The sequence below is a fragment of the Macaca nemestrina genome, chromosome 7, assembly GCF_043159975.1.
Source record: "Macaca nemestrina isolate mMacNem1 chromosome 7, mMacNem.hap1, whole genome shotgun sequence".
In the NCBI taxonomy this organism is placed as follows: domain Eukaryota; kingdom Metazoa; phylum Chordata; class Mammalia; order Primates; family Cercopithecidae; genus Macaca; species Macaca nemestrina.
Window position 1 is genome coordinate 135,258,107 of NC_092131.1, and position 576,716 is coordinate 135,834,822.

A 576,716-nucleotide genomic window follows, 5' to 3' on the forward strand; every position below is an offset into this window, starting at 1 on the left:
GGCCATTTTATAGATAAAGACACTGAGGCACAAAGGCTTGCCAAAAGTAACTTGCACAAGCTTGTAGTTAGTGGCCGATGCCGGATTAAAACCCAGCCAGTTTGGCTGAAGAAGGGGTATGCTTGTGTAATGGGAAGCGAAGGAAATGAGCCGGCAGGAAGGATTACCTGCAGGTAACCTGCAGGACCTCCTGAGGGCAGGGATGTGTGTGCTTCCACAGATGCTCAGCACGTACAGACCCCTAGGGGCTCCCTTCTCCCCACTTCCACCCCCATGCCTCTCTGAGGTACCATGGCATCCCAATCTGCAGAGTTCCTGGGGGAATGCCCTGAGAGATGCCCCAACAGCCTCAGACCAAGGAGAGATTGAAGCAGTGACCTTTCTGGGGAGACCTGCCTTCTTTGCTGGGCAGTAATGGGCAAAATCTGGCATCATCTCTTGCTCACTGGGAGATGTGGCATCGTTCCTGATGTGCTCAGGAGCGATGCCACCTGAAGCTCACGGAAACCAGAGTCTGGTGGGCCTAAATTCAGTACTGACCCTACTTACCTCCCTCGACTCTACGAGCCTTGGGATTCTCATCTGTGCAGTGGAAATAAGAATCATGCTGGAGGTGATTGACAAAATTAAGTGACAAGAGGACCTAGAAGCAGCCCTCCTTACAGGACCACTGCATCTGAGTGGAGATAATGTCAGGATGGGAAGAGCAGTGACAGTCCTCCTGTCCTTGGATTCCTAGGGCCCATTCAGCCTAGTGCCTGGCATGCGTTGTGGCCACTAGAGGGTGTGTATGGCGGGGCCCAGCAGGGCAGGGACATGCTACAGCCCAAGAACACCCTCCCTCGAGACTGCCAGACTGGAGAGCAAGCTCCAAATACCTGGGGATGCAGGGAAAAGAGAGGAAAGGAAGAAGGTGGGGTCCCTGATGCTTATCCACAGGTCTCTGCACCCGAGTTACTCACAAATTAACTCACAAGTAACTCTGACCCCCTCAGATTCAAATGTGCCCCCACTCTCTTATTCCAGTATTTTCCCCAAAGAACTCTATGCTTCCCCTTTACTGGGCTTGTCCCAGTTCAAAACCGTACAATCTTTTATCTGTTCTCCTCTACCTTTGGGATGTAAGCTCCACAAGGGATGAGATGGTGAAAGTAGCAGGCCCAGGCCACCCACAGCAGCGTGGAGGCAGTGGAGTCACAGAGAGGCCATTTGATGCCATTCTGCCTGTGCCATTGAAAAGCTATATCACATAAGACAGCACTTGCCCCATTTCTTCTTCCTGGTCCCTAGTTCAATGCCTGTCACATAGTGGGCACTCAGTAAATATTTGTAGGGTGGTTGAAATAAAATCCCCCACTTAACTCCATGCTTATCCCTGTGCCAAGCACATCAGTATCTCATCATATCCCCCCAACAACATAGTGAAGAAGGTTTTATTCTTCCTAGACCCATATTTTTAGAGGAGGAAACACAGAGGTTAAATAATTTGTTACAGATCACACACCAAGTAGGTAGCAGAGTTGAAACTTGAACCCAGAGCTGCCTGAGATGTGTGTGCATCTTCTTAACACCTAGTCCTAGAAAAGAAAACCAGTCCCTTGCCCTTGGGAAATGTCCCACACTACTGGGAAGGCACAAGGCATGAAACAGCAGAAATCATGCAAGGGAAAGGTTACTTCTGGGTGGTGGGAAAGGGGCAGTATTTAGGGGCTACCACTTATGAACAGAGACATCGCAGAGGGGATCAGGGCCACCTCTTGCTATAGGCAGGTGGATTGGCAGGGAGACTGAGTCATCATGACCCACTTCATACGAAACTGATGGATAAACCAGGGTCCCACTTATTAACTCCTATGGCCCAAATTTTGTAGACTAACTATAGGCCCAAGTGGCTAAGTGGTATTGTCTCCCCCTCTGGAGGGTAAATCTGCTTGGTCCACATAGCCCCAAATGGGAGAGTTGGGCACCTGTGGGCAGTAGTAAACAACCCTTCTGAAGCTCTGATGAATGCTCTAGACCCTCTCTCCCTTGGAAAATGCATATGTGAATGAATGGAACTTTGTGTTCATTCATTTAACACAAATTACTGAGCTCCTACTGGGTGCCAGGCCCTCCTCTAGGTGCTAGCCATCCTGCAGTAAGCAAAACACAAACATTCCTAGCTCAAGGAGTCTAAGGGGAAGATCATAATAAAATAACCAGGTAGCCAGTGTATTGAAGGTAAAGGTGCTGAGGTCAAAAATAAAGCAGAGAAGAAGAGAAAGGAATGTTGGGAGATGGCAGTTTGTGGTTTAAAGAAAGTGGTCAGAGAAGGCCTCCCTGAGAAGGTGACATTTGAGCTAGGTATTGCTGGTGGGGGTAGAGTGGGGAGGAAATTAGCTATGATGCTATCTGGGGGAAGAATGTCACAGCCGCAGAGAACAGCAAGTACAAGGGCCCTGAAATAGGAGCAGACCTGGCCCATTCCAGGACCATCAAAAAAGTGATGAGATCGGAGTAATATTGGGGGCAGATTGTAAGTTCATATAGGCTAGTGTTGGATCTTTGGCTTGTCATCTGAGTGACTTGAGAGCCCCTGGAGGTTCTGGGCAGAGAAGGAATAGGATCTCTCTTCTGTTTCAAGAGCCTCCCTTGAACTGCCTTATGAACTGACTGCAAGGGCGGGGTGGGAGAAGGGCCTGGTAGGAGACTGTGGCAGCGGTCCAGGCCAGAGGCCATGGTGGCTTGGACCAGGGTGAGAGCAGTGGATGTGGGGGAGCAGCAGTTGGATCCCAGACATTTTATATATCCTAAAGATAGAGCCAGCATGATTTGCTGTCACATCTTTGAAAGTATAAAAGAACATCTGAACAGTATACTCATGTCATTGATGCTTAATCTTTTGCTGGTAATAGTAATAATAATATAAGGAGGTTGTTTGGAAGATCAAAATGCTTAGCGCAGTGTCTGGCATCTGGTAAGGGCTCAATCAAAAGTAGTTTTTATTAGTGAAATGAGCATGGAGTCAGTCATTACCAAGTTAAGCCTCTGAACTAATAGCAACCCTGCAAACTATTTAGCCTCTGTGATTCTCAGTTCCCTCACCTGTAAAGTGTACCAACTTGACCAAGGTGGGAGTTAAATGAATAAAGTTCTGGCACACTGTAGGACTCAGCAGCTCAATAAGCTGATTAATAAGGTTATTACCTCATATGGTCATTGTGAGAGTTGACCGAGATATGTACAAAGCATTTAGAGCTGCCACTGTTATTCTGCTCCTTGTGTACCCACAGGGGAGGGCAATGTCCTGGGCATTGTCAGCCTTCAAAAATATTGCATGGATGAATGAATGAATGAATGGATGGATGAAGGCATGAATGAGCAAAGTGCAGTGAGTTTCATGGTTGTTAAAAGGGATGGAGGCAGTTGTACAGAGGCCAGGGTGAGCACTGTCAGCCTGCATTACCTAAATCCATCCTCCTCAAACTGGGCTAATGTGGGGCCTTTTGGAATCAAGGGATTTTTCTGGAGAGCTTACTTCATTCACAGATGTTGGGGACATTTATTTATTTTATTTTATTTTATTTTATTTTATTTTTGATACGGAGTTTCACTCTTGTCGCCCAGGTTGGAGTGGAGTGGCATGATCTCAGCTCACTGCAGCATCCGCCTTCTGGGTTCAAGTGATTCTCCTGCCTCAGCCTCTCGAGTAGCTGGGATTATAGGTGCCCCCACCATGCCCAGCTAATTTTTTGTATTTTTAGTAGAGACGGATTTTGCCATGTTGGCCAGGCTGGTCTCGAACTCCTGACCTCAGGTGAACCACTGGCCTTGGCCTTCCAAAGTGCTGGGATTACAGGCATGAGCCACCGAGGCTGGCCCGGAAATTTATTTTTTATATTACATTTGTAGTATATTTGATCTTTAATATTCAAGCTAACCCAGATAGAGGGAATAGAATGCACAGTTCTCATGAGTTCTGAACAGGGATGGGAGACTTCTGAAGCATGTCATGGTCACTGTGAGCAGCATCAGACCCTGACCCCAGACTGATCACAGACCTGACCTCTCCCTCCTGGAGGAGGTTCGCTTTTCTAACCTTCGGGGGATTGTAGAAGCCCTCAGTTGAGAAACGATAACCAGAGATGTGTCACATTTTGGTGCTCGGCTATAATTCAACAGAGCATTTCTACTGGGCACTTACTATGGACCAAAGGCAGTTAGTGCAGGGAGCCCTGCCCTTCAGGTACTAGGAGTTTATTTGAAAAAATGTCTGCATTCAATCACTCTTTTATAACATGGCCAGAGACAGCCTTCCAGCAGTCCTCTCTGACTATCAGACTTCCTGATTGAGAATGCTTTAGTGGATCCCCCTGGCTAACAAGCTAAAGAGTAACCTCCCAGCCCTGTTAGGAGCAGGTCCCACTCCATCTCCCTGCCACTCCACTACATGAATCCTGAACAAGTGAGGGCTGCTCTCTGGAACACCCCAAAGTGCCCCACCTGCTCTCTAATATCCCAGACTTTGCACTTGCTGGTCCATCTGCCTGGAATGTCCTTCCTCCCTTTCCTCTGGGCAAATTTTTTCCCCCTTTCTCCCCAGTGACTAGCCCAAGGCTATCTTCCTTGCACTGCCCTGGCATTTTACATTCCTACTTCCTAGGGCTGGAGATGATTTGTCCACCTTGGAGAGACCCTCAAGAGCAAAGCCTGAGTCCTCATCTCTGCACCCCTAACCCAGCACCCAGGAGGTGCTCTGTTTTAGGGAGAGGAGACAGATCTTAACTTTTGATAGATATCAAAAGTTAAACTGGGTACTCCAGAGAAGTTGTACCAATTCCCGCCCCCCCCCTTGCAGCAATGCCCATATGTTGACCCTGCAATTCCAATTTATACATATACAATAGCGATGTGCTTGCATATGACTGAAATGATACCTGTACATGGTCATGTATTGTATAACTGAAAGCGGGGAGTTAGGCTCCATAAGGTTACTTTATAGCAAAAAGAGATTGGAAACAACCTTAACTTTATCAATACAAGATAAAGAAATTAGCAGTAGTTAAAGAAACTAAGGTATATCACCCAACTGTTGAAGAAGAAGGAGGGGGGCCCCCTGTATAAAAAGATCAACACAGGCCAGGTGCGGTGTCTCATGCCTGTAATCCCAGCACTGTGGGAGGTTGAGGCGGGCAGATCACCTGAGGTCAGGAGTTCGAGACTAGCCAGGCCAACATGGTGAAACCCCATCTCTACCAAAAATACAAAAATTAGCCGGGCGTGGTGGCGCATGCCTATAATCCCAGCTACTTGGGAGGCTGAGGCAGGAGAATCTCTTGAATCCAGGAGGCAGAGGTTACAGTGAGCCAAGATCACTCCATTGCACTCCAGCCTGGGTGACAAGAGTGAAACTCCCTCTCAAAAAAAAAAAAAAAGATCAAGACATTAACTAACAACGATGTAGACAGTGTGCTACAATTTGCTTGAAATGTTTAAAAGCATAAAGGCTTGTATACACAGAAATGTTGGAAAGATACATGATAAGCTGGTATAAATGGTTGCTTCTGGGGAAGGAAACCAGAAGACTGGAAAGCTGGGTGAATAAACTCTTCAACCCGTACCCATCTGGTTTTTTGTTTGCTTGCTTATTTTTATTCTAATAAATTGGTAATACTTGAACTTGGTACAAAATATAAGAGAGACCAAAGATTCAGTACAAAAGAGACCTCTCTCCTGCCCTCAGCCTTCTTGGTATATATCCTTCCGTACCTCCTGAATTTTTGCACCATGAGCTGAATTACCCATTCAAAAACAATTACATCAGGGCCAGGTACAGTGGTAATCCCAGCTACTCGGGAGGCTGAGGCATGAGGATTGCTTAAAGCCAGGAGTTTGAGGCCAAAATGTGCCCTGACCATGCCTATGAAGAACCACTGCACTCCAGCCTGGCAACATAGTGAGACCCTGTCTCCAACCTCACACACACACACACACACACACACAAGTATTTTAAAATAATAAATATATTATTAAAATAGTAAATATTTGTTGAAGAAAGGAAGAAATCAACAAAATAATTGTTGATTAAATCATTAAGTACATAAAACAATTCAGTAACCTGCAAAGCAGAACACTGACTAACTGACAAATGAAACGACAAAACCAAGAAGAGATCTAAGTAAGAACTGCCGACAGTCAGAACGTGCATCCTGTCTTGTCTTGCTTTTAGTTTCCTGTGTGTACATCTCCTCTTCCTAGGCAGACCAGGACAGGCTTTATGCTCTTATTTACTTCCCAGAATGAGGCACACAGAAAGTGTGTAATAAACATTCCTTGCTTAATTCCCACTAGCCTGAGCCGTGCTCTGGAAGGGGCTGAAGGACATAGTCACCAGTGCCCTCCAGGGTATTATGACTTCCATGGGCCTTAGACACTGTCTTCACAGGCCCCTTCTCCCATGCCACTTTTAAAAAATATATTTCACTAGTGTATTGGCATCAAGACAAATGAAATCCAGGCTGGATTAGTTGTTATATATTTATTACTACCATTATTATTGCTTTAAATACAATTAAAATTAAAACATTTTGTAGTCCCCCTAAGATATCATGGGCCCTAGGCCCTGGACCTGCTGTACCTAATGGATAAGCCAGCCCTGGGCCTGTACCTTGGGCAACTGTATTCAGTAAACAGGCACTGCTTCTAGGAGCAGCCTGGCTCAGGGAAATACACATTGGCTTCGGAGCCATGAAGACCTGGATTTGGTCCCAGCTCCAGCACTTATCCTCTGGACCACTGTAAAGCAATCACTAAGGCTTCTTGAGCTCAGCATCCTCCCTGCTAAAACGCAGGGTTGCCCTGAGGATTAGAAATAATGTATGATGCTTAATAACGCCCATTACTACTGGTTGATTTGTCCCCAAAATGGAAGGGGTGCACTGGAGGTGGGCCAGGTACATGGTTGGCGTTGAGAACACTGACCACAGCCAGGAGTCCCAGCCCCTTCAGAGGGAGAGGTGGAAGGTAGTGGTGGGAGGTGCATTCACTTGGCATTCTCTTAGTATAAGTCTGGAGCAGATAAGGAAAGATTAGAATTCAGAATCAAGTCTCTGCTCAGCGGGTCTCGGTTTTGGCTGTGTATTAGAGTCACCTGAGAGTTTTAAAAAACTACTGAAGCCCAGTCCCCATTCCAAACCAATTTAATCAGAATATTTGGTGTGGGGCCCAAGTGTGTTGGTTATTTTTGCTTTTTTAGCTCCCTGAGGTCATTCTAGTATGGGGCAGGGCCCAAGATCTCCATGGCTATACCTGTGGATGGAAGGGGTGAGCTGGAGAGTGGATCTGTCTTGTCTGGCAAACAACTTCTCACCTCAACCACTTCTTTTTTTTTTTTTTTTTTCGTTGAGACGGAGTCTCACTCTGTCGCCCAGGCTGGAGTGCAGTGGCCGGATCTCAGCTCACTGCAAGCTCTGCCTCCCGGGTCTACGCCATTCTCCTGCCTCAGCCTCCCAAGTAGCTGGGACTACAGGCGCCCGCCACCTCGCCCGGCTAGGTTTTTGTATTTTTTTTTTTTTTTTTTTTTAGTAGAGACGGGGTTTCACTGTGTTAGCCAGGATGGTCTCAATCTCCTGACCTTGTGATCCGCCCATCTCGGCCTCCCAAAGTGCTGGGATTACAGTTTTGAGCCACCGCGCCCGGCCATCCCTCAACCACTTCTAAGACCATGAATTATTGGTGGCTGCCTGAGTGGATTGAAAGTGGGCAAACATCAGTTGTAGGAAGCCCTTACAAGACCCTGTGCCCAACAAAGTATTATTTTCTTAAAGACAGCTTCCCATACTGCAGTTTCAGGCTGCATCCAGCCTGGATCGACCCCTGCGGGTGCTGCTTTCAACCCAAAACCTTTCTGGGCCCCCAGATAAAAGGGACCAGAGCATGCCCCACCCCCCAACAGAGGAGTAGCTAAGAAGACACAGGACTTATCCCAGGAAGCATTGGGTGGGTTTCTGCAAGGGTGGACCACAGGCGCCTCTACCTGAAGGCCTGGGTATAGCTAACCTGTTGACTCCTAGGCCATCCCAGGCCCACTCAACCAGCATCTCTGGGTTAGGCCAGAGGTTGCAGTTTTTACCTGCTCCTGTGGGGATTCTTACACACAGTAACATTTTTGAGTTAAGAAAGGATGCACATTTGGATCTGGAAAAAGGTTAAATTGTATATACATTTCTATCTGGAAAAAGGTTAAATAGTATATACATTTTGATCTGGAAAAAGGTTAAATTGTATACACATATGTAAAAAAATCATCAAGGTTTACATTTAAGATGTATACTTTACACACCAGACACAAAAGACAAAAGAGAATCTACCTACCAGGAGTCTGCAGCTTTGGGAAGGAGAATAAGGAGAGGCTGCCTGGAAGAGGGGCTCTTTGAGCTGGGCCTAGATCGGCAGAAAAACAGAAAGACAGAGGGAGTTGGGAGGTTCAAGAAGAAGATACTTCTGTAGCAATAGCAGTGGAGAAGGGGGGTGGAAATGGAGGCAGGGTTGGTTCTGGGGCCTTGTCAGGCAACTGCCTCATCCCCACCCAGGAGCAGGGTGTCCTCAGAGGACCAGGGCCTGTGTGGTCAGCAAAGGTAGCCCATGTAAACTCCCAACTTGCCTGCAAGTGCATCCAGGTCATTCTCCCCAACAAGACAGCATTGTTTGGGGTTCCAATGCAGGGCAAGAAAAACAGAGAGCCCAATTGTCCCTGTCATCATGGGTATATAATTTATAATAATGTCAGCTATTAAAGGATTTTTAGTAATTAACTGACAGTGGTGTGCTATTTCACTGCATTTTTGCCTGCCATAATGATCTTGAACTTTGCAAGGCAGTTTTGAACTTGCTCAAAATAAGCCCTGAATACAAAGAAGGGTGAGATAATTCCAAATGAGGGGTAAGAGGGGTTGGACAAAACAGGGCTGTCCTCCTCCCAGGAAGAGGGATGCACTGTGCAGAGCCAGGGAGGCTGAGGTCCCCTGTCTTTCCAGGGAGCTACCCACCCAGTAAAGTGCCTGCCAGGCCAGAGTGGTCAGTAAAGCAAGTCAGCCATTTCATGATAATGTGGTAAGTTGCATGTTTTCAACATAACTTATTTGCATGATACACAGCTAGGAATATTTTTCCCTTCCCCAAAGAAATATGCTTCCTTTTTTGCTTTTCCTGAAATATATAACTCTCTTGGTATATCCTTTGCTCTTTTGATTTTTAACAGAGACATAAGAATAGGAAATATTTCTTTCTCCTCTTAGTTTCACTTAAAAAAAAAAAAAAGCCAACATAAGCCCAAAGATGAATCGTAACTGACACTGAGTACTAGAAAGGTATTAAGCCAACCAGGTGCGGTGGCTCACGCCTGTAATCCCAGCACTTTGGGAGGCCAAGGTGGGTGGATCACGAAGTCAGGGGATCAAGACCATCCTGGCTAAAACGGTGAAACCCCCGTCTCTACTAAAAATACAAAAACTTAGCTGGATGTTGTGGTGGGTGCCTGTAGTCCCAGCTACTCAGGAGGCTGAGGCAGGAGAATGGCGTGAACCTGGGAGGCAGAGCTTGCAGTGAACGAAGATTGCACCACTGCACTCCAGCCAGGCGACAGAGCGAGACTCATCTCAAAAAAAAAAAGAAAGAAAGAAAGGTATAAAGCCATGGTGAGCTCAGGCCCAGCGTTAGTGAAGCATATGCTTCTCCACAATCAGGACTGCAGGCCCAAGGCAGAGACAACCTCAGTTGACAACCTCAATTCTCCCTTTTCTCCTTAATAGCAGAATGATTATTCTTATTTAAATTATTTTTAACTGGGCAAATTTTGTCCTGGAAAAAAAGACTACCTTGGCCTGAGCACAGTCACATAACTACCCCTTGTCTCTCCCTTGCACTCAGTGTAGCCATGTGACTGTTTCTGGCCAATAAGATGCAAAGAGAAGCATTGTGTGAGACTTCTGGAAAGACTGCATAAGGGCTGCTGATTCAGCCGAGAAGCACCTTTTTTTGCCTTCAACCTTTCCTTCTTTGGCCTAGGTTATAGATGTGACAGCTGGAGCCCTGGAAGTCATCAGGGACCATGAAGCGACCTTTGCAGAGAAAAGCCATACACTGGGCTGGGCACCGTGGCTCATATCTGTAATCCCAGCACCTTGGGAGGCCGAGGTGGGTGGATCACCTGAGGTCAGGAGTTCGAGACCATCCTGGGCAACATGGTGAAACCCTGTCTCTACTAAAAATGCAAAAATTAGCTGCACGTGGTGGCGCGCACCTGTAATCCCAGCCACTCAGGAGGCTGAGACAGGAGAATTGCTTGAACCCAGGAGGGAGAGGTTGCAGTGAGCCGAGATTATGCCTGGGTGACAGAGCGGGACTCCATCTCAACAACGACAAAAAAAGAAGCCATACACTGAAGATGGAAGAACAGAAAGAGAGAGGAGCATAAGTCCCTGATGGCTTTTTGAGTCTGCCATGCCAGGCCTGGGCTGTCTATTAATCTTCTGACTTCTTTTATATGAGAAAGAAGCATCCATCTCATTTAAGCTACTGCTATTTTGAGTTTTTCTGTTATAACTGGCCCAACTTAATCCATGTCAGAGTAATGGGGCTCACTGCAATGGACTGAATGTTTGTGCCCCTGCAAAACTCACATGTTGAAACCTAATCACCAATGTGATGATATTAGGAGGTGGAGCAGTGGGAGGTGATTAGGTCACGAGGGTAGAGCCCTCTTGAATGGGATTAGTGACCTTATAAAGAAGGCTCCAGAGACCTCCCTCCACCTTCTGTCAAGTAAGGACACAGCAAAAAGACAACCATCTGTGAACCAGGAAGGACCTCACCAGACCCCAAATCTGCTGGTGCTTTGATCTTGGACTTCCCAGATCTGTGAGAAATTAATTTCTGCTGTTTATAAACCACCTCTATGGTATTTTATTATAGCAGCCTGAATGGACTAAGATACTCTCTGTCACCTAATAGTCCAAATTTCAAATGTAGCCAGGTATACAGATTTGTATATGACATATTATGATGTCAAAAATGTTAGAAACCACATAAAAATATTTAAAACACTGAGCAGGCCAAACAAACCATGTCTGTGAGCTGCATTCAGCCCAAGTGGCCCTCTGGCCTATACCATGAATGGTGGTGATTAGGCCTGTTAAAAACAGCCAGTCCTGGCTGGGCACGGTGGCTCACGCCTGTAATCCCAGCGCTTTGGGAGGCTGACGCGGGCCGATCACGAGGTCAAGAGATTGAGACCATCCTGGCCAACATGGTGACACCCCGTCTCTACTAAAAATACAAAAATTAGCTGGGCATCGTGGTACATGACTGTACTCCCAGCTACTCAGGAGGCTGAGGCAGGAGAATTGCTTGAACCTGGGAGGCGGAGGTTGCAGTGAGCCAAGATCGCGCCACTGTACTCCAGCCTGGCAACAGAGTGAGACTCTGTCTCAAAAATAATAATAATAATAATAATAAAGAAAACAGCCAGTCCTGTCATTTCTGTAAGGATGGTACTTCCCCATCCACTTGAACTTAAGTGTGACCATATAATTTGTTTTGACTGATGAAATATGAGCAGAAAGGATGAGCAGAAGGGATGTAAGACATTTCTGGGCAGACAACTTCAGAACCAATGTGGGGTTTGTCACATCCTCTTTTCTCTACAGCCACCATTATAAAAGTATGTCAACGTGGAGCTTCCTTCAGCTGGATCTTCGAGTAACTTGGAAGAACAGAGCACCCTGGTAACCTGTCTTACAGTGCATAAACAAGAAATAAACATGTTTGTTGGAAAGCCGCTGGGACTAGAGGGGTGTTTGTTACCACAGCATTACCTAGCTTATCCTGACTGACCTGCCATCTTGCATCCTGGATATTATCACTGGAATTGCACAAAACCCTCCCTTGGGTTTTTTTCTGTGGGTAAAATGTCCGCCTCTTTCTAGCCCTCCTACTCATTCTTTTTTCCATGCATTATTTCACTCTTTCACACATTCATATGTCAGAGGCATGGGAGGAGGCTTCTAGGTGGCAAGTCAAGCCCCTGCTCTCAGGGAGCTCACATGCCTCATCTGATTGAGTGGTCTTCCCTTATGGATCCTTGTGGACCCTTCCCAGCCTCCCTCAACCAACCTAGCCATGAGTGGGGAACAGAGCAGGTGGGGTGGAGTCCTTTGAGGACAGCCTCTTAGGACTAGGATTTGTGTCAGGGTTGGGTTTTTGTTTTTGTTTTTTAATTTAATTCAACTCTTACCACTTCTAGTTAGAAAATCAATGCTCAGAGAGGTTAACTAACTTGCCCAGTGTTACACAGTTAGGAAGCAGAGCCCTGGACTTGAAGCCAGTTCTGACGACTTGCCAGGCCTGTGCACCCTGACTACCCTATACTACCTGCCTCTACAGAAGCCTCTCGACCGGCGTCAGTACCATCCTCAAACACCATTGGTAGCTCTGAGGCCCCACAACAGCTAAATGCACAGGCTCTGGAGACAGACTGCCTGGGGTCAAAGCCCAGCTCTGCCCTCTCATACCTGTATTACTGTAGGCAAATTAACCTCAGTTTCCTCATCTGTAAAATGGAGGTAATACTGGAGTCTATTTGAGCCAATATAAATAAGGTGCTTAGAATGGTACCTGGCACACAGTATATGCCCACTGAATTTAAGCTATTAACACTATTATTATCTTTATGCCTCATGAACAGTTGATTTTGTCAGATTTCCTGCCCCGCTGACCTCTAGTGGAGAGGATATTGAAAGAATGGGACGCTAGATGGTTATGCTTTGAAAATATTAGTCATTATCTCATATGAAACTCACAATAAATTTGTTCAGGTAATTAGTGTAAGAGCCTCTTTTACAGATAAGAAAAATGAATCTCAGAGGCTAGTTTCCTGCCCCACATCTAAGAAGGGATAGTAGAGAGACTCAGAGCCAGATCTGTCTGTCTTCAGCTCTGGAGGGGTTTCCATGACATGACTTAGATGGAGAAGAGTCCATCACTTCCCTAGGCCAGGGAAGCCCACAGAAGAGGGTGAAGCACAGAAGACTATGGGTGCAGTCATTTGACAATGGCCACCTTTTGGGACTCCACTGTGGGCAAGGCGGGCATGGTAAATCCATCATACTAGCTGCTGATGCCAAGTGACTTTCTCTGGTGAGCCAAGTGTGGCCCCTGTGACAGCAGCTTCCTCTCCTATTTCCATCTGCCTCTCTCTAAAGTTCCCAAGTGATGGCCAGCCTTCCCTGAACTCACTCTGACACCCGGATATAGGCAAGTCCTGCAAAACCTGGGTGGGGGAAGATACAATGGCACTGAGGTTGGGGAGTCCATGCTGAAAAATAGAGGCCTACTCGCTGGCCCCACGTGGGGAGTCTGTGCTAATGATGCATGTCCAGACTGGGTGGGGCCCACTTTAGCCTTTAGCTGATGGACAGGGAAACAAAGACTGAGAGCCTGGGTCTCTGTGAATGCACCACACGTCTCAGGGAGGTGGGTAATGGGAACGAGTCTCCTACCTCTGCTCTCTCTCCTGCCCATCCCAGAGACTCAGATTAATGCCCTCACTATCTCCACTGCCTTTAGCTGGATTTCTCCTCAGTTTCTCCTAAGTTAAGGGAAGAGCACCCCCATGACCTACTTCTGTCTGTTTATTTTGTCATAGATTGAAAAAGGATTTGAAATTCTCACTGAATCTGATGCAGTTAGTGCAAATCTGTGGTCAGCAGAAGAAACAGGAGGGCTTGACCTGTACTCTGTGGAAGCTATAGAGCTTGCACAGGGGCTTGAATGTGGTGGATGGCAGCTATGTCCATTAGAATGCTTTGGTGCTTTTGTTTGGGTAAAAAAAAAAAAATTTTTAAAAAGAAGGCTTTGGGCTGCAAGTAACTGGAAATCCAACTCAAAGTGGTTCAAACAATAAGAATCTTTATTATTTCATTAAAAAAAAAAAAAAAAAAAAAAACCTGGATGTAGGACAGGCTCTTAGAGAAGCTCCACGAAGTAATCAAGAACCTAGTTCTTTCTATTTGTATTTCCATCCACAGTGGGTCAGTTTTGCCTCCACTGGCTTCCCTTGCAGTTGCAAAATGGCTGCTGCAGTTCCAGGCATCACATCAGACACCCTGAAGAACATCTCTCCTGCTGTCTTCCTTCTAAGAGTAAAAAACTTTTACCCAGAAACTGCCTACCAGGTTTCTCCTCAAATCTCATTTCCCAGAACAGGGTCATCAGCTAACACGGGCTAAAGGAATTTCACCATGTGTTAGGTGGCTAGGTATCTTCTGTGAGGCCCTCCCCTTCTCCACGCTCTCTGTGTCCTGCAAGGCTGATGTGTATGGTCCACATCTACAGGCAACCTTGCTGTCTGACTTCAGGGTGAACTTAGCTAATGGGGAATGCCAAAGAAGTCCTCACAGAATGGGAAGAGGGAGAGGTCAAAGTGTTTGTTCTCCTGGTGCCCTCCTTGCTGGGTTGCCATAAGTCTGCTGTATCTTCAACCAAAGGCCACAGCTTCCATCAGGCAGCACTCTCCGTACTCTACCTCCTCTGGTTCCGGTTCCTGCTCCCTCCCTTGCCTTCTCAGGCCTAGGAGAAGAAGCAAGCTCCCCATCATTTCCAGCCCCAGGATACTTCAACATCCCTTAATGCAATTCTCAAACCCTTCCCATACTTTTGCAATAATCCTTTGCCCAGCTCCCTCAGTTACCCAGCCAGAAGGTGCTATTCTCTATCCTTCCTCAAACCTGATCAATACACTGGACTGGGACAGAGCTCCCTTTGCAGTCTTGAATCACTGTCTCTTGGGCCTCTTCCCAGAAGGTCTCTTTGGCACTTAACCCTCAGTCCACCAAATAGCATGCATCTCCCTATCCCCCATCTTGACTTCCCCATCTCTGTCAATAGTACCACCAACCACTCAGTATCCCAGAGTCAAAACCTGGGTATCAACTTCTCTCCCACTGCCCTGTCCCCCATTCCACACAGAATAGGATCTATTGGTTCCACTTCTAACTCTCTCCACACCTCAACCCTTTACTCAATTTCAGGCCTCCATCACTGCTCATCTGCCTCATGATAGCAGCCTTCTAAGTGATTACCCTGCCTGTGATTCATGCCACTCCCTGCTGCTGCAAGAAACTTCCTTAACCACAGCTCTGATCACGATGTTATTCTCCTGCTCAAAAACCTGCCCCCATTCCAAATGCCTTATTCCATCATCAAAGCCCTCCATGCTTAGCCCCCTACCCAGTTTCCTGGTTTCAGTTCCTGCTACATGCATAACCCTCGGGCTACAGAAGTCAGCTATTGCTGGGAAAAATAATCACCCCCAAAACTCAGTGGCTTAAAACAACAACTTCTGTTATTGCCCAGTTCTGCTGATCTGGGCCAGGCTTGGCTCACTCACATGTCTGCAAGCAGCTGACAGCAGGCTGGTCTAGGATGTCTCACTCACTTGCCTGGTGGTTGTCTGGGTGTTGGCTGGGTGAAAGGAAGTGACTAGGCCATATGTCACTCATCATCCAGCAGACTAGCCTAGAAGTATATTCGTTATCTGTTGCTGTGTAACAAATTAGACAGCTAAAAATAAGACACATTTATTTTCTCACAGTTTCTGTGGGTCAGGAACTCAAGTGCTGCTGAGCTGCATACTCTGGCTCAGCCTCTCTCACAAGGCTACAGTCAAGGTATCAGATGGGGAGGGTCTGTTTCCGAGTTCACTTATGTGCCTTTTGGTAGCTCTCAGGTCCTCACTGGCTGCTGGGGAGAGATATCATTTCCTTGCCATTTGGGCTTCTCCATAGGGCAGCTGGACCCCCTCGGCCAGGGAACAGTGACCCCTTCAGCAAGGGAACAAAAAACGGACCGCAAGATGGATGTCACACAGCCTTTTAAAACCCAATATCAGAGGCACCAACCTATCGCTTTACCAGTGTTCTATTGGTGAGAAGCGAGTCTCTAGGTCCAGCCCATACTCAATGGGAGAGGATCACACAGGGCATTCACGCCAGGAGCCATTTTCAAGGCTGCTGGTTACACTGGGCTTGATTTTAGGCAGTGGCAGTGTTCCGCCTAAGAACAGCAAGAGTGAATGCAAAAGTGTACAAAGTCTCCTGAGGCCCAAGCTTGGAATTTGCATACGGTTAGCCAAGGCAAGTCATAGGGCCAAACCCAGATTCAAGATGTGGAGAAATAGACTCTATCTCTTGATGGGAAGAGTTACCAAGTTACATTGCAAATGAGCATAGGTACTGGCAGGCATGGAGAATAATGGAAAATTATGTCCATTTTTGCAAAGAACCACATGAGCTTTCCCAAGTGTTCCCCACTTGGAAAAGCCAAGTGTGCTTTCAAGCCCACAGGCCTTTTTTTTTTTTTTTTTTTTTTTGAGACTGAGTCTCACACTGTCGCCCAGGCTGGAGTGCAGTGGTGCGATCTCGGCTCACTGAAACCTCCTCCTCCCGGGTTCATGCCATTCTCCTGCCTCAGCCTTCTTAGTAGCTGGGACTATAGTCAGGCCACCACGCCTGACTAATTTTTGTATTTTTAGTAGCAACGGGGTTTCACCATGTTGCCCCGGTTGGTCTCAAACTCCTGACCTCAGGTGATCCACCTGCTTTGGCCTCCAAAAATGCTGGGATTATAGGCATGATGCAGTGCTCCCGGCCACCCACAGGCCTTTGAAGGCTCAGTTTCCGCCTCCTGTGCTGTTCTGCCCCACCTTGGCCTGTGACCATCCTGCCAGTCTTCAAGGACCAACTCGCACTCTATATCACTTTCCTTTTTCTCCTATAACAAATTACTATGAACTTAGTGGTTTCAAACAACACATATTTATTATCTTTCTTATAGTTCTGGGAGTCTGAAGTCCAAAATGGGTGTCACTGGGTTAAAATCAGAGCACTGGCAGGGCTTCCTGCCTTTCAGGAGGCTCTAGGAGAGAATCCATTTTCTTGCCTTGTCCAGCTTCCAGAGGCAGCCTGCATTCCTTGGCTTGTGGCCCCTTCCTCCAATTCAAAGACATGAATGGCTGGTAGAGCCTTTCTCACTCATATCACTCTGACACTGCCTCTTCTGCCTCTCTGCCACTTATAAGGACTCTTGCAATTAGGCAGGGCCCCATCAGATAACCCAAGACAATTTCCCCCATCTCAAAGTCAGCTCATTAGCAACCTTAATTCCACCTGCAACCTTAATTCCCCTTTGCCATGTAACCTAACACATTCAAAGGTTCCAGGGATTAGGACACGACATCTTTAGGGGGCTGTTATTCTGCCCACCACCCTACCTCACTGCCACCTCCTTAACCCCCTGTAAACAACAATGGCAGAAGCATTTATTGAGTACTTACTAGGTGCCTGCCATTGTGCCCAGAGCTTCTTCCCAGAAGGTCTCTTTGACCTTTGAATGGTCTCATCCATTCCTCACAACCCTATGGACAGGTTTTTTTTTAGTGTTCTCATTTTACATACTCAAAGAAGTAACTCCCCAAGGTCACACAGTGAGTAAGGACTGGATATTGGAATTTGAACTCAAGTCTGCCCAACTCTGAAGCCAGAGTCCCAACCACTTGCTCATGCTGCCTACTTTGAGGACACCCTGATCCCTCCTATTAGAAGTCACCCCTCCTCTGTGCTCCCATAACTGAGTAATTGGGCCTCTCTTTTAAGAGATACTCTTCTGAAGTTTCCATTTTGGACAGGCCACCTCCCCAGTGCCTCTGTCAAAGTAGTCATAGTACTTCTTTAATGAAAATTTCCTATGTACCAGATCTTTCACATACAACATCTCACACTCTCTGCTAAGGCAGGTGCTATTTTCACTTTCCAGGTGAGAAAATAGACTCACAGAGTTCTGATTCTGCCACAGCATTCATTAGTGTCACTGCTGGGAGTAGAATGCAGCTCTAATTCCAAAGCCAGCTAGGCCACCTCCTGCAGCTGCAAATGCCCACGGCCTTTGCACACAGAATAGAAATACATCACAAGCTTGCTTCAAGATGGTTGTGTAGGACATTGGGTACAGTGGGGATTCTGGAGCCATGCTGCTGGGGTTCAACTCCCAGCACTCCCATTTTCTGTTTGTGTGACTTTAGGCAAGCTACTTAACCTACGTCTGATTCAATGTCCTCGTCTGGAAAATGGATATAATGATAGCACCTACCTCATAAGGGCTGTTGCAAAGATTAAATGAGTTAATATGCCTTAAGTGCCTCTGCAGTCATGCCACATGGTAAGTACTCGAAAGTGTTAGCTATGAATATGAGTTGGCCTGGTCAGCTGTGGGTCACTCAGTTCCCCTGCCCCAGTCTTGCTGGGCATTTCCCTTCTATGAAACATTACCCCAGACTGTGTGAATGGAAGGCTATCTGGAAGACCCACAAAGGTAAATGTTGAGAAAATACTTTGTAAACTGTAGAGTACTGTACCCGTGTTGGCTATTAATGATCTAAAGTACTTGGCAATCAGGCTGGGAAACCTGAATCCCCCTGGAGGACCCAGTTCAGGCCTCCTCAGCATTGGCCCCAGGGAAACAGAGGGCCGCAGCTGTCATATTGCATCCTCCCCACCCATCTCCGCCACTCCCTCCCCCAGTCCATCCTGGGGTGGCCGAAGCTGCAGGAATGTGATGGTATCTCCGCAAACAGACAGTCTGTTCCCAGAGGAGACAGGGCCGCCCCTGGGAGGCCCGACTCTCCCCAGACTCGGCCCCAGTAAACACAAGCCTCTGTCCTCTTTATCAGCTTTGCTCTGCAGCAGCGGAGACAGTCTGCCCGCTGGGGAGTCGCTGCAGAGCGATAAGCCACTAGGCCCCTTGTTGGCTGCCCTCCTGGGGCCACAGCCCAGCTGCCTGGGAATAGGAATCTTCAGGCTGGCCTGGCTTGGGGCCTGAACAACCTCCACGGACTAGGGGGCTGAGAGTGAGGGGCTGGCTGCCTATACCCGGAGGATGAAGGAAGTAAAGGCCCAGAGTTGTGTCAAGAGGCCAGGGGACAGAGTCTGCATGGCCCTCAATTGCTCTTAAAGACTTGTGAATGTCTTAATTACTTTGCTTTGCAAGATACCTTTATCATCATCATTATCTTTACATATTGATGATGCTTTTACTGCTAATGTTTTCAAGTCCTCGCTTTACTGGATGAATTAATGTATGTAAAGCACTTCCCACTGGGCCTGGTGAGGGCTCAGTTTAAGTTAGCTTGCAGTAGTAGCAGTGTCCTAGTGTCCTTGTCATCATTCTGGTGGTATGGCCAACCCCCAGTTTCTTTTCTTTTTTTTTTTTTTTGAGACGGAGTTTCGCCCTGTCGCCCAGGCTGGAGTGCAGTGGCCGGATCTCAGCTCACTGCAAGCTCCGCCTCCCGGGTTCAGGCCATTCTCCTGCCTCAGCCTCCTGAGTAGCTGGGACTACAGGCGCCCGCCACCTCGCCTGGCTAGTTTTTTGTATTTTTAGTAGAGACGGGGTTTCACCGTGTTAGCCAGGATGGTCTCCATCTCCTGACCTCGTGATCCGCCCATCTCGGCCTCCCAAAGTGCTGGGATTACGGGCTTGAGCCACCGCGCCCGGCCAGTTTCTTATAAATAATACTAGCTAATGTTTATGTGGGTCATACCCATTATGGCTTCAGTTTCTCAACTCCCTGGAGATGGGGAGTACTGGAGTGAACAGTGTCCCTATTTGACAGAGCAGGAAACTGAAGGGCCCAGAGAGGTGAAGTGCTTTGCCCAAGGCTGTACAGCCAGGACATGGGACCAGCTGGGATCAGCCCCAAGTCCTCAAACTCAGAGTCTGAGGCTTTTTTTTTTTTTTTTTTTTTTTTTCTATTCTGGGCACTGCCTACTGTTGACCAACGAGTGAGGAGCCTGGAGTGAGTCACTGGTCCCTGTCCTGAGCCCTCTCTAGAGTCAGGGAGGGGACAGAGCAAGATCCCTCATGTTAGAAATCTGCTGACAGCTTCTCCACAGCATCTTGGAAAGCAAACCAGTGACTTCTGTGAACCCACAGGATGAGCACTTGGCCAGGAGTCCAACAGCTCTGGGTTCTAGTTCCAACCCTGCTGCTGTCAGCCTGGTGACCTGGGGCTGAACAGTTACCCTGTCTGGGCTTGGTCCCAAGATCCTATTTCCTCACCTTGTAAAATAAGTCACTTCCTCTGCCTTCACCATCTCCAAGGTTGCTCGGTGAATTAAATGAAGCGATATATGGTAAAACCTCTTGGTGAGGCGCTCCGGAGTAGAACCATCCTCTCTTCCTGAACAACTGACTTTCAAACTGCTGACCATGATGGAGGGCCCAGCTCAGATGCTTCCCCTTCCAGGGAGCCCTCTCCGGTCTTTCAGCTGGGCACAACCACAGCCTCCTCAGAGCTGGCATGCCTCTTCTAGGGCACTCTCTGCCTTGCATGGGGTCAAAATTCAGGGCTAATTTCTGGTGACATTCCCCGATTCCAGAATAGAGTCCAGTACACATTACGTGCTTAATAAAGCGAATGAGTGACAGAGTGAATGAATGAACTGCCAAAGGGAAACAGCCTCTCTATCCCCCTTCTCTGTCTATAAGAAGGCTTACAGAGCATGTCTCTTCCTCCTCTTTGGGCAGCTGGCATCGAGAAAGACCCTTGAGTGGCAGTTCTTCCTGAATACAACTTCCTTTCATTGCCACCTCCTATGCTTGGCTCCAGATCGTCAGGGGCTCCCAGGGCCCCCCGGGATTCTATCCTGACTCCCTGGCCTGGTCTTCGAAGCCCTTCCCAGCCAGGCCTCTTCTCTGGCCTCTGGTCTGGTGAGCACTCTCCGGTCCTGGGCCTTGCTCGTATTCTCCAATGCTCAGAGAAACATGTCTGTTCTCACCAAGCCTACAATCCAGCCACCACTGCAGGCTTTCCTTTGCCTCCTCCCTTCCAAATGCCCTCTACCTCCTCCCTTCCAAATGCCTCTACCCAGCCAGGTACTTTCCCCTAGCCAAGACACCCTCAAGTGGCCTTCGGTTCTCATAAATGGGTCCACCAGCACCTTCCCCGACCTCCAAATGTGTCCCCTGACTATTCCTTCCCTGATATCAATAGGCTCTGGATCCTCAGGGTGGCAGAGGGAGGAAATGGGCACTGAGTTCGAATTTGGGGCATCCAGAATGGCCTCCAAAATGTCTCAGGTTTTCTCAGGCCACATCTTCTTCCCTGTGCCTGTTGGACTGCTTCTGCCTCCATCACCCCATCTGCATCAGATTCCACATCAGATACACACCACAGGTGCCCCTTCAGTCCACTGCTGCCACCTCAGACCTCCAGCCACCCCTCCAGAATAGAGAGGCATGCCCGTGGCCTTGCTACCATCTACCCCAAACACCCACCCGATTACCACCATAGCCACAAATACCTCTTGCGTGCCTACTATGTGCCAGGTACTGTTCTAGGCACTAGAGACACAGGCTGTGAACAAAGCAGACATGGTAGCTTCCCTCATGGAGCTTTCATTCTAATGTAGGAAATGAGGAAAACAGATAATAAAACAAAATAAGTGAGTAAAACATACAGCATTTTAAGTTAGTTGCATATAGCTAACTTTGCTGTCTTTGAAAATAAATGCAGTGGGGCATAGTGGCTCACACTTATAATCCTAACACTTTGGGATGCTGAGGCAGGAAGATTGCTTGAGTTCAGGAGTTTGAGACCAGCCTGGGCAACATGGCGAGACCTCTTCCCTACAAAAAAATCAAAAATTTAGCTGGTGACGGTGGCATATGCCTGTGGTCCCAGTTACTAGGAAGGTTGAGGTGGGAGGACCGCTTGAGCCCAGGAGATCAAGACTGTCGTAAGCTATGATCATGCCACTGCAGTCCAGCTTGAGCAACAGAGCAAGACACTGTCAAAAAAAAAAAAAAAAAAGAAGGAAAAGAAATGCATGGGCTATAAATATATAAATAAAGCAGGGGTGGGTTTAGGGAGTGTGGGATGAAGTTGCCATTTATTTATTTGTTTGTTTATTTATTTATTTAGAGACAGGGTCTCACTCTGTTGCCCATGCTGGAGTAGAGTGGCACAATGACTGTTCACTGCAGCCTTGATCTCCTTGGGCTCCAGTCATCCTCCCACCTCAGCCTCCCAAGTAGCTGGGCCACAGGCACATACCACCATGCCCAGCTAATTTTTATATTTCTTGTAGAGATGCGGTTTCAGCGTGTTGCCCAGGCTGGTCTCAAACTCCTGGGCTCAAGTGATCCTACTGCCTCAGCCTCCCAAAGTGCTGGGATTACAGCATGAGCCACAGCACCCAGCCTGAAAGTTGCTATTTAAATGGGGTGACCAAGTAGGCCTTGCGAGAAGGTGCCATTTGCTCAAAGAGTTAGAGGAGGCAAGAGTGGGCCTTGAAGAGCACTTCAAGCAGAGGGAAGAGCCAGTGCAAAGGCCCCTGTTTGAGTTGGTGGGTTCCCTTCTCTGTGCGCTCACATTTGTCAGCCCTTTATTTGGTGCTTGTCGGAGTTCAAGAGTGTTGGAGGAAGTTTTTCACTTGGCCTCCTATCCTGCTTCACCAGGAGCTCCTTGGGGCAGAGACCCTGTAATGGTCAACTTCATAGTCAACACACACCCCACCCAAACATGTCTAGACACACACAGAGACACACACACATCCTAGACTCACACACTCATGTCCAGACATACACACCCAGACTCACACAAAGAGACCCTCACACTGTGGCCAATAGTGAAGGCCTCAGCTATTGTCTCCTGAGAGGGACTGAAGGAAGAGTAAATAATAATTAAGTGTGCCCAGCCCCGTCTAGTTTACAGAGGTCCCTCTTGTGTCTACTCTTGGAGCCTAAGAACTGGGTGGTTATTAAAGTGAGCCTCTGAGAGACCAAGGTGAACAGGCTGGTCACTGGTATGTGCAATACTGGAACCCGGCTTTTCTGATTATGCTCCAATTTGTGTTCATTTTTTAAAAATAGGATGTGAACATAGAACAAATTTCAAAATGTCCTTATAGGCAAGTGTCCCGCCCTACTCCACCCCAGCACCCGGCTCCCACCACAGGGTCTGAGTGCACTCACCAGTTTATTTCTCCTTCACCTAAATGAAGACCTAGGCTCTCTTCTCTCTTCAAAGAGATTCTGCTTTGCAAATACATTTGACAGAATGAAAACAGGCCAGGAGCCTCTGGTCTGGAAGCACATCCTCTTTGCTCCTAGTACCCAGGCTGTCTGGGGCCAGGCTTGGCATCCATTCGATTTCTCCAAAACCACAAGCCTTTTGAATCCAGGACATGGCCGCTGCATGTCCCACGCAGAAGTCCCTGGGGAAGATCCACTGATCATGAGGAACCCGCTGTCCTCAGAGGGAGGAGATAGGGACTAAGGAAGAAGGGGGAAGAAGCAGGAAGGGGTTTCAGAGGCGGAAACTGGACACTTTAGGGGAAATCACACTTTCTGGAGTTTCTTTAAAATGAAGACCCCATTGAATTACTTCATTTTCTTTTTTCTTTTCCTTTTTTTTTTTTTTTTGACACAGAGTCCGTTCTGTCGCCCAGGTTGGAGTACAGTGGTGTGATCTCGGCTCACTGCAACCCCCGCCTCCAGGGTTCAAGCAGTTCTCCTGCCTCAGCCTGCCGAGTAGCTGGGATTACAGGTACCCACCACCACGCCCGGCTAATTTTTGTATTTTTAGTACAGACGGGGTTTCACCATGTTGGCCAGTCTTGTCTTGAACTCCTGACCTCAGGTAATCCACCTGCCTTGGCCTCCCAAAGTGCTGGGATTACAGGTGTGAGCCACCACACCCAGCCTTCTTTTATTTTCTTCCTCCGAAGTTTTACAGTTGACAGACTGCAAGTTCCCCATGAAAAGAATGGGGCTTGAATCAGCAGATGACCACCCCTTCTACATCCCAGTACAGTACCCCAAACACACTCAACCACAACTGTGTAGTGTAATGAGTGCCTTCCCTGCCCCAGGAGCAGATCAAGAGTCAGCATGGGCCTGCTGCCAGGTGCTTACAGTCTAGGGGAGGGGACACACAAACACAATTAATTCCCAGTGGGCAGGCTAGGGAGCCTTGGGGGACCAAAGAATGGGTGCTCCCCATCAAGTGAGTAAAAGAGAGAGAAGAAAGGATATACAAGACCCCAGGCAGAGGGGTCAGCATATGCAAAGAGCTGGGGATGCTTAAGAAATGTTAAGGGGGACTTTAGTCTTGGGTGGCAGAGACCAAACAGAAGGTTCAGCGCAGGTCAGATGTGAAGGGCCTGGATGTCAAGGGATGTGTCTGATTTTATCTTATAGGTGGGGATTTTCAAGCAGGGTTGTGGCAGGATTCGACTTGTATTTTCTCTGGATCTCTCACAACTGGTGAGCAGTGCAGGGGATGGGTTGGAGGCAGAAGACTCTGACTAAAGTTGAGTAGAGAGAAAGCATTTATTTATTTATTTATTTATTTATTTATTTATTTATTTTGGAGACAGAGTTTCATTCTGTTGCCCAAGCTGGAGGGCAGTGGTACGATCTCGGCTCACTACATCCTCTGCCTCTTGGGTTCAAGCGATTCTCCTACCTCAGCCACTCGAGTAGCTGGGATTACAGGTGCCCACCATCATGCCAGGCTATTGTTTGTATTTTTAGTAGGGGGGGGGTTTCACTATGTTGGCCAGGCTGGTCTTGAACTCCTGACCTCAAGTGATTCACCCGCCTAGGCCTTCCAAATTGCTGGGATTATAGACATGAGCCACCGCGCCAGGTCGAGAAAACATTTATAATGCTTTCATTCTTAAATTGGGTGATGGAGATACAGTTTTTATATTTTTATGCTCTTTTTTAATGTCTGAAATAGATAATTAAAAATTTAATAAAATAAATAAAAAATTTAATAATAAAATTAATAGCACTGTTACTAAGTGAATCAAAGCTCCAACAGGGCAAAGATAACAATAATTACCACTAATGACGAAGCTTACACACTTAGTAACAAGGCTTAATAGGCAGTATTCCTAGGACTTCACAAATATAAACTCTTAATCCTCATGACAACCCTATGAGACAGGTGTTTCCCAAATTACCGATGAGGAGAATGAAGTACAGAGAAGTTGAGTATCTGGCCCAAGGTCACCCAGTCAGTAGGAAGGAGAGCTGAGATTCAGGCACTGCGCTCTTAACCGGGAGAGCGGGGCTGGCGCAGCGGGCCTGGCTATATTGGGCTGAGTCGGAGATGGGCGGAGTTGGGGCGGGGTTGGGAGGGTTGGGGTGGGGCCTTTGTAGGTGAAGAGAGTTAAATCCGGGGCCCGACCGGAAAGCGCCGCCCTCCTGCCCTGTCTGCTGGGCTTCGTTGCTTCCCACGTTCTGGGAGTCTTAGCGGCTTGCTACCCGTTTTCCAAGCAAAACGCAGTGCCCGTGCAAGCGCCTGGGCCGAATGGACCCCAGAGGGAGTGCCTGAGGAGCCTTTCTGCTCCAGGCTCCTGGTGCCATGGCAACCTAGGCCCAAGAATCTAGGCTCAAGGCCTGGAAACGACCCCAACTATGGCCGTCGCCTTCCGGGCTTCAGTTCCCTGTCTAAAATTTGGGAGTTAGGGGCCTTTCCACTGCTAGTGCCTCAGAGGCCTCAGAGAGGAACCGTACCTCTCACCTCCCACCCCTGCTCTTGCCTTCCAGCAAAACCTCCGGTGATTTTCACATTACACACAGCAGCAGCAACAGCAGCCCCTGAGAACTTGTCAGAAATGAAAACTCTCAGCCCTACCTCAGACCCACTGGGTCAGGAACTCTGGAAATAAGGTCCTGCCGTCTGGTTTAGCCAGCCATCCCCGGGATTCCCAAGCATGCTCAAGCTGGAGAACCACTGCTCTAACCTATCATTTCCCTAATTCTGGCCTAAAGCAAAACTCTTATCTGTCTTGTGCTCAGATACCATCAGTGGCTCCCTGGTGCCATGGAATCAAGCCCAAGTCGTCCTGACATCCAAGGCCTTTCACAACCTAACTCCCCTTCTACTCCACCCCCAGAAGAATTGGCCCCAGTGACTCCTCTAGACAACTGCATCCTTGTGTTCCCCAAAGCACACCCTGCATGTGTTTCTAGATGCTTGTTAATGCTGTTCCCTTGGCCTGGAATGCCTTCTAATCCCCTTTTGACCAAAGCTTCAAGTTTCTCTCTTCCAGGAAGTATTCCCAGAATGTTTCTACCCTTGAGGGTGCCTCCCTGCTAGGAGTCCTGAGTCTTTGCATTCCTGCCCAGGGATAAGCATTGATAGATTGGTGTTTGATTTCATTATGGGCTGAATTATACCCTCCCAAAATTCATATGCTGAAGCCCCAATCCCCAGTACCTGAGAGTGTGACTGTATTTGGAGATAGAGCCTTTAGGGGTTAAAATGAGTTAAAGTGAGGCCATTAGCCAATCTGGCTGGTGTCCCTCATAAGAAGGGGAAATTTGAATTCACAGAAAACACCAGGGCTGTGCACCCACAGAGGGGTGACCCTGTGAAGAGGCCGCAAGAGGGTGGCCATCTGTGAGCCAAGGAGAAAGGCCTTGGAGGAAACCACCCCTGCTGGTGCCTTGATCTTGGACTTCCAGCCTCTAGCATTTTGAGGAAATTACCTCTGGTTAAGCCCCCAGTCTGTGGTTTTGTTATGGCAGCCCTGGCAAATGAATACAGATTTTTTTTGTGTGTGACGGAGTCTTGCTCTGTTGCCCAGGCTGGAGTACAATGGCGCAATCCTGGCTCACTGCAATGTCCGCCTCCTGGATTCAAGCAATTCTCCCACCTCAGCCTCCCAAATAGCTGGAATTATGGCACCCACCATCATGCCCGGCTAAATTTTTTTGTATTTTTATAGAGACGGGGTCTCACCATATTGGCTAGGCTGGTCTTGAACTCCTGACCTCAGGTGATTCACCTGCCTTGGCCTCCCAAAGTGCTGGGATTACAGGCGTGAGCCACCGTGCTTGGCCAGATACAGATTTCCTAGAAGTTCATCATGTTTTTCCTGAGGTCTCTGCCTCCCCTTTCTCAGTCTCACTCCTCCTGGGGCCACAGAGGCAGGCTCTGCCATCACTCCCTTGTGTAACCCTGGGGCCCTGCATGACATGCCTTTAGCGGATGGGATCCCCGGCTCTCCCAGGGTAGTTATGGAGGGACACAGCAAAGGCGAACAGACAGCACCTACTCACTCTGTGTCCCAGCCTCACACACGGTTTCTCCTTGAGGAACAGTGTGCTTAGCATTAAAAAGGCTCAGACACCAATGTGCTCACGGCAGTAATTTCTAGTTGGTGGACTGTGCTTTCCTCGTTCCCTGCCTCTTCCTGCCTTCCTCAACTCAAGTCACATTTGTGATACAGCAACATCGGCAGAAGTGTCTGACCCGGGAAACTAGAAGCCATAGTGCACAGAGTCCTGAAAATCCGGGCTCCAGTCTTGGCCTCTGAACTGCTGTGTGGCCCTGGTTTAGTCACACCCCTTTCTGGGCTCCAGGCTCCCTTGTGAAAGGAAGGGTCTAGATGAGCAGACGCCAGGCAATTCTGGGGAAAGACGGGAGGCTCCGGCTGATCAGAGCAGGCGGTGCGGTGGGAGGCGGGCACATCGGACTGAAGAACAGAGGAGGAGCAGCTGCACAGTGGACATCCTGGAAAACCAAGCCAGGAGGCGGGAGTGGCTGGGGCTGGCACCGGGAAGCCATGAAGGGGGCGGAGCAGAGGAGGGGGGCAGAACAGAGGAAGGTCGGGATGAGGAGGGGCAGGGCAGAAGAGGGGCAGACACACCTGAGTCAGGAAGAGGACTCAGGGGAGGGGCAGCCACAACCTGCCCAGGCCCTGCCTTTCTAACTTCAGCCCTTGCCACATTCCCCTTGTGTCGTCCTGACCTTCTTCCCATTCCTAGAACGTGCCAAGTCCTTTCCCACCTCAGGGCCTTTGCCCTTGCTATTCCCTCTGCTAAAATTGTAGACCTAGAAGGAGCAAACACGTCCAGCACTTACTAATGTGCCAGGCACTGTCTTAGCGCTTCACATACATTCACTCATTTCATCCTCTCCACAACCCTGCAGGTAGAAACAGTCACCATCCCTACCGTGCAAATGAGCAAACGGAGGCACAGAGAGAAGCAATTTGCACAAGACCTCACGGCAGTGGCAGAGCTGGGATTTGAAACTCTGGGATTCCACTTTTCCCTCATTCGAGTGGCAGTGTAAAATGAGATCACACATGTAAAATGCTTAGAACAGTACCTGAGACTTAATGAATGCCTAAAAAGTGTAAGTTGTGGCTGGTATTGTCTGTATTAAGATGACCATGTCATGTACAATGTATGCAATGCTCTCCTGCCTGCCTCCCACTACCCCTTACCCTCTGCGGTTTGTGGCCCTCTGACATTTTGCACGTCTTCGTTGGTCACCGTTATCAGGATTGTTCTTCAGATTGTGAGCAGGATTGTCTTGTTCATAACTGTATCCCTTAGGTTCCAGCACAGCGCCTGGCACATAGTAGGGAAAGTTTGTTGAAAGTGTGTTGAGTGACTGGCTAAAGAAATAGGAATGTGGGCGTAAGATGGGGAGGCAGGCTTCATAGCCAGACGTGGTGGGGAGGGAGTGGGGCTGGAAGCTGGGAGGAAGATCAAATGGTTTCAGCCCAGAGAGGTTTTGACAGAACCAAATATGGCCTCCATTGCTAGGGCAAGAGAAATGCTAGGCAATCAGCCAGCCACTGGCTACCAGGAGCCACTCAGAGCCCTCTCTGCCCCTCCTCTCCACAACCAGGGAGCCACCAAGGCCCACTGAGACTCCTTCCTAAGTAGCCTTGAGTCTGTCCCATTCCCCATCCCCAATCCCCAGACCCAGGGCCCATCCTCCAATCCCAGGACACAGCCTTGGCCTTCTCACAGACACGCTTGCCTCCAGCCTGCACATTGTCTCCAACCCACCGCCCACTCCATATTCAGAGGGGACTTTCAGAGGGTTCCACTACTGCCATGATAAAGTCCACACTCCTCAGCAGGCCTACTAGCCGCATGATGAGCCGGCTCCAGCCCTTCTTCTCATTCTTCTCCCGCAAGCCTCTGCATCTCCCCTACACACCCCAACTTCCAGCAATACCGTGCTGCCAGCAGACCAGGCGATTTCTCACCTGCCCTGAGCTTAGCCCAAGATGCATTTTCTGCCAGGAGTGCTCCTATACCACCCCACAACCTGTCCAGCAGAGATGTGCTCACCTCCCAAGGCTGAGCTTAAGCCTCACTGGATCTATAGCCTTTCCTGAATCCCCAACTTCAAGAAGAATGATCCTTGTTTTCCATGGTATGCTGCCCGTCCCGCCTCTGCACTTATTACTCCATGCAAGTATGACTCCCGGCTAGATGGTTCACCACCTAAAGACAGCAACTATGATGTGGTCATTTTAATACAGATAATACCAGTCACAATGTACACATTTTAGGCATTCACTAAGTCTCGGCAGCCTGACCAACCTGGTGAAACCCCTCTCTACCAAAAATACAAAAAAACATTAGCCAGACATGGTGGCACATGCCTGTAGTCCCAGCTACTCGGGAGGCTGAGGCAGGAGAATCTCTTGAACCCAGGAGGCAGAGGTTGCAGTGAGCCAAGATCACTCCATTGCACTTCAGCCTGAGCAACAGACCAAGACTCCGTCTCAAAAAAAAAAAAAAAAAAAGTCTCAGGCCCTGTTCTAAACATTTTACATGTATGAACTCATTTAGTCTTTCTAAAAACTTTGTGAGGTGCGTACCATTATCCCCATTTTGCAGCCAAGGACACTGAGGCACAGAGAGGTTACGTAACTTGCCCTTGGTCACACACCTGGTAGAGGGCAAATCCAAAATTTAGATTCAGGCCCTTGAGACTCGAAAGCCAGTGTTCTTTCCTCCATGCCGCCACTGGCAGGACTGCTCCCAAATGGGCCCCTGGGTGGAATTGAGGCCTGGGACAAGCTCTGGCCTTCTCATGGGCTGGCCAGCAACTCTTTCTGATCACACACAGTCCTGCAGGGCCTCACAGCCAGCATGCCCAGATGGCGCATCAGTGGACCTGAAGCCCGACAACTGGATGAAAGCCTATGGAACCAAAGCCCATGAAATCCCTGAATCTGCTGGGGCTTCCAGCACAGGGAGAGAGCTGGCAGGGCAGTAGCTTCTGGAATATGTTAGTTTGCTATTGCTGCCCTACCAAATTGCCCCAAACTTAGTGGCTTAAAATAACGCAAGTATCATCTTACAGTTCTATAGGTCAGAAGTCTGGCTGGGCTCTGTGGCTTAAGCCTGTAATCCCAACTCTTTGGGAGGCCGAGGTAGGTGGATCATCTGAGGTCAGGAGTTCGAGACCGGCCTGGTCAACATGGTGAAACTCCATCTCTACTAAAAATACAAAAACTAGCCAGGCGTGGTAGTACGCACCTATAATCCCAGCTACTTGGGAGACTGAGGCAGGAGAATTGCTTGTACCTGGGAGGCGGAAGTTGCAGTGAGCTGAGATCATACCACTGTACTCCAGACTGGGCATCAGAGTGAGACTGTCTCAGAAAAAAAAAGAAGAAGAAGAAGAAGTCGGACATGAGTCTCTAACAAGGTGTCAGTAGGCTTCTATATCTTCTGGGCACTGTAGGGGAGAATCCATTTCCTTGTCTTTTCCAGCTGCTGGAGACTGACTGCTTTCCTTGGCTTGTGGACCCTTCCTCCATCTTCAAAGTCTGTGATAGGGAACCAAGCCCTCTCATATGGCATCACCCAGACTCTGCTTCCCTTATCCTATCCCTTTCTCTGACTCTTCTTCTGCCTCCCTCTTCCATTTTTCAGGATCTGTGTGATTACATTGGATCCACACAGATAATTCAGAATAATCTCCCCAACCTAAGGTCCACTGATTAGCAACCTTAATTCCATCCACAACCTTAATTATCTATTTCCACATAACTGAACGGTTCCGTAGGTTCCAGGGATTAGGATGTAGACCAGCTGCAGGGGCATTATTCTGACCACCCCACAGGTGTTTCTTAGATTGTTACTCAAACCTCCCCATCCCGAAATATCTGTGAAATCATTGGAACAGTCTCAAACTTGCACAGTGGGACAGCCTGCATCTCAGTTGCCTCAAAGTCTCCAGCGTTGGGGCAGGTAGGGGAACATGCCTCCGTCAGAGAAGTTCCTCTCAGCCCTCCAGGAGGACAGCACATGGGGGCCTGCCAAGGACTTGCAGTTGACCATTTGGCAAGAAGAAAGTGATCCCTCAGAGCACTGTCACCCATTACCAACATCCCACTCATCCTGAGCGCAAGGTCATAGAGAGGTTCTCCCCCCCATTTTAAAATGCAGGGAAGTGAGTTTTGGAGGGGTGGGGTTGCCTGCCCAATGTCTCACATGTAGCCTACATGCACATGCTCTGAATTATGCACTCATTCTCCTGCCACCCTGCTTCTCACAGTGAGGTATTTGTATCACCCAGCTGGCCAGGGTCCTGGACTTCAGATAAATGACCCATCTTCCTCACTGTAACTTTTCCTCAAGCATAGGTTACCTAGAATAGTCCTTCTTCATTAAAATAGCACAAATATTATAAAGTAAAATGCTAAAGCCATTTGAATTTTTAAGCAAAAACCTAAGACCTAAAACAGACTGTGGGGGTTGCATGGGTCATGCCTGCCATATCTCAGGACATGTTTCTGCTTCCCAATCTTGAGGGGCATTTCAGAGAAGGCACCACATGCACCAACACAACACTGCATGCATGCATGTGTGTGTGTGTGTGTGTGCACTCACATGTTACCATCTTCCCCAGAGACCCAGAAAAGTCTGTGGTTCAGCCACAGCCAAACGAATTCTTCCATTCCAACATGGATATTTTAAAATTTGTTTTTCTCGTCTGACTTCCGCAGCTAGAACCTCTGATAGATACAATGTTGATAGAAGCGGTGAAAGTAGGCAGCCTTGTTCTGTTCCTGACCTTAGGAGGAAAACATTCAGTCTCTCACCACTAAGATATTAGCTTTGGATTTTTCATAAATGCCTTGATCAGGTTGAGAAGTTCCCTTCTACTCCTAATTTATTGGGAGTTTTTATCAGGAATGAAAGTCATAGTTGTCAAATGATTTTTCTGTACTTATTAACATGATTATATGATTTTTCATTTTTAGTATGTTACTACAGGCTAAATGACAATTTGATTACATTGTAAATTACATTGATTGATTTTGTTTATTATACCAACCTTGCATTCCTGGGATTAAACCCCACTTGCTATAAAGCATTATCCTCTTTATGTACTACTGGATTCAATTTGCTAAAATGTTGTTATAAATTTTTGCATCTATATTCATGAGAGATGTTGGTCTGTTGTTTTCTTTCCTTGTGATATATGTGTCTGGTTTTGGTATGAGAGTAATGCTGGCCTAATAGAATGGGTTAGGAATTATTCCCTCCCTTTCAATTTTCTAGAAGATTTTGCATATAATTGATATGCTTTCTTCCTTAAATGTCTGGTAGAATTCTCTTTTTTTGTTTTTTGTTTTTTGTTTTGAGATGGAGTTTCACTCTTTTTGCCCAGGCTGGAATGCAATGATGCAATGTTGGCTCACTGTAACCTCCGCTTCCTGGGTTCAAGTGATTCTCCTGCCTCAGCCTCCCGAGTAGCTGGGATTACAGGCATGTGCCACCACGCCCGCCTAATTTTGTATTTTCAGTAGAGTCAGGGTTTCTCCATGTTGGTCAGGCTGGTCAGGTTTGAGACTCCCGACCTCAGGTGATCCGCCCACCTTGGCCTCTCAAAGTGTTGGATTACAGGCTTGAGCCACCGCGCCTGGCTGATGTCTGATAGAATTCTTCAGTGAAGCTGTCTGAGCCTAGAATCTTCTTTGTGGAAAAGTTTTTCACTACAAATTCAATGTCTTTAATAGACATTGGGCTATTCAGACTGTCTATTTTTTCTTGAGTGCATTTTGGATGTTTGGGTCTTTCAAGGAATTTGTCCATTTCATCTAACTTGTCAAATGTATTGGCATATTTTGTACACAACAGTCCCTTATTATGCTTTTAATGCAGGTAGAATTTGTAGTGACATCTCTCATTCCCAGTATTATTTCTCCGTTTTTTATTGTATTGAGTTTGGCTCTGATCTTTATTATTTTTCTTCTTCTACTTATTTTGTGTTTCATTTGCTCTTCTCTTCTAGTTCCTCAGGGTAGACACTGAGGTAACAGAGCGAAAGCCTTTATCTTTTTAATGTAGGCATTTTGGTGCTGTCATTTTTTCTCTAAATACTACTCTAGCGAGATCCTACACATTTGGATATATTTTGTTTTCTTTTACATTCATTTCAAAATACTTTCTAATTTGCCTTTGATTTCTTCTTTAACCCATAGTTTACTTAGAAGTATGTTACTTAGTTTCCACATATTTGGGGATTTTCCAGATATCTTTGTTGTTGATTTCTAATTACTTCCATTGTGATCAGAGAATATACTTGGCACGACTTGAATTACTTTAAATTCAGTGAGACTCGTTTAATGTCCTGAAGTGTGGTCTTTCTTGATAAATGTTCTGTATGCACTTGAAAAGAATGTACACTCTGCAGTTAATGGATGTAATGTTCTAGAAATGTCAATTAGGTTAAGTTGGTTGGTAGTGCTGTTGAAATCTTCTATATCATTCCTGATTTTCTGTCTGCTTGTTCTATGAATTATTGAGAGAGGAACGTTGTATCTAGAGTTGTAGATTTGTATATTTCTTTGTGCAGTACTATTACTTTTTGCTTCATGTATTTTGAAGGGTGGTCAGTAAGTGCATAAACATTTAGGATTTTTAAATCACCTTGATAAGTTGACTTCCTTATCGTTATGAAATGACCTTGCTTATTCTTGGTAATATGTTTTGTCTGATATCTACCTTTTCTAATATTAACACAGCTACTTCAGCTTTCTTTTGATTAGTATTAGTATAGTGTATATTTGTCTATTTTTTACTTGTAACCTATTTTTTCTTGATATTTAAATTAAATTTCTTGCAGGTACCAAAAATCTCTGATTTTTAATCAGGGTGTTCACATTTAATAACAATTAATGTGATTATTGATATGGTTAGGTTTAAATCTATTATTTTGCTATTTGTTTTCTATCTGTCCCATCTGCTATTCATTCCATTTTCCTCTTTGTCTGCCTTTTTGTTATTAACTGAATAGTTTTTTATGATTCTATTTTATTTTCTTTGCTGGTTTATTAATTATAATTCCTTTTTGCATTGTTTTAGTTTGTTGTTTCTTTATTATGCCTGTTTAATTTATCGCAGTCTACCTTCAACTGATACTATACCACTTCACGTAGTATACAAGAATCTTATAATAGTATTCTTACATTTGTCTCCTCCCAGCCTTTATGCTATTGCCATCAAGCATTTCACATTTAAAATTGTTATAAACTCAATAGTACATTGTTATTATTTTCCTTTTAATAGTAAATTATATTAAGCAATAAGAAAAATAGTCTTAATGTTTACCCAGGTAGTTACCACTACCAGTATATATACATAAAAAATACATACATATATGTATATATGTATTTATATATATTTATAAACGTGTGTATGTGTGTGTATATATATGTGTGTGTATACATATATACATATATACACACACATACACACACATATGCATACACACATACATAAATATATATAAAATACATATATACATATATATGTATGTATTTATTTTATGTATATATACTGTGTATATATATACACACACATACACACACATACAGCCTGGGCAAAAGAGCAAGACTCTATCTCTAATACATATATAATATGTATATGTAACATACATATTATGTAACATACATATTATATAATATCATATGTATAATAGAGATAGATCTAATACATATATATCATATTATATATGTATTAGAGATAGAGTCTTGCTCTTTTGCCCAGGTTGGAGCAGTGGCTTAATCACAGCTCACTGCAGCCTCAAACTTCTTTTTTTTTTTTTTTTTTTTTTTTTTTTGAGACGGAGTCTCGCTCTGTCGCCCAGGCTGGAGTGCAGTGGCCGGGTCTCAGCTCACTGCAAGCTCCGCCTCCCGGGTTCACGCCATTCTCCTGCCTCAGCCTCCAGAGTAGCTGGGACTACAGGCGCCCGCCACCTCGCCCGGCTAGTTTTTTGTATTTTTAGTAGAGACGCGGTTTCACCGTGTTAGCCAGGATGGTCTCGATCTCCTGACCTTGTGATCCGCCCGTCTCGGCCTCCCAAAGTGCTGGGATTACAGGCTTGAGCCACCGCGCCCGGCCAGCAGCCTCAAACTTCTGAGCTCGAGCAATCTTCCCTCTTCAGTCTCCTGAGTAACTGTGAGTACAGATGCACGATGCCATGCCCATCTAATTCTTTAAAAAAAAAAATTTGTAGAGGTGGGGCCTCACTATGTTTTCCAAGATGGTCTCAAATGCCTCATTACCAGTTTTTGTTTGTTTTTCAGAGACAGGGTATTGCTCTGTTGCCCAAGCTAGAGTACAGTGATGTGATCCTAGCTTACTACAGCCTTGAACTGCTGGGTTCAAGGAGTCCTCCTGCCTCAACCTTCTGAGTAGCTAGGAGTACAGATGCGTCACCGTGGCTGGCTAATTTTTTTTAATTAATTAATTTTTTTATTTTTTTATTTTAGAAATGGGTCTTGTTTTTTGTTGCTTAGACTGGTCTTGAATTCCTGGGCTCAAGCTATTCTCCTGCCTTGGCCTCCCAAAGTGTAGGGATTACAGGCACGAGCCACTGCACCTGCACCAGTAGTTTTTATCCTTTGAGTAGACCTACATTTTCACCAGGCATTATATTTCTTTTGCTTGAAAAACTTCCTTTAATAATTTTTGTAGGCCAGGTATTCTGGTGATTAATTCCATCCATTTTTGTATGTCAGAAAAAGTCTGATTTTTCTTTATTTTCCCCTTTATTCTTAAAAGATGTTTTCACTGGATAGAGAATTCTAGTCTTGTTCCTTTTTTTTGAGATGGAGTCTTGCTTTGTTGCCCAGGCTGGAGTGCAGTGGCATGTTCTTGGCTCACTGAAACCTCCACGTCCCAGGTTCAAGCAATCCTCTTGCCTTAGCCCCCCTAGTAGCTGGGATTACAGGCACCCGCCACCATGCCCAGCTAATTTTTATATTTTTAGTAGAGACAGGGTTTCACCATGTTGGCCAGGCTGGTCTCAAACTCCTGACCTCAGGTGATCCACCCGCCTCAGCCTCCCAAAGTGCTGGGATTACACGCATGAGCCACTGCACCCGGCCTAGTCTTGTTCTTTTGATACTTTAAGTAAGTTGTTCCACTATCTTTTATTTTGCATTGGTTATGATGAGAAATCTGCTATCATCTTTAGCTTTGTTTCTCTGTATGGAATGTGTGTCCCACCTCCTGGCTGCTTCTAAATTTTTTGGTTAATCCTTGGTTTCAAGCAATTTATTATGATGTGATGTGATATAGTTTTCAATTTCTTTCCTTTTTCTTTTCTTTTTTTGAGATGGGGTCGCACTCTGTCATCCAGGATGGAGTGCAGTAGCGAGTACAGTGGTGCAATCTTGGCTCACTGCATTCTCCGCCTCCGAGGCTCCAGTGATCCTCCCACCTCAGCCTCCCAAATAGCTGGGACCACAGGCATGCATCACCACACCCAGCTAATTTTTGGGGTGTGTGTGTGTGTGTGTGTGTGTGTGTGTTTTGTTTTGGTAGAGATGGGGTTTTACCATGTTGCCCAGGGTGGAGTTTTCTATTTCTTTTGCTGGAATTTGTTGAACTTCTTGGATCTGTGGGTTTCTAGTTCTCATCAAATTTGAACATTTTTCAGTCATTATTTCTTTAAATATTTTGTTGGTTCCACCCTTTTTCTCATTTTCTGCAAGGATTCCAATTACACATACATTTGGCCTGATAAAGTTGTCCCACAGTTCACTGATGCTTTATTTTTCTTAATTCTTTTTATCTTGCTGTGTTTCTTTTTGGATAGTTTATTTTACTATTTTCAAGTTCACTATTCTTCTCTTCTGTATGTTGAATCTGTCATTTATTCAGTATATTTTAAATCTCAGATATTATAGTTTTCATCTCTAGAAGTTTCCTTTTAATTTGTTAATGTTTTCTGTATCTCCACTTTAACAAGTTCAGTCTTTCCTTTAGTTTCCTGAATTTATGGGATCCAGTTATAAAAGCTGTTTTAATGCCTTTTCTTTATTGTGTATTAATGACCCTCTTTTCATTGTGTGCCTTATTTTCCTTCTCCTTTGAATGCTTGATAATTTTGATTAGATTCCAGGCATTATGGATATTACCTTGTTAAGTGAAATTCTTTTGTTTTCTAATTTTTTTTTTTTTTTTTGAGATGGAGTCTTGCTTGTCATCCAGGCTGGAGTATAGTGGCATGATCTCAGCTCACTGCAACCTCTGCCTCCTGTATTCAAGCCAGTCTCTTGCCTCAGCCTCCCAAGTAGCCAGGATTACAGGTGCACACCACCACACCCAGCTAATTTTTGTATTTTTAGCAGAGATGGGATTTCACCATGCTGGCCAGACTGCTCTCGAACTCTTGACCTCACGATCTGCCTGCCTCAGCTTCCCAAAGCGCTGGGATTACAGACATGAGCCACCACCACACAGGGCCTAAAATTGTTTTTAAGATTAATTCTGAGATGCGGTTAAGTCACTTGGAAAGAGTTTGATCCTTTAAGGTCTTGATTTTAAGCTTTATTTGGCAGGACAAGAGTAGCATTTAGTCTAGGGTTGTGTCCCTACTACTGAGATGAGACCTTTTGTGGGACTCTAACTGATGTCCCATGAGTTATGCTATTTTACATTCTGGCTGTTGGGAACAGGCATTATTCTGAGTCCTATGAGAGCTCTAAGCACTGCTCCCTCTAATCTTTTAGAGTTCTTTCCTGGCCTCAAGTAGTTTTCTCACACGTGTTTGCTGGTCATTACTCAGCTGAATACTAGAAGAGACTCTGACTTTCTCTTCCTATACAGTTCTCTCCATCTCTTCTCTCCAGTACCGTTCCCTGTGAATCCTAGCTACCTTGACTTCCTTGGACTTTCAGCTCCATCTTCTCAACTCAGGGCAACTGCTGGGCTCTGCCTGGGTTCACTATCCCTTTGCTGTGGCCTGCAAATGCTCTCCTGGCAGTAAGCTGGGGTAATGATAGCTCATCTCATCTTTTTTTCTATCATCCAGGTATCACTATCCTCCATTGCCTGACATACAGTGTTTTTAGAGTCCTTATTTCTTTTACTTTGTCAGGTTTTTTTTGTTTTGTTTTGTTTTTTGTTGGTTTTTTTTTTTTTTTTTTTTTTTTTTGAGATGGAGTCTCGCTCTGTCACCCAGGCTGGAGTGCAGTGGTGCAATCTCAGCTCACTGCAACCTCCGCCTCCCAGGTTCAAGCAATTCTCCTGCCTCAGCCTCCTGAGTAGCTGGGATTACAGACACATGCCACCATGCCTGGCTAATTTTTGTATTTTTAGTAGAGATGGGGTTTCACCATGTTGGTCAGGCTAGTCTCAAACTCCTGACTTCGTGATCTGCCTGCCTCGGCCTCCCAAAATTCTGGGATTACAGGTGTGAGCCACCACACCCAGCCCTTGTCTGTTTCTTCAGTTGTTTCAGGTGACAGGGTAAATCCAGTTCCTGTTACCCGAAACTGTCAATAATCAGAAATCTAAATGTATAACAAAAACAGTAGTATTTACACTAGCATTTAAAATGTTAAAAACAGATAAATCTGACAAGAGATGTGCAAGGCCTATACAGTGAAATGTAAAAAAAAACCCTGTGAATAGAAAATTAAAGCATATGTAAAGAAATCATAAATAAATAAATGGAGAGATATACTGTCTTCATGTACCAGAAGACTCAATATTACTAAAATGTCAATTCTTTTCAAATTGACACATAGATTCAATGCAATCCCAATCAAAATCTCAGTAGGCATTTTTTTTCTTGAAATTGACCAGCTAATTATATAATCCATATGGAAATGCAAAATCTAAAATAGCCAAAACAAGTTTGACTTATTATAAAGCTATAATAATCAAAACAGTGTGGCATTGCCCTCAAGATAGACAAGTAGACCAGTGAAGCAGAATAGAGAGTCCAGAAATTGATCTACACATAAATGGCCAATTGATTTTTGACAAAGTTTCCAAGATAATTCAATGGGGAAAAGGATAGTCTTTTCAATAAATAGTGCTGACCAGGCATGGTGGTTCACACCTGTAATTCCAGGACTTTGGGAGGCCAAGGCAAGAGGATCACTTGAGCCCAAGTTTGAGACCAGCCTAGGCAACATAGTCAGACTCCCTCTTAATGAAGAAGAAGGAGAAGGAGGAGAAAATTATCCAGGTATGGTGCACCTGTAGTCCCAGCTATTCGGAAGACAGAGGTGGGAGGATCACTTGAGCCCAGGAGTTAGAAGCTGCAGTGAGCTATGATAGCACCACTGCACTCCAGCCTGGGCAGCAGAGCAAAACCCTGTTCCGCAAAAAAGGGAGGTGGCGGGGTGGTGCTGAATAATTGGATATCCATATGCAAAAAAAAAAAAAAAACAAAAAAAAAAACCCTGATGTAATCTTGCACCATATATAAAATTTAACTCAAAAGAGATAATACACCTAAATGTAAAACCTAATACCATAAAATTTGGAAGAAAAAATCATTGTAACTTCAGATTAGGCAAAGATTTCTCAGATACACGACAAAAGCACAGTCAAGGCCGGGCGCGGTGGCTCAAGCCTGTAATCCCAGCACTTTGGGAGGCCGAGACGGGCGGATCACGAGGTCAGGAGATCGAGACCATCCTGGCTAACACGGTGAAATCCCGTCTCTACTAAAAAATACAAAAAACTAGCCGGGCGAGGTGGCGGGCGCCTGTAGTCCCAGCTACTCGGGAGGCTGAGGCAGGAGAATGGTCTAAACCCGGGAGGCGGAGCTTGCAGTGAGCTGAGATCCGGCCACTGCACCCCAGCCTGGGCGACAGAGCAAGACTCTGTCTCAAAAAAAAAAAAAAAAAAAAAAGCACAGTCAATACAAGAAAACAAATGATAAGTTGGATTTTATCAATGTAGAACTTCTGCTCTTTGAACACATAGTTAAGAAAATAAAAAGACAAGCCACAGACTGGGAGAAAATGCTGGCAAATCAGATATTTGATAACTTATACCCAGAACATATAAAGAACCCTTAAAACACAATAATAAAAAAATAAGTAAGGCTGGGCACAGTGACTCATACCTGTAATCTCAGCACTTTAGGAGGCTGAGATGGGAGGATTGCTTGAGCCCAGGAGTTGGAGTTCAGCCTGGGCAACATAGGGAGACCTCATCTCTACAAAAAATAAAAATAAGATAAAAATTAAAAATAAAAATAAACAAAATTTTTTTGAGACAGAGTCTCGCTCTGTCACCCAGGCTGGAGTGCAGTGGCACAATATCAGCTCACTGTAACCTCCGCCTCTGTTCAAGCAATTCTCCTGCCTTAGCCTCCCAAGTAGCTGGGATTACAGCCACCTGCTACCACACCCGGCTAATTTTTGTATTTTTAGTAGCAACAGAGTTTCACCAAGTTGGCCAGGCTGGCCTTGAACTCCTGACCTCAGGTGATCCGCCCACCTTGGCCTCCTAAAGTGCTGGGATTACAGGCGTGAGCCACCATGCCCAGCCCCGGTTATTTTTAAAGGCAAAAAATTTGAACAGACACTTCACCAAAGAAGATATGCATGTACAAGGTAAGCAAATACAAAGATGCTCAATATCATTAATCATTAGGGAAATGTAAATTAAAACCACAATGAGATATCACTACATACCTGTTAGAATACCTAAACCAAAAGGACTGATCATACCAAGTGCTGGCGAGGCTACAGAGCAATTGGGATTCTATTACACTGCTGGTTGGAATGAAAATGGTACAACCACATTGTCAAACAGCTTAGCAGTTTCTTTGGAAAGTTAAAGCATATCTACTCTGTGATCCAGCCTTCAATTCCTAGGTATTTACCCCGGAGAAACGAAAGCTTATGTTCATGTAAAGACTTGTACGCAGGTCAGGTGCAATGGCTCATGCCTGTAATCCCAACATTTTGAGAGGCCGAGGCAGGTGGATCACTTGATCCCAGGAGTTTGGGACCAGGCTGGGCAACATGGTGAAACACTGTCTCCACACACATACACACACACACACACACACACACACACACACACACACAAAATCACCAGCAGCTTCAGCTACTTGGGAGGCTGATGTGGGAGGATGGCTTGAGCCTGGGAGGTGAAGGCTGCAGTGAGCTGTGATTGTTCCACTGCACTCCAGTCTGGACACAGAAGACCCTGTCTCAAAAAAATAATTTTAAATAAACCAACGAATGTATAGTAATGTAACGCAGATCAGTGGTCACCTAGGGACTGAGTTGGAGTGGAGGTGAGTTTGCAGAAAGGGAGGAAAGGATTATAAGTGGCACGAGGAGACGTTTGGCAGTGGTGGGCATGATCATTTTGATTATGATGATGGTTTCATGAGTGTAAACATATGTCAGAACTTATCACATTGTGCACTTTAAGTATGTGGAGTTTACCGTATGCCAACCACACCTCAACAGAGCTGTTTTTTGTTTTTGTTTTTGTTTAATGAAAAAAAGAAGTACAGAGATAGGCCTGACCTGGACTCTGCTGCCAGCACTCTGGTGGGGTCAGAGGGTGGGGGTTGGGGGTAAGGGGGTAGTGGGAAGGCCATGCACTCAATCAAAGCCCGAGGCTGGAAAAGTGAAGCTGGAAGGGCAGAGTGTAGGCAGAGAATGGCAGTGGGGACAGAGCTGAAGGCCTGGGGCCTCCTGAGTTTCAGAAGTCACCCTCCCTTGTGAGAGGCGGGCTCTGCTTTCTTTCTAATGGCCTTCTCTCTCCAACATTCTTTCATCCTAAGAAGCTTCCAGCCAAAAAGGACTTCCTGAAATTGGGCAGGGCCGCCTGAGGAGGCAAGAACAATAGCTGAGCTCTGACTACGGGGCCTGGCTGCCTGCACACATTATTGTATTTAACCCTCCCATTAACCCAGTATTAGCTAGCTATGGTCCCATTTGACTAATAAAGAAACTGAGGCTCTGAGAAGTGAGTTGATTGGATAATAGCTGGCAGAGCCTCCCAGTCCTAGCACACCACTGCTGGTGCTAACACTCAGGCCACAGGGCAAGGCCTGGCCAGGGCTGTTTGGAGTCTCTCCTCCACCCTGGCACTCTTAGTTTTGAGATCCCCACTCCGTATCAGGCATATGAAACCCACAGATCCCATTGTGAATGTGATTTACACTGTGATTATTAATTTAACTTGCAGTTTTCTTATTATATTTGGGAGCTAAGAGGTGTTCTTTTCCCCAGTTTCAAACATTTTCTTAAACTCTAAATTCTAATGGCAAAATGGCCCTGTATATTGGGGGTCTTTTGGTGGGGTATGATGGGGGCTCTGGCTTTGCAAGCAAGGATGTGAATACCCAGTAAGAGGCTTTGGGCTCAAATACAGGAGTGTCTGGTTTTGGGGGACCACAAGGGTCAGGGTTGAGTGTCAGAAAGTCTAGCTGGGCACACATGCCCTGGAGTCAGACTGGCCTGGTGTGTATCCACGTACCATTGCACATTCCGGTGTGACCTTGGAATGGTGGATGTTATCTCTCTTCTCTGACCTTCAGTCCCTTCTTCAGTGAGGTCAGGATCATCATCCCTACCTGAGAGAGCCAGGGATTATAACGTGATTGGTTGGATATTGTTTAAGGTCCTTTGCTGCAGGGAGGCCTGTGGGGACTCAAGAACTCATGTCTGCACAGGCGCCAGAAATCCCGTCCTGTCCGCCATTTCGGCGCCCCCACTGGACTCCGGCTGTTTTCCTTCGGAGTCATCGTACCTTATCAAGTCACAAGTCCCTGAGTCACCCCCAGCCCCACGCCAGCTCTCCGGCTGTCCCTAACACACTTCCTGTGGCCCTCCTCCGCCCGCCCCATATTGTTCCCCGCCCCACCGCATTCAGGGACGTTTTGTCTCCCTGGTCCTGGCGACTGTGAGCCGCTGGGAACAGGAACTGCATAGAGGCCTCTGGTCATTCGCAGGAAGTCCGCGTGGAATGGAAGGGGACGTGTCAAACGGCAGGCCTGCCTGCCCAGCCTGGACTCCGGCTCCCAGCCGCTGTCCCCACCCCATGTGAGAAGGCGGTCACAAGATCACAGCAAGGGACACCAGCCCGGCCTCAGGCTCCTGGCCTACGCTTTCATCCACCATCATAGCAGGGTCCTGGATGCCCCAGTTGGGCCTTTATGATTTCTGGATGTGAGGAGGGCTGGGGCCTGGGAAAGGAGCCAGGCAGCCAGGGCACTGGAGAAGGAGGGGAGCACTGGATCAGATATCCACACAGGTAGGTGAGTGCATCTATCTACACAGATGGGGCTGCCCTTGCTTTTACATAAATAAATGGCATATAGGTTCAAATCCCTGCCTCCCCTTTCATAGCTGGGTGCTTTTTGGTATGCTTGTATAACCCCTCGTGCCTCAGTGTCCTCCTCTGACAAATGGGGATAACAACACGCCTAAAGCATCTGTTGGAATGTTTGGGTAAAGTGTCTTCCCCTCCCTTTTCACAAACCCTTAGAGTGAGCCACCACCTGCCACAGGCCCAGACTGAGAGGTAGCTTTGGCTTTCTAGTTGGAGGGCAACGGTCTCCCGAGAGGGACCTTAACCACCTCTCCTGAAGCATGCCCTGCTTGCTCTGCTTAGTGCAAGGCCTAGTCCCCTTGAGAACTCCCAGGCCTTCAATTGTGCCATTGGTGGCTGTGCCACACATGAGAAGGTCACTGTCACGTAATTGGAACAGCTACATTTACAGCACGCTTTGGAAGACACACAGATGATCTCAATTAGTCTCCACAGCCACCCCGTGACATTGACAACAGAACCCTCCATTTTACAGGTGGGAAGGAGGCTCCCAGAGTCCACCGCACGAGCTCTGTGTAAACGACTAAGGGGTGCTTAGGGAACTGCCCATACGTGCATTTTGATGTGAAGGAAAGCCCAAAGTAAATGGAATGGCCAGGCGTCGTGGCTCACGCCTGTAATCCCAACACGTTGGGAGGCCAAGGCAGGTGGATTACTTGGGCCCAGGACTTCAAGAACAGCCTGGCAAACATGGTGAAACCCCATCTCTACAAAAAATATAAAAATTGGCTGGGCACGGTGGCTCACGCCTGTAATCCCAGTACTTTGGGAGGCCGAGGCAGGTGGATCGAGACCATCCTGGCTAACACAGTGAAATCCCATCTCTACTAAAACATACAAAAAATTAGCCAGGCGTGGTGGTGGGCACCTGTAGTCCCAGCTACTCGGGAGGCTGAGGCAGGAGAATGGCATGAACCTGGGAGCTGGAGCTTGTAGTGAGCCGAGATCGCACCACTGCTCTCCAGCCTGGGTGACAGAGCAAGACTCCATCTCAAAAACACACAAACAAAATATATATATATGTATAAATTAGCCAGGCATGATGGTGCACACCTGTAGTCCCAGCTTCTCGAGGGGCTGAGGTGGGAGGATTGCCTGAGCCAGGGAGTTTGAAGCTGCAGTGAGCTATGATCTTGCTACTGCACTTCAGCCTGGGCAACAGAGTGAGACCCTGTCTCAAAAAACAAAGAGAGAGAGCAGGGTGGGGGAGAAAGGGAAGGGAAGGGGAGGAAAGGGGAGGGGAGAAAAGAAGGAAGGAAGGAAGAAAGAGAGAGAGAGAAAAGAAAGAAAATGGAATGACTCACTAACGGTCAGATTTCATAGCAGCTGGAGGTGAAGAAGAAGAAATTGAGGGATGGACAGAGGGCTTTCCCCAGGCTTTTGAAACCTGGTCCCCCAGATGATCATTGCCCCTCTACCTAGAGTTAGACCTGAAAAAGCAAATGTTGCCCCCTTGCTAACCTGCCCTGGGAAGGGGCAGGGGGACAGGACTCGGTCCAGGGTCTGTACTAGACTGGTTTTCCACCTCTTTTGCTTTTGTAAGTTCAGGCAAGAGAAGAGGCGGGGAGAAAAATCTGCTACTAATAAGGAAATCAATTACTTGGTGTGCGTGTCATGAAATGTTTCAATAAAGATTTGTCTTTGAGGTTGTTTTTTTTTTTTTTTTTCCTCCTCCTTTAATTTTTTTCCCCCAAAGAGACCTGGCTGGGGCCTGAACACATTTCCAGAATCTTCCAGGCTCCCTGTCAGGGAGAGGCCATGCTGCCACATCTGGAGCTAATTACCAGGGGGAACATGCTCCGTTGGCCTGCTGGTGTCCCGGGTGCCCACAGGGTCCCCTCCTCTGCCCAAGCCCAGACATACCCATCAGTGGGTCAAGGAAGAGGGTTCAGTCCCCATCCAGGTTCTGAATCAGGTCCAGGCTGAGATGAGGCTTCATTGCCCTCCAGCACACACAACACACACACAGTCATTCCAAATCACCCACACAGAGTCACACACACACACTTACACATGCACACAAGTAATTATACACAGTAACATACTCCTAGACAGCACAAATTGCACACAGATCCACATACCACAATCACCCACACATGTACATACACTCATGCTCACTCCCAATACACACATATAGATGTTCACCATCACTCTTCCCACACACATATATAGTCACACAATCACACCTACATTCCCAACCATCCACACTTACATAGCCTGTCATCCACACATAATACACACACACACACACACACACACACACCCTCACACATACATTCCCCACATACAACCACACACCTCTAATTACAGTCGCTCAGTAATCACACATATACACTCCTAATTCTCTACTATTTCACATGCAATCACACACATTCACACAATCACACACATACACGTGATCTAAAAATTCAGGAATGTCTGAGCTAGGACGGATCTTCAAAGTCTTCTATTCCAACCTTCTTTATATTACCAGTGGGGAAACTGAGGCCCAGAGAGAAGTCGTGACTTGCAAAAATGGCAGCTCTCAGTCAGATGTGATGGCTCACGCCTGTAATCCCAGCACTTTGGGAGACACAGGCAGGCGGATCACTTGGGGTCATGAGTTCAAGACCAGCCTGGGCAACATAGTGAAACCCTGCCTGTACTAAAAATACAAAAATTAGCTGGATGTGGTGGTGGGTACCTATAATCCCAGCTACTCAGGAGGCTGAAGCAGGAGAATCGCTTGAACCCAGGAGGCAGAGGTTGCAGTGAGCCGAGATCACGCCATTGCACTCCAGCCTAGGCGACAAGAGCCAAACTCCGTCTCAAAAAAAAAAAAAAAAAAGGCAGCCCTCTAACCTTACCCATCTGGTTAAAGATGTCTTGGGATGGGAAATACTGGTCAGGGAATCTGGGGCTGAGAGATGGGGAGAGGCCGCAGGAGAGAGGAACTCATCTGGAGCCCGGCCCTCAAAGAACTTCAGCCAAAATCTCCTAATGAGGAAATGTAAAAATAATAGGCAGGAAGGAATCCGCAGATCCCTGTAATTCCCCCAACCCCTGCCCAGCCTTGGGAACAGCAGGGGCCAGTGGAAAGACTGTGGCCTTGGTGGGAAGACAAATCCAACTTTCTAAAACTTGGCTCTGCCATTCACTCATTGGGTGGCCCAGGGCAAGGCACTTCACCCCTCTGAGCCTTGGTTTTCTCAGCGATAAAATGAGAATAAAAATGGACCTAACGGGGTTATTATGGGGAGGGATAATAAGTTATGTTTCCAGAACATTCAGCACGGTGCCTGGCAGGTAGTAGGTGCTCAACCGATCTTCCCTTCTGTTCCCTGGAGTCCCTTGGTCACGCCACAGTTTTGCTGTGTGACCTGCATGAGTCCCTTCCCTCTGTGGGCTCTAGTATCCCCATCCAAACAAATCTCTAAGGCCAAATAGCACCAGGCCTTTCTGCTGAGAGAGAGTGAGTGGAGTGGGCCTCGGGGATAACTAAGGCAATGGCCTGGAACTTGTTCCTGAGATCCCAGGACTCTAGGTTGAAGGGGAACAGGGCTATTGTCCTGCAGAGAGAAGAGTTTGCAGGGACTCAGCCTTTGTCAGTCCCAGCTGACAGTGAGGCTGGCAAGGCTGGTATTTGAAATATTCCTCTGAACAGGGGGAGAGACGCTGGGAGGTCTCAGGGCAAGCTAGGAGGAGGGATGTGGTTGCCTAGGAAACCATGTGTTTTCACTTTTCTGAGAGAGGGGGAGCCTGAAGAGGAAGGGCCTGGGGTGCACACAAGTGGAGGGGAATGGGGGGAATGTGCGTCCTTGGGGAGTAAGCTGAGGGGTAAGGGAGGAAGCCAGTGGAGAAGGGGCTCAGTGAGAGGCTGGAGGGAAACGTTTATGGGACCCAAATGCCTGAGGGCAAGCAGCAGACCCAGAACCACCAAGAAGCTTGCCAAAAATACAGATTCCCAGGCCCCACCCAGGACCTACTAAATGGGAGGGCAGGAGGCTGCACAGAGGGGAGGGAAATCTGTGTTATTAACCAGCTCCTGGCCTGGGAACCCTGGGAGGATGTCAGGTGGTGTCACATTAGGAAGAAGGACAGTGGGACCAAGCCTGGCTCCTCCCAGGCCCTCTGTGTCCTCATCCATAAAAACAGAGTGGAGGAGGTTGGAGTACATGAACCCAAAGGCCTCTCCCCAGGTCACTCCCCAGAGGCGGTGGCAGGGAGGCAGCAGCCTGGGCCCTTGTGACAGGATGATCCGGGCTCAAATTCCAATTCTCCTAATTCTCCTAGTTACTGAGGTAGTCTTGGCCAAGTCATTTCCCTGGGCCATAGTTTGCTTGACTATAAAATGGGCATAACACCTATAATTTACCATTTCATGAATGTGGGAGTCAGTTGAGTGATGTGAAACAGGTTCCTCTGTCATTGCCTGGGGGTATAAGAGTCTCCCCAGCCGGTCGCGGTGGCTCACACCTATAATCCTGGCACTTGGGGAGGCAGAGGTGGGTGGATCATGAGGTCAGGAGTTCAAGACCAGCCCGGCCAAGATGGTGAAACCCCATCTCTACTAAAACCCACAAAGATTATCTGGGCGCGGTGGCGCGCGCCTGTAATCCCAGCTATGCAGGAGGCTCAGGCAGGAGAATCACTTGAGCCCGGGCAGCAGAGGTTGCGGTGAGCTGAGATCACACCCCTGCACTCCAGTCTGGGCGACAGAGTGAGACTCCATCTCAACAACAACAACAACAACAACAACAACAACAATGAAGAGTCTCCCCAGTGGGCCCCAGCTTACCCGGACACCTCCACCTATATCAGCCACCCCTCCATCTTTCTACAGCCCTGTCCCCAAATTCCTCTCATGGGCCCTAGACCTTTGCCTGTGCCAGAATCTACCTTCCTGTTCCTACCTTCTACTTTTTAACCACTCCAGACCAGCTCAACGTTTCCCTCCTGGATGGTCCCTGACTTCTCTCCTCCCCCAGGACTCCACAATGCCTGCTCCAATCCTACCCTCTCTGCTCAGCATCCCCGCCCTCTGACACATAGCCAGTGGGTACCACTGTGGGGACTGCTGAGTGGCTGCAGGAAATCTGCGCTCAGATTCACCTTTGGGTATGGGCCCTGCAGGGCTGACCTCCCTTAGACCCCGGATGTCAGGTTACACCACCTCCTCCCATCTCAGGTGTCTTCACCTGAAACCTCCCCGGCTGCTTCAGAGTGCCCGCTACAGAAGGAGGCAGACAGGTATCTTCTACCATCACCAGCCCCCCACTTCACGAAGCAGACCCCAAGCTTCAGCACCCTCACTCGATTGTCCTGAGGCAGTATTTGCTCTTTTTCATATGTGAGGTTCCAGTCCTCCATCCCCTAGGGGCTGAATGAAGGTAGGCTTGGGGGGTGCACTGGAGAGAGAGGATTCCTGTAAGCCGAGATGAAGAGAGCATTCTAGGCGGAGGGAACAGCCAGAGCAAAAGGAGGCCAGTGTGGCTGGGAACGGAGAGAGGAACCCAATCATTTTTCACTGTGTTGGCGCCTGGGCCCCCACAGGCCTCACTGGAGGTTGGCGTTCAGGGGCTCAGCAGACCTTGCCTCTTTGCCACGGGCAACGGGCCCTGGGAGAGAAAAGCCTTTCCAGGTGAGGGCTAGGGAGGATCTGGATGGCGCCTGGGGCTGGCTTTAGCCGGTTGGTGTCCTTTTATGAGCTCTGGGTATTCTTCCATAAAATGGGGATGGGGGCCAGGCGCGGTGGTTCACACCTGTAATCCCAACACTTTGGAAAGCAGAGCAGGAGGATCGCTTGAGCTCAGGAGTTTCAGACCAGCCTGGGCAACATAGTAAGACCAGTCTCTCAAAAAAAAAAAAAAAAAAAAAAAAAAAAAAGGATGGGGCAATCTCCAAAAAAAAAAAAAAAAGCCGTCCAGTTCCTCCCACATCCACTGCCAAGGGGGTGGGTAGGGGCCTCTTGCCCTCGGGGCGCCTTCATGACACCAGTCCTACCCTCCCACCCACTCCCCAGGCCCCAGGCGCTGCGGGCGGGCTCGCTCTGCAGGACCCCACCACCCCCAGTTTTGCCCTCCAGGAGCCCAGAGGGACCAGCCCGCCAGCGCGGAGCCGGGACAGGAGGCGGGTGGGGGGAGAGGCCGCCAGCCTGGGAGGCCGGGGCGGCGGGAGACAGCGCGGAGACAGCCCGATAAGGCTGCGGCTCCGGGCGGCCCCTCCCAGCCCCGCTCGATCACAAAAACCAAACTCAAACATCCGGCGGCGCGGGAGGGGCGGGCCGCAGAAGGGGGTGGGGGCGACCCTGATGCGCCCCACTCAGAGCCGGGATGCCCTCCCCGAGTTCACCCTGTTAGGGTCCTGCCCTGCCCCAGAGAGAGGCTGGGGGCAGTAGTCGACCCCACAGTGCCTACTCAGACAGGCCAGGGATGCCCGGCACCCCCTCCTTCGTCCTACCTCTGGTGCTCCAGTTTGGGGAGGGCAGGGGTCCCTGGGAACTTGGGAATGGAGTGGCCTGACGCCAAGGTTCTACGACCCTGCAGCATCCCCGGCTTTCCTGGGCTGTGGGAGAGCCCAGCCCTGAGCTGGCCCTGCTGGGGTTCGGGGAGATTCACTGTTCAGACAGGATGGTGGATGAGACCGCACCCTCAGCCCTGCCTGAACTGCACTGTAAGACTTCAGAAGTAGGTGCCAGGCTGGTTACCAGCATCTATTGACTACACACTGTGTGCCCAACAATATTATTGTTACCTTTTTAATATACACAGGAAGACTGACAGAGGCTGGCACCAGGTGGTTAAGCCCCCTGCCCCCTCCAAGAGTCACACTGTCCTTTTCCAGCTTCTCACAAAAGTGTCTCAGTGACAACATTTGTCCTATATACTCTCCTTAATCCCTTCGTATCCTTGTTCTCATTCATTAGCACTAATGCATTCCCATGTACTGGGCACCCACTCCGTGCCAAGTGCCATACCTGATTGCAGTTTATGGAGGACACAGCAGAACTGGCTCCGGCCCCTCTCAATACTTCACATTCTAACGAGAAAGGCAGATAAGGCACACGATTAAAAACTTAGGTAGGGCTGTGAGGAGTGTTTTGTATGTGGCACAGCACATATAAAACTAGAGAACCTGAATTATGTGGGCGCAGGGAGCGGGTGTTCAGGGAGGCTTCCCTTGGAAGACACTGATGGCTCAGATCTGAGGGCAGGATCGACCCAGGTGAAGGGCGAGAGTGTGGGCCATGGGGGTCTTCTGGGTGGAGGTGCTGAAGCCAGAGGAGACCCCCCCAGATCTGAGAACAAAAACAGGCCCCTTGTTCAGAGCAGGGGCCGAAGACATGAAAGGAGAGGGCAGAGGCCGGAAGGCATGGCCCTCAGTGGTCCACATCAGGCGTGGAGGCGAGGAGGTAGAGAGAGGGTTGGAGGCGGGGAGTGCCATGACCCAGGTGTGTTTTTCAGAGTCCTCGGGCCACCGTGTGGTGAATGGACTGGAGGGCGAGGACAGAAGCAGGGACAGCAGCTGGGAGGCTGTGGCAGGGTCCCCCGAGAGAGATGCCAGGGCCTCGGGCTTGGTGGGTCCATCTGGCATCTGCTTCACCCTCGACAAGCCCGTCAGTGGCCTCCCTGTGGCCAAATCCACATGACCCTGTGTGCAGCTGGGCCCTGTGGGATGCTCCTCTCTGAACCGCCTTTGTCTGTGTGTCCTGGGGCTCGCGATCGCCAGGTCCCCCTCCTCCTCTGATCACCCTGCCTCTAACACTGGGACACCCCAGCTTCAGGCTCCCTCTTCCCACTGTCTCAAGACAGCTTCACCCTTGCTCACAGATTCAACCACCACCTGGACACGACTGACTCACAAACATCAAATGCCTTTGTCTAGCGGCACACTGGACACCCCGCCTGGCTCCGCCTGGCCTCCTTGAATGCAACCTGCCCTAAAAGGACATGTTGAGATTCCCCTGTCTCTTCCCCTGGGCAGAAACTTAGGAGCATTCCTGACCCCTCCCACTGCCTCTCTCACCCACACCTGACCCCACCAGTCTGCCTTCATATCTCAAGCTTGTGAGTTCCTCCCCCTCCCCACAGACACTGCTTTTCTAAAACACAAATCTGTCTTCTGTCCTCCTCTCTGGCCTGGTTCTCTGGTTCCCCATCATCCTCAGAACCAAGTCCTGGTCTCCTGTTTCTTCTGTCTGGTCATCTGCAGACTCTACTCAGAGACCACTTCCTCCAGGAAGCCTCCCCAGACTCCTGGCTCCACTTGCTCCTTGTCTTTCTCCAACTTGGTGTTGGTAGTAGATGCGGGAGCCAGCATTGTGCCCTTTCTATATGGTCAGGGCCACTGTGGAGGAAAAGGTCTGGCCTAACAGACCTGTTTCTAGGGAGTCACAGCCATAGAAACAGGACATTAGGGACAAATGGAGAGCAGCACAGCCCCGGGTTGGAACAGCAGGATAATCACAGGGGGAGCTTGCTTACAGGTGAGGACATCCCCATTGGCCCAGATTCTTCATGCCAACCAGACTGGCCCACATGGAAGTGCTTTGGGAGGCCTCAGGAAGACACCACCCTTTGCCCATCCTTTATCCTGGAAGTGCCCCCTCAGACCTCCACTCCTTTCTCATAAGCATCATCCTCCCCAGTTCCCTGATAAACTACAGATCCTCCAAGAGATGCATACGCTGAACAGTGACTTCTTGCCTGCTTCCTTAAAGATCAACCCCCAAGATAGAGCATCCAAACCCAATCACCTGGTGGGCAGCCAGGGCTATAGCGTGGGAGGGTGTCTGTGTTTCCACACTATTTACACAAAGCAAGCCTTCGATGAACTCTGTTCACAAACACACATTGGCAGGATTGCCTAGAGGGCTGTCCCCAGAGTGGCTGGCCTGCCAGTTACTTGGTGGGGGGAAAGTTATTGGAAATTCCTACTGCCGTAGAGATGTGAGATAACCTGAGGTGCCTTTATTTTACCTTGAGGTTTACAGAACACTCTGCAAACAGGACCACGAGGTCAGGAAGGGTCCTCAGAGCTCTCCTGGTCTAACTCATTGACAGATGGGGAAACTGAGGCCCAGAGAGGGGCAGTGACTTTCTCAGCGTTCTAGAGCAGGCAACAGGCCAGACCACAGATCACAGGTTCCCAGGTCAATGTTTTCCCCGCTGCCTCAGCACCTGGGCGCAGAAACATTCTGACCGTGTTGGGTCTGTGTTTGCAAAAGATACCAGTGACTCTGCAGTCAGTTAAGTTGCGGGGAAGGCTGAGGGGTCTCTCTTTAATAATTTTTGAAGGGAGTTGATTTTGAAGACAGCTGGTTTGGGAAAGGGTATAAAGAGATGCCCAGAGATACTTAGAGCTGCATAAATGTATCACTACTAGTTTAAAATCACTAAAATACATGCATACAAACTCATACACAACTGCTGTTTTCATTTAGCTGATTTTTTTCTTTTTTCTTTTTCTTTTTTTTTTTTTTTTTGAGACCGGCTGTCACCCTGGAGTGCAGCGGCATGATCATGGCTCACTGCAACCTTGACTTCCCAGGCTCAAGCAATCCTCCTACCTCAGCCTCCCAAATAGCTGGGACCAAAAGCAAGTAACACCATGTCCAGCTAATTTTTGTATTTTTTTGTAGAAATGGGGTCTTGCCACATTGCCAAGACTGTAGCTGATTTTATTTTACAAGCATTCCATAGTCATTGAAGAAAAATTAGAAAATTCAGAAATTTTGATAAAAAATCAAAGAATATAATTTATGCACAGGTCCACATCTGGCAACAAAGGGGCAGTATTGCCAAGCAGTCAGAAGTATAAGCACAAACGTCAGTCTAGCACTGAATTCAGTCCTAGTTGTACCACTTAGCAGCTGTGTGATCTTTAACACCTTGCTTAACTTCTCTGAGCCAGTTTCCTCATTTATAAAATGAACCCTAATCTAGAGTGGAGTACTTAGCCTCCTGTCTGACATGCAACAACCACAAGACAAAAGGCAGCCATGGTGACATTCACTTGGTGTATGGCCCCCCATTTTTCAAGATAAATGTAGAGGCCAGGCGCAGTGGCTCACGCCTGTAATCCCAGCACTTTGGGAGGCCAAGGTGGGCAGATCACTTGAGGGCAGGAGTTTGAGACCAGCCTGGCCAATATGGCGAAACCCTGTCACTACTAAAAATACAAAAATTAGCCAGGCGTGGTGGTGGGCACCTGTAATCCTAGCACTCGGGAGGCTGAGGTGGGAGGATTGCTTGAACCCAGCAGAGGTTGCAGTGAGCTGAGATTGCGCCACTGCACTCCAGCCTGGGTGACAGAGCAAGACTTCATCTAAAAAAAAAGGGGGGGCCCAGTGCAGTGGCTCACGCCTATAATCCCAGCACTTTTAGAGGCCGACGTGGGCGGATCACGAGGTCAGGAGTTGGAGACCAGCCTGGCCAACACAGTGAAACCCCATTTCTACTAAAAATACAAAAATTAGCCGGGCATGGTGGTTCGCACCTGTAGTCCCAGCTACTCGGGAGGCTGAGGTGGGAGAATCACTTGAACCCGAGAGGCGGAGGTTGTGGTGAGCCGAGATCACACCACTGTTCTCCAATCCGAGGGACAGAGTGAGACTCCATCTCAAAAAAAAAAAAAAAAAGATAAATATAGAATTAGACCAGAGTAAGCTTTGAATTCCCACCCCACTCAGCTTTTATGATTCCACACATTGATGATGAGTCCTGGGGCAGGGGCTTTCTTTCTCCAGGTCTCAGTTTCCCTGTCTATTCTAGGTCCAGGGCTGGAGCAGTAGCTCTTAGGAGTCATTTCTATCTGCTGGCCAGGCCTGGTGACCTCCAGCACTGGATGGGCCATCTCTGTGCCCTGGCCGCCGGAGATGAGTCAGAGGGCCAGGAGGCTGGCCCAGATGGCTGGTGACCCAGGCAGCCAGAATCTTCAGACCATTGTGGGCCCTCCCTGTCCCACTTCCCCATTGCTCCCATGAGCTTCCCCAGACTAAGGCTGTATTGTGCAAGGCAACAGACCAGCCAAACCAAATAAATGGGTACATGCACTTCACCCAGCCCTCCCAGCTGAGCCACATCAGATACCAACTACCGGCCAATTTCACCAAGCTGCTGAGACATGGTTAGTGGGGGAGGCCTCCCAAGCCACTGACCTTTAGGGTCATCCAGCCGTTGACTCCCTCATTAGTTAATTCATTCATTCCACAAGTTCATAGAACATCCTCTAAATGTCAGGCATTGTGCTAGTGCTGGGATTCAGTGTTGAGCAAAACAGCTCCCGATTTCAGGTTGCTCCTGGGTGGGCCAGGACATACTTCTCAGTGCACTGCCAAGATACGAGCCCTATGGGGTAAGATTCCAGAATAAGGCATGAGTTCTTCTAGTTTACAAGATCGGGGAAGATTTCTCAGAAGCAGTGGCCTTTGAAACAGGTCTTGAAAGGTGAGGAGGAGTGGGCCAGACAGAAACAATAGGCAGGGTATCCCTGGCAGAGGGCACTGCTGGAGCCAAAGCAAGGAGTATGACAGTGTGGTCATTGAAACCACAGGGTGAGTACTGGAAAAGGCTAAAGAGATCAACTTGTCCAGTCCCCTCATGTAACAGATGGGGAGACTGAGGCCTGGGCAGAGCCCAGGTGTGGCTGGCATTGCTCTTGCAGAGGGAGAAGTCTGAAAGCTTTGTCACAGATACTGTAAGTCATCAGGTTTACTCTGTCCAAAGGCTCCAGATTCAGGGGCAACTGAAGACAGGCGTCCCAGGCAAAGCCTAGCTCTGCCCAAGGGGCCTGCAAGGAATTGTTGGTGTGTTTGTTTTATTTGATTGGTTAGTTATCTAATAAACATGCAGAAACCCAGAGTTCTTTGCTACCCACTGCTTGTAGGTAGCACAGAATGCAAGAAATAATATGCTTTTCCTTTGACAAGAGAGTTTTTGGGTAGATGTGACAAAGAACCTCCTGAAAGTGAACCAGGTCAGGCACGGGAGCTAAGGCCAGAGAAGAAGCCCCTTCAGGACCCAGCTTCTTTCCAGTTCGGAGCTCCCTCACCTGCCCCACAGTCAGGGCAGAGCTGTCTCCTGTAAGCAGAGTTGTGAGCAGCCCAGAAAGCAAGGGCCGGCTCATCAGAGGCAGGAGGAGGAGACACAAAGCACAGAAACCTCTGCAAAAACTCCCTCCAACCTGGAAGACTGGGGCTTCTGTTTGTTTCTCAAGGCTTCCCAACCTTCCAACAAAGAATACACATGACTTGCATATCAAAGGACATTTGATCGGGGTGGTGGCTCATGCCTGTAATTCCAGCACTTTAGGAGGCTGAGGCGGGTGGATCACTTGAGGTCAGGAGTTCGAGACCAGCCTGGCCAACATGGTGAAACCCTGTCTCTACTAAAAATACAAAAATTAGCCAGGCGTGGTAGTGCGCATCTGTAGTCCTAGCTACTTGGGAGGCTAAGGCAGAAGAATTGCTTGTACCTGGGAGGTGGAGGCTGGAGACTGCAGTGAGCTGAGATTGTGCCACTGGACTCCATCTAAAAAAAAAAGACATTACAGGGGAGAAATTGGACCAAAGAGAAATGATGAACAAGGCTACTCAGTGAGGTCACCCCCTGGGTGTGATGGTCTCCTGCTTACCTACTCCTTGCCAGAGCTCCAATCCCACATCAGTCCTCAGGCATACTTTTGTATCTTTGCTCAGATTGTGTCCCCTAACCTGGCACTTCCTTCTGCCCTATTCTTTCTGAGAACTCCTACCCATACATCAAAGCCCCCCTCATATGTCCCTTTTTCTCTGATGAGCCTGCCACCCTACCTAGCCTGCCCACCCAGCTTTGGTCCCGCCTCTAGTACAGGTGTATCACATTTCCCAGCCATTTGTCCTGGCTGTTCATTGAGAGCTGGGATCAGGGCCGTCACTGCCCAACTTGCGCTCTGTTCTGAAAGGTAGCTTTGTGACCTTGGGCAAAGTCAAATGAATGAATGGACAAATGAGTGAGTTTTTCTGATGTCAGAACTTGGGTGATCCCACCACCCCCTCTCAGGAGTGTTTGAGAAGACGGGCATAACCTGATTCCTGACCTTACTGCACAGCCTGTGCTGGGTGGGGGCAGCCAGAGAAGAGAGGAAATGGGTATGTAGAGGGATGAAGTAACGGAGCTCTAACTCTAGAGTGATGTTTCTCACCTTTTTGTTCACAAGGACTCCTATCCCCCAAAGAATCTTTGTAACAGTTTTTTCTAATCGTTCCCCACTACAAAATTCTAGTCGCACAGAGATACTGAAAATCTGCTATGCACTCTATGTATATTCATAATTTAAGACTTGTTTTAACCCCCTTCCTGAACCAAGTTTTGCTCCCTTGAGCAAACGGCAATATCACTGCCTTTGAGAATGCCCATCCTGGGATGGGCAGTCAGCTACATTGGCTCCTCTAGCCTTCAGAACAGCCAGTGAAACAGGCATCATTACCTTCATTGTATAGATTTGTAAACTGAAGAACAGATGTTTGTTAACTTGCCCAGCTAGTGAGTGATGGGGTCACGATACACAGCTGGAATTTTCGGACCACAGACCCTTGGACTTGCCTGCTGTGTTGCGGAAGAGGAGAGGAAGCTGCGGCTGGTTGAGAAGGAGCCCTGAGCCGGGGTCCGGCTCCTCCAGGCACTGCCTGTCTGTAGACCTCGGTTTCCTCCCTCCTAAAGTGAGGAGGGGGGTGGATCTCAATGTATCCAAAGGGCTCCTCGGGCTTCCACCCTATGAAGGAGAAACTCTCAGGTCCCAGGACACTGGGGAACCCCACCACCTCCATGCTAGGATTGGGCCTGGGTCCCTGGGCCCTGGCCGCCAGGCTGGAGCTGCTGGGATCAGGTGGAGGGAGGGGACTGCTGAGCCACTGGCCTGGAGACTGAGACGGGGATGTCTGCTCCCGGCTGGCGGCCTCCCAAGGGTGCTCGGCTGGGAGCCTGGCTGGCCCAGGCTTTCCCCAGGGCCTGATAAACCAGAAAAAAGAAAGCACGCTGTGAAGGGAAGGAAGCACCAGCAGACAAAGAAGGGAAGGGCACGCTGATTCCATCGGCTCCAGGCCCTCAGCCACCCTGGCGGGTCGGGCAGGGCTGGGTAGGGCTTGCAGACGGGCAGCCTGGGGAGCTGGCGGCAGGATGCTGGGAGCCAGCTACATGGGGATCACTGTGCCCTCCTTGTGCTGAGGCTGGCTGGGGTGGGGACTGAGAACAGGCCAGCAGGGACAAGCCCCAGCATACCAGCCCTACCGCCTCACTGGAGCCTCCTCACAATGTACTCATGTACAGGTGGCGTCTTCGGCACTGTGCAGGGGGCCAAAGTTCCACAGCCAGTTAGCAGCAAGGCCAGGCTGGGACCTGGTTCTCTGGCTCCACACTCTAGGAGGCAGGAGAATTGCTTGAACCCAGGAGGCGGAGGTTGTGGTGAGCTGAGATTGTACCATCCCATACCTCACCCAAGTCTGCCAGAACCTGATTCTGCTGCCTGAGGAGGTAGGGAGCCACTCAGGACAATCAATAAAATAGAGCCAGCTCACCAGGGGTCATCTTCTGTATTATCTGAACCAATCTTCACAAGGGCCCTATAAGGTCAGCTATGTTATTGGGCCCACTTTACAGATGTGGAAACTAAGGCTCCTAACAGCTGGACCTTTGCAAGGCGCTCTGGGGCAGCCAGCTTTCCCCTTCCCTGGGGGAGGCTACAGGGCCCTCGGGTGGGTGCAGGAGGCCCCTCAGACCTCTGCCTCTGGCTACAGGGCCTTCCCTGAGGGTTCAAAGGGGAAGAGTTGAGAGATGGGAAAAAACAGCTAGACTTTTTCTAAAATTAGTAAACAGAAAAGATATTCCAAAACCCGGAAATGAAAGGAGAAAGGAGTGGAGCAGAACTCGGCTCCGGCCCTTCCTCAGGGAGTCAGGAGGATGAATGAGGCCTGGGTGGACTAGGAATCTGCAGGGGGACTTCCATGCCCAGCTCTGCTACTTTCATCCTGCGGGTCCGCCCACAAGATGGGACAGTGAGCCCCTACCTCTGCGTCGCTGAGCAGAGCAGAGAGAATCTGGGCAAAGGCGCTGCTCAGGGCTGTGCCTCATCACCAGGCTCCTGCCCCACCCAGCTGGGTTCAGCCTGAGGTTTCCAGGCATGCCGGCTGCAGCCCACGCACTGACCACCATCCCAGGGGACCTTCCTCAAAGTCTCGGGACTCTCCCAGATGCCCCCCAGAGTCAGAAATGAGGGCCTGGGATGGGTGAAACAGGCAAGGAATAAAAGCCAGCCTGAGGGGCATTAAGAAGCTAGCACTGCTGTGGGGTCCTGGGGTCCCATAATTCCGGGGACCCTCTGAGGAATGGGTAGGATGCAGCTCAGAATTGGTCCCCTGCAATTTGGAAGGAAAACATCACCCGCTGGTTCTTGTCACCTGGGGCAGGAAGCAAGCACTAAGCTGGGCTGCAAGGCCAGGAGGCCAAGTGCTATCAGTTGGCACCTGCACAGAAATCGTTGCCCTAGCAAGAGCTGGAGTAGAAAGGTGAGCAGTGGAAGTGAGGGAAGGTCAAGGGATGCCTGACACCACATCCCACTGATGCAGCCCCCTTTTCAGTCAGTGGTCCCTGGGCCAGGGGTACCCAAGGATAGGTGTGACCAGATGCCTGCTGTCTAGGAGCTCACAGCCAGGGAGAAGCCCTCACATACACTCTCCTACTGGGAGATAATGATCATCAGGCCCACTATTCTGTGCTAGGCCCCACACCATCTCCAGTATTCCCAACAGTCCTGCAAGATAGATATTATTATTTCCATTTGACGAAGAAACACACTGAGGCTCAGAGAGGTTAAAAATCAAGGCCAGGTGCGGTGGCTCACGCCTGTAATCCCAGCACTTTGGCAGGCCAAGGCAGGCGGATCACTTGAGGTTCACGAGTTTGAGACCACCCTGACCAACATAGCAAAATCCTATCTCTACTAAAAATATAAAAAATTAGCCAAGCATGGTGGCAGGTGCCTGTAGTCCCAGCTACTCGGGAGGCTGAGGCAGGAGAATTGCTTGAACCCAGGAGGCGGAGGTTGTGGTGAGCTGAGATTGTACCACTGCACTCCAACCTGGGCGACAGAGTAAGACTCTGTCTTAAAAAAAAAAAAAAAAAAAAATCTTCCCAACATTTCATTACAAGCCTAAGGCCTTCCCAGTGTTCCTGGTGAGGGCGGAATCCTGGCCCAGACGACAGCCCAGGCGGCCAGAGAAGGCTGCCTGGAGGAGGTGGGGCTGGGTCTGCACTGTAAAGCTGAGCACACTTCACCCCCTGCTTGTGCTCTATCCTCTGGGTCTCCGCACAGTCACCCCACTCGGAGTCCTCAGGAGCATCTCATGATGACCTGAACTCACAGCTTACCAGGTTGGGAGGCCCTCAGGCGCAGCGGGCCCAACTCCCAGCCACCCTTCTGTGGCAAAACTGAGGTCCAGAGAGGGACATGACCCGTCCAAGCTCACACAGCACAGAGTGCACAGCCAAGATGGGAACCCAGGTCTCCTTGCTCCCATTTCCATGTCCTCTCTCCTTAGGCAGCAATGCCAGGTATTTTAGGGTCTTGTCTCCACTATCAAAAACGGAGCCCATCTGGCTGAGCTCTTTTGGCTGAATCTCCTTCCTGGGGTATGCTGGGTTCAAAACAGAGTGCTGCAGGGAACCTGGAGCCCCTCAGCGTGGGATGGGACCGGAGGGGGAGCCGTGGGGTGAACAGGGGGCAGCGGAACAGGGCTGGTGGAGCCTGGATGTGACAGCCAGAGAAAGAGCGGCAGAATCCTCCTTCTTCCCCTGCCAGGGAATTGGGCAGAGAGGACCCGCTACTCACTCAGGCACTGGGGTATTCAGAACGGGGTTAGTGCTAAGGCTGGGTGACCTAAAGTGCCAGAGACAGGGGCTGGAGGAGAATCCAAAACACAAAACAAACATATAACCGCCCCCAAAGGAAAAGTCCAGAGTCTGAATTTTAAACAGGAAGAACAAGGCGTCAGGCTCAGAGGAAGATAACAGGGCCCGGCTGACCAAAGAAACAACAGAAAAAGGGCTGAGGAAAGCTGAGGGTGGGGGGTCGGGGGGTACATTCCTGCTTTGGAGCCTGGGCCCTTCCTGGCTCTCCCTTGCCTTTGGGGTACAGGGTGCCAGGGTCTACACCGCCACGCAGTCACAGGGGCACAGGGCAGTGTGGGAGGCCTTTTTGGAGGGGCACAGGGTATGCAGGAAAGAGCATGTGTCTGGGGTCAGGCAGACATCGGCTGGAATCCTTGGGCAGGTGACTGAGCCGCTGTTTCTCCCTCTGAAAAACGTCGTTAAGAATATCTACCCTGAAGTGCTGGGAGGACTAAGGGAGACAAAGAACTCACAGGGCTGGCACACAGTGGGGCTAGAATGATCCACCATTCTCTACATGCTCAGCCCTGGTTTCTGTTATCCCAGACACCCCAGGGGCCACAGACCCAACGCTGAAGGACTCTTGGAAGCACCAGGAACACATATCCTTGCCCTCAACAGGTCCTGGCAACCTGGTGAATCCAAAACCATCCTTACGGAGCCAGATGAACAACCTTTACCCCACTGTATCCGTCTGTGTGGGCTGCCATAACAAGGCACACAGACTGAGTGGCTTAAACAACAGCCAGTTATTTTTTTCATAGTTCTGGAGGTTCGAAGTCTGAGCTCAAGGTGTCAGCAGGGATGGCTGGGCATACTGGCTCACGCCTGTAATCCCAGCACTGTGGGAGGCCAAGGTGGACCGCTCATCTGAGGTCAGGAGTTCAAGACCAGCCTGACCAACATGGTGAAACCCCGTCTCTACTAAAAATACAAAAAGTATCCGGGAGTGGCTGGGCGCCGTGGCTCACACCTGTAATCCTAGCACTTTGGGAGGCCGAGGTGGGCGGATCACAAGGTCAGGAGATCGAAACCATCCTGGCTAACATGGGGAAACCCTGTCTCTACTAAAAATACCAAAAAAAAAAAAAAAAAATTAGCTGGGCGTGGTGGCAGGCATCTATAGTCCCAGCTACTTGGAGGCTGAGGCAGGAGAATCGCTTGAACCTGGGGGGCGGAGGTTGCAGTGAGCCGAGATCACACCACTGTACCCCAGGCTGGGTGACAGAGCGAGACTCTGTCTTAAAAAAAAAAAAAAAAATTAGCTGGGAGTGGTGGCACGGGCCTGTAATCCCAACTACTCGGGAGGCTGAGGCAGGAGAATTGCTTGAACCCGGGAAGCATAGGTTGCAGTGAGCCGAGGTCGTACCACTGCACTCCAGCCTGGGCAACAGAGTGAGACACCATCTCAAAAAAAAAGAAAAAATTGTGCTGGCAGGGTTGATTTCTTCTGAGACCCCTCTCCTTAGCTTACTGATGGCCATCTTCTTCCTGTGTCTCTATAAGGTCTCCCTCTGTACAGGCCTCCCTCGGTATCCATGGAGAACTGGTTCCACAACCCAGCCTCGGATACTGAAATCTACAGATGCTCAAGTCCCTTATATGAAATAGCACAGTATTTGCATATAAACTATGCACATCTTTCCCTATACTTTAAATCATTTCCAGATTATTTATAATACCTAACACAATGCAAATGCTATGTAAATCGTTGTTATACTGTATTGTTTCAGGAATCATGATGAGAAAAAAAGTCCATACATATTCAGCACAGATACAAACATCCTTTTATTCCCTCAAATATTTTCAATCCAGAGTTGGTTGAATCCATGGATGAGGAGCCCACAGATAGGGAGGGCCAATTCTACATGTCTTTGTGCAGATTTCCGTTTCTGATAAGGACACTAGGCAGATTTAGATCAGGGCCCACCCTGATGGCTTCATTTTACCTTAGTCATCTCTTTACTTTAAAAGCCCTGTCACCAAATACCATAACATCCTGAGGCACTGGGGGTTAGGACTTCAACATGTGAATTCTGGGGGGACACAGTTCAGTCCATAACACCTGCTAAGTCCCCAGCTGTCAAGTCCCCCCAATCCAGGCTGCATCCCAAACCTGCTTTGGCACTGGCAGGAGCTATAACTGTCCTGAAGTCCAACCCTTGTTTCCAAGAGAGAGGAAGTAACTTATCCCACGTGACGCAGCAAATAAAAATATCCAGAAAGTCCAGGCTCCTGTTAGCACATCCAGGGAAAACACAGTCCCAAGAGGACAAACCTGAGTCTCAGCTGAGCGTACCTGAAAGGTGATGTCCTCATGTTCTGTGTGTTCTGCCAGCTCAGCCAGTTTTGGGATTGCAGATTTGGTGAGAGAAGGGCCGGGGCACAAGTCGGCCTTCACATTTTCTGGACGGCTGGAGAGAAAACTCCAACCACTAACGTTTAGGAGTGCCTACTGTGTGCTAGGCAGTGTTCAAAGCACTTTACATGAATTTACCTGTTTAAGCCCCACAGCAACCCTATGAAATACAGCTGTGACAATTCTTAGAACCATTTTGGAGAGGGGGAAACTGAGGCACCAGGAAGTGAAGCAACTTGGCCATTGTCATACATCTGACAATGAGTGTATGTAGTTGCACCAGGATTCTGGCTGTAGGGACAGTGTCCTCAGTGGCAATGCTTTCCCATCCAGTGAGGTGTCATGGAAGGAGCCCTAGGCAGGTCACCAGGCCTGACACTTCTACCGCTTGCTGTGGGACCTTGGGCAAAAGTCCTCCCATCTCTGGGCTTCAGTGTTCCCACCTGTCATATGACAGGTAAGATCAGATGACCCTTGAGCCCAAGATAAACCACCCCCTTCCCTCTTCCTTGCCCCTCAAGGCCTTCCTCAAGTCTAGAAGAGCAGCCTTTGGCCTCAGTGTCATGGAACCAAGTCCCCTCCCCAGGGCTCAGGACCTGGAGGGCTGAGCAGGGAACAAGGCGAGCTCCAGGCCACACTGTCTCTGGACATCCTCCACCACTGGTTTGCCCACACCAGGGTGGCCCTGGCCAGAGGTCAGCAGAAGAGAAAAGCCGTCCCAAGCCCTGCAGGAGGCCCTGAGAACAGGTGGAGGAGGGCTTGGGTGCAGACAGATCTGTGCCCACCCATGGGGAGTTGGTCTTTCTCCCTCTTCCCAGCCACCCCTCTTGAGTCCCGCTCCAGCCTAAGTTGTCAGACAGTGGGCCTCATGTCCCAAAAGTCTCCTAAGCCCCCAGTCCACTCCCAGCCTCATCCCCTGGGGCAGAGACTGAAGATAGAAACCTCATGGTGTTATCAGTTTCCATGTCACTTAAACAGCTTGGATCTATAGTGGCTGGTGCACCAAACCACTGTAGGCCCACCCACAGAACACTCCCCACTGTGAATAAAGAATACCATCAAAGAACATGTGTTGACAGAGTGAAATGTTGTTGAGATATTGCCAATGGAAAAAAGAAAACTTCATAAAACAATCAATAAAATATTCTATGGTCTTCAATACACCTATACATACTGCTATTTTGATACATATGCATGGAAAAAGGCCTGGAAGGAATTCCACCAAAATGTTCACAGTGGTTCCCCTGGCGGGGTCCGAGGTGGGGTCCTGGGAGTTGGGACTATGGATTTTCTTTCTTTCCTTCTTTCTCTCTCTGCTTCTCTGTATTTCTTTACCCTTGTTTTAAAGTTAATTTCAGGGACAATAAAAAGACAAGTTAATTATATAAGACAACATGAAAAATGGAGTAATATTGAAAACACAATGTCCCCACAGAGTATGGATACCTCCCATAGTAGCCTCTTCCCCCAACAGCTATGCCTGCCATCTAAGTTCTCTTCACCTCACACACTTGCCCTTCACTTTATATTTTCTTTCTTTCCTTTTTTTGAGACAGCGCTGTGCTCTGTCACGCAGGCTGGAATGCACAGCTCATTGCAGCCTCAACCTCCTGGGCTCAGGTGATCCTCCTACCTCAGCCTCCCGAGTAGCTGGGCCCACAAGCATGCACCACCATGCCCAGCTAATTTTTTTTTTTTTTTTTTTTTTTGAGACAGGGTTTCACCATGTTGCCCAGGCTGGTCTCCTGGGCTCAAGCAATCTGCCCGCCTGGGCCTCCCAAAATGCTAGGATAATAGGTGTGAGCCACCATGCCCAGTCCATTTTATAATTTTCAAAGAAAAGTCACATCCATTTATGATTATATCTGTCCTCAGGGGATGAGTGAGGCCAGGAATTACCATCAACATATTATACATATTAGAAAACCAAGGCCAGAGAAGAAATACGACTTGTTCCAAAGTCATCCAGCAAGTGAGAGGCTGAGTGGGCTTTACCCTCTGCCTCTAGATCCCTTCAGTCTGAGGGTACCCTCAAGGGCTGGGGGTATCTGGGCCAGAGCTTTGGAAGTTGGAGAGCTGAGAGCAGAAGGCGCTGACATGGCCTCTTTTGGCCGTAAATGAATCACTATGTTGTTCTGAAGCTTTCTGCCTTAGTTTCCCCAACTGCAGGATAGAACAAGCCTGGTCTCCTCCCTCTCCAACCTTCATGAAAGGATGGCTTTAAGATGGATAAAGAAACCCCCTCCTGGAAATATGGTCTTCAGCAAAGCCACATGCCATTCTGTCCTACACCTCAGGCCTGGCCCCAAGAGCCAGGCTTCTACCCTCTCCCGCCATCTTCTTGGTGCCAATAGCACTCCCCACTGTGGCTCTGTTCCTCTGTTCCTCCTTCGTGGAGGGCTCAGCAAGTGCACTAAATGGAAAGGAGTGGGCACAGCACTGGCCCAGACACCAAGAACCTTGGGCTCAAGCCCCCTGCCCTGGTCACCATTGATCCAGAGCAGCCAGTCCTCCTCTTTGAGCCTCAGTTTCTTCCTCTGTATAAGAGGGCTAAAGATGTGCTTCTATGATTCTTCCAGAACAGCATTACTTGAGCATGGAGCTATGCTGAAAGATTCAAGCAAAGCATCAGCAGCATCACAGCTCTCAGAGCCTGCAGCATGGACACGGAGCCGGGTCACTGCCCAGTATCTGGAAAGGAGCTCCTTTCCAGATTGCACTTGGAAGCCCAGCAGAGCCACTTCATGGTAGGTGACAATACTTCACTTCCCTGGGCCTTGGGTTCCCTCTACATAAAATGGGAGATCAATTCAGAAGGTCCTGAAAGGCCAGTTTTTAAAAAACCACCACCACAAGAACAACTGTTTCTCTAGCTCTTCTGATCTAGGGGATGGAAGATCAGAAGTAGCCAAGAATAACAGGGGGCTTACATAAGCCAGGGCTTTACAAATTACACCGTATGTTCCCAGATATCCAATGTGACTGTTGCCTCCCCAAACCTTGATAAAAGGTGGGTGCTATTGGTGAGCAAGATCGAGAGACAAAGAGTTTCAGGGAGGGAGAGGCAGGACCATCTGGGAACCCAGAGCTCCCGAGCCCAGACCCGTTTGGCCCCCGATCCCCTGGAGCTGTCCGGCTGGTTCCATAGCGTGAGCAATGTGGTCATAGAATAACAATAATAACATTAATAACAACGAACACGTATGAATCACTCACCTTGTGCCAGGAATGGTAAGTGCTTTATTTGAATTCATTTATTTAAACTTCAGGGAACTCTATGACAGAAGTTCTATTATTGGCCCTCACTTTTCAAACGAGGAAATTGAGGCATGAGGAAATCGAGAAACATGCCCCAGGTCAGGCAGCTAGCAAGTGGCAGAGCTTGGCTTTGAATCCAGGCAGCCCAGCACCCCATGTTCGCTGTCTTAAACCACAGTGTCATACTGGCTTCCTGGAAAATGGTGCAGGATAGACGAGAGACCCTTGGAGGGCCCTGTCCTAGTTGGCACTGGCATGCCTGTTTTTTTTGTGTGTGTGTGTTTTTTTTTTTGAGACAGAGTCTCCCTCTGTCACTCAGGCTGGGGTGCAGTGGCCTGATCTTGGCTCACTGCAACCTTCGCCTCCTGGATTCAAGTGATTCTTCTGCCTCAGCCTCTTGAGTAGCTGGGATTACAGGTGTGCACCACCACGCCCGACTAATTATTTTTAGCAGAGACAGGGTTTCAACATGTTGGCCAAGCTGTTCTCAAACTCTTGACCTCAAGCGATCAGCCCATCTCAGCCTCCCAAAGTGCTGAGATCACAGGCGTGTGTCACCACACCTGGCCTGGCATGCTTTCTTATAGCTCCTTCTCCCCCTGCATGCACAGGTCTCTTCACCAGCCCTGACTGGAACACACATTATGAACACAGGACACATATAAATATGAACTCTATCTCATAAAGGGCCAGCATCCCATTGTCACCCCCACCACGTCCCGGCCTTGACACTCCACCTTGCTCACCTCTGTGAAGCTTCGAGAGCTGAATTAGGCAAGTGCCAAGACACAGTGTGCACAGCCCTCTCTGCATAGAGACGCAACTAGAAGGATGCTTCACAACCTCCGGTGGTAGGGTTTGTGGTTTCCTCTTTACACTTTCTAAAAACAATCGCATGCATCATTTCTACCAAAATAACATGACAAAGCATCTGAAGGTCCAAGTCAGATTGCAACCCAGGCCTGTGTGGCTCCAAAACTTGAATTATTTGCCCTTTTCTGTAGCATTTCATGGAAAAAGCTGCTGGTCTGGGAGATGGCTGGGCAGGACCTTCTTTCACAGGGAGGCTGGTGTTCTCCAGGAGAGGAACCAGCTTCCAAGGCCTGCCACCTCCATGCTGCCCTCACCTTCACTTAGCAGCTTAAACATTGGCAAAATGAGGGTCAGTCGAAGCAGAATAATTTCAGGGACTCTGAGAATATTTAGGCCATCAGACCTTTCTGACGCCTCACATCCCACCAGTAACACTTAATAAACAATGGCCAAATGTGGTGGCTCATGCCTATAATCCCAGCACTTTGGGAGGCCAAGGTGGGAGATCACTTGAGCCCCAGGGGGTTCAAGATCAGACTGGGCAATATGGCGAAACCCTATCTCATAAAGTATAAAAATTAGCCGGGCGTGGTGCTGCACACCTGTAATCTCAGCTACTCAGGAGGCTGAGGCAGGAGGATCGCTTGAACCTGGGAGGCGGAGACTGCAGTGAGCCAAGATCACACCACAGCACTCCAGCTTGGGCGACAGATGAAACTCTGTCTCAGATAAATAAATTACAATCATAAATAATAATTGACAAAGGGACTATCCGTGGCTTTTTAAAATCTCTGTATACTAATATTTTGTCAATGACCACATATTGCTTTATAGTAAGAAAAACAATTTTTTGAAATTATAAAATTCATGGAAATCAAAGATTTGATTCTTACCCTGGGAAAATAAAGTTTTTCTTTCTTTACACTTGCATGTAAAGGCACTTTATACACATTATCTATAGTCTTTATAATATCCTGGCAAAAAAGCAACTATTATGTCCGTTTTAGAGAAACAGAAGCTGAGGCTCCGAGGCTGAGAGGCTGAGAGGCTGAGCAACTTGCCCAGGGTTGCCCAGCCAGGAAGTCACCAGCCTGGATTCCATCTCAGGCAGGCCTGACTGCCACATCAGGGCACTCTCTCTCTTCCGAGGCTGCTCCCTCCCACCTCTCCTCTCTCTTCCACCCATCACCTGTCACATCTGACTCTTCTGGAGAAGGCCTTGCCCCGCTCCCTGCCCTTCCCTCGAATCTGGCCTCAGCATCTGTGAGTCCATCCCCCAGCCCCTGTCGGGGGAATTGGTTAATGTTCCTTCCACTCAGATACTATAAAACACTCAGATCAGCCGGGTGTGGTGGCTCACACCTGTAATCTCAGCACTTCGGGAGGCCGAGGTGGGCAGATCACCTGAGGTCAGGAGTTTGAGACCAGCCTGGCCAACATGGCGAAACCCTGTCTCTACTGAAATACAAAAATTAGCCGGGCGTAGTGGAAGGCCCCTGTAATCCCAGCTACTCAGCAGGCTAAGGCAGGAGAATCACTTGACCCTGGGAGACAGAGATTGCAGTGAGCTGAGATGGTGCCACTGAACTCTAGCCTGGATGACAGAGTGAGACCCCATCTCAAAAAAACAAACAAACAAATAAATAAAATACAATACAACGCTTGAGTCCAGCCGGCTACATCCACGCTGTAATTAAAAGTGCATTTCCCTGGCTCGGTGGTGCTCATGTCAGACTGAAGGCTAGCATACCACTTCTATGTGCCTGCCAGGAATACCCACCATGTCATTTCTGCCCTGTTGGCAAAAGACATTCTTTGTCCTTCCCAAGCCACACAGAAACCCCCTTTGGGGGCAGAGCCCAAGCCCCTGAGTTCCGGGCCAACATCTAAGACCTACATGTGGGAGGAACGGGCCCATGGGAAGAAGCAGGCCCCAGCAGCCTCAGGCTGCACTCAGAACCTAGGCCAGAGGGGATGGAGCCAGTCAGGGCCAGACAGTCCTCCCCTGGAAGCCAGGAGGGGACAGAGGCCCATGCACTCTTCAGGGAGCCAGGCGGTCTGCCCAGCTCTTCCCCAGCTCAGTCCTCAACCAAGTGCCTCAGCAAACGGAGCCCCTGCCCCTGTATTATTTTCTGTGCAAACTTACTGTTGAGTACTGTCAGGAGTTTGGGGTATCTTACATTTGGGGAACACACTCTGCCGTGAGTCCAACCAGCACTCTTCCTCAGTAGTTCTCAAATAGGCCTCTGAAGTGGGCAGGGCAGACAGTGTGATCCCATTTTACAGAGGAGGAAATAGAGGCCAAAAGAGGTGCTGAGGCTCCCCCAAGCTCCCACAGCTGGGCAGCAGCAGCACAGCTGGCTCTTGCAGCCAGGTGATTGGACTCCAAGTCCAGTGCTCTTTCTGCTGTACCCTAGCTGCCTGGAAGGACCTCAAGGTCAGGACTTAACCGCTCAGGAGAAGGTAGGGTCAAGAAGGACAGGGGGTCTGAAGGGCTTGGGTCTGCCACTGTCAACTCCGGATTATCTTCGGCAATTTACTTTGTGTCTCAAAGCCTCAGGTTCATTATCTATAAAATGGGGATAATAGGGTTATTCTGTGGTTTTTAGAACTGTGCCTAAGTGTTCAGTATGTTATTTATCATGATCAGTGAGCTGTGGGAGGGACAGGCTTCTCATATGGCAGTCGGGAAGGCTCCCTGGAGGAGGCAGGAGGTTTGATGGATGGAGAGGAATCAGACAGACAGAGGGCAAGCAGTTATAGGTTACGGGGAAGAGCAGCAGACTGGGAGTCAGAAGGTTTCAGCCTTTGTCCCAGCAGTGCCACCACATCGCTGTGTGTCCCCGCTTTCCCACCAAGTAAAACAAAGGGGTCAGCTCAGATGAGCTCTTGGCCTGGTCCATTGCTTATCTTGATTCGTATCCTGAGCAAAGGTTTGGGGGCTGGATGGAGCCAGGCAATTCAGGGGTAGGCAGAGGCTAGGTCAGAAGGGCTGAGCAGACCCAGGAAGGGAGAAATGGGATGGGCAGGGAGAGGACAGGACCAGGGAGACATTTCTAGAATTAAACTTTTTCATCGCAGAGTTTTAAACCCACAGAGACTGGGGTTTCCTTACAGCCCGAGGGCTGAACCTAGAATTCTTTTCCAAAGCCTCATCCAAAAACAATTATAGGTTCAGCCCTTGGAGTGTAAGAAAACCCCAAAATAATGTTCGTGATGGCTTTGTCCCAGCAAGGGGAATGCCAGTGGCTTTTTTTCCCTTGGCTTATCTCTATGTGTTAACATTTTGACAATGGTCTGACTATACATTGCTATACAGTAAAATAACAATAATAGTAAGTTTCCAAAATTATAAAACGAACAGAAGTACTAGCTTCGATTCTTGTCCCAGGGCCTAACAGCTTTCTTCCTTTACATAAACAGCCTCCCTGTGACATGGTGAGACCCCTCTCTGGCCAGCACAGCAACACCTTCTCAGTGAGGCCCTACCCGATGACCCTGGGGGGATGAGCACCCATAGAGGAGAAAGGAGGCCATGCTACCAGCATCTGCATACCAGCAGCAGGAGAAGAGTCTGTGCCAGTGTGCACCCTACACGGTGGGGAATTCAAGCAGCTCTCCTCCTCCTCCTGCTCCCCAGCTCTTCCAGGGGCGGCCACACTCACCCCGATTCCTGTCCTCAGCCTTTCATATCTTGGTGATAGTGACTAGCACCACCTGTGCTTCTGTGTCCTGGGCAACCTGCTAACTTAACCACTGCATAGGGGCCAAACTGTTTAACCCGCACAATGCCCCTGCAAGGTGTCCAGCCTCCCCTAACATTGGCAGGACCCAGCGCCCACCTACTGTATGTCTAAATATTTAAAAGCTATAAACCAAACCATCTTCCTGCCTTGACAAATATAGCTAATGTGCTTTCAGAATGACTGGGAAGGACAGGCTCAAAGTTAAATTTCTTGAAGACCTCAGAGTTCCTCACCAGGATGGGTGGCATGGGCAAAACTGGCCCCTCTCAGCCTCCCTGCTTCCCTTTCTACCTCCAGCTCTGCCCACACCTCCTACAAACAGGTAGCCCTGGGCTATTCAGGGCCATGGGGAAGGAATTGTGGGGTGCCTGGGGCTGGAGTGTGGTTGGGAGCCAGTGGGGTGCAGGCTGTGGGTGGCGTGTCCCCTTGGCCTAGCAGGCTACCTGCTCCATGAGGGGGCTTGTCCAGAGGAAGCATTTGTCAGATCCAAGGCACTACTAGAGGGGGATTCGATCATTATCTCCATTTTACAGGAGGGAAAACCGAGGCTCGGAGAGGCTAAGTCAGTTGTTCGAGGCCTTATAGCCAGGAGTGGGGAGGCTGGCTTCAAAGACCTGAGCCTGAGCCTCCCTGTCTGTGAGGCATGGCAAATCTCCACACACCAATCTACAGAAAAAGCACCTCCCGTGACAGGACGGAGTCTCAGGAAGCTCCATTCCAGGCTCACAGGGACATCAGCCCAGAATAAATAATTCCAGCAGACAGCAGAGGAAGCTAAGCGCTAGCCAACAAGGGGATCTGGGGAGGCACCTCTGGGAGGCTGCATTTCAGCGGGGCCTGAGGGAGGGGCAGGCTTTGGACCAAGGGAAAGACTGGGGAGAAGCTATAGGCAGCATTTACGGTGAAGGCAAAGGCTCTGGGGTGAGAACAAGGGGGCACACAGGGAGCAGCAGGCTGTCTTCTGTTTGTTGGTGTTGGCGGGAGCCTGGGCTGTGGAGAGGAGAGCCTGGGGAGGCATAGGGCGGCCAAGGAGTGGGGACTTCCTGCTGGGGGGGTACGAGCCAGGGAGGGACACCGTGGGAGTTATTGGGGAACATCTTCGGGAAGATGATGACGCCGCAGGGAACAGCTGCGTGGGCCGGGGGTGCCCCCACTAAGAGGAAGTCCTGCCAGGCTGGACCTGCCCTGAGAGATGCTCTGGGCTGGGGTCGGCCAAGGCCACTCCAGGAGGGTGTCTGCCACCAGAATGGAATGCCTCAGGCCCACACCATGCAGAAGCCTCTGAAGGGGGAACCCTGATGTCCCTGATGGCCCTGTGCTCAGCAACAGGCTCATTCTATTCTTATTACCCATTTGACAAACTCTTACTGAGTTCCTGGCCATTTCCCAAGGAGATGAAAGGCCCAGCCCCGCCCTCAAGGAATACCCAGTCCCAAGAAGGAGACAGACAGGCAATCATCTGTCAGAACCCTTCCCACACTGCCTTGCGATGTATACACCCACGTGTGGACCCCCTTCTGAGCCATGTAGGAGCGGTGTTGGGGGAAGGGGGGTAGTGCCTGGGGAAGGAGTCAAGAGTGGGTGGCAAGGAGGGCCTTCTAGGGAGAAGACAGCCAGGGCAGAGCAAAGGCCTGGGGCCAGGAAAGAAACACCCTGAGTTAGAGCATGGGGAGGCTTTTCCCGGGGTGGAGCAGGGAGCTGCGAGGGGGCAAAGCTGACAAAATGGATGGGATGTTGGGGGAGGGTTCCTCACGGGTCAGGCTAGGAGCTCAGACACTCCCTCTAGCAGTGGAGCACTACTAAATGGTTTCAACCAGGGTAACGGGGGGTCCAATTGCATGTTGGAGCTAGAACTTAGGGATTCTAGGGAGGAGAAGTGCACATTTGTGCGCGCGCGCCTGTGTGTGTGTGTGTGTGTGTGTGTGTGTGTGTGTGTGTGTGTGTGTGTAGGGGGTGGTGAACAAGATTGAAGGCAGGAGAGGCCTGCTGGGGAATAGCGGTCAGGGTCCTGATAAGAGAAAGAGAGGCCCGAGCTCCTCAGGGGATGGAGAGCTGACCCAGGCTGCGGCCATACTGGCGAGACAGGAGAATCAGGACTTGGTGACTGGTTGTCCCTGGGAAGGGAGGGGTCTGCAGGACACCTAGATTTCTAGCTGAGACCCAGGTGGATGGTGCACTCCCAAGAGCTGGGGCAGGTCTGGAGAAAGGCAGTGAGTCCGAGGTCAGACCAGCTGAGTGGGGGTGCCTGTGGGCCCCTCACAGTGGTGGGTCCACCCTCTGCCTTCACTCTGTCCCTCAGCCCCCAGACGCCCACCCCCAGCCTCCAGCAGTCTCTGCCCAAACTGTCTCACAGCTATGGGGGCTTTGAGTTTCCTTCCTCCTTCTCTCCTTCCCCCTTCCATTGCCGCCCCCCACTCTCAGAGTTCTGGTTTGGCCCAGCCAGGCGCAGTCTGGTCTCCCTGGGCAGGAAGCCAGGGGGCAGCTGAGCAAGGCCAGGCCTGCTGTTTCTGGGGACTAAACCCCTGGGAGTTGACAGGCCTTGTATGACAAAGGCAGTGGTTGGGGGCTCCTGGGATCCAGGGAAGAGAGGTAAACACAGAAGGAGTGCTCCATCCCTTCCTTCCTCTGCACAGAGACACACAGTCCCTGGCCCATCCTCACAACTTCCCCAAAGAGGGAGCAGGGCCAGAATGTCTGACCCATTGCCCAGAGGAGGACACTGAGGCCCAGGGAGGCCAGAGGATGCCTGCCCAGTCACATTCCCCCTCTGGCCTCAGTGCCCCCACCTTTCAATGAGGAAGTGCTGGGGGCCCCTGGAAGAGGATGGGAAGGTGGCGTGAAACCAGCTCTGCCGCATCCCTGTCCTGGGGTCTGGGGGACAAACCTTCACTGGGCTGAGCCTCGGTTTGCTCATCTGTAAAATAAGCACAGCAGTGCCCACCTCCTGGCGTCGTGAAGACTGAATGAGGACGTGTACACGACACAGTACGCCCAGACCCGGCACCCCACAGGCCTGTTTCCAGCGGAGGAATTCACGACTCACACACTAAAAAATAGCCTGATTTTTTTTTTTTTTTAAAGAATGGGTTCTTGAATTATTTTTAAATAATACCAAAAATTAATTCTTTAAAACTCTACAGCAAATCTTCTGCAGAGTATCCCCTGGGCCCCCGTCTCCCGGCCACTGCCGCTACACACCTACCAGACACCCCCACCCATCCCAGACTGACCCTGGGAAAACACCCCCACAGGTTCCCCACCCTGGGCCAATGCTATCCCTGGCAAAAAACTGGGGGCCACTTTCCTGGCGGCTGGAGCCTGGCTCAGCCGGGTGGGACGCAGTGGCGACAGCTGATAAGCCAGCCTGTTTAGTTCTGTCTGCCGCAGGCCTGGGGGAGGCCGGAGCTCGGCCCAGGCGGCAGACAGTGTGGCTGTGGCCTCTTCCCCTTCCTAGGCCAGCTTGGTGCCCCTGAGGCTGGGTCAGCCCCTGCTAGGGGCCCCTCCAGCCACTGTCTCCAGGCCCCCTTGCCGGAATGAGTTGGGCGTGGGAGTGAGCCCAGGCATGCGAGGCGGTGACTTTAGATTATTTTATCTTTTGGGGCAGATATTACATTCTCATGGCTTACAATGCTCCATAGGGTTTCTGTCCCACTTCTCCAGCACCCCCGCCCCAGTACTTCTCCGCAGAGGCAACCACTGTTGTGAGAGGCGATCTGTGGCTATACAAACATGTATGTATCCACGTGTATGTATCTCCCTGCCACACTGCCCCTTGCGTCCTCCTCTCAGCACTTATATGAGTATGTCTCAGTGCACGGGCCCAGGTCTCTGGGCACACCTGAGTCCACCTGTGCCACTTTCTCACTGGCCTCCAGTTCTGCCCACATGCCATTTCTCTGCCCAGGACACTCTCCTCCACGCCCCTTACCCTCACACACCTTCCTCCTTTGCTCAACCCCTTTTTTATCCTTAGGTCTCAGCTCAAACGCTTCTACCCCGGGTGCCCTCCCTGGCGCCCAGGCTTCAGTCTTCCCCTGTCCGCTGCCTCCATGACAGCCCGAACTTCTTTACTGTGTCTTCTTGGGAAGACCTGTCCAATTATCTGCGCCCCTACTAGATGTAGGGAAACCAATTTGTCCTTTTGCCAGTGACCTTCCCAGTTTGGGCAGTGACACTCCCATGTCCCAGGAAAGCCATCAGGCCCAGGTAATCCAGGATAGTTGGTCATCTGACTAGACACAGAGATCCGAGAGGGCAGGGAAGAGGCCTGCCTCATCCATCCCAGTCTCCCCAGCACCTAGCATGGTGCCTGGCACCTAGAGGTTTCGTAAGTATTTACTAAAGCATAAACACAACAGTCTTGCTTATGTAGCAATTACTCTGGGCCAGGCACTGTTCTGAGCACCCTAAACAGATCAACTCATTTAATCTTCACAACAACCCAAGGAAGCAGACAAAGGCTCTGGGGAGGTAAGGCACTTGCCCAAGGTCACACAGCTAGCAGGGGTGCAGCCAGGAATCCAAGCGCTTTGCCCAGGACCCTCTGGGTGCACGGCTGTTCCAGGGCCTTCCATGCTGACCTGCACTGGCTCCTGCAGAGGGAGAGCTGTGCAGGAAGAAGCCCTGAGGCTCCCACATTCCTCTGGGCTGGCTGGAGCCTGAGGAAACATCTAGCTTTAGCATTGAGCGTCTGGAGTGCCCCCAACCCCAGAGCAGCTCCACCACGCCGATGCCCCGGTGCTTTGCTGCACAGTTGAGAATACTCTCTGCTGTCAGCACAGGGCACCAGCTCCGAAAGGGAAATTAGGGGAGCAAAAATCCTTGTCCTCATTTCACAGGCACAGCTTAGAGAGGATTAATGACCTGGCTCCTGAAGGCCTAGAGCTCTAGGTAGCTGCCCCTTCACCAAAGGACCCCCTCCTGATAAAAACGAAGCAAAACTCCCCTGCACACACAGCCATCTCTCCAACTTGGAGTCATGAACGTCATTCCTGACTCAGCCCCTCCTCATTCTAGCTGTGTATCCTTGGATAGGTTATCTAATTTCTCTGAGTCTCACTTTCCTCATCTATAAAGTGGGAATAATAATAATAGTAATCCCTATCTCACAGATGTGTTGCTAGATTAAATGAATTTATATATATAGTCATGTGTGTGTTCATACACACACACACACACACACACTATAAACTGCTTAGAACAGTCCCGACACACAGCAAATGCTAATTGTTGACTGTTCCATCTTTCCAGGATGCCCTTCCTCACAAAATGGTGAAATCCAACACTCTTTGAGGCGTTCCTGCCCCTCAGACTCACAGAGAGTTATCACAGTCCTCTGGAAAGCTGGGTGGACCGACAGTGTCATTCCTGACGTCTGTGCTACTGGAGTTCCCAAGGTGGGACTCCCTCCTCCTTCCCCTGGGTCTGCTTATCCTGCCATGCAGAGACGCCAGTTCAGAATTTACCTGATGGCAATCTACCACATTCAAATACTGGGGAGGGGTCCCACTGTCCTAACCCAATCTCTGTTCTTGTCCACATCCCCCGCTCCTTGCAATCACAATACACAAATAGCACCTTATACTTCAAGGGAAAAAATATGCTATTGTTTTGTTATTACAAAAGTAAAAATGCCCATTGTAAAAAATCCAAACAATAGAGGTGTGTAAAAGTTAAAATCCCCTTCAGCACACCCCACTGCTCAGCAGTGACCTCCCGTAGTTGGCCGTGTCCTCTCCCAGCCCTTCTGCATATTTATAAACACAGGCTGTTCTTTTTCACAAAATCTGAAACCCAGGGTACATATTGCCTTGCAACTTCTTTTTTCTGTTCTTGTGTTCAAATGTATTTAACTGCATTTTTTCCCTCAGTCTACCATAACAAGACATGCTATTGCAACAAGCCAAATGTCACAAGGTAATGGGGACCAAAAAAAGGCCACACCTCTCTTTCCTACCACCTGGAGATCCACGGAACCATCAAGAACAGGCTGGCAGCATCTTTCCTCAGGCAGGGAAGGATGTACATCCCTCATATGCAGTACTCTTTTCTGTTTGTTTGTTTGTTTGTTTGTTTGAGACGGAGTCTCTCTCTGTTGCCCAGACTGAAGTGCAGTGGCATGATCTCGGCTTACTGCAACCTACATCTCCTGGGTTTAAGCATTTCTCCTGCTTCAGCCTCCTGAGTAGCCGGGATTACAGGTACTCGCCACCACACCTGCCTAATTTTTGCATTTTTTGTAGAGATGGGGTTTCACCACGTTGGCCAGGCTGGTCTCAGACTCCTGGCCTCAAGTGATCCACCCACCTCAGCCTCCCAAAGTGCTGGGATTACAGGCATGAGCCACACCGTGCCTAACCAGGTCCAGAACTCTTACAAATTACATAGAAAAAGTCAAATAATTAAAACATGAGCAAAAACACTTGCTGCTTTCTTTCATTATATACGCAGCCACCTTTCCCTAGGCTCATACAAACATAACCGACATACGGTCATGTGTCACTTAATGACAAGGATACGTTCTGAGAAATGTGTCATTAGACAATTTCGTCACTGTGTGAACTTCAGAGTGTACTGACACAAACCTAGATAGCAGAGTCTATTACACACCTAGGCTGTGTGGTCTGGCCTACCGCTCCCAGGCTACAAACCTGTACAGCATGTTACTGTGCCAAATGCTATAGGCAATTGTAACACAATGTTAAGTATGTGTGCATCTAAACATAGAAAAGGTACAGTAATAATATGGTATAAAAGATTTAAAGGCCAGGCGCGATGGCCCATGCCTGTAATTCCAGCACTTCGGGAGGCCGAGGCGGGCGGATCACCTGAGGTCAAGAGTTCGAGACCACCCTGATCAATATGGAGAAACCCTGTCTCTACTAAAAATACAAACTTAGCTGGGCATGGTAGTGCATGCCTTTATCCCAGCTACTTGGGAGGCTGAGACAGGAGAATTGCTTGAACCCAAAAGGCAGAGGTGGTGGTGAGCTGAGATCTAAAATAATACACCTATATAGGGCACTTACCCCAAGTGGAGCTTTCAGGACTGGAGGTTGCTCTGGGTGAGCCAGTGATAATTTGGGTGTAGTGGCATGCGCCTATTGTCCCAGCTACTCAGGAGGCTGAAGTGAGGATCACTTGAACGCAGGCGGTCGAGGCTGCCGTGAGCCGTGATCACACCATCGCACGCTAGTCTGGGCAACAGAATGAGACCCTGTTGCAAAAACAAAAAAATTTTTTTAAGTGAGTGAGTGGTGAGTAAATGTGAAGGCTTAGGACATTACTATATACTGTAGGCTCTCTAAGCACTGTACCCATAGGCTATATATATATAATGTAATTTATGAAAACGTATTTTTCTTTCTTCAATAAATTAACCTTAGCTTAATGTATTACGTAACTCTTTTACTTTGTAAACTTTTTAATTTTTTAACTTTCTGACCTTTGTAAAACACAAATAACATTGTACAACTGTAAAAAAAAGTTTTCTTTATAGCTTTATTCTATAAGCTTTTTCCTGTTTTTAACTTTTCTTCTTACTTTTGAATTTTTTTGTTAAAAACTAAGACGTAGATACACACATTAGCCTAGGCCTGCACAGGGTCAGGATCATCAGCATCACTGTCTTCCTCCTCCACATCTTGTCCCACTGGAAGGTCTTCAGGAGTAATAATAGGCATGGAGCTGTCCTCTCCTATGATAACAGTGTGGTTTTCTTTTTTTCTTTTCCCAAGACGGAGTCTCGCTCCGTCGCCAGGCTGGAGTGCAGTCGCGTGATCTCTGCTCACTGTAACCTCTGCCTCCCGGGCTCAAGCAGTTCTCCTGCCTCAGCCTTCCAAGGAGCTGAGATTACAGGCAGCTACCACCATGCCTGGCTAATTTTTGCATTTTTAGTAGAGACGGGGTTTCACCATGTTTGCCAGGCTGGTCTCAAACTCCTGACCTGAAATGATGCACCTGCCTCGGCCTCCCAAAGTGCTGGGATTACAGGCGTGAGACACCCAGGCCACAGAGCCTTTTTCTAGAACACCTCCTGAAGGACCTGTCTGAGACTATTTTATTAAAACAAACAAAAAAAACCCCACTTTTTTTTAATAAGTAGAAAGAGTAACTCTAAAATATTGATATATTAATTATAGTACAATAAATACATAAACCAGTAACATAGTCATTTATTATTACTATCAAGTGTTATGTATTATAATTGTATGTGATACACTTAAAAAATTTTTTTTTGTTTTTGCAACAGGGTCTCATTTTGTTGCCCAGACTAGTGTGCAATGGTGTGATCACGGCTCGCTGCAGCCTCGACTTCCTGTGCTCAAGTGATCCTCACTTCAGCCTCCTGAGTAGCTGGGACAATAGGCGCATGCCACTACACCCAAATTATTGTATTTTTTATTTGTAATTTGTAGAGACGGGGTGTCCCTGTATTACCCAGACTGGTCTTGAACTCCTGGGCTCAAGCAATCCTCCAGCCTCAGCCTCCCAAAGTGCTGTGAAATGCTTTTATATGACTGGCAGCGCAGTAGGTTTGTTTACACCAGTTTGCCATAATTCCTTGAGTAATGCATTGCGCTACCTTACTGTGGCTATGATGTCACCGGGCAATAGGAATTTTTCGGGTCCATTATAATCTTCTAGGACCACTCTATATAAGCAATTTGTCATTGACCAAAATGTCATGGCATAACACATGATTGTGTCTACCCTGGTGAAGCCTTGCCTCCCCCATCTTACACACACACACTTTTTTAAAGCACAAAATGGGATCATACGTCATACACACCTTACCTGCATAGCTGCCTTTTCTTAACCTAATAGAATATCACAGACAACCTCACAAGTCACTGCATATAAATTCAACGAGCTCATTCTCAGTAGTTCCAACACATTCCCTCCCCAGAATGGATGCAACCAAATTTATCCCCTCATACTGTTAGAGGTAGACACTGAGATTGTCACTATGGACACTGCAGTTTAAAAAAAGGTGGGGGGCTAGATTTGATGAATAGAGTCTCCAATGTGGGCTCGCTGGGGCAAAGAACATGTCCATTTCTATTTGAATAGTTAGTATTTGGAGAACAATGGTATTTTGCTTATATTTTTAATTTGCATTTCTCCAACAACTGGGGAAGTTGAATGCCTTTCTCATGTTTATGCTTCTATTTGCATTTCCTCTTCTTTGACGTGGTTTTGCTTGTTTTTCTATTGTTTAACTTTTCCCAATTATTTTGTAGGGGTTTTGTATATAAAAGATATGAATGCTTTATCTATCTACATAACAAATATTTTTTCCCATCTACTATTGTGTCTGGACTTGTTTATGGAGTCTTTTTATTTTCTTTTTTTTTTTTCCGAGACAGATTTTCGCTCTCATTGCCCAGGCTGGAGTGCAATGGCACAATCTAGGCTCGCCGCAATCTCTGCCTCCCGGGAGCAAGTGGTTCTCCTGCCTCAGCCTCCCGAGTAGCTGGGATTACAGGCACGAGCTACCACACCTAGCAAATTTTGTATTTTTAGTAGAGATGAGGTTTCTCCATGTTGATCAGGACAGTCTCAAACTCCCAACCTCAGGTGATCCACCTGCCTCGGCCTCCCAAAGTGCTGGGATTACAGGTGTGACCCACCGCTCCCGGCCTTATGGAGTCTCTTAACATGTAAGTAAGCCCAGGCCGTTGTGTGTCACACTTGTAATCCCAGCTCTCCAGGGTGGGCGACAAAGTGAGACCTTGTTTCAAAAACAAACAACAACAATAACAACAACAAAACCCATGTAGGTAGACATTTAAACATTTTGTAATCTGTCTATCTTTCCCTATATGGTCCTGCGTTCCTGGTTTGTTTGAGGAAATCCTTCCTACTCCCAAGCCTATACACTGACACAAGAATTTTACTGAATTTTTTTTTATACTTTTACTGTCTAATTTTATATATTTAGGTCATTTTGCTACCGGAAAGGGGTCCCCATCCAGACCCCAAGAGAGGGTTCTTGGATCTTGCACAAGTAAGAATTCAAGGGAAATCCATAAAGTGAAAGCAAGTTTATTAAGAAAGTAAAAGAATAAAATAATGGCTACTCGGTAGGCAGAGCAGCCCCAAGGGCTGCTGGTTGCCCTTTTTTATGGTTATTTCTTGATGACATGCTAAACAAGGGATGGATTATTCATGAGTGTTCTGGAAAAGGGATGAGAAATTCCCAGAACTGAGGGATCCTCCCCTTTTTAGACCACATAGGGTCACTTCTCGGTGTTGCCATGGTATTTGTAAACTGCCATGGAGCTAGTGGGAGTGTCTTAATGTATTATAATTAGTGTATAATAAGCCATGAGGACGACCAGAGGTCACTCCCATTGCCATCTTGGTTTTGGTGGGCTTTGGCCGGCTTCCTTACTGCAACCTGTTTCGTCAGCAAAGTCTTTATGACCTGTATCTCATGCCAACCTTCGATTTTACCCTGTGACTTAGAATGCTTAACCTCCTGGGAATGTAGCCCAGTAGGTCTCAGCCTTATTTTACACAGCCACATATTCAAGATGGAGTCATTCTGGTTCAAACGTTTCTGACGATTTGTCCAGATGGATGCAACTTGCTTCTTCACTCATCATGTACTTCCTTCCTCATTAGCTTCTATGGATTGTCCCATTCTTTTTCAATATTCCATCATATTCCACTGAAAGTCACCTATTTAACTTGGAGTATTTTTGGATATTGAAGTTGTTTGTAGTTTTTGTGTTGTTTTGTTTTTTAGATGAAGTCTCACTCTGTTGCCTAGGCTGGAGTGCAGTGGTGCGATCTCAGCTCATCACAAACTCTGCCTCCCGGGTTCAAGTGATTCTCCTGCCTCAGCCTCCCGAGTAGCTGGGATTACAGGCACGTGCCACCATGCCCGGCTAATTTTTTGTATTTTTAGTAGAGACGGGGTTTCACTATGTTGGCCAGGCTGGTGTAGTTGCTACTATTACTATTTAATAGTAGCAACAGATTATTGAGTGTCTCTTACTTACCAGGCACAGACCCAAACACGTGGTGCATATCAGCTCATTTAACCCTCAAAATACCACCAAGCAGGTTCTATTATCCTTTTTTGTAAGTGAGGAAGTACACCTTATCAAGATCACACATATGGTGCAGCTAGGATTCTGACCTAGTCCAAGGTCTCAAAAATTCCGAGCTCTTAACCACCGTGTATACTTTATCTGGCATTTACAAATGTAACTTGAAATATTCCATACTTTCATTTCTGTAAGGATGGAGACCAGGCAAATAAACATTTGCTAGGCCCCTCTTCTATCCCAGAGCCTGTACTAACTGCCTTCCTGGGTTGTCTCCTGGCATTCTCACCAATGCCCTCTGAGGGCTGGAGCCAGCTGCTTTCCAGATAGGGAAACAGAAAATCAGCCATGTTAAGCCCCTCTCCCAGGGTCCATAGGTGGCTGTGCTGGTTTCAAGCCCAGTTCCATGCCACTCATGTATTCGAGTTTTTCACTGAAAGATATGCTCACCAACTTTACAAATAACACATTGATGAACCCATACTTTCTTTTTATTTTGCTGCTGCTGAACTATTTCCTTGGGATGCATTCCCAGAGTGAGATTACTGAGTCAAAGGGCATGAATATTTTATGGCTTTCCATCTATATTGCCAAATTGTTATGACAAAGGGCTGCACCTATGTTCTCTGCCACCAGCACTGCGGGGAGTTTCATGCCCTACAGATTCAGACACTAAGATGAGGAAACCCAAGTTCCAAGGCCTGCCACATCTAACACACTAAGTCCCAGCAGGAGCGTTTTAGAAAGAGCTGGTGAATAAAGGGCTTTGGTTCCCCTGACAGCCCTGATGCCTGGTGGGTTTCTGGGTTGGGTGCTTTTGTTTTTTGTGTTGTTTTGCAGAAGTTTGCCTTTCTTGTGAAATGGTTTAAAATGTGGCTGAAATGGAACGAAGCATAGCTAGGCTCGTCTTTTAAAGAAAGAACAAATTTGAGGAAAACCCTTTTCTGATTCGGCGCCCCTTGGCCAGGGAGGGGGCCGCCCCGGCGTGGGGGCATCTAGGGAGCGTGGGCAGCCCGGGGAGGGGGCATCTTAGGGCCGGGGGCTGCCGGGAGAGGGGGCACCTGGGAGGGGCAGCCCAGGGAGGGCCAGGCGGGGTCGGCCGAGGGGAGGCGCGGACCCCTCGCGGGGGCGGCCGATAAGGCGGGAGCTGCCCGTCGCCACGGCGGCCCTGGCCCGGCGGGAAGGCGGGAAGGCGGGAAAGGGCCCGGCCGGGCGAGCGCAGATAACGCCCAGCGCTCGGGCGGCCAAGACTCGGAGACGCCGTGGCCGCGGGAGATAGAGGCGCCCTGGCCCCAGCCAGCAGCCCGGCGGCGGCGAGTGCGGCGGGAAGCCCACAGCCCGGAGGGCGCAGGGGCCACGCGGGGCCGCCCCGGCGACCCCGGCAGCAGCCGTCTCTTTGGCTGCAGTCCCTTCATCTGTGAAACGAGGGCCTGGAAGCATCGTCAGTGACCTCCTTCCTCGCACACGGCCTGCGACGGGGCGCCCGGGGCCAGGCCTGGAAGGGCGCGATGGGGACAAAGCTGCCCTTTCCGCAGACGGAGACTTGACGCCCGAGGGGGCGAAGCGACAGGCCCTGGCCACCTGGCCGCCAGCGTCGGTGGGGACCCGAGCGCAGAACTCCACACTCCACTTCTCTCTCCACTGCCCCACAAAGAGGGGCTTTTCCCCTTCAGCGGCTGACAAGGAAATCTCTAAGACTGGCATTCGCATTCTGCCTTTTCAAATTCTTCAAATTCCCCACATAAAATTCAGTTGGCTGCCAGACAGGGAGGGAGGCGGAGGACTCGGGGAGAGAAAGGCTCCGGGCGCGGAGAGGCCTCACAGGGGCAGCCAGGAGCCGTCCACTGGCCCCAGCTCTCCACGGAGAGACAACTCTGGGTGGGGTTCCGGAAATCCAGGCACGCACGGAGCGAGCCCCCTGTGATCACCCCACTGCCAAGACCAGGCAACTCCAACAAGGTGCGGGGCCTGACCTCTCCAGCTCTCATTCAAAGCCTGTCCTGGCGCTGTTCTCCTGTACCTGCGCGGGCATGAGGGGGCCAGCCCCTCTTCCACTGCACACAGCTTGCCTGCCTCAGGCCTCACTCACTTTCTGGCCTCCTAAACAATTCTAAAGCCTTACTCTTTCTCCCATGGCCGCCTTCCCTTCACCCCACCCATCCATCCCCAAGGACTTCACTCTTCATGGCCCCTTCAGAAAGAATTTTCCAGGTTTTTCATTTCATTAAGCTGCTTTGAGAACCGTGTTCTTATGTAAGATTTGACTCTGATTCAGCTCCCACTGCTTGCATGCCTGCTGTGTGCCAGACCCTTCCTGTCAGCAACCTCAGGAGACAGCCACTATCACCCCCATTGTACAGATGGGGCAAACTGAGCTCAGGGAACTTCATAACTTGTTCAGGGTCACAAAGCCAGAAATCAGACAGGCCTAGCTCTAGATTCAGGCGGAATGTGAGTACAAAGCAACTGATCAGGAGACCTTGGTTGCAGGCATTCCGGCGCTTCCTCAGTGTGGCTGCTCTTGGCTAAGTCGCTCCCGCTCTCAGGGCCTCGGTCTACTGGGAGAGAAATGGGGATAATGATAGTGTCTTCTTCCCAGGGCAGCTGTGGGGTCTGCAGAGAGATGGATGTGGGGCTGGGCCCACAGGCCAGCCCATCCCCCTGGGGGAAATTCTGGATTACAAGAATGCCCCCTTCTTCTCCAGGTTACAAGCACTGACTCACGGAAACTGAGTTTTCTGTGTCCCCTACACCCCAGGCCTCTCCTAGAAACAACAGCAAATCCCCCATTTCCTTCTGGCGTATGGGCAATACCCTCAGCCTCTGGGGTCCTCAGCTTCCCCTCCGGGTGCACATAGCCCTGGCCCTCTGTTGGGCTCCACCCTCTTCCCGGGCTCTCAGGGATCTACTCCCTCTCTTCTCCATTCAAATGTGCTCTCAGAAAAGCCACTCTGGTCCAGTTGAATATGAATATGAATACATTCAAGTTGCCAGCGTGATCTTCCCAAAATATGCATGTTCTCAGCCGGAGATTCTGGACAGTTACCGGTTTGGGGTTATATGCCCCTCCTCCTCCCCAGGCAGAAAGGCCGGTCATGCTCAGCGTATCTGGAATTCAAAATTTTTATATTTTTATTGGTTTATTCCCCCTGCCCCCACATCCTGAGCTGGGGGAGAGGGTTTATATGAGCCCACTAATTAACAGAGAACAGAAGCCTTTTTATTTCGTAAATAAAAGCATAGATACACTGTATGAACAGAAATGCAGCATGTTCTCTGGAGAGTGTTTAAACTTTTAAAAATATTCCCCCCAGGGTCTGGGCAGGTGAGCCCTGAGGGGCTTTTCCGGGGGGAGACCTTGGTTGGGGGGAGCCGGTTGTCCCTCAGGGAGGAAGGTTCCTCGGGCTCTGAGTTGGACCCTCCTGCAGTGTGGCAGTCCAGCTCGCAGTCACCCCTCTGTGCGCATTCCCGCCCCTGCATAGCCCTTCCCGACATGGGCTGCTTTGCTGGGCCTCCCGGCAGAAGTTAGAGAAGAGCTAATGACAACCGTCCCCAGAGTGAGTGCCTCTGGGTTCTGGTGTAGTCAGACGAGGCTGTGAGACCTTGGGCAAGTCCCTGGTCCTCTCTGGACCTCACTTTTCTCCATCTGAGGAATGGAAGGTGCAGGTGGAATCCGCCCTACCGTCTCCTCCTGCCCTGCGTTCTAGGCTGCTGTTCAGAGGCTGTTCTGGAAGCAGAAGGTGACTCTGTAGGTGGCCAGACTTTGGCCTGCAGGCTTAAAGCCTCAAATCACATTTGGATGTGGGCTGCTTTTCATCCTCACAACATCACCAGTCAGACCCTACCTTTATACCAGTTTCACAGATGGGGAAACTGAGGCCCATGTTTGATGTGACACCCAGACCCCATGAAGAAAGCCAGGCAGAAGTGATTCTCCCCTTTCTGTAAATGTGGAAACTCAGGACCTAAGGATTCTGGCAACTCTGTGACTGGCCCCAGCAGAGGCCAGGCCAGAATCTCACCAGGGACCTTGCTCGCCTAGGATAACAACTCCTGGGAAGCACAAAGTGCGGGCCTCGAAACGGGTGCAGGTTGCTGCGCCTCCGGGGCTGGGTTTCCCTGGCTGTGACCCGAGGCTAAAGGGATGGTAGTGTGAACACACTCAGAGGCGAGCCACAGCCCTGAAAAACTGTGACTCTGCTTCCTTGAGAGTCCAGTGGCCTGCGTGGGGCCATCTGGTGGCCGAGCTCCATCACTGCAGGAGCTCGCAAGGCCAGGAGGCTCAGAGTTTTCTGGTCAGATTTCCTGGAGTTTCCAGAAACAATCTGCAAGTTTTGAACTGGGATCCTGTAGCAGCCAGAATAATTCATAGGAATCTGGGTTTGGCTGCTGGAGCAACTTCCACTCCAGCCCTGACACAAGAAGAGCTCCTTTCTATCCAGTCTCAAGGGGTCTCAAGTGCTGAGCTGCTGTGAAGGCAGCTCGCGTCCCACCCCAGAGATCCCTCTGCCCACACAGTGATGGGGAGACTGAGACCTTAGGAAGGCCAGCCCTCAATAGAGATCACACAACAAACAGGGAAGAGGACAGGCCCCAGGTGTGTGCAGCAAAGCCTGGCATCTCAGCTCACCTGCTGTGGGACCCTGTGCAAATTATACACCGTCTCTGAGCCTCGGTTTCTTTATTAGAAAAGGAGGACCATTGTGAACATCAAATAACAATGTGTGCAAGTTGCCTTGGATGTGATAAGGAGCTGCACTTATCATTATGATTACAGCAAATGCTTTTCATTGTTACTTCTCTCACGTTCACCATGGTGAGGGACCCTCTTAGTACCATTTCACAGACAGGACATGCACAGGACTTAGTTTGAATAGCATGCCCTGGAATACGTTCAGTAAATGGTCACTCGGAAATGCAAACACAGGAGGTGCACACTGAAGGGCCATAGAGGCCCGATGCTGGAGGCCCACTTTCAGATGGTTCAGAGAAAATAATGAGGAAGCTGGGCACAGTGGCTCATGCCTGTAATCCCAGCACTATGGGAGGTCGAGGCAGGTGAATCACCTGAGGTCAGGAGTTCAAGACCAGCCTGGCCAACATGGTGAAACCCCATCTCTACTAAAAATACAAAAAATTAGCCAGGCAGGGTGGCGCCTGCCTGTAATCCCAGCTACTCGGAGGCTGAGGCAGGAGAATCGCTTGAATCTGGGAGGCAGAGGTTGCAGTGAGCCGAGATCGCGCCACTGCACTTCAGTCTGAGCAACAAGAGCAAAAATCCATCTCAAAAATAAATAAATAAATAAATAAAATAAAAATAAAGAGGAGAGAGAATGATGAAGCGTAATTGAATAAAACGTCAACAATGGATGATTCTGGCTACAGGGTATATGCAAAGTCTCTGTTCTAGTATTTTGAAATTATATCAAAAGTGTTTTAAAGTCCAGCTGTTTCCAAATTCTACCTAGTTTCCTCTACCACAGTCCTGGCGAGCCAGTAGAAATCCAGGCCTCTCAGAGTTCTTTGCTCCAGACTGGTGGCCCCCCGCCCGTGACTGTTGGCAACCACCCTGCAATCCCCCATGGAAAGCCAGAGGTGCCCCTGCCCCGCAGCCAGCGTCACCTGGGTCCCCCATGGCTCCTCAGGGCCTCTCCTCAGCCTTCCCATTTCCCAGTCCCCCACCACACCCCTGCCCAGGTCCCGGCCAGGCTGTGGTGAGAGGCTGAGGTGGGGTTTATTTATAAGTTCCCGCTGACTATGAATCACTGGAGGAACTGCTCACAGACTGGAGACAAAAGTCTGGGGCCGCCTGGCCGGGAGGAAACACTCTTTAGATTCGACTTTCCCCTTGGCACAAGGCCCCCCACGCCTGGCCTAGCCGGGCTTTGCCAGCCCCTTCTGTTCTCAGAGGCAGAAGCGTGTTTGCCGCCAAGTTCTGTCGGCCTGTCCGCCTTGCTGTGTAAACAGGACCTGAGGCTGGCGGCCCGGCCCCACACTGGAAATGAGGCTGCCTTCCGCAGCCCGGCCACTTCCTCTTCACATCCGGAGACTTCTCAAAGTTTGAATGAGGCCTGGATGGGCAGGAGGGGAGAAGCTAGGGCCTTGCCCTGCTGTAGCCTCCATCAATTCTGACAGAGGATTAGTGGACAGATGGAAGGAGCAGAGGACTCCTAAGCAGCCATCAAAGCCCGGTATAAATGACCCCTCCTCTGGGACACCATCCCACTGCTCTGGATCTGCTCCCTGCTGTAGTTCATAGTTTCATTACATTCAATAAACATGTACTGAGCACCCACTGCATACCAGGCTCTGTGCAAAGTGACTGTGAAGCAGGGGGCATGAAGATAGATATCTTATTCATATTACCTAATTAATTTTTTTCATTCAACTATGAGCTTCTTAAGGGCAGAATTAATATCTGATTCAGGATCCACCTGATCATACAAAGTGCCTAGTGTGGTGACTGCATGTAGCAGAAGCTCCAAAAGTTTATGTTGCATTGACCTGGTTACACTAGGGCAGCCCAGTTTCCAATCCATTTCCCTTTCGGGGGCTCAGTCGCCAATCTAATTTGGCACCCTGTGGCCTCAGAGTCATGTCCTCTCTTGAAACAACATGGTTTCCCTCTGTGAATATCTCAACCCGGGTTTCCATCTGAGTAACTTACAATGTAGGTAATTTGATTTTAGAAGCTACTAGAAAACCCTCTGAACCGCACCCTGCAACATCTTCCCCACTGCTCCGAGATGCCTCCAGCACTGAGGCTTTCCTCTGGCCGCACATTGCCCTCTCCACAGAGTCATTCGTCTGACCACGAAATCTTCTTTCTGGTGGGAAGCATCCCAGCTAAATGAAGGGAGTTCACTCTAAGGGGATGGCATTATATGCCCATTTTACAAATGAGAAAACTGGCTCAAAGAAGTGACTCACAGGCCAGGCACAGTGGCTCACGCCTGTAATCCCAGCGCTTTGGGAGGCCGAGGCAGGTGGATCACAAGGTCAGGAGTTCAAGACCAGCCTGGCCAACATAGTGAAACCCCGTCTCTAATAAAAATACAAAAATTAGCCAGGCATGGTGGCGGGCACCTGTAGTCCCAGCTACTTGGGAGGCTGAGGCAGGAGAAACGCTTGAACCTGGGAGGCAGAGGTTGCAGTGAGCAAGATCATGCCACTGCACTCTGGCCTGGGCAACACAGTGAGACTCTGTCTCAAAAAAAAAAAAAAAAAAAAAAAAGAAGTGACTCGCTTAATCAGGGCCACACAGCTGACACATGAGAGAGTCCAGTTTGGAGCTCAGCTCTCTGTAGCGGACGTCCAGGATTTTCACATGCAGCAAAATTCCCTCCCCTTATCTGATGCCATCTTCAAGCAGGAGGAAAAGAGAGAAAACTATGCTTCCTGGGGGAAGGCAGAAGCTTGTAGTACCAGCTGTTCCAGGCCATGCTCAGTGCAATCTTCCCATCACTCTATTGTTGTTATTCCCATTTAACAGAAGGCAAGACTGAGGCTTCGAGAGATTGCAATGGGTCACAGAGCTGGTGATGGCAGCCAAGACCCTCAGCAGGCCCCCAGCTGTATCTGGACAGTCTCGGATTTGGGGTCCGTAGGTTTGGTGCAGGAGTTCCATGGAAAAGCCAGACTGATGGCCAGGGACACCTGGGCAGAATGGTAGAAGCCCCAAAGCTGTCATCCCAGGCTCACATGTACACGTGCTCACATGCATACATGCACACACCAGAAATGCAATGGAGCTGCCCTTGGGGAGCAAATGCATTGCTTTCAATAGAGTGTCTTCAGAGAATTTTTAAAATCCTAGTCTCCAAAAGAGAATCACTCTCTGGATAAATAACTACCTATCGGACAGAAATGAGCAGAACCCATGGGGCTGGAAGACTCTGGCTGCAGCATCTGGGAGAGCTGTTTGGCTGCTCTCAGGGCAGGCTGTGGAGGCCTTCAGTCATCTGCCTGTCCATCCAGGGGGTATCACTGTGCCAACCATCAAGGGCTGCACAGGGGAGAGGCGTGGCATCTGCAGCCAGAAAGACAGATGTGATGCAGGAGTCTCTTGTAAAGAAGGGGCAGGAGAGGGGCAAACGTCTGAAGGGCTTCTTTAATCCAATAGTTTATATTTTATCTGCCTCAAGCCTTTTGCAAAAGCTGTGTACAGCTGAAAAGTCCTCCTCATTTTCTCTAATGGGAAGCTGCCCCTCCTCCGCCTGGCTTTGGAAGCCTCCCCTACAGGAATTAGGGTCACCAACAGAGGCTTCACTCTCAACCACTTACTAGCTTGGGGGCCTTAGGTAAATCTGTCCAATAATCAGTTTCCTTATCTGCTCCTCTATAAAATGGGGATAATATGAGCAATTGGCAGAGCTGTGTCAGGGGTGAAATAAGACATGAGCTAGCTTAATAAGGGGAAGTGTAAGTAAAGAGAGGATCATTGTGGTGACCCGCACTGGTCTCGTTGCTTCACACAAGATGGCTCTTCTTTATCCCTAATATTCTAAAGTATTGAGAGAGGACAGGAAGGGTGAGAGGGGATGCTATGTCCTGTTCTTCATCTGTACCTTCCTCCCCTCTCATTCCTCCCCATCTGTCCCTGCTCATTAAGCCTAGTAAAATGGTGTGCAGTCTATCAGTTCTTGCTGATAACCTAAAGTGATTAGGCCTAGGGGCAGGGGAGGGGATTCAGTGACTCCTTAGGTCCTGTCTAGCCAGAGAATTCTGGAGATAAAATTCCCTGAAAGAGGTCTCCTGAAGCTTCTTGCTTCAGCCAGTGGACAGGGGTTTTTTACATCACTGTCCCACTTAACCTTCATAGCCCTCCTTTGAACTAGCTCTATGTGACCCATTTTACAGATGAGACAAATGAGGCTCAGAGGAGCTAGGTAACCTTCCCGAAAACACTAGACTAGGAGGTGGTTTTAAACCAAGGATTCAAATCAAGAGGACAAGCTCACTTGTACTAGTTTCAAGTTCTGAGTTGTACAAGTTCTGAGGTCTTGGTGTCCAGGAAAGACCTGGGTCTGAATCCTGGCCCAGACTCTTATGAACTGTGTGACGTGGCACCAGCTCCCCTGAGACTCAGCATCCATCTCTGTGAGGAGGAGACACTCCACTGGTTGTTGGGAAACTTCATGAGACAACAGATGGAGACCCCCAATGTAGCACTTGTCATGAGTGGGCCCAAATCAATGTTTGTAGGCCATCCCCACTCCTGGGGTGTTCCCATTCTTAGGACTGTTCTTCATCAGTGATGACCTCAGTGTCCCAACCAAAGCAGCAGGCAAGGAGATTTGTACCAGCTCCAGGTGCAGGGGGCTGGCTGGAAAATGTAGACCCATTAGCCACTGAGCCCCAAAGTTTCTCTCTGAATGCCAGTGCCTGGTGTGGCACCCACACAAAGTGGGTGCTTGGTAAACATTGTTGAATGAATGGATGTTGGTTGGATGCCAAAAGGTTGCTGTTCTAGGGGACAGTGGGATGGTCTGTGTGGAATGAGGGGCTATCCTGGAATGGCTGAGGGGTGAGTTCACTGGGCCTGTGTGTACCGCCTACCGGAAGCACACTAGCTGAAGAATGCCTGATGCCAGCCGGCGGACATTTCCTGGCTGGCAACAGTTTTTCTGCCTCCTCTTCTCCCTCCTCCTCCTCCATTCAGGCCCCCAGGCCCAGACCCCTGGACTGGCTTCTCTCCCTGCTTCAGGTCCCACCCTGGGATTGGAATGCCTGTAGGTCAGCCTGGGAATGCTCACCTCCCCAGGACCCAGCACCATCTTGTCCATAGCACAGTCAGAGGAGACAAAGCTGCTGTTCTCTCCAAAGTCTACCTCTTCCCTTAGGGGTCCCGGGAACCCCACTGGGACTCTCCACAATTTGACCCCTTTCCCATCAGTCTGGCTCAGCCTAAGCCTGGCCCTGAGGTCAGACCAACCCACCTGGAAAGGGATGAAGTCTCATTCCTCAGCGGACGACACTCTGGCACATCAAGAGCTGCCAGACCACTATCACGGACGCTTGGTCACCCATAAGACATGGGGACCACAATGTACAGAAGACACACACCTGCTCCAGAGACAGAGAACTCCCAGCAGCCCCTGTGTGACCAATGGAGGTTGCGGGGGACTGAGGTTCAGAGTTGTTAAAGCTTTTTTTGCTGCCAGAGGTCTAAACTGTGGCTCCCGTTTCAGCTACAGTCTTTAGGCAAACCCCTCTCTGGGTCGCTTTCTCTCTGAAACATGAACAGAAACGGCTCCATCAGCCTTCTGCCCCTTCCAGCCTTCTGTCTAGAAGTACATCTCGCTCCCCCAGCAAACCCACCCCATACACATCCTTGTGCAACTGCCTGCAGCCCCCCAACCCTTCTCTCCTGTGTTTTTTCTGCTTTGGTGACAGATACTTGAGTTTTAGCTTAGGAGTATTAATAATCTCTCACTTGCATTAACTAGTACTGTGCTAAAAACCACACACAATATTTTTTATTTCATTCCCTACAACTATTTTAGAGATGAGGAAAGTGATGCCCAGAGCAGATACTTGCCTTGCTCCCATAGCTAGCCAGTGGCAGAGCTGGGATTTGAACCCATGCCTTGGCAGGACTGTGTCTGACTCCCTTTTCCCTGCTTCCTTGGCATGGGCACGGGGCAGGCACAAATCAGATGCCTAGTAAGCCTTTGTGGGCATGAGTTAGCCCTTCTGAGGTCTGATGAGGCCTTTTTTATTATTTTTTGTTTGTTTGTTTGTTTTTCTGAGACAGAGTCTCGCTCTGTGGCCCAGCCTGGAGTGCAGTGGTGCAATCTCGGCTCACTGCAACCTCTGCCTCCCAGGTTGAGGCAGGCTGAGTTCAAGCAATTCTCCTGCCTCAGCCTCTCAAGTAGCTGAGACTACAGGCATGTGCCACCATAGCCAGGTTTTTGTTTTTTTTTTTTTTTTGAGATGGAGTCTTGCTCTGTCGCCCAGGCTGGAGTGCAGTGGCCGGATCTCAGCACACTGCAAGCTCCGCCTCCCGGGTTCACGCCATTCTCCTGCCTCAGCCTCCCGAGTAGCTGGGACTATAGGCGCCTGCCACCTCGCCCAGCTAGTTTTTTGTATTTTTTTGGTAGAGACGGGGTTTCACCGTATTAGCCAGGCTGGTCTCGATCTCCTGACCTCGTGATCCGCCCGTCTCGGCCTCCCAAAGTGCTGGGATTACAGGCTTGAGCCACCACGCCCGGCTTGTTTTTTGTATTTTAAGTTGACATGAGGTTTTACCATATTGGCCAGACTGGTCTCAAACTCCTGACCTCGTGATCTGCCTGCCTCAGCCTCCCAAAGTGCTGGGATTACAGGCCTGAGCAACTGCGCCTGGCCTTTTTTCTTTGAGATGGACTTTTTGAGGCCGGGCGCGGTGGCTCAAGCCTGTAATCCCAGCACTTTGGGAGGCCGAGGCGGGCGGATCACAAGGTCAGGAGATCGAGACCACAGTGAAACCCCGTCTCTACTAAAAATACAAAAAAAATTAGCCGGGCGCGGTGGCGGGCGCCTGTAGTCCCAGCTACTCAGGAGGCTGAGGCAGGAGAATGGCGGGAACCCGGGAGGCGGAGCTTGCAGCGAGCCGAGATCGCGCCACTGCACTCCAGCCTGGGCAACAGCGTGAGACTCCATCTCAAAAAAAAAAAAAAAAAAAAAGAGATGGACTTTTTGCTCTGTTGCCCAGGCTGGAGTGCAATGGCATAATCTCAGCTCACTGCAACCTCCACCTCCTGGGTTCAAGCAATTCTCCTGCCTTAGCCTCCCAAGCAGCTGGGATCACAGGTGCCCACCACCATGCCTGGCTAATTTTTGTATTTTTAGTAGAGATGGGGTTTCACCATCTTGGCCAGGCTGGTCTCAAACTCCTGACCTCAGGTTTCCCAAAGTGCTGGGATTACAGGCATGAGCCACCACACTTGGCCTGATGAGGCCATTTAAATGGAAGTCTTCTGAATCCAGGAATGGTGGCTCATCCCTGTAATCCCAGCATTTTGGGAGGCCAAGGCGGGTGGATCATTTGAGGTCAGGAGTTCGAGACCAGCCTGGCCAACATGGTAAAACCCCGTCTCTACTAAAAATACAAAATTACCCAGGCATGGTGGTGGGTGCCTGTAATCCCAGCGACTCAGGAGGCTGAGGTGGGAGAATTGCTTGAACCCAGGAGGCAAAAGCTATAGTGAGCCAAGATCACACCACTGCACTCCAGCCTGGGCAACAGTGCAAGTCCCTGTCAAATGAATGAATGAATAAATGAATGAATGAATGAATGAATGAATGACTTCTGGAGACAAAGCCTTTCCCAGGGATGGGTTGGACCTTCAGACCCACAGCAGTACCAAATCAGAAAGGACCTCTGCCTTCCTGTACACTCTGGTGGTCACCAGAGTTGGAGACTTCAGTTTCCCCAACTATAAAATGGGAATAATAACCACACCCATGCCTTGGGGATGGCCTGAGCCCCACTGAGGCCAAGTTGCTCTCCCTCCACTGGCCCAAAGCAGCAGGGCCCTGCCAGGCTCGGGAAGCTAAGAGTAGGCACTGCCCTGAACCACTGAGACAGGCTGGGAGCCCCCACCCCCACCTGCATAGCTTCAGCACACGTGGGGACTCGTGCTCACGTCACAGCCACGCCTCTCACTCTGCCCGCCAACCCAAACCTGGCTGGCTGAAGGGGCTGCAGCCAAGAAAAAAGCTGGCCTGTGGGGATATTTGCTCTCCAGGGCTCAGCGATTGTGGAGTAATGACTACAGAGGCCGGCAGAGTCAAAGGGGACTCTGTTCTCTGAAGCCAGGGCTCCCACGGCTGGCTACCCACAGCCTGAACTCAGGCCGACAGAGCTGTGGCTCTGGGCCTGGCACCAGCCACCAAGCTTCACACTTGACCTCATTTAATCCTTATGACAACTCTGCCAAGGTGGTTCTACCATGTGATTTGACAGACAAGTAAACTGAGGTGCAGGGAGACAAAATGACTAATGTAAGGTCCCGCAACTAGTGAGGGGCAGACCAGGTCTGACGCCACTAACCATAGCACCAAGACCTGACCATAACCCATTTCATGGGAAGCCTCCAACAAGGCTGCATTGGATAGATTTGAGCACCTACCATGTGCCAGCCTAGCTACTTTGCTTGAATGTTGTTCAACCTTAAATTGAAAAACCTGGCAGGGCACGGTGGTTCACTCTTCTAATCCCAGCACTTTGGGAGGCTGAGGCAGGTGGATCACTTGAGGTCAGGAGTTTGAGACCAGCCTGGTCAACATGGTGAAACCCCATTTCTAGTAAAAATTCAAAAAAATTACCTGGGCGTGGTGGAGCCCGCCTGTAATCCCAGCTGCTTGAGAGGCTGAGGCAGGAGAATCACTTGAACCCGGGAGGCAGAGGTTGCAGTGAGTTGAGATCGCACCACTGCACTACAGCCTGGGCAACAGAGTGAGACTCTGTCTTTAAAAAAAAAGAAAATAAAAGAAAAACCTAGAGAAAGAGGCATCACTAGCCACCTCATACAGATGAGAAAACTGAGGTTCACTCAAGATCCATTTCAATTGTCAACAGACCCAGGTACTCTTTAATAGCTGAGACAGACCCCCTTCACCCCTTCCTTCCTTCCATGTTACAAAGAAAGCAGATGCACTACTATCCTTTTGACTCGCAAATATTACCCCTGTGCATGCAACCTGTCCTGCAAAGTACAGCTGAGTCAGGGCTACTCATCCTTTTTGGGTTTTGGGATGGGATAACCTGGTCCTGTCCCTTTTTCGTTGGCAAGATCACAAGTATTCAGCTCAATGAATTCTCAAAAAGTGAATACAACGGTATAACCTCTGCTTCAAAGGTTCTGCTTTTGAAAATGAGTATGTTCCCCTGAGCAGCACAGAGGCACTTGGGGAAGCCAGATTGGGGGATCAGGTGGGCTGCTCTGCCTGGGAAAGAGGTCCCTGGGCATCAATGTCCTGCCAAATTTGGGCACCTGAATGAGTCTTGTCAAGAAGACTGATTCACAGGGCTCTTGTCGAACTGCTGGCATTTAGGTCAAGGAGGTCTGGGGTGGGGCCTGAGGGTCTGCATGTCTAAGGAGCTCCCAGTGATGCTGATGCGGCCACCCTGGCTTCTCAGAGTGTGGTCCCGAGCACGCAGCGTCAGCCTCACCTGCAGCTTGCTGGAAATGCAGAATCTCAGGCTCCACCCTGGACATAGTGAGCATCAGAATAGCTGGGAGCATTAAAAGTGATTCAGGCCCCATCCCCAGAGCTCCTAATTTAATTGTCCCAGAGTATGGCCGGGGCATCAGCATTCTTGATTGCTCCTTGACCTCTGATGCACAGCAAAGGTTGGGAAGCTCTGCTGTGAAAGGACTGACTTTTCACCGTTTTACCTCCTCCTTTTATAGAGGAAGAGAAATATGTCTGGGGTCACATCATGTAGTAATAAACTCATCAATTTTTTTTAAGGAATATATAAAATGTGTTCACTTGCACATTCATAAAATACATTTACAAAGCTACACAAGAATCTAATAACATGGGCAGCCTGTGGGGAAGTGAATTGGGTGGCTGAGTGACAGGGTGGCATAGAGTATTTTCACATTTTTTATTGTAAACTATGAGAGGGAATTTTTTTTTTATTACTATTGCTTTTAAAAAATAGAGACAGGGGTCTCACTATATTGCCCAGGCTGGTCTCAAACTCCTGGGTTCAAGTGATCTCCCTGATTGGCCTCCCAAAGTGTTGGGATTACAAGCATCAGTGTCTGTGCTAAGCCAAGACTGAATTATTTATTTTAAAAAATTAGACAAAAAAAGCATTTTTAGGAATTCTTCTGAATAAAATGGGTATTATGAATTTAAATCACCCATCGCATATGGCAGAAATAGTACAAGAAACTGACACAAACTTCTATAGCCACCTGAGGGCTGGTGCCATAGGCCAGGTGATGGGGTAGAAAACTCCAAACACAGCTCTCTCTTTGGTTCCCAGGCCTCTCTACCCATCACAAACCAGCTGTCTTTTGATAAGCCATTTAACCACTTTGGGCCTAGTATCATTCATTCGTTCAGTGAATGGGAGGGGTTGCTTTTCTTTTTCTTTTGAGATGGAGTCTTGCTCTGTTACCCAGGCTGGACTGCAGTGGTGTGATCTTGGCTCACTGCAACCTCCACTTCCCGGGTTCAAGCGATTCTCCTATCTCAGCCTCCCGAGTAGCTGGGACTACAGGCGTGTGTCACCATGCCCAGCTAATTTTTGTATTTTTAGTAGAGACAGGGTTTCATCATCTTGGCCAGGCTGGTCTCAAACTCCTGACCTCAGGTGATCCACCTGCCTCAGCCTCCCAAAGTGCTGGAATTACAGGCGTGAGCCACCTCGCCTGGCCTAGAAGTTTTATTTAATTATGTTTTCAACTTTTATTTTAGATTCCAGGGTACATGTGCAGGTTTGTTACCTGGCTATATTGCATGCTGCTGAGGTTTGGATTACCAGTGATCCCATCCCACAATACTGAGCATAGTACCCAATAGTTAGTTTTTAACCCTTGCCTCCCCTCCTCCCTCCCCACTCTAGTAGTCTCTTCTTTTGTTCCCATCTATATGTCCATGAGTACCCAATGTTTAGCTCCCATTTATAAATGAGAACATGCAGTATTTGGTTTTCTGTTCCTGCATGAATTCACTTAGGATAATGGCTTCTAACTGCATCCATGTCACTACAAAGGACATGATTTTGTTTGTTTGTTTGTGGTTGCAGCATCAAATGTTAAAACAGGACGTCACTTTGGCATTAGTTCAGTTGATTCAATCCAATCATATTTTTGCATTAAGAGAGACTGAAGTCAAGGGGAGACAGGACAGCTTCCAGGGACACTAAAATCTAAGACTTCTCTCCAACTTACCTTCCCTCTCTCAGTTGCACCTTTTCTCCCTGCAGGGATCAGATTCTAGACCTGGCAAAGGACAGGCCCTCTACATCTCTTGCTCTTCAGCTGCAGTTGGCAAAAAAACCTTTCTCCTTTGGATCTCTATATGTGGACCTAAGGACCTTCACAGTCTCCAGGGCTGTAGTGTTAAAAATGCAACAAGTCAAGGAACCAGGACTCCATAAAGGGAACAGTAATCATTGTTACCACGTAGATTTTAAAAATGAAAAAAAAAATAATAATTGGGCATGGTGGCTCACACCTATAGTCTCAGCACTTTGGGAGGCTGAGGTGGGAGGATTGCTTGAGGCCAGGAGTTTAAAAGCAGCCTTGGCAAAACAGTGAGACCTCATCTCTACAAAAAAATTTAAAAATTAGCCGAGCATGGTGGTGCACGCCTGTAGTCCCAACTACTCAGTACAGAGGGCTGAGGTGGGAGGATAGCTTGAGCCCAGGAGTTTGAGGCTGCAGTGAGCTGCAATCTCACCATTGCACTCCGACCTGGGTGATGGGAAGAGATCCTGTCTCAAAAAAAAGAAAAAAAAAAAGAGACATCTCAAGAATAGGAAAGAGTATATAAAAGGTTCATAAATATAAGAGATGTTCAACTCCACTTACATTTGAAGAAATATAAATTAAAACACTGTGATACAACCCTCACCTACAGGATAAAGGTTTTTTAAATGGTCAGGTCTTGGTATGGGGAAATAAGCAAATTGCAGTTGGTGAACATGTAAATGTACAAAAATTTGAGTTTGGCAGTTTGATGATATCTATAAACATTTTAAATATGTATATGCTTTGATTCAGCAATTCCACTTCTAGAAAGTTACCTTGCAGATAAACTCACACAAATGAACGAAGATTAGGTACAAAAGGCCCTATCAGCAATTTTTGCAATAATAGAAAACTGGAAATGAATCAAATGTGCATTAGTGTGGTCAAAGAGTGAAGGGATCTCACAAATGCTGATTTGGAAGAATATATATATATTGCAGAATAGTATGTAGATTCTGATCTTATTTGTACAAAAAAGCATATAAATGTGTGTGCAGTCCATGTATCCATAGAAATGTCTGGAATGATGCACCAAAATATTCATATTAGACAATGAGATGGAGGGGAAGGGAGAGTTTTCACTTAAAAAAAAAAAAATCTTGGCTAGGCACAGTGGCTCACACCTGTAATCCCAGCACTTTGGGAGGCCAAGGCAGGTGAATCACCTAAGGTCAGGAGTTCCAGACCAGCTGGGCCAACATGGTGAAACCCCCGTCTCTACTAAAAATACAAAAAAATTAGCTAAGCATGGTGGCAGGCGCCTGTAATCCCAGCTACTCGGGAGGCTGAGGCAGGAGAATCGCTTGAGCCCAGGAGGCGGAAGTTGCAGTGAGCCGAGATCGTGCCATTGTACTCCAGCCTGGGCAACAACAGCGAAACTCTGTCTCAAAAAAATAAAAAATAAAAAATAAAAACAACTCATATAATTCTGCAATGTTCACACAAAAGCACATTCTACTTTTGTTGTAAGTCATTTTTAATCTAATTGGGTTTTAGTATGATTTCACTGGTTGCTGGAGACAGTGCTAGGTTTTCTTGTGAGTGGTGGGCAACATGCTAGAACTTTCTCAGAAGAACATATAAGAGTCTCATTTATTTTATTTTATTTTATTTTATTATTTATCTTACTCTATTGTCCAGGCTGGAGTGCAGTGGCACAAACACAGCTCACTGCAGCCTCAACCTCCCTGGGCTCAGGTGATTCTCCCACCTCAACCTCCTGAGTCACTGGGACTACAGATCCACACCACCACACCCAGCTAATTTTTTGTACTTTTTGTAGAGATGAGTTTTTGCCACATTGCCCAGGTTGGTCTTAAACTCCTGGGCTCAAGCCATGTACCTGTCTCAGCCTCCCAAAGTGTTACAGGTGTGGGCCACCATGCCTGGATTTTTTTTTTTTTTTTTTTTTTTTTTTTTTTTTTTTGAGACAGAGTCTCACTCTGTCACCCAGGCTGGAAGTGCAGTGATGCAATCACCACTTACTGCAGTCCTGACCTCCCCAGCTCAAGTGATCCTCTCACCTCAGCCTCCCAAGTAGCTGAGACCACAGATAGCATCACCACACCTGGCTAAATTTTTTTTTTTAATTTTTAGTAGAGACGCAGTCTCACTATATTGCCCAGGCTAGTCTCGAACTCCTGGGCTCAAGTGATTTTCCCAACTCGGCCTCCCAAAGTGCTGGGATTACAGCCATGAGCCACTGTGTCTGGCCAATTTGTCTTTATATCAGGCTCTAGAATGAAAGTAATTGTCAGCTTACTCTCAGAAGAAAATTAGGACAAGAGACGAAGGAAAGGGCAGTGGTGGTAAGCTGAGTACTTAATGTCTTATAATATCATGGAGTTACGTGAAATCCCCACCATGTCACCTCGCCATCACTCCAAGGTTCAGGGGGCTGTGAAGGTTTCAACCCAAGTCCAAGGGGTGCAGCAGGGCCTCAACTAGAGATGGAACCTCTTTTCCCCAGAGCTTCAACCAGCAGTTCTGCTTGGACCCAGATAACATTGCATCCTAGAAGTCTTGTCATTTGCTCAGTTTGCACACTGAGAAGGAGCACACACCTGCAGCGCCTCCTTCTGCGGGTGAAGGCAGAAGGGCTGGGGACGGGAGGAGAGGTGCTTGTTCTTGTGGGTGGCAGCAGAAAGTTGCCCCAGTCACCAGCTGCCAGAAGATGGGTCTGGGTCTCACTACAGAATGAGTGCCCACCTGCCATGCTCCCATGCCACAGCAGCTCCTCTTGGTCCCTTTCAGACCTCCTGGGCTTCTCATGTCCCTCCCTCCTCCCCCATCAGACCCTCTTCCCTAGACACTGTGGGGCATGCTCCTCATGGAGGCACAGGGTATCCGAGCTGGGCTGAGCTGAAGACCTCCTCAGCCAATCCCCTCATTTTATAGTTGGGAAAACAGGCCCAGAGAGGAGAAGGAACTCACCCAAGGTCACCTAAAGAGTTTATGGCAGAACTAAAACTGGGTCTTCGGGAAAACGTCACATAGTCCCTCCCCACCCATTCCCTACACTTTACTAGATATGTCTGGCTCCCCTTCTCCAGTGCCCCATTTGTTATTCGACAGATATTTTTGTTGTTGTTGTTACTGTTGTTGTTGTTTTTTTGAGACAGAGTCTCACTCCATCTCCCAGGCTGGAGTGCAGTGGTGCAATCTCGGCTCACTTCAACCTCTGCCTCCCAGGTTCAAGCAACTCTCGTGCCTCAGCCTCCCGAGTAGCTGGGATTACAAGTGTACACCACCACGCCCAGCTAATTTTTGTAATTTGTAGAGACGAGGTTTCGCCATATTGGCCAGGGATATCCTGGCCTCAAGTGATCCACTCGCCTTAGCCTCCCAAAGTGCTAGGATTAAAGGCATAAGCCACTATGCCACCATGCCTGGCCTCAATAGATATTTCTTGAGCACCTACTACATGCCAGGTTCTGTTCTAGGCCCTGATGACACAGGAATGAACAAAACAGACATAACTCCTACTCTTGCGGAACTCACATTCTAGCTTAATTACATGACCTACCTGTTACCTCTGTGAGGGAGACACGCTGTCCCGCTGCAGCCAGGAAGGCCTGGTCAGCAAACGGACACTGCCCGTGTCTCTGCCCTGCAGGAGAGAGGGCCTCGTCCCTGGAGGAGGGGCATCAGCCGAGAATAGGCAGCAAGGGCTCCCTGTGCACAGCTCTGTGGGAATAACAGACCCCTGCCCGAGAAGATCATCTCCTTTGATTCTCAGAACCACCCTACACACCAGGTACTCACATCCCTGCTTTACAGGCAAGGAACTGAAGGCCCAGCAACATGGGGCAAGTAAGCAGCAGGACTGGGCCTTCTGCTCCCTCAGACGGGGAGTCCTGGGCCCTGCTCAAGTAGAGCAGGGCCGGGGGGCAAGGGGAAATAGGGAGCTACTGCCCCTGTCTGGGGATTCTGGTACCCAGAGCAGGGTTCCTAACCGTGAAGTGGGTACCAACCCTTTTTGTGATACTTAATTAAAACCATGAGCCCTTTCCCTAGAAATATTCTACGTGTCTCCCTCACACCACTTTGCATATAAATTCCCTGAAGCCCATCCTTGCCCCACTCTGGGCAGGGCTAGACCTTCTGGGGGACCGTCTCCTAATGGGAGGAGGAATCACACTGTGGAGTTGAAAGGTCAGTACACTAACCCCACCCCCACCCCGCCCTGAGTGTCTCTCCTATCGCTCCTGGGAACCACCCATTGTGGGGTCTGCAGGCTGCATCCCGGGAGGCATCGCTGGCCACACAGTGCTACCCAGACGGACTGTGAGCACCCCCTGGAGGCGGCTCCGCCACGTGTCCCAGGAAACACTATAATCCCCACCCCACCCCACCCCCAGAGTTTAACTTCATGCCAACATTTGGACAAGAAAAGTTATCATTCAAAATATTGTTTTTAAGTTAAAATGGCCACAGATGGCTGTTACAATGCAAACTATGGCCCAAATGTTAGGAGAAACCCTGGAGGTGGGAACAGTATGGAGGGCTGAAGCGGGTCTCACCGAGGAGTCTCATCCCCCAAAACCAGCTCCCAAGGCCTGGTCTGCCTAGTATCCTGTCCCAAGCACAAAGACAAAGGGCCCTTGACCCTGTCCTCCCACTACAGGCCAGCCGTACCAGGCTGGGGGAGGGAGAGAGAGAAGGAAGGAGAAAGATAAGAGGACCAGCTAATCCCAGTTCACCCAGGACGTCCCAGTTTCATTTTTTTGTTTTATCTTAATTTATTTTGAGACAGGGTCTTGCTCCATCACTGAGGCTGGAGTGCAGTGGCATGATCTTGGCTCACTGCAGCCTTGACCTTCCTGGCTTAAGCAATCCTCCCACCTCAACCTCCCAAGTAGCTGGGACCACAGGTGCATGCCACCAAGCCTGGCTAATTTTTGTATTTTTTACAGAGATGGGTTTTTTTCATGTTGCCCAGGCTGATCTTGATCTCCTGGACTCAAGCAATCCTCTGCCTTGGCCTCCCAGAGTGCTGGGATTATGGAGGTGAGCCCCCTCGCCCAGGTTATGTCTGTTTCACGACTGAAAGTTCATCTTCCCAGGAACTACCCCACTCCAGTCCTGGGCAAACCAGCCTGCCCCTTCTCCCTGCGTTGACCAGTGAAAGTGTCATGAGCAGCTTAAACTCAGACATAACCAGGTCCACACACGTTGTCTTTCCACAGGGTCAGACTTTTATCGATGTTATTTCAATCATAAAAGCCACGAGCGCCATGGAGTTCCCAAGGAGGCAATGTTCCTTAGCACTCTCGGTTCACTTGGTAGTCAGAGCCATGTGCACACAGGCTCGAGCCATTCAACAAGTCAGTTGATACTGCAAACCATACACTGTAGTATACTTCATATAGAAATGTTATAGATTAAAATTTCACACCAAACAGTAACATTGAACATCAAAAGAAAAGGGGAGAGGCTAGGCACGGTGGCTCATGCCTGTAATCCCAGCACTTTGGGAGGCCGAGGCAGGCAGATCATGAGGTCAGGAGTTTGAGACCACCCTGACCAACATGGTGAAACCTCGTCTCTGCTAAAAATACCAAAATTAGCCTGGTGTGGTGGCGGTCACCTGTAACCCCAGCTACTCGGGAGGCTGGGGCACAAGAATCGCTTGAACCTGGGAGGTGGAGGCTGCAGTAAGCCAACATCACATCACTGCACTCCAGCCCAGACAACAGAGCGAGACTCTGTCTCAAAAAAAAAAAAAAAAAAAAAAAAAAGATGCCGGGTGTGGTGTCTCACACCCATAATCCCAGCACGTTTGGGAGGCTGAGGTGAGCAGATGACCTGAGGGCAGGAGTTTGAGACCAGCCTGGCCAATGTGGCGAAACACCATCTCTACTAAAAAAGCAAAAATTAGCCGGGCGTGGTGGGTGCAGCTGTAATCCCAGCTACTCGGGAAGTTGAGGCACAAGAATCGCTTGAACCCAGGAGGCAGAGGTTGCAGTGAGCCGAGATGGTGCCACTGCACTCCAGCCTGGGTGACAGAGCAAGACTTCATCTCAAAAATAAGAAAAGAAAAGAGGAGAGAGGAAAAAGGGTTAATGAATCAGTCCTGGCCTAATCCGGATAGTCATTAACATCTTGCAAGGAAGACTCTTTGATTTGGGCAGAGCCTTCAGTGGCAGATGCTGGGTGCTGATCACAAGTGACAGCAAGACAGGGTCTGTCAAGATGGCTGTGTCTAGGTGGTGGAATCTTGCTCATTTTATGGTCCTTGAATCCTGTGTTGAGGACTGATGGTAAAGGGTGATGCCCTTATCTGTTTGGGTGTTATCTCTATTGATTAGGCAAATATCTGGACCCTGTTGGTTTGATGCCTTTTGAAATGTAAGGTGGAGTCCTTTTCTTTTTTTTGGAGGCGGGGAGTGGGCAGAGTCTCACTCTGTCACCCAGGCTGGAGTGCAGTGGTGCGATCTCAGCTCACTGCAAGCTCCGCCTTCTGGGCTCACGCCATTCTCTTGCCTCAGCCTCCCGAGTAGCTGGGACTACAGGCGCCTGCCACCACGCCCAGCCAATTTTTTGTATTTTTAGTAGAGATGGGGTTTCACCGTGTTAGCCTGGATGGTCTCGATCTCCTGATCTCATGATCCGCTTGCCTTGGCCTCCCAAAGTGCTGGGACTACAGGCATGAGCCACCGCGTCTGGCCAGTGGAGTCTTTTTCTGAGATGGAGTTACTTATGCCAAGGTGCTCTATACAAAAAGTGAAGGCTTCCAGAGCCTGGTGGGGCACAGACTCCCATGGCCCTGGGAGATTGAGGCTGACTAATGATGTCAGAGCAATATGTGAACTGTCCACAAGAAAGAGAGAATGGAAACCACCTGCACGCTTAGAGCCTCAGAATACTGCCCCCATCCCCACCCCATCAGCAGAGCAGCCAGGGACCAGAGTGGGTGCTCTTCCCATGCCAGTGGTCTGTCCCTAGGAGTCCAAGGGAAAACCTCCCCACTTCCCTTGCTGACCCTTCATCCCTCATGCTGCAGGGAGGAGAGATCATGGAAATCATCAATATGAAATCTGAGATGTCCTGGGAAGCTGCTGAACCCAAGGATCCAGGAACCAAGGAGAGCTGCACCCAGAGTGAACCCCCTAGGACAGCAGGAGACCTAGAGGGAGAATTGGTGGGGATGGGGTTGGGTGGGTGCATGTCTAGACAGGGCTGTGAACACCTCACAGAAGTGTCTGGGTGCCGCCAATGCCCAAGCAGCAGAATGACTCTTGGGCCCCTAGAAATGGCACTATAATCAGGAGAGAGCCACCTGGTCTAACCGAGACCACCTCTTGGGGCAAAGGGGAAGAATTCAAACCACCTGAGATTGAGTTTGCGCATTTCCCTCTTCTGCTTCCCCTCCTCCAAGAGGGCTTGAACTGACGTTAAGTAAAATGATAGAAAAATAAAGTTCTAGTTCTCACTCACCTAAGTCACTGGCCTGATGCTCCAGCTACATTGCCAGGCTCACTCCCTGAAATTCTCCCTCCCTGTTCCCAAACTCTGAGATACAAGGTTCTGGAGGAAGGGGAGAGACACTGAAGGAAAGATGAGCTCCGATCAGGAGGCACATGTGCATCACCGTCATGGGGGTTGGAACATGGCTCTGCCGCTTAGCAGCCACAAGCCTCTACCAAGCTCACAACGCCTCTGAACCTGGCTCTTCTCATCTGTAAAACAGGGAGAACGAGCCCCACCTCAGAGAGCTGTGAATGGGCTGGTTCAGATACAGTGTGGCGCACTCTCGCCCTGAGTCAGTCTTCAGTTTCTCCCTCCGCCAGCGGCCTCTATTTGCCCATCTGTACCACGAGAGGCTGCACCAGCTGCTCACCGAGCTGACCTTCTAGCTGTATGGTTAGTTGGCCAGGCCAGGCTGCCTGTTACCAACACGGTGCTCCAGTCTGAAACAATGACTTCTGCCAAGAGCACAGCTCGAGCTCAGGAGGGAGGGGTATACCTCAGCCCTGATTACATCCTGCTGAAAGCTCCAGCTGGCCACGACCAGGCCAGTACCCACCGCACACCTGTCACAATGAATGACCCTTTATACCAGGCCTGTCCTAGAGACCCCAGCCATCAACCCAGTGCCCCAGACAGCCCCCTGCACCACCCTTAGTCTGGGATCCCCTTCCCACACCCACACACATTTTCTAAGTGACTGAGGGGAGTGTGCTGGTGTCTGAAGCCACAGACAGGTGAACGGGGTCACCTGCCCAGTCGCAATGTGCAGGCGTATGAGGGGCTCCGCGCCTGGAAGTCAGGCCTCCAGGTGGACAGAATCCAGCCTCTGCAGCCCCTTCTCCCAGGACTCTCCTCAGAACCACTCAGAGCCTGGGCATTCCAAGGAGAAGCAGGTAGATATGGACCTTTGCACCTGTGGTGCCCACCTTGTTAGTTCTGGGGCAAGGAGAGAAAGGGGGCATGAAAAAGGGAGAGATGGAAGGAGGTGCTGAAAAGAAAAGAAAGGACACCCAGGTCCCCCTCCTAGAAACCTTCCTGCTGCCCCCAGCCAGGACTCCACAGGGTTCCAGAGCATAGCTTTCCTGTTCCAAGCTGTGCTGACAAGAGCCCACTCCCCGTCCTCCAGGGTAATGAGCTGCCTGCAGTGCACATGCGCACATGCGCGCACACACACACGCCTGGTGCAGACACCTGGTTCTCTTCTGAGGACCCATGTCAAAACCTCTCCTTTCATAACCCTTGTACACAAAGGGCTGCCCATTCCCCGCTTCCTAGAAAAGACTTGGTTGACTCCTGTATGCCCAGGACTCTGAGCATACACCAAGCTTCTAATAGGTATAATCTCCCTTCACTTCTACCCTGGGAAAGAAAAAAGAAAAGAAAACCCTTGCAAGTTTAATCCCCACAGGATCTTCTATTACACCTACATCTTTGAGGGTGAAGGGTTGGGGGTTAGGGTTAGGCAGGACCTGATCTGTGCAGTACAGGGGCCACCTGCCACGTGTGGCTTCTGGGAACCCAAGGACGGCTCCTGCAAATGGTGATGTGCTGTGAGCATAAACCACACACCGGATCTGGAAGACTTGGTAGAAAAAAAACGTGAAATATCTCATTAATGATTTTATATCAATTACATGTTGAAATAACATTTGAAATATAATGGCTTCCACAATGTATATTATTCAAATTAATCCTATTTTTACTTTTTAAATGTGGCAGGCCGAGCACAGTGGCTCACGCCTGTAATCCCTTTGGGAGGCTGAGGTGGGCAGATCCACCTGAGGTCAGGAGTTCAAGATCAGCCTGGTCAACATGGTGAAACCCATCTCTACTAAGAATAAAAATTAGATGGGTGTGGTGGCACGTGCCTATAGTCCCAGCTGCTTGGGAGGCTGAGGCAGGAGAATGGCGTGAACCCGGGAGGCAGAGCTTGCAGTGAGCCGAGATCATGCGACTGCACTCCAGCCTGGGCGACAGAGTGAGACTCCGTCTCAAAAAAATAAAATAAAATAAAAATAAATAAATAAATAAATAATTTTAAAAATAAAATAAATGTGGCTACTAAAAATTCCACATGTGGCTCACATAATATTTCTATTGGCCAGCCCTAGGTTACACTATTCCCTCCCCTCCCAGCACTCTGAGGGCAGTAAGGGGCCGTTGGATGGGGAAGGCAGCGGGAGACAGATTATGAGAGGCCTTGAATGCCAGGATGAGGGGCCTGGAGGTGCCCTCCGGGCAATCGGGGGCCACAGAACTGGGGCGTGGTTCTCATCAGGCCAGCTCCACGTGCTCATCGTCTGGAAGACAGCTCCCAGGCCGGCCCACTGGAGCGAGGAGATGGGATCAGAAAAATGGTACTTTCCAGAGGGAATGGGAGACAGGAACGGCAGGCGGAGAGAGCTATCTGAGCAAAGGTTCAGAGGCAGCAGAGTGAGGGTGCTGGGGGATTAGAGACGAAGGAAACAGAGACAGGTTCGGAGAGTGGAGGAAGAAAAGAGGGTAGGAAAGAGGAGATCAGTCAAAACTAAAGAACAGAAAGGAGATCAGAGATGCTATCTTGGAAGGAAGTGGTCAGCACAGTCCTCCTCACCGGAGCCTTCTACCCTCAGGCTTTCAAGAACATCTCCCAACCCCATTCCTACCACAGGAAGGCAGGCCCAGGTACATGTCAGCCTCCCTCGCCCCTGTCTGAGCCCAGCGCCCCTGAAGCCACCTTAGCTGCCTGTGTCGGAGGCTGGCCCAGAGGCAGGCTTGAAACCCGTCAAGGACAGAGAGGAAGAGCGGCAGCCTTGGGGCCAAACTTTGCCCCTCTTCCTGCCCCGAGATGACCCCAGTTCCTGGCCCAACTTAGAAGGGTCAGGCTCTTGGGAAGGCCTGTTTCTAATTTAGGAGGAGGCGGATCTTCAAAGGTCTTGGACTTATCAGGAAACAGAGCCCAGGGGTCCACCCCTTCCTCCTTTATTCTGGAAACAGGCACCCAGCAGTGGGGACAGGTGTTAGCATCATGGCCAATGGCCTCCCGGGAGGCAAAGATCCAGACAGATGAAGGCATTGGTGCTAGTGCCTTTTCTGCCTATCAGAGAATTTGAGAGGATAGGATTGAGGGCTACAGGGCCACATTGCCTATTTTTGTACAGCCTGTGAGCTAAGAACAGTTTCATTTTTTTTTTTTTTTTTTCTGTGACAGAGTCTTGCTCTGTCACCCAGGCTGGAGTGCAGTGACCTGATCTCGGCTCACTGCAACCTCCATCTCCCAGGTTCAAGTGATTATCCTGTCTCAGCCTCCTGAGTAGCTGGGATTCCAGGCATGCGCCACCACACCTGGCCAAGTTTTGTATTTTTAGTAGAGACAGGGTTTTACCATGTTGGCCAGGCTGCCTTGGCCTCCCAAAGTGCTGGGATTATAGGTGTGAGCCACCATGCCTGGCCACTTCATACTTTTTCACATAATATTCCATTGCATAAATACAGAGGACTCTTGAACAACCTGGGGGTTGGGGTGCTGACTCCCTGCACAGTCAAAAATCCACGTATAACTTTTGACTACCCCAAAACTTAACTACTAATAATCCACTAGAAATCTTAACAGTAACATAACCAATTGACACATATTTTGTGTATGTATTATATACTGTCTTCTCACAATAAAGTAAGCTAAAGGAAATAAAATGTTATTAAGAAAATCCTGGCCGAGCGTGGTGGCTCACACCTGTAATCTCAGCATTTTGGGAGGCTGAGGCAGGCGGATCACGTGAGGTCGGGAGTTCAAGACCAGCCTGACCAACATGGAGAAACCCTGTCTCTACTAAAAATACAAAATTAGCTGGGCGTGGTGGCACACGCCTGTAATCCCAGCTACTCAGGAGGAGGCTGAGGCAGGAGAATCGCTTGAACCCAGGAGGTGGAGGCTATGGTGAGCCAAGATTGCACCATTTCACTCCAGCCTGGGCAGGAAGAGTGAAATTCTGTCTGAAAAAAAAAAAAAGAAAGAAAAAGAAAACAAAAAAGACAATCCTAAGGAGGCCGGGTGCAGTGGCTCACACCCCTAATCCCAGCACTTTGGGAAGCCAAGGCAGGTGAATCACTTGAAGCCAGGAGTTCGAGACCAGCGTGGCCAACATGGTGAAACCCCCTCTCTACTAAAAATACAAAAATTAGCTGGATGTGGTGGTGCGCGCCTGTAGTCCCAGCTACTTGGGTAGCTGAGGTGGGAGGATTGCTTGAGCCTAGGAGGCAGAGGCTGCAGTGAGCCAAGATCATGCCACAGCACTCCAGTCTGGGCAACAGATTGAGACCCTGTCTCAAAAAGAAAAAAAGAAAAGAAAAGAACCTAAGGAAGAGAAAACGCATTGACAGTACTGAACTGTATTTATCAATACCATACGTTTACAATGTCTGTTTACAAGATGAATCATCTATTTGAATAATGGCAGCAACTGCAGCTGTAGACCTCAATCTGCAGTGCATATCAAGCAATTCAGCTTTTCCTTGTAAAATCATGACTTCTCTCTGCTTCTTGGGAGCACCTCCAGCATCACTAGTGGCACTTCATATGGGTTCCATTATGTGATTCAAGGTTTATGGTATTGCACTAAACACAATTAAAAACACGCCAGAGCTGTGAGAGACCGCTTTGTCTGCCACATGCAATTTACTAGAGAGACAACCGCTCATGCGGAGATGATTAGCGTCACACAGGGATCTAAGCAGATATGTGCATCACTGGAGCTCCCCGCAACAGCAACAGGAGGTCGCTGTGAAATTATTACAGTAGTAGTGTACATACCACAGTTAATTTTAGGCAGTTATGATTTAATACTGCATCTTTACATCTGCTCACATTTCTCTTAACTGTGAATGGTACCATATATGATCTTAAATGTGTGTGTAAGTTTTGATAAATTTTAACTTCTCATAATGGGTCTGTGTACATTTTATGGTAGTAAATGATAAAATACACTAGTATCTACATATATTTTAAGCATTCATGACATACCTTTTTCTTAATTTTTTCAATGTTTCTAGACTACACATACAATTCATCTGTGAGTTTTTTCAAATTGTGGCAAATCTCCAATAAAAGTTTCAATATAGTCATTGAAAAGGATCCATGTATAGGTGGACTTCACAGTTAAAACCTGTGTTACCCAAGGATCAATTGTATATCCTAATTTATTTACCCAGTCCCCTACTGGTGGACATTTGGGTTGTTTCCAATCTTTTGCAGTTACAAAAATAATGCTGCAGTGAATAGCCTTGTGTATTTGTTGCTTCACACGTAAGTGAGTATATCTGTAGAATAAATTCCTACAGGGGTATGTGTGTTTGTAGTTTTGATTAATAATGCCAAATAGTCTAGCAAAGAGGTTGATCCAATTTACAATTTCACCAGCAATGCATGAGAACAGAGCCAGGATTTGAATTAAGAACCATCTGGTTCCAAAGTCAGATCTCCTGCTGCACCATGGCCACCACTGCCGGCACCAGAAAGGTTTTTCTGATAACTTAGGCCACCTCCAAGTCTTGAGTCCTCCTGCTTACCTGCCTGGAATGCCCGCCTTCTCCCCTAGGAGTGCGCAGCCCTACCAAATGATGCTTATGTTCAAGACAATCTCTGCTTCCCCTGGAATCCTGTCCACCCACAGTCAGTCCTAACTGATTTCCAACCATCAACAGCTCTCCCTGTGTTTTCTGGGATTACCCTTTCCCCTCCAATGCCTTTGAGGACAGAGATGGTGCCACATGTCTGCAGTAGGACCGAGGCCTGGTGCCTGTTGAGTGGGATGGACTTGATAAATGTGTGCTAAATAAGTATGCCAAATGTCCAGGCCAGACAGACAGATGTTGTCCCTGATTCCGCCTTCTCCTTCATCCTCAGTATTTAATAACAAATCCTGTGGATCCTACCTTCTCCATATTTCCAGAATCATCCCAGTCTGGGCCACCATAATCTCTCACCTGGAATACAGCAGTGGCCTCTTGCCTGGTGTCCCCGCCTCCATATTCACTCTCTCTCACTTTGTGGACAAAACTGCTAACTGTCCTCCAATACCCATTCTCTCCTTCCCTTAGTAACAGAACCCCTGTGTTTTGGCTGGGCCCACAGCCACTAGGTAAAGGTCACCTTTTCCAGCCTGCTTTACAGCTAGGTGGCACCATGTAACTGAGCTCCGTCATCGTGGGCAGGAGCACTTGGGACAGATGCAACTTTCAGGCCATGCCCTAAAAGGGGATGCGCACACCTCCACTCCTGCTTCTACCCTTCCCATGGGCGATGACCTGACAAACAGCCACCTCAGACCTCTGGAGGTAGGTGGGGCATTGACAATGGCAGAGCAGCAAAGTAGAAGGAGCTTAGGAGGCCTCTGGGCAAAGGGGCAGGGCTAGGCGGGAGGGTGCCTGGCAGGGGTGCTCCAAACAGGACCCCCAGCTGTGAGCACCAGTGATCTTGCCTCAGTACCTGAAATCCAGCCAGCCAGCCAGCCTGCAAGTCATTTTGAGGACACGAGGGATACAGCAGGAGGCAAGACAAAATGTCTTTTGATTTAGAAATTTCTTGGGAGTTGACTTGGAGCTCAGCCATTGAAATGTCAGTCTCCTGGGTTCCTGCTTCACACATATGTGCACAAGCAAGCAAGCACACACACATGTACATTCACACATGCGTGTATTCATGCCCGGTAACTCTGTGCTAGGATAAAATGCGGCCTTTTCCCCTTCTTCCATCCTCACTCTGCTTTCGGGCAGCCTGAATTCCTCTTCTTCCCTGACGTCTGCAGCCTCCTGCTCTCAGCAGGCAGGCACCAGGTTCTCCATGATCCTTTCTACCAGGTCAGCTCTCTACTACCTGGGCTGAAGGAATAGCAGCCAAGATGGTCCCCAGAGGGAGGATGAGCATACATGCGTGGGATGCCTGTGCAGATATCCCCTTTAATCTGCAACCATGAGTGTCTACTATGGGGTAGCTGCTTAGGTGGATGTTACAGGACCCACAAACAGGCAGAAGCAGCAGCCCCTACTCTCAGGAGGGAAGGAGGCATTGGTTAGTGGCACTGATGACATTGTGTCATTCAGAGCTTCGATCTGTGTATGAACCATCATGTTTCCCAGGCTGTGGTCCCCTCCTGCTGAGGGCACCTGTCCAGTCCTCCGCCAAGTTTCTCTAAGTATGTCTGGAGATTCCCAAAGTGTATCTCGTAGAGACTGTTATGTAACAGGAAAGAATAGCTCACAAACATGAATTTATTCCACTGTTAAAAAATGTTCTTCTTCCATGGTTCCCTTGGCTGGAATCAAGTCCCATCTCCCAATGACAACCCAAGGCTCCCTGTTGTGCCCAGGTGACCCATCCCCTCTGAGAGCCAACTTTGTCCTGGGCCTGCCTCTCTTGCTAAGAGTGACTCCTGTCCAGAGCCTTTTCTGACCCACAGACAGATGGCCTCCCCGTGTCCTCCTCTATAGCTCTCTGCACTCCAACCAGGCTGCGTCACACTAGGGCCCCCATGACATTGAGCGTAACCATCCCCATGTAACCCATAGGGAGCCTGGGCTCCGAGTGACTGTGGGTCTCCCCTACAATCACACAGCAAGGCAGGGCAGAGGCCAGGACCCCAGCCCACCTCTTCCCACCACGCTCACCTGCCAGCATCATCTGTTCACTCATCAGGCATCTGTAGGGCAGGGTGGAGGGAGGGTTTCTTAACACTGGGGAACTGGAGAGGATATGTGAGTTGGGGTGGCAGTAGGCAGTGGAATAGGACTAGAATTAAAGATGTGGATAAAGGAGTCATTTGGAGTAGCAGGAAGTGAAAGGGAAGAGGTTAGAGCCTTAGAATGGCAACTGCAAAACAGAAGACTCTATTTTGGCCTCGATTTACTCAAGTGTGAAGAGTTACAGGGGTCAAAGCTGGAATTTGCAAGATTTTAATCAATTGCTTCCTCAGGCAGCTTACCCTAGCAGCCCTCCCAGCCAGGGAGCAGGAATGGAGATAAAATAAGAACTCCCAGTGGGGTGGGGCACAAAGTGCTAGAGGAGACAAGGCAGGCCAGACTGGCTGCTCAGAGGGATCTGCCCTCATGTGGGCAGTCTGGGAAGTCTACCTGGAGGAAGTGGACACAGCACATAGCTGGACATCAATAAATATTTGCCTTAATTGCTTTATTTGAGACAGAGTCTGCTCTGTCACTCACTCTGGCATGATCATGGCTCATTGCTTCCTCGGACTCCTGGGTTCCCATGACCCTCCTACCTCAGCCTCCAGAGTAGCTGGGATGACAGGATCACACCTAGGTAACTTTTTAACTTTCTGTAGGGACAGGGTTTTGCCATGTTGGCCAGGCTGGGCTTGAATTCCCAGGCTCAAGAGATCCTCCTGCCTCAGCCTCCCAAAGTACTAGGATTGCAGGTGTGACCCACCTTGCCCCTTAATTGCCTTAAATATCCCAGGAGACATCTAAGGACCAATTCCCAGAACACCTGGATAGAGCTGATGGTGGAGACACCGATGCTGCCATCACTTTGCCCACTTGAGCTCAGGGCAGGCAGCGGTGTCCTCCCAGTGAGACAGGGGAGATGTCTGCTCTAGGGCATGGGGGAAGGTGCAGGAGGCTGTCTGTGCCAGGCAGCAGCAGGAAGAGGGATGGCGAAAGCACAGAGACTTGGAGGAAGAAACAGGGCCTCAGCATGAGGGCCTCAAATGTCTGTCTAAAGCCAGTGACTCTAACTACTGCCCAAGCACAGGTTATGATGTTCCACTAGGACCCTGCAAGCACACGTCATCTTTGCTGTTATCTTTTTTTTTTTTTTTTGAGACGGAGTCTCGCTCTGTCACCCAGGCTGGAGTGCAGTGGCTGGATCTCAGCTCACTGCAAGCTCCGCCTCCCGGGTTTACGCCATTCTCCTGCCTCAGCCTCCTGAGTAGCTGGGACTACAGGCGCCCGCCACCTCGCCCGGCTAGTTTTTTATATTTTTTAGTAGAGACGGGGTTTCACTGTGTTAGCCAGGATGGTCTCAATCTCCTGACCTCGTGATCCACCCGTCTCGGCCTCCCAAAGTGCTGGGATTACAGGCTTGAGCCACCGCGCCTGGCTGCTATTATCTTTGCTGCTATATCCCCAGGGCCCAGAACTGTGCCTGGCATGGAGTAGGTGCCTGACAAATATTTGTTGAGTATATTAATTCATACTTAATTCTCACAATATCCTTTTGTGATATGATTATGTCCACTTTGCAGAAAAGAAAATTAGGATCAAAAGGCTAATGCCCCTGACAGTGAGGAACAGAATTTACCATGGGTTCTTGACCTAAGTGGCCCAGTCCCAGCCAGGTATCAGGCCTCTCAGAGAGCAACCAGGAAGGGATGGGAGCCAGGAGCATCCGTGTCCGATGGCTAGTGATAGGATGGACAGGACTCAAGTCTAGGTCTTTGGAGTCCCAATCCAGTGCTGCCCTACCCCTTCATCATTCAACAAGTGCTTCCTGAGTTCTCCTCCTCTCTGGGGAAAGGGGGTACCCAGATATGCTGACCTCCTTGCCCTGTGAAAGTGCCCAAATCTTTTACTACAGCCACCTTGAGGAAGGTTACCAAACTCCTGCCACGTGCTATGTCCTGTGATTCATTTATTCAGATATCCATCCCTTCATTCATTCGAGAAATATGTGTTGAATGCCTACTACGTGTTAGGCAGCAATCTAGTTGCTGGGTGCAGTATTAAACAAAACACAAGATTTCTGCTCTTGCAGAGTTTATATTCCAGAAAACAGAGACAGAAAAAAAGTAAATAAACATGAATTTTAGGTACTGAGATCTGGAGAAGTCAGAGATTTGAAGCATCTGAAAAACTCAATGCACCATTGCTGGCTTTGAAGATGGAGGGGCCACACGCAATACAGAGTGGCTGCCAGTTGCTGAGAGCAAGTCCTAGCTGACCCAGCAAGAAAACAGAGACTTCAGTCCTACAACTGAAGGAGCTAAATTCTGCCAACAACCTGAAGGAGACTGGAAGCAGATAACCTTCAGATAAGAGCCCAGCCCAGCCAACATCTTGATTTCAGCCCTCTGAAACCCTAAGCAGAGAATCCAGTCATTCTCACCTGGACTCTGACCCACATAACTGTGAGCTAATCAATAGACGTCATTTTAGGCTGCTAAGTATGTGGTAATTTGTTATGCTGGAAAAGAAAACTGAGGGGGGCAGGGCAAACGATAAAAAAGAAAAAGATAAAGAAGGAACAGAAAACTGTTAACCTAAATGGAAGAAGCTGAGGCAGAATTAATATAAGTAGAGAGTTTATTTGGGCCAAGCTTGAGGGTGGCTACTTGGAAGCATATATTCAAGTTGAATGTATGCTCCAATTAGCAGTGGTTACAAGTGGGTATTTTGTTTTGTTTTGTTTTGAAAGGGGGTCTCACTCTGTCACCCAGGCTGGAGTGCAATGGCATGATCTCAGCTCACTGCAGCCTTAACCTCCCAGGCTCAAGTCATCCTCCCACCTCAGCCTCCCAAGTAGCTGGGACTACAGGTGCTGCACCACCACGCCCAGCTAATCTCTGTATTTTTTTGCAGAGGTGGGATTTTTCCCTGTTGCCCACCCTGGCCTCAAACTTCTAAGCTCAAGCAATCCGCCCACTTTGGCCTCCCAAAATGCTGGGATTACAGGCATGCATCACCCTGGTCAAAACAAGTGAGTTTTAAAGGAAAAAAGAAGAGGTAGTTCCTGAATTGTTTACCAATAATTTACATAAAATGACATAAGCTATTGATTGGCTATACATTGTTTTTGTTTTGTTTTGTTTTGTTTTTTTGAGACAGAGTTTCACTCTTGTTGCCCAGGCTGGAGTGCAATGGCATGATCTCGGCTCACTACAACCTCTGCCTCCCAGGTTCAAGCGATTCTCCCTCAGCTTCCCAAGTAGCTGGGATTACAGGCATGCACCACCATGCCCGGCTAGTTTTGTATTTTTAGTAGAGACCAGTTTTCTCCATGTTGGTCAGGCTGGTCTTGAGCTCTCGACCTCAGGTGATCCACCCACCTCGGCCTCCCAAAGTGCTGGGATGACAGGCGTGAGCCACCACGCCCAGCCACATTGTTCTTTGTGTGACCTATTCTAGGAAAATGAAGTTAATGGGTGAGGTAGCTGTCAGGAACAAAACGCCTTTAAACAGTTGTCCCCAGGCATGGGTACAGGGGAGAAGGGCTATGACTGAAGTCCCACATTCATGGCTGTCTGGGCCTGCAAGCCTCACGGAACTCAGACCGCTCTGAGCCATTTTTCTTTTCTTGAAATGAAAAGACTATGTATAATACAGAGCATACAAGTGCCACATCACACATGAAGGTGCACGCATGGCTCACGCTCCACACACGCTACAGCCCCTTTTCTACTGTGGGCAGATCTCACCCTCAAGGTACCTCCAGGTCCCCTCAACACTTCCGGTGTCCACCTGTCCATGGAAGCCCACCGAGGTCTGAGGGCATTTCTTGCTGGCTGGCACCAGCTGTGGCAAAGACGGCTACCTGTCTACCAAACACTGTGCTCCCTTTGCGGGTGTGGCACTGTCATTGGGATGGGCTGCCTGACCAAGGACTACATTTCCCAGGCTGCCTTGCATCTGTGTGTGGCCCCATGACTGGTTCTCACCAATGGGATGTGAGCAGAAGTAATGTGTGTTACTTCCTGGTCAAGGCAGGTAAGAAACAAATGTGTCCCACTTTCCTCCTCTATCCACGGAATGTGCAGAACGCCAAGGCCTTTAGAGGCTCGCAGAACCACAGGCTGGAAGGAGCCCGGGTCCCTGAATCACCATGGAGAAGAGAGCTATTGGGCAGCCAGGAACACCTGCATGGGATCGTTTCAGGAGTGAAAATCAGACGGTTAATGGATTAAGCCATTGAAATGGGTGTGTGTGCTGGAGGGAGTTCCATGTTACTTTAGCTATTGTTACCCTAATACATCAGCCCTTCCTCTCCAGGGCCCTCTCCTCAGACCACTGAGATTCCTCAGACCACTGGAATCCCCAGGCCTGATGTGCCCCACAGGCTGCTGCACCCCCAAGCAGACCCTGGACGTAGCTACCTCCTCACTCAAGGAAGGAGGAAAACCATCGCCCCTGCAGCCACCCATGCCTGCCCAGTGGTTACCCTCTGCATGCTTGGCTCTGGGCTGGGGCTGGGCTTGGGGCCATCTCTGGCCCTTCCCTGTGTCCCACTCCCATACCCGACAATCACCTTGTTCAGCATCTTCCACTCCTGAATCTTTCACATCTACACTCCTATGGCCCCCGCTCTGGGCAGGCCTCATGGTATCTCATCCAGAAGTCAGCAATGGTGCAAACTCTCTTAATACAGCATGGATTTGTACCACTTTTCTGAAAATGCCTACCTGTCACACCTCTCCCCACTCTAAAGCCTTCAATGACTCTCCATTGCCCTGTAAATAAAGCGCAGTCTAGCCTCCTCTTCCATCACAACCCCAGGACCTCACCATTCCCCAGGACTCACCATTCCCCCGCCCCTGTGAAATGTGTGAATAAAGTGCTACTGCAAAGCCACACCCTTACAATGACAATGATAATGGCCAGCTACAACGACCTTCTCCTCCTCCCAGTCTCAGACTGAAGGACTACCTATCCTTCAAGTCAGCTCCATTCCTCCCAAATGCCCCCAGCAGGTATGAGCCTCCCTTCCCAGGACTTCAGTCACATGAGTAACCTATGCTGTCCAATGCCATGTGTCACAGACTGGATTCTCTGGAAAGCAGGTTCTGCCATGTAGTTTAGGCCGTAGGGCTTTTATTAAAAAGCACCCTTGGGATCAACTCCTGTGAAGGGAAGGGAGCCAAGTTTGAATGGGCAGAGGGAGAGGTGGAGCTGTGCTGCCAGGAATTTAACTACTATGTAAATGTCGTTTACATGTATGTACTTTGTTTAGTGTAGAATTTTGTCAAATATTCCTCTCTCAGAAAACCATCTCAGGTAGTTGACTCACCAGAATAATACCTTGTATCCACCTGCATGTCACTTGTCACATTCTCAGTGCTTCTGTTTATAGCTAAAAGCTGGGAGTAATTAAACTTTACAAAGTTTTCCTAATGAAGTGATGCTCAAATATTTACAGACTGAAATACATTTCATTGTATTCATTATCACTTGCTTTCTTTTTCTTTCTCCTTCATATGACAATTATGAAAATACATCTTTAATCACGTCTGTGGGTTGGTTATATTATCTGTGAGTTTCATTTCAGAATGGTAAAGAGGCACCCACAATACTTCATATAAGAAGGGAGGCAGGTGGCCAGGCACAGTGGCTCACACCTGCAATCCCAGCACTTTGGAAGGCCAAAGTGGGCGGATCACTTGAGGTCAGAAGGTCAAGGCTACAGTGCACACCACTGCACTCCAGCCTGGGTGACAGAACAAGACCCTGTCTCAAAAAAAAAAAAGAAGAAGACGATGACAAGGAGGAGGAGAAGAAGGAAGAAAAGGAAGAGAAGGAGGAGGAGGAGAAGGAGGAGGAGGAGAAAGGAGGAGGCGGGGAGAAGGAGGAGGAGGGGGAGAAGGAGGAGAAGGGGGAGAAGGAGGAGGAGGGAGAGGGGGAGAAAGAAGAGGAGAAGGAGGAGGAGGAGAGGGAGAAGGAGAAAGAAGGAGGAGGAGAAGAAAGAAGAGGAAGAAAAAGGAAAGTGGAGATTGGGAAGGGGATTTCCTTGAAGGTGAGTGGGCTCAGCCCCGCAGTGGTTGTGCTGGCTGGAGCCCAGCTGACCCGCTGAGGTCAGCTTCCTGGACATAGCCTGCTCTCCCTGCACTCCCTTGCCTCCCTATGGGGAGGAAGGTTCTAGTGTGAGTGATATTGTTCAGATGAAGAAACTGAGGTCACTAGACATGGTTGAGGCCGGACCCCAGCCTGCCTGAGTCCAAGCTGACCAACACACTAGGCTCCAGTGTGATCCCCACCAGCCCCAGCTGGGGTCTCCCTGCCTCCCCAACCAAGGGCCCTCAAGCACAGCAACCATTTGTTCTGTATTTTCCAGGCTGGCCAGGCCATGTTTTAAACAGTCTGCTTTTCTGTCCACACAAATATCCTAAGACTTGTCAGTCTGTGTGTTCCAAGCCTTCCTGACCACCTACTCCATCCTACCCTCTCCCCTCAGTGCTGGAGGAGTACTCTGCACAGCTGTCTGTCACTGCTTTTACTGCACCATAGCATGGCTGCCATCTGTGGCTCCCCCTGCGTGGGAGCTCTGTGAGGGTGGAGACTCAGTCTTATTCACTGCCATGGCCCTTGACATGGTGTTACAGGAGCTGTTTGAAGAATGAATGAGTGGGCCAGTCACGGTGGCTCACACCTGTAACCCCAGCACTTTGGGAGACCAAGGCAGGTGGATCACTTGAAGTCGGAAGTTTGAGACCAGCCTGGGCAACATGGTGAAATCCCACCTCTATAAAAATTAGCCAGGCACGGTGGCACATGCCTGTAATCCCAGCTACTCGGGAGCTGTGGTCTCCCACACAGCCAGCTCTGCATGCATTACTCTTTCTCTATTGCAATTCCCCTGTCTTGATAAATCAGCTCTGTCTAGGCAGTGGGTGAAGTGAACTCCTTGAGCTGTTACAGGTGGGCTACTCGGCTGTGACACTAATAGTTCGGTGTTAAGAGGGTGTTAGGTAGCTGGGCGTGGTGGCTCATGCCTCTAATTCCAGCACTTTGGGAGGCCGAGGCGGGTGGATCACCTGAGGTTGGGAGTTCAAGACCAGCCTGACCAACATGGAGAAATCCTGTCTCTACTAAAGAATACAAAAAATTAGCCAGGCGTGGTGGCGGGCACCTGTAGTCCCAGCTACTCGGGAGGCTGAGGCAGGAGAATGGTGTGAACCCGGGAGGCGGAGCTTGCAGTGAGCCGAGATCGTGCCACTGCACTCCAGCCTGGGTCACAGAGCCAGACTCCATCTCAAAAAAAAAAAAAAAAATCTAGAAGCTAACCTTTTTTTTTTTTTTTTTTTTTTTTTTTTTGAGACAGTATCTCACTCTTTCACCCAGGCTGGAGTGCAGTCTTGGCTCACTGCAACCTCCACCTCCAGGGTTCAAGTGATTCTCCTGCCTCAGCCTCCCGTGTGGCTGGGACTACATGCATCCACCACCACACCCGGCTAATTTTTGTATTTTTAGTAGAGACAGGGTTTCACCATGTTGGCCAGGCTGGTCTCGAACTCCTGACCTCAGGTGATCTGCCCACCTTGGCCTCCAAAGTGCTAGGATTATAAGTGTGAGCCACCACGCCTGGCCAACGCTTACTTTTATTTCCTCTGGTAGCTGAGCCAGAGGGGAAGGGTGTTGCCCTGAGGTATCCACAGCAGCCTGAGGAAAGACCACAGTAAGATCCCAAGAAACTTCACAGACCTGGGACAGATAACATCAGGATTGATGGTGGGTGGACACCGCTTGCTGTGTTTTTTCTTGTTCATATTGGTATATGTCTTAGTCTGCTGTGTGTTGCTATAACAGAATATCTGAGAATAGGTAATTTATAACAAATGAATTTATTATGGTTCTGGAGGCTGGGAAGTCCTAGATCAAGAGACCGGCATCTAGTGAGACCTTGACTTAGCCCGCTGTGCTGCCTCATCACATAGGGGAAGGCGGAAGAGTGAAAGACCATGTGTGCACACAACAGAAAGAAAGCACACGTGCAAGAGAGAACAAGAAGCAGCTGACTTCACTTTTATAACAAAACTACTCTTGAAATAACAACATCAATCCACTCATTGATGGTCTTCATGACCTGATCAACTTTTAAAGGTCTCCCCTCTCCACGTTGCTGTATTGGGGATTAAGTTTCCAACACACAAACTTGGGGGACACATTCAAACCATAGCAGTGTCGTTATTTGGAACCTTTTTGTTTTTGTACTGTTAGAAAAAGCAAATATGTATATTTTGTTAGATAGCAATATTTTCAATTTTAAAAAAAGATGTATAATTATAGGATCAAAAAAATAAGTAGAAACACTGTAATGTTAGAACTAAGTTTAATGTTAGGGCCAGGCACGGTGGTTCAGGCTTGTGATCCCAGCACTTTGGGAGGCTGAGGCAGGTGGATCATTTGAGGCCAGGGGTTCGAGACTAGCCTGGCCAACATGGTGAAGCCCTATCTCTACTTAAAAATACAAAAATGAGCCAGGTGTGGTGGTGAGCTCCTGTAATCCTGGCTACTTAGGAGGCTGAGGCAGGAGAATCGCTTGAACCCAGGAGGCAGAGGCTGCAGTGAGCTGAGATCATGCCACTGCACTCCAGCCTGGGTAACAGAGTGAGACTCCACCTCAAGAAAAAAACAAAAAACAAAAAACTAAGTTTAATGTTAGGACTAAGTTGGAGAGAAACTCCATTTTCAGTAGAAGCAGGTTTAGGTTATTCAGACCAATCTTCCTACTGAAAGCAACTTTTAAAACTTGCCACAATATTTAAAATCATCTTAAAAGCATCAAAGATCTAAGAAGATATGAAGAAATTGCCTGGCCAGTGAGCCCAGTACTGGAAGCCACTTTGACCATGGTAGAGTTTGCCAACCTTGAGAAGCTGAGCAGAGCCTATGAGAGTCTTGAGGGCATCAAGCAACAGAACTTGCAGTGAGGAAATCATCCCACACTTGGGGCTGGGAAACCCAAAGGACTTAAATTTTAAGAGTAAGGGTGAACCAGAAGCAAACTGGCCCTTGCAAGTACTATACTCTGGCTTTGAATTGCTGGGGTAGGTCAAAGTCTCAACCCTTGCAAACTGATTAAGGTGGCCTTGGATTACTAGTGCCTCCACATACCTGGCAGAAGATAACTAAAGTCCTAAATGAAGGAACAGGACATCATTTAGGCCTAAAGTAATTTCTAAGATAATGTCTGAAACAAAAGTCCATCCTACAGTCAATATAACCAGGCCGGGCGTGGCAGCTTATGCCTGTAATCCCAGCACTTAGGGAGGGCAAGGCAGGCAGATCACTTGAGCTCAGGAGTCAAGACCAGCCTGGGCAACATGGTGAAACCCCATCTTTACAAAAAATACAAAAATTAGCCAGGCACGTTCCCATGTGCCTGTAGTCCCAGCTATTCAGAAAGCTGAGGTGAAAGGATTGCTTGAGCCCTGCAGGTCAAGGTTGCAGTGAGCCATAATCGTGCCACTGTACTCCAGCCTAGGAAACAGAGTGAGACCCTATCTTAGAAAAAAAAGAAAAAAAAAAAGATAACTAGGCACACAAGGTGACAAGACAATATAACCAAGGGCCAGGTGAAACAATAGATACAACAAACAGACCCATGAGAAACTTCGTATTACACTATAAAACAAATATGCTTGTTATTTTTCATAAATGGAATCATAAGATTCCACATAAGTATGTGCTGTTGTGTTTACTCAAGGGAAAGGCGCTGGAAGAGAGTGCTGGCCCCTGGACGTTGGCCTCTTGCCTGACCCCTCTCCTCCATTCACAACTCACTGTATGAGTCTGTTCTCACACTGCTGATAGAGACATACCCGAGACTGGGAAGAAAAGGAGGCTTAATTTGACTTACCGTTCCACATGGCTAGGGAGGTCTCATAATCACGGCAGAGGGTGAAAGGCACTTCTTACATGGTGGCAGCAAGAGAGAATGAGGAAGAAGCAAAAGCAGATCTCGTGAGACTTATTCACTATCCCGAGGATAGCACGGGAAAGACCAGCCCCCATAATTCAATTACCTCCTCCTGGGTCCCTCCCACAACACGTGGGAATTCTGGGAGATACAATTCAAGTTGAGACTTGAATGGGGACACAGCCAAACCATATCAATCTCCCCCGGCCCCTCCAAATCTATGTCTTCACATTTCAAAACCAATCATGCCTTCCCAACAGTCCCCCAAAGTCTTAATTCATTTCAGCATTAACCCAAAAGTCCACAGTCCAAAGTCTCATCTGAGACAAGGCAAGTCCCTTCCACCTATGAGCCTGTAAAATCAAAAGCAAGTTATCACTTCCTAGATGCAATGTGGGTACAGACATTAGGTAAATACAGCCATTCTAAATGGGTGAAATTGGCCGAAATAAAGGGGTTACAGGGCACAGGCAAGTCCGAAATTCAGCAGGGCAGCCAAATTTTAAACCTCCAAAATGATCTCCTTTGACTCCAGGTCTCACATTCAGGTCACACTGATGCAAGAGGTGGGTTCCCATGGTCTTGGGCAGCTCCGCCCAAGGGGGCTGAGCCTGGGGTGACCTGCTGTTCTCACCTTGAATTTCCTGCTCAGTGCAGGGCGCTCTGGAGGACGACCACAGTGGGCACAGTATACAGGCTTGCTCATGCCCAGCAGCACGCTTGTCAATGTCTGCTGCTGGCATCTTGACCTGAGCTCTACTGGCCGAGGAAAGCCTGAGGGTACCCCACTTCTGCTCAAGCCCTCCCATGGGTGGACATAAGATTTATTACACTACCATTTACATGTTTCGATGTGCCTGAACACACCAGGATCTCCACTGTGTCCGGCAACTGTGGAAAGTAGGCATCATTAACCCCCTTTGGCAGGCGAGAGACTTGGACTTAGGGAGATGAATGACCAGCCCAGTGGTTCTCAAGCTTGGCTGCACTTTGAAATCACCTGGGGAACCTTTAAAAATGAAATCTGAAGCGCCATTGGTGGAGTCCAGGTGTCAGTAGTTTTTAAAGCACCCCAGGTGATGTTAATTTACAACCAAAATCAAGACCCACCAGACAATCCCAGGCCCACAGCCAGTGGGGAGCAGAGTCTACTCAAGAATTCCAAATCTTAAGGCAGTGTGAAGAATGGGGGAGAGGTTCCTGGACCACTGGGTGTCTGGAGTCCCACAGTGTGGAAGACGGAGCCCCACAGGACAGTCCTGGCTTCCGCAGAGCCAACCTCTTCTCTCCTTGTCCTTCCCTGACTCCAGAACTTGAGCCCAGGCAGCCAAAGCCCAGGGGGACAATGGGTGACTCAGATGCTTCCTGTTTTCTTGGCCACAGTGGCAGGGGGATGGAAACAGCCCAGGCTGGGGTTCATGGCCTAATAGAGGGGCCTGGAGAGAGGCAGGAGGAGTGAACTGGGTAGAGTCACAGAGGGCAGTTTTCTAGCCTCAGGGAATAGAGACAAGAGTGGTTTGTTTGGTGGCCAGGTCAACAACAAAGGGACAAAGAGAGGAATAATTTGAAGCTAGATTTCTTTCTTTTCTTTTTTTTCTTTTCTTTTTTTCTTTTCGAGACAGTGTCTCCTTCACTCACCCAGGCTGGAGTGCAGTGGTGCCATCTCAGCTCACGGCAACCTCAAACTCCCAGGCTCAGGTGATCCTCCCGCCTCAGCCTCCCAAGTAGCTGGGACCACAGGTGCTCGCCACCACGCTTGGCTAACTTTTTGTATTTTTTGTAGAGACAGAGTTTTGCCATGTTACTCAGGCTGGTCTTGAACTCGCAAGCTCGAGTGATCCTCCTGCCTCAGCCTCCCAAAGTGCTGAGATTACAGGTGTGAGCAACTGCGTCCAGCTGAGATTTCTTGATGTATAAGACATGATTTTCTGAGTCCTCAGGGGTTGAAGAAGAGGCCTGAGGTTCTGCTTTGGTTCAGGCAAAGCAGACAAGCTGGGAGGCTATGTGGGTCAAGGGGAAGAACTCTACGCAGGGAGGTAAAGGACCTGGGCTATTTTGTGCCTACCCTACCATGAATGACTGTGTCACCCTGGGTAAGCCCCTGGCATCTCTTAGCCTCTGCTTTCTGTCCTATGAAATGGGAAGGGGCTGGCATAAACTGAGCTCTGAGATTGTGAGAAAACCCCTAACCTCTCCCAGCCCTACAAAGTACTGTAGGCCTCCAAGAGACTTCATTCACATGGTTCTGATTCCAGGTCTGACAATAACCCTGGGAGGTGAGCAGGAAAACACTATCATTACCTGATTGCTATGGGAAACATCAATGAACAGAGAGCCTAAGTAAGGTGCCGGCCAGACCAGGCACAGTGGCTCACGCCTGTAATCTCAGCACTTTGGGAGGCTGAAGTTGGCGGATCACCTGAGGTCAGGAGTTTGAGACCAGCCTGGCCAACATGGTGAAACCCCATCTCTACTAAAAATACAAAAAAATTAACTGGGCATGGTGGTGCATGCCTGTAATCCCAGCTACTCAGGAGGCTGAGGCAGGAGAATTGCTTGAACCCAAGAGGCAGAGGTTGCAGTAAGCTGAGATCACGCCACTGTACTCTAGCTTGGGCAACAAGAGTGAGACTCCATCTCAAAAGAAAAAAAAGGTGCTGGACAAAGGTGCCCAGAGATGGGGACCCAGATACTTTTGATGGCCTACCTTGGTCAAGTCCCCTTCCTTGGAGGACAGCAATTTGGAGATATTTATAAAAAATCATACATGTTAGAGTGCTGGCTTCAATTATCTCCTTGCTGGAGTCACCCTTGGATAATAATCCTAAATTCAGAAAAAGCTTTTTGGACAAAGAAGATGTACTCTAAAGTGAATTTTGAACCAGGCGTGGTGGCTTATGTCTGTAATCCCAACACTTTGGGAGGCTGAGCCTGGAGGATTGCTTGAGTTCAGGAGTTTAAGATCAGCCTGAGCAACATGGTGAGACCTGTAGGTCCAGCTACTCGAGAGGCTGAGGTGGGAGGATGGCTTGAGCCTGGGAGGTTGAGGCTGTGGTGAGCCATGATCACATCACTGCACTCCAGCCTGGGAGACAAGAGTGAGACCTTATCTCGAAATAAAAATTTTTTTTAAATAGTTGAATTTTGTAATAATGGAAAGGTAAACAGCCCTGATGTCCAGCCATAGGAAAAGGTACCCATGGAATGTGTATTAGCTACCTGCTGCTGAGTAACAAGTTACCCTCAAACTTACTGCCTTAAATAGCAAGCATTTATTATCTCACGGTTCCCACAGGCAGGAACGCCAGCATGCCTTAACTGGGGGCCTCTGGCTCAGGGCCTGTCACAAGGCTGCAATCCAGGTCTCTACTGGGGCTATGACCATCTCAAAGCTTGATTGGAAGAAGGTCCACTTCCAAGCTCACTCACAAGTCTGTGGCCCAGGTCCTTGGCTCTGGGCTGGAGACATCAGTTCCTCAGTGTGTGGGCCCCTCCACGGGGCAGCTCATGACGTGGCAGCTGGCTTCCTTCGGGGCGAGCAAGACAGCAAGAGAGAGCAAGCAACGCAAGCAACGTGGAAGGCATCCAGTCCTTTGTAACCAGATCTTGGAAGTGGAAGTGACAACCCTTCATTTTTGCTCACTTCTGTTCCTTGGAAGTGAGTCACTAGGTCTAGCCACATTTGAAGAGAGAGGATTACACAGGGCGTGAATATCAGGAAGTGGGGACTTTCTTGGAGGCTACCATGTGATGTATGTGACTTTTTTTTTTTTTTTTTGAGACATGATCTAGAGTGCAGTGAGTGGTGTGATTATGGCTCACTATAGCCTCGACTACCGGGGCTCAAGCGATCCTCCTACCTCAGTCTCCCGAGTAGCTAGGACCACAGATGCATGCCACCACAGCCGACTAATTTTTTAAATCATTATTATTTATAGAGACCAGGTCTCTCTATGCTGCCCAGGCTGGTCTCAAACTCCTGGGCTCAAGCAATCCTCCTACCTCAGCCTCCCAAAGTGCTTGGATGACAGGCATGAGCCACCGTGTCTGGCCTATGACCTTAAGTTAAATGAAGACAACAGGATGCAAAACTGCTAACACAGGGTGATCACATCTTACTAAGAATACAATAGGGAAAAAGATGGGAAGAAATTTGTTAAAAACACCTGTGTGGGGTCAGGGAGCAGCAGGAGGGAGCGCATCAGGAAAAATAGCTAACGCATGCTGGGCTGAATACTTAGGTGACAGGTTGATAGCTGCAGCAAACCACCATAGCATATATTTACCTATGGAACAAACCTGCATCCTGCACATGTACCCTGGAACTTAAATACTAAAATACCTGAAGAGGAAAAACCCAAACAGAACACCTATCCACATCTAAAAAGCAAAAAGGAGGCCGGGTGTGATGACTCACACCTATAATCCTAGCACTTTGGGAGGCCGAGGCAGGTGGATCATGAGGTCAAGAAATCGAGACCATCCTGGTCAAGATGGTGAAACCCCATCTGTACTAAAAATACAAAAATTAGCTGGGCATGGTGGTGCGTGCCTGTAGTCCTAGCTACTTGGGAGGCTGAGGCAGGAGAATCGCTTGAACCCAGGAGGCAGAGGTCGCTGTGAACCAAGACCATGCCACTGCACTCCAGCTTTGGCAACAGAGCAAGATTCTCTCAGAAAAAAACAAAACAAAACAAAAAACGCTAACAGGGTCTGGATGATAAAGCATCTTTGTAAATTAGGTTTCTTGCTTTTCTATATAGAGCCAAGGGGCTGGGTAGGAAGGAATCTAGCCCCTGCTTTCCATGTTGGAGCCTGTCTAAGCAGTAAGAAGCTGTAAGTTCCCATGCTGGGACAGCCTCAGAGGATGCATGGGAGGCACATCCTACCCACCTCTGACCTTATTGCATATTCCTGGGTTTGTTGGAGCTGAGTGGGTGGGGTCAATAGAGTTGGATCCTCAGAATCACTCTTGATTTGGTGTAGAGGGGGTGACCCAGGAAAGGGAAAGCAGCTGGCATGGTGGAAAGCACCTCAAAGCTACAGTCTCAGACCTTGGGCCTGCCAATTACATGAATGTGGGCCTCATTCAGACCTCAGTTTCCTTATCCACAGAATGGGATAAAGATAAGTAATACTGCTGGGTGCAGTGGCTCACACCTGTGATCCCAGCACTTTGGGAGGCTGAGGTGGGCAGATCACCTGAGGTCAGGAGTTCAAGACCAGCCTGGCCAACATGTGAAACCCCATCTCTACTAAAAATACAAAATTAGCCGGGCCTGGTGGCGCACACCTGTAGTCCCAGCTACTTGGGAGGCTGAGGCAGAAGAATCACTTGAACCTGGGAGGCAGAGGTTACAGTGAGCCAAGATTGTGCCACTGCACTCCAACCTGGGCAACAGAGCAAGACTCTGTCTCAAAAAAAAAAAAAGATACATAATATCACCTTTCCTCATTCAGTGGGGTTAAATGGGATTGATTGTGCACAGAAATAGAAATATACTCAGTACGCTGTAAAGCTCTGGACCAGTGATGTTTTCTTCAGGAGTTCACCGGAGCAAATATACCTCAGTATCTCCTCTGAGCTCTCAGCAGGAGTCAGCCCTCCCCCAGCCAGGAGCAGGCCTTGCTGGCTCCCACATCCTGAACCATAGTTCCGTGCTCACCTCCAACTGGGTACATTGGTTAAATGTCTAAGTTGAATATGCTTTGGTTCAAAAGGATGAGGTTACCTCTAATGAAAGACAACATGGCAACATCCACCAAAATCACAGTTTCAGCCAGGCACGGTGGCTCACGCCTGGAATCTCAGCACTTTGGGAGCCCAAGGCAGGCAGATCGCTTGAGGCCAAGAGTTTGAGACAAGCCTGGCCAACGTGGTGAAACTTCATCTCTACTAAAAACACAAAAATTAGCTGGGTGTGGCAGTGCACACCTGTAATCCCACCTACTTGGCTAAAGCAGGAGAATCATTTGAACCCAGGAGGCAGAGGTTGCAGTGAACTGAGATCACGCCACTGCATTCCAGCCTGGGCAACAGAGTGAGACTCTGTCTCTAAAATAAAAATCACAATTTCACTTTTAGGAATAAATACACACTCACAGGTGTACACAAGGACACAGGGATATACAGGGAGAGCGACGCATTGTCCAGAAAAAAACGTCTATCCCTATGGGGCAGGCTAGATCAGTCATGGAACATCCAGGCAATGGAATGCCGTGAAGCCCTTAAAAAGAGTGAGGTGGCTGGGCGCGCTGGCTCACGCCTGGAATCCCAGCACTTTGGGAGACCGAGCAGGAAGATGGCTTGAGCCCAGGAGTCCAAGACCAGCCTAGGCAACATACCTGAGACTTCATTACTACAAAAAATAAAAATTTAAATTAAAAAAAAAGCCAGTCATGGTGGAGCGTGCTTGTGGCACTACTTGAGAGGCTGAGGTGGGGGAATTGCTTGAGCCCAGGAGTTTGAGGCTGCAGTGAGCTATGATCCTGCCATTGCCCTCCAGCCTGGGCGATGGAGCGAGACCCTGTCTCCAAAAATAAATAAAGAAATAATACCACTTTACCTTGAGGAATGGATTCTAGTTCTGACTGCCTGTAACCCTTGCCCTTTCCGGACCTCAGTTTCCCCACTGGGCACACGGACTGCTCTAGCTGTCCTCTCCCAGGCTGATGAGTGACAGCTCCACCCTCTGGGTTCTCCTTTTATCTCTCCCTCCACCCGCACCACCCCCAGGCCAGGCTCAGCTCTGATGTGAGTGGCAGTTTCTTCAGGACTCATCTTCCCCTCCTGCCCCAAACACAAGCTCACAGGTCACTCTGTTACAAGGCCTTACTGCTCATTGCTCTACAGAACCAGCTTCAGAGACAACCACAGCAAACACAAGGAGCTCTACGAGCCTTAGAATCCATTCATTGTCTCTAAAATGTGGGGTCCCCGGTTAGTATTTCGAAACACTTCTACGGTCATCGCCTGGCCCTCGTGGCCACTTCTTCCTTCGGAAGGAGTCACCCCCATCGTCCCTCTCTGAAGAAGGACCCAGGCTCCCTCCTTCCAAGATGGTGCCTCTTCCCAGAGGAGGTGCACTGAGGCCCTCACACCAAAACCCAGCCCGCTCCTGCCCGGGGTGATCCTTCGAGCTTGTTCTCATGGCCTCTGTGCAGGGATGAAGGGAAAAACCATTCATTCATTCATCCTTAAGCAAAGAGCAGTACCGGGGCAAAGCCATGGGATTCGATGGAGCAGAAAAACAGACAAGCTTAGAGGCTATGAGGAGATGGACTCTTACCAAACAGCCTCCTAAATACAAGTGAAACGAGGCCTATGATGGATGCTCGGAAGACAGACTCCAGAGAATGTCCTGAGGGAGACGAACTGAGGGGCTTCTTCCCATCTTCACAGAGACTCTCCTCTCTCCCTACCCCACAGCCGCCTCCTTCCACCCTTCAGAAACTGGAAACAGAGGACTTGGCTGGGGTCTTCAGCTGTCAGCCATGGGGTTCCCCACAAGTGGAAACGGGGGGAGAAAAATGCAAGGCACAATCCTGAAAATCTCTAGGAGATGAGCTCAGGCTAAAGAGCCCTGGTGGGAGGTGCTGGCTGGGCCAGTTCCAGACCTGTCACCATCATCATCATTGCTTGTTCTCAGCACCAGCCTCCAGCCCTCCAAGGCCCATATCCAAATCTCTGTCCCTCCCCACACCTCTGCCCTGCAGGGGTCCCAGGCAGCAAGGCCACTGCCGTGTGAGATAGTTCAGTTTGGAATTGACGTTTTACTGCCAATGCCAGTGTCTGCACCATGACAGGAATTCGTGTGCACGTGTGTGTGTGTGTGTGTGTGTGTACACATGCATGTTATACACATAAGTCCATACTCTGTGGATAGGATGTCAATTCATTCCAGATTTACTGGAACAAACTCAATCTCACATAGTTGGACACCACAAACCATGAAAATGTCCAGAAAATTCCAATATGATTACTTCTTTGTGCAGTACTCCTTCAGTCTTGTTCCAAAAAAAAAAAGAAGGATTTGAGAACCAGCTTGCAGAGGTGTATACCTCAGACAGGTTTTAGAATAACAGACAAAAGGAGCAGCTGGGAGGGAGAGTAAGATGTCATGCAGAAATGCGTAACCCAAGTCCTGTGCGCATGCTGGAGACCGGCCACAAATGCATCTCAGAATTTCCAAGTATCCAGAGCTAAGAGGGAAACAAGATGACATGGATTTCAGTTCCTGAGAACTTTGGGAATTTCCCCCAAAAGTCCTCAGAAAGGAGAGGTGGCGCAATGCAGCGTTAGAGGGGAACAGATTCACGTTCCATATCTTAACAGTGGTTTGGTGACACGAGTGACTGCGTTTGAAAAAAATCACAGAATAGCACGTTTAAGACTTGTGCCTCTCACTGTAAGCAAATGTTACCTCAAAAAGAAAAGAACTGGAAACAAATACAGTTCATGATGCTGCTACTGAAGTGCTTAGGGCAGAAGTGGTCTGATAAGGGACACATGGCATGTGAAGAAGCAAGTACAGTAACAGGTAGAATCTCGGCCGGGCGCGGCGACTCATGCCTGAAATCCCAGCACTTTGGGAGGCGGGTGGATCACCTGAGGTCAGGAGTTCGAGAGCAGCCTGGGCAACATGGTGAAACCCTGTCTCTACTAAAAATACAAAAATTAGCTGAGCGTGGTGGCGCACGTCTGTAATCCCAGCTACCTGGGAGGCTGAGGCAAGAGAATCACTTGAACGCAGAGGGCAGAGGTTGCAGTGAGCCGAGATCGCACCACTGCACTCCAGCCTGGGCGACAAGAGTGAAACTCCATCTCAAAAAAAAAAAAAAAAAAGAGTTGATGTCATCTCTGAAAAAATGTCCCGGCCGGGCACAGTGGCTCAAGCCTGTAATCCCAGCACTTTGGGAGGCCGAGACGGGCGGATCACGAGGTCAGGAGATTGAGACCATCCTGGCTAACATGGTGAAACCCCGTCTCTACCAAAAAATACAAAAAACTAGTCGGGCGAGGTGGCGGGCGCCTGTAGTCCCAGCTACTCGGGAGGCTGAGGCAGGAGAATGGCGTGAACCCGGGAGGCGGAGCTTGCAGTGAGCTGAGATCTGGCCATTGCACTCCAGCCTGGGCGACAGAGCGAGACTCCGTCTCAAAAAAAAAAAAAAAAAAAAAAAAAAAAAAAAAAAAAAGTCCCCTTCCCGTGGAGCCAGGGCCAGCATCTGTGTTTTTTTTGGTTTTTGTTTGTTTGTTTGTTTGTTTTGAGGTGGAGTCTCACTGTGTCGTGCAGGCTGGAGTGCAGTGGCCCGATCTGCAATCACTGCAAGCTCTGCCTCCCGGGTTCACACCATTCTCCTGCCTCAGCCTCCCAAGCAGCTGGGACTACAGGCACCTGCTACCACACCTGGCTAATTTTTTTGTGTTTTTAGTAGAGACGGGGTTTCACCGTGTTAGCCAGGATGGTCTCAATCTCCCGACCTTGTGATCTGCCCACCTTGCCCTCCCAAAGTTCTGGGATTACAGGTGTGAGCCACTGCGCCCAGCCTTTTTTTTTTTTTTTTTTTTTTTTTTTTGGAGACATGGTCTCACTTTGTCACCCAGGCTGGAGTGCAGTGACATGATCTCAGCTCACCGCAACCTCTGCCTCCTGGGTTCAAGCAATCCTCTATCCTTGCCTCCAAGTAGCTGGGACTACAAGTACGTGCCACCACCCCTGGCTAATTTTTGTATTTTTTAAGTAGACACAGGGTTTCACCATGTTGGCCAGGCTAGTCTTGAACTCCTGACCTCAGGTGATCTGCCCACCTTGGCCTCCCAAAGTGCTAGGATTACAGGCATGAGCCACTGCACCCAGCCACAATTCTTTCAATGTTTCTATATGTTTGGATATTTCATAATAAAAAGTTGAGGGCTCTGAGAAATTAAATGGGCTTTGGGAGTTATCATCCACACCCAGAAGACTAAAAGTTGTGAGTTTTGTCCACAGAGTCAGAGCTAGCAGCAGGCCTCAAAACCAGTTGAACCCCGACATGTTTCCCACGGGCAGTGATGGGCTCAGAGGTGCAGAGCTGTGGCTTCGGCAGAGCAGAAGCAGAGAGGCCTGGCTCCCCACAGAGCCACAGCCTCCCAGGGTTTTGGTGTCACCCAGTCAAAGCTCTCTGACCATAGAAGTCCTGTGCCAGGCCATCAGGGAGCGTCTGCCCTTGAGGCTCTGCGCCCCGGACATAACGCTCTTGCAAGTGGCAGCACTGGACTTCAGCCTGGACAGTGTGATGGTGTGGATGAGGGATCCTTTATGGGGGCTTTCCTCTGTGCCAGGCACTCTGTTAGGTATTACATCTGTCATGTCATTTAACATTCAAATGACCTTATGAAGGAGATACTATCATCATCCTCTTTTGTACATGAAAAACAGGGCCCAAAGAAGGGCAGTAACTTGTTTATAACCACTCAACTGGCAAACGCCGAGCTGGGATTCAATGTCATATTTGACTCGAGTCCTTGACCCTAACCACTGCTCTCTTCCATTCCACCTGCTGCTCTCTCTTGTTGCTTCCCCTTTCCTCCTCACCCCCTCCCTTCAGAGGCCTGTCCAGACAATTCGTCTCTCCTCCACTCTCAGAAGAAAGCTCAGTAGAAATTCTAAGCTTAGGCCCTGTATTAGCTCATTCTCACACTGCTATAAAGAACTGCCCAAGACTTGGTAATTTATAAAGAAAAGAGGTTTAATGGACTCAAAATTCCACATGGCTGGAGAGGCCTCAGGAAACTTACAATCACAGTGGAAGAGGAAGCAAGGTATGTCTTACATGGGCGGCAGGCAAGAGAGAGCACGTGTGTGAAACAGGAACTGTCAGACATTTATAAAATCATCAGATCTTGTGGGAACTCCCTCACTATCATGAGAACAGCATGGAAGACACTGCCCCAGTGATCCAATCACCTCCCACCAGGTCTCTTGCTCGACACGTGGTGATTATGGGGATTACAATTCACAATGAGATTTGGGTGGGGACACAAAGCCTAACCAAATCAGGCCCAAAGTACTCTTAGTAACCCCTAATCCCCCGACTTACCCAACCACCCAACTCCAGGCTCTTCAGGACAGCTCTGTACCCTGGGGATGGGGGGGCCTTCCCCCAACACTCCTTGGAGCCACACACACGCACACACAGGTACACATGTAGTCAAGCATGCGTGCACACACACCATGACCTCCTGCTGGGCCAAGCCAGCCCCACTCTCATCCCTGCAAACCCCCTTCATCCATCTCAGCATTTTCAGGGCTGCCCCTAACAGATTCCCTGCCTACCAGAAAACCAAAACCCTGAAAAAAGCCTCTTTACTAGAATCCCAGAGCTAAGAAAGACTTCAGACATCTGTAGCCAGCCTCCTCTTCATTACTGAGGAGGAAATGAAGACCCGGCATGGGACAATGGCAGGTCCAATGTCACTCAGTAGGCAGAACTGAACCTTGTCTCCTGCTCCTGATTCTGACCCTGAGGCTTGCTCCCTTAGCTCAGGGCTGGGCAGGGCTGAATTGAACTGCTGGGCTGGTGGTGTGAAGACTGGGGAGGTTGGGGTAGGGGACCGAGAGACCCCGCTGGAGAAAGACCAGCTCCTAGGGCCAGAGAAGAGAACTGCTGAAGCTGGGCCCAACACTGTCTACTGGGATGATCCCGAAAGACAGGCTCTCAGTTTATAGATAGGAGCCTCAGGCCCAGAGAGAGGAATTGCCTGGCACTGATCCCACAGTCAGTTCCTGGCAAGATGGAGGTGGGACTCAGTTTCCCTGAATCTCCAGTGTGCTCTCACTACCACTCCTCGATTTGCTTCTGATGATCCTGAGGCACAGAGCAGGCTGGGACCTTCCCCAGCAATCACCCTCTTCGTGCTCCCAGAACTGAGGACCAGACCCTTTGCCTTTACAAAGCCTGTCTCTAAAAGTCACTACTGTCTCTAAAAGGGATCAGGCTACGGCCTGGGCCCCCACCTCTGCAGCCGCTTGCAGGGAGGGAAGAAAAGGAAGCCACAGAGGCCCGAGAGCCACTTAAGGCCTGGCCTCAGGGACTTCGGCCCCACTGCTGAGGGAAAGGTCTCAACCTGGCCAAGCACTGGGAGCCCAGCCTCAGACAGGGCCTAGGCAGCTTCAGGGGAGTGCATATGGAGGAGGGGAAGGCGGCGATGGCTTAGTCCACTTGTGCTGCTCTAACAAAATACCTCAGACCGGGTCATTTACAAACCAACAGAAACGTACTTCTCACAGTTTCAGAGTCTGAAAATCCCAGATGAGGACACCAGCAGGTTTGCGTCTGGTGGGGTCTGCTCTCTGCTTCCAAGGTGATGCCCTGTGGCTGAACCCTCCTGAATGGACGAGCACTGTGTCCTCACATGGGGGAAAGGACAGAAGGATGAAGGGGGCCCGGCAGGTTCCCTCCAGCCCTTTTATGAGGTCACTAATCCCATCCCTGAGGACTCCACCTCTTAATACTATCACATCAGTGATTAAGTTTCAACATATGAATTTCGGTGACACATTCAGAGTAGTGCAGGGGCTTATCCACCCTCATTCCAGCCAGAGCCAGGCTTGGAGTCCATGGGAGGAAAACAGGGCCTCAGAATGATGGAGGCTGTGTCTGCAGCCAGACCCCAGGCCGGCTGACCAGCCCCTCCAACACAAACACTGGCCCTGGCTCCTCGGGAAGGGGGCATTTTTCAGAGATGACATCAGCTTTGCTTTGCGTTTCCCTTTTCTTTACTTTTTTTTTTTTTTTTTTTTTTTTTTTTTTGAGACGGAGTCTCACTCTGTCACCCAGGCTGGAGTGCAGTGGCGCGATCTCAGCTCACTGCAGCCTCCGCCTCCCGGGTTCACGCCATTCTCCTGCCTCAGCCTCCCGAGTAGCTGGGACTACAGGCATCCGCTACCATACCTGGCTAATTTTTTGTATTTTTAGTAGAGACAGGGTTTCACCGTGTTAGCCAGGATGGTCTCGATCTCCTGACCTCGTGATCCACCTGCCTTGGCCTCCCAAAGTGCTGGGATTATAGGCTTGAGCCACCACGCCCGGCCCTTTCCTTTTCTTTTCTTTTTTGAGATGGCGTCTCACTCTGTCACCCAGGCTGGAGTGCATTGGTGCGATCTAGGCTCACTGCAACCTCTGTCTCCAGGGTTCTAGCCTCCCGAGTAGCTGGGATTATAGGGATGTGCCACCATGCCCGGCTAATTTATATATATTTATATATATCTATATCTATATATAGAGAGAGTTTTTTTTTCTTTTTGTTTTTTTTTGAGACGGAGTCTCGCTCTGTCGCCCAGGCTGGAGTGCAGTGGCCGGATCTCAGCTCACTGCAAGCTCTGCCTCCCGGGTTCACGCCATTCTCCTGCCTCAGCCTCCCGAGTAACTGGGACTACAGGTGGCCGCCACCTCGCCCGGCTAGTTTTTTGTATTTTTTAGTAGAGACGGGGTTTCACCGTGTTAGCCAGGATGGTCTCAATCTTCTGACCTCGTGATCCGCCCATCTCGGACTCCCAAAGTGCTGGGATTACAGGCATGAGCCACCGCGCCCGGCCTATATATTTTTTTTGGAGATGCAGTTTCCCTCTTTTTATCCAGGCTGGAGTGCAATGGCGCAATCTCGGCTCACTGCAACCTCCACCTCAAGGGTTCTAGCGATTCTCCTGCTTCAGCCTCCTAGTAGCTGGGATTACAAGCATGCACCACCACACCCAGCTAATTTTGCATTTTTAGTAGAGATGGGGTTTATCCATGTTGGTCAGGCTGGTCTCGAACTCCTGACCTCAGCTGATCCACCCGCCTCAGCCTCCCAAAGTGCTGGGATTACAGGTGTAAGTCACCACGCCTGGCCATTAATTTTTATATTTTTAGTAGAGATGGGTTTTCACCATGTTGGCCAGGCTGGTCTCGAACTCCTGACCTCAGGTGATCTGCTCACCTCAGCCTCCCAAAGTGCTGGGATTACAGGCATGAGCCACCGTGCCGGGCCACCATCAGCTCTTAAAGTCATATGTTTCCTGCCTACCTCAGCCCAAGGAACAGAGTCCCCAGAGCCCACTCGCCTGTCCAGCAAGCAGCCTGCTCACCCCTTAGGACACAGCCTTGCCTGGGTACTGCAGGGCAGATGCAAACAGAGAGAAGATACCAACCTCCCAGGTCCCGAAACATATCTCAGGGCCTTTACTCATGCTGTCCTTCCACCTGTTCCAATGCCTTCCCTACTGTGTGCTTCCACAAACGCCTGGCAAATGTCTCTGCATCTTTCAAGTGTCATGTCCCTTCGAAGCCAGCCCCACACCCCGAGCCTCTCAGCGTTCCATCCCTCCATCCATTACAGCCCTGGCCACCCTGCACAACATCCAGAACCTCCCCCTTCCCCTCCATGCTCGCCTCCTGTCCTCATGAGACTCCCAGCTCCAGAGGGCATAGGCCAAGTCCTACTTTACTCTGGCCAGGGCCTCTTGGGGACTCAGGAAATGTTTCTTGAGGAAAGGCTAGAGGGCAGACAGGTAGGAAATCTGGTGGCAGAAATATCCTTATTGACACACCCCCATCCAATCACTACATTTTTGATAAGGGACCCAGCCCTGGCATCTACTTTGAGAATCACTCCTGCCCCCATGAAAGCGCCTGGGGAATGTCAGAATTTGGGAATAAATATCTTAGTGCCTTCACCACAGGCATCACCAGGGAAAGCCCAAGGGACCTGACCCCGTCCACCAGCTGGGCACCCCAGGAAAGCAGCCTCCCCCCCAGCAAACCCACCCCACCACCCCCAGCCTCCCTCAGCAAACCTCCGCACAGTTGCTAGGTAGCGAGGCCTGAAGGAGCTCTCCAGTTTCCTCAACCTCAAACGGGTCCAGTAATAATAGCACCACCCTCAGAGCGGGGCCACCACTAGGCCGGGGTCAGTCCAGACGGGGCCGGCTTTTGTCCACACAGCAGTACAAGCCTGCCCTTGCTGGAGCCCGGAACCTTCCGCCCCACCACAGCCGAAGCTGCGTCTATCACCTTGTCTCAGGGGTTGATGAATCAATACGTGAAAACCCCCGGACCTTAGGAAGCACCCAATCAACGTTAGCCATGGTTAGGTTCATTATTGTATTATTTTGATTTTACTCACATTATTGAGCGTCCACTAGGTGGCAGCACTAGAGGACTGGATGCTGATGAACCAGGCAGGCACACTCCTGCCTCCCAGGAGCCTACAACGGGGCAGGAGACAGACACATAAACAGCTGATGTGGAAGCGCAGGGTGGGAGGGGTAAACGCAGGCTGTAGGAAAACCCAGGGACAGCCTGGGCAACATAGCAAGACCCCATCTCTACAAAAAATTAGCCATACATGGTGGTGATGCCTATAGCCCCAGCTACTTGGGGTGCTGAGGTGGATCACTTGAGCCCAGGAGGTCGAGGCTGCAGTGAGCTGTGATCATGCCACTGTTTAAAAGAAAGAGAAGAAGGAAGGAAGGAAGGAAGGAAGGAAGGAAGGAAGGAAGGAAGGAAGGAAGGAAGGAAGGAAGGAAGGAAGGAAGGAAGGAAGGAAGGAAGGAAGGAAGGAAGGAAGGAAGGAGAGAGAAAGAAAGAAAAGAAAGAAGAAAAAGAAAGAAAGAAAGAAAGAAAGAAAGAAAGAAAGAAAGAAAGAAAGAAAGAAAGAAAGAAAGACCCTGTTTTAAAAAAAGAAAGAAAGAAAAAAAAAAAAAAAGACAAAATCCAGAGAACTTAGCCTGGCCTGAGGGTGCATGAATCCAGAAAGGCTTCCTGGAGGAGGTGCTACCCATTGAAGACCCAAAGGAAGAGTACAAAGAAATTAACCAACAACAAAGCAGTAAGGCCTAGTTGAGAGAGCTGTGGTGAGGGCTCAGCTGAAGGCAGGGAGGTTGGAAATTGAGCTATGTGAAGGAGGCCTTTCTGATGGGGAGGGCACTGCAGGGAAGGGAGCCACAGCAGATGCGGGCAGGAGGTGCTGAGACTACAGGGCGGGCCGTTCTAGCAGGTGATGTTGGTTGAATGAATGAGTGAGGAAAGGAATGAATGAGGGATACAAATAGAGAAGGCCAAGGTGGAAAAACCAACTGTATCTTTTATGGTGGGTTTTTTTTTGGCAGCTGGGACAAGTAGACAGAGACACATGGCAACATACGCTGGTCCTGCACCACCCCCAGCTCAGGACTCGAAGGACTGCAGTGTGCTGAAGGTGACTTGTCAGGCCCATAAGGGGCCAGGAGGAGCAGGTCTCCTCCCCTTCTTGGCTGCCCCTCTGTCCAGGGATGGGGGTGCTGATTGATAGCTCCCCTGCCCCCCCACCCCCGCCCCTGGCCCAGCGCCAAGCTCCCCAGCTGCTGACTCAGGCCCTGCTGGCCAGCTCAGCATTCCTGCCCGGCCCCCACTGAATGGAGCTATTGAAAGTCTCTGTAGCCACAGACCACACCCCCAACCAGAGCCTTCGGCTGGGCTGTGGCTCCTCTCTCAGGGGACAGCGTAGGCCCTAGGGGTCAGTTGGAGAGGGCTCTGGCTGCCAGCGACTGCTCTGGGGGTGTCTGGGACCAAGGACGAACCTGGGTAAGCTGACTGGGCTGGCACCAAAGAGGGGATTCCAGTGGGAGGGGTCTCCCTGGTGCGCAGGACAGAGGCGCTGGGATGGGTGACCCCGGCTTGGGGGAGGGGTCTGCCTGTCGATGGGAGAGCCAAAGGGCCCTGTGGGCTTTCCCACCTGCCCCCTAGGACTGGAGCTTCCCTAAGGTAGAGGTGGTTTCCCCCTTAGATAGAGGCCACTCAGGGGTATGGGCTGGGTCTCCCCCGTCAGACAGGAGCCAAGGTAGGGAGAAGGGATGGTTTGGAGTCTTGCCCATCAGTCTCGGAGCTCCCCAGGCACTGGAATAGCATCAGGCGTCCAGCCTCAGCCTCTGCTGCTGGGTCGGGATCAAGCGCCCTCCTTTCCCTTCCTCTCTCCACTTGGCCTTTGCCCTAAGCCAAGACCTGGCCACCAGCCTGGCTGCAGGGGCCTGCAGAGCCAGCTGCACTTTTTCAGGTATGGGGGAGGGCCAGGTACCATGAAGCCAGTGCGGGTCACCACCCTTCTGTGGATGCTACTGCTGGTGCTCAGGCTGGGGGCCACCCGGAAGGGGTCCCCAGAAGAGGCCTCCTTCTACTATGGAACCTTCCCTCTTGGTACGGCCACGCCTCTGTTCGTCTGTCTGCCTGTCTGTCTGTTGTCCACCTGTCTTGACTTGCCAAGGAGTTTGGTGTTCTTGCTTCCTGATTGGCAGGATGAGAAACCTACCTTTGCGTGGTTGTTCTAAAAGTTCCTAACAGGTTTTTTTTTTTTTTTTTTTGAAGTTATTAAAAATTACACAGATAATACATGCTAATCAGAGCTAAAATTGTGCAAAAAATGTTTTTAATATATCTTCCCCTACCCTGCCTCACACACTCACCCTCCTAGGAAGACAAGGCCCCAGTGGGACAGGGGCAGTGTGGTAGGGAGGGGCAGTCCCTGAGGCCTGGGAGGCACAGCCCGGCGTCCTGGCTCCGGGTGACACATGGGAGCACCTCGGACCCAGCACGTGTCTCCCACTGCAGGCTTCTCCTGGGGCGTAGGCAGTTCTGCCTACCAGACGGAGGGCGCCTGGGACCAGGACGGGAAAGGGCCCAGCATATGGGACGTCTTCACACACAGTGGGAAGGGGAAGGTGCTTGGGAATGAGACAGCAGATGTAGCCTGTGATGGCTACTACAAGGTCCAGGTGAGTGCGGGGTGTGTGTGTGTGCGCGCACACATGTGAGCACATGCCTAGCTGGGAGGTAGGGAGTGACGTATTGGGGGAGCCCTGGTGACAATGTCATTCCCATGCTCTGCCAAACACCCTCTACCCAGTGCAGCCAGAGGGGACAGGGCCAGTGGGGGTGAAGGTTTGGGAGGGGCCAGGATGTGAGGTAGATGTAGGAGGAAAGGAAAGCGGGGCCTCACCTGAGCCAAGTGAGGGGGGCTGAAGGACTGATCCCACAGCTTCAGGGCCTACAGCCACCATGGTCTGAACCCCTGGTCCCTGCCTGTGGGGGGAGTGGGACCTGCTCATCCTCAGCACCCACTTTCCTCTCTGGATGGCTTCTTGAGGAACTCATCACCCAGGTATACTAGGGGCATCCTGATGGACTTCTCCAAGTGCCTCCCTGTCCTGTGTTTTCTTTGACTCTTGGCATATCCCCTGCCTGAAGTGGCCAGGTGGCATCACCTCTGTTGTACAGGTGAGGAAGCAGGTTCTTCCTTGCCCACTAACAGCCACAGACAAGAGTGAGCCTCGGCCCTAGAGCCCGATGGACCCCTACCTCCCATGCCCAGGGCCCAGGTGACCTGCTTCCCCACCCCTGTCTGCACAGGAGGACATCATTCTGCTGAGGGAACTGCACGTCAACCACTACCGATTCTCCCTGTCTTGGCCCCGGCTCCTGCCCACAGGCGTCCGAGGTGAGCCAGGGAAACCCCTCCCGAGCCCAGGTGCGGCCCCTTCCGGCCATGTTGGCTTTGCAGGGGCACCACAGAGTCCTGGGGAGGGAGACCAGCCCATGAACGTGGTTGCTGATAGTAGCAGCTCTCACAGGTTCTGCAGGTAACTGGGCTCCCAGAATGCTGGTGGGCTGAGGGTACCTCAGGCCTTCAAAAAGCAACAGGGCCCAGGAATGCTGCACTCCAGAAGGCCAAGGCCAAGGTCCTTTCTCGTAGCATCTTCTTTTATTTCACCTGCAGCCGAGCAGGTGAACAAGAAGGGAATCCAATTCTACAGTGATCTTATCGATGCCCTTCTGAGCAGCAACATCACCCCCATCGTGACCTTGCACCACTGGGATCTGCCGCAGGTGAGGACCCGAGCAGGCTCCCAGGCCCAAGCGGTGCTCAGCTCAGCAGGAGGGAGCCCAGTTTGAGGACTCGGGTTGCCCAGGTGGGGCAGAGACTAGGGTCTGGATTCTGGTGCACGACTGTAAGATGTGAGTGAGTGGAAAAATCTCTCTGACTCACTGTCTTAGTCCACTTTTGCTGTTATAACGGAACGCCTGAGACTGGGTAACTTGTAAAGAATGGGAATATATCTTCCCACAGTTCTGGAGGCTGGGAAGTCCAAGATTAAGACACTGGCAGGTGCAGATTCTGGCCCAGTCTCTGCTTCCAGGATGGTGCCTTGAATGCTGTGTCCCTCTTTTTATAAGGGCACCTAATTCCATTCAAGAGAGAAGAGCCCTCATGACTCAATCACCTGCCAAAGGCTACACTTCCCCATGCTGTTACACAGGGGATACAGTTTCAACATGAATTCCAGGGGACAGAAACATTCAAACCAAAGCACTCATGTATGGCAGGGAGGTCATACTGCTTTAATTGATGTGTGTAGTAAGTGAAAAGAGTGAATCCTTTTGTTTTCTAAAAAACTTGGCATACAAACGAATTTTTAAAACTATAAAGATACGTCTTTTAACTAAGATCTGGCAGCCAGGTGCAGTGGTTCACGCCTGTAATCCCAGCACTTTGTGGGGCCGAGGTGGGTGGATCACCTGAAGTCAGGAGCTCGAGACCAGCCTGGCCAGTGTTTATGAAAAATACAAAAATTAGCCAGGCGTGGTGGCGGGTGCCTATAATCCCAGCTACTTGAGAGGCTGAGGCAGGAGAATTGCTTGAACCAGGAGGCAGAGATTGCAGTGAGCTGAGATCGTGCCATTGTACTCCAGCCTGGGCAATGAGAGCGAAATTCCATCTATTAAAAAAAAAAAAGAGAGATCTGGCAACATAGCATAATGAACAAGTTTAGCCTTTTTTCTCCAATTTCTTTGAGCCGTATCACAGGCACTCATATATGACCCTGCCCCAGTAATGTCCATGAAATCATAACATGCTTCAGAACGTCACTATGTCACTGTGATTCAAGCAGTATTTTCTTTCTTTCTTTTTTTTTTTTTTTTTTTTTTGAGATGGAGTCCTGCTCCGTCGTCCAGGCTGGAGTGCAGTGGCGTGATCTCGGCTCACTACAGCCTCTGCCTCCTGGGTTCAAGTGATTCTCCTGTCTCAGCCTCCCGAGTAGCTGGGATTACAGGCATGTGCCACCATGCCTGGCTAATTTTTGTATTTTTAGTAAAGACAGGGTTTCACGATGTTGGCCAGGCAGGTCTCGAGCTCCTGTCTTCAGGTGATCCGCCTGCCTCAGCCTCCCAAAGTGTTAAGATTACAAGCATGAGCCACTGCGCCTGGCCTCAGGCAATATTTTCATTCACTGGGGAGAAGGTGGTCCCATCGGTGCCCTGGAAGGTTTGGGCAGGAGGTGGGAGGAAGGGGTGTTCTGATTGGAGGGTGCATTGCAAAGAGGGGGAAGCTGGGCAAGCAGTTTGGTTCAGTTAGAATTTGGGGAGCAGGTAGGAGAGGGAAGGGTTAGAGGCTGGAGAAGTGGCTTGGGGAAGACCTCAAAAGCCTCAAGTGCCGAGCTAAGATGACTGGGAACTGGGTTTATTCTGTGGGAATGGGAGCTACCAGAGTCCTCTAACTGGGGAGGAGGGCAGAGCAGGCTGTAGGGAGATGAACCTTCCAGTTTCTTCCCTGGTTGCTTTCACGAACCTGTCCCAGTAACATCCCTCGAACCCGCCAAGGAGAGCTGGACAGGTAGTCTCGATAGAGTGACAAGTCTTGGGAGGATTCTGCCATCATGGGCAGATGCCTTTGGTTGGGAAAGCCCTTGGCCGAAGAAGGCAGATCCTGCCCCAAGGCTTCTAGGAGCTTTCTGACATCTCCGTGGCCCTCAAAATCCTCATCACAGTGTTCACCCCAGCATCAGATCTCATTTCTCCAGAACTTAGATCTAAGATGCTTCCCCATTATTAGGCCCCTTTCCCCTGGCAATTTTTCTTAAATATTCAATCTGTCCAGTTCTTTCTAAGCATGACAGTCCCAGTCTCCCTGCGCGGCCTCCCTCCTGTTTGTCTGAGGACTGTGGCACAGCTTATCTCCACATCTAAACTACTTTGCAGTTCATTCATGAGGCACCTGCTTCTCTGTGTTCACAGCTGCTCCAGGTCAAATACGGTGGGTGGCAGAATGTGAGCATGGCCAACTACTTCAGAGACTACGCCAACCTGTGCTTTGAGGCCTTTGGGGACCGTGTGAAGCACTGGATCACGTTCAGTGATCCTCGGGTAAGCGAGGCCCCTCCAGGTGGCAGAATGTGGCGCTCCCTGCCACTTCTTATGGATCCTGTGGTCCTGCTTTGCTGTCCCTATAGGCAATGGCAGAAAAAGGCTATGAGACGGGCCACCATGCACCGGGCCTGAAGCTCCGAGGCACCGGCCTGTACAAGGCAGCACATCACATCATTAAGGTGAGGGGGGTCCTTCTGGTGGGAGAACAGCCTCAGGGTCAGCTCAGCCTTCCCCAGGGGCTCTAGCCTGAGCTTGGTCCTCTGCCACTCCACCTCCGAGTCAGCATACTCCATAGCACCTTCCTTTCTGTGACGATTTATGGAGGGCGTGTCCTGCCATGCAGGGCGCTGGGGGACACGATGGCTGAGCTGTTATAGCGGCTCCCAAGAGCTTACAGCCTAGCCAAGGGGATGGAGCACATCCATGTGGAAATGCATCAACTACAGGTCTAAGCTGTGACAGGAGGAAGAAGGGATGTGACAGCGAGCCAGGGTTTAAAATCTTCCATGAATGAGCAGAAGTAACTGGGGTTGATCAAGGACAGCAGTAAGAGGAGTTAGAAGTGGTCATCAGAGCATGGCTTCAAAGAACCTGGGAGTTTTGAAGGAGGAAGGAAAACTAGTTTGGAAGCAGCAATAATGAGCAGGCAGACTCCACCTTACTCCCAGCTCAGAGGGATGTGGAGTGTGATGGAAAAAATGGCCTCTGCTCAAAGGAGCTGCAGTGGAGGTGCTCTTAGGGCTGGCAGGCATCAGTCACAGCAAGAGAGGAAAGGGGCCATTCCGAGAAGACGCTACAGGAAGGAAGGGCTACTGGAAAGCCTTGTCACTGGAGAGGGAATTGGGTCACATTACAGGACATGTATGAGGATATGGATGATGATAACTGGAGAACAGGGATACAAGGCATGTGGGATTGGCCCCAAAGGACACTTAGCAGAAGGTAGACAATCTGTCTAAGCTGGAAGGCAAGGAACCACTGGGTGACATTCCAGACCCCCAAACTCATATCAGGGAGAACATTTTCTCATTTTTTCTACATTTGGCTTATGATTTCTTAAACTGAATATTTAAAGGGCAGAGCTCTCAAGATATTTTTATTTTTATATTTTTTTAGACTGAGTTTTGCTCTGTCATCCAGGATGCAGTGAAGTGGCATGATCTTGGCTCACTGCAACCTCTGCCTCCTGGGTTCAAGCGATTCTCTTGCCTCATTCTCCCAAGTAGATGGGACCACAGGCGTGTGCCACCACACCTGGCTAATTTTTGTATTTTTGATAGAGATAGGGTTTCACCATGTTGGCCAGGCTGTCCTGAACTCCTGACGTCAGGTGATTCCCCCACCTCGGCATCCCAAAGTGCTGAGATTAGAGGCATGCGCCATAGTGCCCGGCCTCAAGATATTTTTAATATTAAATATAGAAGTCATTTTCGGGGCCTTTTTATCTTTCAAAAGTAGTGAGCTGAAGAGATGTCATTATTTATTTATTTAGAGACAGATTCTTGCTCTGTCGCCTAGGCTGGAGTGCAGTGGCACGATCTCGGCTCACTACAACCTCTGCCTCCTGGGTTCATGCCATTCTCCTGCCTCAGCCTCCTGAGTAGCTGGGATTACAGGCATACACCACCACATCCGGCTATTTTTTTTGTATTTTTAGTAGAGACAGGGTTTCACCATGTTGGCCAGGCTGGTCTTGAACTCCTGACCTCGTGATCTACCCGGCTCACCCTCCCAAAGTGCTGGGATTGCAGGCATGAGCCACCGCACCCACATGAAGAGATGTGATTCTGTTATTGTTTTGACATGTTCCACTTCATCAGACAATACCATGATTCACTTGGTTATTGCTGGTTGGCAAAAGGAAGTATAAGGAACGAAGTCTGATAAAGGTTCTCCGTGAGTAACAAACAAAACAACCCCAAATTCTATAGCCTTCAGATATTCAGGTCTTCTAAATTGGTACTTCTCAAACTTTAACAAGCATCATAATCATTTAATAAATGATAACTGAGCCAGGTGTGGTGGCACATGGCTGTTGTCCCAGCTATTTGAGAGGCTTGAGCAGGAGGGAGGATCGCTTGAGCAGGAGGATCACTTGAGCCTAGGAGTTTCATTCCAGCATTGACAACAAGCAAGACTCCATCTCAAGAAAAAAAAAAAAAAAAGTTTATTAAAGCACAGACTGCTGGCCAGGCACAGTGGCTCACACCTGCAATTCCAGCACTTTGGGAGGCTGAGGCAGGCAGATCGCTTGAGGTCTGGAGTTCGAGATCAGCCTGGCCAACATGGAGAAACCCCATCTCTACTAAAAATACAAAAATTAGCCAGGTGTGGTGGTGCGCACCTGTAGTCCCACCTACGCAGGAAGCTGAGGCAGGAGAATGGCTTGAACCTGGAAGGCGGAGGTTGCAGTGAGCCGAGATCGTGCCACTGCACTCCAGCCTGGGCCACAGAGCGAGACTCCATCTCAAGATAAAAACAAAACAAAACAAAACAAAAAACACCAAACACAGATTCCTGGGCCCCACTTTGAGTTTCTGATTCAGTAGGTCTGGCAAGGGCCCACGGATTTGCATTTCTATTAAGTTCCCAGTGGATCCTGATGATCTCGGTCTGGAGACCACACACTGAGAATCACTGTTCTAGATGACTTTCCATCTCTCTTAGGTGTTGAACTACCCAAGTGCGGTGGCTAGCTGAAATAGCCTCAGGCAGGCCAGCGGGTCACTGGTAGAATATGAAGAGAAGGCAGGTTGGTGTATTTTAGATTCCGTTTTTCAAGACTATTTCAGACACTTGGTTTTTTCCTAACTTACTGAGCTCTTCTGGGAAAAGTACTGCCTAGTTGCTACTGAGGACTAAGAGGAACAAAACAGGAAACTTTAGCAAAAATCTTAAAAACGATAAATAACAACACAAAGTTGTTTGAGCCAGACTTTCAAGTTTCATTTACAGTATAAAGAAAATAAGTGCCTCAAGAAGTTAGAGGAAGGAAGACTGGATTGGGATAAACAAGGCTGGATGGATGAAAATGATAGGTCTAAAGTTAGGAAGGAAAGAAAGGCCACCCAGATTGAAATGGATGGGCCAGGCACCTACGATGCATTTCTACTCCCCTTTCAGGCTCACGCCCAAGCCTGGCATTCTTATAACACCACGTGGCGCAGCAAGCAGCAAGGTGAGCTGTGGCCCCACACATGTACCCAGGACAGCCAAGTGCCCGGAGCAGCAATGGCATGCCCACTCTCCACTCCCTTTTCTTTCTTTTCTTTTAAGGTCTGGTGGGAATTTCATTGAACTGTGACTGGGGGGAGCCTGTGGACATTAGTAACCCCAAGGACATAGCGGCTGCCGAGAGATACCTACAGTTCTGTCTGGGCTGGTTTGCCAACCCCATTTATGCCGGTGACTACCCCCAAGTCATGAAGGACTACATTGGTGAGCCCAGCCTCATTTTAAACTGCAGATACTACGGCAAGTTATTGAGCCCATGTGAAACAAGCAAAAGGCAGGGGGTTGAAGAGCTCATCGGGCCTGGGTGAGGTACTCAAGGGATAATCCAGACTCGAAAGAATTGAGAACCACACATTTGAGTTAGCAGGGAGGAACCCTAGACCTCTCAATTTCCCTAGACCTGGAAATTGAGAATTTTCAGAACTCAGGGAAGAACGTGGTGGTTCTTTGGGCTGGTCTCTCTTATGTTCTGCTGCCCTGCCCCTTCCTCCACCCCACTTTAACTGCAGTCAAGCAGGAGAGAGCTCAGACGCAGTCATGGGCTTGTGTCACTTCTATTGTCGGTTCTTTCTGTCAATGGAGAAATACTTTCCAAGCTCCAGTTTCCACAGTGTTGGAGAAGAGAATAAATACAGGTAAGGCTTACAGGGATATATCAATTTGGATGTTTTTAACTGCCACATAACAGAAAATTCTACCTAAAATGACTTGAAGTAGGGAATTTATCATCTCACCTGAGCCCAGAGAAGGGTGATGCAGGGCTAGGTAATCTAGCCTTCAAGGGTGCCCTTGAGGACCCAGGCTTATTCCATCTTTCCACTCTGGCACCTTCAGTTAGCCCATCAACCAATCCCCATGACCACAAGATGACTGCAGCAACCCCAGGTATCACATCTTTACATGTCAACACCCAAAGACAGGAAAAGGGAATTGCTCTGTCATAATATGTTTTGGGGTGGGCTTTCTTGGCCATTTTCCCCCCAATTTTTTTTATTGTGGAAAAATGCACATAAAATGTACCTGTGTTGCCATTTTTTTTTTTTGGAGACGGAGTCTCACCTGTCGCCCAGGCTGGAGTGCAGTGGCCGGATCTCAGCTCACTGCAAGCTCTGCCTCCCGGGTTTATGCCATGCTCCTGCCTCAGCCTCCCGAGTAGCTGGGACTACAGGCACCAGCCACCTCGCCCGGCTAGCTTTTTTTGTATTTTTTAGTAGAGACAGGGTTTCACCGTGTTAGCCAGGATGGTCTCGAACTTCTGACCTCGTGATCCCCCTGTCTTGGCCTCCCAAAGTGCTGGGATTACAGGCTTGAGCCACTGCGCCCGGCTGTGTTGCCATTTTTAAGTGTACAGTTCAGTGGTAAAAAATACACTCATAATGTACAAACCTCACCACCATCCATCTCCAGAATGCTTCATCTTGCAAAACTGAAACTTTGCCACCGAGTCCCTGGCAACCACCATTCCACTGTCTCTGATTTTGACTAAGTAGCTCATATAAGTGGAAGCATACGGTATTTGACTTTGTGTGACAGGCTTATTTTACTTAGCATAATGTCCTCAAGATTCATCCATTTTGTAATGTCAGAATTTCCTTCCTTTTTAAGGCTGAATAATATTCCATTGTCAGCTGGGCACGGTGGCTTACGCCTGTAATCCCAGCACTTTGGGAGGCCGAGGCGGGCGGATTACCTGAGGTCAGGAGTTTGAGACCAGCCTGACCAACATGGTGAAACCCTGTCTCTACTAAAAGTGCAAAAGTTAGCTGGGCATGGTGGTGGGTGACTGTAATCCCAACTACTTGGGAGGCTGAGGTAGGAGAATCACTTGAACCTGGGAGGTGGAGGTTGCAGTGAGCCGAGATAGTGCCACTGCACTCCAGCCTGGGTGACAGAGTGAGACTTCATCTTGGGGGAAAAAAAAATTTTCCATTGTCTGTATGTATCATATTATGCTTATTCATTCATCCATCAATAGACACTTAGGTTGCTTCCATGTTTTAGCTATTGTGAATAATGCTAAAAACACAGGTGTACAAATATCTCAAGATCCAGCTTTCAGTTATTTGGGGTATATACCCAGAAGTGGAATTGCTGGATCATATGAAAAATTCCATTTTTAATTTTTTTTAAGGAAGTGTCGTACTGTTTTCCACAGTGGGTGTACCATTTTACATTCCCAGCAACAATACACAAGGGTCCCAATTACTCCACATCCTTGCCAACGCTTGTTATTTTGCTTAATAATGGCCATCCCAGTAGGTGTGAGGTTGTATCTCATTGCAGTTTTGATTTGTGTTTCCCTAATGATTAGTAAGAGCATCTTTTCATGTGCTTATTGGCCATCTGTAGATCTTCTTTAGAAAAAATGCCGATTCAAGTTATTTGCCCATTTTTGAATTGGGTTGTTTTTGTTATTGAGTTTTGGGAATTCTCTACATATTCTGGAGTCTAATCTTTTATCAGATATATGATATGCAAATATTTCCTCCCATTCTATGTGGGTTTTTTATTCTGTTGCTAGTGTCTTGATTCCCAAATTTTAAAACATTTCGTGAAGCCCAATTTGTCTATTTATGTTTGTTTCTTTTGCCTATTTTTGTTGCCTGTGCTTTTGGTGTCAGAATCAAGATATAACTGCCTAATTAAATGTCATGGTGCTTTTGCTCTTTTCTTTTTCTTTCTTTCTTTTCTTTTTTTTGAGACAGAGTCTCGTTCTGTTGCCCAGGCTGGAGTGCAATGGTGCGATCTCAGCTCACTGCAACCTCTGTCTCCCAGGTTCAAGTGATTCTCCTGCCTCAGCCTCCCAGGTACCTGGGGTTACAGGCACCTGTCATCATGCTTAGCCCATTTTTGTATTTTTTCTTTTCTTTTTTTTTTTTTTTTGAGAGGGAGTCTCGTGCTGTCGCCCAGGCTGGAGTGCAGTGGCCGGATCTCAGCTCACTGCAAGCTCCGCCTCCTGGGTTTGCGCCATTCTCCTGCCTCAGCCTCCCGAGTAGCTGGGACTACAGGAGCCCGCCACCTCGCCCAGCTATTTTTTTTGTATTTTTTAGTAGAGACGGGGTTTCACTGTGTTAGCCAGGATGGTCTCGATCTCCTGACATCGTGTTCTGCCCGTCTCGGCCTCCCAAAGTGCTGGGATTACAGGCTTGAGCCACCGCGCCCGGCCATATTTTTTCTAGAGATGAGGTTTCACCATGTTGGCCGGGCTGGCCTTGAACTCCTGACCTCAGGTGAATCTCCCACCTCAGCCTCCCTAGTGGGTCACGCCAGTAATTTTTTTTTTTTTTTTTTTGAGACAGGGTCTCTCGCCCTGTCACCCAGGCTGGAGAGCAGTGGGGCAATCATGGCTCACTGCAGCCTCAACCTCCCCGGGCTCCAGTGATCCTCCCACCTCAGCCTCCCAAGTAGCTGGGACCACAGGCACACACCACCAAGCCCAGCTAATTTTTTGTATATTTTGTAGAGACAGGGTTTGACTATGTAGTCCAAGCTGGTCTCAAACGTCTAGGCTCAAGCTATCTGCCCACCTTGGCCTCCCAAAGTGCTGGGATTACAGGCATGGGCCACCACACCAGGCCATGTTTTCTTCTAAACAGTTTTGTTTGTTTTGAAACTGAGTCTCACTCTGTTGTCCAGGCTGGAGTGCAGTGGCATGATCTCGGCTCACTGCAACCTCCGCCTCCCGGGTTCAGGCAATTCTCCTGCCTGAGCCTCCCAAATAGCTGGGACTACAGGTGCCCGCCACCAGGGCCTAATTTTTGTATTTTTAGTATAGACAGGGTTTCACCATATTGGCCAGGGTAGTCTCGAACTCTTGACCTTGTGATCCGCCTCCGCCTGCCTCAGCCTCCCAAAGTGCTGGGATTACAGGCATGAGCCACTGTTGGATGCCTTCTATTTATTTTTCTTGCATATTACTCTGGCTAGAACTCTCATTACTATGTTGAATAGAAGTGGTGAATGCAGGTATCCTTTTCTTGTTACATTTTTTTTTTTTTTTTTTCAGAGAGAGTCTCACTCTGTTGCCCAGGCTGGAGTGCGGTGGTGCAATCTTGGCTCACTGCAACCTCCGCCTCCCAGATTCAAGCAATTCTTGTGCCTTGGCCACCTGAGTAGCTGGGATCAGAGGCACACACCACCATGTCCAGCCAATTGTTTGTATTTTTAGTAGAGACGGGGTTTCACCATCTTGGCCAGGCTGGTCTCAAACTCCCGGCTTCAAGTGATCTGCCCACCTTGGCCTCCCAAAGTACAGGGATTACAGGCATGAACCACCACGCCTGGCCATTCTTCTTAGCTATTTTTAGGAACAAGAAAAATCTTCCCAGGAAGCAGCTTCTGTCCCTTTGTGCCTCAAGGGACAGAACTGTCACATGGTTAGGTCAGATGATGCCCTAGACCATCACAACTAGGGCCCCAGAGGCTGGGGAGGAAGGGGGCATGGAAGACAGGCATTGGACTGACTGCTGGGTGTGTAGGTAACCGGCAGTGTCTGACCATAGAAATTTAAACATATTATCTCTGATTTAAAGGTATCAGCTGGCACTCACCCTAAAAAAAAGGAGACAAAAATAACACTGGAATTGGGTTACCGTTACACACAACAAATCTATTCTAGGTGTTTGATTAAGAGAGAACTGTCAACATTTGAAAAATGCCCCTTTCTATAAAACACATTTATCAAACATACTTATCTGAACAGGAGGTAGCAAGTTCTAATACCAACTCCGCCACTAACTTGTGAGTGACTGTGGGCAAGGTGCTTCACCTCTTTGGTTCTTAATCTTATCTGAAAATGAAGGCATTAGATACAATCTTTAAAAATCTTTTGGTGTCAATCAGTTCTGTGACACATCTATACACATACACTCAAAATCTTGAGAATAGTTTCCTCAAGATGCATAAGGAAAAAGCCTTCATGAAGGGACTGGCAGGGCCCATGTCCCTGTAGACACAACTTATCATTCACACAGTGCATTCACTCTCTTGGGGCCCTCAGAGGCCATTGCAGGTGCCACAGAAAGACTGCATTACAAAGCCAAATAGATTATTTGTGAGACAGCACATTTTGGGTGTAACGCCAATAATCCCAGCCCCTCTCAACTCCAATTCTGTGATGATACAAATGGGAAACAGGCTGAACTTTTCCTTTGCACAATGTAGAAAGAAGGATCCTCTAAGCAGTTGAAGTTTTATTTAGTACTGAAAGCATTCTGCCTGAAATCTTGTTCACAAATTACTTCCAGGCCTCTCAGAAGTACTCTTTTACTCACAGTAAATACATAAACAAAAGTATTTCCAGATCAGTGCTGTTCAATAGAACTTTCCACAATGACGGAAATGTTCTATACATGTGCTGTCCAATACAATAGCTTCTAGCCACCAGCGTCTATCAGAATTTTAAAAATTAAAATTAAAAATTCAATCCTTCGGTCACTATATTTTAATAGCCATATGCAGCAAGTGGCTATTGTATTAGTGCAAGGACAATGACGACAGCTGGTGGTTTTTCTTAAGTCACTAAATGTAACTGAAATAACGTGCCAATATTTTATTTGCTTTATGCTAATATCTTAAGGGTATTTAATAACACAAACTTTGTATTCATTTTATCTAAACTATTATCCTCTTTGGAACTATTCTTAAGGTTGTATTTCAGATCAATTCATGGAAAATGTTGTTTTCTTGATTTATATATTAAAAGCCATTTTTGCATAGATCACACCTGGACATGTTTCAAATTTTTTAAAGTACGAAAAGTATGAACTAAAAAGTCAGGCCTCTCTCCTTCTCTCCCCAGAAGCAAGTATACTTCCAGAGATGGGTTGTATATGTGATCAGTGTATGTGCTTAGGATTATATGCAACATTCTGAAGCTTTTTTTCACGGAAACCTATATCCTGGCAAGCTTTCCACATTGCTATAGAAAGTGCCGCCTCATTTGTTCTAACAGCTGCGTAGTGTTGTACCATGGATATTTTATCATTTATGTAACCGGTCCCTACTGACAGACATTTAGGTTGTTTCCAATCTTTTGCTGCTCAGTCTCTAATGAAGATGCTTGTACAAACATCCCTTTATATGTGAGTAAAGTGTAAATAGATTTGGAACTGGTCAGTGAAAGGACATATGCTTTTACAACTTTGAAAGATAGGACATACCATCACTGGCCTTCCAGTTCCCTTCCCAAAGGCAGCTAAAATTACACATTTCTAGTTTTTATTTTTTGAGATGGAGTTTTGCTCATTGCCCAGGCTGGAGTGCAATGGCGTGATCTCGGCTCACTGCGACCTCTGCCTCCAGGGTGCAAGCGATTCTCCTGCCTTAGCCTCCCGAGTAGCTGGGATTACAGATGCTTGCCACCACTCCCGGCTAATTTTTTTTTTTTTTTTTAAGATAGTCTGGCTCTGTTGCCCAGGCTGGAGTGCAGTGGTGTGATCTTGGTTCACTGCAACCTCCACCTCCCAGGTTCAAGCAACTCTCCTGCCTCAACCTCCCAAGTAGCTGGGATTACAGGCATGCGCCACCACGCCGGGCTAATTTTTGTATTTTTAGTAGAGACGGGGTTTCACCATGTTGGTCAGGCTGGTCTCGAACTCCTGACCTTGTGATCTGCCCCTCTCGGCCTCCCAAAGTGCTGGGATTACAGGCGTGGGCCACCGCTTCTGGCCAATTTTTTGTATTTTTAGTAGCAACAGGGTTTCACCATGTTGGCCAGGCTGGTCTCGAACTCCTGACCTCAAGTGATCCACCCGCCTCGGCCTCCCAAAATGTTGGGATTACAGGCGTGAGCCACTGCACCTGGCCAAATTACCCATTTTTAATGTAAGGAACAACACAGAAGCCCAACTCTACTTTTTTTCCAGATGGCTACATACCACTTATTATCTGTGAAAATACTACTTTTAAGCAATATAAACTTATAAATATTTTGGACAGTATTGAAATTTCAAAACTTCCACTTTGGATGGCTAAGGTTATACTTCCCACGCAGATGAATCCTAAAGCCCACCTTTTATGTCAAGATGTCACTATCGTCATGATATATAACACAGTGATTGGGAGAAAATAAGCCTTTGTTAAATTCTGCTTTGTTCTCTCAAAAGGAAGAAAGAGTGCAGAGCAAGGCCTGGAGATGTCAAGGTTACCAGTGTTCTCACTCCAGGAGAAGAGCTACATTAAAGGCACATCTGATTTCTTGGGATTAGGTCATTTTACTACTCGGTACATCACGGAAAGGAAGAACCCCTCCCGCCAGGGGCCCAGCTACCAGAATGATCGTGACTTGATAGAGCTGGTTGACCCAAACTGGCCAGCTCTGGGGTCTAAATGGCTATATTCTGTGCCATGGGGATTTAGGAGGCTCCTCAACTTTGCTCAGGTGATTATCACATTAAGCTATTCAAAGGATATTTAGACTTGAATTCATGTTCTCACAGCTTAAGCTCAGGTGCCTACATTAGAAAGTTAATAAAACAAAATAAACCTAGTGAGTCATACTTCAGAGGCTACTAAATATAGGCCTTACAGACTCATGTCTACCATGCACAACCATTTGCATGTATATAACTTTAGCTAAAATTCACATCCCTTATTTATTTTGCTGTCCTTCTCGCTAAACTGGAATATGTGGCAAAGAACAAGACCAAAGTACATGTCCCCTCCAACAATGCTTTTTTTTGAGACAGAGTCTCGCTCTGTCACCCAGGTTGGAGTGCAGTGGCACGATCTCGGCTCACTGCCCCCTCTCCTCCCAGATTCAAGTGATTCTCCTGCCTTGGCCTCTCAAGTAGCTGGGATTACAGGCGCACGCCACCACGCCTGGCTAATTTTTGTATTTTTAGTAAAGAGAGGTTTTCACCATGTTGGCCAGGCTGGTCTCGAGCTCCTGACCTCAGGTGATCTGCCCACCTCAGCCTCCCAAAGTGCTAGGATTACAGGCGAGAGCCACCACGCCTGGCAACAATGCTCATTTATTGAGAAATACATCCTTTATATGAACCTGTCTCCCGCCTACAATAATCTCTAAATAAGCACGTTATCTGACATCTACTAAATGCCAAAAACACACTTGATTAGAATGTGGCAGGCTTGAATATGTGTTCCTATATGAGCCTCTGACTCAGAAACCTACCTGTAGGTCAGAATTTTTAAGATATTTGTTGCTATGACTCACTTTCAGACTCAATACGGCAATCCTCCCATATATGTGATGGAAAATGGAGCATCTCAAAAATTCCACTGTACTCAATTATGTGATGAGTGGAGAATTCAGTACCTTAAAGGATACATAAATGAAATGCTAAAAGGTGAGACACAAACCAAGATTGTCTGCAGTTTTCCCATTTAACTGAGACAAAATGTGACTAACACACGATCGACTGAAACTTGCTTCTACATCTCATAAATGAAAACATTTTTAACATTATCTTCACAGTTTTATTTTTCTAAGTAAATGAAATATATTTAAAATGGAATAAAATGTCTTTGCAGCTATAAAAGATGGTGCTAATATAAAGGGGTATACTTCCTGGTCTCTGTTGGATAAGTTTGAATGGGAGAAAGGATACTCAGATAGATATGGATTCTACTATGTTGAATTTAACGACAGAAATAAGCCTCGCTATCCAAAGGCTTCAGTTCAATATTACAAGAAGATTATCATTGCCAATGGGTTTCCCAATCCAAGAGAGGTAGGCCTAATTATCAATGTTATCTGTTCTGAACTTTAGAAGAGCTAGGTAGCTGGAACACACACAGAGCTTGGCAAGTACGTCTCCTCTTTCCTCCATGAAAGAGGACAGGGGCATGCAGCATGGCCCTTTATTTCACCTTTGCTCGTTTGCTTAGAATGAAGCAAGCTTGACGTAAGCTTCAATCTAAGGGCACTACCAGAGGTTACGAAGGAGTTCCATTTGCTTTAAGTTATGACAGGGCAAAAACAATAGAGACTTCTAGTTAAATATTATTCTAAATCTTGTGTCTTTTTTTCTTTTTCTTTTTCTTTCTTTTTTTTTTGAGACAGACTCTTACTCTGTTACCAGGCTGGAGATCTCAACTCACTACAACCTCCGCCTCTTGGGTTCAAGCGATTTTCCTGCCTTAGCCTCCCGAGTAGCTGTGACCACAGGCGCGCGCCACCACACCCAGCTAATTTTTGTATTTTTAGTAGAGATGGGGTTTCACTATGTTGGTGAGGATGGTCTCGATCTCTTGACCTCGTGATCCATCCACCTCGGCCTCCCAAAGTCCTGGGATTACAGGCGTGAGCCACTGCGCCTGGCCTAAATCTTGTGTCTTAATGCAAACAAATACTACCTATTTTTCAACATATATAAAAAACAGTTAAGTAAATTGAATGTATAATTATCATATAATTTTCATCTATTTTCCAGCCATGCAGCAGAGCCATACACACATACTGGCTTCAAAATGAGATCTAAAGTAATCAAACTTAATAATCCTTTAGAATCTACCAAACATTTTCAATAACCTGAAAACTTTTCTAGCAGCTCTCTATTCTCTATGTTGCTGCACCTATTGGCAGGGAATATAAACTATAATTTCAAGTGTCTTGGCCAGACATGGTGGCTCACACCTGTAACCCTAGCACCTTGGGAGGCTGGAGTGGGAGGACTGCTTGAGGCCAAGCGGTCAAGACCGGCCTGGGCATCATAGCAAGATCCCATTTCTACAAAAAATTTAAAAATCAGCTGGATGTGGTGACGCGCCTGTAGTCCCAGCTACCTGGGAGACTGAGGTGTGAGGATCACTTGAGCCCAAGAGTTTGAGGCTGCAGTGAGCTATGAGTACTCCACTGCACTCCAGCCTGGGCAACAGAGCAAGACTCTGTTTCTAAAAAATGAAATAAAATAGAGTGTCTTAATAAAAATAATTTTAAAAAGTAAATTTCACTTGTTTATCAAAACTATTTTAAGGTGAGCCCAGTAGGACTATTAAATGTAAGCAGTGACTAAAAACCATAAGGCATTTGCTACTTTTACATTATTAGAAAAGCACTAGATTGTACACTCAAGAATAAAGACTGTTCTCTGACTCCCTCACTATGATGTACATGGATGTACAGTAAATATAAACTAATTTAAACTACAAGATGATTTAGAAACATAAACTATAGGTAGATTTTAAAAAATACTTACTTTTACCCAACATTTATTTCAAAAATGATTTGAAACAGCAAAAAATTAGTCTAAGACAACATTACTTATCAAGTGGGTTTTTATTAGGTGGAAAGTTGGTACCTCAAAGCTTTGGAAACTTGCTCTATCAACAATCAGAGGCTTGCTGCAGGTGAGTCAGTATATTTTAATGTTTTCCTTTAATAATTAAACTAAATAATTACACATATCATTATCAAAATCTCAAAATCTGGCTCTACTTGAAGTCAATCTTCCAAAACTGCCTATGATTAAAATCAGGTTTCTTTGAAGCAATGTCAAATTTCTATTTATAAGCATTTTAAAGCATTTAATTTACCATGAAAGATAAATATTTTATCCATTTTATCCATTCAAGTTTTATCCTTTCAGAATCATACTATAAGGCTGGGCGTGATGGCTCACGCCTGTAATCCCAGCACTTTGGGAGGCTGAGGCGGGTGGATCGCCTGAGGTCAGGAGTTCAAGACCATCCTGGCCAACATGATGAAACCCTGTCTCTACTAAAAATACAAAAATTAGTCAGGCATGGCGGCGCGTGCCTGTAATCCCAACTACTCAGGAACCTGAGGCAGGAGAATTGCTTGAACCCGGGAGGCAGAGGCTGCAGTGAGCTGAGATCACACCACTGCACTCTAGTCTGGGTGACAGAGCGAGACTCTGTCTCAAAAAAAAAAACAAAAAAACAAAAAGCAGAATCATACTACAAATTTATATACCTACTATTTTTGTTATAGTGGGCTTGGGCAAGGAGAGGAAAAGCCAACCACTATACCAACCGGGATGAAGGACAAAAAGAACACTTGAGATCTTATATTTGTTCATTCGGCAAGCAATTATTAAGCACTCACTATTTGCCAGGGAATGTTTTAAGTCATGAGATACAGCAATGAACAAGGTTCCTGTCTTCATAGAAGACATCATTTCCTATGCAATGGGATCTAAAAGGATCAGAGATGTCAAATAACAAAGATGCAATTATGCATCAAGAAATGCCAACACGTATCATTTGCTTCTTTGAATTTGATCTTTATTTCTCCGTAAGGGCAATCAGAGAAATACGCTTCCTTTTTTTTTTTTTTTGAGACGGAGTCTCGCTTTGTCACCCAGGCTGGAGTGCAGTGGCACGATCTCTGCTCACTGCAAGCTCCGCCTCCCGAGTTCATGCCATTCTCCTGCCTCAGCCTCCCGAGTAGCTGGGACTACAGGCGCACACCACCACGCCTGGCTAATTTTTTGTATTTTTAGTAGAGACGGGGTTTCACTGTGTTAGCCAGGATGGTCTCCATCTCCTGACATCGTGATCCGCCCGCCTCGGCCTCCCAAAGTACTGGGATTACAGGCGTGAGCCACCACGCCCGGCCTACGCTTCCTTTTTTAACAAACTCTAATGTGATAGCAGAGGTGGAAGGTGCGAGACCAAATCTTACCAAATTAGCTATTTTTACAGGCCAATATAGCATATGCACCCCCCCAACACATTTAAATAATCAGGCAATATTAAGAATGTATATTCCATTAAACTAAAATAAACAAGGTTGAAACGAGGTACAGAATTCACTCATGAGCCTGTGAACTCCACGTGAGGATGTCCAGCACTTTATTTATCTCAGTAACCAGAGTACCCAAACACAAACTAAAAGTGGGTATTACGTAAGTGGCCACTATTTTATTAATAAAGCACATAACATATGCTTATCATTAACTCTTAAAGATTATTATTTAACTATACAAGAATTACCATACAAAATTTCGACATACAAATTCCTACACTTCTTAAGATACACAATAACATCTTCGAAAAGTTGGAAATGTTTCCCAAGGACTTTTCTTTCACAAATCCCCCCCAATAAAAATTATAGGAACTGTGGAATATGGCTGCTAATATTCTGAGATAAATTTACAAAGTGTAAGTATTGAGAGACATTTAGACTTTACTATAGCACTTGTAGAAGAACCAAATTCAGGCATTTATCCCATATTTTCTGAAATATTTACAAAGCTCCTATAAAATTTTCAAATAACATTTAATTCACTAAGTTCTATTTCATGGCAAATAAGAATCAGAAAATTTGAGGATGGTATTTTTTAAATTTTTCCAATACAGTTAAAGCTTTTGGGATAAAGCTGTATTTACTAAAATGATCCTGTTCTCATTTGTGGTGCTCGTTCTCTTTGTCATTTCAGAGCCCTTGCTAAGTCACATGCAAATGGTTACAGAGATCGTGGTACCTACTGTCTGCTCCCTCTGCGTCCTCATCACTGCTGTTCTACTAATGCTCCTCCTGAGGAGGCAGAGCTGAGACAGGATTATCAGTTTTGGAGCTTCGTAAGAGAATCTTCAGGATCTTCCTCCCTTTTCCGCTTTGAGGGTTTCCATATATTTCTGTTTTCAGGTTCTACAATAATTACCTTTTTTTCTCTTTCTCTTTTTGGCTTGTGCTGGGATTTAAGAATTAGAAAATAAAAATAAGCAGAAATAAAAAAAAAAATCACTTGTAATCTCACCCCTCCTAAAGTTAATATTAAGATTTTGCATTGTATAGGCCAGGCGCGGTGGCTCATGCCTGTAATCCCAGCACTTTGGGAGGCTGAGGCGGGCGGATCATCTGAGGTCAGGAGTTCGAGACCAGCCTGGCCAACATGATGAAACCCCGTCTCTATTAAAAAACACAAAAATTAGCCAGGCGTGGTGGCAGGTGCCTTAATCCCAGCTACTTTGGAGGCAGAGGCAGGGGAATCATTTGAACCCGGGACGCGGAGGTTGCAGTGAGCTGAGATAAAGCCATTGCACTCAAACCTGGGGGACAAGAGCGAGACTTCTCTCAAAAAAAAAAAAGTTGCTGTATATAATGAATGTATATTATGAATTATTTACAAAAATGGGATCATAGTATATAAACTGTTGTGACTTGATAGTTTATCACTCTAAAATCTGTCCAGAAATATTACTTTAATGTTCAAATGATTGCCATCTCAGCACTGTCCTATACCTGATAGATAAAATCAATCTGGCCGGGCACAGTGGCTCATACCTGTAATCCCAGCACTTTGGGAGGCTGAGGCAGGTGAATCATTTGAGGCCAGAAATTAGAGATGAGCCTGGCCAAGGTGGTTAAACCCTGTCTCTACTAAAAATAGAAAAACCAGCTGGGCATGGTGGCGGGCACCTGTAATCCCAGTTACTTGGGAGGCTGAGGCAGGAGAATCGCTTGAACCTGCGAGGTGAAGGTTGCAGTGAGCTGAGATCACACCACTGCACTCCAGCCTGGGCAACAGAGCAAGACTCCGTCTCAAAAGAGAAAAGAAATCTATAGATAACAATCCTTCCAGGTTGTAAATATTATTAACCAACCACAGAAAAGTATGAAGTGGGTACCAAGTAAATGAGCATGTACACTCTTCTGACACTTTAGTCTGAATTTAGTCTGACAACTTTGACTAAATTCAACTTACTTTATTCAATGAAATACCTCAAATAAATATTATATGTTTATTTTTTATTTATCTTCTAGGTAACTCAGTATCTTGTTTTTTATAATAAAGATTCATTTTACTCTTAACTATGTTAAAATGCTAAAATTAATTAATTTCCATCTATTTGGGGATAAAACATGGCTTAAGAACAATCTCATGCATTTTACTCATCTGATTTTACCAAATACTGTTTCTGACACCAGAAAAGAGTAAGACAGTAGAAAATGTCATTTCCATTAATTCTTTTGGTTAATACGATCTCAAATCAAAACATTTTAAGGAGACTATTTACATCTAGGACTTGTGCTATAGTTGGGCTGGAATAAAATTGTTTATAACAAAACTTCACTTTCAACGGCAAATCGATATGCCTGTTCAGGGTTTTTCTCTTCCATCAATGTTTCCAAAATCAAACTCACTTTCTACTACATATACAGATTTTAAATGCAAAGACATTACCACTCAAGAATTTTTTTTTTTTTTTATTTCTCTGCTTTTAGGATTAAATTGACCTGTTAAAAGTTGACTACAAAAGGTAGAAAGAAAATTAAAGAGTTACACTGCTCAGTAACAACTGGTAAGCCTTTTATGTGATTACTAATAATCTCTATTCCTAATGTAGTAAATCAACATTGATATTGTAGAAAGAACTAAACGTAAGGTACATATTACAAAGTATTTGACAAAGGGACTAAAAGGTGAACATAAATACCTTATAGAGGATTTCATCAGCACACTTCACTTGAAATGCACCTGGCTGCAGGTAACCATGTTAGTAAAGGATATCCTTTCTTCCAGGCTACCGTTTAGTGTTAATTCTGAAAAATCTGTAATCAGAAAGAGAGTGAGATCAGAATTGTTTAACACCCTGCTTTTCTACCATGTATAATGCTGAATTTTACACCAATGCAATAACTAAGAGGTGGTCTAAATGGCAATGTGTCTTCTACTTTAAGAGAATTCGTTGGAAAAAATTCAGTAAGGACACTTGCTTTAAATATGAAACTCTTGATACATTTAAAACATGATTAAATAAACTTAAAATGAAGCAGATTATTTTTAAATTATATATATTTTTAATGTGGAAACTTACTGCTTTACTTTTTGTGCCATATTAACTAGGGTTACACAACTGTCTTTTTTCCAATTCTAACATAAATTTCAGAAAATAATTTCTATTTAAGATTTGTAGTCTTAGGGCTAGACACATATCCATTTTTCTTCCAAAGACTATTTTATTTCAAAAATAAATGGTCCAATCAGCATTTAGATGGGATAATGTCCACTTCCTTGTGGGTCAACATTTTGGTTTCCATATTTTCATCATTATCAACAATCATTTACTGAGCACCCACTGGGTGAGCAGCACTCCACTGGACACTTTTTCTCCCCCATTAACTCCAAATCATTACCCTCTCTTTCCATGGTGGCTAAAAGTACACTTTCCTCTCTTAAGTCTCCCTGCCTTTGATATCAACTATTTTACTCAAGAGCATCATGCCATTAAATATCTTGAAAAGCTAGTATTTGACTTAAGTGCTCAGTCCAAAGAAATAAGATATCTAACCCCTTAAAAGTATATTATCTTTGAAAGAAAGTTAAATATTTTCAGCCATACTTATAATTAACACTTTGTTTGTTTGAATAGCCCATGACTTATACAAATGAGATTCCCCCTTCAAGAGTGGGTCTTGCTTTGGGGCTAAAGGACACTGAATAATTTCTAGACAGACACATCAAGAATATATGATGGGTACAAGAGGTTATAAAGTTCAAGCCAAAATGGAGTTTGAGTGTGTTTCTAAGCACACAAATATATGATTTTATAAGAATTCCTTATTTTTATAAAAGGAGTCACTGGACCAATGCACTAGAAAATTGCTTTAACTTCAACATTCAAAATAACTTTCACTCTTTTTTGATGCAATCCACGTCAAAAAGACTTTAAATGATATGTTCAGTATACTTGCTTATTCAGCTTAGTAGGAAAAGGTGTTTCCTCTTATATGAATTTCCTCAAAACAGAACTCTAATCTCTACAAAATAAAATTTACTTAATTTTTTTGGAGACAGAATTTTGCTGTTGCTGCCCAGGCTGGAGTGTAATGGTGCGATCTCATCTCACTGCAACCTCTGCCTCCCAAGTTCAGGCAATTCTCCTGTCTCAGCCTCCTGAGTAGCTGGGATTACAGGCACCCGCCACCACGCCTGGCCAATTTTTTCTATTTTTAGTAGAGACAGGGTTTCACCATGTTGGCCAGGCTGGTCATGAACTCCTGACCACATGTTTTCTTCTTTAAAAGACATGTTTCTTCTTTAAATTCTTTAAAGAATACCTGTTTCTTCTTTAAAAAACAATAGATGTAGATAGAATGTTTCTTTCTGGTTGGTGATTCTCAGCCACAGTTGCACAATGGAATCACCTGAAGAATGTTACAAATTACTCCTGTCCCAGCTGTACTTCCAGAGATTCTGATATACTTGGTATGAGCAACAGAACTTTTTTTGTGTAACAGGGCCTCACTCTGTTACCCAGGCTGGAGTGCAGTGGCACAACCTCAGCTCACTGCAGCCTCAACCTCCTGGGCTCAACTAATCCTCCCATCTCAGCCTCCCAAGTAGCTAGGACTACAGGCACATGCCATCACACACAGCTAATTTTTTTATTTTTTGTACAGATCGGGTCCCACTGTGTTAACCAGGCTGGTCTTGAACTCTTAGGCTCAAAGTGATCCTCCCACCTTAACCTCCCAAAGTGTTAGGATTACAAAATTGTGAGCCACTGCACCTAGCTTAGGCAATAGAACCTTAAAAGCTCCACAGATGATTCTGATGTTCAGCCCAAACTGGTAATCATCTCTGCAATCACCATTCCACATCTCATGGCTAAAGTTGGGTTGTATCCTTCTAGATCTTTTTCTAAGTCCCCGTCTCCATGTTTTTGCTACCGTAAGCAATACCACAAATTAACAATCTCGTTCATAGGTCTGTTTGCACATGTCTGATTATATGTGTGTAAAAAATTCCTACTGATGAAACTGCTAGGCCAAAGAATGTATGTATGTATGTATGCATTTATTTTTTGAGATGGAGTCTTGCTCCGCCACCCAGGCTAAAGTGCAAGGGCAGGATCTTGGCTCATTGCAACCTCCCGCTCCCAGGTTCTAGCAATTCTCCTGCCTCAGCATCCTGAGTAGCTGGGATTACAGGCACACGCCACCATGCCCAGCTATTCTTTTACAATTTTGATGGGTACTACCTTCCACAGAAGCCGTACAACTTTACATTCCAACCAGAAATGTGTGAGAATGATTGCCTATTTTCCCATACCCATGCCAGCACTGACACCAAACTTTTTGATCTTTGCTAATATGGAAAAGGTATCTATATAATATACATTTGCATTTGTCTTATTATAGGTGAGGTTGAGCACGTGTTATTGTTTTACCTTTTTTTTTTTTTGAGATGGAGTCTTACCCCGTTGCCCAAGCTGTGCAATGGCACGATCTCAGCTCACTACAACCTCCATCTCCTGGGTTCAAGCGATTCTCCTGCCTCAGCCTCCCAAGTAGCTGGGATTAGAGGCAGTGCCACCATGCCCAGCGGATGTTTTGTATCTTTAGTAGAGACGGGGTTTCACCATGTTGGTCAGACTGGTCTCGAACTCCTGACCTCGTGATCTGCCCTCCTTGGCCTCCCAAAGTACTGGGATTACAGGCGTGAGCCACCACGCCCAGCCATTCTTTTATATTTTTTACAGATGGAATCTCACTATGTTGCCCAGGCTAGCCTTGAACTCTTGGGCTCTTTCCCACCTCAGCCTCCCAAGTAGCTGGGAGTACAAACAAGCACATCTTATTTTTAAAATGACATTTGAATTTCCTTTTGGTACACAGTTTACCTTATCCATCTTTCTACTGAGTTATTAATATTTTTCTTACTGAAACATATCCCCTTTTCTGAACATGGGTTGCCAATTTCTTTTTTTTTGAGACAAAGTCTCGCTGTCACCCAGGCTGGAGTGCAGTGGTGTGATCTTGGCTCACAGCAACCTCCGCCTCCCAGGTTCAAGTGATTCTCCTGCCTCAGTCTCCCGAATTGCTGGGACAACAGGCATGTGCCACCATGCTGGGCTAATTTTGTGTATTTTTAGTAGAGATGGGGTTTCACCATGTTAGCCAGGATGGTCTCGATCTCCTAACATCATGATCCGCTTGCCTTGGCCTCCCAAAGTGCTGGGATTACAGGCGTGAGCACCTGCGCCTGGCCTTTTTTGTATTTTTTTAGTAGAGACAGGGTTTCACTATGCTGGCCAGACTAGTCTCAAATTCCTGACCTTGTGATCTGCCCACCTTGGCCTCCCAAAGTGCTGGGATTACAGGCGTGAGCCACAGTGCCCAGCCTGGGCTACAAATTTCTTTTCCTAGTTTATAATTTGTCTGTTTTGCCTCTGATATGTTTTGCCATGCAGAAATTTTTCTATTTTTACAGCTGATTCTCAGTCTTTTATCACTTACAGGGTTTATATCACACTTAAAAAAAATAGCACAATTTTAACTGACAGCTCTCGAAAAATTCAGTTTGGTTATGACTTTTACAGTTCAACTAGATGAACAGAGCCTCTAACTGACAGAAATTTCCATTATACCTAAATCAAAATATACTTGGGAGGGCAGGAGCACAAACATTTTCTGGAAAAATTTTTTGCAAATTATCAATCAGTAAAATAAAACTATTTGTATTCCCAGCAGTGTACGCCTTTGTAATCTAATTAACAGATTCTGTCTGAAAACTGTCAGATTTGTTTTCAAATAATCCTTACATATTTAAATGAAGGCATTTAAGACCTATATGAATAAGAGACAACAGCACCTTATAACTCACGTGCATAAAGATAGGAGTTTGAAAGGTACTTCCTGAAGCAGGAAGACTTGGTAGGCTAGCTAATTACACAAAGGGCTAAAAGACATTCTTTGCCTAATATGGACCATCTGTGACAGAATACTAGCAATCTCAACCCTTATTTCCACCATGGAGAAGATACTATGGCAGAAATACCATCATCGTTTCAACCAGTGCCCAAAAGTGTCAAGTATGAGTCAGCATTTCCATCTTACAACCTATTTTTACTCCTATGTCCACATTGCTTGATCTCTTTTAGTAAAAGTTCCTCTATACAAGATAAGGAGAAAAAGCATTCTTTTGTGATTATAATACACTAAATGTTTCTGGGTATTACAGTTTTATAAAAATCATGATAGTTCTGTGTGCATGTGCGTGTGGCTGTGTGGTGTGTTTCTGAGACAGGGTTTCACTCTGTTGACCCCGGCTAGACTGCAGTGGTGCGATCGGCTCACTGCAACCTCCACTTCCTGGGTTCATGTGATTCTCCAGCCTCAGCCTCCTGAGTAGCTGTAACTACAGGAACAAGTCACCAACACCGGGTTAATTTTTGTATTTTCTTTCTGTAGAGGTGGGGTTTCTCCATGTTTCCCAGGCTGGTCTCTAATTCCTGAGCTCAAAGTGATCCACCTGCCTCAGCCTCCCAAAGTGCTGGGATTACAGGCTTGAACCACCGGGCCAAGCAGTTTTCTTTTTTAAAGAGTATGTTTTACACTTAGAGTTCAGGAAAATTACTTAAAACTGGACCCAGGCCGGGAGTGGCGGCTCACACCTGTAATCCCAGCAATTTGGGAGGCCAAGGCAGGCGGATCATGAGGTCAGGAGTTTGAGATCAGCCTGGCCAACATGTTAAAACCCATCTCTACTAAAGACATAAAATATTAGCTGGGTGTGGTAGCGGGTACCTGTAATCCCAGCTACTTGGGAGGCTGAGGCAGGAAAATCACTTGAACCCAGGAGGCAGAGGTTGCAGTGAGCCAAGATCACACAATTGCACTCCAGCCTGGGCAACAGGGCAAGACTTCATCTCAAAAAAAAAAGAAAAAAAAAACTGGGCACACAAGAGCTATAATAACAATCCATTCCAGTAAGATTTAGTTTATTTTCTTTTTCTTTTTTTGGAGGCAGAGTCTCACTCTGTCGCCCAGGCTGGAGTACAGTGGCACGATCTCAGCTCACTGCAACCTCCACCTCCTGGGTTCAAGGAATTCTTGTACCTTAGTCACCTGAGTAGTTGGGACTATAGGCACATGCAACCATGCCTGGCTAATTTTTTGCATTTTTATAGTAGAGATGGGGTTTCACCATGTTGGCCAGGCTGGTCTCAAATTCCTGAGCTCAGACAATCTGCCCGCCCCAGCCTCCCAAAGTGCTGGGATTACAGGTGTGAGACACTGTGCCCAGCCAGACTTAGTTTATTTTCTATTGGAATTATTTATCTGAACAGATTATAAACCATCTTTACCAGGTTTGTGAAAATTCAGATGGTCTACGGGTGAGCTGTCACTCAGTTGCCAAACTGTCTTAATCTTCTTTTGACCACTATATATTTCCACTCTCCATTTCTGTGGCTTCTCACTAAGGAAAGAATAAAACAACAAAAGAAAAATTGTCAAAAACAGTCATTTACTTCCTTCCCTCTAAAGCCATTTAGTGAAGTCCTCAAGTGATAAGCACTGAGGACAAAGAGGTAAACTGGTCACAATTCTCGCCCTTGAGGTGTATAGTCAAGAGAGGGAGAAAAACAAGAATAAAAGTAACAATTTGGAAAAAAAAATGCTACAAGAGAGAAATACTAGGTATGTTAGGGGAAAACAGAAGACAGGAATATAACTCAGATTGGGGATTGCAGAGTTGGAAAGAATCCTCAGAGGCTGTAATGTGTGAGCTGAGTATGAAATAACAAGGAGTTAGTCAGGCAGATAAGGTCCAGGATGAAGGAATGAAGCATGAGTAGGCACCGAGGGTTAAAAGAGAAGAATGTCTGAAGAAATGCAGTAACAGAGCATCCCTGTGATAGGAGCCATTTAAACAGGAGGAAGTCCTGGTGGGATCTGAATTTTAGGAAAATCATTTTGGCAATGACATAGAAAAGATAACAGAGGCAGAGAGCACAGTTAGGAAAAAGGGTTTTACCACAGTCCAGGTATGAAATGATTCGGATGTGAAACAAAGTTATGATGATGTGAAGATGTAGAGAAGGGGACAAATTCTAGAGTTACCAAGGTCTAGACTCAGTAATCTTTTTTTTTTTTTTTGAGACAGAATCTTGCTCTGTCACCCAGGCTGCAGTGCAGTGGCGTGATCACAGTTCACTACAGCCTTGACCTCCAGGCCTCAGGCAATCCTCCCACCTCAGCCTCCCTAGTAGCTGGGACTACAAGTGCATGCCACCATGCCTGGCTAATTTTTATACTTTTTTGTAGAGATAGGGTTTCACCATGTTGCCCAGGCTGTCGGTAACCATTTAAAGGAATGCGGAATGAGTGGAGGATAAGTACTAGCTTTATGTTTTGGGCATTAGGTAGAGATTAATGATGGTCATTTGAGAGACGAAGTATGGGAGGAGGAAAAAGCACTGAGAGAGATGAGGTGTTTGGCTTGACAGTTTGAACTGCTACTTCAATAAGCTGGGGAATCTCAGCTAATAAGCTTTTAGAAAGATGGGTCTGAAGCTCAGAGAAGCTGGGGGTGTGAGTTATGAATTATCGTTAGCCTAGATGAGTTGAAGCCTTGAGAATAAATGCAATCACCAAGGGAAGATAGGAAGTAATAAGAAAAGAAGGCAGAGGGTAGAGTTCTGGTGAAAAGCGGCAGAGGAAGAAGAACTTGAAAAGAGAACTCTTCTCAGCCTTTCAGGTGGGCCAGAGAGGTAGAACTCAAGTGAAGACAGATGCTATGTCACAGAAACTAAGGAGACAGGTTCAAGAAAGCAATAGTGCTAAATGCCAAACAGCCTTATAAGTGCTTACTGAAGTAGGCCGGGTGTGGTGGCTCACACCTGTAATCCCAGCACTTTATGAGGCCATGGTGGGTGGATTACGACGTCAGGAGTTAAGAGACCAGTCCGGCCAACATGGTGAAACCCCGTCTCTACTAAAAATACAAAAATTAGCCAGGCGTGGTGGCGGGTGCCTGTAATCCCAGCTACTTCAGAGGCTGAGGCAGGAGAATCACTTGAAACCAGAAGGCGGTGGTTGCAGTGAGCTGAGATTGCGCCACTGCACTCTAGCCTGGGCAACAAGAGCAAAACTCTCCCTCAAACAAACAAACAAACAAAAAAAGTGCTTACTGAAGTAGGAAGAATTGGTGGGCTAACGAATTACACAAGGTGCTAGATAGAAAATAATCTTTTACTGAAATGCAACCACTGGCTTTGACAATTAGAAGGCCATTGGTGACCTTTGCCAGAGCAATTTCAGGGGGAATGATGGGAGTTTGACTAAGAACGAACTAAATAGAGTGGCTGTAGTATGAGAGAAATTTCAAGTATATCATATGCTGAGAGAAGAGTCAGGGAGACCCTCACTGGAGGTAACCTCAGTGTCCATGTGGATGAACAATCTATCATCTCAGCCTCACCATACTTTCTCTAATCCCAAACCCTTCTCTCACTCCCACAGTTATACCCTGGACCCTATTATCACTATCCTGGCCATTTTTCTCCTCATCTGTCATTTCCTTTTGGGCCATACTTTCCACTCTTCTCTGAAGGAATAACAAATACAGAGAAAAATGAAAGACTAGAGGCCCAACGGTCTAGAGAGAGGTCTGAGAGAAGGAAGAGGGAGAACTCTGTCAGACTATGGTCACAGATGATTAAGGTTTCAGAGGTGACAAAGCTCTGGGTCATGAGGTCCCTACTGAATGTGAACACTGAAATCTTGCCTGGGATCATGGCTGGTATTATTATTATCGAGATGGAGTTTCGCTTTTGTTGCCCAGGCTGGAATGCAACGGCATGATCTCGGCTCACTGCAACCTCTGCACCCTAGGTTTAAGTGATTCTCCTGCCTCAGCCTCCCAAGTAGCTGGGATTACAGATGCATGCCACCACACCTGGCTAATTTTTGTATTTTTAGGAGAGATGGGATTTCACCATGTTGGCCAGGCTGGTCTCGAACTCCTGACCTCAGGGGATCCACCTGCCTCAGCCTCCGAGGCAATGCTGGGATTATAGGCGAGAGCCACCACGCCCAGCTATTATTATTTGTTAATAGAGACAGGGTCTCATTATGTTGCCCAGGTTGGTCTTGAACTCCTGAGCTCAAGTTATCCTCCCACCTCAGCCTCCCACAGTGCTAGGATTACCAGCATGAGCCACCACACCTAGCCAAAACTGCTTACCTTTGATATAAGTTCTTTACAGCAGTTGGTCTGACTGGCAGCTGAAAAATGTGTTGCTCATCAAGAGGATTTTGTTTGTAATATTTTATGCAGATCCTGAAAAAACAAAATTGAACCTCCTTTGGAAAAAAGAGCCATTTGAGATAATGGTTTTCTAGTAGTCGAAAGCTCGTAAGGGAAACATTTTATTGAGTACTACTAACTAAAACATCAGGGAATACTTTTAGAGCCACAAAAGTAAACAAACACAACAACCCCCCAAACCAAACTTAGTTTATGTTTTTTCTTTGAAAACAAATCTCATTCACTTTTTAAAAATTAATAGACATATTTCTCATAAATATAAAATATATTTGAGGCCAAAGAAAGGCTTCATGGGGAGAGAGGTTACAGGAAGAGAAAAATAATACAAAAAAGAGGCAGAAGAGAAACAAAAGTACAGCTTCCATGGTTTTCAGAGTCCAAGGAATTACAGTTAACTCATTCATTCCAATGATCTATAATGGGCAAAAAAAAAAAAAAAAAACCTTTGAGATTCTATAAACAATAACAATTTCAAACTTGCCCCTCTACAACTGAGGCAAATTCTAATTTTTTCTTTTTTTTTTGAGGTGGAGTCTCACCCTGCCGCCCAGGCTGGAGTGCAGTGGCGCGATCTTGGCTCACTGCAACCTCCGCCTCCCGGGTTCAAGCAATTCTCCTGCCCCAGCCTCCCGAATAGCTGGGATTACAGGCGCATGCCACCATGCTCAGATAATTTTTTGTATTTTTAGTAGAGATGGGGTTTCACCATGTTGGCCAGGCTGGTCTCGAGCTCCTGACCTCGTGATCCACCCATCTAGGCCTCCCAAAGTGCTGGGATTACAGGCGTGAGCTACCGCGCCCAGCTGGCAAATTCTAATTTTGGAAAATGTAATGGTACATTTCCTTCCAGAGGGAAAAGAAACCCAGTCCTTCCACTGGACAGTTCATTTCCTAATTTGAGGCCTCAAATACACATAAGATACCAGCAGTCTGTGTCTGAGAATTATTCCAAATAACCTCTAGTCAAACTAATTGGAATCTTAAATTACAGCAGTCTCTACAATTGCAGCAGGGCTGCTGACAGAGGTCTAGTAATCTATTTGATTCCATTATTATAATTTAGATGGCTGGCAAGGCTATTTTGACCCAAATTGACAGGGGTATAAAGAAGAGAAGGAACTAGTGTTTATTAAGCACCTATTAAGTATCAGGTATGTTATACACATTACATAATTTCATCCTTCCAACAAATACATGAGGTTATTAGATCCTTTTTACAGATGAGGAAACAGGATTCAGTGATGGAAACTTCCTAAGGAAGTTAGGAAGTGATGCAGCCAATGTCAAATCTGATTCCTTTTGAATCCAAAGCCTTTCCTGCCTATGGCACTGACTTAGACTCATGCTACTGTAAAGACAGGATGAAGAGGTTCTATCCTAATTGGTAATAAAAACTGTACATATTTAGGCTGCAACTATTTCAAAAGAAATACATTTATATATAAGTAAAGAATACAGATATACTTACTGTGTTAATGAAAAGAGGAGTTCATGTTGAGATTTAATGAAAGGCATGCAACTGACTAATATTTCTAGAATATGGTGGAGTTTTTGGACACGATAAACCTGTTCTTGTATATCTACTGATGGAGCAATGAAGTATTCCTGGAATGAAAAAATAAAAGCAAAATAGAGATTTAAAGCACTAGTATAACCTTTGTAAAGAATGTACATATGCCTGCTACACCTAAATTTGGATGCTTGATAATAGGGATTTAAAAAAAAAAAAGACCAAAAGCAGCTAGATAGAATTTCCCACCTTTCAATACTATTATTCAAAATAAATTACAGTCATGCACAATATAACTGTGTTTGAGTCAACAATGGATCACACATATTGTAGTGGACTTTTTTATTTTATTTTGTTTTTTGAGACAGGGTCTCACTCTGCCACCTAGGTTGGAGTGCCATGGTGTGATCTTGGCTCACTGCAACCTCCACCTCCCGGATTCAAGTGATTCTCCCACCTTAGCCTCCTGAGTAGCTGGGATCACAGGCGTGCACCACCATACCCAGTTAATTTTTGTATTTTTACTAGAGACGGGAATTCACCATGTTGGCCAGGCTGGTCTCAAACTCCTGACCTCAAGTGATCTGCCCACTTCGGCCTCCCAAAGTGCTGGGATTACAGGCATGAGCCACTGCGCCCAGCCTACAGTGGTCTTATAAGATCACAATAGAAATGAAAAATCCCTCTCGCCTAGTAGTGACTTTGTAGCTGTAATGGAGTGCAATGCATTATTCCCTTGTTTGCTGTGATATTGGTATGAACAAAACTATTCCTCAAAAAGAGCCTCAGGCAGATGTTTCAGGAGGTATTCCAGAAGGCACTGTTCTCATAGGTGGTAACAGTTCCATGTGTGTTCTTGCTCCCGGAGAGCTTCCAGTGGGACAAGATGTGGAGGCGCAAGACAGTGATACTAATGATCCTGAGCCTGTGTAGGCCTAGGCTAATATGTGTGTCTGTGTCTTAGTTTTTAACAAATAAATTTAAAACATAAAAAAAGTTAACAATAGAAAAAAGCTCACAGAATAAGAATACAAAGAAAAAATATTTTTGTATACCTGTACAATGTGTTTCTAAGTGTTATTACAAAAAAATCAAAAGTTTAGAAAAATTTAAGTTTATAATGTAAAAAAGTTATAGTAAGTTATGGTTTTTATTGAAGAAACAAATTTTTAAATAAATTTGGTGTAGCCTAAGTGTACAGTGTTTATAGTCTACAGTAGAGTACAGTAATGTTCTACACCTTCACATTCACTCACCACTCACTCACTGGCTCACCCAGAGCAACTTCCAGTCCTGCAAGCTCCATTCATGGTAAGTGCCCTGTACAGGTATCCACATTTTTATCTTTTATACGTTATTTTTACTGTACGCCTTCTATGTTTAGATACACAAATACCATTATGTTACAATTACCTACAGTATTCAGTACAAAAATATGCTGTACAGGTTTATAGCCTAGGTGTGCAGTAGGTTATACCATCTAAGTTTGTTTATACCACTCCCTGAAATTTGAACAGTAAGGAAATCACTTAATGACACATTTAAAAAAATAATGGCACATTTCTCAGAATGTATCCCCATCATTAAGTGAAGCATGACTGTATATACAGATACAGTTGTCTGTTGGTATCCATGGAGGATTGGTACCAGGATCCCCCTTGTATACCAAAATCCATGGATACTCAAGTCCCTTATATAAAATAGTATAATATTTGTGTATAACCTATGCACACCCTCCTGTATACTTTAAATCACTTCTAGGTTACTTCACTTCTAGATTACTTGTAATGCCTAATACAACGTAGATGCCACATAAATAGTTGTTACACTTACTGTTTAGAAAAAAAAAGAGAATAATGACAAGAAGTCCACACATACTCAGTACAGACATAATCATCCCTTTTCTTGAGACAGGGTCTTGCTCTGTCACCAAGGCTGGAGTGCTGGAGTGCAGATAGACAAAAAAGTAGCCCATGATCACAGTTCTCTGCAGCTTCAACTTCCCCTGCTCAAGTGAGCTTCCTACCTCAGCCTCCCAAAGTAGCTGGGACCACAGGCACAGACAACCATGCCTAGCTAAGTTTTTTATTTTTGTAGAGATGGAATCTCCCCATGTTGCCCAAGCTGATCTCACACTCCTGGGCTCAAGTGATCCTCCCAAAGTGTTGGGATTACAGGCGGGAGCCACTGTGCCCAGCCTATTTTCTTTTTTTAAACGTTTTCAATCTGCAGTTGGTTGAATCCATGGATGCAGAACCCACAGACATGGAGGAACAAGTGTGTCTGTATGTGTGTGTGTGTAGTTTTTGTTAGAACATGTTTCCACTAAAAATATATACCCTTAATAAAATGTTTAAAATTTGAATAGTAAAAATTAAACCTCAGAAGGATCCAGTTGAGTCTATTTTGCACAACAGATATAGCTAGTTTTTCTATCTTGTATTTTCATAAGAGAGAAATGATAAACAAATTGATACCATAAATTCATTTTCAAAAGGATCTTCCAATGAACGTCAAAATTCAGTACAGACAGTAGTCAACCTTCTAAAGTTTCTAAATGGGCTAGGAAAATACAACAAAGTTCATAATGATGACCCTGAAGCCCAGAAGTATATATTAAAGATTATATATTTTTTGGAAAATAAACTTTCAAGTGTAATATAAATGGATAAGAAGAATATAAAACAAACATTGCTTTACAGAACCTATCAAAGAAAGGCATTCCCTCACCATTCTAGATAGATGAGATGTGTGGTAGTACATTGGCTTGAGTAGGATATAACTATATATAAGTATCACAAATTTATAGAGCGTGAGAAATGACATTGAATGGGCTACTTTTTTGTCTATCTTACTACACAGTAATAATTAAGGGCACTGACTTTTCTTATTTATCTCTTTCCCAGGATCTAGGAGAGTGGCTGATATATTGTTGGCAGTTAATAACTGCACACAGAGTGAATGAATAAAAGAAAAACCAATTTTAGAATTAAAAAACTCACCAAATGATTCAAAGATGCAAGTTCCTGACCTATTAAGAAAAAACACATACATGCAAAAACACTTCAGGTATTTTCTATTACATGTTAAGGAATCTATATATCCTACATGAAAGAGATTGTCAAGCTAAGTAGTTCCTCACAAAAGGCCAAGTTTTCTGTTATATTATACCATAAATACATACTAATACTTACTCTAAAAATGATCACAGCTTCTTCCTCATAAAAACAACCAAGTGTGGAGTATTAAAACAGCCTCTCATAAAAGGAACGTTTTATTTACAATACTAACTTCATAGAACCTCAAATGTTTGAACTAAAAACAAATAAATTATCAAGAACTATGGATATAATGAATTTGATATCTTTATTGGGGGGAAACTAAGGCCCAGAGATGGGAAATGCTCGTCTCATAGTGAACCAGGTATGAAGTCAGGAAGGACTACAGATGATGAGGGGCAAGCAGAGAGAGAAAATTTGAGAGTATCTGTGAGTGATAACTGTGATGTGTTTTTTAATTTTTTGAGCCAGGAAAGAGACTTACCTATGAAAAAACTGATATAATCTTTCTTTAGTTTGTCCAAACCAATTTCCAAAAGCATTTGAACTGGAGTAGTCCCACTGAGAGAAACTGTGTCCATGGTTCCATGGTAAGACTGATGAATGAGCTTACTTAGTAAACTGTTACTTCCACTATGGAGCTAGAAATCAAGGAAATTTTATAAAACCATGAATACATACACAAACCCAGCAAGCAAAAAAGAAGCAAATTACAGTAGCTACAAGCTAAAAATTATAAGCTTGCATTCTTAGTCTCCTAAGACTATAAACTGTTTGAACAAAAGCCCCCAAGTTATGAATGTCAGTTTTTTTTTTTTTTTTTTTAGAGACAGTCTTGCTCTGTCGCCCAGGCTGGAGTGCAGTGGCACGATCTTGGCTTACAGCAACCTCCACCTCTTGGGTTCAAGCAATTCTCCCGCTTTAGCCTCCCGAGTAGCTGGGCTTATAGGAGCATGCCACCACACCTGGCTAATTTTTGTATTTTTAGTAGAGATGGAGTTTCACCATGTTGGCCAGGCTGGTCTCAAACTCCTGACCTTATGATCCACCCGCCTCGGCCTCCCAAAGTGCTGGGATTACAGGTGTAAGCCACGGTGCCTAGCCTGAATGTCAGTTTTTAAAATTCCATTCCTGGGACTGGGCGCAGTGGCTCACACCTGTAATTCCAGCACTTGGGAGGCTGGGAAGGGCAGATCACTTGAGGTCAGGAGTTTGAGACCAGCCTGGACAACATGGTGAAACCCCATCTCTAATAAAAATATAAAATTGGCAGGGCGCGGTGGCTCACACCTGTAATCCCAACACTTTGGGAGGCCGAGGCAGGCGGATCATGAGGTCAGGAGATCAAGACCATCTGGCTACCTCGGTGAAACCCTGTCTCTACTAAATATACAAAACATTAGCCAGGTGTGGTGGTATGCACCTGTAGCCCCAGCTACTCGGGTGAATCGTTTGAACCCGGGAGGGCGGAGGTTGCAGTGAGCCGAGATTGCGCCACTGCACTCCAGCCTGGACAACAGAGTGAGACTCTATCTCAAATAATAATAATAATAATAAAAATAAAAAATATTTTTAAAAAATTAACTGGGCATGGTAGGGAGCGCCTATAGTCCCAGCTTGGGAGGCTGAGGCAGGAGAATAGCTTGAGCCTGACAGGCAGAGGCTGCAGTGAGTTGAGATTGCACCACTGCACTCTAGCCTGGGCAACAGAGCAAGACTCTAGCTCAAAAAAATAAAAATAAATAAATAAATAAATACTTAAAAAAAATAGGCCGGGCCTGGTGGCTCACACCTGTAATCCCAGTAGTTTGGGAGGCCGAGGCAGGCAGATCACGAGGTCAGGAGATCAAGACCATCCTGGCTAACACGGTGAAACCCTGTCTCTACTAAAAAATAGAATAAATTAGCCAGTCATGGTAGCGGGTGCCTGTAGTCCCAGCTACTCGGGAGGCTGAGGCAGGAGAATGGCGTGAACCCGGGAGGCGGAGCTTGCAGTGAGCCAAGATTGTGCCACTGCACTCCAGCCTGGGCAATAGAGCGAGACTCCATCTCAAAAAATAAATAAAATAAAATAAAAAAAATACCATTCCTATCTCATTTGATTAAGTTTAAAGCAACTAAGAAGGGTTTAAACTTATCATCCCCAGATATAATTCCACCAAAGAGAAGCCAGAGTTGTTTCTTTGAAATTTTACAACTAGGAATTCTCTTCTCCTAGCTGATTTAAGTGCTATTGGGCATCTTTTTCCACAACTGAACATCTTCATCTACACCACAAATCTGTTGCTGCAGTAAAACAAACTCCCTCAATGGTCCATGCATGTTCATAAGGAACTCCTCATTGGCTACAATATCCAACATACGAACCTGATAATTTGTAAATTAAAAAGAGCTGTGAATTTACAATTTAATATGTGTTCCAAATGTTAATTCATTTTAGGTACACATAAAATATCTGTCATTTTCCCACTACTTTCTATTTCTCTACTTTAACTTTCATCATAATCTTTGCAAGGTCTTTTTACAATATATACATAAATAGTTTCACTTTGTTTGCACTTAGTACATGGTAAGGTTATACTTGTAAACATTTCATGAACACAGAAACTCTCAAGAGAAAAATTCAACGGCTAAAACTAAAATGCCTAGAATCACTAATGCCCAATTAAGCAGAGCTTGCACGCCTTTACTCTGGAATGTACCTTTGTTCACACGTATAAAAGTTTATAACTTTTATAATTATGAATTGGCAGTCATATTTATCTAAAGTAATTCCTATTAAAAATCTTTTTGTTTTACCTAGATTTTTCTTGACTATAAAAGTAGCACAAATTCACTGTGGAAAATTCATAAAGTAGATATAACACAGTTGGAAAAAATCTTTTCTTTTTTTGAGGTGGAGTCTTACTCTGTTGCCCAGGCTGGAGTGGAGTGGTGCAATCTCAGCTCACTGCAACCTCCGCCTCAGGTTCAAGCAATTCTCCTGCCTCAGACACCTGAGTATCTCGGATTACAGATGCCTGCCACCATGCCCGGCTAATTTTTTTGATTTTCAGTAGAGGCGGGGTTTCACCATATTGACTAGGTTGGTCTCGAGCTCCTGACTTCAAGTGATCTGCCAGCCTCAGTCTCCCAAGAGTTGGAATTACAGGCATGAGTCACCACGCTTGACTGGAAAAAGTCATCTGTAACCCTTCCACCAGAGGTGACTGCTCTTAAGATTTTTAGCATATTTGTTTCCATATTTTTCTCTCCAAAAGTTACATTGATATAATTGTGTATATTCCTTTTTATCGAATATTGTAAGCATTTCTCCATATCATTTCTCAGCATCATTTTTTCAGCAACTACTACATGAGCCATATATAGCTATATCATTATTTACTTAGCCATTCCATTAGCAAGGGAAATTTAGGTCATTTAAAATTTTATGCCAATATAAATGAGGCTGTGATGACTATTCTGATACATAAAGTCTAGATACATATTTATGTGTATGAGCTTAGGGTACATCCTAACAAAAGAATTCTTGGTTCAAAGGCCATGATACATTGTGAGGATCTCAATACATTACCAAAATTGCTTTTTAGAGAACATCCCAATTTGCATTCTCATCAGTAGTGTATGAGAATACTCATTCACAGCAACACTTAACAATGACAATATTAGTAGTTTACACACACTGGGCACTTAACTATGAGCTAGGCACTAGGTGCGTTACATGGATAACATTAGTCAATCCTGGAACACTACGAGGTAGATACTATTCTTACCTTTACTTTACAGATGAGGATGTTGGGACACAGAAAAGTAAAGGAACCTGGCCAACTTGACACCGCTAGAAAGTAGCAGAGCTGAAATTCAGACTCAGGCAGTCGGCTTCAGAGCCTGTGTCTTTTTTTTTTTTTTTTTTTTGAGATGGAGTCTCCCTGTGTCTCCCAGGCTGGAGTGCAGTGGCGCTATCTCGGCTCACTGCAAGCTCCGCCTCCCGGGTTCACGCCATTCTCCCGCCTCAGCCTCCGAGTAGCTGGGACTACAGGTGCCCGCCACCACGCCCGGCTAATTTTTTGTATTTTTAGTAGAGACGGGGTTTCACCGTGTTAGCCAGGATGGTCTTGATCTCCTGACCTCGTGATCCGCCCGTCTCGGCCTCCCAAAGTGCTGGGATTACAGGCTTGAGCCACCGTGCCCGGCCAGAGCCTGTGTCTTTAACCATCATGCCATGCTGCTGAGAAAATGATCTGACACACACTACGAAACCTACCCATGGCTGTATATCACCACGTTGTAGACTCTGGATGATCAATGTGAAACACTTCACCAAGTCTTGGTATGAAATCACACCTTGGAAAACAAATCAATGTAACATTATTTTCAGGGTATTTCTACAGATCAAAAATATCGTTAATCTTAAGGATACACAAATGAAGTAGAAAGCAAGAATCTGTACTTTATGGGTAGGAGAAAGGGAAATAAATTAAAGCGGCAAAAAAAAAAAAAATTTAATGCATTTCTAAAGAAAGAAATCAAACTCAGATTGCCAAAAAACAACACGCTTAGTAAAATACTAAAGAATGTATTTTCCTTTTTCTAATAATTATAATTTCAGTAAGGTATATGTTTTGGTTCACATAAATAGAGCATGAAAATTACCTAAGTCTTATACTTAAAAAGGCAGGAGAAAAGGATAATTCTACAAATTGTCTTAGTACAATTCTTACGCAGAATGTACCAATGTATCGTTAGAAATGAATTAGATAAAGTTAAGAACCAGACTTCCCCACAAGACTAGTGGTACACACTGTAGTATTTCCAAAGGACTTAAAAATAAACCTAAGAAATAAGAGGAAACATTTAAATAATGATGAACACCTACTACTGCTCATTTTGCACCACAGTTGCTCAGCAAAATCAAGATCACTCCGAGCTTTGAAAAGACGCTTGACGGAACGATCAACTGCAGCAGTGTCATGCTTCACTGTCTGAAAAGAAGGCAAGCTTCAGAGAATACGCAGTTTTTTTTTTAAGTGAAATAATTTAAGCCTTCAAATGCTGCTCTAAGAAATTATGGATTCATGAACACACACAAAGATATGAATGCATTTTCTACAACTTCATTCACTAATGAGGAGATACAAATCAACAGTGAAAAACAAGACCCTTAATATTGTTTTAAAACTATAATGCCTAAAAGTGAGCATTCAGCTTTCCTTTCGTGTAAAAAAAATAATTAAATTACCTTGGTCTCCATTTTCCTATTTGTCAGATGAGAATATATCTAGTTTAACAGTACGATCTTATAGTATACCAATATATGATTGTAGAGTCATCTTACAGTAATATTAACATGTTCATTTCTACGTCTCTGCAATTGAGCAACTAATAATACATATATATCAGTTCTCTTCAAAAATATTTATCAGTTCTGGCCAGGCAGTGGCTATGCCTGTAATCTCAGCACTTTGGGAGGCCAACGCAGGTGGACTGCTTGAGCCCACGAGTTCAAGACCAGCCTAGGCAATATAATGAGACCCCCATCTCTACAAAAAGTTAAAAAATTAGCCAGACATGGTGGTCCACACCAGTAGTCCCAGCTACTCAAGGACCTGAGGTGGGAGGATCGCTTGAGCCCTGGAGGTCAAAGCTGCAGTGAGCCGTGATGGAGTCACTGTATTCCAGCCTGGGTGACAGAGCAAGACCTTGTCTCAAAAAATAATAATAATAATAAAATTAAATTAAAATATTTATTAGTTCTTAAGGAAAACAATAACCAGTGCTGACAATAAAGATCAACAGAAATTCCCCCTAACATCATCACTGGCCATCAGAGAAATGCAAATCAAAACCACAATGAGATACCATCTCACACCAGTTAGAATGGCGATCATTAAAAAGTCAGGAAACAGGTGCTGGAGAGGATGTGGAGAAATAGGAACGCTTTTACACTGTTGGTGGGAGTGTAAACTAGTTCAACCATTGTGGAAGACAGTGTGGCGATTCCTCAAGGATCTAGAACTAGAAATACCATTTGACCCAGCAATCCCATTACTAGGCATATACCCAAAAGATTATAAATCATGCTGCTATAAAGACACATGCACACATATGTTTACTGCGGCACTATTCACAATAGTAAAGACTTAGAACCAACCCAAATGTCCATCAATGATAGACTGGATTAGGAAAATGTGGCACATATACACCATGGAATACTATGCAGCCATAAAAAAGGATGAGTTCATGTCCTTTATAGGGACATGGGCGAAGCTGGAAACCATCATTCTGAGCAAACTATCACAAGGACAGAAAACCAAATACTGCATGTTCTCACTCATAGGTGGGAACTGAACAATGAGAACACATGGACACAGGGTGGGGAACGTCACACACCAGGGCCTGCTGGGGGTGGGGGAGGGGGGAGGGTAGCATTAGGAGATATACCTAATGTAAATGACGAGTTAACGGGTGCAGCACACCAACATGGCACATGTATACATATGTAACAAACCTGCACGTTGTGCACATGTACCCTAGAACTTAAAGTAAAAAAAAAAAAAAAAAAAATTCTCCCTAAATGCTGCCTTGATATACCAAATCCATTTGCAATTGTACAACATGAAAGATGTCAGCATAACTGAATTTTAAAAGCTATTTCTGTGTCTATTTCTAACTGATAATAATCACTTACCTCAACCTCAGTGTCTTTTTTTGTAGAATCACCAAATCCATCCAGCTTATTTAAGTCTAGAAAGTGGCAGAAGTGTATTAGCTCTTAATTTTTCTGCTTTCCAAATTATTTCCATCCTAATCCTATTTTCAAATGGTAAATGGGGACAGTAGAAGCATAACTGAGGATTTTAGCAAATCACTGAACTCTCTGGTGGAGATTATAATAGATACCCCTCAGGTGGGGGTGTGAAGATGAACCGAGGTAACAGAAAAGCCCCTGACACCTGGCATCAGGCACGTGCTAGGTATACAGAGGCTACTGTTTCATCTCCTTTTCCCTTCAATCTCAAACATAAATGAAATTGTATTAATTCTTAGGATTACTTAGCTCTCTACCATCAGCAATTCAGAACAAAAGCTGTCCCTCTGACCATTACAGACCTCAAAGCTTTGTATATATTCCAATCAAAAAAGAATATCAAGCTGAAAGAGAAACTTATATTTAAACAAAGCAAGTATAAATTCTCAATGAATAAAAACAAGTAATACACCATTCAGAAATTCCTGCACAAGTTCAACAGCAGATTTTGCTTCCAGAGGCTCGAGCCATTCAGTGACACCAGTCCTCAAACCATCAGCCAAAACCTACGGGAGATTTAAAAACCCCAAAAACTTGTTAGCAGAAAACACTGTTTAATCAATAAGGATGTATGTAATAAAAATATTAATTGCAGTAACATTTCTTGAGTGTCTATCACATCCCAGGTACTGCTGTGGTGCTTTATATATAGTACATGTTATTTAATCCTAACAAAACTCTACGGTAGATAATACTATTATTCTCATCTTACTGAGGCTAAGAAAGATTCAGTAACTTGCTCATGGTCACACAATTAGTAACTGACAGAGTCAGGACATATACTCTATGGTCTGATCCCAAAGATGGTGCTCTGAACAATGATGCCAAGTGCATAGGTGCTACAGAGGATACTGGGTTTGCCCTGGAGATGCTTGTAACTTTGGCAAAGACAGACAGATAAGACAAATGAAATAGTCTGGGGATGAATAAATGTAAATAGTAAGTGGAAGTTTATATTAAAATATACAAATGTGTATGCACATACAATATGTCAATAGACTTAAAAAAAAGCAGTCAAGTTAGGCTGCAATAGCCAGTGAAACAACGTGGAACTTCAGTTGCAACTCAAATGTGGGAACCATAGGCTAGCAGGAAAACGGCATGAAATAAGATGAAGAGGATGGTGTGATCCCAGCCAGGGTAGAAAAAGCAACAAAGCAGCAGCAGGAAATAGAATTAGAAGAAACAGCAGCTAAACCATTAAGGGATCTACAAAAGTTTTTCAGTTTCATAGGCAGAAAACAGCCAATGTTGATTTTTTTGGCAGGAAAATGACATGATCTAGTTAAGAATTTCTCTATCAGAAGTACCAAGGATGGATTCCTAGGAAAGAGAAAATACAACATTTCCCAGTTGAAATGCTATCACCTCCCACTCCCGGGGGGAGGTCTTTAGAAAAATATGAAGATGGCTGAGCATGGTGGCTCATGCCTATAATCCCAGCACTTTGGGTGGCTGAGGCGGGTGGATCACTTGAGGTCAGGAGTTCAAGACCAGCCTAGCCAACGGGGCAATCCACGCTGTATTTTAGTGCAAACCTGCACTAAAAATACAAAAAAATTAGCCGGGCGTGGTGGTGGGTACCTGTAATCCCAGCTACTGGGGAGGCTGAGGCAGGAAAATCACTTGAACCTGGGAGGTGGAGGTTGTAGTGAGCACCACTGCACTCCAGGCTGGGTGACAGAGTGAGACTCCGTCTTAAAAAAAAAAAAAAAAAAAAAATGAATGTAATTTTGTTGTCATAAATGACTGGGAGTACAACAGCACTTGGGGCATGGAGTCTGGTGGGGGCCAGAGATGTTAAACATCTTGGTGTGCGCACCATGGTCTCAAATCACAAAGAATGTTCCTGCCCAAATGCCAATAGTGCCCCTGTTGAGAAACAATGAATCATCATTAGTGTGGTCCCAGAAGAAGATGGTAAAGATTTTAACTAAGATGAGCACAGTGAAAGAGACTTCAAAGGAGAAAAAGTATTGTATATGTATGGGGGGAGGGAAGCAAGGTATATGTGGAATAAAAGAAAAAATCCTATCCATTTATAAAATATAGGAGGTTGAACACAGAGAGACTATGGCTACATGTATATCTAAGATTCTGTGGCTTTTTAAGGGAGACTCGAATTAGACAAACACACAAATAAATTTGTGCCAGCTCTTCCATTCACCAGTTTGTCACCTTCAGGCAAAATAACTGAACCAGCTAGCACCATGCGTGGCACATAGCAGAGTGAGAGCTTCTAGCTATAGTAGTATATAGTGGTGACAGAAATAATAGTTCTTACTAAAGTGAAATATGAGATTTCTAGCCTAGGAAACTGAAGGAATGATGGGACCACAGACAGAAATGGGGGCGTTTTCAAAGAGGATGTAGTCTGGAGAAGAGAGTTTCATTTTCGACATACTGACTCTGGAAGCAATAGCACTCTACCCAAGTGGGAAATAATGTGGTGGAAGTTAGAAAGATGGGAAGTGCTATCAGCCTGAAGATGAGGGTTTGGAGCTTGCTCACAAAGGTGTCAGTCAAATCACTGAGTAGATCAGCTCTCTGCAGGGGTGTGGAGAGAGAAGGGCAGAGATGTGAGGGCAAAAGTATGATGGAGGCCCACAGTAAGGGTCCTAAAAGACGGGCTTTCAAGAAAGAAGAAAGGTGAGAAAGGTAGAAAAACTATCAGTTTTGTAAAAACAGAGAAATAGTACTTACTCATAGGAAGTAAAAGTATCAAAAATAGTTGGTACTATGCTAGATGGTAAGGGCACGATAGGGAACCAGGCACTCAAGTCTAGTAGAAGAGACAGATAAGGAAACAAATTACTGTGTTTTATAAACACACTGACAAGAGGTATGTGTGGAGTTCTACAGCAACACAAGCCATTCTGTGAGATCAGTACAACTATCATAGAGAGTTCACCTAGCAAAGAGGTAGGAGAAGTGCATACCAGGTAGATCAAGATGCACATACCACAAGGTGATAAGAGTATGACAGGATCTGAGCTACAAGCAAGGAGCTTGATGTGGTGAGGGTTGGGGGTTCAGTGGCAATGGAAGTAAAGTATGAGATTAAGCTAAAAAAATAAGCAGAGGCCAATGAAATCAAAACTACAAAGAGATATCACTTCACTACTGCTAGGATGACTATAATTAAAAAACAGACAATATCAAGTGTTGACAAAGATGAAGAGAAATCAGAACCCTCATATACTACTGAAAGAAATATAAAATAACATAACCACTTTGGACAATAGTTATACTTTGGCAGTTCCTCAAAAGGTAAATATACAGTTACCATATGATCTAGTAACTCCACCCAAGACATGTGAAAACATGTCTACACAAAAACTTGTATGTAAATGTTCATGGAGGCATTATTCATAATAGCCAAAAAATAGAAACAACTAAGATGTCAATCGACTGATGAATGAACAAAATGTGGTGTATCCACACACAATGGAAAAATAAATAAATTAATTAAAAAAAAATAACACCACCACAAAAGGTAAGAGAAATGTAGCCAGTAACGACCTAATGCTCCCATTAATTGTAAGGACAACTACCACATAAGTAAAATTAAACTGCCCAAACTGTCACAGTATCTAATGGATACATAACATCTGAACAAATTTTGAAGAATACAAACCTAAGTAAAAACAACAATAACACACATTTTTATAAAAACATGAGATTGAAGGAAAGGAATTCTGGAAGGATACTCACAAGAAGAAATTTAAGTTCTCTGTAGAGATGATTCAAAGGACCTCTGGGCTCTCCCGATTCCACTTTAATATTCTAAAAAGTTTCCAAAGTCTGTCAGTTTTCCACTGTTAATCCCATCTTCTCTACCTAAGTGTTATACTTGCATTTCAAACTATCCTTCACACATTAAAAAATATATTTCATAAAGGACCAATGAATTGAAAAATGAGGTCAACACATCATTTAGAACATCTCACTCAGAGATTTTGCCATCTTGACCCAATAACCTAAGTTATAACCACTGTATCCTCTTTCTATGCCACAAACAATTGTACCTATGTGGAACAACGGCCCTCCTCACATGCTCTCCTGCCTTTTCCCAAGGAATTTCCAGGAGGACAAGGTAGGAGAAATTTAAATAAATATATCTCAAGATTCGGTGATAACTTATCATTATCACAAACCAAAATGAAGTCTCCAATAAATCTGTTTATTAGACTCCTTCTAACTAAACAAACAGTGTGCTGTCCTAGCCAGAAGTCAATGTCTTACAAACCTAAGACTGCAAACATAAAAAAAGAAAAAGAATAATGTAAATGCCAATGTATGTAAATTCCTATTACATGAAAAGTATAAAGAATATAATTATCCATGACCGGGCGCGGTAGCTCACACCTGTAATCCTAGCACTCTGGGAGGCTGAGGCAAGTGGATCACTTGAGGTCAGGAGTTCAAGACCAGCCTGGCCAACTTGGCGAAACCTGGTCTCTACTAAAATTACAAAAATTAGCCAGGTGTGGTGGCACGCCCCTGTAATCCCAGCTACTCAGGAGGCTGAGGGAGGAGAATTGCTTGAACCTGGGAGGCAGAGGTTGCAGTCAGCTGAGATCATGCCACTGCACTCCAGCCTGGGCGACAGTAAGACTCTGTCTCAAAACAAGAATATAATTATCCATAATCTTGCCATTCTGAAGGAACCACTATTAACACTATCCAGGCTTCTGTGTATATATATTTTTTAAAATATAATTGAGATCCCATTACATAAATAATTTTATACTTTTTCTTTTTTAGTTTTGCGTAATAAGCACATTCTATTATTAATATTCGAGATTTTAAAACATGCTTTTAAAGACTGTAAAATATTTCGTCATGAAATTTATTTTAGGCCAGGTATGGTGGCTCATGCCTGTAATCCCAGCACTTTGGGAGGCCGAGGCAGGCAGATCATTTGAGTTCAGTTCAAGACCAGCCTGGCCAACATGGTGAAACCCCGTCTCCACTACAAATACAAAAAATTTAGCTGGGCATGGTGACATGCACCTGTAGTCCCACCAACTTGGGAGGCAGAGGCAGGAGAACTGCTTGAACCTGGGAGGGAGGCGAGGTTGCAGTAAGCCGAGATGACGCCACTGTACTCCAGCCTGGGAGACAGAGGGAGACACCATCTCAAAAAGAAAAGAAATCCATTTTAACTATACCCTACTGAACATTCTGGTTTTGTTTATAGTATTTTGGAAACACAGCTATATCACTGCACTGAATATCTTACACACGAATTTCTGTTAGCAATTTTGACTAATTTCTTTTTTTTTTAAGACAGAGTCTCACTCTGTCACCCAGGCTGGAGTGCAGTGACACGATCTTGGCTCACTGCAACGTCTGCCTCCCGGGTTCAAACGATTCTTCTGCCTCAGCGTCCCGAGTAGTTGGGACTACAGGAGCGCAACACCACACCCAGCTAACTTTTGTATTTTTAGTAGAGACGGGGTTTCACCATATTGATCAGTCTGGTCTCGAACTCTTGACCCTGTGATCTGTCCTCCTCGGCCTCCCAAAGTGCTGGGATTACAGGCGTGAGCCACTGTGCCTGGCCAATTTTGACTAATTTCTTAAGACAGATTCCTAGAAATGTACATATAGAGTGAAAGGGCTTAATATTATAATGATTCTTGATGTGTTACCAATATCTCTACCCTTTTAAGAATAAGAGGGCCAGGCACAGTGGCTCACGCCTGTAATCCCAGCGTGAGCCACTTTGGGAGGTGGAGGTGGGAGGATGACTTGAGCCCAGAGGTTTGAGACCAGCTTGGAAAACATAGGGAGACTCTGTCCCTACAAAATAAGTTTAAAAAATTAGGTGTGGAGGCTTTTGCCTGTAGTCCTAGCTACTCAGGAGGCTGAGGTGGGAGGATTGCTTGAGCACAGGAGTTCGAGGCTGCAGTGAGCAGTGATCGTGCCACTGCACTCCAGCCTGGGTGACAGAGTAAGACTCTGTCTCAAAACAAAACAAACAAAAAAACACGGATTCACTTGAGTCACCACTCAGGAGACTTTATTTGTCACTAGAAAATTCTTCGGTTGTATTACTATAGGGCTGAGGGCAACCGATAGATCAGATCACCTGACAAAACCTTCACTGGCTGCCCTGGTGAGACGTTAGTGGCAAGGTGGGCCTTTCAGAGTTGTCCAAGCTCACACCCAGCAAGTGCCGAGACTAGAAGCATGGAGCACCAGCAACAAGCAAGTAAGCCAACATTTAGGACTCTCATGAACCCGGAAAGAAAATTGGGTCCACTCTTACCAGAGTTGCAGCTGAAGAGAGTGGAGGGATTTGAAGAATCTCATCCACAGGACTCCAGGAAATATCCAAAGTGATCGCAGTTTGTGATGCTGTGATTGTATCATCCAAGGCAGAGGACTTATAGAGCTCGTACTGGGCAAAGCCTCTAGATGTTACCTGAAAAGAGTGCACCCAGCAGACCATTTAGCTGTGCTTCCACACGGCCAAAAGCCCATTACCCAAACTATTTTGATCCTTGTCCCAAATGGAAAAGTAAGACAATTCTTTGAAACCACAAAGATTAGCTAAAAGGCATGAAGGTCATTAGCTGATATGAAAATAAACATAAACATTTTCATACTACAGAAAAATATCTAGTCATCTTAGGAGTGAAAAAAAAACCTGTAAACTAGGAAGGCAGGTTGATAACAATTTGAAGAAAATAATATGAGTAGAAGCAAAACACTTACAGTAGACAAGTGATGTCTTTTCTTGTGTAAATTTTTTAGGTTTTCAAGATTTACAGAATAATTTTTATCAGCTATAGGAAATGAAAAAAAGACATGTAAAGGCACAACTCAAAATTACATTGTTAGAGCTACAAAACTGCAATCCCTCACATTCTCAGTGTACCGCAACTCAACAAAATAACTGTTAAAATTAAATTTCAAATCACAGATAAATGAAATGTTTGTAAGAGAATGAAAGTGGGCTGGGTATAGTGGCTTACACATATAAACCCAGCACTTTAGGAGGCCGAGGAGGGAGGATCATTTGAACCCAGGAGTTCGAGACCAGCCTGGGCAACATAGCTAGACCTTGTCTCTACAGAAAATAAAAAAAACAGCCAGGTGTGGTGGCATGTGCCTGTAGTCCCAGCTATTCGGGAGGCTGCGGTGACAGGATTGCCTGAGCCCAGGAGGTTGAGGCTGCAGTGAGTCATGATTGCGCCACTGCACTCCAGCCTGGGTGACAGAGTGAGATCCTACCTCAAAAAACTAAAAAAAAGAATATAAGTGGAACAGCCAGGCGCAGCAGTACTTGCCTGTAATCCCAGCTACTCAGGAGGCTGAGGTGGGAGGACTGCTTCAGGCTGAGTTTGAGACCAGCCCGGGCAATATAGTGGGACCCTGTCTTTTAAAAACAAATTAAAAATAAAAATAAAATTAGCTGGGCATGGTTGTGCTCTCCTATAGTCCCAGCTATTGAGGAGACTATGGTGGGAGGATCACTTGAGCCCAGGAGTTTGAGGCTGCAGTGACCTATGAAGGCACTATGGTACCCCAACCTAGGCTATAGAGTAAGGCCCTATCTCTAAAAAAAAAAAGTAAATAAAAAATAAACTGGACGTTGGGCGCGGTGGCTCATGCCTGTAATCCCAGCACTTTGGGAGGCCGAGGCGGGTGGATCATGAGGTCAGGAGTTCAAGACCAGCCTGACCAATACGGTCTTGAAACCCCGTCTGTACTAAAAATACAAAAAAATTAGCCAGGTATGGTGGCGGATGGATGCCTGTAATCCCAGCTACTCTGGAAGCTGAGGCAGAGAACTGCTTGAACCCAGGAGGCAGAGGTTGCAGTGAGCTAAGATCGTGCCACTGCACTCCAGCCTGGGTGACAGAGCAAGACTCCATCTCAAAATAAATAAATAAATAAATAAAAAATAAAGTGGAATGAGGGTCAATACTACTACCAAAAATACAATTAAATGTCTGAGATTGGAAACATATTGTCAGTTTGTATCTTCCAATGAAAATTGTCAATAACATACGCATAGAAATAAAATGAAACCCAAATCAGACAAGTGTAAATCTCTTGTCCAGACTTTTGGAGATCTGTTTTTGGTGTTTCCGGAATACCTCCCACATGCTGCAAGTTACACACTAAAGTAGATTTATGGTGATTAATGCAAGTTCTACCTTATGTCATAACAATATCAATTTTTGTAAAAAAAGTTTACGAAAAAAAAGAAACAGTAACTATACAAATAAATAAATACACAAACACACACACACACATACATACACACTCTAGAGACAGCACTCACCTTTACAACTGACCACATATAAGACAATTCCTGTAATGCTGTCGTTTGTTGTGATAAGCTCAGCTCCTAGCCAACAAGTACCTTCAGGATCTGAACTGTCACATCTTACCCAAAGGGGAGGAAGGGCAGTAACTGGCAGATTAATCTTCAAATGGGTCATATTAGGATTGTGAGCCATGGTGTAAAGTCCAATTAACTGCCTTTAAAACAAGAGTAAGGACAAATTATAGACAGAGATTTCCAATTCAAGAATTTCTTTTTTTTTTCTGAGAGACAGGGTCTCACTCTGTTGCCCAGGCTGGAATGCAGTGGTGCAATCATAGTTCACTACAGCCTCGACCTCCTTGGCTCAAGTGATCCTCCTGTCTCAGCCTCCCAAGTAGCTGGGACTACAGACACAAGCCACTGCATCAGGCTTATTTTTATTTTTTGTAGAGAGAGAGTGTCTTGCAGTGTTGCCCAGGCTAGTCTCAAACTACTCGCTTCAAGCAATTCTTCTGCCTTAGCCTCCCAAAGTGTTGGGATTATAGTTGTGAGCCACCACGTCCAGCCAGAATTTTCTTTTAAAAAGATACGAGGAGTCTTCCATCCTGGCTAACACGGTGAAACCCCATCTCTACTAAAACTACAAAAAAATTAGCCTGGTGTGATGGTCGGTGCCTGCAGTCCCAGTTACTCGAGGGGCTGAGAATGGCGTGAACCCAGGAGGCAGAGCTTGTAGTGAGCCCAGATCGTGCCACTGCACTCTAGCTTGGGTGACAGGGTAAGACACCATCTCAAAAAAAAAAAAAAAAAAAAAAAGATATGAGAGGTCTCACAGAAACAACAACCTAAAACTTAAATAGCAAGATGTATATATATGTATACTTTATCCATTAATAGATTCACCAGGCAAATCAAAATGCATGCACCAGAAAGTGACAGAGTATGACAGGATTGGAGCTACTATGAGCAGGGAGCTTCAATATGGTGAGGATTGGGGGTTCAGCAGGAGTGGAAGTTCAGTAGAAGAGATAGGAGGTGAGATTAATCTAAAGAAATAAGTAGGAGCCAGGCCGGGCGCAGTGGCTCATGCTTGTAATCCCAGCACTTTGGGAGGCCGAGGCAGGCGGATCACGAGGTCAGGAGTTGAGACCAGCCTGACCAACATGGTAAAACCTCCTCTCTACTAAACATACAAAAATTAGCCCGGCATGGTGGCAGGCACCTGAATCCCAGCTACTCAGGAGGCTGAAGCAGGAGAATAACTTGAACCCAGGAGGCAAAGGTTGCAGGGAGCCAAGATCGCGCCATTGCACTCCAGCCTGGGCAATGGAGTGAGACTGCCTCAAAAAAAAAACAGAAAAGAAAGAAGTAGGAGCCAATAAACACAAAATGATGCTCAGTCATTAGTTAGTGAGACAGTTAACAAAATTTGAATATGGGCTCTGATTAGATAACAGTATTATAATAATATTAAATTTCCAGATTCTGATCATTGTTCCATGGTTATGTAAAAGAATATATTTGTTCACAGAAAATACAAAGAGGAGTATTTAGGGGTAAAAGTACCGTATCTTTTTTTTTTTTTTTTGAGACAGAGTCTCGCTCTGTCACCCAGGCTGGAGTGCAGTGGCCGGATCTCAGCTCACTGCAAGCTCCGCCTCCCGGGTTCACACCATTCTCCTGCCTCAGACTCCCGAGTAGCTGGGACTACAGGCGCCCGCCACCGCGCCCGGCTAATTTTTTGTATTTTTAGTAGACAGGGTTTCACTATAGTCTTGATCTCCTGACCTCGTGATCCGCCCGCCTCAGCCTCCCAAAGTGTTGGGATTACAGGCGTGAGCCACCGCGCCCAGCTCCGTATCTTCACTACATTGTCAATACTTCATTTTTAAAATGGTGTATATGTGTATATTACCATATATATACACACACACATACACACAGACTATAGTTATAAGAATATATAGTTATAAACATATTGTTATAATAATATATAGTTGTAACAATATACATATATACCTATATATGAATACATATATAGCAATATACTGCTTTGCATATATCTATCTAGAAAGACATACGAGAGAGAGAAAAAGGAAAAGGGGAAGAAGAAGAAAAAGAAGTAAATGCTGCAAAATCTAAGCAACTGGTGAATCTGGATTAAGGATATACAGAAGTTAATGTACTATTCTTATAACTTTCCTGTAAATTTGAAAGTATATCAAAATTGAAAGTCACCAAAAAATGTGGCTTACATTTTTATTTTTCAAAGACATGAAAACTAAATTGATTACCAACAGACGTCCAGGAAAAAAATTTCCAGGGGATTTTATTTCCAAAAAGAGGTGAAATAATCCCAGAAGGAAAATGCAAGAAGAAATGGAGAGCAAAGAAATAAGCACATCTGGGCCGGGCACGGTGGCTCAAGCCTGTAATCCCAGCACTTTGGGAGGTCGAGACTGGCGGATCACGAGGTCAGGAGATTGAGACCATCCTGGCTAACACGGTGAAACCCCGTCTCTACTAAAAAATACAAAAAACTAGCCGGGCGAGGTGGCGGGCGCCTGTAGTCCCAGCTACTTGGGAGGCTGAGGCAGGAGAATGGCGTAAACCCGGGAGGCGGAGCTTGCGGTGAGCTGAGATCCAGCCACTGTACTCCAGCCTGGGCGACAGAGCGAGACTCCGTCTCAAAAAAAAAAAAAAAGAAATAAGCACATCAACCAACCCACATAAACACTGGTTGGAGAAAATAATACAAATAAATAACATTAAAGTTGTAGGGAGAAAACAGGCCAAATATGACTGAAATCAAGGACCTATGAAGGAAAAGGCTGATTAAACTTTTAAAACTTCTAGGCTGGGCATGGTGGCTAACGCCTGTAATCCCAGCACTTTGGGAGGCCTAGGCAGGTGGATCCACCTGAGGTGAGAGTTCAAGACCAGCCTGGCTAACGTGGTGAAATCCCGTTTCTACTAAAAATACAAAAAGTTAGCCAGACATGGTGGTATATGCCTGTAATCCCAGCTACTCGGGAGCCTGAGGCAGGAGAATCACTTGGACCCAGGAGGCAGAGGATGCAGTGAGCTGAGATCGCCCCATTGCACTCCAGCTTAGGCAACAAGAGCAAAACTCCGTATCAAAAAAAAAAAAAAGAAAAGAAAAGAAAAGAAAAGAAACTTCCATAGAGGAAAATAAAAACCAGCATGAAGGAATCATTTTGTGAATATTATTACAGTAGTTATCATTCTCATACCATTCTGTTAGTATTTGCATGACTATATCCGCCAGAACATCTGGAAGACAAGGACTTTCTGGTTTTGGAGGCAGGAGGAGGCTGGACAGGGCTGGACAGAGGGAACTGTGCATAGCCACACAGTGGGGAGGCAGGAAGAGAAGCTGGAGAGGTAGCCAGAGGCTCTCAGGTTTCTCACAGGGGCATTACTGGCACCTTGGGTGAGATAACTGCTCATTGTGCGGGAGAGTCCCAGGCATTGCAGGATGTTTGCCACCCACGGCCCAGGTTCACTAAATGCCAGTAGCTCCCCTCAGTCACTGTGACAAACCAAATACTCCCCTATATTTCCAATTCCCTCTGGGTGTGGTACCACCCCTGGTGGAGGACAAGTGGGGCTAGGCAATGAAGGTTCCCATATGTCATTCTTAAGGAATTTGGGTTTTATCATGAAGCCGATGAAGAACCACTAAAGGATTTTAAGCAGGAAAGAAGCTTGGTCAGGCTTTCACTTGAGGAAGAAAGACTGGAGGGGAACTAGATTACACATACGGAAAACAATTGAGAAACAACAATAAATTGGTATAGAGGTGTAAAGAAAGGGAAGATAACTGCAGTATTCTTGGTCACATTTGGGATACCTATCAGATATTCAAGTAGAACTATCCTCAGTTGGGTATATTTATCAGGGGGTTGGGGAGATGAAGGAAGATATAAGGGCTAGAGGCCTATTTTTCCCAGTGTTTATAAGAATGTTTCAATTTAAATCCAAGTTGCCACCCTTACTCAGCAAAAGAGAAAACCTACCTTGCCTTCCCAACTGGTAAAGCAAGTGGTCCAACATTTTCGCCAGTAGAGAAATCAGATATGGCAGTTTCTTCAGATTGAAGTTCTTCAATATGACTTGTTTCTTCCTTTTCTAAAGGCTTTAAAAATGTTCTTAATTATTTAACCAGACAAAAGAGCACTTAAAATAACAGTCGACTCTTTACTATGCTACAGAATAATGACAAGCAGAACATACGACAAGGGTACTTATTTCTATACCCTTAAGCACAAATGATTAGGTTTTGGCAAGAATAGCCACAAACTAGCATGGTACCAAAAAAATCCATTAGGAGCATTTCCACTGTCCTATAAAAAGATACTGACCTTAGTTGCTAATGGCAAAGGAAGCAACCGATGCTTTTAGAAAAGGAAGTGCTCAGCAGGACATGGTGTCGCATGCCTGTAATCCCAGCATTCTGGGAGGCTGAGGAGGAGGATCACTTAAGCCCAAGAGGTCGAGACAAACCTGGGCAACACAGGGAGACCTGTGTCTACCAAAAAAAAAAAAATCAGCCAGGGTGGTGACATGCACCTGTGGTCCCAGTTAATCAGGAGGCTGAGGAGGAAGGATTGCTTAAGCTTGGGAGGTGGAGGCTGCAGTGAACCATGACAGTACCACGGCACTCCAGCCTGGGCAACAGAGCGAGGCTATCTTAAAAGTAGAAAAGGAAGTGCTCCAACATGCACAAAATGATTAGGTAAAGGTAAAATACAAAGGAAACCCAGATGTTCTTGGATTTTTCACTCTCAAAACAGGAAGACCTTCTTTCTGGGCTATAACCTTAGGCCCACAGTCTTTTTTATCTATTCCTCTTAGGGCAATAACCTCTGATTGATGTTAGTGGGTACAATTATCCATGTGTTTACAAAATAGCTCAGGCTTGCCAATAATAACAACAAGGGAGTTTTTCAGCGAGATGAAACTGTTACATATCCTGATTGTGGTGCTGACTGCAAGAATCTACGTATGTGTTAAAATTCATGGAACTGAACAACAAAAGAAATAAGTTGGCAGGGTGGCAGCGCGAGGTGGCTCACCCCTGTAATCCCAGCACTTTGGGAGGCCAAGGTGGGCAGATTACGATGTCAGGAGATCGACATCATCCTGGCTAATATGGTGAAACTCTTTCTCTACTAAAAATACAAAAACAAAAACAAAAAAAAGCTGGGCATGGTGGCAGGTGCCTGTAATCCCAGCTACTCGGGAGGCTGAGGCAGGGGAATTGCTTGAACTCGGGCAGCGAAGGTTGCAGTGAGCTAAGATCACACCACTACACTCCAGCCTGGGTGACAGAGCGAGACTCCATCTTAAAAAAAAAAAAAAAAAAAAAGGCCAGGTGCTGTGGCTCATGCCCGTAATCCCAGCACTTTGGGAGGCCGAGGCGGGTGGGTCATCTGTGGTCGGGAGTCTGATACTAGTTTGACCAACATGGAAAAACCCCATCTCTACTAAAAATACAAAATTAGCCGGCCGTGGTAGCAGGTGCCTGTAATCCCAGCTACTCGGGAGGCTGAGGCAGGAGAATCGCTTGAACCTGGGAGGCAGAGGTTACAGTGAGCTGAGATTGCGCCATTGCACTCCAGGCTGGGTGACAAGAGCGAGACTCTGTCTCAAAAAAAAGAAAGAAATAAGTCAATTTTATCAATTTATTGATAATTTTACTTGTTTCTTTCTTAACGAGGCTACTAGAAAATGTTAAATTGCATATATGGTTCATATTTATTTGTACTGGACAGCACTATACTTACTCCTAAAAGAATGAGAACTCATTTTCACTGATGCTGATTTTAAAAGGTGTACATGTTAGATTATTCCCAAGAAACCATATTTGGTTATGGAGAATTAAACAATCACAAAGTCAGACCACTACTTACCACTTTTTCCACTATGAATACTAGGTCATTTTCATTTAGAATATTTTTCAAAGGATTTGGTTGGCCTTTGCTGATCAACTGCACTTGGACATCAGCCTGTTAAAACAGGTATCAAACAATGTTATATATACACTTGTATATTTCTACTATTTAAACACATAAAGACCAGTTCTATGCAAGTCAACGGAAAATGTCCTTAAGAGACAGAGTCTCGGCCAGGCGCGGTGGCTCACATCTATAATCCCAGCACTTTGGGAGGCCAAAGTGGGCGGATCACAAGGTCAGGAGATCGAGACCATCCTGGTTAACACGGTGAAACTCCGTCTCTACTAAAAATACAAAACATTAGCCAGGCGTGGTGGTGGGCGCCTGTAGTCCCAGTTGCTTGGGAGGCTGAGGCAGGAGAATGGTGTGAACCCAGAAGGCGGAGCTTATAGTGAGCCAAGATCGTGCCACTGCACTCCAGCCTGGGGGATAGAGTGAGACTCCGTCTCAAAAAAAAAAAAAAAAAAAAAAATGAAAAGAAAAAAAGAGACGGAGTCTCACTATGTTGCCCAGGCTGGAGTGCAATGGCTATTCATAGGCACAGGCATAGTGCATTACAGCCTCAAACTCCTGGGCTCAGGCAATCCTCCCATTTCAGCCTCCCTAGTAGCTGGAACTTCAGGTGTGTGCCACCACACCTGGTTAATTATTTTATTTTTCATACAGATGGGGTCTCACTATATTGTCCAGGCTGGTCTCAAAATTCTTGCCTCAAGCAATCCTCCCACCTCAGTCTCCCAAAGTGCTGGGATTACAGGCATGAGCCACTGTCCTGGCCAAAACTTGATACATTCTCATTCCAACTGGAAGTTTATTCAAAAGTTTGAAAACAGGCTGGGTGCAGCAGCTCACGCATGTAATCCCAGCACTTTGGGAAGCCGAGGCAGGCAGATCACTGGAGGTCAGGAGCTTGAGACTAGCCTGCCAACATGGGGAAATCCTGTCTCTACTAAAAATACAAAAATTAGGCCAGGCACAGTGGCTCACGCCTGTAATCCCAGAACATTGGGAGGCTGAGGCGGGTGGATTGCTTGAGGTCAGGACTTCAAGACCAGCCTGCCCAAACTGGTGAAACCCCATCTCTAAGACTACAAAATATTAGGCAGGCATGGTGGTGGAGGCCTGTCATCCCAGCTACTCAAGAGTCTGGGGCAGAAATCGCTTGAACCTGGAATGTGGAGCTTGCAGCAGGCCAAAATGTGCCACTGCACTCCAGCCTGGGCAACAGAGCGAGACTCCATCTTAAAAAATAAGAAAAAATAAATAAATAAAAATGCAAAAATTAGCTGGGCATAGTGGTGGGTGCCTATAATCCCAGCTACTTGGGAGGCTGAGGCAGGAGAATTGCTTGAATCCAGAAGGTAGAGGTTGCAGTGAGTTGGTATCACGCCACTGCACTCCAGCCTGGGCAATGGAGTGAGATTCTGCCCAAGATAATCATTACTGTTATTAGCCTGGTTTATTTAAATGTATTTAAATATAACTCTATTTAAATACAAATGTATGCTGGACACAGTGGCACCTATAATCCCATCTAATTGGGAGGCTGAGATGGGAGGATGGTTTGAGGCCAGGAATTTGAGACAAGTTACAACACAGCAAGACTATGTCTCTCAAAAAAAGAAAAGAAAGAAAAAAAAAAATTAGCCAGGTATGGTGGTGCACTGGTAGTCCCAGTTACTTGGGAGGCTGAGGTGTGAGGATCACTTGAGCCCAGGAGTTTGAGGCTGCAGTGAACTTTGATCAACTACTGAACTTCAGCCTGGGCAACAGAGTAAGATCCCATCTCTTTAAAACATCCTAATAAAAACAGAAATGCATCTATTTAGATATCTAGATAGGATTTTGCCTAATAAAAACAGGATTCTAATAGTTTTATATCATGAATGTCTATGTCATTCAATGTTCTTTGGCAGTCTAGTACCACAGCTCTTTTGTCACATAACTAATTCCATATTGTATGACACTTTAGTAGTTTCCAGTTTTTTGCTATTATAAACAATTGATGACATCAATTCAAGTGAACACTTTTGAATTATTTTCTTAAGATGAATACCTAAAATCACACTGATACTATCAGACTGCCTTTCAAAATGTTGCACCTACACATTTATACTTCCATCACTTATATCAGCACATTAAGCATTTTCATGGCTGGGCACAGTGGCTCACGACTGTAATCCCAGTACTTTGGGAGGCCAAGGTGGATGGATCACCTGAGGTGGGGAGTTTGAGACCAGCCTGGCTAAGATGGTGAAACTCCATCTCCACTAAAAATACAAAATTAGCAGGGCGTGGTGGCGGGCACCTATAATCCCAGCTACTTGGGAGGCTGAGGCAGGAGAATCACTTGAACCTGGGAGGCAGAGGTGCAGTGAGCTGGGATCACGCCACTGCACCCCAGCCTGCACGACAGAGTGACTCCATCTCAGGAAAAAAAAAAAAAAAAAAAGAAAGAAAGAAAAAAAGCATTTTCATTGTTTATTTTTACCATCTCACAGTAAAACATAAGATCTTACTGTTTTGTCATGTTTGATCAATAATGACGGTGAACAGTTTCTTTTTATCTTTTTTTTTTTTTTTTTTTTTTTTGAAGACAGGGTCTCGCTCTGTCACCCGACTGGAGTGCAGTGGCATGATCTTGGCTCATTGTAGCCTTAACCTCCCAGGCTCAAGTGATCCTCCCACCTCAGCCTCCCAGTAGCTGGGACTATATAGGTGCGTGACACCACACCCAGCTGTTTTTGCTTTTTGTAGAGACAAGGTCTCACCATATTGCCCAGGCTAGTCTCAAACTCCTCAGCTCAAGCAATCTTCCCACCTCAGGCTCCCAATGTGCTAGGATTACAGGTGTGAGCCACCACACTTGGCCAAGGTAAACAGCAGTTTCTAATATGCTTATTAATCATAAATATCTCTCATTATTTGAATCGATTTGGCTTCTTAGTTTGGATACTAAAGCATGAAGAAACCAAGCACAGAGAGCCAAAGATACTGTGTTATTCTAATCTACTAGGTTCTACTCTACCGAGTTTCAGGTACTATTGTGGGTTGAATTGTGTCCCCCAAAATGGTATCTTGAGGATCTAACCTCCAGTTCCTATACATGTGACTTTACTTGGAAATAAAATCTTGGCAAATGTAATCAAGATGAGGATTAATTTGGATTAGGGCAAGCCCTAAATCCAATGACTGGTATACTTAAAAGGAAAGAGAGTTAGAAGCATAGACACACAGGGGGAATACCACGTGTCTACAGAAGCAGAGATTGGAGTAATGTGTTTACAAGCCAAGCAATACTAAAGTTTGCTGGAAATCATCAGAAGCTAGAAAGAGGCAAGGAAAGATTCTTTCTTAGAGAATTCAGACAGAGCATGCCCCTGCTGACACCTTAATTTCAGAATTTTAGTCTCCAGAACTGGGAGAGAACAAATTTTTGTGTTTGAAGCTGCCTAATTTGCAGTATTTTGCTATAGCAGCTCTAGGAAACTAATACAGATATCAAGCAACAAAAATTCAGGCAGGAAGGGATGAATGAGTTTACGCAGATATTTCTGATTCTTGAGTTTGGTTAGTGAGAATTCTGACAGTGAAGGGTAACTCTATTTGCATGTTTCTTTCTTGATTACTTACTCAGGTCCTTTGCCTATTCTTCTTTTATAGTTTTTTGTCTTTCTCATTGATTTTTATTTTTTTGAGATAGTCTTGCTCTGTCGCCCAGGCTGGAGTGCAGTGGTGTGATCTCTGCTCACTGCAACCTCTGCTTCCCAGGTTCAAGCAATTCTTCTGCCTCAGCCTCCCAAGTAGCTGGGACTACAGACACGAGCTACCACACCTGGCATTTTATTTTATTTTATTATTATTATTTTTTGAGACAGAGTCTCACTCTGTCACCCAGGCTGGAGTACAATGGCTTAATCTTGGCTCACTGCAACGTCTGTCTCCCAGGTTCAAGTGATTCTCCTGCCTCAGCCTCCCAAGTAGCTGGGACTACAGGCACATGCCACCATGCCCAGCTAATTTTTGTGTTTTTTAGTAGAGCCAGGGTTTCACCATGTTAGCCAGGCTGGTATCGAACTCCTGACTTCAGGTGATCCACCCACCTCAGCCTCCCAAAGTGCTGCAATTACAGGCATAAGCCATCATGCCCGGCCATCTTTCTTATTGATTTTTAAGAGCTATATATCATTATATATATATATGTGTGTGTGTGTGTGTGTGTATATATATAGCCACACACACACATAGATAAATATAGATAGTACAGCTTCTCATTCATGAGTATTTCCCCCCCAGCTTGTCTGTTAACATATACTTCATTTTAGTTTGCTAATTATTTCATGGACATAGGTTTTATCTCCCCAACTATGGAGAGTTTACTTATGAAACACTTAGCACATATTAGATGCTAAATAAATACATGAATGTTTATAGCAGCTTTCGTAATCATCAAAAACTGGAAACAACCCAATGTCCTTCAACTGGTGAACGGATAACCAAACTACGGTACATCCATACAATGGAATACTACTCAGAAACAGAATGAACTGCTGATACACACAACAACATAGGTGAATCTTAACTGCATTATACTAATTGAAAGAAGCCAGAATCAAAGGCTGTATGATTTTATTTATAGGACATTCTGGAAAAGGTAAAACTACAGAGACAAAAACTAGATTAATTTTTGCCAGGAACTAAGGGATGGAAAAGGGCTGACTGTAAAGGGACAAAAGAACATTTTTGGAGATGACAGAAATATTCTATATCTTGATTACAGGGTGATGACCAAATAATTTATCAGAAGTCATCGAACAGGCTGGGTGTAGCGGCTCATGCCTGCAATCCCAGCACTTTGGGAGGTCAAGGCAGGTGGATTGTTTGAGGTCAGGAGTTGGAGACCAGCCTGGTCAACATGGTGAAACCGTCTCTACTAAAAATACAAAATTAGCCAGGTGTGGTGGCACACACCTGTAGTCCCAGCTACTCAGGAAGCTGAGACAGGAGAATTGCTTGAATCCGGGAGCAGAGGGTGCAGTGAACTGAGATCGCACCACTGCATTCCAGCCTGGTTGAGACACAGCAAGACTTCATCTCAAAAAAAAAAAAAAGTCATAGAACGGTACCCTAAAAGGATAAAATTTACTGTATATAAATTAACTTCAATAAACTTGACTTTTAAAAACAGACAACTGGCCAGGCGTGGTGGCTCATGCCTGTAAGCCCAGCACTTTGGGAGGCCAAGGCAGGTGGATCATCTGAGGTTGAGAGTTGGAGACCAGCCTGGCCTGACCAATGTGGTGAAACCCTGTCTCTACTAAAAATACAATAATGAGCCAGTTGTGGTGGCCTGTGTCTGTGGTCCCAGCTACTCAGGAGGCTGAGACAGGAGAGTTTCTTGAACCTGGGAGGTAGAGGTTGCAGTGAGCCAAGATCATGCCATTGCACTCCAGCCTGGGTGACAGAGCGAGGCTCCGTCTCAAAATAAAAATAAAAATAAAAATAAAAACAGATAATTTTAGGATTATAGTTGTGTTTAAAAACCAAATTGTTCATACCTCATAGAGAAATGGGTCTTTATGGACTCCTTTCTTTTCTTCATTAAATGCCCTGAAATGCAGAACCACATGTGAAAAATAGAACATTATCTCTCCTGTTATCACACTCAGGAGTCAGTCATCACTTTATCTCTGCAGGACACCTATGGGAAAGGCAAAAAGCACATACTTACAGCAGCCCTAAGATGTAGTTGGGGAGAGAGAAAAAAAGCAGAAAAGAAGCATTAGGTTAAGAAGAAAAGAGAAACAAAAAAGAAACCTGGGATAGAGATGAATAGACTGTTGCCCTCAATTGGGTACAACTGATTCTCAGAGGCAGCAGGAAATTGGGGTGCCTACCTCTACTCTGTGTCTTTTCAAACACATCACCAGTTAAAATTAAAATGTAACTTGCCACATGACCTTTCGAAGTAAAACTGATTGGATTCTGATCTGTTACGGAATCAGTAGGTCACCACAGAGAAGTTACTTAAGGGTCCTGGGCCTTAGATTTCTAGGGCTAAAATGGAAGCATCTGTCCTCCATTTTTAAAACTTGTTACTCAAAGTTAGTAGATTTGATTATGCTGAACATCTCCTTTTCAAAATGTAAGCATGAAACTCTAGGATATCATTTAATTATTATCCTTTAATTCAAGAAAGTTTTAAAATAGTGAATCTAAAGCACTTAAACTGTAATCCGTTAACATGCCAAAATGCACACCAGCCTGATCTACACTGAAAACAAATCTTTAGTCATTGAAGGAACCCAACAGAACTGTTTCAAGAAACCATTTATATCTATATTTGATCTAATACTATATGACTTCCTGAAACAGAAACAGAAGAGCTAGGCCTATGACTAATTCACTTTTGCCATATTGTGAAAGATTGTGATTTATCCTTACAGATGTTTATGTCTTATAACTCAGGGATGTTATTTAATCAGTCTTTTTTTTTTTTTTTTTTTTGAGATGGAGTCTCGCTCTGTTGCTCAGGCTGGAGTTGGAGTGCAGTGGTGCGATCTGGGTTCACTGCAAGCTCCGCCTCCCGGGTTCACCCCATTCTCCTGCTTCAGCCTCCCTAGCAGCTGGGACTACAGGAGCCTGCCACCACGCCTGGCTAATTTTGTTTTTGTAGAGATGGGGTTTCACCGTGTATTTAATCAGTCTTGCAATAATGTCTCAAGCATGTGTAATAGAGGCCACTCACTCCTGCTAGATGCTGAGAATATCAAACAAAAGCATAGTCCCTGGTTCATAGTCCTAACTGGATTCCAACAAGTAAACCACAGTTCCATGGTGATAAGTGCTCAGAGAGGCAAGCATAGGAAGCTATGGTAGAAATTTAGCTATAGGGCTTAAAATTTATCCTGAAAGCCAAGAAGAACTCACTAAATGACTTTAAATGGGAAAGATCTGACAGTAACGTGGAGGGTAATAACTTGGAGTCCAGGAAAATAGCTGTGAAAAACTTGCAGCACTTCAGAGAACTGAGAATGGCCTGAATGAAAACAGCATGGATGGAGGGAGAATAAGAGGATCGACTAGATAAGGCAGGGGTAGGGGTTTTGGAATTAGAACTCTTCAGAGACAGAATTCAGAAGTAGAATGTCCGCTTGGAGGAAAGGATTAATTCAGCTTTGCAGATATTGATCTGAGGTCCCATGTGAAAATTCCCAGTCAGGGGAGGGGGAACAGTGTTATACTTTCTATGTGAAGTATAAAAGGTTTAAATAGGTGGGGCACGATGGCTCATGTTTGTAATCCCAGCACTTTGGGAGGCCGAGGTGGGCGGATCACGAGGTAAAGAGACCGACACCATCCTGGCCAACATGGTGAAACCTCATCTCTATTAAAAATACAAAAATCATCTAGGCGTGGTGGCACGCGCCTGTAGTCCCAACTACTCGGGAGGCTGAGGCAGGAGAATCGCTTGAGCCCAGGAGGTAGAGGTTGCAGTAAGCCAAAATCGCGCCACTGCACCCCAGCCTGGCAACACAGCAAGACTCCGTCTCAAAAAAAAAAAAAGAAAAAAAAAAAAAGGGGGGGTCTAAGTAAAGTTGTATCAATAGAGAACTTACTTATTTATTTTTCAAGACGGGTTCTCATTATGCTGCCCAGGCTGGTCTCCAACTCCTGGGCTCAAGCAATCCTCCTGCTTCAGCCTCCAGAGTAGCTAGGATTACAGGTATGCACCACCATGCCTAGTTAATAGGAAATTTTTATGGTTTTTTTTTTTTTTTTTTTTTGAGACAGTCTTGCTCTGTTGCCCAGGCTGGAGTGCAGTGGCACGATCTTGGCTCACTGCAACCTCTGCCTCCCGAGTTCAAGCAATTCTCCCAAGTAGCTGGGATTACAGGTGCCCGCCACCATGCCTGGCTAATTTTTATATTTTTAGTAGAGATGGGGTCTCGCCATGTTGGCTAGGCTGGTCTAGAACTCCTGACAAGTGATCCGCCCGCCTCGGCCTCCCAAAGTGCTGGGATTACAGGCGTGAACCATCGCACCCGGCCTTATCTTAAATAAAGATGAAACGGCCATAGAATGAAATACTCTAAAGCAGTTAAAAACAATGAAATAGATCTATAAAGTGTCACAATGAAAGATGTCCAAGACATGCCAGTTTTTTTTTTTTTTAAAAAGCTAGTGCTCTTTCTATTCAAAACGTTTACAAGCAAGACTACTTTTGTAAGCAGGAAAAAAAGCAACGAAGATAAACAATGAAAAATTACAACATTTAGGAAATCATGGGCTAGATTACACAGTGGTTCTCAAAGTGTGATGCCCAGCCAGCCATATCCGTTACACCTAGCATTTGTCAGGAGGGCAAATTATTTCGCCCCATCTCAGACTTATTAAATCAGAAACCCTGGAGGGGGGGCCCAGCAATGTGTGTTTTGACAATCCCCCGGTGATTCTGATGCATGCTAAATTTGAGAACTACGGGTTAGACTTTTACAGAGGATGCAGAACTTGATGGAATCCCCTTGGTAGGAGTACTTCACCATAAGAATAAAATGAAGTCTCGGAGCACAGTGAAAATAAAGTTGGTTTCAAAACGCAACACACCAATCAGGTATCATCACAATTGCAGCTCAGGTGGCAACTACCTCGAATTATAAAGATTAACAGACTACCCACGACATTTCACTCTTAGAAGTCAACAAGGCTTTAAACAGGGGAAGGACGCCAACACCTAGTTTTCCGTATCCCAGGTGGTGCCTCTACTTACGGCAAGTGTGTCCATCAGCAGAAAGAATAAATCGCCTCTTGGAACACTTGCCACCTTCCACCTCGTCTGATGACGTACACTTTTTCTCCTGAGACAAGGAAGCTCCCACACAGTCAACTCCACACTGGAGCTCAGAGCTGGCCTCTCCCCAACTCTTGGACCCCAGGAAAGCTGGCAAAGCGCTGATCCCCAAAGAGTGGCAAGAGGCTTAGGGCGGGGATCCAGATACCCAGGGAAAGAAGTGCCGTCCCAGGACCCCAGCTAAAAGAAGAGACTAGACTCACTGAAGGAGACGAGAATAAAACTCCTCAACCGCGCAATTCAGTCGCTCCCACATCCCGCCCCAATGTGAGAGCGGGACCGGAACCGCAAAACTGAACTGCGCGCCGGCAGGGCGACGTCAGGAGTCATGGCCCCGCCCCGCCGGGACTACTTTGACCCCTCACAATAAGTCCCATTTGTCCGCAAAGTTAAACTTTTGTTTCAAATAGCCACCCAGAGCTGTTTACTATGTCAATAGTCTTCAATTTACGTCTGCAATAATTAAAATAAGCGTGGTGGTTGGGGAGAAGATACCCTGACTCGCGAGAGTTGGCCACGCCCCCTATGGATTATTCCGCGAAAAGGAGTCCCTATTTTCTAAGAATTATTATTAGCTTTGGAAGAAAATAGATACCGTAATTTCCCACAAATAAAGAAATAACACTCTCGTTTTTATTTTTGTAATGTGGTAGAGAGATATTTTGTGTATCCGTCTTGGTTCTAAGGCGGGGCAAAGTGGGGGCGGTCTAGGGGAAGGTGACATATACAGCGGAAGGTGACATATACGGTGGAAGGCGTAAGCACTTCCTTTTCCTGTAGCAGCATCCGGGGTGAGAGGAACGTGGTTTTTTCCTCTCTCCGCCATGGTGAGTGGAAATCATTTTCGCTGGCCTTACCCCGTATCTCGGGGCCAGTAAAGAAGGATTTGGGGTTTGGAACATAGAATCTGTAGGAGATAGAGCGAGGAGAACGAGATGAGGACCAAAGACGTCTTTTTCTGGTGTGGAACTGGGATGTGCGGCGATACGGCAGCCATTTTAAAGGCAACGTGGGGTTCCCAGCACAGGACGCGCCGGGAAGCAGTAGTGGAAAGCAATGGGTCATTCTTAGGAGCAGTGGAACCTTTTCTTAGAATACTTGACTATTTAGTCTTTTTCTGAATGCTCATCTCTGCCCAACTTAGGAATCATCTCTATTAAAAGTTTTCTGGTTCTCTTAAAAATTGTTCTGTTCGGTGTCATCAAAATCTTTGAATTCTTAGTCAACTCGTAATAAGACCAGTGTTATATGTGTACTGCTTTTCCACAAATAGCGTCCGTATATGCTACGTAGTGTTGTGTAGGCCAGCCTCAGGATTTTGATTTTACTCACAGATGGGAAGCCTTTGGAGGTTTAAACAAAAAGTAGTATCACCCAGTCTTTCTACTGGTGAGCTTTGGAAACGTGTTTAGTAGAGGGTGAGGGTGAGTGGGACAGGGATGGAAGTTGGGATGAGTAGAGCCTGGGTAGACAGGATTTGCTGATTAATTGGCATTAAACAGCATCTCCAAACCTTGCAATATGGTTTTGATTTAGCTATTGTGCTTTATAAGGCTTGCTTTGAAAGTTTTACAATAAACAATTCTCTTTGAAAATAAAAATGTACGGTAGAGTTTGAGCTTGTAAGGGCTCTAGTCATTTACTGCTATTTTGGTTTAAGCGTTGTTTGCCCCACCATACCAGTCTTTTCTGCAATTGAGTATTTAATGATATTGTTGGCATAGGAGAAGAGTTTGCTTCCAACATTACTTGTCGATAAAAATAATCCTTTCCTTTTTTTTTTTTAGGCGTGTGCTCGCCCACTGATATCGGTGTACTCCGAAAAGGGGGAGTCATCTGGCAAAAATGTCACTTTGCCTGCTGTATTCAAGGCTCCTATTCGACCAGATATTGTGAACTTTGTTCACACCAACCTGCGCAAAAACAACAGACAGCCCTACGCTGTCAGTGAATTAGCAGGTATGGATTTATACCTTCTGCAGATATTTTAGGGATTGCTTTACAGTAGTGATGAAATTCCACTTCATTGGTCCGTGTTTCTGAACCACATGATTTTCTCGGATGTTCTGATGCTGTTTGCTACCATGCGTAATAATCATAGGTTGGTATTTATGATGAAGCAGCTAAAGTTTTTCTCTCTCAATTTTAGGTCATCAGACCAGTGCTGAGTCTTGGGGTACTGGCAGAGCTGTGGCTCGAATTCCCAGAGTTCGAGGTGGTGGGACTCACCGCTCTGGCCAGGGTGCTTTTGGAAACGTATCCTTTGTTTCACTACCTAAGACTGATCAGCTCTGATGGAATTTAGCAGACTGGGTCTGGTTTATTGATGATAATACAGTGTAAAAATACTACCTTTTTTGTCTTGAAGAAAGGGGCTTCATTTATATGGGGTTATTTTGCTTGCAATGATGTCGTAATTTGCGTCTTACTCTGTTCTCAGCGACAGTTGCCTGCTGTCAGTAAGCTGGTACAGAAGGTTGACGAAAATTTTTACTGAGCAAGAAATAACCTTATTTTAATTACTAAAATTTGAGAAATGTGATTCTTGACTGGAAAAATAGATGTGTCGTGGAGGCCGAATGTTTGCACCAACCAAAACCTGGCGCCGTTGGCATCGTAGAGTGAACACAACCCAAAAACGATATGCCATCTGTTCTGCCCTGGCTGCCTCAGCCCTACCAGCACTGGTCATGTCTAAAGGTTTGTAACACTTGTATTATAAAAGAGTTTGATAGAAGAAATAAGACACCTACTGTTTGATTAGGGTGGTGGTTATTCACAGTAACCCATTTCAAGATGGCTAGAAGAGAATAATTTGAATGTTTTTAGCATAAAATGTTTTAGTTAATGGATATTCCAGTTGACAAATGAGGGCATTCAGTTGTTAAATGTACTCCAGAAATACATGTTACATACCAGTTTAAAAAAATTTTATATCAGAGTGATACAAAATGCCCCACTTTTCTTTTACATGAATGTTTGTTAAAATTGCACATTCTTTTCATCCTGAAGTGTCTGATTAAATTTTAATCCTTTACTAAATATTAAGTCTGACTACTTAAATCTGACAAATCAATCATCAGCGAATACTAGTTTAACTGGGGAACTAATTATTCAAGTAGTGGTTTAGTATAATCCTTAGAAAACTGTCTACTTAAACTTGCCTATTGTGTTCCCCACCGCATTTTTATGTAACTGTCAAAATGATGAGATTCCACTTAATTGGTCCGTGTTTCTGAAACACATGATATTTGTGGAAATTCTGACTTGGCAAATTGAATGCCATTTTGCTTTTATTGGTTGTATAAAATGTTTGATTTTTTTTTTTTTATTTTCCAAAAGGTTCAGGATAACCAAGTAAGTATCAAATTGGTTTTTGTTAGGTCATCGTATTGAGGAAGTTCCTGAACTTCCTTTGGTAGTGGAAGATAAAGTTGAAGGCTACAAGAAGACCAAGGAAGCTGTTTTGCTCCTTAAGAAACTTAAAGCCTGGAATGATATCAAAAAGGTCCGTTTAATGAACACATTTACAGTTTGGTACTCCTTGTTCACAATTTGTCACTTTGAATTTCAGAAGATAAGGGTGGTATGGCTAAGCCTTAATGTGTGAGAGAACAAGAACCTCAGAGCCCAATTACTTGGGTTTAAATCCTAACTGCCGTTTAAGGCTCTGTGTAACCTTGGCAAGTTATTGTGCCCAGTTTAATCATCTGTAAAATGGAATTAAGACTCTGAAGATCTATTGCAGAAATTGTATCTTAATCAAAATACTAAAACTGCTCACTTTGTAGGTCTATGCCTCTCAGCGAATGAGAGCTGGCAAAGGCAAAATGAGAAACCGTCGCCGTATCCAGCGCAGGGGGCCATGCATCATCTATAATGAGGATAATGGTATCATCAAGGCCTTCAGAAACATCCCTGGTAATTAAACTGCTTACATATATTGACTAGGTATAGTCTGCAACTCTACTCAGCTTTTGTTATGATGAGATTCCACTTCATGGTCCGTGTTTCTGAAACACATGATTTTGTGGAAGTTCTGATTTATGGCTGAAAGAGTTGCACCATTGATGGTTGAAACTTCACAATTAATAAGTTCTCAGGTACCTTTTGTAGCTCTTAAGCCATAAAGATGATTTGTGTTTCTTTTGTTGAAATACAGGCTCCCTAATGTTTCTTTCCCTTTAAAAGGAATTACTCTGCTTAATGTAAGCAAACTGAACATTTTGAAGCTTGCTCCTGGTGGGCATGTGGGACGTTTCTGCATTTGGACTGAGAGTGCTTTCCGGAAGTTAGATGAATTGTATGGCACTTGGCGTAAAGCCGCTTCCCTCAAGAGTAACTACAAGTGAGTATCTTTCATATACTAAGCACAGCTGTTTATATTGTGGATATTAACATTCAGAATTGGCTTACATGTTTTCTAGATAATTTTGTTCCCATTTGCCCTTATGTGCAGCAACAATATGCCAAAATGGAACTCATCTGGTCCGTGTTTTTGGTTTTTGTTGGTTTGGTTTTTGAGACAGAGTCTTGCTCGCTCTCTCCCACGCTGGAGTGATCTCGGCTTACTGCAGCCTCCACCTCCCGGGTTCTTCTGTCTCAGCCTCCCGAGTACCTGGGAATACAGGTGTGTACCACCACACCCGGCTAATTTTATATTTCTGTAGAGTTGGGGTTTCACCATGTTGGCCAGGCTGGTCTTGAACTCCTGACCTCAGGTGATCCAACCGCCTCGGCCTCACCAAGTGCTGGGATTATAGGGCTGAGCCACCGCACCCGGCTTGGTCCATGTTAATGAGAAGCGATAGTGTAGTAGATATTTTGGAGAGCATAGTGGTTAAAAATAAAGCTTCAGTTGAGCTTCATGTTCTTTGGTTGATTACTTTTACACGTACATGTCAATCTTTCCCTTTCAGTCTTCCCATGCACAAGATGATTAATACAGATCTTAGCAGAATCTTGAAAAGCCCAGAGATCCAAAGAGCCCTTCGAGCACCACGGTAAAGTGACACTTAGAGTGTAATTCTTGCCCTAACCCTATACTATTGGTTGTTTCAAAAATTTGTATGTGTATAAAGTTGTGTTGATCCAGTGTCTGCCTTTTTATAGCAAAAAGATTCATCGCAGAGTCCTAAAGAAGAACCCACTGAAAAACCTGAGAATCATGTTGAAGCTAAACCCATATGCAAAGACCATGCGCCGGAATACCATTCTTCGCCAGGCCAGGAATGTGAGTGGTTTTGTTGTTGTTGTTTGTTTTAGACGGAATCTTGCTCGGTCACCCAGGCTGGAGTGCAGTGGTGCAATCTTGGCTCACTGCAGCCTCCACCTCCCAGGTTCAAGCAATTCTCCTGTCTCCGCCTTCCGAGTAGCTGGCACTACAGGCGAACGCCACCATTCCAGCTAAATTTTTCATTTTCAGTAGAGCGGGGTTTCACCATATTGGTGGGGCTGGTCTCAAACTCCTGACCTCAGGTGATTCACCCGCCTCAGCCTCCCAAAGTGCTGGGATTACAGGCGTGAGCCACCGCGCCTGGCTGGGTTTTTTTTTTTCTACTGATACATTAAGTTCTTAGAATAATTTGATTCTTACTGTTTTCTGCCTAATTTGTTGCAGCACAAGCTCCGGGTGGATAAGGCAGCTGCTGCAGCAGCAGCACTAGAAGCCAAATCAGATGAGAAGGCGGCGGTTGCAGGCAAGAAGCCTGTGGTAGGTAAGAAAGGAAAGAAGGCTGCTGTTGGTGTTAAGAAGCAGAAGAAGCCTCTGGTGGGAAAAAAGGCAGCAGCTACCAAGAAACCGGCCCCTGAAAAGAAGCCTGCAGAAAAGAAACCTACTACAGAGGAAAAGAAGCCTGCTGCATGAACTCTTAAATTTGATTATTCCATAAGGGTCACATTATTTTGGACAGCTTCTCTTGAATAAATACCTGATCATACAGGCAGTGAGAAACATGGCTTGTTGGTGTGTTCTGTAAAGCTTGGTTATAATTTTTTTAAAGTGACATTTTGGCCATAATTTAGACTGTTCCATTTTATACTGAGTCCATGGAGTTCAATGGAAGGGGAATGATTAAAAAATTATGATTTTTTAAATAATGTGGCTTAAAAGTAAGTGTAACAGGACTTGGTGAGAAACGCAGAGGCTGTTCAAGTTTAGCTCCCCACCAGGTGGAAAATAGGTTAAATTCTGTAAATATTTAACACTTTAACCACAAGAGGGCACAATTGGAGAACACAATTTTTTTTGGTACTGCAGTAAAATTGATTACCTTTTGAAAAGTGTTCTTTTTAACCAGCTATGACAATAGAGTTGAATATTTTCACCCATGGTTTGAAAAAGTGCCAGAAGGCCACACCTGTAATCCCAACAGTGAGACCTAAGGTGGGCAAAGCACTGGAGGCCATGAGTTCAAGACCAGCCTGGCCAACATGATGAAATTCCATCTCTACTGAAAATAAAAAAAAATAGCTGGTCATGGTACACGTCTGTAACCCCAGCTACTGGGGAAGCTGAGGCAGGAGAATCACTTGAACCTGGGAGGTGGAAGTTGCAATGAACCAAGATTATACCATTGTCCTCCAGCCTGGGTGTCAGAGGGAGACTGCCCCAAAAGTACCAGAAGCATTTTTCAGGACTTATGTGTGTCTTGATGATTATGTTAACCAAGTGTGTCCAAAAGAAATACCCATGAAATGCCTCCAGATACAAGGGGCCCCTCCTTTTTTTTTTTTTTTAACTCATAAAGCTAAACTGCAAATAATACCCTAGAATTAACCTCTTGTCCTGTGTCAAAGTCTTGTTTTGCATCTGGATTGTTAAACTCAGCTTCCCTGTGACAGTCTCAAACTGTCAGACATTCTCAAAGTTCATAGCCACGGTGATCTGTTATCTTCCCCATTTCCAGGGCCAAATCTCAGTTCTTAAGCACATCATTTCTTAGCACGGCTTTATTTTCATGCTCTTTAGTTCTCTATTTTGTGCAGCCTTACCCCTTTAAAGTCCACTGTGAGTCCTACCCTGCAGACCCTCTTAACACAGTAGAGTTCATGTACTACTGATTTGGTGCCTGCCTTCAAATACATGTGCAGGTTTTGTGGAGTTAAAAATAGCCACTTGCTGGAACACCACATTGGAAGTGCTGTTCACCCAGTTATTTGAAACGGTGTTTGACCACTTGGTGTGGAAATGGCCCATCGGATTAAAGGATGGCCAAACCCAAGATTTCTTCAGGTTCTTTGCCGCTCCATGGATCTAATTTCGAAATCCTGATCATTACTCATGAATCAAGGTGTTTTGACACACGCACCCTTCCTGCCCCTCGTCGCCCGCGGAGTGGCCAGGTTACGGCGGGCGCCGGAAGGGGGCGCATCCCTCGCCTTTCCCCAATGTGGCGGGCAGCCCCGTCTCCCCGCTCGGTTTCCGGGAGTCGGCGATGGCGTCATCACCGAGCGCCGGGCCGACGGCATCGCGGAGTTCGCCTATGTGACCAGGAAACATGCTGAGCCGGCTTCAGGAACTGCGCAAGGAGGAGGAGACGCTGCTGCGGTTGAAGGCAGCCCTGCACGACCAGCTGAACCGCCTCAAGGTGACCCCGCGGCCCTCTCCCGCTCCTCCTCCATTCCTCCCGAGCGACCCCCCAACCTGGGCCTCTGCGGTGCAGACCCCCCAACCTCGGCCTCTGCGGTGACCACCTGCTGCGGTCAGTTCTCCCCTACTCACTATCTGTGGTGGCGCCAATTTACAGGTTTACAAACAAACAGGTATCTGAATCACCTGGGGAGTTTGCTGTGCGCTTCTTAGGCCCCACCTCTCAGAAATTTGACCTCGCAAGTCTAGGGTGAGGCCCAGGGGGGATGTGTGTTTGGCAAGTGCAGTCCTACCTGCTGCTTCCTGTAAATGTTAATGGCCCTCAGACAGCAGTCTGAGGAAGTGCTCCCTCCCGAAGCCTCGCCTAGACCCCTCTGGCCACCGACCCCTTCCTCCTGAGCTGCTGTTTTCTAGTTTGCCTTGGCGCTTGAAATGGCTCTAGTTTTGCCAAGCCAGAAGGAACTCCCAGATCCTCCCATGCTACCAAGGAAGACACTGAGGCCCTGGGAGAAGAGACTTGTCCTAACGTTTGGAGCTTCCAGACGCCATGGCCTTGAGGAGTCGGGATTTAGGCCCACGTGGGCCACTTCCCACACCTGTGCTTAATGCAGCCCCTCAGCCCGGGGTATATAGTGAGACCTCGTCTCTACAAAAAATTGAGACAGGGCCTCACTCTGTCGCCCAGGCTGGAATGCAGTGACACGATCTCGGCTCACTGCAACCTCTGCCTTCTGGGTTCAAGCGAGTTTCGTGCTTCACCTTCCCAAGTAACTGGGATTACAGGCGTGCACCACCATGCCCGGCTAATTTTTGTATTTTTAGTAGAGACGGGGTTTCGCCATGTTGCTCAGGCTGGTTTCGAGCTCCTGAGCTCAAGCCATTAGCCACCTCGGCCTTCCAAAGTGCTGAGATTACAGACTTGAGCCACCACGGCCGGCCTTCCAAAAAAAAATTAAAATTAGCTGAGCGTGATGGTGCGTGCCTGTAGTCCAGCTACTTGGGAAACTGAGGTGGGAGGATAGCCAGAGCCCAGGAGGTCAAGCTGCAGAGTCCAGATTGTGCCACTGCACTCCAGCATGCGCTATACGGGGAGACTCTGCCTTTAAAAAAAAAAAAAAAAAAAAAAAAAGCCCTGGGGAGGTTATTATGCTAATCCCTGCTCAGCATCCTTTTCAGAGTCTTTTTTTTTTTTTTTTTTTTTTTGAGACAGAGTTTCACTGTTGTTGCTCAGGCTAGAGTGCAATGGCACGATCTTGGCTCACTGCAACCTCCACCTCCTGGGTTCAAGGGATTCTGCCTCAGCCTCCCAAGTAGCTGGGATTACAGGCATGTGCCACCACGCCGGGCTAATTTTTTGTATTTAGTAGAGACTGGGTTTCACCATGTTGGCCAGGGTGTACTCGAACTCCTGACCTCAGGTGATTACCCACCTCCAGCTCCCTAAGTGCTGGGATTACATGTATGAGCCACTGGGCTTGGCCCTTTTTCAGAAACTTTAAGTCCATATGAGGTGAGGATTACCAAAGCCCTTTGTAAAATGAAAAGTACACCTATGACATATCAAAATCATAAGCATTTTTCCTTGGGGAAGTTGTATTTTTAGTAGAGATGGGGTTTCACAGTGTTAGCCGGGATGTTCTCGATCTCCTGACCTCATGATCCGCCCGCCTCGGCCTCCCAAAGTGCTGGGATTACAGGCATGAGCCACTGCACCTGGCCTCCTTAGGGAAGTCATAATGCCCTCCACTTACTTGTGTCCCTGTATTCCCACAGTACCCAGTACCTAATGAGTATATCGATGACCACCTCCAAAGCCCAGATTTCCTTATGCTTCAGATGACACCTCTGTTTTCTATTCTTTCCTTCACCTTCTCATTACTGAGTTGACAGCCTCAGGTCCAGGGAATCTCTGAGGAATCAGATGACACTTGGCTGTTTTAATGACACACTTGTACTTTGAGTTGCTAGGTCTGGGGAAGTGGAAGCCATGACTCAGCCAGAGCACCTGTTCAGCCCAGGGGAAAAGGGCTGGAGTCTTTCTTTACTCATCTCCTTAAAAGAGAGAAAACCTAAGAGCCTCCAACTTTCCCTCTAGAGCAACAGAGATAGTTTTCATTCCCTCTCTTGATGCAAACCTTTCATGGTGTGCCCAGCAGTTTAACCACATCCAGTGAAATAGTAAGGAAAAGTGTCCCATACTCTTCTTTTCTAGGTTGAAGAATTGGCCCTCCAATCAATGATCAGTTCTAGAAGAGGGGATGAGATGCTGTCTTCTCACACTGTACCTGAACAGTCACATGATGTAAGCTTAATCAAGTGCAGGCCTAGGAGAGAATGCAAAGTCTGCTCTGCTCCTATGCTGCTTGGGTGGTGAAGAACTGTTGTAAATCACATTACCTAGCTCAAAGGGCTCTGGAAAGTGCTGATAAGAATTTTCTGGTTTAATAAGGTGGCAACTCTACATACCCACCTTCCTACCAGCTGGTTATACACTAATTAATTTATTAAGTAGTTACTAATGTTTTACCTCTATCCTCCTCGTCATCCATTCTGTCTAGTTACTCAGATGAACCCGGGGGAGAGTGATTTTTGTAGGGATATGTCAAAACTCTTGCTTTTTTGTGAATAAGTAACCTTGGGAATCAAGAGTGTGGCTTCAAGTACAAAGCACAGTGCTAAAAGATGAGTTCCAGTCCTCATCATACTCATCTCTTACCAAATGCCCTCAAGTCAGTCAGCAAAATCTTATTTCTAAGTACACAGTATTTGAGTTCTCCCAGATTTTGTGTGTTAAGACATTTAAAACCATGATACAGCAGCACATGTAAGTTGGCACAAATCTTATGGAGCTTTCTGTAATAATGTTTGTAAATGAGGTAACATTCTAGTGAATCAGGGGCATTTACCTTTGCCCCATTTTGGTAATGGAGGTGGGGGTATAAAAGGAAAGTGGCCATACCTCTTAGTCATAAGTACTGGGGATACGCAATTGAGATCTGATTTTAAATCATTTTTAAGAATTTGCTGTTTTGAGGCCAGCAGCTTTCCTACTAATCTGTGATGCCCTTGGCCAATACAGATGTTGGTGCATGTAGACAATGAAGCATCAATCAACCAAACGACCCTGGAGTTGAGCACAAAGAGTCATGTGACGGAAGAGGAGGAAGAAGAGGAAGAAGAAGAATCAGATTCCTAAAGAAGGGGGAAAGCCAGGCTGGTCAGTTATACAAATTGCATTTCTAAGTCTCAGGCACTTCTCCTCAAGGAACTCATCTTGCCCTGGGCCCTGTGATCTGCTTGAAAGGAAAGCAAGAACTATAAGGAGGATGTGTAGTTGCAAAAATGGCTCCATCAGTAACTCAAGCTTCAGAATGTTATGACATACAGAAAATCAAAGATGCTATGTCTTAGCATTGAGCAATATGGGTGGTGCTGTCTGTAATCTGGTCAGATTCGGTTAACTGTTCAAAACAATTTCCTCTGAAATACTGTTGGGAAAGTCTGGCATTTGCAAAAAGAGCAGAGTTTAAATACAAGCCAGTCTTTCCAGTCAACAATGCCTCTTTGAAGAAAACCAATTAAAGGCTGTTTGCATGCCGCTGAATCCTTGTGAGCAGTTAGCTCACAGTCTAGGACAGAAAGATGACAAGGGGAAGGACTGAGGGCCATCTGAGAGCACAAGCTTGCTACCTCTCAGAGGCATTGAAATACTGCATGCTATAAACTGCTTTGTGTAGCTGTTATCACCTCTCACTTGAGACATCACTCACTGGTAAAATGTTTTTATAAATAAATTATAAATAGCCATCATGGAGCCTGCTGGTTTCTAGATCGTGACAGAGAGCAGCAGCAGTTCCTTCTCTGAGGAAAAGATACAACAGGATGGTTTGAAATCCATTTCTAGCCCTTAAAGAGAGATGTGCCATGCTTGGAAGACTGGACTTTTTTTTGTTACTTGTTTGAGACAGTTTCACTCGTTGCCCAGGCTGGAGTGCAATGGTGTGATCTCAGCTCACCGCAACCTCCCCCTTCTGGGTTCAAGTGATTCTCCTGCCTCAGCCTCCCGAGTAGCTGGGATTACAGGCACGTATCACCATGCCCGGCTAATTTTGTATTTTTAGTAGAGACAGGGTTTCTCCATGTGGTCAGGCTGCTCTCAAACTCCCAACGTCAGGTTTTCTGTCCGCCTCGACCTCCAAAAGTGCTGGGATTACAGGCGTGAGCCACTACGCCAGGCCGGAAGACTGGATTTTTGTAACAGAGTAAGAGTTGTTACTTCGTATTTGAAGTTGAGGTTCATTTCTGCATACTGTCCCTTTTCCACTAACTACTATACTGTGAAATAAGTAGTTCTTTAATTTTATAAAATTAATTTCCCCTGCTCAAGCAACAGTAAAAGCCAAACAAAACACAAAGAATCATGTCAAGCAGAACTTATGCAGCAGTTCCCAAATAAAGCAAAGAATACCTTTTTTTGTTAATCCACATTTCATTGAAGTTATTTTGAGCTGCTCTTAGAGGAAACAGCCAGAAGTTTAAATGAGCATGTTCCTTAGAACACACAATGGGAAGATAGTTTGGGAACAAAAAGCATCAAGGTACATAAATTTTGGGGGTCTAATTTAAAATATGAACATGGGTTTGCAAAGTTGGAAAGACTGACTATGAATTCCAGCTCTACCACTAACTGGTCCCTTGTCCTCCCACCTCTTTGCAACTCACTTTCCCATCTGTAAGGTGAAGATACTCACATGTGTTCTAGCAGTTTCACAGGTTGCTATGAGGTGCTAACGAGATCATTTGAAACTCCTACTATCATTGGTATCTCAGTAAGAATCTGGCATTGGGAGCTCAAAACACTGCAAGATTCATGCAGGGATCATAATTCTTGGTTAAAAATTTAAAAACAAAAAAATCTAAGCACCCCTCAAAAGACACCGAGCATGAAAGTGGTCAGATCTGGGTTTTGGATACCAGTTCATAACATTTCTCCTAAGGATGTAGTCTTCTCATTTTAATGAAACATTCTCAGTAGTGGTGGTATCCTGTCATTTGTAAAAGACACAGGGTGTAAATGTTAAAACCCAGCCTGAATGTTTATGTGTTGAAAATGTGTAAGTTGAACTGTTGACTTAGAAAAGCTATACCTCACGGTGAGAAAAAAAAAAAAAGCCGACTAGCTTAGGCAGCAGTATATACAACACTGATCATTTTTAAAAAATCCTGGCAGTATCCCAATTTCTGGTACCTCTAGATTGGCACTACCTACTTAGAAGATTATTTACTCAAGTTTTGTTTTTAATCTAAAAAGGAATGGGCCTTTTATTTATAAATATACATGTTGCTTTTAGTTTCTATAACCTGCCCTTTCAAAGAAAATAATGAGGGGAGAGGTATTGACCAGGCAGCCTCAAATGTACCTAAAAGTTCCCAAAGACTTCTCAGCTAAGGAAAGGGATCCTGTGGCCAGTGGGCCATGGCTTTGTGACATCACTGCCACCTCACAGGCATGACAAAGCCAGCATCAGGCACATTCCTCCTTTCCAGGAAGGTGTGCTTAAGTGGTGAAAGAAGGGAAACCATTGCTTAATGTCGCAAACAGACTATGCTGTCGTGCAGAAAGCTCCCACACCAGGTAGGCAAGCTGGTTACCAGCAAGGCCCTCCTGTGGGCATGACAGCCTGGAAGTGCAGACAGGCCCTCAGCTCAACTATTGGTATATGGAAAATGAGAAGTGTTCTGTGAGATAAGAAATATTTTGTGATTTTTCTCAGATTTGCTCCCAGACCCCCATCTGCTGCTTTTCCTTTGTATAAAGAGATCAAAAGAATATACAGGATCTATTCACAGGTCCCACAAGGAAGGGGGTTGGACGAACAGAGAAGGGTGTGGGATGAGAAGAGGTGGACTGAGTCCAGAGACTGAAATTACAGGAAGCCCCATTAGTCCAAAGCACTGAACTTGGTGTGGTGGTTCTGCCTTCCAGCCTCCTCCTCATCTTCACCTTTCCCCTTCACCAATAATGCTTGGCTCAACCAGTATTTCTTGCGTACTAAAGAAATTGAAAAGCTTACCACAAAAGCAAAAGTAGCTTTCATCCTTTTTTTTTTAAACTTCATAGTATATTTATTAGAATAAGAGATTAGATTTGTTAAACATCTAGGTTAAAATGGTTAAAAGGATTTTCATACAATTTTAGGCACTATACACGTTGTTTACAATAGCATTGGTACTTGGATATGGGGAAAGATAAATCTGACCTTTTAATGCCTTGATCAATTTGTGACATTCAAAATAATTCCACCATTTAAGAAACATTAATCAAAACTTAAAGAGACATACCACTAAGTATCCCACACAGTATATTGAAAATAAATATAGAAATACAACCAGAAGTCTACAGATCACCACAGTAGACAGACTGGTGAAGCCCCAGCTATCATGGCAGTGAAGGGCTCTGGCTAGATTTGGATGTAAACTGCTGAATTCTACATGAAAAGCTAATAATAATAAAATAACATGATGTACACTTTCTGATGCTCATTTTCATAGCAGCAAAGCATGCTTCACATGCACTGCCTGTGAAGGATCTCACAAGGCTCCCTCCTACTCAGAGAGAAAGTATGCCCAGCAAGAATAAAGTACCACCAAATGTCAAAGAATCCCGAAAATACAGGCAGCCAGCCAGTCATGGAGCAGGAACAGCAGTGCAATTGTAAGAATGACTACCCACAGTCACCAAAATTTCACTGTAATTCAGCCTGGCACGCGTTTTGATCATCAACATACACACAAATAGCCCCAAGCACAAAGCCAATCCACTTAGGGGAACAATAATAGTAATAAGAATAAAGACAGTAATATTAAAAATGACAAGAGTAGAATCTTGGCACATGCTGTGTTCTTCATCCTTTGTCACAGGTGAAATGCACATCTGAACACAGACAGGCATGGGAAGGAGGCCTGAAAGTGACATGGCAAACCACTGGGCAGGGGACTCGCTCTTTGCTGCTTCCTAAACACTTAGACGCCAGCAGCATGGGTTGGTGTGCTGGGCTGGTGAAGGCCGATAGTGGAGCAGAGCCAACCTGCAAAATCCACTTCCTCAGCATCAGATCTCTTGATAAAAGCATGAACCTGCATGTAAGGAAACGAGAGAACGTAGTGTTAAAAAGAAACAACAACAAAAACACCCACCAGGAAGGAAAATCCCAAGAGTATCAGGTCTAGAGCTTGTGCTGCACTTGGAAGGAGCACCTGGCACCTGCCCCTAAGCAGCAGTGGGGCCAACTGCAGGCCCAAAGACCCGCTCCATCAGTCACAGCAGCTGTGAGGCCTTGGGCAAGTCACCTCTTGGAGCCTACTCTTGCAGTATGGACACAGTAACTCTGCCTTAAATGCCTCACAGGCTTGTTAGAAGGGACAACGAAAATGATGGACTTAGTGCATATTATGCACAGTCTGGCTCTCCAGATATTTACAGTATTACTTAGCTAACCCCACTGCCACCAAACGAAACAGCAGGCGGAGGGTGACTCAGGAAGGAGGCTGAATGTAAGGTGAGGCAGTCAGTATTAGGGAAAGGCCCCATCCCCATGAAGGTGGTGGGCTGACCTTTTCTTTCCCATGGCCCCCTAAGGCCTTTCTCTGGCATGCTTACTCAGGCTGCAGGGGTCACCCCAGCTTTCCCTTAAACTGATAGGAGGGCAGAGGAGACTGGTGTTTGGTATTCTGCAGCCCCAGGCTCAGCTGGACCACAGTGGGCAGGGAATGAATGGGCTCTGGAAGTACTGCACAGGTGACTGACAGAGAACAACAAATGAATAAACAGGTACTGTAAGAATCTGGAATAAATGGACTCACCATGAGTTGCTTCAAATCTGCTCTCTCTGCGGGGTTTTTTATTAAGCTTAAAGGAAGAAAGACAAGGTGAGAGCTATTGCCTGGCACTGGTTCTAGCTCAAATAACATGTTTGCATGCCTGTCTTCTCTGCACACTAGAGGCTGAGGATTGCCTGGGCTTGACTCATCCTCCGGTTCTAAGCACAATATCATGCCCACAGTAAGTTAATACATTCTTGCTGAATCAAAAAGCAATGTGCCAATCCCTGGAGAGCAAGTACCAAAAGGAGCAGCTACTACATCCATGATGTAGTTAGACATGTCACATAAGTCTTGGCACTCTAAAAAAGGGCTTATGGCAGCAGCCGAGAATCATCAGAGGGGAGGGGAAAGGGCAAAGCTGTGCCTGCAGAAGCAAAGCTGGTGCTTCCAGAAATGGGGTGGGGAGCCTGACAAATCCAGAGTACCCTTCCAGAGAACAAGGAGCCAACTTACCATTTATTCACAAAATCTTGAAATTCCAGACTGAAAACTCCACTGGGCAATTTCGGAGGAGGCTGCAAACACATGTTGAGATAAGAAAAATGCCTGGCTCCTTGCTCCAGCCATCTCCTCTCCCCATCCCACCCCTCCTGCCAGCCAGTGCTATTTTTTTAAAGTCTTCTCTGCAGTCCAAAGGCAGTGCTACTCTCATCCAGTCAAGGAAAGGCACAGGTGGAAGGCCAGTGCTGCCTTTTGGGTAACCATTTTGGAACCACTGGTCTCAAATAGCACACTTAGAACTGGGACCAAGGCAAGTCCACTCACTTGTCTGGTGATGTTGAACTAACCACTGTTCCTCTCTGAGCCTCAGTTTACTCTTCTATGACACGAAGAGGTTGGGCCTAATGATCTCAGGGACCCTTTTAAGCTCTGAAACTCTACAATGGTAAATCTTGGAGTGCGACATGGAAACGTAACTAGCAATTTACTGGCAGCAACAGCTAGGGGCACATGCAAACCACCAGGCTGGCCCAGGTCTGACAGCACCTGCAGAAGCAAACCGGTTTTTAAAAATCCCTTTTCTGAGCCCTAGAGAGGCAGTGCAAAGTTGATGAAACATGAACTGACAGGGCTGGGTCTGGAAGAATGTTACCCGCACACTCCACAGCGAGGCTGTTGTCAGATCCCAGAGCGATCACGCAGCGCTATACACTACAAGGCTCTGGAGCACTGGGCGCACGGTGTTCCATGCAGTCCAGGAAATGTGGGCCCACTTACACACCCGGGCTGGGAGCTGCGTGTAGCTTCTTTGGGAGGTGCTGACCCACAGACATAATGTCCATGATGTCACTGCTCTGATGTACAGCCCCAAATCTCATTTTTAATTTGAGATTAAAAATGAGACACTGATCCCCTAGTGCTCTTCCTCGGAGGGCCATGTCAGTCTGATCTGAGGTGAGGACTAGAACTCAGCTCTTAGAACAGTAACCCAGAGCAAGTCCTACTCTGCACACTGTCCCTGCTGCTGAGGGAATCAAGGGACTATTCAAGGGAGAGAAGAGACCAGCAGCTTGGCCTCCAGAGGCAGCATCCATTCCTTCTAAACAGGAAAGAGCTAGGCAACAGAGGGGCTGTGTGTCAGCAGAGGCTGCAGTGGATCAACTGCCATGCGGCCAAGCCTCCTAGGAGGTAAGAATGGGAGGTGGGAGGTGGGAGGTGGTGAGGAAGAAAGAGCACTGGGTGGGAATGACATGGACTACTTTTCATCTTGGAGGCTCAATTTCCTCACCTGTTTGAAAAGGAACCAATTTGGCCTACCTCAGCAATGCTTGGGAGAATCACATGGGAAATTAATGTGAAAATTTGGAAGAGAGCAGTGCACGCTAGGAGACCAGCAATGGCATATCTAACCTCAGATATCCCTTCCCTTAATATGACTACCACCCGGAACCACCCAGCTTAGGTCCACAGCAGTAGAGGATAGATGGCTTTTTTTCTGACTCCTACAAATGCAACATGCTCTGCCTCCCTCATTATCCTTAAGCAGCAATGATCTGATCCTGAAACTGCTTTTCTACAGCCCGTGGTGCTTAGTATAAAGCTGTGCATATAGTAAAGAGAGGTATATTAAACTCTAGTAGACTGAACCTGTGACGGGGATGTTTTTTGGTTTTTGTTTTTTCAGAGCCAACCTCTGCCTCCCAGGTTCAAGCAATTCTCATGCCTCAGCCTCCCGAGTAGCTGGGACTACAGACGTGCACCACCATGCCCAGCTAATTTTCATATTTTTAGTACAGATGGGGTTTTGCCATGTTGGCCAGGCTGGTCTCGAACTCCTTAGCTCATGTGATCCACCTGCCTCAGCCTCCCAAACTGCTGGGATTACAGGCATGAGTCACCGCGCCCAGGATCTGGGTGTTTTCTTAAGATGAGCAAGTAAATTCCAAGGTGAAGGAAACCAGGCAGTACTTACCTCGTTGACTATGTAATCCAACAACTCAAAAATTGCCATGGGAGGTCGGCTGTCCATTCCATATGCTACAAATTTTATAAAAAGAAAAAATACTTCTCAGAAACAGATTACTTCTTAATATGAGGCAAGGGGTTGGGTATAGATCCCTGGGACCAGAACAGGGTCATGGACAATAAAAATTAAACATCCACAGATAAGGCTTGAACACAGAGGGGACCAGCAAAGGCAGGGTACAAGTCTGGGCTCTGCCACATCTTAAGTTCATAACCTTTGGCAAATCAGTTCATTGCTGAGCCAAAGTTCTGAGTTTTGTAAAGCACAGACATAATAATTATGTCTGTCCTTTCCCCCTTCCTTCTACTGAGAGAGGCACAAATGAGATAGCAGCTAAATAACTAAAGGACTTCGTTTTAATTATCCATGAACTTGCGTTTCTTCCTTTTGTCTCCTAGAGTCACAGGCCAGTCTCAGAGGCCACAGCCACCAGCCCCTCCAATGACCTGCCATCAGCTACCCCTAGCCCCCTCTGCTTTCCCCTTTATACAAACTCTCTCTCATGTGGACCTCATGGAGGTATAGGGCAGGTATCCCTGGCCAGACAGGAGCTACATAAAAAACAGTTGGCTAGGTCAGGCTATTCCCTGAGTACCAGGTTTACTTTCCAATATTCACATTCAGAGAGGCAGGTGGTACTGCACAGTGTTTATCATCTTGGGAGTCAGACTTGGCCACTTACAAGCCTATGTGGCCTTGACAAGGGCCCTGTGCCTCAGTTTCCTCATCTTTAAAATGGAGATTATAATCATATTCACAAATGAAATGCTATTAAAATTCTATAATGTAGGCAAATCCATGGACACAAAGTAGATTAGTGGTTGTCAGCGGATCAGGCGAGGGGGAGTGGGAGATGGGGTTTCTTTCTGGGGTAATGAAAATGTTCCAGAATGAGACAGTGGTGATGGCTGCACAGCATGGAACAATATACTAAAAACCACTGAACTACATACTTTAAAATGTGAATTTTGTCTTACGTGAATTCTATCTCAATAAAAAAAAAACTACCAAAAGTCATGATTAAAAAATTAGAACGCAGTGGCTCACACCTAAAATCCCAACACGTTGGGAGGCCAAGGCAGGAGGATCACTTGAGCCCAGGAGTTCCAGACCAGCCTAGTCAACATAGCGAGACCTCATCTATACAAAAAATTTTAAAAATTAGCCAGGCATGCCGGGCGTGGTGGCTCACACCTGTAATCCCAGCACTTTGGGAGTCTGAGGGTGGCGGATCACCTGAGGGTCGGGAGTTCCAGACCAGCCTGACCAACGTGGAGAAATGCCATCTCTACTAAAAATACAAAAACTTAGCCGGGCGTGGTGGCACACACCTGTAATCCCAGCTACTCGGGAGGCTGAGGCCGGAGAATCGCTTGAGCCCGGGAGACGGAGGTTGCAGTGAGCTGAGATCACACCACTGCACTTCAGCCTGGGCAACAAGAGTGAGACTCCATCTCAAAAAAAAAACCCAAAAAACTAGCCAGGCATGGTAGCACAGTGGCACATGCCTGTGGTCTCAGGTACTCAGGAGGCTGAGGCAGAAGGATCACTTGAGCCCAAGAGGTCAAGGCTGCAGTAAGCCATGATGGCACCACTGCACTCCACCCTGGGTGACAGAGCAAGACCCAGTATCAAAACAAAAACAAAAACAGCCTGGGCGACAGAGCGAGACTCTGTCTCAAAAAAAAAAAAAAAAAAAAAAAAAAAAAAAAACCCCAGAAATTAGAAGCCAGGCATGGTGGATCATGCCTGTAATCTCAGCACTTTGGGAGGCTGAGGCAGGAGGATTGCTTGAGCCCTAAAGTTAGAGACTAACCTGAGCAACATAAGGAGACTATGTCTCTACAAAATAAACAACAACCTAGCTGGGCATGGTGGCATGTGACTGTGGTCCCAGTCAGGAGGCTGAGGTAGGACAATCACTTGGGCCTGGGAAGTTAAGGCTGCAGTGAACTGTGATCGTGCCATTGCACTCCAGACAGAGTGAGCCCCTTCTCTCCCAACCCCCCAGATAAATTATAGCCTGTAGTCCCAGCTACTCTGGAGGCTGAGGGAGGAAGACTGCTTGAGCCCAGGAGTTGAAGACTGTGACTAGCCACTGCACTGGGCAACACAGCAAGACCCTTAATAATAAAAATAATACAAAAGGTTAAATAATGTATACAAAGTCCTAAGTGCAGTGCCTAGAACATAGTACATACTCAACAAATGGTAGGAAGTAGTTGGTAATAACACCACCCACCTGGAGACCCTTGCTGCTTCCTCCTAGCCCTAGCCTGGCATCCAGGGACAGAGAAATCAGTCTTGGCAGAATGTACAGAGAATCAGCCCTCCAGAAACCCCTGAAAGTAAGGGACCCCCCAACACACAGTCCAAGATGGGGACACACCAGGCTACTCACAGCTAAGGGGCCTCCCGGGGGTCCTTGGCCTAGGTGGGGTCTCAGCTGCATCTCCCTCCACCTGGCACCCAAACATCAGTTCCAGCTCCTTGGCATCTGGAGGAGGGATGGGATACCTCCCAACCGCCATCTCTACCAGAGAGAGTCCCATGCTCCAGATGTCTGACTGCACAGAGTAATGAGTCCCCTGGAGTCTTTCTGGCTGCAGGAGAGACAGACAGTTATAAATACCTGACCTAACATGGACCCCTGGGTCTGCTAATGCATTTTCTCTTTTGTCCCTTCTCAATAGTTCATATCCTGTTTCAAGAGCTCCACTAACCTCTTGAATTTGGCCTTCCACCTACCCCCAAACATTGTGTTTACCAAATCCTAGCTGGCTTCTGTGGCTTTGACCCCTCATCCCTGCTCTCTCTCTCCTATAATCTGGCCTAAACTGACAGACCACATGTAATCAGCTGGGCCCTGGCTGCCACTTCAGCCTGTGGTTCCAGCTTTACCCAGCTTGGCCACAGTCTTGCACGCACAGGGCAGCGTGTCCGAACCCCAGCATGAGTGGCTCATCTTGTCACTGAATGTGAAACATGAAGCTTGTGGAACGCGGGTTGGGAATGAGGTGTGCCGTGGATACATAGAACAAAAGATCTTGGGTCAGTGGGCCTGAGACTTAAATCCCAGTTCCGGGACTTACAAGCTAAAGGATCCTGACTATCAGCCTCATCTATAAAATGGGGCTGCTGCTGGGCCAGGGCGCAGTGGCTCACGCCTCTAATCCCAGCACTTTGGGAGGCTGAGGCAGGAGGATCACATGAGATCAGGAGTTCGAGACCAGCCTGGTCAACATAGCGAAACCCTGTCTCTACTAAAAATACAAAAATTAGCTGGACGTGGTGGTGCATGCCTGTAATTCCAGCTACTTGGGAAGCTGAGGCAGGAGAATCATTTGAACCCGGGAGGCAGAGGTTGCAGTGAGCCAAAATCACGCCACCACACTCCAGCCTGGGCAAGAAGAGCGAAAACACCGTGTCGGAAAAAAAAAGGTCGGGGGGGGGGGTCAGCTGCTGATGATGAAAATGACAGTAACAATGACATAAGAAAACTCTACTTAGGGTTACTAAGAAGATCAAATGACAATGTATGTCAGATGTTGTAAAATGCTGTACAAATATTGGTTGATACTGGTGGGAAGAGCCAAAGAGAAAAAATGTATACAGTGCTATGTAAAAGCATTATTTTTAATGAGCATTATTTGAAATAGCACATGTATTTCAAGAACCCTACCGAAAAAATATTTATTCTGGCCATAGTATATTCATTTAGACATTAACTTCTCCTGTAGCATTTTTCACTAACTCCAACACTGGACTATTTTGGAACTGACCATATAACCACAAAAATCCAAACCATTAAACCCTTGACCAGTAACTCCTAGGGCCTGTTAATGGATTTTGAACTTGAGAGTTGGCAGTCAAATGGCCCAGGATGCCAGCTGCTCAGTTATTAGACATTTAGGGAAGAAACAATAAGGAGATGACAGAGAAGGAGTTCTACTGTGGATCACTGGAGTGGAGGGGTGGGGATGTGGGTCAGTGCCAGGTGAGTGATGTTGACAGTGGCTGGAGTCACAGTGGGGGGTAGGTGCCAGCAAGAAGGAATGAGGATGTGTTCACACTGGGATCTGGGCACAGGTGCCAAATCCTCCCTAAGAGGCAAATGAGGGTGTGCTGTGCAAAGGGCATCTGCCTGGCAAGGGGGCAGCTAGCTTTCAATCCTGGCTCAGCAAGGTTAAGCAGGCAGGTTGCTTAACCTCCCTGAATCTACACTTCCTCACCTCTAAAATGGGAACAATAATCTTTATTTCCTGGGACAACCACATGGATCAAATGAGACCTTCCAGGGACATGACATGTGCTTTGACAGAGAACACATACAATGTGATCTCAGTTAAGATCTGAGCCTCTGCGCCTGTCCCCCCTTCCACACGGGCCTGCACTCCCTGCCACTTCTGTAAAGACTGCCTACTCACTCCAACGCTTCTCCACTCTGCCACACTTCAGCACTGGCCCAGACTCACGTTTCCACCTTTCCGAATCATTCTCAGAAATGTGCTATCCATGTACCCTCCCACTCAGCCAACTAAACATCTACCCACTTGCCAAGCATTCCCTGAACACCTACCACATGCCAGGCCCCACGCCAGGCACTAGGGACAAGAGAGACACCTTGTCCCTGTCCCCAAGGAACTGGTGATATGGAGGAGGGAAGAGAACATGCTGGTGTTGCCATAGTGTGAGGATAGCCCCACACAACACTCTGGTGACAGTGGGAGCCAGCAGAGCTGGGAGCAGGAGGGAAGACGCCCAACACTGGGTGTTGGCTGAAATGGAGCAGAGACTCTGGCGTGGGGTCCAGGTGTGCTGCAGTTAGAGGGAGGAGTAAATGACTGACAGACATAGTGAGGAGGGAGAAAAGAGGCTGGACAATTCTGAACAGACTCTCAGGAGTTGGGAGCTACAAGATACTGAAAGGATGGGCTGCTGAGAAGGCACATTAAAAGCCAATGCTCAGGTTTCTACCTTGGGAAACCAGGAAGATGATGCTGTCTATTTACTGCTAAGAGAAAAGGAGGAGGTGAGGTAGTTTGAGGTGGGTCATATCTGAGCATCCTGGGTTTGTGGAGCTAAAGACCATCATGTAGAGATGCCCAGAGGGGAGCTGGAGCTCACAATCCTTCAGAATGAAAAGCTGCATTCTGGAGCTGCACAATCCTCTCAGTGAGTCAAGGCCCCAATATCCCAGTTATGCTCCAAGGCCTAAGAAAGACCAAGACCATCTTCCCATTCAACTTCATCTCCTCAGGGAGGACCACTGTGCCTCCTCCCTCACTTCTCGTCCCCCACCCAGCACAAGACTCTGGCTCCACAGGAAAGATACCCACTGGGCTCCTATCCCTGACCGTACAAGAAGCTCAAGCAATGGAAACTTCTGTTCATACCGACATGTAGGACCTTGTGCCCACGAAGGAGTTGGCCATGGAGTCGATGAGCTGCCCGCTGACCCCAAAGTCACAGAGCTTGATCTCCCCACGGGAGTTGACTAGGATGTTGGAGGGCTTGACATCTGCAAGGAAGAGAAAATAGAAAAGGAAGGAATTGACACAGGTAGATTGGGGAAGAGAAGGGTCAGCATTCCACACAGACCAGCCCTGACCCTGAGTCCCAGGACAACACCCCGTCCGCCATCAGGCAGCCCTTGGCTTGCAAACACTGTACACCAAGGCCCCTTGTTCCAAGTTCAAGAAGCAACTGTCAGGAGATGAAATGAGCAGCTGCTTTAGAAGTAGAATAGAAAGACAGTCGATTTCCACTCTGAGAATGCAGACTTGGCCAGATGATCCACAGGCAGGAGTCCGTTATCATGAACAGTCAGGATTTCAAAGTCTGTTGCTTCAACCACCCATACTGGTAAGACATACTATCTATGGTTGGATCATGAAGGAGGCAGAAAAAAAACAGTAAAACCTATCTGCTTGCTGAAGCTACACAGGCTAGAAGGGGACAGGGTTTGGCAGGAATTCCCATTCTAGACCTCTGCACCAGGCACAGAGCATGTGGGTTTTTTTCTTATGAGTATGTGTGGCAGGGTGGGAGCTGAGTGATGATTCCATTCCACTGGAGTCACTCACCTAACAGCCTACACAGCTACATCTACCCTGCCAGTCAAGGGGAACCCCTTGCTACCTGGCGCTGGAACGTGAGAGGGCTTAAAGCTGCTCCTCAGAGGCAAAACAATGTTCCCATCCCCCTTCCTTGCACTCTTATTATCACCGCATCCCACCCATCTGGTCACTGTCACAAATACCAGTACATTGGCCCTTAGTTTGCAGAGACCTAAATTTCCAAACTTTTTTTTCCCCACTGTATCCTCTGATTCATACAAGTGTCCTGTAAAGTGCATAGACCAGGGTCAATTATCCTCATTTATAAGTGAGAAAACCAAGGCTGGGACTTGGTGAAGGCCCCTGGAGCAGGGCTTTGTGGAACAGACATCAGCAATGAGACTCACGTTGAGGGCAGACCATGTCTAGGGAAATCCTTAATAGTCGTAATATAGACACCACATAGGACATCTAGAAAATCACAGAAAAAATCCAAACCTCCTATGATACAACCCAGCAGAGTCACTACTAACGTTTCATTATTTTTCCCTTCAACACTGTGTTATATGAATGCATTTATTATTATTTTTTTAGACACAGAGTCTCACTAAATTGCCCAAGCTGGGCTTGAACTCCTGGGCTCAAGCAATACTCCCGCCTCAGCCTCCCAAGTAGCTGGGTGGATAGGTGCGGGTCACCATGGCCGGCTATTTATTCTTAAACAGATTCAAACAGGTCTATTTAAGTATCTTTCCAAGGGCAAATTGAAAAACAAAAGCTGGCGGTGCCTCATGCCTATAATCCCAGCACTTTGGGAGGCCGAGACAGGATGATCACCTGAGGTCAGGAGTTCAAGACCAGCCTGGCCAACATGGTGAAACCTTGTCTCTAATAAAGATACAAAAATTAGCCAGGTGTGGTGGTGCACGCCTGTAACCCCTAGCTATTCAAGAGGCTGAGGCAGGAGAATCATTTGAACCCAGGAAGCAGAGGTTGCAGTGAGCCAAGATCGTGCCACTGCACCCCAGCCTAGTGACAGAGTGAGACTCTGTCTCCAAGAAAAAAAAAAAAGGCTAAGGCCCAAGAGATCCAGCAACTTGTTCAAAGTCACACAGCAAAAACTGGGTAAAGCTGAAAGCAGATCCCAGGCCCTCCGACACTTAACACCTGTCCTCTTCTACCCACCCTTCTGCCATGGTCTAAGAGTCGCCACCTACTGTCCACTGAGCACCTGCTACCTTACCTGTGGGCTCTGTGTGGGCACCAGGCAGACAGCAGGCAAGAAACTGACCAAGTCCCCCACTGTCATGAAGCTTCAATTTTAGTGTGAGGAGACAGACAATAAATCAATCAATGAACAAATGTGTAACATCAGGTGGTCTTAAGTGGCACAAAGAAAAACATAAAACCCAGTCAGGCATGGTGGCTTACACCTGTAATCCCAGCATTTTGGGATGTTGAGGTAGGCGCATCATTTGAGGTCAGCATGGTGAAACCCTGTCTTTACTAAAAATATAAAAATTGGCTGGGTGTGGTAGCACAAGCCTGTAATCCCAGCTACTCAGGAGGCCGAGACAGGAGAATCGCTTGAACCCAGGAGGTGGAAGTTGCAGTGAGCCAAGATCATGCCACTGCACTCCAGCCTGAGCAATAGAGTGAAACTTCGTCTCAAAAAAAATTAACAAAACAAAACCCTGTGAAGGCAGAGAGAGTAAGGGGGGTACTGCCATGACAAGGTGGAAGGAACGGCCCTGTGAGGAGAGGACACTTGAGCAACTATGTGAACAGAGAGAGGGAGTGAGCCACGCAGCCTCTCAGAGAACCATGAGGAGATTCTGAACTTCGGGAGGAGAGGGGCGAGTTCTGTTCTTTCCCTGGGCCTAGTGTTAGGACAGGGCGCACAAACACTTCAGCCAAGGCATGAGTCCAGCAGTTGCTTGTTGGAGTTGTACCTCCTCATCCCACCATGCCCATGGCCCCTCAGAGGACAGGCGTGTGCCTGGCCTCTGGAGGTCAGGAGCTCAGGATTTGGAAAATCATGCTGAGAATGGAACGAGACTGAGAAGGGTAAGGGCTGTGACAGCGCCTGCTGGGGCGGCACACCAAGGCGCTCTGACACAAGCCCTCTTCCACACCTCCCACCCAGTGCCATCGCCTCTCATCCATGCCAGGCCACACGGCACCAGGCTCCCTCACCTGGCCCATACTCTCCCCATGGGCTGTTTAGGCATGACCTGTTAGGCCTGTTTTAGAGTAAAAGAGTAGCACTGGCTAGTGACACAGAAGCCCTGTGTCAAATCCTGACCCTGCCACTCACTCTCCACGCAGCCCCGAGCAAGTCACTTGACTTTTCTGGGCCATGGTTTGCCATGAATGAAAGAGTCACAATGGCGGTTCTCATACCATCACAGACCAGGATCGATGTAATAAGGCGTGGCATATGAGCAGCACACCACGTTATAGGAATAGAGAATGACTGCTTCACAGGCTGCCCTCCGAGATCAGCAGTTCACAGAACCAGACACCTCTCCTTCCCCACAAGAACACAGTCTCCTCCACCCAGGCCAGCAGCTTCTTCCTTTGCTGGCTCAGACACCTCTCTTCAGGCTGCAGCTACTGCTCAGGCATGACTGTGCTGCATCTAGCTGTCCTTGTATCTGATCTCTATTCACGTGGCAAGCAAGCCTCCCTTTTTCAAACTTACATAACACAGCTTGCCGCCATCCCTGGCTGTGAGCTCCAGCTTCTCCCACCCATTCCAGGAAACAATACTGCCTAGGAGGCAGCAGAGATGCAAGGGGTTGGAGAGGAAGAGAAGGGAAATTCTAAGGGGCTTTTCACTGCTGGACCACATTGGTCCTGGGAGCCAGATCCCAGAGGGCCTCACAAGAAGCCACCTGGAAACCTGGGCACATGAGATCACTGAACCCCAGAGCACGCTGCCAGAGCTGCCAGGCTAGGACATCCCTCTTGTCCCTGTGCCTGCCACACCCAAGTCTAGCTCTTCTCTGGGGATGGAAGAGAGGCACATGATGGCAGACAAGTCCAGAGAGAGTTCATTTCTTGACCTCCCTCAGCACCCCACACTTGCTTCCCACAATAGCCAGGCGCTTCACACACTGTTCCTGTCTCCAGCATTTTCTCCCTCCACCCGCCTGCACAGAAACCAGCACTCCTCCAGCGGGACAGCCCCTGCACAGAGCCTGCCATGGCTCCCCTCTGCCTCAGAGCACAGTCCCAAGCCCCTCTGCCCAGGTTTCCATGCCCTTCACTGTTTCCTCCTTTCCTCTCCAACTTCTCACCACAACACATCTCCACATCCACTTTCTCCTGGTTGGGGCTGCTCTGCCTCTCTAACTGCCCCTGTGTAAGAGTCTCGCCTTCTCTTGTGCTGGTCCTTGCATCTAACAAGTAGTCCTTTCAAATCACCCTGTCACCTCTACTCCTAGGTGCCTAGTTCTTCTGAATCCCCTTCTCAACTTGGGATAATGCCCTGCTCCTGGAGTCCTGGGAGGATTAACTGGGCTTCCTCTCATTCTCCTAGCAGAGCCCTCAAACATTCAAATCACAGGCCCAGTCCTTCTCTACTTAATGAGGCCACCTCTGGGCCTTGGGTTCTCTTTCTGATCCTTTGTTAACCGAAAGGTGATGCTGAGAGGGCCCCCAGCAGCTGGTGGGCCAGGCTGCATTCTGGAGGAAGCATCAACCACCCAGTAGACTCCCAGGCTCATAAGCTTCCCTAGGAATCCCACAGGAGGCTGAGATCTAATAACCCCAATTCTGCTCAGCTTCTGTGACAATGAGTATGGGTAACCCCTCCTTCCTCAAAAATGAACAAGGAGGTTTTATGAAAAACTCAGAAAGTATGTTCTTCTCCGGTATTTTCTGTCCCAAAATAACACTATTCAAAGCCTCCTGATTTTTCCCTCAAGAGCACATATTTTGAAGTTTAACTATTAAGTATTTTCTAACCCTCTAAAATAAGGTGTTTGGATAAAACAATTTAGGGAGTTGTTTATTCTAGAAACACAGAGTATCTGCACTGAGCTATGAGTAAAAAGGACACAGGGATTGTTACCATCAGGGGAGACAGAATCCAACAAATGACAAGAAAACGTGCACGTGTAAAGGCAAAGATGAAGATGTGGTCAAGGCCCCGTGGACTAGTTCTAAATTCTTCCAACTAGGTGGGATGGGTGCCACCCATTGGATGATAGCCTGAGTAGCTGACAACACCCTGGCAGGCAGATGAATCAAGGTGAATCTCAGCCTTCTATGTGTTTCCACTATATCCTAATACCTTCATTTTGTTTGGTTTAGGCTAATATTAAAAGCAACTTAATTCCCTAAGGCAAGATGGAAGACGATGGGGCCTGGAAGAAGAGAAAGGCAGAGGAGGGGTGGAAGTGGGGAGCCCAAAAGAAAGAGAAGAGGTGGGGCTGGGCTCAGTGGCTCACACCTGTAATCCCAGCACTTTGGGAGGCCGAGGCGGATGGATCACGGTCAGGAGATCGAGACTGTCCTGGCTAACATAGTGAAACCCCATCTCTACTAAAAATACAAAGAATTAGCCAGGCGTGGTTGCAGGTGCCTGTAGTCCCAGCTACTCGGGAGGCCGAGGCCGGAGAATGGCCTGAACCTGGAAGGCAGAGCTTGCAGTGAGCTGAGATCATGCAACTGCACTCCAGCCTGGGTGACAGAGCGAGACTCCCTCTCAAAAAAAAAAAAAAAAAAAAAAAAAAGAAGAGGTGGAAGGAAGGAGTGAGGGGCTGCTGAGAGGCAAGCAGAGTGACACAGGGAAGCTGCATTCTTGCTTATCTGTGACAAAGGCTGAATCCAAAAGTAGATAAGCAACAGTTAAAGGATTTAAAAAATAAAAAAACAAAGGCAAATGATTTTTTTAAAAGGCAACTTTAGGCTTCAAACGACCTCTTCTTAGCATCCTTGGCAGAGCCTTAATAACTCTCCCCACTGAAGATGAAGAAACAGAAAGGGAGCTGACTGGATGAGTCAAATTGCACCCTCTACAGAGCCCCTCCAGCCATCCATGGCCTCGGGGAGCTAGTTAAGTAGCAGAGATAATTAAATTCAGAGAAAATCCCCAACTCTTCAATTAGCCATTACTCATAACCTCTTTTCCCCCACCCAAATTTCCTTCCCCAGGAGCACTGGAAAAAAAGCCAGAATGCAGCTGGGAGACTAGGTGGGAGAATGAGAGGTGCAGGTGAGCCTAGCAGGCCTACGAAGATCCTACAGCAGCTCTGGTTTATGGAACACCTGCTGTGGCAGACCTTTTAAATATACTAGCCTCTGTTTTTGTTTTTTGGGGGGTGTTTTTGTTTTGTTTTTCTGAGACAAAGTCTTACTCTGTCACCCAGGCTAGAGTGCAGTGGCATGATCTCGGCTCATTGCAACCTCTGCCGCCTCCCCAGTTCAAACACACTATCTTCTTTAATCCTTACAGTAACACTGTGAGAGAAGCATTATAAACCACTGCACACAGATGAGAAACACTGAGGCCCACAGTAGGGAGGCGTCACCTGTCAGGGTGGCACAGGGAGCTAACGATAGGGCCTAGGGTTAGAACTCAGACCTCTGAGGGAGCATTCTCTCCAGGATCTAGAAAATCAGGGCCCAGACAACAGGACTAAAGGCAACCCATAAGAAGCTGTACTCCAAAGTTTCAGAAGAGCCCTTATTGAGCTGTGGCTGGGGAAGGAATCACTCACATTACAGATGTAATGAGCTTTACTTCTGGGAACAAGGATTTGACTTGGGACAGGCTGAAATCCCTGAAATTCAGTAAGGAGAGAATAATTCTCCACTCCAGTTTAGCGAGTGAGCACGATGCTTCTTTCTCAGCTCCAGCCCGTTATCCTTCTTGACAAGGCCAACTGCAAGAAATGTGCTAGCAGCAGGAACCACTTTCAAGTTTATCTCCCTCACTTTCAAGATTTTTACAACCAAGCCCAGCAACTGCATTTTCTTTTCTTCCTTCCAAGCCTCATTAGTTTTGAAATGCTTTCCTTCTCTACCTTCCCTACACTTCTCTCTGCCAATTCACTGCTCATCCTCTGACCCAGAGGGCCCATAAACCCTGACAATTAAACACAGGATGATGTTGCAGGAGTTTAGGATTTGCTTTTCATTAGCACACAACATTCCAATAAATTATCTAAATTTTTAGGCCGGGCATGGCGGCTCAGGCCTGTAATCCCAGCACTTCAAGAGGCTAAGGCGGGTGAACTGCTAGAGGCCAGGAGTTCGAGACCAGCCTGGGCACCATGGCAAAACTCTAGCAAAAATACCAAAAAAAATTATCTAGGCATGGTGGTGTGCACCGGTAGTCCCAGCTACTCAGGAGGCTGAGGCATGAGAACTGATTGAACCCGGGAAGCAGAGGTTGCAGTGAGCTGAGATTGCGCCACTGCACTCCAGCCTGGGTGACAGTGAGACTTTGTCTCAAAAAAGTAAAATAACATAAAATAAATTATCTAAAATTTTAATACAGAATGTAACAAAAGCCAGAGCGAAAGGTATAGGGGGTTACAGAGAGAAGAGAGGTGTAATAAAAGGAGAAAGAAAGGAAAGAAGAGCAGTCAAGGGAAATGCTTATGAATCCCAGATTCCCTAACAGCACTCTTTTTTTTTTTTTGCTGAAGTGCAGTGATACGATCATGGCTCACTGCAGCCTCGACCTCCTAGGCTCAAGCGATCCTCCCACTTCAGTGCGCGCCACCATGCCCAAGTAACTGTTTCTGTTTTTGGTACACAGGGTCTCCCTGCTTTGCCCAGGCTGGTCTCAAACCCCTGGGCCCAAGCGAGCCTACTGCCTCAACCTTCCAAAGTGCTGAGATTACAATTGTGAGTCACTACGCCCAGCCTGATCTCTCGTTTTTAATGACCCTTCATAATATTTGGCAGAATAGCCCTAGTTTACAGAGATGGAAATTGCGGCTGGAGGATAAAATCTCTTGCCAAAGGTCACAAAATAACATGAAAACAGCATATTTTCCCCCCACCAGATTTGGACTACCTCAGAAGAGCTGATACGCAATGTATCACAAAGCCAATCAACCACCTACAGGCAGCAGAACAAACTTGGCTAACTTGAGTACTTCTCATATGCTATTCAAGAAACGGAAATTAGCTAAAAATCTGTTTTGACCTGCTGAAGGCTAATTTTGTTCAGCAGGAGAAGTGGGAGGTAGTGAGGTGGGTGTTAAAACAATGACAAAAGAAGATAGGCCAGAGTTCTGTTCATTATTAAACAATGAGTAGGAAAGAATTTCTAGTAATGTCACCATATTTACGTGACCCTGCTCCACCAAAGTACGGCCTCCCCATTTGTGCCTGGGTCACAGCTTAACATAATTCACCAAAAAAAGTCTGGAAAAAAGGTCAGGAAACTACTCACCAGTTATTTCTAGCTTGGGATAACCCCTAATGGAAAGACTTAGAAGAACGTGTTTGACAATTTAAAGACAGATGTCAGGCATTCCTTGTCTCCCCATCATACATACTTCTTTGGGGCAAATGCAGCTTTAGGTGGAGACTAACGATCAGAGAACCTTGTCCCTGGCTACAGGGCAGCCCCCTGACCTAGGCTTGGCTACTCATAGCTCCCTATCCCCTGGCCATGGTGATCTCATAGGTCTGGGCACATGACCCCTAAGAGTCCAATCAGGAGTCCTCGCTCAGAACTTTCTAATTGAAGTGAGAAAATTCTTCTGATAACAAAACTGTAAAGCAGGAAACCATGGTTCCATCTGGTAGACAGCTGGCCCAAGAGAAGAAAGCCAACATCGAAAAGGAAACAAGTGAGAGAGAGAGATCTAACAGCTTTTTATTTTTTATTTTTTTTGAGATGAAGTCTCACTCTATCGCCCAGGCTGGAGTGCAGCAGCATGATCTCAGCTCACTACATCCTCTGCCTCCCAGGTTCAAGCAATTCTCCCTGCCTCAGCCTCCCGAATAGCTGGGACTACAGGCACCTGCCACGATGCCCAGCTCATTTTTGTATTTTTTAGTAGAGATGGTGTTTCGCCATGTTGGCTAGGCTAGCTAAGAGCATCTTTTTTTTTTTTTTTTTTTTTTTTTTTTTTTTTTGAGACGGAGTCTCGCTCTGTTGCCAGGCTGAATTGCAGTGGCACAATCTCGACTCAATGCAACCTCCCGCCTCCCAGGTTCAACCGATTCTCCTGCCTCAGCCTTCTGAGTAGCTGGGACTACAGGCACCTGACACCAGGCCCAGCTAATTTTTGTATTTTTAGTAGAGACGGGGTTTCACCATGTTGGCCAGACTGGTCTCGATCTCTTGACCTCGTGATCTGCCCTCCTGGGCCTCCCAAAGTGCTGGGATTACAGGCGTGAGCCACCGTGCCCAGTAGCTAACAGCATCTTTTTAAAGCACATTTTAATCAAAGTATAAGAGCTAATGACATTTGAGCCCCTAGATATAATTATCCATCAGGCCAGCTGTATTCCTATCCTTCCTGGAGTTTGGTTAGCTGATACAAAAAAACAAAACAAAACAAAAAATCATCTTTATTGTTTGAGCTAATTCAAGTTCACTAGCAACCAAGAATCTTAACACCCAGTGATTCTTACCATCAGCTGGCATCATAAATTTCATTATTAAGTAGGTCGTTTAGTGTGGTGTGGAAACAGCACCACTAACCTAGATCTGGAGTTAGACAGATCTGGGTTTGAATCCTAGCTCTATCATCTACTAGCTCTGTGGCCCCAGCCCAGTTCCAGAACCTCTCTGAGCCTTTCCTTGACTGTCAGGTGGGAATAGTAACTCCTACCTGCTAATGTCTGGTGGTACTAAGTACTCAAATCAGGAGGCTTTAAATGTGAGAAGCACAGAAGTTAGAGTTCAATGGCTCTTGCAGCTTGGAGGGAAAATAAAAGCTAACATTTATTTCAGAAAAAAAAATACAACCAATATAAGGAATCAGATTCCTTCTCAGCCTGGCTTCTACCTAACACGGCCCCTGTGAAAGGAAAAGAAATCTTGGGGCCCCAAAAATCACTAAGCTAAAGGGAAGTCAAGCTGGGAACTGCTTAGGGCAAACCTGCCTCTCATTCTATTCAAAGTCATCCCTCTGCTCACTGAGATAAATGCATATCTGATTGCCTCCTTTGCAAAGGCTAACCAGAAACTCGAAAGAATCCAACTGTTTGTCTCTCACCTACCTGTGACCTCGAAGCTCCCTTCCTGCTTCAAGTTGTCCTGCCATTCCCAACAGAACCAAGGAACATCTTACATATACTGATGTCTCATGTCTCCCTAAAATGTATAAAACCAACCTGTGCTTGGACCACCTTGGGCATATGTCATCAGGACCTCCTGGGGCTGTGTCACAGGGTCCTCAACTTTGGCAAAATAAACCTAAATTAACTGAGACCTGTCTCAGTTATTCAGGGTTCATGTTTTGGTAACCACAAAGGGATTCTGAGTGGAGGTGCCCCTGACCTTTGACAAATCTCCCATTGGTGCCTGGTACCAGCTTGAGCTATCTTTATGGCTCAAACCAACTGGACAATTTGCTGAGGCCTAGAAGCACCTCCTCCAGAGAATCCCTGATCTCCCAAAATCAGGGAGTGGTCTAAAGTTTATTTTGCTGTACAACTCCTTTTTTATTTTTTTTCAGTTTTACTTACTTCCAACACAAGGAAGGCAAGTTTTCCTGCTTCCGTGACAATGGAAGGCAAGTAACTCCTTTATAGAGTTTTGAGCTTGTTTCCAACAGGGAGGACAAGTTTGAGTCTCCTCCTGCTTCTAGGATGGTAGAGGGCAGTCTTCAGCATGAAACCCATCCCTAAGTAACTGAATTAGGGTTTGTCTTGGCTACAGTTAAGATTAACAACCAGCTGGTCTTATTTTCTCCTTATCATGAGACCTCTAAGTACATTGTATAGGTTGTGTGATCATTTGTTTGCTTTCTTTTTGTTGTTTCTGTTTTTGTTGTTATTTCGGTCTTTTTCCCATTGGGATTGACCAACTCCATGCAACCTGATCAAATTTGAAGGAAAGTTCCAAATTATGGGGAATGAGGCCTATGAAATGGCTAAATTCCTACAAAAAAACAAGCAAAAAAAAAAGTGGCATGGGGGCGGGGGAGAAAAATGGCCAGCAAAAGAAAAGAAAAAAAAGGAAAGATAATGGCTATCACCTCAAGTTGCAGTTCCATACCTAAGGTTCCGCCTTCTTTTTTTCATGACAGCCTAGGTTTGGTTCCCAAATCAAGCCCTTTCTGAAAGGTTTGATATTTGGTACTTCTGAAATAGCAAAAATTTGTCCAAGCAGAAATATGGCAATGAGATCTAAACAGATTTTTTTAAAGGAGTTCAATGGTTAAAAGTCAGCTTAATGAAAAGCTAACATCCAAGATATGTGTGTGTGTGTGTATGTCTTTAAAAAGACTTTGTTTTGGGTTTTTTTCTCTGTCTAGGGGTGTGTGTGTGTGTGTCTTTAAAAGGACTTTATGTTTTGAGTTTGTTTTTTCTCTGTCTAGGACCTTGTCTTTTTTTGAGACAAATTTTTCTTCTTCTCAGTGGACAGAATTCTGTTTTCTTAATTGACTTCTGTTCTCTCTCCTTTCTCTTGCACCCCCTGCTGCATGAGAAACCTAAAATAGTTTATAATAGCCTGGAGTTCCTTAAAGAAAACAAAGAAGGCACCAGACTCCCTTTGGGGGAGAAACCTGCTTTTTCTTATGGGTCCCCAAGAGTGTAAACAAACAAGTTCCTCTCAGCTATTAAACTGCTTTTGTATTGTGTTACCTGATTTTCTGACTAAAATAGTTATTGCAACAGAGGCTACTCTTGGGTTTTTAAGGAAGAGTGTAGTTTAGACACTTAGAAATGTCTTTGTTTAAAAAAAAAAATTTTTTTTTGAGACGGAGACTCGCTCGGTTGTCCAGGCTAGAGTGCGATGGCGCGGTCTTGGCTCACTGCAACCTCCGCCTCCTGGGTTCAAGCGATTCTCCTGCCTCAGCCTCCGGAATAGCTGGGGTTACAGGTGCCTGCCACCATGGCTGGCTAATTGTTATTTTTAGTAGAGACGGGTTTTCACCAGGTTGGCCAGGCTGGTCTCGAACTGCTGACCTCGTGATCCGCCCACCTCAGCTTCCCAAAGTGTTGGGATTACAGGCGTGAGCCACTGTGCCCGGCCAAAAACAAATTTTTTCTTTTTCTTTTTTTTTTTTTTTTGAGACGGAGTCTTGCTCTGTTGTCAGGCTGGAGCACAGTGGCGCGGTCTCGGCTCACTGCAACCTCCACGTCCTGGGTTAAAGCGATTCTCCTGCCTCAGCCTCCCAAGTAGCTGGGATTACAGGCACCCGCCACCATGCCCATCTAATTTTTGTATTTTTAGTAGAGATAGGGTTTCATCATGTTGGCCAGGCTGGTCTTGAACTCCTGACCTCGTGATCCACCCACTTCGGCCTCCCAAAGTGCTGGGATTACAGGCATGAGGCACCGCACCTGGCCAAAAACAATTTTTTTTAAAGCATCATGTGGTCTAGCCTCCTTTTTGGAGACCCAGGATTCAGTGTGGGCTCTACCCAGAGCTCAGAGATCCAGTTATGATAGGTAGTACCTATCTAAATAAATTGGTCTCCTTATACAATCCTATGATAGATTTCTATAATTGTATGTTTGATTTGGTATCCACCTTTAACCTTCCTCTGCACCAGAGTTTTCCTCTCTGTACTTTACGATGTAAATTTTGCTATCTGATTTTTCACCTTAGAGTTGTGTCCTTCAATACACAGATTTAGGAGCTATTTAGCTGACAACTGCCAAATAATGAAACAGGTTATCAAGAGTTTGCAAGTCCGACAGAAGGGGGAAAAAAAAGGAGGTCTGTCTTACCTTTAAGATGTACTTTTATTGGTATAGCTAATATGTCCATGTATTTATGTGTTGTGCACACAATGATTTACTACTAAAAAATATATACAACAGCTCTAATTAATTGGCTTAAGGAAAAATAAAGCACAAATCAAATACTTTATCAGAAAATGAAAGACTGGTCAAAAGTTTCTCAAGTTTACATGGTTTAAGTAAAATCTTTAATAGATAAGCTACCTTTAAGATTGTTGGTAAAGTACTTACTATTAGAAATGCCTTAAGAATAGCCAGGGTACATTTTTGTTTGCATTTTTTGACCAAGAAATTTCATACGTATCCCTGCCAAATACTATAAGGTGTCAAAATTTGGCATAGGGGTTACAAAACTATAAACCCAGCCCAAAACAGGATGATCTTTGCTTGTGAGCCACCAGGCGCAGTGGCTCATGCCTGTAATCCCAGCACTTTGGGAGGCCAAGACAGGCAGATCACTTGAGGTCAGAAGTTCAAGGCCAGCCTGACCAACATGGTAAAACCCAATCTCTACTAAAAATACAAAAATTAGTTGGGCGTGGTGGCAGGCACCTGTAATCCCAGTTACTCAGAAAGCTGAGGCAGGAGAATCACTTGAACCCAGGAGGCACAGGTTGCAGTGAGCTGAGATCATGTCACTGCACTCTAGCCTGACTGACAGAGCCAGACTTCGTTAAAAAAAAGAAAAAAAAAATCTTTGCTTCTGTAAATATTGATAAGACACTGATATTGGTTTAGTGAAAATAGCTAAGTCTTGAATTATTTAGTAAAACAACCATAACTTCTAATCATGTGGTTTTAGGCAGCCTAGTCCCCAGGCAGGAAGGGGGTTTGTTTGGGGAAAGGGCTGTTATCGTCTTTGTTTCAAAGCTCAACTATAAACTAAGTTCCTCCCAAAGTTAGTACTGTCTATGCCCAGGAATAAACAAGGACAGCCTGGAGAAGCAAGATGGAGTTAGTTAGGTCAGATCTTTTTCACTGTCTCAGTTATAATTTTGCAATGACAGTTTCTCTTTTTTTTCTTTTTGAGATGGAGTTTCGCTCTTATTGCCCAGGCTGGAGTGCAATGGCACGATCTTGGCTCACGGCAACCTCTGCCTCCTGGGTTCAAGCAATTTTCCTACCTCAGCCTCCCGAGTAGCAGGGATTACAGGTGCTCACCACCATGCCAGACTAATTTCTTGTATTTTTGTAGAGATGGGCTTTCACAACGTTGGCCAGCTGGTCTCGAACTCCTGACCTCAGGTGATACACTATGCCCGGCCCTGCGGTTTCTCCTTAAAAGGTGGTTTTATAATCAACTATAAAATTCTAACAGGTGCTCTTGAATACAGGTTTCTGATAACTTTAAAGGTTGTGACATCAAAACAGAGGAAAAACTTTCATGACTCATGGAGAGCTGAAATGTTCATGAATATCAAGCAGAACAGGAATTAGCTGCATGAACTGAACTTACAGGAGACTGGTGTAATCTTTTTATTTTTTGCTTAAAATGCTGCTGATTCTTTGTGTTCTTTTTCAGAGTCAAGGAAACTTTTCTTTTGAGCTATTGACAGGTTTTAACAATTTGTTTTTTGAGATGCAGTCTCGCTCTGTTGCCCAGGATGGAATGCAGTAGCATGATCTCAGTTCACTGCAACCTCCACCTTTAGGGTTCAAGTGATTCTTCGTTCTCAGACTCCTGAGTAGCTGGGACTACAGACACACACCACCACGCCCAGCTAATTTTTTGTATTTTTAGTAGAGACGGGGTTTCACCATGTTTGCCAGGCTGGTCTTGAACTCCTGACCTCAAATGATCCACCCACCTCAGCCTCCCAAAGTGCTGTGATTACAGGCAGGAGCCACCACACCTGAACAGGTTTTAACAATAAAGTATACATACGCTCATGAAAAAAAACTGAAGCATATTTCTCTCCACCTGATTTCTCCAGAATTTGGAAACTATGTGGGAGTATTCTTAACTTACGGCAATATAGTTATCAGCATAAGTGCAAAAAAATCTGTTTTCATTCGTAACAGGACACGACTGGAGAAACTGGTTATTTGACCAAGGTTTTGACTAGAATGGTGTGCTTTCCTTTAAGGAATCCAACTTGACTTATAGAGCCAATAAAAGTCCCTTAGGAAAACTGGTCTCATACCTTGTCTACACAGTCCCTGTACAGGGATCATGGCCTGTGATAAGTAAAGAATGTCACTTTCTGATAGGCCCAGGAGCCCCAAGTTATCTTGGGACATCAAGAGGAGATGAATTCACCCAACTCGTATGTATTTGATGGTACAAATCCATGACTGGGCTTAGCTTTAAAAAAGTCTTATCTGAGAGTCCTTCTACAGAGCAAAGTTTCATCAAAGCCAATTTTAAAAGCCTATGTGAAAAATAATTATTCTTACTGCACTTTATAGAAATAATATGCCCAAGTATAATAAAGCAAATTGGTCCTACTATGATTTGTCTTTAGTAAAAACGAGAAAGTGGAGAGAGAAAAAATCCGTTTCAAAAACTATAGTACAGTTTGTTGTTGTTGTTTGTTTGTTTTTTTTTCTTGAGACAGAGTTTCACTCTTGTTGCCCAGGCTGGAGTGCGGTGGTGAGGGAGGAGACCACCCCTCATATTGTCTTACACCCAATTTCTGACTCCAAAGAAAGAAGAAGTAAAAACTAAAAGGCAGAAATGAAATCCACAAGCAGGCGGCCCGGCGCCACACCCTGGGCCTCGAAGTTAAAAGATCGACCCCTGACCTAATCGGTTATGTTATCTATAGATTACAGACAGTGTATAGAAAAGCACTGTGAAAATCCCTGTCCTGTTCTGTTCCTATCTGATTACCGGTGCATGCAACCCCCAGTCACGTACTGGTTGCTTGCTCAATCAATCGGCTCCCAGCCGAATAAAGCCCTTCCTTCTTTAATTCAGTGTCTGAGGGGTTTTGTCTGCGGCTTGTCCTGTTACAGTGGCACAATCTCGGTTCTCTGCAACCTCCGCCTCCCAGGTTCAAGGATTCTCCTGCCTCAGCCTCCCAAGTAGCTGAGTTTGCAGGCATGTGCCACCATGCCCAGCTAATTTTTTTGTATTTTTGGTAGAGATGGGGTTGGCCATCTGTTGGCCAGGCTGGTCTCGAACTCCTGACCTCAGGTGATCCACCCACCTCTACCTCCCAAAGTGCTGGGATTACAGGTGTGAGCCACTGTGCCCAGCTAGATTCTAGTCTTACCTAGTTTTTCAACTTTTATCATTTTTTACAGTTTGGACTTAATTTTTCCTGGCTACACGTCTGTAAAACAATGTTTTTGGCCAGGCACGGTGGCTCATGCCTGTAATCCCAGCACTTTGAGAGGCCGAGGTGGGTGGATCAGCTGAGGTCGAGAGTTCAAGACCACAGCCTGACTCAACATGGAGAAATCCAGTCTCTACTAAAAATACAAAATTAGCCGGGCGTGTTGGCGCACGCCTGTAATCCCAGCTACTCAGGAAGGCTGAGGGAGGAGAATCGCTTGACTCCGGAAGGCAGAGGTTGTGGTGAGCCAAGATCGCGCCACTGCACTCCAGCCTGGGCAACAAGAGCAAAACTTCGTCTCAAAACAAAAACAAAAACAAACAAAAACAAAAAAAAACAATGTTTTCAATTTTTTTTCTTTTCCTTTTTCCCATTTTTCCTAATTTTAAATTACTGAAAACTAAGCTGTGCTTTCTTAAAGCCCTGTGAACTGAAGCTAGACAACTTCAAAAGAAAATAACAGCCACTTTCATACCTGTATGGACTTCAGAATAATGTGCCCTATATCACTTTTCCAGGATTATTGTTCTGTTTATTGTAGTTTTTGTCCCTTTCTCCCCCTATTTTCTTGTCACAGGACATGAGACCATAACCTGTAAAAATGAGCTTTCCTAGTAACTTGGGACCTACCTGTCTAGGAATAAACTGTCCTAGCCGTGAGAGATCCGATGAAACCTGAGATAAAAGATTCATTTTCTTCTAAAATGCTTTCTCAAAAGTTTTTAAAAAGAAAAGGGGAGAAATGTGAAAGAAAATAAATCTTGGGGTCCCCAAAAATCACTAAGCTAAAGGGAAAAGTCAAGCTGGGAATTGTTTCCGGCGAACCTGCCTCCCATTCTATTCAAAGTCACTGAGATAAATGCGTATCTGATTGCCTCCTCTGGAGAGGCTGATCAGAAACTCAAAAGAAAACAACCATTTGTCTCTCAGCTACCTGTGACCTGAAAGCCCCCTCCCTGCTTTGAGCAGTCCTGCCTTTCCGGACAGAACCAGTGTACATCTTACATATATTGATTGATGTCTCATGACTCCCTAAAATGTATAAAACCAACCTCTGGCCAGGCGCAGTGGCTCACACCTGTAATCCAAGCAATTTGGGGGGCCGAAGCAGGCGGATCACCAGAGGTCAGGAGTTCGAGGCCAGCCTGGCTAACATGGTGAAACCCCATTTCTACTAAAAATACAAGAAAATAGCCAGGCGTAGTGGCAGGCGCCTGTAATCCCGGCTACTCGGGAAGCTGACGCAGGAGAATCGCTTGAACCCAGGAGGTGGAGGTTGCAGTGAGCCAAGATTGCACCACTGCACTCCAGCCTGGGCGACAAGAGCGAGACTCCATTTAAAAAATTAATTAAAAAACCCCTTCCCTGACCACCTTGGGTACATGTCATCAGGACCTCCTGAGGCTGTGTCACAGGCATGCATCCTCTACCTAGGCAAAACAAACTTTCTAAATTTACTGAGACCAGTCTCAGATATTTGGGGTTCACACCCCTTCAGTGCCAGGAGGCTCTATACTGTTCCATAAATATTCCCTTCATGTTTGACTCTGAAGTACTTACTGTTCAATCAAGATATCTTCCCTTCACGTACATCCTACTGTCCTTCCAGTCTGATTCAGACAAATGAGGGAGAAGGGAAGGCTGCCTAATTCAGATGTATCCCCCTAATTACCTCCTTTCATTACAGGAAGGAGACCCACCAACAATATACACTATATAAGTTTTGGTGGATTACTCAGAGACTTGGGAATTGTGCTAAGAGGGTCAGGTTGAATCTGGGCTGTGTCTGGGAGGGACCTGTTACACACTGGTTGCTGAGGGGTGGTGTCTTCCTCCTGCCCTCTCGACAAAGCAAAGAAACAAGTGCAGAGCACGCAGAATAAGCAGGAAGGCTGCCTAGAATTCCAATGGCTTTCTGGTCCCTGTTCTTGTCCCATCCCTTCCTGAGCACTGACTACATCTGGCCCTCACGTTCCCTAAGGGCCCCCTGGATCCCTATAAGGAAGTCCCCTGTTCTGTTTACACCGGCTCAAGTTGGTTTCTGTTACGTGTAACCAAGAATCCTCACTGAAACAAAGCCCAGCTCCGAGCTCCCCTGTGAAGCCTCGCCTGACAGCTGTCCACCCACAAGAGTCCCTCTCCTTGGAATCCTTGAGGTTTTTTATCATGTATGTCACTTGTTATGTCAGTACATATGCTACTTTCTTTTAGCCAATTTTTTTCCTGAAAAATCTAAATATTCACAAAAGTAGAGACAATAACCATGTACCTATCACCCATATTCAACAATAATCCATTTTTTTTACCAATCTTTTTTTTTTCTTTTTTGAGACAGAGTCTTGCTCTGTTGCCCAGGGTGGAGTGCACTGGTGCGATTTTGGCTCGCTGCAACCTCCACCTCCCGGGTTCAAGCAATTCTGTCTCAGCCTCCCAAGTAGCTAGGACTACAGGCATGTGCCACCACGCCCAGCTAATTTTTGTATTTTTAGTAGAGATGGGGTTTCACCATGTTGGCCAGGCTATTCTCGAACTCCTGACCTCAGGTGATCCACCCACCTCAGCTCCCGAAGTGCTGGGATTACAGGTGTGAGTCACTGTGCCCAGCCCCAATCTTATTTCATTATAACCCCAGCTCTTTCTTTGCAGAGTGGGAAGGAGTGGAATGTCTTAAGGCAAATCCCAGACCTCATGTGTTAATTCACCCATAAACCTTTCATCTAACTTTTAAAATACAGTCTTGCTTTTCCAACTAGGACTCACAGCTCTAAGAGGATAGGAACTATCTCTTCTGCCTCTTTGGAGCCCAGCATTGTATGCACAATATGTGCTTTTAAATGCCATAACTTCAATGCTATTACACAACACTTGGTCAGAGTTTCATCTGATCCTGAGGACAGTTCCAGGAAGCGAAAAAGGAATTGAGATTACCTCTAAAAGAAGATAAGATTCACAATAAACAACTCTGCCAGGATCACCCAGGAAGTCAACAGCCAGGCTAGAAGGAAACTTCCCTAAGATTCTATGCACAGCCAGAAAGGTAAAGGGAGAGGACACAGTGGCTCTGAGGTCACTTGGTGGGTAGCAGCTTCTTAGGGATTTGGTGCCTGTTACCACCACCTAATGACAGCCCTGCACACACTTCAGAGGGTGGTAAGCACTTACCTCCAACAGTAAACTTTGAAATGTTTTTTCAAATGAAAAAAGAAAATTCCATCGTGTTTGTTTCTAATTAGTTTGGTCTTATCAAGCCTTATGCTGGTTCCCACCCTCAAACTGAGTTATATCACTAGACTCTATTATTTTATTATTTATTTATTTATAGACAGAGTCTCGCTGTGTCACTCAAACTGGAGTGCAGTGGCGCAATCTTGACTCACTGCAACCTCCATTTCCCGGGTTCAAACAAGTGTTGTGCCTAAGCCTCCTGGGATTACAGGCGCCCACCACCACGCCCGGCTAATTTTTGTACTTTTAGTTGAGATGGGGTTTCGCCATGTTGGCCAGGCTGGTTTCAAACTCCTGCCCTCCCATGATCCACCTCCCTCGGCCTCCCAAAGTGCTGAGATTACAGGCGTGAGCCACTGTGCCCGGCCTACTCTTGTTGCTCTATGGTGTCGGGCATCATGAGCTAAGTTCTATCTTGCTTTGGGTAGTGGTTAATAAAATTCACTCTGAGTTTCATCCCTATGTGTCCAGATTTCCAAATCAAACCAGCTCTCTTGGGGCTGGGATCCTCCTCAGAAAGTAATCTGTAACTTAGGAAAGGGCAGCCCCAGCCTCAGGTTTCCATTAGAAATGAGGCTTTGTGATCTGAGGAGGAGGAGGACACACCTCTCCAGGTACAGCCCTGGGGAACGGTCATGGGCCTCAGGCTCCTTCCCACCACAACCACCCCAGGAAGGGCTATGGCCAAGTCTCCCTGCTACTCCCCTGCCCATCTTCCCACACCAGTCCGTGCCCTTTACACCACCTCTCTCCCATCTGTCTCTCTCCTGTCCCTTCACTCTGCTACTATCCTAACTCAGACCCCCCTTATCTCTCACTGGCCCATAGCAAAACGGCCTCCTAATTAACCTCTCCCCTCTCCAGCTCACCTTAGCCACGACAGTAGAGTCCTCTTCCTTAAAGCACAGCGCATCTCACTTCTCTGTGCAGGATCATTCCACTGCTTTTCATTGCCCATGATAAAATCCATTTCCTGAACACAGCAGTGAAGACCCTCCTCACTGCTTCAACTATTTCTTACTTTAATTCTCACCCCTTGCCATCAGGAACCCTTTGTTCTAGATAACTTGAACCACTTGCTATTTCCTGTAAAAACACGTCTGCCTTTTCCTGCCTCTATGCCATGATTCATGCTTCCCTCTACCTGGAATTCCTTTCCCTGACCCTGCCACATATATAACTTCTACCTATGCTTCAAAGCTCAGCTCAAATACCACCTCCTCCATGCTTCCCTAAAGAGATCTAAGCCTCTCTTGAGGAGTGAAGAGACAAACTTACCTGGAGCTATAATCCATCACTGTGAATCTAGCAGATGAAATAGTTCTAAATAAAATGAGACTCACATTTCTAAGAGACCAGCATACTGAATTCTCCACTACTAATGGGCCACTCTGTCTCCCTCCATCTTTAAGGCAGGGCAGTCTAGACATGGTCAAAAGGAATCGCTTCCTGTGTCAGCCACACAGCTATGGGATGGGTGTGATGGGCAAAGGAAGAGAGATGTAGCCAGGAACACCTTATGAATACCACGGGCAACCTTCTATGTTTCAAGGATCAGACAACAGTCCTTTGTCATACACAGATAGGAACCGTGCTCAGAACAGGACCCTGTGTGTAGCCTCAGGATGGTGGAGGCAGGGGCCACTCTGACTTCTGCTCAGGGATGCCTGGCAGAGGCAGCATAGTTCCTTGGAAAAATTGCAGAAGAAACCACTCAAATCATTACATGTGAGTCTGCTACAAACAGCTTATAAAACAACAAAACCAAACCAAACGAGCCACTTCAGATCTTGCTATCAGTGCCAGCAAGTCTGAATGGAGAGGAAGAATTTAGAGGTTGCAATCCTGACCGTTGCTGCAGACCCCATTTGCTGGAGGCTGTCACTGGGACACCGTAAGATGCTTTGGAGACTCCTAGCTCTCCCCAGGAAAAGGATACAAAAACCGTGGGGTTTTTTTGTTTTTTCGTTTTTTTTTTTTTTTTTTGAGATGGTGTCTTGTTCTGTCATCCAGACTGGAGTGCAGTGGTGTGATCTTGGCTCCCTGCAACCTCCGCCTCCCAGGTTCAAGCGATTCTCCTGCCTCAGCCTCCCAAGTAACTGGGATTACAGGTGCCTGCCACCATGCCTGGCTAATTTTTTTGTACTTTTAGTAGAGACAGGGTTTCACCATGTTGGTCAGGCTGTTTTCGAACTCCTGACCTCAAGTGATCCGCCCATCCTGGCCTCTCAAAGTGCTGGAATTACAGGCGTGAGCCACCGTGCCCAGCCCCAAAACACTTCTTTTTTTTTTTTTTTTTTTTGAGACTAGTCTCGTTCTGTTGCCAGGCTGGAGTGCAGTGACAATCTTGGCTCTTTGCAACCTCTGACTCCCAGGTTCAAGTGATTCTCCTGCCTTAGCCTCCCTAGTAGCTGGGATTACAGGCACGTGCCACCATGCCCGGCTAATTTTTAGTAGAGACAGGGTTTCACTGTGTTGGCCAGGATGGTCTCTATCTCCTGACCTCATGATCCACCCCCCTTGTAATCCCAAAGTGCTGGGATTACAGGTGTGAGCCACTGCGCCCGGCCCAAAAACACTTTCATATAGGCTCTGCAGAAGCCTTAAATCTCATTCTGACCTGAGAGCCCTGTTTTTACATAACTCTCTGACCTAGGGAATAAAGGAACACTTTTGAGGCACACTCCAAGCAGGATGGCCCCAAGGTATAATAAGCTACTCTGGCTCTGAAGAGAGGCATCCAATTATAGTGGGCTATGTACCCCTCAAAAATCTAAGCTGGCGGCTGAACACAGTGGATCACACCTGTAATCCCACACTTAGGAAGGCCCAGACAGGTGGATTACTTGAGCCCAGGAGTTCAAGACCAACCTGGGCAACAGAGAGAGACCCCATGTCTACAAAAGAAAATTTTTTACATTAGCCAGGCATGATGGCACACATCTGTAGTCCTAGCTACTCAGAAGGCTGAGGTGAGAGGATCGCTTGAGCCGGGGAGGTGGAGGATGCAGTGAGCCACGATCGCACCACCACATTCCAGCCTGGGTGACACAGCGAGACCTGTCATTCATTCATTTATACATACATACATACATGTCATACATAAATACATAAAATTTAAAAATCTAGCTTACACATGGTTTCATCAGATAGAAGGAAAAGAAAAACAAGTTGAGTTATAATTTAAAAACTGTTCTTAGCATTTATTGATCTTTATCAGCTAACAACTTCAAGGCAGAAATAATTCACAGGCTCAAGTTGGATGAACTGTGTATTGATCTAAATCATGCAATGCTTTTTCAGGGTCTTAGTCAAAATAAGGCCTTGATAATTAGAGCAGGTTAAGAATGGCAGGGTGGCAATGCAAATTATTGCTTTAAATAGCATGAAAGAGAGCAGTATCCTAGCACCCTCTCCACCTCCAACCATTTTTAACTCACAGCACAACTACCTACTTGGTTCAGCTTTGGATGAAAAGCCTCAATATAAATTTTGGCAGCTAATTCTTTTCAGAGCTCAGGTATCAGGAAAAATAATCCTCTCTCCTACCCATGTCACCTATCATGTTTTCCTTGAGAACTTAAAACTGACGCATTTAAAAGTTTAGTTTTGTGTTTAAATTCTTATTTTATTTTTTTTTGAGACGGAGTCTTGCTCTTGTTACCCAGGCTGGAGTGCAGTGACACAATCTCGGCTCACTGCAACCTCTGCCTCCTGGGTTCAAGCGATTCTCCTGCCTCAGGATCCTGAGTAGCTGGGATTACAGGCGTCTGCCACCATGCCTGGCTTATTTTTTGTATTTTTAGTAGAGACAGTTTTACCACATTGGCCAGGCTGGTCTCGAACCCCTGACCTGAGGTGATCCACCCACCTTGGTCTCCCAAAGTGCTGGGATTACAGGCTATAGCCACCGTAGTTTTGTGCTTAAAAGCCCAATTTTGTGCTTAAATTCTAAAGCTTCCTCTGTCAAGGTATTCTCCTTCCCCTTTTGGTTAGGAAGCTTTTTCTGTAAAGGACCAGAGAGTAAATATTTTTGGCTTTGAGGGCCACACAGTCATCTCTTTCACAAGTAACTACTCAAATTTACCATTACAGCACAAAAGCAGCCACAGACAACATTTACACAAGCATGGCTGTGATCCATTACAATTTATTTATGGACACAATAATCTGAATTTCCGGCCAGGCACAGTGGCACATGCCTGTAATCCCAGCACTTTGGGAAGCCAAGGTGGGTGGATCACTTGAGCCCAGGAGTTCGAGATCAGGCTAGGCAACATAGCAAAACCCTGTCTCCATTAAAAATACAAAAAAATTAGCAGGCGTGGTGGCACATGCCTGTAATCCCCGCTACTCAGGAGGCTGGGGCACGAGAATATCTTGAACCTGAGGGGCAGAGGTTGCAGTGAGCCGAGATTACGCCACTGCACTCTGGCCTGGGTGACAGAGCGAGACTCGGTCTCAAAAAAATAAAAATAATAATAAATTGAATTTTGTATAATTGTTACATGTCACAAAATTTTGAAAACTATTCTTAGCCTGCAAGCCATACAAAAACAGGCAGCAGGCCAAATTTGGCCCATGAACCAGTTTGCTCACACCTGTGTTAACGGCTTGTTGTTTTCATCCTATGTTAGTGTTTTGTCTTTCTGACCCAATGCTTAACAGAATTTGTAGGGGGAAAACTTTTTTCAAATTTGCTTGCTTTCAGCACCCATTCATTCTCCGCATCTCCTGGTAACAAAGCCCCTCGTTTTCATTTGGGATACGCTCCTCCCCAGCATCAAGTGTTTCTGCTAGGGTGTTCACCAAGAGGCGCCATCTGTTGTGCCACAGTGGTGAGTGTATAACCCAGGGTGGCCCACCAGGCAACACTAGTCCCCTGGACACAGTGAATGATCCAGGAATGGGCAAGCACTCCAAGCAGAGGCATTGCCAATCAGTGGTTCAAGCGCTGATGTGGATGCCAGGAAGAGTGGGTGGAGTACTTTCCCTGGGATAGGCAGCACTAAGGACTAGATGTGTCTGGGGCTAGTGAGGTCCATCCTGCCTCCAATTAAGAGAATCTGACTGAAAAGGAAGCCCACACAAGAATGAACAAAGATGAGAGGTGACCTGAGGCCATCATTTCAACCTCATATTCATCCCTGCCTTCCGACCTCTTGGTGACCCAAACCATACATCCCCTCTTCTGATTAAGTAATCTTGAGTTGGTCGGGCGCGGTGGCTCAAGCCTGTAATCCCAGCACTTTGGGAGGCCGAGACGGGTGGATCACGAGGTCAGGAGATCGAGACCAGCCTGGCTAACATGGTGAAACCCCGTCTCTACCAAAAAAATGCCAAAAACTAGCCGGGCGAGGTGGCGGGCGCCTGTAGTCCCAGCTACTCGGGAGGCTGAGGCAGGAGAATGGCGTAGACCCGGGAGGCGGAGCTTGCAGTGAGCTGAGATCCGGCCACTGCACCCCAGCCTGGGCGACAGAGCAAGACTCCATCTCAAAAAAAAAAAAAAAAAAAGTAATCTTGAGTTGGGTTTCTGCCACACCAAAGAATTCTGACTAATAAACTATGTCACTATGTCACATCGGATTCTGTTTGAAAGTTGGCAGGGTAGTGATTCATGCACAAAACAATGATACTGGCTGTGTTCCACTATATACAAGAGTCATTTACAGATATGTCTCTTTCCCATTAGACTCAGCTCCTGGAGGGCACAATTCATTTATGAGCCCATTCTATGCCTAATGAGTAATTCACCTAGTACCTTGCACTTGGCAGGTATTCTATAAATATTTTACAAAACGGATTACTTCTCTTTGATGGGGGAAAAGACTGTGAGGAGGTAGGCGAATAGACACGGAGGAGCATATACCTGTACCTACCTATGACTGTCAGAATGTCACCCAGAGATTTCAGAGAAACTTACTCCCCAAAGGGGTAACAGCTCTATACCCACCCCGATCAACAGCCCACAAATCACATACACCAGGCTAAACTGCACAGATTGCTTCTCCCTTTGAACACCCAGGGGAAATAGAATGCAATGTTCTGTATAATACCAGGACAAATCACAGTGGACCAGTTGAGCTAGCCAAGCTGAACTTATTTTGCCCAAGAAGTCCTGCTCCATTATGGCAGAGACAAATCACTTCAGGAATGAGGGTAAGAACGTGCTTGCCTTTGTCCCCACCTGATGCAGACATATTAGAAATGTAGGAAAGCTACCATGTGTACAACCAAGGCAATGTACCAAACTAGGACCAGGACATACTCACCCAGTCGAAGAAAGATAACCGAAAAATGTTCAAAAGGCTACTACCTCGGTGGAAAAACAGTAACTAAATGGTACCTGAAAACAGCTAACCTTCCTCAAAATACCACGAGGCACTTCTCACTTAAAACTTTGTAAGTACGGGAATACCTACCTTTAAATCACTGACATATTTCTAAGAAGGAATGTATGAATCAAATTGATGTAATTTGCTTGCCTTTTTCAAGATTCTATGAAAACTTATATTTGAAGAATCCTACCTACAGTGAATGCTTTGAAAGAGCAAAACATTGGCCCCAGAGCACCTTTGTTATCTCGGCTCACTGCAAGCTCCACCTCCCGGGTTCACGCCATTCTCCTGCCTCAGCCTCCCAAGTAGCCAGGACTACAGGTGCCCGCCACCTCGCCCGGCTAGTTTTTTTGTATTTTTTAGTAGAGACGGGGTTTCACCATGTTAGCCAGCATGGTCTCGATCTCCTGACCTCGTGATCCACCCGCCTCGGCCTTCCAAAGTGCTGGGATTACAGGCTTGAGCCACCGCGCCCGGCCTTGTACATTAGTTTTAATTAGAGCAGGGAACACCCAGAAATCACTTTCAACCTGGACTAGGTAATGGGACCACCAACTAGCCCCCAGCACTGAGCAGGAGAGGATGATGTCCCTTGACATCTGCATGACTGTGGTGAGAGTGGATGCTTCAGAGGCAATGACTCTGGACCCGTCTGGGAGGTCACTGAGCCCATGCCTACCCCCTAAACGAGGCTAGGAGAGGAGAGTTGGCCCAGCAGCAATAGCACTGTTACAGTTGTATGCCAGGGAGCTATTTTTCTGCCTAAGTGAGCCAACCTCCTAACCAGAGTAGCCTTGGTTCCTACCCTACCGTGGTTTGTAGGATCAGCTTTTCAAAGGACTCTCTGAACTTCCCTTGGATCCTTCTAATGAATAAGTTTTAAGAAGCTTAAACCAAGTCAGGCTGGTTTCTGTTGCTGGTAATCATAAAAAACTCTACCAATTTATCTAAGCAACATGTAAAATGCATTAAGTGCCTACTACGTGTCAAGCACTATTCTAAGTGCTTTGTATGTGTTAATTAATCTGCACATAACCCTTTAGGTAGGTTCTGTTTTCTCTATTTTCCTGAGGTTTGGAGAAGTTAAATGAGTCATCCAAGGTTACACAATAAGTAGCACAGTCACGATTTGAACGTTCAACTTTATCATTGTGATAGAGTGGAAAAATAGGGGCTACCATATTTCATAGCTCCTCCCAACAAGAGATGGAGACTTCACTCTACTTTTTAAATCTTGGCTTGAAACACATGACTTGCTTTAGCCAACAGGACATGAACAAACGTGACATAAGCAGAGGCTTAAAGGGTACTTGAGTACTAAGGTTTACCCCCACTTGCTACTGGAAGAAACCAGGGCTTTAGCCTCACAGAGGATGGAGAAAGAGGACCTGCCAACCCACAGAAAAAGTAATAAATTGTATAAAGTAGTAAATTGTTATTTTAATCTACTAAGTTTTGGAGGCTTGTTACATAGCAAATGGTAATTGAAATAATCAAGTCTAGCCTAGCAGCTCATGCCTGTAGTCTCAGCACTTCGGAAGGCTGAGGCAGGAGAATTGCTTTAGCCTAGGAGGCCAAGGCTACAGTGAGCCATGACTGCACCACTGCACTCCTAGTCTGGACACCACAGCGAGACCCTGTCTCAAAAAGAAAAAGAAAAAAACACTAAGCTATCTCCAGCAAATAAATATCAACAAATAAGAACAAACAAAAATTTGAGGCAGAGAAAAGACCTCTTTACTCTTCCCTATTTTTCCTAAAGGATAGAAGAAGAAATGAAGTTGAAATTTCATCAGGGAAGAATATATTTAGACCAGAGGTAGAACTGGCCATGAGGAAGCCCATACGCAGGGACAAGGAGACTGTTCTCTCTCATTTTCACCTGAACTCAGGTTTCCAGGAATCATTTACTCACTGTGCTGCTTGCTCAGGAACTGCTTGTGCACAAGTACCATTCCACAGTCCAGGCCTTACAGTTAATTCTTCCAGGGCTTCTGCAGAAGACTTGTAAACAACAGGAGTCTGAAATGCTGAGCAGCCAGGCCAGCCCACACAGAAGTCCTTCTAGTGACTTGCCTTTCTTGGCTGTGCAAGTGGTAAACTCTCCACTAAAGACATCTGTTCAGAGACCCATCTGGCTCACAAAGCAGCTCTTCATGCCAAAGAGCAACAATTGGTGAAGTCAGAAAAGAAAGCCCTAAGATGGTGGGGGCAGCACTAGGCGGAAGGGAAAAGAAAGCTGGTTGTTCCAGGAATGTGCTGAAACCTCCCTCTCCTTGGAGCAGAAATAAAGTTAGAGCTCTTCATTGGAAAACACAGGGCATGCTCCATAGTAGGTACATAGTAGAGAAAAACACAGGACTACAAAGAAACACTGTATTAAGAGCAAGAGACACGGGTCCTTCGCCCAGTTTCACAAGTTGACTCCTGTGTGTTCTGGCACAAGTTAATCATACATCCAACCATGTAACAAACCTTCAAAGAACAACTGTTTTCTACTATCATCTTCAGGACTGAAGATACATATACAGCAATTAGACATGTTCCCAGATTTGAAGAAACTTACAGGTTAATGAGAGACAAATAGATGAACTTCCTATTTTACACATATAGAAACCAAAGCTCAGGTTTTAATCACTCTGGTTTTTAGTTTCCTTACAAATCATATAAAGAAACAGGGAAGGCAATTAGCATTTGTTAGAGCTTTGTATATGCAAAACACTTTGCCAGTTGCTTTCCATATGTAATTTCTTAATCCTCACAGCAACCTCTGAGTAGGCACACAGACTCCATTTCACAGAGGATGGGATGCCTTTACTCCACCAGATGCTCCTACAACACTGACCTCACTCGTCCTTCCACAGTGGTAGACTGCATATGTCAACTGCAGCCTAGAACATAACTCCGTGCTTAATGTTCGTTTCTCCTCTCCTTTCAGCTACTCCTATTTCCTAGAAACTAATACATTAGGCCGGGCGCGGTGGCTCACGCCTGTAATCCCAGCACTTTGGGAGGCCGAGGTGGGCGGATCACGAGGTCAGGTGATCGAGACCATCCTGGCTAACACGGTGAAACCCCGTCTCTACTAAAAAATACAAAAAACTAGCCAGGCGAGGTGGCGGGCGCCTGTAGTCCCAGTTACTCGGGAGGCTGAGGCAGGAGAATGGCGTGAACCCAGGAGGCGGAGCCTGCAGTGAGCTGAGATCCGGCCACTGCACTCCAGCCTGGGCGACAGAGCGAGACTCCGTCTCAAAAAAAAAAAAATTACCTGGGTGTGGTGGTGGGCACCTGTAGTCCCAGCTACTTCGGAGGCTGAGGCAGGAAAATGGCATGAACCTGGGAAGTGAAGTTTGCAGTGAGCCAAGATCGCGCCACTGCACTTCAGCCTGGGTGAAACAGAGCAAAAACTCCGTCTCAGAAAAAAAAGAAAAAGAAAAAGAAAAAAAAAAGAAACTAATACATTAAAATATTCTAACATGGAACTCAGAGGTCTTAAAAAGCCACAGATTAAGGACTAAACTGCTGGAAAAACTGTTTCCCCCTCAAACCAATGACTACTTCTTATTGATGCTTTCTTGTCAGTAAAAAGAGGACAAGATGGCAGCCAATACACTTAGAAAGCAGGTGGCTTTCTATATTTAGCACTCTTTTTTTTCTTTTGGAGACAGAGTTTCGCTCTTGTTGCCCAGGCCGGACATAGCGCAATCTCGGCTCACTGCAACCTCTGCCTCCCGGGTTCAAGCAATTCTCCTGACTCAGCCTCCCAAGTAGCTGGGATTATAGGCACCCACCACCACGCCCAGCTTAATTTTTGTATTTTTAGTAGATGGGGATTTCACCATGTTGGCCAGGCTGGTCTCGAACTCATGACCTCAGGTGATCCACCAACCTTGGCCTCCGAAAGTGCTGGGATTACAGGTGTGAACAGCCATACCCAGCCTACAGTTAGCATTTTAAGTGTATACTTTCATGCATTTTCAAAAATGTTTACACCTGTGAACCTATTACCACAAACAAGATTTAGTATTTCTATTACTCCAGAAAAGTTCCCTTACGCACTCTGATGTTAAACTATCCCCACCTCTAGACCCTCAGGCAGTCACTGATCTGCCATATGTTACTGTGGATTGTCTGTTCTAAAATTTCGTATTAGCAGGCTCTCACAGTATGTACTCTTCTGTACAGGGCTTCTTTCCCTTAGTATGTTTCTGAGATTCACTGAAGTTATATGTATCAATAGTTTGTTTTTATTGTTGAGTTGTACTCCATTGTTTGAATATATCAGTATATATCCACTCATCTGGTAATCAATATTTTTGTTGCTTCTAATTTGGGGCAATTATAAACAAAGCTGCTATGAACATTTGTGTAACAAGTCCTTGTACGAGCTAATGTTTTCATTTATCTTAGGTAAATACCAACAAGTGCAGTTGATGGTGGTGTAATTTTAAAACAAATTTTAATACCTGTTTTCCAAAATGGTTGTCCTCTCTCTGAATGTTTTTAAGAATTTATTACTGGTGTTCAGCAACTTATTTTACAGCTTTACTGATATGTAGTTTTCATATAATAAACTACATACACTTAAAACGTACCATTTAATGTGTGTGTGTGTAAAACCATCACCACAATCAAGATAATAAACATGTCCATCACACCCAAAAGCTTCCTCTTGTTCCTTTGTAATTGTTTCCTTTCTCTCCTGCCCTCAGTACCTGGGCAACCACCGATTTGCATTTTGTCCCTAAAGATAAGTTTGTAGTTTCTAGAATTTTACATAAATGGAATCATGTGTATCCTCTTTTGTCTTACTTCTCTCATTCAGCATAATTCTCTTTAGATTCATCCAGGTCTTGTTGCATGTATCAATGGTTTCTTCTTTCTACTGCTAAGTAGTATGCCATAGTATGGAAATACCATAATTTATTTATCCATTCAATTGTTAATGGATATCTTTTGGCTATTACAAATAAAACTACTATGTACGTGTATGTACAAGTATCTGAATGGGCATATTCCTTCATTTCTTTACAGTAAATTCTAGGAGTGAAATAGCTAAATGTATATTCAGTAAATGCTTAACATCTTTGAAACTGATAAACTGTTTTCCAACATGATTATACCATTTTACATTCCTACCAGCAGTGTAAAGTATCTTTATTAAAGTTCTCTAGTAAAGTGTCTGTTCAAATCTTTTACCTATTTGTATTGAGTTGTTTCTTTTTACTAAGTTATAAGAGGTCTTCATCAAATATTCTAGATAAAGTTCTTTGTCAGATATATGTTTTGCCAATATCATCTCTTGGTCTGTGGCTTGTCTTTCCATTTCTGTCAGTGTCTTTCCACCACTCCCCACCCCCACCAGACAAGGTCTTGCTCTGTCCTCCAGGCTGGAGTGAAAGATTATGGCTCACTGCAGCCTCAAACTCCTGGGCTCAAGCAATCCTCCTGCCTCAGCCTCCCAAGTAGCTGGGACCATAGGCGCACACCATCAGGCCCAGCTAAATTTTTCTTTTTTTAGTAGAGATGATGTCTTGTTATATAGACCAAGCAACCCTTCTGCCTTAGCCTTCCAAAGTGCTGGGACTATAGGTATGAGCCACCACACATCAGCCCTGTCAGTATCTTTTGAGAATCAAATATTTTAGGTATAGATAAAATTCTCAATTGATTGATTTTTCTACCTAGGGCATGCCTTCTCCCATTTAAAAACTGCCAAAACATGGGTCACTAAGATAGTCTCCAGTGCTTTCCTCTAGAAGTTTTTATAGCCTTAACTCTTACAGTTAGACCTATGATCTACAGTGAGTTAACTTTTGAATATGGTATGTGGTAATAGGTAATGGTCAAGGTTCATCTTTGTGCATATGCATACCTAATTGTTCCAGCATCATGTGTTAAAAAGATTATCCTTCCCCTATTGAACTACCTTGGAATTTCATCTGCCAAAAATCAATTGACTATATAGGTATGTGTCTAATTCTGGACTCTTCATTCTGTTCTACTGACTTATTATGTTTGTCTTTACACCAATACAACACTCTATAACTATAGCTTTATAATAATTTTTTTTTCCTTTTTTTAAAGAGACAGGGTCTCCTTATGCTACCCAGACTAGAGAGCAGTGGCTATTCATAGGTGTGATTCCACTACTAATCAGCACTGGAGTTTTGACCTGTTCCACTTCCAACCTGGGTCAGTTCACCCTTCCCTAGGTAACCTGTTAGTCTTCTGTTCATGGGAGGTCACCACATTGATGCTGAACTTAGTGCAAACACCCAACTGGCATTAACACACTACAGCCCAGAACTCCTGGGCTCAAGTGATCCTACTGCCTCAACCTCCCAAGGAGCTGTGACTGCAGGTGTGCACCACCACACCTAGCTATAATAAATCTTAAAATCAGGTAGTCTAAGTCCCCAGCTTTTTCTTTTCTCAATGTTGTCTTAGCTATTCCAGGTCCTTTGCATTTTCATGTAAATTTTAGATATAATTTGTTAATTTGACAAAAAAGGCTGCTGGGATTTTCAATATGATGGCTTTAAATCTACAGATCAATTAATATATCAATTGCCTACATAGCAATCATAGGGTTAGCACTTAAAGCAAAACTGTTACCTTAACAACACGAGTCTTCTTATCAATAACATATTTATTCATGTCTTCTTTAAATTCTCCATTTATTTAGGCCTTCTTTAATTTATTTAGGTCTTCTTTAAATCTTCTTAGGAATGTTTTGTGGTTTCTGGTATTAAGGTTTTGATATCTTTTGTCAAATGTGTCCCTCAGTATTTCCTTTTTTTTTTTTTTTTTTGAGACGGAGTCTCGCTCTGTCACCCAGGCTGGAGTGTGGTGGCTGGATCTCAGCTCACTGCAAGCTCCGCCTCCCGGGTTCACGCCATTCTCCTGCCTCAGCCTCCCGAGTAGCTGGGACTACAGGCACCCACCACCTCGCCCAACTAGTTTTTTGTATTTTTTAGTAGAGACGGGGTTTCACCGTGTTGGCCAGGATGGTCTCGATCTCCTGACCTCGTGATCCGCCCGTCTCGGCCTCCCAAAGTGCTGGGATTACAGGCGTGAGCCACCGCGCCCGGCCAGTATTTCCTATTTTTTGATATTATGGTAAACAGTGTTTTTTTCTCACATCAATTCCCAGTTGTTTACTGCCAGCACAGCCCCTCCTTTCCTGAGACTCCAGTTACTTGTATGTTCATCAGCATGACATTGTCTTACCTGCCTCTGAAATTGGCCCATAGGTCTCATTCTTTTCTTGCCCTTTCCCCCAGACTCCAATTACATGTAACTTAGACTACTTGAATCTTGTCCCACAGGTCTCTGAGGTTCTGCTCTTTATCTCTTTCTAGTCTTTTCCTCTTTGTGCTTCAGTTTCTATAGCTCTATTAGAGCATCTTCAGGTTAACTGGTCCTTTCTTATGTAGGGACTAATCTGCACAAGAAAATCAATTTTTCACTTCAGATACTGAAATTTTCATCCATAGAAATTTCACGGTTCTGGCCAGGCACGGTGGCTCACGCCTGTAATCCCAGCACTTCGGGAGGCCAAGGCAGGTGGGTCACGAGGTCAGGAGATCCAGACCATCCTGGCTAACATGGTGAAACCCCCTCTCTACTAAAAATAAAAATACAAAAAAATTAGCCGGGCGTGGTGGCGGGTGCCTGTAGTCCCAGCTACACGGGAAGCTGAGGCTGGAGAATGGCCTGAACCTGGGAGGCGGAGCTTTCAGTGAGCCGAGATCATGCCACTGCACTCCAGCCTGGGCGACAGAGCGAGACTCCGTCTCAAAAAGAAAAAAAAAAGAAAGAAATTTCACGGTTCTTTTTATCCTCCATTTCTCTGCCTATATACTCATCTTTCCCTTTAAATACTTGCGCATATATTTATAACATCTCTTCTGTTTTTTTTCTTTTTTTTTTTTTTTTCAAGTACAGATAGGGTTTCACTATGCTGCCCAGGCTGGTCCACCACGCCTGGCCTCATATCTCTTAAAGTCATTTTCTGCTAATTCCATTATCTCTTTCATTTCTGGATCTCTTCCTACTGATTGATTTTTCTTTTGGTATGGCTTGGCTTTTCCTGCCTCTTTGCCAGTCTGGTAATTGTTTTTATTAGATGCTGGACACTGAATTTGAGTGTTTGGATTCTGTTGTCTTCGAGTGTTAAACTTTGTTTTGCCATGTTGTTAAGTAACTTGTAGACCAGGTGACCTTTCAGAGACTTGTTTTATTGGACAGCTTTTAAAAACTTTTCCCTGGAGCCAGTTTAACCTGGTAACTAAGGTGACTTTTCTGGGGTCTCTATTGCGTTTCATTTATGTTCAATTATGGCTTTCCATTCTGAATGGTTGGAACTTGAACTTCTCACAGCCCGTGTAAACTCCGGGAATTGTTCAACATATAGCTCCTTGGTAATTTTCTGTCCGGTCTGATGGACTTTCACCCTGCACATGTGCAGATCAGTATTCGCCAACAGACTCGAGGGGATTTATACGCCAGATGCAGTGGCTTATACCCGTAATCCCAGCACTTTGGGAGGCTGAGGCAGGAGGACTACCTGAGTCCAGGAATTTGAGACCAGCCTGGGCAACAGAGCCAGATCCCTACTCCACAAAAAATCTAAAAATTATCCAGACGTGGTGATGCACATCTGTAGTCCCAGCTACTTGGGAGGCTGAGGTGGCAGGATTGCTTGAGCCTGGGAGTTCAAGGCTGCAATGAGCTGAGATCGAGCCACTGTACTCCAGCCAAAGTAACAGAGCAAGTTCCTGTCTCAAAAAAGGGGGATGGGGGTGGGATTTAAGAAGTACTTCCAGGCAAAAAGCTGAAGCAATCATAGGGATTACTGCTTCTGTTTCTTATCTCTCACTGATCACAGTCCTACCTTATCTGTTGTTCAGAGTCTGATTACAACTGTTTCACATGTATGTTTTTCAGTTTTATAGCTGTTTATGGTGAGAGGGCAAGTCCTTCACCAGTAACTCCTAATAATTTCAGAAGAGGAAGTCTAGTTTTCTTTTTAAATGTTAGCTCTGAGTTTCCTCGGCTCTTGTCAGAATAGTGGCTAGTTTTGTTTTTTTTTTAGACAGAGTTTCGCTCTTGTTGCCCAGGCTGGAGTGCAATGGCGCAATCTCGGTTCACCGCAACCTCTGCCTCCCAGATTCAATCGATTTTCCTGTCTCAGCTTCCCACATAGCTGGGATTACAGGCATGCACCAACACACCCGGCTAATTTTTTGTATTTTTAGTAGAGATGGGGTTTCTCCATGTTGGTCACGTTGGTCTACAACTCCCAAACTCAGGTAATCCACCCGCCTCGGCTTCCCAAAATACTGGGATTACAGGTGTGAACCACCGCGCCCAGCCAATAGTCTGTAGTTCTTAACAATGCAGTTTGACGGCCCCAGGTTGAAATTAATAGATGCACAAAACTGAACCATATGTACAAGCTGTAAGCTGGTCATGCAAATTCCAACTACAAGTCTATCACGGACAGAAATTTTTCAATATTTTGAGAAATTTTCCCTGGAATGAAAGGGAACACTTGTACAACTTTCTTCTTTGTGCTTCATTTTCTATTTCTTTCCTCCCCACAAATCCCACTAGGGACAAGCTGCCATTACTCCTCTTTCTAGACAGCCCACCTAGCTACTCATTCTACCCCCAATGCACTGTTTCCCAAAGTGTGGCTATGGACCACAGCATAAGAACTAGCACTTAACTTAAGAACCAGCGTCTAGCACATCATATAACATGGATGAACCATGAAGACATTATTCTAACTAAAGACAGTACCTAAAGGACAAATACTGCATAATTCCACTCATATGAGGTACCTAGAGTAGTCAAACTCATAGAGATAGAAGGTAGATTGGTGGTTTCCAATGGATGGGGAAAGGGGGAAATAGTGGGGTTTTTTTTGTTTTGTTTTTTTTTGAGATGGAGTCTTGCTCTGCCACCCAGGCTGGAGTGCAGTGGCACAATCTCAGCCCACTGCAACCTCTGCCTCCCAGGTTCAAGGGATTCTCATGCCTGTCCTCTCAAGTACCTGGGATTACAGGTGTGTGTCACCACGCCTAGCTAATTTTTGTAGTTTTAGTAAAGACGGGGTTTTCGCCATGTTGGCCAGTCTGGTCTCGAACTCCTGACCTTGGATGATCTGCCCACCTCGGCCTCCCAAAGTGCTGGGATTACAGGCGTCAGTCACCACACCTGATGAGAGCTGTTAAATAGATACAGAGCTTGAGGTCCGCAAGATGAAAAAAGTTCTGGAGATGGATGGTGGCGATGGCTGCACAACAATGTGAATATACTTAAAGCCTCTGAACTATACACTGAAAACTTGAGAAAATGGTAAACTTTATGTATATATTTTTTTTACAATTAAACTTTTTTTTTTTTTTTTTGGAGACAGAGTCTCTGTTGACCAGGCTAGAGTGCAATGGCATGATCTCAGCTTACTGCAACCTCTGCCCCTCAGGTTCAAACAATTCTCTTGCCTAAGCTACCTGAGTAGCTGGGATTACAGGCATGTGCCACCACGCCCAGCTAATTTTTGTATTTTTAGTAGAGACAGGGTTTCACCATGTTGGCCAGGCTTGTTTCAAACTCCTGACCTCAAGTGATCCACCCGCCTCGGCCTCCCAAAGTGCTGGGACTATATGCATGAGCCACTATGCCCAGCTAATTGCCTATTTTTAAATTTTCAGGTCCCTGTGCCCTACCCCAGACCTACTGAATCAGAACACCCTCCAACACTTGCAAACACTGTCATAATTAAGTGACCTTGACCTGAAAGCTCAGTATCTGGAAGAAGTAAGACTAACAAAAAGAATACTAGGGGAGAGAAGGGGGACGTTAAAAAAAAAATGCATCCAGGAGTCAGCCATGTCAAAGGTGGCTCCACTTAGTGCTCAGCTTGCTCACCTGTGATGTATCACCTACTCTATGGGGTTTGTAAGCTGTCCATTCAGTTCCACCAGCCCACCCTAGTCCACTCATCCCCTCTTCAGCTCTCCTCCCTACACCAGTCACTGTTGACAGTGCTGCGGCAGAAGGGACATGGACGACAGCACTATGTTTACCAATTTCCTGTTCTCTGGCTTCATCTTTTTAAAAAGCAACTATACCAAGGTATAATTTATGTACTATAAAATGCAGTCACATTAGTGGACAGTTGACTTTCAACGAATGTATATACCCATGTATCCATCACCATTGTCAAGATGTAACATTTGCCCTTCCCACCATCTTGGATCCTATGGAGGTCTGCTGGGAATAGGACTTCTAAAAGGAAATATGTGGAAGGCTGTGGTGCAAGGCCATTTTTGCTGGCTATAAGCAGGGTATCCGGAACCAAAGGGAGCAGACAGTTCTTCCTAAAGTTGAAAGTGTTTATGCCCGAGATGAAACACAATTCTATTTGGGCAAGAGATGCGCTTACGAATACAAAGCAAAGAACAATACAGTAACTCCTGGCGGCAAACCAAACAACACCAGAGTAATCTGGAGAAAGGTAACTTGGGCCCACAGAACCAGTGGCATAGTTTGTGCCAAATTCTGAAGTTCTCTTCCTGGTAAGGAATCCAAGTGATGTTGTACCCCTCAAGGATTTTTTTTTTTTTTAGACAGAGTCTCACTCTTGTCACCCAGGATGGAGAGCAGTGGCGCGATCTCGGCTCACTGCAACCTCCGCCTCCTGGGTTCAAGCCTCTCCTCCCTCGGCCTCCTGAGTAGCTGGGATTACAAGCACCTGCCACCACGCCCGGCTAATTTTCTGTACTTTTAGTAGAGACGAGGGTTCGCCATGTTGGCCAGGCTGGTCTCGAACTCCTGACCTCAGGTGATCCGCCCGCCTCAACCTCCCAAAATGCTGGGATTACAGGCGTGAGCCACCGCGCCCGGCCCCCCTCAAGGATTTAAACTAATGAGAAGTCAATAAATATAAGTGGATTTGTGCTCTGGGGAAAAAAAAAAAAAGATGTAACATTTGTGTCACCCCAAAAAGTTCCTTCATGCCCCTTTAATCTCTCCCTAGACCCTTCAGGCAACCACTGATCTACTTTCTGCCACTATGGATTTGTTGTTATTCTCTCTGTAATTTCATATAAATGGAAATAGTTTGGGCTGTTTTGTGTCTGGCTTCTTTCACTCAGCATAAATGTTCCTGAAATTCAACATTACGTGTATCAGTAGTCTGTTCATTTTTATTGTTGAAGAGTATTCTATTGTATAGATATACAACAATTTGTTTCTCTCTTTGCCTGTTGAAGGATATTTCAGTTGTTTCTACAAGAAATACAGCTTCTTTAAATATTTGTGTGGATATATGTTATCTTTTATCTTGGACAAATGCCTAAGATGGTATGCTCACATGGTTAAGTCTATGTGTACCTTTATTAAAATAAATCAGTTTATTTCTTTTTTAATGTGTTTTGTTGTTGTTCCGGTTGTTGTTTTGAGATGGCATCTTGCTCTGTCACCCAGGCTGGAGTGCAGCAGTGCAATCTCAGCTCACCACAACCTCCACCTCCTGGGTTCAAGCAATTCTCCTGCGTCAGCCTCCCGAGTAGCTGGGATTACAGGAGCTCGCCACCATGGCTGGCGGCTAATTTTTGTATTTTTAGTAGCGACAAGGTTTCACCATGTTGGTCAGGTTGGTTTCGAACTCCTGACCTCATGATCCACCTGCCTGCCTGGGTCTCCCAAAGTGCTGGGATTATAGGCGTGAGCCACTGCACCGAGCAATAAATCAGTTTCTTTTATAGCAAAACTCATATGCAGCTGGCCAGTCCTGACTTTGGGCATATGCACAATCTAGTCCAGTGAAAAGTGACACCGGAGACTGGATAACTAAGTTCTGGCTGAGGCTCTTAGCTGGACTTCCAGGGTGACTATGACTATGTCCATTACAGTTACAGGCAATAGGTGTAGCAAGACCAAAAAGAGGGTAGGAATTGCTGCCCCAGCCACCAAACTAAACAATGACTTTTAATAAAAGATTTAACATGTTATTAAAAGGCTTTTACATGAAAACAAAACGTACAAAAAAGAGGAAGCAACAACCTTTGGATTATATCTAAAATTCAAAGCACAACAACTAGCAAATAACTTCTTACCTCTGTGCATGATCTTGTGCTTCTCCCTCAGATATGTCAGGCCTTTTATTACCTAGAGGAACGGGAATGTAAAAGACGACAAAATACTGGTGATTAGAAAAATAATCTATTTTAAAATACTCTAGGAAAATACTTCATTTATCATCATCACAAATTTGCCCTCCTTTTTTTTTTTTTTTTTTTTTTTTGAGACAGTTTCACTCTTGTTGCCCAGGCTGGAGTGCAATGGTGCAATCTTGGCTTATCACAACCACCCCATCCCGGGTTCAAGCAATTCTCTTGCCTCAGCCTCCTGAGTAGCTCGAATTACAGGCATGCACCACCATGCCTAGCTAATTTTGTATTTTTAGTAGAGATGGGGTTTCTCCATTTTGGTCAGGCTGTTCTCGAACTCCCGACCTCAGATGATCTGCCCGCCTCCACTTCCCAAAGTGCTGGGATTACAGGCACGAGCCACCGCACCCAGCCCCTTATTTTTTATTCTTTTGTTTCATTTTCTTAACCTGCCTTATCAAGCAACCATCTTTTTACATGGTATATAGAGTTGTTTTGTTTTCAGACAGGGTCTCGCTCTGTCACCCAGACTGAAGTGCAATGGCACAATTATGGATTATGGCTCACTGCAGCTGAGTCTCAAGTGATCCTCCCACCTCAGCTTTCCAAGTAGCTGGGACTACACGTGTGCACCACCACGCCCAGCTATTTATTTTTTTGTAGAAGTAGGTCTCATCATGTTGCCCAGGCTGGAGCTGAACTCCTGGGCCTCCCACCTCGGCCTCGCAAAGTGCTGGGATTACAGGTGCAAGCCACTGTGCCTGGCCCCTGGTTTTCAAGACACACAGATTTTAATATAAAGGAAGTCACATTTCTCATTCTAATGCGAGAGAGACAACAGTGTCTATAGACTCCAAACAGGGAAGAGTCTACTGAGAAAATGCCACTTTTTAAAATAAACTTTCCCCTCATTGACTTCCCATCTTCCTTTCTTGTTCATTTCCTACCAACTCATTAACTTATCAATGAGGAACTGAGAAGAAAACCTTCATAACATACTCACAGCAATGCTAACTTTTCCTAAAATTTGTTCAGGAATTCTTCCAGCTTTCTTCAGGACTTGATCCAGAGAACCTCCATCCTAAGAATGAGAATACCAGACCAGTTAGTGACAATGTTTCCAACTATTCTTTCAAGGGATAAGTTTCGGGAAGAAAATGAATCTTTAAACCTCATGAGGAAAGTGAATCTCAGGCAAATCCTCCTAAAAGGTTAAGAGTAAGCACCCATTGGTTTATTGGTGACATCAAATATGGTATGAATGCAAACCACTGTGGGAGGTGTCAAATAACAACTCTAATCCCATGAATATCATTCAATTACTAATTAAGTAGTCACAAAAAGGCCTGATTTGCACTGAAATAACAATATAATATAGTGGTTTGGGGTGCAGGCTCTAGAAGCAAACTATAAATGTGAATTCCAACTCTATTGCTTACTATCTGGGGAACTTGACTAAGTAACTCAACCTGCAAAATGAGGATAATAATCACTAGGCTATTATAATAATCACAGGGCTATATAAGGATTAAACCAGCTAATAGATATAAAGCACTTAGAACAACATATAGCACATAATAAGTGCTCAACAAATGCTGGCCATTTTATCACTATCATGTATGTCACAAGGTACATTTGGTATTGTGCTAATAAATCATAATTATCAATCCAAAGAAAAATGTCATAGAAAGCAATAATTCACTCCACAAATCCTACAAAGTACCACAGACTGTGTTAGCTTCTATGGGGGTCAGATATATGAAAAACAGCTGGTTTCTGCCCTCAATACATTTACTAACAGGGGAAATATGCAACTTTCAATAAAATATAACTGTGGTATTATTTTTATATATATATATATATATATAAAAAAATAAAAGTTTTCATCTACGGTTCCTGGTTCATAACTCCCATGTGCCCTTGTTACAGTCTTATTTTTCATTTTTCAAATCTTTTTCTTTTCTTTTCTTTTTTTTTTTTTTTTTAATAGAGATGAGGTCTCCCTATGTTGCCCAGGCTGGTTTTGAAATCCTGGGCTCAAGCGATCCTCCCACCTCAGCCTCCCAAAGTGCTGGGATTACAGGTATGCCTTAGTCTTTTGTTGTAACTTTGGGTGTGTGAGGCCTCAGGAATAGGCCTCAGAATCTTTCCTGCCCTCTTTTCACCAGCCCCAAAGCAGGACTCTAATCTACCTCCCACCTTTTTAACTGTGGATCTCAACGCCTTCCCCGAGAGGGTCCTGCCCTATATGCTGGGGGAAGGAATGCTGACCTCATGAAGCTGCCATAAAAACCCAGAACGCCGCAGGGCACGGTGGCTCACGCCTGTGATTCCAGCACTTTGGGAGGCCGAGGCAGTTGGATCACAAAGTCAGGAGATGGAGACCATCCTGGCTAAAATGGTAAAACCCCGTCTCTAATAAAAATACAAAAAATTAGCCGAGCGTGGTGGCGGGCACCTGTAGTCCCAGCTGCTCAGGAGGCTGAGGCAAGAGAATGGCGTGAACCCAGGAGGCAGAGTTTGCAGTGAGCAGAGATCGCAACATTGCACTCCAGCCTAGGCCACTGCACTCCAGCCTGGGTGACAGAGCGAGACTTCGTCTCAAAAAAAGAAAAAAAAAAAAAAAAAAAAAAACCCAGAAGGCTGGGTTCAGGAAAAGTGAACAAATGGAGGTTCCTGGCGGGTGGTGAGCCCAGGGAAGGCATGGAGGCTTCGCACCCCACTCCCATACCTTGTCCCATGTGTCTCTTCACCTGCATCCTTTACAATGTCCTTTATAATGAACCAGTAAAATTAAGTGTTTCCCTGAGTTCTGTGTGCCCATCCAGCAAATTAATCGAACCCAAAGATAGATAGGATCATGGGAGTCCCAACTTAAATCAGTTGGACATTTTGGAGGCCCAGACTTGAAATTGGTGGTGGCGGAGTCTTGGGGACTGAGCCCTGAATCCATGGGATCTGACATGATCTTCTGGTAGACAGTGTCAGAATTAAACAGGAAGACACCCAGCTGGCATCTGCTGCTTAGAGTGTAGAGAAAATCCCTCCATACTTTTGGTCACAGAAGTATTCTGTGTTGATTGTTGCGGTGTGACAGTAAAGGAAAAAACACAGTCTGGGAGTTTTTCGCAATATTAACAATGAAACCATAATGGCATAGGAAAGTGATACAGACATGCAGAAGAAGGGAGAAGTAATTCTGACTTCTCTTAAAAGATGGCATTTGAGCTGAATATTACTCAAAGGATGAGCATGATTTCTATACCTGGAAAAGGGGAAGAGAAAAGGGAGAGAAGAACAGAGTACTGCAATAAGATCAAAGCAGACGCATTAGATCAAAGCAGAGTTGCTGAGTACTCCTGGGATGATGTGGTCATTTCACTGTTGGTGCAAGAAGAGATGTAGTGACAGATCAAGCTGGAAATGGCCAGCTGTGACCAGAACCCCACCTAGGAACTGGGACTTGACTTTATGGAGGCAGAAGTAAAGGAATCCAACCTGAGTGTTTAAAGATAAGAATCACAACAGCTCAGGGAGACAGACAAGACTCTGGAGGCAGAGAGACTGGTAAGGAGAAGAGATGACACGAATAGGGTGCCGGACAGAGGCAGTGGAAAGAGAGTACAAGAGAGGATACAAGTATGGTATGAAGCCAGGCTCTGCAGGGCTCACACACCAGGGGCTCCCATTCAGGGTTCTACATTTTTTTTTTTTTTTTTTGAGACGGAGTCTCGCTGCGTCGCCCAGGCTGGAGTGCAGTGGTGCGATCTCGGCTCACTGCAAGCTCCGCCTCCCGGGTTTACACCATTCTCCTGCCTCAGCCTCCGAGTAGCTGGGACTACAGGCGCCCGCCACCACGCCCAGCTAGTTTTTTGTCTTTTTAGTAGAGACGGGGTTTCACCATGTTAGCCAGGATGGTCTCGATCTCCTGACCTCGTGATCCACCCGCCTCGGCCTCCCAAAGTGCTGGGATTACAGGCTTGAGCCACCACGCCCAGCCGGGTTCTACATTTTAACCTGCGATCTTGAAGAAATGCCTGGCTAAGAGGATCCTGATATATCAAGGCAGAAATAGGTTAAGTTCCCCTGTGGCTTCAGGTGTAGCCAGTCACCACTTTCAACTTAAAATTACCCTCAGAGGCCGGGCGCCGTGGCTCAAGCCTGTAATCCCAGCACTTTGGGAGGCTGAGGCAGGCGGATCATGAGGTCAGGAGACCGAGACCATCCTGACTAACACAGTGAAACCCCGTCTCTACTAAAAATACAAAAAATTGGCCAGGCGTGGTGGCGGGCGCCTGTAGTCCCAGCTACTCAGCAGGCTGAGGCAGGAGAACAGCATGAACCTGGGAGGCGGAGCTTGCAGTGAGCAGAGATCGTGCCACTGCACTCCAGCCTGGGCAACAGAGCAAGACTCTGTCTCAAAAAAAAAAAAAAAATTACTCTCAGAGGTAGACCTAGTTCCTGAAAACTCAAACAATGATGGGATTTTCTAAAGTATCCCATCTATATTGAGCAGTTATCATCATCCTCTATCATTTATCAAATGCCTCTGTAAATGTAAGAACTACTTTTAAAAAATGTAAGAACTACTTTAAAAAAAAAAAAAACCTATAAGATAAAGATAGAACACACTCTCTGCTTAGGGAGACAGAATATATTCGTAAGAGGTAAGGTACTTTAAATCCTCCTCTGAAACAAGACACGGAACAAACAGTTGAATGAAGAGAACGGTGCTCAGAGGAGGAAGTGATCCTCCTGCCTCAGCCTCCCGTGTAGTTGAGACCACAGGTACATGCCACCCCACCCAGGTATTTTTAATTTTTTTATTTTTGTAGATGGGGAGTCTCACTTTGTTGCCCAGGCTGGTCTCGAACTCATGGGCTCAAGCAATTCTCCTGCCTCAGCCTCCTAAAGTGCTGGGATTACAGGTGTGAGTCACTGTGCCCAGCCAGCACTACCTCTCAACTGACCCCAAATGCAGCCTAGGACAGGGGGCAGCCCAGGTAACTGTCTTGGTTTGTACTTCCCCTGGGGGATGGTAGGAGAAATATCTTTATCAAAAAGGAAAAAATAGACCAGGTGCAGTGGCTCACGCCTGTAATCCCAAATCTTTGGGAGGCCGAGGCAGGAGGACTGCTTGAGGCCAGGAGTTCAAGACCAGCCTGGGCCACATAGTAGTGAGACTCCATCTCTACAAAAAACAAAAATTAGCTTGGCATGGTGATGCACATCATTGTCCTAGCTGCTACTTGGGAGGCTAAGGCAGGAGGATTGCTTGAGCCAAAACTTTGAGCTACAGTGACCTATGATTATGCCACTACACTCCAGCCTGGGCAACAGAGCAAGACCCTATCTCTAAAATTAATTAATTAGTTAATTTTAAAACAAAAAGGAAACATTGGCTCTCTTCCCTTTAACAAACTCCACGAAGCTACAAGCAGAGTATAATGTGAACAATGGAATTACCAAATGTAAGGGGCATAAGCCAGTCAGGCTTCCCCAGGGTTGCCTGCAACTAACCATACAACTTTCTAATTCTAATTCACTGTTACCAAGTCCTTGCCTTAAGCTGCTGAAATTGTGCTTATTTTTAGAAGCCAGTTATTAAGTAAGTCAATGGTGCTTTTGTGAAGGTTTTCTATGGAAGAGACAAATGCTTTACAAAAATAACAGTTCAAAAGCTTTTATTCCTGCACAAGAACCATCAACTCTGGGTCCCTAGTTCTCCGCTTGCTCAGCTACCACCTGAGCAGGAATCTCCTTCCCCAAAGACAAAAGCATTCCTGTTCTGATCGGGAAGCATTCATTTCCCTCCTTGGGTCTCAACATTCAGACTGGGCAGTACACACAGGGCTCATTTCTAGGGAAGATCAGCCCCCGGCTGAGTGCTTTAGAAGACAGGGCTCAACCAATGCTGATGACACAAATTTACTGCAAAACGCATTCCCAGGGCCAGGCGTGGTGGCTCACATCTCTAATCCCAGCACTTTGAGAGGCCAAGACAGGCGGATTGCTTGAGCCCAAGAGTTCAAGACCAGCACGGGCAACATGGTAAAACTCCATTTCTAATAAAAATACAAAAATGAGCCGGGCATGTTGGCATGTGCCTGTAGTCCCAGCTACTCGGGAGGCTGAGGGGGGGAAGATCGTTTGGGTCCAGGAGGCAGAGGTTGCAGTGAGCCAAGATCACGCCATTGTACTCCAGCATGGGCGACAGCGGAAGACCCTGCCTCAAAAACAAACAAACAAGCAAGCAAACAAAAACCAAAAACAAAACCCCATACATCCCCCAAAATTGATCAGAGCAATGGATATGTGGTAAACCAAATATATCAAAATATAAGTTGTAGAATCTAGGTGGTGGGTTTACGACTGTACACTTCCTTCAAGTTTTCCTGCACGCTTAAATTTTTTTTTTTTTTTTTGAGACAGAGTTTCGCTCTTGTCACCCAGGCAGGAGTGCAATGACACAATCTCAGCTCACCACAACCTCCGCCTCCCAGGTTCAAGTGATTCTCCTGCCTCAGCCTCCCAAGTAGCTGGGATTACAGGCACGTGCCACCACACCTGGCTAATTTTGTATTTTTAGTAGAGATGGGGTTTCTCCATGTTGGTCAGGCTGGTCTCGAACTCCTGACCTCAGGTGATCTGGCCGTCTTAGCCTCCTAAAGTACTGTGATTACAGGCGTGAGCCACCGCGCCTGGCCATTTTTGTAGTTTTTTAATAGAGATGGGGTTTCACCATATTGGCCAGGCTGGTCTTGAACTCCTGAACTCAGGTGATTCGCCCACCTCAGCCTCCCAAAGCGCTGGGATTACAGGCGTGAGCCACCAGGCCCGGCCTGTGAAAATTTTAATAATAAAGTGTTGGGAAAATAATATTCATGACACAAAACTCATGCAAAGACTGTGACAGAGAGGACCAAAGACCTTCAGAAGCTGGGATGTGGCGATCGAACAGCGCTCTCTCTACCTGACAACACCTTTGAAATGCTGAAGCTGAGGCAAAGCAGAAGGTCCAAGGGAAGCAAGAGCCCAGTCAGAACTTTCCATCCAGAGGAAGCCAGGGCAGGGCCTTTCCTGCTAGAGGACCTGCTCAGGAACAAGGAAGGGCTGAGAGTGCCCAGAGCTGAAGCAGAAAGCCACTCTGGCTCTCGTGGCTGCCTGGTCTTCTGGTCTTCAGGCCACAGTTGCTTCCTACATGGTCCATCTAGACGCTCCGGCATCACCTGAGCCTCTCCACCGCTACTGACTGTTCCAGCTGCCCTCTGGGTCTATGTACACCCAGGGCCAAAAGGTCCTATGGCAAGCTCCAAGGCCTAACCCTCTCCCACCAAGCCCCAAGCCTGACCAGGTCTTCCCCATCCCGGCCACCCTCATCCAGTAACTCAACACATACCAACGAACGGGTGCCAGACACTGTGCTTGGCCCTTGAAACATTTTCCCCTCCCAGTCTCAGGCTCCCCACGATAACTCCAGAGATACTTTCTGATTTAGAGACTTGTGCAGGAACATCTCACTATTTCCTGAGAGTCAAATCCATGGGGGGAAAAAACTGACCTGCAGTCACTGGAAATGGGCCAAGAGAATGGGAAACCAACCCCAGTCATTTCCAGTGTCATCTTCTCCTGAAGGAGGAGGAAGGCTTGAAGGAAGTGGAGGACATGGCAAGGGCACAAGAGATGTGATCAATATCTGTTAAGTTCAAAGTGAATAAAGAATTCCAGAATAAGGACGCCACCTAGTATCTCAAAAAAGGTCAATGTAAAGGAAGAAGCCTCCTAGTATCTCAAGAGGTCAATGTAAGAAAAATAAAAAGATTGGCGGCTGGGCACGGTGGCTCAAGCCTGTAATCCCAGCACTTTGGGAGGCCGAGATGGGCGGATCACGAGGTCAGGAGATCGAGACCATCCTGACCTCGTGAAACCCCGTCTCTACTAAAAAATACAAAAACCGGCGAGGTGGCGGGTGCCCGTAGTCCCAGCTACACGGGAGGCTGAGGCAGGAGAATGGCATAAACCCGGGAGGTGGAGCTTGCAGTGAGCTGAGATCTGGCCACTGCACTCCAGCCTAGGCGACAGAGCGAGACTCCGTCTCAAAAAAAAAAAAAAAGAAAGAAAAATAAAAAGATTAGCTTAGCACAGTGGCTCACGCCTGTAATCCCAGCACTTTGGGAGGCTGAGGTGGGCAGATCATGAGGTCAGGAGTTCGAGACCAGCCTGGCCAACACGGTGAAATCCCGTCTCCACTAACGATAAAAAAAAAAATTAGGGCCAGGCACAGTGGCTCAATCCTGTAATCCCAGCACTTTGGGAGGCCGAGGCAGGCAGATCATGAGGTCAGAAGATTGAGACCATCCTGGCTAACATGGTTAAACCCCGTCTCTACTAAAAATACAAAAATTAGCTGGGAGTGGTGGTGGGCACCTGTAGTCCCAGCTACTCAGGAGGCTGAGGCAGGAGAATGGTGTGAACCCAGGAGGCAGAGCTTGCAGTGAGTGGAGATCGCGCCACTGCACTCCAGCCTGGGCGACAGAGCGAGACTCCGTCTCAAAAAAAAAAAAATTAGTGGGGTGTGGTGGTGCACACCTGTAATCCCAGCTACTCTGGAGGCTGAGGCAGGAGAATCTCTTGAATCTGGGAGGCGGAAATTGCAGTGAGCCGACATCGTGCCACTGCACTCCAGCCTGGGCGACGGGATCGAGACTCAGTCCCAAAAAAAAAGGGGGGAGGGACCCTTCATCACCCTAAAAAATAAAAATAAATAAAATTAAAAAAAAAAAAAAAAAGAACACAAGAAACCCAAGGGATAAGAAACAGCTCCCTGAGGGGAAGCCAGGACCCAAGTAGAAAATAATCAGCAGCCCAGGCCAAGGACTAGAACCAAGCCAGAAATGTTCATATGCTTCCCACAGAGAATGCTTTGCTCTCATTGAGGACATTGAGGAAAGAGGGAACAAGCACTTTCTCTAACCTTTAGATGTGCAGAAGATGTTTTTAGGATTTAGGTTCCATATGGCACCCACAAATGTCGGCAGATGCCTGTAACAGTGGATGCAGCACTTCGTGATCATTACAACGAAGAGAGGTTCAAAATAACGGAGACACAAGTAGAGAATCCTCCCAGGAGAGTTATTCTAAAGTTCACTAAGGCTGCATACCAGGACCCCTATTCTAGAGGTCAGGACAGGTCTAAAGTATCAGGAAGAAAATGGAGTAGGAGTTGAGAGACACAATACTGGACTGAAAGCATGACAGCCACCAAGTGTGCAGACTCACGTCAGCCCTCATCTCTAGGCCATCAGCCCAGGGAGAATAAAGCAAAGATCAACCCTTGAAGAATTTCCTAAGTTGCACAATGTGTTGGAAGACTTACATCTGAAGAAAAGGAGGGACTCCAAGCACATAGTGGTAAAATGACTGGCAGCTAACACGCATATAATTAATTAGCCTATGAATGCCCTCTCTCTCCACTGCCCTCTCCTTCCACTAATGTGCATCATGCAGAAACCCAGAGAAACCCTAGAGGCTGCCCTTACAGTAGATTATATCATCTTCATAATCCCAGAGCCTTGCACCTAGCATACAGCATTGTACACAAGAAATGGATTTAAACTGTTATTTACAAGATTTTACTAACATCACACCTTAGGGTCATCTGAATCAAAAAAAAAAAAAAAACTACGAGAGGTGCTCTAGGTACACCCACCAGGAATACTGCCACTTCTTTGAAGAGAGGCAAGGACCTAGAAAGGAGGTCTGACATCTTGTGAATATCCCAAGCTCTACGGTCAGACTTCCCAGATGCCTCAGATAGTGATGTGGATCCCAGGAGCAGCAGGGAGGCAGCTGGTCACCTCCCAGACCAAAGATTAGGCCAGAGCCATCCAACTCTTAAGGCCATTGCTCCAGAGGCTGAGAGGGTGTCACATACCATGTGCTCCATGCAGATACTGATCTCGCCATCACTGTAGAATGCACCATAGAAGCCCACGATGTATGGAGAGTTGCACTCATGCAGCACCTGCAGTTCCCTTATGATCTGGTTCCGGATTGCGGGTTTGATCTCCAGATGAATTAGCTGGAGAAAGGCAGAAGAAAGAGAGGTTTTATGAAAGAAAGAGGGAGGAAGGGACGAAAGATGTAGTCTTGTTAAATGTTTAAGCTCTTAAAGGTAGAGACAGGAGAAACAGGTTAAGTTGTAACAAGTTTCTGCTCAACCAAGAACTGAGTGTCACTGTACTAAGGCAGGCATTGGCACTGGGGGCTGTCCCAGCTGTGCCTCGGCTCCTGGGAGCCTAGACAGGAACAAAGTTAAGGGAAGGCTCACTCTGAGAGAGGCTTTGGAGCTCAGATAAGAAGAGAAATTGGCCGGGCGCAGTGGCTCAAGCCTGTAATCCCAGCACTTTGGGAGGCTGAGATGGGTGGATCACGAGGTCAGGAGACTGAGACCATCCTGGCTAACACGGTGAAACCCTGTCTCTACTAAAAAATACAAAAAACTAGCCGGGCGAGGTGGCGGGCGCCTGTAATCCCAGCTACTCGGGAGGCTGAGGCAGGAGAATGGCGTAAACCCGGGAGGCGGAGCTTGCAGTGAGCTGAGATCTGGCCACTGCACTCCAGCCTGGGCGACAGAGTGAGACTCCGTCTCAAAAAAAAAAAAAAAAAAAAAAAAAAGAAGAGAAATTGACCTTGAGGATTTGGTTCACACTCAAGAGTTGTGAAAGTAGAAGGGTATGAGGGACTCAGGTATGCTAACCTAGGCTGCCCAAGAGATTCTTCCTTGAGCTCAGGAGACTGATGTGGTTGAGACTGAGCCAAAGTCTAAGGTGCTACCTTATGTCACCCTAACATTTCCCTTGTTCCAGCTGGGGAGACAAGTGACAGTCACATTAAATAGCTATGCAGTAAGGCTGAACTTCTAAAAAATCCCACAGACAGCGAGTGTCAGAGAACATGGACGCAGTGGTTACCAGTGTGGGCTGGGGCACCTGGTATAAGCTAGACAAGAGGTGGACCTAGAAGATGGGTATTGTTTGAAAAGACAGAAGGAAGAACACACACAAAAAAATTATGGGCACGGGAGTGAACACAATGTGCAAAAAAACATTGAAGAGCCCAACCTCTCTGGAGCAAAAGGGGCTATATTCCAAAAGAGGACCAAGTGTAGACAGGAAAGGGAAGTCCAGCTCTACAAGTACATCCTATGATGGCGAGTTCAGATGCTGTAATGCAGGAAGGTAAAGGGGATTCACTGGCAGGGCTGGAGCACAAGTGGGAAACAACTTGAAATCCTTGTTTTGTGCATCACTGGGGCTAGGCGAATGAAAGCAGCTTCTCCAGCACCTGATAAGCAATAAACAGGTACCTTGGCATTCCTTCCACAGCACACAGAAGGTTAAAGAAGAGTCATTATTTTCCAGATGGGATGGGGATTAACACACTAACACAGTCATTAGTATGTTTATCCATAATCTGATAAATAACATGCATTCAAAATTCAAACAGCACGGCCGGGCCCAGTGGCTCACGCCTGTAATCCCAGCACTTTGTGGCGCTGAAGCGAGCGGATCACCTGAGGTCAGGAGTTCAACACCAGCCTGACCAACATGGAGAAACCCTGTCTACTAAAAACACAAAAAATTAGCCAGGCATGGTGGCGCATGCCTGTAATCCCAGCTACTCAGGAGGCTGAGGCAGGAGAATCATTTGAACCCAGGAGGTGGAGGTTGCACACCAGCCTGGGCAACAAGAGCAAAACTCTAAAAAAAAAAAAAAAAAAAATTCAAACAGCACAAAGGTATTGAGTAAAGTCAGTCTTCCTTCTACCCTGGTCCCCAGGCTTCTAGGTACCTGAGAGATAATTCAATTACCTGTTAATCAAGGCAAACTCACCTTTCTGGCCATGACCAGGCCAGAAGGCTTGTGGGAGACCTTGAACACCACACCGCCATTGCCGGCCCCCAGCTCACTGATCTTCTCAAAGTCGTCATCCTTCAGTTCTCCCACCTTCTGCTTCTGGGTGAGAAAGGCCTCAAGGCGCTTTCGCTGCTGCTCATCAAGCTCTAGCTCCTCCAGCTTCTTCTGCAAGGCCTCCAAGTTGGTCCTGTTCCAAAGCAGGGAGCACAAGTCAATACTGTCACCAGAGAAGTCAACCCAAAGAAGTACTCCTATCATGGAAAGCTCCAGCTCTGGGGCCAGACAGAGAATCAAAGAGTGAGGCTAGAGAAGAGGCCCCCTCCCACTGTGGCTCTGCCCACTTCACTCCAGCCACCCCAGATGACTATCATCAACATGCTTTACCTCTCAGGGCTTCAATTTCCTTATTTATAAAATGAAAAAATTAGGTCTTTCTCACTATGTTGTAAGTCAATGAGAGGAACCAAAGAACCTACTAAAATTCAGAATGAGCCACCTTAATTCGCTTTAAAACTCCAGTTTAAAAAGCCCCACTACTGTTGGTTTTACTGTTTTTACCATACACAAAATAAAATTCCCTAAATTCACTAAAATGAAATCAAACCAACTTTAAACTGAATCACAACAGTAGAAATCCTCATTTTCAATGTAATCAGGTCCAGGTTACATTGGACCAGGTTAATCAAAAAAATCACAGCAAAAAATCATAAAAAGTATATATCTAAAGTTATTATTTTTGCATAATGTATATAAATATGCATTCATTCGCCCATTCTTTAACATAGGGCAAGACTCTGAATAAGGGTCCAAAGAGGACCCACTGGTTAAGAGGTCCACATCATCCTCTCACATGGACCAGAACATAATACATTGTCGACAATTTCCTATTCCTGATTCATTAAAGCTGGTTAACGTTAAAATTTTAGAGTTTTATGATTTCCCACAATCTTAATGTTCATCTAGTTTGACAGTAATGTGTTTTAGTGACTTGGACTTATGAGTCTTTCCACAGCTTTTAACTAGTGTTGATGGGGGGGTTGGGGAGTCACTTCATTTGCAGTTATATTTCGTCAGTTTATCTGATACCTAAATACATTACTTAACTACAATACCAGCTACAGCTGAACAAATGGGTTTGGGAACAAGCTGGCTCTTGGTAAGCACATAATTCAGCCAGTGGGTGCTGAAGCGAGTGGGTATGGCAGAGAGCAGCCTCCTGCAGTGCATGCTGTGGGCATTGCTCAGAGTGTTTCATCCAGGGAACTGAAAAGCGTTCATCACTCCTGTGAGCTGGTTAACAGGAAGGTGGTAAGAGAGTTTCCACTGTGTTTCACTGGATTTCATTGGGTTTCAAATTGAAGTCCTGGGAGGTGAAGCGTGTCAGTGACAGTCGTGTGGGGTGGCTGGAGTGACAGAGCTGACAAGACAGGCCTTCGTTATACATCATCATGTTGGTGTTTCTGTCAACACACACACCCCAGTTCTGAGCTTAAATGATAGAGCAAGCATAATCTGCTCTTCCTTCACACCCTCTATCCCAAACCTCTAGAAGACAGGGAAACGAAGACTCACCTCTCCACGTATGAGGAGATCTGACACTGCCTTACAAATAACATCATGCATGGGACCAAAGAAGATGCAAGGCCAAGGCTGCTGATTTTCCTCACTGATTTTCCCCCTACCCCACCCGCTGCACACATCAAAGAAAGGCCATGCAAGCACACAGTAGGAAGGCGGCTGTCTGCAGGCCAGGAAGAAGGCTCTTGCCAGAACCCAACCATGCTGGCACCCTGCCCTTAGACTTTCAGCCTCCAGAACAGTGGGGAAACAAACTATTGTTGTTTAAGCTACCTGGTCTATGATATTTTATAACAGCAGTCCAAGCAAACTGAGACAGCTACTCAATATTTTCATCCAAGGTTCAGCTATGTCTTGCAGTGTCCCTAGTCCCTAGGGTGTGGGAACCCAGAACATGTGTGGCTGGGGGTGCACAGTGCACACTCTCTGGTTTCCTTTCTCCCAGGTCTCCCCACAAAGGAGCTTACTGAGGACCACATTTAGAAACACATGTCAAATGTAGATGGACCCCACGGCTAAAACCTGAATGAGGTTACAGCTGCCTGACGGGCTCAGCAGGCCAGCTAGAGATGCAGATTCCAAAAGCTGTCAAAACACACACACACAAAGTGCATGATGGGGGAAGGGAAGGACGGCTGCATGGAAGAAAAACTGCTTTCCTCACAACACTGTAACTCTCCTCAGTGCTTTACATTTATTAAGTCATTTAACCCACAACCCCGATTGGAACAGATGAGCAAACTCAAGCACAGACAGGTGAACTAAGATGTCAAAGGTCAAATAGCTGCCAAGTGGCACAGCCAGGTTTCAAATTCAGGCAGAGAGAACAAATGTCTCACCTTAACCATGATGCTATATTATCTTCAAAAAGCTCAATACTTTCCAGGGAGGCACCTGACGACCATGGGTAACATCCTAGTGTGAGGCATTTAACACACCAGGACTCAATCATACATAAGGATGGTGTGCCCTACACAAAGAGGCCTTTGCACCAGAGACAATCCTGTCTCCTTTGCACATCAATCTGATGATGGATCTACTGGAGCAGATTGGAGCAGATTAACACTGCCTTGCAGCTAATACTTGCCACAGAAATTCAACCAATTTGCAAAGGAAAAGGGATTGCTGACTCTGTTCACTCTCCTGGCTCTCTGAAATAAGTAATTCTTACACCTTCTGGAGGAAAACCTAAGTCTGGGCTTTGTGCTACCTTTCTCCCTCCTCTACCTCCTATATCTTGCCATTTAACAACCCACCCCACCAGCTAAGGAACTGGCTTCTGACCTGTACTTTCAGAAGGTGGCCAGGGAGAGAAATGACAAAGACTGTAGGCTGGGGTGGCAAAGACTTTCCTAATGGCAGGTGTGTATGGGTGAGGACTGGAGATGGAATAGTGTTGACAAAATAACAAATCACTAGTATTCAAGAGTCCTGGATTCTTATCCCAAATTGTTCATCAACTAGCTGTGTGACCATGGACAAATCACTTAACCATGCCACATTTCAGATTTCTCTTCTATACATCATGGAATACTATGCAGCCATAAAAAGGAACAAGATTATGTCCTTTGCAGGAACATGGATGGAGCTGGAGGTCATTATTCTTAGCAAACTAACGCAAAAACAGAAAACCAAATACTGCATATTCTCACTTGTAAGTGGGAACTGAATGATGAGAACACATGGACACACGGAAGGGAACAACACACACTGGGGCCTGTCGGTTGGAGGAGAGAGAGAGCATCAGGAAGAATAGCTAATAGATGCTGGGCTTAATACCTAGGTGATGGGATGATCTATGCAGAAAACTACCATGGCACAGGTCTACCTATGTTCACAAATCTGCACATTCTGCACATGTGCCCCTGAACTTAAAAATAAAACCAACAAAAAAAATAAGGATTTCTCTTCTGTAAAATAGGAGTAACAATTCCATGCTTATTTCATTCATTGGGGTGGGTCAAAATAGAAACTAATGGAAGAAGCATGAAATTTTTGACACATTTATACATTAACATAGAGGGGAAGGGAGGGGAAGTGGAGAAAGGGGAGGAGAGGCCAAGGCAGCAACGGCAGGATCCAGAAACTACGTGCCTTTCCTTTAATTATTCTTAAAATACTCAGGGGTTTTGTTGTTGTTGTTTTGTTTTTTTTAAGAGAATGAAAAATGAAACATTTTATCTGAAGGTGAAATAAAGATTCAGTACTCATTAAAAAGATATCAATCAATAATGTAACAGTATGGCCCGGCGCGGTGGCTCAAGCCTGTAATCCCAGCACTTTGGGAGGCCGAGGCGGGTGGATCACGAGGTCAGGAGATCGAGACTATCCTGGCTAACATGGTGAAACCCCGTCTCTACTAAAAATACAAAAAACTAGCCGGGCATGGTGGCGGGCGCCTGTAGTCTCAGCTACTTGGGAGGCTGAGGCGGGAGAATGGTGTGAACCCGGGAGGCGGAGCTTGCAGTGAGCCGAGATCACGCCACTGCACTCCAGCCTGGGAGACACAGCGAGACTCCGTCTCAAAAAAAATAAATAAATAAAAATAAAAATAAAAAAAAATTATGTAACAGTATTCAGTATTTCTTCCTCTTGCAGAGGGAGATATTCAACAAGGCTAATTTCTGCCTTTCCAAGGTGAAATGTTTTAAGCAAAGGATATAAAAGTGAGCGCCCTCACCCAACAACTGTATCACCAGTCTCTTAAAACTCAGAGGGCATGAACCTGTCTCTGTCTCCCTTCACAATCTTTAGTTTTAACTGAAATCAGCAAAACTGACACTGGGGATTTAAAAACAAAACAAAACAAAACTGGAGCTCCAGCACAATAAATCTGACACACACAGCCCTCTCTCCAGGGACCAGCTGTGATCGGCTCCACCCTCCATCACAATCACCATGGCAGAGATAAAACCACACACTGTAACGTGAATTCTGCATCATGGCTAACGGTAAATACAAGTTCATCAAGATAAAAGAAGATTATAGGTTTGAATGGGAATGCAGAGAAAAACAAAGGTTGTCATTTGCTTTCTGAAAACACCAGGGAGGCGCAATGAAATGGGTGGGAAAGGATAATCCTATGGGCAAGAACATGTCCTTCCTCTCATCTCACCCATCTGCTAAGTCTAATTACACTGTTGCAACTGGAACCTTTCATTTGTGGCTCAGTGGTTTAAATCAAGCAACAGCATAAAATGTATCCCAGGGAGGGACCTTGAAGACCACCTTATCCAACCCTCATTTTACAGATGAGAAAACTGAGGCCCAAAGGGACAAGTTCAAATAGTTCACTGGTGGCAGGTCTCCTAACTCCTAGGAGAGAGCTCCTTTCAAGGCCCCACACTGCCCTTTTCAACCCTGACGGTCACTGAATTTAGAGGCTGGCCTAAGGAATGATGGAAGGAGGTAGGGGGGTGATGTCCAGAAAAAGAAATGGGATCTCCAAACTGCCACACACCAAACAGAAATAGGCCACAATCGCATGCCTCCCAACCTGAGCCTTGCTCTAGCCTCAATGGCAGGCCTGGCCTCTGCCAGGAGGGTACATTAAAGGAAGGAAAGAAGATGACAACCAATCACTGTAGGAAGGAGAGGAAGGGTCCCCGTGCAGTTGGGTGTTCTTACCAGAGAGCCCAGGGAGTTGTAAAGTTCTCCTTCCCCTGTGGCATCTGGCAAGCAGGAATGCTACTAGGGCAGGAAACAAGTCAAGTAGCAGGGAAAGAGGGAAGGAGAGGCAGAAGAGACAGACCCAAGATAAGAGAGACCAGCACCTAGAGATAAAGGCTGCATACAATCCCTTGATCCATGCCTTCTAACCCTACTTACCCATCTGTGAGATCTTGGGTAAGTTACCTTCCTTTCTGGTCCTCAGTTCCATACACATAAGAAAAGTATACAGGAAGGAGGAGAGGAGGTTAGGGAAAAGTTGTCTATCTCTGAGGTCCAAGTCTGTCAATGTGACAGTAATCTGAGGAGGTACAGAATAAGAATGGGGGCTTGTTCAAGTTGAGGGGCTGAGGAGCTTCAATGGACAGGGCCAATGTGAGAACAAAGAGAACTGGCACCATAGGTCTCTGTAAGGTCAAACCATGGATGGCTGAGGATTGAGGGTTAGGCGTCTAGGGAGTAGTAAGACAGGAAAGGAAAATGGACCTGAAAGAGGAAGGCAGAGGGTGCCAAAAGCACAGCTTACCAACTTCCAGATTCCACGCCAGGCTAGCCCATCTGTGTTGGGCAGTGCAGATGCACTGGCAAGGGATAGCCCCGGAAGGCGTTCTATATCCTCCCATACCTCAATCCTGCAGGTTACTCTAGGAGAGGCTCTTCAACTACCTAGGAAATCAAATTCTAGGATTGTGTATATGTGCTCTGTGAAAGAAACCAGGCACAAAAAGAGTATGTACTATGTGATCTGGTTTGGCTCTATGTCCCCACCCAAAACTCATTTCAAATTGTAATCCCCATGTGTTGAGAGAGGGAGGTGATTGAGTCATGGGGGCAGTTTCCCCCACATTGTTGTCATGATAGTGAGTGAATTCTCACGAGAGCTGATGGTTTTATAAGTGTCTGGCATTTCCCCTACTGGCACTTCTCTCTCTTGCTACCATGTGAAGAAGGTCCTTGCTTCCCCTTTGCCTTATGTCATGACTGTACATTTACTGAGGCCTCCCCAGTCATACAGAACTGTGATTCAATTAAACCTCTTTCCTTTATAAGTCACCAAGACTTGGGCAGTTCTTTATAAACCAGTGTGAAAACAGACTAATACACTATGTCATTCCATCTATAGAAAATTCAAAGCCAGGCATGCTGGCTCACACCTGTAATCCTAGCACTTCGGGAGGCTGAGGCAGGAGGATCACTTAAGCGCAGTCGTTTGAGACCAGCCTGGCCAACATGGTGAAACCCCATCTCTACCAAAAATATAAAAATTAGCCAGGCGTGGTGGCATGTGCTTGTAATCACAGCTACTCGGGAGGCTGAGGTAAGAGAACTGCCAGAGCCTGGGAGGTGGAGGTCACAGTAAGCCAAGATCATGTCACTTGCACTCCAGCCTGGGCGACAGTGAGACGCTGTCTCAAAAAAAAAGAAAAGAAAAGAAAAAAAAAGAAAAAAGAAAATTCAAAAAAGGGCAACAGTAATCTTTGCAATTATAAATTAGGAAAGTGATTACCCTTCGGGGGAAGTAACTAAGAGGGGGTGTGCAATGGTTAATTTTATGTGTCAACTTGGCTGGGCCATGGTGTTTCTGTGAAAATGTTTTTGGTTTTTGTGGGAGTTTTTTGGATGAGATTAACATTTAAACTGGTAAACTTGGATTAAAGTGAATTACCCTCCATAACGTGAAGGGGCCTCAGCCAATCAGTTGAAAACCTTAAGAGAACAAAGACCGACCTGCCCAAAAGAAGGAATTCTGCTGGTAGCCTGTCTCTGGACTTGAACTGCATGCAACCCTACCCTGGGTCTCCAGCTTGCTGGCTTACCCCTGCAGATTTTAGGCTTACCAGACCTCTACAATCACATAAGCCAATTCCCTAAAATAAACATCGATAACCCTCTCTCTCTCTCTCTCTCTCTCTCACACACACACACATACACACACACACAACTGCTGTTGGTTCTGTTTCTCTGGTGAACCCTAATACAGGGAAGCAGGGGAATTCCTGGGTGCTAGTAATGCCCTGTTCTTGATCTGAAGGCTGGTTATGTGGTATGTTTGGTTTCTGAGAATTCATCAACTATGCATTTATGATACATAAAAATGTACCTTGACCTGAACCTGGGAGTCAGGCTATCTGGGTATGAATCCCTATTTGGCCACTGAATAGTCATGTCAAGTTGGAGAGGTTTCTTTTTTTTTTTTTTTTTTTTTGAGACAGAGTCTTGCCTTGTTGCCCGGCTAGAGTGCAATGGCACAATCTCGGTTCACTGCAGCCTTCACTTCCCGGGTTCAAACGATTCTCCTGCCTCAGCCTCCCAAGTAGCTGGGTTTATGGGCACCTGCCACGATGCCTGGTTAACTTTTGTATTTTTAGTAGAGACAGGATTTCACCACGTTGGCCAGGCTGGTTTCAAACTCCTGACTTTGTGATGTGCCAGCCTCAGCCTCCCAAAGTGCTGGGATTACAGGGGTAAGCCACCACACCTGGCCAGAGAGGTTTCTTAAAAGCCTTAAGCTTCAGGTTTTTCATCAGTTAAATGGGGCTAACAGTAAATACATCATGGGGTTGTCAGGAGACTAAAGGAGCTCACCCACACTAATCTAGCTCACAGTAGGTGCTCAACGAATACTATCAAATGTTATTTTTTTATTTTTATTTTTTGGAGATGGAGTCTTGTTCTGTCACCCAGGCTGGAGTGCAGTGGCATTATCTCGGCTCACTGCAAGCTCCGCCTCCTGGGTTCACGCCATTCTCCTGCCTCAGCCTCCCGAGTAGCTGGGACCACAGATGCCTGCCACCACACCTGGCTAATTTTTTGTATTTTTAGTAAAGATGGGGTTTCACTGCGTTGGCCAGGATGGCCACGATCTTCTGATCTCATGATCCGCCTGCCTTGGCCTCCCAAAGTGCTGGGATTACAGGCGTGAGCCACCGCGCCTGGCCCAAATGTTATTCTTTTTAACCAATTAGATTACAACAGCAAAACAATATTAAATATGCATTTAGCATTTAGATTATTCCAACTTTTAAGAAAAATTTCACTTTCATTTAATTTCTACAACCACTTTTTACTTATTATCACATTTTGACTTAAATTGCCCTTAGCTGTATATACTCCTTTCGTTACTTCACTGAGGGCCTTCTAGTGCTGGAACTTATGCATTCTCAAAGACCTGGGAAGACAAAACAAACAATTTATTCTCAAAGGAAAAACAAGATGAGATAATCATCAATAGGGTTTATATGCAGGCAAGAAGTAACGACCAGGGCTTCAAACCATATAACATGGGAAGCTAACCACTATGCTTGCAAAAAAGCACAGCCCTGGTATTTAGCTGTAGAGTTCTATCCTTGTAACACTACAGAAGGATATGTTAGGATTACAGAATTTTAGCACTGGACAAAACTTTAAAGACCACCTACTTTAACTGCCCTATTTCAACTGTAAGAAAAACTACAGAGAAGTGACTTGCACAAGTTCACAGAGTAAGTGCCTATTAGAGTTGAACCCAGGTCTTCTGACTCCTAATGGCTTCACACCTATTTCGCAGGCACAGAGTAGCCACAAGCATGTTTTTCTTCTTTCTAGTAGTTTCACCACAATGTGAAAGACCAGCTCTGCCCGGAGCGTGCCAATGTCCTTTCCCACACTTCTTAGATGCCTTCCTCTTCCTGAACCCCAGAAGAGAAGGGCACCTGAGCAGGAAATCTCAGGTGACTTAGTTTGCCAGTGCCTACTCTACTGAAGAACTGGGTTTTCATTCTTGAGAAGAAACTCATGGAAGGGTGTATTTCCTATCACAGGTACACATGCTAATTTTTTTTGTTGAATTTTCTTGGTGCGACTTATGCCAAGTAATTATAAAGATTTTTTTTTTGTCTTCTTGATGAATATCTCATGAAGGCTATGAAGTCAGAAGAGGAAAGTCCTGGGTGTGAAATCTTTTTCTACCTCATTTATTTTTTATTTTTTGTAGCCACAGTGTCTATTTTCCTATTTTAAGATCACTGGGCTGCTCTGCCTATGGAGTAGCCACTCTTTTATCCCTTTGCTTTAATAAACTTGCTTTCACTTAAAACAAACAACCAACCAAAAACAAACAAACAAACAAACAAACACTGACGTATTCCCAAGCCCTGTCTAAAACCTAAGAGTTGATGTATTGGCAGGAAGAGCTGAACGTTCAAGATGGTTTTGTGGTGCCTTTTTTTCTAATCTCCTTTTGTACATGTAATACTGAGCAAACAAAACACTGCTCTCGGTTTAACAAGAAAGGAGGAAGAAAGACCCTAACTTCTGAGAGAAAAGTCTTTCCCCTCTATGTGGAAGGCCCTGACTGAAATGTGGATCCAAGACTGGTAGCCAAAGTGTTGTCTCTTAGTTGTTGCACTTACTTTGGGATTCCCCTCTTTTCTTCCCCCCGGCAAGGTGTGCCTTTCCTTCTGGAATGGTAAGTGAACACAATAATAGTACCTGTTTATACTGTGAAGTGGGATATTGTCTCACAAAACACAGCAGTGACTGTCTCACTGTCGAACTAATGCCTTGTGAATGTATGATCTATGGAAATACCCTTGTAGTTGTACCTGCTGATGCTATCTGTCTGTTGGAAAATAAATTCTGAACGTCCCCGGCCCTGTCTCCCGCCATACCCCACTAAAAAAAAAGACCAGCTCTGTCCTGGCCCAGCAGCAGCTGATTTCCTGCATATGTCACTGGCCCTGGAAGTGGGTCTGGAAACTTCTTTCGGGAACAATGACTATGAGACTTTTCTCACCTACACATCTGTCAGCAAGCAAAGAAGAGTAGGCGGCCAAGATGTGATATGCACAAGCAGCTAGCATCAAGGAAAAGGTTAAAAAAAAAAAAAAAAAACTGCTAAATTGAGTGAAGCACATTAGGAACCATGCAAAAGAATGACTGTATTGAAGCACAGCTTCCCCTAGTTGATGAAGAATCTAAGCCTAAAGCTGGGCTCAACACTAACAAAAAGCAAAAGTCTACTACTGCTGAAGGAGGTACAGAAAACTTTCTCCTGCCCAAGACCTGCCGCAGATACTCAAAGTCTGGCTGCCATACAGAGGAAGGGAAAGAATGCTGGGAAAACCCCAAACCCAAGATCTATACTCACAGGGTCTGCTAAAGATGGAGACTGGAGGCTGGGCACAGTGGCTCACGCCTGTAATCCCAGCACTTTGGGAGGCCAAGGCGGGCACATCACCTAAGGTTGGGAGTTTGAGAACAGACTGAGCAACATGGAGAAACCTCGTCTCCACTGAAAATACAAAATTAGCCAGGCTTGGTGGCACATTCTGTAATCCCAGCTACTTGGGAGGCTGAGGAGAGAGAATGGCTTGAACCCAGGAGGCAGAGGTTGTAGTGAGCCGAGATTGCACCACTGTACTCCAGCCTCAGCAACAAGAGCAAAATTCCGTCTCAAAAAAAAAAAAAAAAAGATTGAGACTGGATCAAGACAATGAGAACCTCCCTACCTTGACTTCAAGCTAGGAACCACTGAAAAGCAATTGCAGCTTATCCCTAGGAGAGAGGCAAGAGTGTAGAGAAAAAGTCCCTTTGTGGCAAAGGATTAAGGGACAGTTCAGAGCTGAAGAAGCAGTAGGAAGACTGAGAAAAAAATAAACCTATACAACTCAGGCTCCCCGCTAAGTGCAAGATAAAAACCCATTACTGGAGAAATTTGAAGCATGTGGTGCATTTAAGTTAACAATATCAAAAAGAAAGCCCAAACCCAGCTCAACTCTGGCTAACAGCCTAACACAAACTAACAGTATGAAACAAAAGCATGCCCATGTCTGAGGATAAAGACAATTTACCTAATTCTCTGTTCCACTACATAATATCCAATATTCAATCAAAAATTACAAGACACAAGCTGGACATGGTGGCTCATGCTTGTAATCCCAGCACTTTGGGAGGCCGAGGCAGGCAGATCACTTGAGGTAAGGAGTTTGAGATCAGCCTGGCCAACATGGTGAAATCCCACCTCTACTGAAAGTATAAAAATATAAAAACATGCCTGTAATCTCAGCTACTTAGGAGGCTGAGACAGGAGAGTCACTTGAACCCAGGACGCGGAGGTTGCAGTGAGCCAAGATAGTACCATCCAGCCTGGGCAACAAAAGAAACACTCCGTCTCAAAAAAAAAAAAAAAAAAATGTAGAAGATATGGCTGGGTGAGGTGGCTCACATCTGTAATCTCAGCACTTTGGGAGGCCAAGGCAGGCAGATCACCTGAGGTCAGGAGTTCCAGACCAGGCTGGTTAACATGGTGAAACCTCATCTCTACTAAAAATACAAAATTAGCCAAGCATGGTGGTGCATGCCTGTAATCCCAGCTACTCGGGAGGCTGAGGCAGGAGAAACACTTGAACCTGGGAGGCGGAGGTTGTAGTGAGCTGAGATTGCGCCATTGCACTCCAGCCTGGGCAACAAGAGCAAAACTCCATCTCAAAAAAAAAAAATTAGCCTGGCATGGTGGCAGGCACCTGTAATCCCAGCTACTCGGGAGGCTAAGGCAGAAGAATTGGTTGATACCGGGAAGGAGGTTGCAGTGAGCCGAGACTGAGCCACTGTACTCTAGCCTAGGTGAAAACAGCAAGACTGCTTCAAAAAACAAACAAAAAAAAGCCGGGCACAGTGGCTCACGCCTATAATTCCAGCACTCTGGGAGGACGAGACCAGCAGATCACGAGGTCAGGAGATCGAGACCATTCTGGCTAATATGGTGAAATCCTGTCTCTACTAAAAATACAAAAAAATTAGCTGGGCGTGGTGGTGGGCACCTGTAGTCCCAGCTACGGGGGAGGCTGAGGCAGGAGAATGGTGTGAACCTGGGAGGCGAAGCTTGCAGTGAGCCTAGATCACACCACCACACTCCAGCCTGGGCGACAGAGCAAGACTCTGTCTAAAAAAAAAAGGAAAGAAAAACACAAAAACCAAGAACAGTTGGGAGGTGGGATGGGGGGAAACAACCTTATCAAGAGATAAGCAATAAACACAACCAGACTCAGACGACCCAGATGTTGGAACTATCAGACAGGGGCCAAAATAACTATGATTAATATGTTAAAGGTAGACAACATGCATGAACAAATGAGGAATTTCAGCAAAGGTGAAAACTAAAAATAGAATCAAATTAAAATGCTAGAAATTTTAAAAACATGGCATCAGAGGTCAACAGGCTCATTAGCCGATTACATGGAGCTGAGGGAACCATCAGTGACCCTGAAGACAGGTCAATAGAAATTTCTAAATGGAGGCTGGGCATGGTGGTTCATGCTTGTAATACCAATACTTTGGGAGGCCAAGGCAGGAGGAGCACTTGAGGCCCAGAGTTTGAGACCAGCTTGACCACCTAAGGCCCAGAGTTTGGGACCAGCTTGTCTCAATAAAAAAACAAAAAGAAAAAAAAAAAAAGAAATTAACCAAACTAAAGCCCAAAAAAAGAATAAAAGAAATCAGAACAGAGCATCCAAGAGTTGTAGGACAAGATCAAATTGTCTAACATATATGTAATTGGGGTCTTGGATGAACAAGAGGGAAAAGGACAGAAGAAATACTTGAAGAGATAAAGGCCAAGAAATTCCCAAAATTAACAAAAAAACAACAAACACCCAGATCAAAAAAGCACAGGGCACCCTAAGCAATACTTAAAAAAAGAAAAATCCCACACCTAGACACATCATAGTCAAACTGCTAAAAACCAGAGATAAAAAGTCAACCTTGAAGTCATTTATCTATGTTTCCTTCCAGTGCTTATTCATATACGTTCATTTTTTTTCCCTCATAGGTAATACAATATAATTCATGTTCACCTAAGAGTGTTTTCTTTGGCTACTTTAGTCTCAGTTTCCCAATCTGTAAAAAAGGAATATCACATTCCACTCAATCCCATGTAGTTACGGTAAAGAATACCAATACAAATGTTTAAGAAACTGTGACATACTCCACAAACAGAAGATATTTTCATGATTATTGCCTTACAGGACGTGCCGTCTAAAGCCCTGGTTTAGACGGAGAAACTGGGTCTCAGGAGAAGTGACTTACCCAAAGTCACACACACTTACAGGGATCAGAAATTTTGACAATCAAACACTCTTAGGTTAAATGAATTATAGTGTATTACCTATTAGGGGAAAAAAATGAATGTGTATGAACAAGCTCTGCAAGGAAACATAGATAAATGAAATCAGTTGCTGTGGCAGGGTAGAAGGTGATTTAATCCCTGCGTTTTCATGTTCTTCATGCAATAAATAATCTGGGGAAAATGCACAATGTAGTTAACTACCTTTATTGCTTTTATGGTTTCACCACCAACTTCCAAAGAGATTCTGGGGCAATGACTGTCCCACAGTTCCCCTAATTCTCACAAAGGGCCTAGAACACAGGCGGGTGTGTAGTTGAGGATATGCTAGAGTAAGTTTTATGGGGATATGAGGCTCAAACTGGTCTAGAATGATATAAAATAATGAGATAGCAAAAAAAAAAAGAGAGAGAGAGAGAGAAAGGGCATTCTAGTAGGGGCTACTCTGTGAACAACTGTATAGAATGGGTTTGTTGCTGTTTTTTGTTGTTTTGCTTTTTGTTTTTTTTTTTTTTTGAGATGGAGTCACTCTGTCACCCAAGTTGAAGTGCAGTGGTACGATTTCAGCTCACTGCAGCCTCCACCTCTGCCTCCGCCTCCTGGTTCAAATGTTCCTCCCACCTCAGCCTCCCAAGTAGCTAGGATTACAGGCCCCACTACACCTGGCTAATTTTTGTATTTTTTTAGTAAAGACAGGGTTTCACCATGTTGGCTAGGCTCGTCTCCAATTCCTGACCTCAAGTGATCCACCCATCTTGGTCTCCCAAAGTGCTGAGATTACAGGCATGAACCACTGCACCCGGCGACAATGGTATAGAATTAGGATTAAGAATATTATAAGCCAGTTATTGTGAGGCCGAGGTGGGCGGATCACGAGGTCAGGAGATCGAGACCATCCTGGCTAACAATGGTGAAACCCCGTCTGTACCAAAAAAATTACAAAAAATTAGCTGGGCTTGGTGACAGGCGCCTGTAGTCCCAGCTACTCAGGAGGCTGAGGCAGGAGACTGGCGTGAATTCGAGAGGTGGAGCTTGCAGTGAGCCGAGATCACGCCACTGTACTCTAGGCCTGGGTGACACAGCAAAACTCCATCTCAAAAAAAAAAAAAAAAAAAAAGAATATCATAAGCCAGTTAGCACTTAAGGAGAAAAAAAAAAAAAGATTATAAGCCAGGCCAGGCAAGGTGGCTCACACCTGTAATCCTGGCACTTTGGAAGGCCAAAGTGGATTGCTTGAGTTCAGAAGTTTGACACCCGCCTGGGCAGCACGACGAAACCCCATCTCTAAAAAAAATGCAAAAATTCACCAGGTGTGGTGGCATATACCTGTAGTCTCAACTACTTGGGGGGCCAAGGCAGAAGGATCACTTGAACCCGGGAGGCTGAGGTTGCAGTGAGCCAAGAACACACTACTGCACTCCAGCCTAGGTGATAAAGTGAGACCCTGTTTCAGAAAAAAAAATTTTTTATATGTGTGTGTGTGTGTGTGTGTACATATATATAATTGTACATATAAAAATTATATATATGTGTATATATATGCGCGCGCGTGTGTGTATACATATATACATATATATGCCAAGAGTAAGTATTAGGGGAATAAAGCTTAAAATAAAAAAATAAGAAAATGAAAGCACAGGTGTTTATTTACCTTTTCAATCGGCTTTCCCAGGTTAAAAGACATTTTATTTTTGAGACAGGGTGTTGTTACTCTGTCACCCAGGCCAGAGTGCAGCAGTGCAGTCACAGCTCATTGCAGCCTTGATCTCCCACGCTCAGGTGATCCTCCCACCTCAGCGTTCAGGGTAGCTGGGCCACCATGCCTGGCTAATTTTTGTACTTTTTGTAGAGACTGGGTTTTGCCATGTTGCCCAGACTGGTCTCAAACTCCTGGGTTCAAGTGGTCCACCCACCTTGGCCTCCCAAAGTACTGGGATTACAGGTGTGAGCCACTGTGCACAGCTGAAAGGCATTCATTCATTCACTCATTCATTCATTCATTCATTCATCTATTTGACAGAGTCTTGCTCTGTTGACCAGGCTGGAGTGCAGTGGTGCGATCTTGGCTCACTGCGACCTCCACCTCCCGGGTTCAAGCAATTCTTATTCCTCAGCCTCCTAAGTAGCTGTGATTACAGGTGCCCACTGCCATGCCCGGCTAATTTTTGTATTTTTAGTACAGACAGGATTTCACCACATTGGCCAGGGTGGTCTCGAACTCCTGACCTCAGATGACCCACCCGCCTCACCTCCCAAAGTGCTGGGATTACAGGTATGAGCCACCACACCTGGCCAAGGCATTTATTTTTAATTTCACTGTAAATCAGGTAGTTTCCAAGCCAACATTTTTTTTTTAATGTCATGAAAACAGGTTTGATTAAAAAGAATCCCAGGTAGAGTAAGAATCACACATCCCTATCCTTTAAAAAGAAACAAACAAACAAAAACACCCCCTGGGAATCAGTCTTCTGAAATCACATAAATTACCTTCCCACAACATGTTTCTGCAGTCATGTTGAAAAACACACACATACACACACACACACAGAGGAGCCTCTGGAGTCATGAGGACAACCCACTCACATAGACTCTCCTCAAATATTGAACAACATCCTGAATCAGACAGGCGGTGTCATATTGTTGCTTAAAACAAGTGACAGCCTACGGTTCCTTCTGCCCCGGTGTATAAAATGTGTTTCATATTAGCCACATATGAAATATTTATTTTTGTTTTGAGATGGAGTCTCACTCCCATCACACAGGCTGGAGTGCAGTGGCACGATCTCAGCTCACTGCAACCTCCACTTCCCAGGTTCAAGCAATTCTCCTTCCTCAGTCTCCCGAGTAGCTGGGATTACAGGCATGCGCCACCACACCCGACTAATTTTTGTATTTTTAGTAGAGACGGGGTTTTGCCATGTTGGCCAGGCTGGTCTCGAATTCCTGACCTCAGGTGATCCATCCGCCTCGGCCTCCCAAAGTGCTAGAATTACAGGTGTGACCCACCGTGCCCGGCCGGATGATTTTCAAAGGATCAGTCTTCTGCAGAAGTACAAAAGGAAAAGTGACAGTTTGGAGGGAGAGGGGGGAAAAAAAGTCAAAAGTTAGAAGACAAAAAAAAGAAGCCAGGCATGGTGGTGTATGCCTGTAATCCCAGATACTCGGGAGGATGAGGCAGGAAAATCACTTGAACCCAGGAGGCAGAGGCTGCAGTGAGCCAAGATTGCATCATTGCACTCTAGCCTGGGCAACAAAGTGAAACTCTGTCTCAAAAAAAAAAAAGATAAAAAGAAAAAAAAAAGGCCGGGCGCGGTGGCTCACGCCTGTAATCCCAGCACTTTGGGAGGCTGAGGCGGGGGGATCACAAGGTCAGGAGATCGAGACCATCCTGGCTAACACGGTAAAACCCCGTCTCTACTAAAAATACAAAAAATTAGCCAGGCGTGGTGGCGGGTGCCTATAGTCCCAGCTACTCGGGAGGCTGAGGCAGGAGAATGGTGTGAAGCTGGGAGGCGGAGCTTGCAGTGAGCCAAGATCGTGCCACTGCACTCCAGCTTGGGTGACAGAGCGAGACTCCGTCTGAGACTCCATCTCAAAAAAAAAAAAAAAAAAGGCCAGGCGCAGTGACTCACACTTGTACTCCCAGCACTTTGGGAGGCTGAGGCAGGCGGATCATGAAGTCAGGAGTTCAAGACCAGCCTGGCCAAGATGGTGAAACCAAGTCTCTACTAAAAATACAAAAATTAGCCCAGTGCCATGGCAGATGCCTGTAATCCCAGCTAATCAGGAGGCTAAGGCAAGAGAATCACTCGAGCCCGGGGGAAGGAGGTTGTAGTGAGCCAAGATAGCACCATTGTACTTCAGCCTGGGCAACAGAGTGAGACTTTGTCTCAAAAAAAATAAAATAACAGAATAGCACCCTTAGAAAACCAAATACTACATGTTCTCCCTTACATGTGGGAGCTAAATATAGAAACAAAAAGGGGAACAACAGACACTGAGGCCTATTTGAGGATGGAGGGTAGGAAAAGGGACAAGTTCAGAAAAAATAACTATTGGGCACTTGGCTGAATACCTGGATGATGATATAATGTGTACAACAAACCCCAGTGACACAAGTGTACCTATGCAACAAACCTGCACATACACTCCTGAACCTAAAGTAAAAGTTTAAAAATAAATGGAATATTTGGATGCACTGATAAAAATTAAATTACTATAAATTCTATAAATTGTTAAAAGGAATAAAGTTTTAGTGAGCAACACTGGCAAATTGCTATTAATACATTTTTGTAAACAAACAAAAAGAACATCACCTTTACTTGACAGAGACAAAGGAGGGACATAACAGTCTGCTAAAGAATGAAAAATGCAGTTGAAGAGATGAGTTTCCTAAATGCCAGGCATGGTATAGCTATAAACTCATTTCATTCTCGCAACATTTAAAAAAGAAAAATAAGTCTGTTGTTCCCACTTTGCAGATACAGAAATAGAGGTCAGGAGCTGTTAAGTAACTTACCCAAGGCTAGGGTTGGAACTCCAAATTTCGGTCTTTTCTCCACATCATACTGAAGAGTTCCTGTCCTTCAATCAAAATCTCCCACCAACTCATCCCCAACACCAGGAATTCCCCCAGAAGTGTGATTTATTCCTTAAGGTAAAGAAACTGTGTCCTCCTAACACATAAAGGTTCCAGGAAGGACAATAAATTAAATCTACCCAAAGAGGGACGCCTTTCACAGAAACATCCAAGGCTGAGACATTTTTTTTTCCTGAGACAGAGTCTCGCACCCAGGCTGGAGTGCAGTGGCGCAATCTCAATGCAACTTCCGCCTCCCAAAGCAAATCTTGTGCCTCAGCCTCCCAAGTAGCTGGGATACAGATGTGCACCACCACTTCTGGCTAATTTTTGTATTTCTTAGTAGATATGGGGTTTTGCCATGTTAGCCAGACTGGTCTTGTACTCCCGGCCTCAAGTGATCTGCCCACCTTGGCCTCCCAAAGTGCTGGGATTACAGGCGTGAGCCATCATGCCCGGCCCAAAACTGATACATTTTGACTGGGGAAGAAGGGACACTGGCCAGGCAGAAGTAAGTGTAAAAATTCTGGTTGCCATAAAAGAGCTGGGGTACTACTGTGGTGGGAAGGGTGGAGAGGAGGGGACAGGGAATGTTGAAAAGAAGAAAGCACCAAGAACAACCCAGGTAGAAAATCCAAAAAATATGTGGTCAGCATCAGCTGAGCACAGTGGCTCACACCTGTAATCCCAGCACTTTGGGAGGCCAACGCGGGCGGATCACGAGGTCAGCAGATTGAGACCATCCTGGCTAACACGGTGAAACCCCGTCTCTACTAAAAACACAAAAAATTAGCCGGGCGTGGTGGCGGGCACCTGTAATCCCAGATACTCGGGAGGCTGAGGCAGGAGAAAGACATGAACCCGGGAGGCGGAGCTTGCAGTGAGCCGAGATCGCACCACTGCACTCCAGGCTGTGCGACAGAGCAAGACTCCGTCTCAAAAAAAAAAGATGTGGTCAGCATCAGAAAGACAAAGGGAGCCCTGGGTCTGGTGGTGGCCACTCAACAGTGGGGCTGGCTGTTACTGGAAGGACAAGCTGGCTATGGCCTTAGAAAGATGACGTATTAGACATTATCCATTCCCTGTTCTTGAGAAGCTGATAAAGAAAAATATCTTTTATCCTTCCAGTCATAATGAGGAAAAAATAGTTTAAATAAATTTAAAAAAAGAAAAAGACCTTTTTAGAAACTTCCTGTATAATAATGGCCCATGCTGGTCTATTAATCAGGAATGCAGTTTGCTCTTCAATGAGGGAGGTCAGGATCCAATGTGACCCAATCAGTTAAACCTCATAACTCAGAGCTGAGGCAGGAAAATAGGGTCTGGAGGTAGGGAACATAAGGACAATTCACACTTCAGCTATAACAGGAAATATCCTCTCCATAGGTCATTAGACGCAAATGACTTTGTAACTTTACTTCAACCTCTCCATTTACATAGAGTGTACCCAAAGTAACAAATGGAATCCTCTAGGGGGTATTTAAATTCCCAAAAACTCTGCACCAGGGCCTTTTGAGCTCCTAGGTTTGGGACTGCTCCCACATTGTGGAGGGTACTTTCATTTTCAATAAATCCCTTCGTCCCTTCCTTGCTTTGTGCATTTTGTCCAATTCTTTGTTCAAGACGCCATGAACCTGGACACCCTCCACCTTTAACAGAACCATAAGGATGGTCGAGTCCCCAGGGCGAAAGCTCAGTAGCCAGTGCCCAGAAGCACACCTAAGGGCAGGAAGATACAGTCAGATGAAATACAGCACTTAAAATATGTCTCCAATTCTAGTCCACAGGAGAAATCGTCAATTCTCCAGACTTGTTTCCCCCTTATATACAAGAACAGCTGTTTGTTACAGCTGGACCCTTCTCTCTGCCCAAATACACAGAAGGGTCAGCAAATCTCATCACTGAGCACACATTACCTCTGGGAAAAACCCTACCCCCAGATCACTTTCCAGCAACCTTCAGGGAATCCTGATTTCAGGATCAGGACTGGAAGTCAATACAGGTGCTCACTGAAGCATTTGTTTTTTGTTTTTTTGAGACAGGGTCTCACTTTTTTGCGCAGACTGGAGTGCAGTGGTGCAATCATGGCTCACTGCAGCCTCGATCTCCTAGGCTCAGGAGATCCTCCCTCCCACCTCAGTTTCTCAGTAACTGGACTACAGGCACGCACCACCATGCCTGGCTAATTTTTGTAATTGTTTGTAGAAACAGGGTTTCACCATGTTGCCCAGGTTGGTCTCGTATTTCTAGGGATCAGGCGATCCACCCACCTAACCCTCCCAAAGTGCTGGGATTACAGGCATGAGCCACTGCACCTGGTCAACATTCAACGTGTTAAACTAGGGGTAGAAAACTATTAGTTAGACCATCAAATTAACAGCAGTTGGCCTAGTAAAGTCAAAAGCTACCTAGAAGTAATCTCACAGAAAGAAACTTAATTAAAACCAAAACTGATAGTGCTTGCTTCTGTCTTCTGAAAAAAGATGTGGGGTGGGGAAATAAGTCTTTGGGCTAACAATACCTGTTCACAGTGGGATCTGACTCTACTAGAGGACCAGAAAGCTTGCCCATAGTTTAGAAGGGCCTGCTCCTGAGCCTTGGGGTGGGCAGAAGCAGGCCTGAACAGCATGTAGAGGTAGAGCTGGAGAGCTGAATTATGGTGCAAAATAAAATGAGAAAAACTTGTTTGGGGACTCGTTAAAAGCAGCAAGAGCAGAAGGAGAGGTACCATGGCAGGGTAGCAAAGGCCATTTAAGACCAAAGACACCTAATACCATTAGATTTTAAGTTACCTGTATTGCTATAACATAATATACCCTCCCCTCCCCAGACCTTCCAAGTGCAATCTGCTGTGCACACAAATAGCTTTGTGTATATTTTGTTCTCACTGTTGTTTAGTGGAAACCAAGGAAAAGGGGCCAAATTCCAAGTCAGTTCAAGAACAGAGCAAAAAGAAGAGAAAAAACACGGAAAGGGAAATGTGAGTCCCACGGCAGAACTGACCATGAGAATCTAAATCTCGGGGAGTGCTCTAATCTAGAAAAGGGCATGGGATAGGGAACTTGAGTGGATCTCTGGGTTACACCCATTTATGCCTAGAGCTGTGAAAATACAATGCAGATTTACTATGGAGCGTCTACTCCACGACAAGCACTATGTACACTAAAGGCTAGGTTATGAAGACAAGATCCCTGCCCTCACAAGGCAGTCTGAAAGGGGTGTGTGTGTGTGTGTGTGTGTGTGTGTGTGTGTGTTTGGGGGGGATTGTGGGGGTGTGTGTATCACAATGTAAGCCAAACATAGGAAAGGATACTAACAAGTATAGCAACAACTATACAACAAGTATAGCAACAACCTACAGGGTAGGGTAGGTCAAAATGCTAAAAGCAAGGTAGGCAAGGGGGGCTATGTGAACATACGGAAAAATCCCCTAATTACATCTAAGATAAGGGAGGGAAAGTGAAGGTCAGAAAATGTAATCCCCAAGTTTAATCCTGAGAATATCAATGTTCAGAGCAGATAGGAAGAGAAACGCAAACCAGGCTTAGGGATCAGCATGTGCAAAATGGCACTGAACACTACAAGCCATTCCAAGTGGCCAAAGAGTGCATGTATCCAGGTGAGTGACGAGATGGGGCTGCAGGTAAATTGAGCTAGACTGTGAAAGGCACAGCACATCATGCTAAAGAATTAGGTTTAGAAGATGAGTGGGGAGCTAGGGTGACTGCTGTAATTTGACTTCTATAATATTATCATGCCTAAAAAAACTAATGTGTGCTCATTACAAAAAAATCCAACCAGTCTAGAAATGTATAAAGTAAAACTCTATGTTCCACCTTCCCTCAGGTAACTACTGTTAACACTGTAGAATATATATACTTCTAGATTTCTTTGAAATACATTTACAGTGAATATAGTACGTTTTGTCTAATGAAAATGGAATTACAATACACATACTGTTCTGCAACAGCAAATTCTAAAGAAAGTGACAAGATCAGTTTTATATTTTGGAACCAAGAGTCTGGCAACTTAGAAATGGGAGAGTCAAACCAGGGAAGTCAGCTTGAAGGCAACAAGGAAAACAAGATAAGATGAGAGTTAGAACACCACAGTAACCAGGCAATAAAGAGCGGGGACAGACACTGAAGGGAGAGTTGGCAAGACTGGGCGATGATCTGGATATGGGGGGAGAAAGGGAGGAGTTGAGAGTGATTCCAGATTTCTGGCTGGGCATCCAGGGGGACCTCATTTACCACATCACAAAGATGAGGACTAGACAGCTTTGGGGGTTAGGAGGATGTTGTATAATAAATAATTTGGCTGGCCTTTGTCCCTGGTTTCTGGAGGTAACCTCTAAATCTTTGGAATTTCTCGAGTAATAGGAGTGTCTTTGTTATTCACAGTGGGCCCTGATAGTTTATGCCAATAAGGTGACTCAATGTGGGCCCCCAGTTTGCTTAAAAAGATGACACAGGGACAATGGACACCAGGACTCCAAGATGGCATCTTGGAGGACAAGAAACTTCTGGAGGTCAAACTAGGGGAGCTGCCAAGCTGGATCTTGATGCAGGACTTCAGCAATGGTGGCACTACCAGAGCACTTTGAAGAGGTTACTACCGGTACTACAAGTATTACATCAACATGAAGAAGGGGAGCATCTCAGGGGTTACCATGGTGCTGGCAGGCTACGTGCTCTTCAGCTACTGCCTTTTCTACAAGGAGCTCAAGCACAGGTGGCTACGCAAGCACCACTGAAGAAGAGGGCATGCTCTACACTCCCTGCCATGACCTTCTTGGCCTGAGCCCCTCCATAAGGAATACAATCTCTATCGCTGCTGAATCCTTTCATATCCTAATGGGAATTAACCTCCAAATAAAAGATGACTATGGAAAAAAAAAAAAGAAAAGACACAGGATGGGGGCTGGCCATACCAGAAAGACCAATCATGTGACTACAAGGTTGGGGCTCTGAGCCATGTAATACAGTGTAACCTGCAGTGAGTAAACGGGCTAGAGATTGAGTTCAATCACATGGCCAACGATTCAACCAACCATGCCTATGTAATGAGACCCCAGTAAAAACTCTGGACACTGAAGCCCTGGTTAACAATACTCTATGCATATTGATGAGAGTGACTGTGCCCTGATTCCATGAGGTGAGGACACCAGAAACTTTACATCTGGGACCCTCCCAGGCCTCATCCTATATGCCCCTTCTTTGGGCTGCTCCTGATTTGTACCCTTTTTGCTATAATAAAATTGTAATCAGAAGTACAGTGCATTCCTGAGTTCTGTGAATTGCTCTAGCAAACTATGGAAGTAAACGAGACTATAGTGAAAACCCTCCAATGTGTAGCCAGTTCAACAGAGGTGTGTGTGGTCAGGAAACCCCTAAGATTGTAACAGTCTTATGAAGGGCAGTCTTACAGAGGACTGTGCGTTTAACCTATGAGGTCTGCCTGACTCTGGGTAGTTAGCATCAGAAGTCATCACAGGTGACAAGAGGATTATTTTCTGGACAAGGTGAGTTGGAGATATAACCTGCAGGCTCTACATGTGGAGCTACTCAGTATGTGGCTGACTAGATAGGCCAGAAACTCCTAACAGAGACCTGAGGCAGGTTCACAAGTCTAAGATGATGACAAGAGCCAGGAATACAGAGGATATCAAAAGTGCAAGTGTAAATAATTAAAAAAAAAAAAAAAAAAAGTCCCTTCATCATAAATAAGGTTACAAAAAAAAGAAAAAAATAATAACAAAAGAGAAGACCCAAAAACCCCAAGACAGGCCCAGATACCTGCTTTGGGGATACAGTCCTTCACTCCTCAAAAGAGCAGAAGTCACTTACCCTTTGAGTTCCCATAGCCTGTGCTGTATCACACACCAGAGTGAGAGCATGTGTCACAATGCCTTGCAATTACATGCTCATATCCTCAATTAAGCTGGAAGTACCCCCAAACTTGAATCTAACCCAGTGTGAGGTATACAATAAACACTTTAAAAAAAAAAAAAAAAAAGCCTACAACACAGAAATGGATGAGAATCTGCCGTGAGAAATATTTCTAAGGTTGCTGAATTCCTGTAATATTTTTAGCTGTGTGAAATCTGCCATAATCTTTTTTCTTGTTACTAAAGTTCATAATTTGTTTTAGTATTATGAACAGGTAGACACAGGGAGGTCAGAGAACTTTAAACATCAACAAATTTTTCATTCTGGCTAGAGCAGGTTAGTTGCCCTAAGCCTCATTTACAATTTTTTGTTTTGCTTTAATGCTTGTTCCAATCCCACTGAGGAAAATGCAGTGCTGAAGCACCAAGAAGAGAAGAGTCAAGCTTATTCCCTTAGGATCAAGATGGTACTAGACACCAGCCCAGAATGCTTCAGGACATTTAGGGTTGAGCAAAGAGCAGCTTGACATCCTAGCTTTTAAAAATTGCCACAAGGGGCTGGGCGTGGTGGCTCACGCCTGTAATCCCAGTACTTTGGGAGGCCGAGGCGGGTGGATCACTTGAGGTCAGGAGTTCAAGGCCAGCCTGGCCAACATGGTGAAACCGTCTCTACTAAAAATACAAAAATTAGCTGGGCATGGTGGTGGGTGCCTGTAGTCCCAGCTACTTGAGAGCTGAGGCACAAGAATTGCTTGAACCTGGGAGGAGGTTGCAGTGAGCCAACCAGAGTGCGTGCCATTGCACTCCAGCCTGGGTGACAGAGTGAGACTCCGTCAAAATAATAATAATAAATAAAATTGCCACAAGGGCCAGGCACAGTGGCATGTGCCTGTAGTCCCAGCTGCTCAGGAGGCTGAGGTGTAAGGATGGCTTGAAGCCAGGAGTTTGAGGCTGCAGTGCACTATGACTGCACCTGTGAATAGCCACTGTGCTCCAGTCTGGGCAATACAGCAAGACCCCATCTCAAAACAAACACAAATTGCCATAAGAATATTTGTTTTAATATTTAAATATCTAAAATGCGTGTAAGATATCAGTGTGACCAGGATGCAATCTAAGTATGCAGCTTTTGGGCCAAATCACCACTTATGTGCTCAGGCAGACCTGGGTAAATGTAAAAATCATCATTTGAAACCTTCAAAGAAATGGAGTCAAGAGCTACACAAATGCAGGAGATACTGGCTTCCTTGAGTAGAAGAACTGTCCAGAAAACTGAAGTCTAAAAATTGCTGAGTTCAGCTTTCCAGATCCTTGGAAGCCTCCTGAAGACTTCGTTTTTCGGTGCTTAATGCTTTCACCACCTGGTCAAAGAACCAGCTCAAAGAAGGCTTTCACAGTACAGCCAAGTCCAGCCCATTACGTCTACCAGCCCATAGCAAAGGCAGAGGTGTTTCCACATATCAAACCGTAGTCCTGAAGCTGATTCCTAAACACAACACTGATTTGCATTATTATCTATGCAATAAGTTTACAAAGGATAGTTGCTTTTACAGCAACACCAAAGCTCGCCAAATTCAGTTCACTTATTTCATTTCATATATACATTACTGGATTTTTGAAGGCTATTTTTATTTGCAAAATTGCAGCCTCCATCAATAATTTGTCTCCAATGTATAAACTATATATTTTTTTTTTTTTTTTTTTTTTTTGAGACGGAGTCTCGCTCAGTCGCCCAGGCTGGAGTGCAGTGGCCGGATCTCACTGCAAGTTCCGCCTCCTGGGTTCACGCCATTCTCCTGCCTCAGCCTCCCGAGTAGCTGGGACTACAGGCGCCCACCACCACGCCCGGCTAGTTTTTTGTATTTTTTAGTAGAGACGGAATTTCACCGTGTTAGCCAGGATGGTCTCAATCTCCTGACCTCATGATCCACCCGTCTCAGCCTCCCAAAGATAAACTATATTCTTAACAAAAAGAACCAACATTGTGGAAGCAACCCTGAACGTGAAGTCAGAGGGTCTGGAGCCCTCTATTAACGCTGCTGGTAACTGGTCATCTGACCATGGGCAAGATTTCTCTCCTGCCTTAAATGGAAGCACACTCTTGTCCTGTATCACAAGGGACTGTTATGAGCACCTGGACAGAGAATGGGTGGGAATGTGTTTTAAAATGGGTAAATAGGTAAACACATTAAAGAGATACTTTTCTAATAGATATAGATATATATCTTTTCTTCTGACTTATCCTTGGTTAGAAAAGAATGTGATTTTGGATGACACCACATTCACTGTGAATCTTGAAAGTACACTAAAGAATATACCAATGATCAAAATTAGAAAACAAAATCTATTGAAACAACACTCTAGAGGATCTTAAACTTGAGTTCTTAGCTGCAGGGAAAAGGCAATAGCAAAACCAGTATTATTGGTGTTTGGTCACTTTGGGTCAAAAATCTGCAGCGTCTGTCTGGCATTTAAAAAAGAAGCAGATAAAAAGATTTGTCTACCAAGCTCTTCCTCTTCACTTCTCCCCACCTACTTCCTTTTCTTCCAGAGGAGAAGGGCTCTCATTTACCCACTGGTTTGCCACATCCTGCGTAAGAAGCTACTTCCTGGGAGCTGCCTGGGCTATTCTGAGAGGAGCTTTAACTGTTTCAGACCCTCAGACCCTAGTATATTCATGACATCCAGACCCACCATAGTCATTTACAACCTAGTAACTAAACTCTAGTTGACCAGATAATACTCCCAACTTCCTTCATACCAGGCCCCATATTAAGCACTCTACCTACAATAATCCAGGCAGGAGTCGCATTTCTTGGTCGCATCTAGGGGCTCCAACCAGTCCAGCCTTGCTTAATCAGTCAAAATGGACCAAAAAAAAAAATGGACTCAAGAATAGTAACCAAGAAACTCAATGCACATTAACGTCGCATTTGATATTGATGGAAATTCAACTGAACAAAACTTCTGTCCCACAGAAGCTCTGTAAACTAGCACTGGCTTTCATTCATTCCACTTTTACTGATCAACTAGTACATGGCAGGCCTGGGCGAGAGATGGGACATCAAGGCTGAACTCTTCATCTGTAGAAGCTTATAAATGTAGCTGGTAAAGCAGAACAGATATGTACAAAGATCGCCTCATTCCTGCCAAGTGATCTGTCTCCTGAGTAGTTCATGTATAGTCTCACTGGACTGTATGTGTGTCCCTCCCAGAAGTTCCCACTTAAGACCTACCCCAGACCAGAGAGGACCGCAAACCTGTCCATGGCATACCAGTTGCTGAGCTCCCAAGGCTCCCCAAATTCATTAGCAAGATAATGTAGAACACTGGAACTTCTTTGACAAATGAGAAATTTTTTCAAGTTCTAGACTTGGACCTATTGTTACATTTTAATCATCTTCAGCAGTCTGGATACCTGCCTTTGGATTATGTATCAAAATATGGTGATTTTAGAGCCAAAAGGCACAATTGTGTTATCATTTCAGATTAACTGTTACGAGAAAAATTAACTATTTTTTCTCTCTCCAAATACACTTATCGACCTTCTCTCTTTTTTCCCCTTTTTCCTAAAAGTTAAATCCTATTGCTCAAACCCACACAGAGTTAACCCCTAGGACTGCATGTCACTGTACAAAAATCTGTCAAGCCTTAGGTCCTCACCAAAGATATGTCAAGAGAAAATGTAAGGGTTAACAGAAAATTAGTTCTGTGTTGGGGTCCTTTAACAATGAACAAGTATTCACTTTTATTCATTTCAAACATGCTATAGACTCTCCCCTAGTTCTAAGACAGAAGACAAGCATAAGCAGTAGGGCAGGGCAAAAAACAAGGGCCCTGCACAGGAGAGAAGTCGACGGATCCAGATGCAGGTCTTCACCAGCCATCTGACAACTGAGTAGGCTGCCCAGTCTCTCTGGGCCTCAACCTCTTCATATATACATACAGGAAGTTGAACTATCAAGATCTTTTCATTTTAAGGACAAGTGGCTATACTCTTGAGGAGAAGGAATTAAAGGTGTTGGTGGGCAAACAGATGATTAACATAATGTAATTCTTCTTTCAAAGGGTCTGTGAATTGAAAAATATACAGAAAAATAAATAAATAAAAAACATAATGTAATGGGCCAGAAATAGCCTGCTTAGCACAGTATTCACCTTATCAGCCTAGATATATTAGCGGGGGTGGGAAGACTGGTGGGTGGGAATCACAGCCACCTACAGTGAAATTAAACTCTGTTCCCAAGTGAGTTCTGCTGAAGTGTGATTTATCCAGAGAGTGTTATAGAATTTACCAGCAGCATGAAACCATGTTACCAAAATTGTGTTATTGCACAAACTTAACTTTTTCCCAAATGTGATTTGCAGAGCTGAGAATCCTGTCTGTGGCCATCTGTCCTATCCTAGTCCCCAGAGGCGTGGCGGAGGAGTGTGAGAAGCCACCAGGTGCCATGTAAATTCAGCCACCCATGTCACATATCCATCAAGGAGACCAGCATTTGCTAGGGATAAGTATGCAGCTTGGCATGCAAATGAGGCTCCCAGATCCATCCGGCCCAAACATTCCCAGAGCCTTCTTCTGTGCCACGCATAAGGCTAAGAGAACGCCACAGAATAGGGAAGATGTCATCACCAGTATATGTTCCCCAAATGTTTCCTCCTTTGGGCTGGGACGGGGCTGTTGGCTGAAAAGGCAATACAAAGGACTATAGGCACTCTTAGCTGCCTGTATGGCAGGTACAAGTCCTTTAACCAGAATCAGTTTCCTCATGTGTCAAGCAGAGACAACATACATCCCACATGCCTCATGTGGCTGAGTGAAGAAATAAATGGATGTATGAACAATGAAGAGCATACAGAGCCTCCTAGGACAGATGCTACGGTTACCACCAACACTGTGACCCTCTTGTGCCAAAAAATTATAAACTGACAAGAATCACTCCTCATAAACTCAAAGCCAGGCTTCACAGGGGTTAGCAGAGCCTTGCCCTTTGGAGAGGAGTACCTTCTGCTGACTAGACAATTACATAAGTAACTGAAGTGTGACGGAATATGTACAGAGTGCTCCGGAGGGTGGAGCAGATGACCACTGCCTGGATGGGGTGGAGGAGAGGTCTGTGATGGATTTACAGAAGACGTGACCTCCAAGTTGAGCTTTGACATAAGATGAAGATTTCAACATACGTATATTGGAGGTGGAGAAGGGAATCCCCGGTAGAAGACACGGTATGAGCAGAGGCTGGGACCCACTGAGAAAGGTGTCTGGATGAACCATGCGCCGATCCCCAACACCTGGCTTCAGCCACAGGAGTGTTACCTTCCAGTATGCCACCAAAAGCCAGTGACTACCCATCCCAAATTAACACCCCTCTTCAACCCCCAACACAACCCCATACCACTCACACACATATACATCAGGAAATCCTCCTGAAACTCTTGGGAGAAGAAAGTTGGGCTTACCTTGGGAGAAGAAAGGTGGGGCCTGTCAGGCAGATGGCTGTCCTAGAGAAGCTGGGAGGAGTCTATATTGGGATGTACTGTGTGGCAGTTGTTTCCTAAGGCACCTTTTGCAGACTCCTGTTTCACTGAAAATAATTCTTTTGCTTCCTGCACATCCTAAAAAATTGCAAGTATGCCCGGTGTTGTCTCTATTCTAAGTCTGTTGGATAAAGAGCAGCTGAAGAGCCCTGTCACTGGAAGTTCTTTGGGAGCTGAGAATTTTCTCTCCTTCTCACCTGATAGAAAGTAAGCAACCTGTGCTAGGGATCTAATCGTGGCTGTTACCATTAGTCTTGTTAATCACAAAAAGCAGTTTACACATAGAGTATCTATGAATCCTTTCTGCTGGATAAGTGTTATTATGCCCATTTTACAGATTGAGGGAACAGACTCAAGGATGTAAAAGCACTTGCACAAGACAGACATAGTAAGGCAGGGTCAGAATTCAAACTTAAAGTCTGCTGGCTACAAAGCCTTCCCACTGTGCCATACAGCCTTCAGGTTATGTTACTCAAAAGTCACAGAATTCCAAATACACTGTGTGACATAGCCAACTTCTCTTAACCTTTCTTTGGTTTTCCTTTTCTTTTGTTTTTAAGAGACAGGGTCTTGCTCTGTTGCCCAGGCTGGGGTGTAGTGGCACTACCACAGCTTGCTGCAGCCTCAACCGTCTGGGCTCAAGTAATCCTCCCGCCTCAGCCTTGTAAGTAGCTGGAACTACAGGCATGAGCCACGTCTAGCCTTAACCCTTCTTTGTAGCCCTGGGTTCAAGATAAGGTTACAACGGAAGACATCCGAGATTTCTCTCAACAATAAAATGTAATATTCTTACTATCTACTTGCTTGAAAGTATGCTGGGTGGTAGCCCATGAAACTATGTGGAGCTCACATATAAACCCTGAAAGGTAGGAAGTCATTACCATCACCCCCACTTTGAAGAGAAAAAATCTGAGGCACAGAGTTGGTAATGCAGTGACTTAACAGGTTCACAGGAAAAGAGCTCAGATCTCACACTTTTCTACACAAGGCACTGTTATTCCAAAGCACTATAGCCTAAAAATTCTGAAGCCTGAAGACTTTTAGACCCTCTGGAAGAATGGTGAGTCTCTGGAGTCAAATGAAATGCTTGTTGGGGATAGAAACATTCAAAATAGGATTGGGAAATTGGGCTTTTCACTGCACTGCTGGCCCCCAAAACCAGCACCACTCAGAGGAATACCCATCTTCTTTTGATCATCCTGCATTCGGGCCTGTTGACTCCAAAACTCAGAAGCGTATTCCCAACTTTCTAGAAGTTAGACCCCATACCACAAAACAATACACGGAGTCCTCTGGATGCTCTGCTCCCCAACCCCGTTATGTTAGGCAGTTAGAAAAGCCAGGTGTCAGAGCTCCTGAGGACCCCTTCCAGCTGTTGCCACCATCTTTTTTTGTTTTGTTTTTTGAGATGGAGTTTCGCTCTTGTTGCCCAGGCTGGAGTGCAATGGCACAATCAATTCTCCTGCCTCAGCCTCCCAAGTAGCTGGGATTACAGGCACGGACCACCATGCCTGGCTAATGTTTTGCACTTTTAGTAGAGACGGGGTTTCTCCATGTTGGTCAGGCTGGTCTCAAATTCCAGACCTCAGGTAATCTGCCCGCCTCAGCCTCCCAAAGTGCTGGGATTACAGGCGTGAGCCACCACATCCGGCCTGTAGCCACCATCTTTAAAGTCCTTTCCACTCCTGCCCGTCAACTCGCAGAGAAGACAGGCACTTTCCAGGATACCTTGCCACCATTCCAATTTCTCCCCATTTTTAATCTCTCTGAGCATACTCATGCACATGACTTGAACATTTCTTTGAGAAGAAACCAAAACCTCAATTTCTCAGTTTTTGATAGACAACTTTTCTAAACCATGAGTCTGTTAGTTATACTGAAATCAAACATTACATTTAGGCTTCCTAAAAATATCAATCGCCCCAGCACAATGCCTCCTTTTGCTCCCACTTGCCCATCCTCCAAACACACATACACTTCAGACTGTCATTTAGACACTGGAGTGTATAATTTAAACACCTTTTAATAGCATCTACTGAAAGGACATTTGCACATGACTCCTCACTTTACTTCAGAGCTATGAAGTATGATCCACACTGAGACTTTTACTGAATTTCAAGGCTAAATAGGAAGTTACACGGATGGCAAATACCAGCAATATAATTCAGACAGGAATTTAAAATGCATTCGACTTGTCCATAACACGACATCCTTTTCCATTTCAGCAAAAGTCCCTTTAGTTCATCTTGCAACCCAGTGCCTGGTACGTATGAGTTAAACACTAAACATCAGTTTGACGACTGTTAATACATCTTATTCTTCACATACAAGTTAGAAATCTATTGTTGTAATTTTGGCCATAATCTAAATCTGTTTGATCCTAACACAAATGCCATTTGAATCAATAGCAGATAACAGGCAGCTGCTTGCATTCAAAGTATACATCCCTCTGTCATTTGAACTGTTTTTCAAGTTGGTCTCCTTTGGAAGACAAATGGTTAGCAGCTGCAAGTTCAATTACAAAGCACTTGGTAGGAAGTCAGAGAAAGAACGAGAGGGAATCCAAGTGCTATTTCATACATTAAGAATGGAATTCCTTTCCAACAAACATCTTTCATTTCCTTCGGGGAAACTAATCCGGACATGCCCTTTGAACTTGGTAAAATGCAGGATTCTTTGGGAGAAAGAATCTAGTTTAAAGGCCAGGCAAAGCTGGAAGAGTAGGGGAGTCACTCCATTTCTCACATTTCCATTCTGTTCATTTTCTTAACGGAAGAATGTGGGGCATGGGAAAATCTAACAGGCAACCAGTCCAAAGAACTGGATTAATTAGATGTCTGATGCTGAATGTTACTTCCTTTCCTTTGCATGATCTCCGCTCACTGCAACCACCACCTCCCGAATTCAAGTGGTTCTCCTGCCTCAGCCCCCGAGTGGCTGGGACTATAGGCACACACCACCATGCCTGACTATCTACTGCTCTTTCCTTTAGTGAATGGTACCTTTCCTTGGCTCCAATGACCAAGTTTTATCAGTGGACACAAATGAGTGCCTGATTAGCAGGATAAAAGGAAAAAAATTAAATACAGAGGCAAAACTGAATGACCTCTAGACCAGCACTAATAGAACTTTAGTAGCCACTAGCCACACATGGCCACTGAGCCCTTGAAATGTGGGTAGTGCAAATTAGGAACTGATTTTTCAACTTTTAATTACTTTAAATGTAGCAGTTTTGGGAAGTGAAGCTCCAGAAAGACCTCTGGCATTTTACACAGTCTTGAGAGGGCCATGTGGAAAAAGCATGCATATCACAGTAGGACAGACCTGGGTCTAAACTTAGCTCCACCACCTACTAATTGTGCAACCTTATGAAATTACTTAACTTCCCTGAGCTTCATTTTCCTTATTTGTAAAATAGAATACTATGACCTTTCTTGCAGAATTTTAGTGCGAATTCAAGATAATGAATGCAAAGAGACCAGGTGGGCCTTCATAAATGGTAGCTATTTTTCCAGTTACGATGTCCTCTAGGGATACAAGTTCCATGTCTTCTGGCTTCATCCTAGTCTCCTTCCTGCAGTAGGATCAATTCTTATTGCCCCACAGATTAACAGAGGTGGTCCTACAGATGCATCCTTGTCTATCAAGAAAGCAACTTGTTCAGGAATTGTTCCCAGGTCCTCGGGTGGGAGCAAGCCTCCGGTAACCCAGTAACCCAAGTCCTCTGTGCCTCAGGAACCACTGATTTCCGCTCTCCATTTCCGCTCACTGTGTCCCCTCCAGCTCTCACCCTCCTTCAGGAATTTATAAACTCTTCGCAGGGATTGCATATCAAGCTGATTCTTTGTTCAACGTAACCAAAACACCTGTTGGTGGTTTCTGGTACTTTCCTCACCACCTCTCCCCTTGACTTCCCCTAATAAATATGTTACACCTTCCTTTTTAATTGGAAATGCTTTAGTACTTTTTTTTTTTTAATTATTCAGTGATTTAGAACACAAGAAATAGAAATGCAGCAAGCTACCTTTATGGCTAACCTGGCATTCATTTAGTACCAAAATAAAACAAGGCAAAAAAGACTTTTATAGAAGGAGTACTCCAGTAAATATTAAAGTGTTGCAATCTCTAAATTAACGTAATGTGTTAAGAGCTTAGCCAATGTTCCACTGTTTTTTGTTTGTTTGTTTTGTTCTTTTCTGAGACAGAGTCTCACTCTGTTACCCAGGCTGAAGTGCAGCAGCATGATCTCCGTTCACTGCAACCACCACCTCCCGAATTCAAGTGGTTCTCCTGCCTCAGCCCCCGAGTGGCTGGGACTACAGGCACACACCACCATGCCTGACTATCTACTGCTCTTTCCTTTAGTGAATGGTACCTTTCCTTGGCTCCAATGACCAAGTTTTATCAGTGGACACAAATGAGTGCCTGATTAGCAGGATAAATTTTCTATTATTAATAATTATTGGAATGTTAAATAGCTCTCTTCTGCCTGTTTTCCCACCATCCTAAAGACTCCAAGAAAGAGGAGCTGAAATACAGGCTGGCATTTTGGTAGAATTTCTATCTGGATTTGAGTAAACCATTAAACAAAAGGTTTACAGTGAGCTTGGAATTCTTGCTAACTTCTGAGGCCTCCCCTCCCTGACATGAGGACATTCTTGAGGACTGTTTACTAAACGGTGGTATGAAAGCAGCAAAGGGGACAAATAATTCTGACTTTGAGTCGACTCTCAAATGGGGTGAGGGTCTGATATAATCTGTAAAACCTGGATATACAAATTATAATTCAATAAAGAAGGAAACAGAATTAACCTGGATTCAGACAAACCTATAAAACAATGATTAACTAATTTGTCTTCTCTCCACAACTCCCCAAATTTCTAAATTTAACCTGAATCTGGAACCCATGTGGATTATGCACTCAATTTCCACTTTGTCTGAAAAGTAAATGCATTTAAGAGCATTCGAGATTCTGAACCCTTCTGGTAACAGCTAAACTCAAAATAGGTCAATTCCAGAAAGGCATCCATTTCAAGGGGACTTTCGTCTGCGGTTATTTTGAAAACCACTGCTTTTAAAACTGACATTATGAAGCTTAAAAATAGGCCCTCCTACTAAGGATCAAGGACTAAAATACCCTTTCCTCCCTGTCCCAGCCCCAACCCCACAACTTTTCTTTATTCTCTTTTCCCTCAACCACCTAGGAGAGTGGTGATATACAGGGGTAACCTTTTCCAGAGTTTCAGATAATTACTTGAAAATAATATTTTTAAGGATATTGCGTAGTTACCAAAATTTAATGTTGGGTAAACTTGGAAAACTGTCAAACCAAGTAACTTTCCCAAATGAAAACATGTACTGTATGTAATATGTACCACAAGAAAATAAGAGTAAAAGCTCAACCACCTCCTTCCACTGCAGCAGTGTGAACTCTGGCAAATTCACACCTCTCTAGGTCTGGTTTCCTTATCTCTCAAATGATAGGCCCAGGTCTAGAGAAGCTCTTAGGTCCCATCCAGCCCTAATAAGCTCTGCTTCTATAAATCTGGGCAGCTGCTTCCTTTTTTCACAGCTCCTTGGAAAGAAGAGAAAAGTCCCTGGCCCAGAAGGTCCTTGAGAAACCTCATTACACTTAGTAGTGTTCCCTGAGACACAAGAACTGCTACTGAGAGCAATGCAAGATGAGACAGCTATAAAATATCTAACACATTGAAACGAAAAAGTTGTTTTGCAGATGACACCAGTAAATCTACAAATGCATGTATATTCAAACAAAAAATGTTACTAGATAGAGTAAGCGGATTTAACAAAGCTGCCGGATATAACTAGTTCATACAAAACAAACCATAGTCGAGATGGAAAATACAAACTTAAAAATGTTCAATAACAACAGTATCAAAATGTTACATATTTGAAATATTAACTCAGGAAGCAAGAGACTTATAGAGAAGAAACTCTAATACCCTAACATGAGAAAGAGGAACACATGAATAAGTGGAAAGATACCCCATGAAAATTGTTGAAGTTTTCCCTAACCCTACCAAATTAAAAAATATATATGACCCTCAAAACTACTTAAGAGTGGGTTAAAAAGTTTTAGTAGAGAAAAATATCAAAAAGACCAAGGTAAACCTGAAAATACAACAGATGGATAAATGTATCATGTTTAGTAAACTCCAGTAAGATACTAGAATTCACTGTGGAGAAAAACTAACTAAGACATACACCTCATACCGAGCATATTCCACACGGGAAAGAGTTAACCACATAAGGGGAAGAAAAAGGCTATGAAGTCACATATTCCTGCTAGTCGTGGAGAGATGATAGATGTTAAACTGCTAATGAAAAGTATGCTATACATAATGCCCATTCAAAAAACACGCTTTTCAATATTTAAAAATGGTATTCTTCTTAATACATTACACACAATGGAACAATGTAGTAAGCACATCATTTACAAAACTTCAAAATACAAAGCATATAAAAACTACTCAGAAATACTTAAAAATGATCAAAAAGGAAGAAAAATTTGCACGTGACTTTTCAAAATGTTCAGCCTGGAACCGCAAAACCACCTCAGCCTACCTCTCCAGCTTCATTTCCTTCAACCCGAACCGATGCACCCGTCACACTCAACTACTTGCTGGCTTCTCTACACATCCCAGGCTTTCCCACTTGTGTGAAGTTGCTCATCCCGCGCTCTCTTCCTGCCACGCCCCCCCCATCCCGTGGAATCCTAGCCATCCTTCAAGACCCAGTTCAAATGTCATCTCCTCCATGAAGGCTCTCTTCATCTCCCGTCCTGGATGCGCACACTCCCTCCTCGGGCCAAGCTCCAACAGTGCTTGCTTTGTAGCTTTTCTGTGGCACTTTTCTTACTCTGTAGCCATTGTTTCCTCCTTCTTGTGTTCCGAAAATCTCCCCCTACACTCTCATATTAGATTTTAAGATCCTTGAAGGCTGAGATAATGTTATTCATCTTTGAGTTACCTACCTGCAGCTCCCAGAATAGTGACTTACGTTCAGTAAGCATTCAATAAATATGAGTTTAAACTGAATTGATGCAATTCAAAAATATAACAATTAAAGGGAAGCAAATTGACCTTTAAAGGGGCCCTTATACTGCCTATTAAACTATCAAAAACCACTAAACTGGAAAAAAAAAAAAAAAAAGTCCTGAAGCTTGAGGAAACGGTTGAAATATACATTGTAAATTGGTTCAATCTCTTTTTGGAACATATTCTGTTAATATGTAACAACAGCAGTAGCATGGTCCATTGCTTCTGATCAGGTGGATGAATTCATCTAAAAGCAAAACAAAACAAATGGACTCAAAAACATTTACAAGCCTATCATTAGATAATAAAAATCTGGAGGCCACCTAATAATCAACAAAGTGTCATTTGCTTAGCCAGATCCTATCAGACTCTACTCTTCAGCCAATAAAAATGACAAGAATGAGGATTATGTCCACATGTAAAAATTGGGAAAAAATCAACTGATCTCAGCTATCCAAAAACGTATATAATGGAATAAACAAAGTTAAACTGGAGAATGTAATGTCTACAGGTTTTTTCTTTAGAAAGTATTCATACATTCAAAAATTTTAAAGCATTGTCCTTAAGCAGGCAACTCTTCAAAGGGAGGGGTTCAAGGTCTTTCTACCTTGTCCATTTTTTCTTCAACCTCCAGGTAACCTCTTCTTAACCTGACTCCCTTCCTGACATCAGAGCAGGATGCCCCTGAGAGTTACACAGCGAAATCAGAGTCAGGATCAGCACTTTTAGCATTTGGCTCTTCATGGGATTCAGAAAACACCTGCTATTTCAAAACAAAACACTATTCATCTTGGGAGGAGAAGAAGAAAACTTAGCCAACAGGTATGTGAGCCTCTAAACAGCTCTCTTGGGCTTCTGAGCAACAAGGGCACAGGACACGAAGTAAAAACACAATCAAGTTGCAGTAAGAGACCGGGATGATTTTTCCAAATTGGCAGTTTCTGGAAGTGAACAACAGAAACAAAACTGGGACCCTACGCTTTCTTCTCAGGTTTACCTCATTTTGTCCCTAGTCTCTGTGTTCTCTGGATTTGTTTTCTTGATGTGTCAGAAAGATTCACCACTGCTTGATTCATACTTCAGGGTGATGTGGTGGCATATCCACATAGAGAAATGCTAGCAAAAATGTTCCAAAGAGGGAGTTAAGAAAAAACGAAAAAGTGGTTGGGCACAGTGGCTTACACCTCTAAACCCAGCACTTTAGGAAGTCGAGGCAGGTGGATCGCTTAAGCCAAGGAGTTTGAGACCAGCCTAGACAACATAGTGAGAACCCCTCTAGGGAAAAAAAAAAAAAAAGGGAAAAGAAAAGCTAGCAGAAAAGGTTTTTTTGCTAATTTGTTTAAATGTATTTTGGTGTTCTCAAATCTACCAATAATGATATATTGCATCAGCAATGCTGGACACCTAGGGTTAATAAACAAGTATGTTTCCTAATAAGAAGAAAAAGATTCATAAAGTAGATTTAGTGAATAAAAAATTATATAGTAATTTATAATAAAGTACTTATGCAAGAAGCCCAAACCTCAGCATCATGCTCAAACCTGCACATTTACCCCCGAATCTAAAATTAAATACAAAAAGAGCTGGGCGATAGCTGGGCATGGTGGCTCACGCCTGTAATCCCAGCACTTTGGGAGGGCGAGGCAGGCAGATCACAAAGTCAAGAGTTTGAGACCAGCCTGGCCAACATGGTGAAACTCATCTCCACTAAAAATACAAAAATTAGCCGGGCATGGTGGCACATGCCTGTAGTCCTAGCTACTCAGGAGTCTGAGGCAGCAGGATTGCTTGAACCTGGGAGGTGGAGGCTGCAGTGACATGAGATCGTGCCACTGCACTCCAGCCTGGGCGAGAGTGAAAAAAAATAGCTGGGCATATTGGCATGTGCCTATAGTCCCAGCTACTGGGGAGCGGGGGCTCTGGGGAGGGACCGCTTGAGCCCAGAAGGTGAGGCTGCAGCAAGCCGTGATTGCACCATTGAACTGCAGCCTGGGCAACACAGCAAGTGAGATCTTAACTCAAAAAAAAAAAAAAAAAAAGGTGGGGGGGGGCGGGGGGAGATTGCATTTAATGTGATGTTTGTCATACAATGTAGACAAGCAGCACAAAGGGATCTAGGGATGGGAGAGTGAATATTAGTTGACATTAAAGTACATAAGACTTGGAATGAGTTTTGCTTTTGGGGTACTTTTTAAATTTATTATAAATTTTTTCAAACATACAGAAAAACTGAAAGAATAAAAGTGAAACTCAAATTAACTAAACAAAACAACTGAACATTCCGTTCCATTTGCTTTATCCACTGTTTGTGTATGTTTGGGTTTTTTCCTGAACCTCAGAGTAAGTTTTGTGCATTATGTATGAATATGAATTCTCCTACATAATATCTGTACCATCATTACGTTAAAAAAAATTAGCAATACAGCCAGGCACAGTGGCTCACGCCTGTAATCCCAGCACTTTGGGAGGCCGAGGCAGGCGGATCACTTGAGGTCAGGAGTTTGAGACCAGCCTAGCCAACATGGCAAAACACCGTCTCTACTAAAAATACAAAAATTAGCTGGACATGGTAGCATGTGCCTGTAATCCCAGCCACTCAGAAGCCAAGGCACGAGAATCGCTTGACTCCAGGAGAAGGAGGTTGCAGTGAGTCGAGATCGCACCACTGCACTCCAGCCTGGATGACAGAGACTCTGTCTCAAAAAAAAAAAAAAAAATTAGCAATACTTTACTAACATTTCCCCAACTGTCTCAACAATGCATTTTATAACTGTTTTTTGATCCAGTATAGAATTGGGGTTCAGGCAGTATATTTGTTTTTGTTTTGTTTTTGAGACAGGGTCTCACTCTGTCACCCAGGCTGGTGTGCAGTGGTGCAATCATAGCTAACTGCAGCTTGGACCTCCCAAGCTCAAGTGATCCTACTGCCCCAGCCTCACAAAAGGCTGAGATTACAGGCGTGAGCCACCGTGCCCAACCCATGCAGTACATTTGATCTGCATGTCTCCTTAGTCTCCTATCCTAGAACAGCACCACTCTCCCTTTTTTCCCTTGATATCACCTTTTCTTTTGAGACAGGGCCCCACTCTCTCCCCAGGCTAGAGTGCAGTGGCACGATTACCGCTCACTACAATCTTGCCACCTGGGCTCAATCAATCCTCCCGCCTCAGTCTCCCAAATAGCTGGGACTATACGCACGCACCACATCTGGTTAATTTTTGTAGTTTTGTAGAGACACGGTCTCACCATGTTGTCCAGGCTGGTCTCTAGCTCTTGGGCTCAAGCAATCCTCCTGACTTGGCAGGCCTCCCCACGTGCTGGGATTACAGGTGTGTGCCACCATGGCCACCCTTATACTGACTTATTTTTCTTTTTTCTTTTAGATGGAGTCTTACTGTCTCCCGGGCTGGAATGCAATGGCATGCTCTTGGCTCACTGCAATTCTCCCACCTCAGCCTCCCGAGTAGCTGGGATTACAGGCACATGCCACCACACCTGACTAATTTTTGTATTTTTAGTAGAGATCAGGTTTCACTATGTTGGCCAGGCTGGTCTCGAACTCCTGAGCTTGTGATCTGCCCACCTCAGCCTCCCAAAGTGCTGGATTACAGGCGTGAGCCACCGCACCTGGCCTGTACTGACTTTTTAAGAGACTAGGTCAGTTGTCTTAGAGAATGTTCCACATCCTAGGTTTGTCTGATTTGTTTCCTCTTGGTGTCATTAACTCATTCCTCTATTCCTGTATTTGCTATAAACAGGAAGTTAGATCCCAAGGCCTGATTAGATGTACGTTTGGGCTAGATTTGAAGGACAAGCAGCATATGAAATATCTAAATCAACATGATTTATCAACATTTACAATTTGCTATTAATAACAGAAGGAACCATTCAGACTTCTAAGGAGGAAATCAAACGCTGGCATCTTTAACATATCCCATTTGCATAGCATTCCAGTGATCGTAAAGTGCTTTTTTTTTTTCTTTTTCCACTCTTGCCTCCCCATAAAGTGCTTCTGTATATGTTATTTTGGATGATGCCCTCCCACTCTACTTCCCTCATGGGTTTCTTACTATCAGCCTTACTCTACTAATGAGGAAAACTAGGCTCAGTGAGGTTAAGTGATATGACCGAGGTCACATCATTAAGAAGTGTTACAGGACGGGCATGGTGGCTCATGCCTGTAATCTCAACACTTTGGGAGGCCGAGGTGGGTAGATCACCTGAGGTCAGGAGTTCGAGACCAGCCTGGCCAACATGGCGAAACCTTGTCTCTACTAAAAATACAAAAATTAGCTGGCAGTGGTGGTGTGCGGCTGTAATCATAGCTACTTGGAAGGCTGAGGCAGGAGAATCACTTGAACCCAGGACACAGAGGTTGCAGTGAGCCAAGATCACGCCATTGCACTCCAGTTTGAGCAACAAGAGTGAAAATCTGTCTCAAAAAAAAAAAAGTATTATAACTAAGTGAGGAGTGATGTAACTGTGCATGGCATGGAGTTGCTCAGAAAAGACTATACACATGGGAGATAAGCTTTATGTAAGATCTTGAAAGATGGGTACCATTCTGGGCAGACATGGTGTCTCACGCCTATAATCCCAGCACTTTGGGGGGCTGAGGCAGGCGTATTACCTGAGGTCAGGAGTTTGAGACCAGCCTGGCCAACACAGTGAAATCCTGCCTCTACTAAAAATACAAAAATTAGCTGGGCATGGTGGTGTGTGCCTGTAATCATAGCTACTTGGGAGACTGAGGCAGGAGAATGCAGGAGGCGGAAGTGGCAGTAAGCCAAGACTGCGCCATTGCACTCCAGCCTGGATGACAAGAGTGAAACTCCATCTCAAAAACAAACAAACAAAAGGGCCAGGCACAGTGACTCACACCTGTAATCCCAGTACTGTGGGAGGCCAAGGTGGGCGGATCGCGAGATCGAGGACATCCTTCTTAAATTTTGTACTAAAAATACAAAAATTAGCCAGGTGTGGTGGTACACACCTGTAGTCCAGCTACTTGGGAGGCTGAGGCAGGAGAACTGCTTGAACCTGGGAGGCAGAAGTTGCAGTGAGGCGAGATCGTGCCACTGCACTCCAGCCTGGTGACAGAGTGAGACTCTTCTCCAAAAAAAAAAAAAAAAAGGATGGGTACCATTTATTTTATTCCAGGCACCACAGCAGACGGTGGAGAAGTATCAGACAATCACAGTCCCTGTTTTCACAAAAGCTAAAGCATAATGGCAAGTATAAAACAAAAATAAAATCATGCAAGAGGGCCAAGCCCGGCTCACGCCTGTAATCCCAGCACTTTGGGAGGCCAAGGCAGGTGGATCACCTGAGGTCAGGGATTCGAGACCAGGTTGGGCAACATGGTGAGACTCTGTCTCTACTAAAAATACAAAAATTAGCTAGGCGTGGTGGTGTGTGCCTGTAATCCCAGCTACTCGGGAGGCTGAGGCAGGAGAATTGCTTGAGCCCAGGAGGCAGAGGTTGCAGTGAGCCAAGATCATGTGACTGCACACTCCAGTCTGGGCGACAGAGTGAGACTCCGTCTCAAAAAAGAAAATCATGCAAGAAAGTGGAGGAGGGCATTCCAGACAAAAAAAAAAAAAAAAAAAAAACCATGTCAGCAAGACCAGACAGATGTAAGAAGGTTAAGAAGCAGTATGCTGGGGGCACAGTGAGGAGAGTAAAGAAAGTGGTAAGTGGACCACAGCAGGTGAACCGAAAAACAGGAAAATCGAGCTGGATAGGCAAGACAGGGCCAACAGCTACAGGAGTCCCCACTTAAATGTAGTTTTGCTTTGACAATTCCAGTTACCCACAGTAAGTACAGTAACCACATTCATGTAACTTTTATTACAATATATTGTTATTTTTTATTAGTTATTATTGTTCATCTCTTACTATGCCTAATTTACAAATTAAACTTTATCATAGGCACATACTGCATAGGAAAAAACATAGTATATGCAGGGTTTCGTACTACTGATATCTGTGGTTTCAGGCATTCACTAGGGGTCTTGGAATGTATGCCACTGAGATAATGGAGGACTACTGTACTCTACTACAGTATCCTCTTCCTTTCTTTCAAAGGTGCATAAATAAGTGAAATTGGAATTCTGTGAGTGTTTACATTCAAAAAAGAGTCCCATATATTTCCTTGCCATGGGTTAAATCATCTTTAAGAATTTCTTTGCTATTTCTGTATCTGCTGTAATAGCAGCAGAGATGTTCTTCCCAAAGACACAGGCTTAAGCAGGCCTTTTTCACATGAAGCTGTTCTGAAAGACAGCACCAGTATTAGTTACTGCGTCAACTATCCAATAGAAGCATCCAACTTCAAAACTACAAAATCAGTGTGAAACCACTTCAAAAGCTCCTAGTTATCAGGCCAGACACGGTGGCTCATGCCTGTAAACCCAGCACTTTTTGGAGGCCAAGAAGGAAGGATTGCATGACGCAAGGAGTTTAAGCCCAGCCTGGGCAATACAGCAAAACCCTATCTCTAAATTTTAAAATTAGCCAGGCATGGTGGTACGTGCCTGTAGTCCCAGCTACTCAGGAAGCTGAGGCAGGAGGATTCCCTGAGCCCAGGAATTTAAGGTTATAGTGAGCATCAATGCACTCCAGCCTGGGTGCCTGAGCAAGACCCTGTCTCTTAAAAAAAAAAAAAAAAAAAAGTTCCTAGTTATCATGGTGCACATCTCAGAAAGAGTCATAAGAGACAAAAAAAAAAAGTACATCAATCTGTCTCAACCTTTCATCCTCCAGGGCCTTCACACTCTAACAGATGTGTGTTCCTTACAAACCTGGCAGAATTGCTGATGCTATGAACTACACCCTGAATGCAATAAGTCTGTCTGAGTGTTTCAGGGTTACATAGAAACGGTTCAAAATCCAAAATCATGACCACTACTAAGGCCAAACAGTGAACCCTCCTAAGGTTATTCGGCACCTTATAGCCTTCAAAGAAATTTTATACATCTTCAAAGTATTCCTCTGGGGTAGGATCTAGTCAGCCATTTAATCAACAGATATCTACTGAGTATTTTCCATGTGCCAGAATCTGTTCTACACACTGAGCAATGAACAAGGCAAAGCCCCAACCATCATGAAGCTTACACTTGGAGTGGCAGAAGAAGATAAATACTTATACACGATGCACCCTCAGTTACTAGTCTGTGCTACAAAGAAAAGTAAGGCAAAGGCAAGCAGCAGAAAATGACAGGGAGTTCTGTATCAGAGTGATCAAAGATGGTCTCTGTGAAGAGACATTTCAACAGAGGGGTGAAGAAAGTGAGGAAGCAAGTCATACAGTATTTGAGAGATAAGCTTTCCAGGCAGCAGGAATGGCAAATGCAAAGATTCTAAGATAAGAATGTGCCCAACCTACAACCCAAGAGCACAGAGGACAGTGTGGCAAGAGTGCATGAGTGAAGAGGACACTGGAAGAAAACTAAGGACCTGATCAGGTAGGGCCTCATAGGCCACCATGGTAAAGATATTGTCACAATTATCACATCCCCTTTACAGTTAAGGAAACCAAGAGTCAGAAAGTCGAAAGGACTTGCCCAAGGTCAAAGAAAAAGTGAGATCTCGAGAGGTACCCTGCCTCACTACTGCAACTGGATTAACGGTATTGTTTTAAAGAGATTAATGGCTGGGCGCAGTGGCTCACGTCTGTCATCCCAGCACTTTGGGAGGCCAAGGAGGGCAGATCACAAGGTCAGGAGTTGGAGACCAGACTGACCAACATGGTGAAACCCTGTCTCTACTAAAAACACAAAAATTAGCTGGATGTGGTGGCAGGCACCCATAATCCCAGCTACTTGGGAGGCTAAGGCAGAATTGCTTGAACCTTGTGGGCAGGGGTTGCAGTGAGCCAGGACTATGATGCTGCACTCCAGCCTGGGCAACAGAGTGAGACTCTGTTTCAAAAAAAAAAAAAGAGAGAGAGAGAGATTAATAATACGTCTTATCCTGGAAGGAGCAGCAATGTACCGTAAGACCCAGCAATTCCACTTCTGAGTACATTCCACAGGAAACTCACAACATCCAAAGGAAACAAGGATGTGCAAGGATGGTGATGGTCATGGTCTTGGTCATGGTCATGGTCATGGTCATGGTCATGACTGTTTGAGGCAGCAAGGGGTTGGAAAACAACAAAGATGTCTAATTCTAGAGAAATAAATAAGTAAAATGTGGCAGATGCACATGACTGCTCTACGACCAAGAGAAATAATGAACTAGACACATATCATATAGCATCATGAATAGAGCACAAAACAAAATTGGAAGAAAAAAAAAAAGAAACTAAGGCTGAGCACAGTGGCTCACACCTGTAATCCCAACACTTTGGGAGGCCGAGGCAGGCAGATTACCTGAGGTCAGGAGTTCGAGACCAGCCTGACCAACATAGTGAAACCCGTCTCTACTAAAAATACAAAATTAGCCAGGCGTGGTGGTACATGCCTGTAATCCCAGCTACTCAGGAGGCTGAGACAGGAGAATTGCTTGAACATGGGAGGCGGAGGTCGCAGTGAGCTGAGATGGTGCCATTGCACTCCAGCCTGGGCAACAAGAGCAAAACTCCGTCACAGAAAATAAAAGAAAAGAAAAGGAAAAAAAACAAAGAAGAAACTGATATAAAATTTAGTGATGGTCACTGCTTCTGTTCAAATACTCCTGGTTCACCAGCACAGTGGCTCATACCTATAATTCCAGCACTTTGGGAGGATGAGGTGGGCAGATCGCTTGAGCCCAAGAGTTCAAGACCAGCCTGAGCGACATGGTGAAACCCCATCTCCACAAAAAAATCAAAACTTAGCAGGGCGTGGTGGCATGCACCATTACACTCCAGCCTGGGCAGTGGGAGTAAAACTCTTTTTCAAAACAACAACAAAAAAACACACAAACACTCCTGGTTCTCCCCCTTCCAAGGTCACTGCCCTCCTTGAAGGTCAACACGGCCACATGATTTGCTCTGGCCAAAGAAATGGCAGCAAAAATGACAAAGCTCACTTCTGGGCAAAACTTTAAGAGCCTGAATGTGGTTCTTCACAAGATTCCCTCCTCATGTAGGTATATTTCAGAGACGATGCCTCAATCAGCCTGGATCCCTAAAGGACTCCAATCTACAGAGCCTCCCACTGACCGGAAAGTGTGTTAAATTACTGAGATTTTGTGGTTGTTACCTCAACATAACCTACTCTATCCTGTCTATGAAATGCAGATTTCTGGCACAATAGCATTTAGAATCCTAAGCAGATGCATACGAAATCATCCTTCTACTTCCCAAGGGTATACACATAATCAAACTAACAGGTGGAATTATAAAACCATATAAACACCTTAGAATGGTTGAGTGGGTGACTAAAACAAAAGGAAATGGAGAGAAAAGGAATGAGCATAAAGGGGAAAAGAAAAGGAAAAGACGTAAAAAGTTTGATTAAACCCATTGTGCAAATATTAGAAATTTCATTCACTCATTGATTCAACAAACATCTATGGACCTATTATGTGCCAGGAACTATTTTGGGTGTACTTACAGAGCGGTGAGTCAAAAAAAGGCAGTGCTGTGCTTAAAGTTTATAGTGTACAGGAGAGACAAATGTTAAGAACACCCCAGTAAAAAATTACAACGATCAAGTCTTATTAAAAGCTCAGGTGAGTGCCAGGCACAGCAGTGGCCACCTGTAGTCCCAGCTACTCAAGAGGCTGAGGTGGGAGCATCATTGGAGTCCAGGAGTTCAAGAACCAGTCTGGGCAACATAGTGAGACCCCCGTATCAAAAAAAAGAGAAAAAAAAAAAAAAGCTCAGGTGACATGACAAAGAGGGACCACTTAGGCAAATAGGTGAAGACTGCTTCCTGCCTACCTAGGGAAGGAGGGGTGATTCATTCCAGGCAAAGGGAACAGCATGTACAGAAGCCTGCAGTGAGTATGGACCACCCCATAGAGGAAGTGAAAGAGGACTAGAGTGGTGGAAGAAAGGAGTGGCAGGAAATGTGGTCAAAGAGACTGGTAAGAGGGGGCAGTGGGGACAACAGGCAGATCACTTAGTCTCATAGTGTAATATAAGGAGTTTGGATTTTGTGTAACTGCAATAGAACCAGAAAAACATTTTAAACAGAGGAATAATATTATTTTATTCTAACACTTAAGACCCTAGTAATATGCTCACATGTTTTTGCAAAATATGCAAAAGAAAGCTATTTTTGCATGATTTTTCTTTGAGGACCCCTACAACTTCAGGTCCCGTATTATCCAACTCCATCTCTGAGTTGGGTAAGGGCTATGTTAGAGGTAAGCAAAAGGTGCCAAGTGAAAAGTAACCTTGCCAATTTGGTACCAAGAGTTATTTACTGTCAAAATGGATTTTCTTCTTCTTTAGTTCACGTTGTCTGATAACATTCAAAATTGTGCCCTGGTCTAATCACAGAAATCATGAAAGCAACAGAATTCTTTCTGCTGGTAGCCCAAGATAGGGGACATTTTGCTTGAGAAACACTGTCAGAAGTGAAAGATGAAGATGTGTAAAGCTTTCCCTCTCATTCGTGTTACGAAATATAGGGAAACAGTCCCTGTTTATCTGGGGCAGTCTACACAAAGATGCCTCCTATTGTAACACAGCAATGAGTCAGAGGTAGATGCAGATGGTACAAAAAACTAAACTAGGGAGAGGTGATTGTCCAGAAGCAAAGGTACCTTAACACACAATCCACCACCATGAATGAAAATCACCTTCCGGTTTCCTTCAGTCCAACACTTAGGCAGTAACAAAGGCACCAGCAGCCAACAGCTTTCGAAGGTTTACTATGTACTACCTCATTTAATCTTCACAACTATGCTAAGTAGATTCTATTAGCCCCATTTTTGCAGATGAAAAAACTAAACCTAAGCCTTAGACTAAAAGACTTGAAGCAGGTCACAAAACCACAACAGAGGCCAGGCTGTAATCCCAAAACTTTGGGAGGCTGAGGTGGGAGGATCACCAGGTTAGGAGTTTGAGACCAGCCTGAGCAACATGGTAAAATCCTGTCTCTATTAAAATACAAAAATTAGCAGGGTGGGGTGGCGCGTGCCTGCAGTCCCAGTTACTCAGGAGGCTGAAACAGGAGAATTGCTTGAACCCAGGAGGCGGAGGTTGCGGTGAGCCAAGATCGCACCACTGCACTCTGGCCTGGGTAACAGAGAGAGACTCTGTCAAAAAAACAAAACAAAAGGCCGGGCGCGGTGGCTCAAGCCTGTAATCCCAGCACTTTGGGAGGCCGAGGCGGGCGGATCACAAGGTCAGGAGATCGAGACCACAGTGAAACCCCGTCTCTACTAAAAATACAAAAAATTAGCCGGGCGCGGTGGCGGGCGCCTGTAGTCCTAGCTACTCAGGAGGCTGAGGCAGGAGAATGGCGTGAACCCAGGAGGCGGAGCTTGCAGTGAGCCGAGATCGCGCCACTGCACTCCAGCCTGGGCAACAACGTGAGACTCCGTCTCAAAAAAAAAAAAAAAAAAAAAAACACAAAACAAAACAAACAAACAAAAAAAAAAACCCACAACAGAGCTAGGCTTCAAACTTAGCCTGACTCCAGAGCCCCTACCTTTTAACCACTGTTTAGACTCTCCCAGTCCCATCCAAATTTTTCTGCCACCAAATCTGGGGTAGTTTCTTCTCATCCTGCTTTTACTGTTTTAATGAAATCCCTCTTCCTTGAGAGAATACAGTTGTGGTGTCACAGTTACAACAGAATAACAGGTACTTCTACTCAGTATCCACTTCCAATCAAATAGGAAAGGATAATCAGGCCACAACATTCAGCCAGAATCCACTGTGGTCAAAACTTGTCCTAACAACAGTCAGGACTTTCAGTCTATTTTAAGAGGGTGAAACACTGTACACTAAAACTGAACAAATGGGCCAGGCGCGGTGGCTCACGCCTGTAAACCAGCACTTTCGGAGGCCGAGGCAGGCAGATCACCTGAGGCTGGGAGTTTGCCACCAGCCTGAATGACCTGGAGAAACCCAGTCTCTACTAAAAATACTAAAAATACAAAATGAGCCGGGCGTGGTGGCTACTCAGGAGGCTGAGGCAGGATAATCGCTTGAACCTGGGAGGCGAAGGTTGCAGTGAGCTGAGATCGCACCACTGCACTCCAGCCTGGGCAACAAGAGTGAAACTCCGACTCAAAAAAAAAAAAAATGTTTGCAATGCAATAATGCAATCCAACTACCTATACAAGTCAGTATCATGCAAAATAGACCCCACAGGATTGACAGGGGACTAAGGAAGAGAGTCGGCTGGGAGCAGGTCTGAAGAACACAGTTGAACACACACCATGGGCCCACCATCGACCTTGTGATCATTACAGGGATGGAACAAGTCATCAAGCCAACAGGTCCCCAGATTATTAAAATCTAGAGAAAGCTGGCTGGGCAGAGTGGCTCATGCCTGTAATCCCGCACTTTGGGAGGATCGCTAGAGCCCAGGAGTTCAAGACCAGCCTAAGCAATATAGCAAGACCCTATCTGTATAAAATTTTTAAAAATAAAATTTTCTAAAAATCTAGAGAAAGGAAGGGAGGTTACAGAAATCACCAAAGAGCAGAAGGTCCAAGCCTACCCTGATTTCATCAGTTAGCTTCCTAAAGCCTGCAGTGTGCAGGTAAAAAGAGATTAAGAACCTAATCTTTACTGAAGGTTGGGCAAACAACAACTAAAAAAAGGCAAATAATAATAATAATAACCTAATCTTTTCTGGCTATTTCTCTAGCTAGCCAAGCAGCTTTCCCTCACAGAGTCTTGTACCTTACCTAGAACCCAAGAGAGTTGTGGTAACTCAGAAACCCCCAGGAAACAGCCTCAAGATTATTTCATGAAATAAAGTGCTCGTTTGTGAGCAACGCTGGAAGCTGCAGAGATGGAGCACCTAGCATGTGGTTTCTAGGTCATGGTGTTCATGCCTCAGGTCAGGAGTTTAGGGGCTCCTAGTCAAGTACGGAAAGCTAGGAAATCATTAGTGAGAAAATGGTTTGTTCAATGAATGAATGAATGAATGAATGAAGAGTCGGATGAAAAAGAAAGCCGCTTTCTTGAGCAATTTCCCAGGAAAGCCAAGGACCGGGAACCTCCAAAGTCGGCAAGGAAAAGCCACGAAGTCCACACGGACTTCCAGCACGCCCCCGCTGGCCAGGCAGTTGACCTGCAACAAGGCACTCAGACCCCACAGGTGTCAGGCATGAAGGTGAGGATGATGCTCCACACTTAATACCCTGAGCCGGTCTCAAAAGCACGGATGCGATCTTAATTCTTTCCAAAACAGTAGCCTCCTCTCCCCATTACAGGCCAGACTCCCAGAGGATCACATTTAGAACAGAGCTGGGGGGAGGCAGGGAAGACGTGCTAGCTTTTATTTTCTTGGGAGAAGACTGCACAGTGGCCAGGAACCACTGAAACGGTCGGGAAAAGGGGTGCAGAGGGGAATCGAGACCCGCGGGATCCGCTAACTGGTCTGAGTCAGAAGCACAATCAGTGCTTAGTCACCGATACCTCGGCGGCCGGGAGTTCCTCGCCCCCTGCCAGTCCCAGACGTACGTGACAAACCAGAGCGGAGCCTGGCGCGCGCTCCTGCTCCCCGGCCCGGGCCTCCCCAGCCGGGCCCCGAGGTTCACCGCCCGCCCCATACTTACTCCGCAGAGCTGGTCCCGTTAACCGCGGAGCCGTCGGGGGCCGGGTTCAGCTGGATGGGCGTCGGCTTCTTCTTGGGCATTTTGGACCTGGGAAAGGCGCTTCCAACTCCGGGGGGAGGGCAGCACCTCTCGCTTCCTCCCACTGCGCTGCCCCGCGCCCGCTGCGCAGGACCAGGTCCGGGCCGCTAACCCCGGAGCTGCCCTCAGAGGGTGCGCCCCGCGCGGTCCCGTCAGCGCCGAGGGGCCGGTAGCGGTCTCAGTGGACCCCCGCCCCACCCGCCCGGGACTCGGCTCCGCGCGCAGAGAGCCGAACGGCTGCCCTGCAGGAGCGAAGCGGGCTGAATGTGCGATTCGGCAGCCCGGGATTCCCTCCCGCTCTCCCAACCAACCAGTCCCTCCGGCTCGGGCGGCCCAGCCGCGCGTGCACCAGAGCCCAGCTCCAGCTCCTGCGGGAGAAAGTGCCGCCGCCGCCGCCGTGCTCCTAGCAGCTTGGCGAAGCGGCCCTGGGAGGGACTGGAGGCCGGGGGAGGGGCGGGGAAGGGGAAGCCTCGCCCCCCACCCGGGATGCGGCGCTTTCCACACTCCCACTCGGCTCCGCCCCTATTGCCTCGCAGACAACCAATGGGGGCAAGCCTCGGCGGCAGATGACGCGGAAATACGTCACGGGAGCGCGGCGCGCTGGCCTGGGGGCGGGTTCCGTTGCGGGCTCCACGGCGCCCTCTATCGCCCCAAGGCTCGCAGGTGGACCCAGCAGGGAAGAGGTCTATGTCGCTGCGTGGTGAGCTCCTCCAGGCCAGGTGCTGCGCGGCCTCCACCTCTGCGGTAACTGGCCTGCCCCCGACCCCTGTCCCCAAGCCGAGTCGTGTTGATGGAAATGAAATAACAAAATAAATAAGGAAAAGGAACCCTTCCTGTGTTCAGAGGAGAGGCAGCGTGGGGGGATAGGAAACTTGTCGAGAGACTCCTTTGAGCCCAACAAACTGTCACATATATATTTTGTTTGTTTGTTTGTTTAATGGTAATACTACTGAGAAGGGTGCAAGGAAGTGGATACTTAGTGCTGATGAGATTGTATATTGTTGCAACAGTTTTTGAGAGCAGATTGATTTTTTTTTTTTTTTTAGACTTGGGAACTTTTTTTTTTTTTTTTTAAGACGGAGTATCCCTCAGTCGCCCAGGCTGGCATGTAGTGGCGCGATCTCGGCTCACTACAACCTCCGTCTCCCAGGTTCAAGCGATTCTCCTGCCTCAGCCTCCAGAGTAGCTGGGATTACAGGCACCTGCCGTCATGCCCGGCTACTTTTTGTATTTTTGTAGAGACGGGTTTTCACCATATTGGCATATTTTTTAAAGCTTTAAAAACACTGTTTCGGGCCAGGAGCAGTGGCTTACGCCTGTAGTCTCAATTTTGGGAGGCCCAGGCAAGAGGATCACTTGAGCCCAGGAGTTCGAGACCAGCCTGGGCAACATAGTGAGACTCTCATCTCTATTAGCTGGGCATGGTTGTGTGCAGCTGTAGTCCAAGCTACTGAGGAGGCTGAGGCTGGAGGATCACTTGAGCCCGGGAGTTTGAGGCTGCAGTGAGCTATGATCACACCACTGCACACCAGCCGGGGCTACAGAGCAAGACTTCCTATGAAAAACTTTCATCCAGGTCGGGCGCAGTGGCTCGCGCCTGTAATTCCAGAACTTTGGGAGGCCGAGGCGGGTGGATCCACGAAGTCAGGAGTTCAAGACCAGCCTGACCAAAATGGTGAAACCCCGTCTCTACTAAAAATACAAAAAAGTAGCTGGGCGTGGTGGTGGGCGCCTGTAATCCCAACTACTTGGGAGGCTGAGGCAGACAATTGCTTGAACCTGGGAGGCGGAGGTTGCAGTGATCCAAGATCACACCACTGCACTCCAGCGTGGGCGACAGAGTGAGGCTCTGTCTCAAAAAAAAAACACAAACAAAACAAAACAAAAAAACTTTAATCCAAAAATTCCTGTTCTGTGAATTACTAAAGAAATAAAATGTGAATAAAGAACTTAAGGCCGGGCGCGGTGGCTCAAGCCTGTAATCCCAGCACTTTGGGAGGCCGAGACGGGCGGATCACGAGGTCAGGAGATCGAGACCATCCTGGCTAACACCGTGAAACCCCGTCTCTACTAAAAATACAAAAAAAAAAACTAGCCGGGCAAGGTGGCGGGCGCCTGTAGTCCCAGCTACTCCGGAGGCTGAGGCAGGAGAATGGCGTAAACCCGGGAGGCGGAGCTTGCAGTGAGCTGAGATCCGGCCACTGCACTCCAGCCCGGGCTACAGAGCAAGACTCCCTCTCAAAAAAAAAAAAAAAAAAAAAAAAAGAACTTAATAAAATAAGAGGTACAATACCCATTCCGAAGTGCACATTCAGTGTTCCTCTTCCCCTTTTCCATCCTAAAATATTCAGGGCCAAAGACATTAGGTTTACAGAACAAAGGAACATCTACACCTGGTTGTCCACAGCCAAGTGTCAGTGACCTACCAGGTAAGGAAGCTGAGGAACCTGAGAAGGTAAAGAGGGCTTGAACACCTGGGAGGCAGCCCTACACAAAGTCTTAGCCCTAGAGCCCAAGACCAGAGAACAAGGCATCCAAGTGGGAAAGGCCTAGAAGCTTAGATGGGAGGTTAGTTGCATTCAGGATGATTGATTAAGTCACTAAATGTATTAAACGTGACAGAGCCAGCTTTCTCACTGTGGTAGAATGAAGTTAGAAGTATGGGAAGGGAGAATACCCTATGCTATTGTATTGGAATTGGAGGTATCAGTGTGAACTCATAGTTAGTTTTGTTTTGTTTTTTGGGTTTTTGGTTGTTTTTTTTTTAAGTGGAGTTTCGCTCTTTTTGCCCAGGCTGGAGTGCAATGGCATGACCTTGGCTCATTGCAACCTCCGCATCCCGAGTTCAAGTGATTCTCCTACCTCAGCCTCCCAAGTAGCTGGGATTACAGGCATGAACCACCACGCCCAGCTAATTTTGTATTTTTAGTAGAGACGGGGTTTCACCATGTTGGCCAGGCTGGTTTCAAAACTCCTGACCTCAGGTGATCCACCCACCTTGGCCTCCCAAAATGCTGAGTTTACAGGCATGAGCCACTGCACCTGGCCTGAACTCATAGTTTTTTAAAAAATAAATTATACTTGGATGGATGATGCAGTGGTCGCTACCACCTGTAATCCCAGCACTTTGTGAGGCGGAAGCTGGAAGATCACTTGAGGTCAGGAGTTCTAGACCAGCCTGGCCAACATGGTGAAACACTGTCTCTTCTAAATTACAAAAATCAGCCGGGAATGGTGGTGGGCACCTGTAATCCCAGCTACTCAGGAGGCTGAGGCAGGATAATTGCCTGAACCGGGGAGGCGGAGGTTGCAGTGAGCTGAGATCATACCACTGCACTCTAGCCTGGGCAACAGAGTGAGCAAGACTCTGTCTCAGAAATAAATAAAATAAATAAAAATAAATTTCATTGTGTGTATTTGCGGTTTATAACATGATGTTATGGGATATATATAGATAGTAAAATGGTTACTATAGTGAAATGAATTAACATATCTGTACTGTCACATAAAGGCTTGTGTAAAGTATGACAAGAGCAGCTAAAATCTACTTATTTAACAAAAAACTCAGATACAATACAACGTTAGGAACTATGGTCTTCATGTTGTGCATTAGACCTCTAGACTTCTTCATCCTACGTATCTGCTGGTTTGTATTCTTTGACCTACATCTCCCCATTTCTTTTTCCCATAGTTTTTAATATAGAGGCATAGATGTAAATGTATGCATGTGTGTATAGAAGTGATTGTATCCTTATTCATGTTAAACATGCATAATTTTTAGTATCAGAGTAAAATAATAAACATTAAAAAGTTAATTGAAGGTCGGGCATGGTGGTGGCTGACACCTGTAATCCCAGCACTTTGGGAGACCGAGATGGGAGGATTACCTGAGGTCAGGAGTTCGAGACCAGCCTGGCCAACATGGTGAAACCCTGTCTTTATTAAAAATACAAAAAGTATCTGAGCGTGGTCGTGGGTGCCTGTAGTCTTAGCTACTTGGGAGACTGAAGCTAGAGAATCACTGGAACCAGGAGGTGGAGGTTGCAGTGAGCCAAGATCACTCTACTGCACTCCAGCCTGTGCAACACAGTGAGACTCTGTCTCAAAAAAAAAAAAAAATCGAAACTTTTCAAAACAATGTATTATCAAGGCACTCTATCTGAATTCTGGTATAATTTTATATTTACTAGTTCAAATAAAAACGAATAGGACTTTGAGCAATTAATTGGAATTTTCAAGGCCTCACTTCCACTCTGTGAAAAACGGAGCATTCTTTTTAATATTGAAATATTATGATTCTACGCATGCTGGGTTGGCCTCTACTGAGTAAACCCTAAGCCCTTATCATGGTCCAAGAAGCCCAGATAAACACTTACCCCTGGTTAAAGTTTGCAGAATAGTTCAAGGTAGGAGAATTTGTTTTCCTCATTTCCTTTTCAGACCGGCAGTGATCCATCGGTTCTGTCAGCTTTTCCTGAGGGCCTAACATAAGTGCTGACCATACAGACAAGAATACGACTGAACTAAATGTATATGAATCAGTGACCACCATGTATAATAATAACTGTTACATATTTGGTCGAACCATATCAGGTTGCTCTATTTGTAGGTCAAAAATGTTCGAATATTGGCAAATACTGGTTCATCCCATTTGTACACAGTGTAGTTAGATCACAAACGTGAAGATCCAAGAAATATAGGCCAGGTGTGATGGCTCACTCCTGTAATCCCAGCACTGTGGGAGGCTGAGGCAGGTGGATGAGTTGAGTCCAGGAGTTCAGTACTAGCCTGGGCAATGTGACGAAACCCCATCTCTACAAAAAATACAAAAATTAGCCAGGCATGGTGGCACGTGCCTGCAGTCCCAGCTATTCTGGAGGCTGAGATGGGAAGATCGCTTGAACCGAAGTCGAGACTGCAGTGAGCCATGATCTTACACCCCCAACCTGGAAAACACAGAAAAAGAAATACAAGGACAACCACTGATGAAAACATACCATGAATTGAGTACATTCAACTCAGACCTCTATATCTTAGGTTCAAAAATCAAACAAAACAAAAAAACCTGAACTTGAAAGAGAAAGACCTGAGATTAATTCCAGTTCTGCCCTTGGCTGATTACTTACCCTTTCTGAGCATCAGTTAATTTACCTATAAAATGAGAATTATACTATCTATGACTGCACTAAATAGTTATGAGCATTAAATGAAATTGTGAAAGAATAGTGTCTAACACACAGGAGCTAAATAAATGGTGATGGTGAGAGGTTTTCATCATGTAAACATAATCTGCTGGAAGAAGAATAGTTTTGTTTTGTATTGTTTTGTTTTTGAGACAGAGTTTTGCTCATCGCCCAGCTGGAGTATAGTGGTGCAATCTCGGCTCACTGCAACCTCTACCTCCCAGGTTCAAGCAATTCTCCTGCCTCAGCCTCCTGAGTAGCTGGGATTACAGGCACCTGCCACCACACTCAGTTAATTTTTTGTATTTTTAGTAGAGACAGAGTTTCGCCATGTTGGGCAGGCTGGTCTCGAACTCCTGACCTCAGGTGATCCACCCGCCTCGGCCTCCCAAAGTGCTGGGATTACAGGTGTGAGCCACAACACCCAGCCGAAGGAGAATAATTTATAGAGGCTTTCCAGAAATTTTCCTTCAGAAATATTCACACACTTTGATTCAGTAATTCTACTTCCATGACTCTCTTTTAAAGAAATTATGAAAGCTATACAGAAGAATGATCAACATAGTATTATTTAAATAGGTAAAATCTGAAATTACTTAAATATTCAACAGAAGGGAAATGATTACATCATTTATGACACACCCATATGATGAAATACTGGACAAGAAAAGACTTTCATTTCTAGAAATTTCAAACAGTAGGAATTAATATTTTTTAATAGTACTTCTAGAAAAACCTAGGATGTCTATTCCTTTTTTTTTACTTTTTCCAGATAGAGTCTTGCTCTGTCACCCAGGCTGGAGTACAATGGCGCAATTGGGGCTCACTGCAACCTATGCCTCCCAGGTTCAAGCGATTTACCTGCTTCAGCCTCCTGAGTAGCTGGGATTACAGGCACCCACCACCAGGCCCAGCTAATTTTTGTATTTTTAGTACAGACGGGGTTTCACCATGTTGGTCGGGCTAGTCTCGAACTCCTGACCTCAGGTGATCCACCCACCTCGCCCTCCCAAAGTGCTCAGATTACAGACATGAGCCACTGCACCTGGCCCAGATCTCTGTTGTTTTATCATAAACAGAAAAAAGTAACCTCTATATCAACACTCAAAGACAAATGAAAGTAGAGTGAGATAGCATTGGACACCACTATTTTTGGTAAAAACCAATAGAACATATAGATATCTGGGAAATGGCTAGGACTTTCAATTTCATGGAGTATTTAGTTAAGGAAATAGGGACAACTACCTGGCCATTTGGAAAAGAAATGGAGGTGTATCCCTACTTTTTAATTCTATAATAAATTCCAGGTGCATTGAAGATGCAATCAAGGCCAGGCACAGGGGCTCATGCCTGTGATTCCAGCATTTTGGGAGGCAGAGGCAGGACAATTGCTTGAGGCCAGGAGTTTGAGAACAGCCTGAGCAATATGGGAAGACTCCACCTCTACGAAAAAATTAACTTTGGGCACGGTGGCTCATACCTGTAACCTAACACTTTGGGAGACCAAGACAGGAGGATTGCCTGAGGCCAGGAGTTTAAAACCAGCCTAGTCAACATAGTGAGACCCCCATTTCTAAGAAAATATTTTTAATAAAATTTTAAAAAGATAAACTTAGCCGAGCATGGTGGCACATCCCTACAGTCCCAGCTACCTGAGAGACTGAGGTGGGAAGATTACTTAGGCCCAGGAGGTCAAGGTTAGAGTGAGTCCTGATCAAACTACTGCACTCCAGCCTGGACAATAGAGTGAGACTCTGTCTCAAAAAAAAAAAAGGAAGAAAAGAATAAAGAAAGAAAGATGAAATCATAGAAGTACTGCTAGAGAAGCTAGAGAAGATCATGGGAAAATTATTTTTTAAATTTTGGAATGAGAAAAACATTTGAAGAAAGACACAAACCATCAAAACCATAAAGGCAAAGATTAATAAAATTAACCTCACAAACATTTGACATTTCTCCATGGAGCAAAAAACACCTTGTACAGAGATATAAGTGCACAAATGATAAGCTGAGAAAATAAACATTTACAATATCTGCAATATAATAAAAGTCTAATTTCTTTAATATAATTAAGAGCAATTGGCTGGGCACGGTGGCTCACACCTGTAATCCCAGCACTTTGGGAGGCCAAGGAAGGTGGATCACAAGGTCAGGAGATGGAGACAAGCCTGGCCAACATGGTGAAACCCCGTCTCTACTAAAAATACACAAATTTGGCTGGGCACGGTGGCTCATGCCTGTAATCCCAGCAATTTGGGAGGCCAAGTTGGGCGGATCATGAGGTCAGCAGTTCAAGACCACCCTGGCCAACACAGTGAAACCCCATTTCTACTAAAAATACAAAAATTAGCCGGACATGGTTGCACACACCTGTAATCCCAGCTACTCAGGAGGCTGAGGCAGGAGAATCACTTGAACCTGGGAGGCAGAGGTTGTGGTAAGCTGAGATCGCACCACTGCACTCCAGCCTGGGTGACTGAGTGAGACTCCGTTTAAAAAAAAAAAAATTAGCTGGGCATGGTGGCGCGCACCTGTAATCCCAGCTACTTGGGAGGCTGAGGCAGAAGAACTGCTTGAACCTAGGAGGCAGAGGTTGCAGTGAGCCGAGATCGCGCCACTGCACTCCTGCCAGGGCAACAGAGCGAGACTCTGTCTCAAAAAAAAAAAAAAAAGGAAAAAATTAGTTGGGTGTGGTGGTGCTTGCCTGTAGTCCCTGCTACTTGGGAGTCTGAGACAGGAGAATTGGTTGAGCCCATGAGGCAGAGGTTGCAGTAAGTCGAGACTGCACCACTGCAATCCAGCACTCCAGCCTGGGCAACAGAGTGAGACTCCATGAAAAAAAAAGAAAAAAAGAGGCCAGGCACGGTGGCTCACGCCTGTAATCCCAGCACTTTGGGAGGCCGAAGTGGGTGGATCATGAAGTCAGGAGTGTGAGACCAGCCTGGCCAATATGGTGAAACCCTGTCTCCACTAAAAATATAAAAATTAGTTGGGTGTGGTGGTGCGCACCTGTAGTCCCAGCTGCTCGGGAGGCTGAGGCAGGAGAATTGCTTGAACCCAGGAGGCAGAGGTTGCAGTGAGCTGAGATCATACCACTGCACTCCAGCCTAGGCGACAGAGCAAGACTCCATCTCAAAAAAAAAAAAAAGAAAAAGAGCAATTACAAATTAAAAGAAGATCATTCATCATTCATCCAATAGAAACATAGGAAAAGTATTAATACGTCAATATAGGTAGTTCACAGAGAAAGTAATACAAATGGCTTTCAAATATTCTACTCACTTATTAGAGAAATGCAAATTAAAGTGAGAGATCACCTTCACTTATCAGTATTATTGAAAATGTGGGGCCGGGCGCGGTGGCTCACGCCTGTAATCCCAGCACTTTGGGAGGCCGAGGCGGGCGGATCACAAGGTCAGGAGATCGAGACCACGGTGAAACCCCGTCTCTACTAAAAATACAAAAAATTAGCCGGGCGCGGTTGTGGGCGCCTGTAGTCCCAGCTACTCGGGAGGCTGAGGCAGGAGAATGGCGTGAACCCGGGAGGCGGAGCTTGCAGTGAGCTGAGATCGCGCCACTGCACTCCAGCCTGGGCGACAGAGCGAGACTCCGTCTCAAAAAAAAAAAAAAAAAAAAAAAAAAAAAAAAAGAAAGAAAGAAAATGTGGGAGAAAAGGCATTGTCATACACTATTTCTGGGAGTATAATTGCTGCAATCTCTTTTTTTGTTTGTTTTTTGGGTTTTTTTTTTGAGAGGGAGTCTCGCTCTGTCGCCCAGGCTGGAGTGGAGTAGCGTGATCTCTGCTCACTGCAACCTCCACCTCACGGGTTCAAGCAATTCTCCTGCCTCAGCCTTCTGAGTAACTGGTATTACAGGTGCCCACTACCACCCCTGGCTAATTTTTGTATGTTATTAGAGATGGGGTTTCACCATTTTGGCCAGGTTGGTCTCAAACTCCTGACCTCAAGTGATCCATCAGTCTTGGCCTCCCAAAGTGTTGGGGATTACAGGCATGAGCCATCGCGCCCAGCTGCTGCAATCTCTTTAAAGGGCATTTTGGCAATAACTTTTTTAAGTCCCATTACTGACCCAGCATTGCATAATTTTTCCTTAGAAATTATTAGACCTGGGGCCGGGCACAGTGGCTCATGCCTGTAATCCCAGCACTTTGGGAGGCCAAAGCAGGGGGGTCGCTTAAGGTCAGGAGTTCAAGACCAACCTGGCCAACATGATGAAACCTCGTCTCTACTAAAAATACAAACAATTAGCCAGGCTTGGTGGTGGGCGCCTGTAATCTCATTTACTCAGGAGGCTGAGGCAGGAGAGAGTCACTTGAACCCGGGAGGCAGAGGTTGCGGTGAGCCGAGACCACATCACGGCACTCCAGCCTGGGAAATAAGAGCGAAACTCCATCTCAAAAACAAAAACAAAAAAAAAAAAAAAAAAAATTATTAGACATATATACCAAAAAACCTTTTTCTAAATACACGATTACTGTGGCATTATTTAAAATGAAAAAAAAAAAACTGGAATCAATCTGTCTGTCAAAAGGAGAGTAAATTATGACATACAAATAAATCATGACACATTTATACAAAGAAGTACTATACAGTACAGATATTCCAAAGAATGAGGCAGACATATCTATGCTGGTATAGAAAGATCTCCAAAATGTATGATGTGAAAGAAAATAAATGGAGCAGAACATTGTGTAGTAACTATTTGTTAGGAAGAAAAAAAAAAAGGATATATTTGGTTTTGTGGGTTTTGGTTTTGTTTTGGTACAAGGCCTTACTCCATTTCCAGTGCAAAGGCTGGATCATAGATCACTTTAATCTTGAACTCCTGGGCTCAAGTGATCCTCTTGCCTTAGCCTCCCCAGTAGTTAGGACTACAGGCATGCGCCACTGTGACTGGCTAATTTTTTAATTTTTTGTAAAGACAGTGTGTCCATATGTTACCTAGGCTGGCCTTGAACTCCTTGCCTCAAGTGATCCTCCCACTTAAACCTCCCAAAGTGCTGGGACTACGGGCATGAGCACCTGGCCAAGAATATATTTGTATATGTGCTTTTATATGATAGAAAATTTCTGGAAGCACAAAAGAGCAATTGTTAATAGTGTTTGCCTTTGGTACTATTTGAAATATATATATAGATAGATATAACTTTTCCAATTAAAAACAACATTAGGCTGGGTGTGGTGGCTCATGCCTGTAATCTCAGCACTTTGGGAGGCCGAGGTAGGTGGATCGCTTGAGCTCAGGAGTTCAAGACCCACCTGGGCCACAGAGTAAGACCCTTGTCTCTAAACAAATAAAGAAATAAAAAGAGTGAAAAAGAAAGAAGATATTTGCAACGAATATATTTTTTAAGAGGAGGGGTCTTACTGTGTTACCCAGGCTAGAGTGCAGTAGCTATTCACAAGCACAATCATAGTGCACTGCAACCTGAAACTCCTGGCCTCAAGCGATCCTCTCACCTCAGCCTCCTGAGTAGCTAGGATTATGGACATGCACTACTGCACCTGGCCCATATAATGCATATATCCAAAAAAACCCACAAACCTCATATCCTGATACACATTAACACGAGAAGAGATAGACAATCCAATTAAAAAAAAAAAAAAAAGGGCAAAGCCAGACACAGTGGCTCAGGCCTGTAATCCCAGCACTTTCGGAGGCCCAGAAGGGCAGATCACTTGAGGTCAGGAGTTCGAGCCCAGCCTGGCCAACATGGTGAAACCCTGTCTCTACAAAAAATTGGCCAGGCATGGTGGTTCACGACTGTAATCCCAGCACTTTGGGAGGCCAAGGCAGGCAGATCACCTGAGGTCGGGAGTTGGAGACCAGCCTGGGCAACATGGTGAAACCCCGTCTCTACTAAAAATACAAAAAAATTAACTGGGCGTGGTGGCAGGCACCTGTATTCCCAGCTACTTGGGAGGCTGAGGTAGGAAAATCGCTTGAGCCTGGGAGGCAGAGGTTGTGGTGATCCGAGACCGCACCATTGCACTCCAGCCTGGGTAACAAGAACAAAATTCCATCCCAAAACAAAAACAAAAACAAATAACTGAGGATGGTGGCATGCACTACTTGGGAGGCTGAGGCAGGAGAGTCACTTGAACCTGGGAAGCGGATGTTGCAGTGAGCCAAGATCAAGCCACTGCCTCCAGCCTGGGTGACAGAGTGAGACCCTGTCTCAAAATAAAATAAATAAAGTGTTCAAAACCCTTGAACAGGAACTTCACAAGAGAAGACATCCAAATAGTCGATAAATATATGAAAAGATGCTGAAATTCCTTAGTTATGGGGAAATGCAAATTAAAACCACAGTATAAGTACCTAATGCTACTGAATCGTAAACTTAAAAATGATTTAAGATGGGCACAGGGTGAGGGGATCATGCTTCTGTAGTCCCAGCTACTCTGGAGGCTAAGATAGGAGGATTCCTGGTACCCAGAAGTTCAAGGCTAGCCTGGGCAACGTAGTAAGATCTTGTCTCTAAAAAAAATAAAATAAAAATGATCTAAATAGTAAATGTTTTATTATGTATATTTTACCACAATTTAAGAACACGCACAGTGTGATACTACATCCACTATTCTGGCTAAATTGAAAAAAGACTAGCTGTGCTTGGTGGCTCACGCCTGTAATCTCAGCACTTTGGGAAGGTGAGGCAAAAGAATCATTTGAGCCCAGGAGTTCAAGACCAGCCTGGGCAACACAGGGAGACCCTGTCTCTACAAAAAATTTAAAAATTAGCCAGGTGTGATGGTGCATGCCTGTGGTCCCAGCTACTCAGGAGGCTGAGGTAGGAGGATCAGTTGCAACCAGTAGTTGGAGGCTGTAGTGAGCCATGATCCTGCTATTGCACTCCACTCTACCCCTGAGTGACAGAGCAAGACTCTGTCTCAAAAAACCATATTAATTAATAAACAAAAAAAGAAAAAGAAAAGTAATATCAAATGTTGGTAACGATGTGGAACAATTATGACTTCCTTACACTGATGGTGAGAGTATAAATTTGTGTAACCAGTTTGGAAAACTGGCGATGTCTTCTAAGATTTAACATCTTCCCTATGACCCAAAATATACATGACTGCATATTTTATTTCAATATACAGTCATGCATTGCATACTGATGGGAATATGTTCTGACAAATGTGTCATTAGGTGATTTCATCATTGAGCAAACAACATAGAGTATACTAACACAAACCTAGATACTACAACCTACTACACATCTAGGCTATGTGACATAGCCTGTTGCTCCTAGGCCACAAACCTCTATGTTACATTACTGTACTGAATAGTGTAGGCAGTTGCAACACAATGATGTTTCTGTATCTAAACATAGAAAAGATACATTAAAATTTGGTATTATAATATTTTTTTTTCCAAGACTGGGATCTTGCTCTGTCACTCAGGCTGGAATGCAGAGGCATGATCTCAGCTTGCTGCAACCTCCACCTCTCGAGTACAAGCAATTCTCCTGCCTCAGCCTCCCAAATAGCTGGGATTACAGGCCCCCACTACCACACGTAGCTAATTTTTGTATTCTTAGTAGAGACGGGGTTCACCATGTTGGCCAGGCTGGTCTCAAACTCTTGACCTCGTGATCCGCCTGCCTTGGCATCCCAAAGTGCTGGGATTACAGGCGTGAACCACTGCTCCCAGCCCTATTATTATACTCTTATGGGACCATCATCATATATGTGGACTGTGGCTGACCAAAACATTTTTATGTGATGTGTGGCTGTATATATTCACCAAAAATCATTTACAAGAATGTTTGTGGCAGCATTATTTGTAATAGTTATTGGGGAAACAACCCAAGTTTCCATGGACAGTAAATGGATAAATTGTGATAAATTCACACAATGGAATACTCGATAGCATTGTAAAAATGGACTACTACTTGCAACAATATGCGTAAATCTCACAAACATCCTGTTGAGTAGAAGCTAGACACAAGAAAGTAATACTACTTTTTTGTTTCATATAAAGTTCAAAACCTGGCAAACCTAGTCTATGGTGGTAGAGGTTGGGATAGTGGTTATCCTTGAGAAAGGGAGTGAGGAAGGTGAGATGAAGGAGGCTTTCTGGGTGCTGGCAACCTCTGCTTTCTTGATCTGGGTACTGGTTACACAGTGTGTTCCATTCATGATTTGTGTACTTTTCTGTCTATATGTTACCCTTCAGTAAAACAATTACCAGCGAGGCGCAGTGGCTTATGCCTGTAATGCCAGCACTTTGGGAGGCAAAGGTGGGTGGATCACTTGAACTCAGGAGTTCAAAACCAGCCTGGGCAATGTAGTGAGACCTCCTCTCTACAAAAAATACAAAAATTAGCTGGACATGATGGCAAGTGCCTGTAGTACCACCTCCTCAGGAGCCTGAGCTGAGAGAATTGCTTGAGCTGTGGAGATTGAGGTTGCAGTGAGCTATGAGCGTGCCATGGCACCCTAGCCTGGGCAAAAGAAACAATTACCAGAGAAAAGAAGAAATTTATGGAAAAACTTTTTTTTCCCAAGAAAATAGAGCCGACTGACCCAAATATATTTTTATTTGTCCTGTTTTGCTTTTTAGGTTGAAAAAAATGATATAGGCTTTTCTCACATTAAAACATTTGTGTCTTCTGAGAATTTTGTGGGTTTTGCTCCAAATTTTTCTGTTTTTTAAATTATATAACAAATACTACCTTATTAGGTGGGGGGAGGGGGACCAGAAAATATACAACAGGTAGAAGAAAGTTTGATACACTTACACTGTTTTTTGTTTTTGTTTTTGTTTTTGTTTTTGAGACGGAGTCTCCCTCTGTCTCCCCGGCTGGAGTGCAGTGGCCGGATCTCAGCTCACTGCAAGCTCTGCCTCCCGGGTTCACGCCATTCTCCTGCCTCAGCCTCCCGAGTAGCTGGGACTATAGGCGCCGCCACCTCGCCCGGCTAGTTTTTTGTATTTTTTAGTAGAGACGGGGTTTCACCATGTTTGCCAGGATGGTCTCGATCTCCTGACCTCGTGATTCACCCGTCTCGGCCTCCCAAAGTGCTGGGATTACAGGCTTGAGCCACCACCCCCGGCCTTTTTTTTTTTTTTTTTTTTTTTGAGACGGAGTCTGGCTCTGTCGCCCGGGCTGGAGTGCAGTGGCCGGATCTCAGCTCACTGCAAGCTCCGTCTCCCGGGTTTACGCCATTCTCCTGCCTCAGCCTCCCGAGTAGCTGGGACTACAGGCGCCCGCCACCTCGCCCGGCTAGTTTTTTGTATTTTTTAGTAGAGACGGGGTTTCACCGTGTTAGCCAGGATGGTCTGGATCTCCTGACCTCGTGATCCGCCCGTCTCGGCCTCCCAAAGTGCTGGGATTACAGGCGTGAGCCACCGCGCCCGGCCTTTTTTGTTTTTGTTTTTTTGAGACAGTTTCCCTCTGTTGCCCAGCCTGCAGTGCAATGGTGCAATGGCAAGATCTCAGCTCACTGCAACCTCTGCCTCCCGGGCTCAAGCAATTCTCGTGCCTCAGCCTCCCGAGTAGCTGGTATTACCAGCATGTGCCACCACACCTGGCTAATTTTTGTATTTTTGGTAGAGATGAGGTTTCACCATGTTGGCCAGGCTGGTCTCAAACTCCTGGCCTCAAGTGATCCACGTGCCTTGGCCTCCCAAAGTACTGGGATTACAGGTGTGAGCCACCACGCCTGGCCTTGCTTGATACACTTTCGGGCATATTCACATGCAGTTGATATTATAGGATCAGTGAGGTTTATGATATTATCAGTTGAAGAGTTTTATTTTAGTGGCAGGTCCACATTTGCTTCCTTACTAATTAAGATCTTTTATTCTTTTATTATGAAAAGTTCAGTTGGAAAATTCAAAGTAAAAAAGAAAAAAAAAAACTTGCTCATTGCAAACAGAAGTTATTTCACATGAAGAAATTCCACTTTACTTTTTTTCTTATTTTAATACCACATTTTTCTGTACTTTAATCTTGAAAGAACTCTGGCTCTGTATCAACTGCTTTTAAATCCATTGTCTGGATTTTTAAGCTCCTATGAGTTTGGCAGCTGTTCCTATTGAGTAACTGAGTGAAGAGTCACAGTGCAAAGAGTGATATTACTATCCCCTCTGCACCCCGCCCCACGCCCCAGTCGGCCCTCCTCCCCTCCCACCCCCCACCAAGGACATCCGCTTCCTCAGTTCCTGATGTCCAACATTCTGAATGCAATGAAACCACTAGGTTATTTTGAGAGCCACTTTTAATGGTCCCGTGCCCTTTATTTAAAGGAAAAGATGCCTCAACAAGGTGAAAGATGATGCAATTTCAATTGCTCTCTAAGGATGTGGCTTAAACCATACAGGATGTCAGATCCAGCACCTGTTTTTTGATGGGAGTCAGGGTAGGGACCTCGTTCTGGCTTGGCAAACGTGGTACTGTGGTATTTTGCTTTTTACCCTTGGATAGCATGGTGAAAGAAGATATACTCAGGACATACCAGCTTCTTCGAGGGCAGCTGTGGAGAAGGAAGCTTGACTTCCTTTGAAATCACAGTCCAGGATCCCGGATATTCTTATTTCCAAGTCTGATTTGAGAGTAAACAAATCTCAAATCTCTTTCCCAGGACATTCATTCAAATACATGTCATAATTGGGGTTTTTTGTTGTCGTTTTTTGTTTTTCCCTCATGCTTTCCTCCACTCAATGGAAAACCCCTGCATGATCCGTTTCCTGCCAAGTGCTTTGCAAAGATTACAAGCAGGAAATGTAAAATGAGAATCACGATTTGAGCTACAGTGATCAGGGAACTATAATAATAAGAGCATGTAGGAGCTATACAGCAGAGCCATGATAAAGTTTATCGGTCTTTTTATAATTCCTTCTTGCTCAGGGGCAGATCAACTTATAGAGAGCTGAGAATTTGCATGAAAAGGTTTCCTCTCCAATAATGCACTATACATGGCACATAGTCCTGAGTTTGTGTATATTTTAAGATATTGTGAACTATTATTATTGGTACCTTCATGCATTTTGTACTTTATTTATATACTCCCAGGGAGCAAGGAATCTCTTCTGTGCAATGTGCCAGATTGCTTTAATTGTACAGCCTCATAAAATATAAACTTGTTATTGTTATTATAATGATCACATTGTTGTGTCATTATGATTACTGCTGAACCATGCGGCTATTTATCCCTGCTCCCCTCTATGCTTTCTCTAAATAGATAGACCTTTGTGACTGGATCCTAGACTGGCACCTGAGATGCGGCTTTTGCATTTAAAGAGTGGGAGACTGAATTCATCTTAGAATTTTAGAGCTGAATTTTAGAGGTCCTAGTGTTCAGGCAGCCCACTTTATAAATAGGAAAATTCAGCTTCAGAGAGTTCAGTGATGTCCTCCAAGGTCACACAGCTAGTTAGGGTTAGAACAGGGACATCATCTGATTGCCAGACCCATGATCTTTTAAAAAGTCTCTGGTATCTTGCCAAAGAGTAGATAGGTAAAATTAGTTTTATCAATTGTTAGTAGGTTTGTTTGGCTAGGACATTTTCAAGTATCTCTATTAAAGTTCTTGATTATGCCAAAAAATAACAATAATATGATTATTTTTCCTTTGTCTACCATATATTTCTGCAATTTTGATACTCACCTTCAATTTCAAGTTATAGCAAGCCATATTTTGCATAAATTCAATATATTTGGATATATCATAATCCACACTTCTTTTGAGTTCTATGGATTTGGGGCCACACACAGAAACTGGCAAATCTAGATGCTATTCAAACTTAGTTTATAGACTATATTTTTATTTTGTTTATTTATTTGAGACAGGGTCTTACTCTGTCACCCAGGCTGGAGAACAGTAACACAATCATGACTCACTATAGCCTGTAACTTCCAGGCTCAAGTCTCAGCCTGGAACTCCTTCTGTGTCAGCCTCCCAAGTAGCTGGGACTACAGGTGTGTGATACCATACCCAGCGCTTTTTTTTTTTTTTTTTTTTTGGTAAAGATGAGGTCTTGCTATGTTGCCTAGGCTGGTCTCAAACTCCTGAGCTCAAGTGATCCTCCTGCCTCGGCCTCCCAGAGTGCTGGGATTACAGGCATGAGCCACCATGCCCGGTCTATAGACTATTTTTTAAAAAAGCAATTTCCTATAATGCCCATGATGTATATAGTTCAAATTTAGAAATTTATTTTAGGGGAATAATCCAAGATGTACAAAGATTTAGGCTAGGCATGGTGTCTCATGCCAGCAATCTCAGCACTTTAGGAGGCTGAGGCAGGCAGATCACAAGGTCAGGAGTTCGAGACCAGCCTAGCCAACATAGTGAAACCTCATCTCTACTAAAAATACAAAAATTAGCCAGGTATGGTGGCGCACACCTATAGTCCCAGCTACTCGGGAGGCTGAGGCAGGAAAATTGCTTGAACCTGGGAGACAGATGTTGTGGCGAGATCACGCCACTGCACTCCAGCCTAGGCAGCAGAGCGAGTCTCTGAGTCAAAAAAAAAAAAAAAAAGTACAAAGATTTATGTATAACAGGGACATTTGGTTCAGCATTACTCATAATAACAAAATAGAAACACAAAGTAATGTGCTTTTTATTCTTGGAAAAAAACATAAAAAATTGTTTACAGTGATTATATTTAGAAAGACTTACTGGCCAAGTGTGGTGGCTCATGTCTGTAATCCCAGCACTTTGGGAGGCCAAGGCAGGCAGATCACAAGGTCAAGATTTCAAGATAAGCCTGGACAACATAGTGAAACCCCATCTCTACTAAAAATACAAAAGTTAGCCAAGTGTGGTGGCGGGTGCCTGTAGTTCCAGCTACTTTGGAGGCTGAGGCAGGAGAAATGCCTTGAACTCGGGAGTTGAAGGTTGCAGTGAGCTGAGATCATGCCACTGCACTCCAGCCTGGGTGACACAGCGAGATTCCATCTTAAAAAAAATAAAGAAAGAAAGAAAAGAAAAAAAGAAAGACAGACTTGCTAAATGGGAAGAAAATCTTTCATTTTGCTTTTGTGTGTCTATTGTTTGTATCGTTTGATTTTTTCTGTCCATATAGATATTACTAATTTATTTTCTTCAAAAACATCAACAGATATATATATTATATATATAAATATATACATAAATATATATATATATATTTTTTTGAGGCAGAGTCTTGCTGTGTTGCCCAGGCTGGAGTGCAGTGGCATGATCTTGGTTCATTGCAATCTCTGCATCCCCATTTTGAGTGATTCTCCTGCCTCAGCCTCCTAAGTAGCTGGAATTACAGGTGCCCACCAGCACCTATTTCTAATTTTGTATTTTTAGTAGAGATGGTGTTTCATCATATTGGCTAGGCTGGTCTTAAACTCCTGACCTCAGGTGATCACCTGTCTTGGCCTCCCAAAGTGCTGGGATTACAGGTGTGACCCACCATGCCCAGCCAATGGGCCTCCAATTTTATTACTGCTGCCCTGGACTTCTCTCCCTGCATTTTGGACACACATAGTCAACCGCTTCCTTGGAATTTCTATTCTTTTTCTTTTTTTCTTTTTTTTTTTTTTTGAGACAGAGTCTCACTCTGTTGCCCAGGCTAGAGTGCAATGGGGCAATCTCGGCTCACTGCAACCTCTGCCTCCTGTGTTCAAGCAATTCTCCTGCCCCAGCCTCCCAAGGAGCTGGGACTACAGGCGCAAGCCACCACACCTGGCTAATTTTTTTTTTTTTTTTTTTTGTATATTTAGTAGAGACGAGGTTCCACCATGTTAGCCAGGATAATCTCGATCTCCTGACCTCGTGATCCTCCTGACTCGGCCTCCCAAAGTGCTGGAATTACAGGCGTGAGCCACCACATCCAGCCTAATGTGCTTTATTTTTTGAGACAGAATTTCACTCTTTTGCCCAGGCTGGAGTACAGTGGCACCATCTCGGCTCACTGCAACCTCTGCCTCCCAGGTTCAAGCGATCCTCTTGTCTCAGCTTCCTGAGTAGCTGGGACTACAGGTGCCCACCACCATGCCTGGCTAATTTTTGTATTTTCAGTAGAGACAGGGTTTCACCATGTTGGCCAGGCTGGTTGCAAACTCTTGACCTCATGATCTGCCTGCCTCGGCCTCCCAAAGTGCTAGGATTACAGGTGTGAGCCACTACGCCTGGCCAACCCCGTTTTTTTTTTTTTTTTTTTAGGAGGGACTCCACCTCTCCTAAATTGGGCCTCTAACTCAATTCTGCCTTTTACCTGGGATAAAATGTACTCCACCACTTACCCAGAGGCGGCCAATTCATGCTGCAGTCTATTTCTTTTGGGTAGGGGCATTCTCTAACATTGTCCCTTTGTGTTCACCGGGGAGATATTACTGGAACGTAGTCTTAATTTAGACCCCAAGAGAGAGTTTTTGGATCTTGTGCAAGAAGGAATTTGGGGCAAGTCCATAAAGTGAAAGCAAGATTATTAAGAAAGTTAAAAAACTAAAATAATATGCAGAGCAGGCTGGGTACGGTAGCTTATGCCTGTAATCCCAGCACTTTGGGAGGCCGAGGCGGGCAGATCACGAGGTCAGGAGTTCGAGACCAGCCTGACCAACATGGTGAAACCCCGTCTTTACTAAAAATACAAAAATTAGCCAGGCATGGTGCCACGCGCCTGTAATCCCAGCTACTCAGGAGGCTGAGGCAAGAGAATTGCTTGAACCCAGGAGGCAGAGGTTGCAGTGAGCCGAGATCTTGCCACTGCACTCCAGCCTGGGCGACAGAGCAAGACTCCATCTCAAAAAAAAAAAAAAAAAAGAATATGTAGAGCAGCAGCTTGGGCTGCTTGACTGAGTATATTTACGGTTATTTATTGATCATATACTAAACGGGTGGATTAAACATGAGGTTCCTGGGAAAGGGGCAGGCAATTCCCAGAATGGAGGGTTCCTCCCCTTTTTAGACTATATAGGGTAACTTCCAGACATTTTTATGGCATTTGTGAACTGTCCTGGCACTAGTGGGAGTATCTTTTAGCATGCTAATGTATTAGAGTAAGTGTATTATGAGCAGTGAGGACAACCAGAGGTCACTTTCGCCACCGTCTTGATTTTGGTGGATTTTAGCCGGCTTTTGTTACCATATCCTGTTTTACCAGCAGGTAAACAGCAGGTATGACCTGTCTCTTGCAATACCAGTCCTGTTGACCTCTTATCTCATTTTGAGACAAAGAATGCCTAACCTAGTAGGAATGCAGCCCAACGGGTCTCATCTTCATTTTACTTCAGCCCTTATTCAAGACACAGTTGCTCTGGTTTGAATGCCTTTTTCTCCAATTATATTTCTTTCTTTCTTTCTTTCTTTCTTTTTGCGATGGAGTTTCACTCTTGTCACCCAGACTGGAATGCAGTGACGTGATCTCAGCTCACTGCAACTTCTGCCTCTCGGGTTCAAGTGATTCTCCTGCCTCAGCCTCCTGAGTAGCTGGAATTACAGGCACCTGCCACCGCACCCAGCTAATTTTTGTATTTTAGTAGAGAGGGGGTTTCACCATGTTAGTCAGGCTGGTCTCAAACTCCTGACCTCAAGTGATCTGCCTGCCTCGGCCTCCCAAGTGCTGGGATTACAAGTGTGAGCCTCCTATTATATTTCTACATGCCTCTCCATACTTTGTTGAACCCAAGCATAAAAATATTTTACCCTGTATCTTTGGGTCTTCATTCGGAATGCCCCAGTGTATACATGTTAAATACATTTGTATTCCTTTTCTCGTATTAATCTGCCTTTTGCAAGTTGATTTTTCAGTGGAACTTTAGAGGGTCCTTGTCCTTTTTGGTTGCTTGTCTTTACTCTTTCCTTCATGAAAGATTTCTTGGTCGGGCATGATGGCTCACGTCTGTAATCCCAGCACATTGGGAAGCCAAGGTGGGCAGATCACGAGGTCAGGAGTTCAAGATCAGCCTGGCCAACATGGCGAAACCCCGTCTCTACTAAAAATACAAAAATTAACTGGGTATGGTGGTACGTGTCTGTAATCCCAGCTCCTCAGGAGGCTGAGACAGGAGAATTGCTTGGACCCGGGAGGCAGAGGCTGCAGTGAGCTGAGATCGCATCACTGAACTACATACAGCCTGGGCAACAAAAGCAAGACTCTGTCTCAAAAAAAATAAAAGAAAGATTTCTCTGTAGCATGTTGATATGGTTTGGATATTTGTCCCTGCCCAAATCTCATGTTGAATTGTAATCCCCAGTGCTGGAGGGGGGCCTGGTGGGAAGTGTTTGGGCCATGGGGGTGGATCCCTCATGGCTTGGTGCTCTTTTTCTTTTCTTTTTTTTTTTTTTTGAGACAGAGTTTCACTCTGTTGCCCAGGCTGGAGTGCAGTGGCGCAATCTCAGCTCACTGCAAGTTCCGCCTCCCGGGTTCACACCATTCTCCTGCCTCAGCCTCCCTAGTAGCTGGGACTACAGGCACCTACCGCTACGCCCGGATAATTTTTTGTATTTTTAGTACAGATGTGGTTTCACCGTGTTAGCCAGGATGGTCTTGATCTCCTGACCTCGTGATCCACCTGCCTCGGCCTCCCAAAGTGCTGGGATTACAGGCGTGAGCCACCGCACCCGGTGGTGCTGTTTTCAAGATAGTGAGTTCTCAAGAGATCTGGTCATTTAAAAGCATGTGGCACCTCCCCACTCACTCTCTCACACTTGCTCCTGCTTTCACCATATGACATACCTGTTCTCTCTTCTCCTTCTGCCATTATTGTAAGCTTCCTGATGCCTGCCCAGGAGCTGGTGCCAGAAGTATGCAGAACCATGAGCCAATTAAACCTGCTTTCTTAGCCAGCCGTGGTGGCTCACGCCTGTAATCCCAGCACTTTGGGAGGCCGAGACAGGTGGATCACTTGAGGTCAGGAGTTGGAGACCATCCTAGGCAACATGGTGAAACCCCATGACTACTAAAAATACAAAAAAAAAAAAAATTAGCTGGGCGTTGTGGTGCATGCCTGTAATCCCAGCTACTTGGGAGGCTGAGGCAGGAGAACAGCTTGAACCCAGGAGGCGGAGGTTGTGGTGAGCCAAGATCATGCCACTGCACTCCAGCCTGGGTGACAGAGTGAGAATCCATCTCAAAAAAAAAAAAAAAAAAAAAAAAAGTCTGCTTTCTTTATAAATTACCTATTCTCAAGAATTTCTTTCTTTTGGTGGCACGTGCCTGTAATTCCAGATACTCAAAAGGCTGAGGTGGGAGAATTGCTTGGACACAGGAGGCAGAGGTTGCAGTGAGCTGAGATTGCGCCAATGCATTTCAGCCTGAGCGATGGAGTGTGACTCCGTCTCAAAAAAAACACAGTCCAGGCGCAGTGACTCATGCCTATAATCCCAACACTTTGGGAGGCCAAGGTGGGTGGATCACTAGAGCTCAGGAGTTTCAAACCAGCCTGGGCAATACATTGAAACTCTATCTCTGTATTAGCTGGGTGCTGTGGCGCATGCCTGTGGTCCCAGCTACTGGGGAGGCTGAGGTGGGAGGATCACCTGTGCCCAAAATGGTCAAGGCTTCAGTGAACCATGATTATGTCACTGCACTCCAGCCTGGGCAACAGAGTGAGACTGTGTCTCAAAATATAAATAAATAAAATAGAAACTTGAAGCAGATGATATTTAGCACAGTTGAACTGAGGAAAGAACAAAGAACAATTGTGAATTGGGCAGCCCTCAGAACCAGAACTGGCTCAGAGTGACTCCATTTTGATTTGGTCTGGCCTGTTCAGGCCTAGTGTGGGAGGTTAGTCCATAGCAATGTCCTCTCACTATTTTGTTTAACAGTGTAAAACTGTTTACAGGTCAGGGGCGGTGGCTCAAGCCTGTAATCCCAGCACTTTGGGAGGCCGAGACGGGTGGATCACAAGGTCAGGAGATCAAGACCATCCTGGCTAACTCGGTGAAACCCCGTCTCTACTAAAAAATACAAAAAACTAACCGGGCAAGGTGGCGGGTGCCTATAGTCCCAGCTACTCGGGAGGCTGAGGCAGGAGAATGGCGTGAACCCGGGAGGCGGAGCTTGCAGTGAGGGGAGATCCAGCCACTGCACCCCAGCCTGGGCGACAAAGCGAGACTCCGTCTCAAAAAAAAAAAGAAAACAACAACAACAAAAAACTATTTATAAGCCAGGCGTGGTGGCTCATGCCTGCAATCCCAGCACTTTGGGAGGTCAAGCCGGGTGGATTGCCTGAGGTCAGGAGTTCGAGACCAGCCTGCCCAACATGGTGAAACCCCATCTCCACTAAAGATACAAAAATTAGCTGGGCATGGAGGCGGGCACCTGTAATCTTAGCTACTCAGGAAGCTGAGGTAGGAGAATTGTTTGAACTTGGGAGGCGGAGGTTGCAGTGAGCCGAGATTGAGCCACTTCACTCCAGCCTGGGCAACAGAGTGAGACTCCATTGCAATAAATAAATAAATAAATAGGCCAGGCACAAGATGGAGTTTCAGTGTGTTGCCCAGGCTGATCTGAAACTCCTGAGCTCTAGGGCCTCCCACACGCCTGTAATCCCAGCATTTTGGGAGGCTGAGGCAGGTGGATCACCTGAGGTTGGGAGTTCAAGACCAGCCTGACCAACATGGAGAAACCCCGTGTCTTCTAAAAACACAAAATTAGCTGGACGTGGTGGCACATGCCTGTAATCCCAACTACTTGGGAGGCTGAGGCAGGAGAATCTCTTGAACCTGGGAGGCAGAAGTTGCAGTGAGTGGAGGTGGGGCCATTGCACTCCAGCCTGGGCAACAGAGCGAGACTCCATCTCCAAAAAAAAAAAAAAATTACAATAGAAAGGTTATGAAAAATGAAAAGAGAATAAGGAATACTTAGTAATGATCCTAAACTTCTAGGTTTTGGATACATCTGAACAAGGTACTAAAATGTTCAGTTTAATCTTTTTTTTTTTGAGACAGAGTCTCACTCTGTTGCCCAGGCTGAAATGCAGTGGCATGATCTCTGCTCACTGCAGCCTCCGCCTCCCAGATTCAAGTGATCCTCATTCGTCAGCCTTCCACGTAGCTGGGATCACAGGTGTGTGCCACTATGCCCAGCTAATTCTTATTTATTGATTTGAGATGGAGTCTCCTTCCGTAGCCCAGGCTGGAGTACAGTGGTGCAATTTCGGCTCACTGCAACCTCCGCCTCCTGGGTTCAAGCGATTCTCCTGCCTCAGCCTCCCCAGTAGCTGGGATTACAGGCACCCACCACCACAACAGGCTAATTTTGTATTTTTAGTAGAAACGAGGTTTCACCATGTTGGCCAGGCTGGTCTTGAACTCCTGATCTCAGCTGATCTGCCCACCTTGGCCTCCCAAAGTGCTGGGATTACAGGACTGAGCCACCTGCATCAGGCCTAATTTTTGTTTTTTCAGTAGAGACGGTATTTCACTATTTTGGCCAGGCTGGTCTTGAACTCCTGTCCTCAAGTGATCCACCTGCCTTGGTCTCCCAAAGTGCTGAGATTACAGGCAAGAGCCACTGCATCCAGTGAACAATTATTGACAATATTAATGACTTACAACTGTCGTTGTAACTCAGATAAAACAACAAACAATTACTTAACAAAATCTTTACATTTTCTTTTCTTACTTTTTTGTAGCGATGGGGTTTCATTCACCATGTTGCCCAGGCTGGTCTGGAACCCCTAGGCTTAATCAATCCCACTGTTTCAGCCTCCCAAAGTGGTGGGATTACAGGTGTGAGCCAATATGCCCGGCCGAAATCTTTACATTTTCTAAAAGGGTGAAACATTCTAAAAATCATATGGATAATTATAGAAAACATATTAATGTCTTTTACATTTATTTTTATTTTTTAGGAATAGGATGTCCCTGTTGCTCAGGCTGGCCTTGACCTCCTGGGCTCAAGTAATCCTCCTGCCTCAGACTGAAGTAGCTGCGATACTACAGTAACATGCCATTAAATATTGTTTTTTAGTCCTCCTTACAACCCTATGAGGAAACTGCGTTAGGTGGGGTGACTCATGTCTATAATCCCAGGACTTTGGGAGGCCTAGTTAGGAAGATCACCTGAGATCAGGAGTTCACGGTTACAGTGTCACTGCACTCCAACTCAGGTGATCAAAAAAAAAAAAAAAAAAAAAAAAGGAAACTGAATCAGAGTTAAAAGTCACCAAACAGTAAATGATGGAACTGAGATTTAAACCTTCAAGAGTATCTGCTCTGTTCGTTTTTGGCAGGCTGGGGGCAATGTGGGGAAGGTGTATAACTTTTTTTAACTTCTCAGAGTGCTTTTACATTTACTTTATTAGTCAAAAAGTATAGTATATAAACTTACCTGGATAATTAAAAGAATGCCTCTTGTCTCAATAATTCAGACTACTGAAACAGACATTTCTCATTCAAATTCACATTACTTTTAGGCCTGGTGCGGTGACTCACGCCTGTAATCCCAGCACTTTGGTAGGCTGAGGCAGATGGATCACTTGAGGTCAGTTTGAGACCAGCCTGACCAACATGGTGAAACCCCATCTCTACTAAATACAAAAAAATACAAAATTAGCTGGACATGGTGGTGCATGCCTGTAATCCCAGCTATTCGAGTGGCTGAGGCAGAGAATCTCTTGAACCCAAGAGATCGAGGCTGCAGTGAGCCAAGATTGCACCACTGCACTCCATCCTGGGCGACAGAACAAGACTCTGTCTCAAGAACGAAAAAAAACTAAATTTATGTTAATTTTATTAATTGTTGAATATTGATATATGTTATCTCACAAGTATAGAAATAAAACCATAAAATAAAGGAAATGTGACACATAGATACACGTGCATACATAATTTTAGACAAATTGGTAATTTACTTTCTATCTTTGTGTGTGTGTGTGTGTGTGTGTGTGTGTGTGTGTGTTCTGAAACAGGGTCTCACTCTGTTACCCAGGCTGGAGTGCAGTGGCGTGATCACGGCTCACTGCAGCCTCGACATCCGGGAGTCAGTGCTTTTTAAACTTTTTTTTTTTTGAGGCAGAGTCTAGTTGTATGGCTCAGGCTGGAGTGCAGTGGTGCAATCTTGGCTCACTGCAATCTCCCCCTCCCAGGTTCAAGCGATTCTCCCGCCTCAGCCTCTGGAGTAGCTAGGATTACAGGAAGGCACCCACCACACTTGGGTAATTATTGTATTTTTAGTAGAGGTGGGGTTTCACCATGTTGGCCAGGCTGGTCTCGAACTCAGGTGATCCACCCACCTTGGCCTCCCAAAGTGCTGGGATTACAGGTATGAGCCACCACACCCAGCCTCGCTTTTTAAATTTTTAATAAAATGTTTCATCATGCTACAGAAAAGTAGCTGGAGCCCAGGCGTTGGAGACCAGTCTGGGCAACATGGTGAAACTCCTGTCTCTACAAAAAATTTAAAAAATTAGCTGGGGCCGGGTGCGGTGGCTCACGCCTGTAATCCCAGCACTTTGGGAGGCTGAGGCAGGCGGATCACAAGGTCAGAAGATCGAGACCATCCTGGCTAACACGGTGAAACCCCGTCTCTACCAAAAATACAAAAAATTAGCCGGGCGCGGTGGCGGGCGCCTGTGGTCCCAGCTACTCGGGAGGCTGAGGCAGGAGAATGGCGTGGGCCCAGGAGGCGGAGCTTGCAGTGAGCCGAGATCGCGCCACTGCACTCCAGCCTGGGAGACAGAGCAAGACTCCGTCTCAAAAAATAAAAAATAAAAAAAAATTAGCTGGGTGCGGTGGTGTGAGCCTGTAGTGCCAGTTACCTGGGAGGCTGGGAAGAGAGGATCACCTGATTCTAGCTGTGATTGCACCACTGCATTCCAGCCTCAGCAACAAAGTGAGACGTCTTAAAGAAGAAGAAGAAAAAAAAAAAGAGAGAAAGAAAAGTGGAGAGAATAATGCTGCCAGTATTCCCTAATTATCTTCTAGGTTTGGCAAATCTTAATGATGCTATATTTGCTTCAGATAACATTTTTAAATTTAGCTTTTTGAATAGTTAATACATTTGTATGTTCAAAAAAAATTATAGTTAAGTTCCCATCCCACTCTATCCCATATGCCACTTTCATTGCATAGGTTCTAGTTATATATTTTTCTGAGATTGTGTGTGTATGTTTGTGTGTATACAAACAAATGCAAACACATTTGGACTCACTATTTTAAAATGGAAAAGTTAACTTTTAAAAAAATATTTTCTCTTTATTTAATAGAGACAGGGTCTCAGTATGTTGCCCAGGCTGGTTTTGAACTCCTGGGCTCAACCAATTCTCCTGCCTCAGCCTCTCAAAGTGCTGCTATTACAGGCATGAGCCACCAAGTCTGACCAAATAACTTTTTTTTTTTTTTTTTTTTTTGAGACGGAGTCTCGCTCTGCTGCCCAGGCTGGAGTGCAGTGGCCGGATCTCAGCTCACTGCAAGCTCCGCCTCCCGGGGTCAGGCCATTCTCCTGCCTCAGCCTCCTGAGTAGCTGGGACTACAGGCGCCCGCCACCTCGCCCGGCTAGTTTTTTGTATATTTTAGTAGAGACGGGGTTTCACCGTGTTAGCCAGGATGGTCTGGATCTCCTGACCTCGTGATCCGCCCGTCTCGGCCTCCCAAAGTGCTGGGATTACAGGCTTGAGCCACCGTGCCCAGCCAAATAACTTTTTTTTTGAGACAGAGTCTTGCTCTGTCGCCAGGGCTGGAGTGCAGTGGCATGATCTCGGCTCACTGCAACCTCTACCTCCCAGGTTCAAGCGATACTCCTGCCTCAGCCTCCTGAGTAGCTGGAATTACAGGCGTACGCCACCACGCTGGGCTAATTTTTGTATTTTTAGTAGAGATGGGGTTTCACCATGTTGGTCAGGCTGGTCTCGAACTCCTGACCTCGTGATCTGCCCGCCTCGGCCTCCCAAAGTGCTGGGATTATAGGCGTGAGCCACTGCACCCGGTCCCAAGTAACATATTTTTGACATTTTTCTTTTTGTTTACATTCACACTCTCTTTTTTTTTTTTTTTTTTTTTTTTTTTTGGCAACAGGGTCTTACTGTGTCACCCAGGCTGGATCTCCAGCTGGATCGCCAGCAGTGCGATCCTAGTCACTGCAAGCCTTGAACTTCTGGGCTCAAGCGATTCGCCCGCCTGGGCCTCCCAAAGTGCTGGGATTACAGGCGTGAGCCACACCGCACCCGGCCAGTGTCTACACTCAACCCTATTTTTCCTCTCTTTACCATCTCTTTTCTCAGTTTATTATTCAATAAGCAATTCATAAAACTCTGAGTTCAAGGCATTCCGCTATGAACTCTGAAGAAGCGGTAATTTCTCATTCACTATTGCTTGCCTTTGTCATTTTTCCTCCTTCTACAACTCAGTTTTCCAAAAACTGAGACCTATTTCCAGGGTTTAAAGTGCCGGGCGCGGTGGCTCACGCCTGTAATCCCAGCACTTTGGGAAGCTGAGGCGGGAAGCTCGCTTGAGCCAAGGAGTTCGAGACCAGCCTGGGCAGCTAATCCCCGTCTTTGCAAAACAAACAAACAAACAAACAAACAAACAAACAAACCCATTAAAACAAAAATTAGCTGGGTGTGGTGGTGGTAGTCGGGGAAGAGAGGCTGAGGTGGGAGGATCGTTTCAGTCCGGGAGCTAGAGACTAGTCAACCGAGATCGAGTCACTGCTTTCCAGCCTGAGTGATAGAGCGAGACTTAGTCTCAAGAAAAAAAAAAAAAAAAAGCCCAGAATAACTAGTATTAGCTTTATGAAAATAAGGAGGCCCTCTGAAGAATTCAGAGGGCGGAAACAGTGGGACCGGAGGCGGGACCGGAGGCGGGACCGGCGTGATGGGCGGAACCTGAGAGGCGGGTCTTGCAGGCCCCGCCCAGCTCGCGCGCGGATTTGGCGCCAAACGCTGCGGGCCTTACTTGCCCCGGGAGTTCCCGAGTATCGCGAGAAGCGCGCTTAGTCTGCACGCCGAGGTAAGCTCTGTGGTCGGTGTTTTCTGTGTGAGGTGAGGACTGACTGGCGGGCCAGTGAAGTTCTTGCGGGGAGAGGGAAGTCAGAGGGACTAGCCAGGGAGCCAGATGGACGAGCCAGGGAGCCAGACGGAAGAGCCAGGGAGCCAGACGGACGAGCCAGGGAGCCAGACGGACGAGCGGGAAAGCCTAATTGTCGCAGCGGGTCAGGAGGCTTGGGGAGTCAACCTGACCTGGCCTGGAGAGGCGGGGAGGCGGGCGCGTGTCCCGGTTGCTTAGGTTTTGGGCTGCCTCTTACTCTGCCAAGCCCCTTAGCGGGAGGGAATGTGTTCCTGATCATCTTTACCCCAGTCTTCTGTCCGGGGCGTGTCAATGTAGAAAGCGCCCAGCGAATGTTGGATGAATGAATGAAGTTAAAGAGAAGATAGGCGGGGATCGGGGATGAGGGGGGCGGCTGGAGAAGAGGTTCGATGTTTCAGGGGTGGCACCCAAGGGGGACATCGAGGCAGCACGGTAGCACTTCCTTTGCGATGAGGGCCATCTCTTTGGACTTCTTGGAAAAGAGGTGGGCATTGGAAACCAGGGTCTGGGAACAAACCGTGGTTTGGACATAACATTTGTTACCTTAACTCTTCTGGGAGTTTGAGGAGTAGAGGAGGAAGTTCACACAATTTCATAAATGTCTAAAAAGAGACAGTTATGCGACCACTGACGCAGAGTAAAAGTCGTCTATTGAGCGTCTTGTTCACTACAAATAGAAGAAATATCAGTTTCCTGACAATCCCCACCCCGTGCTTGGCCAGTTCTTGAGTGCACTTAATATATTTTAGGTACTGTCATCAAACTCAAAGCTCACTGTCAGCCTCAAAGTTCTGAACCCTAGTATAGATTCTTGTAGCTTACTTGAAGCTACCGTGGGTCATGATCGGGAATTGATGCTTTGCTTTTTTTTTTTTGTTTTGTTTTTTGTTTTTTGTTTTTTGTTTTTTTGTTTTTTGAGACGGAGTCTCGCTCTGTCGCCCAGGCTGGAGTGCAGTGGCGTGATCTCGGCTCACTGCAAGCTCCGCCTCCTGGGTTTACGCCATTCTCCTGCCTCAGCCTCCTGAGTAGCTGGGACTACAGGCGCCCGCCACCGTGCCCAGCTAATTTTTTGTATTTTTAGTAGAGATGGGGTTTCACCGTGGTCTCGATCTCCTGACCTTGTGATCCGCCCGCCTCGGCCTCCCAAAGTGCTGGGATTACAGGCGTGAGCCACCGCGCCCGGCCGATGCTTTGCTTTTTTTTTTTTTGAAACGGCGTCTGGCTCTGTCGCCCAGGCTGAAGTGCGATAGCGCGGTCTTGGCTCACTGCAAGCTCCGCCTCCTGGGTTCAAACGATTCTCCTTCCTCAGCCTCCGGAGTAGCTGGGACTACAGGCGCCCGCCACCACACTTGGCTAATTTTTTTTTGTATTTTTAGTAGAGACGGGGTTTCACTGTGTTGGCCAGGCTGGTCTTGAACTCCTGACCTCATGATCCATCCGCCTCGACCTCCCATAGTGCTGGGATTACAGGCGTGAGCCACCGCGCCCAGCTGATGCTTTGCTTTTATATTTATGGTAATCGAAATTTAGAATTAGTGAGATTTTAAAGATCATCTAACTCCAATTTGGGGAAACTTTGGAATTATTTTTTTGCATTCCATCATTCATCAAATATATATTGAGCACCTGCACCTGCTGTGTACCAGCACTGGGGTTCGAGCTGTGTAGCACAGAGAGACCTACCTGGTTGCCCTTTTTGAGCTACAGTCTAGTTTGGGAGACGAACAATAAATAACTGTATAAATAAAACCTGATATTGAAACTGGATAAGTGCCATGATATTTGTACTTGACACTATGAATGCTTACTAAAGAAGGATTTAGAGAAATTGAGGTAAACTTTTGAAAAGGTGATAGTTGATATCTGAAAGAGATTAGGAGTCAAGGTATAGCTTTTTCAAGACAGGAAATAGTATTTGTAAAGATCTAGTGGCCTGAGGAATATAGCTCTTTCAGGGAAAGAAAAAGCATGGAGTAGTGTGAAGTGAGGTTGGTGAGGTTGTAAGAGGCCAGATCACATAGGGCCTTGGAGTTTTGTCTTTATCTTAAGAGCAATCAGAAACCATTGAAATACTTAAGCCAAGTGAGGTGATCAGCTTTACATTTTCAGATTCAGTCTAGATGTAATACGGACAATTGAAGAAGGCAAGAGTGGATGAGAGTAGTGGAGTAATGCAAGCAAGAAATGTTGGGAAGTGGTTATAGAGATAAGGAGAAATAGATTCAAGGGATATTTAGGAAATAAAATGGGCAGGATCTGTGGGATAGAGGGAAGGAATTGCTAAAGATGACTTGTAGGTTTCTGAATTGCTTAGCTGGATAGATGTCATTCATTGAATTAGGAAAATTTAGAAGTTTGGTTTTGTACATGTTGAATTACAGGTGCCTTTCAGGCATTTAGGAGGTGTAAAATGGGAAATAGTGATCTGGATCGGAGAGTCAAGGCCTAGGGTAAAGATGAAAATCAGGGAGTCATCAATAAATAAGTTCTTATTAAAACTATGCATAAATGAATGAAGAAGCCCTAGGATTGAGTCTTGGATACTTAATGGCCAGGTTAGAAGATAAACCTGCAAGGAAAATCCAGGAGGAGTTCCCAGAAAGGGAGAAAAGCCAGGTGAATACTGTGTCTTAAAAGTTAAGGTATGGCCGGGTGCGGTGGCTCAAGCCTGTAATCCCAGCACTTTGGGAGGCCGAGACGGGCGGATCACGAGCTCAGGAGATCGAGACCATCCTGGCTAACACGGTGAAACCCCGTCTCTACTAAAAATACAAAAAACTAGCCGGGCGAGGTGGCGGGCGCCTGTAGTCCCAGCTACTCGGGAGACTGAGGCAGGAGAATGGCATAAACCTGGGAGGCGGAGCTTGCAGTGAGCTGAGATCCGGCCACTGTACTCCAACCTGGGCAGCAGAGCGAGACTCCGTCTCAAAAAAAAAAGTTAAGGTAAACATTTTTCCCAGAAAAAACTGACCGAAAGTGTCAGTTGTTACTGAGAAGTTAAGTAAGGCAGTACTGAAAAACATTCTTTCGAGTTATCAACCCGAGGATAATTTCCCATTCTTTAAAGGAAGCCTTACCTAGAACACCAATATGTAAACACATTAAAAAAATTTTTTTTTACTTTTAATTTTTGTGGGCACATAGTAGGTGTATATAAAGAGATTTTTTTATTTTTTATTTTATTTTATTTTATTTTTTTAAGATGGAGTCTTGCTCTGTGGCCCAGGCTGGAGTGCAGTGGCATCATCTTGGCTCACTGCAACCTCCGCCTCCCAGGTTCACGCCATTCTCCCGCCTCAGCCTCCTAAGTAGCTGGGACGACAGGTGCCTGCCACGAAGCCCGGCTAATTTTTTGTATTTTTAGTAGAAACGGGATTTCACCATTCACAGGATGATCTCGATCCCCTGACCTTGTGATCGACCTGCCTTAGCTTCCCAAAGTGCTGGAATTACAGGCGTGAGCCACCGCGCCCGGCAGATTTTTTTTTTTTAAGCTGCTCTACTTGAAGTGGGGGTGAAGTACCTATATCCTGCGTATTTCATACCCTATTGGATCACAGTTTGAAACCCTCTGAAAAGTCAAATTTATCTTTTTTCTTTTTTTCTGAGATGGAGTTTCGCTCTTGTTGCCCAGGCTGGAGTGCAATGGCACGATCTCGGCTCACCGCAACCTCTGCCCCCCAGATTCAAGCGATTCTCCTGCCTCAGCCTCCCAAGTAGCTGGGATTACAGGCATGTGCCACCATGCCCGGCTAATTTTGTATTTTTAGTAGAGACGGGTTTCTCCATGTTGGTCAGGCTGGTCTCAAACTCCCGACCTCAGGTAATCCGCCTGCCTCAGCCTCCCAAAGGGATTATAGGCATGAACCACCGCGCCTGGCCCAAAATTTATCTTTTTATGGTAGGGGAAGCTCAATAGTTGAGGTACAACGATTTGTTCAAAATGATATAGATATTTAGTGTTAGGGTCTACCTTGGAACTTAGTTCTGATTTCTAGGCTAGTCCTTTTTTTCATAATTAGTATCTTCTCTACTTTTCATGATGTGTAAGTTTGAAATGTGGTCTAACTGATTGAAACACATGAAATGGCTGCAGGTAGAACTTGTCTATATAGTGGAGACTATTTGGATGAATACAAATAACTTTACATTTTTTCCCTTAGAGGAAAAGATGCTAGAACCACAGGAGAATGGCATGATTGACCTACCAGATTATGAGCATGTAGAAGATGAAACTTTTCCTCCTTTCCCACCTCCAGCCTCTCCAGAGAGACAAGACGGTGAAGGAATTGAGCCTGATGAAGGTATGTATAGAGAGTTTTAAAAAGGAGGCTGTGAGGCCGGCCACAGTGGCTCATGCCTGTAATTCCAGCACTTTGGGAGGCCGAGGCGGGTGGATCAAAAGGTCAGGAATTTGAGACCAGCCTGGCCAACATGGTGAAACCCCGTCTCTACTAAAAATACAAAAATTAGCTGGGGCGTGGTGGCTGTGGTAAAAGGAGGCTGTGGTAAAAGGTATTTGAGGAGAAAAAAGAAAAAAAAAGGAGGCTGGGCACACTGGGTCCTGCCTGTAATCTCAGCACTTTGGGAGGCCAAGGCAGGAGGATGGCTTGAGCCCAGGATTTCAAGACCAGCCTGGGCAACATAGCAAGACCTCGTCTCTACTAAAGATTTGAAAATTACCGGCCGGGCGCGGTGGCTCAAGCCTGTAATCCCAGCACTTTGGGAGGCCGAGACGGGCGGATCACGAGGTCGGGAGATCGAGACCATCCTGGTTAACACGGTGAAACCCCGTCTCTACTAAAAAATACAAAAAAAAAAAACTAGCCGGGCGAGGTGGCGGGCGCCTGTAGTCCCAGCTACTCGGGAGGCTGAGGCAGGAGAATGGTGTGAACCCGGGAGGCGGAGCTTGCAGTGAGCTGAGATCCGGCCACTGCACTCCAGCCTGGGTGACAGAGCAAGACTCCGTCTCAAAAAAGAAAAAAAAAAAAAAAAAAAAGAAAATTACCCGCGTGTGGTAGGCCACGCCTGTAGTTTCAGATACTCAGGATGCTAAGGCAGGAGAATCGCTTGAGCCCAGGAGTTTGAGGCTGCAGTGAGCCAAGATCTCACCACTGCACTCCAGCGTGGGCAACAGAGTGAGACCCTGTTTCAAAACAAGATGTCCTATGTTTAGTTATCAGCTTGGAAATGATACAAAATAAATAATACAAATTATTTAAATACAGTAATACTGAATCTTGGTATGTTTCACCAGAGTCAGGAAGTGGAGCACTTGTTCCTGTACCTCCAAAGAGAACAGTTAAAAGAAATATACCCAAGCTGGATGCTCAGAGGTACATTTACTATATTCGTATATATTTATACTTTTTATTTTTAACATCCACTGTTTTTCTTCTAATGTTATAAACTTTTGGTTGGTATGATGTAGAGCTCTTATATTTCTAAAAAAGTTTTTTTAGTTCAGCAGAACATTTTTTCTTACGGTCTTGCTTTGGACCAAACTCGAGAAAACTTGGAAATTAGGTCGGGTGTGGTGGCTCACGCCTGTAATCCCAGCACTTTGGGAGGCCGAGGCGGGCGGATCACGAGGTCAGGAGATCGAGACCATCCTAGCTAACATGGTGAAACCCTGTCTCCACTAAAAATAAAAAAATTAGCTGGGCGCTGTGGTGGGCGCCTGTAGTCCCAGCTACTTGGGAGGCTGAGGCAGGAGAATGATGTGAACCCAGGGGAGGCTGAGCTTGTAGTGACCCGAGATCATGCTGCTGTGCTTCAGCCTGGGCGACACAGCAAGATTCCCTCTCAAAAAAAAAAAAAAAAAGAAAAGGAGACTTGAAATTAAAAACATATTTTTATTCACAGATTAATTTCAGAGAGAGGACTTCCAGCCTTAAGGCATGTATTTGATAAGGCAAAATTCAAAGGTAAAGGTCATGAGGTAAGAACTTTCTGATTTTTATGTTAGACCTTTGTTTTTTACAATAGCAATAAAAATGTGGACCCATTATGTTCTTAGAAATCTCAGAATGCTTTAAGATGCTATCCTTAATTGTCGTATCTCTTGAGATCTTGAGAAACAGTTGTGATGTACTAGACAGGGAACTGTTTGAAGAATTAGAAAGCATGTCTTGTGTTGTCTCATTTTTTGCTACATAAACCTTGTCTATAGGAAAATCACACCTGTGTTTTTAAATCTCAGTTTTTACTTTATAATTTAGAGGAATAAAATTTACTTTGTCTACCTCAAAGATTTTAAATTTCATGAGGGCAAGGACTCTGCCTGTATCGATCACTTATGTGTCCCCAAGATGTGGCACAATGCTTGGTTCATAATAAATGTCAGTAACGTGTGGTTAAAAAATGAATACATTTAGTAACTGTCAGTCACTATACATATGCACATTTTGAAGTCTATTTTTGAATTATGTGGGAGTGTAGATATAATTTTTTGCAGATGATAGTATATTTTTAAAGAGTTTTGTACTTTTTCAAGTGTTTCTAATATATTATTTTATTTTTTATTTTATGTTTTATTTTTTGAGACGGAGTCTCTCTTGTCTGTTGCCCAGGCTGGAGTGCAGTGGCGCGATCTCCTCTCACTGCAAGCACCGTCTCCCGGGTTCACGCCATTCTCCTGCCTCAGCCACCCGAGTAGCTGGGACTACAGGCGCCCACCACCATGCCCGGTTAATTTTTGGTATTTTCAGTAGAGATGGGGTTTCACCGTGTTAACCAGGATGGTCTCGATCTCCTGACCTCGTGATCTGCCCGCCTTGGTGGCCTCCCAAAGTGCTGAGATTACAGGCATGAGCCACTGTGCCTGGCCTCTTAATATATTCTTTAGTTTTCAACCTGTGGTGTAGATGTTGCTCCTGTGTTGCTGTGCAGTGGGGAGAGGGAAGGGTTAAAGTAGAGTTTTTTTTTTTTTTAATTACTTTTTAAAAAAAAATTATTGTTTTATTTATTTTTTGTTTTGAGACAGAGTCTCACTCTGTTGCCCAGGCCGGAGTGCAGTGGCATGATCTTGCTCACTGCAACCTCTGCCTCCCAGGTTCAAGTGATTCTCCTGCCTCAGCCTCCCAAGTAGCTGAGATTACAGGTGCCCGCCACTATACCTGGCTGATTTTTTTTTTTTTTGAGACGGAGTCTTGCTCTGTCGCCCAGGCTGGAGTACAGTGGTGCGATCTCCACTCACTGCAAGCTCTGCCTCCCGGGTTCACACCGTTCTGCCTCAGCCTCCTGAGTAGCTGGGACTACAGGCGCCCGCCACCACGCCCGGCTAATTTTTGTATTTTTAGTAGAGACGGGGTTTCACTGTGTTAGCCAGGATGGTCTCAATCTCCTGACCTCGTGATCCGCCTGTCTCGGCCTTCCAAAGTGCTGGGATTACAGGCGTGAGCCACCGTGCCCAGCTACCTGGCTAATTTTTGTATTTTTCGTATAGACGGGGTTTCACCATGTTGGCCAGACTGGTCTCGAACTCCTGACCTCAGGTGATGTGCCCACCTCCGCCTCCCAAAGTGCTGAGATTACAGGCATGAGCCACTGCACTCGGCCTACTATCTTTTAACTTTGTTGTTTTTTTTTTTTTTTTTTGAGATGGAGTTTCACTCTTTTTTTTTTTTTTTTTTTTTTTTTTTTGAGACGGAGTCTCGCTCTGTCGCCCAGGCTGGAGTGCAGTGGCGCAATCTCGGCTCACTGCAAGCTCCGCCTCCCGGGTTCACGCCATTCTCCTGCCTCAGCCTCCCAAGTAGCTGGGATTACAGGTGCCTGCCGCCACGCCCAACTAATTTTTGTATTTTTAGTAGAGATGGGGTTTCACCATGTTGGCCAAGCTGATCTGGAACTCCTGACTCAGGTCATCTACCCTCCTCGGCCTCCCAAAGTGCTGGGATTACAGGCGTGAGACACTGCGCTTGGCCAACTTTATTAAGTTTTTGTACTTGGATTTGTTTTCATCTAATTTTTATGCATCTGTATCCAGGTGGGGTGCCATGGCTCGTGCTGTAATCCCAGCACTTTGGGAGGCCGGGGTGGGTGAATCACTTGAGGCCAGGAGTTTGAGACCAGGCTGGCCAACATGGTGAAACTACTGTCTACTAAAAAATACAAAATTTAGGCCGGGCATGGTGATGCACGCCTCTAATCCCAGCTACTTGGGAGTCTGAGGTATGAGAATTGCTTAAACCCGGGAGGCAGAGGTTGCAGTGAGCTGAGACTTTGCCCTTGCACTTCAGCCTGGGTGAGAGAGTGAGACTCTCTCTGAAAAAAAAAAACAACAAAAAAACAAAAACCTGTATCTAGTACTCTTTTAGACTGCAATCCTCTAAGTTCTTAATAATTTTCTCTCTCTCTCTCTCTTTTTTTTTTGACATAAGATCTCGCTATCACCCAGTCTGGAGTGCGGTGGTGTGAACTTAGCTCTCTGCAACCTCTGCCCCCCAGGTTTAGGCAATCCTCTCACTTCAGCCACCTGAATAGCTGGGTCCACAGGTGTGTACCACCACGCCTGGCTATATTTTGTATTTTTAGAAAATACAGGGTCTCACCATGTTGCCTCAGGCTGGCCTTAAACCCCTTAGCTCAAGTGATCTGTCCCCCTAGGCCTCCCATAGTGCTATGATTACAGGTGTGAACAACTGTCTGGCCAATATTTTTCTTATTAATAAACTTCCTTTTATAAGTTTTTTGACCTTATAAATACAAAATGACCCCAGTGATTTTGGCATAGCTTTTCAGTTCTGAAACTTGCTGACAGGGTCAGCTGTGAGAATGAGACTCCTGTTTAGCATTTTTATTTTTATGTGACAGGCTGAAGACTTGAAGATGCTAATCAGACACATGGAGCACTGGGCACATAGGCTATTCCCTAAACTGCAGTTTGAGGATTTTATTGACAGAGTTGAATACCTGGGAAGTAAAAAGGAGGTTCAGGTAAGTGTTGAGATGATTATAAATATCATTCATAATGCTAAATGGTAGGATAGATTTAGTTGAGGCTAAATTACTGTTTAAAATGTTCATTTTGGAATCTCTTGGTAGAGAGGGAAAACTAATAGCAAATTAGTCCCCCCCCAACATTATTGGTAAAGAGGTAAAAATAAATATCTCTTTTCATTTTCAGACCTGTTTGAAACGAATTCGACTTGATCTCCCTATTTTACATGAAGATTTTGTTAGCAATAATGGTAAGAATATAGGTTTATCTACTTTATAACAATTTTACTTTTAGAAATAGATCTAGGCAGGGTGTGGTGGCTCATGCCTGTAATCCCAGCACTTTGCTTTTTTGTTTCATGTTTAGGGACAGAATCTTGCTCTGTTACCCAGTTTGGAGTGCAGTAGCACAATCATAGCTTACTGTAGCCTTCAGCTCCTGGGCTTAAGGGATCTTCCCGCCTCAGCCTCCCAAGTAGCTGGGACTACAGGTGCATGCCATTGCGCCTGGCTAATTTTTAAATTTTTGTAAAGATGGGGATCTCCCTGCGTTGCCTTAGCTGGTCTCACACTCCTGACCTCAAGCCATACTGTGCCTGGCCAACTTTTTTTTTTTTTTTTTTTGTGAGACAGAGTCTCACTTTGTAGCCCAGGCTAGAGTGCAGTGTTACAATCTCGGCTCACTGCAACCTCCGTCTCCCAGGTCCCAGTTCAAGCAATTCTCCTGCCTCAGCCTCCCGAGTAGCTGGGATCACAGGCACGTGCCATCATGCCCAGCTAATTTTTGTAGTTTTTTTTAAGTAGAGATGGGGTTTCACCATGTTGGCCAGGCTGTTTCTGAACTCCTGACTTCATGATCCACCTACCTTGGCCTCCCAAAGTGCTGGGATTATAGGTGTGAGCTACTGCGCCTGGCTTGTTAATTTGTTTTTAAAGACTAGTCAAGTGCAGTAGTGAAAAGGGAGGAAAGAGTAGAACAAGGAGTTTGATCTGTAACTGAATTGAGATAAATCACTACCTTTGGATCAACCCCAGTACTTTGGGAGGCCATGGAGGGAGGATTACTTGAATCCTGGAGTTGGAGATCAGTCTGGGCAACCTAGTGAGACCCCATCTATACAAATTTTTAAAAAGTTAATCAGGTGTGGTGGTACATGCCTGTTGTCCTAGCTACTCATGGGGGTTGAGGCAGGAGGATTACTTGAACCCAGGAATTCAAGGCTGCAGTGAACCAGGATCACACCAGTGTACTCTAGCCTGGGCAATAAATAGGGTGAGACCTTGTCAGAAAAAAAAAAAAAAGAAAGAATAGAAGTAGTTAGAGGAGGCAGTATTATAGGACTGGATCCTTAGTCTATATTGAATATATAATTAAAGTATGGTAAAGTACGATAAATAGGTATGTTAAAATGCCTTGGTAGTGGGCTGGGCGTGGTGGCTCATGCCTGTGATCCCAGCACTCTCAGGGAGGCTGAGGTGAGTGGAGGTCAGGAGTTTGAGACCAGCCTGACCGATATGGGGAAACCCCATCTGTACTGAGAATACAAAAATTAACTGTGTGGGGTGGCGTACACCTGTAATCCCAGCTACTCAGGAGGCTGAGGCGGGAGAATTACTTGAATCCAGGAAGTGGAGGTTGCAGTGAGCCGAGATTGTGCTGCTGCAATCCAGCCTGGGTGATAGAGTGAGGCTCTAACTCAAAAAAAAAAAAAAAAAAAAAAAAAAAAAAAAAAAAGCCTTGCTACATCTAGAATGTTGTATATCAAATTTGTTGTAGAATATGAACTTTTGAGAACTCTAGTGACCCACTAATCCTGTATAGCACTTGTTAATAAAAATATATACCAAGATAAAGTGTTCATATACACATGCACCATTGGATACCATTGGATAAAGTGGTACTGGGAAATTAGGCAGAATGATTTGATGATGAAAGTTTGCATTTCACTTAGAGTGCAGCTCTCGGATATAGGACTTTAGTGAGACCTATGTGACTGTTCCTGGTATTGATTGCATTGTTAGTTGTACAATGCAACCATAGACAGTCACACACATTAAAACAGATGGTTCCTGCCGACAGGGTCTGTATAGTTATCAGATTTTCTGTGCGATGGCTCCATACATGTTTGTTTTTGTTTTTTAACTTTTAACAGATGCGGAAGAAAATACAGGTTCCATGTAGAATTCCCTAAAGTTATTTATAAACTACTTCCAAACATGTGAAGGAATGTGATTTAAATAATTCATGATTTAAATTTCTTGGTAGAATATGTATTGATGGCATAGGACTGGTATATGTAAAGGAATGAGTTATTGCAGTTCTAAATTCCACCACATATACTTCTGGGTTACTTTTTGAGGTGCCCGGTATGTAATACAGCTCAAGGATAAAAAAATGACTAAGATCAGGCCCCTTTGTGGGCTAATACAGTAATGAATGAATCAGACATACAACGTTGCCAGTAGTGTGGTAGGTGTTGTAATTAGAGGTATGAGTAGGTCACAGGGTGGGATACAAAGGAGAGCATAGTTACATGTCCCTGGAGGTAGAGGGAGAGCTTCACAAAGGAGGATTCAGAAGAATTTTGATTTGGGGGTGGGAGGAAGAAGAAAGAAATGAAAAAGAAGAAAAAGTATTTTGAATGAACAGTAGAGGTCAGGCAGAGGTGATTTTGAATGAGGGAGCCACCTATGCAGAGGTATAAATTAACATGGATTTCAGGCTCCATATTCTATGGCAGTAAAAAAAAAAAATAAGGCCTGGCACGGTGGCTCACCTTGTAATCCCAGCACTTTGGGAGGCCAAGATGGGTGGATCCCTTGAGGCCAGGAGTTCGAGACCAGCCTGGCCAACATGGTGAAACCCCATCTCTTCTAAAAAATACAAAAAATTAGCCTGGCGTGGTGGCACATGCCTGTAATCCCAGTTACTCGGGAGGCTAAGACAGTAGAATTGCTTGAACCCTGGAGGTGGAGGTTGCAGTGAGCTGAGATGGTGCCATTGCACTCCAGCCTGGGCAAAATGGGCAAAACTCCATCTCAAAAAAAAAAAAAGAAAAAGATAAATTAACATGGACCGTTCAGAGAATTACAAGCATGCTGAAATACAGGATACAAATAAGAGAACTGAATCTGAGATTTTTGTTTGTTGTGTGATATATTTTGTTTGTATCTTAAAAGAATAGTCTCCAAATTTTTTTGATCAGGCACCACAAAAGTAAAAATGTTTTGACCATTTTATTTGTTGCTTAAATACATTTACTTCCATACTGATGCGATTTGCGATGTACTTTTTTTTTTTTTTTGAGAAGGAGTCTCATTCTGTCACCTGGGCTAGAGTGTAATGGTGTGATCTCGGCTCATTGCAACCTCCACCTCCTGAGTTCAAGTAATTCTCCTGCCTCAGCCTCCCAGTAGCTGGGATTACAGGTGCGCACCACCACACCCAGCTAATTTTTGTATTTTTAGTAGAAACGAGTTTCATCACGTTGGCCAGGCTGGTCTCAAACTCCTGATCTCAGGTGGTCCACCCGCCTTGGCCTCCCAAAGTGCTAGAGTTACAGGCGTGAGCCAGTGAGCCACTGCGCCTGACCTAAATTTAATTTTTATAGTGACAGGATCTCACTATGTTCCCCAGGCTGGTCTCTATCTCTTGGCCTCAAACAGTCTGCCTTGGCCTCCCAACGTGCTGGGATTACAGGTGTGAGCCACTGTGCTTGGCCTCCAGCTGTTCCTTGTACATTTCAGGCACGTTTCTATTCTAAGGCTTTTGTATTGTTGTACTCTGCCTGGAACACTCTTCCCTTGTACCCCTCAAGTCTGCATCACTGTCTTACACTCTTCAAACCGTGCTCAAGTGACAACTCAGTGAAGCCTCCTCATTACACTGTTATAGTTGCATCCCCACTCCCATCATTTCTGACTCCCCTGTGCTGTTTCCTTTTGCATTGCACTTATTTCCCTTTAATTTTTATATAGTTTACTTATGTTTTAGTTTGTTTTTACCACAATGATGGCATCTTGTAACACATTGAATATTTCTAGCTTTAGCTTCTTTGCCATAATCACTTGCCAATGAAGGTTGCAGTAAATGAATTTCATGTGTACTTCTAATTTTTAAAAATTTCATTTCATTTTTATTTACTTATTTATTTTTGAGACAGGACCTCACTCTGTCACCCAGAGTGGAGCACAGTGGCATGATCACAGCTCTGCAGCCTTGACCTCCAGAGCTTAACCAATCCTCCCACCTCAGCCTCCTGAGTAGTTTGGACTACTGGCGTGCACCACCTGCCTGGCCAAGTTTTCTTTTTTATAGAGACAGGATCTCCCTATGTTTCTTTTTTTTTTTTGAGGTGGAGTCTTGCTCTATCACCCAGGCTGGAGTGCAGTGGCAGGATCTCTGCTCACTGCAAGCTCTGCCTCCTGGGTTCATGCCATTCTCCTGCCTCAGCCTCCCGAGTAAATTACAGGCGCCTGCCACCACGCCCGGCTAATTTTTTGTGTTTTTAGTAGAGACAGGGTTTCACTGTGTTAGCCAGGATGGTCTCGATCTCCTGACCTCGTGATCCACCCTCCTCAGCCTCCCAAAGTGCTGGAATTACAGGCGTGAGCCATCGCGCCTGGTTGGGGTCTCCCTATGTTTCGCAGGCTGGTCTCAAACTCCTGGGTCCATGTGATCCTCCCACCTTGGTTTCCCAAAGTGCTGGGATTACAGGCATGAGCTGCTGCACTCTCATTTTAATTCTACTCAAAGGAACCAGCTGCTTCTTACAAAATATATTGTTTATATAAATAGGTCATCTACTACTGAAGATACCTTTCTTTTCTTGGTTCATAAAAAGTAGTTTTTTTTTTTTTTTTCCACTATTCTTTGTAATAGAGACGGGGTCTTGCTGTGTTGGTCATGTTGGTCTTGAACTCTTGTTCTCAAGCAGTCCTTCTGCCTCAGTTTCCCAAAGTGCCAGGATTACAGGCGTGAGCCACCTTGCCCAGTCAAAATTAGTTCTTTGAGTTCATTTGAACCCAGAAGTTAGGGACCAGAGTGGTCAACACCCATAGTCCCAGCTATTTAGAAGGCTGAGGCACGAGGATCCTTTGAGTCCAAGGAGTTTGAGGCTGGAGTGAACTATGATCATGCCACTGTACTCTAGCCTGGATGACAGAGTGAGACCCCATCTCTTGAAAAAACAAAAAAAAAAATTAGTTATTTATGTATTTTGTTATTGATTTAGAATCCTGCAACCCTGTAAGAGGAAGCACATTAAAAACACGTTTCATAAGTGGTTTTTTTTTTTTTTTTTTTTTTTTTTTTTGAGATGGAGTTTCACCCTTGTTGCCCAGGCTGGGGTGCAATGGCATGACCTTGGCTCACCACAACCTCCGCCTCCCTGGTTCAAGCAATTTTCCTGCCTCAGCCTCCTGAGTAGCTGGGATTACAGGCATGCGCCACCACGCCTGGCTAATTTTGTATTTTTAGTAGAGACAGGGTTTCACCATGTTGGTCAGGCTGGTCTTGAACTCCTGACCTCAGGTGATCTGCCTGCCTCAGCCTCCCAAAGTGCTGGGATTACAGGTGTGAGCCACTGGGCCTGGCTCATAAGTGGCTCTAATGCTTGTTTCTTAACTGCTTCAGCAATGTTTCCTACATATACTGTATCAGTATTTCCTGACAATGGAGGCCATTTTAGTTTCTTGCTACATTTTTGTTTTCCATGTCAGGAAGGAAAAGTGGCTTTTCATTTTTCACTATTAAGGAAGAAATCTTAAAAGAGAATTTGATTGTAAAGGGCTGAATTAAGTATCATATGATTTTTATATCTCACTGAAAATAATTATAAAGGTCTGTCTTTATGTTTTAAATATTTGTTTTTTTGTTTGCTTGTTTGTTTTTTGAGACGGAGTCTTGCTGTTGTCGCCTAGGCTGGAGTGCAGTGGCGCGATCTCGGCTTCCTGCCAGCTCTGCCTCCCAGGTTCACGCCATTCTCCTGCCTCAGCCTCCTGAGTAACTGGGACTACAGGCGCCTGCCACCATGCCTGGCTAATTTTTGTATTTTTTGAAGAAGAGACAGGGTTTCACCGTGTTAGCCAGGATGGTCTCGATCTCCTGACCTTGTGATCTGCCTGCCTCGGCCTCCCAAAATGCTGAGATTACAGGCATGAGCCACCACACCCAGCCCTTAAATTTTTTAAAATTGTGATGGTTTTTCTATAATTAGCTAATATTTCAAGGCATAATATGTACATAGAACAAGCATAGTATATATAAAGACATATTTCAAATGGTGACTTGAATGTTTTGACCAACTTGTCAGATGTGATGGGGTTTATCTTTTTTTTTTTTTTGAGATGGAGTCTCGCTCTGTCGCCCAGGCTGGAGTGCAGTGGCCGGATCTCAGCTCACTGCAAGCTCCGCCTCCCGGGTTTACGCCATTCTCCTGCCTCAGCTTCCCAGGTAGCTGGGACTACAGGCGCCCGCCACCATGCCCGGCTAGTTTTTTTGTATTTTTTTAGTAGAGACGGGGTTTCACCATGTTAACCAGGATGGTCTCGATCTCCTGACCTTGTGATCCGCCCGTCTTGGCCTCCCAAAGTGCTGGTATTACAGGCTTGAGCCACCGTGCCTGGCCTATCTTTTTTTAAAATTTCATAATATGAATGATGTAGATAGAAGGTAAAGTGTCAGCTCTGCTGTTTTTTTATTTTGCTTGTGCTTCTATTCTACTTACAGACATTTTGTTATTTTGTAGAATCTTTTTAACCTAACACTTGTTCATTTTGTTGGGGTTGTTTGGTTAAAGTAAGATGAAATCCGTAAGTTTATTTGACTGGGCAATCAGAAACAGCTGTATATCTGAAATTGTAAAGTGAGTAGGGGCCCCATTCTCCACCCTTTTACAGTGTGGATCTTGCCTATAGAGTGGCTCACAGATCAGACAGTAACTATCATAAGGACAAGGGACAGTTAACAACTGCCAGTCTTATTTTAAATGTGTTACTAAAACATAGTTCTTCTTAATTCTTAAATGAAATATAAATGGAAGATCTATTATTTACTTTCATACCACTGTGGATCATTTTGGGGACATCCTACCTTGAGTTAACTGGTTTACAGGGCTTTAAGAATTTATTACTTATAATGTAAACCACACTGAATTTAAAAAGAAATTCATTTGGAAATATGTCCATAGATTTTTAAATTTCTTTTTTCATTTGTCTGTGTTTAACTCTACAAAAGATAATGTCTATATGAACTTACCTTTTACTGGCTGGATGCATTGGCTCACGCCTGTAATCTCAGCACTTTGAGAGGCTGAGGCAAGTGGATCACCTCAGGTCAGGAATTTGAGACCAGCCTGGTCAACATAGTGAAACCCTGTTTCTTCTAAAAATACAAAAATTAGCTGGGCATGGTGGCGGGTGCCTGTAATCCCAGCTACTTGGGAGGCTGATGGAGGAAAATCACTTGAACCTGGGAGGTGGAGGTTGCAGTGAGCCAAGATCGAGCCATTGTACTCTAGCCTGGGTTACAAGAGTGAAACTCTATCTCAAAAAATAAAATAAAATAAAATAACCTTTTCCCATATAGTCACTGGGAAACTATTGAAATGTGTTGGTTTAATGTAGAACAAGAATATGGTTTGGATTCCTTAAGCTCTTTGATTAGGCCAAGCATAAAATATTTCTAATTACAACCAAGAACTTTTTGTTTCCTTTCCTTTCTTTTCTTTTTTTTTTTTTTTTTTTTTTTTTGAGACAGAGTCTTGCTCTGTAACCTAGGCTGGAATGCAGTGGTGCGATGCGATCTTGCTCACTGCTACCTCTGCCTCCCAGGTCCCGGTTCAAGCAAGTCTCCTGCCTCAGCCTCCCGAGTAGCTGGGATTATAGGCATGTGCCACCGTGCCCAGCTAATTTTTTTATATTTTTAGTTGAGATGGGGTTTTACCACGTTGACCAGGCTGGTCTTGAACTCCTGACCTTGTGATCCACCCGCCTTGGCCTACCAAAGTGCTGGGATTACAGGCGTGAGCCACCGTGCCCGGCCTTCATGCATATTTTAAATTGTATTTTCATTTGACTTAACATGCCTTTTTAAACTGAATTATAAATATTATTTAATTGAATCAAGCATGTATTCACAACATTGTTATATCTCACAAATTGTTTCTTCAGGTCTGGCACCGTGCCACTTTAAATCCTTTTTCAATGAGAAGCCCTTCTCTAACTAGTCTAACACTGCAGATGTACCGTTTCTTTTCTATTGCAGATGAAGTTGCGGAAAATAATGAACATGATGTAACTGCTACTGAATTAGATCCCTTTCTGACAAACTCATCTGAAAGTGAGATATTTGCTTCTGAGTCAAGTAGAAGCCTAACAGAAGAGCAACAACAAAGAATTGAGAGAAATAAACAACTGGCCTTGGAAAGAAGGCAGGCAAAGCTGCTGAGTAATAGTCAGTCCCTAGAAAATGGTAAATTTTATGCCAAATTTTATGTGCTACCATTAATATATCAAGGACATGTTAGATATTTTAACATCTCTGCTAGCCCCCAAAATAAAATACTTCTAGGAGTGGAAAAGTGTGATATTAAGTTTATGTATATTTTAGAGACTGTGTGTGTGAGAGAGGAGGGAGAGAATGTATGTGTTCCTCAAAGAATAAATGAATCCAGGATGGTTTTCTAGATAGCTGAGCACCTCTTAAAAAATTATTTTAATCACCTGGCCAGGCGCGGTGGCTCATGCCTGTAACCTCAGCACTTTGGGAGGCCAAGGTGGGTAGATCACCTGGAGACCAGACTGGCCAACATGGTGAAACCCCATCTCTATACTAAAATTACAAAAATTAGCCAGGCGTGGTGGTGCACACCAGTAATCCCAGCTACTCCGGAGGCTGAGGTACAGGAATCACTTGAATCAAGAAGGTCGAGGTTGCAGTGAGCCAAGATCATGCCACTGCACTCCAGCCTGGGTGAGTGAGTGAGACTCTTGAAAAGAAAAAAACATTTTAAGGGGCTGGGCGCGGTGGCTCAAGCCTGTAATCCCAGCACTTTGGGAGGCCGAGATGGGCAGATTACGAGGTCAGGAGATCGAGACCATCCTGGCTAACACGGTGAAACCCCGTCTCTACTAAAAAAACACAAAAAATGAGCCCGGCGTGGTGGCGGGCGCCTGTAGTCCCAGCTACTTGGGAGGCTGAGGCAGGAGAATGGCGTGAACCCGGGAAGCGGAGCTTGCAGTGAGCTGAGATCCGGCCACTGCACTCCAGCCTGGGCGGCAGAGCGAGACTCCGTCTCAAAAAAAAAAAAAAAAAAGAAAAAAACATTTTAATCACTTAAAATTGATTTTAAATTCTTGATAAACTTATTCTTCCCTGACTCCTTAAAGCATGTGTCATATACTATTACCTTTAGGACAATAATTGTAATAATACATAAAGAAAAGAAAAGGCCAGGTGCGGTGGCTCATGCCTGTAATCCCAGCACTTTAGGAGGCCAAGGTGGGCAGATCACCTAAGGTCAGGAGTTCAAGACTAGCCTGGCCAACATGGTGAAACCCCATCTCTACTAAAAATACAAAAATTAACTGTGCATGGTGATGTGCACCTGTAATCCCAGTCACTTGGGAGGCTGAGGCAGAATTGCTTGAATCCAGGAGGTGGAGGTTGCAGTGAGCTGAGATCAACCCATTGCACTCCAGCCTGGGCGACAAGAGCAAAACTCCATCTCAAAAAAAAAAAAAAAAAAAAAGAAGAGGCCGGGTGTGGTGGCTTGTGTCTGTAATCCTAATACTTTGGGAGGCTGAGGCGGGTGGATCACAAGGTCAGGAGATCGAGACCATCCTGGCCAACATGGTGAAACCCTGTCTCTACTAAAAATACAGAAATTAGCCGGGCATGGTGGTGTGTGCCTGCCTGTAATCCCAGCTACTCGGGCTGAGGCAGGAGAATTGCTTGAACCTGGGAAGTGGAGGTTGAAGCGAGCTGAGATCAGGGCCACTACACTCCAGCCTGGGTGACAGAGCAAGACTCCTCTCCCCCCACCAAAAGAAAAAAAAAAATGCTTTTTCTTGTGTTTTGTCACTTGGTTGTGAGTTGTACTTTTAAAGTAGCTGTTTAATTTGCTTATCTGTAGCATTCCCTTCTCACTTCTAAAACTGCCTGAAAAATTGCTTTATTAAAAAAAATTATTATTATTACTATTTTTAGAAACTGTCAATCTGTCACCCAGGCTAGAGTGCAGTGGTGTGATCTTGCCTCACTGCAGCCTTGAACTTCTAGTCTGAAGCAGTCCTCCAGCATTGGGCTTCCAAAGTGCTGGGATTACAGGTGTGAGCCAGTGTACCTGGCCTAAATTTGCTGTTTTTAACAGAGATTGTGGATTTGGAAACTACATAACCAAATTTGTTAAAACTATATTTAGAAAGAATTGCAAGTTGGTTTTCAATGAAATAAGCAGGATTGTGTGTATCTTTCTTAATTTCCAATTCAGTTTTTCCTTTCAAAATGGAAAAATAAGAATTATAGGCCCAGCACACTGGCTCTTGCCTGTAATCCCAGCACTTTGGGAGGCTGAGGCGGGCAGATCACTTGAGCCCGGGAGTTCAAGACCAGCCTGGGCAACATAGTGAGACCCTGTCTCTACAAAAAAAAAAAAAAAAAAAAAAAAAAGAGATTCCATGTTGTAAAAGAAGTTTCACCCAATATATTAAAATTTTCAAGTGAAAATTATTTTGGCTACCTTTTTTTTCTTTTCAATTAAGATGAATTTACTTTTCTTTTTTTAGATGGAGTCTTGCTCTGTAGCTCAGGCTGGAGTGCAGTGGCGTGATCTCAGCTCACTGCAACCTCTGCCTCCTGGGTTCAAGCAATTCCCCTGCTTCAGCCTCCCAAGTAGCTAAGACTACAAGTGCATGCCATGACGCCTGGCTAATTTTTGTATTTTTAGTAGAGATGGGGTTTCACTGTGTTGGCCAGGCTGGTATTGAACTCCTGACCTCGTGATCTGCCCGCCTCAGCCTCCCAAAGTGCTGGGATTACAGGCGTGACCCATCGCACCCGGCTGAATTTACTTTTTCTTTTTCTTTTTTTATTTTTTGAGATGGAGTCTCACTCTGTCGCCCAGGATGGAGTGCAGTGGCACGATCTCGGCTCACTATAAGCTCTGCCTCCTTCGTCCACACCATTCTCCTGCCTCAGCCTCCAGAGTAGCTAGGACCACAGGTGCCCGCCACCATGCCTGGCTAATTTTTTGTATTTTTAGTGGAGATGGGGTTTCACCGTGTTAGCCAGGATGGTCTCGATCTCCTGACCTCGCCGCCTGCCTCGGCGTCCCAAAGTGCTGGGATTACAGGCGTGAGCCACCACGCCAGGCCAATTTACTTTTTCTTTATAAATGGATGTTTTATTAGTACCATGTGAAACATTATATGAAGATAGCATTTTTTTGATGGCAGTGGCTTCCTTGCTGTCAATATCAAGTATACCTGGCAATTGGTATTTAAAGCTTACCTCTGTTTATCATACACAACTTAAAATTTGTCCAAATGGAAATAAGTACTTTAAAGTTTCTTATGGATCACTCTGACATAAAACTTAAATGCATTTGGTTTTTATTGGATCTCTTTTTAGTAGTTACGATTTTTGTTTTTAGATGGGGCCTCGCTCTGTTGCCCAGACTGGAGTATAGTTGCTGATCTCGGCTCACTGCAACTTCTGCCTCCCAGGTTCAAGCAATTCTCCTGTCTCAGCCTCCCTAGTAGCTGGGATTACAGGTGTGCTCCACCACGTCCGGCTAATCTTTGTATTTTTTGTAGAGGCAGGGTTTCATCATATTGGCCAGACTGGTCTTGAACTCCTGACCTTGAGTGATCTGCCTGCCTCAGCCTCCCAAAGTGCCGAGATTACAGGCATGATCCACTGTGCCCGGCCAATAATAGTTTTGATTTTGAATAAGAACAGTTACATTTGACTATGATCCAAGAGTGTGAATTTAATAACATTGAAAACCATTTTGCTTTTTTTGTTGTTGTTGTTACAGGGTCTCACCTTGTCACCCAGGCTGGAGTACAGTGGCACGGTCACAGTTTGCCATCATACCCAGCTAATTTTTTTTTGTTTTGTTTTGTTTTGTTGACATGGGGTCTCACTATGTGGCCCAGGCTGGTCCTGAACTCCTGAGCTCCAGTGATCCTCCCACCTCAGCCTTCCAAATTGTTGGGATTGGGCCTGGCCTCTCTTGCATTTAAAATGGATCTTAGTTGTATAAAAATGGGTTTATAGGCCAGGCATGGTAGCTCATGCCTATAATCCTAGGACTTTGGGAGCCTGAGGCGGGTGGATCACCTGAGGTCAGGAGTTCAAGACCAGTCTGGCCAACATAGTGAAACCCTGTCTCTACTAAAAATACAAAAATTAGCCGGGTGTGGTGGCAGTCACCTGTAATCCCAGCTACTCGGGAAGCTGAGGCAGGAGAATCGCTTGAACCCGGCAGAGGTTGCAGTAAGCCCAGATTGCTCCATTGTACTTCAGCCAAGGTGACGGAGCGAGATTCCATCTCAGAAAAAAAAAAAAGTGTATTTAGAAGAAAGTGATCATAATTAACATTAAGTGATCATAGATTTTATTTTACTAAACTAAGCTTTTGAAGAGGTTTGTACTTCTGTGGTAAGATTGGATCAGGTACTTATAATGAATAATAATGGTATGATTTTTTTCAGATATGTTAATGAATACAGCCAGGGCACACATGGTTGAAGAGGTTAATACTGATGAAGATCAAAAGGACGAGTCAAATGGATTAAACGAAGACATTCTAGACAATCCATGTAATGATGCTATTGCTAATACTTTAAGTGAAGAAGAGGAATTAAAATTAGAGGAAACACTGGTGGACCAGTCTTTTAAAAATGTGCAACAGCAACTTGATGCTACATCCAGAAATATTACTGAAGCTAGATAAGTTTCCATTAAGAGAAAATGTATCTGTTAAGTCGTCATCCTGCAAGCTCGGCGTTACTATGTATTTTTTCTTCTTGGAGTGAAAATCCTTAGGTAGTAAAACTTTTACAGATTATTGTTTAAAATCTGGTAATCTGGTATTTATTTATAATTATGCTTGTCACTTTAGTTAAATCTATTTGTTCTCTTTAGTGTTGGGTTTTATATAGATGTTTCTTCATAAAATGATTAGTAGGTAATAAGGAGTTTCTGCTGCTGGTCTGTCATTGAATGCCTTGTTTTCACTAAGTTTGGAGGTTTTGTTTCTGTTGTTTACTGCTCCTTGCAAAACAGGGTTAACCCGTGGACAGTGTGCCCAGAATAGTCTGGGTGAAGTTTATTTGTTTGTTTGTTTGTTTTGAGACAGTCTCGCTCTGTCAGCCAGGCTGGAGTGCAATGGCACAATCTCGGCTCACTGCAGCCTCCACCTCCTGGGCTCAAGCAATTCTGCCTCAGCCTCCTGAGTAGCTGGGATTACAGGCATGTGCCACCACGCCCGGTTAATTTTTGTATTTTCAGTAGAGACAGGGTTTCACCATGTTGGCCAGGCTGGTCTTGAACTCCTAACCTCAGGTAATCCGGCCCCCTTGGCCTCCCAAAGTGCTGGGATTATAGGCGTGAGCCACCGCGCCCAGCCTGGGTAAGTTTTAAGATGTACATATATTCAATATTAATGTCAGTTTTTTAAAGGAAGTAAAAATTTTCTTAAAAACTATCTACAGGCTTTATGGGTGTTTTTCATTGCTATTTAGTTCTGCAGTTTACACTTTTGGTAAATACAAGGTTTTTACATGTTTTTTAAGGAGTTACTTTAATAGTTAAAAGGTCACATGAAAGGCTAAAACATTACCTGACCCTCATAGGTGCTAGGGTAGTTCAAAGAATGCTTTTTGGTAACTTACTGACTAGTTGGAGTGAAACTTGCAAAGTATCATGGGGAACATAGCATCTAGGTAGGATTCATAGGAAAGACTTTGCTTTTGATGGAGAAGATTCCCAGTATTGGGAAGCACATGTACAATAATGATACAGAATAAGATTGAGGGGATAAGGAATATTTTAGGAATGCTGATTTTGAGACTAGAGGCGTTAGGGCCAAATCATGAGAACACCTGATTGGACTTCCTCCTGCCAGGTAGAGGGGGTAGTTACAAATAAGAAAGGTTAGTGTTAGGAAAGGCTCTCCCACCCCACTCCCTCACCCCTACCCCAAGCCCCCCGCCACTATTTGTGTGTGTGTGTGTGTGTGTGTGTCGGTCTCACTGTCACTCAGGCTGGAATACAGTGGCCCACTCCTAACTCACTGCAGCCTCAAACTCCTGGGGCTCAAGCAATCCTCTTGCCTTAGCTTCCCAAGTAGCTACGACTGCACACATGTACCACCATGCCTGGCTAATGTTTTAATTTTTGTAGAGATGGTGTCTCACTCTGTTGACCAGGCTGGTCCTGGGCTCCTGGCCTCAAGTGATCTTCCATGGCACTTGGCCTCTCACTCTCTTTTCCCTTGGGGAAAGGGCAGAGTGATGGTGCTAGACTGGCTTCCATCTACAAAGCCAGGACAGACAGGCATCTTCTTTTCAGGCTTTCTGACTCCAGGTGGGGACAGGGCGTGACAAAGATGGTTTGATGGAAAAGCCAGGAAGGTGAGCACAAGGAGAACATCTGGGATGGGGGTCAGGGGGTCGGTTTGTGGGCCTGCTGGGAACTGCCACGAGGATAGGGCAAGAGACATGTGCATTAGGAGGATTGTGGCTAACTGCAGCCAATAGGGGATCAGCTAGAAGATGGAGAGCAGTTTCAAGGTGCCACCAAATGCCTATAGAAACTGCTTCCTCAGGAGGGCCTGTTCAGGCTTCTGTCTACCCTCACAAACTATACTACTGAGAAAGAAGGGTTAATTTTTCTTTTTCTTTTTGAGACAGAGACTCACTCTGTCACCCAGGCTGGACAGCAGTGGCGCGATCTTGGCTCACTGCAACCTCCGCCTCCCAGGTTCAAGCAATTCTCTGCCTCAGCCTCCCGAGTAGCTGGGATTACAGGCGCCTGCCACCAAACAAGGCTATTTTGTATTTTTAGTAGAGATGGGGTTTCACCATGTTGGCCAGGATGGTCTCGATCTCCTGATGTTGTGATCCACCCATCTCGGCCTCCCAAAGTGCTGGGATTATAGGTGTGAGCCGCCGTGCTTGGCCAAGAGTTAATTTTTCTAGTGGGGTGTTTGCTGGCAAAGTAACGAGTTTTCAACAAGGGGAAGGCCAATGCACCTCATCAAAGTGGGAGGGTGGGAAGGGAGGCCTGTGACAGAACTTTACCTGCACCTTACCACCTGCCCTGTGTCCTATTCCCAACTAGTACTGGAGACAGCAGGGAAGGACTGAGTCAAATATGAAATAGGAGTTTTAAGCAGAGAGGTGGACTCAGGACTAAGTCTTATTATCTGAAAGTGACTGAAAATTACCTGACAGATGTCAGAGGGGCCTATGATCCAAATGTAATTACTGGAAAAATAAAACATTTGAAAGAACTGATTGGAGACAAGATAACCAATAATTTTGGGTTTATTAAACTATTAGAAAGGGGCTAGCAATCTGCAGAGCCACCACTTACTGTCCACTCATTACTGAAAACTCAGTTTCCATAGTGACCTAATTATACTTTATTTAATGCAACTTCAATGAATGAGATAACTTTTTTTTGAGATGGAGTCTTGCTCTGCTGCCCAGGCTGGAATGCAGTGGTGTGATCTCAGTTCACTGCAACCTCTTCCTCCTGGGTTCAGGCAGTTCTCCTGCTTCCACCTCCCAAGTAGCTGGGACTACAGGCATGAGCCACCATGCCCAGCTGAGAACATTTTACATATATGTGAAATAGTTACCCAGTCCTGATCAACTAGAGCACTGAGTGACACACATTAAATGTTAAGTTTGAAAAGACTGTAAAACATTCACATATGACAGCTCTTAGTGAAGTAAGAGCCTTTCATATTCCATAATTGTTTGAAACATCCAGGAGAGCTAGGTCCCGTATCTCCTCTAGAAGTGTGTATAGGCTCCTTCCCTTTGTTTGGCAATATTCTTGATATTCTTCCTGAATGATGTTTACTTTGACCTCTTGGGCAAGCTGAGCTTCTTCCATAGATTTAGTTACTTCTTTCACTAACTCACTCTTCAGCAAAGGGGAGCTCTGATGAATAAGTTCTGTATTTGGTATCTTGTATGGTTTGTTACTAATTATTTCAAGTCTGATTGTATCAGAATGGCAACGTGAGGCCTGTACGGATATTCTTACCTAGCATAGAGAAGAAAATACATATTACTAAATCACATTATTTGTTCCTTACATTTTAAATATTAATAATACTTAAGAGAAATACAGACTTACGGTTACATGGTCAAACAAATGGAACGTAACAGATTCCCCATCTGTTGTAGTAGAGGTAATTTTGTTTTGAAATCGTTGAAGGGATCCTGGTTTCCATGCAGAACGGCTATCTGGGCCAGATGAGATGACTAAACCATCTTTATTTTTTAGATAAGCAGCACCTTTAATCCCAAACCTATATTATGACCAGAATATAAATCCAGAGACAATGTATTCTTAGTACACAGATCTTGTATGCTTATCTAGAATACTAGTTTTTCTCCTAGATTAAAAACAAATTACTTTTCCTGTGGTTTACCTCCAAGTATTTATTTCACCTTAGCAGATGGAAACAAAGTATTTTGTTAGATAAGAAAGACCCTAAAATGGACATAGATGTGTATATATATACACACATTCCAGTCTTCACTTTATTTTTTTTGAGACAGAGTCTTGCTCTGTCACCCAGGCTGGAGTGCAATGGCACGATCTTGGCTCACTGCAACCTCTGCCTCCCGGGTTCAAGTGATTCTCCTGCCTCAGCCTCCCAGGTAGCTGGGATTTCAGGCACGCGTCACCACGCCCGGCTAATTTTTGTACTTTTAGTAGAGACGGGGTGTCACCATGTTGGCCAGGTTGGTCTCGAACTCCTGACCTCAGGTGATCTGCCCACCTTGGCCTCCCAAAGTGCTGGGATTATAGGCGTGAGCCACCCCTGGCCTCCAATCTTCACATTTATATACTGAATCATATGTTACATTATGTACATATAACTAGTTGCTTAAATATCTTAATAAATTGTATCTATGTACAGTTTGTGTTCTACACTTTTACCGATGATTTGTTGTGCACCATTGCATTAGATGTAACATACCTGGGTATAAATACAAGCACACCATTTGTTCGAATTGAATAAATAACTCCATCAGATATGCAACGCTCCTCGGTGGCAGGGTCTTTGTCTTTGAAGTACATGCACTGGAAGAGCTCAGTAGACTGCTTCTGAGAATGCTGTGCTGCCTGTAAGAAGCACAACTCCAAGGTATTATAACACTCCCCTGGCATTCCCCAAAGAAATGAAATTCATATTCATTCAAATGTGAGATTCTGTAAAACTATTAACATAAAAATTGTTCTCTATTATGAAATTAAATTACTTTTTGTGGGAACTTAACTATCTAGTATTATCTCTTCAAAAATGTCTTAGAAAATGAATTATTTTATAAAATGAAACCCATTTTTAGTTCATGAAATTAGAGGTCAGCAAATTTGAGTCATGTCCACCTTGGGTACAGGAAAAGTATCACATATGTCTTACTTGCCATTTCTTTCTTCTCTTTTCTTTTTTTTTTTTTTGAGACAGAGTCTCGCTCAGTTGCCCAGGCTGGAGTGCAGTGACGCGATCTTGGCTCACTGTAAGCTCCACCTCCTGGGTTCACACCATTCGCCTGCCTCAGCCTCCCGAGTAGCTGGGACTACAGGCGCCCGCCACCACGCCCGGATAATTTTTTGTGTGTGTTTTTAGTAGAGATGGGGTTTCACCGTGTTAGCCAGGATGGTCTCGATCTCCTGACCTCATGATCCACCCACCTTGGCCTCCCAAAGTGCTGGGATTACAGGTGTGTGCCACCCCGCCCGGCCAGCCTTTCTTTTCAAACCTGTCCTACGAAAACCCTATTGGTGGAAGTCTAAATTAGCACTACTGATAAGGAAGACAATTTAGTAATATGTATCAAAGTTTCTTTTTGTTTTTTGAAGATGGAGTCTCACTCTGTCGCCTAGGCTGGAGTGCAATAGTGTGATCTTGGCTCCCTGCAACCTCCACTCCCGGGTTCATGTGATTCTCCTGTGTCAGCCGCCCGATTAGCTGGGATTACAGGCGCGCACCACCATGCCTGGCTAATTTTTGTATTTTTGTATTTTTTTTTTTTGAGAAGGAGTCTCGCACTGTCGCCCAGGCTGGAGTGCAGTGGCGTGATCTCGGCTCACTGCAAGCTCCGCCTCCCGGGTTCACGCCATTCTCCTGCCTCAGCCTCCCGAGTAGCTGGGACTACAGGCGCCTATCACCTCGCCCGGCTAATTTTTTGTATTTTTAGTAGAGACGGGGTTTCACCATTTTAGCCAAGATGGTCTCGACCTCCTGACCTTGTGATCCGCCCATCTCAGCCTCCCAAAGTACTGGGATTACACGCGTGAGCCACCGCGCCCAGCCTAATTTTTGTATTTTTAGTAGTAACGGGGTTTCACCATGTTGGCCAGACTGGTCTCGAACTCCTGAACTCAGTGATCCACCGGCCTTGACCTCGAAAAGTGCTGGGATTACAGTCATGAGCCACTGCACCCGGCCTATCAAAATTTCATTTATGCGTGCACACCTTTCGGCTCAGCAATTCCATTTCTAGGAATTTTTCCAGACAATCATCTGAAATGTCTGTATAAGTGTATCCATGAGGATGGTTGTAAATTTGATTGCTTAGAACAGTGCTGCCCAACAGAACTTTCTGCAATGATAGAAATGCTCTCTATCTGTGTTGCCTAATATGTAGCCACTAACCACAAGTGGCCACTGAGCATGTGCAATGTGGTCAGTGTGACTGAGGAACCAAATTTCAACTTCTAATTTTAATTAAATTTAGGTAGCCCACATGGCTAGTGCTACAACATTGCACAGCAGACAGCTATACCATTGGATATAGAAAATTAAAGATTTAGTTTCCAATTTCCTGCATTACCCAGTGGTCTAGTTCTATGCTGTGCAATCTTGTAGCAACTAGTAATATGAAATAGAATAGAAAGCAGCTCCAAAACAATGATGTAACATGCTGTGCTATCTATAACAGTTGGGTTACATGAAAAAAGCAGATTTCAAACAGCAGGCATGGTATGATTTTTTTTTTTTTTTTTTGAGACAGAGTCTCGCTCTGTCGCCCAGGCTGGAGTGGTGTGATGTTGGCTCACTGCAAGCTCCGCCTCTCGGGTTCACGCCATTCTCCTGCCTCAGCCTCCTGAGTAGCTGGGACTATAAGCGCCCGCCACCACGCCCGGCTAATTTTTTGTATTTGTAGTAGAGATGGGGTTTCACGTGTTAGCCAGGATGGTCTCGATCTCCTGACTTTGAGATCTGCCCGCCTCAGCCTCCCAAAGTGCTGGGATTATAGGCGCAAGCCACCGCGCCTGGCTGATAGTTTTATAAATAAAAATGTTAGCAGTGTCTAGAATCATTAATTATTAGCTCTGAGTGGTAAGATAACAGGTGAGGTGTTTGTCTTCATATCTTTTTTTTTTTTTTTTTTGAGACACAGTCTCAATTCTGTCATCCAGGCTGGAGTGGAGTGGTGCGATCTCGGCTCACTGCAATCTCCACCTCCTGGGTTCAAGCGATTCTCCTGCCTTAGCCTTCCAAGCAACTGGGACTACAGGCACATGCCACCACACCCGGCTAATTTTTGTATTTTTTGTAGAGACGGGGTTTCACCATAATGGTCAGGCTGGTCTCAAACTCCTGACCTCAAGTGATCGGCCTGTTTTGGCCTCCCAAAGTGCTGGGATTACAGGCATGAGCCACCGCGCCTGACCTCTGTCATCATATCTTTATGTGTTGCTTGAATCTTTACATTTCCGCCTTTTGGAAAAAAAAAAATCTAATAATCTACTGTCAAATCTCCCAAATCCACAAGTTACCTGAGAACATCTACAAACGTTCTGAAAGCACTGGTTAAAATAATTCTAGAATTTAATTTGCTAGAACGTATGATACTTCACTGTACTACACAATAGAGCTGACATTTTCTTAGCAAGAGATGATAGGTAAGAGAATTTTGAAATTCTCTCTTACTCGGTTTCTGTTGTTGATATGTCTGCATAATTCCTCAAGATCTTTGTTGCTGAACAAATTTCCCTTAATTTCCATTTTCTTATCTTTTGAAATGGCTGCCATTAACAAGCGGTGTACTACAATATCTGAATATCTTCTTATTGGAGAAGTAAAGTGGGTATATTTATCTAATGCAAGACCTTCAAAAAGAAAGCAAAAGATCAAAATGAACAAAAGATCTTTAAAAATAACTAGCACAAAGTTATAGCGACACATAGGAACATGGTATGATTCACCGTAATGATGGAACTCCTCCTCCGCGCAGGATCCCGTGGAGAAATACAGAGCATTGGACATAGCCTGCGTGGCCATGGAGCGCAGCAGCCTGTTCACAATGGGATCGTGGGGGTCATTCGCATTATCCAGAGAATCAGCCAGTGTTTTATTGGACCTGACAAAGAACAGAAAAATCGTTAGCTAGTCCCAGACAGTAATTTACAAGACAACACTTTGAGAGGAACCCTTCACTCATCCGTCTGAATACCTTCATCTGCCAGTAAATTTATTTTGGACACATTTCAGAAGCACCTCTTTTCAAATACAGAAATCTAGTTTGCTTTGCAGTTTAAACAAAGCAAGAGTGTCAGAATTTAAATACATTTCTTAAGTAGAAATGAATCACGTACTGATTGTAACATGAGACTAAGTTAGTGCTTGGCCATAATGGGTGGTCAAATACTCGTTGAATTGAATTCTTTACATCCTTAACCTTAAACATTCTATGTAGGTAAAATAATGGACTTGGTGTACAAGTAAAAGAAACCTAAATTAGTTTTTCTTTTTTAAAGAGGTAGTAAGCATTCTATTTATTCTGAAAATAATTTTTTTGTAGAAACAGGGTCTCACTTTGTTGCCCAGGCTAGTCTTGAACTCCTGGCCTTCAGTGATACTCCTGCCTCAGTCTCCCAAAGTGCTGGGGTTACAGGTGTGAACCACTGCATACAGCCTCAAAATAATAATTTTAAAGCCCCAGGAAATACAGAGGTATATTAAAAATAAAACTAATAATACAACATATAATTCAGTCCTATATTGTGGCTGGCTAAGGGAAAAGGGGGAAAGGAGAAATAGAGCATGATAATAAACAGAGAGGCAAGGTGTTAAGTGGTCACTATGTGAGCTTTCAAGTTTAACAGACTTGGTGGGTTCAAATCCTGGCTCTGTCCTGACTGACTGTTAAATTACAGGCAAATTACTTAATCTCTTCAGACTTAATTGACTTATCTGTAAACATGAATGATGCTGCCATCACCTCAGCATTAAGAATTAACCACGAGGATGTCTGAAAGCCCTTGTCCCATGTGCCTGGCATGCAGACAGCTCACACAGTGACAAACTAACAAACAAACATACTAGCACCGGAAGGCAGAAGCAAAAAAAAAACAAACCCTCTTTAAAAAAAAAAAAAAAAAGAGGCTGGGCGTGGTGGCTTACGCCTGTAATCCTAGCACTTGGGAGGCTGAGGAGGGAGATCACAAGGTCAGGAGTTGCCAGTATGGTGAAACCCTGTCTCTAACAAAAATACAAAAAAATCAGCCAGGTGTGGTGGCGGGCGCCTGTAGTCCCAGTTACTTGGGAGGCTGAGGCAGGAGAATCCCTTGAACCCGGGAGGTGGGGGTTGCAGTGAGATTGTGCCATGGCACTCCAGCCTGGCAACACAGCGAGACTCCGTCCCAAAGAAAAAAAAAAAATGGAGTCTCACCATGTTGTCCAAGTTAAAAAACAATCAATTTTGATAAACAAATAAAAGATATTTTAATTAGTACCTGTTACTTGACAATAAAATATTTTAAAAAACAATATATATATGTGTATATATATATATATTTTTTTTTGAGACAGAGTCTCAGTCTGTCACCCAGGCTGGAGTATAGTGGAACAGTCTTGGCTCACCGCAACCTCCGCCTCCCAGGTTCAAGCGATTCTCGCGCCTCAGCCTCCGAGTACCTGGGATTACAAGAGTGCACTACCACGCCTGGCTCATTGTTGTATTTTTAGTAGGGACAGAGTTTCACCATGTTGGCAAGGCTGGTTTCGAACTCCTGACCCCAGTGATGTGCCTGCCTCAGCCTCCAAAGTGCTAGGATTACAGGTGGTGAGCCACTGTACCCAGCCTATACTTAGTTTTTATTTATATATTTTTTTTGAGAGAGTCTTGCTCTATCACCCAGGCTGGAGTGCAGTGGTGCAATCTCGGGTCACTGCAACCTCTGCCTCTTGGGTTCACGCCATTCTCCTGTCTCAGCCTCCCGAGTAGCTGGGACTACACGCGCCCGCCACCTTGCCCGGATAATTTTTTGTATTTGTAGTAGAGATGGGGTTTCACTGTGTTAGCCAGGATGGTCTCAATCTCCTGACCTCGTGATCCATCCACCTCAGCCTCCCAAAGTGCTGGGATTACAGGCATGAGCCACCGTGCCCGGCCTGCCTATACTTAGTTTTTAATGAAAGAAGTATTTTATTCTAGAGATAGGGAGTAAAAATGTCTCATTCAGTGGAGGGTGGTATAAATTCACTGTTGATGTAGTATCTTACAATATTGTCACAAAGATGCTGCATTTTGAAATTATTGAAATAAATAGGATTAATTCTTCATCACTTAAGGGGTAGATGAAATTAAATCAAGGGTAACTAACAGGTTCCCTACTTCTGTATTGCAAATTATGGCAGGCCAGCCGCACACGGTGGCTCATACCTATAATCCCAGCACTTTGGGAGACTGAGTGGGTGAATCACGAGCTCAGGAGTTTGAGACCAGCCTGACCAACATGGTGTAACCCTGTCTCTACCAAAAATACAAACATTTGCCGATCGTGGTGGCACGCGCTTGTAATCCCATATACTCGGGAGGCTGAGTCAAGAGAATCGCTTGAACCCAGGAGGCGGAAGTTGCAGTGAGCCAAGATCGTGCCACTGCACTCCAGCCTAGGTGACACAGCGAGACTCTATCTCAAAAACAAACAAACAAACAAAAAAACACCAATCAACCAACCAACCAAACAAACAAAAAAAACCCAAATTGTAGTGGATCAAAATTTATGCCTAAATGTCCATTGTGGTCGCTCACGCCTATAATCTCAGCAGTTTGGGAGGCCAAGGCAGGTGGATCACTTGAGGTCAAGAGCTTGAGACTAGCCTAGCCAACATGGCGAAACTCTGTCTCTGCTAAAAATACAAAAAAAATTAGCTGGGCGTAGTGGCGTGTGCCTGTAGTCCCAGCCACTCAGGAGCCTGAGGCAGGAGAATCATTTGAACCTGGGAGGTGGTGGTTGCAGTGAGCCGAGATCGCACCACTGCACTCAAGCCTGTGTGACAGGGCAAGACTCTATCTAAAAAAAAATGAAATAAAAAACCAAGGAACAAAATTATGACTAAATAAACATGTTTTAAGTCTCTATACATAACAATGAAGAGAGAAAAGTGTGTCTTCAAAAATGCAGAGAGCCAACAATCTGTTTTCTCTTTTTGGTCAAAGATCTGGCTGTCACATTTTAAGAACAACTATAAGATAAATAAATATGCAGCATGCCCCTCCATTGCTCTGCCCCCTCAAAAGAGGAATACCGTGTATCTATGAAGAAGCCTTTGGCTTTAGCACATTCCCGGAGTTCTGAAAAGAACTCCTGGTGTGGAGGAGGGTGCTGGCGCAGCAAGGCCTGATGAGGGAAGCTCTCCCAGATCTTCTTGGCGACCCAGTGGTTGGCCAGGATCATGCATTCAGCCACTGTCTCATGGACTTCCAGGGGCTGCTTGGGGATGAGGTCATGAATGTTTTTTTTGTCATCTAGCTGTACGCGAACCTCTACCCCTTCCAGTTCCAGGGCACCACATCCGTCTCGTTTAGCTCTGACATGGCGAGCTATGTCGGTCAGCTTTCCAATTGCCCACACTAACTCCTCCAGCTTGGCTTGTCTGCTCTTCTCATCCAAGTCTTTGAATTCTGGAATATCATCAACAACACTAAAATTTCCATCCAGTAGTTCTTGGGCTGCTTCATAGAACAGTTTGTATGCTGATCGAATAATGGTTCTGCCATACCACACTTCCTTAATTTCATAAGAGGTTTTATCCAGTTCCCACATGATGCTTACAGCATACCTACAAAAACAGTAACATTGACAATATCACTATTAAATTCATCTGGCTTTTGTTTTGTTTTGTTTTGTTTGAGACAGGGTCTTGCTCTGTCACCCAGGCTGGAGTGCAATGGCATGATTACTGCTCACTGTTGCCTCAATCTCCTGGGTTTGAGCAATTCTCCTGCCCAAAGTGCTGGGATTACAGGTGTGAACCACCATGCCCCACCTAAGTCTTCTATTTTTGAAGCAAGTAGAATTTGACCTAACTGTAACTTAAAAAAAATTACAAAGCTACAGGTTTCTGGTTTGATTTGTCAATCCAACCACCTTACAACTAAATCAAAAAATATTTTAAATTAAAACAACAGTTAGACAGGGTTTTGTTGAGCTCTGAACAGATTTGAAATGAGTTCATATGTGACATTACAAACCCTACTTTATGTCCTCCATTTTTTTTTTTTTTTTTTTTTTCTTGAGATGGAGTCTCGCTCTGTTGCCCAGGGTGGAGTGCAGTGGTGCTATCTTGGCTCACTGCAACCTACCTCTTCCAGGTTCAAGTGATTCTCCTGCCTCAGCCTCCAGAGTAGCTGGGACTACGGGCACGCACCACCACGCCTGGCTAATTTTTTCTATTTTAGTAGAGACACGGTTTCACTGTGTTGCCCAGGCTGGTCTCAAACTCCTGAGCTCTGGCAATCCACCCATCTTGGCCTCCTGAAGTGCTAGGATTACAGGCATGAGCCACCGTGCCCGGCCATGTCCTCCATTTTGATTAGAAAAGCATGACACTGATAGAGTCAAGTCTTTTTAGCTCAGTAAATTAGAGCAAAGTCTTGCAAATCCTACAGGATGACACTGAACTGTGATATCAGTCTTGATGACGGCTAAATGAGCAAAAATTGCATTTAGCAAAAAAAACTCTTTGCCACCAAGTCATTTTATTAAAAAAGTATACATTTGGAACTCAAAAAAAACCACAGGGCTAATTTTCCTAATACGTAAAGAGCTTTTACAAATTAATTAGTAATTGATCTTGAATCCAAAAGAAAAATGGGCAAAGAATATAAAGTAGTTAACAGAAAGGGATACCTAAGTGACTCTTAAACATACAAAAAATGGTTAGCTTTATTCATAATGCAAATTAAAGCCAATCTAAGATACCATTTTTCATTTATCAAATTGGCAAAGATAAAAAAATACAACATACTGTGCTGGCAAGGCTGTGGGAAAATACGCACTCTCATACATTGGCAACAGGAACATAATTGGTGGAACATTTAAAGAGGGCGATTTGATTATACTGATCTAAACACAAATGCACATACTCTTGACACAGAGATCCCATAATCAAATATGGGAATTTCTCTTTCATATATACTATATTTTTAAAAATGTGAAATGGGCTGGGCGTGGTGGCTTACATCTGTAATCCCAGCATTTTGGGAGGCCAAGGCGGGAGGATCACTTGAGCACAGGAGTTCAAGACCAGCCTCAGCAATATGTGAAACTCGGTCTCCAAAAATAAAAATAAAAATGAAAATGTGAAATGACTTATGTTCAAAGTTAACTCTGTACAGCTTTGTTTGTAAAACCAAAATACGGGAAACTATCAAAATTTCCATAGATAGTGCAACCATTATTAATACGGAATGATCTCTAAGATACCAGTAAGTTTTTTTTAAAAAGGAAGGTGCTAAACAGTATATATATAATGCAACCATTTGTGTAAAAAACAAAGATCACATATGCATATTTGTGTGTGTAATATATCTAGAAAAACTAATATGGAACTGGTAAATGAGGGAAAGTGATAGGGAGGAATCTTTCATTAAATACCTCTTGGGATATATGAGTTTGGGCCTATATGATTCTATTACCTATTCAAAGAGAAACATAAATTTTAACCTTAACAAATGAACAAACAAAAAACTCCCCAAGTTCATGATCCTCATGCCAAACAACTTCATCCGGGCAATGCATAAGCACAAAGCTACACACATTTGTTCTCAGATTTTAGCCGACTTTAAAAAGCCAGTAACAGAGGGAGATGCAGCCCCACTGCTAGCAGACAGAAGAGAGGAGGGGAAGGGTAGGGAAGGCTGGAGAAATAAAGCTGCCTAAAGATAAGTGGTGTGGGGTTGGGGTCAGGAGTGGTGTTGAGAGATCAGAGGGGAGACCCAGAGCTGGGGTGGGGCAGTGCAGAGAAGAAAAATGAGGCCAGAAGCAGGCAGCATCGGGAGCCACAGAAGGGCCAGGACAAGCTTTGAAGACAAAAGCCATAAACTCACCTATCAACGCCTCCCAGAAGGGAACACAAATCAGCACTGAGGACGGAAGGCAGCATGTCATAGCGACGATCTGCTAGATAATAAGTGGTGGCCCTGTGAATGACACACACGCGGCACCGCGACCTTCAGCAGGGAGAAGCAGAACTGCTGACTGTGTGGGCCGCAGGGAGGTAAATGGCCAAAATCTCACTACAGATTCCCCAAGGTAGTTGCTGTTTCATAAAGTGCAGCAGACTGGGTAATAAAACTATTCCCATGGTCCCATTTTTCTAAGTGATACTGCTTTGGGCTGAATAGTCTTCCACTGATAAGAGAAAGAAAGAGCAAGTGACAGTGAATCTTTGTTGCATAAGAAAAATTGGAGTGTAATGATCCAGCATTTTTATAAAATAGTATATTACTACATGAAAATTTAACCCATTTCAGTTTAGTAGGAAACAATATGTGAAAAGGTTATGTTAAAAGGAAAGGTAAATTGATCAAGGTACTGTTTTTCTAAACGAAAATGGGGAGTGGACCTCAACTTTTTTTTTTTTTCTGGAAGGGACCTTCAGAATTACACAAACATGAGATCTTTGAACACCTGAAACTAGTACAGACACAAAATACACAGTCACATATATACAACCATAGAGCTGATTTCAAATAGCATTACCTTGTTCTAGCTTCAATATCAATATAAGAATTTGGTGCCACAAAGTGTGTTACATCTGCGATGTGGACCCCAAGTTCCAGGTTGCCATTATTTAAGGTTCTGATTGAGAGTGTGTCATCCACATCTTCACAACCTTTGGGGTCAATGCTGAATACGAGATGGCTTTTCCTCAAGTCTTTACGTTTTTGTTCCTCTTCACGACTCACTTTCCAGGGATTTTCTGGTGTGTTTACCGGCATCTCACACATCTGTATGAGAGGTCAAATATTCAGCAATTCATGCACCACACATTTCTGTAAAAATCCACTCACTGATATTCTCAATGCGACCACAGAGAAATTCATTCATTCTCAATTACCTTCTGCATCAACCTATGTCGGCTTCCTTCGATCAATAATTGTTTATTAGGTGCCTCAGATATCCGGGGTACTGTGCTGGGCTCTGGAAAGTCAGGAGTCAACAAGAAAGACAAAGTCCCATACCCCTGAGGACCCTTACATTTGGACAGAAAATGTCCCACAACTTCTACCAGTCTCTTTAGTTACAGGGGCTTGGAACAAGAGTACAACATGTAGCCCATTTTCAAATGATCCATTCGTTTAAATGTAGTCAAGCTTTAAATTTAAGACTTGAAAAAATAATCAACATGTTCCAAATATTAAAAGCTTACCCCTTAAAGATAATTTTATACAAGACCTACCTAGGGCATTTTCTCTCCATTATTATCTGTTTAAGCCATCAATTTGCAGTTAAGTAGGCTAAAAGGGAAGAGAAAATTCTAGTCCTATGACGTATAGCTCACACTTTATTTTATTGTAACATTTTCACTAAGAGCTGCCAAACAAGTCAACAAATAATTTCCAGAAACTAATGTTAAATATAAAAATTTAATGATGTAAAATATTCTACAGTAGTTTACTATGATAGCTCCTATTCTGTGAAAAACTATAATGAAAATAAGAACACCCAGACACTCCTTATGGCAATGCAAATGGGTCCAAATTTTCTGGAGAACAATCTGCTAGTACATATAAGAAGTTATTTAAATCTTTTATACCCTTTGACTTGGTAATCTCACTTTAAGGATTACATTCCAAGAGAATGATCAAAAAGATATTAAAAAGCAGGCCAGGCGTGGTGGCTCAGGCCTGTAATCCCAGCACTTTGGGAGGTTGAGGCGGGCGGATCACGAGGTCAGGAGATCGAGACCATCCTGGTTAACACGGTGAAACCCCATCTCTACTAAAAATACAAAAAATTAGCCAGGTGTGGTGGTGTGCGCCTGTAGTCCCAGCTACTCGGGAGGCTGAGGCAGGAGAATTGCTTGAACCCGGGAGGCAGAGATTGCAGTGAGCCGAGATCTTGCCACTGCACTCCAGCCTGGGTGACAGAGCAACACTCCATCTAAAAAAAAAAAAAAAGAAATTAAAAGCAGTGTTTATAAAAATGTTCAAAGTAACTTTTTTTTTTTTTTTTTTTTTTTGACGGAGCCTCACTCTATCGCCGGAGCTGGAGCACAGTGGCGCGATCTCGGCTCACTGCAACCTCCGCCTCCGGGGTTCAAGCAATTCTCCTGCCTCAGACTCTCGAGTAGCTGGGATTACAGGTGCCCACCGCTATGCCCAGCTAATTTTTTTGTGTGTTTTTAGTAGAGACAGGTTTTCATCATGTTGGCCAGGCTGGTCTCAAACTCCTGACCTGGTGATTCACCCGCCTTGGCCTCCCAAAGTGCTGGGATTACAGGCGTGAGCCACCGCCCCCGACCTACATTTTTTTATAATACTGAAAAGTTAAACAGCTGAATGCTCAACAATTGAGAAATGCTTAAGCAAACTAGGGTATGTCAATATACCATAATTTACCATTATCATTAAAATAAGTAGGCTATGTCAATATAGAAAAATAATTTTAAGTGAAAGAAGCAGAACAGAAATCAGCGTGTGCACATGATGAATATAGTCATGCAAGAATAATACACAAGATTTATGAGGGTTTTAAAAGATCATGAAGGGATGGAAATAGCTGATGTTTTACGTTTATGGGATTTTTGTTTTCTGTAAAGGTTCACAAAAACTGTTTCATAATGAGCATAATTTTTGACCCATGGGTGGGAGATGTATGGATCCCAGGAATCCACCCCCCGCAGCTTTATGCAGCCTCTGGTTGAATGATTTGGACAGAGAGTGTGGAGCTCAGTTGGGTCTGTAACTAGGTGTCCTTGTAGTTGCTGGGGACGGATCTATACTGACTATAAGACACTGACATATCATTTTTAAGCCCAGTTGGAAAATATAAAAATTTGAGAGCTGGCCGGGCGCGGTGGCTCAAGCCTGTAATCCCAGCACTTTGGGAGGCCGAGGCGGGCGGATCACAAGGTCAGGAGATCGAGACCACGGTGAAACCCCGTCTCTACTAAAAATACAAAAAATTAGCCGGGCGCGGTGGCGGGCGCCTGTAGTCCTAGCTACTCAGGAGGCTGAGGCAGGAGAATGGCGGGAACCCGGGAGGCGGAGCTTGCAGTGAGCCGAGATGGCGCCACTGCACTCCAGCCTGGGCAACAGCGTGAGACTCCGTCTCAAAAAAAAAAAAAAAAAAAAAAAAAAAAAAAAAAAAATTGAGAGCTATGAGGCTATAGAAAACTAATTCTACACTTAAAGCTGACTTCAGTTTGGTCCAAATATAGAATAAAGAGGAGTGAGATTTTTCCATTATCTGTAGCTTAACACAGTGGGTTGTTACATAACACAGCGACTTTTCTTTCTTAATGATGAAACAACAACAAAAGAAAAAAGAAAATGTCACTAGACCAAAGGTTTCTGGAAAACCCGACCTGAGCTTCTGAGAAAGGGATGACTGAAATACTGTTTTCCACCAGGATGGTTGCAATTTCGCCTTCCAGATCTCCAATTCTTCCTAAAACACGCACAAAATGTCCATTTGGATACACAGATGTTGACTCCCAAGAATCGATGCGCACGACCACCCTGAAGTCCTGCACAAAAGGAAAAAATAAAACACAGCTGAGCACCAGGAGTTAAGGGGGTCAATTAGAGGCATCAAACAAGAGGCAAACAGCACTGGGTTCCAAAGAGAGTGGGCAGTTGCAAATAGTGGTGTACAGTACGTTTTTTTTTTTTGTTTTTCATTCTTTCTATTACTAAATTGCCAGAGGGTATGAAATGCTTGACCCAGTGCTTTGAAGGGAGGTATTACCTCTCTACGTCAATGAAGAGGGCTGGAAATTTTAGTCTGCTAAAGAGAGCCTGCATAAGGCTTCAAGATGTAATACATTCTAGTTAACACTTGCAACACAAGGGGAAAACTCAATTATGCATGGTCCAAATTAAGTTTTAAAACAATAATCTTAATGTTTTGTGTGTGGGAGGTAGCTCCTAATTTCTTTGAAGTCTATTTTTCTTTCTTTCTTTTTTTTTTTTTGTGAGATGGAGTCTTGCTCTGTCACCCAGGCTGGAATGCAGTGGCGCTATCTTGGCTTACTGCAGCCTATGCCTCCCGGGTTCAAGTGATCCTCCTGCTTCAGCCTCTCACATAGCTGGGATTACAAGCGTGTACCACCATGCCCAACTAATTTTTGTATTTCTTTTTCTTTTTCTTTTTTTTTTTTTGTAGTAGAAATGGGGTTTCACCATGTTGGCCAGGCTGGTCCTTTTTTTTTTTTTTTTTCCGAGATGGAGTCTCGCTCTGTCGCCCAGGCTGAAGCACAGTGGCACAATCTCGGCTCACTGCAAGCTCCGCCTCCCAGGTTCACGCCATTCTCCTGCCTCAGCCTCCTGAGTAGCTGGGACTATAGGCGCCTGCCACCATGCCCAGCTAATTTTTCGTATTTTTAGTAGAGACGGGGTTTCACTGAGTTAGCGAGCATGGTCTCAATCTCCTGACCTCGTGATCTGCCCGCCTTGGCCTCCCAAAGTGCTGGGATTATAGGCGCGAGCCACCGCGCCCGGCCCAGGCTGGTCTTGAACTCCTGGCCTCAAGTGATCCACCTGCCTCAGCCTCCCAAAGTGCTAGAATTACAGGCATGAGCCACTGCGCCTGGCCTGTTTGAAGACCTCTTAAGATGGTCTTTGGCGGAGAAGAAGGTGTCAGTGTAAACTGAATCCCCACTACCCAAAAATTCCAGCAAACCATGGGAATGGAAAACATATTAGGTGCAACTGGCCTGGAGAGCCTGCATAAAGCTTCAAGATGTAAAAAGTACAATGGCCAGGTTACTGGCCGGGGACATCCTGCTTTAGTGTCTCATTTACAAACTGAAAAATATCAGGGGGAATTAAATTGGGCAATGCCCATACTCTTTGACACAAGTAAAGGTTAATTTCTAACCTTCTTGTTTATGTAGTCTTTCCAGTGCTATATTCCTTTATGGATAATCAATTCTGTGAAGTACCACTACATCATCCCTACAGGGCAGAGTGATCGTATTTCTATATTGCTTGCTGGAGGAAAGCTTGTTAGTGTTGGCAAAGTGTATCTATTGAAAGTTTCTGTCTTGGACAGCTGGATAATGTACGTTCTCTCTGGTTGTCCTACACAGCTCTTTCTAGGACAATTTCTCTCTGGCCTGAATTTATTAACCACAGACTATTTAATGGATGGTTCTCATATATTTAGAATTTTTAAAAAACAGAATCTTGGGGCTGGGCACAGTGGCTCATGCCTGTGATTCCAGCACTTTGGGGGGCCAAGGCAGGAGGATTGCTTGAGGTCAGTAGTTCAAGACCAGCCTGTGCAACAAAGTGAGACCCCATCTCTACAAAAAACAAATTAAAAAACATAAAAACACGGCCGGGCATGGAAGCTCACACCTATAATTCCAGCACTTTGGGAGGCAGAGGTGGCGGATCATGAGGTCAGGAGTTCAAAACTGGCCTGGCCAACATAGTGAAACCCTATCTCTACTAAAAATACAAAAATTAGTTGGGCGCGGTGGTGGGAGCCTGTAATCCCAGCTACTTGGGAGGCTGAGGCAGGGGAATTGCTTGAACCCGGGAGGCTGAGGTTGCAATAAGCCAAGATCGCGCCACTGCACTCCAGCCTGGGCGACAGAGTGAGACTCCGTCTTGGAAAAACAAAACGAAACAAAAAAACCCCCCAAAAAACACATCCCAGTATCTTGGAATGCCAGATGCCATCAATAATTCATTTCCTTATATGCAAAAGAATTAATAATGCTTTCTGGTACTGCTGAAAAGCTGGCAACGACAGAAGAGCAGAGATTCCACAGTAGAGGAAGAATGCCGGCCACCTGGAGGGCTTCTGCTTGCTGAGTGCTGATTCGAATTTTGGGAATTCTGTAATCCCAAGGTGTAACCAGGATTTTCTGAGCAGTTTTGCCCTGAGATTGGACCTCTTCTTTGGATGGAAATGTCACCACATAATCCCGCCAGTTCTTCTGAAGTATGCCCACCACTCGACCTTTGGGAAAACAAAACAAGGCATTAACTAGTTAGGTGCCACCTATCTGGACTCTGACCACCTCAGGCAGTAAGGAAAAGAAAAAGAAATACAGTGTCCTATTTTTTTTTCAAGCACATCCACCCAACTCAAGAATGTTTTTGAAAGGAAGCTTTTATTAACAACAATAATGGCTGGGCATGGTGGCTCATGCCTGTAATACCAGCACTTTGGGAGGCTGAGGCAGGAGGATCATGTGAGGCCAGGAGTTCAAGACCAGCCCGGCCAACATGGTGAAACCCCACCTCTACAAAATACAAAAATTAGCTGGGCATGGTGGTGCGCACCGGTAATCACAGCTGTTCAGGAGGCTGAGGCAGGAGAATTGCCTGAACCTGGGAGGTGGAAGTTGCAGTGAGCCAAGATGGTGCCACTACACTCCAGCCTGGGCAAGCAGAGTGAGACTCTGTCTCAAAAACAAACACATAAACAAAATCCAAAACACACACAACAACAACAAGAAAAGGTATGTTTTAAGATTTGCCTTCTTGGTATTTTATTTTAAAGATGGATAATTTAAAAACACTTTTTGTTTCTCTTTCTTTCTTTCTTTCTCTCTCTCTCCTTCCTTCTTTTTAAGAAACAGGATTTCACTATGCTGTATAGGTTAGAGTGCAGTGGATATTCACAGACACTATCATTGTATGTTACAGTCTCAAACTCCTGGGCTCAATCCATCCTCCTGGGTAGCTGGGTCTATGGGCACGTGCCATTATGCCCAGCAAAGACGGCTTTTTAAATAACATTGTCAGTATGCTCTCTCTTCCTGAGATAACATTTAGAATCCACTTGTCCCATTTTCTCTCTTTTGCCATTATCTTATCAATCTCGTTTTGATATATTGGGAAAAGTCAATGATTTTCACACTGGTTTTAAACCACGCCCTCAACTGCGCATTTTCAGTCTTTCTTGCCTTCTCTCACCAGCCAATCTCATTTGGTCCATTATACACAGAAAAGTATACAGATCATAAGACTGACAGACAACACTTCCAATCATCACTGACTGAAGCCGAGACCAAACTTTAATAGTTAAAAATATTCTTTTTTCTTTTGTTTTTCACAAATATTTATTGCGCTCCAACCAGGGATGAGGCTTTGTTCTAGGTCCAGGGAATACAGCAGTATCATAATAGGTAAAGTCCCTGATTTCATGGGGTTTATAAAAAATCAGTTTGGGGCCGGGCGCGGTAGCTCAAGCCTGTAATCCCAGCACTTTGGGAGGCCGAGACGGGTGGATCACGAGGTCAGGAGATCGAGACCATCCTGGATAACACGGTGAAACCCCGTCTCTACTAAGAAATACAAAAAACTAGCCGGGCGAGGTGGCGGGCGCCTGTAGTCCCAGCTACTCGGGAGGCTGAGGCCGGAGAATGGCGTGAACCCGGGAGGCGGAGCTTGCAGTGAGCTGAGATCCGGCCACTGCACTCCAGCCTGGGCTACAGAGAGAGACTCCGTCTCAAAAAAAAAAAAAAAACAGTTTGGGTGTCTGTGGGGGTGAAAAATAGACCAAAAAAAAAAAAAAAGTGAAGTTGTAACAGTTGCTAAGAAAGATACAAGGTAGGGTAAGGTGACCAAGAGTGACAGAGGGTCAGAAGTGGCAGCTATTTTAAATAAAGTGACATTTGAACAGTGACTTGAGGGAGTGAGGAAAACAGAGGTGAGGCTATTTGGGGAAAGCTTCATCCGGGTGGTAGAAAGAACAAGTCTTCAATGCAGCTGGAGCAGAAGCATGAAGAGGAAAATGGCAGAAGGCGGCCTCAGCTGGTGGGGCCTTGTAGGCCATGGTAAGGACTTTGGATTTTATTCTGAGTGAAACAGGAACCAGCCATTGAAGAGTTCTGAGCAGAGAAATGAGAGGAGCCAACTCTCGCTTTCTTTTTCTTTTTTCTTTTTTGGAGACAATGTCTCACTCTCTTGCCCAGGCTGGAGTACAGCGGCGCGATCTTAGCTCACTGCAACCTCCGCCTCCTGGGTTCAAGCAGTTCTTGTGCCTCAGCTTCCCAGTAGCTGGGACTACAGGTGAGCACCACCACGCCCGGCTAATTTTTGTATTTTTAGTAGAGACAGGGTTTCACCATGTTGGCCAGGCTGGTCTCGAACTGCTGACCTCAAGTGATCCATCCACCTCAGCCTCCCAAAGTGCTGGGATTACAGGCATGAGCCACAGCACCCTCTTCCTCAACTCACTTTCTGAAGGATCATTGTGTGTCTGAGTGGAGAAAAGATTACATGGGGAGGGGCAATGGTGGGAGCAAGGAGAGCAGTGAGGAGGCTGCTGCAACGATCCTGAGGTGCCAATGGACTGAAGTGGGAGAGCTGTGGGGGAAGTGTGGCAGGTGGCTGAATTCAGGCCATGCATTAGAGTTGGAGCTGCCAGCATTTGCTGATGAGTAAAAAAAAAAAAAAAAAGTAAAGGATAACCCCAAGGTGTCTTGGGTTGACCAACTCCAAGAATGAATTTGCCCTTTACTGAGACTGGGGGACACGTGGGGAACAGCAGGTCTAGGGGTGAAATCAGGAGTCTGTGTGGGACATGTTAAGTCTGAGGGGAAGATGCCAAATAGACAACTGAGTAAACAAAACCAGAAGCCGAGGAAGGGCCAGAGATACAAAATCAAAGGACTGCAGGAGATCCCCAAGGGAGAGAGTGTAGAGAACAGAAGATCCAGCATGGGGCCCTTGCATATCCAAGAGGACAATGAGATGCAGAGCCAGGAGAATTGAGAAGAGCAGCCAGCTGGGTGGGAGAACTGGGAGAAGCCCCATGGAAGGCAGAGGCCCCCCAGCCAAGTGCTGCTGACAGCTTCCAGATGATGGAGGCTGACCAGTGCTCTGGCAGTGGGGTCACTGGTGACCTTGGCAAGAACAACTTTAGAGGAGTAGGGCTTGGGAGGTGTCAGAATGGCAGGCATGAGAGGCTGGCGGGGAGGAAGAGAGAATGTAGAGTAACTATACTCTGACTTTAAAGATAAGGGGCAGCAGCTGAAAGGGACGTGGGACTCAGAGAGGATTTTTGGTTTGATTTTAAGAGGAAAGCCATTACAGCATATCTGGGTACTGATGAGAGTAAAATAAACCCGCAGAGGGGAAACTGATAATGGAGGGGAAGAGACTATATCTCGTGTTAGGAACTATTATTGTACAACCTGTGACTATAGTTAATAACAATGTACTGTATTCTTGAAAATTGCTAAGAGAGTAGATCTTAAGTGTTTTCACCACACAGTGTGTGAGGTTAACACACTGGGTTAATTAGCTCAGTCTAGCCATTCTCCAATGTATTATATCAAAACATCATATTATATGCAATAAATACATTTAAAAAATCATATTATATACAATAAATACAGTTTTTGTCAATTTAAATTAAATAAATAAAATAAGGGCAGTATTTCTGGATTGCTAAGGAGAAGATAAATATAATTCCACAAGAAAAATGGACATTGGAGTGGCTCTCCAGCTGGCTTACCTGTAGGCATGGGCTCACTTGGGGACTCGCCCGAAGCCTTGTCGTCACAGTCATTCTCACACAGGGCTACGGTTCTTCCTTTCCACTCATTTTTAGGGAGCAGCTCCACAACTACCACATCTCCATGAATCGAGCGGTTTCGAGCCTTCATCCCGTGGATTAGGATGTCACTGACTAAATCTGTGTTTGGGGCAGCACAGAAAAAACCCGTAAAGCCGAGGGAATGGCACACCAGTGAGGCATTCTGTGCGTAATATACTCAAAGTCTAATTGGCACTCCGGCAAGTAAAGTTTCTTCCTTTCAAAGGTAAAGTCAAACTTCTTTTGTTCTGCAGGTTAGGCATGAAGAATTGCTGGCACCATGTCATACTGTATATTGAGCTTTCATAAGTGCCACCCTCAATCATCTTTTAAAAAAATACCCCCACCCCCCTCACCACCTTTTAAAAAGGTATTAGTTCCCTGCATGCAACTATGTGAGCCTATGCTGGACTTCTGTCAAATACCTTTAGGATCCTACACAGCCAAGGGAGTGGTCAATGGGCTGAGGAACTAGATAGGGCAGAACCGACAGGGAGAATTCTGACAAGCAAGGGCCCAAAGAAAGCCAGTTTCTCATTCTCTCTCGACCCAGTCACGCTCCTTTGACTAGCAGGTTTTCTTTTTCACCCTGTCATTACAGAACTAAGAACTACACCTGATCATGACACAACTTATTTACACTTTTTTTTCTTTATTACTTAAAAAAAATTTACTCCAATAAAGCAATATAGCACATTGAGGCAGCACAGAGTAGTATGTTAAAATCACAGCCAAACAGCCTTGGCTACAAATTCAGCTCCACCACTTACCAGGTGTGTGATCTTGGGCAAGTTGCTTTGCTTCTCTGTGTTGTAGTTTAAATTTATTACAATAAAATTAGAAATTATAGACAAAAAGCTAGGGGAACCCCCCCCTTGACAATCCCACATACCCAATGTATGTAGGCATACATAACAGGACACATAGGACATGACAATTTCAACTTTGCTTTCTTCATTGTATAACGTCAGAATAAAAAAGGAGTACGGACATTTATGTAAGGTTTATACTGAACCTGAATCTTTACTGCTGGCTCCCTGAAGTCGAACAAAAGCTTCTATTTGGGCTCTGTGTTTGTTGACATTCAGAATTCCCTAAAATCATAATAAAAAAAAACTCAATGTGAAAAATGTTCTTTTCTGCCTGGTTTATCTCCAAAAGGTCTAGTTTTTAAAATTATGTGAAAACATCCCCATAATATTCAAGGTTTGTGATCCCTTTAGGAATTATACACACACACACACACACACACACACACATATACATATTTTTTTTTCCTCTTTTTCGAGATGGAGTCCTACTCTGTCACTCAGGCAGGAGTGTGGTGTCACAATCTTGGCTCACTGTAACCTCTGCCTCCCGGGTTCAAGCAATTTTCCTGCCTCAGCCTCCCAAGTAGCTGGGAATACAGGTGCCCTCCACCACGCCCGGCTAATTTTTTGTATTTTTAGTAGAGACAGGGTTTCACCACGTGCGGGTAGGAATAATATTAGTCACTAAGGTTTATTTTCTTTAGAGAAAAATACCATCATTTTGAACTACTTTTAGCTATACAAACTGCTGAAAGTACCAGGCTCATCTTATGTAACTGATGAGTAGTCTTTTAAAAATCTTCTGTCTCAAAATATCCTCCCAGGGGCCGGGCACAGTGGCTCATGCCTGTAATCCCAGCACTTTGGAAGGCTGAGGTGGGCGGATCACGAGGTCAAGAGATCAACACCATTCTGGCCAACACAGTAAAACCCCATCTCTACTAAAAATACAAAAATTAGCTGGGCGTGGTGGCGGGCGCCTGTAGTCCCAGCTACTCAGGAGGCTGAGGCAGAAGAATCGCTTGAACTTGGGAGGCAGAGGTTGCAGTGAGCCAAGATCGCACCACTGCACTCCATCCTGGCGACAGAGCGTGACTGCGTCTCAAAAATAAATAAATAAATAAATATAATTAAATTAAAATAAAAAATATATATCCTCCCAGGAATGCCATAAACTTTACTACTAAGTTGGAAACATTAGCCTCTCTAGGCATACTCATTTAAAATCCCCACACTTTTAGGGAGGGGCTTTGGAGTGATGTTCTTAGATTGTGGCTGATCATCTACTGAGCTGCTCATTAGAAATGCAAACTCCATGATAGAACAGTTCTGTATCTTGATTGTGGTGGTAGATACACAAATCTATGCATGTGATAAAACTGCATAGAGCTACACACACATACACACATAAATGAGTGTATATAAAACTGTTGAAATCTGAATAAAAACTGTCTTTGATTTCTTCCAAAGACCCTGACAGCATCTGGGTTCTAGGGTCCTGGGAGGATCACAAAGAAGCCCTTGAAAGGGGCAGAGAAAAAAATGGCAAAGGAGGAAAGAAGCTAAATTTCACCAATTTTACAGTATCACCAAACCTCCAGACCTTGATTCAAAGAGATATGTTTTTTTCTAGTGACAGGAGGCATTTACCAGGAGACTTCCACATTCTGCTTGTATGATGTTCTATATGTAACAGAATTAAAGACTTATCATCGCAGAGTAGCTTCAAGCTGGGCCATCAGTGTCTACGGAAAGAATGACTCCCAAGCCACCTGAAACACTGACAGCCGTGACTTACTCATGCCCATCTTGTTTGCAGCCTGTGAAATCAGAGGCCTGTGACAGGATGCAGTAAAAAGAGGAGAAAACATACTGGTTGGTCCTGAAAGATTTTTTGTTTTGTTTTGTTTTGTTTTGAGACAGGTTCTTGCTGTCACCCAGGCTGGAGGGCAGTGGTGCAATCATGGCTCACTGCAGCCTCAACCATCCAGGCTGAAGTGATCCTCCTGCCTCAACCTTCTGAGTAATCTGGGAGTACAGGTACACACCAGCACGCCTGGCTAATTTTTGAATTTTTTCTAGAGACGGGGTTTCACTGTGTTGCCTAGTCTTGTCTCTAGTTCCTGGGCTCAAGCAATCTACCAGCCTTAGCCAAAGTGCTGGGATTACAGGCATGAGCCACTGTGCCCAGCCCTGATACATTCTAAATTACCACCCTCACCTGGATATAGCGTCCAGATTTAATCCCAGCTTCTAACACTTCCAGAGGAAGATGTTCTGGATACTCCTTCCCGTGGCTCTCCTGACTCTCGTTCTCTCTCTCCCGTCGAGACTGAAGGATAGAATCACAAAGCTCGTGGGCAGCTTTTAAGTCAGGCCAGAAATTGTCCAGGTAATTCTGTATTTAACAAAGGCACAGAGAAACATGGTCAGAAGGTACTGATTCTTCATCATGGTACTACTACAGAAACTCCTGACTGGGAACTTCTGCTGGCCTGCCGTTTTGAGGGGGTGCTCAGTGAGCAGGACTTCCTGAGCCTCACTCCACCGTTGGTTCTCTACTACCACATTAACCCCTGAGCCTGCCAAACGAGCCCCACAAGGCCACCCCACCGTGGAACAGTTGCACCTCCTAGGCTACTTTGTGCTTTCAAGTCTCTTTCTCTCCACACACACTACAAACACACCTGCACACGTCCAGGCAGCCTGTCTTTATGTGTATCTAATTGCTGCAGACAATGGCCTATGTATGTGTACTTTTTTTTGAGACAGGGCCTCATTCTGTAGCCCAAGCTGGATGCAGTGGCGTGATCTTGGCTCACTGCAGCCTTGACCTCCCCCTGCCCTAAGCAATCCTCCCACCTCAGCCCCCCAAGTGGCTGGGACTAGAGGCACATGCCACCATACATGGCTAATTTTTTAATTTTTTGTAGAGATGAGGTCTCACTATGTAGTCCAGGCTGGTCTCAAACTCCTGGGCTCAAGTGATCCTCCTGTCCTGGCCACCCAAAGTGCTGGGATTACAGGCGTGAGCCACTGTGCCCAGCAATATGTGTACATTCTTGTCCTTTTTTTTTTTTTTTTAAGAGACAGGGTCTTGCTCTGTTGCCCATGCTGGAGTATAAGTGGCATGATCCTGGCTCACTGTAGCCTTGACCTCCTGGGCTCAAGTGTTCCTCCAGCTTTGGCCTTCCGAAGTGCTGGATTACAGGCATGGGCCACTGTGCTGGGCCATTCTTGTCTTTTTTATGTATTTTAACTCAACTTTTAAGTCTGAGGGGTAGAGTCTAGCACATTCTCTGTTCTCGAATCGAAAAGCAAACAGGTTATACTTACTGTCAACTCCAGCATTTCTCCCACTAATTTCAGAGTCCTGTTCAAACTGCTTCCTTTCTTTCCCTACTCCTTCCAGAAATTCTGTCTGTGCTAACGTCAGTGCCTGAATTCTATGGTCGCTTATCACTTATCAACACCACACTTTGTCATTATGAACCACCTCTTCAAGAGGGATTTATCATCTTGGCTCTTCTCCATCTAACTTCAAGTCCCCACAGAAAATTCTAGGCTTCCCACTCATCTGAACTTCACAATATCTCTTTTTTCTACTATCATTCACCTCTATGAAGCCCTTGGTCACACAGTTTTCTTGAGAAACGCTATAGAAAATAAAACTGTATGATACCACTGGACTACAGAGAAAAGTAATTTTCACAAAAAGTAGAAAAATGTAATTTTAGTCAACTGTCCTCTGCAGGAACAAGACATGATGTATTACAACAGAAAAAACAAGTGACACTGCCATTAATATCCAGCGCTCCTGGAATTCTCTGGCATGCCACAGCACTTTTTTATAGCAGGGCCAAGAAAATTCTATTGACAAATCTTTAGCAATATATGCACCTGGGAACCCTTAGAGAATCTACAATTCAAAACCCAACTAGACTTTCTATAAACTGACAGGGATAATACAGGGCCTTATTCTAGTTTCTGCACCAAAAAATGATATCAACAAGTGAAACCTAATTGACTAGCCAGGCAGACAGAAGCGACCAGTGATCTGTTGAGAGATTAACAGTCATCCTACTCTCAAAAAACGTACCTAAGAGATAGGCAGAACTGCGTTGCTGAGACAGTCCAAAGAAACTGTCACTGATAATGCCACTCCTGTCTGAGATCTGTACCAAGCAGATCTGACAGCATTCACATAAATAATATCACATCTCAACCCTTTCATTTATCCCTATTACCCCCATGAACATTCACAAGTGGGGAAGAGTGAGGAACAGTTGAAAAAAAAGACCGGCCTTTAAGACAGTTTGTTTCGTGTATATTTTCAGAAAAATAACTTGGAAGGCAGTACAGCATGATGGCTAAGAGCTTTGGGGTCTGACTGCCTGGATTTTAATCATAACCCTACCATTTTCTACTGTGTGACTTGGAACAAGTTACTTAGCCTTTCTGTGTTTCCGTTTCCTTACCAATAGGATTAAATAATAATACCTACCTCACAGGGTTGTTGCAAGAATTAAATGAAATAATAGACATAGAAAAGTGGCTGGCATAGATGTGTTGGTTATTACCAGTAGGTAGAACCATGTCAAACTGCCATTTTATAGGTCAACAATAAGAATATTGGCAATTTTATTCAACCTATTATCATCATCATCATCACCATTTTATAAATGTTAGTTTACTGTCAGTAGGAGTTTACTGGGCTGGTATTAGATGCTGTGGGCCTTATAGTCAAAGTTGGTCAGAATTTGTGAAAGTCAACGTTAAATAGTTGGGGCATAATGAAGAAGCAGAACTTCATTTTTTTTTTTTTTTTTTTCTGAGACAACGTCTCACTCTGTCACCCAGGCTGGAGTGAAGCAGCACAATCTCGGCTCACTGCAAGCTCCGCTTCCTCGGTTCACGCCATTCTCCTGCCTCAGGTAGGAGTAGCTGGGACTACAGGCGCCCGCCACCACGCCTGGCTAATTTTTTGTATTTTTAGTAGAGACGGGGTTTTACCGTGTTAGCCAGGATGGTCTCGATCTCCTGACCTTGTGATCCCCCCGCCTCAGCCTCCCAAAGTGCTGAGATTACAGACGTGAGCCACCGCGCCCAGCCTAGAACTTCATTTGCTGAGATAGGGTCTTGCTGTGTCACCCAGGCATTAGTACAGTGGTGTGTTCACGGCTCACTACAGCTTCCATCTCCCAGGCTCAAGTGAGTCTCCCATCTCAGCCTCTTGAGTAGCTGGGACTACAGGTGTGTGCCACCATGCTTGGATATATACACACACACACACACACACACATATATATATATATATATATATATATATATATATATTTTTTTTTTTTTTGTCTGTGGAGACAAGGTCTCACTAGATTGCCCAGCTGGTCTTGAACTCCTAAGCTCAAGTGATCTTCCCGTCTAGGCCTCCAGAGTGCTGGGATTATAAGCATGAGCCACCACGACTGGCCAAAATGGAACTTCTTAACGTCTATTCCTCTTTTATTTTTTCTTTTCTGTGTTACCAAAGGGATCTAGAGCCTTATGGGTACTACTTAGAAAATGAGCACTCATACATATACAACATCTGCAAATACCTTGAAAGAAATCACGAATACTCCTTCTGTTTCACTTCCAAACTGCTGAACTGCCTCTTCATCTTCTGTCACCATAACAATTGGCATCCTGTCCTGGCAGTGATGATAGTACCAAACAGCTGCGTTGTATATGCTCCTGGAAAAGCAAAGGGTATGAGAGCTCTCCCCAGGCAGACAAACACAAGCTCTTGTTCAGAATTTCACATCTGGCTTTTAATTTGCTATCCATTGGTGTATATAGATAACCATTCATTCATTCATTCAACAAATACTTCTGGAGTATCCATTATAAAGAAGCGCTGGGCTGGGTGCTCTGGGGGATACAAATATGAACCAGAAAGAACCTCACTTCTCTTCCCTAAGACATCCAACCACCACTGCAACGACTTCATTTCCAACCACCACTGCAACGACTTCATTTCTTGATATGGCCTAGAAACCACGAGTCTCTGCCATCTTTTACACCGTTTAACTGGGGCACCACACAAGATGACAAGCTATGTTATGTGAGGCTTAAAAGATGAAGAAGCAAGTATTTGGCTAAGAGAAAAACTAAGCTGCAAGTAGCTAAAGATCATAATCCAATAGGGTCTGATATGGAACCATGTGAAATGCCTGGAAATCTTCCAAAAAAGAACTGGAACTGGGAAACAGGTCTGGAGAACTGTGTATAGGACTGGATTGATTGATGGATTGAGACAGGGTCTTACTCTGTCGTCTAGGCTGGAATGCAGTGGTGAATAATGGCTCTCTATAACCTCGACTTCCCAGGCTCAGGTGATCCTCCTGCTTCAGCCTCCTGAGTAGCTGGGACTACAGGTGCATGTCACCATCCCCGGCTAATTTTTAACTTTTTGTACAGATGGGGTCTCACTATGTTATCCAGGCTGGTCTCGAACTCCTGATCCTCTAGCCTCAGCCTCCCAAAGTGCTGGGATTATAAGCATGAGCCACCATGCCCAGCTTTCAAGGTAACTTCTGAGGCACATTCCGTGTGGCTCCTCAGCAGCACTGATGGAGCCTTCATTTCCCGCAGCAGCAGCACATCCTTCACCACCTGCCCTCCATCTCCATCTCACTCTCCCCACTTCCTCACTCCTGCTTCTGGGAACTGCTTTCTACATAAACACTCCACACTCCCAAGGACTTGCTTTAGGCTCTGCTTTCGGCAGACTTAAATCAGGACACTGTATTTCCTGAAGTAGTTTTTTCAGAATTAAGTGACCAGTTTCAGTTTAATAAGACTGTAAGTAGAAGCCTGGCCGGGCACAGTGGCTGACACCTATAATCCCAGCACTTTGGGAGGCTGAGACAAGTGGATCGCTTGAACCCAGGAATTGAAGACCAGCCTGGGCAACACAATGGGGCCCCGTGTCTACAAAAAATACAAAAATTAAAAGAGTGTGGTGGCACAGGCCTGTGGTCCCAGCTACTTGGGAGGCTGAGGTGGAAGGAAAACTCGAGCTCGGGAGGTCGAGGCTGCAGTGAGTTGTGATCATACCACTGCCCTCCAGCCTGGGTGACAGAGCAAAAAACACTGTCTCAAAAATAAAAATTAAAATTAAAAAACAAAAAAGGAGCTCTTCTGCCTTCCTTCTACATACATGTATTAAAGTTATGACTTCTAGGTCACTGGAATGATCCTGATAGCTGCTAGGGTCTGGGGCAAACATACTCTGGGTACCTATATCTTCCTAACTGCAATTTTCAAAAAAATGTATCAGTTATGTATTCAAATGATGTATCTAAAATATTGACATGGTAAGCATTTCGGTGTTAATCACGGTTCCAGAATAATTGTTGGTTTGTTCTAGCAGACTATTTAGATCAACGCCCAAACAGCCAATGATGAGGATATGAAAGAAGACGATGGTGTGAAAACGGCAGCAAGTCAGGGCCATACCTGGTCTGCCACTTCTCCATGGACTCTCCTCTTTCCCGCGGCAGATAGCAGCATTGCTGGAATTCATTAGCAAAGAGAATGCAATCATGACGCGCATCCTTCAGCAGGTTTCGCAGTTTGTTATACTGTCTGTGACACGGAGGAGAAAAATAAATCTAACAAAGCAGGTACTCATCCACTGCCATCTCTTGCTAAGGATCAAAAAAGGATGGGGTATTTTAGAGCAAAAGATTGATTATTTTATGCCTGAAGAACATGTATTTATATTGGTCTCAGTGTGCTCAGTCCTATTGAGCTGCTACTGTTTCTTGACTTTGCCTGCTAGAATGTGCTTAGGCAGGGCTTAGTTAATTAGTTTGCAGATCAATTAAACTCCTTTTCTCTCCTTTCCCCTTCAGAGACTTCCAGCCATTTTATTATATAATTATACCACCTTGCCCTGCCTAGCCCCCTCTTCGAAGCCTGAGTGCACGGATTAGCACTTTATTTTTGGACCTCACTTTGTTTTATAAATGTCATTAAGCATGAATACATTTGACTTTTTGCTGGCAGTCCTAGAAAAGAACATGTAAGTTAAATAAGTTTGGGGATTTATCTGTGAATTTTATTTATGCAGCCACCCTGATTTACATAAATGAGAGCTAGCCTCATCTGTCAGACAACTGACGGAAAGTTTTACGGTTTTGCCCATCAACAGATCCTTTCCATAGCCGAGGAAGGAGGATGGTTTGAGGCCAGGAGTTCAACACTAGCATGGGTAGAGAAAGGGTCTCCCTTTCTCTACCAAAAAATACAAAAATTAGCCAGGCATGGTAGCGCGCACCTGTAGTCCCAGCTACTTGGGAGGCTGAGGTGGGGAGATTGCTTGAGCTTGGGAAGTCAAGGCTGCAGTGAGCTGTGATTGCGCCACTACATTCCAGTCTGGGTTACAGAGCGAGACCTTGTCTCGAAAAACAACAAAAAAACATCCTTCCCACAATGCTGGCTGAAGCCACAAATCAAACATCAAGTCTCCTATGGGTCAGTTTCTAAGAAGGTGCTTTTCAATAGTCTAGATAATATAAAATCACAGAAAATACTCAGTTATGTTAAAGGGAGTCAACTGCTTATTTAAAGATGAATTTGCTGGGTGTGGTGGCTCATGCCTGTAATTGCAGCACTTTAGGAGGCTGAGGAAGGAGGATCGCTTGAGCCCAGGAGCTGGTGACCAGCCTGGGCCACATAGCAAGACCTCATCTCTACACAAATTAAAAATACAAAAATTAGCTGGGCATGGTGGTACACGCCTGTAGTTCCAGCTACTTGGGAGGCTGAGGCAGGAGGGTCCTTTAAGCCCAGGAGTCTGAGGCTGCAGTGAGCTATGATTATGCCACTGAACTCCAGCCTGGGGAACAGAATGAGACCCTGTCTCTAACAAAATAAAAATAAAACAAAAATGGATTCATATTAAATCAGATTTAACATGTGTTTTAATATAATAACATTTGTACCCTTCCTTCCGCACCTCCAGCCTGCCTCCATAGGTTTTTAAATTTGAGTCTTTTTGTTGAAGCAAAGGCAGAACTCCCCAACGAATCTTGTTAAATACATAAACACTGACCACCAACCTGTGTGGTCTTACACTTTATTAGAAAACAAGAAATAGATTTTATTTTCTTAGTAATTCTAATTTTGAGTCACTGTGAAAATCATAAATAGCAACTTATAAAATATCTTTTTTTTTTCTTTGAGACAGAGTCTCACTCTGTTGCCTAGGCTAGAGCACAGTGGCACGATCTCGGCTCACTGCTACCTCCACCTCCCAGGTTCAAGTGATTCTCCCGCCCCAGCCTCCCAAGCAGCTGGAATTCAGACACCCACCACCATGCCTGGCTAATTTTGGTATTTTTAGTAGAGACAGGGTTTCACCATGTTTGGCAGGCTGGTCTCAAACTCCTGACCTCAGGTGATCCACCCACCTCGGCTTCCCAAGGTGCTGGGATCATAGGCATGAGCCACCACACCTGGCCATAAAATATCTTAATAAACAAAGGGATTCAGTTTCATTTCTGTGAATGGCGGCTTTTCTTAACAGAATTCCACTTGTACAAACAAAAGCTGTTCCCTCATCCCTCAAGATACATAGAACATATTATATGGGTAATTTTCCCACTTTCACAAAGACCCTATTTTTTTGAGACAGGGTTTCACTCTGTCACCCAGCCTGGCATGCAGTGGCACGATCATGGCTTGCTGTAGCCTCAAACTCCTGGGCTCAGATGATCCTCCCACCTCAGCCTCCTGAGTAGCTGAGACTACAGGCACACCCCACTATGCTTGGCTAATTTTTGTAATTTTTTTGGTAGAGACAGGGTCTTGCCATGTTGCCCAGGCTGATCTCGAACTCCTAGGCTCAAGCGATCCTCCTGCCTTGGCCTCCCAAAGTGTTGGGATTACAGGTGTGAGCCACCATGCCTGGATAAAGACACATTTAAAACTTATTTTGAAAGCCTCTTGGAAGAGTCTATATCACACTGTTAACAGTGTGGGCAGGCTTTCACTTTTTGCCTTACACATTTTGATAACGCTTAGAATTTTAAGACTGAGCACTTACTTATTAAGTAATAGGAACGATTTTTGGAGAGATTTCATAAACATCTGCAATTTGTCATTTCAGAGAAAACACTGAAAAAATATTGCCTGTTCTTCCTGACATTGTCCCCTAGAAGTTTTTGTTCCCTTTACCTACCATCATATTTTGTGCACCATTACAAAACACTTGAACTTACTGTAGTTATTTGTTTACAAATGGTCTCCCTTGCTAAGCATCCTTCATTTAGCAAATCTTTGCTTCTATATGCCAGGTCTGCTGGGGGAGGTGAGGGCTGCTGCACTGAATGCCCTTGGGAACACCAACTAGACATCCCACTGCATCTGAATAGTGTCCTATGGTATAGATAGGGCAGTGCCCCATGTCTGCAGCAAAGAAAGGAAAAATAGACATGCCATACGATCCAGTAATCCCACTTCTGGGTATATACCCAAATTGAAAGCAAGGACTCAAACAGACATTTGTATAGGTTCATAGCAACATTACTCACAGTGTATAGGCAAAAGGTGGAAGCAATCTATCAATGGATGATGGATAAACAAAATGTGGAATATATTATTCACATTTAAAAAGGAAGAAAGTTCCAATGCATGCCATAACATGGATGAACCTTGACACACTATGCAGAGTGAAATAAGCCACTCACAAAAGGACAAACACTGTGTCATTCCAGTTACACGAGGTACCGAGAGTAGTCAAATTCATCGAGATGGAAAGTAGAATAGCAGAATGGAGGCCAGGGAGGGGAGATAGTGTTTAAGGGGTATAGAGTTTCAGTTAGGACAGATGAAAAGTTCTGGAGACAGATGTTGGTGATGGCTGACAACAAGGCATATGTATTTAATGCCCCTGAATTGTGCACTTAAAAATAGTTAAAATGACAATTGTATGTATGTACATTTTACCACAATTTAAAATAAAGCTATGCTACTTGGCAAAAACAAACCAAACATAACACAGAACCACCCATTTCAGTGGGATAAGTGCTTGAAAGGAGAAGATGGCAGGGATGGGAAAGCTTCCTAGAGTCGGTGACCCATGAGATCTGAAGGATGAATAACAGTGAGTGGAGACAAAGAGCTCAAGAGATGAGAGCAGGGTGGAACGTGCGAGACAGCAGACAGTAAGCCCTCACCCACAGCAGGTGCTGAATCAATGCTTTCCAAATGAACAAATGAATGCACAGCCCTACATGATAACAGTGATCCAAGTGCAGGATAATAATGCCCCTGAACAAACTGACATTTCCAGAGCCCAGCTGCCTTTCGCTAAGCTTCATAGACATCACTGCATTTGTTTTCACACCTTCACTTCAGACCAGGGTTTTTGTTTTTTTGAGACAGGAACTTGCTCTGTTGCTCAGGTTGGAGCGCAGCGGCGTGATCACGGCTCCTGCAGCCTCAAACTCTCAGGCTCAAGTGTTCTCCCACCTCAGCCTCACGAGTAGCTAGGACTACAGACGCACGCCACCATGCTCAGCTAATATTTTTTTTTTGTATTGAGACAGGGTCTCACCATGTTAGCCAGGCTGATCTCAAATTCCTGAGCTCAAGCAATCTTCTTGCCTCGGCCTCCCAACGTGCTGGGCATGAGCTACCGTGTAGTCCCAGGGATTCCTGAATTCTGTCCTCTGCAAATACTGATGTGCCACAAGCCAGACCCAGGGGTTACCACCAGATTAATGACAATCTTTCCTAATATTTAGAAAAATATATCACTTAACAAAAAATGCTCTCAATTTTAAGTTTCACTACCACATATATTTTCTTAGACTTTTAGTGCAAGTTTCCATTTGTCAGCTACCTATCAGCCAGATAAAACAAATGAACAAATGGCAAAAGAATATTAATGCAGAAAGCAGGAAACAAATAGCGAATCACTCTCAGTGTGACAGTCGGGTTTGCTTGTAGACATGTGGGCTTACAGTTATAATTTAATGGTGCATACATATGATATAGTCATATTTTTTGCTAGTCAGGGTTTTGTAGTGCATATGATGGGACTAGATAGACGAATATCCTGCATGGAGTCAGCAAACAGCACCATGTGCCTTAAGCAAATTCGACCAGAATGACAGGAGAACAATGGTTTCAGATAGTCAAGTACAGGCCAGGGGTGGTGGCTCACACCTGCAATCCCAGCACTTTGGGAGACCGAGGCAGGAGGACCACTTCAGGTCAGGAGTTTGAGACCAGCCTGGCCAACATGGCAAAACTCTGTCTTTACTAAAAATACAAAAATTAATCAGGCATGGTGGTGGGCGCCTGTAGTCCCAGCTACCCAAGAGGCTGAGGCAGGAGAACCGCTTGAACCCAGGAGGCAGAGGTTGGGTGACAGAGCGAGACTCCTTCTCATACATACATACTCCAGCCTGGGTGACAGAGCGAGACTCCTTCTCATACATACATACATACATAAATATTCAAGTCTTACAGAAAAACCTTAGTTCCCTGGACTGGCTTGGATGTTTTCTAAAACTCCATCATCTTAATGTTTTAAGCAATTTCTCAGAGGGGCAGTTAAACCTACCTTCTTTAGGTTGATTTTTTTACTATTTTCATTCAGTGGTGACCTTACTTACAGATACAACATCACTTTCCGCTGCTGACTGTTCTCTCTAAGGATTAGAAGTGGGAGCCCCACGCCCTGGAAAGACCTACAAAGTGAATTCTATACTAAATGTATTTCGTCACCTGGATTTTGCAGAACCCAGGTGGGGTCTCACAGACTTACCTTCAGAGACCATTGAGTTTTCTACAAGTTTATATTGCCATTTATATTATACAATACTCACAAAACATTTTTTTTTTTTTTTGAGACAGAGTTTCTCGGTCTGTCGCCCAGGCTGGAGTGAAATGGCACGGTCTCGGCTCACTGCAAGCTCCCGCCTCCCGGGTTCACGCCATTCTCCTGCCTCAGCCTCCCTAGTAGCTGGGACTACAGGTGCCCGCCAACACGCCCGGCTAATGTTTTGTATTTTTAGTAGAGACGGGGTTTCACCTTGTTAGCCAGGATGGTCTCGATCTCCTGACCTCGTGATCCACCCGCCTCGGCCTCCCAAAGTGCTGGGATTACAGGCATGAGCCACTGCGCCCGGCCACAAAACATTTTTATGGAGTACATTTGGGGCCATCTGAACGACTGCCTTCTAACTGCACTGCCATTTGGCGTCAGTGAGGCCCTCTCAGACACCCCAGAGACACTTGAAACTCTGGACCTTGACTTCCCTGCCCCCAGGCTTCCTCTAGCTTTCCCTCTCTCCATCCAGTCATGTAAACCAGAAACCTCAGTGATATCCTTGACCCCACCTTCCCCACCATCTCACATACCTAAATCTATCACTAGTTCTAGAGATTTTAAAAAATAGCAGCTTTATAAAGAGATATAATTCACATACCATAAAATTTGCCCTTAAAACACACACAATTCAGTGGTTTTTAGTATAGTCACAGTTATGCAACCATCACCATTGATCTAATTGCAGAACATTTTAATCACTCGGAAAAGAAATCTGTATCCATCCATTAAGCAGTCATTGCCTGTTCCCCTTGACCCCAGCTCCTGGCAACCACTAATCTACTTTCTGTCTCTGTTGATATACCTATTCTGGACATTTTACATAAATGGAATTATACAACATATGATGTTTTTATGTGTGCGCTGGCTTCTTCCACTTAGCATGTGTTTGTGGTTTATCCACGTTGTAGCATGTATCAGTACGTCATTCCATCTTACAGCTGAATAATATTGCCCTATATGGATAGTCCACATTTTGCTTAACCATAATCAATTAATGGACATTTGGGATGTTTCCATATTTTGGCTGTGATGAAGAAAGCTGCCATGAACATTTGTGTATGATGTTTTCATTTTTATTCATTTATTTATTTATTTTTGGAGATGGAGTCTTGCTCTGTCACCCAGGCTGGAGTGCAGTGGAGTGATCCCGGCTCACTGCAACCTCCGCCTCCCAGGTTCAAGCAATTCTCATGTCTCAGTCTCACGAGTAGCTAGGACTACAGGCGTGCGCCACAAACAGCCAATTTTTTGTATTTTAGTAGAGATGGGGTTTCACCATGTTGCCCAGTCTGGAACTCCTGAGGTCAGGCAATCTGCCCAACTTGGCCTCTCAAAATGCTAGGATTACAGGCGTGAGCCACTGCACCCGGCTGTGTATGATGTTTTCAGTTTCAATGTTGACATGTTTTCAATTCTCTTACTTACACACTTAGGAAGTTTTATAGATTTTTTACCTATTAAGCAGGTCTTGGAAACATCTATTTCTCTCTATCTCTAAGCTACCAACATTCCCTCATCTGGACTAAAGCAAAAGGCTCCTCCCTTCTTTTTTCCAGGCCTCTTCTCTACCTGGCCCAGTAATCCTGCTTTTTTGTTTTGTTTTGTTTTTGAGATGGAGTTTTGCTCTTTTGCCCAGACGGGAGTGCAATGACGTGATCTTGGCTCACTGCAACCTTTGCCTCCCAGGTTCAAGCAATTCTCCTGCCTCAGCCTCCTGAGTAGCTAGGATTACAGGCACCCACCATCATGCCCAGCTAATTTTTGGATTTTTGTAGAGCTGGGGCTTCACCATATTGGCCTGGCTGGTCTTCAACTCCTGACCTCAGGCGATCTACCCACCTCCGCCTCCCAAAGTGTTGGTTGGGATTACAGGTGTGAACTACCACTGAGTAATCCTTTTAGGACAGGAATCTGATCATGTTATCTCATTTTGCTTAAAACTTTTCCCTGATATCCCTGAAAGAACGCCATCCCACCCAGGCATTCTTTCAGCTCCTGGGATGTGCCACAGGCTCCTCCCCGTGGGCCCCAGGCATTTTCCTCTACCTTGAAAGCTTTCCTCCACTCTGTCTGGTTTGCGCCAACCCTTGGACCTCCGCCTAGGCAGCCCCGTCAGAAATGCCCTTCCTTGCCTCCTTTGGCTGGTCTGGGCTCTCCTGGTGCCCCGTCCCTGTGCTTCAGTGCCTTTGTCACAGCTGCAGTTCTGCATCTGTTTGTGTGATTGCCCGATTACTGCCTGTCACCCTGCCAGGACTCCGTCTGCTTTGGTTCGCCACTGTACCCTCAGTGCTAGCAGTTTCTGGCACATATAGTCTCTTGGTGAACATTTGTTGAATAAACAAACACACATGTGAACACATGAACACGGTGGACAAAACAGCCTTACAGAGTTGTCAGGGGGACTCCTCACTAAATAAGCATTTATGTGAAGATTATTAGATGGCAGAACATGTGATTATCCTGAATGACAGAAGACCTGATATTAGTCATACTTGTTCTGTGCAATATACTTATGAGAACAAGCATTCTCTGCATTGATATTATTGAAATCAAAATAGGTAATCTCATTACAAATATAACCAGATTAAAGGTTATGTCTTTCCATTGTTAAACCCAACTCTGGTGATTTCGTTTCAGCAAAACAATGTTATCTGTCACATTGAATAATGTTCATTTGCAGTTTTCTGATTTTGTAAGTTTATTTAACTTAAACTAGGATTGTATTAAAGTACTTAAACATGAGGACTTATACCGAGATTTATGTTTAAACATATTTAAATAACCATAGAAAAAAATAAATTAACACTGGTATCCAGGAGGATTTTTTTTCTTTTAGAAACAAGGTTGATATATCACTCATGTTGAGAACACTGAGGTAGTGGATGGAGAGTTAGATCATGTGACCTTTCAGATTTCTCCAACCATAATATTCTACAATTTCAATCTTTTTTTTTTTTTTGAGGCAGAGTCTCACTTTTGTTGCCCAGACTGGAGTGCAGTAGCACGATCTCAGCTCACCACAACCTCCGCCTCCCGGGTTCAAGTGATTTTCCCGTTTCCGTCTCCTGAGTAGCTGGGATTACCGGCCTGTGCCACGTCATCTGGCTAATTTTTGTATCTTTAGTAGTGACAGGATTTCGCCATATTGGCCAGGCTGGTATCAAACTCTTGACCTCAAGTGATCTACCTGCCTCGGCCTCCCAAAGTGCTGGGATTAGGGGTGTGAGCCATTGAGCCTGGCCTGATGCCAATCTTATATACCATCAAGAAACTGAGGCATGAAATATGGAGACTCTCTGAAGCTATACAGAAGGAATTCAGGAGGGAGTCAAAAAGAACAAGCAAAGCATCGTAAACCAGACACCAGACGGACCAGGGATTATTAAATGACAAAACTTTCCTAACCACGAATGTTCCTAAAACCATATTGGATAAAATGAATTATTTACTCGCATCTCAAAAATCTCCAAGGAAGAACTGAAAAACAAAACAAAATGTTCCGCAACATTAAATGAACAAAACACTAGAGAGCTTCTGCTAGGCCAAGTTCAGTTAAATATAAAAAGTTAATTATCACCAAAAAAATGGTAAGTATGTAAAGTAATGCACATGCTAAGTAGCTTGATTTAGCCTTTCCACAATGTATACATATTTCAAAACATCATGTTGTATACCATAAATATGTATGATTTTTTTAAAGTAAATTTTTTAATAGAGACAGGGGTCTCACTATGTTGCACAGATTAGTCTTGAACTGGGCTCAGGTTATCCTCCTGTCTTGGCCTCCGAAAGTGCTGGGATTATAAGTATGAGCCACTGGGCATGGCCAAATATATATAATTTTAATCTGTCAATTTAAAAAAGTCAAATAACTTACACTTAACACTTAGGAAGGCTGAATTAATAAACTTTATTAATAATGATAAAGTCTCCCGGATCTTATGTATTCAATGCCTATTATTAATTTTAATGTTAGCCTTCAATAAAAGACACTTTCTAGCACTCGGACAATTTGGGTCATTTAGCTATGTCAACCTGAACGCACCTGCTGGTTGCTTAACAGGTAAACAAAGTGCCAAGGCCCAAACGTGCCGATTTCTTCCTCTTCTTCAATCATACTCGTAATATGCCCTTAAAGACCAGTCTCAAATCCATTTCCCCCAGAGGATTTTCCAGACTAATTCCTCTACCCCACGTTTACTTCTGCACTTAGCATCGTCCACATTAAATTATCCTTCGTGTGTCTAAGGTGCTTCATAATAACTGTCTTGCTTCTTCCATCTAACCCCAGCAAGATAATAGGCTTGTTATGCGAGGAACTAAGGCTTCTTTTGGGCCGGGCGCAGTGGCTCATGCCTGTAATCCCAGCACTTTGGGAGGCCGAGGTGGACAGATCACAAGGTCAGGAGTTAGAGACAAGTCTGACCAACATGGTGAAACCCCATCTCTCCAAAAAATGCAAAAATTAGTCGGGCGTGGTGGCGGGTGCCTGTAATCCCAGCTACTCAGGAGGCTGAGGCAGGAGAATCACTGAACCCAGGAGGTGGAGGTTGCAGTGAGCCAAAATCATGCCACTGTGCTCCAACTCAGGCGACAGAACTAGACTCCATCTCAAGAAAAAAAAACAAAACAAAACAAAAAACAACTTTTTTATTCCCCAAGGCCTGGAACTAAGAGCTTAAAAAGTGCTTACCCAACAAACAAAATCAGGGTATTATCATATAGCCCTATTTCATAACTCCTCATCTTTTGTTTTCACATTTAGTATATTCAAAGACATGGTAAGGCAGTGGAAAACCAATAGTTTTTCATCAAGTTAACTACTCTTGAAATGTTCAGGAGAAAAGATGTTTAAATTCCAACTCTTTGTCTTTGAATGTCCCAGAAATTGGTTTCTAAAACAATCCTTAACATTAAAAATATTTTAGAAAACAGAAGTTGAAAAGGCTCACAGTGTGTTAGCAATCCGAATGATAACAACAAATTGATTTTAGTAGCAGAAATTGAAATATGACACCTGGAGCAGCATTTAAATTTGGATCTGTATAAACATCTATATCTTGGTGTCTGAACAAAATCAACTTGAAGCTCATTTAAAAATATTCTGTCTGAAAAAAACCTGCACACAATCTGGTTAATGTACGTTTTTTGAACTGAGTGTATAATAAGAGGACAATTTGTCATTTTCATATACAAATAAAAACACTTCATCTTTTATTACCAAGGCCTGAAGAAACCACAACATTTTAAAAAAGAATAAATGCATAGTTTGTGCTTATTAAATAACTTAGAGTGTTAAGAGGTTGGACATATAATTCTAATATGCTATTTCCATACAGTCTTAAGTTCAAGTCATAAACCTTTCTCAACATTAAAGGAAGCGAAATCATTTTTTAAGGTATTTGCTTAAAAAGTAGACAACTATTCTTCATTTAAGTACAAGGCAAGAATTTTAGACTGGTTCAATTGGAAATGCTTTGTTTAGCAAATACAATGACTATGGCTGGTAGTTACACTAGTAATCTAAAAATAAAACAAGCTATTTCTGGTTTTACTGAATAAATCATTACAATTTGCATCTCCAATAAAGGAGTCTAAAATTTAAAAATAAAGTACTCTTTTCCCCAAGAAAAGAATGTATGCTTCTGAAACAATGTATCTATAAATAAGATTAAATAATACACATTATCAACAAGAAATAAGCAGTAACCCTACCACTATAAAAATGCAAGCCAAAAGCCAATTCACACTAGAATCTTAAATACCCACATACTGGGGACACTGCAGTTTATTGATCTACAGTCAGATCTCTTGGCCAGGTGTTGCAGCAGAAATATAAAATAATGTTACTGCATTCCTCACTATCAAAGAGAATACAAAATTAGTTTAAAAAGTCCTTTCTGACAAAATAATGAATTCCTCCCATCCTCCTCCAACAAGGGAGCTTTTCTAAGGTGGGGGGGAACCTATGCCATATAGAAATAAAGAATGCAAAACGTATACCTCCGGCCTCTTTGATGCTGCACTGCTTGACAAGCTGTTTGCATGAAAATAATTCCTTTCAATTCAGGAAACTCAAGGATCTCAAGATAATCTTGAACAACTTTCCAGTCTGGGATCACGTAATGAGTCACATCACTAGACAAGAGTTTCCCATCTGGAACATAATTCAAAATGTAAGAGATTAGACAATGTTTTCAAACCTGGTTTATTTAAATGTCACAGTGCTCTGGCATACAAAATAACTTCCAGTCTTAACTCCACGGTGGGAGTTTTTAAAAGACCCAAAGCTCAGGTATATTGAGCACCCTAATTTTTTTTGAAGCTGTGATAAATACAAGCTCAACGTGGTTTATGGTGTTGCCAGAGGTGCTGGAGAGGATGACTGATTTAACAACGAACAAGCACATTTTCAGCATAACCTGAATATTTCAGTGTTACCTCATCATTGACAAACACATTCAAATGAAGCACCCCCACATTTATACCACTTGTGTATGATGCCCAGCAATTTCAAGTTGGCTCTGTGTCAAGCTTCTGCACGTGCTCAGCAGCCTCCAAGAGCCAGAAAGATTGAATGGAGAAAACGATCCGTGCAAGCAACGGGCAGAGGTGGGGTTTCCACCAGGCCCGTATCTGAGAGCCGGTTAGCCAAGCTCTAACTGAAATGTTCATCTTAATCACAATGTCTGGAGGATTCCAAACATTCGCTGACAAGGACCCCCATCCCATGCTCATCCTCCCATGGGGGAAGAGAGCCAGTAACGTGCATCGTTCTATCGGCCACCCTTGCAGCCTAGAAACCAAGGACAGGGGCCCAGGAGTCCCCAGTCCAACCTCCCCGTGACTTTCCTCTCCAGTGCGAGCCCAGATAGTTCACAAAACTACGGTGAAGAGGCTCTCCACGGGCGGGAAAGTCTGGGGCACCAGTGCGGGTAGGTCAGGAAACCTGTGGCTGCAAAGCAGATGATGTCAGCTTCGCAGCGGCAGCAGCTGGCCCGCAGCTCCCGGGGGCTCCCGGCTCGGGACCTCCCCATTTCTCCGCCGCGCGAGGTTGCGGCGGGAGGAACGCTCGGCTTCCGCGCCCTTGGGCCCCTCTGAGGAGCCAAGCCACCCGGTCTCCGGGATGGGGTGCGGGTCTCTCGGGCCCTCCCACTGGACAGAGCGGAGCAGTCGGGGAGTCCCGGGCGGGGCACCCCGGAAGCCGCGGACTTGGGCCGCTGGGTCCCGACCGGCAGAGGGCTGGGTGTGAGGCCGGCGGGCGGGCGCAGGCCGCGGGGCCTACGCCTCGGTGTCCCCGCCGCTGGCGCTCCGCCTCTGGGCCGCGCTCACCCCGTCACCGCAGCCGCCCGGTCCCGCCCGCTCCCGCCGGCCCCGTCCCCGCCCCGGCCCTGACCGTGGCTGCAGGTGGCTGGCTGCGGGCAGAGCGGGCTGTGGCAGGGCACGCAGGGCCGCAGGTAGTGCTCGCGCACGATCCGCAGCGTGCGGCCCTGGAAGGTCCTCAGCAGCAGCACCTTCTCCCGCTTCTGCAGCATGGCGGCGTGTCTCCGGGAGGCCGCGGAGCGGCGGGAGCGGCCGGCGCGGCGGAGGCGAGGCCGCGGCTTCGGGCCCGCCCCTCGGCCCTGGGCGCCGCGGCTCCGGAACCGCCGTAACTGCCGCACCCGGGGGAGGCCCGGAGCCACACACTCCAGGCTGAGGCCCGGCCCTCCCGGCCTTAGTTTTGTTCCCTTCCCTCAGTGGCCTGGACCAGGGCGGAGGGTTGGAAACGACCCACCCCAGAGACGGAGGGAAGACTAGGATGATACCTGGACCGCAGGTGAAGAAGGGCTGGGCGCAACTGTCCAAGATTAGGAGTTTTTGTCCCCCCAGGTCCATGTGGGAATGGAGCCGCCGTATTAATACTAATACCTGGTAATTAATGTTTTCTCTTCGTTGCTCTCGCTATCTCCAAACGAGGTGAAAGACTCACCAAATAAGCCGGCAACCCTGCCAGCCCAACATTTCTAAAAAGTTGTATTCATTTTAAATTACGTGTACTTTTTAAAAAGTTTTTTTCTTTTTTTGTAGAGATAGGGGGGTGAGGGGGGCGGGTCTTGCTTTGTTGGCCAGGCTGGTCTTAAGCGATCCACCTGCTTCGGCCTCCCAAAGTGTTGGGATTATAGGTGTGAGCTGCTGCGCCTGGCCTTTCATGTTCTTTTTAAAATTTATTTATTTGTTTTGGTATCCCTATTGAAGTTATCATGTACTTATATATTCAAACAATGCAGATAAAATGAAAACCAATCTCTTCCCTTGAAGCACTGTTCCACTCTAACTTTTATAGCTTTTGCAACCTCTGGCAAAGGATTTCTCCTTTAAACTGCCACTGTGACACAATCACAAACGTATACATGTTTGTATTAATAGCTTTTTTTTTTTTTTTTTTGGACAGGGTCTTGCTCTGTCACTCAGGCTGGAGTGTAATATATGATCACGGCTCGGCTCACTGCAGTCCCCGAACTCCTGGGCACAAGCGATCTTCACCACGCCTAGCTTTTTTTTTTCTTTTCTTTTCTTCTTTTTTTTTTTGGTAGAAATGGGAGTGTCTCACTATGTTACCCAGGCTGGTCTCAAACTCCTGGGCTCAAGTGATCCTCCTACCTCAGCCTCCCAAAGTGCTGGGATTACAGGCGTGAGCCACTACGCCCAGCCTGTACGTCTTGATAAAGAGATACACACGGTCTCTTCTGAGATCACATACCCTTGTTTGGATAGAATCCACTGTTCTTCCAAGCACTCAACTAAGACTTTTGAGCTGCACTAGCAGCTTTGTATACGTGTCCCATTTAATTTCCACAAGTCAAAGGAATGGGGAATTATCATTCCTATCTTATAAACTATAAAGCAGGGTTAGGGAAGTTAAGTGGCCAAGGTTACCCAGTTATTAAGTGGTGGGATCAATATTCAAGCCAGAATCTGACTGAATTCAAAGCAGGCTTGTAAGTAATTACCGTGCTATTCACAGATGAGTAAAATACAGGTCCTGCATTTAGGGACTTTATAGTCTGCTTGGTGAGCTCTAGTTAAGGCAGCTCAACCAGCTGGCTGGAAACATCAGATTTCCTGTGATGCTGAAGCAGGCAGAACTGAGGATGCTTTGTTGGATGGCTCTTGTCACTCTAGGGGAATGCATTAAAGAGAGCCACCATCTCCCACCCATTGTACTTCCACGTCAAGTTATCCTGCAGTGTGAGCTGATGTGAATGAGATCTGAGGTGGAATTGCACGAATTACGAAAACAGCACAGAGCTGGCCTGTAAGGCAACCATCAGTGCAGGAGGCTGTCCCTAACTCAGGAGGCCAGTTCTAGAGAGCCCAGAGGACAGTCAAGTTGCCAGATTTGTCCCTACATAAGTATGTTCCAGGCAGCTGCCCACAGTTCCCTCCAAAGCTCCCCCATGTTCATTTTTCTTTTATTTCTGATTACACCAGGTTATGGGAGGGTGTTGATTAGATACTAATATGCCCATAAGATCGCTCTTTAGCACTTGGTAGCTTTAAACTTTCTTCAAATTGGGACAAATGATCTTTTAAGGAAGAGAGTATGTCTGAGGTTCTATTGAAAGTTGGCTTTATTAGTATTTTAAATAATTCGAGGTCCATTAAGCGCTTCCTTTGCTTGCATTTTGGCAATAATGTATAAATTATGTTTTAAAAATCATGATTTCTTAATTCTTGGAACTAATGAGCTAAAATGGACAAGAGTGCCTTTTTGTTGGTTGGTTGGTTGGTTGGTTTGCCTCACAGGCTATCTGATGCCTCCTGCCTGAAAAAGGTGTCTATACCTGTAATAATAAGCCAGTTTATGCTGTGGTAATATACAACTTTAAAAATCTCAGTGACGTGGCCAGGTGTGGTGGCTCACGCCTGTAATCCCAGCACTTTGGGAGGCCTAGGAGGGTGGATCACCTGAGGTCAGGAGTACGACACCAGCCTGACCAACATGGAGAAACCTTGTTCTACTAAAAATACAAAAATTAGCCGGGCGTGGTGGCGCATACCTGTAATCCCAGCCACTCGGGAGGCTGAGGCAGGAGAATCGCTTGAACCTGGGAGGTGGTGGTTGCAGCGAGCCAAAATCGTGACATTGCACTCCAGCCTGGGTAACAAGAGCAAAGGTCCATTTCAAAAAAATAAAAAATAAAAAATCTCAGTGACTTAAAATAACAAGATGTTGCCTGGGCACCAAGAGCCTATGCTCTGTGCCCTTTTCCAGGACTCAGGCTGATGGAGCAGGCCCTCTCTGGAACACGGACTGTGGTCATTGGCAAAGGAAAAAAGTCCACGAGAGAGTCTCATCCCAGCAGTTAAAAGCTCAGTCCAGAAGTGACGCATTTCACTTCTGCCTGTTGACCACACAATAGGGGTGGGTGGGGCAGGAAGTGTGTGCTGCCTCATGGCCTGAAGGCAGAGCACTGAAGCCCTTTGGTGAACAGCATCGATGACTACCTGAGTGACCTAGCTCAAATCTCTTATCCCTAAATGAGTCAGTCTGCTCTGCCAGCACCTTAACCTTTGTTGCTCGTGACTACTGTAGCTCAGCCCACTATCTGGTCTCCAATTGGGCATTCTACTGCTCACCTCTTTTCACATTTGATGTGTCTTTCCCAACCTGCATGCCCCCATAGGCCAAGGATACATCACCACATTATCTCTAATCTTTTTCACAACTCTTCAGTGTAAGTATGTGATTTCTTGTGGCAGAGACTGGTTCTGGTTCTCTGTTTGCCAAATCCATGCCCCCCTTTTCTCTGGGCATACAGATTAACCACGTTTCCTAGCTTGCCTTGCAGATATACAGGTGTGGCCATATGACTGAATTCTAGTTGGCAGAATATAATGGCACCATTTCCAGGCCTGGCCCACAAAAACCTCCCATGCACGCTCCTTTTCTTGTTCTACCAGCTGGAAACCAATGCCCAGGGGATTTTGGAAGCCAACATTAGAGATGGCAGACCCCTCATCAGCTTGGGTCCCTGAAGGACTGTTCACAGCAGAGTGCTGCTGCCTTTGACACAGGAGCATCCACAGTGGATTATCTTTTTTTTATTTTTTTTGAGACAGTCTCACTCTGTGTGGCCCAAGCTGGAGTGCAGTGGTGCAATCTTGGTTCACAGCAAGCTCTGCCTCCTGGGTTCAAGCAACTGTCTTGCCTCAGCCTCCCGAGTTGCTAGGACTACAGGCGCACGCCACCATGCCCAGCTACTTTTTGTAATTTTAGTAGAGAAGAAGTTTCGCCATGTTGGCCAGGCTGGTCTCAAACTCCTAAGCTCGGGTGATCCTGCCTGCCTTGGCTTCCCAAAGTGTTGGGATTATAGGTGTGACCCACCGCGCCCAGCCCACAGTGGACTCTTGTAAAGGAGAAATAAACTTTTGTTACAGCAGCTATCATCACCCTAACTAATTATTCTCTTTGTAAAGGAGATTAAGGAACTTGTCCAAGAGTTGTGTAGGGCTATTTGTTCAAAAATCCCTCACTTGATATTAAATGTCCTCATGAAGCTGCTCAAGATTTCTTTTTTCTTTTTTGAGACAGAGTCTCACTTTGTCACCCAGGCTGGAGGACAGTGGTGTGATCTCCACTCACTGCAACCCTCGCCTCCTAGGTTCAAGCAATTCTCCTGCCTCAGCCTCTCGAATAGCTGGGATTACAGGTGCCCGCCACCACACCCAGCTAGAAGCTGCTCAGGATTTCTAGGGCAGTTCTAAATTGCATAGTTCTCTAGGAGGTGGGAGAGCATCAGTGGCCTGCGTGTTCTGGTGTGCTCTGGGCTACAGGGCAACACTGGGAAGGATGCCTGGGGATTGCTTCTCCTTTCAGTTTTCCCTTTCCTTGTCAATCTAAGTGCAGATGGACAGCCTGACATCCAGACAGAAGAATGCTGTGACAGCTTTCAGTGCCCTGTTGCTGACAGAAATTTGTGACTGTGGCTTGTGTTCTTTGGTGCGTGACTTCAATCTTCAGGCTGAGCACCAGTGTGCTTACGCTGCAGAGGAGTTTGTAGCATTGACGTGCCTTCTTGCAGATGTGCTCTTGGAGTGCAGCCATCAGCAACTACTGGATTGTAATCAAAAAGTCTCATCAAAAAATTAGCCTGGGGTGGGGTGGGACATCTTTGCAAAGGGCTAAAAGGACAGGGGGTTAAATGCCTAGAAGAAATTCCAGCAAGTGAACTCCAAGGGCCAGGGTGAATTACTGAAGCAAACTTTGAAATATTCTGTATTTGTTTATTTATTTAAAATTACAATAGTACAACATACATGTTGTAACACATTCAAATAGTACCGAAGTATGCCAAGTATAAACAGTGAAGCTCTATTTCCATCCAAAGTCTACTCCTCCCAAGTAATTCACCATTGTTGATAGCTGGAATGCATCCCGAGTTTAAACAGAACCCAAAGTTTGCAACACTTTGAAGAATTTGTCAATCTATGCACTATCAGCTAATTACAACTAAGGTTTCTCAAACTTTTACTAGGTGCCAGGCATTTCTCCAAACAGTTACTGTATTTCCTCATTTAATCCTCAACACAATGTCTTGCCACTTCTTCTACTGAAGCAGAGAAGGACTGAAGTGATTCCCCAGGCCACATACTCAATGTAAAGCAAAGCCAGGGTTTTTTGTTTGTTTGTTTTTTGTTTTGTTTTTAAGTTTTAAGTTTTTTTTTTTGTCCAGACAGGGTCTTGCTATGTTGTCCCACCTGAGCTCAAACTCCTGGCCTCAGGCATCCTCCCACCTTGTCCTCCTAAAGTGCTGGGATTACAGGAAACCCACACTTTGAACCCAAGCAGTTGGGCTACAGAGTTCACACAATAATGACTCAGCCATATACCTTTTAGCTAGTAAACAAGGAGAGTTCTAGGATGGAGTACATTCTATGCGGTGGACCATGGATGAACCCAGTTACAGGGTTACAGAACTGGAAACAATGACATCCAATCATTGACTCTACTACTTCTCTCATTTCCCTGAGCCTTTGTGATTGCAGCCGTAAAGTATGGCTGGCAGGTCTTATGTTGCCGAGTATTGATATTAATGAATCAATGATGCTAAAGGGTCATGTAAATACTGTACCTAAAATTACCCCATAAATCTACAAAATCAGCTTACTTTTATTTGTACTTCATCTCAGTGAAAGAGTCATTGGAGGACAAATGGCTGTTGAGATTACTCTGCTACTTGTATTAGGGATAATTTAATTTCCTACATGTTAAAGGCTGTTAATCCTTGATTTTCACTTTCCCCAGCACATGCAATGACTCCCTTTTGGCTTTCTAAACACCCTGTGAATCCCCATAATCCACTTTGCAATGATTACTCTAAAATGTTCTACTTAACTCTTTCTAATTTTTTAAAGAGAAAATTACTTTGCGCTTACCAATTGTATACCTCAGCAAGATGTTTACTGTACTGATAATTTTGCCCTTTTACCACTAAGGGGCGCTGCTTCATTGATTTTTTTTTTTTTTTTTTTTTTTTTTTGAGTGCCATTCCTAAAGTCTTCTCTGTGTCTTGGAAACTTGGCATTAAAATGCATCCAATTAATTGAGTCAGACAAACAAACAAACAAACAAAACCTTAGAATTTTAACAATATCTTTATTCAAGGAGCTGAAAGGCTCTGATGCTCCAAAATTAATTAGAAACTAAGCTTCAATGATTAATACGGGAAAGAAAAAGAAAATTCTTTGTCTTGAAGCATATTAGGAGAAAATTCAGTGATGTGAATAGCAATGTATAATTCCAAAACAGAAACATTGCTATTATTTAGTTTGTATGTATTAATTGATGAAATTAAGTTTTCATCCATGTTGCAGGATTTCTATCACAAGTCACGGAATATAGTTTTTCATTGGATAAATGCATTACATAAAGTCTTTTGGCTTATTTTGCTATTTTGCTACTGTATATGTTTGAACTTGGGAAAGTGAATCCCATTTTACATCTCATATTGATAAACTGAATTCTAAAACCTTGTAATTACAATAGGAAGGTTATGAAAAATGAAAAAGAGAATAAGGAGTATTTAGTAATGATCCTAAACTTCTAGGTTTTAGATAAATATGAATAAGGTATTAAAATGTAGTGCAGTGGTGTGATCTCGGTTCAGTGCAACTTCCACCTCCTGCATTCAAGTGACTCTCATGCCTCAGCCTCTTGAGTAGCTGGGACTATAGGTGCATGCTACCACACCTGGCAAATTTTTGTATTTTTAGTAGAAATGGGGTTTTGCCATGTTGGTCAGGCTAGTCTCGAACTCCTGGCCTCAAGCAATTCATCAGCCTTGGCCTCCCAAAGTGTTGGGATTACACGCATGAGCCACACTGTACCTGGCCCAATTTAAATTTTATTATTTAATAAATAAAGGGAAAGATATTCTATTCTTTTGTACCTGGTTCTAAAGGAAGAAGAATGAGGTATAAAATTTAAAATTGCATTTGTACTTAACTTTCTTTACATTTTAGGCCAGAGCAAATATGCTATATCTGATTGTACTAGATTTCTATTATTGCATGGCTACCACAAATTTAGCAGCTTAAAAACAATAATTTATTATCTCACAGTTTCTTTTCTTTTCTTTTTCTTTTTTTTTTTTTTTGATAGGGTCTGGCTCTGTTGCCTAGGCTGGAGTGACCTGGCACAATCTCAGCTCACTGCAGCCTCCGCCTCCTTGACTCAAGACATCTCCCACCTCAGCCTCCCAAGTACCTGGGACCACAGGCGCACACCAGCATGTCTGGCTAATGTTCGTTGTTTTTTTTTTTTTTTCTGTAGAGATAGGGTTTTGTCATGTTGCCCAGGCTGAACTCCTGGGCTCAAGTGATCTGCCAGCCTCAGCCTTCTGAAGTGCTGAGATGATAAGCATGAGCCACCATGCCTGGCCTATTTCACAGTTTCTGTAGTTCAGAAGTCTGAGCATGGCCGAGTTAGATTCTCTGCTCAGGGTTTCACAAGGCCAAAATCAAGGTGTTGACTGGGCTGCAGTCACTTCTGGAGCTTGGGGTCTTCTTTCAAGTTCACATGGTTGTTGGCAGAATTTAGTTCCTCGTGGTTGTAGGGCTGGGGCTGCACTTCTCTTGCTGGCTGTTAGCCAGCAGTGCTCTAAGCTCTTGGAGGCCCCTGCAGTTCCTTGCCATGCCCTTGCACACTTCCAGTCTCTTTCATCAGAGGAAGCCAGGCGCTTTACAGCCTCCTTTATCAGATCAGGCCCGCTGAGGATAATCTCCTATGTTAAGGTCAGCTGATTTGGGACTTTTTTTAAAATCTAAAAAATTTCAATTTCATCTACAAAATCTCTTCGGAGTGGCATCTAGATTAGCACTGACTGAATAACTAGGAAAAATGTGTACGCCACAGTTCAAGAATCTTTGGGAGCCATCTCAGAATTCTGCCTACCATGATTCATAATAATCGTTTGAACTCAATAAATTATATTTAAAACTATGGTATTTGTTAAGTATTTGAAAGCAGCATAAATAATGTTATTAAAAAAGGAATGGAGGCTGGGTGTGGTGGCTCATGCCTATAATCCCATTTTGAGAGGCCAAGGTGGGTGGTTCACTTGAGGCCAGGAGTTCAAAAGTAGCCTGGCCAACATGGCAAAACCCCATCTCTCTAAAAATACAAAAATTAGCTGGGTGTGGTGGTGCACACCTATAATTCCAGCTACTCAGGAGGCTGAACCATGAGAATCACTTGAATCCAGGAAGCGGAGGTTGCAGTGAGCTGTGATCATGCCACTGTACTCCAGCCTGGGTGACGGAGTGAGACTGTCTCAAAAAAGGAAAATTAAAAAGAAATAGGAGAACCAGGCTGGTAATCCAGAGGCTAGACAAAAGTAAATACACGATGGCTAATGCCGCCTCGGTTAGTTCAAGCTGAGGGGCAGAGAACTCTGCCAATGTATATTAGCCCACAGGCTGTTCATCTTCAGTAGCACTGATTTACACCGGGCCCAGAATTCACTCAGAAATCCTTGCACAGTGTCCAGCCGCTTTTGTTATCACAAGATCAACTGAGGAGAGGGCAGTGAACTGAAGGCATTTTCATCCCCTTCCAGTTCTACAAACAAGACCCACTTGGAGAGGGCAGTGAGGCTGGGAGGTCTCGTGGGTGAGAACGGTCTTCTTCGTTCCACCTCTTTTTCTACCTGCATGGAATGAGACTGTATCCTCCAGCTTACGATCCTCTCTTAAAGACTCTTCGTACCAGGTGATGGGAAGCCTGGCGTTTTGTAAAGATTTGAATTTTAAATAAAATGTCATCATCATCAGAGGCCTCCTTCATTGTGCGTCTGGCTGCTGTGATCAAGCACAGGAGGGTGGGAGGCTATGGGTATTTACCACATCTTCCATGTGGAATTGTGACAGGGTCAGAGCCGTGATTCAGGAACCTCCTCTGATTGCAGTGTTTGGGTGGGGGAAGCAGAGGGCTTTCCTTTTCACTTTTTTTTTCCTATTAAATCTGACATTTTAAGAGATATCATTAAAAAATATTCTTCCTCCCTGAAGAGAAGGGGCTTAGATCTTAGATATCTTTCACTGAAACCATAAGGCTCTTGTCATGTTTACCATTTAAGCCTTCAGGGCCTTATCTTTTCTGACTTGGAGAATGGAAGGCATTTTGATCCCCTTCCAGTTCTACAAACAATGTTCTTTAATCAGCTTGAGGCATCACTGTTGATCAGAGAACTGTACTTCCCCCTCCGTGAAGCTAACTGCACCTGCCAATCTGAGCAAGAGAGAAGGGGTGTTCTTTGAGCACACAGAGGATTGTTATTTCCAATATACATGAAACCATAGACAACAACCTGAAGCCCATGGTTTTTTAATAGACGCGGAGCGTAGTGGCATTTACTAGACTTGAAAGCAATGCCATGAACCTGCATATTCACCAAACGCATTTATTGATTTATGGCTAGTGTGATATTTGTGATACTGAAAATGTGGTGTTTCATTTTTGTCACTAAGTTCATCATCTTTTTTTTTTTTTTTTTTTTTTTTTTTTTTTTTTTGAGACGGAGTCTCGCTCTGTCACCCAGGCTGGAGTGCAGTGGCCGGATCTCAGCTCACTGCAAGCTCCGCCTCCCGGGTTCACGCCATTCTCCTGCCTCAGCCTCCGGAGTAGCTGGGACTACAGGCGCCTGCCACCTCGCCCGGCTAAGTTTTTGTATTTTTAGTAGAGACGGGGTTTCACTGTGTTAGCCAGGATGGTCTCGATCTCCTGACCTCGTGATCCGCCCGTCTCGGCCTCCCAAAGTGCTGGGATTACAGGCTTGAGCCACCGCGCCCGGCCTAGTTCATCATCTTAATGAAAATGTAAAAAGGAAAAATGACTAAATAGGAAGTAAAATTGTATTGTTAGTAATATTGTTGATACCAGGTGTGGTGGCTCACACCTGTAATCCCAGCACTCTGGGAATCCAAGGTGGGTGGATTACTTGAGCCTAGGAGTTCCAGACCAGCCTGAGTAACATGGTGAAACCCTGTCTCAGGCTGGGCATGGTGGCTCACTCCTGTTATCTCATACTTTGGGAGGCCAAGGCAGGCGGATCACCTGAGGTCAGGAGTTTGCGACCAGCCTGGCCAACATGGGGAAACTCCCATCTCTACTAAAAAAATACAAAAATTAGCCGGGCATGGTGTTGGGCACCTATAATTCCAACTACTTGGGAGGCTGAGGCAGGAGAATCACTTGAACCTGGGAGACAGAGGTTGCAGTGAATTGAGACTGCACCATTGCACTCCAGCCTGGGCAACAAGAGTGAAACTCCGTCTCAAAAAAAGAAAAAAAGAAAGAAACTCTGTCTCTACAAAATACAAAAAAGTTAGCTGGGCATGGTCATGCATGCCTGTAGTCTCAGCTACTCGGGAGGCTGAGATGGGAGGATTGCTTGATCCTGGGGAGGCCAAGGCTGCAGTGAGCATTGACTGCACCGCTGTACTCTAGCCTGGGTGACAGAGTGAGACCCTGTCTCAAAAGCAAACAAACAAAACCAAAACAAAAAGCAAAGTAATATTGTTGATTAATACTGAGCAGGCTTTAATAAACCACACTTTTCTCTGTCAAAATACTTGTATTAAGCTTTCTGTAGTTTTATATATATATACGTATATATATATTCTATATATAAAAATACAGATGATGTCAGTTATATATGCTCAGTTGTGATTGGTTGGGTTATACTGCAGTAGCAAAAAGCCCTCATTCTCTGTGGTTTTAAACAACAAAGGTTTATTCCTCACTCACACAATATGTCCCTCTGCTCTGTCAAGCTCACCAGGAGACCTAGGCTGATGGTGAGCACCCTCTCAGTGCTTCTGCAATTGCTTGGCAGGGGAAAAAGAATGAGGCAAACTGAGCACAAGCTTGCCATAGGAAATGACACAAGTGACCTGCTCACAGAACTAGCCAAAGCAAGTCACTTGGGCACACCCAATTCCAATGGCAGCAGGTGGAGAGCCAGAATTCCGTGGTGAACACATAGATACGTATTATAATGTGTAGATTGAAAAGGGGAGAAATAGCTTGAACTGTAGTCAAGCAAGTCAACTTTGATTTATTATTGTAATATTGTCACATTCATAAGTTTAGAATTAACGAAAACAATGACATAGGCAATGTTCATAGAATATATTGCAGTTAATGAGGAGGATAAGGCAGATCTTTATGTTCAGACATGCAAATATCCCCAAGAAATACTGAATTTCAAAAAGAGCGAGTTGCAGAATACTATGATCTCATTTATTTAAAAAGCATATAAAATATATAAAAACGTTTGTGTGTGTGTGTGTGTATGTGTGTAAAGTCTGTAGTAAAAGGCCTAGAAACAGTTACTATTCATGATGGAATAGAGTGGGATTTGTGTAGCATGTAGGGGACTTTCTCCCATTTTACTTGGTGTAATCCTGCATTGTTTGAATTAATTGCATTCTACACTTATCATGTATTACTTGTCATATTGGTTTCCTGGGCTGCTGTAACAAATTACCACAACTTGGGAAGGCGGGAATTTAATGCTTTGACAATTCTGGGGGCCGGAAGTCCAAAATTTGGCAGGATTGTGCCCCTCCACAGGCTCTGAAAGAGAACCTGCTCCTTGCCTCTCCCAGCTGCAGGGCTGTTAGCACTCCTAGACTTGTGGCCACATCGCTCAAACCTCTACCTCCCTAGTAACATTGCTTCTTCCTCTTCTGTATGTCTGTGTCTCTCTTTTCTAAAGGCCCTCAGCCACCTGGAGAATCCAGTGACCTTCTCATCTCAACATCCCCACCTTTATTGTATCGCAAAGACCTTTCTCCAAATAAAGTCGCATTCACAGATTCCAGAGATTAGGATGTGGACACAAGTATTTGAAGTAGGGGCATCATTCAACCCACAATACTTGTATAATATGAGAAAAATTTTAAAAGGAAAGATTGAAAACATAAATCATCAACAGTGATTGCTTTTACAGCTGGGTGCAGTGGCTCACGCCTGTAATCCTGGCACTTTGGGAGGCCGAGGTGGGTGGATTCCCTGAGCTCAGGAGTTCGAGACCACCCTGGGTCACATGGTGAAACCCCGTCTCCATTAAAATACAAAAAATTAGCCGGGGGTAGTGGTGCACACCTGTAGTCCCAGCTACTTGGGAGGCTGAGGCAGGAGAATCGCTTGAGCCCGGGAGGTAGAGGTAGCAGTGAGCTGAGATTGCACCACTGCGCTCCAGCCTGGCAACAAAGCAAGACTCTGTCTCTAAAAACAACAATAACAACAGTAACAAAAACCAGTGATTACATTTAGGAGAGAAAATTTTCCAAATTTGCTGTTAGTGAACCTATGTAACATTTATAATCAGAAGAAAACAGAGACAAAAACAGTGGAGCAATAATAAATCCCCATGACCACCACAAAAGCAGAACATAGGCAGGTCCTAATTTGCACACACCCTGTGAACCAACGACCTTGACACATCAGGAAGGAGTGGAGAGGTCACGTCCTCGAACTCAGTGAGGGGGCCTTGGGTTTTTAGAACCACAGAGACATTAGCCTTCTCTCACACAAGGTAGTGCCTCACCTTGGAGATAGTGCCCAGCAAGAGCCAGAAAAGGGGAAAATGCTTTCTGGTGTTGATTTGTAGAAATTAAAATGCGTTTTCTCCACAGAAGCAACATTATTGAGCAAAGGTTGCAAGCCTGGGCCAATTTCAGCTTACTGACAGATCTTGTTTCATTTGAAAATTTTTTCAAATTAGTTGCCAACTATTTCACATAAAAATTTGGTTTTTGGCCTCTCACAGTGTGCTACATTGGGTCCGCTTTCTCCCAGGGCAGCCATCCAATGCTGGAGCCTGGGGTGGCTGGTGGCCCCTTTTACATGCAATGTCCATCATGCCCTGTGTTTCTGGTCTGACTCTCCTTGCTTACGTATCGTCCATCTGACCACTTCGGGCATTCACATTAGGAAACCCCTCCTGAACAGAATAAAAATCACTTTGTGGTATTATAATGCAAGGGTTAAATGGGTTTGTGCAGGTTGGCTGGAAAACCCGGGCACTCTTGCTTTCAGGGAAAAACACTTCTAAGTTCCAAATAGCCAACCCATGAACTTGAAGCCTGCAACCTGTTCATCAATTGGTGACTCCTCTATAGTGATGTTTTATAGTCTGCCTAAACAAGTAATGGAAAATGCACATCCGTGTATGCACTCAGATACCAGAAATTCAATTCCACGGGCTATTTGGGAATGAAGTTTCAAACTTGTGCCATGGATGGTTATGTTGCCTCGGCCTGTGTCTGTGCACAGTGGGGCGTGTGTGTACCCGGGGGGAGTGGGGTAAGGATGTGCTTTTGCAATATGAGGGCAGGGCCTGTCTGTCTTCCTAACCCCAGCTGTGGAGATTAATGAGTGATGAGCCCAAATTAGCCTCCACCTTACTGGGTTAAAACCTGAGACCTTTCATGAAATCTCCTTGCTGGCAGCTACCTTGACTTGTAGCAGGCCTTTCTGGAAGAGCTCTTGAATTTTTCATTGGAGCTGAGCTGTAAAAGTCAGAGGAGGTGGGATGCTTGCCCTGGATCGTGGGGAGTGTTGCCTGAATGGGGGCTAAAGCCTTTTGGAAGTCAGTGAAGAGTGTTCATAAGGTTCCCCTCTCCTAAATTAATAAATATTTAGTGAGCACTTACTCTGTTCAGGGTACTAGGCTAAGACACATACAAAATTAAAACCTGGATGGTACCTGCAGACCAAAAAAATGTCAACCTGATGGGGATGTGGGGAAAGAGACAAAATGTTAAGTAATAGCACAATGTTATGTAAAACAGATGAGATGTCACAGGTAGTGAGTGACGAATTGCCAGAAGGATGGTAGAGACTGTAAGTGTATTGTGCACTTCTCAGGGAAGAGAAGTATTTCAGGCAGGCTGAGGCCAAGCAGTGGAGATGGTGACTAAACCATGTCTAGGCAGAGCAGAAATTATAACAGCAGCAGATATGTGGCAGTGGGAAAATGGAAGGTGGCTTTGGCTGTGACAGAGGGTTAGGTAAGAAAGTTTAAGGCAGGAGGACTGGGGAGAGTCTCAAATGACAGGATTTGTCCCATAGGCACTGGGGAATGCTGGAAAGTTTTTGAGCAGAGGAATGGTATGATCCAAATAGTATATTAGAAGATCGATCTGGAGGTGATGCCAGGGTGATCTGGAAGGATGAAGGAAATGAGAGAAGAAGGGGAAGCTTCTGCAGAGGAGAAATGACTTAAGCTTGAGTAGGCCAGAAGGGCTTGAAAAGAAAGGATGGAGGGGAGAGAAGTCCTAAGGACTTGGTGGAAGAAAGATTACAATGAGTGGAGGGGGAGCAGCAGCAACAGCATATAGTACAAGGGTGACTAAGTTTGGAGCCAGAAACTGGGACAATGTTGGTGCCACTAGCTTAAGGAGCCAAGTGTGGAGAGACATCCTCTGGGAGAGGGCAAGAAGAGAAGACTGTTTTGAGTCCCACTTAGAAGGCCCTGATGGGGCATCCAGATGATCCAGATGATCCAGTGGCACCATCTTGGTCACTGCAGCCTCGACTTCCCAGGCTCAGACGATACTCCTGCCTCAGCCTCCAGAGTAGCTGGGACTGCAGGCGCGCACCACCATGCCCAGCTAAATTTTGTATTTTTTCGAGAGACAGCAGTGATCCAGCTCCACTCCCACTTTCTCAACTGCTGGCTGGTGGTTTCCACCTGCACGTGCTCATCTCTTTATTCGCGCCCTAAGGACTCAACACCGGTGCCTGATAGGATCTACTGAGGATGCTAAAACTTACTTGGTAGATCTTCAATCCCCCCACGCCTTCTCCAGCTGGTGGTCAGTAGTCTCAGGTCCAGCATACCACCCATCAAGCATCCTTGCCCGGTTGAGTAGGTGTCTTGTACCTGGACAATTCAAAAGGGAATGCGGAGGTTGCTCTAGCCTGTATCTTCTCCTTTGGGAAGACCCATATCTGGGATTCTGCCAGCTCTTCTGACTATGCCTCCTGTGTTCACCACTCCCCACTGTCAGGAAGTCCTTCCTTTTGCTCACTTTACATCACTCACATTGACATTTGACCTCCACATGGAATTCCAATGTGCCCCCCTTTTGTGACTAGGGCTAGGCCCCCTTGACATCTATGAGCTCATGTGTACATGGGGTAACTCTGAGAAAGCCAGCATTATTATGCTTCTGCTGAATACTCATTTATTATTGCAGTGCCTTCACCAGAACAGAGGAAAGCAAAGAAATTTGCACCCTGACCATCTGGGATTGTTGCCAAACGCAAAGACAAAATCATGAAGTGAAGCCCGTGCTTAGGTACAATTGAGGCTGTGTAGTTTAGTAGGATTCCCAGTAAGCCAGTCCTTATTGCCTTTTATTCTTCCTATTCCTTTGTCCTCTTCAATTTCTCCCCATTGAGCATCAAGTCCCTTTTCTCTGCCCTTTGTGCTCTGTCCACTTCGATCCACGTCTTCCTTCTTTGCCCCACAACCAGTCTGCATTGATATTCATGCCAAAACAATGACCCAGTCCGTTCTGTGGTAGCAATCTGAGACTGGTGACTGGTGCAACTGCTGGAATATATAAACATGACTCTTTTTCAAGTAGCATCTGGGATGCCAGTCTTGGCAGCCTCATTTAAAAAACTATTTATATTCGCAAAATCTATAATAGCATTTTTATTGTGTACGCCTGTGATTTGGGTGCATTTTTTTCTCCAAGCCAGTTTCTTATTATTGTTCAACACTGACTACAGCCTTAAATGATAATGAAAACAGAGGCACTCTTTCTAAAAGGAATGACTGCTTTCCCCGTCCTTTAGTATATATGTGCTCCCTGCCTGAAGCAGACGGTTTAGTGTTTAAACGGCCGCTCCCGACTGCCTCCGAAACCAAGTTCAGATCCTTGCGGCATTGACTCAGTCTTTTGTTCTTCTACAGAGAGTAAATTGAATACTAGGCTATTTTGTGTGTGGGTGTGTTTCAGATGAGACCTTAAAACCCAAAAGCTCTCTGTGGCTACTGGAGATGCTGAAGTTCTTGTCCTGCTGTCCTTGCCCTGGGTTCTAGAACCTGGCCTGGTCACACATGTCACATACTCACTTTACATTTTTTTATGTTTTGTTTTGAGACAGCTGGAGTGCAGTGGTGCTATCTTGGTCACTGTAGCCTTGACCTCCCAGGCTCAAATGATACTTCTGTCTTAGCCTCCAGAGTAGCTGGGACTACAGGCATGCACCACCATGTCCGGCTAAATTTTGTGTTTTTTCTTTTTCTTTCTTTCTTTCCTTTTTTTTTGTGACAAAGTCTACCTCTGTCACCCAGGCTGGAGTGCAGTGGCACGATCTCGGCTCACTGCAACCTCCACCTCCTGGGTTCAAGAGATTCTCCTGCCTCAGCCTCCCGCATAGCTGGGATTACAGGCGTCCACCACCATGCCCAGCTGATTTTTGTATTTTTAGTAGAGATGGGGTTTCACTGTGTTGGCCAGGCTGGTCTCAAACTCCTGACCTTGTGATCCGCCTGCCTCAGCCTCCAAAAGTGCTGGGATTACAAGTGTGAGCCACCGCACCCGGCTAATTTTGTGTGTTTTCTAGAGACAGGGTTTCACCATGTTACCCAGGCCAGTCTTAAACTCCTGGACTGAAGCAATCCAGCCACATCAGCCTCCCAAAGTGCTGGGATTACAGGTGTGAACCACTGTGCCTAGCCCACACACTCACTTTGGAAGAAAGATGTTTATTTGGGCCTTTATTCCCTCAGCTCCTGTGGTTTCTTTGCTTCTGTGACATGACCTGCTACTTTCACCCCTTAGTTTTCCAGTGCATTAAAAAATCAAACAACAAAACAATTTCCCTTAGAGTCAAAGTGCTCCAAATATAAGCTTGTTATCTGTATTCCATTATGATGAATAACTCACCAACCCTCATACCATGTGTATGATTGACTTGCAATTATGGGTTGTATTTTAGACCACCACTGAATGGTATTCTCCCTTGGCTGTTCCTTAAGTCAAGCCTGGAACCCCTGGGTCACATGAGAATGGGTGGATTTTATAGACTCCAAGGATTTTATTTTCCCCGAGCCTAGATATTGGGTCTGTAATTAGTGATGCAATAATAACACCTTTTACTTGCCATTTTATGCCTTTTCAAAAATGTGTTTCATGTTTTTGTGATTAATTTTCACAAAAATGTCTTTGGCATAGGCAGGACAGATACAATGGGCTGCCTGATTTTACAGCTAAAGGGCAGTCAAGGCAAGGTTCAATGACTTGCCCAAGTTCCTTCAGCAAATCTCAGACCTTGGACTGGAACTGGATTTTGTCATTTCAAGGTGGTAGTTTTTCCATGGCCACTGCATGTGTAACAAACTCAAGACAATTGTTGCTACATACGAGATTTCATCTGATCCTGTGATGACTTTACAGGACAGGGTGAGCAGGTATTATCCTCTTCATGTTTCAGATCAGGAAGGAGAACTCCAGAGAGATTGGGTTACTAGGGTAATATGGGAATAAACAAAAAAGGAAGGACTTGATTCCAAGGCTCCAAGTCTGCAGCTTTTGGTGATGCTTTGCTGCCTGATTAATGCCTGAGACCACCACTCATTCAGTGGCTTTGGCCCAAAACTTAGACTCATCTTTGACTCCTTTTTTCCTCGTCATATCTGAGCCATCAGCAAATCTCACAGATTCTATCTTTAAAATATATTTCAAATCAGCCACTTCTTGTCAGCTTCACTGCTATTATCCTGCTCTAAGCCTTTGTTCTTTGTCACCTGGATTGCTGCAGTGGTCTCCTGTATGGATGGACTGCAAAGATGGTCCTCAAAGGAGGACTGCTTGTACAACATGGATATCTCAGCTCACCTGTGACTCATTTTAGCCCATAGAATGTGGAGGATGTGATGCTGTGCATTTCTGACCTAAGTATTGAGAAGGATTTTATACTTCTGAGACCCCTGAGCTAATTTTATGGAGTCTAGGTACTAGTATCTCTGCCAGAGATTCTAAGTGAAGAGACCACATGAAGAGGAAGAGGCCTCAGACTGCATGGAGTGAGAGAGTCAGTGTCCTAGCTGAGCCCAACTTGTTACTGTCCCCACAATTTTTTACTGTCCCCTAATGGAGCAGAAGAACCACCTAGCTGAGCCCTCCTCACCTGCAGATAATAAAATGGTGGTTGTTTTAAGCCACTTAGTTTTGGGTTAGTTTTTTACATAGCAATAGATAACTAAAACATCTAAGGAGTCTCCCTAATTCTACACTTGTCACCAATCTATTTTCCAGAAGATTTTTAAAAATCGTGGTAAAATACTCATAACATAAACTTCACTATCTTAACCTCTTTCCTTTCCTTTCCTTTCCTTTTCTTTTCCTTTTCTTTTCTTTTCTTTTCTTTTCTTTTCTTTTCTTTTCTTTTCTTTTCTTTTCTTTTCTTAGACAGAGTCTTACTGTGTTGTCTAGGCCGGAGTGCAGTGGCTCTCTGCAAGTGCAATTATAGCACACTATAGCCTCAAACTCCTGGGCTCAAGTGATATTCCTGCCTCAACCTCCCAAGTAGCTGGGACTAAAGGCATGCACCACTGTGCCTGTCTTCACCTTAACCTTTTTTTTGGTTTCGTTTTTTATTTTTATTTTTGGGGAAAAAAAAAATGGAGTCTTGCTCTGTGGTCCAGGCTGGAGTGCAATGGCACAATCTTGGCTCACTGCAACCTCACCCACCCAAAGCTATAAGCTGGATTACAGGCATGTGCCACCATGCCTGGCTAAGTTTTGTATTTTTAGTAGAGACAGGGTTTTGCCATATCTGCCAGGCTGATCTTGACCTCCTGACTTTAGGTGATCTGCCCACCTCAGCCTCCCAAAGTGTTGGGATTACAGACATGAGCCACTGCGCCCAGCCACCTTAACCATTTTTAAGTGTATAGTTCAGTATTGTTAGGTATATTCACATTATTGTGCAACCAATCTCCAGAATGCTTTTCATCTTGCAAATCTGAAACTCTGTATCCGTTAAACAATAACTCCCCATTTCCCCCTCTCTCCAGGCTTGGCAACCACCATTCTACTTTCTGTTTCTATGAACTTAACTCTTTTAAATTTCTCACATAGTGGAATTATACAGTATTTGCTTTTTGGGACTGGCTTATTTCATTTAGCATAATATCCTCAAGGTTCACCCATGCTATAGCATGTGTCAGAATTTTCTTCCTTTTTGTTTTTCGTTTTTGAGACAGAGTCTCGCTCTATTGCCCAGGTTGGAGTGCGGTGGCACGATCTTGGCCCCCTGCAACCTCCGCCTCCCGGGTTCAAGCAATTCTCACGTCTTAGCTTCCAAAGTACCTAGGACTACAGGTGCGCGCCATGACGCCGGGCTAATATTTTGTATTTTTAGTTGAGACGGAGTTTCATCCCATTAGCCAGAATGGTCTCGATCTCTTGACCTCATGATCCGCCCACCTCGGCCTCCCAGAGTGCTGGGATTACAGGCGTGAGCCACCGCGCCCGGTCAGTTTTCTTCCTTTTTAAGACTAAATAATATTCCAGGATGGGTAAAACCCCGTCTCTACTAAAAATACAAAAAAGTAGCCGGGCATAGTGGCTGGCGCCTGTAGTCCCAGCTACTAGGGAGGCTGAGGCAGGAGAATGGTGTGAGCCCAGGAGGCGGAGCTTGCAGTGAGCCGAGATCGCGCCATTGCACTCCAGCCTGGGCAACAGGGCGAGATTTCGTCTCAAAAAAACAAAACAAAACTATACACACACACACACACACACACACACACACACATATATATATATATAAAATAAAAAAATAATATTCCATTACATGGTTAGACCACATTTTGTTTATTCATGCATCTATTGATTGACACTTGGGTGGTTTCCACCTTTTGGCTATTGTGAGTAATGATGTTGAGAACATGGGTATACACATATCTCTTCAAGACTCAGCTTTCAATTTTCTTAGGTATATACCCAGAAGTAAAATTGCTGGATTATATTGTAATTCTATTTTCAATTTTTTGAGGAACTATCATATACAGAAGACTTTAAAACATACATTTCGTCACTCCCTTGCTCAAAACCCTCCGCCGACTTCTCATTACTCTTAGAACATCCAAGATCCCTACTATGGCCTGCAAGGCCTCATATAACCAGGTCCATAGCTACCTCATCAATTTCACTTCCTGCCATTCTTCCCCTTCCCTCTGTTTTAGACGTTTTTAGCATCTTGCTGTTCCTTGTCACCCCAAGCATGACCCTGCCTCAGGGATTTTGCACTTGTTATTCCCTTTACCAAAAACGCTTTTCTCTGGTTATTAACATGACTTGTGCCCTCACTTCATTCAGGCCTCTGCTCAAATGTCCTCTCCTTCAGAGAGGCCTTCCCTAACCACTCAATCTAAATAGCACCCCCTATCATCTCTATGTCCTTCTTTTATTTTTATTTTTATTTTTTTGAGACAGTCTTGCTCTGTCGCCCAGGCTGGAGTACAGTGGCGTGATCTCAGCTCACTGCAACCTGTGCTTCCCGGGTTCAAGTGATTCTCCTGCCTCAGCCTCCTGAGTAGCTGGGACTACGGGGGTGCGCCACCATGCCTGGCTAATTTTTGTGTTTTTATTAGAGACGAGGTTTCCCCATATTGGCCAGGCTGGTCTCGAATTCCTGACCTTGTGATCTGCCCACCTTGGCCTCCCAAAGTGCTGGGATTACAGGCGTGAGCCCCCGCACCCAGTCCCTCTATGTCCTTCTTTATTTTTAAATTTATTTTAATTCTTTTGGATACAGGGTCTTGTGCTATTGCCCTAGGCTGGAGTGTAGTGGCACAATCATGGAGTGCAGCCTCAGCCTCCTGGCCTCAAGAGATCCTCCCACCTCAACCTCCCAAGTAGTGCCACACCTGGTTAGGTTTTTTTGTTTTTTGTTTTTGGTAGAGATGGGATCTTCCTATGTTGTGCAGGCTGGTCTCGAGCCCCTGGGCTCAAACGATCCTCCCACCTCAGCCTCCCAAAGTCCTGGGATAACAGGCGTGAGCCACTGCGCCAGGCCCCTTTATTTTTAATTCATTCTCTTATCTCTACCTGATAAGTGGAGAATTTATATTAATCACACACACACACATAATAGCACTATGTGCCTGCTACTGTTCTAAACACTTTACATATATTGACATAACTATTTTTTTTTCTTTTTTTTTGAGATGGAGTCTCGCTCTGTCGCCCATGGTGGAGTGCACTGGTGTGATCTCGGCTCACTGCAACCTCCACCTCCGAGGTTCAAGTGATTCTCCTGCCTCAGCCTCCCAAATAGCTGGGATTACAGGTGTGTGCCACCACGCCCAGCTAATTTTTGTATTTTTAGTAGGGATGGGATTTCACCATGTTGGCCAGGCTAGTTTTGAACTCCTGTCCTCAAGTGATCCCACCCACCTCAGCTTGCCAAAGTGCTGGGATTACAGGGGTGAGCCACCATGCCTGGTCTGACATAACTATCTTAACAACAGCTCTGTGGATTAGGTATTATTATTATCCCCATTTTACAGATGAGAAAAACAGACATCAAACATTAAATAAGTTCTCTAAAGTTCAACAGCTAGTAATTGACAAAGGCAGGGTTTGAACCGAGGCAGTTGGGATCCAGAATTCACTGTATTATGCTCTTCTCATTATAAATGTATATTATGTGTAAGATACGCAGATGTTATGTATATGTTTGTTTATTGTCTGTCTCCCACATTGGGTGTAAGATCCATGAGGGCAGGAACTTTATGCTGTTTATTTTCCCCCAAGGGCTTGGAACAATGCCCAGCACATACTGTATTAGGTTTTCAATAAACACATGTTGAATGAATGAATGGGTTAGATTCTTTGTATATTGAGGGGGGAAAGGCTGTCAGTTGTTTTTTCCCATGAATTTGCTTGTGTCTGAAAAGAACAGCTAGCTGAGTAAAGCAATTACATATTGTAGATGCTCAATAATTATTTATTCAGTGAATCATATTTGAGCTCCTCAAGGATTAAGCCCTGTGTCTGTTTTCTTTCTGTATTTCCCTTGCCCTCTGCTGACTCTCAAAGCTTTGTTGTTATTGTGGAAGAAAACAAATAATACATTTGTTGAGAAAATGTAGCCTACTGTGTTGTGACAGTGAGTAGGTGCACTTGTTTTTGCAGAAGTAGCTACAGGAAAACCAAATGTGCAAATTCCAGACCAAAGGCTGTGTGGAAGAGAAATCACTTTCAGAATCTTTTATTTTTATCTTTTTAAATCCTGCACTTCGGAAGCATCATTTTTCATGAGATTTAGTGTCAACTTGTGCAGTGTTTCAGAAAACACCTATGAATTTCCTCATTATTCTTTTCCTCTTAAAGAACTTCCATAATGTAAAGCATATTGATCCCTCTCAAGCTTTTGGAAGAACTGAGACGTCAGAGGTCCACACAGTGTCTCGCACAGAGAAATCACTCCATAAGCTAAGCTAATGTTGAATTTTCTTCTTCTTCTTCTTCCTTCTCCTTCTCCTTCTCCTTCTTCTTCTTCTTCTTTTCTTCCTATTATTTTTTGAGACAGAGTCTCACTGTCACCCTGGCTGGAGTGCAGTGGGGTAATCTCAGCTCACTGCAACCTCTGCCTCCCGGGTTCAAGCAATTCTCCTGCCTCAGCCTCCAAAGTAGCTGTAACTACAGGCATGCGTCACCATGCCCGACTAATTTTTGTATTTTTAGTGGAGACAGGGTTTCACCATGTTGGCCAGGCTGAACTCCTGACCTCAAGCGATCTGCCTGCCTCGGCCTCCCAAAGTGCTGGGATTACAGGTGTGAGCCACCATGTCCGGCCGATCTTATCATTTTTTAAATCACAATGAACAGGCGAGGGATGAATGAATGATTTTGTTATGCATTCTCTTTAGAAATGGCTGCCAGGAACTCAATCCCATGATTGGTTACTTTTCTAATTGGGATCCAACTGTGGGTCAACATATTACCTTTTTTCTCTAATTTTATTTTATTTTGATTTTTTTCTGAGACAGGGTCTCACTGTGTCACCCAGGCTGGAGTGCAGTGGTGTGATCTCGGCTCGCTGCAACCTCTGCTTCCCAGGTTCAAGCAATTCTCCTGCCTCAGTCTCCCGAGTAGCTGAGATTACAGGTGTGCTCCACTGCACCCGGCTAATTTTTGTATTTTTAGTAGAGATGAGGTTTCACCATGTTGGCCAGCTGGTCTTGAACTCCTGGCTTCAAGTGATCTGCCTGCTTCTGCCTCCCAAAGTGCTAGGATTACAGGTGTGAGCCACTGCGCCCAGCCTCTGCTTTTAAATATACTTAGGAGAGTCCCCCCAGCTACTTTTTTCACCAGATTGTCATCAAAATGCAGGTCAAAAGAAGTCCAGTGTCTATTGAAGAGTCGCAGCAATGCATTAAAAGCTGCCCTGGTGGCCTTAAAGACATAACGCAGCTTTTAAAAATGGCTAATTTATGCACTGGGCTTCTCCAAATCACCTTGCACAGTGGTTCACATCATACAGAAAAGTAGATGGAACCCACATATAATAGGCAATGGTTGGGCTGCGTTATGACCTTATTTTCACTGATAAAGACAAATCTCATAACTCACTGGTAGCAATGTCAGTCCTTTATCTTGCCTTGGACTCATGAGGATACAAGTCACATCCACCAAGCCTGCTCCAAGTGTGACAAGGAAACTCAGGCAGCCAGTCGTCACAGAGGTGATTCATTCATTTGCATCCAGAAATCCTGTTGGTTAGAAAGCAGTAAAAGTGTTTGGGCTTCTTTCCCCCACACCCCCCCTCTAAAAAAGTGGCTCACTCTGGTGAAATATACGCCTTCACTCATCTTGCAGAGCTGCTGTAAAAAATAACATTTGGCAGTGGGAAGTGGGACTTTTGCTTGAGGAACTGATGTGTATATATAATATTTGTACATTTCTTAGATGGCCATGGACACTTGTCAATGCTTTCGTGTTCCAAAGACTTGTACAGATAAAATTTACTATGGTGTGGGTCTTGAGTTTTAAAGTGTACGAGAGGATTCATGAAGTGTGAGGTTGCATGATGAGGTGATAAGAAAAACAAGGCAACTGGAGCAGTAGAGTGGTGACATTAAGTGAAGCATTTAGTTTGACTCACACGCCAGTCATGAGAAAGCACGGTGCTTTCTTTCCCCATACACCCTGCCTGCTCTAGCACTATCTCAGAGTCCTGGTTGTCCACGTCTGTTTCTGCTCTCTGCCTGGTTCTTTGAACCCTGACTTTGGCCACAGAGGCCAGTTGAGGGCCATGCAACCCAGCCAGGGCCTTGGAACACTGAACAGATTCCAGAAGACCTGTAGTAGTAGCCCAGGAAAATGGAGACGTAGTGTTGGGGGTGGAGGTGGAGGTGGGGCTGTGGAGTGTCCCTGAGTGGCTAAAGGCTGGTTCCTCTGCTGGGACACAAATCTGTGGGGGAGACTAGATGTTTATTTTCAAAGCAGATGCTGCATCTTCCTTTACACTTTGTGCTGTGCTAAGTAAAATGCTGGTACTGGATAAATGTTAATAATAGCAGCCATAACGATGATAATAGAAATGCAGTAGCTTCACCCCCTGTATGCCAAGAGAGCTTGAGAGACTTAAGCATTTCTTATGATTGACATTAACGTGCCCAGGGGCAGGGTCCTTGTCCAGCAGACTCTGCCCCTCGGTATTTTTCCTATTCTCCCTGTTGCTTAGAAAGGCTGTGGGAAGTAGGCAAGAGGTCCTAGAGGCCAGGGCTTCCTGCATATTCATCTTCACAACAGTCACTCTGAGAACCCCATGTGTCTTGTCTGTCAATCAGACCCCTCTGTCCAACGAGATCCTTTAAAGAAACAATAATGATACCTTCATTTTAATTATTCTTTCTCTCTCTCTCTTTTTTTGGTCTCACTTCAGGATTGCACCTTTTAAATAAACTATACCAGAGTTTCTTCCTTCTCCTCTTGCTCATAGTTAATGCCAGTGCGAGGTATACTTGGTCTTATTTTCTTATTTTATTACACTGACTTTGGCTTAAAACAAGACCCATTTAAGTACTGAAAAGATGTTTTCTGATTCAGTGAGGGTTTTTCCCTCCTATACTTTGGAAGATAACATGGCTCAGGTCTGGGCACCAAACCTAACTAAGCTTGCCTTGCTCTGGATGAAGGATAATGAGCCTCAGTGAGGACTCCAGCTGCTGCAGGAGAGAGCCCTATATCCTCTAGAGGACTGGTGTTTTGCCATAAGTAGCAGCCATCGTGGTGGGAAGTCAAAGTTGGGATGGTGGCTCCAGGAAATGTCCCAAGGGAATGCAGTAGTGGCTGTCTCCAAAGGTGAGTGGTCTACTGGTTGCTCTTTCTTGACCACCATAGCACCTGGCCTGACAGTCATTATATGCCATTTCCCTTCCTCCTCCTCTTCCTTTTAGATTCTGGTCCAACACTGCATTCTTGGGGTACTGCCACTTTCTTCTTCCTACAGTCCATGTGATTCAATGGTAAAAAAAAATATGAGAATTGGAGGCCAAGACCTTGGTTTGAGTCCCAGCTTGGCCGATTGCTGGTGATGCAGTCTTGGGCAGTGACTTATCCTTTGAACTCTGGGGTCCTCTTCTATAAAAGAGTGACATGGTGTCTACTTGGCAGGGTGGTTGGGAAGGGTGCATATGGTAATGGATGCTAAGTGCAAAATGCCTCCTGGCATGAGGCAGGTTCTCCATTAATGTTTTTTGACCCTTTCTTTTGTAGGATATGTGTGAGTGAGTACCTGGAAGGGTGGGCAGATTTTTTTTTTTTCTCTTTTCTTTTCTTTTTTTTTAAAATTATACTTTAAGTTCTAGGGTACACGTGCACAACGTGCAGGTTTGTTACATATGTATACATGTGCCATGTTGGTGTGCTGCACCCGTTAACTCGTCGTTTACATTAGGTATATCTCCTAATGCTATCCCTCCCCCTCCTCCCACCCCACGATAGGTCAGTGTGTGATGTTCCCTGCCCTGTGTCCAAGTGTTCTCATTGTTCAGTTCCCACCTGCGAGTGAGAACATGCGATGTTTGGTTTTCTGTCCTTTCGATAGTTTGCTCAGAGTGATGGTTTCTAGCTTCATCCATGTCCCTACAAAGGACATGAACTCATTCTTTTTTATGGCTGCATAGTATTCCATGTGCCACATTTTCTTAATCCAGTCTATCATTGATGGACATGTGGGTTGGTTCCAAGTCTTTGCTATTGTAAATAATGCTGCAATAAACATACGTGTGCATGTATCTTTATAGCAGCATGATTTATAATCCTTTGGGTATATGCCCAGTAATGGGATGACTGGGTCAAATGGTATTTCTAGTTCTAGATCCTTGAGGAATCGCCACACTGTCTTCCACAATGGTTGAACTAGTTTACAGTCAGGGTGGGCAGATATTTGAAGGCTGAATGATAAAGATAGTAATTCCTGACACACACACACATACACACACATACACACGTCTGTCCTGTCCTCACTGTCCCCACCCATCCTTCCCTCATGATCTTTTTCCGTTACCTTCAACTCCATAAGGTTTACCTTGATTATTTGGAGCCTACATTGATCCTTTCCAATTATTTTGTACTCACTGCCTCCACCACATATCTGAACATTTCATTATGAGTCGTCATGGTTTGTAAATGAAGATCTTTTCTCTCTAATAAGGTAAGCTCCTTGGGAAGGGACTGAACATGATTCTTTTCCTTGTGTCCTTTGCAGCATCCAGCACAGTGCCAGGCATGCAGTAAATGTTTCATAATTGATTGTTAAGTGCAGTGCCATTATCAGGCCTGCCTGACGGCAGAGAATGTATTTTATTTGTTTTTGTGTGTGTGTCTCCATAGGAGTTCACCCAGTGCTAAGCAGGTAGGCACTCATAGGTACTCAACAAACATTTGTCAGATTAAAATTACCTTTTGCTGTTAGCCATTGACACGAAAAGTGTATGAGAGACCTTGGTAGTAAAAGCTGAGTCTACAGAAGGTTCTGAAATGTCTGGGATTTGGGGAAGGCATATCTTCCTTTCTAGCAGTTTGTAAATCGTGTCATGGTAGGGCAGAAGGAGTGCTGCAGAAGGAGCATTGCAGAGGGAGCTTGGCGACTTTTCTTTTGGTCTGAACCGAACGCCTTATCTGTTACTGCCTCCTAGACAAGGTCTGGAACCAGGTGGCCCTGTGGCTTTTGGTAGAAATCACGTCTCCTCTTGACTCAGGAGCCCTTTGGAAATTTTTCACCTGTCAGTGACTCTATTGACAGCTCCTGTGTTTTTTTTTTTTTTCTGATAGGTTTGATCTTGGCCCATAATCCTTGAATAGACAAAACTTCCAAGGAAATAAACAAAACTTCTTGCCCCAAGAAGATGAAATTAGGCTTCAGGGGAGGTGGTTAATTTTTTTTTTGAGATGAAGTATGGCTCTTGTCTCCCAGGCTGGAGTGCAATGGCATGATTTTGGCTCACTACAACCTCTGCCTCGCAGGTTCAAACAATTCTCATGCCCCAGCCTCCCGAGTAGCTGGGACTACAGGCGCCTGCCACCACGCCCGGCTTATTTTTTTGTATTTTTAGTAGAGACAGGGTTTCACCATGTTGGCCAGGCTGGTCTCCAACTCCTGACCTCAGGTGATGCGCCCGCCTCGGCCTCCCAAAGTGCTGGGATTACAGGCATGAGCCACCACCCCCGGTCTAATTTTCAATTATCCACAGGTTGGAGGCAGCAGGGGGCTGCTTATCATGGAATCACCCTGAGAAGGGTGACCAGGAAACTCAGCTAGATCCCCCTCTCAGGGAAGCTTCTGCCCACTCCCCCCGCCTGTCCTGAGGTTCTTTGTCTTTCTGCATGTGTGCCCAGCTCTGGCTTCATGCCCTTCCGGGCCTCCACCTGAGGGAACCCCCGTGGCTGGTGGTCAACAGTTCTGTAGGTCTGACCTTGATAACTCAGTTCTGTAGGTCTGTGTGCCTGTGTGCCATTAACACAGTGAGTGCTATAGGAGCCATGAGATGTAGCCTTGTAGGCTGGATTTAAGAAAAACAAAAGGCCAATCACCGTGGCTCACACTTGTAATCCTCACTCTTTGGGAGGCTGAGGTGGGAGGATTGCTTGAGACCAGGAGTTCAAGACCAGCCTGGGCAACAAAAAATAAAAAAATTAGGCTGGTATGGTGACACACACCTATAGTCCCAGCTTCTTGCAAGTCTGAGTGAGGCCAGAGGATTGCTTGAGCCCAGGAGTTTGAGCCTATGGTGAACCAAGATTTCCCCACTGCACTCCAGCCTGGGTGACAGAGCAAGATTCTGTCTCAAAAAACAAAACAAAACAAAACAAAAAACAAAAACAAAAAACCAGCAAAGGCATAACCCAAAGCTCTGATCCTGAGCTAGCTTCATGCAGTTCGGGGGGCAACATACATGGGTCCAGGGGTCAGGGGAAGTCCTACTCTGCTGTTGTTCCACACAGCCTGATTTTTTTTTTTTTTTTTTTAAATTTGAGACAGGGTCTTGCGCTGTCACCCAGGGTGGAGTGCAGTGGTGTGATCATGGCACACTGCAGTCTCCACCTTCCAGGCTCAGGTGATCCTCCCACCTCAGCCTCCCAAGTAGGTGGGGCCACAGGCACTGCAGCATGACACTGGGTTAATTTTTGTATTTTTAGTAGAGATGGGGTTTCACTGTGTTGCCCAGGCTTGTCCTCAAGCGATTCTCCTGCATAGGCCTCCCAAAGAGTTAGGATTACAGGAGTGAGCCAGCGCGCCAGGCCACAGTGTCTAATTTCTTTCAGCCTCTGGTTGCACTGCCCTCAGAGTGAAGGGCAAGGATCCCTCCCCGTCAAGCTCATGAGAATTCCAGGGCAGCGATGCAGCTGTCTGGGAGGGTGCTTTCTGCGTGTACAGTCTGTGCGCTTTCATTAATTCACAAAGCGCTGTCCGTGAGGGAGCCAGGCAAGCGGCATTATTATTTCCATCAATCACCCAATACTGAAGAAACTGAGGCAGCTGAGGACGAGGAAGGCTGCCGAGCTGGCTCATCCAATGGGAGGAGGAGGCGGAGGCTGGGAAGGCCCAGGCATCCCAGACCTGGCTCCATCTGCCAGGGGATTGGAGGTGAAGAGTGGAAGCAGACAGTGTGTGGCTTGGCCTGCAGCAGCCGCATTTCGAGTCAGGCACCCCACCGCCGCCGTTTTCTTTCTGGGTTCCCACATCGATTCCATTTTGATTCAATTTGGATGTTCTGGAGTAGTGGAAGGGAACGAGGTTTAAAAGAGGTCAACTCCATTACTCAGCGTTATTAATGATGTTGTCGGCCGTTAAAATCCCCAAAAACTAGGAAACCAATAAATTTTACATATTGAAAAATCACAGGTGGATCAGGCAAATGGATAAATTCTTAAAAGTATTTAATAGCTGTTAAGAGGACAGAATGATAAATTCAATATTGAAAACCAATATCAGATTCACAATTACAGGCCATTTATCATAACCAACTGCACGGACAGCATCTTATTGCGGGGAGCACAGTGTGATTCATACGCAGAGACCCGGAACAAGTCCATATGAAACGAGAAATAAATCTGCTTTACATATTGGAAGCTTATTTCCACTTCCTATCTTTATTGCCAACAATAATGTTAGCTTTCAAGAACAAATTGTTACGCATTAAACCTGTGCATAATGAGCCCAATTGAGTCAAAAACTTCCCTGAAAAGAGCTTTAAATTATTCCAAATTGGGTTATTAGCCTAACTCTAATTCCTCTGAGAAAGTCCCACAGTCTGACAGTGAGTTTCAGCACTTAACCAGGCAGTTGGTTTCCCAGGTTTGGCCCCAAAGTACTGGATTTGTTCTTTCTTTTCCATCCCTCCACCTCCCCTGAATAATTAACAGTCATGCTAAGAACAAACATAATATTTAACAAATGTGTTAATTTAACAAATTGCAAGAAAATTGCAATGTATTTTTTTGATTTGAAAATGAAGTTTTGCAACTTTGCAGTATAAAGATAATAAAGTAAGATGAATTATTTTGCTTTCTTTGAATATATGAGCAACTATGAGTAAGTGAAATGGTTTGAGTTTGGACCCTTGGGTGTCACTGACAGGGTGCCAGCTTGGTCGATATTGTGATCTCCAGACATCCTGGGATCAAGGGCCAGGGAGGTGATATTGCTGTTATGTTTCTCATCCTGCTGACAATCCAGGCTGACCCAGCTGACATGACTGTAATCAAGACACAGAGTGGATTTTTTTTTAACTGTATCTTTTCCTGATTTCAAGAATGAGGTGTTCAAGCATAGAAAATTTGGAATGCATAGGGGAAAAAAATCACCTCTAACTTTTCCCAGAGGCCACGGCTAATTACATTGTGAAATGTTTCTTTTTCATTTTTTTTTACTGTGCGTTTTTTCTTTACAGATTGAGTTTGTATAATTCTATCCTATGCAGTCAAAATTTTAATGATTAAATAATACCCCATTTTATAAGGGACCCTTTCCTAATGTTGGGTACTTAGGTTGCTTTCAACTTTTCTCTGTTATAAATAGCATTGCAATAATCATCTTTATACATGCATCTTTGGGTGAATTTCCGATTATTTCTGTAAGATTTGTTCTCAGAATTGTCATTACTGGGTTTAAGAGTGTAAACATTTTAAGGCTTTTGATATGTCCTGAGGCTAAAAATAATTTTATGTAAACCTCTAATTCGTGAATCTGTTTATTGTTTGTACAAGCTGTAGCCATAGCCTAAAAGTTAAGATCATGGACTTTGGAGTCAGACACATTTGCATTCAAATTCCAGGTCCACTACAGACTAGCTGAGAGATTTAACTACTCTTAGCCTCCACTGTCTCATCTGTAATATGGGCATCATGATACTTACGTCTCAGGGTTGTTATGAAGATAAAATGCAATAATTCCTTTTTTTTTTTTTTTTTTTTTGAGACAGAGTCTTGCTCTGTCGCCCAGGCTGGAGCGCAGTGGCCGGATCTCGGCTCACTGCAAGCTCCGCCTCCCGGGTTTACGCCATTCTCCTGCCTCAGCCTCCCGAGTAGCTGGGACTACAGGCGCCCGCCACCTCGCCCGGCTAGTTTTTTGTATTTTTTAGTAGAGACGGGGTTTCACTGTGTTAGCCAGGATGGACTCGATCTCCTGACCTCGTGATCCGCCCGTCTGGGCCTCCCAAAGTGCTGGGATTACAGGCTTGAGCCACCGCGCCCGGCGCAATAATTCCTATCTTAGCAAGGCACCTGCCTGGTACGGAGTAGACATTTCATAAAAGACAAATAGTGTATTAGTCTGGTTTCACACTGCTGATAAGGACATACCCAAGACTGGGCAATTTACAAAAGAAAGGGGTCTAATTACAGACTTACAGATCCACATGGCTGGGGAGGCCTCACAATCATGGCAGAAGCCAAGGAGTAGCAAGTCATGTCTTACATGGATGGCAGCAGGCAAAGAGAGAGAGTTTGTGCAGGGAAACTCTGCTTTATAAAGCCATTAGATCTCATGAGACTTATTCACTATCGGGAGAACAGCATCGGAAAGACCTGCCCCCATAATTCAATTGCCTTCCACTGGGTCCCTCCCATAACATGTGAGAATTCAAGATGAGATTTGGGCAGGGACACAGCCAAACCATATCAAACAGTATTGGTGTTTATTCATTTTTGTGTGTGTGACAGAGTATTATAATGCATGTCTTTTTATATAATAGATGCATAAAGGCATCATATAATTTAAAAACTTTTTTTTTTTTTTTTTTTTTTGAGACAGAGTCTCATTCTGTTGCCAGGCTGGAGTACAGTGGTGTGATCTTGGCTCACTGTAACCTCTGCCTCCCAGGTTCAAGCGATTCTCCTACCTCAGCCTCCCAAGTAGCTGGAACTACAGTTGCCCGCCAGCATGCCTGGCTAATTTTTTGTGTTTTTAATAGAGACTGGGTTTCACCATGTTGGCCAGGATGGTCTTGATTCTTGACCTCATGATTCACCTGCCTTGGCCTCCCAAAGTGCTGGGATTACAGGCGTAAGCCACTGTGCCTGGCCAATTTAAAAACTTTTAAGCTTTAGTAGTATTCTCCATTATCTCCAGAATAAAATTCTAGCTTGTTATCATTCAATATCTTTCTCCATCAGAGCCCAGCTCACCTTTCTAACCTTTTCCTCTCTCTTTTCTGGCAGTTACATTTTGCTCTAGCTGCCCATGGCATGTCTCCCTCGAGTGTGCCATGTGCCTCCTATCACTGTGCCATGTCAGTCTCCTCTCTCTAGTCCTTTCTTTTCACTGTGCCAAATTCTACTCATCTATTTAGGCTTGGCTCAGGTGTCACCACTTTTATCAAACCTTCCCTGATACCTTTGCAGACAAAATGAACGTGTTGGTCTTCTATGCTCTCATAGCTTCTTGTGTATACCTGGGTTGCAACATCTCTCAATCTCACATGTTACAGTAGGTCAGCTGTGTTTCAGGCTCCCCCACCAAACTTGGAGCTCTTTAAAGGTTAAGATCACATCTTATTAATCTTTGTTTTCTTTAGTGCCTACTACAATGCATGATACAATAAAAGGGCTCAGTAAAAGTTTATTAAATGTAACATAGGTCGTGGGTATGATCAAAAAATCAATACATGGCTTTCAAAGGCACATTGAATTTCAACTGAATTGAAAGCTGATTGGAATTTAATTTTTTATTTATCATGAGATCTTAAATACAAAGGCATTTTGTGCAATTGTGTTTTCTAAGCCTTGAAATAATGCAATTTGTAAAGTGTTTCTAGGCAAATTGCTAAGATTTTAAAATGTGCAAGGAATTTCAGAGGATCCTATATAAACATATATCAAAATATCTCATGGGAGACTACAGTATATGTCCATCATGTAGGTGTGGACACTGAAGCACAGGAAAGAGAGCATTGAGTTATTGGAACCCTGAATTTCCTGTATAGGTTTAAATAATATTATAGCCAAAGCTGAAGTTTAAAACAGTCTTCATATTGATTCCACACACCAATTAATTAGTCTGGCAAAATACCTGGGTTGTATGTAATTGACTAGAACACACTTTATCATTATTTTTGTGTATTTGGCTTAGCATTGGCTAAGAATAGTGCTTGGCACATCACAGGCACTCAATCAATATTTGCCAAATGACCACATGAATCAGCAATCACATTTGGTGTGACCCAATCTGCATCCACTTGGGCTTGTTCAGTACAACTTGACAAATCTTTATAGAGTGCTCTCTGTGTTCCAGACACCTTGCCAAGGAGCTGAGGGTGTGACGATGAATAGCATATGGTTCCTGTCTTCACGATGCTCAAAGTCTGGAATGGGGAGGAGACACATAACAGATACATGCAGTACATTTTGGTTAGTGCAAAGAGAGGCCTGTGCACATGGTGCCAGGAAACCCAGAGGAAGGGTGTTTGGTCCAACCCAGGGCCTTCAGGGAGGATTATCTAGGAGAGAATATGCCTGACTTAGTCTTGCTGGATAAGTGAGAGTTAGTGTGAAGAAAGAGGTCGTTCTAAGCACAGAAGACATCACTAGCAAAGACAAAAATATGACATATCATTCATGGACTTATCCAATAGTCACTGATGGCCTGTTATATCCAGGTGTTGTTCTAGATGCTGGATGTATAATGGCAAACAAAGCAAAGTCCTTTTCTCGTGGAGCTTGTGTTCTAGTGGCACAGAGCCCACAAGCCTCTTTCAGCATTGCTGGCAGACAAATGTAGAGAAGGGAATGGTGGCAGAGGAAGCTGAAGAAGAGGAGGACATTTTGCTTAATGTGTGAGAATTGTGTTGATACCCTACCTACTTCGACAAAGGATCTGAGGCGCTTATAAAAAACTAAGAATTTACCAAGTCAACCTACCACTCAGCCAGAGTTCCAGACCCCCTCTTGAGAAGGAGATTCTTCTATTTCCCCCAAAGTCTGTTGGTTTCTGCAAGGAACCTGCCAAAAGTGCTGGAGAGAAGAGGTTGTTCCTGGATGCTGCCTGCTCCTAGAAATCCACCTGGGTTGATTTAGTGATTTGGGTTGTGAGTCAAGGCAGTGAGCAGGGAGCCTAGCACATAGTAAGAACTTCATAAATGTTTGTTGAATGAAAACATATGTCATTGGGAAACCATGAGGGGGAAGACTTTGTCTGTAAAACAGAGGAGTAGCTAATCCCTTTGAGCTTTGACTTGAGTCTAAGAATAAATGGCATTATGAGCTTCCTGGAAAATAAGATGGCTCCTACCCCAACACCCTGCTCAACCCAAGTCAAAGGATAAAGAGCCACAAATACAATAAAACCAATATGTTTTTATTTCCAAGTCCATCCATCCACCCATCATCCATCCATTCATCCATCCATCCATCCACCCACCATTAGACCAGGCACTATGCAAGACACTGGAGATATTGAAATGACTATGGTACTCACCATACAATGTGAGCAGGTAGACCTGTAAAGATATAATCAAACTACAGTGAAGAAAGTGCCAATCAGGGTAGGCAAACAGGTAAGGTAAAGGCACCAAGGAGGGCCTTAGTGATGAGCAGAGTTTTAAAGGATAAGACAAGTTTGGCAAGCTTAAAAGAGGATGGGAAAGTCATAAAGGCTCTGAGAACAGCAGAAATAAGATCATGAAGCACAGCTGGGCACTGTGGCTCATGCCTGTAATCCCAGCATTTTGGGAGGCCTGGGCGAGTGGATCACCCAAGGTCAGGAGTTCAAGACCAGATTTACTAACATGGAGAAACTTCGTCTCTACTAAAAATACAAAATTAACCGGGCGTGGTGGTGCATGCCTGTAATTCCAGCTACTTGGGAGGCTGAGGCAAGAGAATTGCTTGAACTTAGGAGGCAGATTGTGGTGAGCCGAGATCGTACCATTGCACTCCAGCCTGGGCAACAGAGCAAACTCTGTCTCAAAAAAAAAAAAAAAAAAGAAAAAAAATCAGGAAACCCAGAACACTATGGAGGATTCAGAGTGGGCAAATAAACTGGTGTGGTATCAGGTCAAATTTAATTTAAAAGTTGGTAGAGTATTGAAGGTGAGGAGAAGAAAGAAAAGTGTTTAGAGATGCAAAATTTTCTAATTATCTGTTGCAAATAAAATGAAAACAGTGGCTGAGAATGGTGGCTTAGACCTTTAATCCTAGCACTTTGGGAGGCTGAGGTGGGAGAATTGCTTGAGGCCAGGAGTTTGAGACCAGCAGCCTGGGCAACATAGTGAGACCCTGTCTCTACCAAAAAAAAAATTAGCTGGGTATGGTAGCCACTCCTGTGGTTTCAGCTACCCAGGAGGCTGAGGCAGGGACATCACTTGAGCCCAGGAGTTTGAGGCTGTATTGGGCCATGATCACACCGCTGCATTCCAGCCTTGGTAACAGAGTGAGACCCTGTGTGTATATGTGTGTGTGTGTATATATACATATATACATATATACGTATATACATATATACATACATATATTTATAATATATACATACACACACATATATATACACTCATACACATATACCCTATGTGTATAAATAAATATATATATAACAATATCCAAGAAGCATGATTACATTGATTTCAGTCAGAAGGCTACTCTCCACCTAATGGTGGTGTTATAATTATTCTTCTTTTGGTAGCATTTATTTACATTTGCTTTGGACCCCAAATCAAAGCAAATCAGAATATAACAAAGGTGTGTCAGTGATGAGAGTTATTTGATAGAGAATGCATTTGCTTGCACTTATGAGTAACAAGTTTGTATACTGCCAGGCAATAGCCTGCTAGGGCACAAGGGCTATTTCCAGTGATTTAACTTTGACCCCTAACAAACCACATTTTATAATTACTTATTAGCCAGAGAACATCATTAATATATAACTGTACCTTATGTAAAATCCACACTTATGGATAGTTAAATTTATTCATTGAGTTCCTGAATCTCAAATCTTCCAAGGACTTTCACGAATCCCCATGATGCCTCTGAAAATTGCATTTTGCATCAGATTCTCTTATTTCTGTAAAAAAAAGTTTCAGAAATTCATGTTGCTTGTCTTCAGTCCACAAAGTAGAGTTTCTTCTTTTGGACAGATTGGTCTTGGACAAAGCACAACACAGAAATTGCTTCCAGATCATCTTGTGCCTGTGAGAGGATTGAGGGCTTAAGACAGCATGCATTTCACAGTGTCGTATTTGGCCCCTTTTCCTAGTAAATATGGAGGAAGGAGACCAAGAGACCCCAATCCAGGTTTTACTGGATGCAAGGAAATTCAGTATCTAATGCCACATTTTCTGGGATGGCCTAATAATGCTATAATAGTGGAGCATCATAATAAATAGTGTCATAATGTCATGATGATAACCTATAATTTAAATAAATCCATGAAAATGTAGAATGGAGAGATCTCCAGTACCAGCTACTGAGAATGAGTCACAGACTCAATTCTCAATTCAAAGCAATTGGCACTTCTGACGTTTATACACAAATAGATCTCCACCAATCTCATTAAATATTCAATCCATATTCAAAGTTATTAAATATTGAACACGATTTAATAAATACAACCAAGTTAATCAAGACTTCGATTGGTGGTTGTGGGTTCATAAAAAGCTTGTGAAAAGAGTCATGCCACTGGGTCTTATTCTGATCCTCTGCCTCCCGCCCCTGTTTTTAAGAGTGCAGGAATTGTGTTATATTTGTATGTGCAAGGGGATGTTTCGGTTGTGTTGCTGTGTGTGTAGGTGTGTTGGGTTGTCATCTCCCAGTAACTTGTGCATCGGGCAGGATTGTTGTGTGTGGGTATATTTGCAGATGTGTCTGGTGTATATTGCACCAGTGTATGTTCTATCAGCAGATGTAACGCAGTTATGCAATGGTTTCTTCTCTGCACCTCATTGATGGCTAGGACCACAGGGATTCCAAAATTCTCGATAACGCTTTGGGGGCATTTTTCGAAGGTTACTTTCAGATTTGTGTATGTGCATTTGGCTCCTGAGAGTGAATGCCTCCCTAGGTTGCCTTACCTAAGTCCCAGTCCCATAGTGCAAGACACTACAGCATCGAGAAAAGAGCTTAGAACAACCTTGAGTTCAAATTCAGGTTCAGTCATTTACTGGCTATGTGGCCTAGGGCAAGTTACCTTCTTTGGCCCTCAGTCTTTCCTCTGTAAAAGGGAAATAATAGTGCCTACTATACAGAATTGTCATGAAGTTTAAATGATACCATGTGTGCATCTTATTAATAAATTGTAGATATTTTACTTATTCTTTTAACAAGGTAAGGCCCTATGCTAGGCTTTGTATCAGATATGAAGGTAAATAAGACATGGCATTGACCCCAAATATGTTAGAGTCTGGTGGGGAGGGAGACATTCCCCTCTCAAGCACCCTGACGTACTGTGTACCACTTGAAGTTTTCAAAGACCCCACAAGTTCCGAAATCGTTCAGTCATTCAACAAATTCCAGCCATCCCTGGGTTCATTTTGTGGGTATTCCTGCTTGGGGCTTTGAGTCAGAGTGCTGCAGGAAGATAGAGAGGGAAAGGTGATCTCTCATCAAGGAATGGAGGGAGAGAGAAGGAAAACAAAGAGAATTCCCTGCCTGCACACTTGATGGAAGGAAAGACCATTGTGGTCTGAGCCTTGGACACTCTGTCCAGTGTCCTAGCCTTCAGATAATTTATTTCTAAGAGGAGGAGATCCTCTCACCTTAGTCACCGGAGTTTTGGCTTCCTTACTTCTCACCCTTGTCCAAGCCAAAGTGTGCAGAGGGAGCAATTGCACTTGCTTGTGGTCATATAGCCAACACATGACAGAGCCAAGGATTTGAACTCAGGCTTCCTCTTCCAGATCCCCTACTCTGCTTCTGCTCCTTTTTTTTTTTTTTTTCTGACAACATCAACCAGGTATGTAAACTTTTTGATAGCAGGGTTTATAGCATAGAATAGTGGATTTTTATCTCAAATATGGCCTTCAATGAGTAGCCTGGGCTTAGATGGCATAGCTTCCAAAATGAACTTGTTGCAGCCAGTTGAAGGTGGATATGGCAGTGGGCTGTGCAGAGTGGCGCCTCCTGTAAGTAGGCACTCAGAGACTGACAAATGAATGATGGATCATGGGCTCTAACGTGACCCCCAGCCAACCTCAGAGATGTTTGCTAAAAGTGTTTCTGGCTCTGTTGGGACATGTGTCCTTGGAGCCTTGCCATCTGGGTAGGGAAGGTGCAGCTTTATAGATCGGTGTGGCTTTTTAGAGTGTGGCAGAAAACCAGACAATCCCTAGCCCAGCGTGGAGGGGCCAGCAATCCTCAGACACACAATTCAAGCCTGGCAGGTGTGAGTGTGTGAGAGAAGAGGGTGGGAGTTGCTTCCTATTTATTGCTCATTGAGATGGGATGAGATGGGAAGACCTGTCTACCTTCCCAAACCTATCAGAACTAAAGTCTGAGACTTATAAGTGGATGGCTACCAGGTAGAGGGAGGGTTGTGGGGCATGGTGGGGATCGCAACTCATAATGAAAATGGGAATGTGAAGATGAAGGAAAGATATGCAAAACCCTACCTTGTGCAGTATTAATTGCTCACAGTAGTCAAGTGCTACTCTGTGTCAGTAACTGTGCTTCGGTGCATTATGTGGTTTAATCCTCACACAGCTCACAGCACTATCATCATTCCCATTTTACTGATAGGGAAACAGGTTAAGTGACTGCCCAGTGTCACAGTTAGTAAGCAGTGTAGCAGGCATACAAATTTGGCATCTATGATACCCACAAACTGTAGCACCTCAGAGCTGGAGAAAATCTTAGAGAACATCGAATTCAGCCTCTTCATAGTCAGGTGGGGAAATAATGCCAGCATGGGGACAGCCATGGACCAAGGCCAGACAGCTGGTGAACAGCAGCCCTCAGATTTGCCTGCAGTCGGGACTAGAGTGAGGCAGGGAGGCTCTGAGGGGAGAATTTAAGGAGGCGCTCACCCTCAGTTGCAGACTCTGAGGGTGAGCACTTCATGTGCCCCACTCGAGTCTCAGCCTTGAGAAGATGCTTCTTCTGGTTTTGTGGTGTGAACCACAGAGGCCCAGGCCGGGCTTTATTGACTTGATTTGATATCCCAAAGAGAGGAATGAATAAAATATTTGTGCAGAGCTTTGCCGGCACCCCAAAGTAGATTTTTACCCAGGGGCTGAGCGGAGGTTCTGCTTCTGGTTGTACTTCTGGTTCTGCTTCTGGTTGTGTACCACAGCAGAACAAACTCTGGCCCCAGAAATTAGGGGTGGAACTAGGAGAATCCTGGTGGTGTCGGGCCGCAGGTGGACTCCATAGGAAAGGAGACCCCACGTCTCTCCTCCGGACTCCACTGGGCTGAAATGAGGAAGTGCCAGGAAAAGCTTCTAGCGGAGTTACTTGCCCCATCAGACCCAGAATGGCCCGGGAGGGCTAGGTGCTCAGACTTGCGGACAGACACACAGCTCCCAGTCTCAGGCATTAGGCCTGTTTTATTCGCAAAAATTCATCGCCCTAGGTGTGTATAACCACCTTTCCAACCCTGGGCCTTTCCGCTACGGTTTTAGTTAAAGAACAAAAGAAGGCAAACCCCACTAGCAAAGGACCCTGCCACCACTCCTATCCGGTGTAAGCGGGAGTCAGCCCACATTTCCTGGAGAGAGGTAGGAGGTGGAGGAAAGGGGGTTCCCCGCACCACTCTTAAGAGCCAGGTCTTTACCCCCGTCTGGCTTGGCCTCACTAGGAGTGTCGCGGGGCAGCCAGGCGGCCCCAGGTGCTATAGCAGAAGGGGAAGGCTTCCTCCCCATGGCCCCGGGGACTTGGGCGCAAAAGCAGGCAAAGGGACGGGAACGAGCTGACCGGCCTCAGGCACCCTCGCACTTCCTTCATCAGCGCAGGAGTCCAGTACCACTCCACCAGGAGCGGTGGGCGTCTCGACCTTGCCTGGAGTAGACCTCGGCAAGGCAAGTTCCTTGCCCTCTTCTCTTTGGGTCTCAGTTTCCTCATCTCACCAGGCACGGCTCAGCCCGACTTGGGTCTTAACATTTTGAGTTCTTTGCTTTTCTTGCCTTTTTCCTGGCCCAGACGTTTCTCGAGTACCTGTCTTGAATCCCTGTCTCCGGCCCTGCCCATCCCTCTCGGTCCTCGGCCAGTTAGGAGCACGGCCTGGGGGTGCCCCTGGCTCCCTTTAACCCCACCCCCAGCCCCATCCCCGGGATCTCCCATCCAGAGCACAGAGGAGGAGGCGCGCAGGCCGCTCCGCTCCCCCAGGAGGGAAAGGAGGAGTAGGGAAGAGAAAGGGGAGTAGACTCGCGAGAAGGTTAGCAGGAGGAGAAAACAGAAAATAGAAAAAGAGGGAGCAAGATAAATAAGCAAAAGAACGAAAGTGGGGAGGAGGGAGGTGAGATGCTGGAAAGGGATGAATCGGAGAAAAAGGGGAATCCAAAGGCAAGCTGAAGAGAGAGGCTGAAGACAGGAAAAAGAACGAACGAGCGCACGCGAAACAGCAGGGTCTGAAAGGACCAAAGAGAGAGAAAGAGGAAAAAAATGAGGGGGGTGTGCGGGAGAGCGGAGGGAGGGAGCTGCGAGCCGGGAGGAGGGAGGCTGGGAGGGAAGGAGAGGGAGGGGCCAAGGGACCAAGAGGGTGGGGGCAGGCTCGGCAGCAGCCGCCGCGGCTCCAGCCGCCCGCCTGCTCGCTCGCTCGCTCGCTCGCTCGCTCAGTCGCTCCTGGTGCCCGCTGCCAGCCGCCCGGCTTCCGGCTGCTCGCGGCCCCCGGCTCCTGCCTGGCGCTCTGGCCAGGCTCGGGCACCGGAGGACAAGACCGCGCGACTGGCCGGCCGAGCCCTGGGCCGGCCGCGGGAGCAGGTAGGTGGCTCGGTGGGGACCGCGAGGACGCGGAGCCTCGGACGCCGGGGGCACCAGGGGACGCGGGGGTGGGGGTTCCGGCCTTGGGGAGGGGACTTTGCAGCCCCGCGACTAACTTTCCACCAGCTGCGCGGACCCCCGGCCGCCCTGCCCGAGTCCGGGCTGCCGAAGCCGAGTTTGGAACGGGGAGGAGGTGGATGCTGGCGGTTGCGGGAGAGCCAGGGGGTCCGACAGGACGTGAGGCGTCTCAGTGTGGGCAGGCGCAGCCCTCCGGCTGCAGTCGGGATGCAGTGTCCGCGGCGCCTCCACGTGCGGGGGAAACCCGAGAGCAGCGGCGAGGCGCGGGTGTCCCGGGGAGGGCGCGCGGGTGTCCCGGGGAGGGCGCCCGTCCGCCTCCTTGAGTCTGGGGACTCCGCTCTCAAGCCGCCCCGAGTGTGCCGGCTGCACTCACTACACTGGCGCCTTCCCCGCCGGGGTCGGGACGCAGAGCCTGCGGGGATGCAGCAGGTTTTCGGCGGCGGCCGCCCTTGCGCCTTGCGGCCGCCAAGCCCCAGCAGGTGCCGTGCACGCTTTTGCTTTTGGGAGAAGAGGGGCGGAACGTGTATCCCCCTATTTCTTTCCCATCCCGTCGCCGTTACTCTATTCCGGGAAGTCCAGGACCTGGGCGGCCTTGTTGGTTGGCTCCCAGGACAATCTTCCTGCCCTAGGCTGCGACCCTGGCTCCCAAAGTTAAAGGAGAAGCAAGTCACTCTCTGCGCGCGCCTGGAGCGTGGTCCCGAAGTTCCCAACTTCTCGCTCAGTCGTGGGCGGTAGTGTTGGAGGTGGGGAAATGGGTGGTGGTTGTGGCTCCTTGGAGCTGCCGAGCGCAGCCGTCTTCCTCCTGGACTTGGTTTATTTTCCTAATTTGTTAGAAAAAATACTACTTAAAAATAGGCAGAATCGCTCCTCGCGGGCGTCAAGGTCCGTGAGTGGGACGCAGCCGTCCCTGTCCTGAGCCCGGGAGCGCCGAGCCTCGGCGTGGCAGTCCCCGGAAGCCCCGAGCCCAGGCGGCTTCTCCCGGACCTGGACTCGCGGGCTCCATCCCGCGGCAGCCGCGTCTTGGGATCCGTGCCCCGCAACCCGCGCTGCGAGGCCAGTGTGACTGTCTCCCGGGTGGTCATGTTCTCCGGAAAAATATTTCAAAGTGGCTCCGCTTCAGGATCACCCACTTTCCATCCCTCCAAGAGCCGAGAGAACAGGGTCTGCGGCGGGTTGGAGGAGACCTTTGGGATGGTTTGGGCTCCCGGCCATCTCGGCTCGCTCGGGTTGGGGTCCTCGCGCACCGGCACCAGCGCCCCTCCGGCGCTCTGCTGGGGCAACAAGGGTTAAAGCCCCGGCCTGGCGGGGGAGAGCGGGGGAGAACCCGCGGCGGCCGGCTGGGGCATTCGAAACCTGCAGGGGACTCCGTCCTGCTAGCTCCCGGAGTCGGAGGGGCAGGATTCGCCGACCTCTGCGGCTTCTCGGAGCCAGCGGAGCCCCGGCCCAGCAGCCCTCTTTGTTGGAGTGCTGTCGGGAGATTCTCTTGAGAGGTTTAGGGGGTTTAGTGGTGCCAAAACCTCGAGGCTTTCCGGAGAGGGTCCCTCTGCCGTCACTCCCTGCAGACTGGGCGGGGTGCCCCGAGGGCGCTGAGCAGACGTTGAGCATCCTCTGCTTCTCTGGCGGATTTTCCTGGTGCACACCATGCATCAGCTCTCTCCGGTGCTCACATTTTGTTTAAGCCGCTAGAAATTCGAGGTCTAGGACTGCAATCTCGCCACTTCCTCCCACTAACAGATCAGCAAACTGAGGTCCAGAGAATTGAAAGGACTTGCTTAGAGCTGCTATACGGGAGGAAGAGTAGGTAAACCAAGTCTCCTGACTTCCAGGTCAGGGCCTTTTCTAGTAGTCCACACTAACTTTATTGCTTTCTTCGCACAGGGCAGGTGTTCCTAGTCAGGTCACTGCACATCCTTGACAGGCTTGAGGGCTGAGTGTGTGTGAGGTTAGAGGCAGAGGACCTGTCTCTGGATTTTCGGGTTAGGTGCTGTGCTGGGAGTATCTCCCAGGATAAATCACTCATGTGACAGTTTGTTGTGTACCTGTTCTGTCCCTGCACCGGGCTCTGGGGGTAAATGGAGCCCACACACAGGGCTCAGCTCCGTCAGGTGCAACCCATAGGGAAAGAGAAACCATTGTTTTGTAGTCAAGGAAGTGAGTGCATGTAGACATTCTCAGGTGAAATCACTTCAGGAGGGGTGGTTTTGGGATAGTCCCTGGAGAAGGCAAGATTAGGAGCTGATAGGTAGGTTTCCAGTTGGGGAAGGAGGGTTGTCAGGATACAGGGCTTGAGTCCTAAGAAGGAGGCAGGAAAGCTGATTAAGAGGCTGGTCAAAGCACAGCACTGTCAGGGCCAGTGAGCACTGGGCCTTTGAGTGAGAATCACTAGGGAAGTTAGAAGAGCCAGTTGCTCAGAGCTCAAGCGCAGAACCTGGTCCCAAGGGACTTCTAGGCCTACACTTAAGGTGAGCAATTGGCTGTCAAGTCAGTGCCCCATGAGCCAAGGGTGGTGGGGTCAGAGGGGCTATTTTCTGGCTTTTGCTTCTTTTCTTCTTTCTCATCATTCCCAGGGGTTTCAATCATTCTCATTCTTTTGCCCCTTCTCTCTCTCTGTTTTTTTTTTTGAGACAGAGTCTCACTTTCTCACTCAGGCTGGAGTGCAGTGGCACAATCTTGGCTCACAGCAACCTCTGCCTTCTGGGTTCAAGTGATTCTCCTGCCTTAGCCTCCTAAGTACCTGGGACTACAGGTGTGCACCACCATGCCAGGCTAATTTTTGTATTTTTAGTAGAGATGAGGATTTGCCATGTTGGCCAGGCTGGTCTCAAACTCCTGACCTCAAGCGATCTGCCTGTCTCAGCCTCCCAAAGTGCTGGGATTACAGTGAGCCACCGTGCCCAGCTCTTTTGCTCCTTCCCAACCATAACTTTTAGCTACTTCAGTGTTCCGAACTTATGAAAGGCAGGAACATGCAATCAGCAAATAGTTCTTGAGCTCCTTCTTTGTGCCAGGCACTGGGCTAGGCCCCTGGGATACGGCGATGAATCAGACAGGAAGAGTCCCATACCTTGTGATGTTGACATTCTAGGCTGTATCCTCCATAGGCTTAAAGTCTAGTCATAGAACAGAGGCAAATACACAAATTATGTCTGAAGAAGTCCTGAAATGGGACAATACAATAGAGAATTCTGAACCTCCCCTCTAGTGGTTTAAGGCTCCAAGGTGAAAGGTCTGAAGTTGTTGGCTATGAGATTTGGAGATTCTGTGGGCTTCCATGACCCCAGCTCCTGGTTGCCAGGGGTAACCCAAAGGCAGCTGCAGTGGTGACCTTAGATGCCGCATTGGAGAACTGCTGTACAGAGCTTCTGCCAGGAAGGGAGCTGGTGAGTGTTGGCAACTACGATCTTTCTAGGTATCCATAGAGACTGGTGCCAGGTAACCATGTGCCTCTTAAATTCCAGCATCCACAGCTGTTTGGCATGCTCTGGAGCCCCACTGTACAGATGGGTAAATGGAGCCCTGAATCTGTAGACTGGGACAGCTGTGCAGTAAGAGGGGCCCAGCCCGTATAGAATCCAGGTGTTCCCTGATACAGGATTCAATTTAAAATGCTGCTCTTTTCTTCCTAGAAAAACATTTCTTCCTTGCAGACTAGTGACTCTCAGATTTCAGTGTGGAGGGCTTGTGAAAACACAGGTTACTAGTCCACACTCCCAAGTTTCTGATTCAATGGGTCTGGAGTGGGTCCAGTAATTTGCATTTCTAAACAAGTTCCTAGGTGATGCTGATTCTGTAGTTCTAGAGACCACGCTTTGAGAACCAATGTGGTAGAACAAGGGAAAGTGAATGATTTTTTGAGATTATAAGATAGGGGAGCCTGGAACGAAGGCTGTGATTTAGCTCCAGGAGCTCACAGGACTTGCTATGTATATCCTTCTATGTACATCCCCTCCCCCTCACCCCCAGGAGGCCATAGAATTAAAAGAATATTTTATCTTCATCAGCACACACAGAGAGAATATATTGCAATATAATTAGGGAATAAATAGGTGTTGTGTATTGGATGTAGATTCCATGCCTGGTGGCTCTGTGGGGGTTTATTATAGCAGTGTTATAATTGAAAAGGTGTCATCCACTCCGAAGCCCCTCATGAAACTTTCATGGCCTGGGTGGTCATTGTCCAAAAAAACATGTCTTCTTCATTAAAAGACTGAAAGTCAGAGAGATTGCTTCTCCTGCTAACGGGACTATCTGTGTTTCATTTGACAGTAACTGTGCAATGTGTTCTTAACGAGCAAACAACAACTGAACAGCCAGTGTGAACAGAGAGGGACTGAATGAAGTCCACATCACAGGTTCACAGGTCTGTTTGTTGAGCATCTCAAAATGTTTTGAAACTCTGTCTCTCTGTCTTCCTGTATTTCTGATATGAAGCTGTATCTCAGCAGGAAGAGGAGAGTTTGTGTTTCAACTTAGCTGACCGGGTAAATGTAACAGCATACTTTATCCCCAAAGTGTTAATTAGACCCAAAAGAAAAGAACCATAAAGCAGTTGTTCTCCTAAACGCCGGCATTTTTCATCTGGATTCTATTTATTGATTATTTTATAGTTGAGAGGGAGCAAAAATCCATGTTTTTATAGCCAACAAAGCTGGCTGCAGTAATTATGCAGGCTCAACATGTCTGTTCTGGAGCTGGAAGTTGGAATTCAGTCTGATTCTCAAACATTTGGGTGAGATCTAATTGAAAAAGACATTTCAAAGAACAAATATTTAGGAATGAGGAGTTTCGCTGATGGTCTCTCTGGGCCAAATGTGAGTACCTTGCTTTTAGTTTGATCCTCAGAGGTGGGAGGAGATCATGGAGAAGGACCTGGTCAGTAATGTTGAGACCACAGCCAAAATGTGAGGCTGAACTTAAAGATAATCAGTGAGGCTTAGTAAAGGGAAGAAAGATTCTTTCAGGGAATATATGCCCTGTACCTGGTGAGCAAGGGGAAGATCAATTAATCAAATACAGATTGAATACTTACTGAATGCTCAATCTTGGGACAGGCACCATGAGGGCAGGGGCCAGGACTTTTACTAGTTATATATCTTTCATAATGATAGTGGTTAGCTCAGGTATCCATTGTAACAAAAACCCTTGATTGGAGTGGGCATGAAGGCTGCAAGTGACAGAGAAGCTGAATTCAATGTACTGAAACAGTAAGGAATTTAGTGTCTCCCATAACAAGAAGTCTGGGCTGTATCTGCCCTATAGTTGGTCCTTTCAGTGGTTCAACAGCATCATCAAAGATCCCGATGCTTTTCATCTTTCCTGTTCCTAAGATCACAAGATGGTGGCAACAGTTCCAGGTGTTATATCCTCACCATCATGAGCAGAGGCAGAAAAGGCAGGAGGGAGCCTTACCCAGAAGCCCCTCAGCAGACTTTCACTTTTGTCTTATTGGCCAGAATTCTGAATCATGTGTCATGCCTAAGCCAACCACAGGCAAGAGAAGGGAATCATTGTAATTGACCTGTAACAATTTTTTTTTTTTTTTCTGAGACGGAGTTTTGCTCTTATTGCCCAGGCTGGCACTGTCTCGCCTCAGCCTCCCGAGTAGCTGGATTATAGGCATGCGCCACCATGCCCAGCTAATTTTGTATTTTTAGTAGAGATGGGGTTTCTCCATGTTGGTCAGGCTGGTCTCGAACTCCTGACCTCAGGTGATTTGCCAGCCTCGGCCTCCCAAAGTGCTGGGATTACAGGCATGAGCCACCATGCCTGGTTGAACAATCTTTTTTTTTTTTTTTTTTTTAAAGGGATCTCCCTCTCTTGCCCAGGCTGGAGTGCAGTGCTGCTGTCATAGCTCACTGCAGCCTCAAACTCCTGGAATCAAGTGATCCTCCTGTTTCAGCCTTCTGAATAGGTGGGACCACAGATGTGCACCACAGCACCTGGCTTGGCCTAGAACATTCTTGATTTGTGTATTGGGCCTCAGAGAGGATCAAAATTAGGATTCTTTTGGAAGGGTGAAAGGAGCAACTAACAGTGGCTGCCATAGAGCTCAAGACATGGGCTTGAATTATCTTTCTACTCATTTTAAGCCCTGTTTTTCACCTCTTGTGCCCCAGTTTACTGAACCTAGGATGGGGATCTATTGGGAAGATAAATCTGAATTAGCACCATAATTATACTTGATTAGTACAAGAGAGTGGAAGATTATTTGTAAATTGATCTCTGAATCAAAGAATTTATAATCATCTAATGCAGGGGACATGTGAGGACTAGACCATCAAGATCATCAAATGGAGAACAGAACTGGAGAATAAATAATCATGACTTGCAGACCCACTATTAAAGGAGGAGCATGACATCAATGGGAGCCATAGTAGCTAGGGAAGGCTTCCTGGAGGAGGTGGTTCATGGCTTGTACTGAAACTCCAGCACTTAAGTGTGGATAGGTTATAAAATCTTTCTGCCCAACTTGTTTCCTCTTGCTTTTTCTGTTTTTTCTCAGTGGTGAAATGGGATCATTTGGTCAAGATAAAAATCTTGTCTCTACAATCACAGTGGCTTTGATACTCAGTCCAAATATGGTCAGTACTGACCAGCATGATTCTGGGAGGGAGGTCACAGTGATTCCCTCGCCAGCCCTAGATTCCTGGTTTCCAGTCCTGGATGGCCCATCAGTCTCCATGTCTCAAGCCACGTTTCAACTCCTGATTAGATATTATTATTATTATTAGTTTTGAGATAGAATCTTACTCCTGTTGCCCAGGCTGGAGTGCAGTGGTGCAATCTTAGCTCACTGCAGCCTTGACCTCCTTGGGTCAAATGATTCTCCCACCTCAGCCTCCCAGGTGGCTGGGACTACAGGTGTTGCCACCATGCCCAGCTAATTTATTTTTATTTTTATTTTTGGTGGAGATGGGGTTTTGCCGTATTGCCTAGGCTGGTCCTGAACTGCTGGGCTCAAGCAATCCACCCACCTCAGCCTCCCACAGTGCTGAGATTACAGGCGTGAGCCACTGCACTGGGCAGATACTATTATTATTAAAAGCAGTATTTGAATGCCTGGCTGCCATCATTAAACCTGTGTGCCTAAACTGAAATCTAATGTTTTCTCACCTCTCAAGTCATCTTCCCTTCTGGATTCTTCACTTTTGTTGCTGGCAAAACCACCTTCCCAGATGTTTGGGCTCAAAACCTGAGCATGTACCCCCGCCCCCAATCCATACACTCTGCTTGCAATACTCAAGCATTGACTTGCCTTTTTAAAAATAATTAATTAATTAATTATTTTTGAGATGGAGGCTTGCTCTTGTCACTCAGGCTGGAATACAATGGCGTGACGATCTCTGCTCATTGCAACCTCTGCCTCTTGGGTTCAAGCAATTTTTGTGCCTCAGTCTTCTGAGTAGCTGGGATTACAGGCATGCGCCACCATGCATGGCTCACTTTTGTATTTTCAGTAGAGACAGGGTCTCACTGTGTTGCCTGGTCTCGAACTCCTGACTTCAGGTGATCCACCCACCTCGGCCTCCCAAAGTGCTGGGTTTACAGGCGTGAGCCACCATGCCCAGCTGCCTTTTGGTTTTAGGATGTTTCTTGGATATGTTCTCTCCCTTCTGACGTGAGAAATCCTCTCTGCTCAGGTCCTCTCCATCTCATGTCGGGTGATGGCACTGCCTCCTACTCTGCCATCCTCAGAGCATAGTACATGGGTGTATGTGGGGACTTGTGTCTTTGGGAATAGTCTATGGGGGTTCTGTAAGTGGGATAGTTTTTATAAATTCTACTGAGGAGTAGAGTCTCTGCAATGAGTCCAGAATTCATGGCTGCACATCCCATATGTTGCTGTGGGAGCCATTTTCCAGCCTCTCATCTCTTTCCCCTTCAAATCATACTGAAGCATTGGTTTTGGTTTGTTTGTTTTTGGAGACAGGGTCATGCTGTTGCCCAGGCTGGTGTGCAGCAGTGCGATCATAGCTCACTTCAGTCTTGAACACCTGGGCTCAAGCTATCTTCCTGCCTCAGCCTCCAGGGTAGCTGAGACCACAGGTGTATGCCACCATGCCTGGCTAATTTTTTTTTTTTTCCTTTTTTGTGGAGATGAATCTTCCTATATTACCCAGGCAGGTCTCAAACTCCTGGCTTCAAGCAATCCTCCCACCTCGCCCTCCCAAAGTGCTGGGATTACCGGAGTGAGCCTGACCTAAAACATTGTTTTAATCAACTCATTACCTTACATTTTTTTTCCATAGCACTTACCAGATAAGCCCAATTTCCTCAAATAGACAGTTGAAAGTCTCTCGACAGTCTGCCTGCATCCTGCCTCCCCAGTCCCTACTTGCTCACTGCTGGGACTCACCATTATGGCTGACTCAGCTTCAAGTTTTGTCTTTCCCTGTGTTTAATCCAAATCACCCTTTCCTTTAAGACCAGTGTTAGTCCTGCATCTTCAGGTGACCTCCCCTCACTACTGGAGCCCACAGTGATATCCAAGCATTGATCTTTCCCTCCCGTGGACTTCTGTAGCAATTATTGCCCACACCACAAATTTGGTACTTAATATACTGCTGTTGTCATTGATAACATTTTATTGCTATGTTTATTGTCTTCCCAGTTGGATATAAGACCCCTGGGACCCAAGGCGGTAGGGGAGGATGTATCTGTCTTTATACCCAGGGTCGTGGCCAGCAAGCACATAGCACTTCGGTATTTATTGAATTAGTAAATCATAGGAATAGATTATTTACCTGAGAAGTCAGTTAATCTTCACCCTTTTTTCTTAACCTCAGTTGGGGGAAGGGACTAAATTTAATGAATTCCTGCTCTGTGCTGGGTACTACTTTAGGTGATTTTTAGGAAAGATTTTAACTGAGCCTTGCAACCATCCAGTGAAGCCGGGATTCTTGGTGTTATCCTGTAGATGAGGAAAGCGTGGCTCTGGGAGAGGTGGGTGGCTTTCCATGCTCACTCAGCCAGCTGGAGAGTAGTGAGGGGCATGTTTTCTATTGCATACATCTTCCTGAAGTTGTCCTGACCTGTAGGCGCCTGTTCTCCCAGTCTTTTTTTCCTTGTGTCCCACTGTGCCCCACTGCTTTGCTGCATCCCCAGGACTTTGGAATAATTCAGGAACCTCTGAATTCTAGCAGTGGACTCTGAGCTTTCTGGTGGAGCAGGTAAGATGTGCTCCTTGGTGCAGAAAAGAGGGGTAGAGCCAGTAAAGAGCAGGAGAGGACTTACTAATGGGCCTCAGGTCTCCAGAAGGCCTTGGATGACAGTGGGCAGGACATAGAACCTTCTTTGGGGGTGCCTGGGAGGAGTGGGTGATGTTTACTGCAGGAGAGATGAGGTGTGGGATCATAACAAGGGCCACCATTGTTAGGGCCTCGCAGTTGAGCAGGCACTTTTCAGGTGCACGTATTTTCTAGACTGTGTCTTACAACAACTTTGTAGACCAGGTTATTGTCTTCAGAACAGGGTGTTAAGGAGTTCAAGTAGCTTGCGCCAAGTCACACCCCGACTTGATGCCTGCCTCCCGATGGTTAGTAACCTCGAGTGACAACAGGCTGGGTTTTCCAGAGGCTGTGTGGCACCATGTGAGGGCGCCATGCTTCCTGAGGTAGGGGCTTTGAAGGACTGTTCTGGAATTGATTCTGCAGGTCAAGGTAGAGGTGACTTAGGGCCTATCTTTACTCAGAACAAACATTATTTAAAACCTACTCCTGTCCTTCCCCTGCCTGACCTGCCTGGTTTATCATCCATGCTTAAAATAAATACAATAAATAAAAACACCCCAAAACTCTTTCTCCTCCTGCAGAGGATGAGCAACAATCTACATATGCAAATAAATGGCATGCCAGTCTCCATGAATATTAATTTGGAAAGGGAGTCTGAGGCCCTAAAATACACTCAAAATCAACAATCTGGCATCTCACAACTCTTCCAGCTCACTTCCAGTGATCATGGCCTTGCTATATTTTAAGATTGCCTCTTCTCCCAGCTGGCCTCCCTTCTGCATCCCTGGATGTTCAAGTTACCAAATGGATGGAGAGTGTTTCAGGTTGGCAGGATGGAGGTCCAGGGGTGATGGGTGAGTCCTCACCCTGGGGCTGGCCTGACCTTGTCCTGCCTCCTTGGCCAGGGCCTAGGCCTTAGCCCCTCTCTGATCCCAGCATTAGCAGGGAGTCCTCAATGCCAGGGGACAGTTCTGGGAAACCCCACGGGCAACCGTCAACCTGGGACCCTTGTACTGTCAGGGAGCACTCAGGGTGGGGCAGGGCAGCAGCCTCAGGAATGAGCTTCTCCTGCCTCTCAGGGGCAAATGGGGAAACTGAGATCCGGAGGGTAGGTACCTTGCCCAGAGTGACAAGGTGAGTTAATGGCAGGAAGTGAGAACACTTATTCATTCTTTGCTCTGAAAAGCACATTTCTTTTTGAGTGTGTGTGTGTATGTAGAAGGGGGTAGGCAGGGTAGGGCTTAAAGTTTGTATACTTTGGGGGAAATAGTCATTCTTCTCTTATGATCATCCACGCAGAGACAAGTGGCAACAGAAAATTCAGCCTTGTGTCCCATTTCCATTGAAATAAATGATTTCCTTCCTCTCTCAGTAGATTTTCAAATTAGATTACACATAGGCCAGAATTAATGTGAAGTTGTCTTGCAGAGTACCCTCTGGCTGAAGGCAGGATAGGGCAGGAGAGAGAAGGGCTGAAATATCTCCAAGGAAGCCGGGTGGAGAGGACCTTGAGGTGGAAGAGGAAGGAATTGGCAGTAACTTCTGTGTCCCACTTGTATGGGGAGGAGGGCAGAGGGGAATGATGCAGCATAGTGGTATCATCAAGAGTTGGGTCTCTCGCTTGCCCTTTCCTGCTGCTTACTGGATAGGCATGAGCATATCATCTCATCTTTGGACCTTCTTTTCCTTGTCAATAAATATTGGCGTAATACTGAGATAACCAATCACTTCTCCCTCCCTCCCTCCCTCCTCCTCTTTCTTTCTTTTCTTTTCTTTCTTTCTTTCTTTCTTTCTTTCTTTCTTTCTTTCTTTCTTTCTTTCTTTCTTTCTTTCTTTCTCTCTCTCTCTCTCTCTGTCTTTCTTTCTGTCTTTCTTCTTTTTTCTCTTCTTTTTATTTTATTATTATTTTTAGACAGAGTCTCACTCTGTTGCTCAGGCTGGAGTGCAGTGGCATAATTATGGCTCACTGCAACTTCGACGTCCCAGGCTCAAGTGATCCTTTGGCCTCAACCTCCCAAGTAGCTGGGACCACAGGTGCGCACTGGCATGTCAGGCTAATTTAAATTTTTTTTGTGGAGATGGGACGGTCTCCCTATGTTGCCCAGGCTGGTCTCAAACTCCTGGGCTCAAGTGATCCTCCTGCTTTGGCCTCCCAAAGTGTTGAGATTATAGATGTGAGCCACTGTGTCCGGCTTGCCCCCACTTGTTAGTGCTGCTTTGTGAAGACTAAATGAAGATTTAATGTTCTGCACCATGCCTCGCACAAAGGCATTCAGGACATCTAAATTTCTTTCTTTTCCAGGTAGATTTTATTTGACTAGCTGCAGTTGTCAGTATAGCTATGTTTGTATTTGTGTTTGTGTTTCCACTTGTGTCTGGATTGCTGTGTTTCTCTGTGTTGTCTGTGTATGTGCTGCTGTTATTCATGTGTGTATTTCTGAGTGTGGTGGTGTAGACAGGGATGTGAGTACGTCTGTGGATGTCTTTGTGCTTGTGTCTTTGTGTGTTGGGTTGAGTAGCGTGCTTTGTGCCTGTGAGCGGCTGTGTCTCTGTGTGTCAGTGTTTCCATGACTGCATGACAGCTGTGTGTGTGTGTGTATTGCACAGCCGGTCTGCCCAGAGATCTCCAGGGGGTTGAGAAGCTTCACAGTGCACAGAAGCCCTGGACCTGGGTCCCCTCTAAGGTCTCTATGGTGTCCTTCTCCCCACCAAAAAGCCTCCTGCGGTTCCTGGAGCCCTTCCTAATTGCCCTCTGTCCGTTTTCCTCTGCCTCCTGCTGGAGGCACATGGGGCCTAAGAATGCTTCCGCAGTGGCAGGGCCCCTGGTCCATTTGCATTCGTGTTTGCATATCATTTGCATTGTCTATACAGACTGTGCTTTCAGTTCTGCAGTTTTCAAGGTAAAATGTAGTTGCTCTTCTTGAAGGTCATTACATTAAGAATTTTTCTGCCTTTTATTCTTTCTGGTCCAGACCTCCCTCCCAGGACCAGGAGGCTAGGGCAAGATAGAAGTCCCAGAAGCCTCTGCTGTTCCGTCAGCCCCTCCTCCTGGTCCACTTCCCCTCCCTGGGCCTCCAGCATGGGGGACACTGTGACAGTCTTCCACGCAGCAGGCCTTGTTCAGTGGGTAGAGACCCCGGGCCCTGGGAGGAGCAGCTTCGGGGGAGAAGATTTTCTCACCCAGGGGTAGTTGGTTTGGCCCAAATCCCAAGAGGGCAGGTCACAGCCAGGGGATAACACAGTCCAACTTGTGCCTATTGCCTGCTTGCCAAGCCCCCATGACTTACTCCTGTTGGGGAAGGACCACCATGGATGTTTCAATGTCTCTATACCCATCCTTGGCTGGGGAGGGGCCATGGGGCTGGGCTGGCCTTATGGGAAACAAAGGAGGCAAAGATGTCTTTTCCTTTCAAACATCTAATACATACTTACTCATATTTCTGATGCCATGGAAGACACCAATCCAAAAAGCTTCCCCAGGAGGGTTGTACCCAAAAAGTATCTTCCTTATGGGTCATCCCATGCAAGACATCGCCTCTTTCAATGTGGATTTGAGTCCGGGCTCTGTCATGCACTAGCTGCGTGGTCTCTGACCAGCTACCTAACCTGTCTGAGCACCTTGCTTCTCATCTGACCAAGGCAGGTAAAAGGCTTAGCTTAGTGCCTGGAACATAGCAAAGACAAAGGCTCAGTGAATGTCCGAATTGCCAGTCCCTATTGGCGTATTAGAAAACAGAGGTCAGAGGTTCCAGGGTGTGGTTTTTATCACTTCGTATAAATTGTTCACCAGAGGCACCGTGGATGAGTGACAGGCAACAGGCCTGAATCCCTTCGTGGCCCTTCTGTAAGTCCAGCTCTAGAGGAACTTGGCTGCTTTTGCCTTCCCACGAGGAGAAGCGTTGCAAAGGCAGCCGGGGAAGCAGGCGCATCCTTGTCTGTGTCTCCGAAAATTCAGCCCTCACTCTCCCCTGCCCCACTCTCCCCTGGTTCTAGGGTCAAGTCATTCATCTTCTCTCATGTGTCCTTCCTCTGAGCAAGGCCCTGCTGGACACCCAGGACCATCCAGCAGAGCAGATTTGGGGTTCCCCAGAAGACAGAGCTTGAGGGAAATCTTTGTGCTGGTGCTTTATTGGGGGGCTGGGGTGCAGCTCAGGGCAGGGAGAGGGAGAGGAAAAAGGAAAATGAGGCAAGGAGGGAGGAAAAGCGAATGCTAGCCACCACTTCGGAAGAAAAGAAAGCTGGTTGCTTAGTCATGAGGGATGGCTCCTGTTAGGCTGAGTGGAGGCACTGTGACTCAGAACAGTTTGTTGCAGGTATAAGGGATGGAGTTTATCTGCTAGCTGTTTGGTATTTCATTGGTCCAGGTTTTCCCCATGGAGCATTAACTCTCTTGCACCTCTGGGTCCTATCACCTGACCCTGTTGGGCAGCCTTTGGAGAAGCCCAATCCCATGCTCTCTGGCAGGGTGCCTCACCTGGGCCCAGAAGTGGTGAGAGCATCCAGTGCTCCACATGGCCGGTGGGTGGACCCTGGTGTGGGAGCTGCTGTGACTTCTGAGGAGGGTGCAGTGGATGCTGTGCCAGAGACCAGCCCTCACCCTGGGGGAGGCGGGGACGGCCAGTGATGTTAGATGAGAGCACTGGCAGTGGTGGCCTAGCTCTCCACCCAGAAAGTAGGTGATGGTCTGGGAGGCAGGGGGAGCCAAGCAAATCTGGGAGAGTGCATATGTAGGTTCTGATTCAGTCATCGTTAACCAATGAATCAATTCACGACAGGGGCCAGGTGCTGGAGTCTGGGCCTTCCCATGCAGGCAGTGGGGAGCCATCAGTAGTTCTTGAGCAGGTGAGAGACAGTTTTCAGTAATGACAAGAGTTATCTGGAGAGGGTCCTTGCTCAGGTCTACATGTCTTTGTCCACAAAGCATCAGATGGGGGCTGTTGCCAGAAGACCTGGCATTCCTAACTCAGTTCAGGAAACAGAAAAGTCTCCTAGATCACCATTGCCTATGGAGTTTCATTTAGCAGTGAGGAGGCTGGGTCCTCCATGACAGCCTTACAGGTCTTAATCAGAGAAGAGAGTGTCCTTCCTGAGCGAGGTGAGATCATTCTGAACTGGGTCAGAGACCAGAGTGCCTGGGTTCGAATCCCAGCTCTGCCATTTAAAAGCAGGTGACGTTGGGCAAGTGACTCAACCTCTACTCATTCAATGAATGTTTAGTGAGTACCTGCTGTGTGGCAGACTGTTCTTGCTGTTGGGCATGTAGCAGTGAACAATGCAAGACAAACAGACACAACTGCCTTTCCCTTGTGGGGCTTCCATTCTCATGGAGGAAGCCGGACTCTAAGCAAATAAGTTAGTAGACGGTTTATTTGAAGGTGACCAGAGGTGCGGCAAAAAGCAGGACAGGTGAAGAGGCAGTGATGGGTGGGGGTGGGGTTGCAGTTTTAAAAAGAGTGTTAGGGAGGGTCTGCAATAAAAAGGTGGCCTTTAAGTTATACCTGGAGGAGGGGAGGGTGTGAGACATACTGATATCTAGGGGAGACACCCTTGCCTCAGTTTCCTCACCTGTACAGTTAGGGTTATGATAGAACCTATCTCAGGGGCTGCTGGGTGGGTTAAATGAGTTAATCCATGCAGTGGGTTTAAACCTGGCCCGGCACACAGTGAGACACTATTATCACCACTGCTGAGGGAGGAGCCCGTCTCTACTGCCTCCAGGCAGCGCTCCTGGGCTCCAGACTACAGGGATTTCGGTGGCCTTCATCTCCCCAAGAGTGTGTGTGTGGTGGTCTCCTCCAACCTTCCCTATCTCCTCATTGAAAGGGGCACACGACCTACAGTTTGAGAAGCAACACGTGCATTTTCTTTTTACTCGAGCATCTGACTCCCCGAGGGAATCGCAGAAAAGCCTTTAGCAAACTCCAGGTTTAGGAAGCAGCTTCCAGCCTTTCTCTGGGGCATCTGTGGACTGGGGTGGGCAGGTGTTTCTGGCCTAGCTCAGCTCAGGGTGGGCTGGGGAGGGGGTTTCCCACCCAGAAAACTGGGCTCCCAGCAGTGGGGATGCAGGGCTGGCCCTACTCACACCCTCCGGGCTAGGCGGCGGCCCAGCTCTCATCAGCAGGCGCTGAGAGTCCCTCCAGCAATTCGGATACTATTATTTACTATTGCAGAGATTTTTGTGGCTGTGATTTACCGCCACTGTGAAGCCCCAGGACCTGAATCCCAGTAGCCTCAGTATAGATATTGCATCTAATCAATCCTCTATTACCATACAAATACATCCTATAGGATATTGCTGTCTTTTCCTTTCAAACATTTAATACATAATTAATGATATTAAAATACATCTAATGCCACAGAAGATACCAAACTCAAAAGCTTCCCATTATAATTTATTCCCACCTAGATAAAAGATTGATTTGTTGGTTCACTTATCATTCAGGGGTAGTCCTCTCCTGGCCATCCATTGGAAGGGGCGGTGGAGGCAGGAAGTGCCTGCTGTGTGGCAGACTGTCCTCCAGACAGCACTGGACCTGGCAGGAGATGGCCACACACCAGCGTCTTCAAGGATTCCTCATTCAGTTCTCCCAAACTACTCCAAGAAGGAGGTCCTCTTGTTATTCCAGTCTACAGATAGGGAAACAGAGACCAGAGAGGCAACCCCACTTGCCCAAAGTCATAATCTTAGGCTTCTCCACAGGTCAGTGGACCTGGAAGGCGGGCTTGGCATTTCTTACCCCTTAAAACAGCAGCGATAGTCTCTACTCTGCAGGAGTATTTGAGAATTAGAGGTAACAGCAGACGTTAGGCACTGAAACGTGCTGCTAACGTCCTTACTTGGAGGTGAAATGGTGAGACCATCAATTTTAAGGGTATTGTTTTGGCAGCTAGGTGGTCTTTTATTGGGGGGAGTGAGTTGGAAGGAGACAAGGTGTGGGACCCCACAGTCATCAGGGACACACCTTCTCTGGCAGATAAGACACCATGAGAAGAAACCACACTCCAGAGTCCACCTGGGAGTTTCTTCATCCAGGCTTCACCCAGGTCCTCCTGTGAATCATGAGAGCTCTGGACTTGGGAATGAAGATAACGTGGTCCCTGGATGAGGCCCTGTGTCTGGTGGAAATGGACAGACACAGTAACTAGTGTGACGAGGTGTGATGGGTGTCAGCATGCAGGCACCAGGATTCCAGTAGCCGGGCGTGCCTGATGGTGCTGCCAGTGGACAAGGGAAGGAGGTGCTCAGGGTGAGGGAGTGGCATGTGACACATACCGGGCACACAGAGGGGCCTGAGAATGATTGAGGTGAATATCGAGATTGAAATGGTGGGGACAGCAGTCTCGTTCTTCCCGGGGTGTTCCAGCAGGCCACCCATCTTGGCTCAGCTCCTCTGCCCCTTTGTTCTGGTGTGGAGGAAATGAACTGGGTTGTGTCCATCCCAAACCTGGACAGGCAGAGGAGCTGGATGCTGAGCAGGAGGTGGGGACAGGAAGCTGCCTGCAAACAGCCACCGCAGCCAGGGGGCACGGAAGCTCACTGGGGACCCTTCCTGGGCCAGAGGATTAGGGTTCGAGCTGCTTTTCTTCCCTCCAGCACAGCCATTTCCACACTCCCATGAAACTCTCAGCACGTCCTCTCATTCTTCCTTGTCCCATCCAGACTTTATCCATGGCATTGGTGGTATTGAATGGTATTGAGGGCAGACCCAGCCTGTGCCCCCAGACTGAAGAGCTGTTTCTTGCTCAGGAGTCCTTTGCCTTGGCTTGGGCCTTCTCTCCTTTTTGCCTGTGATGTCTTTTCCCTCCCCAGTCCACATTCCCTGTGGCAGGCAGAAGGATCTTTCTAAAGTGCAAACTGGACCATGTCCCTGCCTGTCGGAAACCCTTTAACGGTTTCCCATTGCCCTCGGGATAAAGTCAAAACTCATTAGTACAGAGTCAAGGCCCAGCAGCCTCACCCCATCCTCTATAATCCACCTTGCACTTGATGTTTGGGTAGCACCAAGCCGCTGCTGGTCCTCCCTCCTGCAGAACACACGTGCTGTGTCACACCTCTGTGTCTTTGCATATGTTGTTTTCCGACTGCAACACCCTTCTACCTTCCTTGTGTGGCTGACTGTTACTCATCCTCCACAATTCAACCCAGACACCATCTCCTCCAGGAAGCCTTCCCTGAACTCCCCTCCCTCTGGTGGGCTGAATGACTTGCCTTTCTGTTCTCCTGACTCTCTGTACTTATTACAGCCTCACAACCTCAAAACTGTAGTGAGAGCTTCAGGAGGAGGGACTTGGTGAAACAGGGAGCCAGTACCCAGTGCTGTCCTTGGCATGTAGTAGGGTTAAAGATTTGTTGTCACACTGAACCAGGATAGTCCTTGTCCTTGATATGGAGACTTGATGCCTGCCTGTGGCTCTCCTTGACCTGTGGGGAAGAGGTGGGATTTGCCAGGCAATTTTGGGGTGGAGTGTGAGATGTGGGAGCCGGGGCAATCTTGAGACGCTTCCAGGATCCTGTAGGAGGACCCAGGCTCTTCTGGAGTTTAGAGAACATCACTGCTCTGAGTGCCTGGAGGGTTTTGGCAGGCATTGGGGTGTAGTGGTGTTGCTCAGAGACTTGAGAAATGAGGATGATCCTGGGCAGTTGAGACCCCTGGGTAGGTAGTCAATTTCCAGTCTCCCTCTTGGCCATGTCTCTGGATTTGTTATAGATTTTGACTTTTTTTTTTTTGAGACAGAGTCTTACTTTGTTGCCCAGGCTGGAGTGCAGTGATGCCATCATGGCTCACTTCAGCCTTGACCTCCTAGGCTCAAACAGTCCGCTCACCTCAGCCTCCCAAGTAGGTGGGAATAAAGGTGCATGCCACCACACCCAGCTAATTTTAAAATTTTTTATAGAGATGAGGTCTCCCTACATTGCCCAGCCTGGTCTCAAACTTCTGGACTCAAGCAATCCTCCTCCCTCAGCCTCCCAAATTGCTGAGATTACAGGCATAAGCCACCTTGCCCTGCTATATGTTGACCTTTTAATTGCTTTAATCAGCTCCCTAATTTTTGTTCGCAACTTGATTCTCTGTACCTTCTCCACCCCTCTCCATGTGTGGCACAAGGGATTTAAGAAGATGAAAATCTTCAAAAAATAGGAGACTCTGAAATGGGTTTCAGGGAAACATGGTGCCCCCCTCCTGCTTTGTGCAGAGTAGGGGTGGAGGGTGTGGAAGCATAGGAAAGAGCCCCTTGCTTCCTGTGGGATAAGGACAATGAAATGACATCACCAGATCCTGAGTTCTGAAGGTGGGAAGGGCAGAGAGGACGTGGTTCAGGGCCAGGGATTGCTCTGGGACTCCCCACTGGAGGCTCGGTGTCCTTCTGGGTGATTTTCATCTTTAATTTCTCAGCGTTTTATGAACAGGGAGTAAATCAGGATCCTGCACCGACTGCTTCGTGTAAAGGATTAATAAACTGGAGATTTATGGGGCAGCAGCAGAGGAAGGCAGTGGAAATGGAGAATGAAATGAGACTTGGTTCCCAAGGGGCAGAGCCTGGCTCCAGGATCTTCCCTCTATTGTAGGACATCTGCATTCCATTGTAGGGACCCGGCTGGGATCCTTGTCCTTCAGGGATCATATTCAGGGTTGGGTGGTGGGGCTGGGCCTGGGCCCTGGCCTGTGTCTTCTGTGTAGGGGTAAACCAGGTGGGCCCAAGGTCGAGGAGGTGGAACCATGCCTGGATCTGTCTAGTCTGACAGCCTGATACCCAGTCTTCAGCGTAACCTATGGATACCTGCTCTGGGCTTGGATGGTCTAGCTTTGAGTCTATAGCCAGAGGACTGAAGTTGACATTCTCTTTGGCTGTATCAGTTAAGCGGCAAGTAACAGAAAAGCATGACATCAGAGGCTTAAATAATAAGCATCTAGGTCCTTTCCACCTCTCTGGTTGTTCCTCTCAGTGTGTTAGCACATCCTCACAATAGCGCCTCATGGTGGTGACATGGCTGCTGTAGTTCCAGTCGTTACATTCAGAAATAACAATGTCTGGCTGGGTGCGGTGGCTCATGCCTGTAATCCCAGCACTTTGGGAGTCCAAGGCAGATGGATCACTTGAGGTCAGGAGTTCGAGACCAGCCTGGCCAACATGGCGAAACCCCATCTCTACTAAAAATACAAAAATTAGCCAGAGGCTGAGGCAGGAGAATCGCTTGAACCTGGGAGGTGGAGGTTGCAGTGAGCTGAGATACAGCCTGGGTGACAGAGCAAAACTCCATCAGAAAGAAAGAAGAAAGAAATAAAGAAAGGGAAGGGAAGGGAAGGGAAAGAATGGGAAGGGAAAGGAAGGAAGGGAAAGAAGGGAAGGAAGGGAAGGAAAGAAGAAACAAATGACAATGTCAGGTGGAACAAAGCACTGCCTGTCTCTCTTAATGGACATCTCTTCTTAAGAGCAAGAAAACTCTCCCCAGAAGACCTTTGGCAGGCATTCCTCATATCTTATTGGCCTGAACTGGGTCACATGCTCCTTCCTAAGCCAATCACTAGCATGATGAAAGGGACTGCCACGATTGGGTCAGAGTAAGGAAGATTCTCTGGGTCATGCTTCCCTGAGTCATGTTGGAGAGAAGTGAGCACCTAGACAGAAGTGGGGCACTCGGGGAATGAGGAAATGGTGTGGCTGCTGGACAGATATTTGCTGTGGTGACTTTGGGTAGTTTGTTTTAGCTTGCTAAGCCTTAGTTTCCCCATTTGTAAAGTGAGAATAATAATAATAATAGTGCTTTCTGGCCAGGTGCAGTGGTTCATGCCTGTAATCCCAGCACTTTGGGATATCAAGGTGGGCGGATCACTTGAGGTCAGAAGTTTGAGACCAGCCTGACCAACATAATGAAATCCTGTTTCTACTAAAAATACAAAAAATAGCCGGGTGTGGTGGTGGGCACTTGTAATCCCAGCTACTTGGGAGGCTAAGGCAGGAGAATCATCTGAACATGGGAGGTGGGGGTTGTAGTGAGCTGAGATCATGCTATTGCACTCCAGCCTGGGTGACAAAGCTAGACTGTCTCAAACAAACAAAATAATAATAATAGTACTTTCTTATAGCATTGTAAGAATGAAATGTGACATGTATGTTAAGTGCTTAGCAGGGTGCCTGGCACATAGTATACGCTATGCTAGGTGCTGGTGTTATGAACAGCCCAGTGATTTGAGCACACTGCCTAACCTGTTTGGGTAACAGTGCTATGGAAAATGGACACGGTATTGTCTCCTCTAGGGTCACACTTGCCTTTTGTTAACACTAGGAAATTGAGGTGGTGTTGTTATTGTCATAGCCCTATGGCATCTTCGTTCGTAACCTGAGGCTTTCATATCAGACTAGGGTCCTCCACTCGCCTAGTAGTGTGACATTCGTGAAGATAGTTAACCTCTCTGAGCCTCTGTTTCCTCATCTGTAAGTTGGTGATACTTTTACTCACCTCGTAGTGTTGTTGGGTGAGTTAAGGCAGGTGAGTGTGGCACCTGGCTGGCACAGGGCCTGGCACACGGTAGGCCACGATAAAACTCCTTGCCTTTCCTTTTCCCTTGTAGGCACTCATTTCATTTGGTGCATGACCCTAATCAGAGACTGGAGGCATAAGGAGCGGGGTCTGTTCTCTTGGGGGTGATATGATGAAGCAGAAAATGAAGGCCAGGGTTCAGACCCTAAGGTTCTGGAGTGCCAGCTGGGAAACGAGGCAGGAGCCTAGGATTTTAGAGGAAGCCAACAGGCCAGGAGCAAAGAGAGGGGCAGAGCTCAGATGGCACAAGGCTGTCTAGAGTTCCCCGGGCACTTGGAATGCTGAATTTCTCACAGCACAGCTGATTCCAGATCCTACTGTCTGCCTTGACTGGGGCCGGTCCAGCTGTAGGTAAAAGTTTCCCAAGGGCTGGTGGCCAGGACTGGGAGTGGGGAGAGGAGATGATGGGAAATGGTGAAGCTATGGGTCTGGGAAGTTGCTAGCGTTGCCAGAGAAGGTGTCTACAGCCTGTAGGTCTTCGTGCATTCAGGCTGGCTGCCTCAGGGCCACCTTTGACTCTTGAGACCTGCCTCTGGGGGATGTTCGGCTCTGCAGGCTCCTGGCCTAGGCTGCCTGCCGAGGGCAGCTTGATGGAGGGGTTCTGAGCAGTGTCTGAGGACTCCTCCCACCTGGGTTCAAAGCTCAGCTCAACCACTCATCATCTCGGTAATATGGGGCAAATCCTTTAGCTTCTGTGTACCTCAGTTTTACCATCTGTAAAATGGGCTTAAAATAGAAGCTAACTTGTAGGGTTGTTGTGGGGATTGAGAGTGAGTGAACACTCAGCACAAGGCCTAGCACACAGTAAGGGCTTGGTGAGGGTTAGTTGTTGTTGTTCGAGGATAATAAACATATGTATTCCCAGTTTCCACAAAGCAAATTGTATTTTTCTCTTACTTGCTCTTCCATGACTCAAGGTCTCACTACTGAGGGGGAGAAGGGTGGAGAGGAAGATGGAAAAATGTGCTTCGTTAGTGATTAAGCATCACTATAGCTACCCAAAGGGCCTGTGAAGCTGCCAGAGAAGCTGGTGTGAGCACAAAAGGGTCCAGGGGTGAAGATTAGCAAGGAAAGGAGGGGCGGGAGTTTGAATCAGCAGCTCAATTCATGGCTCAGGAGAGGGTTGGAGCATCTGTTTCTGTAGACCCCTCAGGGGCAGCCTGTGTAGGAAAAACAGCTCCTCTCCCTTCTCCGGAATGAAACTTTGTGGAGCCCTGATGTAATTTGGGAGCCTGGAGGGCAGGGCCAGGAAGGGCCTCATGTGCCTTCTTGGCATCTTTGACAACTCCTGTTCTGACCCCACCATTATCTAGAGGCCGTATCACACCCTATAACAGTCCCCTCTCCCGGGGCAGATTATGTGTCCTACTTCTGTCACGCCCCAGCAGGGCTCATCTGCAGCACATCCCTTCATGCAGACTTCACTTGGCCGGGGTTCTGGTCTCTGGAAAGCCCTGCCCTGGGGGTGGGTGGGGGTTGGGGTGTGGAGTAGGGCTCCCCTTTACCTGCAGGTCTGATGCAGCCTGCATTTCCCAGCCTGTGTTCTGGGGAACACTGGTTCTGCAGAATGTTCTATAAAGTCTCCAAAAAGTCCGTGGGAAATGGACCTGATTGCTTTCTTTAACCCAGTGTTTCCTAAACTTATTTAACCATGGGATCTTAGTCTCTACAGAACCCCTTTAACATCCTACGGAAGTGGTGTTATGGAACCCACTTTGGACAAGGCTTCTGTAGGAAGGAGACCACTTGGCCAGGAACGGGAATGCTGCCTCTCTGGTTCTGTGGGTCCTCACAAACTGAGTGACTTGGACAAGCCAAGCCCCCTCTCTGGGTTTCCATTTCTTCAGCTTTAGAACATATTGATGAGAATAATGCCTCTTCCATCACTTACATACTAGAGTGGGTTTTTAAAAACTCTTTACAGTGAAGAATTTTGGAGACCCCAGGTAGAGAGAACAGTATAGCGCACTCCCACATCTGCATCACCTGCTTCAGCAATTACTTGCATTTTGCTTATCTTGTTTCATCTCCCCCCCTTTTACAAGAATGGTTTTGAAGATGAGGTGAAATTAAGTCTATGAAAGTGCCTTGAGAACTTCAAAGTGCTGTACAAATGTAAGACATCTATCATCATTATTATTAACTTTATTATTCTTATTCCTAAAGTTCAAAGTGCTGCACAGATGCAAGGCATCTGTCATCATTATTAGTATGCTTATAATTTCTTATTACTGTCTGTAGTCACATCACCAAAAATGCCCAGTAATGTGGATATTATAGACCTTCATTTGTAAGAAGCTGGGCTGAGCCCTGAGGGGAAATACGTTTTATAACCCAGCCCTGCTGCCAGAGGGCTTATAGTCTAGTGGGGGAGGTAAGACAGAAGGTTTGAAAAACAGTCTCACAGTTCCTGGTGGAGCATGGGCAGCTGCCAGACGAGGGAGCAGGCAATTCTGGAGTAATTCAGGGAAGGGGAGAAGCAGGAGGCAGGGAGTATGTAGCCGGAGGCTTTCCTTCATTGGAGAGATTCCCCTGTACCCGGCTAGTTTGCGAGCTTGCCTGGGCTCAGAGGCAGCTGGAGGGATGAGATGCCCTTTCCAGGCCTGAGCTTGGAGGCAGCTGGAGGGATGAGATGCTCTTTCCGGGATACAGCCGCCTAAACCCTAGTGATGCGGTGGTCCTAAGGAGGACAGATTCTGGGCCTTGGTGAATGACATGAATCTCCCTCTCTTATAGGAGGTAAAGTTGCTGCCAGCACTTCCCAGCAGGACAGGAAGTTCGCACCACTGCCACTTTCAGACAGAATTTGGTGCAGCCTCAAAACAAACAGAGCTTGGGACCAAACAGATCCAGAATAACCCCAGCCTTGCTGAGGCCAACCCCATTGTCCAATGGGGCCCCCCGGTTTTAATCACCTAAATTCCAGTTTCCCATCTTGGCCAGCTCTGTGTCCTTGTCCTGGGGCCCTCCACCTGGCTGCTCCCTGCTACCCAGCTCTCTCTACTGTCTGGGCTTTGCCAAGGGTCCTTCCTCCCTGTGGGAGCCTTGCCATTCCTCTTCCTTCCCCAGAGCAGAGAGAGACTCAGAGATTCAGAGTGTGCAGCCTTGGAAGGGCCACCAAAGCTGTCATCCTACTGAATTGTCTATGTAGGAGATGGAATTTCAGTCCCAGATTGTAACTTGTAGGGGAACAAACAGCTCTCTCAGCTACCGATAAGTTTGGCTGGAATTTTGCTTTGAAAACATGTGAGCCAAGAGAAGATTTTACATTAGAAAATGTATTTCCAGTTTCCTGGAGAAGATCTGCAACTCCAGGCCCACATTTCTGCCTGGCAACAGTCGAGGGAGCTGAGTGGTGGCCTCCCCATTCAGCTGGGACATGTGCATATCCAGGTCGCCGTGGCCCACGGGGAGCCTGGGGCTTGTGGACAGTCCTGCTCTGGCCCTGGTGGGCTTTGGGGCTGGGGAACCATACCACAGAGAGCTTGGTTGTGCTCAGAGGCTGCAAGGCCAGTTAGCCCAAAATTTGTTTCTGCTTGACTTTGTTGTTTCTGCTTGACTTTGTTGTTTCTGGTCATGATGGGTTTGCCATCATTATTTGACTAAGAACATTTTTCTTGAGTGATATATCAGGATCCTGGCAGGTGACAAGTGGTGAACACAAGCCGGGGAATTTGATGAGTGCTCATAAAGGGACCATTTACAAAGGGGAGGCCAGAGTGCAGGAAAATCAGCAAAGGGTAGTGCAGCACCCTGATGCTAGCACCAGTGGGGAGCAGTTACTACCCCCAGGTCTGCAGGGACTTGGAGAGGGTGCTGTGTAAAGAGGCTGCCTGTGACAGGAGCAAGACCTCCTGGGATGGAGGCAGCCAAATCATAGTGACCCAGCCCAGCCTTCTCCAGCTCTGGGACATCCTGTGGGGTGCCCCACTGCCCAACCCAACTGGAAGCCAGAGATCAAGGGGGCCTCCTCACATGAAGCCCATGCTTGTCAGCCTCCTGGGCCTGGAGCAGAGGGAAGCGTGGAGAGAAGCTCTGGAGAAACACGTGGAAACCATCCAGCACTGGCAACAGTGTGTTAAGGTGATGAATCCTGACCCCTCTGCTGGCTTGTGGTAGGAGATGGTTCTGTCTGTGTGGGGACGCTGGTCTGGGGCCTATAGAGCTCGTCCCCTGCAGGCCTCTTGGCCTGGTTTTCTGTCCTGCTGGGTGTGGCTCCTCTGTGTCTGTGTGCATGCGTGAGTGCATGGGCACCCCCTCTCCCCGGCTGCCTCTTTCTCTGGGGCTCCATAGCCTTTCACAAGTAGAAGCCTTCCTTCTAAAAGGAAACCTAGTGGAGGAGGAAGAGCGGGTCTGGCTGGCTGTGGAGGGCTGGCTCGTAGTCCTGATGGTGGGGACAAGGCTTCACAAGCCCTCAGGCAGGGCTCCGTCTCTTTATTGACTCTCCTACTTGAACGCCCGCTATGTGTGGTGTTTTCTGAAGAGCCTTCCTGCTGCGATATGATTTACTAAGCTCCCCTGTTCTTGAAGGATCTTCCCCACTAGCCTGCCTTGGATTTTGAGGTTCTCTGCAGCTTCCCAGCCCTGGAGAAGGTTAAAACTTAAAGGACCTTTCCACCCCCTCATTTGGCAGAGGGCACACCGAGGCCCAGGGAGAGGAAGTGACCTGCCCACAGTCACAAGGTGACTTTGGGCCCAGGGCGGGAATAGGAACCTGGACTAGCTCTTGGGCTTGGGTGTTCTGTGGCCTCACCCCAGACGCCCTGGCAGGTGTCATTGGAGTGGGGAGGTGGTAGAGTCTGATGGGAAAGCTGGAGCACCCAGAGGCTGCGTGGCTGGGCCCAGCTAGTCTTAGAAGATGGTGTCTGAAGCATGAAAGGATCTACTGTCTAAGTGGACTGGGATGGCGCTTCCCTGGGGACCACTGGCGGAATGGGGACAAAGAAATATAAGATAACATCCATTTCAGGGCACGTCCCAAACAGCAGAAGCCCAGCGCTTCCACGGCTTGAACTGGGGAAGAAAGGTGCTGTCTTCCCCTTCTCCTCTCCTCGCCCTTCCTGCCCTCTCTGCAGGAGATGCTGAGAAGCTGGGAGAAGCTCAGTGGGGGTCCCGCCCCAGGAGAAGCAGGTATGTGGGTGGGTGGTGGGCAGAGAGAAGTGGAAGGAATTCCTAGTGTTAGAAAGAAGGCCCAAGTTCAGTTCTCCCACTTGGCTGTGTGATCTTGGCTACAAATCATTTAAAGTGCTGGACTTCTGTTTTCATTTGTATGAAATGGGGAAAATAATACCTCAGAGGATTGCTATGAGATTCATTACTATTAATATCCAATATTAATAATAATGCTGAAGATAAAAGGTCTAATTTACTGGGGCTTACTATGTGGCAGGCACTGGGCTCAGCAATTCCCATGCGTTATCCTGTTTAATCCTCACAGCAGCTCCAGGAGGAAACAGGCTCAGGATGATCCCGCCAGTAAGCAGCACAGCAGGGACTCAGTGAGGTAATGGAGGAAGGAGTTCTGCATGAACTCGGCGTATTTTCTATTGACCTAATCAAAGATATTCCCATGCTGTCAACATTACTACCTAGTCCTTCCCATAAGCTATGGTAATCCTTAGAGATGTCTTCCAGAACGAGGCTTTTCAGAGGCCTCTGCGGACCTGTGTTTCCGTGCCTCACACCACCTCCCTGGGAATCCGCCTGGGTTGTGATTTTCTGAAGGAGGAAAAGAGCCTGGCAAATGGGAGGACCATCTTGTGACTTGACTGCTGGCCTCCTGCAACCTGTCCTCCCGGCAGAGCCTGGAGCCCCGGTGGGCTGGGGGGCTGCCTCTGGGTACGTGTGTGAGTGTGCATGTGTGGGAGGATGTGTGTGAACACGTGTGTGTTTATGTGTCCATGTGAGGGTGTTAGTATTCAGTAGTCACCCCTTATTCTCGGAGGACATGTTCCAAGCCCCCCCAGTGGATGCTGTGGACAGTACCGACCCCTATATAGAGTATGTTTTTTCCTATACATACATACATACCTATAATAAAGTTTAATTTGTAAATTAGGTATAGTAAGAGATTAACAATAACTGATAATAAAATAGACCAATTATAACAATATGACAGCATCACTACTGTTGTGCTTTGGGGCCATTATTAAGTAAATTAAGGGGCTGGGTGCAGCGACTCATGCCTGTAATCCCAGCACTTTGGGGGGCCGAGGTGGGTGGATCACTTGAGGTCAGGAGTTTGAGACCAGACTGGCCAACATGGTGAAACCTTGTCTCTACGAAAAATACAAAAATTAGCCAGGCGTGGTGGTACATGCCTGTAATCCCAGCTACTTGGGAGGCTGAAGCAGGAGAATCACTTGAACTGGGGAGGTGGAGGTTGCAGTGAGCTGAGATCATGCCACTGTACTCCAGCCTGGGTGACAGAGTGAGACTCTGTCTCAAAAAAAAAAAAAAAAAGTAAAATAAGGGTTACTCGAACACAAGCACTGAGATACCACTGACAGTCGATCTGATAGCTAAGATGGCCACTAAGTGACTAATGGGCAGGGGGCGTCTACGGCGTGGATACACTAGATGAAGGCACGATTCATGTCCCGGTCTGGAGGGAGTAAGAGGGCATGACATTTCATCACACTACTCAGAATTGCATGCAAGTTAAAACTCATGAGCTGTGTATTTCTTGAATTTGCCATTTAACATTTTTGGACTGTGGTTGGTAACTGAAACTGCAGAAAGCAAAACCGTGGATCAGGGGCCGCTGTATGTATGTGTGTTCATGTGAGTGTGAGTGTGGGTGTGGACATGACAGGGGTGGGAGTGAATGTGTGCATATGAACATGTTTGCATGTGCCTGTGTATGTACGTAAGCTGGTACGTGCTGTGTGCATGCTTCAGTGTGTGATCTTATGCGAGTGTGTACTTGTAAACATATGCCTTCATGTGAGTATATATGTGTTCATGCAAGTGTGTGCATGATAGTGTGCATGTGTGTGTGAGTGCATGGGGGTGTGTGCATATGTCTAGGATTGTGTATGCATGTACGCTGTTTATATGTGCATGTGTGTGCTCAAGTGTGCAGGACCATATGTGAGCATGTGCTTGTAAACATAATGCCAGTGTGTGAGTGTGTCCACCAGATGAGACCAGATGGGTTAAGCCCACTAGGTTCCTGCCTCCAAAGGGCATCATTAGGAAGCATTCAAATTTTCCAGACCTAATTAAGGAGCCTGGTAAGGTACAGGATGGTACCACCCACTGAGCGCTGGTCTCCCCACTCCTCACTGGGGCTCATGAAAGCCATACTACCTAGGGAGAACAGCATCCTCAGCCATTGCCTTTCTGGGCAGAGAGCTGGTTTTTATTGCCACTCTTAGGCAAAATGGAGTGTGGGCGGTGGGCAAGCATGCTGAAGAGGCCTTTTTATCGGGCAGGGCTGCTGCCTCTTCCCCATGATGGGAAATGGCTCTTGCAGGTTTGAGCCTTGGCTCTGCTCCCTAATGGGCACTTGGTAGAGGTGCTGGGCTGTGACCAAGTGTGAATCCATGCCAGGCCACTCACCTTGGCTGGGAGAGCAGATGGCAGGGCCGGGCCCTTCTGGTTGGCTGGTCTGCCCAGCCTGGGCCTTGCTGCACACTGCCTCCTTGTCTTAGGGTCTCGAGAATGGCCAGACCACACGTGCCACATTCTTTCCTGATTCTTTCCTGTGCCTGTATTCTCCAGCAAGACCCTTCCCCCCAGGAGGAGAGGGGCTGGCGTGCTTGGACTAAGGGGAGAGAAGGTGGGGGAAAGAACAGTGCAACTCAAGGAGAAATGAGGGCTTGGGGGTGCTGATTGAGATGAACAGGCATTTTGTAAGCCTTGCCCATCACTAAACCAATTAATGAGATTCACTCCCCCATATAGGGAAATATTACAGTTAATCTTTGGATAGCACTTATGCTATGACAGGTACTTTATATACATATATATATGAGCTATACATATATAAAATGTATATATAAAAATATATTTATATAATATAAAAAATATATCCTTTATATAATACTTTATGTATAAATATCTAATATATAATAAATAATAATATATAATATACATATATTTTTGAGACAGAGTCTCACTCCGTTGCCCAGGCTGGAGTGCAGTGGTGCCATCTTGGCTCACTGCAAACTCCGCCTCCCAGGTTCAAGTGATTCTCTTGCCTCAGCCTCCCAAGTAATTGGGATTACAGGCATGCACCACCATGCCCAGCTAGTTTTTTTGTTTCTTTGTTTTTTAGTAGAGTTGGGGTTTCGCCATGTTGGCCAGGGTGGTCTCGAACTCCTGGCCTCAAGTGATCCACCTGCCTCGGCCTCCCAAAGTGCTGGGATTACAGGCCTGAGCCACTGTGCTCGGCCAGATACTTTATATGCATTAATTCCTTTTATCCACACACACATCAGCCCTATGAGGTAGATAATGTTATTATCCTTTCAGTTTACAGATGAGAAAACCAAGGCTCAGAGAGGTGAAGTAACTTGTCCAAGGTCACAGAGCTAGTAATAGGCAGAGCTGGGATTGATGCTAAGTGGTCTGGTTCTGGAGACTGCAGTTAACCACTACATTATATTATGTCTTGAAGTAGCAAAGTGTCCTGTTGTTGATTAAATTTCCCCCATCATGACTGATCGAAAAAAGAGGCCAGTCACCTGTACTGTCCTTCCTGGGCTAAGCAGGGGGCTGACATCTTGAGGGAGGCTGTAGCAGTGGAAGAATACCCAACGCTCAGCTACCCCAAGTAGGGGGATATACAGGAGGAGTTCAGGCCACTGGGGCTCAGTCCTTCATGAACCCACACCCTCCACACATAGTGAGTGCCTAAATGACTAAAACAAGAAAAAGATTTTTTTTTTTTTTTTTTTTTTTTTTTTTTGAGACGGAGTCTCGCTGTGTCTCCCAGGCTGGAGTGCAGTGGCGTGATCTCGGCTCACTGCAAGCTCCGCCTCCCGGGTTCACGCCATTCTCCCGCCTCAGCCTCCCAAGTAGCTGAGACTACAGGCGCCCGCCACCACGCCCGGCTAGTTTTTTTGTATTTTTAGTAGAGACGGGGTTTCACCATGATAGCCAGGATAGTCTCGATCTCCTGACCTCGTGATCCACCCGCCTCGGCCTCCCAAAGTGCTGGGATTACAGGCTTGAGCCACCGCGCCCGGCAAGAAAAAGATTTATAGCAGCTTTGTTGAAATATAATCCACATACCATAAATTCACCATTTTATTTTTTATTTTATTTCAGTTTTATTTTATGTTTTTGAGACTGAGTCTTGCTTTGTTGCCCAGGCTGGAGTGCAATGGTGCCATCTCAGCTCACTGCAGCTTCTGCCTCCCAGGGTTCAAGTGATTCTCCTGCCTCAGCCTCCCGAGTAGCTGGGATTACAGGCATGTGCCGCCACGCCTGGCTAATTTTTGTATTTTTAGTAGAGATGGGATTTTACCATGTTGGCCAAGCTGATGTCGAACTCCTGACCTCAAGTGATCCACCCACCTCTCAATTCACCATTTTAAAATGTACAATTCAATGGGTTTTGGTGCATGCACAGAGTTGTGTAACCATCACCACAGTCAATTTTGTGGTATAATCACCACAATTACCCCAAAAAAGTAAAACGATATCCATTATCAGTCACTCCCCATTTCCCCTCCCCCAACCTCTGGCAAGCACTTACCTACTTTTGTCTCTATGGACTTGCCTGTTTTGGACATTTCATATAAATGGAATCATGCAGTATATGGTCTTTTGTGACTGATTTCTTTCACTTAGCATGTTTTCAAGGTTCGTCCATCTTGTAGCATGAACTAATTGTACTTCATTCCTTTTTATTGCCAAATAGTATTTCACTTTATGGATATAGCACGTTTTATTTATCCATTCATCAGTTGTTAGATATTTGGTTTGCTTCTGTTTCCTGGCTATTATGAATAATGCTGCTATGAAATTCACGTACAAGTTTTTGCATGGACACATATTTTCATTTATGTTGGGTACATGCCTAGGAGTGGAATTGCTGGGTTATATGGTAACTCTATGTTTAACATTTGAGAAACTGCACGACTGTTTTTCAAAGTGGCTACACCATTTTACATTCCCACCAGCAGTCTATGAGGGTTTTAATTTCTTCATATCCTCATCAGCATTTATTATCTGAGTTTTTGATTGTAGCCATCCTAGGGGGTTTGAAGAAGTTATCTCAAAGTGGTTTTTATATGCATTTCTCTGAGGATTAGTGGTGTTGAGCATCTTTTCATGTGCTTATTGGTCACTTATATACCTTCTTTGGAGAAGTGTCTATTCAGATCCTTTGCTCATTTTAAACTTGGGTTCTAAGAAGATGAATGAATGAGCCAGCCTACTACATACCAGGCACTGGGGAAACCAAGATGAATGAGACCTAGTCCTTGCCCTTGGGAAGCTTATAGCTCCTTAATTGTGCAGGAGACGAACACAAGACAAACACAATTGTATAGGAGGTAAACACAAGGAGTCAGAGAGATACAGTAAATGCTTGAACAGCAATAGGTGCAAGAGGCTGTGGGTGGCTGCTGGTGAGTGCATCTGACCAGGTGTCAAGGAAGGAAGGCTTCCTGGAGGAGAGGCCATTTGAGCTGAGACTTCAAGGGAGATGGGGGAGAGTAGGTTTGAGGAAAGGCCTTTTGAGTGGAAGAATTTGCTCTGGAGAAGGCCCAAGGCATAGTTGGAGAGCAGCTGGGAAATCAGGAGCAGGATGAATGGCGAGGCAGGGCATCTGGAGGTTGGTACTGGGTCCAAGGAGAAACAGCCAGGAGATATACCTGTGTGCTGAGGATCACGGAGTTGGAATGCTCAACGTGGGTTTAAATTTGCCATCAAAACCCTGCTTATCCTCAAGGCCTCCTAACAGAATTGCTGAAGCTGCTGCTGTGGTACCGGGTGGGTCCTTTTATGTTTTAGTAATTATCCTGTCACCCACCAGAAATAATTTCATCTTGGGAAGAAGACAGGTTTGGTGGTATTGAAAAACTGCTGCCACGTAAGTGCAAGCGGCCTAATTGGGATTCATAAATCCACTTTTTAACAAGCACAATTAGGAATACTTATTGCCGGCCAGCTTGAGGAAATCAGGAAAGTGCTGTTAGCAGGGGCAGCTTTTATGTGGCTTTATTTAATGGGATTGAAGACTTGGTTTGATCCTGGCATCTCAATTAGTCACAAAGGGAGCACGTCTCAACTTAAAAGGGGAATTTTACCCCAAAGTTTAATTCTCAGGGGGTTGTTAGGCAAAATTATAGTACAAAGAGAGATCTTGTTAGAGTGTTCTTTAGGGGAAAATGTTAAATCCCACAAAGTTTGGAAAAAGATAAGGGAGTCCCCCACAAATCAGACAAAATATGGACAGAATTTGGAGAGACATATGCTCAAAGAAAGGTCTGTCCCCACTCCCTCCCCACTTCTCTCTGCCTTCTAAGTGCTCAGCTGTGCCAGGGCTGTGGGGAGGGTGGTGTGGTCTGAGTCCTTAGGAGCTGGTGGTCTGGCTGGAAAGGGTGAATGAGGCCCCCTGACTGTTGTGAAATTATGTGAGGTCTGTAGATACCAAGGGCAACGGAGGGTAGAAGCAGCTGTCCTTGGAAGGAGGGACCCTTGCAGGCTAGAATAATCTGGAAAGCTTTCAAGGGAGAAGAAGCAGGACTGAGCTGGGGCTGGAAGGATGGACAAGATTCAGGAGTGTGGGAGGGAGGCAGACGTGCTGGAACGGCTGCGAGCCCATGACCCAGGCAGCCCCCTTCTAAGGAGAGTTGCAGAGAGGAAGACAGAAGTACTGAATGCAGTTGGGAGGCCTGGGGGATGGTCCCTGCAGGCTGTTACCCCACCGTGGGACTCAGGCCAGCACCTTCCCCTCTGTGAATCTCAATGTCCTCTGGAGTGTTTTCTGAGAGCCACTCCAGCCTTGACTCTGTGGGATATGGAACAGAATCTGGCTCTCTAGAGTTGGAGGAGCTGTGGGAGGGACAGAGAGGCTGAGGTTGAGGAGGGATGGTGGTGGTATTGCGTCAGGCAGGCAAAGGAGCTCCAGGGAATTCCATGTTTATGGTGGAAACGTGACACAATATGAACGTGTTGTGTCCTTTGGGGAGGTAGAGTGAGGAACATCTGAAGATCCTCATGTCTTTGGGCCCAGGGCACTCATGGGTGCAGACAATACAGGAAGACTCCACAGAGAAGGAAGGGCTTCCAGTTGCTCCTTGATAATGGATAAATGAGAGCTTGATGGTCTTTGTGCTTTGTGTGAAGGAAGGAGCCCTGCCTTGGAGTCAGGAGGCTTGGGTCTTGGGATCCCCCTTCTGCCCATGTTGGTTGTGTGTCCTTGGATGAGTTATACAGTCTTGCTGAACTAAGGCTCTTTTGTCTGCAAAATGGAGATTTAATGATTGTTACTTCACAGTCTTCTAAGAATTAAATGAAGGAAAATAAAGTGCCTGGCCCACAGCAGGTGACTAATTGTGCTGATTCCCTTCCCTCCTTCCTGTTCCTCATCCACCTCCCCAAAGTGTTCGTCTTGCCACTTGGAAAACTGGGGTTCTTACACTTGCCCTGCTTCTAGCCAGGGTCTTGTTGGGGCTTAAAACATGTGGAAAAACTGCTTTGTAAGTATTTTTGCACTCATAAAGGAGTGACTCTTGCTTGCAAGACCTTTTGGAATGGTGCTAGAGCAATGATGGAGGAGAGAAGGGAAAGAAGGGAGGGATGGTAAATGGGGTCTTAGAGCAGGGGGTAGTTATTAGCTGCACCCTATTAACTCTGAGGGCTGGATGGCCTTGCAGAGCCTGTTTGGGGATCCAGAGTGCATGATCTGAGCTTCAGGGGCAGCCCAGCCTTTATGTTGGCCTAGATGCAGAGACGTGGAAGGCCCGTATGCTGGCGGAACCTGGGTTCCCAGGAGAACCTTGTTTGACTTTGAAGGGTGGAATAAAATACAAGGCAGGTGAGTGAACAAAGAGGAGGCGTTGCATTGGTTGGGTAAATTCAGAAGCTAAGATTTACTTAACACCATCCATGTTATAGCCATTGCTTCAGGTGCTGTTGCTTATATTATCTCATATGTAATATGTGCACCATGTGTCATTATTCCTGTGTGAGAATTTATACGCAAGGAAGCTGAGGTTCAGAGAAGGGGAGTAGTTTGCCCAAAGGTACAGAGTTAGTATGTGATCAGGCCACAATACTAACCTAGGTCTGTCTGACTCCAGAGCTTGCCGGGAGCCAACTTTGAAAGGTAACATTTTAAAATTTACTTTTATAAAACATGTTGAATCCTCCCTAAACTTAAAATTTTTTTAAAAATTTGAAATAATTTTAGACTCACATAGAAGTTGCAAAAATAGTAGAAAGTTCTTGGGTACCCTTCACCCAGCTTTCACCCTGATGATGACCAAAACCAAGAAATTGACATTAATACCACTTACTAAACTGCAGCCCTTACTTACATTTCACTTTACATGCACTCACTTTTTGGGGGAAGTGTATATTCCTATGAATTTTGTGATATGCATTAATTTACACAACCACTACCACAATCAGAATTGCTGATTTAAAACTCTTAGCAACTCCTGTGGCTGGGCATGGTAGCACATGCGTATAATCCCAGCAGTTTGGGAGGCCGAAGCAGGAGGATCACTTGAGCCCAGAAGTTTGAGACCAGTGTGGGAAACACAGTGAGACCCTGTCTCTATAAAAAGTAAAAAATTAGCCAGGTGTGATGGCACACACCTGTAGTCCTAGCTACTCAGGAGGCTGAGGTGAAAGGATCACATGAGCCTGGGAGGTCAAGGCTGCAGTGAGCCGAGATTATGCCACTGCACTCCAGCCTGGGTGACAGAGTGAGACCCTGTCTCAAAACAAAGCGAAAAAAAAAACAAAAACAACAAAACCTCCTTGTGCTACTCCTTTCTGGTCATACCCTTCCTTTCCTCCTACCCTGGCAACCACAGATCTGTTCTCCATCACTCTAATTTTGTCATTTTGAGAATGTCATATAAATGGGATCATACAGTAATCTTTTGAGATTGGTTTTTTCTCACTCAGTGTGATTCCTTAGATTGTTGTGCCATCAATTCATTAATTTTTATTGCTAAGTAGTATTCCATGGTGTATTCATTTTCTAGGGCTACCATAAGAAACTACCACGTGGTGGGAGGTGGGCGGGGGGGGGGGTCTTAAAACAACAGAAATTTGTTTTCCCACAGTTCTAGAGGTTAGAAGTGTGAAATCAAGGTATTGAAAGTTCTAGGGAAAAATCCCTCCTTGCTTCTCCCCAGGCCTTGGTGCTGCTTGGAGATGCACTGCTCCAGTCTCTGCCTCTGTTGGCACATGGTCGTCACGTGGCCTTCTCATAAGGACACCAGTCATTGGATTTAGGGCCTACCCTAATCCAGTATGACCTTATTTTAACTAATGATATCTGCAGAGACCCTATTTCCAAGTGAAGTCACATTCTGAGGTTCCGGGTGAATATGAATTTTAGGGGAATACTATTCAACTTGATACACATGGTATGGATGTACCACAGCTTGTTTAACGATTCACCCATTGGAGGACATCTGGGCTATTACAAATAAAGCTGCTATAAACTTTCTCATATAGGTTTTTATGTGAACATGAGATTATCTCTGGGATAAATGCTCAAGAGTGCAATTGCTGGGTTGTATGGTAGATGCATTTTTGTTTTTGTTTTTGTTTATTTTTCGAACACCAGTGCCACTTGCCAAGCACATTTAATTTTTTAAGAAACTGCCAAAATGTTTTCCAGAGTGGCTATACCATTTCAAATTCCCATCAGCAATGTACGAGTGATCCAGTTTCTCCACAACCTTGCCAGGACCGGGTGTGGTGGCGTTTGTACTTCAGCTATGCTGATAAGAGATTCTGCATGAGATCTCATTGAGGTTTTAATTTGCATTTCCCTAATGGCTGATGATGTTCAGCATTTTTTTCATGTGCATATTTGCCATCTGTATGTCCTCTTTGGTGAAGTGTCAGTTCAAGTGTTTTACTCATTTTTAAAGTAGACGTTTTGACTTCTTACTGCAGAGTTTAGAGAGTTCTTTATGCAGCTGGAGGTAAGTCCTTTGTTGGATATGTGATGTGCAGATATTTTCTCCTACTCTGTATAGTGTCTTTTCATTCTCTTAACAATGTCTTTTCCAGAGCACTTAATTTTCATGAGCTCTAATTTATTGATTCTTTCTTTTATGGATTGTACTTTTGGTGTCATGTCTAAGAACTCTTTGCCCTAGGAGATATTCTTCTATGTTTTCTTCTAGAAGGTTTTACATGTTACATTTAAGACCGTCCATTTTGAATTTAAATATATAAACATTACATCTCTCTCTATAGACATGTCTATGTGTCTATCTCTATGTGTAGATAAGGTTTAGGTTAAGGTTCTTTTTTTTTTTTTTTTTTTTGTCTGTGGATAGCCAGTTGTTCTGATATCATTTATTGGAAAGGCTATTTTTCTCTTCCACCATTTTTAAGCTTCAGTGTGGTGGGGTAAACAGGCACTTCAGACTGATTTTACTGCTAAGGAAGCTGAAACCCAAGGAAGCTGGGGGACTGGTTTGAAGTCACACTGTAAGCCATCAACAGATGGGGGCTAACATCCGGGTTTTCATGGTCCAAGTGCATTCTATTTTAAAGGTGAGAAAACTGAGGCTACTTAGTGCCAAAACAGGCCCTGGCTTCCCACTAGGGGCCACCTTTTTTGTTTTGTTTTGTTTTAATCAGTTCCCAGGGGGCCACCTTTTGTGAAGCAAGTGGACAGGCAAGCAAACAATTAAAAACGAAAGTTCCACATTTTGGCAGTAAAACCTTCATCCCTGCTCCAGTGCCTCCATCTCCACGTGAAACTCCTTGGAGCAGGGAGGGTTTGATTGGCTGGGTGCCACAGGGATCAAGCCTGGATCAGAGGAGTGGGTCCTAAATGGGAAAATCAGGTTCGGGGGCAGATTGCAGGGGTCTCTTCCTTGGCTTTTAGAGCTTGATGACTTGCTGGGGAGCCCTGGCAGAAGGCCCTGTGAGCCCTGCCCTGGCATGTGGGTGTGTTGGCAGCATTTGGGCATCATTGCTGTGGTCCTGGGAACAGGCTTTTAGCTTAATGGAACCGAGTGTCTTAAAATGGCAACTCATCAGTTAGCTTTCATTTTGTTCCTTTCTTTAATGTATCTCCCTCTAGGGATGAACCACATTGATGTAAATGCTGGGTGATTTTTCCCCCATTTTTAAATTTTGGGGACATAGAGGTGATTGTCGACTGTAACAACCTAGCCGAAACCAATAAAAGTATCTCTTTCCTTCATTGAAAGAAAGAGGCTTCCAATAAATCTTGTAAAATGGCAGTGCTTGTGCCCTTTTCTGAGAAGGATGCTGGGGAGATGTGCCAAGAGCTGCCGAGAGATCACCCAGCAAGTTATTGGCTTCAGGGCACCGAATTTCCCACAAAATAACAGAGAAGCTGGGGTGAATAGGGACAGGGACCTGACCCTTCTCCATTACTCATCTGAGGCCCAAGCCTCTCTCTGGGGAGGGATGCTTGGGGCCTCAGCTTTCTGGATGGTTCCTGGGAAAATGTGGAGTCAGGAGGCCCGAGTTCTCAAAGTAGCTCTGCCAGGGACTGGCTGTGTGGACGGAGGCAAAACTCTTCCCTTCTGTGGGTCCCCTTGGGTCTGACATGAGGGATTAGATGAAACAAGGGGTCTCATGTCACCCCAAATTCTGTGGTACCCACAACATCAGGGCTTGTCTCCATCTTGGCCATGAAAATTCCCTTTCCTGTGCATGAATCTCCTGGCCAGGTACTTCTGACCTGGAAGATGTGAACACATATTTGCATGTTGGCCGCCTCTACAAAGAAAGTCCCACAGTTTTGTGGGGGATACAGAGGGTCTTTTCAACATCAAATAACAAGTTCTGTACCTGGGAGGAGTGAGGAGTCAGTTCACATCACAAGCCTCAGCTGCATAGCTGTCCTTCTGTGAAGCAGGTGTTGGTTAAACACCACATCCAAAGAGGCCCATCCCCACACTCATCTTCCTGCTAAGCCTAGCCTGTGTGAGAGGGAGCTGGAGGCTGCCCCTGTGCAGATGGACCCTCTCTCTTAGCCACTTTCCCTCTCTGGGCCCCAGGCTCCTTATCTGTGAAAGGAGAGAGCTGGACCAGCTGGTCTCTGAGGCACCATCTGTGGATAGCTCATGATCGTCTGTCTTGTTCTAGATATGCCCCCTGACTTAGGTCGGGTTCCCTGAGAAATAGACTCCGAGGTGGAGATTTCATGCAGCAAGATTTGTAGGGAGTGCCCTTGGTATCAACACCTGGAGGAAGTGAAGGAAGCAAAGGGAGCAGAAAGAGAAGTTGCGCTGCAATGCGGTTGCAACCAAGGCCTCAGCCAGTCCCATGGGGTGCTCTGCAGATGGTCCTGCAGAATTGCTCTGCCTTGAGGCAAGAGGGCCAGGCCTTTGAAAGCATCTCCCCTTTAGCCAACTAACCAGGCATTGGAGGTGGCTGCCCTCAGGTTTGGGGTGTATCCTTAAGCCAAGTGGCTCTGTGGCTGAGGATAATTCTAGAGAGTGACTTGGGAATGAGTGCCTCAGTCCTGAAGGGGGATCTGGGCAGCATACTGTAGCCTTCAACACATCCCTCCTCCTCCTTTCCCTCTAAATACCCCAGCCTGAGTTACATCCCTTTCTGTGTTAGAAAATCTAGCCCAGATTTCTGTACTTCTGACTGTCAGCTGCTTCCAGGTTGGACCAGGGTCTGAGCAGCATTAGGACTTGCCTCTCTGCTGCCTCCCTTCTTTGGTTTGCCTGGGACCTGTGCTGTGCCAGAGAAGGTGGAGGTTGGGGTGAGTTGCTCAGCAGGGCCCTGGAAGGCAGGAAACGTCTTGTGTTCCGCAAACATGGCTGAGTACCAGCTGTGTGCAGGGTACTGGGCACAGTGCTACTGTGAGAGGCTCAGGACCCAGATTAGGAAGATATCTGGCTGAGGGGAGTTTGTATGTGACCTGACTCTTCTGCAGTTCTGTGTCTCAATATCTCCTTCTTGGGGCAATGATAGGGCATCCTTAAGAACCACAGCCACTTCCCTGGGATGTGGATCCTCCTACATGATGGCTGCAGTTCCCCAAGCTTGGACAGTGCATAATTTTAAGAAGGATCTGGCTCTCTCCTCCTGCCGCCCAAGATGCCGAAAGGAAAGAAGGCCAAGGGAAAGAAGGTGGCTCCGGCCCCTGCTGTCGTGAAAAAGCAGGAGGCCAAGAAAGTGGTGAATCCCCTGTTTGAGAAAAGGCCTAAGAATTTTGGCACTGGACAGGACATCCAGCCCAAAAGAGACCTCACCCGCTTTATGAAATGGTCTCGCTCTATCAGGCTGCAGCGGCAGAGAGCCATCCTCTATAAGCGGCTGAAAGTGCCTCCTGCCATTAACCAGTTCACCCAGGCCCTGGACCGCCCAACAGCTACTCAGCTGCTTAAGCTGGCCCACAAGTACAGACCAGAGACAAAGCAAGAGAAGAAGCAGAGGCCATTGGCCCGGGCCGAGAAGAAAGCTGCTGGCAAAGGGGACGTCCCCACTAAGAGACCACTTGTCCTTCGAGCAGGAGTTAACACCGTCACCACCTTGGTGGAGAACAAGAAAGCTCCGCTGGTGGTGATTGCACACGACGTGGATCCCATCGAGCTGGTTGTCTTCTTGCCTGCCCTGTGTCGTAAAATGGGGGTCCCTTACTGCATTATCAAGGGGAAGGCAAGACTGGGCCGTCTAGTCCACAGGAAGACCTGCACCACTGCCACCTTCACACAGGTGAACTCGGAAGAAAAAGGCGCTTTGGCTAAGCTGGTGGAAGCTATCAGGACCAATGACAATGACAGATGCGATGAGATCTGCCGTCACTGGGGCGGCAATGTCCTGGGTCCCAAGTCTATGGCTCGTATCGCCAAGCTCGAAAAGGCAAAGGCTAAAGAACTTGCCACTAAACTGGGTTAAATGTACACTGTTGAGTTTTCTGTACATAAAAATAATTAAAATACAGATTTTCCTTCCAAAAAGAAAAAAAAAAAAAGAGGGATCTGGAATCCTTCCCCCAAAGACTCCACCAGGCCAACAGCTGCCATTGAGCTATCACCTTTGCCTCAGCATCAATGGGAAGTTCAATTTACAGCCTGTGGCTTTGGAGAGACTTTGTGACAGAAGCCATCAATCTCTGCATTTCAAATTTATTTTATTTTATTTTATTTTTCCAGCCTGAGCGCCTGTTCTGCTATGAACTCTGTCTAATCACCTTGCAGGCAGTTGAAGGAGAGTGGGTGTCCCCTTGATCTATGGGGTTTATGTGCATAATTTCCTTTAATTCATCTCAGACGGGTTGGAGAGCCTCAGTTGAGAATGATTTTCAAAGTCTCTCACTGAAGTTCAAAGATGCATTTCTCCAGCCGAACCAGTAAATTACAGGAGCAATTTGCCATGAATTTCCAATGTGGAGCCATTCCTAGGTCATCTCAGGGTGCAGGCTGCTCTCCCTCATTCCCTCCTGCCAGTGGAGGTGGAGGCTGTGGCCTGGTGTCTGGAGAGCATCTCCTCCCAACGTTCACTGAACTGTTTATCCCAACCCACTGGTCTTCCTGGCCCCCGACTCTGCTGACCCTCCTGTTCCCTGTTTCAATCTTGTCTCAGACCTGTGCTGATGCCTCATTTTTGGGGGTGGGGAGCTCCAGGTCAATTGTACACTCTGGTACAGATAAAACCTTGATCCTGAGTGTATGTCTTCACACTTTATTTGTCTGTATGATAAATGCAATTTCCGCATCAAGACTGTCAGTCATTTTCTGATGTGATCTATGCAGCTCTGCTTGAATTGAATCAGCTCCTGTGTTATTGTGACAGTTTATTTGGTAAGAAAATGAAATAAGATGTGTAAATTAAAGTGGAGGTGTGCTCTGTGCAATGTGGAGGTTCCCAGGGCTCAGGTGGTCCCTCTGGGGGCATTTCCATTCTCAGTTCTTTCTCCTCCTCTTTTTCCCACTGCTTGCATTGGGCTCACAGCTCTACTGCCCTCTAAGCTCGGGTCTAAGAGATCAATGTGAAGATACAAAGCGATGGCTGAGGGAAGGTAAAGATGCTAGGATACTGTCAAGAGCCCAGCAGATAAAAAGTGAAAATGCACTGAGACTAGAACTCAGATTAAGCTTTGTGGTCTTAATGCAGAGGGCTGCAGAGAGCACGTATGAGTGTGTAGGAGGAGGCGTTAGAGCTCCAGAGAGGTTCGTGGTAAAGAGAACATCAGGACTCCTTCCCTGTGCATTCCATGTGCTTCTGCCTCCCTCCTGCTCCTCAGCCCTCGCCATGCAGGACCATTGCTGACCTAGGGTAGTAATCTTTTTCTTTTTCTTTCTCTGCATCCCTCCCCTCCCCTGTTCTCCCCTCCTCTCCTCTTACCCCCGTCTTCTTTCCACACACACTCATTTCTCTCCAGCTCTGAGCTGGGCCTTGGGTGCACTGTTATTGCAGGAGGAAGGGGCAGCCTGTGCCCTGTGTGTGGCACGGGTGCCCACAGCGTCCTGAGTTCCTTTGAGGAGAGGTCGATCTTGGGGTGAGATGGCAAATAAACACACACAAGATAATGCAGTGAGAAGGAGGGTGTGTGGGAGCTTCCAGGAGAGAGGAGGTGTCTCTGCCCGAACAGTCCTTGGCAGCAGTGGATCCTACCTGGCTGGCTTTACCTATAAGTAATCCCAATTAATCAAACCACCACTTCTCTCCTCCCGGAGGCCTGCCCGTTTTTCTTCTGCTGTGTCATTCCAGCTGCTGTTGTACAGGCCTCCGCCGGGAAAGCAAGGGCTTGCCCCTTGCTCAAGACCTCCCAGGTCACATTGCGAGAGTCATTTCCCCTGTAGCATGAGGACCAGAACTGGGAGGGGTCAGGCTGGGAGCAAGAAACCACCTACAGCAAGGGCAGGGATGAAGTTTGTCCTCAGAAGTGGCCTGGTCTGGCCAGGCACAGTGACTCATGCCTGTAATCCCAGCACTTTGGGAGGCCGAGGCGTGAATCACCTGAGGTCAGGAGTTTGAGATCAGCCTGGCCAACATGGCAAAACGCTGTCTCTACTAAAAGTACAAAAATTAGCCGGGCGTGGTGGTGCATGCCTGTAATCCCAGTTACTCAGGAAGCTGAGGCAGGAGAATCGCTTGAACCCGGAGGCAGAGGTTGCAGTGAGGCGAGATTGCGCCACTGCACTCCAGCCTGGGCAACAAGAGTGAGACTCTGTCTCAAAAAAAAAAAAAAGGCGGCCAGTTCATTCTCAGTCTGCTTTGCTCCCTAGGCATATCTAACTAACTGCTTCTGAGGTCTCAGGAGAAGGGTCGGTGGCCATTTCCTCACCAGGCGGTGGGTTTCTCTGGCTGGGGAGCCATCTTGGGGCCTCGGAAAGTTCCCTGGGATAGTCACTGGCAGTGTTGCCCTGCGTGGAGGCACTGGTCAGCTTAGCTCCTGGCAGTGGGAGACACTTGCTGAGCTGAATCCTCTGAAATGGCACTGTCTAATGTGGTAGCTACTGGCCACATGTGGTTATTTAAATTCAAATTAATTAAAAATAAATAATTCAAGGCTGGGTGTGGTGGCTTGCACCTGTAATCTCAGTGCTTTAGGAGGCTGAGGCGGGAGGATTGTTTGAAGCCAGGAGTTCAAGGCCAACCTGGGCAACATGGTGAGACCCCCTTCTCTATTAAAAAAAAAAAAAATCCGTTTCTGGATGCAAAAGGAGATATATCATGCAAACACTAATTAGCACAAAGGAGGAGTGCCTAACTCACTATCAGACAAAAAGTTCTGTTAGGCTGAGTTAGAGACTGTCAACTCCACGAGGGCAGGAATTTTGTCTGTGGTGTTCACTGCTGTGTCCTTACCATCTGGAGGAATCCCTGGCACATAGTAGGTGCTCAGTGTTTGGACACTTGAGGAGTGCTAGCCTTGATGCTGCCAGCGTCTTTCTGTGTGAACTTGGACACATTGCTTCCCCTCTCTGGGTCTCTTCATCCATAAATCGAAGGGTTGGCCTCATCTCTGGCATCCCTTTCAGCTTTAATGAGCTATGATCTTAAGTATCTAGTTGGCTGATTTCATTTATTTTATTCACAAGGAGGGGTCAGAGAGAGCAGGAGAGGATGAGGTGGCAGATTTGATTTTTGATTTCAGGTCTCAGTTAGCTGTGGCTCACCAGCACTTCCCCATTGCAGGGATTTGCAGGCCTCATCTCCTGCAGCCTCTCCTTTCTGCCTGTCCTTTGTCTACGATTTCCCGATATCACCAAACAGCTCCTTGGCCCTCCCTTGCAGATCTACAGGACTGGAAGCCCGGGCGGCGCATGAGGGGCTCCCTCCATTCACACAGCTTGGCCCTCCCTGCTCCACTGTCCAGACCCAGCAGCAATTTCTCACTTTGGATACCTTCTGCGTTCCATGGTTTAAGGTAAACTGCTGGAGCCTTCAACTTGAGTCCCAACTGCTTGTGCTCTTGTATGGCTGTGGGGAGTCCTTGGCAGGAAGTCCCTGGCAGTGGGGACTCTGTGCAGGCTGCCACCTCAGGACATCTGCCAGCAAGCCTCCGGGGATGGGCCCTGACATGGGGATGCCGCGTGTGCGGACGGAGGCCAAGCAAAGAGTTGGCAGTGGGGGTGGAAGGAAGCGCATTCTTGTGTTACTGGGGGACTCTGTGCCAAGAGGAGGAAAATAAATGTAATTACCTTCACTACTGGGATCCTGGCAGAGTGAGGGGCCAGCCCAGCCTGGCTCTAGGGCTCTTCAGGCTGAGGGTTTGGTCATGCTAGGAGGAGAAGCCTGCTTTATCTTTTCTCTCTTTTTTTTTTTTGTTTTTTTTTTTTTTTGAGACGGAGTCTTGCTCTGTCGCCCAGGCTGGAGTGCAGTGGCAGGATCTCAGCTCACTGCAAGCTCCGCCTCCCAGGTTCACGCCATTCTCCTGCCTCAGCCTCTGGAGTAGCTGGGACTACAGGCGCTCCTCACCTCGCCCGGCCAGTTTTTTTGTATTTTTTAGTAGAGACGGGGTTTCACCGTGTTAACCAGGATGGTCTCGATCTCCTGACCTCGTGATCCGCCCGTCTCGGCCTCCCAAAGTGCTGGGATTACAGGCTTGAGCCACCGCGCCCGGCCTATCTTGTCTCTTTCTTAGAGGCTTAGGACAGGGCCAGGGAGGGCACCCTAGCTCCCCTTTTGCAGCCAGTCCACCTACGATCCACCCAGCTTGTGCTGATGGGGATGGGAAATACAGTCCAGAGGGTGGAGAGATGATAGGTGGGTGCCGAGTCCCACCTATGTGTGCCAGGCCTGGGGTTCAGCTGTGGTGTGTAAGTGACTGTGTGTGACAGGGGTCCTCCATCGCTTTGGGTTGCTGTGATTGCCACTTGCTCCCCGACACCGGTTCCTTTGTTGCCCTTCCTTGCCCTGCCCCCCTGGAGCGGCTCGCTCTTGTGTGGGCTCACTTGCTTTCTGTCTTTGGGTTGGGTTTGGCCAATGGGAGACCCTGCAGGAGACTGGTGGGCGGGAGGAGAGGGAGGTTGAGGTGTCTCCCCCTGCCTGGGCCCTGGCAGTGGCTGTGTCCTCACAGTCCCCCTGGCTCTCAGCTCCGGTTCTCGCCGGGCTCCTGCGAGCCTTCTGCTTCTCTCTTCTCTTTGCCCTTCAGGACTCGGCGTGGTGATGTCTTCCCACCACTGCAAAGTCCTGAGTGTTTTCACATCACTCGTGGATTCCCACAGTCCCGCCCTGCCTCGATAAACAGGCCATTTCAGTAAACTCTGCTCAGCTAAATGCTTTTGAGAGAAATTCTGGTGGTCTCTTTGAGTCTTGAGATTTTTTATTTTGTTTCATTAGGTCTGTGCTGTGGTCTGTCTGAGTGATTTGGGTCCTTAGGGTAATGAGTCAGTGTATTTTTCTGTGACTTCTCTGACAGGGTAGTTATGTAGAGAAGGGAAGATGAAATGAGCCTTAGCCTAGCATTTTGAAAACACCCAGGGGAGGGTGAGGGCTACCACTTTCAAGAGACTTCCTCGTGTACCATGTGGGTCAGGAGAGTGTCTTACTCAGTGCCATAGTCAAAATATTTGACAATTAGCACATCATAGCTCTGACCAATCAGAATGAGGCACTGAGCCGTGTGCCTGGGCTGGCTTCCCACTTCTGCCTGGGGGCGTCCCTCCTGGGGAGGGAATGCTGACTGGCTGGGAGACCCTCGGCTTCCTTGAGTGCAGCTCACATTGGATGATTTTCTTTCTTACAGTCAATGGCAGAGGCTTGTCTTACAGGAAAAAAATGCAAAGAAAACAAGTTAATATGTATGTGATACCTCCAGGGGAATGGAGATGGCAGTGGGAGAGGAGGTGCCTGGAGGTTTCTGGTGAAGTGCACCTTGGAGTGGCCGTTGGGAGGGACAAAGTCCCTCTCTTCTTACCTCTGGAGTATAGGCAGCTGGTCGCCTAGGAGGGCGGCTAGTTCAGAGCAGGCTAGAAGTAGGAATGTGTGGCAGGGTTGACACTGTACTCTGAATTCATCCTTGACTGCTGGTTTTTTCTTGCCATCTGTGACTTGCTTCTTCCCCTTGTCCTGGGGACTCGAGTCCAGCTCTTCCTGGAACCAGTGGCCCTGGAGATATTCATTGCTGGGAATTACCTAGAAAGCAGAGATGTTGCCATGCTTGTGTTTCATTCTAACGTGCTTGCTGCTCCTGAGAGGAGGACATACTGCGGGAAGAATTCCAGGCAGGAATCTAGCCTTGGGAGGGTAGCCTCTCTTCCTGGGCCTCAGTTTCCCCAGATGATCTTGAAAGTCCCTCTCCCTTTTAAAATCCTGTCTCTGTGGAATGCAGTCAGTTTTCCTTTGCGTGCAGGGGATCATTCCACCCATGCTTCCTTACCCAGAATCCTCCACACAACTGAGCTTTCACATTGCATGATACTTGGCCTGGGGTGGTTGGGAGGTGGGTGGTGGTAGAGCATCGAGATGATTCCCGCTCCTGCTCCCCTTCGCGATCAAACTTTGTTCCTCTGGTTCTAGAATCCTGATAAGTGGGTCTAAGAAGCTGTCATTCCCAGGCAAGGCTGGGACTAGAGTGAGACAGGCAGGGCACTTAGGGTCAATACTTAAGGAAGCACTCACTCTCAGATGCTGACCCTGCCACTGGACACCCTGAGAGTGAGCGATTCTTTACATTTGTTTGAATTAAGTTCCTATTTCATAACCAGGATATTGACATAAATGTAGTCAAAATATAGAACATTTCCAGGCCTGGTACAGTAGCTCACACCTGCAACCCCACCACTTTGGGAGGCTGAGGATGAAGGATTGCTTGAACTCAGAAGTTTGAGACCAGCCTGGGCAACACAGAGAGACCTCATCTCTACTAAAAATTAAAAGTAAAAAATTAGCCAGGTGTGGTGGTACACATCTGTAATCCTAGCTACTTGGAAGGCTGAGGTGGGAGGATCACTTGAGCCCAGGAGATGGAGGCTGCAATTATATTCGCGCCACTGCATTCCAGCCTGAGTGACAGCAATGAAAAAAAAAAAAAAGCATTTCTGTCACCACAAGGATCTCTCCTGTTGTTCTTTTATAGCTTCACTCACTTCCCTCCAACCCTTACCCCTTCCTAAACCCCAGGCAACCACTAATCTGATTTCCATTTCTATTATATTCTCATTTCAAGAATGTTATATAAATGGAGTCCTATAGTATATAACCTTTATGAATGGCATTTTTCACTTAGCGTAATTCTCTGGAGATTTATCCAGGTTGTTGAATTTGTATAGTATTTTATGGTATGATTGTATCATAGTTTGTTTAACTATTCACTCTTTGAAGGGCATCCAAGTTATTTCTAGTTTTTGGCTGTTACAAATAAAGCTACTATCAACAACATTCTTGTATAGGTTTTTGTGTGAACACACGTCTTCGTTTCTCTGGGATGAATGCTGAGGAGTATAATTGCTCATATGGTGCTTGCATATTTAGTTTTTAAAGACACTGCCAAACTATTTTCCAGACTAGCTGTAGCCTTTTACATTCCGAGCAGCAATACGTGAGTGATATAGTTTCTTTATGTCCTTGTCAGCATTTAGTCATTGTTTTGTTTTGTTTTTTAGCCACTCTAGCTGGGACATGTTTTTATTTATTTTTTATGTTTTACTTTTTTGAGATGGAGTTTTGCTCTTGTCACCCAGGCTGGAGTGCAATGGCATGATCTTGGTTCACTGCAACCTCCACCTCCCAGGTTCAAGTGATTCTCCTGCCTCAGACTCCAAAGTAGATGGGATTACAGGTGCCCACCACCACACCTGGCTAAATTTTGTATTTTTAGTAGAGATGGGGTTTCACCATGTTGACCAGGCTGGTCTCGAACTCGTGACCTCAGGTGATCCGCCCACCTCAGCCTCCCAAAGTGCTGGGATTATAGGCATGAGTTCACCACTTCTGGCTGGGACATGTTTTTAAATTCACTTTGCCCATCTCATCCTCTCCTGTCCCTCAACTCTGATTTTGTTTTTCAATTTCTCTTTTAATTGGTGTATTTACACCATTTACATTTGATGTAATTATTGATACATTTTTCATTTGTCATTTTATTTTTGTTTTCTGTTTTGTTCTTTCTGTTTTTCTTTTCCCTCTTTTTCCTATCTTCTCGGGGATTATTTAATATTTTAAAATTCCATCTTGATTCATCTATAGTGTTTTTGAGTATATCTTTGCATAGCCTTTTAAATGGTTGCTCTAGGTATTTCATTATATACACAAAACTTATCACAGTTTTCTGGTGTTGTCCTTTTACCAATTTGAATGAAGTATAGAAACTTTATCTCTCTTTATGTCCCTTTAGACTTCCCCATGTATAATATAATTGTCTTAAATATTTCCTCTATGTAGATTTAATACAGCTTAACTTCAATAGTATACAAAAACTTTGTTCCTATGTAGTTCCAGTCTCTCCTTCTTCTTCTTTTTCTTTTTTTGAGACAGAGTCTCACTCGGTTGCCCAGGCTGGAGGGCAATGCTGTGATCTCAGCTCACTGCAACCTTTACCTCCTAGGTTTAAGCAATTCTCCTGCCTCAGCCTCCCCAGTAGCTGGGACTACAGGCGTGTGCTACCACACCTGGCTAATTTTTGTATTTTTTAGTAGAGACGGGGTTTCACCATGTTGCCCAGGCTGGTCTTGAACTCCTGATCTCAGATGATCCACCCGCCTTGGCTTCCCAAAGTGCTGGGACTACAGGCGTGAGCCACCATTCCTGGCCTCTCCTTCTTCTTTATGCCATTAATTGTCATACGAATTACATCATACATTGTGTGCCCATCAACAGGTATTTGTAATTATTGCTTTTGGCATTGTCTTTTAGATCATATAGGTTAAAAAAAAAAAGTTACAACAAAAATAGGTTTATACAGTCTTTTATAATTACCTAGGTAGTTACATTTTGTGATGTTCTTTATTTTTTACGTGAATTCAAGTTACTTGTTTAGTGTTCTTTTATTTCAGCCTGACAGACTTCCTTTAGTAGTTCTTGTAGGGGAGGTTTGCTAGTAATGAGTTCTCTCAGTTTTTGTTTATCCAGAATGTCTTAGTTTATTCATTTTTGTATAATAGTTTTGCTGGTTATAGAATTCTAGGTTGACTATCTTCTACTTTCAGCATTTTGAAGACATACATCTTACCGCCTTCTGGCTTCCATGGTTTTGATGAGAAAACAGCTGATAATCTCATTGAGTTTCGTTGTACACGATGAATTGCTTCTCTTTTGCTGCTTTCAAGAGTCTCTGTTGGTCTTTGTCTTTTAACAGTTTAATTGTGATGTGTCTAGGTGAGGATCTCTTTGCAATTATCCTACTTGGAATTTGTTGAGCTTCTTGGATGTGTAAATTAATGTTTTGCATTAAATTTGGGAAGTTTTCAGCTATTATTTCTCTCTATATTTTTTTCTGCCTTTCTTCTACTCTCCTTTTGGGACTCCCATTATGTGTGTATTGACATGCTTCATGGTGTATTATGGCTTTCTGAGGCTCTGTCATTTTTCTTCATTCTTTTCCATTCTGACTAGATAATTTCACTTGAGCTATCTTCAGGTTTACGGATTCTTTATTCTGGCTGCTCAAAGCTGCTGCTGAGCTCCTCTAGTGAGTTTTTAAAGTTTTAAATTTTTAAGTCTCATTCTGTTGCCCAGGCTGGAGTGCAGTGGCGTGATCTCAGCTCATTGCAACCTCCACTTCCTGGGTTCAAGTTCCAGCCTCAGTCTCCTGAGTAGCTGGGACTACAGGCGTGCACCACCATGCCTGGCTAATTTTTTTATTTTTTGGTACTTTTAGTAGAGATGGGGTTTCACTATGTTGCCCAGGCTTGTCTCAAACTCCTGACCTCGTGATCCACCCAACTTGGCCTCCCAAAGTGCTGGGATTACAGGTGTGAGCCACCATGCCTGGCCTCTAGTGAGTTTTTTATTCTGGTTATTGTACTTATTGAACTCCAGAATATCTGTTTAGTTCTTTTTAAAAAATAATTTCTGGCTGCTTTTAATTTTTTTTCTTCATCTTTAATTTTCAGAAGTGTAATAGTCATGCATCTTAGAATGGATTTCCTTGAGTTTATCTTGTTTGGGGTTTGCTTCTGAATCTGTAGGTGAGTGTCTCTTGCCAAATTGATGGAGTTTTCTCCCATTATTTCTTTAAGTACTCTTTTAGCCCTGCTTTCTTTTTCTTCTGCTTTTTCCTCTTGCTCCTCTCCTTCTGATGACACAGATGTTATATATTTTGTTATAGTCCCATAAGACCCTGAAGCTGCATGTTTTTCAAGTCTATTTTCTCTCTGTTATTCAGAATGGGTAATTTCTGTTGTTTTGTTCTCCAGTTCACTGCTGCTTTTCTCTGCCCCTCTATTCAGCTACTGAGTCCATCCACTGAGCTTTTTATTTCAGTTATATTTCTCCATTTTGTCCTTTATGCCTTCTATTTCTTTGCTGACGTTTTTTGTTTTGTTCGTTTGTTTCAAGCATGTTCATAAATGCTCGAAGAAACATTTTCGTAATGGTTGCTTTGAAATCTTTGTCAGATAATTTTTAACATCTCTGACATTTTGGAGTTGATATTTATTGATTGTTCTTTTTCACCCAATTTGATATTCTCCTGGCTTTTGGTATGGTGAGTGATTTTGTATTGAAACCTGGACATTTTCATGTTATAATATGAGACTCTGTATCTTAATTAAACCTCTGGGTCAACTGACTATGTCTGACAACTCTGGCAGGGGAAGGAGGTGGGGCTGCCTTGTTACTGGCAGGTAGGTATAGAAATCTAGATTCCCCACTTGTCCTCTGTTGACACCAAAGAGTGAGGGTCCCTACTTGTGCCAACTGAGCACGGGTAGGAGTTCCACTTCACCACCTGGTCTCCACTGACACTGCAGGGGGCAGTTTGTTACTAGCTGGAGAAAGTGAAAGTTTCAGCTCCTTTCTTGGTCTTCTCTGATACCACCAGTGAGTGTGTTGAGGTGCCTTGTACAATCTTGAGAAGACAGAAGTCTGGGCTTCCCTCTTGGCCTTTGCTTGTGGGCCCACAGTTGGTGTTTGGTTGGAGCTGAGTAGCTGTTATCCCCACTACCCCACAGACAGGATCTTGTTCTGTCTCCCAGGCTGAATGGCAGTGGTGCAATTATAGCTCATTGTAACCTCAAGTTCCTGAGCTTGTGTGATCCTCCCATCTCAACCTTCCAAGTATCTTGGACTACAGGCATGTGCTACCATGCCCGGCTAAGTTTTTAAATTTTTTACAGAGACAGGATCTTGCTATATTGCCTAGGCTGATCTCAAACTTCTAGCCTCAAGTGATGCTCCTGCAAAGAGCTGGAACTCCAGGCATGAGCCACTGTGTCTGACTGAGTGGTTATTAAATAAATGTTTCTTGTCTTGCTAAGCTACCCCTTTCCTAGTCCTCTGGCAACAGAGAGCAGGATTTTGTTGGTGCTTTTCGTGTATGCTCCTATGGACATTTCTGGGTTCCTAGTGTCTTCAGCTCCAAATCAGGGACATATGAAGCAAAAAAAAAAAAAAAAAAAAAAAAAAAAATCAACCCAAGGAACACACCACCATGTTGTCCCTTGGACCTTAAGGTTCCTAGTTGCTTTGCCTTCTTCCCTCTACCTTTCACAGTCTTCTTATGTTTGTTTTACATGTAATGTCTAGGGGTTTTAGTTGTGCTTAGCAAAAGGAATAGGGAAAAATACGCTTACTTTATCTCCTGGAAGTAGAAATCCTTCCTTAATTTTTGAGTCTCATTGTCTCTCGCTAGACTAGTGGTCTTCCCAAGTAGGGAAATGCAGAAAAGGACAAGAATGAATGTTGATGGAGGCACCTGGGTGCTGTATGCTTCTGCATGTGCAAGTTTATTGAGTTCTCGTGACTTGGTGAGGATGGTTTATTATTCCCTCTTTACAGATATGAAACCTGAGGCTCAGAGAGAGTAGGTTCAGGCAGGCAGGCGGGGCTGGACTGGCCTTGAACCCAGGCTTCCTGATTTCAGCACACGTGCCTTTTCTACCACAGGTCACTCAGCAGCTAAAATCTAGGTGTGCTACTGGTATCAGGAGGCCTGGAAACATTGTTTATAACTGCTTCTTCTTTTTTTCTTTTTCTTCTTCTTTTTTTTTTTTTTGACACAGAGTCTTGGTCTGTCATCCAGGCCGGAGTGCAATGGCACAGTCTCGGCCCTCTGCAACCTCTGTCCCACCCTGGGCTCAAGTGATCCTCCCACCTCAGCCTTCTGAGTAGCTGGGGTTACAGGTGTGTGCCCCCACATGTGGCTAATTTTTGTGCTTTTTGTAGAGACAGGTTTTCACCATGTTGCCCAGTTTGGTTTCAAACTCCTGGGCTCAAGCGATCAGCCTGCCTCAAGCCTCCCAAAGTGCTGGAATTACAGGTGTGAGCCACAGCATCTGACTATTATCTTTTTTGTAGAACCTTTTTTTTCCCACCCCCCTTTAATAGAGATGAGATCTTACTGTGTTGCCCAGGCTAGTCTCGAACTCCTGGGGTCAAGTGATCCTCCCACCTTGGCCTCTCAAAGTGCTGGGATTACAGGCATGAACCACCACACTTGGCCCACAGAAACATTTTAAAATAAATTATATCAAGATGTTCACTCCTATGTCAACATACATCTCCAAAAATCCCCACATTTTCATACATAATCACAAGAATATTATTGCAACTGAAAAAATATCTTCTAATATCTAACCCATATTAAATTTTTCTCTATTGTCCCCCAAATGTCTCTTATAGCCATTCATTATTGCATTGGTTGTTTGGTCTCTTTGTCTTATTTAACCTGGGTTGGTTTCTGACCTTTGAAGAGTTTTATTTTGGCTAATTTTGGTGGAGAGGGTAGAAAGGAGCAGAGGTGCTTAGGGGGTCAAAACTGGGACTCTCTGACTCAGTTTCTCTCTGGGGCCCTCTGGTCAGAGTTCTCCTTGGGATCCTATCTTTCTTGTAAGCAGGTAAGCTGTGGTGCAGGAGAGGGTCTGAGAGGTCACCCTCACATACTCAGAGTTTAGATTTAGGACAACTTAGGCCTTGTATACCAACTCCTGCTCTGGGACCCCAGAGTCTGACAAGACGACCTCAGTTGCCAGTTCCAAATGAAAGAACAAGAATTGACTCGTGCTGTTTCTTGAGAAGCCAGAAGGGTGGGTGCAATTCAAAGTGACTTTTCCCTTCCGCTGCAAAGGATTTATCATGCCTGTGAATACCACACGGTGGCCTGCATGTGAAGCGGGCTCTCGGAATCAGTGGCCCGATGCTCTCCGATCTCCATGAAGGTCTCAGCTCCTACCCCACTTTTTGGGTGGCTGAGTGCTTAGGCTCAGGCAGCTGGCATGGCAGAAGGTGCTTTGGGATTGCTGGGATGGGCACAGGGGCAGGGGGCTGAGGTATGTGAGTTCTGGGGCTGACATTTGTGAGTCCAGGTTCTGGAAGCTCCTCACCTTGGACGGTGAACTGAGGATGAGGTAGCTGTTCTGTGCAGGACTTTCTGTAGCCAAGAGAGGGGGTAGGCTGGGGGTGGAAGAATAGCACCCGTCTTACAGCCAGATGCCTCTAGCCAGTTCCTTCAGGCCCCAGAGGGTGGAAAGACCAGGTCAGCACAGCTGAAAGAAGTGGTGTCTTTTCCTGATGTGGTTCATATCTGCTTTCTATATGCTGCCTCGGTGCCAAATGGGTCAGACCATTGCTCTCTGAGAGGCTACTTACCTGCCTGTGGGGGCCAGAGCTTCTGGAGAGGGGAGCAGAGTCCTGCCTGGCAGTCCTGAAATAAACCGACCAGTCCTGAAGGAAATCCAGCCCAGAAAGGGAAGGACTTCCTCGACATTCTGTGTTGGTTGGACGGTTGGGGATCAGGGTGCTGTTGCTCAGAGACACTGAGGGAAAGAGGGGTGAGCAGGATGTTGGGGGGGCCAGAGGCAGGTGTGCTGGGGCCAGGGCTGCCCCTAGGGGTGGCGGAGACTGAAGAGCAGACTGCCAGGCCAGCTGCAGCGTGTTCCTTCCCTCCGGAGGGACTGGAGTGCCGCCCACTCCTCATTCCACCTGAGTGGCTGTTACCAAGGAGAACGGAGCCCAACCTTAGCATGGACGGCTGTCATGCCCGCTCACCATGGGTGTGATTGCTCTCTACTGCCATTACATATTTAATTGTGAAAACACAGGTGTCCAAATGGGCTGCCAAGCAGGCACTGGGCATTGATTACTCTAATGGCTGGTGGCTGCGCATGTGGTGTATGTACACATTTGGGGTTGTGTAGGCACATGTTTGTCTACATATATGGTGGGTGCGCACAGGTAAGGTATTGGTGCATGCATGTATGATGAGTATGTGTGTGTATCACTTGTGTGTGTGTGTGCATGCATGTGTGTACACTGGGAGTCTCAGCACTTACCATGGCTTCAGCCCCCATCTGCCATTCCTCTTTCCTAGAATTCTGCTCTCCTGGGACATTGGAGAAAGCCACGCCACCCCATGGAGATCAAGAGCTAGGTCTGGAGGCAGGTTTTTTTGTTTTGGTTTCTTTTGTTTTTTTTTGAGACGGAGTCTTGCTCTGTCATCAGACTGGAGTGCAGTGGTGCAATCTCGGCTCACTGCAACCTGCGCCTCCTGGGTTCAAGTGATTCTTCTGCCTCAGTCTCCCGAGGGAGACTCTCCTGTAGGCGTGGGACTACAGGCACACGCCAACATGCCTGGTAAATTTTTTTTTTTTTTTAAATTTTTAGTGAGACAGGGTTTCACCATATTGGCCAGGCTGGTCTCAAACTCCTGATTTTGTGATCCGCCTGCCTCGGCCTCCCAAAGTGCTGATATTACAGGCATGAGCCACCGCACCCGGCCTGGAGGCAGGTTTTTAACTGCAGGCCACATGTCAGGCTGTCGGCAGGGAGAGGTGGCATCATTGCGGAGCGGCAGTGGTTCCTTTGTTACACTTTCCTTTCTAGCTGTGGTTTCACAGCTCCTCCATCACCCCTTCATCCTGTGAGCATCACCCCTGTCCAGCGCTACTTGGCCTCAGCACCCTGGGTGCCGTGTGCCTCATCCTTCCCTTTTATTTCCCTGGCGTCTCCTACCCTGTGTCAATCCCTCCCTACCCCCACAACCTTCTGAGAGCAACTGTGGGTGGGGGCTTCCTCTGCAGCCTCGGAACAGCCTCTTCAGCACCACATTCAGCAGAAGGAGGAAGGAGCAGGGAAAGATAACAGTGCAGGAGGGGCTGTGCTCCTGAGGCTGAGGCCTGGAGGAAGAAGGGTGTGAGAGGGATGGGTGAGCTGGACTTGGAGTGGGATGAGGGAGAAGTGTGGTCCTCACTGGGGTCTGCGGAGTTACAGGACCTAATGACCCAAGCGGTGAGGGCTTCTGGTCTTGGCGTGTCATCACACACAGGGCTGGTCCTTTGGAGACCCTTTCCTTATGATCCTGAGTCACATGGAGGCCGTGTGGTCCTGACTCTACCCATCACCCTACCTTCTGAATGAGTGTACATGCAGGGGCAGCCCAGCCATCTGGCCTTGGGCTTGTGTCTGAATACTTCTGTTTGGCAGTGGGGAGGGCTGAGGGGTGCTTTGGATCTCAGTGGCAATAATCTCTAGGGACAACCTGACCTCACCCAAGACTCCATGAAGCATGCTGGGCTCTTAGAGCTGGAGGGAGCCTCAGAGGCAATTCACCAACCCCTACCTCAGAGTGGGCTTGCCCTTACCCAGCCCACTTCTGCATCCACTTTGCCCCACTTCAAGGTTTAACAACCATGCTGATAGGAAAGTTCCGCCTTAGGTCTAACTTCACTCCTTCATGTAGAAGCATAATCTTTCTCTTTTTTTTTTTTGAGACGGAGTCTCACTCTGTCACCCAGGCTGGAGTGCAGTGGCTTGATCTCAGCTCACTGCAAGCTCCGCTTCCCGGGTTCACGCCATTCTCCTGCCTCAGCCTCCCGAGTAGCTGGGACTACAGGCGCTGGCCACCACGCCCGGCTAATTTTTTTATATTTTTAGTAGAGACGGGGTTTCACTGTGTTAGCCGGGATGGTCTCGATCTCCTGACCTCGTGATCCGCCCATCTCGTCCTCCCAAAGTGCTGGGATTACAGGCATGAGCCACTGCGCCCGGCCTGCATAATCTCTTTTTACTCTTCCAGTGGAGATGGAGGTGGCTGCTGTTGTCACAGCCTCCTTGCTGGGTAGCCTAGGCTCTGTCATTCATGTCACCTCCCTGGAACTAAGGGGGGGGAGGGGGAGGGTAACTAATGATGAGGTAAGACCCCTGAGTTACTAGAGAAATTAACTACCTAGGAGAAGCATCATCATTTCTCTAGAAGAAACCATACCTGATTATCCCCTAGAGATCCTTACAAGGAGTTAAAAAATGTAAGCAAGCAGGAATCAATACATACAATTCAGATTTCAAAACAGTCTTTGGGTTTACAGTACAAGCTCTCATAAGAAAACCACTGTTTGGTTCTGTTTTATTGTGTAAATGTAAAAGTAAAACTTGTTCTTTGCAGAAAACTACAAAAAGCCAGAAACATATAAAGTAGAAAACCAAAATCAGCTGTGATTCCGTAAAGCAGGGCCTAGCTCAGTGTCACACACATAAGGAGCCTCACTGGAGAACTGCTGAACCATTGAAGGAGGCAAAGAAAGCTTCTGACAACATTTTGGTATGTTTCCTTCCAGGCTTTTTTTTTTTCTGTGCATATTGATGTATTCATAGCTGAGATTATACCGTAGATTTGTATATAGGTCCGCTTTTGCATTTCATCTTATAGCTTGAGAATTTCCTAATGTTATTAGAAGGTTGTAATTGGCTGCTGATAGATCATCTTGTAGATATACCATGTTTTATTTTATTTTTTTTTTTTTGCGAAACCCCTACTGGTAGATATTTAGATTATTTCTAGGTTGGACTATATTATATAATATTTCATGGGACTTTTTTTACATTGTTAGTGTATCTTTTTTTGTTTGTTTGTTTTTTGTTTTTCAGATAGAGTCTGATTCTGTTGCCCAGGCTGAAGTGCAGTGGTACAATCATAGCTCACTGCAGCCTTCACCTCCTGGGTCAAAGCAATCCTCCTGCCTCAGCCTCCCGAGTAACTGGGACCACAGGCACACACCACTATGCCCAGAGAATTTTAAATTTTTTTGGTAGTGTTGGTGTGTCTTAACTCACAATTACTCATGTAAGTAGAGACCTGGGGCTTTGGTCTTGGCTGTGGGCCCAGGAACCAGTTCTGGCTGTGGAAGCCTCTGGGCTGGCTTGGGGAACAGGGTCCTGGCCCAATTGATGGCCAGTGAGTATACTGGAGTCTTTGAAATATCAAGGCAGGAGAGCAAGCCAGAGACTGACAGCAAATAGCAGCAGAGTGGAGACTTGACAGACATGGAGGCTAGAAAAACACCCAGGGCACTAGGACTGGGAGGAGAGGAGAGTAGGGGATAGGGAGAAGATTTTCAGCAATAGCATCTACATTTTTTGGATTATCCACTGCTCTTTATAAAAGTAGTTTTGAACTCTACTCCAACATATGTCAATTTATGAATAAAGTATATATGTACTACTTATCAATGAACACTAAATATTTAATAAAATTATTTTTCTCCATTTAGAGAAAATAATTCAAACAGAAGATTTGTGTTTTTCCCCTTGCATGCCACAGACCCCTTTGCCCCTTTGGAGAACACCTGCTATCAAGGTGGGGGGCTGAGCCAGGCCAGGCAGAGGTTGTGGGGCCCCAGTGCAATTAGGAGGACCTCCAGATGGAGAGAAAGGGCCTCTGGGTGAATTCAGAGTCACACCCAGTGGCTTACTCCAGAGATGATTATTTAACTTTTTTACACATAATTTGAAAGTCAGCATTCAGGCTTGGCATGGTGGCTCATGCCTGTAATCCCAGCACTTTGGAAGGCCACGGCAGGCGGATGGCTTGAGCCCAGGAGTTTGAGAGCAGCCTGGGCCACACTGTGAGACACAGTCTATTAAAACAAAAGGAGGCCGGGCGCGGTGGCTCATACCAGTAATCCAGCACTTTGGGAGGTGAGGTGAGTGGATCATTTGAAGTCAGGAGTTTGAGACAAGCCCGGGCAACATGATGAAACCCCATCTGTGTTAAAAACACAGAAGAATTAGCTGGGTGTGGTGGCGCATGCCTGTAGTCCCAGCTACTAGGGAGGTGGAGGCAGGAGAATCACTTGAACCCAGGAGACAGAGGACACAGTGAGCCAAGATTGCGCCTCTGCACTTCAACCTGGGCGACAGAGTGAGACTCTGTCTCAAAAAAAAAAAAAAAAAAAAAAAAGAAAGTGACTTCGATGAATGAGCTTCAGGCTTGCTGATGATGTTGAGATCACATGGGTGGTGAAGTACCAAGGTGGTAACAAACCAGCTATGGGGGAAACTGAAGAGGTTTGTTCACGATCAGAGAAATGGTAGATGAGGGACGAAGTGCCTGAGTATAAAGAAACAGATACATAGCAGTGGTTTCCAACCCAGGGTCCCTTTAAGAAGTGTACCCAGAATTTCCAAAAGAATCTCCCTGCCACTGTTGAACGTTTATCTATGTTAAGGGACCATTTTTCTCTGCTTTTGTTTGAGACTGTCAAGTTCACTTGGTAGGTAGTCTTCACGCTGGTCAGAGCTCTTGAGTAATAGTTATGAATGCCTTTGATAAAAGCTGGAAAAACTACTTCAACTCTTTATTTATGTATTTATTGAGATGGGGTCTCACTGTAAGTGCCCAGGCTGGTCTTGAACTCCTGAGCTCTAGCGATTCTCCTGCCTCAGCCTTCCAAGTAACTGGGATTACAGGCATGCACTACCGTGTCCAGCTTTCAATTATTTCTTGATAAATGTAACTTGTTCTGTGGACAAAATTCCTTGAAACCTGGAGGCCTTGTTAAGGGGGCGTGGCTCAGGAGAGTTCGTTAAAGAGGTCCTTATTGGAAGAAATGCTGAACTCCTGCTAGGGTGTAAGCTACCCGTTGGGACACAGTGAAGGACAAAGACATTTTGGAGGCTGTATAGATGTAGTTGGAACCTAAAAACATCAGGCTAGGTACAGTGGCTCACGCCTGTAATCCCAGCACTTTGGGAGGCCGAGATGGGTGGATCACGAGGTCAGGAGATTGAGACCAGCCTGGCCAACATGGTGAAACCCCATCTCTACTAAAAATACAAAAAATTAGCTGGGTGTGGTGGCGGGCGCCTGTAGTCCCAGCTACTCAGGAGACTGAGGCAGGAGAATGGCTTGAACCCGGGAGGCGGAGGTTGTAGTGAGTTGAGAGCGCGCCACTGCACTCCAGCCTGGGTGTCAGAGTGAGACTCCCTCTCAAAAAATCAAAAACCAAAAACAACAAAAAACATCAGCTCCATGAGAGCAGTGGCCCCAAAGGCAGGGAAAATGTGCATGGAATGAACCTGGAGATGAGAGTGAATATAGTGTCCTACCGAGACATCACAGAGCCTCGGATTATCGCATCAGACTCTCATGAATCAGAGATCTTGCCCAGTATTAAGATTTACTAATAATTTCAAGGATATAAGTAATTAGGAAGCACAAATGAGACAGACAGAGGTCTGGGACCACTACACATCTCACCAAGCCTTTTTTCCTCTCATCAGAACTTACTCTGCCCAGATTTACACATGAAGTGTCTAAGAACCGTATGTGGCTCCATTACTTACACAGAAGAGAGCTATTTTAGTTTTGAAAAATCTCCAGCGTATACTCAGATAGTTACATAGCTTATGTGACAAAAGGGATCCATGCTCCGTAAATGTGTAGATCTCCATATTTATTTACCATAAGCAATCCTAGACACTCATATAAACGAGGTACATCTGCTTAAAGCATTCCACAGATAAGGGCTTACTGTTAGCAAACACCATTGGTTTATTTTTAGAGGTCTGTCATCTGTCTTCAGCGTATTTACTAGGGGATTTGACCAGTCATGTTTCTTTCCCAGGATCCCCACACATTGCCCCTTAACCGTTTCCTTTCCAGGAAACCACTTTGAGCCAAGATACATCTACGGTTGCCACAGGCAGTAGTTTCTGGTCTTAGACACCTTAATTCCTGGTTGAAAGTAGATGGAGGGAATGCCACACTTCAGAGAAATCACGAAAAAACCGTTCTACCCACTCTAAACCTGTCTGCATCCAAATAGGTAGAGTGACTTTTCTAAACAGAAATCTGCTACAGATCTCTTCCTACCCCTGCTTAAAACTTTCAGTAGCTCTCATCACACTTAGGATAATGTCCCAAATCCCGACCCCCTCCACCTCCGCCTTTTTTTTTCTCTGACAGAGTCTGTCTGTTGCCAGGTTGGAATGTAGTGGCATAATCTCAGCTCGCTGCAACCTCTACCTCCTGGGTTCAAGTGATTCTCCTGCCTCAGCCTCTCAAGTAGCTGGGACTACAGGCACCTGCCACCACGCCCAGCTAATTTTTGTATCTTTAGTAGAGATGGGGTTTCTGCATGTTGACCAGGCTGGACTCAAACTCCTGACCTCAGGTGATCCACTTGCCTCAGCCTCCTGAAATGCTGGGATTACAGGTGTGAGCCACTGTGCCCGACCCGAAATCCTGAATATGGGTCTGCACCATGTACCACCTGCCTGCCTTCCTAGCCTCATCTCCCAGCACTTGTTCTCCCCCCGTTCCAGCCATACTGGCCTTCGTTTAGTGGTCTGAGTGCTCTGTGTGCCCTCCTGCCTCAGGGCCTTTGCACACACTGCTCCCTCAGCTTGGAAAGCTCTTCCCGCCACTTACCTTGCTCTGGTTAACTCCTACTCATCCTGCAGTTCACAGCTTGTATGGACACGGCTTGAGTCTCACTTCACATCCTCTCCCCCCTACATCTTACTCCAGCCTCTGCTGTGGTGACCAGTCCCACATAGGCTTTGACCAGCTTTGCACAGATGCAACCTGATAGGGCCCCACTGCAGCCCATTCCACATACCTCTTGCTTCCAGTCCGGGGGCTTTTCTGACACAGGTGAGAGACCTCTGAGGGAACCCACATGCTAGTGTAGAAGCTCAGGGGTTAACACTAGCAGTGTGGCTGTCCTTAGCCAGTGGGGACAGCAGTAATGGATAAATGCTTCCCCGTCTCATTTCTGGGATGGACCTTCCGGAACCCTCCTTAGGAGCCTGAGTAAGATGGAGCCCAGTTGCCTACAGCGCTGGCCTAGAGCTGTATTTGCTCTCTCTCATTCTCTGTTTCTCCCCTCCTGAACCTCTCTCTTGCCCTGTGGGATCACTTCCCAAATAAACAACCTGCACACATGCCTTTGTCTTAGGTTTGCTTGTGGGGGAACCCAGGCTAGGACACAACCCAAATGTGACATCCTTAGGGAGACCTTCAGTGACCCCCCAGAGTCTTTGTTATCTGCTCTTACTATTACATATCCCTGAACTTTTATGTCTTACAATGTTGTTGTGGACTGATGGTGTCTCTCAAAAATTCAGATGTTGAAGTCCTAACCCCCAATCCCTCAGAATGTGACTATATTTGGAGATAAGGCCTTTAGAAAGGTAAGTAGTGTAAGATTAGTTCATATGGGTGGGCCCTAATTCCAATATGACTGGCATTGTCCTAAGAAGAGATTAAGGCTCAGGCATACGGAGAAGATGGGATCTACAAGCCAAGGAGAGAGGCCTCAGAATGAAACCAGTCCCATAGGCACCCTGATCTTGGACTTCTAGCCTCCAGGACTGTGAGGAAATACATTTCTTTCTTTTCTTTTTTTTTAAAGGACAAGGGACATAACTAGACCATGTGCCACTTACAATCTAGCCTGCTAACCCAGGCTTAACAGGGTTGTCAAGAGCAGCAAGTAGGATAAGCCCAAATGCACAAACGTGGTTCAAAACTTGGCTTTGCATTATGTTTGTTTGTTTGTTTTTTAGAAACTACGTTGATTTTTAATTTTTATGTTAATTATTTTTTATTTCAATAGGTTTTTGGGGGAACAAGTCATGTTTAGTTACATGAATAAGTTCTTTAGTGGTGATTTCTGAGATTTTGGTGTACCCCTCATCCAAGCAGTGTACACTGTACCCGATGTGTAGTCTTTTATCCCTTCCCCCACCCTTCTTCCCTGAGTCCCCAAAGTCTGTTGTATCATTCTTTTTGTTTGTTTGTTTGTTTGTTTGTTTTTTGAGACAGAGTCTTGCTCTGTCTCACCCAGGCTGGAGTGCAGTGGTGCGATCTTGGCTTACTGCAGCCTCCGCCTCCCGGGTTCAAGCGATTCTTCTGTCTCAGCCTCTTGAGTATCTGAGAGTACGTGCATGTGCCACCACACCCGGATAATTTTGTATTTTTAGTAGAGATGGGGTTTTACCATGTTGGCCAGGCTGTTCTCGAACTCCTGACCTCAGGTGATCCACCTGCCCTGGCCTCCAAAGTGCTGGGATTACAGGCGTGAGCCACCTTGCCCGGCCCATTGTATCATTCTTATGCCTTTGCGTCCTCATAGCTTAGCTCCCACTTATGAGTGAGAACATATGATGTTGGGTTTTCCATTCCTGAGTTACTTCCCTTAGAATAATGGTCTCCACTTCCATCCAGGTTGCTGCAAATGCCATTATTTCATTCCTTTTTGTGGCTGAGTAGTATTCCATGGTATATATACCACATTTTCTTTATCCACTCATTGATTGATGGACATTTGAGCTGGTTCCATATTTTTGCAATTGCAAATTGTACTGCTATAAATATGCGTGTGCAAGTATCTTTTTTTGTATAATGCTTCTTTTCCTCTGGACAGATAACTAGTAGTGGGATTGCTGGATCAAATGGTAGATCTACTTTTAGTTCTTTAAAGAATCTTCACACTGAGGAAATAAATTTCTGTTTAAGCTACTCATTCTGCGGTATTTATTCCATTAAGCAAAGTAGGTGCAGACCCTAAACTCATGGAGCTTACAGTCCTCCAGGAGAGCAATATATTTATAACAGAATAATGTAATATATTATATATTACATAATATTACATATCATATAATATATAATATTTATAATAGTTGCTGAACAAACTAATATACAGCCTTCCCTTGGTATATGTGGGGCATATACTGTTCCAGACTCCCTCGTATACCAAATTCCACACATACTCAAGTTCTGCAATTGAACCTGCGGAACCCACGTATACAAAGTCAGCCTTCCATGTCCTTCATTTCACATCCCACAAATACTGTATTTTTGATCTATGTTTGGTCGGAAAAAAATCTGTGGGTAATTGGACCCTTGAAGTTCATGAGTTAACTGTAAATGTATTATAGTTAGTACTTATATACTTATCTAATTATTCTATTATATTGCTCTCCTAGAGGACTATAAGCACCAGGAGTTTAGGGTCCGCACCTACTTTACTTAATGTTGTACCTCTGGTGCTTAACACAACGTCTGGCACTTAGTAGGTGCTGAACAGATTTCTGTTGCATGAATCAATGAATGAAGTGGAAAGCTTTTGAAAGGGTCCAGGCAGTCACCGTGCAGCTATGGGAACACAAATGAATCTGCTTCAGTCTGAGCCCAGACATCTAGAGGGAGGATGTGAGCACAACCTGTAGACTCATAATGGGTTTGGAGTCAAAGAACAGGATTTTTTCCATAACTAGAAGTACCTAGGAGTCTTCACGAAATGTTAAAATGGTATATGTAGCATGGGTTCTGCCTTTGTATACTGACAGTTTGTTAACACATGGTACTAATCTGAGAACAGAAATGGATTTAAGGATTTATATTGATCCAGGGATTGTTTGGTTTACTCCAGTGAATATTTCCCAATGTAGGGAAGATTGGGATGTTTGGAAATGTCTTTGGTGCTGCCTTGGTGCTGCCCCATTCCTCTCCATCACTCCGCTGCCAGGTGCCATTTTGCCAGTGAATAGCTAGTACCAAATTATAGAACCATTTGATGTTGGTGACATTTAAGGAGGCAAAATGATATAATGCAAAGGGCCCCACACCAGGAATCAGAAGATCCTACCTGTTAGCTGATGATTATAGGTGAATCAGAGTCACAGAAATGCTGGCTCTTCATCTCCAATAACGTTGCTCTTCCTCCCTTTATGGGATGGCTGAGAGGCCTGCCTAGTATTGTATATAGTGGTGGTTAAGGGCCAAATCCCAGCTCTGTTACCTTCTAGTTCTGTGACCTTGGGCAAATTATGTAGCCTTTCTGAACCTCAGTTTTTCTCATCGGTAAATCGGGGTAATTATAAAACCTATATCCTAGGCTCATTATGAAGATTTTATTTCATTTTACTTTATTTTTGAGATGGAGTCTTGCTCTGTCACCCAGGCTGGAGTGCAGTGGCACGATCTTGGCTCACTGCAACGTCCACCTCCTCAGTTCAAAGGATTCTCGTGCCTCAGGCTCCCAAGTAGCTGGGATTACAGGTGCACAACATCACACTTGGCTAATTTTTTGTATTTTTAGTAGAGAAGGAGTTTCACCATGTTGGCCAGGCTGGTCTCCAATTCCTGGCCTCAAGTGATCTCCCCGCCTCAGCCTTTCAGAGTGCTGAGATTACAGGTGTGAGCCACTGTGCCCGGCCATTATGAAGATTTCAGTATAATGCCTTGTTCAGAGTAAGCCCTCGATATTTGTTGAACTACCATTTATTTAGTAGGTCTTTTTATTTTTTTTTTTATTTATTTTTGAGACGGAGTCTTGCTGTGTTGCCCAGGTTGGAGTGCAGTGGTGCGATTTTGGCTCACTGCAGCCTCCGCTTCCTGGGTTCCAGCAATTCTCCTGTCTCAGCCTCCTGAGTAGCTGGGATTACAGGTGCGTGCTACCACGCCCAGCTAATTTTTTTTTTTTTTTTGTATTTTTAGTAGAGATGGGGTTTCACCATGTTGGCCAGGATGGTCTCGATCTCTTGACCTTGTGATCCACTCGCCTCGGCCTCCCAAAGTGCTGGGATTATAGGCGTGAGCCACGGGGCCTGGCCTAGGAGGTCTTTTTATTAAGATTATAACCCAGGCATCCACTGGGGTCCCCCAGGCCTTTAAAATCAAGAGAAGACAGTGTCATTCCCATGCCCTCCTCAAGGGGGCATCTGAACCGGGTTGATGGCTTGCCCTGAGGCCACTGTGATACCAGGTACTCTCACTGGTCACTCCTCATCGCTCCTGTGCCCCACCCGGTCTTGCCTTCTTCTCCCCTCAGGAGGAAAACAGATGAGTGCCCTGCATTGGCACTGCCTCAGTGCTGCTCCGTCTATGGTTGCCAGACTTAACACCCCCCCAACCCCGACCCTCAGGGTCCAGGTCCCACAGACAATATATCAAAGGCTTTCTTCCCCCAGAGACATCCTGGTGCCAGCTGTTAAGATAATGGATTTTTCCACTCAACTATGTGATGCAGAGCATCCATTGAAACCTCTGTATAGAAGCTTAGTCAGGAGGGACCTTAAAAGTCAGCCGAATCCTTTGTGCTTTGGCCTTGAGAATGTGTCAATAATCAATTAACACATTGCCTCCAGCCCGGAGAGCGACCTTCCCTCCAGTCCGGGCTCAGACTTCACTGTGGTCCCCGCTGCAGGATGGGATAGCAAAGTAGGGTTTTTACTCTTTCTTTATTTTGGCAGGGGGAAGGATATAGTTAAAATAGTGAATCTACTCTGTTCCTTCTTCAGAGGCGGCCCTCCATCTTAAGTCTGGCCTGATTTGGGGGGAGAAACTTGCTTTTCTTCCGTCCCTGGAAGTCCAGCTGGGCTGTGTCCTCACCTCCAGCAGTTTCTCTCCAGGCTGCAGTGTTATAATAAAGTCTCCCCTGTGAACACTCCGTGAAGCCTGATGTTAGGTTGGAATACAATTGCAGCAGGAGGGACAATAAATAAGCCAATTTATTTTATCTCACCTGCTTGGAGTTGGGGTCTTTTTTGAATTGAAACAAGCAAATTTATGCAAATGACATGCAAATTAGACCCTTCCTGGACTAATAAAAAGGAAATTGAAGCCCTGGGTAGTGCCCAGGGCCTGACACAGCATGGAGTATATTGTGAATCTTAGTGTGCTGTGGGAGGGTGAATGGAGGTGCCAGGGAGGGCAGGTATGTCCCGAGATTCACAGTGGGGTGAAGGCTATCAGGTCACCTCTGGAGGTCTCAGGTAGGCAAGGATCTCAGGTCAGGCATCTTGAGGGGTGCTATCTCTTGGCCACCCACAAACCCTTTTCCTCCACTCCTTTCCCTTTCTACCTCCCAGGGACCTTGCTTGGTTTAGTCTCAAGTGTGTCTGGGGAGGACTCTGGAAGGCCTCTGCCCCCTCCTCCTATTTCCTTCCTTGGTCACAAAGGGCTCAGTTCTGCCCTTACCAATCCCCATAGACACTCTACATCTTCCCTTGGACCTGGCTTCTAGAAAAGCTCACACCTGTGGTCCTAGTGACTCAGGAGGCTGAGGCGGGAGGATCGCTTGAGGCCAGGAGTTTGAGACCAGCCTGGGCAACATAGCAAGACTCCCACCTCTACAAAACAATTTAAAGAAAAGAAAAGCCCCATTTGGTGTCTACCCTAAATCCTTCCAACTGCAGAATAATCCATGCCATTGTGTTATATACTGATGGAGACAGATTAGCGCAGAAGTCCTTAACTGTGGCTGCACGATGGAATCACCCAGAGATCTTAGACATGCTGAGATTCAGGTTTGATTGCTCTGGGGGCCCATATGAACTTCAGGAGTTCTGAGAGTGTCCTGATGATTCCAGTGTGCAGCCCATTTGAGAACTACTGGTTTAACAGGTCACTGGGCTTTATACAATTTATTTTTTGGAGACAAGGTCTAGCTCTATCACCCAGGCTGGAGTGCAGCGGTGCAATCATAGCTCACTGCAGCCTTGACTCCTGGGCTCAAGTGATCCTCTCATTTCAGCCTCCTGAGAAGAATACAATTGCTTTCGAGTAGAGATTTAATGCCCCTCATCTTTCCCCGTTGCTCATTGGAACTCAAAGGCCCTATTATTTGAGCAACTACTAAGTGCCCGGGACTTTAGATATCTTGTCCCACTCAAGCCTCTCAACAGACCTGTGGGAATACCATCTCCATCTTTTCCATGAGGAAACTGAGGCTTAGAGAGATGAGGTTTCTTTCCCAAGATCACTCAGCAGGGAAGCAGCAGAGGCAGGATGAGACTCCAGCGGTGCCCTCTCCTGTGCCCCCTTTCATTGTCCTTCCTGGGGATTAACCCAGAAGAGCTGAGAGGGCTCCTGCAGGACCTAGGGTCGCAAGGCTCCGGGCCTGGATTCACTGACTATCACCTGTGTGACCTTGGTCCTAAACCTCAGCTTCCCCATGTGAGCAATGGGGAGAACAACACAGGCCCCTCCGGCGGTCATGAGGATTAAAGAAAATGAGCAGGTGCTCTGTAAAGCATGAAGTGTGATACCCACATTAATTGTGTTTATTACACGTCCCCTTCCCGCTGGCATCTGTCCCCCTCCCCTCAGCCCCCACCCCACCCCAGCACGCTGAGGGGTTTGAAGCTTGGATTCCTTGGCCTCCCCTCCCTAGTGCCAGAGATTTCGGCTTAATCCTCCATGCTCCACAGAACACAAGTGACTGTCTCCCTGGGAGAACGGGGCAGTAATTAGGTTAAATAATTTAAAGTAACTTTTAATTTTTAAATAATTCTAATTTGCATTTGTGCAATTTACTTTTCTTCTCTCCCCATCCCTCCTCCCCCATGGCTTTCCTTGTATTATTTGTTTAAAGTTTTTTCTTTTGCTTTTTCCTGGATAACCAATTTGCTTCAAATGGCAACTAGCCAGCTCCACTCAGAATCATCACAGATTGTAAAGCGAAGGTAGGAGGCAAAATCTGCTGACTGGGAGACATCTGAAAGGCGACTTTGCCCAGCCCTGCAACCCCCTTTAGGAAAGGAGGATAAAGAAAAAAAATTGCACATGTGGTTCACTTTCGATTTTCTGCAAGGGTGTCCACTCAGTGCTTGGTAGCTGGTGCTCAGTGGGGTGCTTGATGGCAGCTGGGAAAAACCCCAGATGGCTGTCTGCGCTCACTGGGTAGACAAGGGCCAGTAGGTGGAGGGGAGGAGAAGGCCAAGAGTCTGCATACTGGGTTCAGGTACTGGTATCTACTGGTGCTCCCAGCTGCAGGGTCTCAGGCAAGGTGGACTCTCCCTCTGAGCCCTGGACTCCCCATCTGCAGAGGGGGAAACCAGAGCCAAGCCAGTATGGGGCTTCCGTGAACACGTGTGCGGGAAGGTCTAGCAGGGTCTGACCTGTAGTTAAATGTCCTCCACTGTGGGATCCCTGACCTGTGAGCAAAGGGAGTCATGGCCTTGGGGCGGACATAGAGAGGGCCTGTAACCTGGCGAGGTTTTTTTTTTTTTTTTTTCTTCCTTTCTTTCTTTTCATGTCATACGTGTTCATAAAATTTTATTTTTTTAACAGTTTTTACTTGGAAATCATTTCAGACTTATAGGAAAGTTACAGGAAAGACAAAAACAGTACCAAGAATTTATATTCTTTGCCCTTCTCTCTCTCATATATATATATATATATATAGGTCCCCAGTGGTTCTCAACAAGAAGCAATTTTGTCCCCCAGGAGACATTTGACAATCTCTGGAACAATTCTGTTGTTTCAAATGCCTGGGGGTAAGGATGGGGCATGGTGGGGTGCTATTACATTCAGTGCATAGAGGCCAGGGATGCTGCTCGATGTCCTACAGAGCACAGGACAGCCCTCCAGCTCCCCCCAGCACAGAATTATCCAGCCCAAAACGTCAGTAGTGCCGAGGTTGGAAGTGTGTGTATGCATGTACACCTGAACTGCCTGATGCCCCTAGTTGCAGATGAGATGCCCCCTTACCCTTAAACATTTCAGTGTGTAATTTCCTAAAAGCAAGGGCATTCTCTTCCATAACCACAGCTCAGTTATCAAAATCATGGAGTTCACATTGACATAGGGAAGCCTTAGGTATGATGCCAGTTGGGGTATCCTCAGGAAGCACGTGGGACTCTTCGTTCAGGATGCTGGAATCGCACGTGGAAATGGACTGAAGCTTGAGCTCTGGGCTGTTGAGATCAAGCCCCACGACCCTGGCCAATCTTTTGGCATTTTTCTCTCTGTTCCATTGCTCCTCCTGTCCGAGGGTTGTGGTTGAGGGGAAATGAGTCCCAGGTGGGAGAGGCCGTGCTTTGCATGTCTGCCGTGATGCCACCAACTCCACCCAGAGCCTTCCTGCTGGAATGAGAGGTGGGCGTCTGAGGGGCAGCCTCCTGGTGGTCCCTGGTTGCGAAGCTCCAGCTGTGGCTAGTCTCAGGGTTGTTGACAGGATTTCCACCCTCAGAGGCAGGTCTGGGCTCAGCCTCTGAGCCACAGAGAGCAGGTGGGTGCCCCAGCAGACAGGAAACCAGGCGCCCCTGTGTGTGGAAGGATGTGACAGGTACCTGGGAAGGCCCGCTCTTTCTGTCCTTTCACAGAGAGAGGGATGGGAACAAAGGAGCTGGCGTCACTGAAGACAGAGAAGTGCTTGGCCAGGCATGTTCCTAGATTCCAATTTCTCTTGAGAAATGCCTCCCTTTCCCCGGGTAAGTCGTTTGTAACCTCCATGTTGGAATTATCCCAAAACAATATGTTTTAAGATTTGGAATTGGAAAGAAAGAACAAACATTAACTGCTTTCTATGGACCATCACTCTCATATATTTCATCTTAGCTCATCCTTCCTTGCATTTTGAGAAACAGGTCATAATTAACACATTTGTTAAGAGAGGAACCTAGGGTTCAGAGAGGTTAAATAACGCACCTGAGGCCACACAGCTGGTAGGCAGCAGAGCTAAGACAAAATTGTAGATATGACTCACTTCAAAGCTGGTGCTGCCTCTAGTTTAAGACCTGACTCAGCCATCAGTAGTTCTGTGACCCTTGGCAAGTTTCTTGACTTCTCTGAGTCCTAGTTTCCCCTTTTGTAAATGAGGATCATCATGTCTGTCTTCATGGCCAAACAGGACAGAGAGAAACCCTGTATAGACTGTCTCTCAGTTAGATTTTGTCGTTAACACAAATGGCATTTGCCTCTGCATTTGATTCCCTGTCCACGGGGTGAGCAGGTGGAGGCTCAGCAGGGGTGATTGACTTAGCTGGATCAGGACCACTCGGTGATGGTCACAGCCCGGGGCTCGAGAGATGGAGACGGGGGTGCTCCCATAGCTAGATATTTGTCAGGTGCCTTTGCTTGAGGATGATCTCCTAATATGTGTAGCTGGCCTGTTTCCCATCCCGCAGTCTCCTTTCTGGAAACTGTCTTGGGTGAGCTCTAAGCCCTCAGAGAATGATGCAAGCTCCTTCCCCACAGAGGCAAATTCCAATGACTGGGGGGCGGAGAAGGCATTCCTCTAAGGCTTCAGGTCTTGGCACCCCAGAGAGGACCCAGAGGCTCTGGCCAGCCCCGGGGCAGACAGTCAGAAGCCACCACTGGCTGCTCAGCTCCAAAAACCGCTCTTCCTCCAAAAACTCTAGGCTTCTGGGCCACACTCCAGACCCCAGGGGCAGCTTACCGTGAGTCGCTCTTTCTGCTCCCTGGAGGGTCTATGCTGTTAAATTCCTCCCCTTCTCCAGTGACATCTGAAGCAATAGAGAAGCCTAAAAATTATGGGGAGTCGTCAACCTGGGTCTGGGGCTCATGGGCATCCATTCCTTTCCATGTCCTTATCTGTCTAGGAGAAGCTGAACCCTATAAAGGAAGGTCTGGGGACTGCCCACACCTCTCCCCAGTAGCTGCTGAAGTGGTCCTGATGCCTCAGTAGGATTCAGGCAGGGAAATGATGAGCAAATGCTATGGCACAGAGAAGGGCAGGAGTGAAGGCAACTGGCAGCTTGGAATTCTAGACCCTCTGAACTGTGTGCCTGGCTGTGTGCTTGACCTTTTGTGCCCCTGCCTGGCCTTGCCTTTTTAATTCCTAGGACTGCCCAGGGCTCTGAGGCTCTGACAAGGACCAAGCCCTGCTGCCTGAGTCTGCTTCTGGTGTTCTGGTCTACCTGGTGCCTGGCTACTGGCGGGGCATCTGACCCACTGCCCCCGACCTTTGCCATCCTGGTGTCTCTGCTGCCTGGCACCTCCCCTAACACCGCCCTACACTTTGGGGTGACCTCCTCCATCTCCTAAGGCTTTGCCAGGGTCTGGGGAGCAGGTTCAGAGGCTTGGTGGACTCACATGCTCAGGCCAGTGCGTGTGCCCTACTGGAGGGGATTTTTGTCTAAATCCAGATTGTCCTCTGACACTTATCTTCCTACTCTTAAGGCACTGCCAAAGTTTGGGATCCAAGCCCAGAAAGGAAATGATTATATCCAAACACAGCAGTGTTGAAATTGTGGAAAGAAAAAAAAAAACAAAACAACCCACAAAGGCAAATGTGCTATTTACTTTATGCAAAGTGGCTTTGAGAGGAATGTTAAGGATCAGGGTAGACATGAGGGAGGCAGGAGTTCCTGGTGGAACAGGCGCAGGTTGTGGGTCTTCTCCGCAGAACTTGAGGCAGCAGGGGCTGGTGGGGCAGTGCAGGATGGGAGTAGGGTGCAGGGAGCAGGGGTTGTAAACGAGCTGCCATCCCCACATCCTAGAGATGTCATTGCTTAGGGATGACCATGGCCCCTTTGGAGGATTTGCTAAACATTCTTTGAAGAGATGAGTATGTATGGGGTACATCCTGGGTGCCAGGTGCTGTGCTGGGTGCAGAACAGACTCAGTGCCCTTCCTGGGGAGTCCTGTGCAGCACGAGAGACAAGCAGGAAGGAAACACTCATGCGGGGGGCTGCATGGGACAGATGCATGCAGATGGAGTGAGTGCTTGGAAGGGAAGGAACATGGCTCTAGGAACACGTAAAGCAAAGGAGCCTGCCTTGGTTTGGGTGAGCTGGGGAGCAGGTGGGGAGACTTCTGAGGGAAGGAGAGCTGAGCTGGGATGGGAGATGTGTAGGAGTTCACCAGGCAAGGGAAGGGGGTTGGGGGTGGGAGTTATAGACAGAGATCCTGAGCAGATGGAAACATGGTGCTTTGGGAAAACTCCTAGAAAGTCAGCGAGGCAGGGCTGGAGAGTGAGAGGAGAGGGGTGGAAAGAGGGGTTGAGGGGGAGTAGGCGGGAGGCACCCAGGGCAGGGTGCACCTTTTGGTCTTTATACCCTTCCATCTTGAAGGATTTTAAGGTAGGAGGTGGGCAGGTAGCGATGGGCAGGCGTGGTTTGGGGTTGTGGGGAGAGTAAGGAAGTGTGAGGTAGCAGTGATGTGGTCAGATCTGTGATTTAAAGAGATCACTCTGACTGTTTTGTGGCGGAGGGATGGGGAATGGAGGGTGAGGGTGAAATCAGGGCAAGGATTCTTAGGGCGGCCCGGGTGAGTTGGTGGGAGCTGTGGAAGAGGCAGGGGGATGCGTTCCAGCCCTGGAGACCACAGGCTAGCTGAAAAGCTGCTCAGCTCAGCTTGAAGTGAAAACAGGCATCTTCAGTGTGGGATGCGTGGGGAGGAAGGCCACCTAGATTCTTTTTTTGTTTTCAGTTTTGTTGGAGGTATAATTGATGCATATTAAATTGCACATATTTGAAGCGTTACAATTTGATGAGTTTTGACATATGTATACACCCAGGAAACCGTGACCATAATAAAGATAATGAATATATCCATCACCCCCAAGAGTTTTCTTTGTTAATTCATCTGTCCCCCAGCCCCACGTCCAGGCAACCACTGATCTGCCTTTCATTTTTACATATTAGTATGCATTTTCTAGAAGTTTATATAAATGGAAGCATAGTTTATGAATATGTACTCTTTTTTTTGCCTGTCTTCTTTCATGCAGCATAATTATTTTGAGATTCATCCACATTGGACCTGTAGAATCTTTTTTTTTTTTTTTTTTTTTTTTTTTTTGAGACGGAGTCTTGCTCTGTCACCCAGGCTGGAGTGCAGTGGCCGGACCTCAGCTCACTGCAAGCTCCGCCTCCCGGGTTTTACGCCATTCTCCTGCCTCAGCCTCCCGAGTAGCTGGGACTACAGGCGCCCGCCACCTCGCCCGGCTATTTTTTTGTATTTTTTAGTAGAGACGGGGTTTCACCGTGTTAGCCGGGATCGTCTCTCGATCTCCTGACCTCGTGATCCGCCCGTCTCGGCCTCCCAAAGTGCTGGGATTACAGGCTTGAGCCACCGCGCCCGGCCTGGACCTGTAGAATCTTATTTGGACTTTGCTGCTCAATTTATTTCTTGGTTAAGTCTCTTGAGCCCTTGCAGCGCAAGGTGAGGTCCATGGGACCGTGGCATCCGCATCAGCTGGGAACTTGTTGAAAATGCACACCCTCAGCCCCATCCCCACTGCCCAGTCCTCCTGACTTGGAATCTGCATTTTCACAGGATCCCTGATGCCTGGGTGTCTGAGAAGCCCTGTCCTAAGTTCTCTGGACCTCACATTCTTTCCTTGTCTGTGGACTTCAGGTGCAGGGAGTTGAGTCAGTTACACTTAGTTAATAACTCATTGTCATGATCAGCTTTTGTTTGGCCTTTGTTTTGCTTCGTGGCATCTGTTTTCTTTCTTTTTTTTTTTTTTGATGGGGGGAGGGGTTGGTGCAGGGTGTTGGTGGTGGGACGGAATCTTGCTCTGTTACCCAGGCTGGAGTGCAGTGGTGCAATGTTGGCTCACTGCAACCTCCACCTCCTGGGTTCAAGCGATTCTCCTGCCTCAACCTCCCCAGTAGCTGGGACTACAAGCATGAGCCACCATGCCTAGCTAACTTTTGTATTTTTACTGGAGACAGGGTTTCACCATGTTGGCCAGGTTGGTCTTGAACTCCTGACCTCAGGTGATCCTCCCATCTCACCCTCCCAAAGTGCTGGGATTACAGGCGTGAGCCCCCATGCCCAGCCACCTTGTGTATCTTCTCCTTCCCCTCTCCTCACTCCCGCAGACACCCACTCTGAAGTGTTTGGAATATGTTCTGAAATATGCATGTAGTGTATCATTGTAAAATATGTAGTGTCATTCTGTGTGTGTGTTTTAAATTAACATACATTTTATTGCGCTACAAATCTTCCATTTCAGCTTTTCTCACTTAACACCACATTATTGTTATTGTGCAGAGCAACCATATTGCTCTGCATACATCCAATATGCGGCTCTTTACTGATGGTGAGTTCTCCATAGTGTGTTTCCACCGCCTGCTACTCCTCATGTCTCCTCATGGAGACCTAAAGACGTCTCCAGCTCCTCTCTACCATAAACGGCTTCATCCCCGTGGGTGGAACCTGAGTCTCTGTCTTTGTGAAAGAAGTGTCTTAGACTAAATGACCCATGTTGCCTGCAGCCCTAACTCCCATCGCTTATTTTGCAAGTGGAAAGACCACGGAGACTTGCAGGCCTCCAAACTGTCAGGCAGAAGATCTGAATGGTTATGTTTTCCTTTGAGTTAAGTTTGTCACTGACACCAGGGATGGCCTGAACTCCTTTGATAGTCGAGTCCCTGAGACCTTCTCTTTTCCCTTGAGCTCCTGAAGTGCCTTAACTTGTGATTTTTTTTTTTTTTTCTCCCTGTGAATAATACACCAGCTGCTCCAGGGAGCTGAGGGTTGCACCAGTTTGCAGGTCTGTTTAAAATCCTGATTCTGCAAACTCCTCAGAAGGAAGTGACAGTTCTTACTCCTGTGTGATCATTTATAGATCAGGTAATGATTTCCCTGTTGGTTTAATGACAGTTCTATTCTTGGGACAGCCGGTCAGCTTGTCAAATGCTGCTGATGTTCCCTCTGGTGTGGGCCCCGAGGATCAAACACCCACACACCGTGGTTCTATCTGCCATTCCTGCTTACCTGTGGCACCTACAACTGGCAGGAAAAGTTACTTCCGTCAAAGGAATCTCAGGGCTTGTGAGAGGATGGGGAGCAGGCCTGTGGAGGGGTGCGAGGACTGGCAGACTCTATTTGCTGTTGGTCCTGAGATCATCAAAAGGCTTGTCTATCTCCTTCCCTATTCCACCTGCTGGTTGCCCTTAGAGGGGGCGCCTAGCAGAGGAGGAGGCTGGGAAATATGGGAGGACTTCCACTATGAGGGAGGGGGCCGCCCGATGACTTTTCAGTGGGATTCAGCAACTGTTAATGAGACTCTACCAAATGCCAGGCTCTGTGCTAGTTTGGTGGGGCTTGGGCAGAAGGTCTGACTGGTTGTCCAAGGGGACATTCCTCTAGGAGAACTTCACTGGAACCCTTCCTCATTTGGGGGCAAACAGATTAGTACTCACGGAACTCACAGGATGGGAGGTCAGTTCCTCTGGACCACTGTGAAAAGAACTTTGCTCTCAATTACCAGGGCTGATAAGCGGCAGACACAGCTCCCCTCCCCCAGCATCGGCCCTAAATAAAAATCTAATTAAGAAAAATTAGTCTATGCCTGTGGTTCCCAAGGGTGGTCTGCGAACCTGTGCTAGACCGTAGCTAAGTTTCTGCAGATGAGATTAGGAAAATGAGAATGCCATGGTGAGTTCTTCATGAAGCTAAACACATTCACTGTTAAGGACTATTCTTTATTCTAAGATTGGCATCCTACATCACTGGTATTCAGGAAATTGGGATGATAGTAGAAGTTACAGTATAAGAGAAGAGAAGATGGCCACAAAGTTCTTATGTGGCTAAATAAAAAGCTGTCAAATTTCTGCCAGGCTCACTGAAGTGTGAATGTGTGCGTGCACGTGTGCGTGCAAGTGTGCATAAATCTTACTGTTCTCTGAACCTCCAAATTCTGAAACAAACAAACAAAAACCTGAGCCTGGGAGGTTGAGGCTGCAGTGAGCCATGATTGTGCCACTGCACTCCAGACCCTGGGCGACAGAGTGAGATCCTGTAACAACAGCAACACAAATTCTGTGAATCTTCAGTCTGATAACAACAGGCAACCCCAATCAGACATTGATTCTTAGCTTCTTCCCCAAATGGATAACACATTGTATCTAATTTGTGCCTAAGTAATATGTTACTTTGTTTCTAATAATAACAGACTTTTGTTAAGATAAAAATCTTCCCTTTGGAAAAGGAGCAAATGCTTAAAATTAGGTTACTTTAGCAAACATTTACATTTTAATGAGTATATTCTGTTAAAAATCGCATAAGATGTAAATGAGCGCAGCCAGAGGAGGTGGTGAGTGGTCAGCTGAGGGCAATTGAGATGCAAGAGGCTCTTCTGTTGTGGGCACAGGGTCAGAGCCGGGGCCGATTAGGGGGTCCGGACCAGGCATCCCAGTTCCTTTGCTGTATTTAAATGGAGAGGCAGAGTGAGAATGTAATTAAATTGTGGCCGTAGAGCTAGACAACTTAACTAGAGCCCCCTCATGCTACATGCTCCAGAATTTAATTTTCCAAATAAACTCAGTGTGGCTTTGATGCCCGGGGAGGATCAATAGAATGGAAATTGCTTGCAGTTTCCCCTAAAGTGTTACAATGGATTACCGCTCTCACATTTCTCCTTCATGCTCCTTTTTTTTTTCTGCCAGAGAGAGCCTGGTATTCATTCTAGGCACATACTGTTTAAGGAAACAGGAAAAAAAAAAATGAATAAAAAAGGAAACTACAAGCCACTCTCAGGAGGGGGATGAGACTGTCCTTCCTCCTGTGAGTCGAGGGCTCCTGGGTCGCTGTGAAGGAAAACAGCATCCGTATTTGGCTCTGTGGGGCTGGCTCAGGCTGGGGTTTGGGGAGGGGGTTGTGTGTGTGGCACTGAGGTTCCCTGAGAAGGGACATGGAGGGTCTTTGGTTCATCGGGTCACCTTCTCAAGAAGGGCACCCAGGAAGGTGAGCAAACCTCAGGTCCTAGGGGTGCAGCTGCCTGGAATCTCACTGCTTGCCCATCTGCTCTGGAGTCCTGGGGAATGTTCTAGCTCCTTCACATTCTCTCTGAAGAGTGGGATCAGGGTGGGGCCCTGGCTACCAGTGGCTTGCTTGTTTCTCTGGGGCTCAGAGTGCAGAAGATGATGATCAGTCACAGGCTATTTGGACCTGTAATTTGAATTTTTCAACTGTGGAGAACTTTACAGGGCCAGATCTCTGTCCTTTTTTGTTCTTTTGGGAGATACCAATGAGCTTATAGAGTTGGCAGGACGAAGGGACTCTTGGGAGCGAGGTTTCTGGATCACAGGTCCCCCAGCTATTGGGGGCTTGACAAACCCTTGCCTGGTTCTGATGGTGAGGACAGGCCAGGACCAGGAGAGTAGGAGACAGAGCAATCCAGCAGTCCTCTATCAGGCAGCGTTTGTGTGTCAGAGGGTGTTAGGCACTGCGTGTTGGGGCAGGGGGTGGCAGGGGGAGGGGTGCAGAGATAAGACAATCCTTGTCTTCAAGAAGTTCGTAGATTACATAAGTATCCACGTGGCTTTGATTCTGGGTGGGGTAACATGGGTTTGGGAACCTGAAACCGGGTTGAGTACAATCTCCTTATTTTGCATTTGGGGAAACTGAGACAGGGAGGTAGGTTTTTCCTGGTTGCACTGTCCTCTACATTCTCACATGCTGTTCCTCTTGGCCCGAGCAGACTCAGGGACATGGTAGCACTGCAGGGTGAATGGAGATTCAGAGCTTCACAGGTGGGGAGGCTGTTCCTGAAGCTCTGAGTTGCTTTGGTCTCTTCTGCTCCCCTCCTCCCATGTGTGGTAGAAGTTCCAGAATCACCAATCTCCGGCCGGGCACGGTGGCTCACGCCTATAATCCCAGCACTTTGGGAGGCTGAGGCCGGCGGATCACCTGAGGTCAGGAGTTCAAGGCCAGCCTGGCCAACATAGTGAAACCCCGTCTCTACTAAAAACACAAAAATTAACTGGGCATGGTGGCACACTCCTCTAGTCCCAGCTACTCTGGAGGCTGAGTGGGGAGACTCTCTTGCACCTGGGAGGCAGAGGTTGCTGTGAACTGAGATCATATCAGCCTGGGTGACAGAGAAAGACTCCATCTCAAAAACAAACCAACACAAAACAGAGTCACCAACCTCCTAGAGCTGGGGCTGTGATGCTTCCTGGGGCTGACAGATTGACCCTGTTTTGAGATATCCGGAGAGTGAAAGTTCTGGAAAATTAATTAGCAGCAGTAGACACTGGCTACCCGGAGGCTACAGGAATTTATGGGGTTTTTGTTTCTTTTTTGTCATGGAATAAGTTGTCGGCATGTGTGTTGATTGATTTCCTGCTAAGTTCCTCTCTGTCTTAAAAAAAAAAAAAAAAAAAAAAAAAACTCTCAGAGTTTGGAGTCCGTTGAAGCATTTTAATGAACTTTTTTCCAAATCACTTGCTCTTGGGATTTTGTCCATCCCCCACCCCACTCTCCTTCTCTCTCTTTTGCTTCTGACTTTCAGACAGGCAAGGGGTTGGTTCCTCTGAAGGGCTGGGACCCAGGACCCAGGTGAGGCAAGCTGGACACCTAGGGCTGAAACATTTAAGGAGGCACTCACTCTCAGGGTCTGCAAATGCAGGGTCAGCACCTGAGAGTGCGGGCTTCCTTAAATGCTTATGCCCTAGGCACCTGCTTGTCTTACCTAGGTCCTGGATTTGCTTTCCTGACTGCTGTGCATGCCACATTCGGGGAAGAACCAAACAATATCTGGGGAATTCAGGTGCTAAAGCCTCATGGACAGCAACAAATAGAGCTGGCCATGACCTAAACAGACCAGGGTAGACCACTGCAAACAGGTATTAATAGGAAGAGCAAGTTTTCATTTAGAGGCCTTGTGTCCTGTATTAACTGGAATGGAGCTGGACAACTGCCCAGCGCTCCCTTCTCTGGCCTGTTTAGTTGCTGAGGCAGATCCTGTCCCCAGAGAAAAGCCCTCAAAAGGGCAGTGGAGAGCCAGGCGCAGTGGCTCACGCTTGTAATCATAGCACTTTGGGAAGCTGAAGAGGGCAGATCGCTTGAGCCTAGGAGTTCAAGACCCACCAGGGAAACTTCGTGAGACTCCCTTCTCTACAAAAAATTAAAAATTAGCAGAGCATGGTTAGCCTGTAGTCCCAGGTATTTGGGAGACTGAGGTAGGATTGCTTGAGTGGAGTGTCGGTGGGGGTATAGAGGCTGCAGTGAGATATGATGGTGCCACTGCACTCCAGCCTGGGCCACAGAGTGAGACCCTAAATCAAGCAATCAATCGGTGAAAAAGAAGGGCCGGGCATGGTGGCTCACACCTGTAATCCCAGCACTTTGGGAGGCCAAGACAGGCAGATTGTTTAAGCTCAGGTGTTCCAGACCAGCCTGGGCAACATGGTGAAACCCCATCTCTACTAAAAGTACAAAAATTAGCTGGGCCTGGTATCATGCATCTGTAATCCCAGCTAAACTAGGGGGTGGGGCAGGAAGATCACTTGAACCCAGAAGGTCGAGGCTGCAGTGAGCTGTGATTGTGCCACTGCACTCTAGCCTGAGTGACAAAGTGAGACCCTATCTCAAAGAAAAAAAAAAAAGAAAAAGGCAATGGAATTGGGGACTGAGGCAGACCGGGTGATGTGCTCCGAGTTGCTTTTTGGGGCTCATGATATTTACAGTGCTTTGGTGGAGGTAAAGTTAAAAAAACAAAAACACAGCTGTTACTAATTTAAAATGTGCCGTTCCTCTCATCCCACCCCCTGGAACCAGAGGAGAGGAATTATTGAATATGTGACATCGGAGGAGAAAGATTACTGTGCATATTAAGTAAGGAGAAGAGTGATTGCTGAATACATGATATAAAAGGAGATAGTCACCACAAAATTAAACACAAAAAAATTCAGTGGAAAATAATTATTGTCTATACATTACAGGCTTGACATATGGTAAGTTTTCTACTTTTTAAAGCCTCTTGTAATTTCTGGATAACCCATTTTAGCTGTCTGGTTCCCATTACCCCACCTCATCCCTGCCATGCATCTAAACTATCAGAGCAAAGTTATTTTCTTGGCTTTTAACTCCTTGTGGGGACTTTCCCAGCCATATATATGAATAATTTTGGGGGAAGATGAGGACCCCAAAATGGTTTTCTGAGCTGCCTTTGGTCACGTCTGCAGAAATCTCCCAAATCCTGGGGCCCCTAAAATGTTCTCTGGCTCTTTCTCCTCTACCCTCACCCAAGTTGTAGTATTCTTCAAAGGTGGGAGTTACCAGGGGTTAGATCAAATGGGAAGGGAGGGAGTGGGCTGGCCTACACAAGGCCTGTGAACTTTGTCATTGCTTGAAGCTTAAGATCTGTGGGGAGCTTCTCTCAGGTGCCAGATGATTGTTAGCTTGACTGTTCCTCTCAGGATCTGGTAAGTGGCTGAAACACCCAAGGCCATCTCTCAGGCAGACAGCACCCCTATCCTGTGGTCATCTGGCCCAGCTTCATCCTAAAACCATCTGGGACCCTCCCCAGAGCAGAGAACTGGAGTAAATGGGCTGACTCAGCAGCAAGAAAAAAAATCAGGGAAGCAAGATGAAGCACTTTCCAAAAACAAAGTTTGGCTTCTAGACCAGAACTGTCCAAAGGGTCTTCTGCAGTGATGGAAGTGTTTTCTGTCAACACTGGCTATCGCAGTAGCCACTAGCCGTGTGTTGAGCTCTTGAGACGTGGCTGAGTCACTGGTGTGACTGAGGATCTGAATTTTAAATTTTATTTATTTTGATTAATTTAGGTCTAAATAGCTACATGAGGCTACTATATGAAAGAGGGTATGCCTGGCAGACATCTCCTTTATCCCCCCACCACCCCAGCCTCCCTACCCTCCGTATTGTGAACAGTGCTGCAATAGACATGGGAGTGCAGGCATTTCTTCAACATACTGATTTCCTTTCCTTTAGATAAATACCCAGCAGTGAGACTGGTGGATCCTATGGTAGTGCTATTTTTAGTTTTTTGAGAAACCTCCATACTGTTTTCCATAATGGCTGTCATCATTTACATTCCCACCCACAGCTTGTAAGAGTTCCTTTTTCTCTGCATCCTCACCAGCATTTGTTATTTTTTGATAATAACCATTTTAACTGGGATGAGATGATATCTCATTGTGGTTTTGATTTGCATTTCCCTGATGATTAATGATGTTGAGCATTTTTATATATGCTTATTGGTCATTTGTGTATCTTCTTTAGAGAAATGTCCATTCAGATCCTTTGCCCAGTTTTTAATGGGATTATGTGTTTTTGTTTTTGTTGTCATTGAGTGCCTGATATATTCTGGATATTAGTCCCTTGTCCCATGAATATTTTGCAAATATTTCTTCAGTTTTATAGGTGTATCTTCACTCTGTTGATTCCATTGTTGTGTAGAACTTTTTAGTTTGATATAGTCCCATGCATCTATTTTTGTTTTTGTTGTCTGTGCGTTTGAAGTCTTACCTATAAAATTTTCACCTAGATCAATATGCTGAAGTATTTCCCCTATGTTTTCTTCTAGTAGTTTTATAGTACTGGGTCTTACATGTAAGTCTTTAATAGATTTTGAGTTGATTTTTCTATACGATGAGAGATAGGGCTCTAGTTTCATTCTTCTGCAAATGGATATCTAGTTTTCCCAGTACCATTTATTGAAGACGATTCCTTTCCCCAATGTATGTTCTTCGTCCCTTTGTTGAAAATCAGTTGGCTGCAAATACATGGATTTATTTCTGGGTTCTCTAACCTGTTTCATTGGCTTATATGTCTGTTTTTGTACCAATACCATGCTTTTTTGGTTACTATAGCTTTGCAGTACATTTTAAAGTCAGGTGGTGTGGTGCCCCCAGCTTTGTCTTTTTGCTTTCAGGATTGCTTTGGCTCTTCAGGGTCTTTTGTGGCTCCATATGCATTTTAGGATTGTTTTTTCTGTTTCTATAAAGACTGTCATTGGTATTTTGATAGAGATTGCATTGGATCTGTAGATTGCTTTCACCATTCTTATTTAACATAGTACTAGAAATCCTAGCTAGAGCAATTAGGCAAGAGAAAGAAATAAAGGGCATCCAAATTGGAAAACAGGAATTAAATTGTCACTCTTTGTAGACAACGTGATCTCATATGTAGAAGAACCTAAAGACTTCACCAAAAATCTCTTAGACTTGATAAACAAATTCAGTAAATTTGCAGGATACAAAACCAACACACAAAACTCAGTAGCATTGCTATATACCAATGACAAACTAGCTGAAAAAGAAATCAAGAAAGCAATCTCATTTACAATTGCTACAAAAAATACTTAGGAGCAAATTTAATAAGGAAATTAAAGTTCTCTACAAGGAAAACTATAAAACACTGATGAAAGAAGTTGAAGAGGACACATACAAAAAGAAAGACATCTCATGCCCATGGGTTGGAAGAATTAATATTGTTAAAATGACCATACTACCCAAAGGTATCTACAAATTAAAGGGATTGGCGGTTTTGACTCCTTTTGGAATGAGCTATGTCAGTTCCTCAGAGCAGCTTCTTCCAACAGCTGAGATAGCCCCACAGGTGGGGCTGGGCTGAGCTTCTTCCCTGTGGCTCTATTTCAGGAAGGGCATTATGGGGTTGGGGTCATCCAGAATGCAGTACCAGGTTTAAAGTCCACTGCTTCTCCTTCTCCCTGGAAAAATGCAGAGTCATATCACTTAACAGCACTAAAGCTCACCTGATCCAACCAACCCCACACATTACAGGAGAGGCCAGGAGGCAGGAAGAGCTAAGTGGCAGGGTTGAGTGAGGATCTGGGTCTCTAATCCCCAGTCCAGAGGTTTCCCCTACACAGTGCCTCAATTCACCAGGGTGAGTTTCTCTTGATTAAGTCTTGGGCACATGCTTAATTCCCTTCTTGGGAGGGATGGAGACAGGGCTGTTCCCAAAGGTTTATAATAGAATACCCCTACCTCTATCTCTCTGCAGTCCCTTTCTGATCTCTGGCCTCATCCTTCCATTTGTGGGGGCTTTATGGGTGATAGCCTATTCCATCTCAAGGTCACCATGGAAATAGGATTTGCTGATGACTTTTAGACTTGGGCCAGGTATATATGAACTTGGCAGTTTTCTTGAGTTCTCAATCTCTATGAAATAATTGAGACCAAGCCAGAATGAAGTGTCAAGAGTAGACCACAAAGTGCTGAGCAGACGACCCCTCGCCAGGTGCCTTGAAACACAGGGAGAAGATTCTGCCTCAGGAGAGAGAGGACATATGGGAACATGTGTCTCAGGCTATAGAGGAAGGCAGGGTCGGCCCCTCTAAGGACTGTTCTGGAGCAGAGGCACTTGACCATCCAAAAGAAAATTGACTTGAGCTGCCAGGATGGGCTGTTGATTTGTGGCAAACTGTCCAAGGGTGGTCTCTGCAGGAAGCAGGTGGCCAGAGCCTTTTCCCTGCAGTGAATGACTCCTATGATGGTAGAAGGTGGGTTGGACCCTTCGTGAACAGGTTGCAGGCTTGGAGTTGTCCCTGTGGACCTCACTGGTCTTCTTCCCAGGGAGGGGAGGGGTAATGGTGGAGAGAGGCAGTTCACAGCTATAGGAGAAACTCCAGTAGAAGTTTATTGACTAAATAATCACCTTCTGTTGGCTGGGTGCGGTGGTTTGCCCCTGTAATGCCACACTTTGGGAGACCAAGGCAAGTGGATCACCTGAGGTCAGGAGTTTGAGACCAGCCTAGCCAACATGGTGAAACCCCATCTCTACTAAAAATACAAAAAATTAGCTGGGCGTGGTGGCGGGCACCTGTAATCCCAGCTACTCGGGAGGCTGAGGTGGGACAATCGCTTGAACCTGGGAGGCGGAGGTAGCATTGAGCCAAGATCACACCACTGCACTCCAGCCTGGGCCATAAGAGTGAGACTCCATCTCAAAAACAAAAACAAAACAAAACAAAACAAAAATCGCCTTCTGTCATGAAGGACTTATGTAAAAAAGAGAGGCTTTGGGTGGAATCTTGGACCCCAGATCTGTTGGTTTGGTTGGGGTTTGCTTGTGCTAGAGATGGCCTAGGGTTTGGCATTTTCAACAGGTGCACTGTTGCCTGAGGAGACAAATACAAAGACTGTAAGAAAAGGTGCTCCAGGCTGCAGAGCCACTGAAAGACAGATGCCCCCAACATCTGGAAGGTGCTGTGGAGGGGGGCGTTTGAGGTGCATTGACACTGCTGTCTCTGGGCAGGGGCAGGTGGAGCCCTGACATCACCTCGAACACGCTCCTCCCACGGTAGCCCGTATAAAAAGAGATGCGTACTGCGGTCAGGAGGGATGGAAAAGGGATGCAGAAAAGTCAGATTGGTGAAGTCTCATTAGACACAGAGCCAAAAGACCTGAGTTTTGGAGCCAGCCCTGCTGTGACTGTGTGTGACCTAGGGCAAGCCACGGTCCTCTTGGAGCCTGTTTCCTCATTGGTAAAATGAGAGGTATTGGTCAGGGTTCCCACAGGGTTCCAGCAGGAGACAGATGGCACAGTAAACCTGGGTAATTTGACGGGAGCTGAAAAAAGGGACTTTTACAAAAGTGTGGCAGAGTATAGGGGAAACACGGGGTGGTGCAGCCCCTGGAGTGAGTGACAGTAGGGCTGCTGGGGCTTCAGACCTGAAGGGGCAAGGGAAGGGAGCATTAGGAGAGAGGTGGGAGCTGTGACCTTCATGACACAGGCAGCCTGAGGCAGCCCTGCAGGGAAAGCCCAGTCCAGCAAACAGCCAGCCTCGCTCCCCTCCCTCTGATCTGCTGCTGCTCCTCATTGGTGGAATGCAAGTAGAAGCAGAGGGCAAGGCTGCCCGTTGATGCTGTCCACACAGCTCTGCCCGCCAGGCCACGGAGCAGGCAGGGCCATGAATGTGAAGGGTAAGTGGACAATACCCAGCCCACGAGGCAATGGACTAGGTGGCTGTCCAGCTCTAGGAGGGAGGCAGGGTGAGAGGAGACATTTTTTGATTCCTGCTGATGTCTTGGGTCTCCACTCTTGCAAGACAGTGCCCCCCTGCCTGCCCTGTTAAAGGTGGTGGTCATTCTCCTGCCGAGCAAACTTCTGACTCCAGCCTAGTCCTGGAGGAGGCGGAGGGCCATCTCCCTCGCTGAGCCGTCCACCGCCACCATTCGTCACTCTGCCAGCCGCGTGGAGTAATGACAGATTAGTGCACATTAGGCCTCCCATCCTGCAGGCCTAAAAGCCGGGGCTTTACCAATCGGTGTGGGGCGAAGCGGTGTGAGGTGAGCCAGGCTCTGCGCAGGGAGCTGGAGGCGCCGGGAATTAATAAGCACTTGGAGACGGCGGGGATATTGAACTCATTCCTTAAATCAATCCTTAACCAAGAAAGATGAGGGAATGAAATTTTGGACAATTAGTGGGTAATGACGACCTTGTGAAAAGAACTATTGACAAAGGGTGAAGCTGGGAGAGGGTGGGCGCTGGAGGTGGGGGGAGCTGGAGGAAAATGCACATGGTAGTGAGTCTGCAGGGCTGGGCAGACCCTCTCCGACAGAAGGGAGGGTCGCGTGGGGGTTCTACCAGATTGGCTTTGGGGAGCAGTCGGGTGGGGGGAGTCCCCATGTGGTTTTAGAAAAAGAGACAAGGTTAGAAAGTGAGAAAAAGAGACAAGCTAGAGACAGCGTCTGGAGACGTGCACAGGGTGACCCAGAATGCAGGTGTCCCTCCTCCCCCCACCTCTCCATTCCCTTCTTCAGGGACCTCCACCCACTTGCACAGCTCTTGGCAGTGGTGGGTTTGGGTCCCTGCATCCTGGACTGTCCCTAGCCCCATGTGGGGTGAGGGAGCGGCAGTCCTCTCTGTCCTTGGAATCTTGGAATACTTGCAGCAAGGGGCTTTTTCATCATGCTGCATTCGCTCCAGCATTCACAGGAGCAGGACCAGTGTCCCAGAGGCGAGGGCCTTGCCCCCCACCACTGGTGGGAGCCTAGCTGTCCTCCCAGTCCCAGCTTCCCCGCTCCTCTGTCTTTCTGACCGCCCCCGTGGTTGAGCAGATACCTGCCGCAGCCTGCAGGTCCAACAGAAACATTGGCGTTCTCCCTCCCCGGCGGGACGCGGCATCCTGTGTTGGCGCTGTGGTCACCGTGACTCCAACAAGAGCCACAGCAGCAACGGCGGCCTTTACCATGCAGGAGTCCTCTTCAGCGGCTTCTTCAAGCAGAGCTTGAGACAATGCTCCAGGACCTGTGACTTCCTGGGGTGCTTTTCAAAAGGAAACCTGAAAGGGAGGGAGGGAGGCAGGGTGGGAAGAGGAAGGAGCTGGGCGAGGACGTGGCCTCACATCCATCAAGTCCACCCTTGGCCAGTCCCCCGGGGGAGGGCTTTGGAGCCTCAGCTGGACCTCCGAGGGGTGCCCTGGTGGGGAGTGGGCCAGCCTCTGGCGTTAGGCAGTCACTGCCCGTGAGCTGTCAGGAAGGAGAACTGACCACCTCCCAGACAGGGGCTGCAGTCAGCTGAGGGCCGTGCTTGTGGGGAGGGAGGTGGGGATGGGGAGTGGGGGGTCTTCAGCAGCCCACCTCACAGCAAATGGGGGAAGGGGCACCACAGTGTCCACTTCAAAGTCCCCCCTCCCATTCTATAAGAGATGACGACAATAATAAGAACCCCTTACATCTGTACAGAACATCAGAAGCTACTGGTTCTGTTCAAAAAAATTATCTTACTCAACCCACTTGGCAAGAAGGATTTGATCTCCATTTTACAGACAGGACGCTGAAGCCCAGAGAGGTCAAATGACATGCCCAGGTAGGCCAGGAGGCTGGGCCTGAACCCATCGCAGCTACTGAGCGGATTCAGCTCAGACTGTCCACCCTGTGGACTTCCCTGTCAGAGACTCTGCTGTCTTCATGGGAGAGAGAAATGGCCCCAAACAGAGCATGCTATGAGTGTCTTGCACATAATTCCCCTACCCTACCCACCACCTGCTTAGCCAGTCTCCTCTGCAAAATGCAAAATGTCCAGAAGAGCTCTCCTCTCTGGACACACCCCCGCAGACTGAGCGGTGTCGGGAAGGAGGCACGACTTAGCACCGTGGCCTCCACAGGTGCTCTCCATCTGCCCCATCTCACCTAACACGCACCCAGGTTCTGACTCAGGCCTTCCTCCTGCTGCTATTATTATTGTGATGATAGGGAAGAGGTTACTCTGTCTTTAGTGCAGCCTTTTAGGTAGAAAGATGAACAAAAGGAGCTACACTTAATTTAAAATGACAAGTTAGGTTTCCTTCTGGATTTTTTTTTTTTTTTTGGCAGATGGTCTCTTAGTAAATTGCATCTGACAACCCAAAATAAATTGTGCAGAAGGACACTTTATGCACAGTTTCTGTGGACTCGTGGAGCCCAGTTTCTGGGATGGTAGGGTGAAGGGAGCTTGGAGAAGGACCGGCCAATTGTACGAACTGTGTGTGTGTGACCTACCAGGATAGTCCGGCTGCCGCAGTGCTCCTGCTCCTCCTGCGGGTAGGACGGAACCCAGCAGCGCTGGCCGTCTCACCCAACCAACCAGGGTCGAGAAGGAGCTGTCCTGGTCTGGGATGCCTTCTTCACAAGGATTAGCTGCAAAAAAGAAAATGAAACAAAATGGGGCAGGGAAGCTTTAGATAAGGAACCAAGGACGTGGCATCTTTGAAAGTTTTCCCAAAGGAGATGTCAGTGCTCACTGAGACAGCCAGAATTTACTTTAGCTATTACTATGGATGAATAATTATGGGCAAGCCAGCAAGTACTGCGGGTTCACGGCAGGTTAATTGGGAATAATGGGTTTCATTCCAAACCATGAGAAATGATATTTCAGAGAGAGAGAGAGAGAGAGAAACTGACTCTGTTCTCCCTCACTGAGTGTCAGGATCGTCCTTTCCTGCACATTTGGCTCTGCTGGTCCTGGCCAAGCCTCTCGAGTCTAGACATCTGGGCCTGGGCCTTTGTTGGGCAGACGGTGGAGGGTCGGAGGCTGGGGGCTGAAGCCAGGGAGATCAGGTGGCTCATTTGCATCATTTTCCCTCCTGAAATCAGATTGGGCAGCCTGGCGTTTAATCCTTCAGCGAATGTGTATCGAGTGGCTGTGTAGGGCAGGATGCTGCGGTCTGTGTACCTCCGTGAGACCACATGCTGCTAAACGGAAGAGGCCTGGGGTGATGGAGGCAGCATCGACCAGATAGTGCAGTCTAACAGAAACACGGTGCTAGCCCCACATGCGCGCACATGTGGAATTTTAAATCTTCCAGCAGCCACTTTACAAAAGTAAAAAGAAACAGGTGACTTTTATTTTGTTTTGTTTCATTTTATTTTATTTTATTTTTTGAGTTGGGGTCTCACCCTGTTACCCAGGCTGGAGTGCAATGGCACCATCTTGGCTCACTGCAACCTCTACCTCCCGTATTCAGGCAATTCTCCTGCCTCAGCCTCCCAAGTAGCTGGGATTACAGGCATGCGCTACCATGCCCGGCTAAATTTTGTATTTTCAGTAGAGACGAGATTTCACCATGTTGGCCAGGCTGACCTCAGGTCACCATGTTGAACTCCTGACCTCAGGTGATTCGCCCACCTGGGCCTCCCAAAGTGCTGGGATTGCAGGCGTAAGCCACCGAACCCAGCCTTATTTTAATAATGTATCTTCTTTAATCTGTTATATCCAAAATGGTATCAGATCATTACTTCAACATGTGACCTATACATGAAATTAATGAGATATTTGAAACAGCACATCTCAGTTTGGACTGATGGCTTCCCTCCCCAGGTGTTCTCCGTCTGCCCCACTGCAAGTCACTGAGCTGTGAGTGCTCAGTCATTTACATTTATGTCGAATGCTCAGTAACCACATGTGGCCAGTGGCCACGATGCTGGATGGTGCAGGAGCGGATCATCACTGATCTCACAACCACACACAAGTGTGGGTCTTCTGCAGAGGAGAGGGTCACACAGTGTCCAGTGGGCAGGCCTGATAGTTGGGCAGGAGCTGGAGGGCATCAGAGGAATAACCATTTGATGCAGTCTGAAGGAGAAGCTGTGGTTACCAAGGCAAGGAAGTTAAGGGAAAAGCATTCCAGGCAGAAGGAACTGCATGTGCAAAGGCCGCATGGGAGTTGAAGGCTGAGAAGGCCATAGTGGCTGGCATGTGGTGAGCAAGAGGAAGACGAGCTGGAGGAGAAGTTGCTTCATCAGGTAGGAGCTGGCAGGCCTGGAATGCACCGTGAGCATTTCGGTTTGATAGGAGGAAGAGCACATAAGCAAGGTTGACAGGATCGGATGTGGGTTTTCTGAAGCTCACTCTGGTTGCTGGGAGGAGCCTGGCCTAGGGGAATGCAGGAGGCCCATCCTGGAGGCTGCTGCATCATGCTGCCTGCCCAGCAGGGGTTCAGGAGGGAAAGGCTGCATCCCCTGAGGCCAGGCCAGCGATGGCCTCCTCAGAGCTGCTGCCCCTTCCCCTGGCCCCACAAAGTCTCAGAGGCATCAGCGTGGGTAAAACTTACCCATGTTCTGAGCAGATCAGTGCAGTTTGACCTGCCTAGAAGTTAGGGCTGTAGATGGAGATTTCAGCTCCAGTTCCTAGCTGTGGAACCTCAGACAGATTTCACATTTCTTCTCTCTATCCATGGGCCTTCTTCAGCTGTGTAAAAATGAGGGGGCAGAAGGGCATGCGGACCAAGGGTTTCTGAAACCTCATGAGAGCAGGATGGGGTCTCCCTCTGGGCTGTCCTGGGGCACAACCTCTTCTGCCCTGGCTGGCCCTGGACTTGGGCACTTTCTTTCTTTCCCCCCAGGATGGGAGCCACGGTCCGTCACCCTGGGGCTGTTTGCCTTTATCAAGATGCCCAGCTTCACGGTGGCTCTGCCCACTGGAGCCATGTGGCTGTGAAAGGCAGGGCTGTAAGTCAGCGTTCAGGTGAGGAGAGAGGATGCCCCTTGGAACTCTGCATCAGCTGTGACCTCAAGGGCCATGACCAAGCTGATGTGTCCAGGGTAGGGAGGATAGGAGCAGGGAACCTGAAAGGCACATCCTGAGGGGCAGTTTGGCCTGACCCTGCTGTGTTCTCCACACTGTCGCTGTAAGAATCGAAACCTTTTTTCACTTGTACTTTTATTTAGAAGATATTTATTTATCCAGGACTGCTGTGTGCCAGGTGGCATGCCAGGGCCTGGGATGCCAAAGTGGGTGCAGACAGGGTCAGAGAGAGCATTTCAGAGACGATGACTTGAATGACAAGGAGGAGCCAGCCAGAGGCAGATCTGGGAAGACAGCATTCCAGGCAGAAAGGAAGCACGTCAGAGGCCATGAGCTGGGGACGAGCTTGCTGGAGGAACGGACGGGAGGACCATCAGGCTGGAGCAAAGGGAACAAGGAGATGCAGCCAGGGAGGACACGAAGCAGATCATGAAGGGCCTTTGGGCCTAGTGAGGAGTCTGGGTTTCTCCCGGTTGTGAACGGAAGACACTGGGGGGTGTTAAGCAGTGGAGCAGTGTGATCTGGTTTATATTTTAAAGCTGTCTCTGGCTGCTGCGTAGAGGGTAGATTGGAAGAGGGGAAGCAGGAGACCAGTGCGGGTGCTCCTGGGCTGACAGATGCTGGTGCATGGATCAGAGTCTGAGCAGTGATGGGATTCTGGACGCATGTTGGAGGCAGAGCCAGCAGGATTTGCTGATGGATTGGATGTGGGGATGTGGGAAGGAGACAGGAATCTGTGTAACTCCAGTATCAGTATGAATGGTGGTGAGATCCCCACGGGGGCCAACCCTGGGCAGGGAGAGCAAGGGGTCCCAGAGTTCCGTTTTGTTCCTGTTTAGTTTGAGAAGCCTACCAGCCATCCCAGGGAGGATGTCCAGTAGGCGGTTGGCGATACGGATCTGGAGGTCAGGGGTGAGGGCCCTGCTGACAGAACTATGGGCACCGTCTGATGACATTTAAAACCCAGGGATGGATGAGATCACCCAGGGGGTGGGGAATATGTATACAGCTGGAGGGGCTTTATGAAATCCTCCTCCTGCTCTGCAGAGCTCAGCCGCCCTGCCTGGCTACCCGGCACCTGGAGCAGTTTTGCTGTGGGCATGGTCCGTCCTGGGTGCAGGAGTCCACCTCCATTCCTGAGAAGAGCCGAGCCTGGGCAAGGTGTCTCTGGCCTGGCAGGATTGGGAGAGGGGAGGGAGGGAGACCCTGCCTTTGGTCTTCACTTCCTTTCGTGTCATGGGGGCCTCCGAAGGGAGCTTGGAGCCATTCTTCCTGCCTTTTCCTTTTAAGTCCCCCACCTGCCTGAGAGACAGGAGAAATGAGGGAGAGGAATAAAGACAGGAAATAGAGGAGAGAAGAAGAGACTGAGAAAGGGCAGAGGGAGGTGAGGCCCAAGGGGGGCTCCCCAGGGATCAGGAGGGGCCAGAAGACGCTGGGCGAAAGCTGGGGCAGGGCAGAGGTAATGAGAGAGGAAGAGGGAAAGAGAAGAACCAAGAGAGTTTTTTTTTTTTTTTTTTTGAGACAGAGTCTCGCTGTGTCGCCCAGGCTGGAGTGCAGTGGCCGGATCTCAGCTCACTGCAACCTCCGCCTCCCGGGTTCCCGCCATTCTCCTGCCTCAGCCTCCCGAGTAGCCGGGACTACAGGCGCCCGCCACCTCGCCCGGCTAGTTTTTTGTATTTTTTAGTAGAGACGGGGTTTCACCGTGTTAGCCAGGATGGTCTTGAACTCCTGACCTCGTGATCTGCCCGTCTCGGCCTCCCAAAGTGCTGGGATTACAGGCTTGAGCCACCGCGCCCGGCCGAGAGTTTTTAAAAAAGATGTTCCTTTCTCTCTTCTGTGCTGGTGGTGGTGACTGCTTCCCCAGGGCCCCTAATCTCCTGAGTAAAACGGTCTGAAGCTTTTTGACAAGGTCAGCCGCCCTGTGGACACCTGCAGTATACCAGGGACCTCACGTGTCCTCTCTCCACTCTGCACCAATCCTGCGAGTCCGTGGCTTCACCTCCATTTCCCAGATGACAGACCTGATGCTTGGGGAGGTTTATAGTTTGCCCAGGGTCATGGGATTTTGGGGTGGTGGAAGCAGGATTCAAACCCATGCCTGCCAGATGCCGAGTCCAGGCCCCTGTACCACCCCACCTCACTTCTGGTTTATTTCTCTCAGCAGCTAAGCCCGGATTCCTGAAAAATTGTGAACTTTTGGAAAACACTGTTTCTAACGTGCTGTGAGGGTAGGTCGTAGGGGTTGTCCTAGTTTGAGAGATGAGCCCGGCCGTGCTCAGAGAGGGCAACCTGCTGTCCTAGAGTCTCCCAGCTAGTTGCCGGCAGTCCTGCCACTGAAGTTTGCCTGTGCTCAGTTGCACCTCCTGCCCCTGAGCCCCCCCACCGCCCCCCGGTGGGGACAGCTGTTAGTAGCTGCAGTCACCTGCCTGGAACTGGCAAACAGATGGCCCTGGGTTTCTGGGGCAGTTCCAATTTCAAATGTTCTCTGGTTGTCAGACAAATGTACTGCTTTTTAGTTTAGAAATTATGGGGCACCTTATGCATGGCTATAAATCCTGTCAGCTCTCGGAGGTTCTGTCCCAGAAGGGAGTGGCCTCCAGAAAGGTAGCATGGTAATTTTTAAAGGCTGGCTAAGAACTGGGATTGGGGTCTGAATGGATCCTGGAGGGGTCATACATAGAAGAAGCTGTCCTCTGTCCAAAACTCCACGAGGCCCACAGGAGACATGACAGACCTGGTGAGAAAGATCCAGTGGGACAGGTTTATTGTCCCCATTTTACAGGTGAGGAAAATAAGGCTCAGAAAAGTTATGCGCTTGCCCAGGGTCCATGGCAAGTCAGGGATGAAACTAGAACTTGGGCCCAGGTCTCCTAACTCTGGGTTTAATATTCTCTCCACTACCCTATTCTCAAGAAGAAAGACCTGTGATGTAGATCCAGCTGGTCCCTCACATACAGCGATCCAGGCTGTGTACTGCACAACTCCATTGGCATAGTGATGATGTGAAAAGCACTCTGAGCTGTGCAGTGCAACAATTCTGAGTCCCGGGCAGCCTGGCCCTTTTCTGTCCATCCACTGAACTTCTGCCATCAGACCTCCCTGCCACTAACAGAAGATGGAGGAAGGGGGTGCACTTCCAGCCTCCAGAAACAGGTGTGATGGCTCCACCTCTGATTTAGTTTGGTTCAGGCCACAGTGGACCCCCACCCCACCCCACCCCACCCCTGCAAATCCAACAACCCTGTCCCCAGGTAGACAACCTTTTCTCATCTGCCCACTCAACACCATTTGCTTAGGGATGGGACTGGAGGGAGGAAGGTTTGGCGGCTTGGGTGAGAGGTGAGCTCAGAGGACAGCTACATTTAGGCCTGCTTCTTCCTCATTCTCTCTTGCCCTCCACCCGCATCGCTGGAATTAAAACGATGGCACAAGCTCTTCTCGAATATGACATATCTGTGCCTCCTGTGCACGCAGGGAGGATTTATAGGTGAGGCTCAGCGGACGGATCTTCACTCTGCTCCAGTGGCCAGGCTGCCGCTGATTGATGCCCCGTGCACTGCACAACCGGGACGGATCCTTTTTCTAGGCTCCGCCCGCCTTCCCATAACTCAGGAGGGAGGCTGTAAATCCTCAGGGGTGGCAGAACAATCCTCTATTAGGACAGCCACCTGGAGTTTCTGGCAGGTTCCTCTAGCCAGCTCCACGTCTCATTGTTAAGGCAGCTGTGAGCTGAGGGGACATGCCCAGGATGGGGAGCCAGGACGGTTGGCCAGCTCAGAACTTCCAGGCAGGAAAGGGCCTATAAAGGTCACCTGGTGCGACAGATTTTCAGCCTGTGCCTTCCCTGTGCTGATGGAGAACTCACTATCTACCCGCCCAGTCTATCGCTGGAGCACTCCTCCACTTCAGTTCACAAGCCCTTTCTTCTCCCAAGCTGAAATCGGTCTTCCTGGTGTTTCCATCTTATTTATTCTCCTTGGAGCCAAATAGGGGCCTAAAGATAGAGTCACGGTTATGGGCAACTTCTCTGCTAGCTTCAGAACCCAGCTCATTTAATTCTCACAAATCAGTTCTACAGAACAAAACATATCGTGGTGGCTGAATATTAAAGCAGGATGGAGCGAGCCTGGATGGGTGGACAGGAGCTCCAGATTCCCCCTCCGCCCCCTGCTTCCCAGCGTGAGTGTGGCGGTGACTGTAGACGTTGGGGGTTGCAGGCCTCAGCATCTGGGTCTCCGTGTTCTCTTTGTTCTAGGCTTTGGTCGAATCTGGTGGTTTTCAAACTTCAGGGTATATAAGCAGTATGTTGCAGGACTGAATATACCCACATGTACAAATCTCTGTGGGTGATTTAGGAGATTTGCCAGGATAATTTTGACTATATACAATGTTATCCTTTCGAGATGACTTTTGAACTTAACCTCCACCTGAGAAGTAATTCAATTAGATTTCTTTTCTTTTTCTCTCATTTCTTTTCCTTGAAAAAATATTTTCTTACTTTTCCTTTCCTGTTGAGGTACAACTGATAAGCAGTAAAGTACACAAGTCTTAAGTGCACAGCTTGAGGAATCTTTACAGATGGATACGCCTGGGTGGCCCCACCCAGACCGAGATATAGGACATTTATTATCATTCTGGAAGGCTAATTCATGGCTTTCCCATCAATGCCCTCTCCCCTTCCAGAGGTAACTGTTGGTTTTTTTTCCTATCACCGTAGATTACTTTTGCCTGTTCTTGAACCTTCTCTCAGTGGAATCATACAGTAAGCACTATTTTGTCTCTAGCATCTTGTGCTTGGCATGACGTCGTTTTTGTTGTGGGAAGTTTCTTATTTTACTGTGCTGCATAATATTCCTAAAGCAACACAACACTACCCTATTTAAAGGCATTTAAATTGTGGGCCATTCTCTCTCTTTCTAAAAGTCAAAATAATGTTTATATTGTGGAATAATATACATCACATCAAATTTAACATTGGAGCCATTTTTAAGTGTACAGTTTGGTGGCAGTAAGCACATTCACGTTGTTTCATGACCATCACTGCCATTGGGCCACTTCCTTTTTAAAAATTGCCTGGTTGTCCCCAGGCCCCTCTTCTGTGCTCAGCCTTACTTCTCACGGTGGTTGGCCCTGATCCCATCTTTGCTCCCCAGCACTTGTCTGTCCCATATGGTGGCACTTACCACACATGGTTCGGTGTATTTCATGTCGCTGGCAGCAAGTGCATCATAGGATCAATTCCATGGGCCTCAACTCATCTCAGAAAAGTAGAAAATATTAGATTGACTCCTCTGTAGTAAAGGTAGATATTGCTTTGTGGAGCTCTTGTTTCAGTTCCGCGTGTATATGCACACACGTATTTGTGGGTAGTGGGTCATGATGCAAAGCATAATTTTTATTGTGGCTCGTTTTCAAAAACTTGAAAGCCACTGGTGGTGTAACTGCTGGCTTGCTGCTCCGTGAGGGCACTTCTCTTTGCCCAGAACCATATAGTAGGTGCTCACTGAGTGCCTAGAAGCACAACAATGAGTGTGTGTCCCTCTGAGTGCTCATCCTCACTTAAATCATATTCATTAAGAAGTCGGTGGTGGGCGGACGCGGTGGCTCATGCCTGTAATCCCAGCACTTTGGGAGGCCAAGGTGGGCAGATTGCCTGAGCTCAGGACTTCAAGACGAGCCTAGACAACATGGTGAAACCCTGTCTCTACAAAAAATACAAAAAAAATTTTAGCCAGGCATGGTGGTACATGCCTGTAGTCCCAGCCACTTAGGGAGCTGAGGTCGGAGGATCACTTGAACCTGGGAGGTTGAGGCTGCAGTGAGCTGAGATCGCACCACTGCACTCCAGCCTGGGTGACAGAGCAAGACCCCTGTCTAAAAAAAAAAAAAGTGGAGATTATGGGACCTGCTTCTCAAGTGAACACATCCTTCTGCTGGTTTCCTGCTGGAGGGCACTCCTGAGCTTTCTTCACCCGTGTGGCTGCCATGTCTTTGCCCACGCAGGGCTGTGCCATTGATCCCTTGGATGAGAAGCACAGCCCCTTAACATTTATCGCTCTTATGTTTCACCTCCTCCCACTCAGTACATTGCTCCGGCCTGTCAAGATCTTCTGAGATCCTTATCTGATCCCATCTGACTTCATGTATTCAGGGATCTTGTGAGCCTGTACTTTAGGTGTTTGTCCCAGTCTTTGAGAAAAAGTTGAAGAACCTAGGGCTGAGGGCTAGGGCCATGACCTCATGTCATGAACCACAGGCCTGCCTCCAGGGTGGCTTTGCTGTCCTCGTGGGCACACCGAGGCTGCTCTTCCCTGCACCTGGGCACTCCTTCCTGGATCCCTGCATGGCTTCTCCCTCGCCTCCTTGGGCTCAGATTTCAGCTTCTCAGCAAGGTCCTCCAGGCCACTGTGTTTAAGCTGCCATCCTGCTTCTAGCTCTGGCATTCTGTATTCCCTTCTCAGCTTTATTTTTCACCTTAGCTCTTATCACCACATAACAGATACATCATTTACTTATTTATGTTCTTAATCACCTCTTCTTCCCTAGTAGAATAGAGCAGAAGGGCAGGAATAAATTCCTAGGGCAAGAATGTGTGTGTGTGTGGGGGTGTGTGTGTGTTTTTGTATGTGTCCCCTTAGGGCCTAGAACAGTGCCTGGCATATAGTAGGCACTCAATAGATGCTTATTGAATGCATGAATGAGTGACACTGGAAATTATACTTCTACCTTACCCTCATGGATTTGATATCAGCACAGAGTTCAGCTGCAAGTCAGGAAAAGTAAAACCCACCAACTAGAGTATTTTAAACCAATAGGAGTATTTATTTTGCACATGGCAAGATATCTAGAGGTTGAGTGTCTGAGACTGGTGAAGTGGTTCCTCAGTGTCACTGGGGAACTAGGCCTTTTTATCTCCTTTGACTCTCCTGTCCTTTGCATGTTGGCTTGTTACCTCATGATGACAAGGTGGCTGCTGCACCTTCAGGTATCACATCCACGTTCTAGGCAGAAAGTGGTGAGAGAGAGAGACGGCTTTTCCTCGGGAGGCTTTGTCCTTTTGTTTAGGAAACAAAGCCCTTTCTAGCCTACTTCTCCCTCCCAGAACGGAACATGTGCCCATCTTTACACCATGGCTACCCAAGGAGGATGAGCTCTCCAATCTTAACTCAGCCTTTGGGGCTGGTGCTGGCTCCTGGGCTGAAAAGATCTCCATCTATCACATAGACAAATCGGAATTCCATTAGCAAAGAAAAATGGGGAGAGGGGAGAGGGAATGACCACATCATAAGAGATACCAAAACCTTTCAGAAGATCTCTTATGCTGTTTCCTGCATTTTCCTAATCTAGAAGAATCATGGTTACTCCAACTTGCCTTGTCCACAGGGAGCCCATGTGGGTTGTGGTGACCGCTGTGCCCTCTTCTAGGGCCTCACTGGCCTCCCTCAATTAACCCTTCGAGAATCCAGCCCGGGTGTGAGGTCCTGGCCATCCTTCCCACCAGGGCTCTCGCCCAGCTCCTCAGCATCCCCCTTCCCCAAAAGGTCCCCAGAAGGTACCACTGCATCAAGACCATATCTTCAGGTCCCAGGTCTATCCTCATGGTCTGGAGTAAGTGCCATCGTGGCCCCTCTAGCACCAATGCTCATGTCTGAATCTTGCCTTTCCTGTCCTCCCACACGCTGTGAAGTCACTGAGTGTCCTTCTGTGGCTGGGGATGATGGTCTGGGTTGTGCAGAGGGTGTGTCTAGAGTGATCACTATTGTGGACCAAGTCAGGGTGCTGGAAAACCTGAAAGGATTTCCTCTCCAATCTATAAATGATGGATTCCAAGCATCTTAAACAGCCCCAGATCCCAGGACTAGGAATGGGTCATTCATTTCTGGAGGTTCTTAGTCTTTCCCTGGGCTCTGTGACTCCTGGGTACAGGTCTGGGGTAGAGGATGGGAAGGAAAATATTTCAAGATGGGCACAGTGGGTGCCGCCACAGCTGGACGCTGACCATCAAGTGGAAGACAAGGCGCACTGGGCATTGCGTGAGTCACTAATTCACCAGCCCCCAGTGCCCCCATCCCCACCTCCTCAGAGCTAATGCCGTCCTGAGCTCCCTGCCTGTATAACACAGTCTCCCACTACCTGAGAATAGGAAGTGGTGAGCTCCCCATCACTGGAGATGTTCAAGCAGAGCTCCGCAACCACGGGGCTGGGGTATAGGAGGGCAGGTTCATGCCTCAGGGGAGAAACGCTCCTTGCTGTGGAAAGATCCCTGAGCCACTGGCCCCACACCCTGAGTTCTACCCCCATGGACTTTGAGCAAATTTCTTAAACTCCCTGAGCCTCAGTTTTCTCATCTAGAAAGTGGAGGCAGCAATAACTGTGAGGACAATTGTTTGAAATCAAATGAGATCATGGTTGTGAAAACATCTTGTAAATCTGACAGACTTAGAATCATTATTACTCAAGCTAAGTTCAGGCACGTGGAAGGTCTAGAGGAAGATCAACTCTTAAAGCAAAAATTCGAACCTCATTGAGACGTAGATTTAAACAACAGCTTAAACTGTTGTCCCTTTAAGAGTAAGGACATTTTAAAAGAGGTGCGATTTCAGCTTGTCTAAAGACACAGAGTTCAGAAGCTACTGCATGGAGGACGTTGAGATATTAAGCAGAGACTGGATGCTGGTCGTCTGGCCTGTTTTAAAAAGTGGGTTCATGTGGATGCTATGGAAACAGGCCTTGGAAGGGGGAGGTTTCAGGTACCCAAAGGTGAAGGAAATATTTGAGAGCCAGTGATTTTTCTGTGTTTACCGTGTCAGGGCTGTTGAAGACTATGCTTCCCTAGCCTGGCTACTCATTAGGATTCTGGAGAAGCTTTCAAAATTCTTGCATCCTGGGCCCCATGCTTGGAGATTCCCATCAGTGGGGCTGAGTGGGGGCCCAGGAACCCTGGATCCTCCATGCAACACCAGGTGATTCTGATGTGCAGCCAGATTCGGGACTCTGGAGGGGTGCACAGGGCTGTCCGTGCCTAAGGCAAGCAGGCATTTCCGGGACCTGGCACCACCAGCACTGTTTCCAGCTCAAGGGGCAGAGTGGGCAGCCTCTGAAGAAGTTGTGCTAAGGCTGAGTCCACATGGTTCCATCTGATGGGAAGAGGGTGTTGTGATCTGGTGAAGCCTTCCTTTTGAATAGGAGAATTTTTAAATGGTTGACTACTGTTAAACCAAATTGCATTAGCTTTCCACACGAAGCTCCTGACTGTCCACTCTGCACACAGGAAGAAGAATTCCTGTGGATGATGCCAACTCAGGATTTGCAGGTGTCCCCAGCAGTGCTTCTGGCTAGAGGGGTGAAAATGATTTTAAATATTTAGTCCCTTTTCCGGCAATTTTTTTTATTATCAAAAATGAATCTGGGAATCTGCAGCCACATACATTTTCGGTCCATTTGCAAGTCGTTCACGCAAGTGAACATTTCATCCGACAAATGGGAAAAGCTGTGTCTCACCCAGAGAACAAAACATTTCAAGGGGCAATAGCAGGAGGTACATTCATGACTTAATTTAAAATAAAATCCCGTGCCTGTGTTCCTATTACCACCTCAGAGGTTGGCACGTATATTCAACCTTACACCCCTCTTTCATTTAAAATTTAAAAAAACACTTTGCAGCAAAACTTTAACCTTCCCTTTAGAAATCGGCCCAAAAGGTCAGAGCTGCGATCCTGTAGATTTCCTGGGCTCAGCTGGGAACTGATTAAAGCTGCTGGCCTTGGCTTGTCAGCTTTGTCATAGACAACTATATACACTCTTTGTTATTCCCTTTGCTTCATATTATAAATATATTTATCTTCCTCTGTCAGGCGTCTACAGGACAGGTGCTAGGGGGCTGGGAGTCCTGCTTAAATGCTTCTAACAATGTCCCCTCTTAATGACAGTAGTGCAGAGACAGGGACAAAGATGGCAGGAGATTCTGGACCCAGGGCTGCTGTGGGACTAAAGAGAATACCTGGCACAAAGCCTTGCACATAGTAGGTGCCCTTCTCTCCACCCCCAGAGTTGATTCCTGTGTGATCGGCAATGGGATTGTTGTGATCCAGGGGTGGGATCTTGTAGCTGCCGTGACATGGGGTGTGTGGGATGATGGCAGTCAGGACCTTGCACTCCCTTGCTCACTTTGACTAATTAGAACAGAGCTGATTTTTTTCTTATCAAAGGATGAATAGCATCCTGCTAGTTGTGATCAGGAAAGCAGAGCATGGGTGGAACGGCTCCCTCAGGAGTGAGGAGGGAGGCTGGCTGCGTTTGCCCGTGAAGACGTCACTAGACATGGCCTAGGTACTGTTGTCCATGTGCGGGTTGTCAATACCATGTATGTTCCGATCCAGGAGCTGTTAGCTGCTGGCACGTCTCTGGTCCCATTTATTCTCCTCTAAAACCTGTGAGTAAGGCATTGGTCCCGTTTCCACAGTTGGAGAGTCAGAAGCCTCAAGGGTTTAGGAGGAGTGGGAGTCTGGTGGAGTCTGGGCTTCCCCATAAAGCATGGTCAGTGAAGAAGAGAGAGCTTTGGTGGGTGGCTGCTCATACTGGAGGCACCTGACTCAGGGTTCCAAGGCCTGTGGGAAGGGACAGGTTGGGGTTTAGGGGGTTCTGCCTGGCTCTGTGACCTGGGGTGGGTCATTTCCTCTTGCCTTGCTCTGTGCTCTCAGTACAGAGGGAATTGGACTGTGATGGTAAAGTCCTCTCAGCTCGGACACCACCCAGAGGTGGTACAGGTCCACCCAGAGGTAGTGCATCTGTGAGTTCACTGGACTAGGGAGGACTTGAATTGCCTGCTTTAGTCTCTAGCCCTGGTTAACGAAGGCAGAGGGAACTGGAAGGGGACACGGGCGGTGTGCACAGCCACAGAGGAAAGAAGGCCCCAAACAGAGGGGCTGGCGGGAACCTGGACTCAGGGAGCGGCATCTTCTCCCTCCTCTCGGGAGCCAGGCTCTGCCGTGCCCTGACTCAGGGAGTCGTGGCAGAGCACAGGGCCACCACTGGATCCCCAGCTGTGGCTGTCTTTAAGAATAGGCCTGGGATGTACAAGGTGAGGCTCCCTGGAGGGGTCAAGTGGGACTATGACCCACCAGGTGCTGGTGGCTTCAATTCTGCAATTTGGAGCTCTCTGTGGAGGCTGTGCTGGTGAGAAGGGGGACTGATGTTTAATCATGAACATTCCATGGAGTACAGTAGAACCAAGGTGTGGAAAGGTGCTGGAGCTATCAGAACCAGCCAGGGGTAGGGGAGATCCCAGCAGTGCAGGTGTCTGGGCCATGCCTGGATGTTCACTTCCAGGCTGCTGTGAGAGGACCCATGGGCTGGGTGGGAAGTTTGTTCAGGGGCCTCTGACCTCACTTCCAACCTGGAGACTTTGGGACTCCAGGCCACATTGGTTGAGGGGATCAGATATGTCCCCAAGTGCAGGTGTGGCCATCAAGACCCTTTGATTCATCCATACTTCCTTCCCTGAAGACCGATCCAGCAGCTTCCCCACAGGGTCCCAGGTGGGAAGCAGCAAATCCCAGGCTGGTGGGTCGGTGGGTCTGTGCCGCTTGAGGACCATCACCCGCTCCCACCACATGCCTGGAAAAGCTGTGCTCACTGTGAAAGTGAGCACAGACTCGGGGGCAAGGGTGGAAACAAGACCCATGAGGAAGCAATTACTGTAATCCAGGTGAGAGCTGACATGGGTGGGAGCGGGCTGCAAACAGTGGAGTGGGGAAGAAGAACACAGACTCGGGCTCCATCTTCAAGGTAGAGCTGACAGAATTTCCTGAGGGTTGGGATGAGGGAGGTGAGAGAAAAAGAAAAATCAAGGCTACGTTTCTTGGCTTGAGTCACCAAAATGGGAGAGGTTGAAAGAGGGACAGGCTTATGGGGGAGATCAGTTTTGGGTCATGTTAAATCGAGGTTTCTATTAGACATCCACTTAGAGAGATTGAGTAGGACCCTGGAAACATGAGTCTGGAGCTCTGGACAAAGCCTAACCTGAATAATAAGTTTGGGAGTGGCCCCTGTGTCATAGAAGCTATTTAACACCAGGAGACTGGAGGAAGTCAGCAAGGGAGTGCATACCTGACCCGGAGCCCTTCACCTCTGTTTGCACCGCATCCTAAATTTGGGGTATGTTTTCTTCCCAAGCTCAAAGAGCCCAGTGTCTTAGGGTCCACCCAGCCTCTTTCCTGCCCCACTCTCCCCACCCTCCCTCTGAGGCAAATTCTACAGCCAAGGGCTCTCCCTCCTGTCTTGCCTCTGAGCCCTTACCCCATAGCGGGGGGTGGCAAAGGGGGGTATCACCAGGGGTGACTCCCCACCCACCCGATTACTGCACAGGGGCTGAGCTTGCAACACTGAGGCATGGAGCCAGGACAGCAAGAACTGACCAGGAAGTCAGGGGCCAAGGTCCCTTTCGGGCCCTGCTCATAAGTCACACGGTGACCTCGAGCAGCCTCAGTTTCCACATTTGTCAACTGAAGACTTGGCCAACAGCATCTGAATATGATCCCTTCCAATTCTGACATCCTGACTCTGTGATTCTAATTTGGCCTTCGGTTTCCCCTGAAGGGATCTTGTTGGCTGTCAAAGAGCTGGATGGTTCCTTGGGGAAAACCTGCTAGAGAAACCAGGGGAGGAAGGCGCGTGTGTCAAGGTTGTGCAAATATTGAAACACTTGCATATTGGTTGGAACATAGCTGCCTCCCTGCCACCTGCGCCCTTCCCTTCCCCCACTGAGACCCCACCAAGGTTCATCAACTGAAAAGGTTACCTCGTGGCCCAACAGGAGGGTGGCTGGTTGGTTCCTCTGCCTCCCTAGTTGTTAAAGATTTTGACTACCACCCAGGTGTGTGCGTCTTTCTCTGGCAGATCTCCAACAGATAGATGGCGTTTTAGAGGTGCCTCTGTCTTGCTCGTCCCTCCAGCACTCTGCCTCTCATTCTAGGAAAATAAATACAATCCCAGTAAATAAAAGTTAATAACTGCATCTTTATGACGGGGTGTTGAAGGCATCTAATGTTGGAATCACTGTTAAATCCCTGGATTATTTATAACCCAGATGTTGACAGATGCTGGGTTGGGTATTTGAGCCCCTGGGTTTTTCCTTCCCTCTCTCCTCCAAAGAGCCCACGTGCTGATTAATTTCACAGCCCCTTGGCTCTTGTGGGGCAAGTACTGTTTGCTGCAGATCCCAGAAGAGATGGCTGAGAGCTGGGCCGACTTCAGTACAGCAGAATGGAGCGTGGGCGAGCGAGCGCGAGGGTGGCGGGGGGAGAAAGGAGTGCAGCAACAGTTCAGGTGTTAAACTACTGATGTGGAAAATTGCTCTGACAGTTATGATGTTGTTGTTTCGGGTAGCAAGGGTTACACTATTATTTACTCCAGCCACGCCTGCTGGCACTGCTGGGCTGCCTGTCTCATGCAAAGCTGCTCATTGGTGGGTGTCAGAGAAGAGTTTTTTTTTTTTGCCTGTCTTTGGAGAAGCAGACCACTGAGGGGCTAGTGGCAGCCCAGCTGCAGGGGTGGCCATCCTCGGGGAGCTGTGCAGTGCCCCCCCTGCAGTTGTTGATACCCATCGCCAGGGCCCAGATTGCAACCCAGAGTCAGCCAGTGGGAGGATGGGGGGAGCTGCATTTCGGAGGGCCCACTGTTGCCCAGGTGCTTAATATACATGAGTCTGTATGACCGTGTCTGCCTCCCTGCCAGGTAAGATGACTGAGGCTCAGAGAAGCAGCAGAGTGCCCAGGGAGCAGAGTGGGAAGACAGACCCACAGCTGGTCCCAGGCTTCTGATTCTAAAGCCACAGACCCTATCACTCGCTTAGAGTGGGTGCCTCCTGCTAAGAAGTGACTCCTCTGTGCCTGGGTGCAGCTGGGTGTCAGGTATGAAGGCCAAAGGGAGCAGGAAGTGCTTCTTTGGATCACACTATGAGTCAGATCTGCTTTCTTTTCTTTTCTTTTTTTTTTTTTTTTTTTGAGATGGAGTCTTGCTCTGTTGCCCAGGCTGGAGTGCAGTGGCATGATCTTGGCTCACTGCAACCTCTGCCTCCCTGGTTCAAGCGATTCTCCTGCCTCAGCCTCCTAAGTAGCTGAGACTACAGGTGCATGCCACCACAGCTGGCTAATTTGTATATTTTTAGTAGAGACGGGATTTCACCATGTTGGCCAGGATAGTCTCGATCTCCTGACCTTGTGATCCTCCCGCCTTAGCGTCCCAAAGTGCTGGGATTACAGGTGTGAGCCACTGCACCCGGCCCAGAACTGGTTTCTTTCATGGGCATTGGGTAAGCCGAGGAGAGCTTGTCTTGAGATGGGACCAGCCCCATCCACTAAAGAGCTTTTATTGATGACCTGTTTGGCTCCAACTGAGCTCTGTTAGTGCTGTGGGGAGTGTGGGAGCCACAGAAACCAAGGCCCTTTGTGAAGAGTTTACAGTCTGGCTGGGAAGCAAAAAGGACTGAGTGTGGAAGGATGGTGTGTCCATTAGAGGCTCTCCACTGGGGGACAGAGGTGAGGGCTGGAGGTATTGGAGCAGGGTCCTGGAGGAGAAGGGAAGGAGCAGAGGACAGGGGAGAGGGCTATCGAGGCAGGGACCAGCATGGTGGTACAAGCAAGGCCCAGAAGGGCTGCGTGTGAGCAGGCGGGGGCTTTGGCGGGGAGGGGTGGCCTCCTCCAGCCTGGATGCCCTCCCATGCCCAGTCCTGGGGCCATGTCCTGGGCTTTGGGTCACCACTGCCAATTGGGCAGGCTGGCCTCAGGAAGCATGCTGGCCACCCATTGCCATCCAGCCATGTTCATCCACAGGCCACAGTGGGAAAACAGCAGGGAGAGGGTCTCATGGTGAAATGTGCCCCTCGCTCTGCATTCTCCTATCAAGGGAGGGGAGGTTTCAGACCAGTGCTTCTCTCCATGGAGACCTCATCCACATAATGGTCCAGAGAGAAGCATGGTCACACCGTGCTTCTACTGGGCCAAGGGGTAAGAGTTTGGGGGGACAAACCCTGTCCTGCCCACAGGGGACCCCTGGCAAGACCTTTCAAATATCAGAGGTCAGATATCAAGGGTCAGCCCATGCTTCTGGATAAGCAAGTTGCAGAATAATTTCTGTTTTCTGTGCCTGGAAGGTGATGCTGAGAGGTGACTTATACCGCAAAGTCCTGAATCAGTGGGAGGAAGGGCGAAGAGGAGGGGGTTGTCTGGGATCCATGCCCAGTTCCCTCATGAGCTGCTCACACTCTTTATCTTTGTCTCTAAAAACCAGGGACCCTCTTTCTTGCCCTTCCTCCCCTCTGAGGGCACTAGGGATGCATTGAGGGAAAGGTGAGACTTGAGACCAAGGTGGGTTCGTATTCGTAAGTGGGGGCACCGAGACACTACCTCTCCATCCCTGGTGATAGGCCCGTGTTTCCTGGAGAAGCTGGCAGTGCCCTTGCTGGGCTGGGAGCTGGAGGAGCAGGTGGGCAAGGTGGTGCTGGAGCTCCTGGAGCAAAAACCCAGGAAGTAGGAGGAGAAGCTGTCGAGGCTGGGGCTTTGGAACCTGGAGCTGGGCAGGTGGGAGGGATGGGGGGCGGCGCTGCTGCATCTGCCTGCACACCCTGCCCCCTGCCCCATGGCAGGCCATTGTGTCACTCAATGCCTGTGATTGCTTTCAGGCTGGGAGCCAGGCACTGATGAAGAGCATCTGGGCAGCAGTGGGGTGGGGAGGCAGCCAGCCCTGCTCCCCTTCTTATCCTACCCTCCCAGGGCCCGCAGTCTGTCTTGCTGTGAATGGAGCTGGGAGCTTGTTTCTGGCTCCCAGGAAGAAGGGGGAAGTGAATCTGGGGCTCCCTGAGCTGGGGATAACCCTCCCACAGCTACTGGGAGCTCTTGTCTGCTGGAAACAAGAGTCAACCAGAGCTAATGACCTGTTCTTCCTGGGAGAAGTCTTTGCTCTGGGAAGCAGGAAGGGAAATTGAGGACTCCTTAGAAGATCAGGAGACTGGGATTTCTCCTCTCATTTCAGAATCTAAGGATATGGGCCTGGAAGGAGATGTAGGGATTGTCTGGCGTGGTGAGCTTCCTTGACAGATTAAGAAACCCAGGCCCAGAGATGAGGAGGGATCTGTCTGTGACTGGTGGCAGAGTGGGACTTGGTGCCAGTGTCCCAACCCCACGCTCAGGGTTCTCTCCCTCATCCCCACCTTCCCTCGGGTGCACTGTCTAAATTCTCCCTGAGGTGGCTCAGCCCCACGAGGTGCAGGGAGAAGGCAGGGATCGTCTGTGGGTGCCGAGGAAGAAGGTCGTGCTGGTCCTGTCTTTGCTTTGTCCTCTCTTCTGGCCTAGGGATGAGCCTGAGGGGCAGAAGACCTTTCTGGGGACTTTGGTCAGGGCTTTGTGGCTTTCCAGCATTCAGCCTATGTTTTAGGGGGGTGTCCCAGCTGGTCAGGACACTCCTCTCCTACGCAGGGAATTTCAAGTAGGTCAAAAGTGGAAGGCGGGCACTCCTGAAATATTCTGAATGCATCTAGAGGCAAAAAGGGGACCTCCCCAGCCCCTGTCCCTTGACATTCCTTCCTTGCCCCTTGAATCCTTCTCATCTTCTACAGAACTCAGCAGGGTGATCATGGTGGCAAGGGGACGGGATGATTTTCTGAGACCTGAGTTTTCACCCTTAGTCACTAACAAGGGGTGTGGCCTTGGAAAATTCTTTCCTCTCTCTCTCCCTTTCTTTTAAGACAGGGCATTGCTCTGTTGCCCAGGCTGGAGTGCAGTGGTGTGATCTTTCCTCTCTTTAGACCTCAATTTCCCCATTTGAAAAAAGAGGTGGTTGGACTTGATAATGATTCAAAGACTGTTCTTGCCCTCATATGCTAAGATTCTAACAGATTCCCAGGTGAACCTCTTCTTTCCTTCCTTCCTTCGTTCCTTCCTTCGTTCCTTCCTTTCTTCTGCTAATAAGTCTTTCTAACATGCCTACTATGTGTAAGTCACCCTTTCCTTAAGGGACAGGCCTGCTTGTGGACAGGGAGGGTGGGCTTACTGCAGTTAATGTCATCAAAACTGGGTAAAAAGCCTCCCCTCGCAGGCTCTGCGAGTCCTCAAAGAATATTAATTATTCTCCAAGGAAGTCTTCATTCTGAGTAGTTCCCTTTCTCCGGTAATTAATATTACATGTCATTAACAGTCAGGGAACACTGTATGATCAAAGACAGCATAATTCGTAGCAAGATTCTGAGGAGTAGCACAATATTTGTTAATTATGTTATTGATTCTTATGGTCTGGAATGCCCTAATTATTCCTGATCCCAGCTGGACCCCACCATGCCCGCCAGGCTGGCTTTGAACTGCCGTTCTCCCATGGGTGGCCCGGCTCCCTGCTCAGGGGCTGGTGGGACCACAGCTTTCAAAGGGATCAGAGAAGCTTTGTCTCCCCAGAGCCACATGAAAGGGGGAGCCGGCTGGGATTGGGGGCTGCTTCTCCCAGGCTCCTGCCACAGCTCTGACTCAGTCAAGGAGTGAAATGCAGCTTCTCGCTTTAATTAGCCAGATGCTGTTAATGGACAGCTCGAGGGGTCCAGCAGGCACTGCTTCCAGGGAGTAGTGGGATGGCCGTTCTTCTAGGCCCAAGGCCACTTGCTGCTTCTGAAGAGCCCAGTGCTGAGTGATGCTCCGGTGAGGCCTGGTGGGGCTGGGAAGCCCTGGTGTGGCCATAGTCAGGAGTGTCTCAGGAGAACCTCCCCACTGGGCTCTAAAACTGCTAAGTGGATGGTGTATTTCTCTCAGTGGCATAATTACTAAATGATGCTTGTTTCTCAATCAGCTGTATATGAGTGGGCCAGGTTCCCTCCCTCTTTTTGTTGAATCCTGCAATTAACCTTTGTAATTGCATGACAGTCAGCTTCTCACTCAGTATGTTTTGTCTGAACCCCAGTGGGTTGTATTCTGCGTGATGCTGATGGGGATGGGGAAAGAGTGAGGTCTGTCCAGCTCAGAGCTCAGGAAGGTAACTGCTGGGGAGGTGGAGAGGGGCGTGAGAGTGGAAAGATAGGCTGAAGAGATCCATGGACACCACCACCAATAATAGTTAGAAATACCTCCTCCCTAGGCTGGGCTGATTACGTGCATTGATTCATTCAGTTCTCACAATAACTCCTTGGAGTACGTTCTGTTAACATTCCCACTTTGTAGAGGAAAACCAAGGGTTGGAGAGATCAAGTGATGGTCAAGGCCACAAGGAAGGCAGAATCAGAAACCAAGCCCATCTAGACTGTCTGGGGTTATGACCAGCCATGCCACAGGGGACTTTTCCTCTATGTAGCTTTTGGAACATATCTGTAGAGTTTATGATGCTTCCAGTAGAGGCTCCCTGTCAGTGGATCTCCAGGGCGCCTGGGCCTGTCGCTGTGGTTGTGTAGGAAAGGAAGATGGGGGGCCAGAAAGGATCAGTGAGTGGGAGCCTGGACGAAGGGTGAGCAGGAGGCTGGAAGTGCTCCTGCTGGGCGCAAACCCTTGACTCCATCCCGTCCTGGGTGTCTGCCCTGCCTTCTCTTGTCTAGTCTTTTCAGCATCTCCTTACAGCTCTGGAGACTGAAGCCCCAAATTGTGAGGTGGTTGGCTTGACCAAAGTCCTCTTACTACTCAGGGGCAGAGCCATGTACAAGAATCAGTCATTTGGGGGACCCTAGGGGAGTGAAGTGGTGGGAGAGATGGTTCCTGCATTATGCAGCCTCTGCTCTAACAGGAATGTCAGACCCCAGAACTCCAGTGGGGAGGGAAGGCAACCAGGAACCCCGCTCTAGACCTACCCACTCCCTCTCCACCCTCAATCCCGTGCTTGTCAACAGCTGGGCCAAGACAGATGTGGAGAGACTGCTCAGGCTGATAGAGAGGGGGGACTGGGTGGGCAGGCGAGAGGTGGGCAAGGACATAGTGACCGAAGAGCCTGTGCAACCCGATGGCTACTCAGCCTCTGAGGTGGATGTGGGGTTGGCTGGAGTGTCAGGACATTTGACCACAGAGGGACATGGGGCCCCAGGCCCACTGTGGCAACCTCCTGCCAGTCTTCCTGCCCCAATCTCACCCCATCTGATCCTCTTTCCTCATCTCAGCCAGTGGGAGAGTGCTGACTTTTCTTTCTCCTAATTGCTTTTGATATTCTGGGGCCATTGCCAAAGGAGCCTGGGAAGGGGCAGGCTGTCTCTCTCTGCCCCTATCTCAGGGGCAGATAAGACCTGAAGGTCTCTGCATAAATAATCTCACCTGAGTGGGATTGTCTCAAACTCATTTTTTAGTTCGGTCTTTTAAATGTTTTTTTCCTAGTTTGCCTCTCTCCTTTCTTTTCCCTACATCATGTCCTTACCCCCTGCCCACTCAGGGAGCCCGTGCCGACATCTTGCCATGTATCCTTCGTATCATATAACTAAGAGCTGTATACAGACACACGTATGTACACATTTATAGGCAACTGTTGGCTTCATAAATACAGGACTATACTAGATGGCTTTGGCCTTTCCCCCTCTCCAGTACCTCCTGGCAGTCCCTCCACGTCAGCCAATATTGCTCCCATGCATTCTTCCTAATGGCTGCCAAATCGTCTGCAGTGTGGATGTCCATCATTGAAACATTATTCCCCTATTAATAAGAATTCACTTTTTTTCCACTTAAAAATTGTTTTTAATCAGAAAAGGACCTTTTGAAAACCCAACTCCGGCCAGATTGGTCCCTTGCTTAAAACCTTTGAATGACTGCCCATTTATCTCAGAACAGTCCTGGCTCACAAGGTGTGTTGTATTCTGGGGCTGAGCCCCCTCCAACTCAGAAGGCACCACCCACTTCCTCAGACTCTGTTCCAACTAGAAAGAGCCACTTCTGCTGCCTCAGTGCACCCGCTCTTTCTCACCTCCAGGCCTTGGCACCCACTCTTCCTGGCACACTGTTGCCCTACCTGGTGAGCACATCTACCTCCTTCAGGTGTCAGCATGTGTGCCGCTTCCTCTGGCCAGTGTTCCCTCCCAGCAACCTTGGCAATGATGGCCTTGGAGTCTAGGTCTCCAAGGGGAGGAGACCAAACCACAGGGTCTGTGGTTTCCTGTTAATGTTATTCTCTCTCCCGTTAGAATGTGACTTGACATGTTACATGTGCAGGGCTTTGCCTGATGCCTGGTACTTAGTAGGTACTTCTGTCTTGAGTGAATGACTCAAGACAGACTGACTGAAGGGCATGGCTTTAGTCCCCAGGAGGAGGCTGGCAAGGGCCCTGGGCTGCGCCACCATGTAAGGTGCTAGTTCGGGAGGGGTAGTGAGTCAGAATTTAGGAGCAGGGACCAGGTTGGGAGCCAGGTTGATGTGGACTGGGTTTCTGTGGGAGGTGGGGGTTTAGGGATGACAACAGTTAGACTGGGGCTTTGGAGCACGTGACACGCCTGAGGCTCACCTTTGGGTGTCAGTGGCAGTGGAAGAGACTCAGGAGACAATCCAGGGATCTAGCAGCTACAATTGGGCTACCATTTATCCCCAATCCCCAGTGAGGAATGGTGTCCACATTATGCCTACCTTGGAGAGAATGGCTTCAGGAGTGGGACTGAGTGTGCAAGTGGGGGCATTATGGGAACCTGAGGGAAGCAGTTAGAGAAAACAAAGGCAGAAGAGATGGGCAAAGAGCAGGCACGAGGGTGAGGCAATAAGACGCACCCCTGAGAAGGTGCCTACCTTTGCCAACAATGCAGACAATGCAGGACCCAGCCCAAGGACCCCGTTTTGTCCCTGTGCCCCCACTGCCTCCAGCTACTCAGTGTGTGCCTCTGTGGACTGATGGGAGCCCGCAGGCCGCTATCCACGGTGAGATCGGGACAGAATTGAGAGAGAGCCCTTAGACACTTCATGACAACTTGACATGGATCCAGCATCCAAGCCTGTGCTCAGCGGGATCCCCACACTGATCAGGGTAGAGACTTCTGTGGGAGGCGTTGGTGTGCGTGGGGAGTCACATGTGACAGAGCCACGGGAAGGCATGCACCAATCCGTGTCTTAGTGGGAATGAAAAACAACTCGTTCCAGATGATGAGGCCATCCCATCCAAACGCTGGCCTTTGGTTTGTCTCTGTCTCTGCCGGAAACTTCAGTTAGACATCTGTAGGAATTAAGAGTTGTGGTTTGCTGACACTGTTGTCTAAAGAAATGTAGACTCTTCCTGTGAGGTCTCGGGAGAGAGTCCCTTGCAGCCGGGAGAGGGAAGGCAAACCATGGCATCTAGAACAGCCTCCCTGCTGGAGGTGAATGAGGATAATTCCCCGAATATGTATCATTTAGTATACATTTCAAAGCACTTTGACTTGTGTTATCTTTTTGATCTTTACAACCACCCTAGAGGTAGATCAGAGCAGGAATTCTCATCCTCACTTTGTAGAACAGGCAGTTAAGGATCAGAGAAGTTAAGTCAGTTTCCCAAAATCACCCAGCAAATTAAAAACCAAAAAAGGATATGACACAACACCCAGGGGCTTTTCTGGGTGGCTGTGAAGAGTGGTTTGAGGAAACTGAAGGAAGCGGCAATGTAAACAGTAGCTTCTGTTTACTGTGCGCCCAATGGTAATAGCAGCTACATTTGGTGAGTTTTTACAATGTTCCAGATACCCTGTGTAATTATCTCATTTAATTTTCACAATGGATACAATTGTTATCTCCATTTGCAGGTGAGGAAACAGAGCCCCGGCAAGATTAAGTCATTTGTCCGGAGTCACTCAGCTAGTAAGTAGCAGAGCTGGTTTGTGGTTCAGACCAGCTCTGACTCCAGAGCACGTTTCCTTAACCACCACACCAGAGCCAGATGCCTCCCTCACATGGTCCTGCCAGGGACCCAGCAAAGTGTGTGTGCTTATCTCCATCTCCGTTATTCGAGCTTTGCCTTTCTGGCACATATTGTAGCCTCTCACAGCCACAAGCTTCGGCCCAGCCCCCTCCCCTTCTAGATGTGCAGGTCTGAGGCTGGGGATGGCACCCAGGTCCTAGTCTAGGCACCTTCCCTCTCTCTCCCTGTAGTAAGAACTCCAAAGCCAAATGCATCCAGTTCAGCACCTGGCTATAGCTAATCATTAATGTCCGAGCTGCTGGCAGCTCCTTGTTATGTCACATCTCACAGAAGATTTATGGCCACTTTGAAAGTGGCTTTGAAATGAGACAAAACCCAATATTGAGTTTTTTTGTTTTTTTTTTTTAACCTCCTTTTCCCTTTGGTTTTTAGGGCATATGATATCAGCTTCCTCCCCAT

At 46.2% G+C, this 576,716-nt stretch overlaps 8 protein-coding genes, 1 long non-coding RNA gene, 5 other non-coding genes and 2 pseudogenes across 34 annotated transcripts in view; 12 read left to right on the plus strand and 4 right to left on the minus strand.

Moving 5' to 3' along the window:
• Positions 1–12,752: 12,752 nt before the first annotated feature.
• On the minus strand, positions 12,753–40,339 carry LOC139364129 (uncharacterized). Its single transcript, XR_011625423.1, has 4 exons — positions 40,250–40,339; positions 30,400–30,515; positions 14,561–14,604; positions 12,753–13,306 (listed from the first exon to the last, which is right to left on the minus strand). It is a non-coding gene; the product is annotated as an uncharacterized lncRNA (long non-coding RNA).
• A 98,834-nt stretch (positions 40,340–139,173) lies between these two features.
• On the plus strand, positions 139,174–159,613 carry LOC105488237 (lactase like). 3 transcript variants are annotated; one of them, XM_071101160.1, is made up of 14 exons: positions 139,174–139,270; positions 139,740–139,879; positions 140,291–140,454; positions 141,089–141,176; positions 141,456–141,565; positions 143,753–143,881; positions 143,968–144,063; positions 147,008–147,062; positions 147,161–147,322; positions 154,225–154,499; positions 155,301–155,427; positions 155,612–155,811; positions 157,366–157,429; positions 159,484–159,613. In XM_071101160.1, exons 2-14 carry the CDS (start codon positions 139,762–139,764, stop codon positions 159,597–159,599), a joined length of 1,704 nt encoding a protein of 567 aa, XP_070957261.1. In that variant the 5' UTR covers positions 139,174–139,270; positions 139,740–139,761; the 3' UTR covers positions 159,600–159,613. The 3 variants fall into 3 exon arrangements, with proteins under 3 accessions (XP_070957261.1, XP_011750440.1, XP_070957262.1); XM_011752138.2 differs by having other exon boundaries at positions 139,174–139,879; XM_071101161.1 differs by lacking the exons at positions 155,612–155,811; positions 157,366–157,429 and having other exon boundaries at positions 139,174–139,879; positions 159,484–159,599.
• Positions 158,874–204,943, minus strand: LOC105488222 (zwilch kinetochore protein). The gene is made up of 19 exons (XM_011752094.3): positions 204,806–204,943; positions 201,310–201,361; positions 195,707–195,802; positions 193,811–193,929; positions 189,786–189,985; positions 188,210–188,280; positions 187,761–187,916; positions 185,198–185,269; positions 181,896–181,989; positions 181,364–181,419; positions 179,552–179,657; positions 178,940–179,019; positions 175,160–175,316; positions 174,619–174,647; positions 171,575–171,711; positions 170,023–170,118; positions 167,141–167,253; positions 161,486–161,600; positions 158,874–159,738 (listed from the first exon to the last, which is right to left on the minus strand). Exons 1-18 carry the CDS (start codon positions 204,856–204,858, stop codon positions 161,512–161,514), a joined length of 1,776 nt encoding a protein of 591 aa, XP_011750396.2. The 5' UTR covers positions 204,859–204,943; the 3' UTR covers positions 158,874–159,738; positions 161,486–161,511.
• A 397-nt stretch (positions 204,944–205,340) lies between these two features.
• LOC105488258 (ribosomal protein L4) lies at positions 205,341–210,555 on the plus strand. Of its 2 annotated transcripts, XM_011752147.3 has the most exons (10): positions 205,341–205,429; positions 206,390–206,561; positions 206,752–206,858; positions 207,164–207,302; positions 207,986–208,110; positions 208,394–208,523; positions 208,794–208,950; positions 209,522–209,605; positions 209,715–209,835; positions 210,223–210,555. In XM_011752147.3, exons 1-10 carry the CDS (start codon positions 205,427–205,429, stop codon positions 210,466–210,468), a joined length of 1,284 nt encoding a protein of 427 aa, XP_011750449.1. In that variant the 5' UTR covers positions 205,341–205,426; the 3' UTR covers positions 210,469–210,555. The 2 variants fall into 2 exon arrangements, with proteins under 2 accessions (XP_011750449.1, XP_070957263.1); XM_071101162.1 differs by lacking the exons at positions 209,715–209,835; positions 210,223–210,555 and having other exon boundaries at positions 209,062–209,604.
• On the plus strand, positions 206,605–206,676 carry LOC112428770 (small nucleolar RNA SNORD18). Its single transcript, XR_003020818.1, has one exon. It is a non-coding gene; the product is annotated as a small nucleolar RNA SNORD18 (small nucleolar RNA).
• LOC112428771 (small nucleolar RNA SNORD16) lies at positions 207,004–207,102 on the plus strand. The gene has a single exon (XR_003020819.1). It is a non-coding gene; the product is annotated as a small nucleolar RNA SNORD16 (small nucleolar RNA).
• LOC112428768 (small nucleolar RNA SNORD18) lies at positions 207,801–207,872 on the plus strand. The gene has a single exon (XR_003020815.1). It is a non-coding gene; the product is annotated as a small nucleolar RNA SNORD18 (small nucleolar RNA).
• LOC112428769 (small nucleolar RNA SNORD18) lies at positions 208,580–208,649 on the plus strand. Its single transcript, XR_003020816.1, has one exon. It is a non-coding gene; the product is annotated as a small nucleolar RNA SNORD18 (small nucleolar RNA).
• A 1,479-nt stretch (positions 210,556–212,034) lies between the features above and the next one.
• Positions 212,035–216,003, plus strand: LOC105488268 (small nuclear RNA activating complex polypeptide 5). Of its 3 annotated transcripts, none has more exons than XM_011752148.2 (3): positions 212,035–212,191; positions 214,406–214,495; positions 215,273–216,003. In XM_011752148.2, exons 1-3 carry the CDS (start codon positions 212,102–212,104, stop codon positions 215,387–215,389), a joined length of 297 nt encoding a protein of 98 aa, XP_011750450.1. In that variant the 5' UTR covers positions 212,035–212,101; the 3' UTR covers positions 215,390–216,003. The 3 variants fall into 3 exon arrangements, with proteins under 3 accessions (XP_011750450.1, XP_024650677.1, XP_070957265.1); XM_024794909.2 differs by having other exon boundaries at positions 212,170–212,305; XM_071101164.1 differs by lacking the exon at positions 212,035–212,191 and adding an exon at positions 212,259–212,366.
• A 2,278-nt stretch (positions 216,004–218,281) lies between these two features.
• On the minus strand, positions 218,282–329,064 carry LOC105488275 (mitogen-activated protein kinase kinase 1). Its single transcript, XM_071101163.1, has 11 exons — positions 328,539–329,064; positions 278,425–278,635; positions 276,464–276,610; positions 267,533–267,610; positions 266,476–266,527; positions 227,941–228,065; positions 224,946–225,147; positions 222,491–222,555; positions 220,531–220,592; positions 220,057–220,102; positions 218,282–219,330 (listed from the first exon to the last, which is right to left on the minus strand). Exons 1-11 carry the CDS (start codon positions 328,616–328,618, stop codon positions 219,217–219,219), a joined length of 1,182 nt encoding a protein of 393 aa, XP_070957264.1. The 5' UTR covers positions 328,619–329,064; the 3' UTR covers positions 218,282–219,216.
• On the plus strand, positions 264,419–265,414 carry LOC112428682 (large ribosomal subunit protein eL33-like; annotated as a pseudogene).
• A 175-nt stretch (positions 329,065–329,239) lies between the features above and the next one.
• LOC105488283 (TIMELESS interacting protein) lies at positions 329,240–382,138 on the plus strand. 10 transcript variants are annotated; one of them, XM_071101171.1, is made up of 9 exons: positions 329,266–329,360; positions 330,968–331,045; positions 361,944–362,084; positions 363,038–363,116; positions 363,646–363,721; positions 366,595–366,717; positions 366,908–366,971; positions 374,987–375,193; positions 379,441–382,138. In XM_071101171.1, exons 3-9 carry the CDS (start codon positions 361,952–361,954, stop codon positions 379,680–379,682), a joined length of 924 nt encoding a protein of 307 aa, XP_070957272.1. In that variant the 5' UTR covers positions 329,266–329,360; positions 330,968–331,045; positions 361,944–361,951; the 3' UTR covers positions 379,683–382,138. The 10 variants fall into 10 exon arrangements, with proteins under 10 accessions (XP_070957271.1, XP_070957272.1, XP_070957275.1 ...); XM_011752195.3 differs by lacking the exons at positions 329,266–329,360; positions 330,968–331,045 and adding exons at positions 357,854–357,904; positions 358,179–358,264; XM_071101170.1 differs by lacking the exon at positions 330,968–331,045 and having other exon boundaries at positions 329,240–329,360.
• Positions 368,711–368,845, plus strand: LOC112426540 (small Cajal body-specific RNA 14). The gene has a single exon (XR_003017907.1). It is a non-coding gene; the product is annotated as a small Cajal body-specific RNA 14 (non-coding RNA).
• A 124-nt stretch (positions 382,139–382,262) lies between the features above and the next one.
• LOC105488299 (DIS3 like exosome 3'-5' exoribonuclease) lies at positions 382,263–424,280 on the minus strand. Of its 4 annotated transcripts, none has more exons than XM_011752212.2 (17): positions 424,101–424,279; positions 422,708–422,861; positions 411,316–411,444; positions 409,413–409,548; positions 406,037–406,213; positions 404,019–404,097; positions 402,923–403,102; positions 399,243–399,412; positions 396,807–396,968; positions 393,977–394,224; positions 393,322–393,414; positions 390,519–391,052; positions 387,191–387,345; positions 386,916–387,094; positions 383,955–384,100; positions 383,102–383,276; positions 382,263–383,008 (listed from the first exon to the last, which is right to left on the minus strand). In XM_011752212.2, exons 1-17 carry the CDS (start codon positions 424,237–424,239, stop codon positions 382,700–382,702), a joined length of 3,165 nt encoding a protein of 1,054 aa, XP_011750514.2. In that variant the 5' UTR covers positions 424,240–424,279; the 3' UTR covers positions 382,263–382,699. The 4 variants fall into 4 exon arrangements, with proteins under 4 accessions (XP_011750514.2, XP_070957269.1, XP_070957268.1 ...); XM_071101168.1 differs by lacking the exon at positions 424,101–424,279 and adding an exon at positions 423,654–423,756; XM_071101167.1 differs by lacking the exon at positions 393,322–393,414 and having other exon boundaries at positions 424,101–424,280.
• Positions 424,281–464,977: 40,697 nt separating this feature from the next.
• Positions 464,978–576,716, plus strand: part of LOC105488312 (multiple EGF like domains 11) — a 388,835-nt gene continuing 277,096 nt past the window's right edge. For 2 of the 4 annotated variants that reach the window (XM_071101176.1, XM_071101178.1), the window contains exon 1: positions 464,979–465,133. The gene's annotated coding sequence lies outside the window, so the exon portion shown is untranslated. Of the gene's footprint in view, positions 465,134–520,561; positions 521,280–576,716 lie in introns of those variants that run through there. The other 2 variants (XM_071101179.1, XM_071101177.1) reach the window with 2 other exon arrangements.
• On the plus strand, positions 501,494–507,263 carry LOC139364449 (large ribosomal subunit protein eL8 pseudogene; annotated as a pseudogene).

Bases quoted from the DNA above. Each gene is read 5' to 3' on its own strand.
- LOC105488283 (XM_011752169.3), top strand. From the start codon at position 357,808: ATGGACGAGCCAGGGAGCCAGACGGAAGAGCCAGGGAGCCAGACGGAC. The intron at 363,117-363,645 runs GTACATTTACTA...TTTTATTCACAG, and splicing joins CCCAAGCTGGATGCTCAGAG to ATTAATTTCAGAGAGAGGAC. The intron at 375,194-379,440 runs GTAAATTTTATG...GATTTTTTTCAG, and splicing joins TAGTCAGTCCCTAGAAAATG to ATATGTTAATGAATACAGCC.
- LOC105488275 (XM_071101163.1), bottom strand. From the start codon at position 328,618: ATGCCCAAGAAGAAGCCGACGCCCATCCAGCTGAACCCGGCCCCCGAC. The intron at 276,611-278,424 runs GTGAGTTTGCCT...GCCTTTCTCCAG, and splicing joins GCCTGGTCATGGCCAGAAAG to CTAATTCATCTGGAGATCAA. The intron at 225,148-227,940 runs GTATGAACAGAA...TCTCTCCTGCAG, and splicing joins GCACAAGGTCCTACATGTCG to CCAGAAAGACTCCAGGGGAC.
- LOC105488222 (XM_011752094.3), bottom strand. From the start codon at position 204,858: ATGTGGGAGCGACTGAATTGCGCGGTTGAGGAGTTTTATTCTCGTCTC. The intron at 175,317-178,939 runs GTAGGTTTCGTA...CTTGATTTCTAG, and splicing joins GTGGTGATATACAGCCATGG to CTCCATAGTGGAAGTAACAG. The intron at 167,254-170,022 runs GTAAGCAGTTTT...TTCTTTCCTTAG, and splicing joins GTAAAGAACTTATATCAAAG to TGAGAAGCCACAGAAATGGA.
- LOC105488237 (XM_011752138.2), top strand. From the start codon at position 139,540: ATGGTTTGGAGTCTTGCCCATCAGTCTCGGAGCTCCCCAGGCACTGGA. The intron at 144,064-147,007 runs GTGAGGGGGGTC...CTCCCCTTTCAG, and splicing joins CAGCACATCACATCATTAAG to GCTCACGCCCAAGCCTGGCA. The intron at 157,430-159,483 runs GTGAGTCAGTAT...TTGTCATTTCAG, and splicing joins CAATCAGAGGCTTGCTGCAG to AGCCCTTGCTAAGTCACATG.
- LOC105488268 (XM_011752148.2), top strand. From the start codon at position 212,102: ATGCTGAGCCGGCTTCAGGAACTGCGCAAGGAGGAGGAGACGCTGCTG. The intron at 212,192-214,405 runs GTGACCCCGCGG...CTTCTTTTCTAG, and splicing joins ACCAGCTGAACCGCCTCAAG to GTTGAAGAATTGGCCCTCCA. The intron at 214,496-215,272 runs GTAAGCTTAATC...TGGCCAATACAG, and splicing joins TACCTGAACAGTCACATGAT to ATGTTGGTGCATGTAGACAA.
- LOC105488258 (XM_011752147.3), top strand. The intron at 207,303-207,985 runs GTTTGTAACACT...GGTTTTTGTTAG, and splicing joins AGCACTGGTCATGTCTAAAG to GTCATCGTATTGAGGAAGTT. The intron at 208,111-208,393 runs GTCCGTTTAATG...CTCACTTTGTAG, and splicing joins CCTGGAATGATATCAAAAAG to GTCTATGCCTCTCAGCGAAT.
- LOC105488299 (XM_011752212.2), bottom strand. From the start codon at position 424,239: ATGCTGCAGAAGCGGGAGAAGGTGCTGCTGCTGAGGACCTTCCAGGGC. The intron at 404,098-406,036 runs GTGAGGGTGGTA...TTATGATTTTAG, and splicing joins AATCTGGACGCTATATCCAG to GGAATTCTGAATGTCAACAA. The intron at 383,009-383,101 runs GTAAGTCTGTAT...TCTCTATGCTAG, and splicing joins ATTTGTTTGACCATGTAACC to GTAAGAATATCCGTACAGGC.